Here is a 487,587-nt window from a genome sequence, read left to right as displayed (position 1 = left end):
ATGCCAACTATATCAGGACTGCCACCTGGCCATTGGCTGTTTCTCTAATAGTAAGACACATCCCAGTTTCAGAGATGTTACAATGTGAGACCAAAGTACTTCTTAGAATTGGAGAAATACAGTATGTTAAACTATTAGGAATGATACATTCCACTGGTAAATTCTGATGGTATATATTTTTAATGAAAAAATTTTAATTTCTTCCCAGTTTTACTGAGATATCATTGACATATAACATTGTAGTAGTTTAAGGTGTACAACATGATTTGATATATGTATATACAAGTAAGTCCCATACATACGAACGAGTTCCGTTCCGAGAGCACGTTCATAAGTCCAATTTGTTCGTAAGTCCAACAAAGTTAGCCTAGGTACCCAGATAACACAATCAGCTATATAGTACTGTACTGTAATAGGTTTATAATACTTTTCAGACAAATAACACATAAAAAACAAACAAACACCATAATTCAAAAAGAGTCACGTACCAAAATGTTCATTGCAGCTCTATTTACAATAGCCAGGACATGGAAGCAACCTAAGTGTCCATCTTCGGATGAATGGATAAAGAAGATGTGGCACATATATACAATGGAATATTACTCAGCCATAAAAAGAAACGAAATGGAGTTATTTGTAGTGAGGTGGATGGAGTTAGAGTTTGTCATACAGAGTGAAGTAAGTCAGAAAGAAAAACAAATACAGTGTGCTAACACATATATATGGAATCTAAGGGGAAAAAAAGGTCATGAAGAACCTAGTGGCAAGACGGGAATAAAGACACAGACTTACTAGAGAATGGACTTGAGGATTTGGGAAGGGGGAAGGGTAAGATGTGACAAAGAGAGAGAGTGGCATGGACATATATACACTACCAAACGTAAAATAGATAGCTAGTGGGAAGCAGCTGCATAGCACAGGGAGATCAGCTCGGTGCTTTGTGACCACCTAGAGGGGTGGGATAGGGAGGGTGGGAGGGAGGGAGATGCAAGAGGGAAGAGATATGGGAACATATGTATATGTATAACTGATTCACTTTGTTATAAAGCAGAAACTAACACACCATTGTAAAGCAATTATACTCCAATAAAGATGTTAAAAAAAACAAAAAACAAACAAAAAATAAAAACATTTTTAATCTTACAGTACAGTACCTTGAAAAGTACAGTAGTACAGTCAACAGCTGGCATACAGGGGCTGGCATCGAGTGAACAGGCAAGAAGAGTTATTGACAGGAAGAGGGAGATGAGGTAGGAGATGGTAGAGCTGAAGGATTATCAGCAATAGGAGATGGAGGGCAAGGTGCAATTTCACACATGCCTGACGTTGATGGAACACACGTTCACATCTGAAAGTTCACAACTTGAAGGTTTGTATGTAGGGGACTTACTGTATGGTGAAATGATTACCACAATGAGTTTAGTTAATATCCGTTACCCTGCATAGTTACAAATTTTTTTTCTTTTGATGAGAACTTTTATGATCTGCTCTCTTAGCAACTTTCAAATATACAATACAGTATTGTTAACTGTAATCACCATGCTGTACATTACATCCCAGAACTTATTTTTCTTATAACTGGAGGTTTGCACCTTTTGACCACTTTCACCCACTTCCCCCCAATGACATATTGAACTATTAAAATATTCAGTGGTATAATACAGGGTCTTAGAGGCTGAGATACCAATTATTGCTACATTTACTAAACAAATTTGCACTTATCACCAATTATGTGTCTGGAATAATAATTAGGCTAATTTTAAAGTGCAATTTGCTAACTAGTGTTATTACCTTGAAGTTAAATCTCATGCATTCCTTTTTTTTTTTTTTTTTTGGCCACACCACGAGGCTTGCAGGATCTTAGTTCCCAGACCAGGGATCAAACCCAGGCCCCAGCAGTGAAAGCACGGAGTCCTAACCACTAATACTTACTGGGTGCATTTAAGTGCCAAGCACTGGGCCAGGCCTTCCTGAAGTTTATAACTTGCTGATTAACAACATCTGAAACATTAAAATAAAAAATTAAGGCACCTAAGCTGAGTAAGGTGTATGATAAGCTCTCCGTTCTCTGAAAGCCTCTGTGAAGGAGTCTGGGTAGAAGGGGACCAGAAGAATAGGTAAAATATCACGAGATGGAGAAGAAGAGAAGGGCATCTGAGAGACATGTCCCAGCGTGAGCAAAAACATGGGGGCATGGCTTGGAACTCATATTTATTAAGTGCCAACTATATTTCAGGAACTAATTTAACCTCAAATTAATCCTGTCTCCACTTAAATAATGAAGAAGCTGAGGCTCTAAGAGCTCTTCTCATACTGCTGGAAAGTGGTTGAGTCAGAATCCTAACTCAGATCTGTCAAGCTCCAGAGCCCATGAGCTCCGCATACCAGAAACTAAAATCACAAGAACAGGGAACTGGCATTTAGAAGTTGTGGGAGATAAATCTGGCTAAATATGGGGAGAATAGAATGTGGTGTGTTACATAAACTGAGGGGTCTGGATTTTACTTGGATAACATCTGACACTCTCTGAAAGGATTATATTTAAACTTTGCTATCTTTTAAAACAATAAATCTTGTAACACCAGTCTCAGAGATTAAATAAATAAATAAATAAAAATAAACAGATTTGTTTGTGCATTAAAAAAATCCACCTAAACCCATAAAGTCTGAGGGAAATCTTCTCTTGGAAGGAAATTACAGAAAACTAGTTAAATATATACATAACAGACAAAGCATTATATCAATATCGCTCACAAATCTATAAGGAAAAGATAACAGTGGGAAAATGAACAGAGTGAGAATACAAATTTTAGAGGAGACACAAGTGCCTTCTATACATGAAAACACACTCAGGCCCAATAGTAATAACAAAATTAAAATAGTAATGAGATCATAGTTTTTCATCCATTAGATCAACAAAGATTTAAAAAAAAAAACCCACTGTTGGTAAAAGTGCAGGCAAAAGAGGGTTCTGACTCATTCATGGTAACAATGTAAACAACCTTTCTGAAGAGCAATTAGATGATACTTATCAAAACCTTGAAAACAGGCAAATCTTCAACCTAGTAATTCCATACACAGGAAATAATCCTGAGGAAATAATCTTTGATGTGTAAAAAGAAGTATATTGTTCAAAGATGTCCGTCAAAGCATTTCTTATGGTGGCAAAAGATTAGAAGCAGACTTTATCATTAGAAGACTCGCTAGTAAATCATGATGTAAAATGCAACCACCAAAAATAATAGTGTAGATATATAATTACTCATACAGAAATTCAAAATATGATAAGTGGGGGAGAAAAGCTACTTTTAAACACATTATGCAGAATGTCCTACTTTGAGGTGTTTTTTAAATTTTATTTATTTATTTATTTATTTATTGGCTGCGTTGGGTCTTCATTGCTGCGCGCAGGCTTTTCTCTAGTTGCGGCGAGCGGGGGCTACTCTTCGCTGCAGTGCTCGGGCTTCTCATTGCGGTGACTTCTCTTGTTGCGGAGCACAGGCTCTAGGTGCGCAGGCTTCAGTAGCTGTGGCACGTGGGCTCAGTAGTTGTGGCTCTCGGGCTCCAGAGCGCAGGCTCAGTAGTTGTACAGCACAGGCTTAGTTGCTCCACGGTATGTGGGATCTTCCCAGACCAGGGATCAAACCTGTGTCCCCTGCATTGGCAGGTGGATTCTTAACCACTGCACCACCAGGGAAGTCCCGAGTTTTTTAAAATGCAAATAGCTGTGTGTAAATACTTAATACTGAGATTTGTAATATTCAAAACATTAGCATGTCCACCTCTGGTACCAAAATTAAAGGTGGTATTTCAGTTATACTTTGCTGTGAAACAAACCACCTTACCACTTAGTGGCTTAAAATAGCAAATTTTATTATTTACTGTTCCTCACCGTTCTGTGGGCTGGTGTGGTGTGTCCTTCTGCTTCTCCTGCGGGTCTCCCGGGGCTCTCCCACGCTGCTGCAGCCAACTGTGGGGTAGGCTGGATTGGAAGGGCACACAGAGCCTCACTCCCCCGTCGGACGGTTGGTTGGTGCTCGCTGTTAGGTGGGGCTCCTCAGTTCTCCCTTCCTCAGACCTTAAACATCCTGGACAGGCTTAGTATCCCTGGTACAATGAAGTGATGAGTCAAAATGGCAAAGAAAAAAATCTGGAAAGGATATTTGAAAAAGAGGTTTTGAGAATTGATTAGTTCTCACTGGGAAAAAAAGTTCTTAAAAAAAGACTTTCTAAATAAATGGTTCTGAAGAACCTAGGGGCAGGACAGGAATAAAGACGCAGACGTAGAGAATGGGCTTGAGGACACGGGGAGGGGGAAGGGGAAGCTGGGACGAAGTGAGAGAGTGGCATGGACTTATATACACACTACCAAATGTAAAATAGATAGCTAGTGGGAAGCAGCCGCATAGCACAGGGGGATCAGCTCAGTGCTTTGTGTCCACCTAGTGGGGTGGGTTAGGGAGAGTGGGAGGGAGACGCAAGAGGGAGGATATATGGGGATATATGTACACCTATAGCTGATTCACTTTGTTACACAGCAGAAACTAACACAACAATGTAAAGCAATTATATTCCAATAAAGATGTTAAAACAAAAAAGGAGAGACTTTCTTACAGCTCTTATAATAATGATTTATACATTACCCTGTGTTTTTTAAAACGCTTTTTTGAGCACTTAACAATATACCAGACCCTCGTTGAACTGCTTCAAGTGTGTTAAATGACTTAACCATCACAACAACCTTATGAGGTAGAAACTACCACTGTCTCCAGTTTATAGATGAGGAAACTAAAATGCAGAGAGGTTAAGTACCCGTGCAGTCTTGCTCCAATCTGCCTCATAACTATTACACCATTATATTGATATTATTTGTGATTCCATTATTCATTTATATTCATCTTTTTCACAAATAAAATGTTAGCACTCCATTGTCAGTTTTTTCTCTATCTCCTATAGTTCTTCAGTAATGAACAGATTGATCAATTGATGATAACATCCACAGGAAGAGGAGGCAAACCAAGAGGGGTCATCCAATCAGGAGGAGAAACGCTAAAGCCTTAGAAAGGAAGAGTTTCTGAGAGGAAAGTCAGATCAGCAGTCCTGTGTGTCAGCTAGTATTTATTTGGCTCCTGGCTGGTACCAGGCTCTGGGCTCACTGTAGATACAGTAGTAAAGAAAGTAGGTATGATCCTGCTAACTGCCCCTGCCATGGTCTTACTAACAGTCAGTAAAGACCAACACCAGATGGCATCTAATGCTAGCCATGTTGCTCGTTTAGTGCCCTTTCAACCAGCCCCTCCCGTCTTGGTGGGCATAAAAGCCAACATGCAGGGCTTCTGGAGAAAGCAGTCAGCATGAAAACTTAGTACAGGCACCTAAATGCAAGGGTGGGAATTTTGACAGTAGAAGGGAGGAGAAAAATAGGACAGTTGCTGGAGGGAAAGGGTGAAATAAGTGGCTTTATTTCAAGACTAGGGACACTTGGCTGGAAGTCAGGCAGCTGGGTTTTCAGTTTGTGTCTGCCACTTTCCAACTGTGGGAATGAGGACAAGTCACTTCATCTTGAAGACCGTAGTTTCTTCAACTGCAAAATGAAATTGTTCCCCCTCCTCAGCACAGCTTGAGGAACACTGGTTCAATTAGAATAATTTGGATGAGGCCAGTCCAATGGCTGGGGGAAAATGGGACGCAGAAGTGGGGCGGGGAGCGGAGGAGATCTGACAGATAACTGTACATAAAACGAATTCCTAATTAACTTTTCCCCTATCTTGAACAGCAAATAATTAGAATAAAATTGTTCTTTAGGCTATTGTCTCCTACTCTAGCCTAAAGAAAAAAAGATCATAATGAGAAAAGGATTAGATCTTGTTGAAAATGGCTCACAGGACTCTTCTTGACAGGACCTAAGGAAATGGTAAGATTTGTTCGAGAGGAAGGGCTTCTTTCTTGCAGCCGGTTTTTGCCAGCAGCAACCAATCTGCTAATTCACAACTGCAGGGAGAATGATTCACATCTGATCTACTGACCCTCCAGTGACACTGCGTTTTGAGGGGGGAAGCTCTCCACTGAACTAGAGTGATTAAGATCCCGGGTGAACCACAAGGTCAGGTGGAGCGTGACTCCCTGAACTGGTCAGGCCCCAGAAGCTACTGTTCACTGTTGTTCTGTGAATTGTAGGGATAACATAAGCAACTGAGCAGCCGGTTTCTTCAGTGGGTTCTAGTCTGAGGTCACTGCATGGCTTGGACAGACCCTTCACCTCTTTAAACAGTAGTTTCCTTGCTGGTTTGGTATTTTATTTATTTATTTATTTGAATTTTATTTTATTTATTTTTTTTATACAGCAGGTTCTTATTAGTTATCCATTTTATACATAATTGTGTATATATGTTAATTCCAATCTGGTATTTTATTTTTTTTCTTTTAAACTTTTAATACATTCATGTGGTAAAACTTGGGATTGTACAAAAGTAAAAAATACCCCCTGCTCTTGTCTCTAGTTTCCCACTTCGCCCTCTAGAGGTATTCACTGTTAACAGTTTGTGTATTTTATAAATTTTCAGATTTATGGTGGGACATAAACAAGCATATATATCCCCACATACACCAGACACCCATACACACACTAGTGTCCTATAATGGGGTTCTTATCATTTACGTGGGATATCATTCTATACCAGTACTTATAGAGGTACCATATATTTTTCTAACGTCTGCATAGCATTAGGTAGAATCAAATGGAATTGCCATTTCTATAAGTCAAAAAGAGTCAAATGCCAGCAATTTCATATGGTTCCACCTAACTGTACATCATTTATTAGCAAATTTAAACATTTAAATTATTTCTTCACAAAATCTGAGTACCAATTAAGAAAACAGATTCCTTTTAGTTCTAAATTTCCATAATTCTTTGCTTTGTTCCCATTCTTCAATGCCTGGGGCAGGTAAGGTAGTAAAAGAGAATACTTTATTGAACAGAGACACAGGTATGGTTTAATTCTGCTTTGTATAATTAGAAGTCTGCTCTTAATACAATCTTTTTTCAAAGAGATTGGAGTTTATTTATTTATTTATTTATTTATTTATTTATTTATGGCTGTGTTGGGTCTCCGTTTCTGTGCGAGGGTTTTCTCTAGTTGCGGCAAGCGGGGGCCACTCTTCATCGCGGTGCGCAGGCCTCTCACTATCGCAGCCTCTCTGGTTGCGGAGCACAGGCTCCAGACGCGCAGGCTCAGCAATCGTGGCTCACGGGCCCAGCTGCTCTGCGGCATGTGGGATCTTCCCAGACCAGGGCTCGAACCCGTGTCCCCTGCATTGGCAGGCAGATTCTCAACCACTGCGCCACCAGGGAAGCCCCTTAATACAATCTTAATGGTGAAATCTGGTGAACATGCTCTAAGCAGAGTTGTGTTCCTTTTTGGGGAAAGTGGATTAGGGGTGATATCGTCACTAATTTCCCTTGGTGATAATTTCCCAGTGTCTATGCCCCTTCTTTTCTGTCCTTTTCTGGTCCCTGCTCTTTCTCTGAATTATCAAAACGGTATGTAGAATCATAACTCTTGTTTCATGAAGTTTGTTAAGTAATTTGAACAAAGAGTTATCTGAATAGGCCACACTGTTCCTTTTGTATGAAGTATTTGGTGTTTGCAAGAGAAGTCAAGATAAAAAAAATTCTGCTGTGTGCCCTCCATTCTCCAGGTAAAACTGTATCAGGAATCATGTGGGGATACTTAAAACTGGCCGATATTTTCAAGTTTTCTCCTGCCCAGATTTGTTTGGAAGAAATCCAGTCTTACCTATCTCAAAAATTCAGCAGGGAAAAGCAGCTGAAATAAATTAAACCCGTGATTACTAAATTCTGTGTTTACCTAGACATTCTGGCATTTGGTTTAAAAGACAAAGCTTTTTAGAAGGGTTATTTAAATTCAGTTTTGCTACAGATTTTAAAATGGAAGAAAAATGGTAACAGAGTAAAGCTCTATAAACTATACACATTTGGGCTCATTACCAAGCTACTCATTACCAAGCTACTCTCACCAAGCAGTACTGATAGAGTTTGAAAAATGCTTTCCAGAGTTGAGATCCGCCACCTAGCAACCACTTTGAAATGCTTCCTGCGCTGGCCCAAGACTACTCAAAATGCCCAGTTTTAAAATTGGTGGGTGTTTTGCTGTGCGTGGGCCACAGTCATTGAAGGGAGGATTAGAACTTTGTTTTTAGGACAAAGACATGCAGATTAGAAGAACTGTTTAATTTAACTGCTCAACTGGGTTTTGGAATAGAGTTGGCAGATTAAATACAAATTAATGATTGCACCAGACATACTGTACTAAAAATTACTTGTGGTTTCTCTGAAATTCAAATTTGACTGTGCATTCTGTATTTTTATCTGTTCAATCTGTCAACTCAGTTTTGGAGAGAATTTTGTAGTACAGAGCGGGGGAATATTTATAGATATACATCACATATATTAACTTGATCCCCCCAAGGCTACCGGTGTTATGGATCTAAAGTACCTTTCCCAGAGCACTGGCTATTGGACCTAGCAGGGAGCCTGAAGCATAGGAGGCCACAGGTAGGGTGTGAGCTAACAGAAGGGGACAAGAAATCAACCCAATGTTACACCCTGGGAAGCTAAACTGAGGGGAGGACAGGCAAAGGAAGGGGCTAGCTGTGCAGGAGCAGGCCTCATAGGGTGTAACGGTGCCAGGTGAGGCGGGGGGACTGCCTAGACATCTGGGAGGAAGGGGAGTGGTGTGATGTCAGCATTCATTTCATTTTTAAGGAGTAGAGGAGGGGAAGTAAAGCCCTCTACGTAAATGTGCCCTCTGAAGCTTGGGCTGAGATGGAAGAGGTGCAACCTGAGATCCTATAGAGGTCACTGCCACCTCCATGCAGCATCCAAACAATCCTTAGGTCGCTTAAACCAGCCTGGAGAGCCAGCCTGGGGCTGAGAGGCTTTGTCAAGACCCTGCCCTTCCAGCTTCACCTGGCCCAGTTCTGAGCTTGGGAGAGGCTGTCACTTTGTCTTCAATCCAGATCACAGCCCCCATCCCCACCCCAGAAATCTGCAGTCTCTGCTTGTTAACCCAGTGGCACAAAATAGTTAAAACAGAATGCATATGTATTTCCTATGTGTTTGCACATTATTGAACGTCTCCTGAAGGACACATAAGAAACTGCTAAATGGGGTGTGGAGAAAAGGGAACCCTCCTACAGTGTTGGTGGGAATGTAAATCGGTGGAGCCACTATGGAGAATAGTAGGGAGGTTCCTTAAAAAACTAAAAATAGAGCTACCATATGATGCAGCAATCCCACTCCTGGGCATACATTGGAGAAAACTCTAATTCAAAAAGATACATGCACTCTGTTGTTCATAGCAGCACTATTTACAATAACCAAGACATGGAAGCAACCTAAGTGTCCATGGACAGATGAATGGATAAAGAAGATGTGGTATACTTACACAATGGAATATTACTCAGCCATAAAAAGAATGAAATAATACCATTTGCAGCAACATGGCTGGACCTGGAGATTATCATACTAAGTGAAGTAAGTCAGAGAAAGACAAATATCGTATGATATCACTTATATGTGGAATCTAAAAAAAGTGATACAAATGAACTTATTTACAAAACAGAAACAGACTCACTGATGGACGTAGGAAACAAACTTATGGTTACCAAAGGGGAAAGGGGTGGAGGGATAAATTAGGAGTTTGGGATTAACAGATACACACTACTATATATAAAATAGATAAACAACAAGGTCCTACTGTGTAGCACACGGAACTATATTCAACATCTTGTAATAAACTATAATGGAAAAGAATCTGAAAAAGAATATATATATATATATATATATATATATATATATATATATATGGAATCATTTTGCTGTACACCAGAAATTAACACAACATTATAAATCAACTATACTTCAATTAAAAAATTAATTAAAAAAAAAGAAAGAAACTGATAATTGTGGCTACCTGGGGGGAGAGGACTGGAGTATGGCAGTGGTGGGGCGGGGTTTTGAACGGAGGTATATTTGCTCACATTCCTTGCATACTCATTGATTTTATTTTCCTATGTGTATATATTACTGACTCAAAATAAAAATTTAAATGTGATGACTATGATAAATTCAGTCCAGAATCTGACTCATGTTTCAACTTGCATCTTTGATTTAAGATGACTCATGACAATAAGGTGTTTTAAAATAAATGCCTTTATATACTGTCTCTGTTAAAGAGGCCCGGGATCTGACATTTCAGCATACTTTCTGGAAAATTTGCTGCTGAAATCAACGACAAATCAACCCTTGACAGAAAGGTTTGCTTATCTTCTTAAATGTTTCCTCTGAGTTCAGTGCCATGTTGTTTTTACATATAGGTATGTAAAGCTCAAAATGAAAATCTGATGGAAACTAAATCAGTCTTTTATATCTTTTTTTAAAAAATAGGGGGCTTCCCTGGTGGCGCAGTGGTTGAGAATCTGCCTGCCAATGCAGGGGACACGGGTTCGAGCCCCGGTCTGGGAAGATCCCACATGCCGCGGAGCAACTAGGCCCGTGAGCCACAATTACTGAGCCTGCACGTCTGGAGCCTGTGCTCCGCAACAAGAGAGGCCGCGACAGTGAGAGGCCCGCGCACCGCGATGAAGAGTGGTCCCCACTCGCCGCAACTGGAGAAAGCCCTCGCACAGAAACGAAGACTCCTCAACACAGTCATAAATAAATAAATAAAAGAACGTGAATTTCTAAAAATAAATAAATAAATAAATAAATAAAAATAAAAAAATAAAAGCAATACTGAATCCCACCTTGTAAGTTCTGTTAGGCCAGGTGTCTGTCTCTTTTGTTCAGTAATGGATCCCTAGGACCTAGAGCAGTTCATGGCACATATCACGTGCTCAATAAACAGTTGTTGAATGAAGCAATACATGATCAATATAAAAATTCAAGCATCATGGGCTTCCCTGGTGGCGCAGTGGTTGAGAATCTGCCTGCTAGTGCAGGGGATGCGGGTTCGAGCCCTGGTCTGGGAGGATCCCACATGCCGCGGAGCAGCTGGGCCCGTGAGCCACAATTGCTGAGCCTGCGTGTCTGGAGCCTGTGCCCCGCAACGGGAGGGGCCGCGATGGAGAAAGGCCCGCGCACCGCGATGAAGAGCGGTCCCCGCACCGCGATGAGGAGTGGCCCCCGCTTGCCGCAACTGGAGAAAGCCCTCGCACGAACCGAAGACCCAACACAGCCAAAAATAAATAAATAAAGAAAGAAAGAAAGAAAGAAAAAAGAAAAATCCTTTCAAAAAAAAAAAAAATTCAAGCATCACAGAAAAATATGGTACACAATGTCAATTTCCTCTAATCTCTTTCCTCCCAATTATCAGTTATTCTAGTCTCTTAAAATAAAAGAACAAATCATTAACTTCTTGAGGAGTAACAGTGTCATCATAAGTATGTTTTTAAAAAACAGTTAATGGAAGGATACCATAGAGAATGAAAAGACAAGCAACAGAATGCAAGAAAATGTTTGTAACAGATAGTAACCGGCAAAGGACTAGTACCTAAAATATGTAAAGAACTCGTTCCAATCGATTAGAAAAACTGGCAAAATACTTGAACACACATCTCGTATTAGAGGAACTCCTAATGGCCAAAATCATATGAAAAGTACTCTCTCATCTAATCATGAGAGAAATGAAAATTAAAACCACACAGTCGGGGCTTCCCTGGTGGCGCAGTGGTTGAGAATCTGCCTGCTAATGCAGGGGACACGGGTTCGAGCCCTGGCCTGGGAAGATCCCACATGCCGCAGAGCGGCTGGGCCCGTGAGCCACAACTACTGAGCCTGCGCGTCTGGAGCCTGTGCTCCGCAACGAGAGAGGCCCGCGCATCGCGATGAAGAGTGGCCCCCGCTTGCCACAACTGGAGAAAGCCCTCGCACAGAAACGAAGACCCAACACAGCCAAAATCAATCAATCAATCAATCAATCAAACATACGCATCTGATTCAAGATCCTCATTAAAAAAACAAAAACAAAACAAAAAAAAAACCACACAGTCAACAGATGGACAAAAAATGTTGAAGTCTCACAATACTAAATGGTGATGAGGATCCTGAGCCACCGGAAGGCTCATATATGGTCTGTGAGTGAGGAAACTGCTTAACTCTGTGTAGATGACTCCACGACATTATCTTCCAAAGCTGAATATACAGCAATTCCACCCCTAGGTATGCAAGAGAAATTCATTAACACAGCAAAATTGAAATGGGCCCAAATTGAAAACTACCCAATTATCTACCAGCAGAAGATGGATCTAAAAATATGGCAGAGTCCTACCACGGACTTCTACACAGCAAGGAAAATGAACAAAGGGCATCTTCAGGCAACAATATGGATAAAGCTCACAGACATACAGTCATCATAAAGTTTTATTATGATTTCCCTAGGGGATCAGCAGGTGGGATCAGTGGACAGAGTCCTAGCAATTCAGAAATGCCCCAGGGCTGGAATAGTTCCACGTAGACAGCCAGCTCCACCTGAGGGCTGAAGGGTCATGGGGGCTCGGTGAGGGGAGGAGAGGTTCACATAACGTCACTAAAGGGCTTTGTGGGTAAAGGGTAGACTGTGAAGCCAGGAAAACATTCTGACGGTGACATGAAGTCCCTGACATAGAGATCAGAGGGCAAGTCTGGGGCTGAGGCTGCCAGAACCTCTACTGGGGTCTGTGCCCTGGGGCTCTCAGGCCTGGCTGTGGGTTGAGAGAGTGAGTTTTGCTGAGATGGGGATTCTCAAGCACCTTGGTAAACACGGGCTGCAGAAACCTCAGACTAAGGAATCCACAGCGGCAGTAGCTCTGGGTCAGTTGTCTGTGGCCTGGGCTCATTGTTGCTGTTCTTATGATTGCTGCCGCCTCTGCCGCTGAAGGTCTTAGGCCCAGTTGTTCTTGAAACACATATGAATTTGTGCTCAACTCAGGCTGTGTTTCAGACATACCTCCCTTCTTTATAAGTTGGCTCTCTCATCTTCTCTGAGTACTTCCTTAACTCCTGTTGCTGTCTCCTGCTGTAGTGGTGTGTTCCTGGCCCTGCCTTCTTTTAGTAACAACTGTGTGATCATGTACCTCTGTCATCTGTGACATCGGCTCCTTCCTCCTAGACCCATGGGTTCCAGAGGTGCTCTCATCCTTCACTACTGCCACTTATGCCTGTTGTCATCAGTTTGTTCTGAAGAATCATGAGTTTGTTCTACAAACATGAAGAACTGTGAATTTTAGGGGGTTTCTATGAAGGGGTGGAGATGGAGTTTGTACTTATGAAAAGATAATCAAAATCTGAGCTCCACCATTTTCTAGGTGAGTCTCTGAGCAAGTCCCTAAATCTCTCTGAACTTTATTTCCTTATCATTAAGTGGGGCTAATAATACCAGCTGTGACAATCCCCAGATCACATGTAAATATGGAATTAGAAAATGCTTGTGGAAAACATTCTGTAAAGTCTCTACAAAATAAAGACAGACATTTTATTACTGACTCACAGGGGCAGAATTCTCAAAGGCAAGTGCACATATGAATCACCTGAGAAGAATTTTCAAAGCACTCAAGGTCAGCTCCTGCATAGGCCACCATGGTCTTCTGGTCTCCAGAAGATTTTCATTTTGTTGTCTGGGTCAGTGCCCATGAATCTGTATTTTATAAAGTATTCAGGTGAGTTTAATGCAGGTCATCCTTTGACCTCACTCTGAGAAAACACTGGTTTCACTTTAGGTAATAATAACTATTTCATATACATACATTATTTGTTCAAAGAAATTCCTAGTATTTCCAGATGAATAGAGGGGACATTAATATTGAGTATCAAGTTAGGGATGCTATAGGAGTTCTCTGGGAAAACTGGAAAACTTTCTTGAGGGCATGATAAATAGAATTTGAATAAGCAAAAAGAGGAGGTTTTTCCTGGCCAAAGGTCTAACGTGTGTATACATTTATACAATATATGTGTGTGTGTATATATATATATATACACACACATATACATATATGTGTGTGTGTATATATATACACATATATACCATGAGCTAATTGTTTATATTCTTTTTGCATTTTAATGTTGGCTGGTTAATCCTTTCCTTATTGAATATGAGCTACTTGCATATCTAGAAAAATAGCCCTTTGCTGATTATATATTTTATAATATTTTTCCAGTTTGTTGTCTTTTCACTGTCTGTGTACTCATTGCTTTACTGATCCAAATAAAAGGTTTCAGTATTTTCTTTTATGTCATAATTAAAAAGGTCTATCCCATTCTATGATTATTTTAAAAATTACCCATGTTTTCTTCTGGGCAGTTATGGTCAGAGGGCATATCTTACAGTGGGTGTTTTGGTACTAGTCATAGGGACCTCAGCAAATATGGTTTCTTTCCCTTCTTTCCACTTAAGGTCTATAAATCACTGAATCAGTTGCTTTATTTATAGTAACTCTTAATTTTACCACCTCATCAGATGTTACTGTCTGAACTTTACTATGAGACCTAGAGAAGTCTTAAAATGAATAGGAGTCTCCTTCTTTTCCTATCCTCTGAGTTTAAATAGCACAAGACTTGCCCGTTTTTTGAAAGCTGGAAAAGTTAATGATGAAACTGCTTGAACCACACTTTTTGGAGGGCAGTTTTTTATATTCCTTTCAGTATTACTCAACTACTTGGATTTTATAGCTTTTCTTGAGCCAGTCTTTGTTTTTGTATTTTCCTAGATTCGCTTTTTCCTTAATTGTCTTAACTGCCTGTTTCTAAGATCAGTTACATTTTCTGTCCCATTATTAATATTCTGTACTTTTGCATTATTATTTACTTAACATTGCCATACAAGTTTGTCTGTTTAAATTTGGCATTGTTTTCCAAATGCTTCTCAAGTTTATTTATCAATCCTACTGACCTTTTCTAATTTGTTAACTTCTGCTTTTTATCTTTAATAATGTCTGTGTTTTTCTTTTGTTTATTTGTTTTGTTCTTTTTCCAATTTCTTGGTTTGTTCACACATTGTATCGGCCTGGATTCAATCAGGAGAGAGAAACCATATAATAACTTACACAGGGAAAGTTTAGTATGGAGAATGATTAACCACAACAAAGGATTAAAGTAATCATGCATTGTCTAGTAAGAAGTAAAGAGAACTCTAAAGATTACAGAAACAGTAAATACGAGGAGCAGCCACTACCCGTGGGGTTGAGGTGGAGCCCCCAAGCAAGAACCCGCCCCCAGGGCGTGGGGTGGCGCTGAGATACAGATCTTGTTCAAGGGGATGCCGTCCTGGCTCTCCGGGTAGCAGAAAAGTCACTGTATTGCTGTGCTGGTGAAACTTGCTAGAAATCTGTCCTCTTGGAGTTTGCTAAAAATCTGCCCTCGAGGGTGCCAGGGAAAGCTATTCATAGGGAGGCGTCTTAATGGCGGCACTTCGCTGAGGAACTGCCCAAGGTGGGTGCTAGGGCAGGCTTCTGGCCACGGGGTGCTGCGGTCAGTTGCACACACCAGGAGCAGAGCACTGGATGGAGAAGCTGAGAGTACTGCAGGAGCCTGCCCTGGAGAAGCTACCAGCTCTGCAGGAGGCAGAAGAGCTCCTCTACAAAACCTACAAGGGAGGGTGCATGGTGGGGTGGGGGTGGGGGGGGGGTAGCTGCTGACCTCTGGGTGCTGCTGGCTGCCATGCGCTACAGAACCTGCGGCCTCTGCAGGAGCCCGCCTCACAAGTACCACAGAACAAGGAAGCAAGCCCCTTTCCTTCTGCAGTGTTTCTGCAGCACTCTATACTGATACAACTTCAGTGCCGGCTAGCAAAGAAAATATATTTAAAGGGCCCAGGTCCATTTTCACTGAGCTGTCTAAAAGGGTGAATTTGGAGATGAGAGGCAATCAATAGGTAACTAGCACACGTGTTTTCATTAATTCTTATTGAATAATAAAAGCATTTAAAGAGATGCATTTTGTCCCAAGTACACTTCTCATAAATTTAAATTTTGTGTTGTCATGTTTACATGTTACTACTGTTTTCTAATTAGCCTGTTATTGAAACCGTATACAAGCCCCTGTGACCCTGTTTTTGAAGTAAAAGACTTTTGCTTTGGTCTTCCAGGCCTCCCCTGAGTTGCAAAGGGCTGGCTCCAGAGGTAACTGATCAGGAAATGTGAAGATGTAGAAACAAAGAATAACTGTTGGGCCGGAAAACTGGTAACAATTTAGATTATAAATCAGCCACATAGCAGAGTCTCTGAACTCCCAGGTCTCTGAAAGCTATAAAGGTCTGGCCCACATTCCTAAATTGTTTTTATAGGAAGCAGACCCTCACCAGATGAAAACTGCTGACTGCAAGCCTGTAGACCCCAGACCAGTTGAAACTAGAAGATTAAACTCTAAACTTCACCTTGATGCCAACTAATCTGAGAATTGAGTACAAGTTGATCACGTTCCCCATGGCCCCCTCCCTCACACTGCCTTTAAGAAACCCTTCCCGGAAAGCCGTCAGGGAGTTCAGGTCTTTTAAGCACTAGCTGCGCATTCTCCTTGCTTGGTGACCTGCAATAAACACTGTACTTTTCTATACCGTGACCAGCTGTCATTAGATTGGCTTTGCTGCGCATTAGGCAAGCTCCAGGCTCAATAACATTATTAATTCTTTCACTTTATGTGACTCAATAGTTATACACTCTATTTTTAGTTTATAGGTAGACTTTCATTTCTTATTTACTTACGTATTTTTTTGCTTTACAAATATTTACTTTTATTATACTGCAGTCAAAGAATGTGCCCTTACTAGTTATACTATTTGAGATTTATTAAGGTTTCCTTTACAACATTTGGTAAATGCTCCATGGATTTTTGAAAAGAATATATACTGCCTATGTGCCAAAAAGCTCAATACATACACTAATTAAGGTTTAATTAAATAATGTTTATTATATTTGTTAACTTGGTCTATAGAAAACTGACAGAGAGATTAATGTCTCTGTGATTTTTTTCAATTTGTTACTATAATTTCCCACACATTTTATTTTATTTTTATGTTGTGTGTTTTGACACATAAGCACTCATTAATGGAGTTTGGAAGAGCATATCCAATTTTTATCATAGTATATTTGCCTAGATGCCTGGCACATGGTAGATATTTAATAAATACATATTTAATAGTGTTCTTAAATTTTTTTAAAAATCATTTTTGGATGTATTTATTAGCATCAATATCATATCACTCATATTATTTGGAATATATTCAATATCCTGTGACAAAGCATAATGGAAAAGAATATGAAAAAGTATATAACAACCACTTTGCTGTACAGCAGAAATTAATACAACATGGTAAATCAACTATACTTCAATAAAAGTTTTTAAAAATATATATATATAAATTTATGATTCCTCAGATTAATCCCTTCCCTTTGTACTTTTGATCCTTTTATTTGACTCTTGATTTTTTTCTACTCCTACTTAAAGAGTCCAGGATTAGAATTTGCCAGTTAAGAGAAAAAAAACTTTGTCTTATTAAAACTTTTAGCCCATAATAATAATAATAAAGGGGAAAGAAGAATTTTCCATTTTCGTAGTTCTACGTTCTAGATTGGGTACTCAGTTGACTCTGCAGAGCCTGTGGGAAGTAGCTCTTGATTAACTTGTTACTTCTTAGCCACAATTTACAGCATTTCTGCCATCTGGCGTCCAGGGTCAGTACTGGGGAAGCTCTATTGTTAACCATATCCAGCACATGAGCACAGTGGGTGGGCAAGTTCATATCCAGACCTTAAGACTGATCAGAGACTAATGAGTCTACAGAGGCCAAAAGGTAACTTACCTGTACAAAATAGCCCAGGGAGACCTGTGGGAGCCTGGAAAATGCACGCCTTGTCTAAAAGGAGCAGCTGCTACTCAGCTTCAGTCTATTGTTGCCACATGGGAATGTGGGCTCAGCACTGCCGGAGAGAGCTTTTGATTCAAGAGAAGCCAGAAACCCAGATTTTTTTTTTTTTTAATGCAAAATCTCCCAATTTTTTAAACCTTGGCAACAGTTTGAAATTTTAAAAATATTCTGTGGACCAACAATGTGTGGTCCTTACAAAACCCATCTGTGGCCTACCAGTTTGTGACCTCTGCAGTAAGAGTTGTTTCAGAGGAGGCCAGGTTTATTTAGAGAGGGTGGCAGTAAATCTCAAGGTTTTATCACTAAGAGCCTGGATTAATTTTATGAAATGCTGAACAGCTTCATTGTCCCTCACGGTTGTTTTGGGACACACAGAGATGCCTTTTAAAGGTGTTATGTGGTCATTGTGATTCTGTCTTTGGTATCTATTCTGCTCCTCCCTTGATGTGTAATAACCATATGGTTTTGTTACCGAGTCCAAGTTACCTGAGGTTAGCCTCTCAGGCAGCAAGTAGTACAAGGAGTACTTGCTGCCTGAGAGGCTAATCAATGGAGAGACGAGTTGCTGGGGCAAGGAATAGCAACTTTATTCGGAAAGCCAGCAGACCGAAAAGATGGTGGACTTGTGTGCCAAAGAACCATCTTCCCCAAGTTAGAATTCAGACTTTTTTATACTAAAAGGAGAGGGGGTAAAGCCCTGGTTCCAGCCAGACTTTAGAGGGGATGTGTTCATTTCTTCCTTCCTGCACAGAATGTTTCCTGTGAGCTAAACAAAGGTATTTTAGTTTAACACTCATCACCTGGGAGGCAGGGTTCCCAGAGATGGGCCACTGTGTATAATTTAAGCTTAGAGGCAACATCCCTTTAGTGATTCACTTGTAACAGAACACAAAGTTTCTTCCCTATAACCATTTGGGGGAGATTGATTTTTTTCTCCACTTCTGATACACTATCCCCCTTGCCCACATCAATAGACAGTAACCCAGGCCTGAGCCAACCAGCAAACAACATTTCCGAGACACAGATCGACCACGGAGACTTTACTGGATGAGGTTTACAGATTTTAGAGCTGGAAGAGACCCTGGAGCCTAACTGGTTCAGCCCACTTATTTTCAGATGAGGAAATGAAGCTCTAAAGAGGTGATACAATTTGGCCAGGGCTGTGTAGCTGTCTAGAGGTAGAAATGAGACCATAGCCAGTCTCTGCACTCTACCCGCTTTATTTAAATTCATTATGTTACCTTTAAAAACAAACAACTTTCTTAGAGGTATTTTGCATTGATAATTCTCTTACAACTATTATTATTTACATACTTTTAAAACTTGACCTAATTCCCACCCTATTACCATATAATACACCTCCCCCCTCTGAACTCAAAATAATATGTTAATACCACTCATTTTACAACTGTATCCAATCAAGACTCTTGGTTACTAGAGACAGAAAGCCAAAGTACACTTGTCTTAGCCAAAAACTTCTTTTTTTCAACTTAGAAGTCCATTGGTGGCACTGCTGGATGCAGGGGTTCAATCATGTCACCTGGTCGTCTCTGCTTCTCTTGGTGCACTGGCTTCTGTCTCTTCTGGAGCCGAAAGCTTCCTCTGTGCAGCTGGGAAGATGGCTGCCAGCAGCACCAGGCTTACATAATCAAATTTAGTAACCAAGTGGAGAGAAGTTCCTTCTCTCAAAATTTGTATGTCAGTCTCAGAGGGAGGCTCTGATTCTTGTGTTTTGCGTCTGGCCCTTGGACCAATTTCTGTGTCCAGAAGAATATGCTACTATTTTATAGGTCCAGATTGGATCCTGTTTCCACCCCTGCCAGGGAGAAAGATGAGGTACTGAGATGGAAGCCTTCACTAGGAAAATGAGGATGGGTAAGAGTATTGGATCTTTATAAATAATAGCTACCAGAGACCGCTAAAGCAATTACACAACCAATACTGTTGCAGCCCAGTATGATTATGTTTGGGAAATAGAATAGGATCCTGCTCAGTTCCTGTGCATTCAGGAGATAGGCTTGGTTGAGGTCCAGGAGAGTGTATCCAGCGATGGCAGGATTGGTTATTTATGAGGAAACAGAATACTCTAAGGAGAGACATAAAGCGGTGTCAAGGACAGGAGAGAGATGGGGGTGAGGAGAGGTGGAGATGAGGCAGGGAATGCTTTGATGAGTTTTTGCACAAAGCCAACTTGGTTGGTCTTACCATGACAGCAGTAACTTGTCCTACGAATGGGTTTTTAAGTTAACAGAAAACTCCTGACAAATAACACTTTTTAACAGATGCCAGACTTAAGAGCAATTGCTGGGGTAAAGTGTAAATTGGTTTAAACTTTGAAGTTTACAGTAAGTATGCCCTTTGACTCAGCCATTCCCCTTCTCAGAATTAATCCTAAGGAAATATTTATATATGGAGATTGTGCTGTAAGTAGTTAATTGCTGTTATAAGTTGCAAAAAGATGGAAACAACCCAAACGTCTCACAGTGTAAGATTGGGTAAGCAAAGAAATCATTACAAACACAAACAAAGGAATGTATTGCAGCCATTTAAAATGCTGCTGTAAAAGAGTCTTTAAAGAAATGAAAATCTCTTCATAATATTATGTTACATGAAAAAACAACTTCCAAAATGGTTCAAGATTAATTAATTTTATTATACTCTACTATACACCAGACAGTTGTATTATCCGATTTAATCTTTACAGTTCTGTGTAGTGGTTATTATCATTTCCCCCATATTACTTAACTCCTCCTAACTTCATTTCCTTCTCTATAAATGGGATACTGTTGAGACAGTCAGCTGGAAGCCACATGCATGGATTTAGAGCTGGCTCTATTATTACTATCTATGTGACTTTGGACAAGTTACTTTCTTCATCACAACCACTCTTAAAAATGTGCTTTATATTGCAAATCAGTACTCATATGCACACACAGACACAGTATTAACGGAAAGAAAAAATTTCAAAACAATACTTATTCTTACTACTTTGGATGCATTCCAGTATTTTCTTTTCTATACAGTTCCATTCCATTCCATTCTTATCTGCTTTATTCTATTCCATTTTATTTTTTTTAAATGATGGTTACAGCCCACCAAACACAACCCACCAATGGTATTGTGCCTTACACTCAATAGATGCTCAGTAAATGGCAGCTATTATTTTTGCTACTCTACTGCTTCTTTCTCCTCCTCCTCTCCCTCCTCCTTCTCCTTCTTCTTCCTATTATTATTATTGGTAGTAGTAGTAGCACTGAGATTGTGAGAGAAGGTGGTTAAAGGCAGTGCCCTTTAAAAACAGTAGGGAGGTGGGTAGATTCCCTGCTTCAGAGTGCGGAAGTAGTCCATAAACACAAGGCAAATTGCCACAATTATTATAAATGTAACAGTTCTGAGAGAACAGGTGGGTTTATCCTGTACTTAAATTCAATTGTCAATGACGGCAGTAAAGTGGAAAATTTGTTTTAGGGAGTCAGCCAATACTAAAAGAAGGAGACAGAAGACTAGATTGGCTGTCGAACTTCAGCGGTATTAGGACTCTTTCAGTTACAGGTGACAGAAAATCAAAACCAGGATTTTTGGAAAAAATAATGTATTGGCTTACGTGTGGAAAGATGCAGCAGTAAATCTACTGGCTTCAGTACTGTTAGATCCGGGTGGTCAACAAAGTCCTCAGAAAACTGTTCTTTTCTATCTTTTGGTTATACTTTACTACATTGGCTTCCCTCTCAGCCAGGATTTCTTTAATGGTGGCCTCTGGCAACTGAATCTCTAAGTCTGGAAGAAAGAGAAAGTCTCTCTTGCCAAGTTCCAGTAAGTCTTGGGCCTGGCTCTCATTGACTCACATTGCGTTCCATCTTGGACCCAACTGCTGCAAACAGGGGTTAAGTTGCTGTGACTGTCCAGGATCCCCAGAACCACATGGACTGAATGAGAAATAGGTGGGTTGCCAAAGGAAACCAGGGTGTTCCTACCAGTAGTAGGGAGAAAAGACGTGGGTGCACAGAAAAATGTCCACTATAGTTAGTAACAATACAGAGAAAGATAGAGGGTCCCAGAAACCCACATAAAGTGAGTGGTCAGAAGAGGTTAAAAATCCAGGCATGAATCACAGACAAATGTTTGAGCAGCAATAACAAAAGAATTCAGAACTCCAGAAATCCTTATGTGCTTCACCCATCTAGTTTGTGCAGAGATCTGGTCAGGAGTATCCTTCTGAGATAAGGAGGAAAGAAGAGACCTAGGGCAAGGAAACTGCATCGAACTAATGAATATTATCTCATTTAATTAACCAAAAGTTGGTCCTTAGGCGACCCTGGGGTGGGTGGTGGTATTTCCATATACACACAGGAGAAAACTGAGGTCATACAGCTAGAAAGTGATGGAGTTGGTATTTCAACACAGCTGTGTCTTACCCAAAGCCCACGCTCATTACCTCTGCCTGAAATTGTCTTCCCGTATTTTCCTGACTGTGAATTCCCAATTACATTTAAGCCTGTCAAGATTTATCATGCATCTTGGGGTTCCCATTACACTTCATTCACACCCCTGCAGAATCTTTTAACATGATACTGTAATTAGTTGTTAAATCTGTCAGTGGTCTCTAAACTTCATTGATCATGCACTCCTATTGGTCAAAACTTTGGGGGCAGCCTCCTCTATATGTATTTTTATTTATTTATACTTACCTGTGTTTATAATAGAAATATACTTATTACATATTTATAATACTAATGTTAATATTAACATTAGATGGTGAGGCCCTTGAGGGCAGTGGTTATTGTGTCATCTTTAGCCAGTGCCTAGCACAGTACCTAATACATGCTATGGTGACAGGATTCTCAAATAAAAAATTTTGAACATACACTTTCAAACGTGATGATGATATAATTGCCCGTTATAGCTAGACGTTTGCCGTATGTCGTCTCAGAAAATGTAATCCTCATATTAATTCTAAAAGATAGGCACTATGCTTCCCATTTTACAGATGAGGAATCTGAAGTTCAGAGAAATTAAGAGTTCCTACAGTCACCCTGTAGGTGGCAAAAATCATGCTCTAGTCCAGGTCTTCAGATGCCTCAATGATGTTACTGCTAAACACTATGTTAAGATCTATTTTAATACATAAAGTGACAATGGGTCAGAATATTTTAAATTGATGCTGTTCTGGAGAATTTAGAATATCTGGCTATTAAATAATTAATTAGTCATTAAATAGCCTTATGTTATTGACATTTCCCCTGGCTTTTGCTTTGTCTTTCTAACTGGATTATAAGGTCCTTACGTGTGCGTGATTCTTTACATTTTTCTACCCCTCCTTGCATTGCTCAGATGCTTCACAAATGCTTTTGGCTGGATTTTTTTTTTTTTTTTTTTTAATTTTTTTTTTTGTTTTCTGTGAGAGTGATTCTTTTTACTTTTTTTTTTTTAATTTAATTAATTAATTTATTTTTGGCTGTGTTGGGTCTTCGTTTCTGTGCGAGGGCTTTCTCTAGTTGTGGCAAGCGGGGGCCACTCTTCATCGCGGTGCGCGGGCCTCTCACTGTCGTGGCCTCTCTTGTTGTGGAGCACAGGCTCCAGACGCGCAGGCTCAGCAGTTGTGGCTCACGGGCCTAGTAGCTCCGCAGCATGTGGGATCTTCCCAGACCAGGGCTCGAACCCGTGTCCCCTGCATTGGCAGGCAGATTCTCAACCACTGCGCCACCAGGGAAGCCCTGGATTATTTTTGAGAAGGACCAGGGAAAGATGTGCCCAGGAGTGTGGGGATATAGGATATGGGGGTGGAAAGGGGTTGGGCAGGTGGAAGCGGGGTACCTTGACAGTGGGTCTGCCCTCAGCCCACTTCCCACACACCACACACCACACACCACAGGCTGCTGCGCCTGGTAGTGGCTGTGGAGAAAACTCTTGTTCCCAACTGCTTGATTAATAGGAGCATCTAGGTGAGGATGTCCCTGGTGGCGCAGTGGTTAGGAATCCGCCTGGCAATACAGGGGAGCCAGGTTCAAGCCCTGGTCCGGGAGGATCCCACATGCTGCAGAGCAACTAAGCCCGTGCACCACAACTACTGAGCCTGTGCTCTAGAGCCCGTGAGCCACAACTACTGAGCCTGTGTGCCACAACTACTGAAGCCCGGGCGCCAAGAGCCCGTGCTCTGCAACAAAGAGAAGCCACAGCAATGAGAAGCCCGTGCACCGCAGCGAAGAGTAGCCCCTGCTCACTGCAACTAGAGAAAGCCTGCGCACAGCAACGAAGATCTAACGCAGCCAGAAATAAATAAATAAATAAATAAATAAATTAAAAAAAATAGGAGCATCTAGTTGAAAAGAGATGCTTCTACGGAATATTAGGTACTAAGATTTCAAAACCCAGGAGTGAGAGGGACATAGAAATGATCACTCTGAGTTACCGAGAATGTCTTTTTAAAAACTTCTTCGAGATTAATTGTCAGTAAAAAGTTGAATGTAAAATAAATGGAAAAATGTTAGCAAGGAAATGGTATCAATGGTGCTGACTAGAAGTTGTGAAAAGCAAAGGGGTCGCTTAACAATAAAATAGAAATCAAAAGTGGGTAGACATACTGTCCTATTTTAAATGCTACAACATAATAGATATGAGAACCAGGAAAACTGAAATGACATTGGAATCCAGAAATGGGAGAGTGCTTTAATTTTTTGATAGCATTTTTTTTTTCCTGCCACTAAATCATCTGTATCAGGCAAGGCACCTACTTGGAAATGAACTCACTTATCTATTGTGTTTCAATGGTGAAGTGATGGTATAAACTTTTAGATATAAAATTGGATAAATTCCCTTATATGCACATGCCTGAGAACAGCCCAGCTGTGCCCCCTAGTGATCATGCTGTCCTGTTGCTTTATTAGGAGACCTGAAAAATACTGAAGCAAATGTATTCTGAGTGTCTCTTCTATCTTAGAAATTAGCTTTCTGTGGGGGATGATTGCTACTCTGGAAAATAAATGCTTCTAGGAAACAGGTATAGTGAATGTGAAACAAGAAGCTCTTTATTTTCTGTTCTCTGGAGCTCCCTTTTTCTTCACTTATAAATTCCTTTATAAATTTGGGCTGTTGGTGAAACTGATATCTTCAATTCCACACTAGTCTATTACCAGGGGATTGGATTTAGGCATAAAGAATTCTTCACAGATCCAGTATTGCAAGTAAGTTGGATCGAGGTAGGGCAATCATTTTTAAAAGGGGTATTACCTTACTTAACACATGTTGTGATATATGGCATGGCAAGAGTGCTGCCAGGGTAGAGGAATTTTCAGTCAAATTTGACTCTTGGCTTGATTTAATTTTACCAGGAATATATATGTGCACCTGTCTTAATTTCTTTGCTTGGTTGTAACTTCCATGTATACAGGTCTTGTATCTTCTAGAACTTGGTATTTTATACCGTATCTCAAAGTGTGCCTTGCATACAGAAGATTTAAAACAATTTTTGAAACAATGACAAACTTTAAGAAAAGTTGCAAGTACCTTTTTTTTTCTGGACCACTTAGGAGACAGTTGCACATATAATGCCCTGTCTCCCGTGAATATTTTACTATGTATTTCCTACAAATAAAGATTTCTCCTACATAACCACAATATAATCAAAATCAGAAAATTAACATTGATATGTTACTAAACCTCAGACCTCATTCAAGTTTTGCCCTTTGTCCCATTAATGTCCTTTATAGCACAAAGATTAATTTCGGCATAATGTGTTGCATTTAGTTATTTCTCTGTAGTCTTCTTCACTCTGGAGCAGTTTTTCACCTTCATGACCTTGATAACTTTCGAAAACTATTTGCTGGTTATTTCGTAGAATGGTCCTTAATTTGGGTTTGTCTGATGTTTCCTCACAATTAGATTCAGGTTGTACATCATCGGCAGGAGTAACGCAGAAGTGATGCTGTGTTCACCTATCAGGTGACACATGATTTCAGTTTGCCCCGTTATCAATGATTTTCACTTTCATCACTTGATTAAAGTGGTGTCTGCCAGGTTTTTCCACCGTAAAGTTACTCTTTTCACTTGGTAATTTATACGTGCCTTGTTTGGAGTTCTTTTAATCTATACAAATATTCTGTTTTTCATCAAACTTCCAATTTATTCATTTACTTGTATCTCTTTAGATTCATGGTTTTGATTTTATTCAGCTGAACTCATTTTATTCAATGATCCATTAATAACATTATTTATTTTGCTCAAAGTTCCCCAGTTTGGTCAATGGGAGCCCCTGCAAGTTGACTTCTGTGTCCTTCTAACGTTTCCATTGTTTTTTGAGGTTTTAAAATAATTTATTTATTTTTTATTGAAGTATAGTTGATTTACAGTGTGTTAGTTTTGGGTGTACAGCAAAGTGATTCAGTTATACACATATTCTTTTTCAGATTCTTTTCCCATGTAGGTTATTACAGAATATTGAGTATCGTTCCTTGTGCTGTGCAGCAGGTCCTCATTGTTTATCTATTTTATTTATCTATTATTTTTTATAAGTTTAATTATTTATTTATTTTTGGCTGCATTGGGTCTTCGTTGTTGCGTGCGGGCTTTTTCTAGTTGCAGCGAGCAGGGGCTACTCTTTGTTGCGGTGCGCAGGCTTCTCACTGTGGTGGCTTCTCTTGTTGCAGAGCATGGGCTCTAGGCACGCGGGCTTCAGTAGTTGTGGCGCACAGGCTTAGCAGTTGTGGCACACGGGCTTAGTTGCTCCGCGGCATGTGGGATCTTCCCAGACCAGGGCTGGAACCCGTGTCCCCTGCATTGGCAGGCGGGTTCTCAATCACTGTGCCACCAGGGAAGTCCCTATCTATTTTATATATAGTAGTGTGTATATATTACTCCCAAATTCCTAATTTATCCTTCCCCACCACCTTTGCCCTTTGATAACCGTAAGTTTGTTTTCTATGTCAGTGAGTCTGTTTCTGTTTTCTACATCTGTGAGTCTGTTTCTGTATTGTAAATAAGTTCATTTGTATCCTCTTTTTAGATTCCACATATGTGATATTAATGATATTTGTCTTTCTCTGATTTACTTCACTTAGTATGATCATCTCTAGGTCCATTCATGTTGCTGCAAATGGCATTATTTCATTCTTTTTAATGGCTGAGTAATATTCCATTGTATATATGTATCGCATCTTCTTTATCCATTCATCTGTCAATGGACATTTAGGTTGCTTCCATGTCTTGGCTATTGTAAATAGTGCTGCAATGAACATTGGGGTGCATGTATCTTTTCGAATTATGGTTTTCTCCAGACATATGCCCAGGAGTGGGATTGCTGGATCATATGGTAGTTCTATTTTTAGTTTTTTAAGAAACCTTTATACTGTTCTGCATAGTGCCTGTACCAATTTACATTCCCACCAACTGTATCAGAGGGTTCCCTTTTCTCCACACCCTCTCTAGCATTCATTATTTGTAGATTTTTTGCTGATGGTCATTCTGACTGGTATGAGATGATACCTCATTGTAGTTTTGATTTGCATTTCTCTAATACTTAGCGCTGTTGAGCATCTTTTCATGTGCCTTTTGGCCATCTGTATATCTTCTTTGGAGAAATGCCTATTTAGATCTTCTGCCCATTTTTTGATTAGATTGTTTGTTTTTTTGATATTGAGCTATATAAACTGTATAATCTGTTTGTATATTTTGGAGATTAAGCCCTTGTCAGTTGCATCATTTGCAAATATTTTTTCCCATTCTGTAGGTTGTCTTTTCATTTTGTTTATGGTTTCCTCTGCTGTGCACAAGCTTTTAATTAAGTCCCATTTGTTTATTTTTGTTTTTGCTTTTGTTTTCTTTTGGTATTGATCATCTTATACTGATACTTTCCCAGTTCCAGCTCTGGAATCAGTCATTTTCCCAAGGAGTTCCTGAATCCTTTTAGTAGAGAATGGTATTTAGAAACCAAGATCTGGGCAAGGTGCTCTTGTTGCCCTCTCAGAAAATTGAGCTAAGGACTAGATGTACGTACACACACACACACTTACATCAATATTTATTTCTATATCTATCTATATTTATTCAAAACCATAAGTTCATACTGATTCCAGTTCAACACGGAGTTAATTCTAGTTGTGTTTTTTCCTTTGCTGTAATTCCCCTCTCTGAGTGAGGAACTTGGCCCTTGTTTTCCTTGATAGATTTACTTAATCAATTTACCTAGATGTTGCTCCTATGCATGTTTGCTCTCCTTACCCCAGCTCTGACATCCCTGCAGGGTTACTGCTGTACGGATATCCTCTGTGCCCAGATGGCTCTCTGACTTCCCAGCCCTGCTCACCTTCATCAGGCTCTGTCATCCTGTTCCAAGTTCCCCCCATGCAAGGATGTCTTCCTCACTTGGGCTTCTATAGACCCTGTGGTTGGTAGGGGGAACAGTAATAATCCCTAGAGCCTTAAGACTAAAATTTCAGTAAAGTAAGGAGGAAGGGAGAGAACTTTTAAATTTATTCCTTTAAATGTGTTTGAATGAATGAATGAATGGTGTATTAGTTTCCTAGGGAGGCCATAACAAATTACCACAAAGTGGCTGTCTTAAAACAACAGAAATTTGTAATCTTATAGCCCTGGACATTGAAAGTCTGAAATTAAGGTATAAGCAGGGCCATGCTCTTTCTGAAGGCTCTAAGGAAACATTCTTCCTTGAGTCTTCCTAGCTTCTGGTTGTTGCCAGCAATCCTTGGTGTTACTGGGCTTTCAGCTGCATAACTCCAGCCTCTGCCTCTGTCACATGGCATGCTTTCTGGATGTCTGTGTCTCTTCTTCTTTTTTTAAAAACTGCTATGTATAAAATAAACAAGCCACAAGGATAGATTGCACAGCACAGAGAATACAGCCAACATTCTACAATAATCCTAAATAGAGTATAGTCTACAGAAATATTGAATCACTATGTTGTACACCTGAAACCAACACAGTACTGCAAATCAAGTATACTTCAATAAAAATAAAATAAAAGACATATCTTTTGAATTAAAAAAAAAGAAGAACTCCACATGTCAGATTTTTCCAGGGCACAAGACAAAAATAAAACTGGATTATTTAAACCATGATTTGTCTTTCCATGCAGCTCATCTCTTCTCTTTTTATAAGGACACCGGTCATATTGGATTAAGGTTCCACCTACTTATTAACTTAACTAATTACATCTAATCAACCAACTAACTAAAGAATGAATGAATGAATGGTATTTAGAAACCAAGATCTGGGTGCTAGGGACACCTGTTGCATGGTCACTTTTAAAAGTCACTTCCACCTGACCTGTAGATGCTAATGTTCCTTAGGGCTCCGTGCTGAGCCCCTTTTCTCTTTACCATCGACTCTCTCAACCATCCCCATGCTTTCTTATATCACCCCTATAACAACTTCCAATGCTGCACCACTTTCAACATAGACCTCGCTGCTAAGCTTCAGATTTTATGTCACGCGCTACCTATATACCCCTACTTGACTGTTTCGCATATTCAAAACCAAATTTTTATTTTCCCCTACACACCCACCTCCACTTAAAATTGCACCTTCTCCCATTTTTTCCAGCATAGGTAGGTCAAGCCATACCTGCTTGTCATACTCGATACTTACCTTCCCTCTAATATTTTTTTGAAGCCATTGCCACAAATTCTCACATCTTCTGCTTACTCTTTCTGTCTTCTTTCCATCTCAGCGGCCACCATCCTAGTCAAATCCTCCATTATTTCTCATCTGATTGACTACATTTGTCCCTAACTCATAGCTTCAATTCTGAGATTTCCCCCTTCAATCTATTGTCCTCAATATAGCCAGGGTGATTCTTTAAATATATAAATTTTTAAAATAAAATTTTTAGCCATACCCCAAAGTAGAAAAAAATAGTATAATGACCTCATATAACACATCAGCCAGAATCAACAATTACCAGCATCTTGCTTACTCACTTAATCTACGCCTTTTTTCCCTTCCTTCCATCCTCCTCCTCTTCTTTCTTTCCTTCTCCTCTTCTTCCCCCCTTTCCTTCCTCCTTCCCTACCTCCCTCACTTATCTCTCTCTCTCTTTCTATCTCTTCCTTTTACTTATTTATTTTTGCAGGTATATTTTACAGGAAATTCTTGACATCATAAAATTTCGCCTCTACTTGAGAAACATCTCTAAAGAATAAGGATATTTTCTTATGTAGCCATAACACCATAAATACAACACACCAAATTAAAGATAATTCCTCAATACCATCTACTTCTCAGTCCATATTCAAATTTCTCTAATTGTCTCAAAAATCTTTTTTACATTTTGCTTGTTAGTTACAATACTCATTTAAAAACATGGATCACAGTCAAGATGCGGTAGCCCCATTCTTTCCAGGCACCCCCCTTACAACTGAAAAAAACCCTGGAGATAATACAACAATAAAGCATAGGAAGATTCTGAAAGGTGGAAAGAAGGCAGATGCTCTAGGGACCTCGGGACTTGAGGAAAGACATGGCAATGAGTCCCTGAGATTCTTTATTGCCGCTCATGTGTTCCAGACAGGTCGTTTCCTCCAAACTGGAACTGTCAACAGGCACAGACAGAAAAGCTCCAAGAAAAAGCCTTTTCTATAGCCAAAGGATCAGGAAAAGGATGGCTTAACAACAGAAAATCTTTTTTGGCAATACCTGCCCTACTCCAACCAACACCAACAGAAAAACTGCCTGGCTTCCTTTGCTTTCAGTGGAATCAAACAGGAAGCTGATTTTCCATCCATCGTCTGTCCCCACCCCCATGGAAGCAGATAGCGGTGCTCTGCTTCTCTTGCCTGTTGGCGTGAAGTTGGTGAGACTGAGCGGGAGCTGACCTTTCATCTCCAGCTCAGTGGAAGCAGTTGATGCTCTGATCCCCCTGCCTGGGTGGTGTTGGCTGGGCTGAATGAGGAGCTGATCTTTCCAATGGAAGCAGACATTGCTCCCATTCTCCTGCCAGGGTAGCATCAGGGAGGTCCAGTGGCAAGCTGAGCCTCCACTCCCATCTGGCAATGAGACTGAATGGATCAGTACTTCATGATCCCCCACCCGGTATCCGCAGGGCTCAGTGGGGAGCAGAGCTTCTGCCCAGATTCTGCAGCAACAAAGTATGTGACTTTGCACCGTGATTCCCCCTTCTCTGAGGTCAGCAGAGCCTAGGAGAGAGCTGAGCTTACACCACCCACTCAGATACAATGAGACAGAATAGTTGGTTCTCCAGTTTCAAGAGGAAGTTGTCAACAGGTTTGAGGAGGAGCTGAACTCCCCGCCAGCCGATCCACAATAAAACAGTGTGAGTCGGCATTCCAGTTTTCTGGGGGTGTTTTTGGCAGGGCCCAGAGGAAAGGTAAGCATGCGGAACCACTCAGCCCTTGTGCTACATCTCAACAGGGAGACTTTGCTAAAGTCTTGCTAAAAAAGAGGATTAAAAAGGATCCGGAGTCTCATAATATCCAAAATGTCCAGGATGCAATGGAAAATGGAAATCACGTGTCATAACAACAAATCATAACTTGAATGAGAATAAGAAATCAACAGATGTGAACACCAACATGAATTAGATGTTGGGATGATCTGACACAGATTTTAAAAGAGCCGTCACACAATGTCTCAACAAACAATAACAAATTCTTTTGAAACAAGTGAAAAATAGAAATTAACAGCAAAGAAATAGAAGTCACAAAAAAAGAACCAGATGGAAATTATAGATGGAAGAATACAATAACTGAAATATAAAACCCTATAGATTGGCTCAATAGTAGACTGGAGATGGCAGAGGATAAAAACCAGTAAACTGAGGACAGATTAGTAGAACTTATCCAATCTGTACATCAGAGAGGAAATAGACTGAAAAGATAAATGAACAGTCTCAGAGACCTGTGAGATAATAAGAAAAAAGCTAATATTTATATCACTGGTGTCCCAGAAGGAGAGGAGAGAGAGAGCGGGACTGAAAAGTATTAGAAGAAGTAATGGTTAAAAACTTCCCAAAGTTGGCAAAAGATATGAACTTAAAGATTCAAGTTGAGTCAAATGGATAAATGCAAAAAAATCCACTCTAAGACACATCATAATTAAACTTCTGAAAACAAAAGACAAAGGAAAAAAAATCTTCAAATATGGGTCAGAGGATGGCACTCTGCTGTTTAAAACCTCCAGTGGCTTCCCCTGTGCCCATGATCCCGAACTAGGTTTAATAATGGTGATTTGGGACTCCTACGCTTCAGCGCTATTGAGGATACCAAAGGTCCAGCCACACCAATAGCCACTGGCTTGTTCAGTTCCCAGCCACGAGGCTGTGACTGGGTTCTCACGTCTCTGGTCCAAGCTAAGTTGTAATCTTAGGCACAGGGACAAATCTTAAGGCCTCCTTTTACAAATAAGGGGACCCCATCCATGGCACTTATTCAAGCAGTAAACCTGGTTCTGGTTGCTGCCTCCCCAACACATCACTTACATGAAACTTCTAAAATTGCCTTTACCTGGAAGGAGACAAAATCCTATAGTGTCTGTCTGCTTCTGTCCCTGGAACCCAAGAGACCTTGAGTCCCCTCACTACTGTTCATTTCTGCTCCACTTCTGGTTCATGTTTATGTTTATTTGATTATACAGATTCTTAACTTACTCGTGTATTCAGTTACTCTTTTTGTGAACAAATATTTAATGAGTACATAATATGTGCTTAATATTTGGGTGGGAAGAGCATATACCAGTTAGACTTAGATTCTGTTCTAAAGACACTTAGACTCTAGTGGGTAGGAGAGAGAAAACGGGTACACTGATAAAAAGCCAGCATTTTACAGTGCTTGCTATACATGAAGCACTTTACGTGGGTTAACTTATTCAATATCCATTAGCAACACTGAGGTGAGTGCTATTATTATACTCTTCCATTATTTTTATCTTACTTTGAGGAACGCTGATGTAGAATGACTCACTCACCCAAGGTGACACACCTTGTTCATGGAGGAACCAGGATGCAGGTCAGCAAAAGGAAATCAGTTTGAGACTGCATGACTGAAAGACCAGTGCACTTGGCTCTGATGCAGAATTTTTGAAGGACTTAGAGCAGGGGTGTGATCAAATATAAAGGCAGCAGGGGTGTGATCAAATATAAAGGGAGCAGGGGTGTGATCAAATATAAAGGTCATTTAGATTTTAGCAAACAGACAGGGTAGATCAGATCAGATGAGCCTCTAGTGAGGAGATTATGAGACAATGGGGTCCCAGGACGCATGGTGGCCATGAGAATGGACCAGAAAGTACAGAATAACAGCATCAAGTGACAGATTAGAAATAGATATAAGGAGGATAAAAAGTGTCTCTTTTATGTCAAAAATCAAAGGATGTTAAAGATTCCTGGACTACAGCATGATAGATGTGAGCTTCATCAGGGTTTTGCCATTTATTAGTTGTGTGTGCCTTTTGGCATGACACTTCAAGTCTTAACCCTGTCTTCTCAGTTTTCAAATGAAATTCGATTAGATTATAGGCTCTAAAGTAGAAGCTACCATGCTTTATTGTTTTTGTTTTTCTAAATTAAAACAATAAAGCATTTTATAAAAATTTGAATTACATCTATCAACATTTGTACATTGGGATTACACACAAATCTGGATTTCTGGCTTTTCGTGAAAAACTGGAAGATCTGGTAACACTAGGCTCCTGATCTCACATGACAGCAATGTGCTTCAGCTTGAGAAGCAGCTGTTCCTCTAGCTAGGTCACCTACTTTCTGTCCTTCCATCCCTCAAGTTTGCTTCAACCATAGCAATCATATTGCCTATCTGGGCTCTGTAGGTATTCGAATATTTTTAGCCCTGAACTAGTTGATTTTCCAGTTTCTTCCATTTGTGAATCTTCTGAATCTATAACTGTCATATGTTTCCTAAAAGTGGGGGGGAGGAATGGTAACAGTAATAGGTTTAAGAGCTTATCTTGTACAGTGTATTTTAAGTGCTTTACATATATTATTTCATTCAATCCTCAAAACAGCCCTTTGGCGTCAATATTATTTTTCATTATCCTCATGTTACAAGTGAGGAACAAATGCTAGGAGAGGCTAACTTGCCCAAGGTCATATGGCAGCTGTGTTGTAAGTCAGGATTTGAACCCAACGGTCTGACTCCAGATCTAATGCTTCTAAATCATAAAGCTCTGAAATTCGAAGGTCAGTGAATTTTTGAGAAAGGCTAGTTAGTTCTTGGTGTATGAGAGGATGATGGTCAGTGTACCATGATGGCTGTGAAGGGATGAAGATGACCCAGGTACTAGCTACCCTAGGTGGAGAAGTGAGAGCCCTCAGCCCTTGTAATTCTTCACACCACCTGTTAAACAACCGGAAGAGGAGACTCAGTGTAGTCCTAGTGGTAATGAAGCGTTAAGATCTGAGATGAGAAAGGCTTTGAAAGGATTTAAGAATTAAAGGGGAACGGGAGCCAGAGTGGCAGCTCGGGGTGCGGGGAGCTGACATTAAAGCTAGACGTGTGCTAGCCCTTTTCTTCTGCCAAGAAGCTGTAAGTGCAAACTCGAGATCTGGACTGGAGTCCAGACAGGTGAGATACTGCCGTGCACCCATCAAATCAAGTTTACAAACTATGGTGAGAGAGATGTTTTTTCAAAACTATCCAGAGTGCTGCTGGGCAATGGAGCTACAGGGAGGGCTTAATGGCTATTTTAAATTGCTGGTTGATCAACTACGGATATCTAAAATATATAATACAATTTAATAAAATGTGGAAAAACGTACGTGAGTCTTCAGGAACTTATAAACTATGTAAAAGCTTAAATATGAAACCACAAGTGGCATATTTTCCCTAAAACGTATATGTAAGCATTTTTCCTTCTTTGATTATCGTAATTTTCCTCTTTTTCTTTCACTTTTTATTCCTTTTGTGAGAACAATGGCTATGAAAAGTTATTTTTAAATTATATAATTAATGAGGCAAATGGAGAATGTATATAAGTGGAAAGAATAGTCTTTTATAACAACTGGGCCCATTGAGATATAAATTAGAGAACTGGCTTATCTGCTATGATATGTTTTTGGAAGAGTTGCTAATAAACCAAGTTCAGAGCTTTTATTTTTCCACTTAGGAAATATTAATTAAGCACCTACTTTGTGCTGGGATCTGGGTAGGAGGCAGAGGGAAGAAAATAATACGGTTAAGATTCAGGGCAGCCTTCAAAGAATCTGTAATTTGCTCCAGTTATCTGAGGCCTGGTGACAGTGACTGACATTTAGTTTGGCTCTTTTGAGGCGAAGGATTACCTATCCCGAAGTGTGGATTGATCTACTGCCCCCAAATGTCTTCCCCTATTTACCTGACACTGTAGGCCCTATGTCAGGATGGAATCAGGCAGAATCCCAAGCAGATATCTGATCTCTAATCTGATACATTAAGCAATGTCTTTCACTCCCTTCTTCCAAATTGTGCAAAATATGTGTCAGTTATAATAACTTATTTCTGTTTTTCTAATTAATTCATAAAGTGAAAAGTGGTTGAGCCAGCTCTGCAAAAGCTGGCCCTATTCTCTACTTCTGTTAAAACTGCTCTTAAAAGTATATAGAGTGTTTTCAGGCCAGTCCTCATGGCTTATGATGACTGTTTTTTACCTCAGGAAAAGGTTAAGACAACCACAACCGGGATTGGGAAGCCAGGAATTTGTGAGAAAAGTGAGATAAGATTTTGGATCAGCTCCTATGACTAAGTGCTACCAGTTTTGAAAAGTACTATAATCAGTTGATGCGTCCAAGGGGTGGCTTGGCTTGGCTTCAGTCATTGTTCCCAAAGCCACTCCAGGTAAATTTCCTGTAAAATCTATGTAAAAACCGGGTTTGCTAGGAAAAGCCCCACAGTACCCCCTGTCAACCAGAATGACTCCTCTGAGTGCCTCTTACATAAAAATTCTGGGGCAGCCACCAGCTAAAATTCATTTTACAGAAGCTGTAAAGCTGCTGCCAAGGCCTGACCCTGACCTTGTCCTGGTGCTACCATTAGATTCCTTCCTCAGGGCTAAAAGCAAGCAAACCCTCCTGCAAGGATGAAATCAATGATGTACAGTGAAGGATGTACAGTGAAGTTGGTTTGACCAATGTGGCTGGGAAGACTAGAGAAGGAAGATGTTTTGATGTTGGAAAAGAATGTGAATCTTTGTCACTACCTGGAAAAGCTGGCCTGCTTGGGTGTGGAGCTGCATGAAAACCCTCGGAGAAGAGCGGGACCAAGACCCCGAGATATTTTCCCTTCATTTCAGAATCTTGTCTTGGGTGGGGAGTAATAGTGAACCAAAGAGGGCTGGCCCTTAGAGGGTAGTAAGTCCTCCTCCTAAAACAGGTCATGTGGTCTTTCATCCAGGCTCCTTCACTGATTTGTATGTACATTCGGGCAGGTCACTCAATTCATTTCAATGTTCATCTTACCAGAGCTTTGTCCTCATGTGCAAAGTGAAGGCTCTGGATCTCTTAATCTCCATGGCTTCTTCCAGCTCTAGGTACATGTTTCTAGGTGGGATCCTTTGCAGTTGACAGGTCCAGGGGATGCCAGTGATCTCCAGACCAGATGTTTGGAATGGTTCTGTTCATCACAAATGATAAAGGGCCGTCCTGATATAAGAAAGGAGAAACAAAAAAGAGATTGGCTTGGTGTTCCCAGCTTCAAGCAGAATCTACATCTTGGTGAGTGAAGTGAGGGTCATTTGGCTTAAGGCATTCGGAGTGGATGAGGTTCTTTATCTCATCCAGTGCCTCCAATTACACAGAACTGGCTAAGCAGTGAATCCATTGCAATAGTCAAAGAAAACATGATTTAAGCCTTAAAGAGTGAAATAGGCTATAACAGAATAACCTGTTTCCTTTAGTTTGACTGAAAGACTTAACTTTGCCATTCTTCACTTAAAATGAGTTCTTTGGGGCTTCCCTGGTGGCGCAGTGGTTGAGAATCTGCCTGCTAATGCAGGGGACACGGGTTCGAGCCCTGGTCTGGGAAGATCCCACATGCCGCGGAGCAACTGGGCCCGTGAGCCACTACTACTGAGCCTGCGCGTCTGGAGCCTGTGCTCCACAACAAGAGAGGCCACGACAGTGAGAGGCCCGCGCACCGCGATGAAGAATGGCCCCCGCTTGCCGCAACTAGAGAAAGTCCTCGCACAGAAACGAAGACCCAACACAGCCAAAAATAAATAAATAAATAAATTAAAAAAAAAATGAGTTCTTTGCATTGTCCATAAGAACAAATCTTCTTAAAAATTTTGTTTGAGAAATAAGAAGTTTAATACATAAAACCCTAAAAATTAATGTGACTGAACCCGTGTATTTATACCACATAATATTTATAAATATTATCTCCAATATTTCTGTGCTATGTTAAAGCAAGGATGTGTAACTAATATTGTGAGAATATGGCAAATGGGGTGGAGAAGGAAATAGTTTATAAATTTTAGAGTCACTGTAATTAATAGAAGGAAATACATATTTTCATGTAATCAAATACACATGAACAGTTTCCACTTGCATCACGGGCGTGGATTTGAAGGCAACATAGAATAAAGAAGGAGCCAACTTTAAAGATGTTTATTTTTTCAGCTTATGAGGAACATGTGGAGTTAAGTATATAGAAATATACATCTGAAAATTAAATAACTACACCAATGAGTTAATACTCAACTCTTCAAGGGCAGAAATGGTCTCATTCAGTTTTCAATCCTTAGTACATCCAACAGTACTTGCTACACAAAAGGTATCTGGTACATTTTGAGAGAGGAAGGAAAAGCTTTCCCCCATAAAACTGTTGGGAAAAAGCTCACTTTTGCTTGACCCTGCGGAAGAACTAATCATTTTCTAAAGTGGTAAAAATCCACAAATAAAAACCAGATCATCTTATTGAATGCAGTTGAAGTTACCCTTTTGCCAAATGTTAATTCTTTGACTCAATGTGCTGGATAGTGTACAAGGGCTAACATAGCTCAGAAGAGGAATAAGACACTCCTTGCCCTCAGGGAATAGTGGATTAAATAGGGGAGAGAAAACATGTAGAAGCAAGTGCGACAAAGCTATAGTGATATAAAGGTGTGTTATGTTGTGTACATGTTCAAGAGAGATATTACTTTGGGCTGATGGAATTTGTTGAATACCTATTACATGCTAGGCACTTTGAAATTTATTTCTCTCACAAAGATGGACATTATTATACCTACTTCACAGATGATGAAACTGAGGCTCAGAAAGGTATGCATGTGAACAATTCATAGCTGTCACTTTGTGCTGGATGCATGCGGCACTTTTAATTAGCACATGCTGCCTTTCAGGAGCAGAGGACATTCATGCAGGAAGTAACATTGGGGTTGGGCCTTACAGACCTTGTCCATAGTAGAATCCTGTCCTGTAAGGTTTCCCCTTCTGATCAGTGCTCTGTGACCTTCTTTCCTTCCCTTCCTCATTGACCCACTGCAAGCCAGGTCAGTTAGAGTCTTCTCTTGAGAACTATCAGACTGAATTTTAAGGAACAGGAGCAATTGCACTTGGTGGGTAGGAGCTGTGGAGAATGTGTACTGAGAACTCTTATCTAACATGTCTGCCATGATGTGAAAGAAACTAGACCATATGAGAGAAGATGAAGCTGATATGCCAATAAGAGCAGAGATGAGAATGAGATAGAGAAATAGAGAAAAAGAGAGAGAGAGTTATTTCCAGTTTTCATGAGGCCCAATTCTAGCTTTTTCCTCCCTCCTGCTAGGGAATACTTCAAAATCCTTTCATCCTTCCAATTTCTTTGGTAACTTAGTTCAAGTTTGTTTTTCTATCACTTGCAACCAAAAAATGAGTAGTATGATAAGGTAGTCTTTGAAGGCAATATAAATAATTTAAGTAAAAAAAAAAAAAAAAAGGCAGGGGGGAGTACAAAAGAATCTCTCAGTCTGGGTTTCCCAGAAAGTAGAGCTTGAGACAGAGGAAACTGTACTACTACCCTATGAGAGAGTGCAGTCCTAGGGCTGGGTATGAGGGAAAGGGGAGGGAGACAGGAAAGGCAGGATGGACACAATGAGATGTGTCCTAATGGTCAAAGGTTTGCCTGGTTGGACATTGATTCTCTGCTCTTCCAAGTTGCACCATATGGCTGCCTAGGGTCCACAGCAGCAGCAAGCAGAGGGAAGCCTTGGGCAGGACAGGGGAGGCAATGTGGTGCAGGCGTAAAGTGAGGCACTACTGAGTTGTGCCTGTTGGAATGAGTCAGAATCCATGAAGAGTTGGTAATAATAACACCTACTTCACATGGTTGACATAAGAATTAAATGTTAATGAAAGCAAAGTACATAGAACAGTGTGGGACACCTAGTTGGCATTAGCATTCAATAGATAATAACTATTATCATTGTTATTACTACTTCTACTAATTGTACTACTACTATTGAAGATCTTAGAAAAGAGTAATATCACCATAAGGGCACATGGGATGGGTTAGAATGGGGGAGAGAGTGGAGATGGAGAACCAGTTAGATCCAGTAGCACATATTTAAGTGCATTAAATGAAGTAATCAGAAGATTATTGAAACAGTTCAGATGAGCAGGTAAACAAAGCTGGTTAGTGTATTTTGTAAAATCCTATGGTTCTCTAGATGTCTTTGGTTTTCTTCTTTTGATTAAAAAAAAACCCATGGGTATAGAAAAATATTTCTATAGCAAAAGAACATCAGTGCAAATATAAATGGCAACTGAATCTTGGTCTTGGTATTAGGCAGATGAAAGGGAGCAGTAGGGACTGACGTAAATTGGAGAGTATACACACAGTATAAAGGAATCACTATTGCTCAGGAGCAGGTGAGTAATTCCATATAAGAAATCAGGCCAAGTGCTTCCAGATATTTAGATTTCTGAAGAGTGGCTGAAATCCTGAGAACTGCATGAAATCACTCACCTTTTAATGTTGGTTCAAATTTTTCTAAAATATCATGAGTCAAAGAATACATATCTAAAGTCCTCATGTAAGCCATGGTTGTTAATTTGCAATTTTCGTGAGTAGCAGGGAGGGCACAGAAGCCAGATTATAAGGATGTGACTTCCCAGGGTGCAGCTACCATATCTTATTGATATCTGTATATTCAGTATTAACAGTACCTCACTGGCACAGATATCAGTAAAATGATCCTTCCCTTAAAAGTTGGTCAGAGATAGACACGTAAGCATCTAATTATAATACAGTGGGATAAATATGATGACAGAGATGAGTCCAACATATTAGGAGACCACAGAGGTAAGGCAACAAATTAAGGGAGCTTATATCCAATAAGACTTCTCAGAGGAGGTGACATGGCATTGCTAGCTAGTAATGAAAAAGACCTAAGAGGTCAGATATACATTTTTTTCAATATTTACTTTATCATTTAGAGTGGTTAAAGCAAATATTGGAATTTAAAGAAACATATAGTAATTCTATACCTTATTCTGCTTCATGCTGTGGAAAACAATAAATGCATTAATATTTCCACTTAGGATTGAAAATGTTTGGGGAAGCAAAAAAAGATTGTTTGCCAAATAATGAAAAATTTTATTTCCTTAGAAAATATCACATCATCTGACAGAAAAAATTACTGCAAAACTATAAGAGTACCTGTTCAGCCAACAATAAAGGAGGTCGACATTATAGTTATTCTTTTATTTACTTCTCAGACTGGGAAAATATATCAGGCCTTTATCTGATCATCAGGTAAGACTACCTTTTCCTTAGTAAGAGAAACAGATTGTGTCGTCAGGAGATAATAGAGAACGTTTATATGCATATTTCAGTGGCGAAATAATTAAAATTTTTAGAAATACCCTTGAAAATCATTCAGATATATGGTTACTTTTGAAGATCTTCACGATCTTTTTGAGATCTGAAATTCCACTTTTTTAAGGTAACATTTTCTTCTTGATACAGATATATCCCATTAAAAAGAAACCAGAATAAATGTGCAATCACAAACTTGCTAAACTAGTTTAATTAGTGTTTTAACAATCATTAATATGAGCAACACAGAGGTCCTGAAATGAAAGGATCACATTGTTTTGAGTCACTCACTATAGTGCATTATTTTAAATTCTTTATCTCTTCTTTTCTTTTCTTTTTTTTGATGAAAGATGTAAGAGAGACATTTTAGAAGGGAATATGTACCTTGATGGGAGACACGATCTTCAGGACTGGGAAACTGCATAATGTGCCTTAGCTACTTGCAATTCTGGTTCCAAGAGCTAGTTCCCGGTTCTGTAAAATGTTAGTAATTCTGGCTTTGGCTAATTCATAATTTATAATAAACCATATGGGACACAGGGTAAAATTTGTTTTTGAACCATCTAAGACAGGGTAAAAGAATTTTAAAGCAGCTTAATGTTATAAATGAGTCTGCAGATGAGATATTTAAGATGATTAAAAAAAAGAAGAACAAGCTGTTCTCAAACACTTTGGAAGTATGGACTTAAATAAACAAATGATCCATGTGCAAATTATTTAAACCTATTCTAAGCCCTGTCATATTTGGAGGGAACCTTGAAAGGTCATTCAGTAGCATTCTAGTTTCATGACCATAAATGCCTTTATTTGAGAATACTTTGCTTAAAATGTCACTAGTTAATAATGTAATTACTTTTCTTAAAGCACTCTATAATGACCACTGTTCCTTTTAGAAAAGAGTCTAAATCAGTGTTTTTCAAAATAATATCTGTAAATTATTTTGAATACCTTATTTGTGTTTTATTAGATTTTCCCTCTTTCTAAATATATAATTTTAAGGTTTAAAAAAATTCATTCATTTATTTATTTTTAAATAACATATCTTGGGTCTGGCCCAGCAGCGCCTTGACCAACTATGGCAGGTGGATTAGAGTGAGGGTGGAGGCAGCTCTGACACTTGGCCTATGAAAGAGACCTGGTGACAGATGCTGAGTGGATCCATCTGGCGAGCAAGTTAGGGTAGTCAGAATGGTATGGTATAAGAAAAGTGAAGTGTTGGGGTTTCATGAAGGTATCCTCAGAGATTCATGGGGTGGAGTAAGAAGAAATCAAGTGATGCTCTATCGTCAGAAGCCCAGACATTCAACCTCAGTGAAGTTAGTAGATCTCAGTACCCAGATTTCTAGCAGAGGTGTTGGAAAGAACAAGGCAAGACCCAGCGCTAAATAGCATGGGTAAGAAGGCAGGTAACTAAGATAAAAAGACTAAGGTCCAGAATCAAGGCAGAAAACACTGAGCCACAGAACTATGAGGTAGGTGGAGTGGACAACTGTCCACGGTGCCCAGCCTTCATTCCCTTTTTTCTTATCATAGGTCTCCTTTGGGAAGCCAGCCAGATAATGAGCATGGAGTTGACCTCACCCAGCTCCTGGGGTGAGCCCTGGATGGCTTAAGTCAAGCAGCATAGTGTCTATGACCTAAGTTGGATCAATGACAGTGAACCGTTGGGACTTTAACTAAGACTGCTAGCATTGCAGTCTCCTCTTTCTGGAACTACTGTCAGTTCTAGTATCATGAGGGGAGCCATACTGAGGAAAAAGCTGACATGGCTTGTGAACATGGAAGACTGGAAATTGGCTGGGAAATGAAGACAAAGCCCTAAGGATACAGTAAACCATGGATCTTGTGATGACTAAAGACAGCACTATCTCTCTGGACATTTTAGTTGTCTGGACCAATGAATTCCTTTTTCGTTGCAGCCATTTGCGTTGGGATTTCTGTCACTTGTGATTGAAAGCACTTGATACACTAGATGCTGGCCAGGAATAATGAAGAAACACAGTTGTTAGCTGATTCATGGTGGGCACCGAGTCTCGGGGATAAGACCAGTCTCGTTATGATGAGGGTGACTTAAGGTTAGGTGTCCTGATGTTGAATCCCAAAGTACTGGGCAAGAACTATTTAAATTTCTTTTGCTGAAGATTAGGATTAGTTGCATCTTAATTGGTTGAATTTAAGGTGAAAGTTGAGCCTGCAGATGGCAACAAATTTGACAGGAGGAAGATGGGCTAAGAAACAGGCTGGGTCTGAGTCCATTTACAACACTCCTAAACTTGATTTATTCTTGGAATTGGGGACAGAGAGTTTGAGAGGGACTTAAGGTCTAATTTTATAATGTAGGACAAAGGAAGACATAAATGTACATAAATCATTAATTACTTAAATATTTTGAAATAAAAATTTTAATATATCTAAATAAATAGCTATATACTGATATATCAATAAGTGAGGCAAACCTATGTAATCAATCTATTTTAATTGGCATGAAGAATGCACATGAGACTAATATGGTGACAATTATAATTAGAAGTTATATTTCCTTGCTATCCTCTCTCACGAAGACCCTACCTATCTTTGTTTATTGTTATATTCCCAGTATCTAGGGCAGTTACTGTTTGGCAAATTGAATAGATAACTTGGTTGTCTTCCTATAGGTTCTCTCCAAAGCTGACCTTGACATAATGACTTGGGCAGAGATGGTTTATTTCAGATGTGAACCCAGGCAGCCAAGCAAGGAAGTAGAGAAATTAAACAGGGGAAGGAGAGGAACCAATAAAAGGCATGTTAACAAGCCAGCTACCATTGCAGGCAACAGGACTTCAATCTCACAGGGGACATCTAAGAAACCATGTGGAACATGCCTCAGAACTGTCCCCTTGGACAGTGGGAAAGCTAGGACTTTACCTTCCACATCTCATTCTCCATTAGGTGAGGGCTCACTCCATCCCTAGAGGTGAACTCCCCAACACTTGTGTTGGGTCTGTCTGCGATGGTCTACGATGGTCTACGGTATCACAATGTGGAGAAAGCCCTCAGGCAGAGGAATGGGGAGAGCCAGAAACTTGAGATGGGGAGTTTGTGATAGAAACAATCTATCACAGCGACAGGTGAAATTTGAGGCAGACCAAGAGGATATGGGGTGGACATCTATAGCATCTGCCACACTGGTAACCAGGACACCTGTTTTCATCTGGTCAGTATCTCTTACCCACTACTTTAGGTCATAGCATCTCCCCTTCACCTGGTGAAATGATAACTCCACCAGTCCATGCATTTCTGGTGTCTGCCAATCAAGAACTGCTGGGTTCCATCTTACTGCCCTAGAATGTTATATGTGGACACTGAGAGGATGAGAAGATCTCTCTTTCCTCTGAGTTCACTAATTTAAATGATTTATACCTGGACTCATCTGCAGCCATGCTTCTCCTTCCCCTGCTGCAAGGAGGAAGCCATCTATAGCAGCAGAGAATGGAACCAATATTTACAGAGAGAAGCAAAACCAAAGAATGCAGAGAACCATAAAGACAAAGTTGAGTTCTAAAGTGAAGTCATGTCTTTCTTTTTCTAAAAAATAAATTTATTTATTTACTTATTATTTATTTTTGGCTGTGTTGGGTCTTCATTGCTGTGCACAGGCTTTCTCTAGTTGCAGCGAGTGGGGACTACTCTTCATTGTGGTGCACTGGCTTCTCATTGCAGTGGCTTCTCTTGTTGCGGAGCACGGGCTCTAGGTGCACGGGCTTCAGTAGTTGTGGCATGCGGGCTCAGTAGTTGTGGCTCGCGGGCTCTAGAGCGCAGGCTCAGTAGTTGTGGCGCATGGGCTTAGTTGCTCCACGGCATGTGGGATCTTCCCGGACCAGGGTTTGAACCCTGCATTGGCAGGTGGATTCTTAACCACTGCGCCACCAGGGAAGTCCCTGAAGTCATTTCTTTTTTTTTTTTTTTTTTATAAATTTATTTATTTATTTATTTTTTTGGTGTGTTGGGTCTTCGTTTCTGTGCGAGGGCTTTCTCTAGTTGTGGCAAGCAGGAGCCACTCTTCATCGCAGTGCGCGGGGCCTCTCACTATCGTGGCCTCTCTTGTTGCGGAGCACAGGCTCCAGATGCGCAGGCTCAGTAGTTGTGGCTCACGGGCCTAGTTGCTCCGCGGCATGTGGGATCTTCCCAGACCAGGGCTCGAACCTGTGTCCCCTGCATTGGCAGGCAGATTCTCAACCACTGCGCCACCAGGGAAGCCCTGAAATCATTTCTTAAGGCTGATCTACTCCGGTCAGGAAAGTTCCCCTGACTTACCCAGTCTCATGAGGAAATCGGTTTTCTATTCTACTCCACTTCCACTTTTTTCTTTGCATATTCTAGATTGAATTAGCTTTCTCTCATTAACAGCCGAAATAGTATTACCCAATATACTTGCTTAAAAAAAAAAAAAGCTACATAGTTGGTTGAAATAGAGCAACCATTAGTTTCTAGGAGGCAGAGAATCCTACCATGAACAACACATACCTCATCTACATTATGGAAATGTAGTAGTTGGGAAGAAAATACTTATCTCTGCTCTAGGAAGAGAGGAAAAATGACACAAATCTTGTGTGGTCTACAGAAGAACAAATCTCTTTAGATCCTGAGTCTAGTACATATAAAGGTGGGTTTTATACCCAAGTTTTTTGTTTGTTTTTAGGACACCAAAACACTGAGGGATCATGGGAGGAGGAGTCCTTCAAAAAAGCTTTGTATCACCAATTGTCCTTGTCTTTTGTATGTTCTTCTAAAGATCTTTTTTAAAGTTGTTTTACCATGTATTTATTACCTTAATTATAAATTAGTACTTCACAATGACATCTTAAACACTCATGCTTTTGTCTCTTCTTTTTTCTTCAACTAGTAGAAACAAATTAAGAAGTAAACAGCTTGACAACATTTTACCTTCCTTATAAGACTTTTTAAAAATTATTATTTTTCTTTTGTTAAATAGAAAATTCCTATACTTCTCTCAATCTGCTGTTATAAAATCCTGTTGCTTGATTTTCTATTTGATACTTTTGTGACATTTATTCAAATTGAAAAAACAGCTTCAAATTATTTGTATTTATAGACACAACCCAGGAAATTTCATGTAAACACAGAAAATCAGTTTTTGATAAAAAAATGATGTACGCATGATTCTGACGAGAAACCATGATGTTTAACACAATTTAACAAATTTTTGAGTCGCTGATGTTGGTCAGGGATTGAACTAGACCGAAAATAATAGGCTGCATATCCAGGTCTTATATAAAGCCTGACAGATGATTCTTGTTATTGGAGAACTAATACCAAGAGATACTGTGAGGCTTGGCTGTCTTCCTTGCAATGGCGTTCTGAGAAGGCAGATCTAGAACCATGGGGTTGATAACCTGATATTTCTGTCCCACGGCCAGGGGTACATTGACCCCTCCCCATGGATAGGTTACGTTACTCTGAACAACTGAAGCCAGTGAGCTGGGTGGAGAGCACAAGGAATAGTAAAGAAGGAAAGGGAGGGTCATAGTGGAACTGAGTATCAGGTCTGGAGGAGCTTCGGGCAGTAAACAGGAAATGAGTTTTAAGATGACAAGAGGGAGTATTGAGAAGAAACTGGATCAAGAGAGTGAGTATTAAGTGTGTAAACAGTAAAAGGATTGAAGACCCACTTTTCTGGGATGCCAGCAGAAGTGAATCTGATAGCTCAAAGGAGCCATTTACAACTAGACATCATCCACAAATCAAATAACTGAAAATCCAAACAATGGAAGCAATCTATCAGTTTACTTAGAACACACCAAATAACTTGCTGGATTAAATTGTTTTTCTCAAAGTCACTGTACCAATTTACATTCCCACCTGCACTGTATGGGAATTTCAGTTGCTCCACATCCACACCAACAGTTGGTATCGTCAGTCTTTTTTATTTTAAGATCATCGGTATTAAAAAAATAAGATCCCATGTATCTCATGAGGAGCAAGGTTGAGAACCAATTTTCTATAATCTGAGAGAATCATACTAGACAGATAAGAATAGAAACTGACCTTTAGAATAGCCACCTGGGAAAATTACTTAATCTCTTTGTGTTTAGTAATCCTCATTTATAAAATTAGGATAATAATTCATAAGGCTGTTGTGAAAATTTGCATATGTTAAGACATGCAAAGCACATTGTGTTTGCAGTTCTAACTATTGTTATTGTATCTGCCATAGAGTCAACCAAACAGTGAACAAACATTCCTGGGTACATTCTTCCATGGGTTGTGTGAGACCTCCCCAAACACTCCTGCATTCTACAGGTTATCCAGTTACTCACTCATTTATCAGGCAGGAAGGTTATAAAAGGCATGTTTTTAGTCATTATCTGACAATGCCAAACCAAAAAAAAAAAAAAAATCATGAGGAAAAAAAATGATTGAATAGGAGGCAAGAGAAAATGAGGATAAATTATCTTCTTTATAATTTCCATTACTGTAAGTAAATTCACAAAAATTATGAACAGCCAAAAATAATCATTTTCCTCTCAAATTTGAACCATTGATTTAAGAAATATGTGTGTTAAATTTTAAAGTCTTAAAAATAAAATGGAGAAAATAACATTTAAAAATCTCTTATTATACACACACACATAAAATAATTTCTATCAATATATACAATTTCAGAAATAGCAGATGCTGTCAGTGGGGTCAATGTAGCTTAAATTTTAGCCTTAGGAAAACGAAGTATTTTTATATGAAATCAAATGTTGAAGAAATATAACCTGACACATGAATATTTAGAATGAGAAGCAACAACTAGGATCCACACCAAGTATGCCATTATATCAATTGTACTTTAAAGCAAAAAATAGCATATTGTGTATCTTTTTTTTTTTTTTAAGATTCCACATATAAGTGATATCATGATATTTGTCTTTCTCCATCTGGCTTCACTTACTATGATAATCTCCAGGTCCATCCATGTTGCTGTAAACGGCATTATTTCATTCTTTTTTTATGGATGATTAATATTCCATTATATATATGAAATACATACATATGCCCAGGAGTGGGATTGTAGGATCATATGGTAACTCTATTTTTAGTTTTTTAAGGAACGTGCATACTGTTCTCCATAGTAGCTGCCCCAATTTACATTCCCACCAAGAGCATTTGTTATTTGTAGACTTTTTAATGATGACCATTCTGACTAGTGTGAGGTGATACCTCCTGGTAGTTTTGATTTGCGTTTCTCTAATAATTAGCAATGCTGAGCATCTTTTCATGTGCCTATTGGCCATCTGTATGTCTTCTTTGGAGAAATGTTTAGTTAGATCTTCTGCCCATTTTTTAATTTGTTTGTTTGTTTTTTTGATATTGAGCTGTATGAGCTGTTTGTATATTTTGGAAATTAATCTCTTGTCAGTTGCATTATTTGCAAATATTTTCTCCCACTCGTGGGTTGTCTTTTCATTTTGTTTACGGTTTCCTTTGCTGTGTACAAGCTTTTAAGTTTAATTAGACCTCATTTGTTTCTTTTTGTTTTTATTTTCATCACTCTAGGAGATGGATCCAAAAAGATATTGCTGCAATTTACACCAAAGAGTGTTCTGCCTATGTTTTCCTCCAGGAGTTTTATAGTATCCGGTCTTACATTTAGGTCTTTAATCCATTTTGAGCTTATTTTTGTATATGGTGTTAGAGAATGTTGTAATTTTTTGACATGTGGCTGTCCAGTTTTCCCAGCACCACTTATTGAAGAGACTGTCTTTTCTCTGTTGTATATTCTTGCCTCCTTTGTTATAGATTAATTGACCATAGGTGCATGGATTTATTTCTGTGCTTTCTTTCCTGTTCCATTGATCTTTATTTCTGTTTTTGTGCCAATACCATACTGTTTTGATTATTGTAGATTTGTAGTATAGTCTGAAGTCAGGGAGAGTGATTCCTCCAGCTCCATTTTTTTCCCTCAAGATTGCTTTGGCTATTTGGAGTCTTTTTGAGTTTCCATACAAATTAAAAAATTTTTTGTTCTACTTCTGTGAAAACTGGCATTGGTAATTTGATAGGGAATGAATTGAATCTGTAGATTGCCTTTGATAGTATAATTTTGATAATATTGATTCTTCCAATCCAAGAACACAGTAAATCTTTCCATCTCTCTGTGTTGTCTTCAATTTCTTTCATCAGCATCTTATAGTTTTTGGAGTACAGGTCTTTTGCCTCCTTAGGTAGGTTTATTCCTAGGTATTTTATTCTTTTTGATGTGATGGTAAATGGGATCGTTTCTTTAATTTGTTTCAGATATTTTGTTGTTAGTGTATAGAAATACAAGAGATTTCTGTGTATTAATTTTGTATCCTGTGACTTTACCAAATTTATTGATGAGCTCTAGCAGTTTTCTGGTAGCATCTTTAGGATTTTCTATGTATAGTATCATGTCATCTGCACACAGTGACAGTTTTACTTCCTCTTTTCCTATTTGGATTCCTTTTATTTCTTTTTCTTCTCTGATTGCTGTGGCTAACACTTCCAAAACTATGTTGAATAAAAGTGGTGAGAGTGGGCATCATTGTCTTGCTCCTGATCTTAGAGGAAATGCTTTCAGCTTTTCACTGTTGAGTATGATGTTAGCTGTCGGTTTGTCATAAACGGCCTTTATTATGTTGAGATATGTTCCCTCTATGCCCACTTTCTGGAGAGTTTTTATCATAAATGGATGTTAAATTTTAACAAAAGCTTTTCTGCATCTATTGAGATGATCATATGGTCTTTATTTTTCATGTTGTTAATGTGGTGTATCACACTGAACTTATTTACACACACAGATGAACTTATTTACAAAACAGAAACAGACCTACAGACATAGAAAACAAACTTATGGTTACCAAAGGGGAAAGAGGTGGGAGAGGGATAAATTAGGAAGTTGGGATTAACATATACAGACTGCTATATTTAAAATAGATAACCAACAAGGACCTACTATATAGCACAGGGAACTATACTCAATATTTTGTAATAACCTATAAGGGAAAAGAATACATATTTTATATCTCAATCACTGTGCTGTACACCTGAAACTAACACACCCTTGTAAATCAACTATACTTCAATAAAAAATAGCATATTTTGCTTGTGGTTATTCAGCATGCAAGAGTGAATAGATCAAGTTTTACTCTTGGGCTTTCCTGGTGGTGCAGTGGTTAAGAATCCGCCTGCCAATGCAGGGTACACAGGTTCGAGCCCTGGTCCGGGGAGATCCCACATGCCGCGGAGCAACTAAGCCCGTGCGCCACAACTACTGATCCTGTGCTCTAGAGCCTGCAAGTCACAACTACTGAGCCCGCGTGCCATAACTACTAAGCCCACGCGCCTAGAGCCCGTGCTCCACAACAAAGAGAAGCCACAGCAATGAGAAGCCCGTGCACCGCAGTGAAGAGTAGCCCCCGCTCGCCGCAACTAGAGAAAGCCCGTGTGCAGCCCGCACACAGCAACAAAGACCCAACTCAGCCAGAAATAAAGATAAATAAATAAATAAATAAATTAATTAATTAAAAAAAATTTTACTTTTGAGGCAACGTTGTGAATAAGTCAACAACTTTAATTTGCCACCTATATCACAACCAGAACAAAATACCTTTGGATGTACAAGAGTCAAATGTGCATTGTCACATTTTTCACTGTTTATATATTACTTTGTAAATAATCTGAACTATATATAACACTATAACAAAAATAGACATAACCGGAAACCCTACCATCATTAACGTTTTGGTGTTCATATTAAAATGTTTAATAAACTCTAAAAATTAACATCTCCCATTTGCATTTGCATTGGCTTACTCGGTTACTCAGTTAGATTCAGATACTATACCTCAGTATAGCCAGTATAATATGTTCACCTGTTGTTGCCTTGCTCCATCCATTCCTCCCTTCCTCTTTTCTAAAAATATTTCAAAATTCCCATCCATGGGTGGATTGCTGTGGTCCTTGTTCTTCTTAAGCCAGTCAGCATAATAGCCCAAGTGGATACTGATAAGCTATGCCAACCAGAAGGAGAAATAAGACCAAGTTCTGGGATTCCAACGGTGAGAAGCAGACTTTCCCTTTTCTGTTGGAAACATGTGGCCTGGAGACCTTCTTGAAATGCCAAGAAGAATGTCTTTTGAGAATGGAGGAACCACTGAAGAAATATTGCTGAGGAATGAGGGGTAGCAACTACATTCCACTCACATTGTTTTAATTACTGGATCAAACTTCTGAAACAAAACCTACTCTGGACTTTTTCAGTTATGTGAGACAATAAATTCCCTGTATTGTTTAATCCAGTTTGAGCTGGAGTTCCAGTAACTGAAATCTGGTTACTTGCAACCAGAAAGGAAGAAAGGAAGGAAGAAAGAAAGACAGTCAGTCCTTGTTGGAGATAAACCTGAGAGTTTAAACACTCAGAAAAGCTGCTTGCCATTTTCAAAATGGGTACTTTGATCATTGTTTCAGTGGACTTTTAGACAAGGGCAGATACTGTATGGCGTTTGTGCTTCTTGCTTCCATGCATTTGCTCATTTCTTTTAAGGCTCCGTTCAACTGACATTTTCTCCCAAGAAGTCTTCTCTGAACCTGTCAGCACAGAGGAATCTGACAATCTTAAGATACACAAAATAGTCACTGTTAATGTTATTTATTATTTTTAACAGTCAAATTCTCCTTAATTGGTTGCAAACTCACAGAGGCAGGATTTGTCTGGTTCGTATCTCCCCCACCAGGCCAAACACGATGCCTTGGCATCACAGGTCCTCAAAAAGGTTTGTTGAATGGGACAACTTTGTTTTCTTTCCCTAACCCTATAATGAAAGATATTACGATGCAATCCCCCCCCCTTTTTTTTTCTGGCTCTGATTTTAAGAAGCAACCACAACAAATTTTTCTATAAACCTCACCAATTAGAGGCAGCAGTTCCAGTCTGCAACCTCTGAAACCAAAACAGGAAAGGACACTATGTATTGATGTTAGAAATCCACAAATGCTTCAGTTTCAAATATTTTCCACTGTTTTTTTTTTTTTCCTTTCATCAAATGAAATCTTTCCATGTTTTAGCTCTCAGAGAGATTAAGCACATTTAATCTAATTATGCAACTCACCGACAAAAGCAATCTAAATGTGAAACACTCTGCTGGTTGTATTTCACAGTTGCCATTGGAAACAGACGAGTTTGGAAAACTGCAAGTCAAGTCTGAGCCCTGGCATTATCATGCCTCTGAGGGAAGGCATTACCTGGCTCTATTCTTTCTTTCCTTTGTATGCGTGCTGCATGGGGCTCTACAAATAACCGAAAACAACTGCACCGAGATGGGACTACCACATACATTTAAAAAACGGAGAAAAGCTCTAAAAGTGAAACAAACAAGCAACACACCACAAACAAATAATGCCCAACTTGCCAGGGTGTCTGAGGCTTGATATCTTCTGAAGATAGACAAAACACAATTTATCTGATGTAGGATAATAACAGTCTCCCTGGCATTAAAAAAAACTCCTAATTCCATATATCCTTGGTAGCTTCTCAGGCTCACAATTCAACCTTATGTATTATAGTTGTAGCTGTAGGTTTTGTCTTTCACCCTGGTAGTATGTTATATTCAGATACGGAAGAGATGAACTAGAATACTTCCAAAACATATTTCTTAATTATTTTTATTCACTTTAGGTTATCGAATGATGAACGGTATGTTTTCTTCCTAAAAATAATGTTGCAGATTATTTTGAATTCTAGGCTGGGTTTACAGGACAGCTCCAAAACATTTTGGAAGTGGAGAAAAGAATGCTGGCATCCACATGGGAACATTAAGATGCACAAAATGGATTCCTTGAAATGAGAGCGCTCAGCCATGTAAAGACGGCCGGTTTGACCAGTTTCTTTGCCCTCAACTTGCCAGCCTCTCCTGTGTGTTATCTGATTGGAAAGTCTCTGTAACTGAGTGGACAGGTATGGCAAACTCCTGCAAGACAGCTTTTTGTAACAGAAACTGAGCTCCGTATTGACCTCTCCATTAACTCTGAGCATCCAAGCGTTCATCTCAGCAGCTTGGACTGTTTTCCTGAGCTCTTCACCTCACAGCAGGCCCTACACTAATGTGTGCTATAGAGGAGGTGAGATTCTCTCTGGCCCTGGCTTCCTCCCCTTTTCTTCTGGCCTGGGATATTGAGGTCCCAGAATGCCTTGAGGCAGGACCCACCCAAGGGATGGCTTGAATAGACTTTCTAATTTACACAAATCTTGAAATCATTAAGAATTCTGTTTCTACATTCTATTTCATGTCTCAGTCTTGTACTATTAGCCTCCACCCAAGACCTCCCAGCTGGAATCACAGTGCTTTTCAGCTGTAGGATTAGCATTGACAATTTCCATTCATTCATTTGTTTATTCACTCATCCAGTTATCTCTCCATGTTGTCACTGAACAAATATGTCTGTTGATCGCTGCTATAGATTGAATGTATATGCCCCACCCCCCAAATCCATATGTTGAAACCTAATTCCCAAATTGACGGTATTTGGAAGTGGGACCTTTGGGAGAGCTCTACTCTCATGAATGGGATTAGTGTCCTCAAAAAAGAGACTCCAGGGAGCATCTTCCACCATGTGAGGACACAGTGAGAAGACTGCAGGCTACAAACCAAGAAGAGGGCTCTCACCAGACACCAAGTCAGCCAGCACGTTAACCTTGCACTTCCCATGCTCTAGGCTGTCAGAAATGAATGTCTGTGCTTTCTAACCCACCCAGTCTCTATGGTATTCTGTTAGAGCATCCTGCACTAAGACAATCCTGTACCATATACAGTACTGTGAATGCAGTGATAAGCACAGTACTAGGCACGGTACTGTGAATGCAGTGATAAGCAAAAGCAGACACAGTCCTGTCCACAGGGATCTTACAGTCTACTGAGGGTAGGAGATAATCACCTCCCACCCCTCGTAATACATTTAAAATTAGAAACGAGGTAGGTTCTATGAAGGCAAGGTACATGGGGCTATGAAAGAGCTTATCAGGTTGAAGCAGGGAGGGGTGGGGGGAGCAGGAAGGCTTTGTCCCAGAAAAAGTCCAGCTTGTGTGAGGTGAGTTGGAATTATGCTGACGAAAGAGTGAGTAGGAGTGAGTTTTGGATGGGGAGAGCATTTCACACAGAGGGAGCTATCCACAAAGCTCCTCTGGTAGGAAGAGCCTCGGAAAGGGAACTGAAGTAAGGGCAGTTTGACAAGAGCACAGACAGTGAGATGAAATAGGGTGGGAGAAGATTTGGAGGAGGCCTTGTAGATCAGGATAAAGATTCTGATGAGTAGGCTAAGAGAAATGACTGAAGGCTTTACATTGTGACAGTGGAATGGCCAGACTTATGCTTATTTTTAAAGATCACCTCGGCCACCATGTTGAAAACGGGTTAGAGTGGAAGTGGGAGTGAGATGGGCAATGACAGTCCTGGTGCAGATGAAGATCCCAGGATCGTGGTGGTGGATATAAACAGTAGTGGAGGGATGTCAGAGATTTTCCAAGGCATATTCATTGGCATAGTAATGTACTGTGTATGAAGTGTAAAGGAGAGGATTCTGACTAGTTCAGTCACTCACAGAGAGGGGAAACTGGAAGAGAGTCCATCTGGAGGAGAAAATCATAAAGGCAGTTGTGGACAATTTGAGTTGAGACATTTAACCGGCGACGTCCAGTAGGCATTTGGACGTGCAGGTCTCAGGTTCAGGAGAGTGATCTGGACTGCATTTACACTGTAATTGTAATCACTGCTGGATTTGTGGATCACTGCTGTATATATAGGTGCTAATTGCATTCATAAGTATGGATGAGCTTCCCTGAGGGGACGCTGTGAAGTGAGAAGACAAAAGGACCTAGGGCTGAGAACATTCCAACATTTAATGGCCAGACAGGAGAAAGGGAAATTATTAAAGAGACTGAGAAAGGTTGTCAGACAAATTAGGAGAAAACCAGGAAAACCAGGAGAGAATAGTGTGCTGGATATTCTCCATTTGTCTTTCCACCCTTTTTCACGCTGTTCTGTGCCCTGGGGAACTCACTTCTATGAGTTGCCTCAGCTTGATGTTGGGCTCAGCCAATGAGAGAAGAGAGAGATGAGATACATTTCCCTGGTTCCTTCCTGTTATGCTGTGGTTTTACAGTGGTTTCGTTCTTCTAACATCAACACTTTGTATCTTAGAGTGAGTTAAAGAGTACATTGAAGGAAAAAAGAGAGACAGAGGAAGAGACTATGTATTGATGTATTGATGTATTGATGAGTCTTTGGAGGCATTCTGTGTGGCCTTAAGCAGAAGAATGCAGCCATGTCAAATCACAGCACGGCAGATTGGGTTTGAGGCCCCCTACGTACAAAACGTCTGTTGAGATTTGCCTGCCTTCTGTCTTTATCCTTTTCCGCATCTCTCATATTACTCTTTAGCTTACTCCAATCTGTCAACTTATCAACATCCTGCATAAAGGAGAAGAGTCATAGGAGAGGAGCTGGAGGTGAATATGGGCTCAAAGGAGAGTTAAACAACAACCACAATCCTTAATCAGGTCAAGAAGTGTATTTAAAGCTTCAGGATCAGCATTTGGCGGAGATTTGAACTAGCTTAGTGGCTACAGGTCTAGTGTCTGCTGTGCAATGGAAGAGCCTTGCACGCACACCCAAACAACCTGAAATGTACTGCTGTTCTCCATTCCTCCCCCTGGTGTCCCAAAGTGTATGATCAGGTCCCTGCTTGCTTACCTTGTTTGCTTCTCTGGGCAGCAGTGTCTTGACCAAAATAAAGAAGTGGGTCTATTTAGTCATAATAACCCTAATGGCTGGAGGGTTCTTAATCTGAAAAGTCTCAGCAGCAAAAAGAGAAATTAATTAAAAATGGCTAAGCCTACATTTTTGCAGGAGGACTATATAAAGTGTTCTGTAGAGTTAATAATTAATCACGAACAATGAATTGTGAAATTAATATTCATATCTTCCTTTTTAAGTCACTGCTAAAGCTTCGAGCCAAGTGAAGTTATATATTTACCTCTGATCTTGGTTTCTTTTCTTGGGTTATCTGTGCTGTTCTGACATATGCCTCCTGCCTTGTGCCTATCTGTGCTAGGAAAGTGATATCCTTGAGTCTGTGCCTTAATTACCAATTACAGAGGGTTAAAAAAATTTTTTTTTATTATTGTTCTGAGTTCACTAAGTATAGAAACACTTTATTTTTAAAGGAGGTGGCTTCTATCCGGACTTTCTGCTAAATGCCTTCTGATAATTCTAATTATTCCCTGGAAGTGGCTTCCACTTTCATTTGCTGGAATGCAACTTTTGGCTTTTTAAAAAATACTCTCTGTTGCCTCTGTATTCTACCTGCGTGTTGCAATGTGAGGGGATTTATTTCACTTATTTTGTGAAGGAAAGAAAAGTAATTTGCAGTTTGAGTTTGAACTGCAAACGATCTCCCGCTGGGCAAGAAGAGTAATGCCATGGTAATTCCTGTCTGAGTCTGTTAAACATCCTTCCTGGATGCAGAAGTTCAGGAGTTTGTTTTAGAGCCAATATCATGTGGGTTATTTGGATACCAAAATTTGAATATAAACAAAGGAGTTTTAACAAGTAAGGGTACAGAAATGGAGTTTAAAACTAAATTGGATTTCAAATCTGAAATATTCCAATTCCAAATTCTTCAGTTCCCTAGGTGTTTTATACTTGGGGAATAAAATAGTACTCATAAATTTTACGCTGTCAGGGCTTCTTATGATGTTGAAAGCCAGTGGGCCCATAGCCACCTATACAGAGTGGGAACAAAATAGTCTGTTAAAAAAAAATAGTCTGTGGATTTGGATCAGAAATTGCCCTGCTGGCTTAGCACTTCTATTCTTACTCACCCATGGCCTGAACTCCAGACCCTGCCCAGGTGTCTGCTTCCTGACTGCTTTTCATTAGCTGAAATTTCCTAGATTCTACTAAATTAACATATGCCATTATCCGAAGATGTTCAGCCAAGACTTAAATATCAAGTAGGAGACTCAAGATATGCTTTTTTTCAATTCATGAGGATGGCCTCACTCTAAACATCATGGGCTACAAACATATGTTTGTTCTTAAAATTAAGAAGAAAGAGAGTATATATGCCTTGAAGAGTGTTGTTATAATTAAGTAAATAAGATTTTTGCAGCCATTTGGAGATTTTGACAGTGTGGATTTTTTTTTTCTTTCAAGTCACCCGTGTAATGGGACTGTATTGCAATATAGTTACAAATTTAATTTGCAAAATCTTGAAGTTGGCTTTCTTCTTTTTTATAGTTTAAATGAGATCTTTTCATTAGTTTATGGTTACTAAAGTAATAAAATGTAGAAAGTATTAATTTTTGACCAATATTAACAAACTGAATATTCTCAAAACTTTTGTTGTTTAATGATTTTATATATTTTGAGATCTTTTCTAGGTGCATACAAATTAGAATCATTACCTTTTGTTGGTTAATTGGCACTTTAAAAATTATCAGTCTCTTGTAAGGAAAAAGCAGCCTCAAATGCCAGACTCACCTCTCTGGGGTTTCTTCCAATCACAGATCTGAGCCTTTCAATTTCTCTCTGTATCATTAGTTATTTGATGCCTCAAAAATATATTTTATGTTTAATTTATCTTTTCTAACTGTTCTCAGTGAGTATATTTGCACAAAACAACTTAGTCATTGCCTGATGAGGAATTTAAAAAAATACATTTTATTAAACTGTGCAGACATTGAATCTGCAATAAACACACCCATCATTCCAAAATAAATACTGTAATTCAAGAGGAATATTTAATATCAATTATTTGGTTACTTGTTTTTATTGAAATAAAAGTGGCTAGTTCAGTGCCAACTGGATTTGTTATTTTCCAAACATTTTTCCAAAGCATATATGCAGATGATGATGAATAGAGTAATTTAGAGGAAAAGCACTATGAAAAAAGTATTTTCAGATGTTAATGTATCTTCAGGGAGGGATTATGTAAAGTTACTGAAATACTTTATATTGTTGTGACTGTCTAGTGATATTTTAAAAAAAAGAAATATGCATTAAAAAATTTCATTTCTACTTACTTTTTTTCCACTGTAAAAGCAAAATAAAATTTTTGTCACGTATACTACATAGGTCATGCTTTATACTTCTGTTTGATCATATCTAGAGGTAAATGTCAAGTGTCCTATTATTGGTGAAGCAAGTTCGATTACCTGTTTAAAGTGATGTCTTCCCCATCTCTCCATTGTAAAAATATATTCTTCTTTCTTTGTTATTAAGAAATTTGTGGGAGTGACATGAGATTTATGGATATAGTCTTTTCCAACAAGATTATAAGCAATACAACTGGTTAGGGATAACTGGTGATCTTTGCTGAATGAATTTATAAATCGTGGGTTATAAAATGATGATTTTCTAATTCTATCATTCTTTCTCTTAGCTGGCATTTGTTACAGAAGATTCTTTTTTGAGAATCACAGAAGAGCTCTTTCTCCCCGGCCACTGTCTGTGAGTAGCACTGGCTCCAGGTGACCCTGGCATACAACCTCAGTCCTGTATTCCACACAGAATAGCCCTTTGGTAGTTCAACTATCCCTTCAACAATAATCCCTTCAATCTTTCTTTTTACTTAAGTTGATCAGTCAGTTTTTAAAGTTGGCACCAATTTGCAAAACCACTAGCAGTGTTTGAAGATACCAGTTTCTCTGTACAATATTGCATTTTTCTCTGTCAAATACTAAACTAGCCTTAAAGTAATTATATCTAATCTATAAAAAAGACTTTCACCCACTGGAAATACGAGCCTAAATTGTAAAAAGATTAAAATGTTATTGTTGTTTCTATTTAAACATTTTATCAATTTCTTAATTCTTAGAACAAGAAGTAAAATCTACTTGGACAATTCCACAAATATTCGCTGAGCATGTAGTTATGGATTGGAAACTTAAACTAATAAGAACCTGCTGTATAAAAAATAAATAAAATAAATTCAAAAATTCAAAAAAAGAAAAACCTTGATGTTAAGACATGAAAAAAAAAAATGAGTGAGGAAGAAAGACTTGTATCTTTGTAGCTTCCAACCCAGTAGAAGAGACAAACTAAATATGCAATTACATTACAAAGAGCTTGCATTTCAAAGAATCTCAGGTACTTTGATGCTTTTTCAATTACCTTATACCAGAAGCTCCCAGCAGAAAGTTTTCACACAACTGTGTCATAACTGCCACCTGGCTGGCAATAACTGTAAGATGTTATCAATTATACGATACCTCCTCATTTCAGAAATGTAAAAATATGAAAATATGTGCATCTTGGAATTCATGGAAAATAGCAGCAAGCACTTTGATAAAGAAGTTGGGAAAAACACAGAAACAGTCATGGACGTGGACGTCCACAGTAGAAGAAGTCTTTCTGAAGGAAGTAAGTTCTAGTCTGAGACATGAGGGCTGAGCAGGGGGATGTGAAGAGAGTAGAAAAGAGGGTTCCAGGCAGAAGTCAATTTCCATGACATTTTCCTTATCTTTGAATTTGGGGGTTTTGGGATTAGATTATAATATATGTATGTATTTTAGTACTTTATTTTGTTTTAGTAGCAATTTTTTAACGGAAATTCTATCTGAAAGCCAAATACATACATAACACACATAAAGGGGTAGTTGCTTTTATCAAAAGAGTGTGGGTGAGGTTGAGCTCTATCCATTTCCCTCCACTCTTTCCCTTAAGGGGGCTCCTAGGAGTGTGGTTTGAAAGCCACTGGACTAAATGATCCCAGGATCCCTTCTACTTTTAATGGTCTATAATTCAATGTGACAGGCTCATTTAGACACTATCTGAAGCTCAATTCAGCTTCAGAAGTTTACACGACTGGTAAGTGACAAAGGTGGGCTTCAATACCAGATAACCTGATTCTAACATTCACACTTTAAAAAAAAATTTTTTTTTAATTGCAGTATAGTTGATTTACAATGTTGTGCTGGTTTCAGGTGCACAGCAAAGAGAATCAGTTATACATATACATATATCCACTCTTTTTTTTTTTTTTAATTCTTTTTCCATATAGGCCATTACAGAGTATTGAGTAGAGTTCCCTGTGCTATACAGCAGATTCTTATTAGTTATCTATTTTATATGTAGTAGTGTGTATATGTCAATCCCAATCTCCCAATTTATATCTCCCCCCATTTCTCCCCCAGTAACCATGTTTGTTTTCTACATCCATGACTCTACTTCTGTTTTGTAAATAAGTTCATGTGAACACCTTTTTGAAGATTTCACATATAAGCGATATCATATGATATTTGTCTTTCTGTGTCTGACTTACTTCATTCAGTATGACAATCTCTAGGTCCACCCATATTGCTGTAAATGGGATATTTTGTTCTTTTTTATGGCTGAGTAATATTCCATTGTATATATGTACCACATCTTCTTTATCCATTCATCTGTCGATGGACACTTAGGTTGCTTCCATGTCCTGGCTATTATAAAGAGTGCTGCAATGAACACTGGGGTGCATGTATATTTTTGAATTATGGTTTTCTCTGGGTATATGCCCAGGAGTGGGACTGCTGGGTCCTATGGTAGTTCTAGTTTTAGTTTTTTAAGGAACCTCCATACTGTTCTCCATAGTGGCTGTATCAATTTACATTCCCACCAACAGTGCAGGAGGGTCCAACATTCACACTTTTAACCTCACATTATACTGACTCCAATAGTGTTATTGCTATTTTTTTTTCTATATGTAAAATGGGGATAACACTATATTCTAAGGTCATTGAAGAACAAATGAGCTTCATCTATTTGTGTATGAGTGGTGTTTGGGTGTGCCCATATAGACATTGTTTCTTTATCACTGCATAACAAATTACCCAAAAATTCTGTACCTTCAGAAAATACTAATTTTAGGGGACTTCCTTGGTGGTCCAGTGGTTAAGAATCCGCCTTCCAATGCAGGGGATGTGGGTTCGATCCCTGGTCGGGGAACTAAGATCCCACATGCTGCGAGGCAACTAAGCCCACGCGCTCTAGGCCCCGCATTCTAGACCCCGCATGCCACAACTACTGAGTCCACGCTCTCTGGAGCCCGCGCACCACAACTAGAGAGAAGCCCGCGCACCACAACTAGAGAGAAGCCCGCGCACTGCAACGAAGAGACTGCGTGCCACAACGAAAGATCCTGCATGCTGCAACGAAGACCCCATGTGCTGCAACTAAGACCTGATGCAACCAAATAAATAATAATAAAAAAAAGAAAATCCTAATTTTATATATTACATGACTTGGGAATTTAGACAAGCTTTGGCTCCACGTGGTGTAGACTGGGGTTACTCAGTGTTATGCAGAGCGCCTGGTCTACGTTAGAGGCTTTCCTAGCACACCTGGCGGCTTAGTAGGTGTGGCTGGAAGGCTGAACTCTGTTGGGTCCTTCTCCTCGATATGGCCTCAGGCTTTTCCACTTGGTCTCTCCTCTTTTACCTAGTGGCTCTGGGTGCCAAGAGTGAATCTTCTAAGAGAGAGGAAGTGAAAGCTTTCAGTCTCTTAAGGCCTGGGCCCAGAGACTAACATGGTGTCACTCCCGCCATATGCTACTTGTCTACGCAGTCACAGAACCAACCACATTCAAGGAATGGGGATATAGATCCGATCTTTTGATGAGAGGAGTATCGGAGAATTTGAAACCATCTTTAGTCTGCCACAGATTCAGCTGAGGAAGAAGTCCATCAGGGCACAGCCAGCAAGCCCAGATGGACTGTAGTCTGGATTTATATTTTCCCCCTTGCTTTCAGGGATGTGGAAATTACAGTCTGCTAGAGGATTTATGAGGCAATTCACTTAGTCAGCCAAGTGTGAAGATAGTTCTTTATCTTGGGAAGGGAAAGGCTGATAATAGGAGCTGCTAAGGCCTGTTTAAGGAAATCACTAGTCTCAGGAAAAGTGGGAGACCAGTTTGAATAAAATAACTGTGGCAGGGCAGAAGAAGGTAGATATTGTTTTAGATAGAAAAGGTTTAAGGTGAAATGTTCTTTCACTGTGGCTCAAGAAATTACCTAGCTGTCAAATATGGAGTTTTTTTGATAGAGGAAAGGTATATTCCAGTGTCTTCTTTAAGAGACGGGACTGTGGTAACCTCTGAGAAAAGCGGACTAGTTATATAAATGCTCATAATTACCCTGGGAAGAAACGAGGAGGTAGGAAGAGCTGGCCTAGCTTTACGAATGTAAAGTGGAAGGTCAAATGGAACAACTAAGATGGTAACAGCTACCAAATGAATGGAGAGAAGCCACTTGAGGCTTGAAAGGAAGGGGAAAAATAGTAGATTTCATTTCAGGAATTAATATAGGCAAGTTGTGGATTTTGGAAGGGATGTAAGGGAAAGTAAAGGAGGAATTGGGCATAATGTAGCAAGAAAATAAGAAGGGAGCTCTTGCACACAAAAAAGAAACAGTGGACGTGGCTTTGTGAATAGAGGAGAAAAGGAAGAGGGGAAAAAAGTGTAGAAGAGCTAATGGATGGAAAGACCATATCAAATGAGACCAACAGGCCTGAGGCAGACGAGCAAAGGCCCTAGAAGTAGGAATATAGTTGGAGGAAGTGGAAGAATCTGACAGAAGCTGAGGTTAATTAGAGGGTTAAAGAGAAGACTGCAATTATTATATTACAATGCCATTATTGTTATCTTTATTGTTGTGGTTATTGTTGTTATTATTATTTCTTTGTAATTTCCCAGAGCGGTTATTTCAAACCTTTTCAACTCCTTAAGCTCTAATCTTATTCTCAGCCAGTGACAGTATCTCCTACTCTGTTGAGAAGAGTAAGGTGAGTGATATGAACTCCATCAACTTCCTTCAAGTTTACATCAAATTGTCTCTGTATTTAGTGATCGTCTCTTCTTTTTTCTAATTTTAAAATGTCCCTTCTTTTTCAAGGTACCCTTGATGCTACTCCCTCTTATCTGCTGTAGGAGCTCTTTAATTATCTGTTTCTTTCTTACATATTCAATGCCTCTTACTCTTCCGACTTCTTTGCTTCTGAGGAGAAGCATTTTCCTGTCTCTCCTGGGCCAAAATTATCTTGTTCCTCTATCTGCTATTACCGTGAACTATACATTTTTATATCTTTCACTTCACTACGAAGCTTCTTGTGAAAGAAGTCTGCATATGTTCAATCTATGGGTTAACTATTTAAAATTTTTAAATGGGAAAGAAAAAGTGTACCGTTTCAAAAGAAGGGAAAATCATGCAGAAGAGGAGATATAGCAACTCTTACTACACTTCAGCCAAAGATGAAGACAGTGGAGCCAGGTACCAATGGTTCTTGGTGGATGAAGGAGGTGAGGGGAAGGACAGAGTGGATTTACTGCATCTGCAGTCTATTCCAAAGAAAGAGAAAAAGGTAGGCAGGAGAGTCACAATCATGGCGGTGAAGGCCATACTAAATCTGATACCATGGAAAATGAGAAATATATGAAAAGTAACACACACACTCACGAAAGAGAAACAGAATAAGGGACATGTGTGCCTGGGTGGATGTGCATATGTGTATATGCCTTTGGGGGTGTGTGTGTGTTTTATAAGAAATTGATAGATAACATTTTTGAAATTTTGTCAGCTTTAAAGATAAATTATAAGTACATTCCATATATAGTAAGTATTAATCTTAAGCCACATGGCCAAATCTGTAAGAATAGCGCATTACTTTATTTCCTTCAAATCAACTTAAACCCTAACGTGGTTTCTCCACTCTGAGAATTGGCTGAAAAATGCGGTATCAATCCCGATTGTGACTCTCCTCTTTCTAGGATCAGGCAGGAATTCAGAGGTTTACGTGGTACTTAGAAAACAAAGGCAGGGTCTCGAAACTCTAGTCCATCGTGGTTTTTACGGATACCCTCATGACCCAAGCACCCATGGACCCTTGAAATTCATCAGTTCCATTATTTGGTGCCATCTGTTGAACAAAACTCGTGTCTGGGCTTGCCACTCTCTGGGCCTTTGCCAGGGAGCAGGATGTAGATCTTTTTGAACTCCCTCTCCTTCCAAACTGCTCCCCACCCCGCCAAGATACATGTCCCAATCCCAACATAGACACAGAGGCACCCCCCCCCCCCACAAAGGGACTCCAGGAGAACCAGCATAATATATCTGATGAGTACAGACCTTCACCAAAGATTACCTTCCAGCCCTACAAATATCCACGTGGAGTCGGGTTCGGGCTTGAGGATAGGTACGACTATAACTTGGACTCTGTTTACTCCTGACGCAGAATAAAAGCAGAGTATAAACACACAGACAACGACACAAATGTGTAGGTGCAGCTCTCCACTGCCCCCTTGTGGCAGGCAGATGCACACCCAATCTCTGGGGTCTTAGCAGCCCCTGAAAAAGGAAATGTCTGCCAGGTTGGAGACAGGTTCGCTGCCTTTTATATTTCCAGCCACATCAGCAGCCAGAAGCAACAGGTTACCATAAAAGGCAATACTTCAGCCTCCCTCGCAAACCACGTGAACCGGATCAGAAATCTGGGTTCCAGGCCTTGGAACGGTTGCTTTGCCAGCATATAGACTTTCCTTGAGTTTCCCATTTAAATCTGCTTAGGGACTTCTGTGGGCAACCCTGGCAGCGGCCACCACGCTGAGGGAAGGATATTAGAAAGAGCCTGTCTACCTTCTTGGAAAGGGAGAAGGGAAAATGCAGAAAAAAAAGCAATAACTTCTGCCAAACATATGTAAGTATCTTAGTATCTTTTATTACGTAGGGGGAGAAAATTTAAGTGTGTATGTAAAAATGTTCTCATAAATGGATTGTTGCCCTCGGACATATTTGATTTCTGTTTTTCAAATTATAGCTTCCAAATATCCTGAGTAAGGTTTATAACAAAGACGTAACTTCCATTTAGACAGCTGGATTTGTAGCAGTTTATTTTAATCGTCTATTCTAGGAATTCATTTCCGGCATAATGAATAAGATAATGTCTTATTTTGAGCCTGAGTATTGCTCACTGAAAGAGAAATATTGTCAAAAACCATAATTAACTGGCAGTAACTAACTAGAATTATATACTGGGATATTGGCTACAGTAATTGCTCAATTAATGTCGTGTGTTTTCTTTGAAAACAGCAGTTTGATTGATGAGATTTCCGAAGCACCTTTACTTGGAACATTTAGGGAAATAATCAATAGAGATCAGTTGCCAAACTCTAATATTCATCTATAGGCTAAGCAATTATTTCCAGTTCCTTTTATAAGTAACACAATTCTCTTCATTTATGATATAGCAACACAGGCTTTAATAGGAAATTATGGCTTAATGTACCCACCATTCTCAGTAAGGCATGGGTTTTGAGTTTTCTCTCAGTGGCACTGAATGGATTTATACTGAGGAATTCATGTCTCTCCAGTTTCTCCGGTGACTAATTACACATATCTGTAGTTGGCTGACTGTCATCAGAGTGTTGTCCCAGAAAGTCCCTCCACTATAAGAGGGACCAGAACACAGCAATCTGTTAAGCTAACCAGAAGTTAATTCCCCCCCATCCCCAATGTAAATCTCATGAAGGACAGAGTAGGAAAAATGGAAAAGGGCAATATGTGAAAAGATAATGGCTGATCATTTCTTAAATGTGATGAAACACACAAATTTAGAGATTCAGTAATCACAACAAATTCCAATCATACTTGGATAAACCATGGTAGAGTGACAGAAGTCTAAAAGTAAAGAGAAAATTTTAAAAACAGAGAGGACAGATGCTATTAAAAAAAAGACAGACTAATAGCAGACTTCTTAACAATAATAACAGATCCAGAATGTGGTGGAGAAATTTATTTAAACTGTTGAGGCAAAATAAACATCAATCTAGAACTGTAACCTATGCTAAATTTTTAAGAGAGAAAATAAAGACATTTTCAGACATAGAGAATTGAAAAAAATGCAACCACTAGGCACTCACTAAAGGAAAACTTAGGAGATGTACTTGAGGATACAGTGTTTCTTTTAAGGAGTGAGAAAAATGTTCTAAAATTGATTGTGGTGATGGTTGCAAAACTCTGAATATCCGAAAACCTGTTGTATTGTACTCTTAATTGTGTACAAATGGGTGAATTGCATGATATGTGTAGAGGGTTGAATAATGTCCCCCCCCCCAAATTCATGTCTACCTGGAACCTCAGAATGTGACGTAATTTGGAAATAGGGTCTTTGCAGACGTAATTAGATAAAGTTTTCAAGATGAAATTATCCTGGATTTAAGATGGGCTGCAAATCCAATGACTAGTATCCTTATAAGAAGAAGAGGAGACACACAGAGACATAGAGAGAAGACCATGTGAAGATGGAGTCAGAGAATGCGTTATGCCGCCACAAGCCAAGGAATGCTGGAAGCCATCAGAAGCTGGAAGAGGCAACAAATGGATTTTGCCCTAAAGCCTCTGGAGGAAGTGAAGACCTGCTAACATCTTGATTTCAGACTTCTGGCCTCTGCAACTGTGAGAGAATAAATTTATATCGCTTTAAGTGGTAATTTGTTATGGCAACCCCAGGAAACTAATACAGTATGTGAATTATATGTCACTAAAGCTGATACATATGATGTTCTTGAGGAAGAAAGTAAAATTTCCAAGATTTATGAGAGGCAAGGAGGACTGATGAGCAAGGAAATTGGGAAATATATAGGTAAATCTGGAAAAAAATCATTTGATGGTATAAATACTAATATATGATTTGGATAATTAAGATATAAATATTTAGCAAAATTAACATGTAAAATGAAGGGGAGATGATAGGAATTAAAGGTAAAATATTTGTGTTTGGGAGGAGGTTTAAAATATTGAACAATTTTACCAGCAACAGATGAATGGATAAAGATGTGGCACATATATACAGTGGAATATTACTCAGCCATAAAAAGAAACGAAATTGAGCTATTTGTAGTGAGGTGGATGGACCTAGAGTCTGTCATACAGAGTGAAGTAAGTCAGAAAGAGAAAAACAAATACCGTATGCTAACACATATATATGGAATCTAAAAAAAAAAAAAGGTTCTGAAGAACCTAGGGGCTGGACAGGAATAAAGACACAGATGTAGAGAATGGACTTGGGACATGGGGAAGGGGAAGGGGAAGCTGGGACAAAGTGAGAGAGTGACATGGACATATATACACTACCAAATGTAAAATAGATAGCTAGTGGGAAGCAGCCGCATAGCACAGGGAGATCAGCTCGGTGCTTCGTGACCACCTAGAGGGGTGGGATAGGGAGGGTGGGAGGCAGACGCAAGAGGGAGGAGATATGGGGATATATGTATATATATAGCTGATTCACTTTGTTATAAAGCAGAAACTAGCACACCATTGTAAAGCAATTATACTCCAATACAGATGTTAAATAAATAAATAAATAGCTTAGGACCTAAAAAAAAAAATTGAACAATTTTAGATGTTAAAATAAGTTTGCATGTTGAAATCTTAAGGTTAACAACTAAATGAATATAAATAGTGTATGTAATTTTTGAAACAGTTTAAAGAAAAAATGAAATTAAAAAATTAAACTCACAAAGGAAGAAAGGGAGAAAAGAGGCGAAACTCGCCACTAGAAGACAGATGTTGTCAGGTTGGATTAAAAACAACAGGGTTTAAGATATGCTGTCACCAAGAGGTATCTCAAAAGGAAAAAGACACACAAAAGTCAAAATGAAAAGACAGAAATGGTTCCAAGGTGACTATTTTGATTTGCACTAATCTCTCTGCTTTTGTGTATGTTTGAAAATGTCCACAATAAAAAGGCAAGTCAAAGAAAAATGATGTCGTTGGAAGCATGACAGATATTTAAAATATAGTAGGAGTTTCCTGTGAACAAATATATGCCAATGAATAAAAGGTCATAGACAAAATGAACAATTTCCAAGAAATCCTAACTTCATCATAACAATCATAACAAAACTCAAAGTACAAGAAACCTAGTACTCACATGACTATTAAAGCAGTTAAAACATAATCTCACAAAACAAAACAAAACAAAACATAATCTCACAAAGAAAATAGCAGACACCTATACTTTCACTAGTGAGTTCTATCAAGTTTGCATGGAGGACTGAATTGCAACACTTTAAAACTTTTCCAGATGGTATTAAAAGAGCGAACACTCTTCAACTCATTTCATGAGGCTAGTAAACTCTGAAGCTAAAACCAGACTAGGATATTATAATGAAAGAAAATTATAAGACAGTCTCACTCAAAAACATATATTCAAAAATTCCTAAACAAAATATTAGCACAGAATCCAGCAAAATAAAGTGTGAAAATACAAAAACATGTTCAAGTTGCATATATCGTAAAACATATCCTGTGCTAAAAACCGGGCTCCTGTAGTTTTTTAATCTATTGCAGGAGCTCATCAAAACCACCAAACCCTTTATGGTTTCTCTCTCTGTTTACATTTGTACTAGTAGAGTCTCTTTGCTCAAATCAGGCTTTTGTTTTCAGCTCCTACCAGGATTTGGCAAATGCCCCAGGGAAGAAAATTGCCAGTGACCGTGATCAATATCTCACCTAGGAATGACTCTTCTGTCTTTGGAATTTTAGTTTAACTAATCCTAATTGCTTCTACAGTTCTTCATTTTCACTGCTTTTTGGTACACTGTATTCAATTGAATGAATATAGTACAACTTCTTTATCCATTTCCTTTCTATGGACATGCGTTGTTTTCAGTATTTGGCTGAAATATGAATGTTACTGTGGACATTCGGCACATCTCCTGAAGCACATGAGGGGACATACCTAACAGTGGAGTTGCTGAGTAATAGGATATGTGTATGTTCAACGTGGTAGCTAATGCCAAATGATTTTCCAAATTGTTGACCAATTTATATTCTTATCAACAGTGTAAGAATTTTCATTGTTTTCATTTTAGCCATTCTGATAAGTACATTGTGAGAACTCACTGTGCCTTTAATTTGCAATTTTCTGATTACTAATGAGGTTGAGAACCTTTTTTCTCTTTGTTAGCCATTTGGGAGTCTCTTTTCTGAATTTTCTGTTCAAGTCTCTTATCCATTTTTCTATTGTGGTCATCTCTCTTTCTTATTGGTTTGCAGAAGTTTTTAATGTATTCTGGATATGAGCCCTTGGCTAGAATTATATATTTTTTGTCACTCAGTGACTTGCATTTTCACTCTTTAATGGTGTTTTGGATTAACAGAAGTTCTTCATTTTAATGTAGTACAATTTATTGATTTCATCCTTTTATTTATTCCCCTTCCCTTGTTTACCTGGCTTGCTCAACCAATATAATGTTGAATAGAAACAGTGACAGCAGGTATCATTGTCTTGTTCTCGATCTCAAAAGGAAAGTACACTTTCAATTCTGCACGTAAGGAGTCTAGAAGTCACCACTCTGTCCTAACAAGTAAAAAGCCAAACAAACTGAAAAATCAGCAACTCTTCTTAGCTATATAAGAAAAGTGAAGTCACAAGGCAGATGACTGCCCCCAAATTGAAGAGACAGACAGGAGGATACAGAGAATCACCGTACACTGGAACAGAAATCTCTGTGGGAACCAGTGTTGTGGTAGGAAAACCTGAACTATAAATAATGAATTGCTGGAGGCTCAGTGTAGACAAATCTGAGAGTTAAAAACTCCAGAAGACCCCAGTAATAGGGGAGCCCCATTCTTTTGTAGTTTTACCTCCAGGAGCTCACACAGATTTTCACAGTAAATACCAGAGAAATTTCCCCTCATGTTTCTAGCAGGGGGAGGGGGAAAGGAACTTTCTCTCAATTTTGCTATGAACCTAAAACTGCTCTAAGGAAAGGAAATCTTACATTATTTCATCATTGTGTACAAACATTTTCTGTATGAGATTAAAGCCATCATCTTCTATTCTTAGTAAAGATTTTTTAAAAAATTATGATTGAATTTTGAATTTTATTAGTTTTTGCAATGATTGAGATTTTTATATGATTTTTAACCTGCAGTTTTAAAGAAAAGCTTCACTGAACTTAAAATTGTTGGTTAATAGCATTTTTTTCTTCAGCCCTTTAAAGGTTGTCCCAATGTCTTCTGGCTTTCATAGTTTCTGAGAAGTCAGCTTTTAATCTTCTTCTTCTTATTCTATATATGTGGTAATTTTTCTATGGTTGATTTCAAGATTTTCTCTTTGTCTTTGACTTTCAGCAGTTTCACTACAATATGTCTAGGAGTGGATTTCTTTGTGCTTCTCTTGCTTGAGTTATTGAGCTTCTTAGATATGTAAATTAAAGTTTTTCATCAAATGTTAAAAGTTTTCAGCCATTATTTCTTCAAATATATTTTCTTCCCCTTTCTCTCTCTCCTATCCTGTGATTCCAACTACTGATGCGTTACACTGCTTTTTATTGTCCCATAGGACTCTATGGTTCTATATACTTTTCTTTAGTCTTATTTTTTTTCTATTTTTCAGATTGGGTAATTCAATTGCAGTCTTTAAGTTCTCCTTGTTTTTCTACCATCTCTAAACTGCTGTAGTGTTCATCCAGAGATTTAATTTAATATTTGTATTCTTCAGCTTGAGAATTATCATTTAAAAATATTATTTTAAAAATTTATTTCCTGATTGAGATTGCCTATCTGTGTTTTCATTGATACTATATTTTCCTTTAATTCTTTGAACATGTTTATAGATGTGATAACCCTTTCTGTGGTGAGGGTTCCATAAATGTCTAAATACTTGGCCCACAGCCAATTTTTTAGACATAGGAGAAACCCACAGAGGACAGGGTTAAAGAGGAGGGCAAAAACATAAGAACAGGGCAAAAAAGCAAGGGAAGATTCTAGGGATAAAGTAAGTTACTGCTGGTTTGTTTGCTTTGGAATCTGTATTCTGACCTTTAGATTTTCTGCTACTTGATCTTCCCAAAATTTGGAATGTACTCCTTTAAGAAGAGGATTAAATTCACATATCTAGCTCCACATCACTCTGTTTTTCAAGGAGAGATGACCCTCTGTTTTCTATCTGCTTCTCTGTGGTGTCCCCTGGGGCCCCATAACACACGAATAGTTTAGCTATCAGTCAGGGGTTTGGGAAGTTTAGTTTCTAAATTTGGGTCTGTTGTTTTCATGCTGTGAGTTAAAAACTCTTAGTCCTTCCAGTGCTTCTAGTTTTCTTGAGTTTATTTATGCTTTTAGATATTTATTATTGAATTTAAATAGTTTTATTTAAAAATTTTTCCATGCTTTATATTTGTTCTCTGTTGCAGGTTCATGAGACCACTCTTTCCTCTACCATTACTAGAAGTTAATCTTGAATTAACTTTGAATAGTCTCAGTTTTTTATTACCTAAAAATGGACCTTCCCACTCTATATTTGAAGAATAATATTGCTGTGCATAAAATTCTATATTGGCAGTTATTGTTCCCCCAGTATGTTAAAGATGTTTTACTCCTTAAGCTTCTACTGTTGCTCTTGTGGAGTTAGCTGTTAGCCTAAATTTCAAATACTGTTTCCCTCTCACCTGATATACTGCCTATTGCTGTATTCTGTTTTATTCCTTGCTTTAGCAAGCATTACTATCTAACCTACTGTATATTTTCATTTTTTATATTAGGTGCCTCTCTTTCACCTAAAATGTAGTCTATGGAAGCAGCATCTTTTCCTATTTTGTTCATTGCTCTACCCCCAATACAGAAAGTAGAGGCTGTCCTATGATAAATATTCAGTAAATGTTTGCTGAAGAAAGGATCGGGGAAGCTTTGTCTGTTCCTAAGGTAGGCTAATCACGAGTTAAACTCTACTTAAGGAAAGCTTTTCTAAGTTCCTTAAGAAACTTAAGACAAGACTGATCAAGTATTGTTTTTATTAAGATTCAAATGTAAAGTGAAAAAACAATGATCTATTGGAGCTGGTGAATATTATACTAGTAATTAATAAATAGTAAAACAATAGTTATTCAAGTTTAGCTTGTTTAAGAATTAACTAAGGGTTCCTGCGAAGGCTCCTTTTAGCAGAGATTCTAAGTCAGCTAGGATGGGAGTGACGCCCAGGAATGTGCCTTTTACACTAGCATCTCAAACTTGGAAAACTTTGATGTGAAGAATCACAATTTGCTCCTTAAAGCATGGGAATGAGTCGTTAGTTAGTGGCTGAGTTTGGTAAAACATTTCTTTCTCTGACCATTGTGATTGTGCCGACCAGTGCATATGCTGTTTCAGTGTCCAGTTTCTAACCTCCATCATAATTGGCTGGAATTCCCAGAAAAAGGCCAACTTTTTCATGTTCTAGTTTTCTTCCCTGTGAATTAATTATGGATTCACACCTACTATTTCATATTTACAGAGTGGTGAAAGTGCATTCCTGGAGTGGAACTGAATACATTAAAATATCAGATAATAAATAGAGATTACATTGCAGAGGAGCTCATGGGACAGTACTTCAGTCTTTTGGATTTGTAATATTAAAATGCTCACCATCTGTGTTCAATCAATATTTATTTCTTTCACATTTGAATGTAATCCCAACTTGGAGAAAAAGAGCTAAGAAATTCTAAAATTGATCAGAAAGAGAATTAACTACCTAACCTCAAGTCTCTTTTCCATTGACCTGTTTTCTTCAGGCTCCATTTCAGTAATCCACAAATTCTGATACTTGAATATAAAGCATTAAAGTGTTGATTGCAAAGTCTTTGTTTTTAGGGGTCAGGGAAGGGTTAGAACATCTTGGGACTGGATTTCATTCTTTTCTAGAATTCCTGTGTAATTTTATGCTCCTCCATCTGCACTAAGCGTTCTACTAGAATAAAAGAGAGATTTCAGTTACTTTCTCTCATTGGTTTGTAACTGCATTTCTAATAGCAACTTTCCAATAGAGGTGCAGGTGCTTATGTAAAGAAAGGCTATTCTTACAACATCCTGAATTTAGAATAATGCATTTAGGAGAAGAAGCTTTACACTTTCCACCCTGCCTACCTTCTTACTTTCAATTTTAAAACAAGCAAGTCTTCCCCTCCCCCCAAAGCTGTTGTGAGAGTTCCTCTACTAAGCTATTGAAGCATCTATGTTTTGAGGGTCTATGAGGATAGTGGCAGAGATATGTGATAGATATTGTTTTTAGCCATACAGTAGGCTTTCCTATGTGCTCCTCCCAACTTCATACAATGGGCCCTTTCTTTATTTACCCCAGTATTCATGAATAGGAATGAGACTCAGCCTTGTCCAATAGGCGAACCCATTCCCTTGGCCACATATATTTGTTCAGAGTTAACTTAATTACATCATTCACCCAATCAAATTCCTTGGGATATTTCTGTTGGGACAAGGGTAGAAAATTGTTTCTTGCCTTTGTGATTCCCCTTGCTGGAAGGATATAAATCTTAGACCACTGGCAACTACCCTCCTTGTGTGGATGGAGTCTACCAACAAAAGGAGAGAATGAGGCCCACTCTCAGATGGAAGAAGAGTACATACCTGAATGAAAGGATCTTGATGACCTGGTCCTGAATATGTTTATGCTTGATGCTGGGGCTACTCTTTCCCTTCCTAGTTACATAGTCAATATTTTCTTTCCCTTTTTTTTTTTAACCTTAAGCTAGTTGAATTGGGTTTCTGTTACTTACAAATAAAAATGTCCAGACTAAATTAAGCAATGACAACAAAAACAACAAATATAAATGGAAATTTTTTTTAAATGCAAGAATTCAGTAATCTCTTGAATTGTATGAATTAGTTTTTTGGATATGTCACAGGCCTTGACATTTTCATTTATACCTTGATTTTGTGTCAGGATTCCTTTACTCTTCGTGTGTTCAACATTAATAAATTGCTATTTCTTGATGAGGGAAATAGGAGACTCTTATAATATTAAGTTTAGGTAGATCCCAGAAAAACAGTGTTCCCAAATTCTTTCATAATCTGGTTACACTGTCACCTTAAGCTTAGGAAGCCAAAAATCATTATGGAGATAAAAATATCTCTCTCCTAAGGGGAGAATTCCAGAGTAGCTGAACAGGTTTCTCTTTGAGGATCATGATTCCTAGCTCTAGCTTCTTAACACTTTAAGGTGAATTTTACCTTTGCCATTGGAGATGTTATTTCAATGCTTGTAAATCAGATGGATTAAAGATGGGGTGTAGCTTTTCATACATTCTGGGACACTTCTGAGAGTGAAAGGGGCCTCTGTTAATAATTAGACCTGGGACAATAGATGCACACCAAGAACATGCTGGGAAAAGAGGAGTATATGGTCATTCTAGCCAAAGGCTCTCTTTGTAGACTAGTGTTTTCAAACTGGTTTCATATCGTATTTGCCTGGGAAACTAAAAAAAAAAAAAAAAAAAAAAAAAAAATAGAAGCCAGGTCTCCCTTCCCAGAGATTTTGATTGAATTGTCTAGGGTGAAATCTGGGAATTTTATATTAAAAAATAATTCCTCTGCTGATTCTATTGCATAGCCAAGTTTGAGAACCATAACACCTCTGATTGAGTTTAACTATTTTAATTTTAGTATACAATTATGTAAACCTGAGACTCAGAAGTCTAGGACCTGGTTTCTGTTCTTCCATTAACTAGGTGTGTGATCTTGGACAAATAATTTTCTGGTGTTTAGTGGCTTCATCTGTAAAATGAACGACTTAGACTAGAAAAACTCTAAGACCCATTGAACTCTACAATTCTGATCCTGTTAAAGAATTCTTCTTTCAAGGGATTAAAAACTCTTGAAATCAGAACCTACTTCCCCCAGTCTTGGATCATGACAGAACATTACTTGGAGGAAGGATAAATCAAGTTCATTTTTTAAAAGCCAAGAATTGGATTTGTGGTATAAATGAAGTGATAGAACATACCCGCACATTTGTTCCAGTGCTGTTTGACAGTGCTTAGCTGTTTTTATGCCAGCTAAGAGGATGAAAGGACTGCAGCCCTCAGAGAGATTATGTAATTTTTGCAATCTAATCCGGCACAACATTCAACAACTAAGATGTCCAAGGATGGGGTTACTTTCCCCAGAAAGAATTTTTATGGTTTTATATAATGGAGAGGCACTGCCTTGGGTGTCTTGTTAATAATCTAATTCTGTGTGTTCTTCCGTCTATAAATAGAGACAAACTGAGGGATATACAGCTTGTCTAAAATAGAAGGCCTAGTTCAGGGTGTGAAATGTATTTTGTTAAGTCATTTTATGACTCAGTTTCTTATTCCCTTTAAGAACAAGATCCTTCGTAAAGAATGGACTTGTGGACACGGGAAGGGGAAAGGGTAAGATGGGACGAAGTGAGAGAGTGGCATGGACATATATACACTACCAAATGTAAAATAGATAGCTAGTGGGAAGCAACCGCATAGCACAGGGAGATCAGCTCGGTGCTTTGCGACCACCTAGAGGGGTGGGATAGGGAGGGTGGGAGGGAGATGCAAGAGGGAGGAGATATGGGGATATATGTATATGTATAGCTGATTCATTTTGTTATAAAGCAGAAACTAACACACCATTGTAAAGCAATTATACTCCAATAAAGACGTTAGAAAAAAAAAGAAAGAACAAGATCCTTTAAGGCCTTAATACTGGTATTGAATTACTTTAAGAAATATAACCCTATAAAAACCCTCTCACCCCTGTCTGCTCCTTTTGCCCTGTCTGGGTTAATGTATCAGGTAGGACACATTAATCCTGCCCTTTTCCACATCACTCTGTTGCACCCCTTCCTCAAACTCACTAACTAGCAATTCTCCCTTCCCTTAAACGTCCTTTTCCATTCTTCTATAGAATAATCCCTAATAAATAAAACCGAGGGGGACCATCTCGCTACTTAACATTTAACTCTCGAGTTAACCATATATATAGCCTATTTGTCCAAAAACATGTTTGTGTTCCTACTGGACCTTTAAGTTTTATATCATCCCAAGATTTTTTATGTATCTCTGTAACTTGGTCTATAAGACCCCCCAAAGTAATCCATGCTGCAAAATACTGTTCTTCCTCTGCCTAGGTCTAAACCCCAAAGAAGAACTCCCTTTCCTGGCAATAGTATCAGCTAAAAATTAAGGGAAAATGATCCGATTTAACTAATGTGCATTACTGTATAAATAGGACAATCAAATTTATGCATTCTATTTAGCTACTTATAATACTTTTTTCTCTTTCTGTATGTTCTATATAAAGATTCTAAGTTTTTTTTCCCTCATATGCATCTCTCAGAAAAAGTTGAGTTTGTATTTGGGGGTACTTGTTGCATATTTCCCTACAAAGTGGAGTTCTGATGATGGTTAGCTGATCATCAGTCCTCCAAAAATCCACTTAACACTTCTTGTAAAGTATAAGCATAACTATTAGTAAGTGTTGCATAAGTGAAAAACTGGATAGAAGCTAGGCAGGATGCAGGGCTGGTCCACGGAGAGAATCTGAGGGTGATATTCAGTGCTGGAAGGCATTTTCCCCTCTTTTCCTGGGAAAAATACTGGTCCTAGGCAAAACTAGGACCAGCTCATGAAATGTTTTTTTGTATCCTACCTCCCTATTTATACTTCTTTCCAGCCTCTTCAGGACCTCTTTCCATTATCATCCTAGGTTCACCACTATAGTCTTGCCTTGTTCACAGAAGGCCTCCTTGCTCCAATATCACCTATTTCTTCTCTACTTGAGTGGATTCTTCATACCACTCAAAATCATCTCTTTTCTGAAACTCTTTCTAATCACGTTTTAGTATGAAAATAATCTGATTGATCGATTGATTAATTTTGAACTGAGCTTTTTTTTTTTTATAATTTATGTATAGTGAAATGCTCAAATCTTTTTTTTTTAAATTTATTTTTGGCTGCATTGGGTCTTCATTGCTGCACGTGGGCTTTCTCTAGTTGTGGGGAGTGGGGGCTACTCTTCATTGCAGTGCATGGGCTTCTCACTGCGGTGGCTTCTCTTGTTGTGGAGCACAGGCTCTAGGTGCGCAGGCTTCAGTAGTTGTGGCACGTGGGCTCAGTAGTTGTGGCTCACAGGCTCTAGAGCTCAGGCTCAGTAGTTGTGGCACACGGGCTTAGTTGCTCTGCGGCATGTGGGATCTTTCCCAACCAGGGCTCGAACCCATGTCCCCTTCATTGGCAGGCAGATTCTTAACCACTGCACCACCAGGGAAGCCCCTGAACTGAGTTTTTTTTCCTTTTCCATTATGGTTTATCCAGGATGTTGAATATATTTCCCTGTGCTATACAGTAGGACCTTGTTGTTTATCTTTCTATATATAATAGTTTGCATCTGCTAAACCCAAACTCCCAATCCAACCCTTCCCTGCCCCCCTCTCCCTTGGCAACCACAAGTCTGTTCTCTATGTCTGTGAGTCTGTTTCTGTTTTATAGATAAGTTCGTTTGTATCTTATTTTAGATTCCACATATAAGTGATATCATATGTTATTTGTCTTTCCTTTTCTGACTTACTTCACTTAGTATGATAATCTCTAGGTCCATCCATGTAGCTGCAAATGGCATTACTTCACTCTTTTTATGGCTGAGTAATATTCCATTGTATATATGTACCACATATTCTTCATCCATTCATCTGTCAATGAACATTTAGGCTGCTTCCATGTCTTGGCTTTTGTGAATAGTGCTGCTATGAACATAGGGGTCCATGTATCTTTTTGAATTAGAGTTTTGTCCAGATATATGCCTAGGAGTGGGATTGCTGAATCATATAGCAACTCTAGTTTTAGTTTTTTGAGGAACCTCCATACTGTTCTCCATAATGGCTGCACCATTCCCACCAACAGTGTAGGAGAGTTCCTTTTTCTCCACACCCTCTCCAGCATTTGTTATTTGTAGACATTTTAATGATGGCCATTCTTACTGGTGTGAGGTGGTACCTCATTGTAGTTTTGATTTGCATTTCTCTAATAAATAGCAATGTTGAGCATCTTTTCCTTGTGCCTGTTGGCCATCTGTATGTCTTCTTTGGAGAAATGTCTATTTAGGTCTTCTGCCCATTTTTTGATTGGGTCGTTTGTTTTTTTGTTATTGAGCTGTATGAGCTGTTTGTATATTTTGGAAATTAAGCCCTTGTCAATTGCATCATTTGCAAATATTTTCTCCGAGTCTATAGGTTGTCTTTTCATTTTGTTTATGGTTTCCTTTGCTGTGCAAAAGCCTGTAAGTTTGGTTAGATCCCATTTGTTTATTTTTGCTTTTATTTCTATTGCTTTGGTAGACTGACCTAAGAAAACATTGGTACGATTTATGCCAGAGAATGTTTTGCCTATGTTCTCTTCTAGGGGTTTTATGGTGTCATGTCTTATATTTAAGTCTTTAAGCCATTTTGAGTTTATTTTTGTGCATGGTGTGAGGGTGTGTTCTAACTTCATTGATTTAGATGCAGCTGTCCAACTTTCTCAACACCACTTGCTGAAGAAACTCTTTTCCACTGTATATTCTTGCCTCCTTGTCGAAGACTAATTGACTGTAGGTGTATGGGTTTATTTCTGGGCTCTCTATTCTGTTCCATTGATCCATATGTCTGTTTTTGTGCCACTTCCACACTATTTTGATTACTGTACCTTTATAGTATTTTCTGAAGTCTGGGAGGGTTATGCTTCCTCCTTTTTCTTTTTCCCCAGGATTGCTTTGGCAATCCTGGATGTTTTATGGTTCATATAAGTTTTATGATTAGAAAATAATCTGATTTAAATGTAAGACTCCAAGATTGTTTGTACTTAAAAGGAAGATATATGTTAACCCAAAAGTGTCTCCAGTAGTGGTGCTTTACATAGTCTGGCTAATTAAATCACACAGTTCAGGCAGTGTGAGGGACTATATTTTGGTCAAGGGGCTAATCTATGTAGTGTCCTGCCTGTATATCGCTCTGCAGCACTACCTTCCCTTTTGTATATTCTCTTCTTTCCTTTAAAAAAGTAAATTATGGAATTTATCTACAGAGATCACTTATTTGGAAGATAAAGATCTAGACAATGGAATCTTTAAAGTATTTTGAAATTTATTCATTATTTTCATTTTTTTAAATCAGTGCAAGAATGATTTTCTATTTGCTCTTGTGCACCAGTACATCAGGGCCAGGCACTGGTGTGATCCAGGAGGCTGAGAACCTAGGGCAGGAGGCAGTGGGTGCTGAACCACACCGTGGGTGCTGTTGCCACCAGACATGGGTATGATCAAGTAGATCATCATGGGTAGACCAAAGATACTCTAAGAGGCCATTTTATGAAATAAAAATGATTTATTACTGAGCAGGAGGTATCCAAGTTGTAGAAGCCAAACGAGAAATTTGCTAAGCAAAGATGAGGAATATCAAATGGCTGGGTCTTTCCAGGCACTGCTACATCATTGCTTCCATAGGCTTCTGCATGTGTTGAATCTATATACCTGTAGTTAGTGATTCTGACACACTGCATATGCACATCGACACTAACTTCCCGCAAAGTACACATTTCATAGAGCTTCAGTGACTATGAGATTTCTTTTGTTGTCAGTGCCACTTTTTTTAGGAGGTGAATATTCCCTCCGAATTCTGATTTTTGTTGCACGAATTATAAGTAAAATGCATTTGCTAAGGTTTTGTGAGTAACCATTTAGCTTTACTTTTTCTTTTCTAAAGGTAAACTTGGATAGTTTCAAGTGAAGCAAAACTATTCAAGAATCAACTCCTAACCCACTAATGCTCTCCCACCTCACCTATATTCATCAATACAGTTGAAAAGGGAGAGAGGCAGGAGGACCCAACGAAAGTGTTTGAATCTCTGCATAAAAGAGTAGGGACAGAGAACGAAACAGTTCTGGACCAGGGCTTAAAGAGAAAATAATTTTCTTTTTTTTTCATTTTGTTTTGTTTTTCCCTTCCGTTGGTTTTGGCAAGTGAAAGGCTCTAGTGGGTATGGAATTTGAGCGGACTGGAGAGGATGGGGGGAAGTGAGACATCAGCTGTGATGTTTGGCTGAATGCTCAGAAATGGATCCCCTTTACTGTCTTTACAGAGGTTTAACTAAAGAATGGAATTTGCAAGTTTGGACTGTGCATCTTTCACAGATACTACTCTGGGGCTAAAGTTCATGGGTTACAACCCAAAAGGGTTAGACTTCATTTCTTCTTCAATCGATTACATGAAATAATTGTATTACATAAAACATGTGAAGACATAAATGCATTTAATACTCATTCTATACCTTATATCTCTTAGTACACCTCTATTTAAAGCCCTAAAATTTCTCCTCTCCCTCCACCAATGTTGAGCTTTTGTCTAAAATCCAAAAATGTGAACCTAGAGCAGTGTATATTCTCTGAACATTCCTGAAAACAGTCTTCCACTGTAAAAGTAATATAATCACACTGTAGAAAATTGGGGGGGGGGTAAAAAGGAAAAGAAAATACCACCTACAGTAGTAAATTGCCACAAATGAATATGATATTATTTTGTCTATTTTCTCTCCTATTTTTCATTTAATAAAATCCTATTAATTATTATATTAAACATTTTACCTCCGAAAAAGTATTTAGGTTCACCTTTCACACTAACACAATGGCTCTCAGGCATTTGGGATCTAAGGAGGATGATTATTAGTAGCTATTTTATACACTTTAGGAGTTTATATGTCAGAATCAGACTGTTAAATAGGTTCATGTTAAGGTCTGTTAAATTCTGAAAGTCCTGGGACAAAGTCTAAATTTATCCTTAGAAAAAAATGGTAATCCTGAAAGTGCTAAAAAAATAAAATTTCTTAATGAGATATCATTATAATGTCTATATTTTTCATATATTTAACATTATGAGGCTGTATATTTGCCTCTTAAATTCTTGTCTGGATAGCAAGATGACGTGCCAAATCTCCTCGTCAAGACATCTCTACATCATGATGTAGTCAAAGATACTGGAGTAGGTGGAGAGACACTCTTTTTACCCTTTTTGGGTCCAATTTCCACATTTGTAATAATGGAACAGAATTAGACTATCTCTAAGGTTCAGTCCTATTTCAGCAATATATTCTGTAGCGTTGAGAACTTGAAGAGTTTCCTTGGTTTAGGACAGAGTTATTTTTAGACAGAAATGTCTTTTGTGTTCTCAAGACACATGAGACTAGTCTTCTAACATTTTTTCCTTAAATATCTGCTAAAAGAATTTTGAAAAAATATATATCTTCTTGCCCATCTAAATGTACATTTAAAATTTCTCATCATAACTATAAACAAAGGTATCATTTCCAGTATGATGCAAATACTGATCTTTTAAAATAAAACTCTTTAAAAACACTCAGTATAACCTAAAAACCATAGCAGTGTGTTGCTAACCATAATCCATTAAAAAAATAAATCAGTGAATCAACCTTTCAAACTAGAAATTCCACTTTTAGTTTGCTTTGTACTTGTGTTTCCATTCTCCTCCTCCCACAGAATTTTATCCTAACATATTTTTATGCTTAAAAATCTTTTATTAATTATCAGATTACTCTGTAATAAAATTATGTGTACCCATTTGGAAATAATTTTTTAAAGATTTGTGTACATAAGGGTCTAACTATTGAAGATTTTTTGAAGTGAGTTTTTTATTACAGTTATTAGTACACAATTGAACTAAACAGCACAAATATATATTGTAAAATATGACACACAATTGTTAAGGAAATGCATTTTTTAGGGAGGTGGATGGAAATTTTCTACAAATAACCCTTTGTAGACATGGATGAATGTTACTTATTGTTAGAATGAGACAGGGTTGAGTATCAATTCTGCTCTAATTTTCATATTTTCAGGTGGAAAGATTATGTCTATTTAAATATAAGTAAATAGGAATGGAAGTTTTGTTATAGCAATGTCATTCAGTTTTTTGAACTCTTGAGTCCTATGCAAAAAATCATATACGATCTTTGTGATGGTTAATTTCATGTGTCAACTTGTCTAGGTTACGGTGCCTAGTCATTTGATCAAATACTAGTCTAGATGTTGCTGTGAAGTCACTTGTGAAGATGATTAGCATTTATAATCAGTTGACCTTAACATGATGGGCCCATGCAACCAGTTGAAGGCTTTAAGAGTAAAAGACTGAGGTTTTCCGAAGAAGCAATTCTGCGTCAAGACTGCAACGTAGAAATTCTGCCTGAATTTTCAACCTGCTGGTATGCCCTGCAGATTTCAGACTCAAGACTGCTAAAGTTAGGAATCATGTTGCCCAAGAAGAACAAATCTAGTCAAGATACTCTGGAATTCTTTCCTTAAGAAAGGGATATATCCATCTCCATAATGATTTTTTACTTCCTAAGCTTAAGGCGACAGTGTAGCCAGATTATGAAAATATGTGGAAAGACTATTTTTCTGGGATCTGCCTAAGCTTTATATATTAAAATATACATCTCCTATTGGTTCTGTTTCTCTGGAGGACCCTCTCTAATACAATCTTAAAAATATTTTTAATGATCTATCATGTGATATTTGATTTAGTTCCTCTTAAAATTTTTTAGGGGAAGGAATTGAATATTCCCTGATTGAAAAAAATGATTTCTTACTCAGTTGTTAACTTTCTCAGCACCTACGCCAACATGTCAAATTAGTGTCTTTGGTGCTCCAGAGGCTTTTACATCCCTAAAGCAATGTCCTTTCTCTTGTGAAGCAGAAGGACAATCATGAAAGAGAAACATTTTACATGGATTTATTTCCATAAAACTATCTTTGTCCCAATACTCCATGGAAAATCTATGGTAGCCTCAGCCCTAGTCAGAAAACAGCTGATGTCAACCATCTTGCTACCTATATTCTTAAATATTTCTTCTATTGTTATTTATGAACAGCATTTTGGCTATGGTAGAAATAAAATATACTAAGAACGATTAAGCTCAGAAATAAGGAAAAATTCAATGATGATGATTTATTTGGAAACAATGATATTTTTGTAATATTAATGATGTTATTGGTACTCAGTTAAACATATTTCAAACTAGGGCACTTTGATCAAATTCCTTTTGGTTCACTTGCAAGTTAATAATAAATTTTTACATATTTCTAGTTAATATATCAAACTCAACTGAGTAATTGATGTTCATCATTTATTTTACTACTAAGAGTACACATTTAAGTTATGCTTTGGAATTACTGCTTGCTGCAATATCTAAAACTCTCCTTTAGGTCATACATCAGGAAAAGGGGTATAAACAAAATTTTACGTCACCTAACCCAATTATTTTTGATGCAACAGCCCAGGGTTTCTCCCAGACTTAGCATAAGGCAGGGGCTTCATAAACATTTGATGAATTAATTGAAAGTGCAAAAACAGATTCTCAAGTATTAAGTGCTCAAAATTATGGTTGTATTTGAAAGTGATTTCTTCACTTTCAGGATAATAACTCCTTTTATAGATTGACATGAAGGATGTTAGAACATGATGATAAACCAGTTTTTAAAAAGGGCCAATAGATAGCAAAAGATTGACACCTATTACCTGTAGGCTATTTCATTTCACTTAGATAATTAATATTACCAGTACTGTGGAGTATTCTTACTAGTGAAATGTAATCTTAACTAACTTTATAAAATACAATCTAAAAACCCTTAAGTGGATAAATATGTGTAAGTGCTCAATAAGTGTTAGTTATCATTACTGTGGTTATTACCTCCAGCTTGCTTTGTTCTTTTCATAGGTGGAAGACCATCCTAGTTACCAAATTTCTTGGCTGTACCAGGTGAACTGGTAGTGTTGATTGATGTTTAACGTATCATCTAAATTCCTTTCATTCCTAAAATCCTTTATTTAAGAACTGCAATTTCTTGGAGAACTAATGTTGTGAATTGAAAATTTTCTAATATTTCTTAATAATTATGTGTGTTGTTTGGTATAATGCATAAAATTGAATAGAACAAATTTACCAATGTTTAGAAAATGATGTCTTGCTTCAAAAATTTGAATAGCAATTAGATGGTACAATAACTTAGGGAAAAACCAGGCTTCATGCCCTCTAGTTTCCCAATTAAAAGGAGCCCATTTCTAGGTTGGGAGAAGATATAGGTAAGATCATTCCTCTTATTTGAAAATCATACAAAGCTTTTCGGAGTCACACAGACCCGGAGTGGAGGTGAATGACATCCCCTCACATCTATAAAAGCTGTTGTCTGCTTTCAAAGGAAAAGCTCTCAGTATGACTTAAATGTCACATTTCCGAAATACAGCTTGAAGCTCTTTTCAGGGCTGAACACAGCACGAAGGTAATAATTATTATTTACCTCACATTAAAAAAAACAAAAACAAAAAACTAACTCAAAGATCTACTTATTGCCTTTAGGCTCTGCTTTAGGGAGCCCTTAAAATATTTCTTTAAAATCTGCTTGTATTCTGTAGAATTACAACTATAGTGTTGATTTTTCTCTTGCGCTATTATATTTAACCAACTCCCACTGAGATCTGATGGTATAAAGAGATGATACTTATGCGGCAGAATTTTTGCCTAAGTAAAAATATAATGAGTAGATTATCAAAGGTTACATTTACCATAAATCAGATACCCTAAACTACATATTCAGACTAGCGAGATCCAGATACAACTATCAATTCAATTTTGATGGTGCAAGGTATTCCCCCACCTCGCCCCCCTCACAACTGGTGTGCTGGAACTGGCTTGCACTAGCTTGTGAGAGCAGATTGTTAAATTTTCAGGACTCACGTTGGTAGCTTGAAATCTGTCATGAAGGGAGTATGAAAACCAGCAAACATTGCAAATCAGCATTTTTTCTTTTCTTTTCCAGAGGGGCCAGTTCTTAAACATTAACCAGCATACCTATGCATACACACACACACACACACACACACACACACACACACACACAGTGAAGTTTGTATGGTTTGGGGTAAAAAATTCAATGATTCGTATCCAGTTGGCTATTTCTCTGTAAAGTTGTGAATCAAATATACTATATTCTTGGTAGAAAAAGATGAAGCCTGGACAAATGACATCTCACAGAAAATTTATAAATTGGTTTTAGAACATACAGTTCTAGATTCTCTCTCCACTTGAAAAACATGTTCAGTGAAAATAAGTAACTGGTTTATCATCTTAAGAAACAAGGGATCCATTTACAACTAAGCTACTGTCTTTTTTCAGGGGAAATTTCTTATAAGATTCTTCTGTCCTCAAAAAGAAGCCCAAACTTAGACTCAATTCCCATTTAATGTGAGGCAATGTTTCTTGGCAAACCAAGAGAATTATAGAGCTATTCTGCCAATAGAGAATTAGCCTCAAGGCACACTGCCCCAAATACTGTTGCTTATATTGTTCCCAGTTACAAGGGCCTTTATTGTAACTAATGGAATACATGCACAGGGAAAGGAAAGAGTCAATATTGGTGGTGGTCTTATGAGTTGCACACATTTGCTTCCTGGGCAGCAAAACTGGGTAATGTATGAATTAGCTGACATTAGCATCTATTGTGCCTAAATAGCCTTCAAAATGTAATACTGAAATTCCTCTCTTCTGCCCCAGAGTTCACAGGTTAAAACTTGTTGAATTTAGAGACTTGTAAGATTGATATGCAGACCAGTGCAATCCAAGATTCTCTCAGGGCTGCTTATTAAGAAAAATTCTGAGACTTAGGTCATATTTCTATTCATTCACATTATTTTTTTTCACACTGATAGCCCTGAGCAATAACTAGAGCTTTATCATGGTCTTGTGTAATTCTACTCTTTAACAAACCAGATTGCAGTTAGGACAGAAAAAACATGTAATTATTGTGGTAATATATTTTTCACTCATGATTGATAGACACCTATAATCATATGGTAATTTGGCTTCTTATCTTTAGTAAAGGGTTTTAAATTTTCATTTTTATAGGATTTGAAATAAAATTATGTAGTATGTCATTACATTTTGTAAATGTTCCATTTGTTTTTGAGCAGAACGTATATATATTTTCTGTGAGAGAGCCCATATTAAAGTTTCTTCACATAATATGGTTTTGCCAATGTCTCTATTGATTTCTATACTTTGAAGACATACTTGGCTGTTTTTCCTTCTTGGTAAATTATTTCTTTGATAAATTTGAAATAGCTTTGTCCTTTTTAAATGTCTTAAAGTCTACTTTTTTACTATTAAATATTAATACATCAGGTTTTTTGTTAATATTTACCTGTTACAGATTTTTTCATCAACTCAAATCTTTTATGTCATTTTCCTTTAAACGGGTCTTCTATAAATCCTACAAACTAGATTTAGAACGGAATTATATCTGAGAGTTTCTGTTTTTAAGAAGTAAATATAAGCCATTCACATTTTAGAAAGAATTACTGATAATTTTGGACTTATTTTTGCCACATCATGCTTTGTACTCTACCATGCTTCTTATTCCTTGGTGTTTCCTTTTCTATTTATTTTTGGGTTGGTCAATCATTCTATTTTTACTTCCATTCATAGTTTGGAAGTTCTACATTTTAAATAAATTCTATTTTTTAAGGGTTCTCTAAAGTTTTGAAAATTTTATTGATTTCAAGGCAAGAAATCACAAACATACAACTTGATGATTTTTTAAAAAGAGTGTATCTTTAAAATTAGTTTTAGGTTTTACAACAAAATTGAGAAGAAGGTACAGAGATTTCCCTTATGCCCCCTGCCCTCACACAGGCACTCACCAGAATGGTACATTTATAACCAAGGATGAACCTACACTGACACATCATAATCACCCAAAGTCCATAGTTGACTTCAGGCATCACTCTTGGTACTGTACATTCTACTAGTTTGGACAAAAGTATAATGATGTATATCTGTCATTATAATATCATACAAAGTATTTTCACTTCCCTAAACTCTTCTGTGCTCTGCCTGTTCACTCCCCCATCATCCCCCTTTTTCCTAGCAACCACAGATCTTTTTATAGTTCCCATAGGTCTGTCTTTTCCAGAATGTCATATAGTTGGAATCATACAGTATGTAGCCTTTACAGATTGGCTTTTTTCACTTAGTAATATGCATTTAAGATTCCTCCATTTCTTTTCTTGGCTTGATAGCTCATTTCTTTTTAGCACTGAATATTACATTATCTGGATGTAGCACAGTTTATTTATCCATTCACCTACTGAAGTACAGCTTGTTTGCTTCCAAGTTTTGGCAAATACAAATAAAGTTGCTATAAATATCCACGTGCAGGTTTTTGTGTGGACGTAAATTTCCAACTCCTTTGGGTAAATAGGAAGAAGCGCAACTACTGAATCATATGGGAAGAATGTACTTAGTTTTGTTAGAAACCTCCAAACTATCTTCCAAAGTGGCTGTGGTGCAGTGTTTTGGGTTTGGCCATTCCAACAGGTGTGTAGTGGTATCTCACTATTGTTTTAATTTGCATTTCCCTGATGACATATCATGGCCATGTGCTTATTTGCCATCTGTGTATCTTCTTTTTTTTTTTTTTTTTTTTTCAAAATGTAAGTTATTTATTTGGTCACAGAATCTGGGGTCTGACCCTAAATAGACGGCATTTAGAAAAGGAGGCAGGGGCAGCAGTAAGGGCCAGTCATCGCTCGGCCTCCCCCGTGCTGGCACCAGACAGCTACCAAGTGATGGCCAAGGGCTGAGCTCAGTGATAACCTCCCGCGACCTTCGACCTCCTGCTCTGGGGAGGGACGCCACTGGGGTCTGTCCTAGGACGGCAGGCCACGCTCATTCTCAAGGTCATCACCCCGGCCTTTGGTCTCCATCCGGGCAGGCAGCTGGCAGAGGCTGAGTCCAGGTGGGGGTCCTTGGGATTTCTCATCTCCTCCATATCCGGAGGCATTTGTCCTTTCCACCACTTGCCACTCTCTGGCCGTCTGGACTCCAGTCGACAGCGTTTACCTCATCTGTGTGGCCTGGCAGGTCTGTGACCAGCTTCTGGGCCTTCACATCCCACACCTTCAGTGTGCTGTCACTGCTGCCACTGACCAAGAGCCGGCTGTCGGCCGACCACGCAATCTGGTACACGGCAGCCACATGGCCACGCAGGGAGGCCAGGTACTTGCCCGTCCTGCCATCCCACAGCTTGATGGACTTGTCAAAGGAGGAGCTGGCGATGATGCGCGAGTCTGCAGAGAAGAGCACCTGGTTGATGAGGGCCTGGTGCCCCGTCATCCGTGCCAGGGGCTTCTTGTCCTCCGCTGGGGACCACAGGAACAGGGTGAAGTCGTCTGAGCCAGACACCAGCCTCTCTGGGCCCTGGCCCCGCACGAGATTGTAGTGGCTCAGAGCTCTCTCTTTTAACTCCTGCAAGGACCCTCGGAGGTCTTGGGCGTTAACTGAGGCCTCAGCTGGGTCAAAGGCCCCCGTGCGCAGGGCGTAGTCGGTGTTCAGGGCCATGGTGTTCACCCAGTGGCCATGGCCTTGCAGAGTCCGGCACAGCACGCCATCATGAGCCCTCCAGACTTTGATGGTGCGGTCCTGGGAGGCGGAGTAGAGAAGCCCGTCCCCTCCCCACCAGAGACAAGTCACTGACTGCGTGTGCCCAGTGAGGATGCGCTCACAGCGGCCCACAGCCGTGTCCCAGACCCGCACGCTGCCGTCCTTGGAGCTGCTGGCCACGTAGCGGCACTCGGGGTTGCTGGCCATTCTTGCAGCCTGAAGCCAGCTTCTTGCCGTCTGGGGACCAGGATATGCTAAGGACCCAGTGTCTGTGTCCTGGGCCAGCAGCGCGTTGCACGCGAGCTGCAGCTTGTCCGGGGTGATGTCCACGGGCACGTCGAACGGGGAGCCCAGCAGCTGCCCGCCCTCATCCTGGAACTGCACTAGCAGTCGCTGCACGTCGCGTGTCGCCGCCTCGTTCTGTGCGGACAAGGGCGGCGGGCGTTATGCACGCCGCCCGGACCGAAGAGCCCCCACTTCCGCCTCCCTCCGGCCTCGGGGACCCCGGCCCGAGCCTGTGTATCTTCTTTGGTGATGTGTCTGTTAAGGTCTTTGGCTCATTTTTTAATCATGTTGTTTATTTTCTTCTTTTTGAGTTTTCAGAGTTCTTCAACATGATGATTTTTCACACCCAGATCAAGACCAGACATCTTTAATAGCATCCAGAGGTTCCCTGAGCCCCCTTCAATTCTAATCCACTTCCCAAGAATAACCACTATCCTGACATTTACCATATAGATTAGTTTGGCTTATTTTTGAACTTTATATACATGGAGTCATGCAGTATCTTTTTTTTTTGATAACATTATATTTGTGAGATTCATCTATGTTGTTGCATGTAGTTTTAGTTTGTTCATTCTCATTGTTGTACAATACCTCATTATCTCACTATGACAAATTTTATCTGTTCTACTGTTAATGGACATTTGGGTGGTTTCCAGTGTTTGGCAATTATCAATACATAAAATACAGTCATGAATAGTCTAGTACAAGTCTTTTTTTTTTTTCACCTTTTATATTTTTGAATTTTATCTTATGTTATTTTTTTATACAGCAGGTTCTTATTACTTATCTATTTTATACATATTAGTATATATATGTCAATCCCGATCTCCCAGTTCATCACACCACCACCACCATCTCCCACCCCCGCTTTCTCCCTTTGGTGTCCATACATTTCTCCTCTACATCTGTGTCTCTATTTCTGCCATGCAAACCTGTTCATCTGTACCATTTTTCTAGATTCCACACATATGCATTAATATATGATATTTGTTCTTCTCTTTCTGACTTACTTCACTCTGTATGACAGTCTCTAGGTCCATCTACGTCTCTACAAATGACCCAATTTCATTCCTTTTATTGGCTGAGTAATATTCCATTATATATATATGTACCACATCTTCTTTATCCATTCGTCTGTTGATGGGCATTTAAGTTGCTTCCATGACCTGGCTATTGTAAATAGTGCTGCAATGAACATTGGGGTGCATGTGTCTTTTTGAATTATGGTTTTCTCTGGGTATATGCCCAGTAGTGGGATTGCTGGGTCATATGCTGGAGAGTGTGTGGAGAAAAGGGAACCCTCTTGCACTGTTGATGGGAATGTAAATTGATACAGCCACTATGGAGAACAGTATGGAGGTTCCTTAAAAAACTAAAAATAGGGCTTCCCTGGTGGCGCAGTGGTTGAGAATCTGCCTGCCAATGCAGGGGACACGGGGTCGAGCCCTGGTCTGGGAAGATCCCACATGCCGTGGAGCAACTAGGTCTGTGAGCCACAATTACTGAGCCTGCGCGTCTGGAGCCTGTGCTCTGCAGCAAGAGAGGCCACGATAATGAGAGGCCGGTGCACCATGATGAAGAGTGGCCACCACTTGTCGCAACTAGAGAAAGCCCTCGCACAGAAACGAAGACCCAACACAGCCATAAATAAATAAATAAATAAAAATTATAAAAAACAAACAAACAAACAAAAAACTAAAAATAGAATTACCATATGACCCAGCAATCCCACTACTGGGCATATACCCTGAGAAAACCATAATTCAAAAAGACACATGCACCCCAATGTTCATTGCAGCACTGTTTACAATAGCCAGGTCATGGAAGCAACCTAAATGCCCATCGACAGACAAATGGATAAAGAAGATGTGGTACATATATACAATGGAATATTACTCAGCCATAAAAAGGAAAAATTTGGGTCACTCGTAGAGACGTGGATGGACCTAGAGACTGCCATACAGAGTGAAGTAAGTCAGAAAGAGAAGAACAAATATCATATATTAATGCATATGTGTGGAATCTAGAAAAATGGTACAGATGAACAGGTTTGCAGGGCAGAAACTGAGACACAGATGCAGAGAACAAACGTATGGACACCAAGGGGGGAAAGCGGCGGGGGGGTGGTGGTGGTGTGATGAATTGGGAGATTGGGATTCACATGTATACACTAATATGTATAAAATGGATAACTAATAAGAACCTGCTGTATAAAAGAATAAATAAAATTTAAAAAAAACCCGAGAAGGGGCTTCCCTGGTGGCGCAGTGGTTGAGAATCTGCCTGCTAATGCAGGGGACACCGGTTCGAGCCCTGGTCTGGGAAGATCCCACATGCCGCGCAGCAACTAGGCCCATGAGCCACAATTACTGAGCCTGTGCATCTGGAGCCTGTGCTCCGCAACAAGAGAGGCCACAATAGTGAGAGGCCCACGCACTGCGATGAAGAGTGGCCCCCGCTTGCCGCAACTAGAGGAAGCCCTCGCACAGAAACGAAGACCCAACACAGCCAAAAAAATAAATAAATAATAATGAAAAGGTGCTAATAATTTAAAAAAAAAATCCCAGAAAACAAAAGTTGATTTAAAAAAAAAAAAAAAGACACATGCACCCCAATGTTCATTGCAGCACTATTTACAACAGCCAGGTCATGGAAGAAACCTAAATGCCCATCAACAGATGAATGGATAAAGAAGATGTGGTACATATATACAATGGAATATTACTCAGCCATAAAAAGGAATGAAATTGGGTCATTCATTGAGACATGGATGGACCTAGAGACTGTCATACAGAGTGTAGTACAAATCTCTTGATGTACATTAGTATTCATTTCTGTCACTATATTTCTATAAATGAAATTATTGGGTCATACAGCTTGTGTACATTCAGCTTTTGTAGACAAGACCAGTTTCCCAAAGTGACTGTAACAAATTTGAACTCTCACCACAGTGTATGAGAGTTCTATTTGCTCCGTATCTTTGTCAACACTTGATATTGCATGTCTTTTTCATTTTAGCATTTATATTTTAAATTAAAAAATTTTAAACATATTTAAATATACTTTTATAAATAATGTTGGGCTAATCCTATCCATAACACCTAATTCCTTTTTTTCCTGCTTCCCCTTTCTGTCCATGTTGCGATTATCTGGGATTTTAGTTACTTATTTTTTTTATTATTACTCCTTACAAACAATACTTTATAATTACCATTACATGTTTTTGTTTTATAACTGATTTTTTTCTTAAGTAAATGCCCTAATTAATCTTTCAGGGAGGGTTTATGAGTATTACATTAACTGAGAATGTCTTTGCCTTTTCATGTAAATGATATGAAATTCTAGCTTCAAAATTATTTCTCTCCCTAGGGAGAGTCTGGTAAAAGGGCACAAACTTTCAGGTATAAGATGAATAAGGTTGAGGATCTAAATGTATGACATGGTGACTATAGTTGATAACACTGTATTGTATAATTGAAACTTGCTAAGAGAGTAGACTTTAAATGTTCTCACAGACACAAGGGATAAATATGTGAGATGATAGATGTGTTAACTAGATGGAGGGGATACATTTACAATGTACAGGATAACAAATCATCATGTTGTACAGTTTAAATAGCTTACAATTTTATTTGTCAATTATATCTCAATAAAGCTGAAAAAAACTATTTCTCTCTTAAACCACTGGAGATATTTTTCTGCTGCTGTGTATTCATTTTTACCAGAGAAGTTATATGTCAATTCTTGCTCCTTAATAGGTAATGTTTTTTTTCCTCTCTGAAGGATTTTCAGATTTTTTTTGATGTCCTAAAATTTCACCAGGATGTGTCTAGGAAATGGATTTTTTTCATTTATTCTACTCAGCACTTTAAAATTTTCTGCCTTTTTAAAATTCTGAAATTAAAACAACCATTGCAAATATTTCCCCTTTCCATTTTCTTTGGTCTCTCTATTTGCATTTCCAGTGAGATTTTTGAAACCTTTCGATCTACTTCCTTGGCCTTTTCATGCTGCATATTGAGTTAAATATTAAAGCTGTGTGTGTATACGTGTGTGTGTTTTTTGCATAAGTATAATGAAACCCCACATATTCATCATCAATCTCAAGAATTATCAATATTTCCCACTTTGAGCCATTCCTACATATGTACCATATATATGCATGTGTAGATATAGGTCAAATATTATATAATATATAACATTACATAAATATATAATTTTTGCTGAAGTATTTTTAAAGCAGATACAAGATATATCACTTCATTGGTAGGTACTTAAATATTTCTGATAGGGAAGGACTTTTCAATTTAACTAAGTACCATTATCATTCTTAATAGAATTAACAATAATTCCTTAATATAATTTAATATGTATCTGGTTCATAAACAATTTTCTCTGAGTGTCTATATCAGTTGGATTGTTCAAATAAGAATAAGTCCACACTTTGCATTTGGTTAATTTGTCTCTTAAGTCTCTTTGTAATAGTCCCCAATCATTTTAAAATTGTTATTTGTTAATTGAAGGAATAAAGTTATTTGTTCTGTAGAACTTCTCATATTTTGGGTTTTGTTGATTGTATCTTTGTGGTATCATTTAACATGTTTTTCTGTCACCTGAATTCCCTGTAAACTAACATTTTGATTTAACTGCTTGATGAGATTCAGATGCAACTTTTGACAAGGTTAATCCATAGGTGTTACTAGGTATGTAATACAAAGATAGTTTTTTCTTTCTTAGTGTTTTTAAAATCATTCACTGGATTCAGGTATTGTCTACCTGACCCAGCATTATAAAGATCCTTATTGACCTTTTATCTAGTATTTTTAACAGTCATTAATAATCTTGTATTAACCATTATTAGCAGCAGAAAAATGTTGATTTTGCCAATAACAGAAATAATTATTCTACAAAGGAGAATATTCCCTTATCAACTTTTTAGCTACCCTGAAATAGTTTATACAGAAAAGATAACTACCAATAATTTCACTTTATTTCAGTTTTCAGAATAAAAAAAAACTTCTAAAGGTTGTTAGGCATAGAAATTTTGGAGTTTTATTATGAACCCATGGATTTTTATATATTTGTTGTGTTTCTATCCATTAGAGTCATGATTCTTTTTTGATGTTCAAGTTTCTATTCTTTAGCCAACGGGAGTCAAAATCGGCTTCGTATTTTTTTGAAATGATACTAGTAGTCCTTCATAGCTTCTTTGCTTTCTAGCACAGGAAGATGTTCCAGACTTATCTAGTGCATTCTCTGCAAGGCTCGTACTGGGCATTCTTCGAGGAACCTTGGTTCCTTTTGGTGAGAAAAGATATTTGGAGACCATAATCCGGTATTAGCGGTATTCATTGCTACTGGGTTGTCAATGTTCCCATGCCCTTTAAGCAGACAGAGCTAAGAAATATGTGTCTACTGATATTTCCAATTAAAAGAGATTTTTTTTTAAATTTTATTTATTTATTTATTTATTTATTTATTTATTTATGGCTGTGTTGGGTCTTCGTTTCTGTGTGAGGGCTTTCTCTAGTTGCGGCAAGTGGGGACCACTCTTCATCGCGGTGCGCGGGCCTCTCACTATCGTGGCCTCTCCCGTTGCGGAGCACAGGCTCCAGACGCGCAGGCTCAGCAATTGTGGCTCACGGGCTTAGTCGCTCTGCGGCATGTGGGATATTCCCAGACCAGGGCTCGAATCTGTGTCCCCTGCATTGGCAGGCAGATTCTCAACCACTGCGCCACCAGGGAAGCCCCTAAAAGAGATTTTTACTGGAATTTTTAAAAAGAATATTACAGAGTTTTCACTTAATTTCTTTGATTTAATTTTCTATTACACTAAAATCTTGGTTATTATTGACATTACCATAATTTCTTATTTGCTTTTCCTATTATGCATATTTAACTATTCCAAAAATAGAAATATTATTAAAATATGTATGTGTTTATTGTTATTTTGGAATAATTATACTTTAAAAGGACTCTGTTATTTTTTCATGGGAGTGGTATTATCTTGTATCCAGCTTAGAATGTTATACTTTGTTTGAAGTTTTCTTTCTTTTGTTCTATTAACCTTACTGCATCAGATGCTATTTATTCTACTTTCTTTTTTTTTTTTTTTGATGCCTCACTTTAACAGTGTTGGTTTTCTTTTAAAAAAATTGCTTATCCTTGTATTTGATATTTCTTTTTACCCTGGTGAGTGTACATGTAGTACTGCTTACTTTAGCCCATCTTGATTAATTATGGGATAGAGGCAGGCAGGATATGCCAGGAGCTAGAAATATTTTCCTCTTCTGGGTCTTGGTAGCCAGCTGGGTTTCTGCCATTTCATCCTGAGCACCTTCAGGCACTGTTACTGTCTGGGTTCAGTAGCCCACTGTCCCATGATTGGCACAACAAGGAGGAGGGATGAGGGTTTGGGCAGTCAGTAGCAAACTGGCTGGCTGCCAGCTGAGCAGTCTCCCAATCAACTGCCCTGATCATTGTCCCAGAGCTGGCTCACAGTGGAGAAGTTGGGCCCAACTCTTAAGCTTTCCTACTTTATTTGCAACAGGGCGCTCTGGCCTGTTTTGGGTTGTGCTTTTGTCTTTCAGTTCAGTCATATCTACCTTCTGTCTTTCAGAAATGTATTTTAAAGGCATACTATAAGTTTACCATACAATATGTATTTAAATGTATCTGTCATCTTATGGAAACATACGCTATCATATAGAAATATATAATATGCTCTCATAAGGAAATATATCATACGTTATAGAAAATTTAAACATATATTCAATAATGATCACACTTGCGGTAATCTTGTTTCACACCCCACCCCAATTTTTTTTTTCTGGATTATTTTACAGCAAATCGTATGCAATCCAGCTTCTTGTCTAAATATACCTATTTAGGGCCATGTAATAGAGTCCGCAGTTATCTTACCCAAAATATTCTCCCCAGGACTCAAACATGAGTCCAAGAGGCAGTTGGCCTATAATCCCTGACAAAGAACAAATTCAACTTAGGTCCACATTTAAATTTCTATTATTACATAACAAATGATCACAAATTTGTAAATTAAAACACCACTCATTTATTATCTCATGGTTCTGTAGATCAGAAGTCCAGGCAGTCTTCACTAGGTCCTCTGCCTAAGTCTCACAAGGCTGAAGCAAAGTGTCTGCCAGACTGGATGCTTATCTGGAAGATCTGAGGAAGCTCAGAGGAAGGCGCTTCCAAGGAAGAATCTTTTTCCAAGATTACTCAGGTTATTGGCAGAATTTAGCTCCTTGCGAGTATAGTACTGAGATCCACATTTCCTCCGCGGCTGTCAGCGAGGAGTCTCTCTCCAGGCCGTGAACATGGGTTCCCCCCATCTTCACAGCCACCAGTGGTGCTTCAGTTCCTTCTTGTGCTTTGAACCCTCTGACTTCCTCTTCTACCACCAACCAGAGAAACCTCTCTGTCTTTGAAGGATTTGTGTGATTAGATCAGGAACATAAAGACAACCTTGGTTTTGATTAATTCAAAGTCAATTGATCAGCAACTTTACATACTTCTGGAAATCCCTTTGCTGTGTAAGATAACAAATCACAGATGTGCTTGCTCGCCATATTCAAAGGTCATAGGATTAGGGCAGAATGTCTTCAGGAGCAATTTTAGAGCCATGTCTACCACAGTCCTGCTCATTTTTATTTCCCTTTTCTCCTTTAAGGATGAGTTAGCTTTCAAAAATCTCCTGAAAGATAGGCTTCTGGTGGACCCTCCCCTCTGGCTTGAGAGTTTGTTCATATGTATCAGAATTTCAAATTATACTGTAGTTGAGACACATACTTCATATATAAAAAGATAAGTACATATTCAGAAGAACTTTTGACTGTTAATATGATTATCTCACTTGGAGGAATGCTTAAATTTTCCTCCACACAAATGTTTAGCTCTTTTTATAACATTGCTTTTGAGGAGAAGACTATCGTTAAAAAAAAATATGTTCAAGTAATTACTGACAGTCTTGAAGTATGCACAGGAAAGTATTTTCTAAATCCTTTCTTTTCAAAATGCCAACAGTTCTTGATAAATGAAAGGTCATCTTAATTCTTTTGCCATTTAAATCAGCACCTTTAACATGATTAATTGACATGGCATTTAATACCTGATTGTACTTGCATTCTACTGTTATTATATGGAAATACCGATTTGAATCCAGAAGAATATTAAACAATTATTAATTGATTCTGATTGTGCTAATCCCTGTAATTAATTCTCTCCTGTCATTTTAATGAAATGAAATAACTACTTTGCTTTTATAAAATGTAACCCACTTTGCTTATGCTATGAAAAATAAATGTTTAGAAAGTCTCATGATACAGATGTGATCATAATACTAACCATTTCAAATGTGAAAGTTAAATGACCATCTGTGTCCAAAGGACAAACATTTTAAAAAATAGTATTTTATTTTCAAGGAAGAACAATTGCAGAAACAACTTTTAGCCCTTTACTCTCTGGAGATGGCTTATGCTAATTTAGAAAGTGGAAATTCTCTTACCTATTTTACTTCCTATCCTTTATATTAGGAAGAATAAAGTAAGTGAGTCTGTTAAATAGAATGCAAGCTCTGTTTTGACTCTCGATCTCTTTCTAATACTTAATTCCCATTATTGGTGCCTTGTTCTTCCCAGGGAAATGGAACCTGGGACTTTGTAATTTTATCATTATGGTGAACATTTCTTTTTCTTTTTTTTAACATCTTTATTGGAGTATAATTGCCTTCCAATGTTCTGTTAGTTTCTGCTATATGACAAAGTGAATCAGCTATATGCATACATATATCCCCATATCTCCTCCCTCTTGCGTCTCCCTCCCACCCTCCCTACCCCACCCCTCTAGGTGGTCACAAAGCACCGAGCTGATCTCCCTGTGCTATGCGGCTGCTTCCCACTAGCTATCTGTTTTACATTTGGTAGTATATATATGTCAATGCACTGGTGAACATTACTTGACTTCATTCAGCATTCATGGGCTGTTCCTTTCATAACAGTCCTTAAATTTCCTTTAGGGAATTACCTCACACCCTTTGTTGGTACCTTAGTCTTCCCCTAGGCATCAGATACTCTCCTTCTGGACAAAACCCAGTTGAGACTGATGTATTCCTGCTACTGATACTCTCAAGCAACAGCCTATTAATTACTTCTACTAGATCCCTGGAGCTTTCCAGGTTCCTGTCCTTCCTGAAGCCTTGCTCTACAGCTTTTCCTTCAATTCTTTGAACTATCCCTAGAGACTTTCATTATATTTGTTTTCCCCCCTTGAAGTTAGCAAGAGTTACTTTCCTTTGCCTGCAGCCAAGGAAACCTAATTGATACATTCACTTAACTGTATAGAAATTAAATTCAATTCCGTATTCATTAAAGTTATCATATATTTATTATGTTACTATCCTCTAAGGCCCCGATGTCCCAAGGCAGTAAGAATTCTGCCTTGGACTTTGCCAAGATATTTTTTCCCCTGCTGTTTTGATTTAATTGATCAGTGGCTCAAATGCTAACACACCGGGACTCTTCAATAAATTTTCTTTTTGTGTTGCTGAAGTCCTAAAAACTAAGTTTGAACAACAACAACAACAAAAGGACATGGAGATCAATTCTACATTTTGGAGGAACATTACCTATGTTTGGAGGGGATACTATGAAATCATCTGGCAGGTTGAGGAACTCGTGTAGCATTTGGAAGTCAGAGGTACTTGTCCGGTAGCCCAGGGCAAGCCAGTTCCAGGAAGTATGAGGACAAAGGGGACAGGCACTTGTTGACTCCTGCCACACCCCCCTGATGCCATCTCTGGCTCTCTGCTGGGAGTTCCCCTGATCGCCATGGTACATTCTAGTCATTTCCAGTATCCCCATTTAATGTTGACTGATATTAAGTAAACGAAAAATGTAATGGTATTTTTGTGAATGTTAAATACGGACTATCAAAATTACAACCTCATCTACTAAATGTAATAATAATCAAGAAATAAGATTAGATAAAAGAGTAAATGAATTAAGACGGAAGATGTAAAGCAAAAGCAGAAACGAGGATCTCAAATCAATAGCCATTACAAAAGCCTATTCTGGGCAGGGTTCCTTGGAGCAATAGTTACCGACTGAAATCAGCAGAGGAAGCGGCGTGGAAAGCACAGTGGGAGAATGTGCCAGGTTGATGTGGCCCAGGAAGGATGAGACAGGAAAAAAGGATGTCGAGTCCCAGGTGGATATTAAGAATTGGAAAGTTAGGTTTGTATCTGATGTTTTAGAGAGAATTTTTGAAGCAACTTGGAAAAATTTTTAGTGAACTAGGCTTTGATGTTGCTGTTTATGTTTTTCTTATAAAATCCAAGCTGCCTATCAAATCTTAAATAATACGCTTCAGTAATATTGGCTCAATGCTGTTCCCATTACTTTGGAGTATTTATAGAATTCAGATATAAATGTGATTATTAAAACCAAGGAGGAAAAAAAAAAAAAACCAAGGAGATTTTTGGCTCTCAAACAGAACATTGTGAAAACATGCCTTAAAAGCAATTTATCAGACTTATAGGTCAAGTAGTTTTTTCCACAAACTCTCAAATTTAAGAAAGTTTCTTGGAATCCTGGCCTCATATAATTGAGTATGTTCATGTTTACAGTATATAGCTTGATCAGCTAAAAGAAAAGGGGCAGCTTAAGAGAAAAAAACATGAATTAGAACATGGAAGACCTAAATTCTACCATTGGCTCTAGGACTAATTTGACACACCAATTTGTATAAGTCAATTAATATCTCTGGGCCTCAGTTTACACATCTGTAAAGTTGATTGTGGAACAATCATTCTATTACTTTAAGAAAGGATATGTTCATAAATTAATATTAAAGTAATAGAAGCTCACAGTAAAAAGGTCAAGTAGTACCAAAATTGCAAAAGTAAAATACTTGATTCTTTTCTCAGATTCCCAATTCTTACTTTTTTTTTTTTCCCCATTTATTTTAATTTTTGGCTGCATTGGGTCTTTGCTGCTGCACGCGGGTTTTCTCTAGTTGCTGAGAGCCAGGGCTGCTCTTCGTTGCAGTGCACAGGCTTCTCATTGTGGTGGCTTCGCGGCACACGGGCTTCAGTAGTTGCGGCTTGCGGGCTCTAAAGCGCAGACTCAGTAGTTGTAGCGCAAGGGCTTAGCTGCTCCGCAGCATGTGGGATCTTCCCAGACCAGGGCTCGAACCCGTGTCCCCTGCATTGGCAGGCGGATTCTTAACCACTGCGCCACCAGGGAAGCCCCTCAATTCTTACTTTTTATTCACCAGTAATAATCTCTCTTACCAGAAACTTGTGGACTTGCAATAATTTTACCTGCATATAAAAATATAGGAATTCTTAGGCCCAGATGGAAAAATAGAGCAGGTCCTTGTTCCCAGCCTGGCCCACAGTGGGGTCTCAGAAAAGGACTCTAGGATGACTGACTGATGCCTGAATGCCTTGATCCCTGTGCCCCAGGTCCTGCTTTGCAAATTGGATGGCACTCAATTCTTCTTTTCCTGTGTCCTGGCTTTTTTCTTGTCATCTCCTTCATTTCTGGGCCTTTGAGCTCTGCCCATGAAGCTCAGTCTATGGCTGGAACTCTGCTAATTCCTGAAGGAGTTTCTTCTGAAGCCAAGAATGGCTTCCCATCTGGTATCACCCTGGCACCACTGGGCACACCCAGTTCTTGTCTTAACCCAAACTGTCTCCTCTTTGCAATATGGTTAACTCTTCCAAGTGTGGTGGCTGTGTCACAAGAAAACATATAACAGTATGAGTATTTTTAGGTCTGTGGTATTTTTTCAACTGTAGGCTGTACAGTTGAACTGTAAATGGGCATCTCGGGCTACTACAATCATCTGGAGGCTATGACATAAGTACAGCAGGGCTGCAATTTATTGGCTCTGAGTTTTCCCAGCATGACCTCAAACTATTACTTAGGTCTTTATAAAAGCAGACTGTTGGCTGCCTACAGGTTCTAGCACAGATGCCTAAAGGAGTGACATAAAATATGCGACACATTCACTGTTGAGAGGGACTACATGTGGGATTTGAAACCATCAAAATATCCATGGGCTTTCTCAGAATAACTTTTCTGGAAGTGATATTTCTGTGTCAGCTAATCTACTTGTCTGACAGGCCACTGTAATAAATGCACAGGGCCATGAAAATACTTTTTCCATATTCGGTTGGAATTTAAAATTTCATTAAATATAAATGTCTTGATGATAAATGTCATTCTTTTGTAACTTCCTTATTTCCCTTCACATTATGTGTTAGACATTTATTTATTTTCATATGTATGGCTTTAGTTCATTCATTTAAACTGACGCGTAGTAGGCCATTATATGAATGTACTGTATGTCATCCATTCTCCCATGGAGCTATGAGCATGAGAATAATTATTGCTTTACACCACTGGCTGTTGAGTGGTTTGTTATGCAGCTTTATTATGGCAATAGCTAATGAATTCATAGGGTATGTACACCAATTTTATTAAATATTGACAAATTGCTTCTCCAGGTGTTTGTACCAGTTTTGTAGTCCTATGATTGCATTTTTTTTTATGATTGCTTCTTAACATACTTGCCAAAACTTGGTAGTTGTATATTGTTACATTTTTGTTAATTTGATGAGTGAGAAATAGTATCTTATTGTTTTAAGTTGCCTTTTTCTGATTGTTGATCAGTGCAATCATCTTTTCACATGGTTTTTTTTTTGCCATTTAGATTTCTTATTCTGTGACTAGTATCTGTTCTAATTCTTTACCTATTTTAAAACTTGAATATGAATATTATTTTTATTAATTTTAGGAATTCTTGTGTTTATTCTGGGTACCAGTGCTTTTTCAGTTATGTGTTGCAAATGTCTTCTCCTACCCCTTAGCCTTTGCTGTGTTGAAGTTTTTGCTAATGTCAAATTTATTTACCTCCTTTATGATTTGTGCAATTGTGTCTTGTTTAGGGAATTTTTTCTTATAACAAGGTCATAAAAATTCTATATACTCTTTCAAAAGTTTTAAAATTTTATTTTTAACATTTTAGCTTTTAATCCTTTGATATTTATTTTGGTGTATGGTGTACGGTAGGCATATAATTGCATTTTTTCACTTTGCATAACCAATTGTCCTAGCTCCATTTATTGCATTATTTGCCATGCCACCTCTATTATAGGTCAAGTCCCTATATTCTTTTATCTGCTTCTGGACTCTATTCTGTTCCTGGCCTATTAGTGTTCCCCTGTGTCAATGTTCTCCTAGCTTAAATGATAAAACTTTAAAAATTACATATCTTAATATCTGCTCTTTAGTTTTTGTTCTTTAAATTTTTTCTTTATTATTCTTTCCCATTGATTTTTCATATAATTTTAGGGTCAGCTTGTTTAATTGCATGAAAATCCCTGTTGAGATTTAGATTGGAATTACATTATATTTATATATTAATTTGAGGACTTATTAGATTTGACAGGTCTTAAGCCTTGGCATCCATAAATATAGTACTGCTATTCTTTTATTTAGATTTTCAATAATGTCTTCCAAATTTCTCCATGAAGATCTTGCACAGTTTTTATTAGTTTTTATTTTTGGATTTTAAAAACATTTAAAAATGTTATTGCTATAGAGAATAGTATTTTTTCTATTACATTTTTAACTGCTTATTAATGGCAATAGAAAGGCTATTTTAATTTGCTGATTTATATTCAGCAACTCTTCTGAACTCTCTTATTAATTTGAATGATAGGTCTGAGAGTTCTCTTAGATTTCCTATGTAGACAATCATGTTGTCAGCAGATAAGGACTGCCTTGTATATTCCTTTCCTATTATTATTATTATTTTTGTCTAGCTTCTCCCTAATGATGAAGGGAAGCAATATGGCTTTGAGAATTTTGTTTTGATGCCTCTGGACTAAAGAGAGAGGCAGGAAAACTAGACCATAAGTTACACAGCCAGAAATGTCCTTTTGATAAATTTATTCCTTTTGAACATATTGTGCCAAATCTTCTACAAATTGAGATCCTCAAAAATATATATATTTCGCAAATGATCATAAATTAATGGTAGAGTTAGGATGAGACCCCAGGCTTCTGCAGTATTCACTCTTCTAAAACTTGACATACATTAACTCATTTCATCTTTATCTTGTGAAGTATGTTTTAACATTTCAGCCTACAGATAAGAAAACTGAGGTACAGAGAGATGAAATGATTTCACAAAGGTCACACAACTAGTAAGTGGCTGAGCCAGAGTTTGAACCCAGGCTGTTTCATGAGGAAAAGAGTTTATTTTTCAGCTTTGCTCAATTATAATATCAAGCCTAATAGTTGAAAAGGTTTCCTTGATTTGGGCAGTATGACCCAATGGAGGATGAACCTAATCTTTAGAATTAGAGAGGTTTGAGTTCAAATTGTACCTTTAGCCGTACAGCTTTGAAAAATTTCTTACAACAATTTGAACATCACTTTCCTCACTGATGGGGAATATGTAGGAGCTGAAAAATAAGGAAACAGATTCTTCTTTACAGCCTCTAGGAAGGAATGCACCTGCTGACATCTTGGTTTTAGCCCAGTGAGAACTGTGTCAGACATACAGAACTGTAAGATAATAAATCTGTGTTGTTTTAAGCCATTAAGTTTGTGGTAATTTGTTACAGTCATGATGGAAAACTAACACACCAATTATCTAAAGCAGGAAGTTCGTGTCATTTTAATCGAGTAATTTTTAAAATTCTATTTTATCTCTTCTATTAGCTTTTTAGCTATACCTCTTTCCTTATTAACATTTTCTCTAGAAATTACAATATGTATCTTTCATATAGTCTACCTTGAATTAATATTATACCACTTCACACTTGATGTCAAAACCTACATGCACCCCTTCCTCTCCTTTGGTTTAATCTGTCATATATTATACTTCCACATGTGTTATAAACCCCACAATGCAGTCTTTTCACTTTAAATAATTATTTTGAAAGAATTTTTAAAAGAATAGTACTTTGAATTTGCCTACGTATTTACCATTTCCACTTTTTCCCTGTAAATCCGAGTTCCCATACTGTATAATTTCCCTTCAAATTGAAGAACTTTATTAAGTGCTTCTTATGGAATGGATCTATTGGCAAAAATTCTCTCAGCTTTCATTTATCTGACAATGCCTCTATTTCACTTTGACTTTTAACAGATACTTTTTATGGATATGAAATTTTAGGCAGCCAGTTTTTTTTTCAGTGCTTTAAAGATGTCATTTCATTTTCTTTTGGCTGTCATTTTTTTTTTTATAAAAAGTCAGCCATAATGTTTATCATTGTTCTGCTCTATGCACTGAGACTTCCTCTAGCTACTTTTTAAACTTTATTTTTTAGCAAGTTGACAATGATGTTTGGTTTCTTTTAAATTGTGGTTTTAAAGATGTGGTTTCTTTTAACATACTTATTATGCTTGGGATTTGTTGAGTTTCTTGCATCTGTGACTTGATGTTTTCCCATCAAATCTGCAAAATATTTAGCTATAATTTCTTCCAATATTTTCTGCTCTATTCTCTTTCTCCTCTTCTGTAACTTCAATTACACATGTGCAACACCACTTAAATCTCTCACAAACTACGGGTGCTTTATTTTTTCCAAACTATTTTCATTTTCTATTTCAGTTTAGATAATTTCTATTGCTCTGTCTTCAAATTCACTAAGCTTTGCATGTGCAGTGTCCAATTTGCTGTTAATCTCATCCAGTGAATTTTTAAAAATATTTATTTATTTATTTGGTTGTGCCAGGTCTTAGTTGCGGCAGGTGGGCTCCTTTGTTGCGGCTCGTGGGCTCCTTAGTTGCAGCTCACTGTCTCCTTAGTTGTGGCACAGGGGCTCCTTAGTTGTGGCACATGGACTCCTTAGTTGCAGCCAGTGGGCTCATTAGTTGTGGCATGCAAAATCTTAGTTGTGGCATGCATGTAGGATCTAGTTCCCTGACCAGGGATCAAACCCAAGCCCCTTCCATTGGGAGTGCAGAGTCTTAACAATTGCACCACCAGGGAAGTCCCTCATCCAGTGAATTTTGAAATTAAAGTATAGTATTTTTCATTTGGTTTTAGTACTCTATGTGTCTTTTCTTTCCTAAAATATGCTAGCTTCTCACCTACTATATTATTCTATAATGTATTTACAATAATTGTTTTAAAGTCCTATCTGCTTTTTAATTAATTGGGTCATCATAGTTCTTCCATTGAATGTTTTCTTTTGATTATGGAGAACAATTTCCACGTATGTCTTAAAATTTCTGACTGTATTCCAGATATTGTGTATAAAAAGAACAGTGGAAGCTTTTTTGTCTCTTACAGAAAGTGAGAGGCTGATCACGCAGATCGCTATTAAAGTTAAGTTGTTCCAGATTGGGCTACAGCCTTCATTAGATTGAGTTCACTTGTGATTAACCCAACCTTCGACATCTAGGACAGCTGCCTTTTTGATCTTGTCTGTGTTTGAGTTGGGAAGGGATTGAGCTGCAGTTTTGATACTTTTGCTTTATCTTTAGATTCACTCAGACTAAATTCTAGGGATCCAATCACTGTGAAATTATGCAAGACTATGGTTCTAGATTCCTCCACTGCTCCTATAATTGAGTGAAAGAAGGTGATTTGTGAGCTAGGTAAAAAAAAAATTTTGGAATTGCATCTCTCCCAATTTTCAACCTGTCTTTATGGCCCACACTGTCTTCTATAAGCTTGGCTAATTTCTCCTCTTTATTGTAAAATTTCTCTGTCTATGGAAAAGCTGCTACTTTTTCTTCCAGTATCTAAACCAGGTGTCCATTCCAAGGTATGGAAATTGCTGTGGTCTCTGTTCTTCTAAGAAGGGGTTTGGCTGACCCCAGTGAAATTTCTTTCATTGGACAACAAATAAACCATGAATAGTTCAATGCTCTAATTATTTTAATTGGGACTTAAATTTTCTCCATGTTGATTGTCTTTTTCTCTTTTTCAGAAATTAGAATAGCTTTTAACAAAACATAGAATGAACTTTATTCTTTTTACATAGAATTAAAATATTCTTCTGCCAGTCTCTCAGTTGTGTCCAGATAGCATGACCTTTATTTTATCATTACTTAGAAAAGTGGGAAATATTTCCTCAAATGGCTCAGAGAGTTTTGTTGATGTTAAAAATTTTAGAATGGCTATTTCATAAAGTATTTAAAAGACTCTCATAGTGAGTATTATAGGGAGGCTGTAGGAAAGAGATAGTGCAATTTATTTTCACTTATTTTAATCTCCCCAAATCTCTGAACACACATGTATTAAAATTTGGGGTGGGAGTTCCTCTTTTCATAGAATTGTTGCTAAACTTTCAAAACTGAAAATAATTGCTGATTTGTATCACTCCCTATGGGCACAGACCAAGTGCCCATGTAAGAATGGAACTGTTTGGGGACCCTCTCTTACTTCACTGCTCTATTCCTCTGTCTTTATAACAGGTGTGTCCATGTGTGGATTTACTTTTATCTATACTAATCAAAAGTCATTGTGCACATTATAGGTGAGGATCACATTTTTCTGCAAGTCAGGGAAATTATCAGCATTGTATTTTCACCTGTTGCTTCTTATTCATTCTCACTATTCTTCATGTCTGGAACTCCAATTAGTCTAAGGTTGGAGCATTTAAGTCTACCCCCAAGACTCTTAAATCATCTTCATATTTAAAAAAAATCTCTTCATATCTTTGTGCAGGTTCTGTACTCTCTTCCAATTTATTAATACTCTCTTTGCCAGGACTGATATTGTCTATTAATATTCTAATAATAATGATTAAAATTTAATTTCTAGGATTTCTAAGTACTGCTTCTCCTCCCATTCATATTCTCTCCTTCTTCTTTTCTTCCTACCTACTGCTTTTTCAAGATCTCTACTGTCCTTGATGCATAGCTACTTGTTTTGTTATATAGTTTTTATTTTGGCTTTTGTGGGGATGTTATTCCTTTTTCAAAATTTTTGAGTACCTTAAGGACATTTTAAAAATTTTTCTAAAAGAATTTTTTATTTTTGCATTTACTTGGAATTGGGTCTTCTCATTTGCTTGGTTTTAAATTGTTTTGGTTATTTTCCTTTTGTTATCTTTTTATTCTATTATCCTTAGGTGCTCTAGAATTTTAGTTTGCAATTTCATCTTGTGAAGAAATTTCTTGTGTCTTCCTCTCCACCTCCCCCACTTCTCACCATCTTCCCACTTCTTGGTGTCTGGTGGCTTTACAATTGCTTCCACTAGTCTCAACAGGGCCCACCATTTAAAAATAGCCTTATATTGGTGGATCAGGACTTTTGTTTGAAGAGATATTGCCGATCAATTTCTGGGCAGTAATAATTTGGTCCAGGTCTTGTCACTCCTTTCTAGCCACTCTAAGCAATGACTCATTATAGGCCTCTACAGAGGTAATAGCACTGGCTTTGGTTAATGAATGGGGAAGTCCCCATGGCAGGACAATCAGGCTTGACATAGTAGGTCTGTCTGCTCTCTTTTCCCACAATGACTGGGGACTTCCAGCCCAGCTACCACAGCAGAGGTGAAATTTCTCTGCCTGTTTTGGATCTCAGAGCCACTGCTTACAACCTTATAATTTTATTCTATTTTTTTTCCTCCCACTGGAGCCATTTGTGAGAATGGCTATGTGTTTTCATATTTTCTTGTGTTATATCTTTGCTATTTGGGGGTGGAGGTGGGAGGTGGAAGAGTGATCTTCCAAGAAATCCCACACCATGTTGACCAGAAGTTCAGATTTGTGTTTTAGAAAGATAAGTCTGGAATGTGTATGTAGTAGATTAGAGGGCACTGAGGCTTGAGATACCAGTTTTGTTCTGAAGGATTCCAGGAAAAGAGATAAAGAATGATCTGTGACAAGAATAACAGAGAACTGGAAAACATTATCCAAGCACAGATGGAACAGTGGTCCTCAACAGGACTATACTGCTCCCTAGGGGGTGTCTTGGAAATTGGTGGTAGTATTTTTGGTTGTCATAGTTATGGGGGAGAGTTTCTGATATTTAGTAGGTGGGAGCCAGCCATGGTTAATGTCCTAGAATGTGCAGAATGGTTTTGTATTTGGAAGGACTAGCCTATGTCTTGAATGACTTTCAGATATCCCAGACAGACATTCATGTGGGTGAAACACCTATTTGAAATTACATAATTTACATATTAATATTAATTTTTTCCCACAAAATTTTATTATACACTGAATTTTTCAAGAGTACAACTACCATGTTAATTCAGTGAAGACTGCGTTTTGTTTGGAACTTAACCAAGAATCATTCACCGTTACAGAAAATCAATGCTGACAGCAGCAGTGCTTATGGTATATTAATCTCCAAAACTGGAAATCTAAGCCATTTTTTCATGTGACTTTCATGTGCAATAGAGAAAATAAGAGATCATTTTGAACAGATTTAGAATCAAATATCATGTAACTAATGGGATCATATGAACAGGAAGATCTAACTAATTTTGTTAATAAGCTATTTCTTTAAAGAGTTTCTTATTATATCATTTTGTATATTTTAATTTCTTTGTGTGCGGCACAATGATAAATATATATTTTGAAAATTATATAATGGAATTAGTTACTGTTTCGGGGCTGTCTGTTGCTTTTCAACATTACTCTGATACTGTCTCCAGAGGCCTAGCATACTAGTTCTCTTGAGTCTTTTGCATTAAGTTCCTTTTTTGAAATCATACTCTATTCCCCATTACCTATCAAAAGCTATGATTTCTAGAGTTTTTGCGAATTCTGAGTTTAAATGTATGCTTCAACATGTGGAGAGATTTCAGGAGAGATATTTTAGTGTTACTCCATCCCATGTCATAACAAAGGATTATTTTAACACTACATTTATAAATATGGTCTATCTCATTTGTGAGATTATCTTACTCATTCTTTCCACTTTGACAGTGTGTAATTAATCTTGGCATTTATTCTACTTCATCGAATGTTATCTTCTTCTTTCCTCAGTCTTATATATAGAAACAATTCTCGTCTATTATTACTTATCTCAATAGGTTTTATTCTAGTGCTATTCATGCCGCTGCTCTTTATTTCCTCCAACTACTCCGTAGAGTTCTTCATCATCTTACTTTTCTTAAATCTCTATGCTTTTATTGTAAGTAGCTGCAAACATCTGATCACTTCAATATATCTATATATTATTATTTGGAGATAAAGCCTTTAAAAAGATAATTAAGGTTAAATGATGTCAGAAAGGTGGGCTTGTAATCCAATTGGACTGGTACCTTTACAAGAAGAAGAAGAGACACCAGGGATGTGTACACACAGGGAAAAGACCACATGAGGACACAGCAAGTTGATGACTATCCATAAGCCAAGGAGAGAGGCCTCAGGAGACACCATACCTGCTGACACCTTGATCTCAGACTTCCAGCCTCCAGAACTGTGAGAAAATAAGTTTCTGTTGTTTAAACCACCCAGGCTGTGGTGTTTTGTTATGGTAGCTCTAGCAAACTAATACAAATATTATATATGTAGGCAGGTGAAATTATCTATTATTACCTCTTTCAGGTTAGTTAAGAGGGTATTACAAAACATTTATTATAAAAGGAGTTTGGCAGAGTCATGGAGTGCTCACAAATAGCCACACGCTCCCCCATATTTTCTGCCCCCCACGAAGCTAGGTGGCGCCAGTTCTGACCTATGAACCGTGAGCAGAAATGACTTGCGTTACTTCTGAGCTGAGCCATAGATGAGTTGGGGTATGACCTTCCAGCTCCGCCTCTTTACCTGTTGTGACAACCAGCAGGGCTCTGTGTTTAGCTGGTGGAGCACAAGGAGCTAGATCTCTGAGACAACTGCTCTTCAGAGATGTGAAACTCAAATGGACATGGTGTGAATGAGCAATACCCCTTTCTCAGGTTCCCAAGGTTAACTTGTTAAGACAGCATGATTTGTTGTTACCCTGACTACGTAAAATTTGGTTATTGTAAGGAGGCTGTTGCCTTCTAAACCTAACATATGTGTCACTGGCTGCACTCTCATGTAGTGGTTGGCAAGGAAATTTTTATTGGAGGGTGAGAAGATGGAGATTTATGTTATACAGTGTCAAAATATGTTAAAACTATCATCTTGGGTAATATGGAAGGCTAGCAGGTGTAAGGAAATGGTTGGAAAACACAACATTAATTGTGTGTGTTGGGTGCTATTGGTTCCATTCAGCAAGGTATTATAAAAAAAGAGATGAGCTGAGTAAAGCATTCTGGTAAATAGAGGGAGTCCATGGCCTTGCATTATTAGAAAAGCCAACTGCTTTGAGATCCTAACTGTAAGAGACAGTTAAACAAGGCATTCAGAAATAAATGCCTTAAAAACATCTGAGGTAACTAAACAGCTTCAAGGAAAATGTTAGATTAAGAGTATGGTCTTCCCACTTAAATATAAGATGTGACACCATAAAACTCATAGAAGAGAACATAGGCAAAACATTTTCTGACATAAATTGTACCAATGTTTTCTTAGGTCAGTCTACCAAGGCAACAGAAATAAAAGCAAAAATAAACAAATGGGACCTAATCAAATTTATAAGCTTTTGCACAGCAAAGGAAACCATAAATGAAATGAAAAGACAACCTACAGGGGGATTAACCAAGATGGCGGAGTAGAAGGACGTGCTCTCTCTCCCTCTTGCGAGAGCACCAGAATCACAACTGGCTGCTGGACAATCATTGACAGGAAGACCCTGGACTTCACCAAGGAGGATACCCCACGTCCAAGGACAGAGGAGAAGCCACAGTGAGACGGTAGGAGGGGCGCAATCAGAGTAAAATCTAATCCCATAACTGCTGGGTGGGTGACTCACAGACTGGCGAACACTTATACCACACAAGTCCACCCACTGGAGTGAAGGTTCTGAGCCCCACGTCAGGCTTCCCAACCTGGGGGTCCGGCAACAGGAGGAGGAATTCCTAGAGAATCAGACTTTGAAGCCTAGTGGGAATTGATTGCAGGACTTCGACACGACTGGGGGAAACAGAGACCCCACTCTTGGAGGGCACACACAAAGTAGTGTGCGCATCGGGACCCAGGGGAAGGAGCAGTGACCCTGGGGGAGACTGAACCAGACGTACCTGCTGGTGTTGGGGGGTCTCCTGCAGAGGCGGGGGGTGGCTCTGTTTCACTGTGGGGACAAGGACTCTGGCAGCGGAGGTTCTGGGAAGTGCTCCTTGGCGTGAGCCCTCCCAGAGTCTGCCATTAACCCCACCAAAGAGCCCAGGTAGGCTCCAGTGTTGGGTTGCCTCAGGCAAAACAACCAACAGGGAGGGAACCCAGCCCCACCCATCAACAGTCAAGTGGATTAAAGTTTTACTGAGCTCTGACCACCACAGCAACAGTCAGCTCTACCCACCACCAGAGCCTCCCATCAAGCCTCTTAGATAGCCTCAACCGCCAGAGGGCAGACAGCAGAAGCAAGAAAAACTACAATCCTGCAGCCTGTGGTCCAAAAACCACAGTTACAGAAAGATAGACAAGATGAAAAGGCAGAGGGCTATGTACCAGATGAAGGAACAAGAAAAAACCCCAGAAAAACAACTAAATGAAGTGGAGATAGGCAACCTTCCAGAGAAAGAATTCAGAATAATGATAGTGAAGATGATCCAGGACCTCGGAATAAGAATGGAGGCAAAGATTGAGAAGATGCAAGAAATGATTAACAAAGACCTAGAAGAATTAAAGAACAAACAAACAGAGATGACCAATACAATAACTGAAATGAAAACTACACTAGAAGGAATCAATAGCAGAATAACTGAGGCAGAAGAACGGATAAATGACTTGGAAGACAGAATGGTGGAATTCACTGCTGCGGAACAGACTAAAGAAAAAAGAATGAAAAGAAATGAAGACAGCCTAAGAGACCTCTGGGACAACATTAAACGCAACAATATTCGCATTATAGGGGTCCCAGAAGGTGAAGAGAGAGAGAAAGGACCAGAGAAAATATTTGATGAGATTATAGTCGAAAACTTCCCTAACATGGGAAAGACAATAGCCACCCAAGTCCAGGAAGCGCAGAGAGTCCCATACAGGATAAACCCAAGGAGAAACACGCCGAGACACATAGTTATCAAAGTGGCAAAAATTAAAGACAAAGAAAAATTATTGAAAGCAACAAGGGAAAAACGACAAATAACATACAAGGGAACTCCCATAAGGTTAACAGCTGATTTCTCAGCAGAAACTCTGCAAGCCAGAAGGGAGTGGCATGATATACTTAAAGTGATGAAAGGGAAGAACCTACAACCAAGATTACTCTACCCGGCAAGGATCTCATTTAGATTTGATGGAGAAATCAAAAGCTTTACAGACAAGCAAAAGCTACGAGAATTCAGCACCACCAAACCAGCTCTACAACAAATGCTAAAGGAACTTCTCTAAGTGGGAAACACAAGAGAAGAAAAGGACCTACAAAAACAAACCCAAAACAATTAAGAAAATGGTCATAGGAACATACATATCGATAATTACCTTAAACGTGAATGGATTAAATGCCCCAAACAAAAGACATAGACTGGATGAATGGATACAAAAACAAGACCCATATATATGCTGTCTACAAGAGACCCACTTCAGACCTAGGGACACATACAGACTGAAAGTGAGGGGATGGAAAAAGATATTCCATGCAAATGGAAATCAAAAGAAAGCTGGAGTAGCTATACTCATATCAGATAAAATAGACTTTAAAATAAAGAATGTTACAAGAGACAAGGAAGGATACTACATAATGATCAAGGGATCAATCCAAGAAGAAGATATAACAATTATAAATATATATGCACCCAACATAGGAGCACCTCAATACATAAGGCAACTGCTAACAGCTATAAAAGAGGAAATTGACAGTAACACAATCATAGTGGGGGACTTTAACTTACACCAATGGACAGATCATCCAAAATGAAAATAAATAAGGAAACAGAAGCTTTAAATGACACAATAGACCAGATAGATTTAATTGATATATATAGGACATTCCATCCAAAAACAGCAGATTACACGTTCTTCTCAAGTGCGCATGGAACATTCTCCAGGATAGATCACATCTTGGGTCACAAATCAAGCCTCAGTAAATTTAAGAAAATTGAAATCATATCAAGCATCTTTTCTGACCACAACGCTATGAGATTAGAAATGAATTACAGGGAAAAAAACGTAAAAAAGACAAACACATGGAGGCTAAACAATACGTTACTAAATAACCAAGAGATCACTGAAGAAATCAAACAGGAAATAAAAAAATACCTAGAGACAAATGACAATGAAAACACGACAACCCAAAACCTATGGGATGCAGCAAAAGCAGTTCTAAGAGGGAAGTTTATAGCTATACAAGCCTACCTAAAGAAACAAGAAAAATCTCAAGTAAACAATCTAACCTTACACCTAAAGAAACTAGAGAAAGAAGAACAAACAAAACCCAAAGTTAGCAGAAGGAAAGAAATCATAAAGATCAGAGCAGAAATAAATGAAATAGAAACAAAGAAAACAATAGCAAAGATCAATAAAACTAAAAGTTGGTTCTTTGAGAAGATAAACAAAATTGATAAGCCATTAGCCAGACTCATCAAGAAAAAGAGGGAGAGGACTCAAATCAATAAAATCAGAAGTGAAAAAGGAGAAGTTACAACAGACACCGCAGAAATACAAAGCATCCTAAGAGACTACTACAAGCAACTTTATGCCAATAAAATGGACAACCTGGAAGAAATGGACAAATTTTTAGAAAGGTATAACCTTCCAAGACTGAATCAGGAAGAAACAGAAAATATGAACAGACCAATCACAAGTAATGAAATTGAAACTGTGATTAAAAATCTTCCAACAAACAAAAGTCCAGGACCAGATGGCTTCACAGGTGAATTCTATCAAACATTTAGAGAAGAGCTAACACCTATCCTTCTCAAACTCTTCCAAAAACTTGCAGAGGAAGGAACACTCCCAAACTCATTCTATGAGGCCACCGTCACCCTGATACCAAAACCAGACAAAGACACTACAAAAAAAGAAAATTACAGACCAATATCACTGATGAATATAGATGCAAAAATCCTCAACAAAATACTAGCAAACAGAATCCAACAACACATTAAAAGGATCATACACCATGATCAAGTGGGATTTATCCCAGGGATGCAAGGATTCTTCAATATACGCAAATCAATCAATGTGATACACCATATTAACAAATTAAAGAATAAAAACCATATGATCATCTCAATAGATGCAGAAAAAGCTTTTGACAAAATTCAACACCCATTTATGATAAAAACTCTCCAGAAAGTGGGCATAGAGGGAACCTACCTCAACATAATAAAGGCCATATATGACAAACCCACAGCCAACATCATTCTCAATGGTGAAAAACTGAAAGCATTTCCTCTAAGATTAGGAACGAGACAAGGATGTCCACTCTCACCACTATTATTCAACGTAGTTCTGGAAGTCCTAGCCACGGCAATCAGAGAAGAAAAAGAAATAAAAGGAATACAAATTGGAAAAGAAGAAGTAAAACTGTCACTGTTTGCGGATGACATGATACTATACATAGAGAATCCTAAAACTGCCACCAGAAAACTGCTAGAGCTAATTAATGAATATGGTAACGTTGCAGGATACAAAATTAATGCACAGAAATCTCTTGCATTCCTATACACTAATGATGAAAAATCTGAAAGAGAAATTATGGAAACACTCCTATTTACCATTGCAACAAAAAGAATAAAATACCTAGGAATAAACCTACCTAGGGAGACAAAAGACCTGTATGCAGAAAACTATAAGACACTGATGAAAGAAATTAAAGATGATACCAACAGATGGAGAGATATACCATGTTCTTGGATTGGAAGAATCAACATTGTGAAAATGAATATACTACCCAAAGCAATCTACAGATTCAATGCAATCCCTATCAAATTACCAATGGCATTTTTTACGGAGCTAGAACAAATCATCTTAAAATTTGTATGGAGACACAAAAGACCCCGAATAGCCAAAGCAGTCTGGAGGCAAAAAAATGGAGCTGGAGGAATCAGACTCCCTGACTTCAGACTATACTACAAAGCTACAGTAATCAAGACAATATGGTACTGGCACAAAAACAGAAACATAGATCAATGGAACAAGACAGAAAGCCCAGAGATTAACCCACGCACCTATGGTCAACTAATCTATGACAAAGGAGGCAAAGATATACAATGGAGAAAAGACAGTCTCTTCAATAAGTGGTGCTGGGAAAACTGGACAGCTACATGTAAAAGAATGAAATTAGAATACTCCCTAACACCATACACAAAAATAAACTCAAAATGGATTAGAGACCTAAATATAAGACTGGACACTATAAAACTCTTAGAGGAAAACATAGGAAGAACACTCTTTGACATAAATCACAGCAAGATCTTTTTTGATCCACCTCCTAGAGTAATGGAAATAAAAACAAAAATAAACAAATGGGACCTAATGAAACTGCAAAGCTTTTGCACAGCAAAGGAAACCATAAACAAGACGAAAAGACAACCCTCAGAATGGGAGAAAATATTTGCAAATGAATCAACGGACAAAGGATTAATCTCCAAAATATATAAACAGCTCATTCAGCTCAATATCAAAGAAACAAACACCCCAATCCAAAAATGGGCAGAAGACCTAAATAGACATTTCTCCAAAGAAGACATACAGACGGCCACGAAGCACATGAAAAGATGCTCAACATCACTAATTATTAGAGAAATGCAAATCAAAACTACAATGAGGTATCACCTCACTCCTGTTAGAATGGGCATCATCAGAAAATCTACAAACAACAAATGCTGGAGAGGGTGTGGAGAAAAGGGAACCCTCTTGCACTGTTGGTGGGAATGTAAATTGATACAGCCACTATGGAGAACAATATGGAGGTTCCTTAAAGAACTAAAAATAGAATTACCATATGACCCAGCAATCCCACTACTGGGCATATACCCAGAGAAAACCGTAATTCAAAAAGACACATGCACCCGAATGTTCATTGCAGCACTATTTACAATAGCCAGGTCATGGAAGCAACCTAAATGCCCATCAACAGACGAATGGATAAAGAAGAAGTGGTACATATATACAATGGAATATTACTCAGCCATAAAAAGGAACGAAATTGAGTCATTTGTTGAGAAGTGGATGGATCTAGAGACTGTCATAGAGAGTGAAGTAAGTCAGAAAGAGAAAAACAAATATCGTATATTAATGCATGTATGTGGAACCTAGAAAAATGGTACAGATGAGCCGGTTTGCAGGGCAGAAGTTGAGACACAGATGTAGAGAATGGACATATGGACACCAAGGTGGGAAAACTGCGGTGGGGTGGGGATGGTGGTGTGCTGAATTGGGCGATTGGGATTGACATGTATACACTGATGTGTATAAAATTGATGCCTAATAAGAACCCGCAGTATAAAAAAACAAACAAAACAACTAATACTAAACTTTCATTGGGTTATTTGTATGGAAATATGTTAATATAAATGTTTCAGACATTACATGAAATTTCTGAAAATCTAAAAAAAAAACATATATCATGATCTTCGACTTCAAGTCATTGCAATTTAACAAATGTTGCAGTGCTTACTACATGCAAGGCACTGTGCTAGCTGGTTAACTTCCCTCCTCCCCCACACTCAGTGTTGTCAGTCATGTGTCAGACATGGTCCTTTTAAAAATCCATTGTTGCTTTTCACTTGCCTCTCAGAGAGTATTAAAGATATGAATCGTGAAAAAAAAAAAAAAGAAGAAGACACTGATTTTCTGAGACAAACCTCTTGTACAAAATAAATTGAGAGATAATAAATCTCTATATAAAAATGATTGTACACACACACACTTATATGCCCACAAACACATATTTACCTTTCATTTTAAACAAATCACTAGGAAAATAAGGGTTGAAGGAAAAGTTCCTTGCTCCTTTACAAGGTAGGCAAATTAACATAGGGTAAAAATAATACCCCAAGTCACCTAATCTATTTTGGAATAGTAAAACCAAAAGAGATGAAGAATCAGTTTTATCTTGGGGAAGTTGTTTCTGATTTTAAAATGTAAGCACAATACACATGATGATAAAATGGACTTCTCAACTCAGAATAAATGAAGTTTTATGAGTGTACATAACTCTAAAGTAATGATAATGAAGTAATTCAAATAAAGGGAAGGTTGGTGTGTGAGATGTCTCCAAAATTTTTCATAATATTTGGTTTTCCCTTTACTTAGGACTTCTTTTAAACAAGGCGAAAACTTAAGGTTTTCTGGCCTGTTTTGGACAAGTTGTTATGAATTTTAGTATCTCATCTTTAAATCTCTATTCTTGAACTCCAAATGTTTCCCTCGATTACAGTGTACAGCAATAAACAACTGCTACTCTCTGCTTGTTCCCACCCACTTGTACAAGTAAGTCTGTAGTATTTCAGGACCTCTGATTTGGTTTTCAAGAGGCTTTTTCTTGTCACTGGCTCTCCTCCATTTCTGCTGACCCAGGCTTCCAAGAGTGTGAGGGATAATGGGATACACTCTCCGAAGAGTTTGATGCCTCTCTTTTTATTTGTTTTGCTCATCACTGTATTAAAAACATAAAATTCTAACTGAGTAAATTTGAAGATCGAATTGGCTTTATTCAATGATTTATGAATCGGGCAGCATCCCATTGAGCAAGTAGAAAGGAGCTCTGCGGAGCTGTAAAAAATGCAAGAACTTTACAGGCAGGAGGGGGCAGAAAAGGGAAGTTTCTAGCTAAGAGTGGATTGTTTCAGGCAGGGTCACCTTCCTTTTGGGGGAAGGTGGGGGGTCACCCCTCTAGTGCTGACCAGGTAATTCCAGATCTATTGGTGAAAGGTCCCATTCCTGAGAGAGGCTGAAACTGCAATTAGGTTAGCTATTAAGTCTTGGTTTGCTGACGTGGGACTTAGCACAAGTGACTCCATTTGGGGTTTGTTGTTTCTTTACTAACAACTGTATCTCATTCCTAGCTCTTAACCCCAGTACCTAGATACTTGCTGGTGAATGGATGACCAGACCAGTGAATTCAGAATTTCAGAGAAGTTCTTTATAATGAGAGACAGGCAGAGAAATGGCAGTTCTACCACCCAGTAAGTTTTGAACTCTTGCAGGTCTGATGCCCAAATCAAGCGTGGGAACGTGAACAGTGAGACTGAGTGAAAACACAGCAGTTCTTTGTGTTTCTGTTAGAGAAACACTGGTGGGAGACAGAGGACAAAGGAAGGAGACACAGGACTGGAGTGACCTCAGCTGGGGGTGGGGTTTCACAGTGTTGGGTGCTGCAGAGAGGTAGTCAGCAGGAGCAGGGGCTGTGTACATCATCAGAGGCATTTTTTATTTTATTTTATTGTTTTTATTGACGTATAGTTGATTTACAATCTTGTACCAATCTGCTGTATGGCAAAGTGACTCAGTTATACACATATAGACATTCTCTTTTTATATTCTTTTCCATTACAGTTTATCACAGGATATTGACTCTAGTTCCCTGTGCTGTAGAGTAGGACCTTGTTGTTTATCCCTCCTATATATAATAGTTTACATCTGCTAATGCCACACTCCCAGCCCTTCCCTCTCCCACCCCCCTCCTCCTTGGCAACCACAAGTCTGTTCTCTATGTCTGTGAGTCTGTTGCTGTTTCATAGATAGGTTCATTTGTGCCATACTTTAGATTCCACATGTAAGTGATATCACATGGTATTTGTCTTTCTCTTTCTGACTTACTTCACTTAATAATCTCTAGTTGCATCCATGTTGCTGCAGTCATCAAAGGCATTTTAGAAGAGGCTCTGCTTGCCATAGCTTCTGGCAGCGTTGCTTCCTACAGTGGAAAGAAGAATGTTGTTGATGGGAATTCCCAAAGTTAGGCTAAAGTGGGGGTGAAGTAACTTTTCTAGGTGAAGAGGTGATCTTTTTTTTTTTTTTTGATTTGTATGTGTGTGTTTTATTATATATTAGTCTCTTAAATCAAATAGAAGACAAAAAGTGGAGCTACAAACCAAAGTTACAACAGTACTAGCTTTTCTCGTCGCCCGTCTGTCTACTTTTACCAGAGGTCTTTATTTCTTCATAAGGCTTTGAGCTACTGTCCAGGGTCCTTGACTCCAACCTGAAGAACTCCCTGTGGCAGGCGGGTCTGGTGGTTAAGAACTCTCTCAACTCTTGATTAACTGGGAATGTCTTGATTTCTCTCTCATTTTCGAAGGAAAGTTTTGCTAGATATAGGATTCTTGGTTGACGGTTTCTTTCCTTCAACACTTCAAGTACATTGAGTCATGCCATCTGGCCTCCGAGGCTCCTGATGAGAAATCTGCTCAATGACCTTCCTGGCAAATTTTCTCTCAGCTTCATAGACTTTCATAATGTACCGTATCATGTCTTATGCAACAGAACATTTTGTGTAGTATCATGAAGTCAGTTAAGTTGTAACCTTATTTTGAGACCAGAATTTAAGGAAAAGGAATTGAACATTTCAAGTGTAGACATTATGAGGTCTTTAAAATTATTACACATTTTCAAACTAGAAATAAAAAGGCCACTGAAGTATCCTGCAGATTTTTATTTATAACAAAGTGAATACCAATATCTAATAACACACGTAAAGAAAAATTTCTTTGGGATCCTTTTTCCTAAGTGTAAAGGGGCCTTGAACTCAAAAAGTGAGAAAACCACTGTGGTGTATCCCCAGCGGTGATGGGTCCATTTCTTGCTCTGACCTCAGAGTGCACTATTGTGATGTACTTCACAAAGCCCTATGAAAGAGAAAGGTGGGCCCAGGTTTTTGGTCCTTAGAGCCCAGGAAGCTGCTTTTGGTGACCTGACGGCCTTGGATCTACAGTTAGCTTGTGTTTTCCTTGTTTCTGCCATTTTGTTGATTTTCGTTTCTCTTTTCTCTACTCTTTTTTATTTGTGTCATTGTTCTTTCTACAGTTAGCATAGTGAGTATTGTTGGTACAGTTAATACTTGATTAGCATAGTTAGTGTAGTTAGTACTAGTTAGCGCTGTTGGTACAGTTAGCGTAGTTAGCGTTGTTAGTAGAGACAGCATACTTAGCCCTGTTAGTACAGTTAGCATTGTTAGTTAGCATAGTTAGCATTGCTAGGTAGTGCTGTCAGTCAGTGTAGTTAGCAGATCACCAGGATGCAGGGCCTCACAGCCAAATCTGCTGGCAAGGCGGCTCATATTGATGACTTCGAGATCCTCCACACCATTGGTGAAGGCACCTTCGGTAAAGTGAAGTTGGCCCGGCACATTCTGACCGGGACACAGGTGGCTGTGAAGGTCATAAAGAAAAGGCGTCAGAGTTTCTCAAGTGTCCAGGCACTTTTCCGGGAAGTGTGCAGTCTGAAGGCTCTGAATCACCCCAATATTGTAAAACTGCTGGGGGTGATTGACACAGAGGAGACATTTTTCGTGGTGATGGAGTACCTCAGTGGGGGGGACATGTACCGCTATTTGAAGACCCATGGCCGTATGACAGAGGCGGAGGCCTGAGGCCCGTTCCAGCAGCTGGTGTCCGCCCTGCAGCACTGCCACCAGAGGGGCATCGTGCACCGAGACCTGAAGCCACTGAGCCTCCTGTTTGATTCCAACATGAATATCAAACTTACAGACTTTGGCCTCAGCAACAAGTGTGATGACATTGTCCAACTGGACACGATCTGCGGCACACACCCTTATGCTGCCCCGGAACTCTTCCTGGGGCAGAGCTACAGCGGCCCTGCGGTGGACGTGTGGAGCTTGGGAGTAGTGCTGTACACCATGGTAACTGGGTCCCAGCCCTTTGTGGGAAAAGACTTCCAGGAGCTGCGGAAGCAAATCCTACAAGGGCAATACCCCATCCCACCTCATCTGTCTTTGAAGATAAGGGATCTGTTACAAAAAATGATTGCCCTCAACCCCAGTGACAGAGGCACCTTACCTGACCTCATGAGGCATCCATGGGTCAACATGGGCCAGAAGGAGCCACTCCAGCCACTCTGTGAAGAGGACCTGGAGGTGACAATGGTGAGGACTCCGGGCTTGACTTGCGACCAGATCCAGGACACTGGGACAGGCAGTGTGAGCTCCAAGAAACCCAAGGTGGAGGTCTCCATCATAACTCTAAAGCCCTTCTCTTGCGGGGACCTCTGTGGCAGTGAACTTGAGCCTTCTCCAAGCCCTGTGGTGTCCTCCCTGCAAACCAGGTGGCTCTACCACAGAAAAAATGTGCAGCTGCAGGAAGACCAGCAGGCAGGGCAGAAGACCGGTGAGTCTGCCTGTCCCCCACCCACCCTGGAGGCGAGGACTGCCACCCCCAGCCCAGCCCCCCAGTGTGGCACTGGGACATCCACCTCCAGCAGCAGCAGGATTGGAGCCCCAGAGGGAAGCAGCTGCCCCCTGGGTGTGTCCAACACTGGAAGGTCCTCCCACGCTGGGCAGCCTGAGAGTGTGTCCTCATCCACTGTCTCTGGCCAGAGCCAAAAAAAGCAAGGGGTGGCTGGGAGAATCTGGAACTTTATTTTGAAACATCTTTGTTGCAAGCTGCCCAGCATGAGGCGTCATAATAAAGTGAGCCCATGTGAACCCCATGGATGACCGAGGCAGGAAGGTCAGGCCGCCGCGCTCCCTGGGGCCCGGTGCAGGGGAAGAGGAGTGTGTTCTCTGCACGGCCTTCAGAAGCATCGTATCCAAGACCCTGGCCAGCTCAGAGGATGGTCCGGAGCAGCCCGGGCGACCGAAAGCGAGGCCACCGTGGCTGCAGGTCTGCCCCTCAACCCCCACCTGGGTGAAACTTGAGAGACTGGACTGTCATTCCCGGGGCACGTCTCCCCTCCCCTACTCTTCTGTCTTCCGTGTTGGTGGGGGAGGGGGATGGTTCTTGTTCCAAGAACTCCTGGGTTCTTCCAATTCTAGTTAATAAACTTGATGCTCCAGAGAGATGCATCACACTCTGCTTTGCGTCGTCCCTGCACAGAATTGGGGCTGTGCATTTTCCAGTGAGACAAGCGTGCAGCCATGGAGCGCTTGGAGGTAGTCAGAACAACTAAAGGGAAAAATGACCTAAGAGAATTAGCACAGTGACTCCCAACAGCAACAACTGCTGCACTGCAGGGCAGAAATGCAGAAAGTGTGTATTACCTTCCTGCACTACCATTCCCGAACATTTTCAGAAGGGCCGAGGGGAACTTTTGGTCCCTGCGGCCTGTGTTAATTACAACAGAGAGGCCCATTAATAGGATCACAAGGTCCCGTGAACCAGCCTCTGTGCAGTGTGGTAAGGTCCCTGTGCAGCTGAGTTTCATGACTGTCGTGCAGCAATAAAGCAGTCTTTATTGGGGAAAAAAAAAGAAAAGAAAAGACAACCTACAGACCAGGAGAAAATATTTGCAAACAATGTGACCAACAGGGATTAATTTCCAAAATATAGCAACAGCTTATACAGCTCAATATCAAAACAAAACAAAACAAAACAAAACAATCTAATCAAAAAATGACTGGATTTTTAGGCAGAAGACTTAAACACACATTTCTCCAAAGAAGACATACTGATGGCCAATAGGCACCTGAAAAGATGCTCAACATTGCTAATTATTAGAGAAATGCAAATCAAAACTACAATGAGGTATTACCTCACACCAGTCAGAATGGCCATCATTAAAAAGTCTACAAATATTAAATGCTGGAGAGGGTGTGGAGAAAAGGGAACCCTCTTACATTGTTGGTGGGAACGTAAATTGGGGCAGACACTACGGAGAACAGCACGGAGGTTCCTCAAAAAACTAAAAATAGAGTTACCATATGATCCAGCACTTACACTCCTGGGCATATATCTGGACAAAACTCGAATTCAGAAACATACATGCACCCCTATGTTCACAGCAGCACTGTTTACAATAGCCAAGACACGGAAACAACCTAAATGTCCATCGACAGATGAATGGATAAAGAAGATGTGGTATTTATATACAATGCAATACTACTCAGCCATAAAAAAAAGAATGAAATAATGCCATTTGCAGCAACATGGATGCAACAACTAGAGATTATCATGCTAAGTGAAGTAAGTCAGAAAGAGAAAGACAAATACCATATGATATCACTTATATGTGGAATCTAAAATATGACACACATGAATCTATCTACAAAACAGAAACAGACTCACAGACATAGAGAACAGACTTGTGGTTGCCAAGGGAGAGAGGGGGCGGGGGAGGGATGGATTGGGAGTTTGGGATTGGCAGATGCAAACTATTACATTTAGAATGGATAAACAACAAGGTCCTATTGTATAGCACAGGGAACTATATTCAATATCCTGTAATAAACCATAATGGAAAAGAAAAAAAAATTTTTTTAAAGTATGGTCTTCCCATATTAGCACAGAAACTTCAAGGTAGCAGCCACTAAGTTAAAAACAAACAGACAAAAACCAAAAAACCCCACCTCATGTGAGAGAAAATAAATATTGATGAAATCTCAAAAAGGACTAAAGTTGAGCAAGTCTTTATGTTTATTGATCATTTGCATTTCTTCTTCTGCATATTAGCTATTTATATTCTTTGCTCGTTTTTCTCTTGGGTACTGATTCCTTTTCATTGATCTGTATATTGTGGATATATATCTTTTATCTCTACGTAGGCTCCAAATATTTCCCCCATCTCCCACTTGTTTCATATCTTTATGTTGTCATTTTTTTTAATATAAAATTTTGCTTTTTCATGTGGTTCAAATCTGTTAGTCTTTCACTTTATGGATCTTAAAAACTATTTTCTCACTGTTCCTTTCGTATATGTAAAAAACTGTTTTTCTTGTCTTAGTGAGATTAGCTAGGCCCTCCAGAACAATGGCAAAGAGTGGCAGTAATAACAGGCATTGTTGTCTTGTTCCTACCTTTGACTGGAATGTTTCTAAAGTTTCACCAAAAAATTGAATATTTACTGTAGAACAGATTTGCTTTGAGTATTAAATGACTTCATCAGCTCATAAGTTATAAATAATAGCTATTATTTATTATTTGTCAAACCACTTAAATTCCCTGTTCTGAGTCTCCCTACTTATAAATAAAAAATTGGAGCTGGGGAATCTCTAAGGTTCTTTCCAGCACAGTCTTAAAATTCCAAGATTAATTTTCAAAAGGTCTCCAGTCATTTCATCAACCTAAAAAATACAGCAATCTTTCCTGTGAAATAAAACACATAAGCACAAAGAACAGGGAAGCCCTTCTTAATGTCATCTGAGTAACTGCTATTTAGCTATGTAAAGTAGTTTGAGGCCAAAAAAATGATCTTAATTTTGGTATTTCCAGTTACTGTATAAAGCTGTTCGGCAACTTTTACTAAAGGAAAAAAATATGAAGTTGAGAGGAAATGAAAGTTGAGCAATGATTGGAAAATCACTGGTGAATATGGCAATACCCCAGTTTCAAAAGCCAGTTGCAATCTAGTCAGTTTTGGAGTGAAAGCAAGTTTATTATTATTATAATTTTTCTCTCCAATGGGTGGAGACTCAATATCTGAGAGGCAGAAGGAGGGAGAAGAACAAAATTGTAAATAAAATAATAATTCCCTGTTTCCTATAAAGACACAAGAAGCAAAGGGAGGAGAAACATGCTCACAGGGAAAGCGATTAAAACTGCCAAAGAATGAGAACAGAGAAGCCGCCAGAAAGAATGCTGCGTGGAGGAGCAGACAGAGATTGCAAGAAATTGGCAGGGAGTCACAATAGACAGAGCCAGAAAGGAACACACACAGGGCCTGAAATGAGTCAGACCCTATAAATGGAATTCCAGGGAAGGGAGCATGAAAGCGTGCATGTGGGCACCCGGGATAGAGGAGGGTGAGAAGAGTAAGGAAAGGGTCAAAACGCAAGCAGCTTCAAAGATAAAAGCTAGTTGGAGAAGTTGCCTAGAAACAGAGCTGCTTTGCAGATTTTCTGAGAACAGACTGTGAATGCCCAGTGCATCGGAATGCACGTCATCATCTAAACTCTAAGAGGCAGGGGAAATGTAGTTGAGGTACAGAGGAGTAGAGAGCACCACCACCTCCACTGAACCAGATCAGGCCTACCATGGCAGGTGGGATGGGGCAAAGGGCTGGTGAATTCACTTTCACGTTGTTTTATATGTGGGGACTGGGGCGAGAGGTCAAAGGGAAGCCCACATACATGGATAAATATTTTAAAAGTTACCAATCAAACTACCAAACTGGGCTTCCCTGGTGGCGCAGTGGTTGAGAATCTGCTTGCCAATGCAGGGGACACGGGTTCGAGCCCTGGTCTGGGAAGATCCCACATGCCGCGGAGCAACTAGGTCCGTGAGCCACAACTACTGAGCCTGCGCATCTGGAGCCTGTGCTCCGCAACAAGAGAGGCCGTGATAGTGAAGAGGCCCGCGCACCGCGATGAAGAGTGGCCCCCACTTGCTGCAACTAGAGAAAGCCCTCGCACAGAAACGAAGACCCAACACAGCCAAAAATAAATATAAAAATAAATAAATAAATAAATAAGACCCGGCACAACCAAATAAATATTAAAAAAAAAAAACCAAACTACCAAACTGTTAAATGAAATGTACTATCTGCCTACCTTGACAAAATAACTCCATAAAGACACCAAAGATCAGGTTCACATTTAGGATTCTTGGACTTCTTGGAGTTAGCCAGAATATGGCAGTATTTGGAGAGCTGACCCATGGCCCAAGGCCTTGGTCTATATCTTTCTCACCCCGCCATCCACCCTTCTCTTCCATCTTTAGCTCTGTCCTGCACCATGAGGGCCTGGCTGGCTAAGGGTGGAAGCCCTCGGTCGTATCTCCAAACTCCAATCCCTGTCACCATCTCAAAGCACCACGTAAAATAACTGCCTTTTGCTCACTCCTCAGGCCTAGGTGCTTCTTGGAAAGAAAGAACAGACTTGGGAAAAGGGTAACATCGTCCTTAGAAGTGTATTTGGGCTGTTCAGCAAGGAATTCCAGGTAATGAACATCCAGAGCATGGCCTGTGGGCAGGTGGGCAGTCCTGGCTCTGTTGCCTTCCTCATCCCTCAGAGCGGGGATGACCAGAGAAGGGTCTCTGGATGTCTCTAGAGTGTGGGGATCAGGACAGCTGCCCTCTTGCCCAGGTCTAAGGGTACTTGTTGTTTCCGAATGCTGTAATGTTAAACCAGGAGGTCTTATCCCTGAGATAGAAAAAATAGTTCCTATTAGAGCAAAGCTCTTTTATGGACCAGAAGCATTTACATTACCTGGAAATGTGTTAGAAATGCAAATTCTGGGGGCCCATCCAAGACCTACTGAATCAGAAACTTTGAGTTTGCTGCCCAGCAATAACAAGTGTTCCAGGTGATTCTGATGCATGCTAAAGTTTGAGAAGTACAGATTTATGAAAACTTGTTCTCAGCTGGGGCTGCAAAACACTATTTAGAGTTGATTAAGCTTTCTAAATTGTTAAGGAAACAAAGGAAAACAAATTTAGGTACCAAGAATTTAACTGCACCTTGCTAATATTTTCTCTGCAATTTAACCCATTTTATTCTCCATTAGTCTATCTCTTATTTGATGTTTCATTTGTTGATTCAAGTTTTCTGGTCACTTTTAGCTTACATTGGGTTCCAAAGGCTTTCTTTCTTGGTTTCTACCTGATGACCATTGGTCGAGTGTGTGTTGTCACCAGAGATGAGAAGGAGCCAAACATTGACAAGTAGACCAATCTTTGAAAAAAGGAAATTGTCTGCACTCAGATACATATGGAGCTTGGGGTGTAGCGCACTTTAGTAGAGTATAAAGACAATTTATATAATTGAATATACGTTCTGTCATTTTCATCAGGCAAATACCTATTTGATTAATTTCCATTAAGACTTTGTGACCACCTAGAGGGGTGGGATAGAGAGGGTGGGAGGGAAGGAGACGCAGAGGGAAGAGATATGGAAACATATGTATATGTATAACTGGTTCACTTTGTTATAAAGCAGAAACTAACACACCATTGTAAAGCAATTATACTCCAATAAAGATGTTAAAAAAAAAAAAAAGACTTGTCTCACTTATTAGTTCTCACCTCTCTTCCCCCCTTGAGGATATTGTCTTTTCTGAAACAATTCTCAGCTCAGGCCTGGTTGATGCTGGGGCTTCTGAACACCACACACCATGGGAATTATGTCAGTGAACTGATTGAGAATGCCAAGCTAAGAAAACAGGGGAGTGGGAAGGGCAGATACACTCACAAGTTTATTCCTCAGCAACCGTATTGTGAAATGTCACATTCCACTTCACGTTTGAGGGTGAAGAGCATTATTTAAATTCCCTGACAAGCCTATGGGCGTGTGTGTCTTCCTGAATCAAGAATTGGCATCAAACTCTTTTGATCTTTCACACTTTTTGTAGAAATCTTACAAAGTTAGAATACCAAGCACGCTTAGCAGATAAATGGATTAGTTTATAGGTGTTTCAGTACTCTGCAGGGGAATATGACATACAGGATGAAGAAAATTACACCTCTGACTATCTGGCAGAGTTTTATTTTAATTTCTTGGATACATGAGATTCTGAACAAAATCAGAATCCAGTAAAGACCCTGAACCAGTTTTCAACAGCTCAGTTTTAAATTTAGGTCCCCTGAAGTATGGGAGTGACTACAGCCTGGCAAAGCACAGAACATTCCCGCATTAGATCAGGTAGCCTGGGTCTCTGCTGGTGAAGCTCATAATGGGGCCAGTTACCTGGAACTCAAGAGTTTCTCAGCCTCAGCACTATGGATGTTTTAGGCTGAATAATTCTTTGGTGTGGGGGCCGTCCTGTGCATTGTAGGATATTTAGCAGCACCCCTGGCCTCCATCATCAGATGCCATTATTCAATATCCCGTGTTCATTTGCAACAACCAAAAAATACCTCCAGACTTTGCCAAATGTCCCCTGGAGGTCAAAATCACTCTTCATTGAGAACTACCCAGTAGCTGGTTCATTTTCCAGTCTCATCTGTGCATTTTCAGCAGGAAGAGGGAGAGAGAAACCTGTCAAAGGTGAGAAGATAGCTGCTCCTGGCTTCTAAGACAATAAGGGAGGGGAGGGGAAAGGAAAAATAATACATACTTGGCAGTTGGTGAGCACTAGATGCACTCTATTTGTGTTTTTACATACATGTGGTTGTCTCAAACTGGAGTGTGGGCCAGGGCTACACTAAACCAGAAGGTAAGCATTATAGTATCAATTTTACTTGATGTAAATATTTACAAGGTTCATTTTTATATTAAACCACATGCACAAATAGTAGAATATAAAGTGTGCATAAACAGTGAAGTTAAAGTATGAAACTTGAAATAAATGCTGCACCTGGGTTGGGTCCCTCGAGACTGTCTCTGCTCCCAGGACCTCCACAGGCATGAACACACTCTCAACTGCTATTGGAGTCTATGGACTGAATATTGATGTCCCCTCAAAATTCATATGCTGAAGCCTCATTCTCAATGTGATGGTGTTTTGAGATGAAACCTTAGGGAGGTAATTAGGTCATGGGGTGGAGTCCTCATGAATGGTATTAGTGCCCTTCTAAGAAGAGACACTTGCTTTCTCCCTCTGTTTTCTCCCTTGTGAAGAAAGTGAGAAAACAGCCTTCTGCAAACCAGGAAGAGGGCTCTAACCAGGTACTGAATCTGCTGGCAACCTGATCTTGGACTTCCCAGTCTCCAGAACCATGATAAATAAATATTTTTTGTTTAAGACACCTCGTCTATGGTATTTTGTTATAGCAGCCTGACCTAAGACAGGTCCTTTGGTGGAAGCATGTGAGAAGCATGATGAATGCTAACCAGTTTAATCCTCTGAACATTTCTGTGAATTAGATAGGTGTACTCCTCTTATTTATTCATTTTTTTTTTTCAAACATCTTTATTGAAGTATAATTGCCTTACAATAGTGTGTTAGCATCTGCTTTATAACAAAGTGAATCTGTTATACATATACAATATGTTCCCATTTCTCTTCCCTCTTGCATCTCCCTCCCTCCCACCCTCCCCATCCCACCCCTCTAGGTGGTCACAAAGCACCGAGCTGATCTCCCTGTGCTATGCGGCTGCTTCCCACTAGCTATCTATTTTACATTTGGTAGTGTATATATGTCCATGACACTCTCTTACCCTGTCACATCTCACCCCACCCCCTCCCCATATCCTCAAGTCCATTCTCTAGTAGGTCTGTGTCTTTATTCCCGTCTTGCCACTAGGTTCTTCATGGCCTTTTTTTTTTTTTTTTCCCCTTAGATTCCATATATATGTGTTAGCATACTGTATTTGTTTTTCTCTTTCTGACTTACTTCACTCTGTATGACAGACTCTAACTCCATCCACCTCATTACAAATACCTCCATTTCATTTCTTTTTATGGCTGAGTAATATTCCATTGTATATATGTGCCACATCTTCTTTATCCATTCATCTGTCGATGGACATTTAGGTTGCTTCCATGTCCTGGCTATTGTAAATAGAGCTGCGATGAACATTTTGGTACATGACTCTTTTTGACCTATGGTTTTCTCAGGGTATATGCCCAGTAGTGGGATTGCTGGGTCGTATGGTAGTTCTATTTGTAGTTTTTTAAGGAACCTCCATACTGTTCTCCATAGTGGCTGTATCAATTTACATTCCCACCAACAGTGCAAGAGTGTTCCCTTTCCTCCACACCCTCTCCAGCATTTATTGTTTCTAGATTTTTTGATGATGGCCATTCTGACCGGTGTGAGATGATATCTCATTGTAGTTTTGATTTGCATTTCTCTAATGATTAATGATGTTGAGCATTCTTTCATGTGTCTGTAGGCCATCTGTATATCTTCTTTGGAGAAATGTCTATTTAGATCTTCTGCCCATTTTTGGATTGGGTTGTTTGTTTTTTTGTTACTGAGCTGCATGAGCTGCTTGTAAATCTTGGAGATTAATCCTTTGTCAGTTGCTTCATTTGCAAATATTTTCTCCCATTCTGAGGGTTGTCTTTTGGTCTTGTTTATGGTTTCCTTTGCTGTGCAAAAGCTTTTCAGTTTCATTAGGTCCCATTTGTTTATTTGTGTTCTTATTTCCATTTCTCTGGGAGCTGGGTCAGAAAGAATCTTGCTGTGATGTATGTCATAGAGTGTTCTGCCTATGTTTTCCTCTAAGAGTTTGATAGTGTCTGCCCTTACACTTAGGTCTTTAATCCATTTTGAGTTTATTTTTGTGCATGGTGTCAGGGAGTGTTCTAATTTCATACTTTTACATGTTCCTGTCCAATTTTCCCAGCACCACTTATTGAAGAGGCTGTCTTTTCTCCACTGTATATGCTTGCCTCCTTTATCAAAGATAAGTTGACCATATGTGTGTGGGTTTATCTCTGGGCTTTCTATCCTGTTCCATTGATCTATATTTCTGTTTTTGTGCCAATACCAAACTGTCTTGATTACTGAAGCTTTGTAATATAGTCTGAAGTCAGGGAGCCTGATTCCCCCAGCTCCATTTTTCGTTCTCAAGACTGCTTTGGCTATTCGGGGTCTTTTGTGTTTCCATACAAATTGTGAAATTTTTTGTTCTAGTTCTGTGAAAAATGCCAGTGGTAGTTTGATAGGGATTGCATTGAATCTGTAGATTGCTTTGGGTAGTAGAGACATTTTCACAATGTTGATTCTTCCAATCCAGGAACATGGTATATCTCTCCATCTATTTGTATCATCTTTAATTTCTTTCATCAGTGTCTTATAATTTTCTGCATACAGGTCTTTTGTCTCCTTAGGTAGGTTTATTCCTAGATATTTTATTCTTTTTGTTGCAATGGTAAATGGGAGTGTTTTCTTAATTTCACTTTCAGATTTTTCGTCATTAGTGTATAGAAATGCAAGAGATTTCTGTGCATTAATTTTGTATCCTGCTACTTTACCAAATTCATTGATTAGCTCTAGGAGTTTTCTGGTAGCATCTTTAGGATTCTCTATGTATAGTATCATGTCATCTGCAAATAGTGACAGCTTTACTTCTTCTTTTCCGATTTGGATTCCTTTTATTTCTTTGTCTTCTCTGATTGCTGTGGCTAGGACTTCCAGAACTATGTTGAATAATAGTGGTGAGAGTGGGCAACCTTGTCTTGTTCCTGATCTTAGTGGAAATGGTTTCAGTTTTTCACCATTGAGGACAATGTTGGCTGTGGGTTTGTCATATATGGCCTTTATTATGTTGAGGAAAGTTCCCTCTATGCCTACTTTCTGCAGGGCTTTTATCATAAATGGGTGTTGAATTTTGTCGAAAGCTTTCTCTGCATCTATTGAGATGATCATATGGTTTTTCTCCTTCAATTTGTTAATATGGTGTATCACATTGATTGATTTGCGTATATTGAAGAATCCTTGCATTCCTGGGATAAACCCCACTTGATCATGGTGTATGATCCTTTTAATGTGCTGTTGGATTCTGTTTGCTAGTATTTTGTTGAGGATTTTTGCATCTATGTTCATCAGTGATATTGGCCTGTAGTTTTCTTTCTTTGTGACATCTTTGTCTGGTTTTGGTATCAGGGTGATGGTGGCCTCATAGAATGAGTTTGGGAGTGTTCCTCCCTCTGCAATATTTTGGAAGAGTTTGAGAAGGATAGGTGTTAGCTCTTCTCTAAATGTTTGATAGAATTCACCTGTGAAGCCATCTGGTCCTGGGCTCTTGTTTGTTGGAAGGTTTTTAATCACAGTTTCAATTTCAGTGCTTGTGATTGGTCTGTTCATATTTTCTATTTCTTCCTGGTTCAGTCTCGGCAGTTTGTGCATTTCTAAGAATCTGTCCATTTCTTCCAGGTTGTCCATTTTATTGGCATAGAGTTGCTTATAGTAATCTCTCATGATCTTTTGTATTTCTGCAGTGTCAGTGGTTACTTCTCCTTTTTCATTTCTAATTCTATTGATCTGGGTCTTCTCCCTTTTTTTTTTTGATGAGTCTGGCTAATGGTTTATCAATTTTGTTTATCTTCTCAAAGAACCAGCTTTTAGTTTCATTGATTTTTGCTATTGTTTCCTTCATTTCTTTTTCATTTATTTCTGACCTGATCTTTATAATTTCTTTCCTTCTGCTGGCTTTGGGGTTTTTTTGTTCTTCTTTCTCTAATTGCTTTAGGTGCAAGGTTAGGTTGTTTATTCGAGATGTTTCCTGTTTCTTGAGGTAGGCTTGTATTGCTATAAACTTCCCTCTTAGCACTGCTTTTGCTGTGTCCCATAGGTTTTGGGTCGTCGTGTCTCCATTGTCATTTGTTTCTAGGTATTTTTTGATTTCCCCTTTGATTTCTTCAGTAATCACTTCGTTATTAAGTAATGTATTGTGTAGCCTCCATGTGTTTGTATTTTTTACAGATCTTTTCCTGTAATTGATATCTAGTCTCATAGCATTGTGGTCGGAAAAGATACTTGATACGATTTCAATTTTCTTAAATTTACCAAGGCTTGATTTGTGACCCAAGATATGATCTATCCTGGAGAATGTTCCATGAGCACTTGAGAAGAATGTGTATTCTGTTGTTTTTGGGTGGAATGTCCTATAAATATCAATTAAGTCCATCTTGTTTAATGTATCATTTAAAGCTTGTGTTTCCTTATTTATTTTCATTTTGGATGATCTGTCCATTGGTGAAAGTGGGGTGTTAAAGTCCCCTACTATGATTGTGTTGCTGTCAATTTCCCCTTTCATGGCTGTTAGTATTTGCCTTATGTATTGAGGTGCTCCTATGTTGGGTGCATAAATATTTACAATTGTTATACCTTCCTCTTGGATCGATCCCTTGATCATTATATAGTGTCCTTCTTTGTCTCTTGTAATAGTCTTTATTTTAAAGTCTATTTTGTCTGATATGAGAATTGCTACTCCAGCTTTCTTTTGATTTCCATTTGCATGGAATATCTTTTTCCATCCCCTCACTTTCAGTCTGTATGTGTCCCTAGGTCTGAAGTGGGTCTCTTGTAGACAGCATATGTATGGGTCTTGTTTTTGTATCCATTCAGCCAGCCTGTGTCTTTTGGTGGGAGCATTTAATCCATTTACATTCAAGGTAATTATCGATATGTATGTTCCTATTCCCATTTTCTTAAATGTATTGGGTTTGTTATTGTAGGTGTTTTCCTTCTCTTGTGTTTCTTGCCTAGAGAAGTTCCTTTAGCATTTGTTGTAAAGCTGGTTTGGTGGTGCTGAACTCTCTCAGCTTTTGCTTGTCTGTAAAGGTTTTAATTTCTCCATCGAATCTGAATGAGATCCTTGCTGGGTAGAGTAATCTTGGTTGTAGGTTTTTCTCCTTCATGACTTTAAGTATATCCTGCCACTCCCTTCTGGCTTGCAGAGTTTCTGCTGATAGATCAGATGTTAACCTTATGGGGATTCCCTTGTGTGTTATTTGTTTTTTTTCCCTTGCTGCCTTTAATATGTTTTCCTTATATTTAATTTTTGACAGTTTGATTAATATGTGTCTTGGCGTGTTCCTCCTTGGGTTTATCCTGTATGGGACTCTCTGTGCTTCCAGGACTTGATTAACTATTTCCTTTCCCATATTAGGGAAGTTTTCAACTATAATCTCTTCAAAAATTTTCTCAGTCCCTTTCTTTTTCTCTTCTTCTTCTGGTACCCCTATAATTCGAATGTTGGCACGTTTAATGTTGTCCCAGAGGTCCCTGAGACTGTCCTCAGTTCTTTTCATTCTTTTTTCTTTATCCTGCTCTGTAGTAGTTATTTCCACCATTTTATCTTCCAGGTCACTTATCCTTTCTTCTGCCTCAGTTATTCTACTATTGATCCCATCTAGAGTATTTTTAATTTCATTTATTGTGTTTTTCATCATTGCTTGGTTCCTCTTTAGTTCTTCTACATCCTTGTTAAATGTTTCTTGCATTTTGTCTATTCTATTTCCAAGATTTTGGATCATCCTTACTATCATTATTCTGAATTCTTTTTCAGGTAGACTACCTATTTCCTCTTCATTTGTTAAGTCCAGTGTGTTTTGAGCCTGCTCCTTCATCTGCTGTGTGTTTTTCTGTCGTCTCATTTTGCCTATCTTACTGTGTTTGGGGTCTCCTTTTCACAGGCTGCAGGTTCGTAGTTCCCGTTGTTTTTGGTATCTGTCCCCAGCGGCTAAGGTTGGTTCAGTGGGTTGTGTAGGCTTCCTGGTGGAGGGAACTAGTGCCTGAGTTCTGGTGGATGAGGCTAGATCTTGTCTTTCTGGTGGGCACGTCCACGTCTGGTGGTGTATTTTGTGGTGTCTGTGGCCTTATTATGATTTTAGGCAGCCTCTCTGCCAATGGATGGGGTTGTGTTCCTGTCTAGCTAGTTGTTTGGCATAGGATGTCCAGCACTGTAGCTTGCTGGTCGTTGAGTGAAGCTGGGTCTTGATGTTGAGATGGAGATCTCTGGGAGATTTTTGCCGTTTGGTATTATGTGGAGCTGGGAGGTCTCTTGTGGACCAGTGTTCTGAAGTTGGCTCTCCCACCTCAGAGGCACGGCCCTGATGCCTGGCTGGAGCACCAAGAGCCTTTCGTCCACACGGCTCAGAGTAAAAGGGAGAAAAAATAGAAAGAAAGAAAGAAAGAGGCTATAATATAGTGAAGTAAAATAAAGCTATTGTAAAGCAAAGCTATACAGACAAAATCTCACCCAGAAGCATATACATATACACTCACTAAAAAAAGGAAAAGGGGAAAAATTAATATCTCCTGCTCCCAGAGTCCACCTCCTGAATTTGGGATGATTCGTTGTCTATTCAGGTATTCCACAGATGCAGGTACATCAAGTTGTCTGTGGAGCTTTAATCCGCTGCTCCCGAGGCTGCTGGGAGAGATTTCCCCTTCTCTTCCCTGTTCGCACAGCTCCTGGGGTTCAGCTTTGGATTTGGACCCGCCTCTGCGTGTAGGTCGCCTGAGGGCGTCTGTTCCCCGCCCAGACAGGACGGGGTTAAAGGAGCAGCTGCTTCGGGGGCTCTGGCTCACCCAGGCCGCGGGGAGGGAGGGGTACAGAGGAGGCGGGGCGAGCCTGCGGCGTCAGAGGCCGGCGTGACGTTGCACCAGCCCGAGGCGCGCAGTGCGTTCTCCCGGGGATGTTGTCCCCGGATCCCGGGACCCTGGCAGTGGCGGGCTGCACAGGCTCCCGGGAGGGTTGGTGTGGAGAGTGACCTGTGCTCACACACAGGCTTTTTGGAGGCGGCAGCAGCAGCCCCAGCGTCTCACGCCCGTCTCTGGGGTCCGCGCTGATCGCCGTGGCTTGCGCCCTTCTCTGGAGTTCGTTTAGGCGGCGCTCTGAATCCCCTCTCCTTGCGCGCAGCGAAACAAAGAGGCAAGAAAAAGTCTCTTGCCTCTTCGGCAGCTGCAGACCTTTTCCCGGTCTCCCTCCCGGCTAGCTGTGGTGCGCCAACCCCTTCAGGCTGTGTTCACGCCGCCAGCCCCAGTCCCCTCCCTGCGATCCGACCGCAGCCCGAGCCTCAGCTCCCAGCCCTGCCCGCCCCGGCGGGTGAGCAGACAAGCCTCTCGGGCTGGTGAGCGCCGCTCGGCGCCGAGCCTCTGTGCGGGAGTCTCTCCCGATTTTCCCTCTGCGCCCCTGTTGCTGTGGGATCCGCGCTGATAGCCGCGGCTCGCGCCCTTCTCTGGAGTTCGTTTAGGCGGCGCTCTGAATCCCCTCTCCTTGCCCGCCGCGAAACAAAGAGGCAAGAAAAAGACTCTTGCCTCTTCGGCAGCCGCAGACTTTTTCCCGGACTCCCTCCGGGCTAGCTGTGGTGCGCTAACCCCTTCAGGCTGTGTTCACGCCGCCAGTCCCAGTCCTCTCCCTGCGATCCGACCGAAGCCCGAGCCTCAGCTCCCAGCCCTGCCCGCCCCGGCGGGGGAGCAGACAAGCCTCTCGGGCTGGTGAGTGCTGCTCGGCGCCGAGCCTCTGTGCGGGAACCTCTCCGCTTTGCCCTCCGCACCTCTGTGGCTGCGCTCTCCTCCGTGGCTCTGAAGCTTCCCCCCTCCGTCCCCCGCAGTCTCCGCCCGCGAAGGGGCTCCTAGTGCGTGGAAACCTTTCCTCCTTCACGGCTCCCTCCCACTGGTGCAGGTGCCGTCCCTATTCTTTTGTCTCTGTTATTTCTTTTTTCTTTTGCCCTACCCAAGTACGGGGGGAGTTTCTTGCCTTTTTGGAGGTCGGACGTTTTCTGCCAGCGTTCAGTGGGTGTTCTGTAGGAGCAGTTCCACGTGTAGGTGTATTTCTACTGTATCTGTGGGAAGGAATGTGATCTCCGCGTCTTACTCTTCCGCCATCTTCCCTCCCTTACCTATTCATTTTTTTTTAAGATAAAGAAACTAAAACTCAGAGAGGTTAAGTAACTTATCCAAGCTCATACAGCTGTTGTGCAATTGCAAATTGAACTTTTTAAAGTCTTACTTAAGATTTTATGATCTTTTTATTATTTTCTGATGTCTTAATAGGCAGAGTTAGCTTTGGGAAAATTTTTGAAGGAGGTGAAATTCTGTCTTTTCATTCTTACTCTCATTTCAGTGCTGCCTTTATCTCTCCCCTTGTAACCCCCTTCCCAGAAACCCAAACATCCAGTGCTCTTGCTGTGTCCAAGCATGAACATCCAGCAGTGCACCTGTTAACCATCCCTGGGCTGTTTTTGTTTATTGGAAAAATGGCCGATACTTCAGACAGTGTATAGGGGCTCTGCTTAGTGGTGAAGATGGGAGTGACAGTAGCAGTAAGTGTAGATATTGGCTTTGAAGATTTCTCTGTAAGTCCAAAAGTCTGGAGCTTGGAGAGTCCTACCATCTATCTGCAGGAAAGATCAAATTGTCTTGAATCTTCTAGAAATCCCCAGATGAGACCAGACAAGAGGAAGTATCAGGGAGCCACAAACAGTACTTCCTTGGTTCCTTTGTTGGACTCCCCACCTTTTTTCTTTTTCTTCTCTTCAACCCCCAGCTGCCAGGTTTTCTTTGGCAAGTTACTGAAGCAGCTTTTTACTCTGTTTTGTTATCCCTCTCCCCAGCTGACCCCAGAAATGCTTAATTTGACTGTGTGCAAGTCATGCTAATTTCAGTCATTTATGTAATCATTTGCCATTTATGCCAAATTGCTGTGTAATACTACAGTGATTATGCATATCATTAAATATGTGTCACATTAGCCTTGTGGTGGGTTTTATTTGATTATAACACTAAATCATGCTCAGGATTCTTAGACTTCATGGTTTGTTGCTTACACAATATTGTGATCATTTCATAGTTTAAAATCTTAGAATGTTGCCATTGAGGGAAACTTTGACAGAACATATTTCTTCTCCTTCCAGCCTCAATATAATGTCAAAATTGACAGTATGTGCATCAGTGCCATTTTGGGGGTTTCTAAATCTACCTTTTTGACTTCACAATGCTAACTGATTCCACAAATTCATCTTTTTGATATATTTCAAAAATAATCTTTTAAATCGTGCTTTAAAAAAAAAGGCACACTTAACTTTTCCTACTGGATCAGCTTTTTCATGTTCACCATAAGTCTTCGCCCATATGCACAATATTAATACATACAAAAATAATTTCTCTCCTCCGAATGTAAATAACTACTTTTAGCATAGGAACAATACCTTAAAAGATTTACACTAAATATTAATAGCGCTCATCTGTAAATCTTGTATTATGGTTTTCTTTTACCTTTTTTATATTGGGGGGTACTATAATTTTTTAACAACAAGCATATTGTTACACTTATCTTCAGAAAGTAAATATTCTTTTAACACTGGAATGTTTCTTGGGTATATATTAAACTGTAATTTTCTAATTGATTTCTTCAATACTTTTTTTCACATCTTTACTGGAGTATAAATACTTCACAATGTTGTGTTAGTTTCTGCTGTACAAAAAAGTGAATCAGCTATATGTATACATATATCTCCATATCTCCTCCCGCTTGAGCCTCCCTCCTACCCTCCTTATCCCATCCCTCTAGGTCGTCACAAAGCACGAACCTGATCTCCCTGTGCTATACAGCAGCTTCCCACTAGCCATCCATTTTACATTTGGTAGTGTATATATGTCAGTGCTACTCTCTCACTTCATCCCAGCTTCTGCTTCCCCACCCCCATGCCCTCAAGTCTGTTCTCTACGTCTGTGTCTTTATTCCTGCCCTGCCACTAGGTTCATCAGTACCGCTTTTTAAAATTCCATATATATGCATTAGCATGTGGTATGTTTTTCTCTTTCTGACTTACTTCACTCTGTATGACAGACTCTAGGTCCATCCACCTCACTACAAATAACTCAATTTCGTTTCCTTTTATGGCTGAGTAATATTCCATTGTATATATGTGCCACATATTCTTTATCCATTCATCTGTTGATGGACATTTAGGTTGCCTCCATGTCCTGGCTATTGTAAATAGTGGTGCAATGAACATTGTGGTACATGTCTCTTTTTGAATTATGGTTTTCTCAGGGTATATGTCCAGTAGTGGGATTGCTGGGTCATATGGTAGTTCTATTTTTAGTTTTTTAAGGAAACTCCATACTGCTCTCCATAGTGGCTGTATCAATTTACATTCCCGCCTACAGTGCAGGAGGGTTCCCTTTTCTCCACACCCTCTCCAGCACTTATTGTTTGTAGATTTTTTGATGATGGCCATTCTGATGTGAGGTGATACCTCATTGTGCTTTTGATTTGCATTTCTCTACTGATTAGTGTTGTTGAGCATATTTTCATGCATTTGTTGCCCATCTGTATGTCTTCTTTGGAGAAACGTCTATTTAGGTCTTCTGCCCATGTTTGGACTGGGTTGTTTGTTTTTGTGATATTGAGCTGCATGAGCTGCTTGTATATTTTGGAGATTAATCCTTTGTCCGTTGATTTGTTTGCAAATATTTTCTCCCATTCTGAGGGTTGTCTTTTTGTCTTGTTTATGGGTTCCCTTGCTGTGTACAAGCTTTTAAGTTTCATTAGGTCTCATTTGTGTATTTTTGTTTTTATCTCCCATACTCTAGGAGGTGGGTCAAAAAGGATTTTGCTGTGATTTATGTCATAGAGTGTTCTGCCTATGTTTTCCTCTAAGAGATTTATAGTGTCTGGCCTTACATTTAGGTCTTTAATCCATTTTGAGTTTATTTTTGTGTATGGTGTTACAGTGTGCTCTAATTTCATTCTTTTACATGTAGCTGTCCATTTATCCCAGCACCACTTATTGAAGAGCCTGTCTTTTCTCCACTGTATATTCTTGACTCCTTTATCAAAGATAAGGTGACCATATGTGCGTGGCTTTCTATCTTGTTTCATTGATCTATATTTCTGTTTTTGTGCCAGTACTATATTGTCTTGATTACTGTAGCTTTGTAGGAGAGTCTAAAGTCAGGGAGCCTGATTCCTCCAGCTCCGTTTTTCTTTCTCAAGATTGCTTTGGCTATTCGGGGTCTTCTGTGTTTCCATACAAATTGTAAAATCTCTTGTTCTAGTTCTGTGAAAAATGCCATTGGTAATTTGATAGGGATTGCATTGAACCTGTAGATTGCTTTAGGTAGTATAGTCATTTTCACAATATTGATTCTTCCAATCCAGGAGCATGGTATATCTCTCCATTTATTTATGTTATCTTTGATTTCTTTGATCAGTATTTTATAGTTTTCTGAGTACAAGTCTTTTGCCTCCTTGGGTAGGTTTATCCCTAGGCATTTTATTCTTTTTGTTGTGATGGTTAATGGGATTATTTCCTTAATTTCTTTTTCTGATCTTTTGTTGTTAGTGTATAGGAATGCAAGGGATTTCTGTACATTAGTTTTGTATCTTGCAACCTTACCAAATTCATTGATTAGTTCTAGTACTTTTCTGGTGGCATCTTTAGGATTTTCTATGTATAGTATGATGTCATTGGCAAACAGTGACAATTTTACTTCTTCTTTTCCAATTTGTATTCCTTTTATTTCTTTTACTTCCCTGATTGCTGTGGCTAGGACTTCCAATACTATGTTGAATAATACTGGTGAGAATGGACATCCTTGTCTTGTTCCTGATCTTAGAGGAAATGCTTTCAGGTTTTCACCATTGAGAATGATGTTTGCTGTGGGTTTGTTGTATATGGCCTTTATTATGTTCAGGTAGGTTCCCTCTATGCCCACTTTCTGGAGAGTTTTGATCACAAATGGGTGTTGACTTTTGTCAAAAGCTTTTCCTGCATCTATTGAGATGATCATATGGTTTTTATTCTTTAATTTGTTAATATGGTGTATCACACTGATTGTTTTCTGTATATTGAAGAATCCTTGCATCCCTGGGATAAATCCCACTTGATCATGGTGTATGATCCTTTTAATGTGTTGTTGGATTGTTTGCTAGTATTTTGTTGAGGATTTTTCCGTCTATGTTCATCAGTGATATTGGTCTATAATTTTCTTTCTTTGTGGTATCTTTGGCCGGTTTTCATATCAGGGTGATGGTGGCCTTGTAGAACGAGTTTGGGAGTGTTCCTCCTTCTGCAATTTTTTGGAAGAGTTTGAGAAGGATAGGTGTTAACTCTTCTCTAAATGTTTGATAGAATTCGCCTGTGAAGGCATCTGGTCCTGGACTTTTGATTGCTGGAAGATTTTTAATTATAGTTTCAATTTCATTACTTGTGATTGGTCTGTTTATATGTTCTAATTCTTCCTGGTTCAATCTTGGAAGGTTTTACTTTTCCAAGAATTTGTCCATTTCTTTCAGGTTGTCCATTTTATTGGCATATAGTTGCTTGTAGTAGTCTCTTATGATCTTTTGTATTTCTGTGGTGTCAGTTGTAATCTCTCCTTTTTCATTTCTAAATTTATTGATTTGTGTCCTCTCCCTTCTTTTCTTGATGAGTCTGTCTAAAGGTTTATCAGTTTTGTTTATCTTCTCAAAGAACCAGCTTTTAGTTTTATTGATCTTTGTTGTTCTTTTCTTTGTTTCTATTTCATTTATTTCTGCTCTGATCTTTATGATTTCTTTCCTTCTACTAATTTTGGGTTTTCTTTGTTCTTCTTTTTCTAGTTGGTTTAGGTATAAGGTTAGATTGTTTATTTGAGATTTTCTTGTTTCTTTAGGTGAGCTTGAATTGCTACGAACTTCCCTCTTAGAACTGCTTTTGCTGCATCCCATAGGTTTTGGATTGTCGTGTTTTCATTGTCATTTGTTTCTAGGTATTTTTTGATTTCCTGTTTGATTTATTCAGTGATCTCTTGGTTATTTAGCAGTGCACTGTTTAGCCTCCATTTATTTGTGTTTTTACTGTTTTTTTCCTGTAATTGATTTCTAATCTCATAGCATTGTGGTCAGAAAAAGATGCTTGATATGATTTCAGTTTTCTTAAATTTTCCAAGGTTTGATTTGTGACCCAAAATGTGGTCTATTCTGGAGAATGTTCTGTGTGCACTTGAGAAGAAAGTGTATTCTTCCACTTTCGGGTGGAATGTCCTAAAAATATCAGTCTATCTGGTTTTTGTGTCATTTAAAGCTTGTGTTTCCTTATTTATTTTCTGTCTGAAAGATCTGTCTATTGGTGTAAGTGGGGTGTTAAAGTCCCCCACTATTATTGTGTTACTGTCGATTTCTCCTTTTATGGCTGCTAGCATTTGCCTTATGTATTGAGGTGCTCCTATGTTGGGTGCATAAATATTTATAATTATTATGTTTTCTTCTTGGATCAACCCCTTGAGCATTATGTAGTGTCCTTCCTTATCTCTTCTAATGGTCTTTTTTTTAAAGTCTATTTTGTCTGATATGAGAATTGCTACTCCAGCTTTCTTTTGATTGCCATTTGCATGGAATATATTTTTCCATCCCCTCACCTGCAGTCTGTATGTGTTCCTAGGTCTGAAGTGGGTCTCTTGTAGACAGCATATATATGGGTCTTGTTTTTGTGTCCATTCAGCCAGTCTGTGCCTTTTGGTTGGAGCATTTAATCCATTTACATTCAAGGTGATTATTGATATGTATGTTCCTATCACCATTTTCTTAATTATTTTGGGTTTGTTTTTGTGGGTCTTTTTCTTCTCTTGTGTTTCCTACTTAGGGAAGTTCTTTTAGCATTTGTTGTAAAGCTGGTTTCGTGGTGCTGAATTCTCTTAGCTTTTGCTTGTCTGAAAAGCTTTTGATTTCTCCATCAAATCTGAATGAGATCCTTGCTGGGTAGAGTAATCTTGGTTGTAGCTTTTTCCCTTTCATTGCTTTAAATATGTCCTGCCACTCCCTTCTGGCTTGCAGAGTTTCTGCTGAAATATCAGTTGTTAACCTTATGGGGATTCCCTTGTATGTTATTTGTTGCTTTTACCTTGCTGCTTTTAATATTTTTTCTTGGTATTTAATTTTTGATAGTTTAATATGTGTGTCGGCGTGTTTCTCTTTGGGTTTATCCTATATGGCACTCTCTGCGCTTCCTAGAATTGATTGACTATTTCCTTTCCCATGTTAGGGTAGTTTTCGACTATAACCTCTTCAAATATTTTCTCAGACCCTTTCTTTTTCTCTTCTTCTTCTGGGACCCCTATAATTCGAATGTTGGTGCACTTAATGTTGTCCCAGAGGTCTCTGAGACTGTCCTCAATTCTTTTCATTCTTTTTTTTATTCTGCTCTGTAGTAGTTATTTCCACTATTTTATCTTCCAGGTCACTTATCAATTCTTCTGCTTCAGTTATTCTGCTATTGATTCCTTCTAGAGTATGTTTAATTTCAGTTATTGTGTTATTCATCACTGTTTGTTTGCCATTTAGTTCTTCTAGATCCTTGTTGAATGTTTCTTGTATTTTCTCCATTCTGTTTCTGAGATTTTGGGTCATCTATACTATCGTTACTCTGAATTATTTTCCAGGTAGGTTGCCTATTTCATCTTCATTTATTTGGTCTTGTAGGTTTTTACCTTGCTCCTTCATCTGTAACATATGTTTCTGTCATTTCATTTTTTTTTTTGATGGGTGGGGCTGTATTCCTGTCTTACTGGTTGTTTTGCCTGAGGCATCCAGCACTGGAGTTTGCAGGCAGTTGGACAGAGCTGTGTCTTGGTGCTGAGATGAGGACCTCTGGGAGGTCTCACTCTGATTAATATTCCCGGGGTCTGTGGTTCTCTGTTAGTCCAGTGGTTTGGACTCAGAGCTCCCACCACAGGAGCTCAGACCTGACCTCAGGCCTGGGAACCAAGATCCTGCAAGCCATGTGGCATGGCAAAAAAAAAAAAAGGAGCAGTACAATAACAAAGAATAAAAAACAAAATAAATTTAGAAAGATAAAATATATATTAGGAAAAATAAAAATATAATTGAAACAACTGCAACAAGGTAAAATAAAACCACAACAGAAAAAAGAAAAAAAAAAGGAACATGCCAAAAGGTGCAGAACAATAACAAAGTATAAAGAATAAAATAAAAGATTTATTAGAAAAAATATAAATGAATTAAGAAGGTAAAATTGAACCCCAATCTAAAGAGGAAAAAAAAAAAAAAAAGGAGGGCTTCCCTGGTGGCACAGTGGTTGAGAATCTGCCTGCCAATTCAGGGGACACGGGTTCGAGCCCTGGTCTGGGAAGATCCCACATGCCGCGGAGCAAGTGGGCCCGTGAGCCACAACTACTGAGCCTGCGCGTCTGGAGCCTGTGCTCCGCAACAAAAGAGGCCACGATAGTGATAGTGAGAGGCCCGCGATGAGTGGCTCCGCTTGCCGCAACTAGAGAAAGCCCTAGCACAGAAATGAAGACCCAACATAGTAATCAATCAATCAATCAATAAATCTTTAAAAAAAAAAAAAGGCGCCTTGGCTATGGGGGGCGGAGTTTAGGCTGGGGTGGAACTTAGGCAAGGGCAGGGCTTAGGGTGGGGTGGGACCTAGGTGGGTCATGGGTGATGTTTGAGTGTGGGGCGGGGCCTAGGCTCAGGACCCACGCAGCCAGAAAAGGCCTTGGGGGCGGGGCCTAGGAGGGGTGACATTCAAGCGTGGGGCGGGGCCTCTGCTTAGGACTTGCACAGAAGGGGAGAGGCAGCACGTCCAAAGGGGGGCCTCCCGGAAGGTGGAGCTCTGAAGTTTGGAGGTAGGGCCCTGGGTGAGGGTGTGTGGGTGGGCCCAGTGCGGTTGGAGGGGGTCTCAGAGGGGGTCTCCGAGTGTAGAGGTAGGGCCCTGGGTGGGGGTGTAGGGGCGGGGCTTGGGTTCTGCATGGCAGGAGGGAGGCTCCGAGGGCAGAGGATTAGGCCCAGGAGCCCAATAGGCTCTGTGGTACCTAAGTGGGCAGGGAAAGCATTGGCCCCGTTCCCTTCCGTTCCTTCACGTCCCCCCTCCACGGTCTCCCCCAGAGTCTCCCCAGTCACTGCTGGACCCCTAACCGTGGGTCAGTCCTGCTGGGTGTAGTAGCTCCTCCCCACCCCTAGCCACCCCTCAGGGGTGCTGGTCTCAGAGGTGCAGCCTTTACTTTTACTCCCCCTTCCCTCCCTCCCACTCCCTCAGTACCCACGCGGCTGGAGGGGGCTTTGGTGGGCAGAGGATCAGGCCCAGGATCTCAGCAGGTTCCTGGGGGCCCACGTGGGCAGGGGAAACCTGGCCACACTTCCTTTTGATCCTCTGCCCTCCTGATGGTTCCCCAGTTTCCCCCTTCGGGCATGGGATCCCTTCCCCTCCCCCAGCCGCCCCTCGGGGTGCCAGTCCTGTCCCGCCTCCACTTCTCCTCCCCCTTCACTCCTCCCACACCCCACGTCCTACCCGGTCACTGGGGGTTCCTCCCATTCCCTTAGGTGTCTGTGGTCCCCCACCGGTGCCTGGTAGGTGCCCTAGTTGTGTGGAGATGCAAATTCCACGTCCTCCTAGTCTGCCATCTTGACTCCGCCCCCCTGATTTCTTCAATATTAATTACACTCTTGAAGATTATCTTTAGCAAACACATGTGTTATTTTAACGTTTGATCATTTTACTTTGGGGGTACAACCATATGCTTAATATCTTGTAACTGTCATGTATTAAAAATCAACGAAATTCTCATCCTCCATGTCCAATAAATTTTAATTCAATTCAGCAAATTTCACCTCTATCCTATGCCCAGACATACCATGGGCCCAGTGTTCATCCACTGTTGGATTCCTCATCTCCTTTTTTTAAAAACCTTGATTTTACTTATCCTTTTAAATTTATTCTAAGATACCTCACATTATTTTTGGAAGTGGAAATGTATGGAAAATAGTAAGGTTCTGTCTCAATGTACCAGTGCTTGCAAGAAAAGAATGACTGTTTTCTGAATGCTTTATGGTAGAATCAGGAGCAAATAGCTGCTATTCTTCATTTTTTCCACATGGTATTCTATTCACATTCTCCAGTGCTCTGTGGAAACAGCTGTCAAAGGCAGGACACCCCAGGTGCCATGGGGCAGCTCATCTCTGCCATATGAGGAAAGACAAGATTCTGACTTACAGTTCAATTCCAGGTTTCTCTTAAAGGCAGGAAAGGGGAGAAGGGAAAAAAGAAAGGAGAGTGAAGATAAGAACAGGCTAAGGTGTATACTTATGTTTTGAACAAAGTTATCTGAAAAGCACAATGTTACAAATAAAAACATTTTCCTTTTAAGTTAAATAACTGAGCTGGGTTTTGCACCTGTCTCTCTTAAACTGCTGAAAAAGTCCCAAATGGAAATGTCATGACTGATGGCTTTAAGTATTTATCCATTGTGTCTCCTGAGTTGGGATAAAATAGCCACCTCCTGTCAACGTTGCTTGCCAAGTTGTAGACAAATTTTTAAAAAGGGTCTGAATTGAATACTATTTTTGACTTTGGCTGCAATGATCAAATTTGCCACTAGACAGAGCTGTTTGTCTTATTTTTGAACATTGCAGAGTTTAGGATTTTCAAGAGAAGTAGAGCCAATGAAAAGAGAAAACTATAAATGATAATATCTTTTATGAGATAGGTACTCTTAAAGTACACATTTAGAGCCCTTTTTTTTTTTGCGGGTAGTACATAATTTCCAGATTGTTCTGTTATTATCATTCAGGAGGCTGCAACTCAGTTTTCAAACTTCCACTCATCACCAGGAAGATTTCAATAGCTAATAAAGAATAATCAGGATGTATTATACAATTTGCTCCTTCTTTTATATTATAGTAGTTAAAGTCAGAGTGACATCCTAAATCCGGAACTCTTTCTGGAAACTTCTTGGTAATTTATTCTCTGCTCTTTTCTATGAAAACTGTTTATTTTATAAGCACAAAATGTGGAATTATAAGGGTGTCATATTTTTGTATGTTATAGATTTTATTTGCATAAAATATATTGAAAAATTTAAAATCACTACCATCCAAACTGAGTTCATTCTGAGCCCAATTCACAAAGCACTGAATTCTGGGGTTTTGTTAAAACCATGGTGTCAGGGGTTCTGCTGATGAAGGGTCTAAGCAGAGAACCCAGAAGCAGGTCCTTAATCTGTATACACATCAGTAATTTTTACCCTGTGAGGTTTACAACCCTATATCACCTCAAACAGTAGTTCTCAAAGTGTGGTCCCTGCACAAGTAGCATCAGTAGCACCTGGGGATTTGTCAGAAACGCAAATTCTCTGGCCCCATCCTAGCCCTACTGAATCAAACGTTCTGGGATGAGGCCCTGTACTCCTGTGTTTTAATAAGCCTTTCAGATGATTCTGATGTAGGTTAATGTTCGAGATCTGCTGATGTAGAGAAATAGCTTCCAAATGAAAGAGAGGAATCAAACTATGAAAAAAAAAAGAAGTTGGATGAAAAAGAAATAATACATGAAGCAGCAAAGAACATCTAAAAAGCTGTAGTTAATGATCTCAAGATATAAGAGGATGCTCTGAAAGAGAAAAGGAAGAGCTCCCTGAAATTAAATATATAATAAATATTTAATTCACATAATTAAATTAAAATAAACTTGCAAGGCTTCCCTGGTGGCGCAGTGGCTGAAAGTCTGCCTGCCAATGCAGGGGACACGGGTTCGAGCCCTGGTTTGGGAGGATCCCACATGCTGCGGAGCAACTAGGCCCGTGCGCCACAACTACTGAGCCTGCGCGTCTGGAGCTTGTGCTCTGCAACAAGAGAGGCCGCGATAGTGAGAGGCCCGCGCACTGTGATGAAGAGTGGCCCCCGCTCGCCGCAACTAGAGAGAGCCCTCGCACAGAAACGAAGACCCAACACAGCCAAAAATAAATAAATAAATAAATAAAAATTAAAAAAATAAATAAATAAAGGAATTCCTTTAAAAAAATAAACTTGCATACAAAATAAAATGAAATTTAATTAAAATAAAAACTCAACAGAAGGCTTTGAAGATAAAGTTGCAAAAACACCTATAAAGCTTTAAAAAAAAAGACAAAGAGATGGAAAATTGGAAAGAATCAATAATGGATTTAAAGGGTAATAAAAGACCCTCAAGATCTACTTAATAGGAATTCCGCAGACACATATAGGAAATTATCAAATAAACCATATAAAAAAATTTCTCAAAGTTGAAATGTGTGAGTTCCTCAACTGAAATATCCCACTCACTGCCCAGCCCATGAGAAAAACTCCAATAAGGCACATTAATGTGAAAGTTCAGAACACCTGGTGAAAGAGAAGATCCTAAGAGTTTGAGAAAAGTCAAAAGTCACATAGAAAGGAAAAAGAAAATCAGAATAGCATATGAATTTGCACTAGCAACAATGGAGTTAGAGGGCTTCCCTAGTGGCGCAGTGGTTGAGAATCTGCCTGTTAATGCAGGGGACACGGGTTCAAGCCCTGGTCTGGGAGGATCCCACATGCCGTGGAGCGGCTGGGCCCGTGAGCCACAACTGCTGAGCCTGCGCATCTGGAGCCTGTGCTCCGCAGCAAGAGAGGCCGCGATAGTGAGAGGCCCACGCACCGCGATGAAGAGTGGCACCTGCTTGCCGCAACTGGAGAGAGCCCTCGCACAGAAACGAAGACCCAACACAGCCAAAAATAAATTAAAAAAAAAAAAAAAAAAAAGATGATGGTCACTAGACAATGGTGGTCTTGTTAAAAAAAAAAAGAAAAAAAACAATGGAGTTAGAAAAATAAATGGAGCAAAATCTTCAAAAATTGAAATGAAAATAAATTTTAGTCAAAATACTGTACCCATCTAGTCAACACGCAATTTTTCAGGCATGTGTCAGCTCACAAAATTTATTTCACCCGGTTTTCTTTCTTATGATGCAACTGGAGTAAATGCTTCAACAAAGTAAGAAAGTAAATCAAGAAATAGGAATACATGGGATTAGGAAATAGTGGATCCAACACAGGAAAATGACAATGCATATTCTAGGATAACAATTATGCAGCCAACCTAGAAAACTACCTGTCAGATTAGAACAGGAAGTTGGAGTGGAGTATCTAAGAAAAAAAAATGTATTATGTGATCATCCAATGTGTTTGATCACTTAGAAAATATCAAGAAGCATTGGAAAGATCTATTACATTAGTGATAGGTCACAGAAAACTAAGCAAAATTAAAAATGAGGCAATTACTAACTTTAGGAGAAAACAAAAAGTATAAGAGAGAAAACTAAAAGCACATGGTACTGTGTTTTTAGCTCAGCAATGAAAAATATTTATCCCATTATACAAATGTAAATGCTCACTTCCATTTTAACCAAAAATTACAAAAAAAGAGAAGAAAAAGAAACTGACAGACTCTATGATGAAAAATGTCAAAATTAAACCAATTTAAGTAAAAGAGGTTTAAAAAATAATTTGCATTAATTTTATACCATTTGTTGGTTCTATATTCAGACATTCAACTCAATAAACTTCAGCTGGGAGTCAGCAAAGAGCCCAGTTGAAATGGTCAAATGGGTCACAAATCAGTCCAGGAAAGTCTTATTGACTTACAGTGACTCTCAAAGTGTGGTCCCACCTGGAAACTTGTTAGACGCATTTACACCACCTGGAAACTTGTTAGAAATGCAAATTTTGGGGTTCATCCAAGACCTACTGAATCAGAAACTCCAGGTTTGGTGCCCAGCAATAACAAGTCTTCCAGGTGATTCTGATGCATGCTAAAGTTTGAGAAATACAGATTTTATGAAAACTTGTTCTCAGCTTGGGCTGAAAAACACTATTTAGAGTTGATTAGGGTTTCTAAATTGTGAAGGAAACAAAAGAAAACAAATTTAGGTACCAAGAACTTAATTGCACCTTGCTAGTATTTTCTCTGCAATTTAACCCATTTTATTCTCCATTAGTCTACCTCTTATTTGATATTTGATTTATAATTTGGGGAATAAATGTTAACCTTTGCTAGATGAAAAGTTGAGTAAATTACCTTAACATTATCTGATGATTATTTGCCAATCCTGTGTCTAGATACACAAGACCTCAAACAGAATCCCCAAACATATTTATTCCGAGTATCCACATCACTATATGTCCTATGCCATGTTGAACAGTGGCAGAGTTGCTGGCATCTTCTTGATGTATACTGATTCACTGTCTTATTGGTTGACTTGCAGGAAACCAATGCACATGCCCCATCAGTGAGTGTAGCTCTATAATTCTGTAGGTTGTTCTCTCAGAGAAGAGTTTGGCTCCCGTTTTTCTAAGAAAGTTGAAATTTTGCTAACAGTTTTGACATATGTAAAAGTATCATGCTTTTAATATTACAGTTGTGGTACTGGGCAAATGATCCCATACTGAGTTCATAAGCTTCTCTTCCCCACCTCTCATACTTCTAGATCAGTGATTAGAACCATGATCTGACCAGTTGGTCAGGCTACAGACACGGGGTTTGCCCATTAATTCGTTCAATAAAAATTGAGTGCTTACTACATACTGGCTGTTCTAGGAACTGGGAATACAGCAATGAACAAAACAAGATAAAAATCCCTGCCTTCAAGGAGCTTATGTTCTAGTAGCAGGAGATAGACAATAACCAAAATAAATAAGTAAATTACTGTATATTGTAAATCAAAAAGTGATAGGTATTAAGGAGGAAACTTGGGATTACTGTCATGGAGGTTGAAATGTTTAGTAGGATGATGAGGGGAGGCCTCACTGAAAAGGTGATATTTAAAAAAAAGACCTGAAGAAGGCAAGGGTGTGAACCATACTGGTATCTGGGCAGAGCAAATAGCAAGAGCAAAGATTGTAAAGCAACCTCATGCTTATTAGAATGTTTGAGAAGAGCAGGATATGGGAATGGTGAGGTAGAGTGAGCTGCTAGGAGGGCAGTAGGGGTGAAGTCATTGAGGCAATAGGGCTGGGGTGGGGCTGTGTTGTATAGACTTTGTCATCCTTGTGGCCCACTGTAAAGACTTTATAGCTTTCTTTTATTTTTAAACAAATGCTTTTCTTTTTTTTTTTTAAGATAAATTTATTTATTTATTTTTGGCTGCATTGGGTCGTCGTTGCTGCCTGCGGGCTTTCTCTAGTTGCAGCGAGCGGGGGCTACTCTTCGTTGCAGTGCACGGGCTTCTCATTGCAGTTGTTTCTCTTGTTGCAGAGCACAGGCTCTGGGCGCACGGGCTTAGTTGCTCTGCAGCATGTGGGATCTTCCTGGAGCAGGGCTCGAACCCGTGTCCCCTGCATTGGCAGGTGGATTCTTAACCACTGCGCCACCAGGGAAGTCCCTAGCTTTCATCTTGAATGAGATGGGAGCCATTGCAGGGTTTTGAGTTGAGGAGTGACATGACCTGACTCATCCGTTGAGAGTGAGGACTTCCCATCTCCTTTACTCTCAGTCAGTCTCCAAGGACTATCAAACCTATTTCCTCTCTATCTCTCAAGTCTGTCCCCTCTCTCTCTCTTTTTTTTTTTCCATCATCACTGCCAGCACACTAGTTCAGGAAACCTTAATTTCTTTCTTTTTTTTTTATTTATATAGATGACTTTTTTCCAATTTAAGTTTTTCTTTTTTTAAAAAAAATTTATTTATTTATTTATTTATTTATTTATGGCTGTGTTGGGTCTTCGTTTTTGTGCGAGGGCTTCCTCTAGTTGCGGCAAGCGGGGGCCACTCTTCATCGCGGTGCGCGGGCCTCTCACTATCGCGGCCTCTCTTGCCGCGGAGCACAGCCTCCAGACGCGCAGGCTCAGCAATTGTGGCTCACGGGCCCAGCCGCTCCGCGGCATGTGGGATCTTCCTAGACCAGGGCTCGAACCCGTGTCCCCTGCACTGGCAGGCAGATTCTCAACCACTGCGCCACCAGCGAAGCCCCAAAACCTTAATTTCTTACTTGAGTCATCTCAATAGCTTCTTAGTAGATTTCCTGCCTCCTGTTTTCTTCCCTCAAATTCATTCTCCACAATGTGTCCAGAGTAACCACTCTGAAAATTTCATAGATTTACACTCCTGGTTAAAGCTATTAATAGTCTTCTTTTTTTTACCCCTGAGAATAAATTCCAAACTCCTCAACATGACTTTCCATGGTCTGTGTCCCAATCTCCAGCTTCATGTATCCCATATTCTCCCACTTCACACGATAACGCTCTGGCCATACTGAACTTCGTTCCTTGAATACACGATGTTCTCTTTGCTTCTGAAAGTTCACGGATCATTTACTCCAGGAAGACTTCGCTGATTTTAAAATCTGAATTGGTTTACCTTCTTTTTGCTCTTACACCACCCTCTACTTTCCCTACACTGAATCTGTCATTCCATATTCCCATTGTTTCATTATCTCTTTTCCCATTCTGCCCTTAGGCTTGGTGAGGACTGTCTTGCTCATTTTATCCCCAGTGTTGCACTGTTTATGACACATAGAAGGTGCTCGATAAACAAGGGGTGAATGGTGAATGGATGCCAAAACTTCTTGACAGATGAGAACAGTTTAAGGCCATTAACAAATTCCTTTTTGTCACAGCCAGGAGACACTCAAATATTTGTTGTGTGCATGAAAGAAGGAATCAATGAATAAAAGATTTGTTTTGATCCTTTGTGTTCTGCTTATTTCCGCGACTGTCCAAATGCTCCTCGGTAATGTGATATGTGGCCTCCCACTAGTCATACACTTATGTGGAGCAGGTAATGGCTTACACTGTGTAACCTTGTGGTTTTAGAAGCATCGCTCACCATGAATCCTCCCCAACTTCAGCCCTGGAGGCACTGATACAAGCAGTACTGATTTGGGCTAGCTTTAGACACATGATCAACTTCAGAAGACTAAAACAGCAATGATCTAAGTGGTGGGCAGCAGAAACAGTGACTTTAGGGAGGCCAATAGTTTCCACACCCAAAGGAGAAACTCAATAATGGGTTACAACTATAGTGCCATTTCCTTTTTTTAAGTTTGAATGCAGCAGAAGCCTCAGCAGTGAGTGTATACTGAGATTTGTTCATGAGTACATGTACAAGACCCATAGGCCTTTTAGAAATAGGTGGGCAGTTTTGGAGAACTTGAGGTTCCTCAATCATGACTAGATGGGCATATTTGATTTCTGTCTTTGCCATTAATTTATCAGAGGGATATTACTTGTAAGTTTTATTCCCAGGATGCAGTGACCTAGAGAAACATAGGTTACATCCTCTTACAGGTAGTACTGTTGGACTTCTCCCCAAATCATCAACCTATGAATAAAGGAAAGCTAAATGTATTAGCTCACTATAGTAAGGGAGACCACCACCTTACCAATCCCAGCAGTGTCTCCGAAAGTGGAAGTCAGAAGTGGTCTAATTTTAGGACTTTGGGGTCTGAGCTCAAAGTGGTTTGAGGTAGGTCTTTCAAGATGAAGAGTTGATCTGGATTGGGCAAAGTCTGTGATATAATACGATTGGTTGACTCTGTGACACAAGGGTCTTGAAACAAGCCATGAGTAAACTTGGTATGGTAAGCAAGTGTTTGCCAAGGTGAGCAGACTCTTGTCTCTGTTAATCATCTGTGGGAATTTCCTGAAGCAAACTGAAGTTTTTTCTTTCTTAATTGGTTTATAGCTTTATCTTTCCCAGGCAAAGTTTCCTGGAACAAACAACTAATTCATGTTGACCTAGCTGATCTATATTCTTTTTTTCTTTTAAGTGACAAACAATCTTTTTATTGTTTGCTGAAAAGTACAGGTCTGGAAAGAGTTTATTGCATTGTGTATTGAATGCAAGGTCTGATATTGCAAGGTATATATGACATAACAGTGTAACTTATATGAAATGATACATATTGTACATAAAGACAGTGCCCACCCCTCTAAACACTAAATTTAATGGAATGAAGTCTCTTATTAAATGAGAAATATAATATAAACATTGCAATCATAAACAAAGTGCACTAAGCAAAGAACTTTAAAATAGTTTTGTTGTGACATCTTCTTTGTCTACCTGAAGTTAGGAATGGTGGAGCCCAGGAAAAACTTAGCCAACAAAAAGCTAACACTCAAGGAGCTCTTCCCAGGAAGCAGGCTGTTGATGCCCGAGACAGGCTGGCACCCTGGTTTCCCTGGAGCCATTAGGCCCACTCTAACTACCAGTCCCTGTCTTGGGGCTAGTTGGAGGCAAGTGGGAAGAATACCAGGTAGAAGGCAGATTCTATCACGACTGCTTGTACCGCACCAACTCTACGGATAAGAACACCTAGCAATTTTGATGTGTATCTTCCACTCTGAGCAAATACTGAAATGTGCTTGAGAACAAAAACAAAACATTGGGAACAAAACCCACTTTCTATACAGTCTGCAAATACCATTTATTCCTTTTAGCCATGTTTTCATGAAGATACTCTAAAAGAGGCTGCTACTACTAAATTGCCAGTCAGGCAGGCCAGGATCAAGGGTAACAAAACTTCTCCAGTTACAACTACGAATTCAAATGGGTTAAAATACAAATTTATTAGGGATCCAAAATCAATCTCTATTATTCCCGTGGCAACATAGTCAAGGGCTGCAACGACATTCACATTCCAAGGTCAGCTTGGAATATACCCACATTTCCCTCCAAACTGAGAAAGCCCTGTGTAGAGGAGAACATACAAGATTACCACCACCACCTCCTCTCCAAACAGCATCAGGGCACGGAAAGCGCATCACAGATAACAAATGCCAAAAATTAAAATTAAAATTAAAAAAGCACATCTCAATATATCCACAGCAACAGAGGAAGACTACTCTCCCCTGGTCTTCCTTGGCATAGGCAAAGCAGGACTGTTTGCAACAAGAGTGCCTAAGCTGACTACGGCCACACTCGTGAGAGAAATAAGGATTACAAACTTTCTCTGTTCCCAGGTAATCAAGGATTATCAAATAATTTCCGGAACTAAGACAGTAGTCTCACCATCAAAGAAAATTTTCTTCTTACCCAAGATGTTTTTATAAATGAGATTTCCCAATATCCCAGATTCTTTACTTAATATTAAACTACTAATGCACCAAGGACATCCTCAGAGCTCAAGCAGGAGTAATATTAATATTCTCAGATTTTTCTAGACTTTGCAGATCCACAAATATTTTATCAGACTATCCACTTAAGAGATTTGTAAGTCAACAGTAATAAACCAACTCTACATTTTTCTTATTGTTTATTAAAGAACACCTCACTCCAATAGGAATGACCCCCAGTTCAGTGGGTATCTTGCTCCCCTCAGCTCTACAAAGTAAATTTACTGTTCAGTCTCCATGTCCTTGACTCTTGTATGACTCACCTAGTCTAAAGAAAATCTTGTATAAAAGTGGAAAGTTGCATACCCCGGAGGTAGCATCGGTATTAGTGCTGAAATAAACTTTAGGGGAATAACTATAATTGCTTATGGGACTGTTTACAGTCTTTCTAGAAACCCTACTCCTCTTGAACCCCTAGATTGAGAAATTCAAATAATTTAAACATGAGAGGGGATTTCATTGATAAAGGTCTAGTTTGCATGAAAGGTTCTGGACCATGGAAAGATGTGCATCTAGCCCAAAATACTGGCCACATTTCCATTTTAAACATGTCCATTATTCTTCCTCACCACAGTATTGTCAAATTTCTTCCGCCCCTCGTGTCACTGGTGAGCCCTCTCATTGCTGCTTCTATTTCTTTGGGCTGTTCTACTGCACATATGAGATTCACTGAAGTTCTCACTTTAATGTGTAGGGAATTTCCATTTCACACCATCAGTGCCCTAAAAACCATCAACTTGGAACAATTTCTAATTAGAAAAGGCACAATTCCTCTTTATAAAGGAAACCAAAAGGGTGGTCTGGAAGATGAAAAAACATCTTAGATATTCCTATAAAATGAATGCTTTATCTGCTACCAAAACCCAGAGACATTTACTGGATCTAAAGACTACATGGATTATGTAAAAGCATGAACATGGCAGTTTAAGACGTGTTTTCAATTTTCCACTATACTATTTGGGCGGAAGCGCTAGTCAGTATTACAGGAGCAAACTCAAAGTGGCAACACCATCCTACTGGCTTGCTTTCCTCCTGCTTTCAGTAAACTTCCACCAGCCCCAGTGAAGCCTGTCCCAGGGTACATCACTCAGCAACCTGCAGAGCTGCTCAGAGATGCAACTAGCACTCAGTGGGTAAACACTGCCTTGGGGCAGACCCGGGAAAGACTTACAGAAGATGCACAGAAATTCTTGGTTTTATAATATCTTCCCAGGAAGTCAGAAATAATTGGTTTTTAGTTAAAGACACTGAAATCTATGCTCAAAAACAATGTAATGCCTCAAAAAAGCAAAATCGAGAAAGGAAAACTATAGAAAAATACGGCTTAGTAATAAAAAGCTTACTTCGGTTAAATTATCATAGTAAGTCAGTGCAATTTATTATTGTAGTTAGAAGCACAGCCTACCATGTTCTCATAAAACAGAGTACTAGTGAAGTACGAGAAAACAGTTCACAGAGATGATAGCCCTTTAGCCTTTTGTGACTTCAGAACTTAAAAAGACGAAGGCCAACTAGGACTTCTACTTGACATTCAGATAGTTACTTGCTCAACACAAACAGAGTTAGGAGATAGCTAAACATCTCATTCTTATTTACTTATGGTGTTCTCAGAAAGTTCCTATTTGGACGTGGATAGTTCTCAACCTGGCTGCACATCGGAGTTTTATCTAAGAAGCTTTAAAAAATTACCAAATGCCCAGACCAATTACATCTGGAGGGTGGAGCCCAGAACATTAGTCTTTATGTTTTCCCAGGTGATTCCAACTTGCAGCCAGGCTGCACACCACTGATGTATCCCTTTCAGAAAGCCGTTGCATGAAAGCCATATCGTATCTAGATAGTACTGTTTATTCTAAATTTCACCAGAAAAAAATGCACTTTTAGAAGAAGACACAGTTGCGCTTCTTCTAAAGGCTCAGCTTACTGTTTCAGAAGCGCCGGTCCTTGGAGGTTATCTGGAGCGCTGCTTGAAGAGGAGGGAGTCCTAGTCTTGGCAGAGTGGGCAGAGTTTCAGGCTCTGGCAGAAACGAAGAAGGTCCAGACGCCTGTGAGCACCAGGATGATGTATGCAGACATCAGCTTTAATCCATAACGAGGATTTATGAAGCTCAGGGCTGACACCAGCAGATAAGGGAGAAGAACTACAAGAAGGGCGTACCACTTTTTTCTTCTCACAGGCATCCAAACACACAGTGCCCCAGAACACGTGCAGCAGTATGATCCCAGCGTCATGAAAGCTGCATTTAGGAAGCACTGGGGAGGGTCTCCATGAATGCCCACCATGCCCGGCCCCAAAGAGTCAGACAGGGTATTTACAAAGGAAAATACTCCACTCATGATTCCAAAGCCCAAACCAGAAACATAAGCCATTAATCGCATAGAAGGTGCTGTCTCCCCTGGGTTTATACTCCTCAAGCCCATACGGGCTTTAAAAAAAAAGTTTATAATATGCAAAACGGCACATTTCTTGGATAAGGACTAACACTCCGAAGACCGGCAGATATTTCTGTATTGGTCCATCTTTGTCGTCAGCAATGGTTGCTACCATGAACCAAACAAGGGAGTGAAGCAGCAGAGACACCAACCTGAAGGAAGCTCCAATGACGTGGAAGATGATACGCAACGGCGGTGGCGATGGTGAAAATGCAGCGAGCGAGCGCAGGCGCGAAGGCAAGGAAGGCGCAGCCAAGAACACGGCCGCCGTCATGGCAACGGCGGAAGCCGGTCCGGGGGCCTCAGCTGATGTACATTCTTAATTAAGCCATGTTAAGACAGATGGTCTCAGCACTCATACCTTTTAATTACTGTCACTCTTAAATACTTTGGGACATTATGTGTCTCAATAGTTTCCAAGAACAGGTTTTGAAAAGGAGAGAGGATGAGGGTATAAAGCCTGAGGAGAGAGAAGCAGCACTATTGATAAAGGGTAGCCTGGGCAGCATGGAGAAAATGAGGGTGGCAGAAATAAACTTACGTTTGTACAATTTGGTTTTAGGTAAGGTTTTTGCTTCAGCCAATAGAATAATCAAACACAGATTTGATCTTTCCTTCCAGAGAATCACCTGTAAAAACCAACCACGGCTTTTTCTCATTTTGATTTTTTAATATTTTTTATTATTTTAAAAAATATTTATTTATTTATTTGGCTGCACTGGGTCTTAGCTGTGGCACAACTAAGGATCTCTGTTGCTGTGTGCAGGGTCTTCTTTAGTTGCAGCATGCGGAATCTTTACTTGTGGAATGAAGGATCTAGTTCCCTGACCAGGGATCCAACCCAGGCCCCCTGCATTGGGAGCGTGGAGTCAACCGCTGGACCACCAGGGAAGTCCCTCACTTTTTGATTTTTTAAAATTGAAGTATAGTTGATGTACAATATTATATAAGTTACAGGTATGCAACATAGTGATTCACAAATTTCAAAGGTTATACTCCCTGTGTTGCACAGTATATCATCGTAGCTTATTTATTTTATACATAATAGTTTGAACCTCTTAATCTGCTACACCTATCTTGCCCCTCTTACCTTCCCTCTCTCCACTGGTAACCAAGAGTCTGTTTTCTATATCTATGAGTCTGACCAACCACTCCTTTAAATGACTGAGACTGAAGTCTCCTGCTGCACTCCAGACAGTTACGACCCATGGAAATAGACATTCCACAGATGATGGTGGGCCGAGTGATGGTTTCTCACCTACTCTTCTTTCACAGCATGCATTTGAACACGGCGATGATAAGTGAAGGAATTATGATGAGGAAATGATAATGTAGTACTACGGCAAAAAAAAAAAGCATCCGTGTTCTGGTATTAAAATAGTTGTGGATATTTGGTTAGTCTAGGCTCAATGCTCTGAAACAGTCTCCAGTCAGTAGTTTAGGTAAATACTCTCTCATCATTGATTTAACAAGGCTGAATGTATGGTGACTGGACATTTTCAAGGCTGTAGACTGTAGGAATGAATAACTCAAGGTCTGGAGTGACATGGAATTGGATATAAATCCTTACCCTAAAAACTTTTTAGTTTTGTGATCTTACATAAGTTGCTACTTAGTTACAACCCTAGTTTCTCATATATAGACATTAGGTTCATTTTTTTTCACAGAGAAAATGGCGATCATCAGTAGCACCTGATACGACTGTGGTAAATAACAATAACAGCTATGTAAAACTGTCAGCCTAGCTCATAGTGTGGACTCAGTAAATGTTAGACATTATTATTATCATTATTACTAGGTATAAAGTATGCTTTGGTGCTCATTTAAAGATGAGAGACATAGATACATAGATTCAAAGAATAGTAGAGTCAGGAGGGACCATAGAGATGTTCTGATCCAGCATCTTTATTTTACGGGAGAGGAAGCTGAAGACCAAAGGGAGCAAATAATACCCAGAGTGAAAAAGCCAGTTAGTGGAAAAGGAAGGCATCACGTTTCCATGGCTTGCCTTGCAGCCAGCGTGTGCCTGTGAAGGGCAGCTGTGGGAGACGAGCCTCTGGGGTTCTGGTTGATAGCCACTTGTGCAGAGCCTTTTGTTCACTGTAGATGGTTAGGACCTGATCTAATTTGCAGTATTTTCAGCGGAGAATTGAAAGCGGTCTGACATGATTTGACTCTTGGAGCTCAGATCCTTTAGTTTACTGGGTACAGTCTCATTACTTTGCAATAACTAATATCTTTAGGGTGTGCAGTAAATATTTAAGATTTAAATAAGCCCTATGTGAATGCTAAACTCCTCATTTGTTGACACATTCTTCTCATACTCAGCAACTATTCCAGCAGCTTCTCTTGCCAAGGAAATACCAAATATGTTGAAAGATAAAACAGCTGCAAATATCAAAAAACCTAGCTTTTTAAGGGGGTTTCCAAAATAAATGGTTGAAGAACCTAGAAAGTGATTTTACAGTGATGTAGAACAAACCTTTAAGCAATTATAGCTTTTAGTCTTAAATCAATAAAATTTTATTGAGCACTTCCTTTGTATGAAGCACTGTAGGTAATTTAAAGACGTGTTATTTTTGCCTTTAAGGTGCTAACAATTTAGTAGGAAAAATAAAATGTAAGTAAATTAATCAAAAGTTACATAATAAAATGCAACTCAAATAACATTTGAAGATGAACACCAGAGGGCATTGGTAGGCAGAGCCTGACGAGTTGCCAAATGAACGGCGTAGCTCATTTTGCTTTCCCCCTTCTTTCATGACAGTGCCTGATTCTGGTTTGGGAGTTACCTGTCCCTTGCAGTCTTGGGGAGCTGTAACTCCAGTTGCTGTGCATTTCTCTAGCCAAGGTGTGATCTTGTGAACCAGGTCATGCCCACAAGCCTGTCTTCCAGAGTGACTTGAGGATTGAAATTTTTGATAAAATTGTTATCCCCTTTGGCTGACTTAGTTGCTGATCTTTGCTGAGCCATCTCTAGCCTTCCAGTCAATTCTTATGCTGTTAGCTGGGAATAAACTCCTTTTCTTCATGAGTTCATTAGACTCAGTGTATGTGGCAATGGCAGCCCGAAGGGAAAAGAGATGCCACTTCGACTGTAGGTGTCAGGGAAGAAAGGAGGTGACATTTGAGAGGGACCTGGAAAGGGGGTGAGGGTAAGTAACTGAGGACTTTCAGTTCGGTGTTTGGTGACATCCTATTATTTCTAATTCTAGACCACTATTAGAACCATTTCTGTAGTTTGTGAACTAATTAGAAAGCTTGTTCACAAATCCTGAGGATTTAATGCTTTGCTAAGTGCAAACCAAGGGCAGTAGAGTTGGAAAATATTTCAAGATTAGTTAGGTTAAAAAAATAGAAAAGATAGGGCTACAGATGTAACTACAACTGAGAAGAGGTTTATTTCTACCCTGAAAGTCACTGTAGTGGTCTCTTCTCATTGTGTTTGTCTCTTTTTCTCATCTTGGTTCTATGATAATCCACATTTAAGAGTAGAATAAAATCATTCTTTAGTCTATCAAGATTCATTAAAACATAACCTATACTTTCTTCACTGAACAGATAGAGTATTTGAAAATTATATTATCTCCCATTCAACAGTTGTTGTTAATATTTGAAACCACATATGGTGCTGGTAAAGAGCTCTCAGACATTAGTGAATATAATTCCCCAAATTCACTTCACATGCAAAACCATTGTATAGCTTGATTAAATAATGTGTGTGAAATTCTGTCTGGAGATACACACACACTTCCTAAGCCAGGAAGAGACAAATACCAATACTCTGGGCTAGAATTTGGTCCAATTTCACTCTAAAAAACAATTTTGCTGTTGACGAAATGGAAATGTGCTGAACAACTGGGAAAAGGAAAATGGAGAGGTTAGCAAGGTCCAACTTCCCCTTTGCTCTTCTAAATGTATCATTTTATTTTTCTAAACCAAGCTCTTCTTAAATTCCAGAAGAGGAAAATATTTTTTCTTAACTTGATTTTTGAGAGGGAAATAAGTGCATTTTCTGCTTCTGCTTGTGTAATTAAAATACTTCCTACCTTGATTTTTATAGCAAACTGGTAACGCCCACATTTGAATTTCTAGCAAACCCTAGAACATAACACTATACTCGTTTTGCATTTATTCCTCACTGGCTGGACGAAGTTTTAAAACATAAGGTAAATCAAGTGGGGAGATTAAAATCAGATGGTTTTACATAGACTATCAGTAATGAGGGTAAAACTGGCATTTTTCTATCTGCTTATTTGACTATACATTTTTGTACTTATTTTTAAGGCCAAACTAGACGAGTTGGAAAGTGTTGTTGAAGTCCAAAATGGAAAACATTTCTTAGTCATTTTCATAGTGAATTTTGAATCTTTAAAATGCCCATGGCCAGACTATGCCGGGATATGATCAAGTCGGTTTTTCTTTCCTCAAGGAGCTTATTTAAAAATGTATGTGGCAGAGGCTTCTCATTTAGCGTATCTAACGGAGCTCTTTGGGAATCTTACCCTTGTCTTCTTGTGTTGCCATGGGAATGTCCATTTTTATATCTTCAGAGAGATACTGTTTTTCAGTGTGGTAGAGCAGAGAGAAAGTGGGCCCTACATTTAGGAAATAATGTATCTACGTCTGGCCTTAACTCCTTACTAGCTGTGTCACTGTAGGTAACAGATTTAAGTTCTCCAAGCCTCAGGTTTTTGTTTTTTAAATGAAATTTAATGTAACTTTAATGTAATTTTTATTCTGAAGGGTTATTATAAGCATTAGAAGTCATGAGTGCATCAGAAGACATTTAGTACATAATAGTATTATTATACTGATATGATTGTGAAAAGGCATCTTAACATGTAAATATTTCCTGCCTGACTCCATGCTTATGTCTCTCTTAGAGAGCTTTCTGTCTTTGTTAGCTCAGTCCCTGGATCTATTTGTGATGTAAAATTTAAAAAACAAAAAAATAGTAGAGAAGGAGGTGATCTGAGATGGAAGTAAAGGAGAAAGGGTTGAAACAGAGTGTTGCCATTTCATTTCAAAGAGTTGAGGATGCTGGGGGTGACAGATGGCAATTTGGGTGGGTGTCAGAAAGAGTTTGGTGGTTTGTTTAGGTGAGGCCCTAGAGCAGTACTGTTCAGCAGAACTTTCTGCGACTATGAAATTGTTCTCTACCTGAAATGTCCAACAACATTGCCACTAGCTACACGTGACTATTGAGTACACGAATGTGGATTGTGTGACTGAGGAACTTTTATATTTCATTTAATTTTAAGTAATTTAAACTTAAATAGTTATGTGTGGTTAGTGGCTATTTTATGAGACAGCACAACTCCAGAGACTCTAGAGGATATGAGAGACTGAGGGAAGGAAGGTAAGGAGAGCAGATTTTAACAAGTATTGTCATGAATTGCAAATTAGATCCTTAATATTTCTTGAGAAATGTAACCAAAAATTTGAAATTCGTTTGAAATTAGTTCTGAGAGCTGGATTGCATATAGATATAGATATAGATATACATATACATATGATTCACAGCTGAGGACAGGACACACGGGGCCCTGACTAATATTACAGTTACATGGGTAGTAATAAAAATTTCATTTCATTAACATGATGATAATTGAGGAATTTTATGGACATAAAGCTCATAATGAAAGAGTTTATTTACATAAACTCTTTTCATTTTAAACACACAGCCATACCCACATTTCTCATCTAGAACTCAAACCGTTATATAAATAAGTCTAAATATTTCATTTAGAAAATTAGAGCTAATTCTCTATAGGCTTTATATTGTGTAGCAGGATTTGTTTTCTCAAATAATGATGACAACCACCAGCACCACCAGGACCCATTTTCTCTCCAGGAGCCCAACAGATGAGTCTTGAAAATTCAAGAACCTTCAGAAATGCGTAAAATTGTGTGTGTGTGTGTGTGTGTGTGTGTGTGTGTGTGTTTGGGGGGGGGGAGAATCTACATTCATTAGAGATTTTGTATTAGATATTTATCCTTTTAATTTTTCTTCATCTGCCTGGGATATGATAGCCTTGTTCATTTCCCATTGTTAAACCTAAAAATACCAGACAAATGCAGAGCTGGAGTTGTGAACACTGGTCCCTTTACCACTGTTCCTGAACTGGAAATGAAGACATGGTGGGGGGCATGGAGGGTACACTCTGATGGTGGTGGCAGTCATACCAAGAGTGAGTCCGCACACCATGGAGGATGTCAGAGAGGCCGCAGGGCTGTCCTTACTGGCACCAATTCTGCAGAAAGATTTTGGATATAGTTTCTGCTTGCATAGCCCCAAAGCTAATTCATCACCATGTCCAGAAGTTCTGTGAACTACCCAACATCCCTTTAATGGATCAATATTCCACTTACATTGGGCAGAATAGGCTTTTGTTGCTTGTAACTAGAACTCCGACTGATACAGACACTCAAAAGGATCTGTAATCCTAAAACGGTTAAGGATTATCCCATAAAACCTCATTTATTATGACTATGAGTCCATCATAAGTGGTATAACGAAGACAGAATCACAAAAATCCAGAGCTGGAGAAAAAACGTATTCTTTTAAATGACAGCTAGCGTTTTTTCAAGAGTGTAAACTGCACTAAAATGTAGACAGAAAAAAAGAAGAGTGATAAGGCTTACCTACGCACCCTTGGTTTGTAAAGGAGAATATAAAGATTCCAAATTATCTCCACCGTGGTGAACACCTTAGTAGTGAAAAAGCCTATTCTGTCTAAAGGCTTATAATGCCGGGAGTCTAATATATTCCTTCTGCCCAAATATGTGAATCCAACGACACTCAGTATTCTCCATCTTCCACTCTCTCTCCCCAAATGTGATTATCAGTGATGTTTCTAGTCAATACTATGACACCCGATCTAAAAATTCAAAGTATTCAAACATATATTAATCAATTCAAACACATATAGGGCCTACAATTTTCCCATGCCCCTAGATTTGTAGAAATTAATACAAATATACAGATTAATCCTTACAAATTGATATGAAATAAGTGGATTATGAAAGTACAATTTCTCTCTGCGTATTTTAATGGGAGTTTCAGTTAAAAAGAAGATTGTGCTACAATTTTAAAGATGCTGGACAGTTTCATCTTGGGGCTAGAAGTCTGAGATACAATCCCTTCTTTACAAACAGAATAATGGGGTTTTATTAAAGGAAATATATTCTTCCATCATTTGCTCTATGTTTATACAGTGTCACTGAATAGTCAACATATATATCAGGGGAGGAATGAGTATTCCTTTCTTTTCATATAATGAAAGTTCCAAATTGCCACATACTTCTTATTTAATTATGAATAAATTCAGAGATGTGTGTTGTATTTATAATTGAACCATTCTGCATTCATGTTCTCAAACATATCATAAACTAAAGTCTCTAATATTCCCATTATTTTCCAGATGGGAAAGAAAAACCTCATGAAGCTTGGAAAATAAATTTTTTGTCTTTAAAAATTTGTCATGAAAAGTTCCAAATGTACAAATAAGTAGAGCCAATAGTCCTGTGTACCCTTGTACTGATTACACAGCTTTCATGCTTGTCAACAGTCAGCTATATTTGTTTCATCTCTTTTTCCCATCCGTGCCACCTCACCCCACCTTTTCTTCTTTTTGGCTGGAGTAGTTTAAAATAAATACAAAACGTGATGTCATTTCACTTCTCAATATTTTAACATTAATTTCCAAAAAAGTTTGGACATTTTCTAATATTACCACAATGGCAATTTTATACTTAAAAGTTAATAAATAATTCCCTAATATTATTTAATACCCACTCCATATTCAACTTTCATTGATTTTCTTAAAAATGCCTTTTTACAGTTTTTTGAATTAGGATCTAAACAAGATAGTTCGCATGTTGTTTATGGTTATTATTTATCTTACGCCTTCCTCTCCCCTTCTCCCCGACACTGGTCTTATTTTTTTCAAGCCATTGGCATATTGAAGAAATATCCCATTGACCTGTACAAAGTTCCATTTCCTGGATTTGACTGTTGCTTCTTCGTGGTGCAGTTTAACTTGTTTCTGTTATTTATTTATTTATTTTTGGCTGCGTTGGGTCTTCGTTGCTGCTCACGGGCTTCCTCTAGTTGCGGTGAGCGGGGCCTACTCTTTTTGCGGTGTGCGGGCTTCTCATTGTGGTGGCTTCTCTTGTTGCGGAGCACGGGCTCTAGGCGCGCGGGCTTCAGTAGTTGTGGCACACGGGCTCAGCAGTTGTGGCACGCAGGCTCTAGAGCACAGGCTCAGTAGTTGTGGCGCACGGGCTTAGTTGCTCCACGGCATGTGGGATCTTCCCGGACCAGGGCTCGAACCCGTGTCCCCTGCATTGGCAGGTGGATTCTTAACCACTGCACCACCAGGGAAGTCCTGTTTCTGTTATTGTGTAGACTTAAAGTTAGATCTAAAGTCAGATTCCAATTTTTCTTGGACCAAAATACTTCATACGTGGCATGTATACTTCATTTGCCCATAATGTGCCACTTTTATGATAGTAAGATTAATTCATGACTTTCAGGGGATGGCACTCTGATCCTTTCACTATAGTTTTCCTTCAGCATATCCCCTAATAATTCTGGCATCTATTGATGACTGTTGTCTGAAATAAGTTTTTAGTTCAGGGTTACAAAATGTTGATTCTATTCCTTTTACATTTGTTAGCTGGGATTCTTCTTTACAGAGAACTTCCCCTCATCCATTAATGCTGTGTGGTTATTCTGCTGGTTCATTTCAGAAAAGCAGGAAAAATGCCTAATTATTTATTTTTAATGATCAGTTTTCAGAGGTAAAAGCTGGAGTCAGAAGTTCATTCTGTGATGCATCACCCGTCTCCCTGCAGGACCGAGATACTCACTACCCCAGCTGTGCGGAAGTTTGGACGCTGTCAGCTCACGGCTGAACCCTCCTTAGGAATGTCCTCAGCAGAGGAGCTGCCTTACTCAAGGTTAGGCACCACCCTGCTCCCTGGGGACAGACAGACCCAGTGACTGGTCACTGGTTTGGGGGGATGGGCAACGTCTTGACCTGCTCTCTTTAATATATATATATATATATTTTTTTAAATTAATTAATTTATTTATGGCTGTGTTGGGTCTTCGTTTCTGCGCGAGGGCTTTCTCTAGTTGTGGCAAGCGGGGGCCACTCTTCATCGCGGTGCGCGGGCCTCTCACCGTCGCGGCCTCTCTTGTTGTGGAGCACAGGCTCCAGACGCGCAGGCTCAGTAGTTGTGGCTCACGGGCCTAGTTGCTCCGTGGCATGTGGGATCGTCCCAGACCAGGGCGCGAATTCGTGTCCCCTGCATTGGCAGGCAGATCCTCAACCACTGCGCCACCAGGGAAGCCCGACCTGCTCTCTTTAAATCATGACAAATCTGAAAGGCCATCCCAGCTCCCACACAAAACACCCAAACATGAGGATAAACTAAATTCTTTATCATGTTAAAGAAGAGTTATGGTGATTCCAACAAATGGCTTATTTGAAATTTCCTATAGCACTAATCACACAATAGCATGTTTGCTTATAATGCATTATACTCTGTTATACTGATTTGGTAATAGCAAGTGTGTGAGCAAAACCATAATTAAACTGGAATGAAATTGATCTACAGTACATAATTGATAAGATAAAAAAGAAAATAACCTTACATACAAAAAAGTGTATAATAATGCATTTGCAAAAGAATCACTCCTTTTCAGCACCAAGGTTATTCGTATTTCTTTATCATGAACATGAACATGGTTTATTATATTTGGTTCACAGAGCAGCATCCTCTTGATAATAATATGATGTTCAATTAAATGGAATTCTCTATTGACAGGCATTTCTACATCTTTAATAATAAATGTAAAATTAATGTTAGGAAGGATGTAAAACTGAGTCTTCATAGAAAAATTAGCATTATTGGCAATGTCATTTTAATACCAAGAGCCCTCTACTTTTTTCTCCTTCCATGATAATTGACAATAATATAGAGCAATTGTTTTCAAACTGCTTCACAGACCAGATCCCACCCCCGTAGCCCCCGCCCCACTGCACCGATTCCCACCATGGTGAGAGGTGGTGACAAAACAAAAAACAGACAGGATAGGTGGAACTTCTACTTCAATCAGAGCAATTCCACTTTTTACTTGTCTTATCTACTAGCATTTCACGCAAGCTTTCATTTCAAAAAATGTTCCTGTGTTAACACCATTGTGAAAACTACTGATGAAGGGTATAGGTGCTACAAGAAATATTTAAATAAACAAAACTTGCCATTGATTGACTCAGAAAATAATTATGATTTAAAAGATTTTCTATCTTTCTACCTTCCATAATGCAAAAGTGCATGTGTATCTAATGTTATTTGTTTGCTGGATCTCTGTTGAATTTCACATTGAGCCTTATTAGAAATTAGTAGTATTTTTTTTTTTTTTCTGGTCAGAGTGGTTCTATGAATATGATGCAATGCAATCATACTCAACTCTACGTTAAGGTCAGTATTTTCATAAAAATATTACAATAAACTACGATATTTTAATGTACAATTAAAGTACTTTAGATAGCAATGAAATGACAGAATATACTGGATTGGAAAATATAGCAAACTCTGTGCCTATTATTGTTACGTCAGATTTTCTGATGGGATGTAGAGGACCTGATCTGTTTCCTATTTAGCTTCAATTTTTCCCTTTCACCTCTCCCACCCCCCCACCCCCAAAATAAAATCCCTCTTTTTCATGTACATTTCTCATCTGAAACCCTAGGACTGGATCTTGATTTGCCTAATGAGGATAATCACCCAGAACACACCTAATGGCTTTTGTTGGTATGTGCATCTCAGGTTTGCCCAATTCAACAGAATGAGTATCTTATGTTCTCTAACTAGGGGACATATTTTCTTCCCCTCCTACAGTATGTGATTAAGGAAGTCCCTCTTTCCGTTCCTGCTCCCCGCCAGCCATGACCACGAGGTGGAGTAGCTTCAGAGAGAAGGGAAAAGCAAGGCCAGCAGAGCAGAAAAATGGAAAGAGCTTGTACCATTGTTAACACCACCAGGCTGCTGAATCAATCTCTAGACTTGCCCTTACGTAACACAGAAAATTTCTTATTGCTTAACCTAGTCTTAATTGGGGCTTCTGTTATTTTCTGCAGAAAAACCCCCAAGTCATTCCCTCCACCCCACACACAAAAAAACCCCACCAAACAAACAAAATGGCATTACAGATATAAATATAGAAGGCAGTCGTTATAGTTTTTTTTTTAATCCTAGATTTTACCTTGGAATTCTCTTAACGCTATTCTGTGTTTAAACACAGCTCTGGACAAACATGTTTGCTGGGAATTCTGGGGAGGCCACAGTGCTGGAATTTAGTGTTGGGAGAAACAGAAACTGATACAGGACCCTGGAGCCCTGCTTCTGCCAGTTTACTTTCTCATCTTGCCTGGTCCCTTCTATCTTTACTCCCCTTGACTCCCCAGTCCCTGACATCTGGCTTGCACCTTGCACTGTTTGCTCTCATTAAAATTGGTCCCATCAGTGAGCATGCAACTCTACTGCATGCCAGGGTTTCTCATGTTTTAATTTATTTTGATGACTCAGTGGTTTTAAGATATGAATTGGTTCCCTGTGTCAACGAAGGGATACTAAAGACATTGCGGGCAATTTTAGATAATGCAGTAGGAAATAAAGCAATAGGTAAGTGCATTTGCTGTAGCTTCAGTAATATCAACAGTGGGAAAAACAATAAGGATCACTGAAGGGAAGAATAAGATAATAAGGTGTACCTGCGGAGCTGAGAAAGAGTTTCTTTTCCAGACAATTTATTCTTGTTCAGACTAGAAGAGTTTAAAAATATATAAAGTTTTTCTTGAGAAGATCTATTAAGAAAATGTGTGGGCACAAAATTACACTGCTTGTTTCCTAGCACATTTCTTAGCCATATCCTCAGCACTGGCAGGAAATACCACGTGCCCCTTCCTTACCCTTTTTGCTTACTTTACACGTGCCCCATGTGTACTTTCAACCATTCTCATGACTTCAGAGCCCCTATTCAATGCCATTCTCTATTGACTAGCATTTCTATATCTTTAATAATGAAATGTAAAATTAATGTTAGAAAGCGTGAGCAAAATAATAAACTGGAATTCGTGACTCCAAATCTTAGCTTTAGCCAAGATGTTTCCCCAGCTCAAGATGTATTTACTCAACTGTCTATAGGACATTGCCCCAGAATCTCTGCAGGCCACTCAGTTTTGTCATATCCCAAACAGAATTTATTGTTTTTTCAGAAACTAGCTCTTTCATTTCTTCCCCAAGCAAGCATTTACTGAATGTTTAATGTATAATATTCTAGGCTTTGCCTTAAGAGCTCCAACCCTCCAGAAGTACAGAATAGTGAGGAAACTGATACATGAAACAATAACTATAATGTTACGGTTAATGCAAGGCTAGTTATAGGAGGAGAATGTGTGACCTTGGACATTTTGCATGACCTCTCTGTGCCTCAGTTTCTTAATCTGTAAAATGGAGAAAATAGAACCTCCTCAGAGAGTTAATGTGAGGATTAATTCAGTCACTATATATGAAGGGCACAGAACACAATAAGCATTCAATAATTATTAGTTATTGTTATTACTATTATGTCACATCATACAGAACCTGAAAACTAAGCCTTAAACAGAATGTTTAATGGTGAAATATTAGAGCCATTCTATCATCATTATTATTTAATATTTTTCTGGGAGTACTTGCTAATGCAATTAAATGGGAAGAAGGTGAAATATAAAAACGGGAAGGAAAGAAGCAAATGACAATTATTTGCAGAAGATTTGACTGTTGTCTTTGTCGGCTCAGGCTGCCATAACAAAATACCATCGATCGGGTGGCTTAAACAACATAAATTAATTTTCTCATGGTCCTGGAGGCTAGAAGTCGGAGATCAGGGTGCCAGCATGGTAGAGTTCTGGTGAGAGCTCTCTTCTTGGCTTGCAGATGGCCACCTTCTTGCTGTGTACTCACACGGTGGAGAGTGTAAGGAAACTCTCCGACGTCTTTTTTTTTTTTTTTTTTATAAATTTATGTATTTATTTATATTTATTTTTGGCTGTGTTCGGTCTTCGTTTCTGTGCGAGGGTTTTCTCTAGTTGCGGCGAGCGGGGACCACTCTTCATCGCGGTGCGCAGGCCTCTCACTATCGCAGCCTCTCTGGTTGCGGAGCACAGGCTCCAGACGCGCAGGCTCAGTAATTGTGGCTCACGGGCCCAGTTGCTCTGCGGCATGTGGGATCTTCCCAGACCAGGGCTCGAACCCGTGTCCCCTGCATTGGCAGGCGGATTCTCAACCACTGCGCCACCAGGGAAGCCCTCCGACGTCTTTTTTTTATAAGAGCACTACTCATGAGGGTCCCACCCTCATGAACTCATCTAAACCTAATTACCTCCCAAAGGCCCCATCTCCAAATATCATCACATTGGCAGTAAGGCTTTCAACATATGGATTTGTGGGGAATACAGTTCAGTCCATAACAACTGTATATATAGAAACTCCAAATAATCAGATGATAAAATAATAGAAGCAATAGGTAAGAACTTTTTAAAGTAGCTGACTACAATATTAATATGCAAAAGGCAATACTTGTATAACATATAAAAACCACAAAACTTAGTGGAAGGATTGCATTTACAATAACAACCAGCAATATAAAATATCTATAAATAAACCTTACCAAACTTTGTAAAATCTATGTGAAAATAACTTTAAATTGCTTCTGAGGGCCCAAGACAATTTGACCAAATGTAATGATACATACCTTGTTCTTAGCGAGAAAGACATTATTGTAAAAATACCAATACTGCATAAATTATAAGTTTAATATGGACCCAATAGAAATGCAACATATTGATCTTTTTTTTTTTTTTTTTTTTAAATTATTTATTTATTTATGGCTGTGTTGGGTCTTCGTTTCTGTGCGAGGGCTTTCTCTAGTTGCAGCAAGTGGGGGCCACTCCTCATCGCGGTGCGCGGGCCTCTCTCTATCATGGCCTCTCTTGTTGCGGAGCACAGACGCCAGACGCGCAGGCTCAGTAGTTGTGGCTCACGGGCCCAGTTGCTCCGCGGCATGTGGGATCCTCCCAGACCAGGGCTCGAACCCGTGTCCCCTGCATTGGCAGGCAGATTCTCAACCACTGCGCCACCAGGGAAGCCCCAACATATTGATCTTTGATCTAACTTATTTTAAAGTTCACATGGAAAATAAATGTAGAAGAATAGCCAGGAAAATTCAGAAAATAATACATAAAGCAGGACTAGTTACACCAGACATTAAAATGTGCTTATTTTATTTAATAAATATTTGATAGTGTTTACTATGTGCCATACATGGTAATAAGTGCTTTATATACATTAAATATGATCATGTAATAATCCTTCTAACAAACCTTATAAGAGGGTGTTATTATTTTCCCCATTTTACAGATAAGAAAACGGGCCCAGAGAGGTCAAGTAATTTGCTCAAGATCTCACAGCTTGTAAATTGGAAGAACCAGACTTCACATCTAGGTAATCTGGCTCCAGAGTCTATGCTCTTAACCAGAGCACTATGCTGCAGTAAGTAAAAAAGTTCGGTATGAGCTCAAGAGTAAACATAGAGATAGAGGAAGTAAAACTGAGTCAAGAAATAGATATGCATATATATGAAAATTTAGTCTATAATGAAGTACACATTTTAAGCAAGAGGAAATGATAGCTTATCCAATAAATTGTGTTAAGAAAATTGGAAAAAAATAAAGGTGGATCCTTACTAATTTTTTCCACCAAATTCCATGTGGGTCAAAATGTAAAAATAAATTGAAACCATAAAAATACAATAAGAAAATACATAAAAATTAAAAAAAACTTTAAGTGGCACGACTTTCTAAAAGTGAACCAATCCAGAAGCCATAAAAGAAAAACTGGATAACTTTCATTACATGAAACTAAACACTGACTTTCTAAGAGCGTTTCTCTTATTGAGGAACTTAATCATTGTCATGTGGTACAAGCATTTTCCAAATTTGCCATCTCTCTTTATGAAAGTCAAGACAAGGTCAAAAGGGAGTTTTATTTTTTCTTTCTTTTTTGTGATATGTTAAGTGTATCTAATACATATATGAACCATGCTTAATACATTTCTAGGAATATGTTGTCTCTTCGTGAGTTAGGAAAAAATATTTATTTAATGGTGTGGTGGGTTGGAAATAGGAAATCAAAGCTGTTTTGTATTTGAAGTGAAATAGAGCTATGGATAAGGTATTAAGTCAATGGTTCCAATTAGATATAGCAATGAAATTTAAAATAAAGATCAGAAAGGGTGCAAGTATGTTTTCAAGAAAACTTCAAATTTATAACAACCTGACTCAGAAATTCTGAAAATTAAAATATAAAATAAATATAATTAAAATACTAAAATGAGTATAAAATGTTGAGGAAAAGTTAGAAAATAATGAAAAAGAAAGAAGTTACTTAGAATCCCACCACTACAACACACCCACCGCTATGATTTTGGCATAGTCCTTTCAACTCAATTTTTTCTTATATATCAGATCTCCTACAAAATAAACATCAGAATTTTGAATTGATTTATTGATTTAATTTAACAGCCCAAATAGATTACTTCATTACTGTTTGGGATGACTAATATCACTGAATATATATTCTCATCCACTAGTCACATATCTTTTTTTGAGAATTCTTTATTCACGTTTTTTGTCTGTTAGGAATTCATGATTTTCTCATCAGTTTTTATGGGCTCACTGAAAAAGGAAGATGTTAGTTTTTTTCATACTTAAAGCATATATTTTAGATATTTTTAACCTACAGAATTTTAAAGAATGTATGTAGTCAAAATTAACAAATTTTATCTTTATAAATTTTGTTCATTTTGCATTTTAAAACTTTTAAATTGTGGACTATAATATGGAAAAGTGTACAAACAGTTTACAGCCATTTCAGAGTTGAAATCTAGAGATTTCAACATGCATCCTTGATTTATCAGTCATTTATTTTTTTTACCCACATACTTACTTTACCTTTTGGTCTCCATTCCTTCTTGTAGCTTCCAGTTTTCATCTGGGATCATTTGTTTACTTCTCAACTAACATTTTTAGAATTTCCTTTAATGTGGGTCTCCTGGTAACAAATTTTCTGTTTTTGTGTGTCTGGAAATATCTTTATTTCAAATTCATTCTTGAAAGGTATTTTTGTTGAGTATAGAGTTCTAGTTTTTCAGTTACTTTCTTTTTGTACATTTATTGTCTTCTGGCTTCCATCATTTCTCATAAGATGGCTATCAAATCTGTTGTTCCTTTGAAGAGAATATTTTTCTCTGGGTACTATACAGCCATACCTTGTTTTATTGCACTTCACTTTATTGCACTTTGCAGATGCTGTGTTTTTTACAAATTGAAGGTTTGTGGCAACCCTGTATCAAGCTATTTTTCCAACAGTTTTGCTCATTTGCTAGTTCTTGCAATATTTCAAACTTTTTCATTATAGTTATATTTTTATGGTGATCTGTGATCAGCAATCTTTGATGTTACTAGTACAACTTCCTGAAGCCTTGGAAAATCATTAGCCTTTTTAAGCAATAAAGTATTTTTAAATTAAGGTCTGTACATTTTTTTAGACATTATGCTATTGCACACTTAATAGATTGCAATATAGTGTAAACATAACTTTTATATGCACTGGGAAACCAAAAATTTGTGTGACTCACTTTATTGCAATATTCGCTTTATTGTGATGGTTTGGAACTGAACCTGCAATATCTCCCAAGTATTCCTGTATTATTCTCAGTTGCTGTGTAACAAATTACTGCAAACTTGTTACCTTAAAACAAGACACATTTATTACCTCACAGTTCTTGTGGGTCAGGGTCAAGCAAGGTTTAGCCAGATTTTCTGCTCAGGGTCTCACAAGGCTGCAGTCAAAGGGGCAGCTGGGGCTGCACTCTCATGAGTCTCAGGATCCTCTTCCAAGGTCATTCAGGTTTTGGCAGAATTCAATTCCTTGCAGTTGTAGGACTGAAGTCCCTGTTTTCTTGCTGGCTATTGGTTGGGACTGCTCTCAGTTCCTAGAGGCCATTTGGTCCTAGCCACGTGGCCATCTCACAACATGGCAGCAGCTTACTTATTCAAGTCCAGTAGGAGAATCATTCTCCACAGTCTGCTACTAGTGAGTCACATAATTTATCATAATCAGATGTGTGGCTATCCCACCACAATTGCCATGTGATGTAACCTAATCAAGGGAGGACTATTCCATCATATTCACGGGTCTCATTCAATGGGAGGGGATTATACAGGGTATGTATACCAGGGGGTAGGAATCTTGGGAGTCATCTCAGAATTCTGCCTACCACAGCAACTTTCAAGATTTCTTGTCTTTTATTTTCATTGGTCTCATTATGATACATTAGATGTGAACTTCTTTTTATTTATCCAACTTGGAGTTCATCAGTCTTTAATGTATGAATTATACAGTTTCATTAGTTTTGAAAAATTCTAAGGCATTATCTTCAAATATAGTTCCTGATCCATTCATTTTTTTTACTTTCCTTCTGAAACTCCAATTATTGTATGTAACATGTTTTCACTATATCCCTTTTGTCTCTCAAGCACTTTTCTGTGTTTTCTAATCTTTGTCTTCATTCTAGATATTTTATTCTGAGCTATCTTCCAGTTCATGAATTCTTTCTTCAGTCAAGTTTATTGAAACCAAACACTGAGTTATTTTTTTTAATCTATATATCTGTATATTATTTATTATAAGGACTTGGCTTACACAATTACAGAGGCTGACAAATCCCAAGACCTGCAGTCAGCATGCTGGAGACCCAGGACAGCCAATGCTGTAGTTCCAGTCCAAATGCCAGCAGGCTAGAGACCCAAGAAATACCAAAGTTTCAGTTAAACTCTTAAGGCAGGAAAAAAAATTGATGTCCCAGCCCAAGGCAGTCTGGCAGGAGAAGATTTCTTCTTACTTGCAGGAGGGTCAGCCTTTTAAAACACTGAGTTCTTAATTTCTGTTATTATATGTTTTGGTTATGGAGCTCCCATGTGGTTCTTTTTCACATTGGCTATGTAATTTTTTATAGTTTTAAATCTTTTGCTGCCATTTTTCTTAGTTCTTGAATACAGTCACTTTAAAGTCTGTGCCTGATAATTCTAATTTATGGAGCCCCTGTAGATCTATTTCTACTGGCTGTTGCTTTTACTGTTTGTCTTTCATGGTGCTTTCTCGCCTCATGTATCTCCTCATTCATGGTGTATCTTCATTGATGGTACTCTTGGTATGGCATTTAGAAACCTGTTTGTAGAAATCATTTGAATCCTAGGGTAATATTTTCTTCATACAAGAGAAATGTTTCATCTGATTCTTCTAGTCTCAGTTCAATAGCAATTTCAGATATTTTTCAATTCAACTTCAAGAAATAAGATTTTCTGAGTTATATGAATGATGACAACCAAGCTGGCCTGTATTGTCTGCCAACTGTTGTCTACCTCTGGCTCTTCCTGATTATGAGGGTACAGCCCTTCAGGATTCCTTCTTAAAGGGAGGTGTTTTATCTGGACCTGCATGCTCAGCTATTGTACTTGAACTTCTGCTCCCTAACCTTATGAAGCTTTCAAAGGTGCCACTCAGCCTTTCAGCTGCATCAGTAAAGGCAAAAGTAGCCTCAAATGACAAGCTTGCCTCTCTCAATTTCACTATTTCCCTAGATGCCGGGCAGCCAATTCTTTACTATTTTTTAGATTTTTCATGCTTTTGAGTATATGTTTTGTATTTTATTCAGCTTTTCTAGTTCTTAGTAGGAGGCTGGTCCAAATTATCTAGTACACTGATTTTGAAAGTGGAATTCCCCAACTTTAATTTTATGATATTTTTGCATGTTTATTTATTTTATAAGATTTTAAACTTAGGAAGCATTTTCCTCCAGAGATTTGACAAATATTCAGTTTTTTAAAAATTTTGTTTTTATATGCTTTAACTTATATATCTATATCTATTTCTATATATATGTGTATTATTTCTTCAATCCATTTCCAATCAATATTTGTGTATGTAATTCTCTATTAATTACTCATACATTTGCCTAAGGGAAACTAAATTTATCATTCCATTAAAATTCCAAATATTACTTATTTTTCTTGAGTCAAATTTGAAATTACTTAAATAAAATGAGAATATGTTAGGTTAACTGAGCAATTACTACCAGAATATAATGAAAATGTGCACTCTAATAGCTAAGTTAGTTGCTTAAGCTAATGACTAGAAATTTATACACTTTTTTCCCCACATTTTTTCAGTTTTACATTAGAATGTGTTGTATTGCAACACTACTACAGACTATGGAGACTGCTTTCAAAATTGATGAACCAGGAATAAAAATAAGGGTCACCCAGCGTTTAGCTCAGTATCCTGTTTAACTGATTTTTATCAAATTGAATATATTTTTGATTCTCCTCTATTGCTGCCTTAAGCAAAAATAATGGAGAAAAAAATATTTTTGGAACTAAGAAAGTGGGTCAAATAGTCTTAGGCAGTGGCTTTGTATGTGTGTGGCTATCTCTGTAGGTATTTCTTAGAAATGAAATGAAAAGTACCATTATCTTGATAAAACTCCAATTTCAAACATATTAATCTTATTATATAAGGGTCAATTTATAAAAAATCATTATGTGGTTTAAGATAGATGTATGGTAGGTAAGATATCCTTCATCTAGAACTGTGTGCATGTTCACACACTTATATGCACACATGAGCCTATATATTTATGTGGTGGTGTGTGGTGAGGGGAGGCTCTGTGGGGAGGTGTGTGGATAGAGTATAGCTTAGGGGCCATGCAGAGCTGGAAACAAAATATTCTTACTTGTTTCTATGTGACTCAATAATTCATAATAATCCATAATAATTCATAACCAGAGATACCACTGACATTTTCTGAAGTGACTGAATTTAACATTTGCGTAAATTTATCTCCACTCTCCTGACCTCTGATTTAGACATCATGCAGGATAGTTTAAATCAGACCCGGATTTCCATCCCAGCTCCACTGCTTCCTGTTGAATGATCTTAGGAAAGTTTTATAACCTCTTTGTGCCTCCTTTTTTCATTTGTAAAATGTCAATAATAATAGCATCTCTCTCATTTTTGAGAAGATTTGAGTGAGATAAAATATGTTAGAAGCGAAGCAGAATGCCTGTCACTCATCAACATACACAATTATAATTTAATCTTAAATAGCATAATTGGAAGAGACCTTTACAATGCATTGGTCTAATCCCTTAGTTCAAAAGAGTAAAAATCTTTGTTACTGAGATACTAAGTTCAATTTCAAAGGTCTTACATCATCCAGAGTAGAACTCAAACTTGGGGCTACTGATTCCTAGAAGTAAATATATTTTCAACCTCAAAAATTATTAGATAAATGAATAAATGAGCAAGTATTTTAAATAAATTTTACAGAAAATATTCAAGATAATTTTAGGTCTAATGGTAATTCTAGAATGTAGGGAATTAGTCAAGTTTTCTCAAATGGGTGAGATTCTAAAAGTACTTTAGGTTGTGTGAACAATTTAGACAGGGCTTTGGAACACATATGACAGTTACAGTGTCTGTAAGGGGAAAAAAAGGAGAAGAAGGGAAGCCAGTCTGTAATAATTTAAATGAAGTACTACAAATTGTATGATCATTCATGAAACACGGCTGCATATGTCTGAAAAAGTTGAGAATCATAAAAGCATGCCCTTTATTTTACAAAAAAAAGCATGCCCTTTATTTTACAAAAAATTTTGAAAACAGAGCCAAAAGAAGTAAGGACTGGGTAGTTCACTTAATGAGCATTGACTCAGACCTCCATTAAAAGTGATATGCCAGTATTTGACATTTCAAGAGCTAGAACATTATCTAAACTTATCACTGCTAACTTATGACCTCAGCCATCTTTGTTTTCACTGGGATTTCATGTTAGACTTCTCTCCATGACTGTCACTGAAGTTGAATCTAGAATGCAGCATCTTCCAGGCAGCTGTGTAGTGGGTGAAAAGCCCTGTGCTTCTGAGGAAAGGGGGAAAGTGAGGGTAGAAAGAACTAAGTTTTACAGCCTGTTTTTACCATCTAACTTGAAATCCTTAGAGATGATTAGCTTTTGCTTTAATTCATTACCACAGAGATACAGACATTGCTCTTCTATAGTCAAGTCATTTTAAAAGTGCACAGTAAAAAACTAGGCTAATGCAGGTTCAGGAAGAGGGTCTGTGCTGTGTCACCAGGGTGTTCAGTATATAGGGAGCTGTGTGATTACTGTTCATGGGAGACACCAGGAGAAAATGTGGAAGCCCTGTGTCTGCCTTAGCAGTCTCCTTTCTCTGAAGTCTCCCTCTCAGGGATCCACCAATCTCAGGTACAGACTAATTATTCCATATTATTCCACCATATCAGATATGGCTTAAATTTTTTGATATAGCATGAGTGTGTTTTAATGGTGGGCACTGTGTGAAATGTTAAGATGGGCAGCCTCAGAAGTTCTATAAAGAGTGGGAAGAGAACATAATTTTGCTGAATTTTATGCATAAATTATGAAAGTTAAGATAGGATGGTCTGTTTTGGTTCTAAAAACACAGTCAAGACTGTTGACTTCCCTTCCCTCCCAGAAGGAGATACATTCACTCCTCTGCCTCTATTCTAGCCTTCCTTCAATTTACTTGTTTATTCATCCCTACACTTATTCATTCATTAACCAACATCTCTTGAAGACCTGCTACCAAGCCGGGCCCTGGGCTAAGCTCTAAGGAGACAATGGGAGACAGCCACGAACCCCATACTCATGCAAATACAAAATCAACTATGGCGTGGACTACATGGGGCTAGAGAGTATATTACAGAGACATTCAACTCCATGGAGACCAAATCAGGGAAGGCTTCTCTGAGGAAGTGATGTTTGAGTAAGATCTGAGAGCTGACTAGAAATGAATCAGAGCTGGGTGATCAGAGGGAAGGAAGGGAAGAGATGCAGAGTGACAGGAATGTTTTATTTTGGGAAACCTTAGGCTCTGCATTGCTTAATGGGAAAACCACAGTGCATTCTACCCAATGCAGATGATGACTCTGTGCCCTGACACCGCAAAATATCCTGACTTGGCACCATCAGTTCACTCATGCGTGTCATTTCCTATGGGCACTGCAATCTTTTTCCTCAGGTTTCTTGCAGAAATTTTAGGACTGTCTTGAAAATTTAATATACTCTTGCTGTGCTATCACTTCGTCTCCTGTCTCTTACCTCAACTCAAAATTCTTCTTTCTAACCACTGTTACAAGACACAGTGCAATGGAGGTTTAACTACCATTAAACTATACAAATCTAGGATTACTGGTATTAGGCAGGATTCCACACCATTCAATGTACCTGCATTTCATAGGACCTAAATTAAACCCTCTTCAATCACTGAGTCATCTGCACCAGAGGTGCATATATTGTGCCCAAACAAAACCAATGGCATACAAAACTGAACACTGAAATTGTTCCCATCCTCTGAAAGAAACTGTTTTTTTTTTTGGCCAAGCAGCTCTTAAAAGCATGACCTAGAATTTCTTTCCCTGATGCTTTTTTTTTTTTTTCATTTATTTTGTACATTTCAACAATTTCTAAGCAGGCTACAGACCTTGAACTAACAATTGGGAACGCTTTTATAAGTTTCAGTTAAGAGCTTATGAACCATTATGTAGCTCAGCAAGAAAGTGCATGACAGAGATGGACAATTACTTTTCCACTGGAGTTCCATTTCTCTCCTCCCTCTGTCCAGTTGAAGGTAAAAAGGCTCTTAAGGTCATCAAATAAAAGAATGTTCTGTCTCTCAAAAGAAGAGGTACATATGTTCTCAGTAAACCAAAATGTTCCAGTGAAAGCACTTCCTGGTAAAAATGGTATGAAATTGTTGAAACCGTGTTTCATATTTGGTTCAGGTTCTTCCCAGATAGCATTCTTTTTTCATAAAGCTGGGGAGGCAAGCATGTTAAAGCTAGAAAAGCGAGAATCCCTGCTGAAACCGCACTGAAAAACCTGCCAGGTAATGATGCTGTTTCCCTTTTATTTATTCTGTTTGAGCTGCAATAAAGCTGGCACTTTCAAAACACAAAAGCCAGGTTCCTGCTGTGACTTCCCAAAGTGCTTCTCAAAATACCCGTGCCACAGCTAACACATAAAAAAATGTACATGAATGTCTGGCCAGCTTCCCAGAACCTTTCTGAAAGCACACAGCCCTATTTTCAAGCAGGTTTGGTTTATGATGTTCTGCAGTCTGTTTCCCAAGAATCATGATATTCCCATGTAGCTTGAAGCTGTGTTGTAGCCTGACGGATGGTCCTGGGGTCAGGCATGTCCACAGGAAAATCCATCATTGACGTGGTCAGGATTGCTTCCCTATCCTAGAGTCAGTCAGGGAAAGTGGGTTGAGTCCTTAGGAGCCATCAAGAGTCCAGGGTTCTAGCATGGCTCTGCTAAGTTGATGATTAATGATGGTCTTTTACTAAATGTCAGTTTCTCGTCATAAAATGAACAGATGAACAAACGAAACCGATGACAAATGTAGAGGTATAACACAATTGCAGTATGGTCAGATAAAAACGTGCCTGGTTGATGCCAGAGCCATCTGGGCACCAGGAAGACTTTATTCAGGCCACGTTTCTATCAATTCCAATAACCTGAAGGAATCTTTCAATCAAAACTTTAAGAATACATCATAAGAATTAGTTGAGAATGAACGAGAACTACTTCCACGTTATAATTTTTTTAATTAACGTATATACATGGGGTTTCTGACACCATGGTGGTTGGATTTCAGTTTCTCCTCTGTAAAGAACTGATGTAAAAGAAACTAGACTCTACTTTTTCCTGTTTTTCTCAAACTTAGGCCACTTCTGAGCTTCTAACATAAGTGTTATTCAAAGCTATTCTGAAACGATGTAGTGCATTTGGAAGTTTGCTTTCTCTTTTTATAATTCTAACTACTAATTATGAAAAAAAATTATCAGCCTGATACGATTAGTCACAATTTCCCCCATATACCAAATTTTGACATGGGAATTTCTAAATAATAAATTCTGCAAAATACCACCTACCTACTTTATTCTTTAGTCCTCCAAAAACTTCATTTTCTGCTCAGTGCAGCCACTCTCTCTGCTAACAGCTAACATTTACTGAGCTGCTGGTGCAAACCTGGATCACTTCACTTAATGATCACAACTCCATGAAGTAGGGATAATAATTATCCCATTTTACGGATATGCAAACTGAGGCTCGGAAATGCTGACTAACTTGTCCAGGGTCTCACAGATAGGATATGACTCACAAGCCTGATTGCAGAAATGAAAAACTGAACTGTCTTCCTGGACTAACCTGCGGCCTTTTAAGCTTTCTGTGTTTCTTCCTGGGATCTGCCCTCTTTGCTTTCTGTGTGCTGTTTTGATAAGCAATGAGTTAAAACTACTTTTTTTTTTTTTTTTGAGAAGCATAAACTTCCTGATTAGGGGAAAAACTGAAAATAAATTCCCCCATTGGTGATCCATGACAGCCATGATGTTTCCTGTGCAACGTCATTAACTGTCCTCCCTTCCTGGAGCAACAGCTTGGGATGCTACTGTTTAACTTTTCAACACTGATTAACATGCAAGCAAAAAAGTACTTTAACAAAAGTTACTATAGATGTATACTGCAGTAATTTTCAAAGTGGAAATACATCCCGCTAGAGGCTTTCCATATGTATGCTTCTCTTTGATTTACTAATCTCCAACGTCCTGAAGTTTCTGATAAGCCCCTGAGTTAGAAATACCCTCTGAGTTGAACCCTGTAACTAACGGGAGTGTGCATCCTCGTGTGTTGGGGCAGAAGAAGGTTGAGCTCCCCTGGTATGTAGTAAATCTTCCCATCACCTTGGCATGAAATACCGACCTCTATATAGTCTACAAGGAGAGTCCACTTATTCGTCAGGGTTTATGAACACAGTGCCAAGGCTCTAGGCTCTTTTTAAGAGCCTACAAAAATGTTTGTGACTAGAAAAGGCAACTAATGCCCCCAAAATATGAAAAGGAAACTGCAAAATGGAAAAGAAAAAATTTAACTGAGTGTCTAAACACTGGAACAGGTCAGCCTTCGTATTTTCATTACATACGAAAACAATTTATGGGTTAAATTTATTTCTTAGTATGTAAAATGATTGCTGAGAAATCATAGCTCATTGTAAATGAAATAAATGACTTAATTACTGTCTCTGAAACTACCTTGCTTATTTTTTCCCTTGTTTATTATCTGTCTTCTTCTACTAGAATATAAGCTCTATGGGAGAAGGGACCTTGCCTTTCTTTTTTACTTTTGTATTTCCATTGCCTGGAGTGCATCTAGCGTATTTATGAGATACTCAGTAAATATTTGTTGATGAATGAAACACACACACACACACACGAAGACATACACACAAGATGAGTTACTGTAAGATATCCTATACTTAGGAGGTAGTATATTTTTGCTTAAAGGAGGTGGTGGATGGATGAGCTTGTCTGAAGGCAGGATGACCCTTAAGGAATAGGGATACAATGGAAGAGAAATTTAAGTCCTCCCTGGAACCCCCAATTAGGATGTCATGTTAACCCCGCAGTGCCATGCATCACAAAGGGGCAGGGAGACTGAGTGACAGTTACAAGTTTTTTCCCACGTGCACATAGTTAATCGTGTGTTGTACCATCTGGGGTAATTCTCAAAATTTGGTGATGCCATGTGGATTGTATGTAAATGGGTCCACTCCTGGCAGTGCCTAAACAGCAAGATTTCCTCGTATAACAGGCTGAGTGAACTGTGAAGTACATGTTATTTGGAACACTGGTGGGGGTTTTTTTGTTTGTTTTTTAACTGGGGAAACAGTCCCTTTTGCGGCGACAAGGCAGATCCCAGGAGGGTGGCTGAACTTCAGGAGACTGTCGCAGTGCACAGAAGTGGTTCACTGTTTGGCTACCTATCCATCTGCCCAGACAGCAACCCCTCTGCTTTCTCAAATCTCATCTTCTCTTCCTCAGCTGCTGTGCTTTCAGAGCTAAAATCTCTTTCAAGTGCTTGCTCTGAATCAAATCTTTTACGCAAGTATGTCCATTGAATCAAGCCTCCAGATGGCTCAGACCTTCTTGTTTCTCCCCTGCCTTGCTCTTCCACTCACAGGCCCAGGAGAGTCACCTCTAGTATTGTCTTCTGGAAACGGTATTGCCCAGCAGAGATAGCCTTCACAGAAGACACACTGTACTTTTAGACTTTGCGGGAGAAAACTATGATGAGCTTTAGGGTATTTTTAGGAACTATTATATCTATTTCACATTTGCTCCTAAAAATACAATATGAAAACTTGATTTCGAATACCCATGGGACAAGTCAATTGTGAAAACTTTAGTCAATTTAGAATTTGACAGTATTTGGACATTAGTTAAAATATGAACTTGAGGGCTTCCCTGGTGGCGCAGTGGTTGAGAATCTGCCTGCCAATGCAGGGGACACGGGTTCGAGCCCTGGTCTGGGAAGATCCCACATGCCGCGGAGCAACTAGGCCCGTGAGCCACAATTACTGAGCCTGCGCGTCTGGAGCCTGTGCTCCGCAACAAGAGAGGCCGCGATAGTGAGAGGCCCGCACACCAAGATGAAGAGTGGCCCCCGCTCGCCGCAACTAGAGAAAGCCCTCGCACAGAAACGAAGACCCAACACAGCCATAAATAAATAAATAAATAAAACCAAAAAAACCTTATTGGTTTTTATACTAGATACCCTTTAAAAAAAAATAAATAAACTTGAGGTTTTGGGGAATTTAATTTGAGTAATTATTAATTTAAACCTTTGGGGGGTAAGAATAGCTCAGAATTTAAGTAAAATATGAAAAAAATACTCATTAGTTCCAGGTTTATCTGAATTTTTGATACCAAAAAAATTTATTCAGGTTTTGTTTTTCACTATGTCAGACTTTGATGAGCTTTAATCAGATTTTTAGATGAAAATAGTACTTATCCTTATTCAAGAACTAAATTTCTTCTTAAAAAAACCCAGATGTCGTTGAGATTGCTTCATATGAATATATATATATATGTGTGTATGTATATATATATATATATATATATATAAATACATATAATTTTTTTTAACAGAAAACAGTAATAGCAAGATTACTTCTGGAGAAAAAAAATGCTTAAATGGTTTACAGCTTGGAAGAACATTTTATGTAAATTAACTCTAGTTTTGGCTATGGGCAAAAAATAAAATTGGGCAGTTGAAAATTTCCCAGAGGATAGGGGTAGAAAATCTTTTATAAGGTTTCATTTTGAAACCTAACAAGTGTATGGATGGATAATAACAAAACATGTCTTGGTAACCTCTTTAAAAATGATTCCAACTTTTGGTAGGGGTGATTTAGGGCTTGTTGGGATTTAGGACTTTTAGCCTGTTAAATGGTTTGAATAACGTTTTGGTTATAATGCTTCATTCCCTATTGCTCTGTATTTAAGTATGCATTTTCAGTGTTCAAACTGCATCTTGGTCCATCAGCTCTTAAAGTGACAGGTATCCTTTCTAACTTGATGAACACACAGAATCTAATGCTCTTTAGGGGAACATATATGAAAAGGAGGAAAGATATATATATACACACACACATATTTTACTTTCAGTACTGTTGGCAAGGATGGTGGAATGAGCTGAGGCAAAAGAGCTGATTTTAACCTCAGCCCTGTCTGCAATGTTGGGAAACCTTGGGAAGGCACTTAAGCACTCTGGGCCTCATCTGGAAAATGCGCATGCTCCTGTCTTAACCTACCTCACAGTAACACTATACATGGTGAAGGAAAACAGAATATGTTTCCTTTGGCGTAGTGATTATTTTGAAATAAAGGCACTTAAGAAACAGCAGGTGTAAGAAGGACACTCTGACCTTCCTTTTTCTTCCTGAAAGCAGGAGAAAAAACTCTCAAATGAAAGGTACCCTCCCTGTACCAGGAGGAAAGAAGACATTCTTATCACTAGAGTTGGGGAATTGGGGGCTGAAAAATCTGTACAAACAAATCTTGTTAACTAACCCTTATCTTCCTAGTTACTTCATCATTTGCTACCCCTAGCCCAAACCTGTCTTGCAATTTCTGCACAAATTGATCATTTCTTTGTCTAAGGTGTATAAAAGCTTCCTGCTCTGGTTACTTCCTCTGGTTTTATTCTTTTGTGAAGTTTCCCATGTACATGTAAAAATTTAGTAAAATTTGTATGCTTTTCTCCTTTTAATCTCTTTTCTGTCAGTTTATTTCTTAGGCTCAGCTGGAGACTCTAAGAGGTAGTGGAGAATTTTTTCCTACTAAGAGCATGCCTTGAAAAATATAAACGCTATAAAACCAAATTAAGTTATGAAGTTGAACCACATGGAACTGCCATTTTTCCAGGTGACATTGGTCCAATAGAGACAATTCTATAAATAAAGTTTATTATATTTTTTCTAAACCATATATGCATTAATATCTAACTCAGTAAAAAAATGGGACAGTGGTATTGGCCAGAATATCATATTTAGGAATCTGGTAAAATGCTTTTAGTAGCTATCAACAATTCTATCCACAGAAGATGATCAAGCACCTTTTTTGTGCTAGACTCTGTGGTGGGTACTAAGGATATAAAATGAATGAGACAAAATTTCTGCCCTCAAGGAATCTGAATAAGTGCTAGTATTAAAATATATCAGAATCTTCTTTTCTCCAAACTGAAGGTGTCTTTCTGAAAGATCTGAAGTTTTAATATGAATTCGACAAGAAGCAGTGAACTTGGGCAGTTAAAGGGGCATCTCCCAACACATAGCCTCTACAGCTGAGCTCGTTCTGACTGGGATGACCCAACCTGGGCATTGCTCTCTGTCCTGTTGCCCTTGGAGACTGCCAGCACTACTCCTGGTTCTCTTTCTATAGGCCCTGGAAATAAATCCTTTCAGGTGTGGAACTAACCCAGGTACTAGTAATGACCCTAAGTTGCCTCCAGCAGCTTATAGAACTGCCAACTCAAAGATGGTCGATTTAATTACTCCCCTGGGTTTTTCCTGTCTTCACCTTCTATAAATTGGATTAGAAAAGGCAAATAAATACCTTTTATCAATTTTCAAGGGTGGGGGGGAAACTTGATACAGAATATCATATCACTGAAATGACTAATTGGAGAAATTTGCTGGTCAGTTGTAACAAAAAGTCAAACAGCTAAATGTTTCTTCTCATATCCATCAGTGCCCATCAGTGAAGCCTGTATGGGGTCCTAGGTGTCTACTTGATGATACAATTCTTACGTAGCTTTTAATAATAGCTCTTGAGCATTTGCAAAAAACTCACATTTAATCACTTTATTTTATATCCACAAATATACGTTAAGTGTCAGAAACCAGTTGATCTGATAAAGGGGGTCTCTTTTTATTTGCTTATTTATAGGAAGAGGCAGAGGTTATCAGAGGTTAGCATCTTTTTTTTGAATTCACCACAACGTGGCACTCGAGTAATTTCTATATCTCCGGATGTTTCTAGTTGATGGAGATGCCTTCAAAATATTGGACTTCTAGCAGGAATTCTCTGCCTGAAGATGTAAGTCATTCTCAAAGATGTGCACTTACGAAGTCGTGGAGGGTCCAGTTGACTAAGTATGTGGGCTCCATTTACAAGGGTGTTTCCCTGTGCTTTACTTAGAACACAAGAGCAAAAACAAAACATATTTGCTTGATTCCTTAATCATTATATTTTCTGTTTCCTTCCTGAAGGCAGTCAGGAATAAGAAAAATCAAAATCTTACTGTAATGACCATAGAAACAAACCTCAACATAATAAGTATGTGAATATAGAGGTGTGGTATGGAGCAACCCTTTTTGTTCATGGAAGATATTAAAGTACACAGAGAGAAGAAAATTTATTTCAAATACAGGAGAAAACAATAATTTTACTCCAGCAATTTTGATGGATTCTCACCAGATAACTTGGTTTCCCGACATGGTCTGTAGTCTCAAATAGTGACCCCTTCATGACCTATAGGCTTGAGATCATTCATTACACCTTTTAGACAGAATTAATTACAAGAGGCTGGGAAGCACCCAAGGCAGTATACAAAAGTTCAGCGTATTGGCACTTTGACTAACCTAAAATGAAAGCAGTTATGAATATGCTATACACTGATTCTAACTTAGGAATGACTTAAACCTAAAATGACGACACACCAACAGTAGTAAGTAGTCAACATGCCCCCTTCCTAACTGTGTTACCTTCATCGCAAAGGAATTTCCCATTCTCCCTTTTACCTTTCTCCCTCATAATTTATATAAAAAGGAGATAGTAGGAAGAGAGAGAAAGATGATGAAGATATTGAGAGAGGAAAATTCAGAATAAGTTTTTATCAGCTTCTAAAATTTCAGCTTCATTTCCATTTGTAGTTATACAGCTAGAAAGAATGAAACAGCCAGTATTTGCCAAGCCAGGACAATGACCAGACATTTCCCAAACACTGCATTTGTGGGAAGTGTTCATTATGGAAGAACTAAAACAAAACAAAACGAAATACATAAATCATATAGGTATATGGGTCTACAAAATAAAATGTAAAAAAAAGTTAATTTGAAAGACAGACCTACTTGTACATATCATTTGTAAGCTATCCTTTACCTTTCATATTTTTTCTTTGCATGTGAACCAGGAGTTCACTGAACCAGGCCTGTTCCTTATTTCCATGAAGCTATGAGACACTCCGTAATTTCTGGCATATTTCTCTTGATTTATTGCCAACAAACTGTGACTGAGGGTAGCCTGTGCTACATTTCCAACATCTGCTTTTAAAAGCTTGCAAAATTCCATACATCTTGAGTACTCATATATTCAACTGTTCTCCACCAGTTGAACATTTTCATTACTCTTGATTTTTCCATCTCTAAGATTCTAAGCTTTCACCCTAACTTCTCTCCTCTCATACTACATCGACTTTTCATACTAAGTGTGGTCTTTGGTCCTTTAACATGATTTTATTTTCTGATTTATCTCCTGATGACGTTTTCACTTTTACCTAGACTGTATCCAGTGAAGAGTTTGCCCTTAGATTACTATGACCCTTGACCTTCCTTTATAACTGCTTTTCTAGTTTCCAAGCCCAGGCTTCTTACTCTTCCAAGCAGAGTGTCACAGAAAGCAAATGGTTACTGAAGTCAGGTAGGCTTGAATCAAATTTCCACTCTACTACTAACTAGCTCTTTACTCTCAAATGATTTAACTTTTCTGAATCTATCACCTGCTCTAAACATAAAGATAGTAATACCTCCCTCAGAGTGATTATGTGGTTTAAATGAGAAGGCACATGAAAAGTGCCCTCATGTAACACATGCTATAGGCACTCAGTGTTAGTCCTCTTCCTCTAATTATACTCCAGAGCTGATGGATGTTGCTGGAAAAAGTACAGATTTAAGCCCACTATATATTCTTGCTATCTAATCATACATTAGACTGTTATTCATTTCTTATTTACTCTTGCTCTAGTCAGGATTTCTGGTTGCCAGCCACAGAATCCACTCTAGCTAGTCTTTCTTTCTTCCTTCCTTCCTTCCTTCCTTCCTTCCCTCCCTCCCTCTCTCCCTGCCTCTTTTCCTTTCTTTCTTGCTACATTGAAGTATAACATAAATATACCCCAATGAGGTTTTACATATGTATACACTCCATATCCAGCACCCCAATCAAGACTAGAATATTTTTAGAAGCCCAGAAGCCTATTCAGTGCCCCTTCTCATTACATACTTCTCTGTTGAGGTATCCACTATTCTTACCTTTTTTTTTTTTTTAATAAATCTCACTTTATTATTTATTTTTTTATAAATTTATTTATTTTATTTATTTATTTTTGGCTGCATTGGGTCTTCGTTGCTGTGCGCCGGCTTTCTCTAGTTGCGGCGAGCGGGGGCTACTCTTTGTTGCGGTGCACGAGCTTCTCATTGCGGTGGCTTCTCTTGTTGCGGAGCACGGGCTCTAGGGTGCTGAGGCTTCAACATTTGTGGCTCACAGGCTCTAGAGCACAGGCTCAGTAGTTGTGGCCCACGGGCTTAGTTGCTCCGCGGCATGTGGGATCTTCCGGGACCAGGGCTCCAACCCGTGTCCCCTGCATTGGCAGGTGGATTCTTAACCACTGCGCCACCAGGGAAGCCCCACTATTCTTACTTTTATCACCAGAGATTAGTTTCAATTTTACCTATTCCTAAACTTTCATACACATGGAATCACATGGTAAGTACTCTTCTGTCCCTGGTTTCTTTTGCTCAACACTGTCAATGAGATACTTCCATGTTGTTATCTGTGGCAGTAGTTTGTTCTTTTTTTAAATTGATATGTGCTATTCCACTATATGAATATGTTAAAATTTATTCATTCTATTTTTGATGGGCATTTTGGTTTTTGGCTATTATGAATAGAGCTGCTATAAATATTTTTACAAGTCTTCTGTTAGATATATATGCAATCCTTCTGTTGTGTATTCATCTAAGAGTGAAATTGCTGAATCATAGGGTAGGCGTAGTTTAAGCTTTAGCAGATACTCACACTTGAGCTAGTTTAACCAGGAAGGAATTTATTGAGAGATATCAGATAGTTCAAAGGTTCGATGGATAAAGTTTTTAAGGCTGAATTTTCAGGAACATCTTCCAGAGCCACATTGCAGAATTAGTCTTGGAAGGGCATTGCTGCTCCAGCTGACCCAGAACCTTGTTGCCTCTGATGCTATAGGAAGCTTCCATCATTGCCATCATCCCTAGAAACACTCTGCTGGGTTGAAAAGGAGGGTCACCTTGTTGCACCCTGTGGCAGAGGGGATCTGAATGGCCAATTTCTTCAAAAAAGACTTTCAGCAAATATTTCTTTTTTAACCTCATCTCACATCTCAGCCCTCAAAAGTACCTTGTATTTCATATTCCTGAGACTTACTGTAGTGAAACAACATGGCATCTCTTATTTCTACCATTACAAGTTTATGCTTCAATATTCTCAAGATTTTTAAGTCAGTTACCATCCACTCATCTGCTTACTAGCTTTCAAATTTTTGCTAAAATCTCTGGTCTCCTCTTTATCCTCTCTATTTAGCTTTACTCTGGTAGGTTACTGCTTTTTTTCATTCCTTTATTGTCATTTGGTGTGGGTTCAGGATAGGAATTTCCTGTGTACAGTTCACAGTGTTTAAGCAGAAGTCTTATTGCATTTGTCAGAATGCTGCTCCAAACTTTTTCTATTATTTCCAAATCTCTACCTAGTCCTCCCTGTACCCAAGTCTAACAGATGGTCTCAACTTCTATCATCTTGGTTCACCTCTTCCCCATCTGAAAACTTCTCTGTATTGTTATCAATTTAACATATGTGGAAAATTAGGAGGAGTAATCTGTCCTTTCCAATGCGAATTCTTTTGCTTGTACGTATATCTTCCTCTGGGCTCTTGTTCCATCCTACACATACCTCTATTAGCCTGAAATATACACTCCTGGAAATGGGGGTACAACTGAATCAGTGCTACATGAAGTATCTATGGCATTTTGTCTTTGAAAGTTGTTCCCAGAATCGTCCTTTGGAAGAATATCTTCTGTTTTCTTCAAATTCCTTGAAGTTATAACTGGCCTTCAGCCACATTTTCTTCCAGCTACAATTCACATACTTGGTGGCCAATGCTCTCAGGCTGCAATGAAGTTTATGAAGCTTTTCTTGTCAGTGGCCTGCCCCCAGTGCAGATGTGTCTGCTGATTATTACCCTCTGCCAACTTAATCATTTCCTTGATGGCACCTGGAACTGTTGCAAAACGTTTATGTTTACGTCCAATATGCTTTCCTTTGTTTTGTGGTGGTGGTTCTAGCCCTGGCACCTTTGGTCAGACATTATTAGTCAAAACTATGGGCCAGCCATTTGGTGTCCTCTGTAATATAAAATAAATGTCAGGGAGGGAGGTTGTGGAAGACAAAAAACACAATTCAGTATGGCGTGAGGCTGAGACAGCTTAGGTTTTGATATACTAAAACTCATTGGCTGGGAATCTACAATCGCTCTCAGAGCTGGAAAGATCTGTGTTTACCACTGTTCTGTAATAAATTGCTTGTGTGTGTGTGTGTGTGTGTGTGTGTGTGTGTGTGTTAGAATGTGTACATATATATATATATACACACACACACACACACACATATACATATACATATATATACACATTCACACACATATAACTTTTAAGTAAATTGTTTCAGAGACAAATAGCATTATAACCTTAGTTGGAATAGAGTAAGCAGTTATCTCTCATCTTTCCCTCTCTACTGACTACCCTTGCCTTCCAAAATGTTCAGATTCTCTTTATACATAAACTTTTCTACTACCTTGATTCTTACATATTTCTCCTTTTAAAATTCAAACCTCCCAAAATAGAATTTGTTTTCAATTTCTATACCTCTTGCTCCTTGGAATTTGCTTTTCACCTCTTATCACGTCACTTAAACCACATTCACTGATGAACCAACAGCTCCTAATCCCAGAATCCTTTGCTATCTTTACAGTGTTGATCTCCTTTACCTTCCAGGAGTGTCTGTCCTTTTATCCTTCCTCTCCTGCATGAAAATCTCTCTTCCCTCACTTTCCATTACATTTTTATATCCTAGTTTCCCTCTTTTTCCACATCTTTAACTGATGTTTTTTTCCCTTGTACTTTCTCTTAAACATAAGTGGTTCTCCAGATCCTCTCTCTCCTCTCTTATATCCACTTCTCCCTGTCCCCACTCCCTATCTTTTGTATGGTTAGCCACATTCCACGGTTTTGTCTTAACTATCACCACTGTGTGAACGTCAACATCAGTTCTGATCCCTCTTGGAATCTCCATTTTAGTATTTCCAGCTGCCTGATGGATTTCTCCACTCAAATGCCATGACAGTATCTCTACCCTATGTCTGAAACAAATCTTTTGACCCTGTAAATAAGTTTCTTTTTGACTTCCTTATTTGAGCACCCCATTTTCAGAAATTCTAACTTATCCTATCTCCTCTCTCTTTCTTGCTTTCTCATGTTTAACCAGTTGTCAAAGTCCTATGTATTTCCCTTCTCCAATATCACTTGTAGTCATTTCCTTCTTTGTACCCCCACTGAACTTTCAAGTTCACCCTCACTGATTTTTCTTCACTAAATGGGCATATTTCTTAACTGATCTTCTTGCCTCCTCTGACAGATGAATTCTAGACAGTTCAGCCAACTTAACTGCATTAAAATGGAGATGTGACTGTACGTTTACCTTGCTTAAAACCCCTATGTTTCAGTTAATCTACTTTTACTTAAGTAACAGAAGCCTGACACAATTGCCTTAAATAATGATGTTTACCTTAAATAATCAGAAATTAGAAAATACAGTAGTTCCAAGGCTGATCTGTTTGGTTGTTCTGTGATGGATTCGAGAACCTATTTTCTTTTCATCTTTCACTCCACTGTTCTCAAATTGGATCCCCTACTGGTCACTAAATAGATGGCTGTCTCAGTCCAACTATATCGTCTAGATATAACAACATCTGAACATTTCCTTGTGCTTCTTTATTTTATTAAAGTGTGATGAAACCTTTCCAAGCTTTATCCCCAGGATAATTCTTCTCACATTTTGCTGACTAGAAAGGCATCAAAGGTGGCTGCCTAAATATTTAATTGGCAAAGGCAATGAGATTACAACAATGGGTTTAAAATAATCAGGAATTATCCCCAGATTTAAAAAAAATTATTTATTTTATTTACTTATTTTTGGCTGCGTTGGGTCTTCGTTGCTGCACGTGGTCTTTCTCTAGTTGCAGAGAGTGGGGTCTACTCTTTGTTGCGGTGCGCGTGCTTCTCATTGCCCTGGTTTCTCTTGTTGCAGAGCACAGGCTCTAGGCATCCGGGCTTCAGTAGTTGTGGCACGAGGGCTCAGTAGTTGTGGTTTGTGGGCTCTAGAGTGCAGGCTCAGTAGTTGTGGCGCACAGGCTTAGTTGCTCCATGGCATGTGGGATCTTCTTAGACCCGGGATCGAACCTGTGCCCCCTGCATTGGCAGGCAGACTCTTAACCACTGTGCCACTAGGGAAGTCCCTATCTCCAGATTTTTATGAGCTGCATTCTTGTACAAACTTAGAGTCTTGTTAAAAAGGGAGAGTGTACTGGTTGTTGGATAGGAAACTAACAGGTTTGAACTGCCACCTCCATCTCATTCCTTTTCTTTCTCTACTCCTTACCTATCTTTTTTTCCCCACCATCTCTATTGTTTTTCTCTTTCTTTCTCATTTTAATTTTCTTTTTCTTTTTTTCTTTTTTTAAATTAATTAATTAATTTATTTTTGGCTGTGTTGGGTCTTCGTTTCTGTGCCAGGGCTTTCTCTAGTTGCGGCGAGCGGGGGCCACTCTTCATCGCGGTGCGTGGGCCTCTCACTATTGTGGCCTCTCTTGTTGTGAGGCACAGGCTCCAGACGCACAGGCTCAGTAGTTGTGGCTCACAGGCCCAGTTGCTCCGTGGCATGTGGGATCCTCCTGGACCAGGGCTCGAATCCGTGTCCCCTGCATTGGCAGGCAGACTCTCAACCACTGCGCCTCCAGGGAAGCCCTAATTTTCTTTTTCGTTAGTCTGTTCTTAATAGTGCATCACTGGTCACATCCAGCTTTGATGAAGTTTCTGATCCATGAAAAGAGTTTCAGAGAGAGAAAGATTTTTTTTCCTATGATTCTACAACATACTTTAGTCATATCTAATAGATTAGCCAATACAACATTATTGTCACCTTTAATCTGCAAGACTATACTCCATATACTGTAAGGGAAAGAGAGAGGAGTATGACAAGGCTCTTTCTCTCAGAGTTTAAGACTGAAGTGGGCATATGCTACATCTACAGGTGAAAAGTGTGAACTGACAGTAATTTAAGTATCTACTTAATAGTGGGAAAACACTGACATATGAAATCCAAATGGACTAGAGCAACATCTCTCTTTTGGAGTGGCAGTGAAGGTGATGGCAAAATTTATATCAGTGGGACAATAAATCTGTAAGTCTCTTAGGGATAAAAGGACTGAAAATTTAAAGAGTATTCCACCAAAAAAGGGGATATTAAGAGAGTTTTGAGGGGAAGAAAGGGAGTTAAACCACATGGCAAGATCATGGACCTTAGGGAGAAAATGGGAAAGTGAGTGGTTCCTAGTGGAAGGGAGTCTAATGGTGTTTTAAGACCAAGGAAATTGAACATTTATTGTTAAGCGGTTTGTGCTTCTGTAATTTAAATATCCTCTACTGCTCCAAATCTGAAGTACAGTCTTCTTATGTAGTTGCTTTAGGAGGAAACCAAGGAGTGCCATGTGTAAGTGAATATGGAACAGAATTTACAGGTGCGCATGGAGAGAGAAGAATGAGGTTGAAAGTTTCAGCAGGAGCCAGAAGTTGAAGCCAAGACATGGCATTGGAGCTCCAAGCCAGAACTTTCCAGGAGAAAAAACAGTCCTGGTGCAAGACTAGCCTTCTTGTAAAGTGCAGAATAAAGAGCTCTAGAAAATTTGATTCATTTCTCAAAGGGTAGAGAACCCTCAGCTGCCATCTGGATTACATGTAGAAGCACCCAGTTAATTGGAAAAAAATGAGACCAGGTTAGGGCCTGCTTACAGTAAAGCATTCTATAAATGTATTTTCCTCCTCTTTTACTTTAACAACTGAGGGGAATATGCTGAAATTAGAAACAAGCAAACAAAAGGCATCAGCTTTGAAATTAGGCTGAACTATCTTCAAGTCTTAGCTCTATCTATTACTCAGTGTGTGGCCTTTGGTACATTTCCTAACCATTTAGGTCTTTATTTTCCTCACGAGTAAACTGATCATAATAATATCTGCCTTGCAAGGAAGGTTATGCAGGACACAGCATCTGGCAGATAGTAAGTGCTTAATTAATCGTGACTGTTGTCATTGTTATTTCTGCTAATAAAAGAGAATAGTTATCATGCACTCAGTATGCTGGGCATGACTCCTGGCACTTTACTTGATTTATCTTATTTAATGCTTACAACAAAGTCATAAGGTAAGTGAAAATATCTTTATTTTACAGATGAGGAAATGGAGACAGGCTGGTTGGCAACCTTCCCAAGGTCGTATAGAGTCCAAGTCAAGGTCTGAAACCAGATGGAGCCCATCCTCCCTAACCAGTAAGCTGTGGAAGAGAGTAATAGGTCTAGGGATCATCAGAGTGGACTTCCCTGAAGAGGTAGGCTTCACCTTGGTGTGGGAGGATCTGCAAGGTTTGCTGAGTCATGCCTCATTTTTAAACAAACATGGGGAGGCAGGAATACCCATCATAGGTCAGGATGAGAAGGGAAGCAGTAGGAATGCAGGAAGCTGTGGAGGAGGCATGTACAAGTAGTGGGAGAGAGGGAGGAAAAGTTTGTGGAACTTTAGGCAAGAGATTTTAGGTTCATTGAGGGCGAGGCTGAAGAAAGGTATATTGTCTTGAACTTCTAGAGTATCAACAGGTTGTGAGTTGTGTGAACCAACGGACTGATTAACGTTAGTTAAAAACAGTACATCTCAGACTCCATGAGGCCAAACCTTAGCAGCTAGGTGATTCATCCTTATGCTGTGCAAACTGAGCTTCTTTTCCTGAGAACTTACATCAGTCAGGTCACACAGGCAATCAGCTGGAAGCAATCTAGAACAAAGGTCAATTGAGGCAAGTTTATCCTACCTACCCCTTAACAAGATCGGGTGAGTTTACATAGTGAAGGGCAGGAAACACAAAGAGGAAGGGGTAAGAGGAGGAGGAGGCAGCCACCGCAGCAAATCAAAAGGTCCCACAAACAAGCCGCACACATTTCAGTGCTTCTAGCTTTGCCCATGTGCCCCTGAGCAGCATTCTTTCTGCCATGGCTCTTTTGCTCTTCTGGATTGCATTGGTGCATCAGGTCAAGTTAATTTTGCCTTTCTCCGTATATGTTTTGGCTATATTATAGATAACTAAACATCAAGCCATACACTACCTCCTACTATTATGCTTGAAGACTTACAAGTTATACAGTTGGGCTGAATGACATGGGCCAAGTTTATGTCATTATCCCCATTTCCAGACAAGATTATGGGACACACCAAGGCTAGTTGAGTTCATGCCTTATCAATGATCAGAGCTGAACTGTACTGAAATGGAACACTGTGTTTCTATATTTTATTGTAGTTATCTCTTTATCTGACCATGTCTCCCATTTTTGTGCTGCAGCCACAAGGAAGGGGTCTAGTAAATCCTTACTGAATGAGTGAATATAACTATAGTGAAAAGTAGCTACATAAAAAAGAACTATAAGGTGTAACAGAATGAAATGTTCAGTAATATGCCTGGCTTGACCCACCAGTTGTCTGGATAAATTTGTATTATTCGTCTGTTAGGATTATTTTGAGTTCTCTCTCATCTCTTGACTTCTCTTACATACTTGACATTTCTTTCCACCAAATCTATGCCCTGGCTTTTGCCGCATCATTGCACCAGCAAATGTCTGTAAACTTGTATGGTGAACAGTTATAAAATGCAGCAGTAATACCATGGGCAATGAAAACTGACTTTTCAGAATATGTCCTATTTGTGAATCAGACTAATTATTTAGCAAACCATAAAAATAGCTACTATAACCATTAAAGCATGGTTTTTCCTCCTCTTAAAAGAACTGTATGAAAAAATAATTTTAGGCACTCAGATATGTCCTACACTTGTAGCTGGAGGGGCCGTTAGGGCTAATTCAGTCCTATGATGACAAAGCTTATTTTTTCTCTTTAGTGTTAAATTTTACTCTGAATTACAATTATGAAGCTAATACTAAGCCATTATTTCATGAAAAAATAAGATCTTAGCTTACAAGGTTATAGAATGCATTGTTAACGTGTTACAGGATTAAGAACTACCTAAAGATTTTTCTTTCCCAAGAACTGCTGCTCTCTCTCAAACTAGTAGAAATGGTATACTTAAGTAGAAATTATCTTTCACCCAAATGTGTCTAACATATAACTTTTGAACACCGAATTCTTTTCTAAAGTGATGATAGATGACATAATAGATTTGCAAATTTTCCTTTTCTTTTTACTCTTTCTGACAAGTCATATATGTCATATGATTATTTCAGAGCCCATAAAATCCAAAGAGAGAGTCACAGACGTCAGTGGATGTTAAAGCTGGTGACCTGGAACAGGCGCTGATGTAGGTGATACACATCTCAGCCGTTAGAAAGGCTCCATTCTTTGGCTACTGCCTGCTGAGCTCCTGGTCCTCTTCTCAGCCAGCTTGTGGCATCTCTGCTCTTTCCAACGTCCTACAGATCTCAGGGATTAAACTTCAGCTTAATTATTTTTTAATAAGTCTGCCCTGGGGCTTTTCTTCCCTCCAAATATGCTTGTCAGGGAATCAGAGTCCTTTCATCTCTTACTGAGTCCTTACATCTCTTTTCTGTTTCCTTTATCACCATTCTGTGCAATGCAGAGGATCTCCTTCATTTCAAGGATCTTATGGTCAATTTTTAAAAGGAAAAAGATAGAGGGCAACAAAAAAATCACACACACACATTTCCAGAGTCACTGAGACATGAGAAAGAGTAACTGGCAGGACACCTGGGCAAAGATAAACCTAGATAAAATTCCAAAGGAATGTTGCTTATATTGTGCAATTTTGAGATGAAAACCTTAAATCGAATAATCAATCCAATAAAATCCATCTGGTTAAGGAAATTATGTTTAATAATAATTGAAAGAGTTCTTTAATTCTAGACTTGTAAAATAATTTGTTGAGGATTTCCCTGGTGGTGCAGTGGTTAAGAATCTGCCTGCAAATGCAGGGGACATGGTTCCAAGCCCTGGTCCAGGAAGATCCCACATGCCACAGAGCAACTAAGCCCGTGCACCACAACTACTGAGTCTGTGTGCCACAACTACTGAAGCCCGTGAGCCTAGAGCCAGTGCTCCACAACAAGAGAAGCCACCGCAATGAGAAGCCCGCGCACTGCAATGAAGAGTAGCCCCCAGTCGCCACAACTAGAGAAAGCCCATGCGCAGCAACAAAAACCCAATGCAGCCAAAAATAAATAAATAAATAAGTTTTAAAAAAGTTAAAAAAAAAGAATCTGCCTGCCAATGCAGGGGACACGGGTTCAAGCCCTGGTCCGGGAAGATCCCACATGCCACAGAGCAACTAAGCCCGTGTGCCACAACTACTGAGCCTGCTCCCTAGCCCGAGAGCAACAACTACTGAGCCAGCATGCCACAACTATTGAAGCCCACACACATGGAGCCTGTGCTCCACAACAAGAGAAGCCACCGCAATGAGAAGCCCGCACACCGCAATGAAGAGTAGTCCCCGCTCGCTGCAACTAGAGAAAGCCCGCGCACAGCAACGAAGACCCAACACAGCCAAAAATAAAATAAATAAATAAGTTACTTAAAAAAAGAAAAAGAATTTGTTGAGAATAACTAAATTCGCACTCTGTTACAACAATTAGATACTGTGTAAGAACTATAGTCTGATTGTGAATGGTCAAGGTTATATATGATAGTAATAGCTATCATCTAATGAGTCATTATTGCAGAATTAAATGATAATGATCTTCTCCACAAACACCTGACACTATATCTATCCCCTCACTCTTAGTAAATAACCTTGCCACCATCCTCACAAAGAAAATAGAAATCCTAAAGTGCTAGGCATATACTTGTTCTTACTAATCATTTATTTCACATGACAAAAGTCTCTGACTCTTATGTGGATAAATATCTCATTAATTCTTTAAACTAGTAAAATGGCTTTAACAAAATTGTTTTAAATAAAATGGAGGTGGCTACTCTTTTTTTAACTGCTCTTCTTTTCATTCAGACTGAGCTCTAATCCAAACACAAATATTTCATATTAGATTTCTGTGCCTGATACAACTCATGTTGTTTCCTCCTTGGAATGCTTTCCTTTCTGAACTCCTTTCCTCTGCTCACCCGCCCACCTCCAACTTGCACATATCTTGAGTTTTCAAGTCCTATCCATCTTCACTTTTTCCTTGGAAAATTTTTCTCATTCTATGACCTAAGCTTCCTCCTATCCCAGTAATCCCTCTTACTTCAGAGCTCACATTTTCTGCATCTCTATGTTCTTATATTCTTTTCTGTATTTTAGTTTTATGTGTGTAAGCTTTATCTTTATTATACTGTGAGATCCTTGGAGCCATCTATGTTTGATCTTTTTTTTTAAATTCCTCATTGCACCTGGCATAGTGCCTTACTCAAAAAAGGAAATCAATCAATATGTGAACAATTTAAATCAATCAATTCAATGAACAAAAGATTTTGATGACCAGTGAGGAAACAAGGACCACACAGGAGCCAGGAATTAAATAAATAAATAAGGCAATGGATCAAAAGCCAAATAAAGGGGCCAAGAGGAAAGGAACAAGGAAAAGGAGATCTTGAGAATAAAGCTCAACATCAGATGATTCAGTTGAAGTAGCTGAAATTGTAGGAATTCCAAAATCAGGGGCAAGTTAGGTGACTCACGTGTTGAGTCATGAAACCTCCCTGCTTGAAAGAAGGGTGCTGGTTGGTTTGAATAATTGTATGAAGTGGTTTTCCTTTTTTAATCTAAAGTTGGATGAGGAAAATGGTGTCTCTTATGACTGGGAAGATATGAGAAGACATTTCAGAAGTGAAACCAACCTTGGGAAGTAGAATGATAGCCTGAAAAGAGTAAACAAAAGCAGAGCAAGAATTTTGTCAAGCTTCTCGAGGATAAATGGGAATGCAATCTCTCAAAATCTTTGAAATCCCAAAGAAAGAGAGGGTACAAAGTAAAAAGATTCAGTGGAGTGGTATTAAATGGGAGCCTAGGGAGGCAGAAAGGGTAGGGACAAAAAAATAAAACATAAAAGTTTTCTGTGAAGCTTTAGGATTTATATTTTGTTATCCTCCATCTGTATTTTTGGTATAATGTAATCAGAAATTTCTGGTTGGCTGAATTCAATTTTCGTCCTGATGTTCTCATATTATGTAGACGCAGTTTAAAGAATTCACTGAAAACAATAAAAAATATATCTTTAAAAAGCACTCACTGATTCTTCTATGTTTTCTTTTGATTATAGTAGTCACTTTGGACAAAAGGTATTAAACGTTGAAAAATTTAGATTTCAGATGACTGTAACCACATCATTCAATCTTGCAGTCTTTACATTCAAAGAGTCAAGGGAGATAAAGATCTTTATTTGACATCAAGGCATACCAATTTTCAATACTTCAGTTCACACTAATACATTTTATGCATGAGCTCATCTCTTCTTTCATATTATATGCATTCCTTGGTGCTTGTAAAAGTTTCTCAACACAAGACTCATTGTCTTTGTATTCTATCACTCATATTCTAGAATGCAGGCACCCAAATAGTAATGATCTCATAGTTGATGAATCAAGTCTTAGATGCAGTATGAAAAGGACAGATTATTGCTAGAAGAATTAGGGAACATGAAATGCAGTGGTATTTTGAATTATACATGCACAAACAAAAGAGAAGCTCAATTCTGTGCAATATCCATGGTCATACATAGGAATGTCTTCCCTTTTCCTTGAAGGCAGTCGTAATAACATACATATTATTTACTTATCAAAGTAAAAATTAAAAGTATTAAGTATAAGCCAAATAGCTGCAGTGATTATGAGAAAAAGTATTCTAAATTACAAACTATTTTTCAGGAAAACAAGAACGCTTTGGTTATAGCTTGGCATTCAGTCCAGTTGTGTAGAATATTGTATGAATCTGTTAAATGTCAGAAGAGAATAAGAATAGCTGCAGCAAATACTTTCTTGGTCTATAATGTACATATTGTTCTTATACAGTATTTTAAAATTTCTTGTTACCTAGCACCAAATAATTTTTATTTATCTTTTATCTCAATAATAACCTTAGAGTATTTCTGTCTTTTCTCGTTTTTTTTTTTTTTCATTTTATAGGAAGAGAAGTTCAGAAACACTAGCTTATAATGTCAACACAAACAACTTCCAGTATTATCTGAGACTTCTTGGGGAAATGATTCCAAGAATATCTATTATATTGAAAGTCTTATGGAATCAGTGGGACTTTATTATTATATAACAATAAGTGTTTTTCATTAGGATGCAAAGATCATGTGAATTAGTCATTTTGGATAATTGTTCTTACTGAGGATTAGTGGGAGAATTGAATGCACATGGGCAGCACACAGACCAGGGCTAAAAACTTTTTGAAATGACTGTTGTTTTATGAATGGTCTTTATATTATGCCAGGCCCAAATTATTTTGCTTTCAATTTTAATTTAATTTAAAAAAATTATATATGCACATAATTTAAGAGCCAAGGGTTGCACTAGCTTTGTTTCCAAAACAACAGTATCAACTCTTTTTCTTTCCTCTTCCGCAGAAGCAACCACTTTTACCTCCTTTTGTTGACTCTCTTGGTGTCATGTGTTTAAACAACATGCTTTTAAAAATTGTTACTCCCTGATTTTTCAGTTTTAGCCATTATCTATTGAATTTCCACTATGTATGACAAGGATTGAACTCTCTTTTCTCCCCTAGCCCTCACCATCCTCCCCAAGTATTATAATTTTCCTTAGATGAATATTCAATATTTATATCATTTTAACTACAAAATGCAATTCAAAGCTGAGCCATGTACTAAACTGTTATTTTTCTTTTTCTATACAACTGTTTTCTCTGGAGTCAATTGTCATTCTTTATCTTCTTTTTCTTAGTTTCCTAATGTGTTCATTGCTAATTCAACCTCAAACCTTTCTGGCAAACTTTTTCTATAAAGAGCTATAAATGTTTTAGACTTTTAGTCCTTTAGACTTTGTGGTCTCTGTCACAACTACTCAACGCTGCTATTGTAGATTTGACCTCCAGGCTACAGTTTGCCGACCTCTGGTCCAAATCATCCCTCAAGATTTCAGTTGCCTCAGATATTCTATCAATTTTCTTTTCTTTTCTTCCTCCAGAGAAGTTCCTCACTGGGACTTCTAGGTTGCTCTCTACACCTGTATCATAGATGCCATCCTGGCGTCTCCTTCAGCATCATTCTGGGGATCTCCTTTGCTTTTCTTCTTTTGTTGGATCTCCTGTTACATGTATCCCGTGTCTTTTCTGTTTCTTGGCTAACTCCTCATGTAAATGGAAAACCATTTCCAGAAGCTTTTAGAGAAAGGGTGAATAGGAGATAATGCAAATTCTTTCTTAACACACAGTTCCAAGAGTTCACTATGATGTGAGAAATTTTTGTTTGCTTTTATCCACACTTTCAATTGGACTCATCAGAATTTGACTAAGAAAGGCTAATAAAAGCTAAACGAACTTATGTAAAACATTTTATTCTATTATATTTTGCTTACTTTAAAATAAGATCAGGAAACAAAAAGAGTTAAACAAATGTCTGAGACTTGTAACTACAACATTCTACTGACTCATTGTAGTTTCTTCTCCAAGTAAAACCATCTCGGAGGCAGAAAGGAAAAGCTAGAAAGGAACGTGGGAATGACAATGTATAAAAATTGGGATGGACAGAAGTGCAACAGATTTCTGTATATTAATCTTGTATCCTGCAACTTTGCTGAATTCCCTTAGTTCTAATAGTTTTTGTGTGGAGACTTTAGGGGTCTCTATAGAGTGTATCATGCCATCTGCAAATAGTGATAGTTTTACCTCTTCCCTTTCAATTTGGGCTCAATGTCTTATCTGATTGCTATGGCTAGGACTTCCAATACTATGTAGAATAGAAGCAGCAAGAGGGGCACCCTTATGAAAGTAAAAAACAATCTTGTTTAAAATCACATCAAAATAATACCTAGAAATGAACATAACCAATGAGGTGAAAGAACTATACGCTGAAAACTATAAAACACTGATGAAGGAAATTGAAGATGATTCCAAGAAATGGAAGGATATCCCATGCTCTTGGATGGGAAGAATTAATATTATGAAAATGGCCATTCTACCCAAAGCAATATATAGATTTAATGCAATCCCTATCAAAATACCCATGACATTTTTCACAGAACTAGAACAAATAATCCTAAAATTCATATGAAACCACAAAAGATGCCAAATTGCCAAACAATTCTGAGAGATAAGAACATAGCCAGAGGTATGACGCTCCCAGACTTTACTACAAAGCCACAGTAATCAAAACAGTGTGGTATTGGCACAAAAAGAGACACATAAATCAATGGAACAGAATAGAGAGCCTAGAAATAAACCCGCACACCTATGGTCACTACTACAAAGGAGACAAGAATATACAATGGAGAAAAGACAGTCTCTTCAACAAGTGGTGCTGGGAAAACTGGACAACCAAATATAAAACAATGAAATTAGAACATTCCCTCACACCATACACAAAAATAAACTCAAAATGGTTTGAGGACAAATGTAAAAACCTGAAACCATAAAAACTCCTAGAAGAGAACATAAGAGGAACACTCTTGGATTTAAATCATGGAAATATTTTCTTGAATCAGTCTCCTAAGGCAAAAGAAATAAAAGCAAAAATAAACAAATGGAGCCTAATTAAACTAAAAAGCTTTTCCTTTTATAAATAGCTCATACAACTCAATATCCAAAAAATCCAACCAAAAAATGGGCAGAAGACTTAAATAGACATTTTTCCAAAGAAGATGGCTAACAGGCACGTGAAAAGATGCTCAACCTCACTAATTATTAAAGCAATGCAAATCAAAGCCACATGAGGTATCACCTCACACCTGTCAGAATGGCTATCATCAAAAAGTCTACAAATAACAAATGTTAGAGAGGATGTGGAGAAAAGGGAAGCTTTGTACACTGTTGATGGGAATGGAAATTGGTGCAGCCAGTGTGGAAGCAGTATGAAGGTTTCCTAAAAAGCTAATAATGGAACTACCATATGATCCAGCAATTCCACTCCTGGGTATATTTCTGGAAAAAAAGTGAAAACTCTAAATCAGAAATATAACACACTCCAATGTTTATATCAGCACTATTTAAAATAGTTAAGACACAGAAGCAACCCTCATGCCCATGAACAGACGATTGGCTTAAGAAGATGTGGCATACAATGGAATAGTACTCAGCCATAAAAAAGAATGAAATACTGCCATTTGCAGCAAAGTGCATGGACTAGAGAATATTATGCTTAGTGAAATAAGTCAAAGAAAAATACTATATATGATATTGCTTATATGTGGAATCTAAAAAATAATACAAATGAAAGTACTGCAAAACAGAAATAGACTCGCAGATACAGAAAAGACTCTTGTGATTACCAAAGGGGACAGGGAAGGGGAGAGGGACAAATTAGGGGTATGGAATTAACAAACTACTATATATAAAATAGATAACCAACAAGGATATACTGTATAGCAAAGGGAAGTATACCCATTATGTTGTAGTAACCTATAATGGAATATAATCTGCAAAAATACTGAATCACTATGCTGTACACCTGAACTAACACAATATTGTAAATGAACTATACTTCAAAAATAAAATAAATTGGGATGGAATTAAATTAACAGAGATTTGTTCTTCCCTTAACTCTCTGATAGCTCCAGAATGATTCCATTATAATGGTGGACAAAATGGTCTATAGTATAATTGTGTCAAAAAGTGTCAGGGAATTAATATTGATGCCTCATACAAGTGATTCTCTTGAGCAGCTGGGATTGGCTGTGCACTTTGGGTCTTTCTCAAAAAAGAAATAACATTTATCAAATTGAAATTTGTTCATACCACTTTGAATCATTCTTGAATACAGTATTGAATATATCTTAAGCATCTGATTTCCTACAAATAAGAAAATCAAATATTTAAAATATATTAAACTAAAATATATTAAACCAAGAAATAATTTTGTAGCAATTAAATTAAAAATCAACAGGGAAATTTATAGTATATTTGATGTCAATGAAGTCTAATTTGTAATTTTTTTTTTAACATCTTTATTGGAGTATAATTGCTTTACATTGTTGTGTCAGTTTCTGCTGTAGATTAGATTCCATATATATGTGTTAGCATACAGTATTTGTGTTTCTCTTTCTGACTTACTTTGCTCTGTCTCTGTCTGACAGACTCTAGGTCCATCCACCTCACTACAAATAACTCAATTTCATTTCTTTATATGGCTGAGTAATATTCCATTGCGTATATGTGCCACATCTTCTTTATCCATTCATCTGTCAATGGACACTTAGGTTGCTTCCATGTCCTGGCTATTGTAAATAGTGCTGCAATGAACATTGTGGTACATGACTCTTTCTGAATTATGGTTTTCTCAGGGTATATGCCCAGGAGTGGGATTGCTGGATCATATGGTAGTTCTATTTTTAGTTTTTTAAGGAAACTCCATACTGCTCTCCATAGTAGCTGTATCAGTTTACATTCCCACCAACAGTGCAAGAGGGTTCCCTTTTCTCCACACGCTCTCCAGCATTTATTGTTTGTAGATATTTTGATGATGGCCATTCTGACCAGTGTGAGGTGATACTTCATTGTAGTTTTGAGTTGCATTTCTCTAATGATTAGTGATGTTGAGCATCCTTTCACGTGTTTGTTGGCCATCTGTATATCTCCTTTGGAGAAATGTCTATTTAGGTCTTCTGCCCATTTTTGGATTGGGTTGTTTGCTTTTTGATATTGAGCTGCATGAGCTGCTTGTATATTTTGCAGATTAATCCTTTGTCAGTTGCTTCGTTTGCAAATATTTCCTCCCATTGTGAGCGCTGTCTTTTCATCTTGTTTATGGTTTCCTTTGCTGTGCAAAAGCTTTCAAGTTTCATTAGGTCCCATTTGTTTACTTTTGTTTTTATTTCCATTTATCTAGGAGGTGGGTCAAAAAGGATCTTGCTGTGATTTATGTCATAGAGTGTTCTGCTTATATATTGCCCTAAGAGTTTTATAGTGCCTGGCCTTACACTTAGGTCTTTAATCCATTTTGAGTTTATTTTTGTGTATGGTGCTAGGGAGTGTTCTAATTTCACTCTTTTACATGTAGCTGTCCAGTTTTCCAGCATCACTTATTGAAGAGGCTGTCTTTTCTCCATTGTATATTTTTGCCTTCTTTATCAAAAATAAGGTGACCATATGTGTGTGGGATTATCTCTGGGCTTTCTATCCTGTTCCATTAATCTACATTTCTGTTTTTGTGCCAGTACCATATTGTCTTGATTACTGTAGCTTTGTAGTAGAGTCTGAAGCCAGGGAGCCTGATTCCTCCAGCTCCGATTTTCTTTAAGATTGCTTTGGCTATTTGGGGTCTTTTGTGTTTCCCTACAAATTGTGAAATTTTTTGTTCTAGTTCTGTGAAAAATGCCATTGGTACTTTGATAGGGATCGCATTGAATCTGTAGTCATTTTCACAATGTTTATTCTTCTAATCCAAGAATATGGTATCTCTCTCCATATGTTTTTATCATCTTTAATTACTTTCATCAGTGTCTTATAGTTTTCTGCATACAGATCTTTTGTCTCCTTAGGTAGGTTTATACCTAGGTATTTTATTATTTTTGTTGCAATGGTAAATGGGAGTGTTTCCTTAATTTCTCTTTCAGATTTTTCATCATTAGTGTATAGGAATGCAAGAGATTTCTGTGCATTAATTTTGTCTCCTGCTAATTTATCAAATTCATTGATTAGCTCTAGTAGTTCTCTGGTAGCATCTTTAGGATTCTCTATGTATAGTATCATGTCATCTGCAAACAGTGAGAGTTTTACTTCTTCCTTTCCGATTTGGATTCCTTTTATTTCTTTTTCATCTATGAATGCTGTGGCTAAAACTTCCAAAACTATGTTGAATAATAGTGGTGAGAGTGGGCAACCTTGTCTTGTTCCTGATCTTAGTGGAAATGGTTTCAGTTTTTCACCATTGACACCGATGTTGGCTGTGGGTCTGTCATATAGGCCTTTATTATGTTGAGGTAAATTCCTTCCACGCCTACTTTCTGGAGAGTTTTTATCATACATGGGTGGTGAATTTTGTCGAAAGCTTTTTCTGCATCTATGGAGATGATCATACAGTTTTTATCTTTCAATTTGTTAATATGGTGTATCACATTGATTGATTTGTGTATATTGAAAAATCCTTGCATCCTTGGAATAAATCCCACTTGATCATGGTGTATGATCCTTTAAATGTGCTGATGGATTCTGTTTGCTAGTATTTTGTTGAAGGTTTTCGCATCTATGTTCATCAGTGATATTGGCCTGTAGTTTTCTTTTTTTTTTTTTTGACATCTTTGTCTGGTTTTGGTATCAGGGTGATGGTGGCCTCACAGAATGAGTTTGGGAGTGTTCCTCCCTCTGCTATATTTTGGAAGAATTTGAGAAGGATAGGTGTTAGCTCTTCTCTAAGTGTTTGATAGAATTCACCTGTGAAGCCATCTGGTCCTGGGCTTTTGTTTGCTGGAAGATTTTTAATCACAGTTTCAATTTCAGTGCTTGTGATTGGTCTGTTTATATTTTCTGTTTCTTCCTGGTTCTGTCTTGGAAGGTTGTGCTTTTTTAAGAATTCGTCCATTTCGTCCAGGTTGTCCATTTTATTGGCATATAGTTGCTTGTAGTAATCTCTCATGATCCTTTGTATTTCTGCAGTGTCAGTTGTTACTTCTTTTTCATTTCTAATTCTGTTGATTTGAGTCTTTTCCCTTTTTTTCTTGATGAGTCTGGCTAATGGTTTATCAATTTTGTTTATCTTCTCAAAGAACCAGCTTTTAGTTTTATTGATCTTTGCTACTGTTTCCTTCATTTCTTTTTCATTTATATCTGACCTGATCTTTATGATTTCTTTCCTTCTGCTAATTTTGGGTTATTTTTGTCCTTCTTTCTGTAATTGCTTTAAGTGAAAGGTTAGGTTGCTAATTTGAGATTTTTCTTGTTTCTTGAGGTAGGATTGTATTGCTATAAACTTCCCTCTTAGAACTGCTTTTGATGCATCCCATAGGTTTTGGGTCGTCATGTGTTCATTGTCATTTGTTTCTAGGTATTTTTTGATTTCCTCTTTGATTTCTTCAGTGATCTCTTGGTTATTTAGTAGTGTATTGTTTAGCCTCCATGTGTTTGTATTTTTTTACAGTTTTTTTCCTATAAGTGATATCTAGTCTCATAGTGTTGTGGTCGGAAAAGATACTTGATACGATTTCAATTTTCTTAAATTTACCAAGGCTTGATTTGTGACCCAAGATAGGATCTATCCTGGAGAATGTTCCATGAGCACTTGAGAGGAAAGTGTATTCTGTTGTTTTTGGATGGAATGGCCTATAAATATCAATCAAGTCCATTTTGTTTAAGTGTCATTTATAGCTTGTGTTTCCTTATTTAATTTCATTTTGGTTAATCTGTCCATTGGTGAAAGTGGGGTGTTAAAAGTCCCCTACTATGATTGTGTTACTGTCGATTTCCCCTTTTATGGCTGCTAGCATTTGCCTTATGTATTGAGGTGCTCCTATGTTGGGTGCAGAAATATTTACATTTGTTATATCTTCTTCTTGGATTGATCCCTTGAGCATTATGGAGTGTCCTTCTTTGTCTCTTGTAATAGTCTTTATTTTAAAGTGTATTTTGTCTGATATGACAATTGCTACTCCAGCTTTCTTTTGATTTCCATTTGCATGGAATATCTTTTTCCATCCCCTCACTTTCAGTCTGTATGTGTCCCTAGGTCTGAAGTGGGTCTCTTGTAGACAGCATATATATGGGTGTTGTTTTTGTAACCATTCAGCCAGTCTGTGTCTTTTGGTTGGAGCATTTAATCCATTTACATTTAAGGTAATTATTTATATGTATGTTCCCATTACCATTTTCTTAATTATTTTGGGTTTGTTACTGTAGGTCTTTTCCTTCCCTTGTGTTTCCTGCCTAGAGAAGTTCCTTTAGCATTTGTTGTAAAGCTGGTTTCGTGGTGCTGAATTCTCTTAGCTTTTGCTTGTCTGTAAAGGTTTTAATTTCTCCTTTGAATCTGAATGAGATCCTTGCTGGGTAGAGTCATCTTGGTTGTAGGTTTTTCCCTTTAATCACTTTAAGTATGTCCTGCCACTCCTTTCTGGCTTGCAGAGTTTCTGCTGAAAGATTAGCTGTTAACCTTATGGGGATTCCCTTGTTTGTTATTTTTTGCTTTTCCCTTGCTGCTTTTAATATTTTTACTTCATATTTAATTTTTGATAATTTGATTAATATGTGTGTTGGCATGTTCCTCCTTGGATTTACCCTGTATGGGACTCTGCATTTCCTGGACTTGATTGACTATTTCCTTTTCCATGTTAGGGAAGTTTTCAACTATAATCTCTTCAAATATTTTCTCAGTCCCTTTCTTTGTGTCTTCTTCTTCTGGGACCCCTATAATTTGAATGTTGGTGTGTTTAATGTCCCAGTGGTCTCTGAGACTGTCCTCAATTCTTTTCATTCTTTTTTCTTTATTCTGCTCTGTGGTAGTTATTTCCACTATTTTATTTTCCAAGTCACTTATCCGTTCTTCTGCCTCAGTTATTCTGCTATTCTTTTTAGAGAATTTTTAATTTCATTCCCTGTGTCGTTCATCATTGTTTCTTTGCTCTTTAGTTCTTCTAGGTCCTTGTTAAACATTTCTTGTATTTTCTCCGTTCTATTTCCAAGATTTTGGATCATCTTTACTATCATTACTCTGAGTTATTTTTCAGGTAGACTGCCTATTTCCTCTACATTTGTTTGGTCTGGTGGGTTTTTCCCTTGCCTCTTCATCTGCTGCGTATATCTCTGTCTTCTTATTTTGCTTAACTTACTGTGTTTCAGGTCTCCTTCGTGAGGGTGCAGGTTCGTAGTTCCCATTGTTTTTGGTGTCTTCCCCCAGTGGATAAGGTTGGTTCAGTGGGTTGTGTAGGCTTCCTGGTGGAGGGGACTGGTGCTTGTGTTCTGGTAGATGAGGCTGGATTTTGTCTTTCTGGTGGGCAGGACCATATCCGGTCATGTGTTTTGGGGTGTCTGTGAACTTATTATGATTTTAGGTAGCCTTTCTGCTAATGGGTGGGGTTGTGTTCCTGTCTTGCTAGTTGTTTGGCACGGGGTGTCCAGCACTGGATCTTGCTGGTTGTTGAGTGGAACTGGGTCTTAGCATTGTGACGGAGATCTCTGGGAGAGCTCTTGCCAACTGATATTACATGGGACTGGGAGGTCTCTGGTGGTCCAATGTCCTGAACTCGGCTCTCCCACCTCCAAGGCTCAGGCCTTACACCTGGCTGGAGCACCAAGACCCTGTCAGCCACATGGCTCAGAAGAAAAGGGAGAAAAAAGGCAAAGAAAGATAAATAAATAAATAAAATAAAGTTATTAAAATAAAAAAATTTTTAAAATATTAAAATAAAAAATTAAAAGAGCAATTAAAAAAAAAAAGAAGAGGCAACCAAACCAATAAACAAATCCACCAGTGATAACAAGCACTAAAAACTAAACTAAGATAAACATAGAAATCAGAACGTAGTCAGTTGCGTATGGCAAACCCGAAGTCTACAGTTGCTCCCAAAGTCCATCTCCTCAGTTTTGGGATGATTCATTGTCTATTCAGGTATTCCACAGATGCAGGGTATATCAAGTTGATTGTGGAGGTTTAATCCACTGCTCCTGAGGCTGCACGGAGAAATTTCCTGTTCTCCTCTTTGTTTGCACAGCTCTGGGGTTCAGCTTTTGATTTGGCCCTGCCTCTGCATGTACGTTGCCCTCTGGTGTCTTCTTTGCCCAGACAGGAGGGGGTTAAAGGAGCAGCTCACTGGGGGGCTCTGGCTCACTCAGGCTGGGGTGAGGGAGGGGTATGGAATGTGGGCGAGCCTGCAGCGGCAGGGCCCGGCATGACGTTGCAACAGCCTGAGGCGTGCCGTGCGTTCTCCCGGGGAAGTTGTCCCTGGATCACGGGACCCTGGCAGTGGCGGGCTGCACAGGCTCCCGGGAGGGGCGGTGTGGATAGTGACCTGTGCTTGCTCACAGGCTTCTTGGTGGCTTCAGCAGCAGCCTTAGCATCTCATGCCCGTCTCTGGTGGCTGCGCCAATAGTTGCAGCTTGCGCCCGTCTCTGAAGCTCATTTAGGTGGTGCTCTGAATCTCTTCTCCTTGTGCACCCTGAAACAATGGTCTCTTGCCTCTTAGGCAGCTCCAGACTTTTTCCCGGACTCCCTGCTGGCTAGTTGTGGTGCACTAGCCCGCTTCAGGCTGTTTTCACGCAGCCAACCCCAGTCCTCTCCCTGGGATCTGACCTCCGAAGCCTGAGCCTCAGCTCCCAGCCCCCGCCCACCCTGGCGGGTCAGCAGACAAGCCTGTCAGGCTGGTGAGTGCTGGTCGGCACCGATCCTCTGTGCGGGAATCTCTCTGCTTTGCCCTCCGCACCCCTGTTGCTGCGCTCTCCTCCGTGGCTCTGAAGCTTCCCCACCCCACCCACCCCCCCGTCTCTGCCAGTGAAGGGGCTTCCTAGTGTGTGGAAACCTTTCCTCCTTCACAGCTCCCTCCCAGAGGTACAGGTCCCATCCCTATTCTTTTGTCTCTGTTTTTTCTTTTTTCTTCTGCCCTACTCAGGTATGTAGGGAATTTCTTGCTTTTTGGGAAGTCTGAGGTCTTCTGCCAGCGTTCAGTAGGTGTTCTGTAGGAGTTGTTCCACATGTAGATGTACTTTTGATATATTTGTGGGGAGGAAGGTGATCTCCATGGCTTATTCCTCCACCGTCTTGAAGGTCCTCTGTAATGTGTTTTTAAGAGAGTGTTGGTATTCCCAGAACATGTTCACAGAACGAATGGATTAGACAGGAACTAGGTATATTCCTGAACGTCACTATTTTATGCCAACATACTTGATGATTTATTTAAATACAGAACCAAGTAGAAACACAGAGTTCCTGAGGCTGATAGGTGGCTTCAACTTTGACCTTTGTAGATTTCCTTAATGTTATTTTCATGACCTTTAATTCTAGATACAGTATGGTTGTAAATGTGTCTTGTGATCATGGCTTTATTATGGTAATTGCTCAGCATAATAGAAATTACCGAACAAATCCCAAAGCAGTTGTGCATGTAAATTGGACTCGTCTCTCATTAGGGATTTTGCCTATGCAGTTTTAATTTATGAATTTCTATATGGTTTGAAACTAGGCTTAACACTGATCTCTCTACTCTCTTCATGGTTAAGAAAGCCATGAAGCTTTCATAAAAGCCTCATTGTACAGAATATGGTTTTCCACTTTTTGATTCTGTCTCTGAAAAACTTCTCTGGAAAAGTTATTTTATATTTATTTTTTAGTTGAAGTATAGTTGATTTACAATATTGTGTTAGTTTCTGGTGTACAGCAAAGTGATTCAGTTATACATATATATATATTCTTTTTCATATTCTTTTCCATTATGGTCTATTACAAGATATTGATAGAAAAATTATTTTTCATCCTATTCTTCCTTTTAGAAGTAATATAACTCCTTGGCTCTATTTTAGAATGTTATTTAATATATCATACCCAGTAAACTAGGAGTGCTCTTTTAAAAAATGAGTCTTAATTCCTTTTGGGTAAAATATTACTCTCCTATTTGGCAAATTATGGAAAAAATGGGATTTTAAAAAAAAATATTTATTTATTTATTTATTTCCGGTTGTATTGGGTCTTCGTTGCTGCGCGCAGGCTTTCTCTAGTTGCATCGAGTGGGGGCTACTCTTCGTTGCAGTGTGCAGTCTTATTGTGGTGGCTTCTCTTGTTGTGGAGCACAGGCTCTAGGCACACGGGCTTCAGTAGTTGTGGCACATGGGCTCAGTAGTTGTGGTTCGACGGCTCCAGAGAGCAGGCTCAGTAGTTGTGGCACATGAGCTTTGTTGCTCCACGGCATGTGGGATCTTCCCAGACCAGGGAATCGAACCCATGTCCCCTGCATTGGCAGGCAGATTCTTAAGCACTGTACCACCAGGGATCTCCCTGGGATCATGTTTTTTAGGAAGGTGCAGTTGACTTATGGAGGCTATCTGAAGAGTCATATAAGAACATATTGATAAAAAGAGTCATAAACTTTAAGAATATGGCTTAGAAAAATGTAGTCTACTCCCATGTGTGGAAATAAATGAAGACCACTCAAATGAGAACCAGTAAGGGCTATTTATTCAGAGCTTGCTATAGCAAGACAGTCAGCCACCATAATTTGCATTTGACAGAAACTCAAAGGCTGCAGAGAAGTGGGACAGCTTTATAGTGGAAAAAAAGGAGGGCTTCAGGTATGCCCTGATTGGAGGCTGTAGGTGTGGGGAAGCTGGAAGCTAGGTAACTAGAAGCAAGACATCCTATGAGATTGGTTAGGGTCACATATTTGGCTTTATCCCATTGGTCCTAAGTTGGAAGCAGGTGCAAAAGTTAGGGAAGCTTTCGGTTATTGATCAAATCCTGACCATTTGGGGCTGATTGCTAGTAGGTTGTGGTTTGGCTTGCTGCACTGGCCACTTCAGGTTAGGGATCAGAGTTCTATTTTACTATCTGACCTGTCTATTAAGTGTCTGTATATGCAGTCTCTCACAAGGAATCAGAAATATCTGTGATCATATGAAAAGTTACCAGTAATTCACAAGAACTAACTTAAAAATCAGGGTAATTTTCCGATCATCATATTGTTCTAGGTATTTTTACTCTTCTTATCAGTGAAGTAAAAACATGGTTGATTTGCTCCTTTTTTTCCAGTTAAGGAGGATCCTTGACAACTATCTCAAGTAATTATAGAGTAGAAATCAATTTTTGATTCAGTAAAAATCATGAATCAGTAAAATGACTTAATCATAAAAGACTTTTCCTTGCTTCTGAGAAGGAATGAAGATGACACTTACTCTCATCTATTTCAAGGTTTGTAAACACGGCGTGCTTTGAATTACTTACAAGAAAATTTCTATTAGTGTGAATGGAACCAAGCAAAGGCCGTTCTACAACACTTTCATCATTTTGTTTTGACTCAATGTTACCAGTATCTTTTTTGCAAACCAGAAATATATTTATTCTACAATTTTTAAATGTCCCCAAATGCTACATTCTTGTCACTGGATTCAAAAATCTGTTGTATTAAATATGGGTAAATAAAAAATAATACAAAAGAAAACAAAAATCATGTTCACAGGCAGTGTGCATTAATGGTAGTTCCGCTTTCTTGAAATAGAACACTGTGACATGGTAGTTGACAGTAATTAATAAGTGATAAACAAATCAATAAAATGTCAGTCTGCAAGTAACCTTGTCAGACTCCTGATGTTGCTCTAGCCCCCACCAATCAGTCAAGCTAATTAGGAGGATCAGACAGCAATTAATATCTTAATGCCTGTGAGACCAGCAGCACATTACAAATACTACAGAGTTAAAGGGGCTGTACCGAGGTGTGAATATCCCGAGGGTAGAAACCAACAGCAAAGAAGAAAATGCTTCTTCAGTTGTTTCCTCCCTGGCTGCCATTTGCACCTCTTTCAAATAATGTGCTGTTCAGATTATATCATGTTAGTGATTCAAGAAAAGCACTGTATGTATATAATACAATTACTCAATGGTATCCTTTAAACTGGAAGAATATGTTAATCATGCAGTCAATTTCTGCTCTCATGAATATTCAAAACAGTACCAGCATCCACCTTACCTTTGTAGTCCCTCATTTTAGCAACAGAGAATGTGTATTAGTTTACTTGCCTTTTCCCTATTTAAATTACTAGAAATGAGAAATGATAAACTCATTCTGCCTAGTATAATATTGATGATCCATAATTAGTCATTAGAAAATGTAAGTTTCCTGTGCATTTTTGAGACATTTTTGAGCTGATGTCTTAGATAAAACCATTTCTATTTTGAATGTGGCAAATTCACATTAAAGACACTACATTCTTGGCTTTAGCTCCCAACTCGGAACCTTTGCAATAAATACAGACAAGGTGTTAATTAAGAGAACTGCCAATCCAAATGAATAATGGAGTGCTGGAAACAGCACGGGTGAGGGCCTGACCTTCTGTGTCAAAGAGGTGCTCTAATGCTGAAGTCTCAATTTTGGAACTATGACTACAGAATAATGAGAAAATGGGAGGGAAAAAATGGATAGTGGGATCTCCATTAACTCATTCAGCTACTCCTAATTAGTTTGTAAAAACTGTCAGGCAATGTTTAATGAAAGGCTTTTCAGGAATAGGAAATGAATAAAGGTCACTGTATCTATATACTATTTCTTCAACCCAAAGAGTGCCAACTGAATATTAAGTGAGAGTTGATACTTTGTAAGGGCCCTTCCTAAAAGCCATGTTTTAAGCAGCAGCATAAAAAAAGCAGCCATCTTCCTCAGGACACTGACACAGGCTGAGCTAACTCAGCCATCTCGGCCCCCTGGGGGAGGGGAGGTGGGCACGCAAGAGGTGGAGGCATTCGGGTACGTGGGGGCCCATGGTCAACCCAGAGACAGCTGCCACCTCTGACTCCTACACAGCCTGTGCCTCTCAGTCACCTGGGAGTCCAGGGCAGTCCAAGTCAGAAACCTCTCATCAGGCAATTCTACTCCTGATTCTAACTTGACAACTAAGTTGTGAAGTCTTTTCTGGACTATGGGGTCCTTCCAGCTTGAAGGAGAGACCCGACCACCATTTAGTCAGGACTCTGAATTATAAATCTCCGAGGTTTTTCAAGTGTTTGAGAAACCTAAATCATTGTGAAGATTCTTCTGAAGCTACTAAATACCTTAGGCCATGAGAATAAAAAAACATTTCAGTGAGGCCAATACTGCAAATAACTTAGTTTCTTTGAGAAAGCAGCTTTGGCTTTGGCCTCTTTTCCAGGGAAATCTCCAGGTTGAACAGAGAATAAGACAGAGGAAAATCATCTTGTGAAGACAAGTGGCATTTACTGAAAGCCTATTATGGATATGTGCTGTTCTATGACAGTATTAAACCTTCATAACAACTTTATGAGGTATCATTATTATACCCATTTTACAGATAAGGATGCTGAGGCACAAGAGGTAATATAATTTGCCCAAGAACACTATTCTACCCAAGTGCCTAGTTTTAGGCATGAATCTTGGTGTCCAGGGTGTCACAGGAACCCACCGTGGTCATTTGTTTTCACCTGGACTCTAGACATTGTGGCTTTGGTTTCTCCTGGGTATTTTACTCAGTTTAAATCCTAGCCTATTCCCAGGCTCACAGGAACATCTAGCTGTTTCCACTCAACTCCGCATACCTGTGTGGATAAACTAAGTGGTCATACACCCAGGTTTTCAAAGCAGAAGCATATTTATTGTAATAAGGAAGAAAACTACCTTATCCCCACCTGAGGTCCCATGATAGGGATTTTTCCAAACTAAACACCGTCTCCCAAGTTGGCTGTCAATGGAAAGTGAAGCTGTGGTAGGAATTCCTCCAGGACCACAGCTTGGCCATTGCTGGGTCCCTGGCAAAGATTGCTGTTCTGAAGAAATAATACAGTGAATTTTGGTTTTAGGATGTCACCTGAAAAAACTTTTGCCTAGCCTTAGCCAGTGACCAGAGTTTAGCAATGTTAGAATCTATTTCCCCTATTTCTGTGTTAAAAGGCTCAACTACTTAGTTGTCCATCTTCCCCAGATGCACGTGAAATTGGAGACTCTTCCCTCCAGTTTTTAATCCATGTTATATTTTACATGTAGAGTAGAGTTACCAGGTAAAAACACATGACACCTAGTTAAGTTTACCTTGCAGAGAATTTCAGAGAAATTCAAGTTTAACTGGGTATCATGTGCTTTTGTATGCTAAATCTGGCAACTGTATTCTATAGCTAACTCATTAGAAGTGAGGGGAGGGGTAAGCCACTTTTTATTGAGTAAACTATCTTGTTTAGTGTAGATTAGTTTAGTAACACTAGAAGCTAAAGTATTTCTTGTGCTTAGCATCTGCAGATGGATGCAAAATTTTCTCTCATTTTAAACCGTACATTATAAATTAATTATATTCAGGCTTTAAATCTAAACATATTTAGTATGATTCCCACCATTCATTTTCCCAGGGTAAGACAAGCACCATCATAATTTTCATGAACTTTCCCCTATCATTTGTGATTAAGGGGTCCATAAAGATGAATCTTCTTAAGTACCAAAACTTTTCAATTTTAATTTTTCATAGAGATTTTTCTGAGGTGTGTTTCACTTTGCTTTATCTACTTGGGGGTGATGTATTGAACATGACTTCCTCTGGAAGAATCAGTGTTATCATTATTAACATAAATTCTTTTGGCCTTTAATGCGGTAATATACCCCGATAGTCTACGGGCACGTACAGGACTGTCTTCCTGTCTGTAAACATTCTTGCTGTGCTGTGCTCTTGTGGTTGCATGCTGCTGTTTGCTTTCCTCTCTGTCCACCTCCAGGAGACAGCTGTGTGAATTAAGAACTGAGGGAAGCTCATTTACAGACTCAGGTGCGTTTGCTTTGGACCAGCTGTGTTTTTTGCAGCTGCTTCAGAGACCTGCTTGCACTTCGAGGTCTGTGTTTTCTTCCTTACAGGTGAGCTTTGTCGGGTATGTGAAGGGCTGCTCTGTGTTTGTCATCATTACTTCCCAAGAGATGTTCTACCGGACACAAGTTCTATAAAATGTTAATAGGTGCCTCAAGAAAAATTTTAATGGTTGAAGAGTTTGAGAGACAGTGAGCTAAAAAAAAGTTAAACCTATAAAAAGCTAAAGCTGCCTCTAAAGGGATTTTCGTATGTTAACAGGGCTTATAAAGCTCCAGGTGTTTAACATGGTACGTGGCAAATTTTGATTTTATCTGTCCACGTAATCTCTTTGGTGAGAAATCATTCTGGACACGTTGTGACATCTTGTCATGACTTACAGTTTCAGTTGTACACAGAAGGAAAAATCTTAAGTATGACATAAATTCTGTTCTAAAAACTTAAGAGGAGAAAGGAATGAAATAATGAAGTGATTTATAATGGGGATGAATTAATATCTTTTATGTATTCAACTAATTATGTGTTAGAGATGTTCTCTGAAAATAATAGCAAGTGTACAAACCTTCAGGACATTAATTGGAGGACAAGTTTCTTCTTTAGAAGTAAAGGGTTGAGTTTCTGAATGCTAATGTATTAGAAAGGTATAACATGTCAAGGTTTAGAACCCATAAAATATACTAACAGAACTCCTTCCTGCTCTCTGGACAAGTTCAATGAGAAGCTAAAATTAAAGTTTAAATAGAATTTAATGCTTCCAATAGAGACTGCAAAAAAAAAAAAAAAAAAGCCAAACAATCTTGGCTTCTTTTTCTTCCTGAACTGCCACTTCTTTCTCTCTGCGCCCTTAAAAAATATATATATTTTGGGTGAATATTATTGCTTTTAATTAGTGTTTGATATTATTTTGTCATTAGTTTGGAAGTTATTACTGCTAAGTACGGAAGGAAAGGACTGTACATTTTGTTGAGAGGAGCACACTAATATTTGGCTTAAGCACATGTACCACAGTTGTCTTTGCCTGAAGACACACACACATGCACATAAATATATTTGTATTAATTATATTATAAACACCTAATCATGTATAACAGTGCCCTCTGTTCTCTGTTTTGTCTCACGTCAGAAATATATTTTTATGGCTTAGCATCAATGATAAATTGTAACTCGGATACTTAATTTAATCTGTGTTTAGATACTTGTTGCAAAGGCAAATCCACAGCTTCCTGCAGCTATTCTGTCACCTACTGAACCCTGCATCTTTAGTGATCTGTGCAGAGAGGCTCATTTTAATAATAATAGCGAATACCTATGTCAGTCATGCTTCTAAAGTGTTTTTACAAGTATTATCTAATTCTCACAACAACGTGTTCATGATTTCATTTTAGAGATGACAAAATCAAGGCATACGCGCCCAAGATCAACAGTTAGTAAGTGGCAGAGCTGGACTGTGAACACAAGTAGTCTGATTCCGGAGGCTGCTCTTATTAACCACTAAGAATGGAAAGATGGGGCTGCCTGGTGGCGCAGTGGTTGAGAATCTGCCTGCCAATGCAGGGGACACGGGTTCGAGCCCTGGTCTGGGAAGATCCCACATGCCGCGGAGCAACTGGGCCCGTGAGCCGCAATTACTGAGCCTGCGCGTCTGGAGCCTGTGCTCCGCAACAAGAGAGGCCGCGATAGTGAGAGGCCCGCGCACCGCGATGAAGAGTGGCCCCCACTTGCCACAACTAGAGAAAGCCCTCGCACAGAAACGAAGACCCAACACAGCCATAAATAAATAAATAAATAAAAATTAAAAAAAAAAAAGAAAGAATGGAAAGATGGGAGTGATACTTAGCTTATTCCATACAACTGTAATCCTGCATTCCTAGAACCTTCCCATTTTCTGAAGCAATGTGACCACCGAACTGAATTCTTACATTCTTCACAAAAATAAGAAGAATAGAGTTTTTTCCACTGACTTGGGCATAGTTGATGAGGTGTGACATCTCGATTAGGAATAGTGAAGTGCTGCTGGGCTCAGCTGTGTGCGCCTGTAGTCCCAGCTACTTGGGAGGCTGAGGCAGGAGAATGGATTGAGCCCAGGAGTTCTGGGCTGTAGTGCGTTATGCTGATGGGTGTCCACACGAAGTTCGGCATCTGTATAGTGACCTCCTGGGAGCGGGGGACCACCAGGTTGCTTAAGGAGGGGTGAGCTGGCCCAGGTCAGAAACGGAGCAGGTCAGAACTCCTGTGCTGATCAGTAGTGGGATGGTGCCCGTGAATAGCCACTGCACTCCAGCCTGGGTAACATAGCGAGACCCTGTCTCTTTTGTGAAGGGAATCCTATATCTCCTAAATGTTCCATATATCCCCTAAAAAAAAAAAAAAAAAAAAAAGGATAGTGAAGTGCTAACATTATTGGTAGCCAGTGTTTCTACCTCCTTGAGTAAGAACATAGATTATCCTAAATCCTGGGAAAGGTGTGGGCTCTGTCTCACTCTCCTTTAATATCCTACAATGCTACTACAAAACTGAGTGCTTATTGTGGTTCCACAAAGACTTTCTGAGTGATTCTCACTTTACTGATGAAATTGAGGCCCAGGGAGATAAAGACCTTGACTAAGGCATTACAGTAAGTGGCAAAAATTCCACCCATGGTCACAGGTCCATTTCATTTTTCACTTGACTATGTTGACACTCGGTGTAGATTTCTTGAGTTAATTTGTAGAAATGTTAAACTGCTAGAATTATTGAAACATACTGATTTGTTATGCTTATCATGATCATACTAGAATATACACAATATCTTCATTATAGTGATCAAGCTGAGATTGCTGGTGGTTTGCTAAAGCAAATTACTCTCCAGATGTATTTGGGCCAGTAGCACTTTCTGGCTTCCTCATAGAGCATCCCTACCCTAAAGCAGGCTGGGCAGATCTCCTTCATATCTTCGCCACAAGAGTCTCAGGTGGTGTCAGACAAACGCTTTTGCTGTTTTTCCTCTGGAAAAGCTAATGAATTATGGTCAAGTGTGTTCAGGGTTCACAGACCAACCCACACGCCCAACTTCCTTCCCTGACAGTGCATTTTCCAAGACAATTTGAAAAGCAATGGTCCAAACAAGAACCATTTTACATGGGAACCTTCCCATATGTCCTAACAACTTGCATCTTGATGGGTCTCTTTTATTTCTCTTTGCCCACTCACTATTACTGATGTGTATACATTTTTATATGTTTTTTTTCACTCCTGACCAATTATTAATAGGTGTCTAGTCTTTCATGCCTCTGAGTTTTACCATCCTGATATTAAGATGGCCAAAAATGTAGTCATCACACTTCAGATACTCCATTCTGCCTGCCTTTACCTGTTTTAGAAGAACATGTGAACAAAAGAATTTCATTAGAATTTCTGGAACACACTATGTGTAATGAAGGGTTTTAGTGTCACTGACTTTGCCATCAGATTACACCTGGACTAGAATTCTGACTCTGATAATTACCATGTGACCCTGAACAAACTACTTAACTGTTCTACACCTTAGTTTCCTTATCTGTAAAATGGTGCTGAGAATAAAACATCTCATAGGGCTGTGAGCATTAAATGAGATAATGCATGAAAAGTGCTTAGCACAGTACCAGTTTGTACTGAGCGTAAGTGTTAATTACTTATTTACATCTTCCATACTGACTGATATAGAGAGCAGATCTTTTCAGGTCTCCCCAATGGAAAGGGTAATGTGGGCCCAGAAGTCATACTTAAAATCTCCCCCATTATAATAAGGAAAAATACTGAAAAGACAAAGCTATAGGAGTCTTGTAAGTGTGTGAATAAATACCAATGGCACTGGCTAGCCTACTCAGTGTGATACACACACACACACACACACAAAATAAGCAAAAGTTGTGATGTAGTCACAAATGCAAGAACAACAAAACAAAGAAAGAAAAACAGCATAAAAATTCTACCGTGTTATATTTTGGGAACTAGTATCTTTATAATCATATATATTTAGGTATGATTCATACGTTTAGTTCCACATGCCACATTAAATGCCTGCCTTTGTAATTGTACTTGTAAACACTACTATAAAATTATACCTTGGGCTTCCCTGGTGGCGCAGTGGTTGAGAATCTGCCTGCCAATGCAGGGGATACGGGTTCGAGCCCTGGTCTGGGAAGATCCCACATGCCGCACAGCAACTGGGGCCGTGAGCCACAACTACTGAGCCTGCGCGTCTGGAGCCTGTGCTCCGCAATGGGAGAGGCCGCGATAGTGAGAGGCCCACGCACCGCGATGAAGAGTGGCCCCCGCTCGCCGCAACTAGAGAAAGCCCTCGCACAGAAACGAAGACCCAACACAGCAAAAATAAATAAATAAATATAGATTTACTGCAAAAAAAAAAAAAAAAATTATATCTTTGTGGCTGAAAGTATACATTCATTTGTGAACTCCCCACGCTACAATTAAATTATGAAGGTAAGAAATAATTTTTATTTGGATAAGGAAAATAGCTTGTCCATGCGCACAGGTCCCCTTGTTCTTTGTTCTTCTCGGTTTGTGTGACAGAACCCCTAAACTTGTAGGTGCTGCCCCACTCTACCCCACCTCCCAAGTTTTCTCTGCTTGGCTTTCCTCAAAAATACATTCTATTCTGTTGTATTGAGCTCATGGGTATACAGATATTTATAGGCTTATTTCACTATAAGCACCCCAAAAACCATTAGGCAATTTTCAGGTCCAAAAAATAAAATAAAATAAAATTATATGCTGGGCAGTGTCGATGTTAAAGATCAAGGTATTTAGGAGACCTTCACTGTTCATCTCCCAATCTATTCTTGTTCTCAGTGACTTTGTGGAAATGTCACTTTTGAAAGGCTCTAAAAAATCTGACCTCCATAGCCTCTTTCCTTCTAGGTAGGGTGACTGTATTATACAAACAAATGTGAGTAATTATGACTGAATAAGGATTTTACTTCCAGCTGTGAGAGCAGTCACAGAGGTGACATATTGGACTCCTGACACATTTCGAGGTTTATGGGAGTGGTTCACAAGCTTTTGGACAGTGAGGGACTATTTTCTGAGCACCTGCTATGTGCGAGGGTCGAAGCTGGGGGGTTATCAGTTAATTCACATTATGACTCAATGAGCAGGCTCTTTATATTTTCTCATTCTTTAGGGAAAATTGAAGCTTAGAGAGCTTTCCCCCAAATCGCATGGCCAATAAATGACAGAGGTTGGATTTGAGTCAGGTATGATTCCACCATTTAATAAAGCTGCATTAGATTTTAAAGATTCCAAAAAACCTATTTAGTAAAGCTCTTATGCATCTGAAATAGTTTAAATACAGGAATTCCTAGAAGCAGGGGAAAGTCTTTGAGCCTCTTTGAAATCTTTACAATCTGATTTTAACAGGTGGTGCTAAATTCCTCTTCTTCCTAAAGAGAAGCTAATTTCAAAAAAGATCTGATTTGGAATACTGACATAATTAAAGCTATCAAATAATTTTCTTGTTCTCTTTACAAGATATTAAACATTTTGGATCACTGCTTACAATAATCTAGCTATATGTGGACTATAAAGTCTATCTACCACAAGGATAAATGTAATTTTCATAGTGACGAAGGTAATTTTCCTGTGTTGTTAAAAATAATTTATACCGCTTTGCACATCACCTTCAGTTTATAATCATGGTTCATGAAAGTCTTGACATGTGAATATAATCTAGCAACATAGTTCATATATTTATAATTTTGAAAGAACAAGGGAAGCACCCTAATGTAATAGAAACAGCATAGCCCTGGGCTTTGTCCTCACATTGCCACAAGGTAGATGTATAGGTTTGTGTAATCCCTCAGTCTCTTTGAAGTCAGTGTCTTCAGTTATAAAATTTATTGGGTTGGACCAGGTGATCTGCGGGGTCCTTCCAGTTTTAAGGTTAATGATCATCATAATGAAGGGATCAGAGAGAACACACACTACACTCAAGAGGTTTTGTATGCTCTGAGCTGCCTTTTAGAAAGTTGGCAGTAGTCTTTAAATCAATCATAAACCAGAGGGCAGAGGTGCAATGTGTGAATTGAAAAGCTTCTTGCTCTTAATTTTTGGGTGCATTTCTGATACTGCAGAGTAGTTTAAATGGCTCTGAGTGCCCTAATGCCACACAAAACCCACATTACTCTAATCATTATGAAACCTTCACAGATGTGCACTGGAAAGATTTTTCTGAGGAGGCTGGAAAAATGAAACTGTAAATGCCTTCCAGCTGGCATGCCTTAATGTTCTTCATCTCATTGGAGATGTGTTCAGGTTAATTTCAGTTGATGACTGATAGCTCATCCAAATGTTACTCAAGATAATGTGGAGCAATTTTTCTCTCCTAGTGATGAACTCAGATAAGAGGGTGATTATTGAAAAAAAAAAGTAACTAACATTTCTCAATGGAAAAAGATGGTATCATTACAAAAACACAAAATTAAATTATAATATCTTTTTTAAAAAAAGAAAAAGACTCAAGGTTGGGATATAAAAAGCATAAGGCTAATTACACACATGCATATGGTGTACATTCTAGTTAAGTACTGAGGGAGTTAACACTTTCGTGCCTGGCTGGTTTAGGTCATGCCATTTACATCCTGCTGTTCACAATAATAATGATAAGAAATCGGCTGCCTGCTATCACTAAGTGCCAGATACAGACCATATGGCAACAAGGCAACATCAAATTTTTAAAAATTGCAGTTTTCTTGAGACTTAAAATACTTTGATAGCTTAAGACATGCAATCTATTGCACATTTCCTTAATTCCTTTAAATTCCTCTTCTCATCCTGGCGTTGCTGCTGGCTGCTCTTCAGCTGTTTAATGTGAATGTGAAAACAAGCAAAGAACATGATTACAAAACCACATATCCTGGAATCTAAGTTCTTTACTTGGGACAATTTCCTTCTTTAAATGATAGCTACTCTCTCTATAGAAACAGTAGAATTCCAGGAAGAAAAACATAAAAAGGGATGACAAGCTATTCAGACTTATGCATATAGGCAGACACATAAAATGTGAAGTGATTTCTTAAAAGTAAAGATAAAAATAATGGAATCATAGAATGTTAAAGCTGGAAGGGATCTCAGAGCTCTTCAGACTCACCCTATTGCTTTACAGAAAAGGAAACTGAGGCAGAGTTGTGTTAAACCACCTGCCCAGGAGCACATGAGAGTTACAGACAGAAATGAGTCTACAGTTTAGGCCTACAGACTTCCATTCTAGTGCTCCTTCAAAATCTGTATATTATATGTTTACAGAGTTAAAGATAATAGGGTTTCAAAGAATTAATTTCTGATGATTGATTGAGAAATTGTTTGGTGTACAACAGATAAGCAAACCCAGGACTTCATGATTAAAAACAATACATTTCTAATAAATACAATATATATTTTGAGGAAAAGTTGAATACTTCTTTAATATGATTTTATCTGTTAACTGAATTAGTGAGTTGCCCTAATCACTCCATGCATCAAAAATTTTTGGTACAGATTTCAGAGTCATTCCACAAATCTTTTTCTATACACAAACTAAAAAGAGCGTATTTCTCATGGTCTGATGATGGATATCCTCTTCTGTAAAATGGCCTATGTGATCTAAAAGGTCCCTCTCAGCTCCAGCAGATTATGGTTCTATTGTACCCTGTTCACGATGAAGTGTGACTTTTGAAGCTGTGATCATCTGACTTCAAGGTAATTCAAGATTTAACTTTTGCTGGTTTAAAAAAGCCATCACTCTACAGTGTTGGTTAAAGTTACTTTTTGTTAAAGATAGTTTTATAACTTCAAATTATACTTAGACATTTCAGAACATCATTCTCAAGATAAATGTTCAGAAATTTCTACCTACTATTGATGAGACCATTAATCCATTGGAGTTTTTCTGTAACTCACACTTAAATGTATGAAATAAGATGCCCTTGAGACTATTTGCATCGGTGTAGAATTTTCATACTTTTTTATGTGAGTGCAATGTATTTTTAAAAGCATTTAAAATTAAACTGTACTCATCATTGAGATTGCATTAGACTTTTTATCTCTCTACATTTTCATATTTAAACTCCATGATTAAAACCAATCCCAGATATCAGAGCATCAAAAGGACAGGTAATAAAAGTGAGGGATAGCCATGGGTAACAGGACTTTCAGGTACAAAGCAGAGTAAAAAATTGAGCTTAGAAACTTAAAGTTAGAGCTAACAGTTGATTTATTAAGAAGCGTTTCTGTGATTCAATTTTGATTTGATTATAAACTACTCAAGGACTTCAAAGGGTAAAGATAAATGATTACTAAAGACCACAGTATGAATTATGTAAAAATCTATCACTGAATTTCAGAAAAGCCATTACCCATTTCAATTTTTGTCAAAATGGCTGATTCTAGGGCTGGAGAAAGGAGAGTCTACAGCATCTTGTAGCTCTAGAAAGAAAAGAAAAGCTCAAAACCTGAAAACCATGTGGGTGGGGTATATCAAAAAGATACAGGAGACAAACTGAAAGAATTCCCAGTGGCCAAAGCTGAATCATGCTGAGCGACAAAATAAATAACATAGTATTGGATTATAACCCAAAGTATAAAATATCCATGAATACACACCGATATAAATAAATGATTGAATAAGTAAATGAGGCAGAGATGAATCTCTTACACAGAAGAATTTCAAATAATTTATGTAGCTACTAATTCCTCAAGGAGGTGAATCTTAACTCCCTATTCCTTAAATGTGAGCTGTACTTAGCAACTTACTCCCAAAGAGTAGAAATAAATTTAAAAAAACATAACTTTACAGTGAAGAAACCTGGCAAACGCTATCTCAGTCAGGTGATCAATGTCAGCATTATCAGTGATAAGTCACATTGATAGCATGTACCCTTAAAATGATGTGACAAGAAAGGCACTTCACCTCCGTGATCTTCCCCCAAACCCGCAATCTCAACCTAAAAGAGAAAACATGATATACACTCAAACTGAGGGACATTCTATAAAACACATGACCAGTACTCCTCAAAACTCTCGAGGTCTTGAAAAACAAGGGAAGTCTGAGAAACTTTTAAGACCAGAGGAGACTAAGAAGGCACAATGACTAAATGTACTATGTACCCTGGACTGGATCCTGTAACAGAAAAAGGAAAAGGAAAATATGCGGAAAATGAATGAAATCTGAATTAAGTATGGAGTCTAGTGAATACTAACATATCAGTATAGGTTTATTGGCTGTGACAAATGTATGACACTAATGAACTAACAATAGGGGAACTGGGTGTGGGGTATGTAGTAACTATCCATATTATCTTTGTAACTTTTCTGAAAATGTAGAACTATTCTAAAGTAAAGTTTATTTAAAAACAAAGAAAGTTGATGATTTTGTTCTCTAAAGTTTCCACAAGGTAGGTTGCATGTTTTGACTGTCATTTTCTATTTGATTAAGTCTTGTTTGCAAAAAAATTCAGAATAACTAGGCAATAGAAGACTTGCTTAATGGCGACAGTTTATGAGTATCAGATAGAGAAATAAATTGTTTCAAATTATGCTGCCTTCTGCCACAAAGCTCAAAGCATTTTTATAGTCATCACTCATTTTCTAATGTGATAAAACTCATGAAAGTGTGTTGTAAATTGTAAAAGACTATAAAACGTATACCATAATTAGCATTACTTTATGATTACTTTTATCATTATTCCTGAGATCTCAATAACGTATTGGTTGCTAAAGGGAGTTTCCACAGGTTAGATAATCGTTATCTTCAAAAAGTTAATGTCAAAAAAATCGTGCCATTTAGCCCCATAAAATAACACTTAATGTGATTTTAACTGTGTAGTTGTGCCCTTAGGAGAATTATGCATAATTGTCCAATTTAGTTGGTTTCTCTTGCCTTGGTCAAACCAAGTACTTCATATTCTGAGTGTCATATTTGATGAGCCATTTTAATAAAGAAGGCTAACAAGACTGATCGTATATTTTATATACATATAATTTGACCTTGAACATATAGACACAAGCTGAGTGACCTCAGTAAGACAAAGCTGCAGACAAGTAAGATAAACTCACTGAATATTTATTCTCCTGAGAACACATTCTTGGAGTATGAGAGGGTGATAAAACATTTTTGGATGAATTTGGACTTTTGCCATCTTTTGAGATAAATCAGTGGTTGAAGTGAGAAGAAAACCAAAGCCGAAATGCAAATACACTGGTGAGACAGACTGACAGTGGTGGGAAACTGCTCTCCTGTGGTGAACTCTGTGGATTTTATTTTATCTAACCCAAGCCAATTGCTTTACAGAGCAATTAAATATAGGAATAACCAGTTTCAACCTCAAATCCTCTTAGTGAAGTGACTCTCCTACAGAATTAAATGCGTTAATTTTTTATTTATTGTTTAAAATAAAGACAAGGTGACACGTGGTTCCCCAAACTTTATTTTTACCACTCATCGTGTGCTACTTAAACTAACCCTTTTCCTATCCTGTGGCCATAGACTTTATTATTTTCTAGAAACATACTGAAAGTCTTACCTGCTTGTCCATCACCTTAATCTATGTCATTTGCTGTCATTTATCAAATTCTCTGCCTGCCTGTGGGTGACAAATAGCATAGCTGGCTAGTTCAGGAAGACCCAGATCACTGATTCAAGGCATGTGACAAACAAAATGACACTCATATTTTACCTTCACTTCCAGAAGAAAGCAGCTCCTCATTACCACTATTGATTCTGTAAACATGTCAGTGCTGGTAAATACCTTTCTGATAATATCCACCTAATGAAACTCTGGGAGAAATGACAAGCCTGCCATTAACCTTTCGAGCAACTGATAGTGGTAGAACCAAAATTTATCACTTATAAAAATTACTTGTCAATGTTTTATGGGTCATTTATCTAATCCATAACTATTAATATTGGTTATAGTTATATTGGAGATAACTATTAATGAAGCAGGTTTGAACCTTGAAGAGTTAAGCCTTCTACAAGTAACTTGTTAAAATAATTAAGTGAACAATCTCTAATTCTAATACTAGAAAAGAGGCATAAATACATGCTATCAGAATTCAAAAGCTTTTCCTGGGTCCAAACTCAGGGACATATTGTGGACATAACTCCATAATAACAACAATAAAATTTTATCCTAAGTGTGCAAAGAGACTCTATCAGAAAAGCAATAAAACTTATTTATTTATATTTCAGTGAGGAACTTGTCACAAAACCTGATATTTATCAGATTCTTCACAAATAGTTTGGGAAGTTTACTTTGTTCCTTCTCTTGTTTTAGTAAAATAAAAAGTAAAGAACGTCATAAAATCTAGGTATCTCAAATTTTATGTTAATCACAACTTTCTAATAACTGAAACATAAAGTAGCATGAAATTCACTGCAGGGTCCTGAATGCTCCTAAAAGCATTTCATAAGTTTTAAAAATATGTTGAAAAATTACATTCCTTTCATTACTTTGCAAGTCCTTCCATTGGTATTCCTAGGCCATCTGAGGTTTTAAAAGCTCCCCTGTTAGTTCAATGTGTAGCCAGAGTTGAGGCCAGGGGCCCACGTTTCTCAACGTGTGCTCTGAAAACTACCTGCCACAAAACCACCTGGGATTTTGTTAAAAATGCAGGTCAGAATCTTTAGTGTTGCGCCTTGAAATCTATGTTTTTAAGAGGTCACCTGCATTACACTCAGGATCACTTCAAGGCTAAGTAGAAATATCGTAATGAATCCTGATTTTTTTCTACAATGAGTTATCACCTCACACCAGTCAAAATGGTCATCATTAAAAAGTCTACAAATAATAAATGCTGGAAAGGGTGTGGAGAAAAAGGAACCCTCCTACACTGTTGGTGGGAATGTAAACTGGGGCAGCCACTATGGAGAACAGTATGGAGGTTCCTTAACAAACTAAAAATAGAGTTACCGTTTGATCCAGCAATCCCACTCCTGGGCATATATCTGGAGAAAACTTTAATTTGAAAAGACACATGCACCCCAATGTTCATAGCAGCACTATTTCCAATAGCCAAGACATGGAAGCAACCTAAATGTCCATCAACAGAGGAATAGAAAAAGAAGATGTGGTACATATATACAGTGGCATATTACTCAGCCTAAACAAGAATGAAATAACACCATTTGCAGCAACATGAATGGACCTAGAGATTATCATATTAAGTTAGTCAGACAGAGAAAGAAAACATCATATATCATTTATACGTTGAATCTAAAAAAATGATACAAATGAACTTATTTGCAAAACAGAAATAGACTCACAGACATAGAAAACAAACTTACAGTTACCAAAGGGGAAAGCAGGGGGGATAAATTAGGAGTTTGGGATTGACATATACACACTACTATATTTAAAATAGATAACCAACAAGGACCTACTGTATAGCACAGAGAATTCTGCTCAATATTCTGTAATAACCTAAATGGGAAAAGAATTTGAAAAAGAATAGATACATGTACATGTATAACTGAATTACTTTGTTGTATTCCTACAACACAAACTAATCACCAAACTAACACAACATTGTTAATCACCTATGCTCCAATATATAATAAAAAACTTTTAAATAAATAAATAAAATTAACAACAAGGACCTACTGTATAGCACAGGGAACTATATTCAATATCATGTAATAACCTATAATGAAAAAGTATCTGAAAAAGAATATATATTGTATATGCATATATTATATATATGTATAACTGAATCACTTTGCTATACACCTGAAACTAACACAACACTGTAAATCAACTATACTTCAATAAAAGAAAAAAAGAAATGTCATAATGAATCCCGATTTTTTACCCTTTCTTATTTTCAGAAGCCTCCTAAAGCACAAACAATAGTCCCAGCAGCTGCAGCTTTACTTTGGTCCGTAGTGATAGGCTTGCTATCACGATTTGTCTCATTATTTATTTATTTATTTTTGACTTCCCTGCTAGCTCAGGTTTTTGAGATCCCAGGCCAATTAATTTCTTAATTCATCAGAGGGAAGTGTCACTCCTGTCTTTTATTTTGGCATCAGCTTGGTAAGGAACCAAGAAAACTCTTTGAGGAAAAAAAAAAATTTGTTTTTAAGGTTTGCTGGAATTTAGCAAAATAGGCAGTCCATGGACTACTAGTTCGGATATAAATTGGTACAGCCTTTTTGGAATATGGTTCTTTCATCTTGGGAAACCAAAGAAGATCATGTTGGATTCCATGGCAGGGTCAGTGATGCTTCTGTGAGTCAGACTTATTGACCCTAATACCACCCCCAACCATGCTGTAGATTTTGGGAGACTTTAATCTCCAGGTTTACTTCCACCCACATGCCTGAGCCAATATGAACCCTGAAAGACTAACCCTACAAGTGGGTTAGTCTTGTTACCTACTATTGTATGATCCGGGCATGGGCCCGTGGGCACAGTCATGGGGTACGTGATTCCTTCTTTCTTTGCAGTGTCCTTAAATTACTTTGCACGTGCTACCACAGTTATGTGTATCTCTGCAACTTGATGCATTTAGCAATTCACTGACAGCTCTCCCTCACACAGATATATTTGTAAAGGGGGCAAACATTTTTTTCTTATTGGATATTTTATGCATATTTGAAACAAAATAAAAAGCACTTTATAAATTAATAATAATAGCTACTATCTATTAATAATAATAGCTATCTATATCTATGCTATATATCAGGCATGATGTTGGGCATTTCAAGTATATTATCTCTAACATTCTCACAGAAACTGCAAATAGGTAATATTGTTCCCACCTTACAAGTAAGGAAACTGAGGCTGAGATTGATAAGTCCAATATCATACAAGGAATGAGTAGAATCTAAATTTTAATTCAGATGTAAACTCAATAGTTTAAAATACAACTCCCAATTATACTTTTGCTGTGTTTTAACTGAATATTGCTAAACAGTACCTGGAACACACAGTAATTTTAAAGATTCATCTGGAGCCAGATGAATAGAACTTTGATTACTGCCAAGGTGAACTTGGGCAAATTTTTCAATTTCTGTGAGTTTAAGTTTCTTTACCTACAAAATGGGATTATATGAGGATTAAATAAGGACATGGGTGCCAAGAGCCAAGCCAACAATGGATCCTTATGACTATTTACCTTGTTCATTCATGCCCAATTATAGTGCTTACCATGTCCATATTATTATTTCATAGCAAATTGGAGCTGAGAGTAAAACGCATAGCCTGTAGGCCAAAACTTTAGGTTAAATTGAGAATAAAAGTTTGGATTTCTATCCATTCTGAGGAAAGAAATAATTATAAAATAATCTCACACCAAAAGCCCAATACAAAACCAGTCTTATAAAAAAGGCAGGGCTCCCTTACTGTCAGATTTCACTGAAAAATAGCTAATTAACCACAGATTGCCAAATAAAGACAGATGAGTTCTTTCCCTCCAGTTCTTCCAGAAAAACCCTATTATCACTTTGCCAAAACAATGTGACATTTTCTCAAGGCTGGGAAATGCAAACAGATGAAAATAATACTGGCCTGAAGTGAAGAAATAGACACATAGAGAATTTCTCACTCAAATTTTTTGTCACATATTTTGTTGTTTAGTCAACTGTCCCATTCTCAGAATCTACAGGTGTGTTTGGAGGGCAATTCAAAGAAATGTTAAGAACTAAATGAAAGGAGAAGGGCACTCATGCAAAAGTGCTTTGTTTTAATAAGTTATGAATAAAGCAAGCAACCATAGTTTCATATAATATTTATACAACACCAAGAAAATTAACGAGAGGATTCCCTAACCTTTAGGAATTTTAGAATTAATGACTGAAGCCTTGGCTTCTTTCCATGGAAGTCATGGCAGAAGTCACAGTGAGCCTCAGGCTCTTGTCACAAATACAGCAATTACTCTTTACGACTTCACTAGAGATTCTTTTCTGTTTCAACACTCTCCTCAAATAAAATATTATAATATTAATTCACATCCATAAAAATGACAAATTCTATGGTTCCCTATCAGGCGGTGTTTTAAGGCTCCACTTTCAAACAGGTTTACAGGGAAACCCTCAGTATTCTTTAGGGAAGAATCATTACAAAGAGTCTGTGTGGACAGTAGTTAAGCAAAGGACTGGAGAGCCAGGATGCCTGGGCTTTGGTCATAAACCCTGCTGCTTACTGTGTGATTTTGGGAGGAGACTTAATCTCTTTGTGCCTCTGTTTTGTCACCTGTAAAATGGGAGTAATAAGAAGGACCTACTTCATAAGTTGTGATAAGGATGTAAAACATTGAGAGCACTACCAGGTACATAGTATTAAAACCAACTTTTTTTCAGGATAAGCAATTTGTCAGTCACCACCTAGCCATTTGACCCTTGAGTAAGTCACTTTTCTGAGTCTGATTTTCTTAATCTTAAAATAGGGAATATATATAGTACCTAGCTGCAGAGTGAGGGCTAAAGATTGTCTTTGAAACATGGCTCTGTGCAGCAAATATAGTTGTTCACTGCACTGTAACCTATTATGGATTTTATCTATATCTTTTATATCTTTTTTTACTTTCTATCTTATCATATAATTGCGCGTGTGTGTGTGTGTGTGTTCTCTCTCTCTCTCTATATATATACATATTTTAGATTATTAATTCCCTGAGAAATGGAAGCAATGTATGTTCATATTCCATAGCACATAGGTCAGTATCTTAAATGTGGTGGGCACTCAAAAATTATCAACTGAGAAAAAATTAATATTAGTTTAATTTTAGTACTTTAGGATACACTAAATTCTGTGTGAGTCTCCTTGGCTTCACATTATGAATTATACAACACTCCCCAAGAACCTGGGAAATTAATATAGTAATATTTTCTATATCATATAGATAGAGGAAGTAGAGTAAAAGTTTGCAAGAATACTGAAAATTTATATTTTCCCTTTGATGATTTGCCATTATTTTTTTCTCTTATAAGCTCACAACCCACTAGAACCCAGATCCATTATTTCCATACTTCAAATGTAACTAATGCATATTAATTTTAGAAATTTCCTCAGGTAACTGAAACTGGTAACATGAACGAGTAAGCCATGCTCTTACACCTCCAATCAGCTTTCAAAGTGCTGTTTAATCCCACGGTTGTGCTCTGTTCTGTCCTCACCTCGGTACACCTGTGCCTGCTTCTATCCATGGAGCTGTCTTGGCCCAGACACAGCTTCTAAATTCACAAAATCACAGGTCCTCAAGTATTCACTAATACTATCTTTTAGCAGCATATTGGTTTCCTACTGCTGCTGTAACATGTGACCACAAACCCAGTGGCTGAAAACAGCACAAATTTCTTCTCTTACAGTTCTGTCGGTGAGAAGTCTGACAGAGGTCTCGCTGGGCTAAAACAAGGTATTGGCAGGGCTGCATTCCTCCTGGAGGCCCTGGGGGAGACTCCGTTTCCTTGCCCTTTTTAGCTTCTAGACGCCACCCACATTCCATGGCTGGTGGCCTTCCTCCTCTGTCCTCAAAGCTAAGAACAATGAGTTGAGTTCTTCTCCCATCACATCACTCTGACTTTTCTTCTGCCTCCCCCTTCCTACGTTTAAGGACCCTTGTGATTACACTGGGCCCACCCAGATAATCCAGAATAATTTCTCTATTTTAAGGTTAGCTAATTAGCAATCTTCCATCTTTGAGCTTAATTCCCCTTTGCCATGTGAGGGGACATATTCACAGGTTCCAGGAGTTAGGACATGGCCATCTTTAGGAGCTCATTATTCTGCCGACCACAAGTTCTTCAAAAATATGTTAAACATTAGCACGTTGGAAAATTGACATTTTAAAATTGGAGTTCTTTAAGTAATTTGGGGGAATCAGACTTCTATAAGGGACAGATAGTCCACTGTTGGAAGTGCGCTCATACAGCAATGCCAGGAGGTTCTTTCATCTTAGAAGTCTGGTTTCCACAGTGACCAACACAGCATCATCTGTTGTTTTGCAGCCTGCGCTGTAGGGCACCCACCTCGATTCCGGCACGAACAAGTAAGTGACAGAACAGAAAGCTCTCCTAGCAAACACACTGTTTCTAAAAGTCCACAGACTGAGGATTCATAATTCAGCCTCTTCCAGCTTAGTCTGTTTCCCACTGTGTGCTTGGCAACATGCTGGACTCAATGGAAAGTCATCATTCACATTGGATGGTTTCCACTGACTGTCAAGTTGACTGCAAAGGGAAATGTATGACAAACAGAGAACACCTCAAGTTCAGCTACAGATGTCAGAGTGCTCGTGTCACAAATGAGCTACAATCTGAATGCGGAGATTTGCTTCAGGTGGAAGCCGGCTTTTTAGACTTCCAATGTCCACCTTTAGCACAGCTTGTCATTGGTAGCATGGCCTTGGAATTAGACAGCCAGGTGCAAAGCCCAGCTCTTTCCCTTAGGAGATTTGTCATCGTGGGCATTTTACTTTTTAGGTCTCAGTTTCTGCATCTATAAAATTAATTATTGCTACCACATAGGATGATTATGAGGAAAAGTGAGGTAATGTACTAATATTTTAGTACAGTGCTTATGGCATACCATAAGCCCTCGATGGATGGCACTACTTTTACTTTTTCTCTTTTTAATCTGTTAGACTTCACTGCTTTAAATTCCAGCTAAAATATTAGGGAGAATATGAAAGGATATATCTTTTACCCATGGGAACAAGCTACTGAATTTTTACTCTACTGATATACTATTTGTTAAAATATTTCACTCTATAACACTGTAATTGAACAAAATGTTAAATCATTAAAAAATGAAAATTTTAGTTGAAATGGCTTTCTAGCAACATGAGATGAAATTTCTTATTATTTTGCAAATTCCATTATTTGTGAATGTAGATTATTCCTGCCTTGTTTCCTTACCTCTATGCTTTTTGGTCTCTCACATCTAAATTTCATGGCATGGGTTAGATCCCTGGTCAGGGAATTAAGATCCTGCAAGCCATGCAGTGTGGCCAAAAAAAAAAAAAAATTTAAGAAGACTCTTTTTAAGTATTCCTCCAGATAGCTACACATAATGGTTTAAATCTCACACTAAGTTTATCCGAATACCATCTTCCACAGGGTTAAGTGGGCTTGCTCTATCTGCTTGTTTTTTCCTTTCTTTTTACTACCTTATTTCCTTTGCCTTTTTCTGCCTCTTCTTTCTCAGTTGTATACTTGGCAATATCTTAGAGCTCATGACCGTATCTGTTTTACATGTCCACGGAAGCCTACTAGAAAGTTAGGAAATATAATGAACGGGTTCCCTACAGTCTTAGCTGGCAGACTTCTTCACTGGTTGAGTGCTGATGGGTCCCTTTGAATGTCTTTTATCTGAGCCCGGGTAATGAGAATAGGTATATCTCTTCTTGGAAATTAATGCTGTTTTTGTCATCTATCTCCAAAGATACAACTGCAGTTTGAGTGTGATGCAGCTCTCTTACTGCTTCCCCAACTCACTGCCCCCTGCTAGAATATAAATCCCTCAAGAGGAGCGATCTTTCTCTGTTTCATTCACCGATGCATCCCAACTGTCTAGAACACTGCTGGGCACATGGTAGGCACATGGTTATTTACGGAATGAATTGCTCTTAGGGAACAAGAAGCCTAGCAAGGGTTAACCTTATGTAGGGGGAGGGATGTTGGGAGTAAGGCGGGCCAGAAGGCTGTACTATTTGTTCCCGAGAGAGCAAACATTAAGAAAGGTTTTGTGCTTTGCTTGCCCTCTCCAAATATCTCATGGTCTTGCTTTCCATACTGTTTTTTTCTAAGATCTTTTTATCACAATCCTAACAACTACTGTATTAACGTAGTATCTTAAACATTCTTCCATAAGTACCACTTTTGAAAATATGTTCGGCTGAGGAGATCGCTCTCCCTGCTACCTACGCTCACATCAGCCACACCTCTGTGCAACTATTTCAGGGAGGAGACTGCCACTGTGACTTTGCCAAAGGACAAGTTATTAAAGGAATTATTAAAACAGAGTGTATAAAGATAGCATTAAATATTTATTTGTAAATTGTTGAACATATTCATAAAAATTGTCCACCTAATCTTCAATGCTTATGCTAAATGTTGATACCCCTGTGTCTGTAATCACCAGTAAAAACTATAGCTTCAATCTTCAGTGTTTTCCTTCTTCCTCTTTTATTTCTTCTTGCTGTCTGTTTCTTCCTCTCCCGCTCTTCTGTAAATACTCACAAGGAACATACAATAGCCACAGTACGGATAGGTGCTGGCCTGTAGAGTAGAGTAAGGGGATTCCTATTGAGAGGTCCTCGTGGTCCTAATGGAGGTAACAGATGTTGTGGTCAACATGATCCTGTGTGGTAAGTTCTACAAGGAGGTGGGTTTGTAGGAGATGCTGTCTGAGCACAGAGGAGAGTAACTAACTTAGCCTATAGGTTTAGGGAAGCTTCCCAAAGGAGAAATCTTGAAAGAAGAGTAAGACTTCTGTAGGAAGTCAAGGAAGATAGGAGATTTCACACAGAAAGAATATGTCCCTGACCCTGCTGGTTGCCCCTTCAAGTACATTTCCTCTTCAATTATTCCTTGCCATCTAAATCCTCACTTTGTTTTTCTGGATGTCTCATGAATCACTTAAGGCTTCGGTGCTCCCCAGCCTCAGGGATTAAATCTTGGTTGGTCTGACTCAATAGGAGCAATTCTATTACCCTTTCCATGGTTGGTTTAGAAAAGATTACTTCATTCCATCCTGGTCCATGAGACAGCTTTGAGAGAAAACTTGCTGTGGGGATGCTGGGACATCCTGTGTGAGGACAGAATGGTCTCTTCTCGTTTTTATATGCTATGTCAGAATATGAAGTTTGAAACTAATACAGACACTTGTCACCACAGGAGACAAATCTGAAGAAAAAGAGCTGTGTCTCTAAGTATGGCATTGGGTCATAAAACAACAATCCTGGAACCACTAACTGGGACTAACTCTGATTTCTTGTTGTGTCTGATAATAAATCACTTACTTTGTAAGTTCTTTTGAGTTAACTGATAAATAAAAACAAAGTCTTAAGGGAATAAATTATCAGAGTTCCACAATCCGCATACTTACTGTGAAGGGCCAGGCTAGTGTTCCCTATTGTACTGAACTGAGTAGTTAAGGGTGAATAAGCAACAATTTTCCCAAGGCTGAGGATGAAAGACCAGAGCCAACTCTCACAAGCATGAGATGACAATAAATAAAGACCTGAAGAAACTAGTTTGATTTTGTGGGAAAATGTAAGATGCCTTAGTCAAAATATGAATGCCAAAGATAAATTTTGCTAATCTCTGCAAGGATATAGAAAGTGAGTCTGGCAGCAAACGATAGGTTGGTCTCTCTGACATTGGTTCCTTTAAGCTGACAGGCTCACCAAGTAGACTCATTCATATAAAAGCCTGTCCCCAAACCTTCAAAGCTTTAATCATGAACCACTTGTACTGATTTTGTCTTACCACGTGAATCATTTTCATTTTACGGTTTCACCATGATCTTTGGTCTAGCATGCTCAGGGCTTCTTCACTGCTTTTCCCCTCCACTTTTCCCCTACACACAATTTGATAACTTCCTCTGTCAATACCTGAGGCTTCCTCAAAAAATAATCCTACCAATTTTGGTCAGCTAGGACCATCTCCTCTGGCACAGACTACTCTGAACAATAGATCTGCTCCAGCTTTATGAAGATCCTGGACAAGATCCACCAAAACCCCCTCTTATAGAGACAGAAAATTGACAAAGTTATGGAAAAAAGCCCATTCTTTTCATTTACCAATATTCAACATGTACTTGGTTTTTGAATATATAATTGCAAAGTGTAATCATCAACCTTACTTTAGCAGAGAACATTCAGTTATCTCAACGTCTATATTGCAAAATTATAAAAGAATTACTGAACCCACATTAATTCATACTGATGTAAATTTAGAGTATGTACATGTACCAAATAATAAAAAAAATAGATATAATAAATTAAAAGTAAATAATAACGGTGTTTATTTTCCTAAGATAGGTACATTGGGGCAGGTTCCTTAGACATGTGCTTAGATATTAACAGGACAAAACACTGTTTCATAAATATTTTCATAAAGAAGTTCTGGCTTTTCAGGATAACCTTTATAGTTCTTTCTTAAGCACAAGAGAACATTCCTATAAAATGGACAAAAACCTATTTTCTTGGTTCTCATTGTTTCCCAAAACTATGAGCTAGACTGAAAAGCCACAAGAGCGAAACCTCACCACTCTTGTCACTTCTAGAATTCTAGTGCTTAACAAAATGCCTGACATATAATGGGTGTGCTGTTCTTTAAATATATTTTTTTGGAATCAGAAGTCTGAGTATTGCTTCAGATCTGTATCTGGTGGTCTGAAAGCACTGAAACAAACTGTGGAGGTGCTGTTATCTAGTGAGTGTCACTGTGCTTCCAGAAGACTATGCCCTGTTTCTGATTTCAACCATGGACTCTTAGAGTTGAAGGGGAGTGAAGGGGTCTTTTCCATAGACCTCTCACCCACGTCAGCAAAAATGCCATTTGATTTCTGCTCTTTTTGGTCTTAGGGTGCTTGTTACATTCAATCATTTGTCTGAGGTATTCTTTCAGAAGAAAGACAGAAGAAATTTACTCCATCTTCTATATGACTGTATTTTAATATCCAGAGGAATAGCTGTCTCTTCTGCATGTGAACAATCCCTAATTTTTTATTTGACACTGTTTCTTGATCCTCATCATCTTGATATTTAATCCTTTCACCTTTCTCTGGGACATGGAAATCTCCTTTAAAATGTGGTATCAAGAATTGAACTCAATACTCCTGATGCACTCTTTTTATCCCAATTAAAAATATAAGAATCCTAGAGAAAAGTTGAAGGAATGCTATATTGAACACCTGCATATTCTTCACCTGTATTCACAAATTTTAATATTTTATCTTATTTACTTTTTTCTGCCTGTATATAAATATACGAATTTTTACCTGAAGCTTTGATATTAAGTTGCTGACATTACAACACATTGCCCCTAAATATATTAGCACGTATTTTATAAGAACAAAAACATTCTCCCACATAACCACTATACCATCAACACATCCAATGTAACACTGCTATGACAGTATACAGTCAACATTCAAATACTCCCAACTGTCCAATTGTTATTTATAGGTGTTTCTTTTTTTCCCTGCCTCAGGATCCAACCAAGGACCATGGTTTACATTTGGTGGTTATGTCTCTTTAACCTTCTTCAAGTTCTCTCACTTTTCTTTTTCTTTGATCATTTTTTCTTTTTTAAAGACTGTGGGATAGGTGTCTTATAAAATGTTCCACAATTTGAATTGATGTAATTGCTTTTTCATTATTAAATTCAGGTTAAACATTTTCACAAGAATATTACATAGGTAAAGTTGTGTCATATCACTCTATCACATTAAGAGGAGCATGGTATCAGTTGGTCCCATTACTGATGGCAAACATTTTGGTCATTTGATCACCATTATTTAAGATGGTGTTCCCAAACCCTCCTTTATAAAGGTCAGTATTCTCCTTTGTAATTAATCCACAATATGTGAGGTAATACTTTAAGACTATATGATTATCTTGTTCTCCAAGATTTATACCTATAGTTTTAGCATGTATTGATGACCCTTGCCTTCATCAGTTATTACATTGGCAGGTGCAGCATTTCTAATTTTATCCCTTTAATCTTTATTAGCTGGCATTCTAATATAAAGAAGAGCTCTGCCTTTCCTGATGTGCTTTGAGTACTTTTGATCGCCTTTGTTCTGAATATTATACTCTTCGCATTGCAGCCTTAGATTGAAGTAAATTATTTTTCACCATCAGGTCACACAGTTCACTCATTCAAAGAACAAACAGTAGTTCCATTTGAACATGTAGAGTTTTAAATCATTCATCATATATTAGAGCATTAGAGTGTAAGAATTAATTAGATATATTCATATAATTCATAGGAGATATTGCTATTTCTTTAGCATCCTGACTTAATTAGTTTTTATGTTTTCAAAACTCTCTATTGACTTAATGTATTTTTCTGGCCTCTTACTTCCTACTGGAGGTTTATCTACCTTCTGTCATTGTACTGCAGATACGTGGCTAGCAATAAAAATGATCACATAATATTTATGAAAATGACTGTAATTCTACCCATAGCTACAAAGTCATCTGCCAATGATTTTCTCCACATCAGTACTACATGTTAACATGTTAGGACATAAATGTTTTTATTACATGCTAAAATTAAATGAGAATTATAAACACTAAATATAGGAATCATACGACACAATATTGCAACTTAATACTTCTCTGCAGAAAACCGTTGATATAGAGATACTGTTAATATTTAAGCATATTAATTACTCAGAAAATGGTCTAAACGGTTTGAAATTAGGATCATCTGGTCCACCTTTTTTTTTTTTTTCCAGAGAATATGACACAGACTAGAGAAACTAAAAATCATTTCTTTTCAAGGACATTGGTATTTTTTTGTTTTGGCTTGGTTCATAAAATCACAGGAATTCCTGAATTGGTGTTTCTCTCATGAGTGCCATTTACAGAAGAAACAGATGGGACTTTTCTTCCCATAAAGACTGTATGTGGCTGCAGGAGTTAAACATATTTCTCAACTGCAATCTGGCACTGCTTTTTAATTTCTCAAATTGAAAAAAACATAAGGCAAAAATTATGAGCCATTTCTCTTGTTATTATACTGATTACACAGATTCATCATGAACAAGACAGATGCTAATTTGTGCATAAAGCATATTCCTTTTGACAGGAAAATATACATAAGTTGTGGTTGAAAAAAGACAAGGATAGTGTTAAAACCATTTTTCGATTTATGTGGAAAGTTTCCAGTGAAAGACATGATCTCCTGCTTTATCACATCAATAATAATTCCTAGATACAGAATGTCAGTAAAGACACCCAAACAAATCTCTGTCCATGGAGTCCGGTGGCTTGGCAATTGGGAATTTTTGAATCAGTGGTGAACCCAAGCAAATCAAGGAAGGTGACTGTGATGGAGAGAAAACAATGAGGTCACCTGTGCCCCAATTTCTTGCACCATTTCTTCTACAGAAATTCCAATGTGACCTTCAGCAATTCCCTTAACATATTTTGGTTTCTGCTTTCCTATTTCTAAATTCAAGATATTTGGGTCACATGCTGGCTGTTGACCTTTTAGCTATAAAATTTGATATATGGATTCTATTTTTCAAGCTATGTAGAATGAGTTTGTGGTCTAAAGTTGAACTGATATAAATTTAGAGTCAAATAACCCCCATGACAGGTGGATTTTCCCCAAATCCCATTATGACCTAGAAAATTTGGTATTAAAAGCAACTTCCCTCCTGATAATCTTATAAGTACTTAAGTGCCAGAAATTCAAGACCTAGTCAGTGGAACAAGAATGATATCTGCCAAGAATGATGGCAAAGCAGAGTTTTAGAAGAGTGGAAGATTAAAGCTTAAAGCTGGGAGAATGTCTGTGGTGATGGATGAACTTCTATTTAACCTGTAATAAAAATCATCCTTTTCTTTCAATGCCTAGTCAAAAAGCTACTTACCCCATAACACCTTCCCAATTGCCCATCCCCCATGCACTTTTCCATTCTGTTTCCCTACCACTTTGTTCTTTGTCCCTTTGATGTGGTCTTCTATTAAAATTATCTACATATTAATTCCTCCCACTGTTTTGTAAATTTCTTGAGCCTTCAGACACTTCTCTTTCATTTTTGTGTTCATTCTTCCGTTCTCTTCTCTCACTATTCTCCCACCCCTACTCCCAGACCACATCGTCTAAATATTGAGTAGAACCTACTCAATATTTCTTTCTCAAATTTAACATTATTTCAATTGACAGATGTGAATATATATGTCAGAGCATCAAAATCATTGAATTTGAACAGTTTCTTGATTCATTATGACTGTAGACAGTTAAGTACCCATCAGTCTCTGGCAGACAAATGTTAAGATTTACCTGACTGAGCTTGTTGAAGTCAGGGACCATGTCTTGTCCAGCTTTGCGCTGCCGGCACTGGTCACGGCATCTGGCACCGAGCATGTGCTCTCTTAAGGCTTACTGAATGGAACAATCCTGACCTATGAGCTAGGTGAGGATTAGATGGGGAGCTGTGTAGAGAAAACAAAAGATTAGTTTTTTTCTTGGATGAATTCAAAAGAGACTTCCAAGAAAATAAATAAGGGATTGCAGCTCTCTATGAACCATATGATCTGCAATATTTTCAGAGTAACTAGTCTTTAACTAAGTACAGTTGACCCCAGAGCAACTCAGGGTGGGGAGGTGGCTAGGGGCGCTGACGCCTGCACAGTCCAAAATCCACATGTAAGTTCACTGTCTGCCCTCCCTATGTGGGGGTCTGGATCCGTGGACTCAACCCATCAGGATCATGTAGTACTGCAGCATGTATTTATTGAACAAAACCTGTGTATAAGTAGACCTCCACAGTTCAAACCTGTATTGTTTAAGAGTCAACTGTAGTCTCATTTCAACAATAAACAACTTTTTGTGAAAATGACTCTACTACCCAAAGCAATCTACAGATTCAATGCAATCCCTATCAAACTACCACTGGCATTTTTCACAGAACTAGAACAAAAAATTTCACAATTTGTATGGAAACACAAAAGACCCTGCATAGCCAAAGCAATCTTGAGAACAAAAAATGGAGCTGGAGGAATCAGGCTCCCTGACTTCAGACTATATTACAAAGCTACAGTAATCAAGACAGTTTGGTATTGGCACAAAAACAGAAACATAGATCAATGGAACAGGATAGAAAGCCCTGAGATAAACCCACGCACATATGGTCACCTTATCTTTGATAAAGGAGGCAAGCACATACAGTGGAGAAAAGACAGCCTCTTCAATAAGTGATGCTGGGAAAACTGGACAGGTACATGTAAAAGTATGAAATTAGAACACTCCCTAACACCATACACAAAAATAAACTCAAAATGGATTAAAGACCTAAATGGAAGGCCAGACACTATCAAACTCTTAGAGGAAAACATAGGCAGAACATTCTAGGACATAAATCACAGCAAGATCCTTTTTGACCCACCTCCTAGAGAAATGCAAATAAAAACACAAATAAACAAATGGGACCTAATGAAACTTAAAAGCTTTTGCACAGCAAAGGAAACCATAAACGAGACCAAAAGACAACCCTCAGAATGGGAGAAAATATTTGCAAATGAAGCAACTGACAAAGGATTAATCTCCAAGATTTACAAGCAGCCCATGCAGCTCAATAACAAAAAAGCAAACAACCCAATCCAAAAATGGGCAGAAGTCCTAAACAGACATTTCTCCAAAGAAGATATACAGATGGCCAACAGACACATTAAAGAATGCTCAACATCATTAATCATTAGAGAAATGCAAATCAAAACTACAATGAAGTATCATCTCACACCGGTCAGAATGGCCATCATCAAAAAATCTAGAAACAATAAATGCTGGAGAGGGTGTGGAGAAAAGGGAACACTCTTGCACTGTTGGTGGGAATGTAAATTGATACAGCCACTATGGAGAACAATATGGAGGTTCCTTAAAAAACTACAAATAGAACTACCATACGACCCAGCAATCCCACTACTGGGCATATACCCTGAGAAAACCATAGTTCAAAAAGAGTCATGTACCAAAATGTTCATTGCAGCTCTATTTACAATAGCCAGGACATGGAAGCAACCTAACTGTCCATCTTCGGATGAATGGATAAAGAAGATGTGGCACATATATACAATGGAATATTACTCAGCCATAAAAAGAAATGAAATGGAGATATTTGTGGTGAGGTGGATGGAGTTAGAGTCTGTCATACAGAGTGAAGTAAGTCAGAAAGAGAAAAACAAATACAGTATGCTAACACATATATATGGAATCTAAGGAAAAAAAAAAAAAGGTCATGAAGAACCTAGTGGCAAGATGGGAATAAAGACACAGACCTACTAGAGAATGGACTTGAGGATATGGGGAGGGGGAGGGGTAAGATGTGATAGGGTGAGAGAGTGGCATGGACATATATACACTACCAAATGTAAAATAGATAGCTAGTGGGAAGCAGCCGCATAGCACAGGGAGATCAGCTCAGTGCTTTGTGACCACCTAGAGGGGTGGGATAGGGAGGGTGGGAGGGAGGGAGATGTAAGAGGGAAGAGATATGGGAACATATGTATATGTATAACTGATTCACTTTGTTATAAAGCAGAAACTAACACACCATTGTAAAGCAATTATACTCCAATAAAGATGTTAAAAAAACACAATAAACAACTTTTTAATAAACTGTGTGAGACAGTGAGATACAAAAGGAATCTTATTAACATTCTAGATTGAATCATCTAAGGTTTTTATCTCATTTTCTTCTTCTTCTTCTTCTTTTTTTAAATACCCCCAAAGCAGCACTTACTTACCCAATGAATTCCAAAACATTTAATTTAGAAGTCTGGCATTTCATAATCACCGATTTTGATTGACATGAGCTAACACATAGGACGATAGCCAAAGAGTTAGAAAACATAAATCCATGATTCTTAAACAATAGTAACAAAAAAATAAAAAAGTTACAGATATCAAAACTTTAGATGCATCGCACTGAAAAGAAGGCTTGTGCGCCTCATAATTTAAAGAGGCAAAACAAGGCTCTACTGAAACCTCACGTTAAACAGCTTATTATTAAGCTGATGGAAAGGAGCAAGTGGTCTCTCCATCTCAGCTTCCCTTAACAGTTTTCCAACAGCTGAAGAAAGAGGTGGGAGGGGTGAATTCATTTATGCATGCACAGATTTACTGCTTTAATAAAACACTATCAGCTTGTTTTAAATGAACTGTTTAAACACCGACTGCAGCCTGTGTCGGCTAAGCCTCCGTTCTAACCTCCCCATTGCTTTCACCTGCATTTCACTTAGCTCCGCAGAGTAAAATGCCTCCTTCAGAACGCACCTGTCTGCACAACCGGAAAAGGAAGCTCCCGTGGGCTCACAGAAAACCGTCAGTCCCGCAAGGTCCATGAATTTGTCCGGAACTGCTTCCGGGGGAGCGGAGAGCAGATCTGAGTGGATCCGAGTAGCTGTGCTGCCATACAGACAGGTTTAGCACTAGCTACGGAGTGACTATAGCGAGGAAGGGGCGGTGGTGCTGAGGTGGGGGTAGGCGTCGGGCCAAGGCACCCGCGTGGCCCTTCTCCGGCTTCCTCGTCCTGCTGGTCGCTCCTCCCGAGGGTGAAGCTGTCTCACAGCAGATGCATGATGAGCGTGCAGTCCTTACAGGAATCCCCGTTTAGTGTGTCCAGCTCGCCCGTGGCATCTTCGGAGGCTTGTTTGGCTAAGAGGCAGGGCTCCTCGGGCGCTCTCTGGGTCTCACAGTATAACACGGAGAGGTTGAGGGCCGGGCCCAGCCGCATGGGGTGCGTGGGCTTCATGTGCTCTTTGCTGATTTCGAAGGCTTCCTCGTGGCGGCCTCCGGAGCTTCGACCACACTGTTTTTCTTCTCGCCGGAAGCTGCCTCTGCCAGGTAGCGGTAGTAGTCGCCTTTCATCTTCAGGTAGAGGACCTTTGCTCTCACACTGGCAATCAGTGCAGTTCTTGATGAGGAACTTGTCCAGCAGAGCCGGCAGGACGCTGCACACCGTTTCCAGCTCTTTCTCGATCTACGCCTGGTAAGCCTTAACCTTCTTTCTTCTCATTCCCGTCGGCCATGGTTTTCTGCTCGATGCTGCTGCTAACCCTCCAGGAAGACCGCTGGGCACCGACCACGTTCTTCTAGGCCTGAGAGGGGAGGTTTCGGTCTTCACTGGGGAGAGGTTCGTTGAGCTCGGTCACCGCCTTCATGGCGGAGGCCCTGTCGTCGCAGCGCTCCGCATGCTCTGCCAGCCGCGCCCGCTGCAGCAGCTGCTCGCAGTCCCGGTTACCGCTAAGGTCCCGCTTCACTTAGCGCCCCGCTCCGCTCGCTCGCGCGCGCGCTCACTCGTGCGCTCCAGGTCGCCGCGGAGGCTGCCGCCGCGCACGCGCACGCGCACGCGCACGCGCACTGGCTCACCGGCGGCCCAGGCAGCAGGCGGCCGGCAGCGCCGCTCGTCCTCTCGCTGGCTTGCCCTGCGCGCTGTGTTACCTCCTTTTCAGATTTGTCTGGAGTGTTGAAAAAAGTTTATAGTTCCTTTTTCCTCCTTTCTAACATGTGATTGAGATTTTTTTATCCACTTCATGATCTGATAAAAGTACTTTAGAAGTTTCTTTCAGTAAATATTTTCCAGTTTATACCATCATTCTTGAGTTCCCTCTAGATACCAACAAAGCAAGTAAAGAAGTAGACTTGCTTCTCTTCTCACTGCAGGAAGGAAGTTAGATAACCGATAACCCCAAGTTGCCTCAATTAAATTTGAACAAACCTCTGTCTCTGGTGTTAAGACTTAAGAGTAAGGTCCGTAGTAATAAATGTTGATTATTGTGTTTTCCTGCCAATCCTCCTGTTCGAAGGCCATGTGCACGTGGGATGTTTTATCTGCTCAGCAGAGTTTTCGCCAGGCTCCTCCTTTTCCATAAAATGGATAGTATCTGTACTATTCACTTCAATAATGACTGAAACGTGTCTAGATTGCATAGCCCTGATGGTTTGCTCTCATGGAGTTTCTTTTTGGTGCTATGTTCTCATAAAAGTATTATCAAACCTACCTCTATATTTGCCATAGGAATCTTGTTTGAGGATGTTGTCCATCCCAATGTTCATTGCCTTCCCTATGAAGTTCCACATGAAAATGTTTTTTAGAAAATTTTCTGCTAATTGCTAGTGAAATTTTGCTTCTCCCAAAGAACAGGTATTTTCCCTCATAAACAATGAGGGTTATCTGCAACACTAGCTCCAGTTATTAAAGCATCAGTAAATGTATAACCTCAGTTAACAAGATGTCAGGAGACAGTTTGGTTTAAGAGTGATTATTCAGCAACTCAATGATATTCACAGCAATCACAAATTCCTGTTTTTTCCAGCTATGCACCTTCAGTGTCAAGCTTGTCAGGCTAGCCTATGTCATGGTTGTTAGATGGTTGCAGTAGCACTAGGAGTGAAATCCTCAAACAGTAACATCCAGAAGAATAGCATATGCCAGACTTTCTCAGAGTATTCTAGCTAATTTCAAAGAAACATCTCCAGAGGACCCCCAGTTATCTCCTACCGTTGCATTGGCCAGAACCACGTTAGGTGCCCAACTAGAACAAATACTAGCAGCACAACTGTTGTAGAGGAGATGAGATGACCATGGCTGGCTTACATTAATCAGAATTTACCCCCAATCTACGTAGCTACCTTAATAAAGGTAAAACTCTTAATAAAAGAGTTTTTTTTTTCTAAATAAGGAAGAGAGAGGAAGAGATCTTGAGTAGGAACCAACAGTGTCTATTAGAAACACTTAGAGGGGGTCATTTTCCTTTTAAAATAGAAAACTTAGAATTAACTTTGTAAGCCATGCATGTATCATCATGGCCCTTCTACTTTATGGCTCTTTGTTCTGCTTTTATCTCTTAGTCTTGCTATCAATTAAACTTCATTTTCTACTGCTCATGATTTTTGTATACTTTTTTTGACATATATTTCTGATGTTCTGGACTTCACATGTTTTTCAAAATGATGTATAATATATGAAAACTACAGCTAATGTTTCAGATACAAACTAGGGAATAGAAGGTGATTAGGTAACTGTTCTGGATTTGAATATACAGGATTCATTGACATTCCAGCAGAATCGTTAGAAAGTGATTTTGGGCTAAGCCTTTAAAAACATGGCTGTAGTAATCGACTTCCCAAGCATGGTAACACTGAATATTCTCATATAATTAACATCTCTGATTTACAGACAAGCAGTGGTGGCACTTTTTGTTACAGGTAGAATTTAATTAGCCAAGACAAATAAATTAGTTTTCACACTTCTATCAGGATAGTGGAATTGCAGAGGCTGGTCTGGAAATTTCAGGCCATTGAAGATGCCATTTGACCTCTCAAGGAAATTAACTTTTCCAGCTGCCATTCTGAAAAGTTCTAATTAAGCCATATGGGTATTATTAACTTATTTATTACAATGGATGTCATGTAGGCAACTTTCTTGGAATTCTGGAAAATCCTCCAAATGACTTTTTCTTAATGTACAGGTGAGATGGAAGGCATCTTAGGATGGTACACGTCAATGGGACCATAGAGAGAGAAGATTCATAGAAGATTTATAGATTTAATCATATAAACCTCCAAAGATTCACTTTATTCTTTCCATATGGGGACCCAATTTGTATTACATTTCCTTTTGTACAAGAGTCTTATATAATAAAGAATGCATGAAGCATTTGAAAAAAATTAGCCTCTGTGGTAATGGGAAATATTGCAGAGAAGAGACAGATGTTGGAAAGGCAAATGTGGACTCATTTTATGGGGAAATAAATAAATAATGGGAAGGCTTATGTAAGAGTGATGGTTAGTAGTAATCTTCAGGGAAATGGTTCAATTAAATAATATATAGGACAAAAAGTATTGGAAGAGGATTTGTAGGTAGAGATATAATTAATTATAGGGTTATGCAAACTTGGGAACACATTGTGTGATTGGTTGCTTAAACTAAAACATATTGCACTAGTACAATTACTTAAACAGAAAGTAGGAAGTATGTGTTGGAATCAGCAAGAACCCTGGAGGCACAAATGTAATAAAGAGGAGGAGAAAGTTTGATATTCTTGCAGGCAGAAAAGAGAGAAAGGAAACGAAGGGCTGGTGTCTTCAGGGAGAACAGTTAAATGTATGTGATTATAATGTGTGATAGTTAATAAGTTATTCCTATGTGATAGGTAATGTATGTCTTCTCAATCTCCCCATGAAATAATTGATAAAAAGCTGACATTTCTCACTAATGCTTTGTGGGATGGCTTGTATTTCAGGAATGTAACAAAGGCTGAGTTCTGTTCTCAGGTTAGTTCAATTGAATCTTGGAAGGACAGCCACTTATGTTCCATCAGTTGCATTTTGTTCTGTAAGTGGATTTATTTCATGTTTATTTGTTTCAATTTTGGAAGGAGATACTCCTTTTTATCTTTCTCCATTGCAGAGGTCTAGAATTATCTTGGGCTCTGCTGTGTTCCCCCATCTCACCACAGAGCCAACACTTCTTCAGAAAGGGCCTCCTGTTTTTGGCCTGGGAGTAAATTACTTGGGTATGTGACATTATGGGGAATGATGTGAGGTAGCAGGGCACAACTGGTTCAGTATTTCTGTAATCTTTGAATTAATTACTTTGATTATTTGCCTTTGGACAGCTCCTGCTCTTGGATGACTTCCTATGGAATACTGGGGAACTTCTCTTGAGGTTTGCTCAAGATTGTTGGAATGCATGGCTTTTACCTTTGTAGCAGTCCTCTCTGCCTGTTTTGGGTTGTGTGTATGTGTGTGTGTGTGTGTGTGTGTGTGTGTGTGTGTAGGTATGTGTTTTAAACATTCACTCTCTCTCTTATTGCATTCCAATTTCCAGAAATCTCACAAAAATTTTGCCCTTCAAGGTAATCTCTCCTTTTTTTTCCAGCTAATGTCTATTTTTATTTCAGTTAGATTTTGGAAGGAAACAGAACCATGTGGGATTAATCAAGTCAGCCATCTTTAACAATAGTCACAGGTGTATATTCTTGACACTTTAAAATGTTTTTTGTTCAGTGTGTACATTGGGCCCATCCAGTGAACTGGTATCCATTTTCTTTTCTTAATTGGTTAACAGTATTAAAATTGATTCAGTTGTTCATACATCATGCTTTCCTGCTCAGGGGAAAACATCTTTTTGGCCCAGGAAAGCTCTTCCTGGAATTGACCTGAAGTATACTAATTTTTATATAACCCAACTCATGTAATTCCTGCTTTGGCTTTAGACTTCAGCTTAAAGGGGCATTTGATTTAGTAAACAGCAGTTGATCAACTTTTGTGGTTATTGACCTAGGGCATTGCATCTGAATGTGAAAACCATCATAAGTAAAAGGAAGATTGATGGAATATGAGCTTGTGCTGTACTTACTGCTTGCTGCTACTATTTTATTCTTCTTTTAGAGCTAAAATATTAAAGTTTGACTTACAGATGAGTATTGCTAAATGCATATTCAAGCTAATAAAGAATTATCAAACACACAGTGAGAAATCAATTTTCAAAGTTGTAGAGTCAAAGCAGGCCAAGTATCATGGAAAAGTCTTGAGCATGAATGAAAAGACCTGTGTACAAATCCTGACACTGTCACTTTTCATATTTTTTTTTAACAAGAGAGTTACCTGTGCTCCTGCCTTCCTCCCAGTTTCCTCCTCTGTAGACTAGGAATAATATCATCTTCTCATTGTTTTTGAGAGAAATTAAAGCATCCCTAGTATTTAATAAATGCTTAGTAAATGTAACTTAAATCTGTTATTGCTATTTTTGCATTCCATCCTCCTTTGCTTTCTTTTCTCCTATTTCTCTCCTCTCCTCTGGCCCTAGTTATCACCTATGTATTGGGATTCCTACAGTCTTACACACTTCTTCTGTCGCTCTTGTTCTTGCATTCAGCCCTATTCATCTTTTTCTTGATTTATTGATAATCAATCTTAAAGTGAACATTTTATTCCTTTGTGCTTTTTACCCTTTTCTGCCTAAAACCCCCAAACTGTATTTTTGGTTCTCTAACATCTCCTCCAACATCTGCCGCAAGGCTGGGCTGGAAATGCTGGCTAACAGAGCATGCTGGATGGCAGGGTTTTTGCATTTATTTCTGTCTTTCAGGCAGGTCATCAAATAATGGGTCAACCAGTCAATTAGTAAGATAATATAATTATGAAACATAGGAAATGTAGAAGTGTTATAAATTCTACTAAAAAAGATAATCATAAAATCATATTATTTAAAAAGAAATATATTGTTAGTGTTTTCACTTTTTATATTTATCATATACAATTTTAAAATAATTTATAGATGTAAGCCAGCATTTCTTTAAATGTTTACTCCAAGACTCTGTTTTGTCATTAATAATGTCAAAATGGGATTAATGATAACAAATGAGAGTAATAATAAAGTAACAGATTTGAAGTTCAAATTTTATACATTGCACTCCTCCTGGCAAGGTACACACACTCCTTGAAGCTCAGCCTAAGCAAACTCTACTTTCTTCCCACTTACCTCTCCCTTTTGTTCACACACATGTGTGCGTGCACACACACACACACTCAGGTGCAAAAATTTGAAATTTTTATGTAATACCTATGTTATGCACACAAAAGTTTAATCAGAAAGTAATAGCTGAGACAAAATTGAGTTATAACACTCACATTGTCACCCAATAGGATCAAGAAAAATTCACCTAAGACATGCTACACAAGTATTTTTGATTGTCTCTCTTCCTATCTTCCCTCAGTATTTCAGGGGAATGGACAACAAATATTAAATTATTGCCCTCCTTAAACATAGTCATCATTGTCAGCTATGCAAGAAGATTCATCAACAAGAAGTAAAGGCATTACATTTCACTATAGAAGAAATAATAGATGTTCAAAATTCCCATTCAGTTTTTCACCTGTCTATTGTGGGTAGAGAAACACAGAATTTAAAGAAGGTTTACAAAGAGAACAAACTTATGTATACCAACAGGGAAGAGGGTGGTGGGATGAATTGGGAGATGAGGATTGACATATATACACTACTATGTATAAAGCAGATAACTAATGAGAACCTACTGTATAGCACAGGGAACTCTCCTCAATGTTCTGTGGTGACCTAAATGGGAAGGAAATCTAAAAAAGAGGGGATATATGTATACGTATAGCTAATTCACTTTGCTGTACAGCAGAAACTAACACAACATTGTAAAGCAACTATACTCCAATAAAAATTAAAAAATAAAATAAATTTTTAAAAATTAAGAAAAAAATAAAGAAGGTTTACAAGAACACAGTTTGGAAAAAAAAAAAAGGAATAATTTCTACTTGTCATAGACCTATAAGTCAAATATTGTTCAAAGTCCAAAACATCTCTGCAGGATTCACATATAATGATTTTCTGGTAGACTCCTGGAAAAAATCTCTGACATTTGGTCTGTAAGATGAGTCTCTATCTTGGATATAGTTGAGTGAGTAACTGCTACCAATTGGTTGGCAGCTGAGTTTGAGTTTCTGAAAAACACTTAAGTTGATTGACATATTTATAAACTAGAGATTTTCGTTTGAGCAAAAATGGTTTTAAAAAACACAATAAAGCAAAATTTTGGCTTCAAAGTTAGTCTAATCATTGTCAACGATTTAAAAAAAGGGAGAAAGCAAAATGTAAGAAGACTTACAGCTGAAGGATGTATGTGTTCTGCTATGACTATAGTTCTGTAGGTTGCATTTGCACAATGATATTAAATATTTTAAGACTTAAAACAATGCTATGCATTTAGTAGATATTTATGTGCCTTTGGAATATACTGAGCCCCTTTCCTATATTTGGTGAATTTCTTACGTTATGAATCCCACTTCCTAAGATAAAGGCCATAAACTTGCTTTTCCAGGCTCCCTTGCAGCTAAGGTACAGGTATGTGACCTTGACTCTGCCAGTCACCCATTAACATATGAGGTCTCTGATTGGTAGAGTGTGGTGTGAAGAAGGCAGTGCAAGGGGGATTCAATTCTGATGATGAGTTTGGTGGCAAGGAGACACTCAGTTTCAGAAATAGCAACAGCACATGGCCTAGCTTCCAGCACCTGATGTTGGAAAGACAAGGTACAGAGCCTGTGCCCAGAATGCAGGCCTGGTGTCTTCTGGCGCCAATCCGTCCTGCTCCTAGTTATATAGCCTTTAAGCCTGATTCTTCAGAAGTCTGTGAACTGTCTGATCCCCTCTATCAAATTTCTTTTCCACTTAAATGGTCCAGAACGGTTTCTGTTGTTTACACATCACACCTTCAATTAGTACAGTACATAAAACAATGATACTACTATTGCTACTACTAATACTTTATATTTGTATAGAACTTTTGTAATTTTAAAATAACATCTTTTGGGCTTCCCTGGTGGCGCAGTGGTTGAGAATCTGCCTGCTAATGCAGGAGACACGGGTTCGAGCCCTGGTCTGGGAGGATCCCACATGCCGCGGAGCGGCTGGGCCCGTGAGCCACGGCTGCTGAGCCTGCGCTTCTGGAGCCTGTGCCCCGCGACGGGAGGGGCCGCGATAGTGAAAGGCCCGCGCACCGCGATGAAGAGCGGTCCCCGCACCGCGATGAAGAGTGGCCCCCACTTGCCGCAACTGGAGAAAGCCCTCGCACGAACCAAAGACCCAGCACAGCCAAAAATAAATAAATAAATAAATAAATAAATAAGTAAATAAATAAAAATTAAAAAAAAAAAAAAATGAAAAAAAAAAAAAATAACATCTTTTGAGCCTTGTCTTTCAAATGATCTCTTTCAATTCTCATATCAGCTTTAAAACTTGGGGCGTGGCAGTATCTGGAGTTTCATTTGACATGTAAGGAAACTGTGAAACAGCAAGGCTAAGAGCTACCTGATGGGGATAGGAGTAGAAACTAACATTATTTTTGCTTTGATTCTTTTGGCTTCACCATTATTTAATTCCACAAAGAAATGAGCTTTTCCCCTAACCCTTGCTTAAGCTTCTTGACTTCTTATATGCTTAATAAAAAAGATTACACCAGAGAGACATTATTAAAGTAGAATTATTGGATATGTAAACATATCCAAGTGACTTGAATCTAGCATCTACTCATCTTTCTCCGAGGCGAATGTCCTCTGGGGGAGTTACTTTTTCCCTGCACCATTCCTGATCTGACTCTCCTCCTGGCTCCAAGGATGAGGGTAAGATTTATACCTGCATAGAGTGATTGGCTGAGGAAGGCACAGGCACATGATCCAATGAGATGCCATCTGGATAATTCTGCTTCCCCTTGGAGAGGCATGTTATCTTCTGCTGGTTTTAAACATGGAAGGATGCAGGCCCAACCTTCATAATGTATGGGTAAAGCCAACCCAGAAAAAGAACTGAGAGATGGGTTCTGATGCCATCGTGTGAGTCTTTGAATCCAGTGGTGCCCGGAAGTTTCAGTTACATGAGCCCCTAAATTACCTTTCATGCTTAGACCAGTTGGATTGGATTTTTTGTTCCTTGTAACCAAAAGAGTTTTAACTGATAGTTTGTGTCCTTCTAACTTTCTTGGGCTTCACCAGTTATGCATAATCCAGCAGAGCAGTACTACTGAATCTCATGCCAAGAGATAAGTCAACCAACTAAAAATCTAATTTGCTTTCACAACGTAATAACCTTTTTTACATAGAAGGACTCCAAATATTGTTTTCCCAAATCTAAGTAAAGGTTTAAGAGGAAAGCAATAGATCAGACATTAGGAATGTATAACTTTCTGAATATTTACTGTATTAATCCTGTCCCTACTTTATTAGTATTCAGTAATCACTTAGCCCCTTCCTAGTTCACCTTCCCTAAATTTAGAAATTGCATTATAATATCCACTAGTAGACTTAAAAGGATAGAAAATACTCTTGATGTTTTTTAAATTACCAATTTATTAAATTTGCAAATTCAAAAACCTAGATCCCCTTGAGATTTTAAGTTCAGTTCAGAAATTTATTTCACTTATATTTCTACAAAATTTTTGCAATCAATTTTAAGGTGTATTTAAATAAATTTTGGTGCCATTTACAAACTGTACACCCTTACCTTGAAACAATTTAAACTGCATTCATAAACTTAATCATTTGCTGTCCTTTTTAAGTACTTTAATATCTGACTTAAAACCTCCTTAGTATTTAAATAATGCTTATATAACTAATAAAGTTAAAAATATGGCAGATTTAATGTTCTAAGGGTTACCCAGAGTTAACCAAACTGTACAGTTAGAGGAAATAGTCCTAACAAGAGCCCTCACTTCACACTCCAGCTGCAAACTCAGGGTCTCCATTTCCACCCTCACTTCAGACTAGCTGGCTGTAAATTTGAGGATTCCCATGACTACCCTCAGATTTGAAAATTTGCTACAAGGAGTCACAGAAATCATTGAAAGCTATTGTACTCACAAAGAGTATACAGGGACAGGATAAAGGTTAAAATAAGCCAAAGGAAGCACACATAAGGCAGAGTCTGGGGGACATCCGCACACAGAGCTTCTGGTCAACCTCTCCCTGTGGAGTTACGTACAGTGCCACCTCCTCCTGGCCATGATGTATGACAATGTGCAGAGAGTATTGCCAACCAGGGAAGCTCACTTGAGCCGTTGGTGTCCAGAGCTTTTACTGGGGCTCAATCACATGCTACCTACTTTTGGTTGATCTTTTGTCTCCAGACCTTCCCGGATGTCAAGCTAATGCCTTTACTTTCTAGTTAGTCTGGAGGTCAAAATTGATATAGCATGGCTCAGAGCCCCCATGATAAATCACAGCGTTAGACGACTCTCTGGTGGTCAAAGGTCCCAACAAACAGAGTCCTACCAGGCAGGACATGCCAGGGGCCTAGAGGTCACCTTCTAGACAAAGGACAGACTCTTTGGGTAGGGTTAATTCTTCATTATACAATACTGAAGTATTATTTCTCTATCTTTGATTATCCTAAATGTTTCTAAGCTGATTGTAAATCCTGTGGGTTTGGAAGATACTTTCTGTGGGAGGTAATTACTATCCCAGCAAACTGAGATTGTTTCCCTTTAGCTTTTCACCTGGCATGAGTTCTGGAGTTGTAGCCATCCTAGGCACTCCTCACTGTTCACTAAGACAGCTATGATTGTTGGCTTTGTCTTCTTAGAACGTTCTAGACTTGGGCCAAATTTAGAGGTGGCTGGATTAGTTTTTAGATGAGTACCTTGAGATCCACAGGTAAAAGGTTTTCTATGAGTAAACAAACATTTTTGAACTCTTCAAGGTGGCATATAATATTGATCTTACATTGGCAAGCTCCTTAAGAGAGAAACAGTAAATTTTCATCTTGCTGCAGTAACTGTGAGCAAACTGTGAGTGTTCTTTCTAAAGCTTACTTAGCAGCCACAGTTTGGACATAAAGAGTATTAATAATGCTTTGAGACAATTTTGCAACATAATAGGAAATCATCATTTTGGGATGCTCTGATTTTTGAAAAAGCTTAGAGATTTGTTTCTAAAAAGCGTGGTGACAACATGCAGCTGTCATTATGTGCTCAAAACAAAGGGAAATCACTCTATTTGTGTGGACTTGGGAAGCAGCACCTAAGCACACGGTAGGGCAAGTCCTGCCCAGATGGCTGCCTGACAAAACTCATGGTGTTTCTTGTCAGTAGTACAGCAGAATGCCTCCAAGAGTGGGAAGTTCAGTTAGCAAACTCCATGAGTTGTGTCTTTGTGTTCAGGCCATAGATTATGTACTCAGCCTCTTAGACGCTGGAAACTAATTGTAGCATAGCTCATTATTTCGCAGATTTGCATATACCTCTCTTTTTCCCTAGAAAAATAGTTTCCAAAGATTAAATATTGAGGTTTTAAAGCATTTATCTTTTTATTATTTATTTGTTTAAATTCCTAGCTTCAAACCCCATTGTTAAAGAGGAGTTCAGTACCATTTTGACATGTAGAAGGCATTGCCACCGTCATATCACAGCTAACATATAAGGACATCATATCTGAACTGAAGCAAACAAAATGGTGCAGCCAGCTACACACAATAATGTGGGATTTAAATGAAATAATAACTAAATATATACTGTTTTATATGCATAAAGCAAATCCATAGAATTACAAAAGAAGCCAATTATATGGTAATATAGACATAAAAAGCCCAGATTTGAAATATACATATAGTTTCTATTAAAACATCAAATAATAAGATCTACAGTGGGTCTAGTAGCTGCCTTAATTTCTAAGTAGCAATGAGCATTAAATGATATTTGCAACAATTATATAGTGATAAAGGCTCAAGTAATGCTATTACCACTATAGTAATAAATAAAGGAGATGTTAAATTTCACTTAAAGTTTTGTGAAAATAAAGATGTAATGTGTGTGTGTGTGTCTAGGAGGTGAATAATATTGGCCAAAGACTGAATTCTAGGTAAATTGGTTTCAGAAATGCAAACTACCCTCTTTTAACAGGTGGCTATATAAATGGATTTTGAGAGATGTGTTAAACTTTGCAATTTCTCCCACTTTATCTCCCTTTGTTATTCTCAGTCTGTTTCCTCCAAACTGTTAAACAGTAAAGAAAAGGAAAAAAACCCAAGAGCCCTTGGGGGAACTGAGGGAGATTATTTTTGCATTTTACTCACAGCCTTGGCAGTCAGAGAGTCAAAAGAATGAACTGGATAGTGGCAGCTTCAAAGCAGAAAAGCTTTGAGAAAAGGATAGGAAAACAAACTCAATGCCTGGAATCTGCAGCAGACAAGGAAGGAAAATTTGGGAAATTGGTCCAGGAGGGTGAACAGAAAGAAGGCCTAAGGATATTCCCTGACAGCTTAGAATTCAGTGATTTCTTGAATTAAACACATGAATTTTATCCATTATAAAAACACAGTATATATTTGTCAATGTGTATTTTGTCTATTTGTCTGTCTGTGTGTCAGCAGTTGTTTGATCTTCTCAAACAAACCTACTGTGTGTATTGTTACTTTAGAGACAGGAAACTTGAGACACAAAGATGTTAAATGCTTGCCTAAGGTCACACATTTTGTAAGCAGTAGAGCCAGGCTTAGCATCTAAAGCTTATTTCCTAATACTTTCCCACATGGATAGTTGAAGGGATTGGACTGACCAAGTCTTGTTTTGGTGCACAAAGTATTTACATGGAGCTTCCAAAATGTCCTGAAATGCATTTTTCAGTATGCTAATTTTTCACTGGCATACAAGTATCTTATGCTATAATGCCCTTAAAATCAGACACTTCATATATGAACTTTTCCTGAAGTTATCAGGTGTGTAGATTTCTCCCACAGCTAATATTTCACCTGCTTCTTAACTCCAAATCTTTCCATCACAAAGTGAGGAGACTCCTCTAACTATCCTTGGGCTTCTCCAAATTACCTGTTCAGCCTCACTTAGAGCTGGATGTGTGAGCTAGCAGTGCATGAAGAAGTTCATTAGAGAAAGGAATTGGACTTGATTAATTTTTTCTTAACACTGATTGACCATGACAGTCCATTTTGCTAACATTTATATTGCAGTAAAGTTTAATTATGGATTATTTCACCATAAGGCAAAATAGAGTGACATAAAGCAGAGAGTGAAAATTTACAGTGTTGTATAAATATCTATTTCTAATTTTCTGCCAATTGCTTTCCTATTTTATTTACAACTTTAGGCACACACTTTTATAAGTACATACAATTGTGTTCCTAAAGTAAAAAATTCAGAAAAATTGTTAAAGACAAAGAAGTAGATCATAAGAAATACAGGATTGGTATCCAACATGACACCAAGACGACACCTTCTATATGTGCACATTAACATTAATGGTCAAGTCAGTTAAAAAATAGATAAACCAATGTGCATCTGTTGTGGCTGTTTCAGAATAATGATTATACTCTTGCATATCATTGGGGTGTGAGGATGGTAGCAAGCTTTTCTAACTCTAGGACACTAGCTTAATATATTCTGTCACCAGACCTGTTTTCTTTTTTCTTTTTTTTTTTTTCTTCCCAAATGCCTCTCTATTCATTTACCTCTTAAAGTGATTAAAGGATTATAGGTACTGCTTTGGAATTAGTCGGGCTCGTCCAAGATATTTCCTATTAGTCAGAGAGAAAAAAATTTTTCTTGAAAAGAAGCTCAGAACAAAAAAGTGATTGGGTGGGGAAGGCAGATGGTGAGAGGGGTATTCGGGGGCAAAAATCCAAATTTTAATTGTGTGTCCAAGTTCGTATTTGGTAATTGCTGTTCATATTGGCTTCTGACACATAAAAATTTGGGTAGATGTGCCAATCAAACAAGCACCAAATGGGAAGCGTGTGCACGTTAATCTCAGATCCCCAAACAATTATGTTTTACTGACCTACCTTGGATACTGGATAATACAGGGTATAAAATAATGAGCAAGAATATTAACTGAAGTTCTCAAGTTTAAATCAAATCTTGTCCTTATTTGATCACCAAGACCCTCAGGAAAAATGACTTCCTGGTTTGTATCAGTAGAATAGGCATTTGAGGAGAGTCAGCAGGTTCAGTTCATCATTAATTATAATTATCATTATAGTTAGCATCTGGGTTGATAGCTTCAGCAATAAAAATTCTCGTGTAATAGACAGAACAAGGAACTAACTACTCAGTCTTGTTCTAAACAGTAAGCGCGTGTCTTTCACTTTATTCTTTTGAGGATGAATTTTTGTGCCAGCTTCTTTCTAACACTTCATATGAAAACTTGGACAATGCACACTGAAATTTTAGAATTTTATTCAGCTTTGTTTTATTGTCCAACAAATACCAGTCTGCTCTAGAATAAATTAGATAAATAATTAAGATCAAAGTGAAGAAAAAAATTGCCTGTAATCCTTTCTTGTGCTGTCATTACACCTAAGCTAACCACTGTAAATATTTGGGTCCGTATCCTCCCAGACATATACATAGGTGTATAGTGTTTCCAAATATATACATATATTTCTGATGCAAAATATTCAATATCTGCATTCAAGAAACAGATAAGTTGCATCTTTTAGATCTTTACTTGAATAAAATTTCTGATTTCCTTCTCATTCTTTCCTAATCACTCAAAATTTAAGCTTGCATCAAACAAATGTACAATTAAGCTAATGATTATTAGCTAACTAATTGCTAGTTAAACATTCTTTTTTGGAGAGTCAGACATGTTTCAACTTCCTCTTAACTTTCCTGAGTTTAAATTAGTACATTTAAATATATTCCTTGAAGGCTTGTAACACGTCCAGGAATAATTTAGGGGCTGGGAGCAATAACAAAGTGTAAGAACTTGTCTGTCTCTTTAAAGTGATTCCAGTGTGCTCAGGGATACAAAACAAACATTGGGAATAGATTGGAGAGCAGTTGATGCAATAGGGAAGAGAGAAGGAATAAACACCGGGAATTAAAGACGATTCTGAGAAGGCTTCAAGGGCTGGAAGGAGACTGCTGGCCGTGAGAGATTTAAACCTTAGGGTGGAAGGGAAAACTATTCCAGGCAGAGGAAGCAGCATGAGCCAAATCATGGAACTGATAATGATCTCGGCATGACAGGCCTTTATACAGTGGGAAAAGGCGGTAATGAAATTTGATGTGGGAGGTAACAAAACAAAATAATCATTATTAGTGTACAATATTTTGACCTGAACCCATCTGAATGATATGATTTGGATTTACTGGAAACCTTATCAAATAGCATCTTTATCATCTCTTTAGCGCTTTTTGCATATATTCAAGTGCCTGTTCATGTCCCACAGATCTTTCAAATCAAATACGTCCCACACTGCACTCGTCGTATTCCCTCTAGTGAATGCCCCAAATTATCACCACAGAGTCTGTTAATAAAGCAAAACTTACCTCATACTTGTTGCAGCAAGAAAAAAACATGAATCTGACAGGTCTTAGCCGTGTTTCAGAAGGGGAATATTTACAGCATTTTGGCTTCTAGGCTTACATGGCGTAAGGCGGTCCCCCCCCACCCCCACCCCCGAGACAAAACTAATCGGAGCAGCACAAAATCTCCTTAAGAAAGTCTTGATAAGCAAACTTTTGTTTGGTAAGTGGGCTGTTTGCTCAGGTGAACAGCCTCTTATCTATAATAAATTTATCTGTAGGAATTTCCTAAAACAATTGGTGGAGTTATTTTTTTGCTTTACAGCCTTATCTTTCTCTGGAACAGTTTTCCTGGAACAAAGAACTATATCATGTTGACATAGGTGGTCTGCAGACTTGTCTAAGTCCTGTGGGCACAGATGGTCTCAGTTCTCACCTCCCTAAACCAGGCCCTTCTAAGATGTTTCCTGCCTGAGTCACTGGTAACACCCACCCTCCTGCTCTCCTGGGGAAAGAGCTTGACGTTGTTTTCACTTCCCCATCCTCCAATGCAGGCTGTCACTCTCAGCTCCCATACTTCCCAAATGTTCCCCAAATGCTCTTCCAGCATCTCTCCTGTTTCCACTCTTTGTTTCACATAAAGGTGAAAATTTCATTTCTGAAATAAATAACTGAATATGTAATTTCTCTCCTAAATGATTTACAATAGCTTCACATTGCATATATATATGAAACCATCATGCATCGTGTGTATAGGCTAAATATATACAATTTTTATTAGTCAATTATGCCTCAATAAAACTGGACAAAAAGTTTCCCAACACTAAATAATAAAACCTGAACTTAATAGCACTGACTTCAAGACCCTCACTGAGCTGGTCTCAACCTCTTAATTCACTTCATACTATATTTTTTGTGTGTGGATAGTTTCCTTAACACAGCATAAAATTTTCAGGCTTTTGTTCTACCTGGTACACTCTTCTCCCCTTTCTCCACTCAAAGGCCCTTTATTCAGTGTTATTTGTCTCTGTTTACTTCCTATTTCTCTCTGCCTTTCTGCTAGTCTCCTCAATTACCAATTGATTTGATTAGTGTCCCGGGGTTATGTCCTTGCCTCACCACAGTTTGTACTTTGTCTTCTTTTCAAATGCTCTTAGCTATTTTAATGCATCTGCTTCCTCATATTTGATGGCTCTCCAATCCACATCAATTTTCCTTAACTCTCCTCTCAGCTCCAGATGCAAATTCACCTGTGCTACACATAGCCCCTTGGGATTCCTACAGGTATCTCAGATTCAACATGCTCAAAACCAAAAGCATTCCTCCTCCTGTAATCCCTGTCATGGTATCATCACCCAGAGAGCAAACCTAGGTGCTGTCTCCCTCACCCCTCATATCCCATCACTCACCTTGCCTTGCCAATTTTACTTCCTTTGAATTTCTCAGATCTTTCCCATCATCTCCATCCCTCTACAGTTGCTCCAGTTCATGCCTCATCTCTTGCCTGAGATTTGGTGACCACCTACCTCCTCACTGCTTTTGTGACACCTTGCCATTTTCAAATAAACCTTCCATTGAGCCACCTGTGTTTCTAAAATGCAAAGTTGCTGTCCTTTAAAATCTTTCAGTGGCTCCTAAGAGCCTACAGAGTACAGCTCAGCCCCCTTAACATGCAATATAAAACCTTCTATAAAACCTGGTCCCTCTGAATCTATCCTACATCACGTGCCTTGTGTTTTGCATTTCAGCAATTATGATTTTTTATTTTTTTGCCTTTGAGATTGTGTTTATGATGTTTCCTTTGCCCTGAGTTTATATATTCCCAAGTCTCCTGGATAACTCTGTTATTCTTTAAGATTCCATTAAGCATCGCTCTAAGGGAGACTTCTCCTGGGATAAGATAACTTCCTCTTTGTATTCTCATAGCAGTGACACTCTACTGAACACATTGTAATGACATTATTTGCTATAGGCCGCCCCTGGTGGATCCTTCAGGACTCAGACAATGTCTTGATTTTGTCTATTTCAGTTAATCTTCATAAACATACAACAAAATAGTATGGTATTTTAATTATTATCAACACCTGGCCTGTGAGAATTTGAAGTTCATGGAAGTTTAGTGACTTTCCTAAGCTAGCAAGTGACAAAGCCTGAACTTGAGCCCAGATATGCTTGACTTTTAACTATTAAGCTATAGTGAGATGATGTTATAATGAGATCAGTGTCTGCACATGGCATATATTCAATACATTTATTTATTATTATAAACAAAATACATATTATTTATTTGTATTTCTAGTATATAACTTACTATAGGTGTTCAAAAAATGTTTGTTTCCTTGAAATAAAAGATGATTCTTATCTTATCCTCTGAGTTGAATGAAAAATTTCTTACACTGTGCTCTAAAAGCACTCTGTCTTTAATCTGAACAGTATTAATTTGAGTTTCATGACTCAAATTGAATTGTTTAAATGTTTGTTCCTCATATGACCATAAGCTTAGGGTCACAGTGTGTATGTATTTTAGATTATTTGTCCACATACCTTCCAAGTGCTCTATGCACATGGAGGTATTTAAAAAATCTTAGTAGAATTAGAGAGTCAAAGTATAATCTATAGAGAGAGAGATGTACAGATCTTAAGTGTACAATGAATGATGACAAATGCAGACACCTACCGCATCAAGATATAGAACATTTTCATCAACCCAAAGAGTTTTTAAATTTTCCTTTCAAATCAATTAATGTCCCATCCAACATGGAACAGTCTTTTTTCCCCTTGGTTGCTTTAAGGACTTTCTCTTTATTTATTTCTCTTTATTTATTCATTGTCAGCAATTTGATTATGATGGGTCTTGGTGTGATTTTCGTTATGTTTAATCTACTTTTGGTTTGTGAGTTTCTTGGGTCTGTGTTTATACCTCAAATCAAATTTTGAAAATTCTTGGCCATTGTCCCTTCACGTATTTTTGTGCCCCACCCTATCTCTTGACTTTTTCTGAGACTCCAATTACATATTTGTTAGACTGTTTGATAATGTCTCAGAGATCACTTTGATGAACAAAGAGAGGCTTTGTTCATTTTGTGTTTTTTTGTGTTGTTTCTATTGCCTGACCTTGAAATTCACTATTTTTTTTTTCTTGTGTTGACTCTAATCTTCTGTTAAGCCCATGCAGTGAATTTTTCATTTCATTGTATTTTAGCTGTAGAATTTTATTTGGTTCTTTTGTATGGTTTCCATTTATTTATTGACAGTCTCTATCTTTTTCCTCCATATACTCATATTTTATTTTCAACCTTTGAACCTGAACATAGTTATAACACTGTTTTTCAGGGTCCTTGGCTGTTAACACCTTTGAATCACCTTTGTAATTTCTGGTTTTATTTTTATTTACTGATTTTTCTCCTGATTATGGGTCATGTTGTTCTGCTTCTTTGCATGTCTACAAAGTTTTTATTGGACCCTAGATATTGTGAATGCTGTGTTTGTGAAGGTCTAGATGTTCTTTCTTTCCTTGAAGTGTGTTGAGTTTTATGTCAGATACTTAACATCTTTGAAGATCAGCTTGATCCTATTGAGGCTTTTTCAAGCTCTGCTATAACAAGTTTAAAGTAAGTTTTGCTGAACTAGCCCTACTCTTTAGCAGTTGTCTTTCTGGAGTCTCTTCTGAATACCCTGGGTGTTTAAAAAAGATTCTTCATTCTGCTTGGTCCGAACTCAAGTGTCTCTCAGCCCTATGCCAGTTCTGGTGGTTATTCTGGTTAGAGCTTCAGGTACTTGTTCATTCCCTAGTAGCACTTTTTTGCCTAGTTTTATGTAATCTCACCCTAGACCTGTGCAACTTAGTATTCAGCTGAAGATCTAAGGGGGCTAAGGTTGATTTCTGGAGCTTTTTCTCTGTATGGCTCTCTCTTTGCCCCTCACTTCCAGGTGTCTTCACCTCTCTCATCTCTGATTTCTGTCTACTAATCTCAGTGGGACCACTCTGCTCCATTTCTGCTTTGTCCTCTTCTGTTCTAAAAGTGCCTTCGTGAAGCAATCTGGGTCGATTGTGGGGTTCCTCTTGTTTCCTTTTTCTCATGGATCAAAATCCTGTAATGCCTGTTGGTTAGCATATGAAAAAAATTTATATATTTTAACCAGTTCTCTCATTATTACAGCAGGAGGTATAATCCAGGATCACTTAACTCCAGCATGGCTGAAATTGGGAGTCTTGTTAAAATTAGATCAAGTTATAAAAAGTAGCTGCTAATGTTATAAGCTTATGGGCTAAATAGATACTTGTGGCAGGTTAGGGAATCAAAGTATTACATATTAAAACATGTTTTAAGGATATATTGATCACTTCTTCATTCTTATTAACGGGACTTTTACAGTAGTTATTTTTTCTATACTTTCACTAAATAAACACTTCAACTTCTATAATGTCTTTTTTTGCTTGTGTAAGTGAGTTATTATTTAACAACAAAGCTGCTGAAGAATATTGCTCATTGGTGAGTGGGTGGCTTTCTGCAGGTTTTACTTGTGGTAAAGCTATTCCTCATTAATCATGAAAAAATTAGCTTGTGCGTGAAAAGCTACCAAAGAGAGTAGATTTGGGGGATATTGATGGACAGGATGCATCTTGCTAAACTCATCCAGCCCACTGAGCTGTGATGAGCATCTCCCTTTATCTGGATGAATGAGCACACGGTGTGTCTCATTTAAAAAACAAAACAGTTCTCAGAAATGTATAGTAGCATGAAGCCATAGTTTAATAATGTCTTTTTGACAATAAGCATGTCTGTAAGGAAGGGCTTGAGTTGACTAAGGAAGGGCCTTTGGGTTTGATTTCAAAATGTGGGTGTTGCAATAACATTGGCCCCACTCAGCAGGTTATTTTCAACTTTTCTGCCTCTCATGAAGAACTGTGCGGAAGGCAGCCATGAGACCCAGAGACAATGAATGACCTGAAATATCTACTCTAGACTCTGACCCTGATCAAGTATATTTTATGATTGAGGTGAAAAAACTTTTTTGAGTCTGGGGAAAAATAGAGTAGTAAAAGTTTTGGAAATATAATATAGAGAGTAGGTTTTATGGCCTGAAGTTACTTGGATATTAGAGGGCTTCAAGGAATAAAGTGTTGGTCTTACTCAATGGACTTTGGAGGGTGAATGGTAGACATCATGAAAAGGCAGACATGTGCTTTCAAAGCCCTCTGCATAGCAGAACACTGAGGTGGGATATTGGAATTCATACCACGGGTAAACATTCTTTACTTTCAAATGTGCCTATGACCCCTTTCAAGTCCCCATTTTAACAGACTTTTGAGGAGACAGATTATTCTGAACCATGTGAACCAAAGTGAAAGTGGAAGAATAGGTGAAATCTTTTGCTGTATCCAGTGGGGTGCTAGTAAACCAGTTCTCTGGGCTGGGGGAAGGAAGCCCTTATTTGTGGTGCTTGCTGATTTCTGGGGTGCAAATATTACCACCACAAACAAGTTCAAATTCCCAGATTTTAACAGTTGGCATAGGCCCAGGGGCAGCTCCAGCACACCAGTGGGTATGTGATATGATACAGTGCAGGAGAGGGGTTGTAACGATCTTAGTTTAGAATTCTGGGCCTGTTTTTTGTGAAGTGTGACTTTGGGAGAATAACCTTTCTGTCTGTATCCAATAATCTGTGATTTATTAATACTACAAAGGGTTGCTGTGAAAATTGAATGAGGTAATGATTGAGTGCTTACCACAATTCCTGAAACACAATAAGCATTCAATTATTCGTAGCTGTTATTGACTATATGTAGTTTTGAGATATTCCAATGCAGTTACAGGAGAGTAACTGCTTTTTTAATCTGAGGATTGAGAAAATAAAAAACTACTATGGGGCTTCCCTGGTGGCGCAGTGGTTGAGAATCTGCCTGCCAATGCAGGGGACACGGGTTCGAGCCCTGGTCTGGGAAGATCCCACATGCCACGGAGCAATTGGGCCCGTGAGCCACAATTACTGAGCCTGCGCGTCTGGAGCCTGTGCTCCGCAACAAGAGAGGCCGCGATGGTGAGAGGCCCGCGCACCGCGATGAAGAGTGGTCCCCACTTGCCGCAACTAGAGAAAGCCCTCGCACAGAAACGAAGACTCAACACAGTCATAAATAAATAAATAAATAAATAAATAAATAAATAAATAAATAAATAAAAGAACGTGAATTTCTTAAAAAAAAAAAAAACTACTATGAATTCTGTGATTTTTTGGAAAAATATTTTTATTTTAATTATAGCAGGCTTCTCTACATTTGAAACATTATTTCTGTGATCACTTATTTATTTTTACTACAGAAAATGCTTGGATGCATATGGGTTTTTAGATATGTTGTAATAAATTAATGGCTTCCCAAGGGTCAAAGATTCGTAAGTTTGGAAACACTATACTGATAATTTTGCAGTGGGAGGTTGAATGAGAGAGACCAGTTGTCACCTACAGAGGTGAGTAAACAAATGAGTTGATGCAGGTCTCTGGAGTCACTCCTGCTTTCACAAATGCAGCTTTCCAATCCAAACAACTAAACACTTTTGTGGACTTGATAATGGAATTTCAAGTAAGACCCAATTTTATGTAAATTGGGTGGAACTGAATTTATTTTTCTAGGGTTGTATTATGTTTTCATGAGGAATAGTGCTTTTATTTCTGTTTTTCAGAACCCTATTCTTTTGAGGAGAATATCAATATATTTTGACCTATAAAGAAAACACTGATAAAAGTGGCTCATGTAGTAATATTCTTAGGGTAGAAATGTCTTTTTGTCAGAACCCTTCTAGAGCTTTTGAGTTTTGAGGTTCACTCAATTATTATCATTAGATATCTTGTTCATATAAGATTCAATCCAAAGAATTCTCTGAATTTTTAACTCTTAGTTAATATTTTGTTCCTTTAATAATGAAAATTTTATAAAAATATTTCAAAAGGTAGCATGAGAATATTTCTAATGCTCTTTTTTTGGGTCAAAATAACAAGATCACCTTTTTATTTTAATGCTATGGTGCCAAGGCTATCAAAATACATATACTACAGTGTTATTCATATTCAGCAAATGGCTCTGATTATATTTGAATTCAGGCCTATCAGTGGTAATAAGACTGCAGCTACAATAATTCAAAATAATATAGACAGCATCCACAGATTTCTCTAGCCTTCTACTTTTGTGTAATCGTAAAGCCTCCCAATTACACTGTTGGAAAATCACTGAAAAATGCAAATGGGTAAGCGGTTGTCAAGCAGTCATGTGAACTGGCAAGAATAATAATGCTGGCAGTTCCGTAATCACAAAGCATACAAAAGCTGACAGGACAAGTACTTTCTTTCCACCAGTTGACTAAATGTATATTATTGCTGCATGCTTTAAAAAACACAGGTGAAAACACACCATTCTCTGAGCTGGACTTTTAAGCATTTTCAGACTCATCATGGCCTGCTGACTTGCAGAAAGAAAGAATGTTGTTTAATATTGAATTAGTTAGTCTATAATCAGCTGTATTGAATGCATTATAAAGAGACATTTCTTTTTCAGCTAGGGAGCAAACAACAGGCAAAATATCCTACTAAAAATGGCCTTTTTAGAGTCAGTCTAACCTTCTCCATTGATTGAACATTATCCAAGGAGCCACCAGGGCTGTTGCCCTGGACGGAAAGCTCTGATTGCTTGGTGAGCCAGGTGCAGGGCCTGGAAGACTCCATAGCTGGCTCATTTATCAGTGAGTCTCATGTAGAATGGGGCAGAAAGTCAAGAAGGATCACTGAGGGGTAGAGATGATTCTGCCGTCTGTCCAGTTGCCCGAGGTCTCAGTTTATCTGCCTCTAAATTACTTTTTTTTTTTTTTGAAAAGACCTGCATTAGTTTCCTAGGGCTGCAACAAGAAAGTACTACAAACTGGGTGGCTTAAAACAACATAAGTTTATTTTTTCCCAGTTCCAAGAGGCCAGAAGTCAAAGTACTGGCAAGGCTACGCTCCCTCTGAAGTCTCTAGGGGAGGCTGCTTCCTTGCCTCTTCCAGCTTTGGGGAGCCCCAGGCGACTTCAGCTTATAGCAACATAACTCTAATTTCTGCCTCTGTCTTCACATGGTCATTTTCCCTATGTGTTTCTGTCTTTACATAGTGTTCTCCTGTTGTGTGTGTGTGTGTGTGTGTGTGTGTGTGTCCGATTTTCCCTTTTCTAAGGACACCAGTCGTATTGGATTAGGGACCACTCTAATGATCTCATCTTAAATTTGATTATATCTGCAAAGATCATATTTTCAAATAAATTCACATTCACAGGTACCCGGGTTTAAACTTTAACATTTCTTTTTAGGGGGCAATTCAATTCACAGGACCCAAGGAGACAGATTACTTCTTCTGGTGCTAACCAAGAGGGTTAAGTCAATTAGAGCAATAGGCTGTGTGTGCTCTAAGATGTTTGAGACAAAAAGTAAATTAATGGAGTGTGATTCATTCATTCATTTAGCATTATAGCATATTATGATTGTACTCTGTGCCAGACATGCACTGGACTTGCCTATATACAGTGGTGAACAAAACAATGTGGTACTTGCCCTCATGGAGCTTGGAGTTTTGTAGGGGATTATACAAATATTCAATTAACCATAGGTGAGTTAAATCTAGTGAAGGAAAAGTTTGGGGTGCTAGCAGAGCATATACTGAGAGGAATTGATGTAGTATGGGGAATCAGAGAAGGTCTTTGAAAAGCAAGATAATTATGGCAATGGTAATAACAATAATAAAAATAATGATGCTAACATCATTTAAGCATTTAGTGTATTCCAGGCACTATTGTAACTGTTTTACTGGTATTAACTCTCCTTATCTTTACAGCTACCTCACTTTACAGATAATAAAAGTGAAGAAAAGAGGTTAGGTCAATTGCTGAAGGTTGTACAAGAAGTAAGGTTTCTGCTGAAACCTAATTAAGAACAAGAGAGGTAAGGAGGTGTGGAGAGAGAGCTACCCATGGAAGCAGCAGCATGTGCCAAGGCTCCAAGGGCAGATGGTCTTCTCTCTGGCCAGAGTGAGGTCAGCAAGGGAGAAGGTAGTGTAAGAAGGGAGAGGAAGGCAGTCAAGGGTCAGATCTTGATGGGCATTATAGGCCAGATGAAGACATCTGTCTTTATCCTAAAAGTAATGCGAAGCTATTGATGGGTTTATATAGGACAGTGTCTTAAAGAAATTTGTATTTTAAAAGAAAAGTGATTAGTTGCAATATGAAGAAAGGATTGGAGGGAGACAAGTTCTCCAGGAAGGTTAATAAGAAGCTTCAGGAGGGAGATAGTGGTGACTTGGACTAAATTTGCAACAATGAAGATGGACAGATATGAACACATTTGCAATCGTTAAGAGGACAGGGCTAATACCTAGTATACTGTCGTGATCAACTGGGTGGTTGGTGATGCCATTTACTGCCGTAAAGGAGTACTGAGTGAAGAGCAGGTTATGGAGGGAAAACTGTGGCTTTGGTTTGGACACGTTGCATTTGAGCACCTCTGTGGCATCCCAAAGGCTATACCAAGTTGGCAATGGGAAATACAGTTCTGCAAGTTCATAGAGCCGTCAGGGTAGAACTATAATTTCTTCATTATAGTGATAGCATTTGAGACTGTGGCAGTGAGCGAGTTTGACTGGGTGGAGAGAAAAGAGTATGAGGAGAATAAGGGCTTCAGACTGGGTTCCAAGGATCACCAGTGTTTAAAGAGCAAGTGAGAAAGGAAAGCAAAATTGGAAGAGTGGCCGAGAGGTAGGAGGAGGTAAATTAGAAGATGTGACATAATGTGACAGACGCCAAGGGAAGAGAGGATTTCAAGGCAGTAAACATGTCTAATACTGCTGAGTAAGATGACAATTGAAAACTGTTCATTAGCCTCAGTAGCATAAAAGTCATCGAAGATCTTATCAAAAGTAATCTTAGTGATGTGGAGAGGGCAATGCGTGTATTGGAATGAGTGGACGGGTGAAATAAGGAAGCTGAAAAGTAAGAATTTTGTACCTTCTTAAAGCACTTTGGCTTTGGGAGAAGATAGGGCAGTGGCTGAAGGTAAGTTGGGATCTTGGGTGTATGCATGTGTGTGTCTGCGTGTGTGCATGCACACACACATTTTAAACAGGGAATTTTAGTTTAGATCAAACATAAATACTCATAGTAAGGATTCAGTGAAGAGAGAGAGTTATTTAGGACACAGGATAAAGAGGGAAATCAGTCGTCCAAGATTCTAGGAAGTTTGAAAGTGGTGGGATTCGTAACAGGCAGGGAGGAGTAGATTTGGTACCAGGAAGTTGAGGGAGTTTATATTGCATGGCTTCCGATTGTTTTGAGGGTTAAGAGGTGAGGTAACCTGCTCCAAATGAGAGGAAGAGGGGTGTGGCAGTTTGAGGAGACTGAAATTGTCATTGCTGAGAGTGGGAAGGCTGTTGTAGAAATCCAAGTGATAAAGCTTGTTGGTTCAGAGATCTTTGTCATTCTGTTTTGCAGATGTGTTTCAAATATCTGGGGTGGGGCTTGTGCATAGTCAACACTTAGCACATTTGTTGAAAGACAATTTTATTAATTTGAGGTTGCAAGGTGACCGTTGCCTAAAGGCCAAAGCACAGGAGCAGAGTTCCCTCCTTGTTTATATTTGACCTTGAGTCCCTTTACACAAGTTGAAGACAGTTCTTAGCAGACTTAAAAGGGACTTTTGGCTTTAAGAATTTGAAATGATGTGAAGAAATGTAGCTTATTCAGTATTACAATTTATATCCGTAAGAAAAGATTACACACATTTTCAGCCTAGTATCGTTCATTTTATCTAAGTTCTTGCTCTCTTTCAGACAATTTCTTCTTTCCTTTAAGGCATCTTTGCCAAGGACACATCCACACTTAGGAAGCTTTTGTCAAAGAATTATCACTTCTTTTTAAGAAATGTGTCCACATTAGAAAGGGATTTGTCATAAAACGGGTGGCAATTATTCCATGTTTAGAATTAGTATTGCCTTTGGAAGAGGTAATGGCATGTTATCTCATGCTTTCCCTATGTCAGTTCAGTCTTTACTATGTACCAAATGGCTTGAGTCCGTTTTGACAGCTTTTGCCACTTCTGATGGAAACTTGATAAGCAATTTGACAATATCAATTTTTATCAGTGCTAATTTAAGCAACTCAACTTTCAATTCTGAAGTAAATATTCTTGTATCACCACACATTCTGGTGGTATTATTTAGGCTTCTCTTTCAATGCTTATATTTTATTTGGGAATTGAGATTAACATAATCTTTTAGTAATTTTCATTCTTGATAATGATTTAATAACTTTGGATTCACAGAGAGAAAACTTCCTTAAATTATCCCAGGAGCATATATAGGAATACATCTGATATCTTGATTAATTCCTGCATTCTTCCTATTCCTTTGTCCAGCTTGATTGTGTCCCTTCTTTCCAATAGTAATTGAGAACCATTCTTTGACAATATGTTTATAAATGATAACACTTTATTTTCCAGATTGCAGTATTAGAAAATAATTTTTAAAGTATTTCATATTTTAAAAGGTGATGTTAGTTCATTCCACAGAACTAGGAAATTCTCAAAAAGATGTAACATACCATCAATGATAAAATACTCTGAGTATGACTGTCAGATCTATTTAATTATGAGAATCATGTTAGTAGCCTCATAATAGCTTTTATTTGGTAGTTTAGAAAAATGCTATTCATCATCTGGAATCATCAGCTTTTAGAACTTTTTTTCAGTGCAGTTTGTTTTCTGCAGGGAATAACTTGTACATGAAATGCATTCCAGAAGAGAGCTTAATTCCCCCCTGAATGGCTTGGTTATGAGTGACTCATTATGGCTAAGTGACAATTAATTCATTTTCATCATTCATCTATTCATTTCAACTTTGGTTAGGCAAATTAACCACCTGAGGTACACCTGTTTGAATGCATGTCTTAGGTCTGCATATAAAGTAACTACAGGAAAAAACAAAAAACAAAAAAACCTGTTTCTACATCCTCAGGGACAAGCACAGTGCACTGCAAGTGTTAAATGCTTGATAAACAGTTACTGAAAAAATTGAGATTTGCTCAAATTCTCACTATTACTCATTTTAGGTGAAGTGCATATCTCTACTGTATAGTTTTTAAATTTACTTTTATGCTGTCAAAAGATCCACTGACATCACAACAACTATTGCTGAGATATTCTTCCATTAAGTGTCTATTGTGTATTTAGAGTAGGCATAATATTCAAGTATTTCACCTAACTGCAAGAAATGTGGAACCTATAGCTACAGAGAAAACAGTTTTAAAATTCCAGTGACGTTAGAGCCTAAGACCTTCTTTGATCTGTCCTCAAATTGCTGTGTCTCCCAACGGGCAGAACAGAGCAGAGGCCTTGAATCACCTTTATAAAAGATCATCAAAATAGTTATTGTAGATGCTCCATAGATACAGGATGGGCTCCATCCAGAATTTGGCTTGATGTCAAGACGGATGATGCCACACACACACATGCAAAGTATATGAAAAATATATTACCAAGCTCCCAGGCAGGTCTGAAATGACTCAGAGAGCAGAGAAAAGAGTCCTGGAGTCTTTATGGCAGTTAGGAGGTGGGGTCAGGATGAGGGTTCCTGCGTGGTTTGAATCGTCCCACTGGTGCCAAAGGAATGAATATGTGGGCTTTCTTAGCTTGCCCAGGTTGGGGGCAGAAGGGATGAGGGATGGAGTGAAACTTAAAAGATGTCTGTAATCAAGCATCAAAAATAGAGTCAGGTTCTTTAATACAGAAGCCTTCATGGGAAAAATCAGAATTTTGAGGGGAAAAGTGTAAATTTTCATCTTTGTATTGTTATTTATTTATTTATGGCTGTGTTGGGTCTTCGTTGCTGCGCGTGGTCTTTCTCAAGTTGCGGCGAGCAGGGGCTACTCTTCGTTGCAGTGCTCGGGCGTCTCATTGCGGTGGCTTCTCTTGTTGCAGAGCATAGTCTGTAGAAGCATAGACTTCAGTAGTTGTGGTTCGTGGGCTCTAGAGCACAGGCTCAGTAGTTGTGGCGCACGGGCTTAGTTGCTCCACGGCATGTGGGATCTTCCCGGACCAGGGCTCGAACCCGTGTCCCCTGCATTGGCAGGTGGATTCTTAACCACTGCACCACCAGGGAAGTCCCTTTGTATTGTTTTAAATGATCTGTTTCAGGGAGGGTGGAGAATCATTTCCTTTTGAGTCTTTAAGGCCTCAAAAGTGGTGTTTGGCCCTGGACCACCACTTACCTTTCTTTTTTTCTACTATTTTCTTTCTTGGAACCAACTGCTGGCCACATGGAATCATGGGTCAGCTCTCTAACCCTGCATCTTTGCTCACGCTCTTCTGTTCTCCTGGAAGCCTTTCCCACCTCATTAGAAGGTGTGAGTCTTATCCATTCTTCAAGCCCAGTTTAAAAGCTTGAACCTTTTTCTGGTTCTGCCTCTTGGAAGAAATCAATGCTTCTTCTGCAGTCTCAAAGCATATTTTGTTTGCTCTGATAGCACTTGCCGTTTTCTAGCTGGTCTCTGAAAGTGCCTGACAACCGGAATCTAAGAGACTGATTGATTTTTGTATCTTCCACACTGTCTTTCTCAAAGGATGTCAGTTCTAAGAGGGCAGGAATTTTGTTTTGCTCACTGTTTTTCCTTTAACACTTGGAACAGTGCCTGGCACAGAATAGATGCTCACTCTATACTATTTTGTAAATAAATAATAGACAAATATTTATCAAATAAATAAAAACTAAATTCATAAAGGCTCTCTGACTCAAACTTCTATTAGATTCTTTTTTTTTTCCTTTTATTTATTTTATTATTTATTTTTGGCTGTGTTGGGTCTTCGTTTCTGTGCGAGGGCTTTCTTCAGTTGCGGCGAGCGGGGGTCACTCTTCATCGCGGTGCGCGGGCCTCTCACTATCGCGGCCTCTCTTGTTGGGGAGCACAGGCTCCAGACGCGCATGCTCAGTAGCTGTGGCTCACGGGCCCAGTTGCTCCGTGGCATGTGGGATCTTCCCAGACCAGGGCTCGAACCTGCGTCCCCTGCATTAGCAGGCAGATTCTCAACCACTGTGCCACCAGGGAAGCCCAAACTTCTATTAGATTCTTAAATTGCTTCTTTATGCATTGCTTAAATAAAAGGAAAATGCATATTTTATTGAGCATTTAGCATTTCAACTGGTTGAGTTGGCAGTTGAACTAATTTAAAGGGAAAAATCAATATTGCACCAGACATCCACAACTGGGCATCTCTGATATGATTCTGTAACAGAGAATCTAGCATTTTCAGAAATTGAGACAGACTTTGATTGAAACAGATTGTTAAATAACCTGTGATCACTGTGAAGGTACTTGGCAAGCACAGACATTTTGCTTTTGCCCTGTTCTCAGAGATTTATGCTAAATCTGTTCTTTTTGTCACAGCTGTAGGCAAAATTAGCATATGCTGAGAGGCTGGCTTCATCAGGCTGTGCAGAAACTTTCCTTGCCTGTATTTGTAGGTACAGCATTTATTGGAGGCCAACCTAAGACAGGTTAAAAGACAAGAAGTGAGCTCAATTACTGATCTTGTGGACATTTAACAGTATCAGGTGGGTCATTCTGAGTGAGGGAGGTCTAATGAGGAAGGAGAATTCAGGAGTGAATACTTCCATCTATACTATTTTTTTAGATTCCACACATATGCGTTAACACATGATATTTGTTTTGCTCCTTCTGGCTTACTTCACTCTATATGACAGTCTCTAGGTCCATCCACATCTCTACAAATGACCCAGTTTTGTTCCTTTTTATGGCTGAATAATATTCCATTGTATATATGTACCACATCTTCTTCATCTATTCCTCTGTTGATGGACATTTAGGTTGCTTCCAAGTCCTGGCTATTATAAATAGTGCTGCAATGAACATTGGGGTGCATGTGTCTTTTTGAATTATGGTTTTCTCTGGGTATATGCCCAGTAGTGGGATTGCTGGGTCATATGGTAGTTCTATTTTTAGTTTTATAAGGAACCTCCATCCTGTTCTCCACAGTGGTTGTATCAATTTACATTCCCACCGACACTGCAAGAGGGTTCCCTTTTCCCCACACCCTCTCCAGCATTTATGATCTTATTTGCAAAGCAGAAATAGAGACACAGACATAGAGAACAAATGTATGGATACCAAGGGAGAAGGAGGGGTGGGATGAATTGGGAGATGAGGATTGACATATATATATATATATATATATATATATATATATATATATATATATACTCTTGATACTACGTATAAAATAGATAACTAATGAGAACCTACTGTATAGCACAGGGAACTCTACTCAAGGCTCTGAGGTGACCTAAATGGGAAAGAAATCTAAAAAAGAGGGGATATATGTATACGTATATACATATATACAGATGTATATATGCTGATTCACTTTGCTGTACAGCAGAAACTAACACAACATTGTAAAGCAACTCTACTCCAATAAAAATTTAAAAAATAAATAAATAAATAAAATGTAAATACACACAAAAAAATAAATAAAAAAATTTTTAAAAGGAGTGAATATTTCCAAAGAAGTTTGGCCTCAGGGCTCAAGGCCTAACTCTTCTCCAGGTGAATATAAACCAAACACAGTTTGCAGAAGGTTACAGTATCTGAACTCAGATATGTACTCCCCAAATTAAGGGTGTCAAATTTCCAACATCCAAAATTCCTTGCTAAACTGAATTTCAATTGATGGTTGTTTGTTTTAAAGAAGTTTCCTTGCCTTTCTACTTCTCTGTATCTGTTCATATTCAAGAACTTCATGTTCAAGAACATACTCAATGCTCTTCATTCTTAGATTATAGATGCCACAGTGGAAAGGACAAAAGGAAAAAGGGAGGGATACCTGATTACAAAGGGGAGGAGCAAGGGGCTTCCCTGGTGGCACAGTGGTTGAGGGTCTGCCTGCCAATGCAGGGGACGTGGGTTCGAGCCCTGGTCTGGGAGGATCCCACATGCCATGGAGCAACTGGGCCCGTGAGCCACAATTACTGAGCCTGCGCGTCTGGAGCCTGTGCTCCACAACAAGAGAGGCCACGATAGTGAGAGGCCCGCACACCGCAATGAAGAGTGGACCCCACTTGCCGCAACTAGAGAAAGCCCTCGCACAGAAACGAAGACCCAACACAGCCATAAAAAAAAAAAAAAAAAAAAGACAAAACTGTAGTTCCCAGAGGCTCTAAAAAAAAAAAAAAAAAAAAGGGGAGGAGCAATAGGACTAGGAGGGCTGGTAAGTTAATTACTAAGGAGCCTGGGGTAGGTTGTATTTTCCGCTCCTTGAATCTGTGCTTGTGATTTACTTTGAGGAAAGTGACCTTGTATGTAATTCAGAGTCCAGGCTTCAAGAGGTCTTGCAACTTCTGCCTTTGCCCTCCTAGATGCTACCCTGAAATTTCCATGTAAGAAGCCAGTCTAGCTTACTGGAAGGTGAGAGGCCACGTGGAGAAGAATTGAGGCACCACAACCAAGAGTCAACTAATCCCTAGAAATTTAGAGAAGTCATCTTAGACCTTTTATTTCAACTGAATCCCCAGCTGAATGCAGCGTGTGAGTGAGTCCAGGTGAAACCAGCAGAAGAACTACCCAGCCAACACACAGATTAGTGAGAAATAATAATTCATGCTGTTTTGAGCCACTAAACTTTGCGATGATTTTGTTACATGGCTAAAGATAACTGATGCACAGCCTGTTGGTGAATTTTACATTTATTTAGTCTACATGGCAAGTTTTAATTATTTCTTTCCACTTTCCAACTTCTTAGGTTTTTCAGCATCTTTAAAATGTCATATATCTCTGAAGGGTCATTAATTTCATTCATTCATTCATTCACTCAGCTTGGTGTTGCTCAAGTATCATATATGTGTTAGGAAGTAGCAAAATGAGACTTTAGAGGTAGGCTGACACTAGAGCCATGCTTTTCAATTCAACATGGGCTGACAATTAAATATGAAATAGAACAGATAACATCACGCACAGTAAAGGCAAGTACGGTTTCAGTTATGAGAACATATGTGTATACTGAGTCATAGTATAAATGTTTCTCTTACCTTACTAAAAGAAAAGTTTGAGGGTCTTCCCTGGTGGCACACTGGTTAAGAATCTGCCTGCCAATGCAGGGGACACGGGTTCGAGCCCTGGTCTGGGAAGATCCCACATGCTGGGGAGCAATGATGCCTGTGCGCCACAACTACTGAGCCCACGCACCACAACTACTGAAGCCCGAGTGCCTAGAGCCCGTGCTCCACAACAAGAGAAGCCACTGCAATGAGAAGACTGCACACCACAATGAAGAGTAGCCCCCGCTCGCCGCAACTAGAGAAAGCCCGTGCGCAGCAATGAAGACCCAATGTGCCAAAAATAAATAAATAAATAAATAAATTAATTAATTAATTAATAAACTTAAAAAAACGCTTGAAAGCCACTGGACAAGATCATGGAAAGCATCACACAGTATCCTAAAAAACTTGGATTTTTTTCCCCATAGTTTGAAGTGTCACAGAAGAGTTTTAGGCGGGGTTATATATATGTTTTAGACTGTGCTGGAGGCTGTGTGATAGATCTATTTGAAGGAGGAATGACAGAAGCAGAGAGAGGAGTTAGAAGTCTAGGCTGAAACAGAGATAAGCAGAGAGGCTTTCTTTTAACAAGGGTTTGCTAGGTTTGGAGAGAGGAATAGACTTAAGAAGTGTTTAGGAATTTAGATCAGAAACACTCTGAGGTCGATTGGATATGGGGGTGCAGGGAAGGAAGGAATCAAGGAAATGATTGATATTAGCAGGTTCTTTTTTTAAAAATTTATTTATTTATTTGTGTGTTTTTTTTTTTTTTGGCTGTGTTGGGTCGTCGTCGTTGCTGTGCGCAGGCTTTCTCTAGTTGTGGCGAGCGGGGGCTACTCTTCGTTGCAGTGCACGGACTTCTCCTTGTTGTGGCTTCTCTTGTTGCAGAACACAGGCTCTAGGCACGTAGGCTTCAGTAGTTGTGGCATATGGGCTCAGCAGTTGTGACTTGTAGGCTCTTGAGTGCAGGCTCAGTAGTTGTGGCACATGGGCTTTGTTGCTCCGCAGCATACGGGATCTTCCCGGGCCAGGGCTCGAACCCGTGTTCCCTGCATTAGCAGGCGGATTCTTAACCACTGCACCACCAGGGAAGCCCTGCAGGTTCTGACAGATATGTGGGAAATAATGTTAAGGAAGGCATCAAGGATGACATGAAGTTCTATCTAGTATGAACGGCATGGCTATGAACAGGGATAAATAATGTAGGGATAAGAGCAGCATTTGTATTGGGGGCTTTACTGATTAACTTAGTTTGGGGCATGGTAAGACTGTGCTGTTTGCAGGAAATTCAAATAGCAGGAAGCTAGATGTATGAGTTTGAAGCTGGAGAAACAGATGTGAGCATCATTCAATGGTGATTGAAATCAAGATGGTAGATATGTAAAGACACTATAAAGGGAGAAAAATGGGCCCAAGAAAAGAACTTTTAAATACTGGGGAAACCCTTAAGTGGTGAAAGTAAAAGGAGGCCAGAATGATGGCAGAGGAGGAAAGCCAGAATTCGCAGTGTACCAGAAATCAAGGGAAAGGACATTGTCAAGGAAGCTGGGTTTAATAGTGTCAAATGAAGTAGAGAGATCTAGGAGGGTAAAAACTAAAAAGGCAAGTAGGAGGTCATTTGTAAGCATATCAGTGGAGGGGTGGGGGAAGTAGCCAGGTGACAGTTAAATTAGTAGAAAGAGAAAGGATGTTTGGATGAGATTAAAAGGTGAGCGTCTTCCCCAACCTCCCTTGCATGAATTCCTTCTATTTGTTGCTTCTTCATTAGCATAATTCAGGCCTCCATTGCATCTTGCCTGGACTACTAGCTCCACACTGTTTACTGTACAGACCCTGAGATTTAAAGAATTGTGACAAGTAGAAAAAACCCAATATATGAGTTGTCCTTACAGCACTGGGTGACAAGAACTCCGCCCACTGTAATACACAACCGATGGTAGCACGGTAGCAGGAGCATTTAACCTTTCCTGGGAGGTTTAGAAAACTTCCCAGAGAATGTGGCATTTGAACTGAATCTTGAAGAATGAGTGGGTTTTTCCCAGAGGATCAGGAGGTTTGAAGTAGAGGGATGGCGTGTACAAGAGGAACAACAAAGCACATGGCCAGAAGGTAGGTGGGTGTCATAGTCTACTTGGGCTGCCACAACAAGCACTACAGACTGGGTGGCTCACACAGGAAAAAATCTATCTTTCACAGCGCTGGAGGACGGAAGTCTCAGGTCAGGGTGCCAGCACATCAGACTCTGGTGAGTTCTCTTCTCCTGCCTTACAGATGGCTGCCCTCTTGCTGTGCCCTCATTGGTGGAGAGAAAAACCCTCTCTTCTTTTTTTCTTTTTTTTAATTTTTTTAAAAATTATTTATTTATTTATTTATTTATGGCTGTGTTGGGTCTTCGTTTCTGTGCGAGGGCTTTCTCCAGTTGCGGCAAGTGGGGGCCACTCTTCATCGCGGTGCGCGGGCCTCTCACTGTCGCGGCCTCTCTTGTTGCGGAGCACAAGCTCCAGATGCGCAGGCTCAGTAGTTGTGGCTCACGGGCCCAGTTGCTCCGCGGCATGTGGGATCCTCCCAGACCAGGGCTGGAACCCGTGTCCCCTGCATTGGCAGGCAGATTCTCAACCACTGCGCCACCAGGGAAGCCCCTCTCCTCTTATGAGAGCATGAATCCCATCATGAGGGCACCGCCCGCATGACATCTTCCAAACCCAGTTATCTCCCAAAGGCCCCGTCTCCAAATATCATCACATTAGGGCTTCAATACATGACTCCTGGAGGGACGTAATTTAGTCTACAACACTCTGTTTCTAGTCCCCTAAAGTTCATATCCTTGAATGCAAAGTACATTCATTCCATCCCAACAGCCCCAAAAGTCCTAGCTCATTCCAGCATCAACTCTAAAGTCTAAGGTCTGAAGTCTTATTTAAATATCATCGAAAGCAGGCATGAGTGAGGCTCAAGGCATGATTCAGCCTGAGGCAAAATTTCTCTCCAGCTGTGAACCTGGGTAAACAGGTGTTCTGAGATCCAATTTCCAACGTGTGTGTGTATGTGTGTGTGTGTGTGTGTAGGGGGATAGTTTAAGGGTTCAATCCCCCACCCCGCTTCAGACGCCAGTCACAAGCCCAGGTTGTTACCTGTGATTTTGACTGACTGGCTACAGGTTGGAGGTTCCCATGACCCCCTCCTTGGACTTCAGATGCAGTTGGAAAGTTCAGGTTGTTACCTGTGTTTATGACTGACTGGCTATAAATCAGAGGTTCCCACAATTCCCTCTTCTTTGGTTTAATTAATTTGTTATAGGGGCTCACAATACTCAGAAAAAACATTGTACTTACTAGATTACTAGTTTATTATAAAAGGATATAATTTAGGAATAGCCAGATAGGAGTTGTGTAGGGCAAGGTATGTGAGAAAGGGCATCAAAGCTCCAGATGTGTCACTTTCCCCAAGTCTCCACGTGTTCACCAATCCAGGAGCTCTCTGAACTCTGTCCTTTTGGGTTTTTATGGCTTCACTGCATAGGCATGCTTGATTAAATCATTGGCCATTCACAATTGATTTAACTTCTAGCCCCTCTTTCCTCCCTGAAAATCAGGGGAGTGGGACTGAAAGTTCTAACCCTCTACCCCAGGTTGGTTCCCCTGGCAACCAGCCTCAGTTCTTAGATGTGGTCCAAAAGTCACCTCATTAACGTAGCAGGAGACATCTGTCACTCTCATCACAGACAGTTCCAAGGATTTTAGTGGCTCTGTGCCAGAAACACGGATGAAGACCACATATATATTTCTTAGTATGAATCACAATATCACACTGTGGAACAAGCTTTGTGCTTCCAAAGTATGATGGTGGGACAGGCATAGGGTAAACATTTCCAGTCCAAAAGGGAGAAATCAGAAGGAAGAAAGGGGGATGGGTCCCAAGCAAGTTGAGTACCCAGGAAGCGAATCTCCATCAGATCCCAAGACTAAAGATTTAAGCCCCTTTGGTTCAATTACCAAGTCCACTGGGGCAGCAGTCCCGCTCCCATGGCTCTGCTGGCCAAGGCTTGTGCCCCTAAAGGCTCTGCTGGGTAGGGATATTATCCCTAAAACTATCCAGGTAGTTCAGCCCTTGGCTCTGGATGACCCCACCCGCATAGTATTGATTAGAAGTCCCTGTCTCTATCCCCTTCAATCCAATCTGGCAATGTCCCTCCTCATATAATCCCTTAATCTCTTGATTGCATGATAATCCAGCCCCTGGTGTTCTTGTCTGAACATGCTTTCTCATTTTTTTGCAATATGGGCAGGATGAAAACTATCTAAATCTTAAAGTTTTGGTTCCTTTTTGCTGAACAGCTCCTTCTTTATTTCATCTCTCTCTTCCTGCACTTTACAACAATCAGTCAGGAGGAAGCAATGTTAATACTTTGCTTAGAAATCTCCTCAGCTAAATATCCAATTTCATTTGCAAGTTCTGCCTTCCACACAACACTGTAACATGAACACAATTCAGCCAAGTTCTTTGCCATTTTATAACAAGAATTGTTCTCCCTCCAATTTCCAATAACATGTTTCCATCTGAGACCTTGTTACCAAGTCCAAGCTCGCACTGCTTACTGTACCACAGGACAGTAAATCTAGAGATGAGTTGCTGGGGCAAGGGCTAGCGACTTTATTCAGAAAGTCAGCAGACCGAGAAGATGGTAGACTGGTGTCCCAAAGAACCATCTTCCCCAAGTTAGATTTCAGACTTCTTTTATACTAAAAGGGGAAGGAGTAAAGCCCTGGTTCTGGCCAGACTCTGGAGGGGATGTGCTAATTTCTTCCTGCCTGCACCCATTCACAGGTGGGTCTGGTTGGGATGTTTCCTGTGTGCTAAACAAAGGTATTTTAGCTTAATGCTCATTACCTGGGAAGCAGGGTTCCCAGAGATGGGCCATTATCTATAATTTAAGCTTATAGGCAACATCCCTTTAGTGATTCACTTGTAATAGAACACAGTTTCTTTCCTATAACAACCTCACCAGAAATGGCCCCTAATGTCCATATTTCTATACCATTCTGTTAATAATTATTTATATATTCTCTAAGAAGATGGAAACTTTCCCTCCAGGTCTCTTCTCTTCTTATGAGCCCTCAAAAAATTACCTTTAAAAGTCCCTTTGAGGCAATGCTGGCTTTTTCTAGCATGCACCTCAAAGCTCTTCCAGGCTGTACTCATTACCCAGTTCCAAAGCCACTACCACATTTGTAGGCATTTCTTATAGCAGCACCCCACTTCTCAGTACCAAAATCTGTCTGAGTCTGGGAACCAATAATATGTGAAGAGATTTACTATAAGGAATGGACTCACGCAGTTATCGAGGCTGAGGAGTCCCAGGATCTGCAGTCAGCAAGCTGAAGACCAAGGAGAGCCAATGGTATGGTTCTAGTCCGACTCCAAAGCCTGAGAACAAGGAGAGTCAATGATTTAATTCCAGTCTGAGTCCGAATCCAAAGGCAGGAGAAGGCCGATGTCCCAGCTCAAGGATATTCAAGAAGAGAGAGCACATTCTCTTTTCGTTCTATGCAAGCCTTCAGTGGATTGGCTGCAGCCCACCAAAAAGAGCAATCTGCTTTACTCAGTCTACTGATTCAAATGTTAATCTCATCCAGAAATACCCTCACAAACACACCCAGAATAATGTTTAACCAAATATCTGGGCACCCCATGACCCAGTCAAGCTGACATAAAATTAATCATCACAGTGTGTATGGAGGGGCTTGTGTGGATGGAGGTTGGATGGGCAGGGCTGGAGCCATTTAAGAGCACACATGGTAAGCCTTCTGAAGCTTTTTGTTCCCTCTTAGCTAATAAGGAAGCATTTAAAAGTCTTTTAGCAGCAAGGACACAGGATCAGAATTGTGTTTTCATTTCTCATTAACATTAATGGTGGTGATTGAAATTTCTTCAGAAATTCACCCAAAAGACCCAGAAGTCTGGTTAAGACACAACAATATTTAGAGGCACTCCAATCTAGATTCACATCCCGACTTCAGCACATATTATTTATGTGAATTCGTCAAGTTACTTAACCTCTTTCTAGGTCTCAGTTCTTCCATTAGCAATAGAGAAATTGCAGAGAGTCATGTGGATCAAATGCTATCATCCCTAAAGTAACTGGAAAAAAGTACCTTTCCCCAAATGTTAGCTCTCTAACCCTCTCTGTGGACACAGTCAGCCTAGATATGCTGCCTACATCAGCATATTTTCACCAGTATAGGGACCATAGTGTTAAGAAATCATATTTCTGTATTTGGAATTTCATTTTATTATTTATAAAAAAGGGAGTTGATTGATAGAAGCAAGTGGATTGTTTTATGTTTTATTATAAAAAATTTCAAACATGCACGAGAGTATAATTAATGAACTTTCCTATACACATCACCCATTATCAAGATTTTGCACACGTGCTTTATTGATGGCTTTCTGTGAAGTATTTTAAAGCACCCAGACATCTCACGCACCCTAGTGTACCCTAAAAATATGGGTATATTGCTATATAACTAAAATGCATTATCACACTTAACAACACTAAGTAAATATTCATGTGTTCTCAACAATAATGATAGTTCTGTGTGCTCTTAGAACTATTCATATTATAGGGGCTTTGTTAATAAATGCATAGAAATTGATGGATAAAAAATAATTTATCATTTCTATATATGCATACTCTTAACAGTCCCCCCAAAAGTGTTGTTCAGTTAGGTTGGCATGTGATTTGAAATACAGAGTTTAGTGTGAGTTAATAATATTCCCACAAAGACGTGTGCCATTGATGATGACGACAGTTTAAACTTGGCAGATCAATACTAATGCAAAAATAGAAGCCACAAGGGAAGGCTTCAGAACATTACCAACAGGCTAGCTTTCCTTGTATTCTCTGTAAAAACTTGTGTTTTATCTGAATTAAAGAGCCATTGACATTCAATTCAGGGATGTGTGTGACAGAAAAAAGAGAGAATATATATATATACTTTTTCTGTTTTTAAGTGAAGTTATTGGAAAGCAATGACTTTCTTCATAAAGTAGACACAATAACAAAGCCGTATTGTTGAAATTGTTTTTACGCAACTACTCAAGTCAAAAATGTCTTCATCCTTGAAACTGACCTTATCCTAGTCATGGATTGTTGGTGTTTAATATTCAAGCTTCCTAATTCTTTTTTGAAAGGCTGTCGCAGGAGAATTGCATGCAGAATATATAATGATTTATTTAGTCTCACAGTCCCTCATATGTGGGGACCAAAGAAAAGAAAAAGAAGACAAGCTGATTCTCTCATATTAGTAGAAACAATTGTCTATGAATTAATTTAAGCAATTGATAATACAAAATTAAAAATAGTAACATAAGAATCTGATTTTTTTTAAGTGTTTTTGCTATTCATACCATCCATCCATATTTGAAACATCTGTATTTTAAGTGCTTCAAGATAAGATATTTTAGCCTTGTACTGTTTCCATGAAATTCGATTCACCCAATCAGAATACTAAATTCGTAAAGTTCATTCATCTCCACAGTGAATTTCCATGAGTTTATTTCAAGAAACAAATATTCACAAACCCAGACGATTGTTGTGAAATAAAAGGATAATGATGACACAGAGCTTGTAGATCATTTTTTCCCATATAAGTCTAACAAAACAAAACAAAACAAACAGGCTGCCTCAGCACATTTAAATGTTTGAAGAAATTTAGCCAGACAACTGATTACCTTTAAAAAAAAAGAAAAACAAAAAAAGGTTTAATTCAAGTAGGTTATTAGCTAAATTCTATCTCATTTTCTCCCAATGTTTTGTGTTTGTGGTTAAATAGGCAGTGTATAGGATTGCTCTCTGGTATGGATGGTATAAGCAAAATAGTTGAAAAATGAAGGTCAGCCATATTGCCTTATTTCTGAGTACAAACTTGGTGCCTTGGAAGTACTTTTTGAACTTCTGGGGGTTACATGTAAGCCAGTAACTTTGCAGCAGTGTCCATCAGAAATTTCAGCAACAAGGACCCAGGCCTAGCTTTAATATGGGTGCAAGATGATTTTGGCTTCAAAAAGACAAGAAGCCACTTGGTATCTCCATTAGGATTTTAATGCTTGTCTCATAGTCAACCAGCCCAAAACTCATCTCCCTGTCAAGACTTCCCCTGCCTCAACTGCTCAGGCTAAGAAACTCTGCTTAGAGTAGTGCTTGACTCTTCTTTCTCTCACAGCCCATTTCCAGTGTTCAGAGAATCCTGCAGGCTCTGCCTTTAAGATGTATTTGGAACCCAACCACCTCATCGTCACCATGCAGGTCCAGACCACCCCGTGTCTCTCCTGGATTACCGTAGTAGCTGCCGAACTAGTGCCCATTTTCACTCTGGTCTCTCTACAGTTTTGTCTCAACACAGCAGCCAGGATGATCTGTTTTCATTTTTAGAATTCCCTGCTTGAAACTCTCCAAAGACTTCCATCTCTGAGTAAAGTCCAAAGTCTGCATTATGGCCTATGAGTTTCTACTTGACCTGATTTACAGGTTACCGTGCTCCCCCTCGTTCATTTATCCTTCAATACACCAGACGCACCCATGTCCTGGGGATTTTGCACTTGTTACTTCCTCTGCCTAGAATATTCTCCCCCCAGATATCCACACAGCTAGCTCTCTCATCTCCTTCAAACCTTTGCTTAAATATCTTCTTGGTGAGGCCTTCCTTGGCCTCCTCATTTAAACTTGCAATCACCCCCAATGTTCATTATTCTTTTCCCCAGCTTTCTTTGCCTCTGCAGCATTTATCACCACCTAAGCCATGACTAATTTAATTTATTTACTTACTTTTTACTGTCTGTCTCCTCAACTAGAATATAAGATCTCTGAGGGCAGAGGGCTTTTTTAGTTGCTACATCCCTTGTGATTAGAAGAGTATCTGGCACATAGTAGGTGATAAATACGTGTTGAATAAATGAACAAAGGTACCCACGGAACTATTTAGCAATGTTTTACATTATGTGTTTTTAAAACATGCTACCATACTGTATATATAACACTTTCTTTTTATATCCAACAATTTGGCCTAGAATTCTTCCGATGTTAGTATGTGGCTCAACCTCATTTGTTGGAATTGCAGTATGCCTTATATGGATGTAGCTCAGGTATTAAGGGACCTTTAAATTTTTCCAATTTGTAATAAAGACAATGTAACGTGTATATTCTGCACCTGCTTCCTTGGGTGCATGAGAGTGTATTTCATTGGGGTAAGTAGATTTGTGGTTTTTCACCTTTGCTAAGCTGGAACTATGTTCCTGGCATTCCTTCTCTTACATAGTTCCTACATAGTGTAGCTCGAAGAAGCATTTTTCATGAGATTTGGAAGGTGGAAGTTAGCAGGAGCCATATTGTTTTTATACTTGGAAGGTCGGTCTGGGCACCAGGTGCTGCCTCCGCTCAAGCACCTATCGCTTATCTACTGCCTCCCGCGACTGCCCTGGGGTAGCAGCTGGGCCGCGCTAGGCCAGCCAGGCCGCGTCTCCTGCTTCAGCTTCTCTGCCTCCCGGGCACGGCGCATGTTTAGTCCATGATGGCACGAGCGGCGTCCTCCTGTTGGACCCCCTCCCCCCCCCCCATCACCCAAGTGAGAGGTTTGGTGGTGCTGAGAGTCTAATGCAGATTCCCAACCTTCCTCGGGGCTTCAGCCTCAGCCTCCCAGGTTCCAGTTTATTCTTTCTTCTCCCATTACATCCTGTTACTTCCATCTTCCCTTCCTGACTGCCTGCTCTGTGGATTTCATGCTCCAGCACCAGAAACAGAAAGGACAGCCACATATTGACTGTGCAACCATCTCCCACAATTGCTTAAGGTCAAACCAAATATATGTATTTATATCCTAGTGGTTCTGCTTCTCTGTTGAAATGCTGACTGATGCAGGTAGATATGGAAAAACAAATTTGCCAGGCCATAGGATTTGTGCATTTTTTTCATTTTCATAGACTAAAAGATGGATCTCTCGTCTATGAAACATCGGAAACATTTCCCCCCAGGGATCTATAAATTATGAATCAGTTTCATTTGTTTGCACCTTAACAATCTGAGCAGATAGTAGAGTGTGTTTTCATGCGGAGAGAGTGGCTATGGAGGAAACCAGGGAAGGGAAACAAGAGTAACATGAGACCAAATGATGTCTCATCCTCCTCTGCACAGCTGGCCTCAGTTAACAGGACCACAGTGAATCAATTTACATTTTAAATACTCCCTTTGTAATGCCAGAAATCAGAAACATAATTTCAACATAATAAAAGCTTAGATTTTTTTTTTTTGTCGAACGTCGTTTGAAGGTTTGTTGTTCATGAACAAAAGCAATTTTCCTCAGTGTGTGCATTCTTACCCTTGGCAGATGTTGGACAGATGTTTTTACTATAGACACATGGGGACTTACAGGAAAAACACCCTTCTAATTACTGAAAGCAGCCAAAAACTGTGTTCCATAACTTAGTGATGGAATTAAAAACCCATCTCATGGCTTAAAACATTCATATTAAGATGCCATAATAGTTTGTTGTTCCTTTGATCACATCTATGTCCTAAGAGTAAGTTCCTTAGACCTCTGTCTTTACAGAGGCCCAGTGAGACGTTTTAAACTCTTGCCCCCCTTGTTACTACTGATTGAACTAGATTTTTGGAAGACAGAATCCTCTTTAGATTTTCTAGTTTCCCTCTACTATAAAGAGTTTCTGTCAAGCAGTAGTCCCTAAAGATGTCAATAACAAAAGGCCATTTTAAAAAGTGAAGGAGCTTTCCTCTTTGGAAGAATGTGTGGGTGGAGGGATGTGCTTAACAGAGCAGGGCCTGCCTGCCTCAGATATTGTGCCTCATGGGCTTCTATGGTCAACCTTGGCAAACCAAGCTTCACCATAGAAAGTGACTGTGGCTCACCCGTAGAGTCCCAGAGGGTCCACATGTGCCTTTAACAGAATCAACATTCCTGGATGACATTAGGTTCGCAACTAGGAAAAGCAAATTCTTGGATGATTTATATTTTATTTTGCAAAACTTAGATGAGCTCAGACACTAAGCCGAAGGTTAATAGTTATCTCTTTCCTGAAAGCTGAACTCCCGTTCAGCAAAGACCCACAGCGACTCTGTGGGTCTCTGGGGAGCTCTGCCTCTTATCTCTGGTGGCAGCCAAGGGCCTGGCACAGCTGGGAAAGAGCAAAGAGTTGAAGCTGCTCTGCAATGAGATACTTCACTAACAGTCCTGTTTGTATTCCAGAGGCATCTATTATGTACTCTTAAGTCACTCTCCAGGGAATCTTAAAATGTGTTCTAGCCTCCTCAGGTGAAGGTTAGGGATGTGTTCAAGCTTTGGAACAGCTTTACTGATAATGTATAAAATCTGAACAGAGTTGTGGGAGTTCTGCCCTGCTCTGGTCCCTAATAATCAAGTTCTTGGAAATAGGTGTCTTCCCTTCTTAGAAATTCTTTTTTATTTTTAAAACACCATTAAGGTTCATTGAGAAATGCACTTTTTCAGAGCATTTCTGGCCTAGGGTTCTGTGTTTGGTCCTTCTCGTCATCTAAATTTCCTGTGAGCAGGGCACATTCCACACAGTCGTTCCTGGTTGGCCTACAACACTCTCTGCCTTTGCAGCCCCAGTGGTTTAGTTTTTCTATTCCTGAGGAGAAAATAACTCACTTCCTAACCCTGACTCTGATGTCATTTCCTTTCCTCTTCGTGCCACAGAGGGCTCCCATTCTGGGAAGAAGCATTTAGGCTTCTGGGAGGAGTTCTATGGTAAGGTATGGTGTACACCTTTCATAGGTAACTTTGGGCCCAGGGTAGATGATTGGCACATCCGTAACCTCAAATGCCATCTGATACCAACCAGCTCATTCTCACTCATCTCCCCCCTCTACCAGAGAGCACCTCCAACCCTGACAGGCATACCCTGATACACAGAGTTCCATGCCCATCTTCCCCCCACCTGCCTAGCTTTCTCCTCTCATTGTTCTAAGAGACACAGCCCCAAGCATGGGTCTCCACAGACCTCATTTCATGCAGTGGTGGTGAAGAGCAGAGATCTCAGAGCCAGGGTGTGTGGGTTCCAGACCGGGCTTTTCATTTACTAGTGGTGTAAACTCAGGCAAATTACTTGATCTCTTTGTGTCTCAGTTTCCTTAGCTGTAAAATGTGGGATTAAAATAGTATATTTACCACATAGTATTGTCGATATTTATTGAATTAATATATGTCTGTTTTCTTGAATAGTGCTGGCCAATAGTAAGTACTATGTAAGGGTTAGCTATTATTTTCTGACATATTTGAAATACTGCAGCTATTTCCAAAGTATGTCTGTTTTTTGTAAAGGACGGTTCCGGATTATTGATCTTTTTTAAGTTGAAAGTATTACCAGATTCTTCAACTCTCTCTTTTCCTTCTCCTTTTTACTTTCCTTTTCATTTTCTCTCTGTACCTGCATAGGGAGGTAAAGCACAAAATGAGTCCACCTTGCTGACTCTAGGTGCAAAGGGTTCCTTGGGTAGCACTTTGGAATCTTTGATGGGCCTAATGGTATGTCTCTTAATGCATCCCAATGTTTGTAACATGACATCAATGGCTTTCTTCATCTAACAGCAACCATACGGAAGTAGTAGTAGCTATTTACCGTGGACTGGATCTTGTGATAGGTATATAAACCTATAGGCTGTCTCTTTACAAACTTAATCTTAACTTTTAGAAACATAGTGGTAAATACCAGATGAAACAGCTAAAAGAGTGGACGTGATTTCCTCTGGGAAGGGGAGATGGGGGAAGGAATGGGTAGGCAGGGGATTGCAATTGTCTTCTTGTACTCTACAGAATGATTTGACTTTTACCTATTTCTTCTGGTATTTGTCATCATTATCAACAAACACGCTTACACTTTCATTTCCTGATTTTTTTTTTCAGTATTACATATTATCTCATGGTTTCCTGTTATTGGGAGGTAAGGATTGAGCTCTCTTACAGCCCTTCTCCCAACATCTCAATATATTTTGGTTAGCTCAATACTGTATTTAGACAGTATACTGACTGTAAATATTATTCACAACTGAGCCATGTAGTATATATTTCATTTCTTTTCTCTTATTGTACAATGTTGAGTATGCTCGGAGTTAATAGCTATTTTTTCTATGTGTCAATCACTTATTCAAGCCCTCTTGATATCTTCAAACATAGCAGGTAATTACCAGATTTGGTTTTGTTTGTGCTATCTTTCCTCCAGCCCTCCATCTTTCTTCTCTAACCCAGTAGTTAGCCTGGGTCTCTCCTTACCATCACCAGAAGATAGGGGTGTGATTTCTTCTACTTCTCTCTTTTGTTGGATTCTTGTTTCTTGAATGGCATGTCTTCCTTTTCTTGGTCAAGTGGAGTACATCCTCCACTAGTCTCCTGAGAAAAGGAACAAAGGAGATAAATTTGTTGAGGCTTTTCACATGTGCATATCTATTATCACCTATACTCACAACAATCTGCAAGATAGTTTTTATTATACTTATTTTATTGATAAGAAAACTGAAGTTTAAAGAGGCTTAAAACATCTGCCCAAGCACACATACCTATAACGAAGTAGAACTGAGAAAGAAATTGGCAGAGTTGTATACATGCATGCACACACACACACACACACACACACAATATAGAATTGGCTAGTACCATTTATCATTAATTCATTTCATTTTTACAGAAACAAATTTTAAAGAATTAATTTGAAGAGTATAAATTTTTCTTTCCTTCATTTAATTTTTTCCCTTTTGAATTTTGCCTAGACAATTAATTCATCACTCTTTTTGAATGATAATCCTAGAAAAAAATTTCATTTTCTGTAATTAGAATATCAGCTTGAATATTAAAAGACAACACTCAATGGAGAAATGTTACAGATATAGCAAATTGAGTTTCACTATATTATATCGTATAAATGTTAGCTTGGACACAATATTTTTTTCATGGACATAATATAAATAGCAATAGGACTACAAGGATTTATAACTGCTGAGTAATTAGAAACTTATAAATTCTGGCTACAGTTTTTATTAGAGAAACAATTCTTCACTCCCAGTTCTTTATTGAATTATGTGACTATTGAACTTGAAGTCTAGGCAATGGCCTAGATGACCTTGAGTTCTCTCCTTTAGCACTAACATGTTAAAATCACTTCATATAAAAATGAGGAACGAATGTAAAATGATACCAATGTTTAATAACATTGATACCAATGTTTACCTCCACAGCTGTTATGAACTGAAAGTTTGTGTCCCCTCAAAATTCATATGTTGAAGCCCCAACCCTTAATGTGATGGAATTTGGAGATAGGGCCTTTGGGAGGTAACCGGGTTTAGATGAGGTCACGGGGGTGGGGCCCCCATGGTGGAATAGTGTCCATATGAAAAGAGTATGAGAGACTAGAGTACACTCTTTTTCCACCATGTAAGGACATTGAGAGAAGACTGATGTTTACAAGCCAGGAAGAGTGTTCTCACCAGGAATCAAATTGGCTAGCACATTGATTTTGGACTTTCCAGCCTGAAGAACTGTGAGAAATAAATGTTTGTTGTTTAAACCACCCAGTCTATGGTATTTTGTTATAGCTGCCAAAGCATATCAAAATAATAGCTCATTTATTAAAATTTGGGATATTTTAAGACCTAGGATATTATAATATGACGAGGAACACTTTATATTTAGAATGAACACTTTATATATTAGTTTAAGATATCATGTAATTTGGAGAGCTGTAGAGTGTTTTTATCAAAATCAGAACTCTACAGTTGGAAACACTAGGGTTCAAGTTTCACCCCTGCCACCATTGGCTGTTGGAATCTGAACAACTTTCTGCATTTGTGACATAGCATTAATAAGGCACACCTTGTAGGGTATTGTGAGAGTCAAAAGACTAACGTCAGGTACTTAGCATCATGCCCTGTATGTACTAAGTACACAATATACGTTAGATTGCTTTTTTTTTAAATGACTTACATTTATTTTCTCTCTCTCCACCCACCCCCCCTTCTCCTTCCCTCTCTCTCCCTTTCTGAGGTGGTAAAGAAAGACTCAAAATCAAGAGTAGTTTCCTGACTAAGAGGTCTATATTAGTCAGGATCAGGTCACAAGACAGAAAGGACAAGTCTTTTGAACAAGGAAAGTTAAATATAAAGAATTATTAATAGCAGAATGAAGTAACAGAGACTTAACTTGTGGGAGGTAAAGAGAGTTGGAAAGGATACAGGGTGAGCAGATATAGGGCGCAGCCATCACCCCTAGCGGGAGATACAGTGTCCGAGGAAGCACCCTCGCCCCACCCAAGCTGAGATCCAGACCTCCTTGCAGGAGCTAGGATGACTACTAGATGGCAGGAGAGTCACTGTGGAGGTGTACTGGTAGGACTTGCCAGAGATCTTCCCTCCGGGTTGTCAGCGAATGCAGTCCACAGAGAATTATCAAGCCTCAGAACTTGCGAGGTGCTGGGGATACCTGCTGACCACTGGATGCTGATGCAACTGGGAGCTGGGGAGGCTGCCCTCTGCGGAAGTCTAGTCCACTGCCCTGTGTGGCTTGGACCAGGGCACTTCCAGGTCATCTGTACAAAATAAAGGTCAGCCCCCCTGGGTTGATAGATGACCAAACTTGCAGGATCCTGGGCATATGTATACACGAAGCTGGGAACAGTTCCCAGGCTGGAGCATTACCTTGTACTGCATGGGGCCCCTGGCTATGCAACTGCTGCTTGAGTTGGAAGCTAAAAAGAGTGTGCTGCAGCCAGATATTAGAGAAAGGTGCATCCTTCTGGAACTCAGCACAAGAGGGCAAGCAATGGAGAAAAAGCATACTCTTCTGGAGCCTGGAAAGAGATCTACCCAGGAACCAAGAAGAGAACTCTTTTCTCCCCAGGTCTCCCTCTAGCACCCTCTATAGACAAGGCTTAATGTCTTGCTGGGTGGCAAAAGAGAAATATTTGCAAGGCCCAATTCTGTTATCACAGAGCATGCAAAAAGGATGAATTTGCAGCTGACATGTAATACTTCCATAACCTGTACCATGTCACAGTCAGAATCATATATACAAATAAATCATCATATCAGGACAACATTTATAGTATGCCTGACACTGTGTACCCTAGAGAGATCAAGAATATTAATCCTTAATGGGGTGATAAATGTCACATATACCGTTCCAGGTGTCTGACATCCAAGAAGGAAAATTTAAATCTCACCCTCAAAGAACTTAAGGAGGGAGCACGAAACAATTAGAAACAAACAATAGTATACTGTCAAGAGTTAAGTAGGGTTATACAAACTTTTTGCCAAGCAATTATAGAGATGATGGATTTTATTTTTACTATGTTTTTGTGTATTTATGTCTTTTTAATCTTCCACAGACACACTCAAACTGCTTTCTATTTAAGTATTTATTAAATTCCACAATAAAGTATATTTCTCTGCAAGCTTTATAAACCAGTAAATAAACATTACTTTAAAATCATACAAAATCATATCACAATATTCTGCATGCACCAGTTCTGAGTTTCCCAAAGCCTGAAGATCATTACTTTGTAGATTAGCCAGAACCACTTTTTTTTTTTTTTTGGTTAAATAAATATTCTTTGTCCCACCCCAGTGACATCTTATTTGTTGCCAATTTGTCACATTTGTTTTTCTTGCTGTTGCTTCCCTTAAGAAATGCATCTTGATAGTAAAAAGGACATGTTGGAATCCAATAGACCTGGTTTAAATCCCAGCTCTTTCACTTTTTAACTTAAACAGTTATATAACTTACATGAAGACATACTTATGTATCTATGTTACTTAGCAGACTGTTGATACACTGTAAATATTAGTTATCTTTTAAAGTTTAACTAGCCTAAGAAAGGGGAGAACAAAAACTAATTAGTCTATTTTCTGCTTGTTAATATCAGTGATAATGGAAGTAAAGGGAGGAAATTTTGAAACTCATGGATAAATACAGTTCAGCTGTCATCCATCAATGGACATCAGTTTGATGAACAGTCTCTACAGTGACAGAGGCACAGCACTGGTCCAATCAACCAGAAAGTCTTAACAAATCAAGTTGTGAGTTTGGGGTGATGACAAGTCCATTTATTCATCTCTTTCTTTCTCCTAGGACTATGGCTGCTTTGGTGCCCTCAGGAAATGAAATAACATCAGAGTTAGATTAGATATTCTCTGTAGACTTGGTTCCCGGATATTAACATCCAGAGAGCACACAGAATGTTTACATGTGCTGGATTCATCTGGCTTCCTCATGATGAGCCAAGGCCAACTGGAATAGCCCATGTAGCCGAGATGTTATCATGATAAACTCACAGTCACCAGATGTTCTATTTTCTACTCTCTCCCACATGGCAAAAAGTGAAACTGTCTGCCAGCCTCTTGATTAAACCAGTCTTCATCTTCTGTCCCATCCAAAATGCCAACTTCATAAATTATCTGTTCCACCCATTCTTTACCCTACAATCCCCTGACTGCATCACATACCTTACACTCCACAAAATACCAGAAAACAAATGTTAAGAAATTCCTGAGAGAAAGCAGAGCTTCTTGAAGAAAACAGAATTCCTTCTGCTTTCATTTTCCTTATTAATTAAAATAATTTAAAAGCTGTACATCATAGGAAAAACAGAACCCATAGAAATGGATTGAGGCCCAAGATGTATAAGGAGAGAGAAATCAAGCAAATATCTGTGTAGAACAGATATTTCAGATCTCAGCCACAAATCAATTTTTTTTATGGAAAGCAGGAAGAAGTTAATGGAGGATCACAAAATTATTTTGAAAAATTATGGAAAACAGTGATTAATGACCCAATTTTTGAAACAATGAAGAAGTTGGATACCACAAACTTTAGAACAGAAGCTTCACCATGATCATGGGAAAGACGATGCAATGGATTATTAAATGGCAGTTTGTGAGCTCTTAGAAAGGAAGCAAAGCTTGCTGGAGATCAGCATAGTTTTATATGATCAAATAATGTCAGACATCACATTTCCTTTACTGACAAGGGTTTTGAATGGGATAGGGCAACAAAATCCTTTAGAAATGGTATATATTAATTTCAGAAAGACATTTACCAAAATATCCCTTGATGTGCTTTGGGCAATTCATTAATTTATTTAAGACATATTTATTAAACCCATATTATATGCCAAAGGTTATACTAGCACTATGCAACATAGAATAATATAGGCTGGATGATGGTAACTGTGGGTAGATTGAATACTTTCTGAAATCTCTACTCCCAAAGTATGTACTATCACGTGAAAGAAGGCTAACAGTGGTAGTCAGCAAGACTATAAGAGTCCTAGCTGTCCTACGTTTTTATGAAGATTGTTAAGTACCCAGAATTGCTTAAGTTTAAGTGACATATTTGAAAACAGAATCAAGGCTGAGAGATAACTTGATAGGCTAAAGTAATGGGCCAAAAACGACAAGGCAAAATTAATTGGAAATGACACGATATCTTGCACTTAGTTTCAAGAAATCAACTGCACAGGTAAAAAAACAGCCTTCATTAAAACAGTTGCTCGTATGAAAACATCTTAGCCATTGCATTTCACTGGAAGGTCACTATGATTTATTAAGTGTGACCTCTCTACCGAAAATTTAATAGAATTTGAGCTACCTGTCAGAGGCTTAGAGTCAGAACAAGAGTCCATCATAAGGACACTACCCCATACTTGTCAGACTATTTCTACCATGTTATGCTCAGCCTTGGGTACTGAATTGTAAGAGGGGCAGTCTATGTCGACCAGCATGCCAAGTTGAAGACAAGCAGTATTGTGTATGTTTTGGCAATCTTGTCATAGAAAGTCAGCTGAACTAATTGAAGGGTGTCTGCACAGAGAAACAAAAACTCCCAAGGGAGATACAATAATTATCTTCAAATGTTGAAGGGTTTCAATGTGGAAGAGGGATTTAACCAGGTTTGTGAGTTTATGACCTTAGAGCCTTGGGATACACAAGGGACTGAGAGGTCTTATTTGCTGTGCAGGGTATTGGGGATTTGAAGAGAACGGAGAAGAGAGAGTAGAAGGGGTTTGAAAACCAGTATAATAAAGAGGAGGAGTAGAGACTGGTGAGTAGAGCAAAGCCTTTGAGATCAGATATACCTGGATTCAAGTCCTGGCTTTGAACTAACCGTGTGATCTTGGGAAAGTTGTCTAACCTCTCTAAATTCAGTTTTATCACCTGTGAATTTGGAATAATGATCATACTTAATTCAGAGGATTGATATGAGAGTGAAAATACGTGATGCATGTAAAGAGAGATGTGCACAGCATGTGATCAATTAATATTAGCTTGTCTGCTTTTTCTGTAATGCAATGGAGTAAAGCTAGGATTAGCATCTGGAGGTTAAATTGAGTCAGTTTTTGGCTTTCTAATATAAGAAACTTCTGATCTGTTAGAACTTCCCAATAATTCATTTTGAGTAATAATGAGCTCTCCTTCACTGGAATGTTCAAACAGGTTAGGGGAGGAGTTTTACATCATATAAGACATTGTTCTAGAATGACCCTATTAGTTCCTAGCTTTTATAAGTATGAGGATCTGTATTTAGCATCAAATATTTCTCATAATTTTTCATATGATAGTATTTGTATTTTAATTATTCAGTTGAAATAAGCACAACAGAAACTCCTGTAGAAAATATGAGTGACGGCTACAACATTGAGTTTTTACTGTGTGGTAGGCACTTTACAATAACTCTACAATAAACTCTACAATGAACTCTTTGCAATAAACTCTATGACACAGATGAACAAACTGAGGCTCCTAAGACTTAAAACATCAGACCTAGGCTACAGAATTTATGGAGGACAGTAAAAACTTTAAAATATTTTTAAAAACCCTAATTATCATACAAACAAATAGTAAACATGTGCCAAAATGTTATTTAACTTATCACTGAGAAAATCAAAAAATGACAAAGTTGGGGGCTTCCCTGGTGGCGCAGTGGTTGAGAATCTGCCTGCCAATGCAGGGGACAAGGGTTCGAGCCCTGGTCTGGGAAGATCCTACATGCCGCGAAGTGACTGGGCCCGTGAGCCACAATTGCTGAGCCTGCGTGTCTGGAGCCTGTGCTCCGCAGCAGGAGAGGCCGCGATGGTGAAAGGCCCGCGCACCACGATGAAGAGTGGCCCCCACTTGCCACAACTAGAAGAAGGCCCTCGCACAGAAACAAAGACCCAACAACAACCATAAATAAATAAATTAAAAAAAAAAAAAAATGACAAAGTTGGTTCAATGGAAGATATCAGAAACTGATTATATTATATAGAGTCCATGAAAGAAAGAATGCTGGGATAAAATTGCTAAATCAGATACAAAAATTTTATTGCCTTAATTCCATGAGGACAATAAAAACATAATCTTTGGAGTTATTTTCTCTCCTGGACAGAAGTGTCTTTTATCATTATTAGACAAAGTCACTGTTAAGTTGTGCAGGGAGCAGCCTCCAATACCAAGTTTGATGTGGAGAATATCTACTGGGAAATGCTCATGGGATCAACACCTAATGAAGAGAGCATAAGAAAGCACGATTGGGCAGAAGGAGAAGCTGCGCTGTGATCCTGCCCCAGGGAGGGCTCAGCTGATCCAGCTCTGTTTTCTTTTTTTTTTTTTTTAAACATCTTTATTGAAGTATAATTGCTTCACAATGGTGTGTTAGTTTCTGCTTTATAACAAAGTGAATCAGCTACACATATACACACGGTTCCCATATCTCCTCCCTCCCGCATCTCCCTCCCTCCCACCCTCCCCATCCCACCCCCCCAGGCGGTCACAAAGCACTCTGTTTTCTTGAGCTGGGAGGAGGGAGTTAGCCTTTTATATCCCTTTCTTTACATGACTTCACCAGTCATGGGAAGTTGGTTACTCTTGGGAGGAGGTGTGACCTTAGGAAAGCCAGTTTTCTTCAATGAGGCAGCTCCCAAAGAGGACTGGTAACTGAAGACTGTCTTTTGGAAGTATTTCCAGTAGCTGGGGAATAAGACCTTCATTTCTGGAGGTAGATCTGGGGAACACCTTATGGGCTCTATCACAAATAAAAATGGTTTGTAACTTATCAGTTTTCTACATATAGAAATCTAACTTTAAAGTATTGTTAAATGTCTGGGCCATAATCGGTAGTAAATATTAAGTCCAACAAACTTACACTTCCCTAGGTCCTAGAGAGTCATAATGGGTTTGCTAGATAATCATTAGCATAATAACCAAGGGTGTGCAGCTATCTTTTGCATCATTTAAAATTTTCCTTAACAATAGTAAGGGGATATGACTCCAAAGAAACTCTCAACAATTAAGACAATATCATGAAGTAGCTAAGAATTTAACATCTTGAAATGGACTCATAATTTTTAAAATATTAGCAAAAATGAACTCAAGATGTGTTATTGCTTCAAACTATGGACATTTCTTGGTAAAATATGAATATGAGACACTCCTCCCAGGGATTTGCAACCCACAGATTGCAAATAAAAGCATTAGATAAATTTAGGGCAATTTCTACCTCACAGATTCTGAAGTGCTTGTCTTCCTCAGAGAAAGAACACACCATGGATGTTTACTTTTAAAGAACATAAGGCAAAGTCTCTTTCTTAAACGTGCTTTTTCCTCCTTCCTCACTAGTGACTGAAATTCTTTTAACAGGAACAAAATCTTGCATTTCATCACTAGTGTTATTGCCTAAATTTAAATGACTCTATGAGCAGCAACATTATGCCGTGGACATTATTATTACTGACCATGATTTTTAGAATTTCTCTCCTTGCAGGCATACTTTGAAGTAAGATGTGGCTTGTGACTTGATTTAGTCAATGAAATATGAGTGTAATTATCATTTCCAGGCAGAAGCATTTATGAGCTGGTGCATGATTTTCTCTGGTCTCTTTCGCCGTTGCAGCAATTGTAGAAGCATGCATTGATGTGGAGGTGCCAACAGTTTGAAGAGGCCTGGAATGCAGAATCACCACATGGAGGCTGGTTGCTATGAAGAGCTGCCCATACTCTCCAGCAGACTTCGTGGGACTGAGAAAGAAACTATGTCAAGCCACTGAGATTTTGTCTTTATTATCTTAGCATAACTGAGGTTAACTTACTAATAGAAATGAAGACTTATGTGTATGCTAAGGTATAACTGACTCAGATTATCTACTTTCCTTTTGGCAGGTTTTAGCAGAAAGGAATGGCAAAGAGAAGTCAGGAAGACATTTTTAGAACACTCAGTCAGGGGAAAGGAAACCACTAGGTGGGACAAGGAAATATTTATAACCTTTTCAAGTTTGTCCTGTGACAAACTTTCACTGATGTAGTTTATTAAAAGTATTTTTATAGTTTACTGAAAATATTTAAAATACTTTTGTAAAAGTATTTTTGTAATATTAAAGGTTTCTTTCCCTCCTTCCCTCTTTTCTTTCCTTCCTTCCTGAGTTGATACCAGAGAAACTGGAGCAGAGAAACCTTGAAGATTTAGTTGAAAGTCTTAAAAAATTATATAAAGACTTTCTTACAGTTTACTGAATATTATGGGATTTCTAATATACATATCATTGTTCAACTTGCAACTACTGAAGTGGTTCACAATTCAGAAGTCCTTCCAAGTACAAACAGCACATATCTAGGCCACTTCAAGGTTTATTTGTTACTAACTCTACTACTGGGAGAGCACACTTAAAATGTGAGTTAAAATCTACATAGTTTCTAAAAATGTAAACCTCATTTTTATTGGAGTCATACAGGCTCATAACAACAAGAACAAAACCATAGTCCTATATTCACTCTACCCTTCCCATCACTATCTTCTACTTTCAAGAGTCAAATACATTTAACTCTCTTAACAGTTCTCTACAATAGTTACCTTCAAATTTCGTTTTAATTGCTTATAGTTCTCTTCCTCCATTTCTGTTTTAGATATTATATATTGACTTACTACTAAGAAGGATGAAGATTTACCTCCATTAAATTGGTAATTGCCCCAATTACCATCCTCTTATACACACCACCCTCCCCTAATTTTAAATATTATACTTTGAGTGAAATCAATATTCATTGACAATACTATGACTATACATATTCACAACTGAGCCATGTAGTACATTATGAGACATTTTATTTAATTTATAATTTTTATTTTCTCTTGATGTGATAATTACCATTTTTTAAAGTTTATTTTTCTAATTACTTAACTCTAATTCAGACAGAACTATAATACTATAAAACTCCCAGTGATACATTCAAACACATTTTCTGGTTTCATTTTTTTTTTTTTTTTTTTTTGACATATTCCTCCTGGAGTCCTCTATCCTCTTGAAATTATTAGGATTGTTTGCTCTCTAGGCCTGCTGCCTAGGTGTCAAAATGGAATCTCCCTTTACTATGAATTTGTGTGCCTTCTGCAATCATGAACACGCTTGAAATGAATGAAAATTGGAAAGCCTCAGCAAAGAAATAGAAACTCTCGACAAAGAAATAGAAGATATAAAGAAGAAGTCAATGGAAATTTTGGAGTGGAAAAGTGTAGTAACCAAAATAAAAAACTCAGTGGATGGACTGAAGAGCAGAATGGATGCGACAGAGGAAGGAATCAGTGAACCAGAAGATAAAACAATAGAAATTACCCAATTTAAATAATAGAGGAAAAAATGACTGAAAAAAAATATGAACAGAGTCTGCCTTGGGCACCTGTAGAATGATAATAAAGGATCTAACATTCATATCATCGAATTCCCAAAAGAGAAAAAACAAGGAGGCCCCAAAAGAGTATTCAAAGAAATAATGGTTGAAAACGTCTTAAATTTAGCAAGAGACAAAACCCCACAGATTCAAGAAACTGAGTGACCCTCAAAAAGGATAAATCCAAATTAATCTATGCCAATACACATCATAATTAAACATCTAAAAATTAAAGACAAAAAAAAATTGAAAAAATTGCTAAAAGGCAAAAGCAATTCCAATGACAGTGGATTCTCATCAGAAATCATGGAGGCCAGAGGAACTGGCAAAATATTTTTCCATTGCTGAAAGGAATTAACTATCAACCAGAATCCTCTACTCAGTGAACATATTTGTCAGTAATGAAGGGGAAATCAAGACATTCTCAGATGAAAGAAAACTAAGGAATCTGTTATCAGCAGACCTAACCTAAAAGACTGTCTAAAGGAAATTTTTTAAACAGAAATCAATAAAATTGAAAACAGAAAACTATAGCCAAAATCAATGAGACAAAGACCTGGTCCTTTGAAAAGATCAATAAAATTGACAAACCTCTAGGAAGACTGACAAAGAAAAAAATTGGGGACACAAATGACCAATGTCAGGAATGAAACAAGATCAGTGTAGAGACTCTGCAGACATCAAAAGGAAAATAATGAAATGCTACAAACAACTTTATACACATAAATTTGACAATTTAGACAAAATGGGCCAATTCTTTGAAAAACCCAAACTACCACCACTTACTCATTATAAAAGAGACAATTTTAATAGTCCTATAAATATTAAGTAAATTGAATTTGTAACAAACGCTACTCACAGAAATCTCCAAACCTACATCGTTACACTAGAGAATTTTATCCAATATTTAAAGAATAACTGATAACAATTCCACACAGTCTGGGACAGAATATGCCCCAATTCATTTTGTGAAGCTTTCTATAGAGCTACAGCAACCAAAATTGTGTAATTATAGCATTGGGATAAACATATAGATCAATGGAACAGATTAGAGAACCCAGAAATAGAACTAACATACCCAACTGATTTTTTACAAAGGTACAAAAGCAATTAATTGGAAGAAAGGACCTTTTCAACAAATGCTCCTGGAACAATTAGACATCCAGAGAAGAAAAAAAACACAAAAACAGAAACTCAACCTATTTCTCACAACTTATATGAAAATTTAACTGAAAATGGGTCACAGACTTAACTGCAAAATGTAAAACTATAAAACTTTAAGAAAAAAACATAAAAGAAATCTTCCAGATTTAGGGCTAAGTGAAATGTTCTTAGACTTAACACCAAAAGAATAATCCATGAAAAGTAATGTTGATAAATTGGACTTCATTTTTTTAAAAAAGCTCTTTGAAAGACCCTGATAAGAGATTGAGAAAAGAAGCTATTGACTGGAAGAAAATATTTACAAACCATCCCTCTGAGAAAGAATTGGTATCTCCACTACATAAAAAACTCTCAAAACTTAAGTGTAAATGCTTTTAAGTTTCATTAGGTCCCATTTGTTTATTTTTTATTTCCATTACTCTAGGAGGTGGGTCAAAAAAGATCTGCTGTGACTTATGTCAAAGAGTGTTCTGCCTATGTTTTCCTCTAAGAGTTTTATAGTGTCTGGCATTACATTTAGGTCTTTAATCCATTTTGAGTTTATTTTTGTGTATGGTGTTAGGAAGTGTTCTAGTTTCATTCTTTTACATGTAGCTGTCCAGTCTTCCCAGGTCCACTTATTGAAGAGGCTGTCTTTTCTCCATTGTATATTCTTGCCTCCTTTGTCAAAGATAAGGTGGCTCTCTTTCCTGTTCCATTGATCTATATTTCCGTTTTTGTGCCAGTACCATACTGTCTTGATTACTGTAACTTTGTAGTATAGTCTGAAGTCTGGGAGCCTGATTCCTCCAGCTCTGTTTTTCTTTCTCAAGATTGCTTTGGCTATTCGGGGTCTTTTTGTTACAGATTGCCAACAAACACATTAAAGGATGCTCAACATCATTAATCATTAGAGAAATGCAAATCAAAACCACAATGATGTATCACCTCACACCAGTCAGAATGGCCATCATCAAAAAAATCTACAAACAATAAATGCTGGAGAGGGTGTGGAGAAAAGGGAACCCTCCTGCACTGTTGGTAGGAATGTAAATTGGTACAGCCACTATGGAGAACAGTATGGAGGTTCCTTAAAAAACTAAAAATAGAACTACCATATGACCCAGCAATCCCACTACTGGGCATATACCCTGAGAAAACCATAATTCAAAAAGATACATGTACCCCAATGTTCATTGCAGCACTATTTGCAATAGCCAGGACATGGAAGCAACCTAAATGTCCACTGACAGATGAATGGATAAAGAAGGTGTGGTACATATATACAGTGGAATATTACTCAGCCATAAAAAGGAATGAAATTGAGCTATTTGAAATGAGGTGGATGGACCTAGAGTCTGTCATACAGAGTGAAGTAAGTCAGAAAGAGAAAAACAAATACTGTATGCTAATGCACATATATGGAATCTAAAAAAAAACAGTACTGATGAACCTAGCGGCAGGGCAAGAATAAAGATGCAGACGTAGAGAATGGCCTTGAGGACATGGGGGGGAAGGGGAAACTGGGACGTAGTGAGAGAGTAGCATTGACATATATACACTACCAAATGTAAAATGGATGGCTAGTGGGAAGCTGCTGCATAGCACAGGGAGATCAGCTTGATCCTTTGTGACGACCTAGAGGCGTGGGCTATGGAGGGTGGGTGGGAGGCTCAAGAGGGAGGGGATATGGGGATATATGTATACTTATAGCTGATTTACTTTGTTATACAGCAGAAACACAACATTGTAAAGCAATTATACTCCAATACAGGTATTTAAAAAAGAAAAAAAACTTAAGTGTAAAAATAGATACAATCCAATAGAAAATGAGCAAAGGGATGAACAGACATTCGACTGTAGAAAACATACAGATGCCAAATAAGCACATAAAAAGATATTCAACATCATTAGCCAATGAAGTAGCATCACACACCTAACAGAATGGTTAAAATAAAAAGTAATAACATCACCAAATGCTGGTGAGGATATGGGAAAACTGGGTCACTCATACATTGTTGGTCGGATTGTAAAATGTTACAGTCATTCTGGAAATATTTTGGCAGTTTCTTAAAAATTAAACTTGCAATTTTTGATCCAGCAGTTACACTCATGGGTATTTATCATAGAGAAATTATGATTTATATTTATATAAAAACCTAAACATGAATATTTATAGCCCGCAAAAGGAAACAACCCATATGTCTTTCAAAGGATGATTAAACAAACAGCCATACATCCATACCATGGAATATTGCTCAACAATAAAATGTAATAAACTATTGATACATGCAATAACCTGTATGGATCTCCAGAAAATTATGGTGAATTAGAAAAGCAAATCCCAAAAGTTTACACAGTATATAATTCCATTTATATAAGATTCTTGAAATAACAAGACCATGGAAATGGAGAACAGATTAGTGCTCACCAGAGATTAAGCAGGTGTTGTGGGTGACAGGGAAGTATGTTCAGCTTTCAAAGTGAAATATGAAGGAGATTTTTGGGATAGAAATTGTTCTATATCTTGATTGCATCAATGTCAGTATTCTGGTTGTGGTATTGTACTATAATTTTGCATGATGTTACCACTGGATAAAACTGAGTAAATGGTACAGGGAACACTCCAAATTATTTTTTTACAACTGCATGTGAATCTACAATTATCTCAAAATACAACATTTAACTTAAAATACTATGCCATGAGAAAATAGAATTTTGAAATATTTGGAAATTGACAGATAAACCAATAAATATATATTTTACTTGTGTATATATATGTGGTATACATATGTATACATATTGCAGTGTACATATATTTGTGTGTATATGAATAAACCTATGATATTTACTATTTGGCCATTTACAAAAAGCATTTGCCAACCCATGATATACACACGCACACACACACACACACACACACACACACACAAAATTGATATTAGCAGATTCAACGTTCACAGTTTCCACTAGGACTTAAGAATTCTAGGGCATATAGGAATTTATAATTTTGCTAATTCATGGATTTTATTGGCACATTGTAATTCTGGTGTTTGTTAGCAAGCTGTTTAGCTAACCGGGGAGCAATCACAGCACAGTTTTATGTTTTACTTGTCATTCCCTATTCTTTACATTATCTTACATGATATAAACATTTTTTTTCTGAAAACTAGCCATTGATAAGATGCTAATAAAAATGTAGTTAATTTTTAGTGTTAGATATGCAGGGGAAAGACAAAGTGCTAATAAAGGAACACATCAGTTATAACATACTTTTGTGTTTTTAGAATGTGAGGAATTCATCAAGGTATTGACATACATCCCTTGAGAATGTCAATGGTTCAGAAATACATATAAAATACATATTACCATTTTATTGAAGAAATTTAAGTAGAAAGTAAAATAATTTTAATAGCAGAACATAGTACATGAGGATTTTTGGTAAATTCATAAGGCTTCTTACAACATAACTAAGGATGAGCCAATGATATTGAAATCATATGAACATAGAGTCAATATTGTTTTAAATACTACATTGCTTGGGAAGATCTGAAATATTATTTCCGTACAGTTTTTTTAGCATTTTCTCCTCTCTTCTTACTCCTTTGTGTAGCTTTTGTTTGTTTTTTAGGGTTATAGTTGCTAGTACAGATCAAAGAATTTCTCTTTCAATTGGATCCAAACATCACAATTTTAAACATGTATTTGCTGTTAGAAGCCCTCTCTTCCCTCAGTTCATACTGAACATTGTTCTAATGCTGTGGTTGCAGTTTGAGGAGGTAGTGTTGATGTATCAGTAAATAACACTAGTAAAAATAGTATGCTTTTTTAAAAAAAATTATTTTATTTTATTTTTGGCTGTGGCATGTGGGAGATCCCGCTGTGGAGCACGGGGCTCAGTTGCTCCATGGCATGTGGGATCTTAGTTCCCCGACCAGGGGTCGAACCCACGTCCCCTGCATTGGAAGGCGGATTCTTACCCATCGGACCGCCAAGGAAGTCCTCAACATGCTTTTCTGTCCTTCAGGCCCAGACATATATACAGTGTATACAGTGCTTTAAACAATCATACAAATGATAAACGAAGAATACTATACACTATTATATTTTTTTACTTTTTGCTGTATTTTGTACCATTTCCCTCTTCTATAGCTTCCAGTTTCACTGATGTTTGCTATGATAAATAAACGATTTGGAAAATAATTTTTTCAGAATGATTCTTTTTTCTTGCATGAAAGTTTTATACAGTTTTTATTTAAAGTTTAGTCTGCTTTTATCACCTCACAAGAAACTTACAGTTCAATAATTTTGTTTCACATACGTTTGTTTGTTTTTTTAACATCTTTATTGGAGTATAACTGCTTTACAATCGTGTGTTAGTTTCTGCTTTATAACAAAGTGAACCAGCTATACATATACATATATCCCCATATCTCCTCCCTCTTGTGTCTCCCTCCCACCCTCACTATCCCACCCCTCTAGGTGGTCACAAAGCACTGAGCTGATCTCCCTGTGCTCTGTGGCTGCTTCTCACTAGCTATCTATTTTACATTTGGTAGTATATATAAGTCCATGCCACATGCGTTTTTAATAGCTTACCGTGTTGCTTGAGTGAATGCTGACATCAGCTATAAAATGTTTGTGGGCATATCAACATAGTCTTACAGTCATACATAAATCATGTAAAATGTGTACTTAACCCTGACAGAACTTTGGCATAACTTTTAAATTCTCATTATCTGAGGACATACGAAATTGGGAAAAGCATAAGAATGGTTTCTGGAACTTTCCAGTTCCCTCAGGAAGCAATTGAGTGTTGATTTACTTAGGATTCCAGAGTAAATTTCCCAACCACAATCAACTTTTTACAATCTCTATAAGTGGTAATTCCCTTTTCCTCAAAGTTTCTTTATAATTAAGCAGGCAAGTATTACAGTTTTTGAGGAGAGTTAGAGAGAGAAGGGGGGATTGGTTATACAGCCTACAGCATTTTTTTTACATACATTGTTTAAGTCTCAGAAAACTGGGCTGAAAATTTTAATCATTCATTTTGCAGAAACATAGAGATCTTACAAAAACCTTTAAAGTGATAAATTTGTGTGCTTTTCTAATATAGACCATATAGTAGAATGGAAAAACTACTGTATTTGGAGTTAAAACACATAGACGCACACACATCCTACGTTTAAGTTTTGGCTCTAGGCAGTGTTCTTATGCTCAGACAAAAATGGAAAATCTTGTTAGTTGCAAAGCAGAAAGACACTAATCTTTCCTATATAGCCGAGGGACATGCATGTTTATAAATATTTAATATTGCTGTTATATCAATATAGCTAGGAGATAGCCTTAGTTTCATTCTTTTCTCTTTATAGATGGTCAAAATTTTTAAGTATATTATCCCCAGTTTTACTCTTTTTATCTGCTAAATTTATCAGTTCTTGTGAAAACTATTTGATACTTTTTTCTTTATATATTGGGTTTATATTGTTAGTTGCACATAGGTTCACAATTGTTATATCATCAAGTAATGTACATATTTATATATAATACTGCTTTTAACCCTGAATTCTATTTGCTTTAATGGTACAATTTTTGCTATATATATATTTTTATTATTTATTTTGGGGGGCTACTCTATGTTGCAGTGTGTGGGCTTCTCACTGCAGTGGCTTCTCTTGTTGCAGAGCACAGGCTTCAGTAGTTGTAGCACAGGGGCTCAGTAGTTGTGGCACACGGGCCCTAGAGCGCATGGGCTTCAGTAGTTGTGGCACGTGGACTCAGTAGTTGTGGCACACAGGCTAAGTTGCTCTGCAGCATGTGGGATCTTCCCAGACTAGGAATCGAACCCATGTCCCCTGCATTGGCAGATGGATTCTTAACCACTGTGCCACCAAGGAAGTCCCTACTTTTGCTATATTATCTTTCTCTTGGTTAGTACCATTTTCCATTCCTCCATTTTAAAACTTCCTATGCCATTAAGTTCTAAACATGAATTTGTAAATAGCTGGATTTTCTTTCTTTTTATTCAAGTTGAGAATATCTGCCTTTTAAATAAGTTTATTTTGCTTATATTCATAATGATTACATTTCTCTCATTTTATTTCTTTATCATATAAGTCCTTCACTTCTTTGATCTCATTCCTTCTTCACATAACATCCTTATTTTGCTTTTTCTGCTACTGGTTTCAAAGTTATACTTTCTGTTCTATTCATTTGAGTCAGAGTTTCTCAGCAACAGTACAAATGACTTTTGGGGCTGGATAATTCTTTGCTGTGAGAGCCTGTTCTGTGCATTGTAGGATGCTTCTTGACAGCATGCCTGACCTCTACCCTCTCCTAGAGTTATGGCAACCAAAAATGTCTCCAGCCATTGCCAAATATCCCTTGGGGGAAAACTCACTCCCGTTTGAGAACCACTGTTTTAAAGGTTATCTGTAAATTGTTATGTGCACATAAGTTTTAAAAAGCTTAATATCACACTGTATCTTCTGCCCAGAGAAGATGGGGACCTTAAAATACTGTGTTTGAACTCCTTCCTTGTAGATTTAATTTCCTTTCTGGTAAAGTACTTTCTTCTGAAATGGTACTTTCTGTAAGTATAAAGTCTCTTACTGGGTTTGTATCTGAAAATGTGTTTATTTTATCCTTATTTTTAAATGACAGTTGAGATTGGGTTAGAAGGATGATGTTATTTTTCCTCAGCAATTAGGAGATATTACTCCATTTGGGTTTGGCATGTATCATTGCTCATGAGAAGTCTGCTGATCATTACTTGGAAGTGATTTGTGTTCTCTAAGTTTTTATTATTTTCTCATCATCTTTGATGTTCTGTAGTTTCCTTATGATATGTTATTCTATATGTGGGTTTGTTTTTAAATTAGCCTACTTAGGACTTGAGAAGTGTTTTTAATCTGAGTATTCACGCTTTCTTCAACTCTGGAAAATTCTCCAACATTATCTCTTCAAATATTGCTTTCCTCTCATTTTCTGGATTCTCTCCTAGAACTGCAGTAGAAATAAGCTGGAATATCTCATTCTTTGTTTGTATCTCAACTTTCACGATTCCATCCCTTTATCTGTCTGTGTTTCAGTCTCAGAGTCTCAGTGATTTCTTTATATTTATCTATCATTTTATCAATTTTCTCTTTAATATTGTCCAAAATAACTGCTTACAAATCTGAGGGTTTTTTTAAAAAAATATTTTAATGAGATTCTTGTCTGCTTACATTCTTTTTATTTATGTACGTATCTATGTATGTATGGCTGTGTTGGGTCTTCATTTCTGTGCGAGGGCTTTCTCCAGTTGCGGCAAGCGGGGGCCACTCTTCATCGCGGTGCACGGGCCTCTCACTACCGCGGCCTCTCGTTGAGGAGCACAGGCTCCAGACGCGCAGGCTCAGCAATTGTGGCTCACGGGCCGAGTTGCTCTGTGGCATGTGGGATCTTCCCAGACCAGGGCTCGAACCCGCGTCCCCTGCATTGGCAGGCAGATTCTCAACGACTGCGCCACCAGGGAAGCCCCCAAATCTGAGTTTCTAATGTTAATAAACTACATTATTTAATTCTATAATGTACATTTTATTCTTTTTATCTGACTCCTCTATTTTCCCCACAAAGTTTATTCTTGAATTTTGGTTATATTATTTTCATCTCTGAATATTTTAAACCTATTTTATAATATCTCTTTTAGAGTTGTCTAAGGGGATTGATGAGATGTGAATTTTCCCATGTTCATAGCTGCCATTTCTAATTTTGCCAATCTATTTCCTTTATGTATGCTGAAATTTCTACAAATGGGCTCCTTGTCAGTGGGAGTTATTTTTCTTTTGGAGGATTGAGTGACCTAAGTTGTGGGAATGTCCTTTCAGTTATTAAGGAAGTACCTTGGCTCTGTGCTTCCCTCTGCACTGAGTAAATGTGCAAATTCAGAAATCACATCCACAAGTTCATGTTTTCTCTTTCTTTCAGGTTATAATTATTCTTCCAGTGATCCATGGAGATTAGATGACCTCTGCCATATCCTAAGGCCACTGGGTATCCTCTCTGGTCCTTTAGAATAGATAAGACAACTCATGCAGATTCTTCTGTTTACTTAGGAAGCTCAGTTCCATCTCTCAGACACCAAGACCATGGCCACCACAAGCATCTTGGTGAAGCTGTGTTAAAAATCCAGTCATTTAGACAGATGTTCAATCCAGATACTCTATGGGACACTTTAGTTCTCAGTCACTCTTTGTTTGTTTCCTCTTATTTTCTGGCATCAGGGATTGCTCATTTTTACTTTTAAGCTTGGGTTTGAATTTAAATTTTATTGGTTATATTTATCAATGTAATGTTAATATATAATTTCTATGTTGGAAGTTTTCTACTTCAGTTGAGTTTTCTGTATTGACTAGAACTCATTTGATTTTCTAATGTATCAATATTTCTTATTACTGCTTTTGCTTCTGTATCTTTATTTTTTTTTTAATAAATCATTATTTTATCCAGTTTTACTCAGATCTTAATCTGTTCTCTCCTTTAAGCCTCCTGCATCTGTTTCATAGAGATTGCCTCTTTTCATATCCTACTGAGAACACCAAACCTATTTTTAAAAAACTATGCTAGTTCATAGTTTCATGTAGTTCATACACTTTTCAGATGTCTGCACTTCATTTTTGCTTTAGGATGAAGTTCTTTCCCCCTTCATCTACAGTAAATTTTTCATAAGTTCTACGCTAGGGTCTTTTTCTCATTAAACCTCTAAATCCACCCTCCACCCTCCTTCACCTTCTGGGCACTCACTGTGAAGCTAATATTTATGGACTCCATCAATAGATGGGAGAATCTTCTGGCTTCCAGTTGAGTCCAACCAGTGGGAGCACCTGCAGGAGATTGGAGGACAGGAAGAGAATGAGATTGAAATATTTAGTTCCCTATCTTCATTCCTTCCAGGCTGTTGAGACTTGGCATAGCACCTGTGAGGGACCCTGTCCTTGTACCTTCCTCTCTAGATTCCAAGATCTGTTCTCTGACTTTGCTCCTTCAGACTTGGGGTAGAAATGGCTCCCTGTGGTTGCTAACCCTGGGGATCTGCACCACCCTTCCTTGTATTTCTACACCCTGCCGACACTTTGGTAAAACAATCCCTTTATTAAATTCTTTTCTTGTATTAGTTTTTGGTTGTTTGTTTGTTCTTTTCCAAGTCTTGATTAATAAAGGTTTCACTTCAGATTTTATTTTTTGCTATTTTTTCTCATTCTTTATAGGGAGATGATCTATCTAGAGCAGCCAAAGGATATGTGGAGTTTCCTTGGCCATAGTCTTAAAATGTGCTAGTCAGTTCTGTTTTCCTTGTTTATAGCTTGAATTTATTGCTTTCATGTTGTATGGCTTTGTTAGAATCAAATAGGAATATCTCCAGTCCCATTGCCTAGCTCTCCAATATTCTCTGCAATACTCCATGCTAGCTGTGACACACATATTTAACTAGCCAAGTTGCTTTTTGTGTAGGAAAGGAAGAGAGTATCACTTTCCTGCATACATAGATTAAGAAAAGGCTCTCTCTCTCTATATATATATAAATTTGTCATGAAAATGATTACTCGAAGGGGTACTTCATCTGACAGAGAGGTTAAAACAAAGAGAAAGACTCAATGCTGAAAAAGTTAGACTATAAAAAGACTTGCAGAAGCATTCTGCTTCCACTGGGCCAAGTAGCTCTTATCAGACTAGCCCTCTTGGGATTGATAAAAACTATCAACTCTTGAAAAACATATATAAAACAACTACTTGTTGGCACTGAAGAGTAAATAGAAACAGGTAGAAATTGGAGGAGGGATGATACTTGGAAGAAGGGAAAGGAATCTTGTGAGTTTCCTGTTTATAAAACATTTAGCCTCCACCTCCAGGGATAGCTAAAACTGATGGAAAACCCACAATTTTAGTTGTTTGAAGAGCCAGAAGACAGGGTTCAGTGGGCAGCTGCAGCCACTGGAATATGAGGAGGAAAAATACCAGAAAAGGAGAAAGCTAGAAAGAGGGAGCCCCAGATTCTGTGTATAACTCTGCCCAAATCTCTGGCAGTTCAGCTAAGGCTGAAAGAACTGAACTGAGATTTGAGATGCTGCCCACAGCAGGGAAACAGAGTTTGGTACTTTGTCTTCAACTGAACTCAAACTAACTGCTTGCATAAAAAAACAAAAAAAAAAGAGAAAAAAGACATGCAGATATTTCCTTATTGAACTTATCAGTCCGGGGCAAAGCTTATTTGTGTAGGGAGGGTTTCCTTCCCTTCAGTTCTGTTTCTTTTCCATTTTTGTCTCCCCCCTCCCCACACCCCTGCTCTCTGCCAATTCCTTGAGATGTTTTCTTGAACCTCCATTCATCTTTCTACAAACCAGACAGAATGTCTTATCCCTTTTCCTACCTTGTCATTCAGTCATTACTTGCAAGGAACAAAAACACACTGAAAATAGCTCAACAACAAAAAAGAAGTGAATGTTATTCAAAGCATAGCAATTCAATACAGGGAAAAGAGGTAGACTTCATAGACAGGAGACTGGGCCTAGTAACAGAAAGTGATCAGATCTAGAAAAAGGAAGATATTTCTCTTTCTAAGGCTACATTACTCTTTTGTCATTGCTTGTTTCTGCATGTAGTCCAATATTGAAACCCTAAAAAGAGACCTCCGCCCTTAAGTCTACATGACTACTTGGCCTCCACTCCGGATGTGACTCATTCTTTGAGTCCAATTTCCAGGAAAAACCCAAGAAAACCACTTTACATATTGGCCAACTTTGAGTTCTGGTGCTAATGACTGGTCCCATTAGCAGTAGCTGGTGAGATGTATGTGTGGTACATATGTTGAAGGGGAACGGGTACATGGGTTACATGATCCCCACAGAAGTCCTCTGGGATGCAGAAGGTTTTCTAAGAAGGCATGCAAATTATCTTGTCAAATATACTGCAACCTCTGAAATCAATAATTTGCGATATCTTGGTATAGCACTTAATAACAATAGATAATTATTTTCATGATGGGGACACTGCTAGGACACTTGTTAAGCCATAAGTATTTCTTTTGCTGTCTTCCAAAGCAGAGTTGTATAGATCAAGGAAATGGTCATTGTCAAGGACCTTAGACCATATATTTATTCATCTTCAAAATTCATATAGCATGATTTGATGTATTATCTAATTTTCTAATGGTGGCAACAGACTGATAGTGGTAGATATTATAGGCGAATACATTCTCTCTTTGTATTATTTTCTATCCAGGACCTCTAAATATTCTTTTGTTAATTATCATATATATAATCCTTTTTCTACTGAAAGGGTAGAGTGTTAACACCCAGCAAAAGACTCTAAGGGAATATAGGGACTACATCAAAATGTTAACAATTGTTATCTTTGGGAGTAAGATTTGTGAGTGATTTTCTTTCATTTAAAATATATGTTAAAATATTCTACAATTAATTGTATTGCTTTAATAATAAAAAAATTAACTTCATAAAAATAATGCATTCTAAGTGCACAGAGGAAAATGTTTTTGTAAATGAGAAGAACTGTGGGTAGAAATACGTGATTAAAGTTTTGTAAGCATCTAAGTATGGCTGAGAAATGCACAGAAGTAAAAACCAGGACAACTTAGAGAAAAGAGAGTGCTAGAAGATAACAAATAAATTTAGAGTTACAATAAAAAAGAAAAAGTAAGAAATAACGGTCAACATAAGAGACAATAAAGGGAAACTAGAAGTAGACTTTGACATTTACCTTTAAATACATGTAGTAGAATCACAAGTAAAAACTGCTTCTGCTACAAGCACACGCAGAAAGACTTCAGTTAAAAATTCTGAGAAAAAGTTTTTTTTGCATTGGTAACTTTTTTCAAAAAAACTCTCAATGGTCTGACTGGGGATGGCGGGTGAAAACGGAGACAAGATCCATGATGAGAATAAGAAAATGTGAAGAAATAATTCAAATTTGGTCACCTAATCTGATCATTCAAATATTTATTTATCTTTTCTCTGCCATGATCTAGAGGCAGGAAGAGGGGAATCAAAGTAATAGTAGAGCAGTGATTTCTAAATGTTAGTCTAGAAGCAATTGGGGCTGCCGTTGATCAAGATTTTATTAGTTATTTTTAGTAAAGGGAGAAAAATTAGAACAATATAGTGAACTTCATATTAAGGTAACTTTATTAAATTTACATGAGATTATGCCCTTAATATACTTTCATTGTTAAAATGTCCTTTCTCTTATGAAATGACATAGATAGTAGATGATGGCTTTTAATGTATTCTCAGCAAAAGGAAGAACTGGGAATGCTATATTCACCCCAAAGTTTATGAATCTGTGAGATCCAAGAGTTAAAGAACTACAGCTTTAAACCATTGTCATTGTACGTATCCTTTAAGGGACAATAGTTCAACTGAGCAAGGAGATACACATCCATAAATAGGAGCAGTGTCAGGCATTATGTGATTGTTTGACACAGTGAGTGGCATAGATGTGGGCTGGCAGGATCAAGAAGGTCTCACAGTGGAGGTGAGACTACCTTGTGTTTTATACCCTGGGTAAGACTTTAAGTGATGATGGCAGAGAACAGGGCACTCTGGAAGAAGACAAATGGGAAGACGAAGTTCAGAATACAAAGGCCTATGAACTGAGTAGATGTACTTGTTGGGCATGGCAAAAAAATAAGTTCAGATAGAGAAGATTGATGCAGGTTGAGAAAAATTACGCACTTCAGGATTGAGTGTTTGGTTTTTACTATTAAGTAATGGCAATTGTTTGTTAGTTTTAAAGCAAGGTGAATGACTGCTTGAAATTATTATCATTTAAGATTTTTCTCTTTGTATTCGGTGCTCTGCTGTTTAAACTATGTATCTAGGTTTGACTTTATGATTATTTATTCAGTTTTTAACATGTTGATCTTCCTGCACCTATGGTTTTATATCTTTAAACAATTTTGGGAAGTTCTCAGTCATTCAAACATTATCTTTTGCCATTGTCTCTATATTTTCAATCTTCAACTCCTAAGAGACGTATGTTAGAACACCTCATTCTGTTTCGTGTCTCTGAATATAACATCTGGCCTGGCCGAAAGGCTCGAGTCAATTCTCAAATGGGTCTTGCTCTTTTTTTTTTTTTTTATAAGTTTATTTTATTTATGTATTTTTGGCTGCGTTGGGTCTTTGTTGCTGTGCAAGGGCTTTCTCTGGTTGCAGCAAGCGGGGTCGACTCTTTGTTGTGGTGTGCAGGCTTCTCATTGTGGTGGCTTCTCTTGTTGCAGAGCATGGGCTCTAGGGGTGCGGGCTTCAGTAGTTGTGGCACGTGGGCTCAGCAGTTGTGGCACATGGGCTTAGTTGCTCCACGGCATGTGGGATCTTCCCAGACCAGGGATTGAACCTGTGTCCCCTGCATTGGCAGGTGGATTCTTAACCACTGCGCCACTGGGGAAGTCCCAAATGGGCCTTGCTTTTTGAGAAAACATTGCCCTGCTGAGCAGTCTTGTCTTGATAATACTCAGCCCAAACCTGATGTCTGATGTCCCAGATCTGCTTTGCCTGTGGGCCCGGTGTCACCAACTTTCATGTTCTCTTTGGCTCCCCAGTGTTGCTGTTCCATGGACCAGTGGCTTGTTATATGTCCAAGAGCCAAAAGTGAGGCAACAGCTGTGAAGTGGGATGGGAGCACTTGTTTAGAGGGCTGAGGATCATGGCCCAGTCCTGAGTCACTGCAGGCTCTAGGCTCACTCAGAGGATTGTGTTCTTGGTTCTCTCCACCTGTAACATACTTTCTCCACATATCACATGGCTTCATTCTTCACTTCTTTCAAGTGTTTATTCAAATGCCATTCCATGAGATCTTTGATGAATACTCTATTTAGAACGGTAGCAAGATTTTATGTCAATTTCTTGGTTCGCAGATAGTTTACATTTGACTCTCAAAACTGCATGAAGTACAGAACTCTGGTTATAAGATGTTCGGGAGGCTTTCTCTTCCACCCTCGCTGAGACAAATTTCCCTGTTATCTCCCATTAATGGTGGTTGAGCTTCTTCTCATCCCTTCTTTTACCTAGGGTAAAACCTTTTAGGAAGAGAGGACTCCAGGCTTTATTGGGAATCTTTTTTTCTAACTCTCTGTCTTGAGTGGACCCTTGGTCTTGTTTCTAACTCTGGCATGGGCTTATAAAGCTCAAAGATATTACTATGACTAATCAAACTCCCAAAGATACCTGCAACCTCAGCTCACTGCTTATCACTGTGGTTGCAGTTAGCTCTCCATTTTAGGTTTTTGGGGATTTTTCCATTACATTCCTATGATCTCAGCTATATATTTGTAAAGATATTTACTATATTATTTTTTCTCACACTTCTAGGAGGGATAATTAATTTTTATCTAACAGATCTCATTGCTCAAAAATGAAAAACAAAATCAATGTGTTAAAATATTAACTGACAATGGTACAAGGTAAGATTAGAAATATAAAAGCTTAGTAGTATACCAGTTAGAAGGCTAGTACAGTGCACTTTTTTTTCTTTTTTTTTTTTAATTGAAGTATAGTTGTTTTACAATGTTGTGCCAATCTCTGATGTATAGCAAAGAGACTCAGTTATGCACGTATATACATTCTTTTTTAAAATATTCTTTTCCATTATGGTTTATCACAGGATACTAATATAGTTCCCTGTGCTATACAATAGAACCTTGTTGTTTGTCCATTCTAAATGTAATAGTTTGCATCTGCCAACTCCAAACTCCCAGTCCGTCCCTCTCCCTCCCCCCCTCCCCCTTGGAAACCACAAGTCTGTTCTCTATGAGTCTGTTTCTGTTTTGTAGATAGGTTAATTTGTGCCATATTTTAGATTCCACATATAAGTGATATCATATGGTATTTGTCTTTCTCTTTCTGACTTAACTTCACTTAGTATGATAATCTCTAGTTGCATCCACGTTGCTGCAAATGGCATTATTTTGTTCTTTTTTATGGCCGAGTAGTATCCCATTGTATATACGTACCATATCTTCTTTATCCATTCATCTGTTGATGAACATTTAGGTTGTTTCCATGCTTTGGCTATTGGGAACAATGCTGCTATGAACATAGGGGTGCATGTGTCTTTTTGAATCATAGTTTTGTCCAGGTATACTCCCAGGAGTGGGATTGCTGGATCATATGATAATTGTATTTTTAGTTTTCTGAGGAACCTCCATACTGTTTTCCATAGTGGCTCTACCAACTTACATTCCCACCAAAAGTGTAGGAGGGTTCCCTTTTCTCCATACCCTCTCCAGCATTTGTTATTTGTAGACTTTTTAATGATGGTCATTCTCACCAGTGTGAGGTGGTACCTCATTGTAGTTCTGATTTGCATTTCTCTAATAATTAGTGTTATTGAGCATCTTTTCATGTGCCTGTTGGCCATCTGTATGTCTTCTTTGGAGAAATGTCTATTAAGGTCTTCTGCCCATTTTTCGATTGGGTTGTTTGGTTTTTTTTTATTGAGTTGTATGAGCTGTTTTTATGTTTTGGAGATTAAGCTTTTGTGTGTCACATCATTTGCAGATATTTTCTCCCATTCTGTATGTTGGCTTTTCGTTTTGTTTATGGTTTCCTTTGCTGTGCAAAAGCTTGTAAGTTTGATTAGGTCCCATATTATTTTTGTTTTTATTTCTATTGCCATGGGAGGCTGACCTAAGAAAACATTGGTACAATTTATGTCAAAGAATGTTTTGCCTATGCTGTCTTCTAGGAGTTTCATGGTGTCATGTCTTATGTTTAAGTCTTTAAGCCATTTTGAGTTTATTTTTGTGCATGGTGTGAGGGTGTCATTGATTTACATGCTGCTGTCCAACTTTCCCAGTACTACTTGCTGAAGAGACTGTCTTTTTCCCATTTTATATTCTGCCTCCTTTGTTGAAGATTAATCGACTGTAGGTGTGTGGGTTTATTTCTGTGCTCTCTATTCTGTTCCTTTGATCTGTATGCCTGTTTTTGTACCAATACCACACTGTATTGATTACTGTAGCTTTGTAGTATTGTCTGAAGTCTGGGAGAGTTATGCCTCCTGCTTTGTCTTTTTTTTAGGATTGCTCTAGCAATTCTGGGTCTTTTATGATTCTACATAAATTTTTGGATTATTTGTTCTAGTTCTGTGAAAAATGCCATGGATAATTTGATAGGGATTGCATTAAATCTGTAGATTGCTCTGGGTAGTATTGCCATTTTAACAATATTAATTCTTCCAATCAATCCAAGAGCATGGGATACCTTTCCATTTCTTTCTTTTTTTTTTTTTTAAGTTTCCTTTTTTTTTTCACAACTCACACACACACACTGTATTTTATTTTTACAAGAGATAAATAAACTGACTCCAAGCATTGTAAATGGATGACCACAACAAAAGCAACAATGATTTCAATTACCAAACACGAAACACACTCATACTATGTCATAATATTGGCATTCAGTCCAGTAATTCTCCACTGTAACAGCTCATTTACTTTGCAGTGAAAATTGATTTGTATATTTTTTGCCTCTGAGTCCTTGTGGGATTTTCCTTTCCATTTCTTTGAACCCCTTTTTATTTCCTATATTGATGTTTTATAGTTTTCAACATATAAGTCTTTCACCTCCTTGGTCAGGTTTATTCCTAGGTATTTTATTTTATTTTTATTTTGGTGCAATGAACTTCTTTTAAAGACTTTATTTTTTTAGAGCACTTTTAGGTTTACAACAAAATCCAGAGGAAGGATTTACCATATACCCGCTGCCACCACACATGCATAGTGCCCCCATTATCAGCACCACTAGAATGGTACATTGTTGTTTTTTTTTACCAAGGATGAACCTATACTGATACATATAACCAATCAAAGTCCATAGTTTACCTTAAGGTTCACTCTTGTTTTTGTATATTCTATGGGTTTGGACAAATGTATAATGACATATATCCATCAGTATAATATCTTCCAAATTATTCTCACTGCCCTAAAACTCCTCTGTGTTCTGCCTATTCATCTTCCCCCTGCCTCCAGCACCCCTGGAAACCACTGGTCTTTTTACTGTCTCCATAGTTTTGCCTTTTCCAGAATGTCATATAATTGGAATCATACAATATGTAGCCTTTTCAGATTGGCTTCTTTCACTTAGTAATATGTATTTAAGGTTCCTCCACGTCCTTTCGTGGCTTGATAATTCATTTCTTTTTAACACTGAATATTCCATTGCCTGTATGTACCACAGTTTATTTATCCATTCACCTACTGAAGGATAGGTTGGTTGCTTCCAAGTTTTGGCAATTATGAAAAGAGCTGTTATAAACATCTGTGTGTAGTTTCTACATGGACTTAAGTTTTCAACTCCTTTGAAACTCCTAAGTACAAGGGAGTGCAGTTGCTGGACTGTTTGATAAAAGTGTGTTTCGTTTTGAAAGAAACTGCCAAATTGTCTTCCAAAATAGCTGTGCCATTTTGCATTCCCACAAGCAAAGTATGAGAGTTCCTGTTGCTCCACATGCTCACCAGCATTTCATATTGTCAGTGTTCCAGAATTTGGCCATTCTAGTAGGTGTGCAGTGGTTATGATGAATTTTTGACTTGATGAAATAAAATTTATATTTTAAGGCAGGACAAGAAAATTTAAACATAAAATAATCTCTGTGTGTTTGTTTGGGCCTCCTCTCTCCATCCCTAACGTGCAGTGTGCATTTGCACTATGCATTAACCAGAGCTCCTCAAAGATAGGAGTGACTGCCCAACCGTAAAGATCATCTTTCCCCCCCTTTTTTCTGACACTAACAATGTAACTTCTCAGAAGAATAGCATTCTTTCACAACTCTGTAGGGGGTCATGGTGACTTGCTGCTTGCTTTGTACTTGCTTACCTGGACTATGTATCCTTGGTGAACTTTATGTAAAATATCAATGTCATTTTGATGTACATTCTTTTGTCTTGAAAATGTATATGACTGTGCCTTCGACTTTCGTTTCTTTGGCTTTCTGAGAATCTGTCTTCCAGTTTATAATCCTTAATTTGGCTCAAATAAAATCCATTTTTTCCTCTTAACTTGATTATTAATGAATTTTCATCAACAGATTTAACAGTTCTACATGTTTAGTCACAAATTAGGGTAGAGATTTTGATAATTCAGAAATGTTGTGTACTTAGTGAGTACAAAGTGGTAGAAGAAACACTTTCTCTTTGTTGAAAAATAAAGCCAAAGCAGGAGCAATTTTGGGGGTGGGGAGGTAAGCAGTTGGGTAGAGAGCATCATTCTATTACCTGAGGAAGCAAACATACGACTCTGACTTTCACAGAAGAGGGCAGGGGAAGATGTCTTAACCAAGCTTAAAACACCAAGACCTGATTTATATCTCCTCTTAAGACTTACTTAGATAGGCGCTTTCTACTTCTATAAACATTAAATAAAAATTATAGGAAAATCCAACAACTTATGGTATCAAGAAACTAAGAAATTATCCCAGTGAGATGCCTCTGCCAGCACGTGCTAGTCGAAGGGAAAGGGAGGAACTCTGGGTAGTTTAGTAGGTTACATGCCCTTGAGCAGTGATAGAACTTATTAGGAATTTCATATTTTCACAAATATAATTTCATGTCCATGGTTATAGTTCCATTAACCATTCCATTGACTAGGTGATTGTATGCTTTAGGTTACCAAAGAGTAACACATTACTGAGTGGAATTTGTTTTCAAAGTGTTGAATGCATGCAACAATTCTGAATTTGAGGAAAGCATTATAATTCTGTCACAAAATTGCAAAATGGAAGCAAACTTGTCTTTTTAAAATGTTGCTCTTTTATGCCCACTTACTTGAAAATAAAGTTGCTTTCATGAAAACAATAAATAAACACCCTCATGACATGTCACTTAGAGACAACTTCCTATTGCATGAATAAAGTATTAGGAGTCAAGAAGGCAGGTGGGATTTTTCTCTTGACTTTACTGTTACATGGTTTGATCAACAAGGATTTTAAATTGTTAGCATATGGTGTGTGAATAAACTACTAATGTTCATTAAATAACCATCAATTAGTGAACACATTGCGAAGCTCAAGGGAGTTCAAGAGATTTTCTTGTTCAGGATGTTTAGGCAGATGAATATATAAGTCAGAAATACCCAACTAATTGATAGGCTCAACCCATCAATCAAGTAGCTGATATGGCATAATGTGACAGCATCAAAGATTATAACCTTCACCACTGGGTAAGAGGTCTAATTGGAAATTGCTACCATATTTACACCTCTCTTTCCTTTTCACAGTTTTGGGGTAGCCATCCACTTTTTCTCTTGTTTCTGATCTGTGGTACAAGTAACTCCCACAAGTAATTTGGCTATGATGGAGGAAATTATGGCAGATGATTACCCCATTGAGAAAAATCAGAAAATGAATACAATGCACACACGTATCCAAACCACAACCTTTTTGAAGGTGTTGCAGAGCTTCTCAGCATCCAGGACTTGGCCCAAGATCTTTAGAGGTGAAAGGCTTATTGATTTGAGCCCAACATTCTGCATGTGGTGATACTCTTGGTCTGTGTGCCAATTTTTAAGCTTGGTAGAGTGAAAGACTTAGGGAAAATATTAAGGGGCAGCAAAGCCAGCAGGACTTTCAGCAATCCCATGGGGTTTAGGAAACAAAAGTAGATGTATAGACCTGTGAGGGAGGCCAGGACCTGAGGGTCCAAGATTCTGGAGATAAATGGGGTACAAGGAAGTGTCTTAGAAGTGGTAAAAGAGAAGTGGGCTATTCCTCCTGCAGGTATTTGTTGATTTGTAAGCTACACAGGGCAAGAGATCCAAAATTAAGCAAAAAATAAAAATCAAGCAAAGATTTCAGTAGTCTCACTTCTTTGTTGGGGAGACAAAAATTGGAGTAATGAATATCCCAAATGGAAAAACCTTGTTGAACATCAAAGGCTTTCAGTAAGGAACCTCTGGGGAGAGGGGTGGTTGTTTTACATGCTAGGAGATAGAATTCAAACCTTACAGTGTCTGAAAAACAGCCTCAGGTCACCTAGATTGAGACAGTCTGTCAGCACTCTGGCTGGCTGCCGGAGAATGAGGGTAAGAGTCTCTGGAGGTACATATCGTCATCCAGAGCCTCTCAAAATTTTCATGCACAATGACTGTATTTCAAAAAACTTACCAAGTGTACCAAGAAACATGTCCAAGAGAAAAAGATAAACAATAGCAATTACCCCTATGGTTAATGCAGGCTCTTGTAATAGAAAACTAAGACTTTAAATTTATGGTAATATGTTCAAGATAATAGAGGGTGAGACAGGCAATTTAACCAGTGATCTGAAATCCACAAAAGGAAATTGTAGAACTAAACATATAATTTAAAATAAAAATGCAATAGATGTGTTTAACAGCAGATTGACACATCTGACAAAAGGATATATGTCTAGAAAGACAAGAAAGACTGAAGCAGAGAAAGTAAAAGAATGGGAAATACAAAAAGATCACAAAAGATACATGAACAAAATAAAAAGTTCCTATATATGTAATTTTTATAATAGAAGGAGAAACTGTGAATGGAGCAGAGCAGGATTGGAAGACCAAATGATTGAGAATACTTCAAAAGTGATGAGAGTAATCAGGCTAAAAATTCATGAAGAGCTGTGAACCCAAGCATGGATAAAATGGAAAAATAAACCAACCAGAAACCATGCAGCTGTATCATAGCAAAACTGTTTCAAACCAAAGATAGGGGGAAAATATAAAGAACAGAGAAACATGAGACAAAATATATATTAGCCTTCACAAGATCAATAATAAAGCTAATGACTGACTTCTCAAGAGGATCAACACAGGTCAGTCAATGGAATGGCATCTTTAAAATGCTGGAAGAAAGAAAACTGCCAACCTAGAATTACTCTTTCCTTAGTGAAAAGTGTTTTTCAAAAATAGAGGTAAAATAAAAATATTTGTAGGCAATGATTCTGAGAATTCTGCCCTGGGAGGCCAGCACTACAAGAAATACTAAAGGGAATGATACTAAAGGGAAATGATTCCAAATAGAAACATGGAAATGAGGAAGGAATGAAAAGCAACAAAATGGTAACTATGAGTAACTCTAAGCAATTACTCACCATGAGAAGCAACAGCAATCCTGATTTCCCAAGAAGATTAACATAATTTTAAATTAATATATAATAAATCCTTTTCAAAAGCATATCTTTCCTTTCCAGCTATGGAAAGAATACTTTCTTTCCCCTGAGCTATGGAAAATCTACTTCTAATAGTTGAACAATGAGATGTCATCTAGGCTTATTCTATTTTAATTAATTTATTTTAATCTTATTTTATTTTTGCTAACATGTATGATGACTGCCCCATCCTAGCCCTTTCCCTGTCCCCTTGACTGTTCCCTTTGTCAGATTTAGATTTGGGAAGTGCCATTGTGTGGAGCAGATCTTCGTCTTAATTCTGGTGCCTAGATTATATTTATCTTATTTCGTCTGGCTGTTCTTGTTTTTTATGTTGTTTGTTTGTTTGTTTTCATTTTTTGTTTTTGTTTTGTTTTCGTTTTTTTGTAGAATTGCTTTATGCATATATCCTCTCTGTCAAGGAAAGCTCCCAGGGCTCTTTTTCTTTCTGCCTTGGCCTATCTACTTTTTTTTTTTTTTTTAAAGTAACTATGTATTGCAAGATAATATTTGTTCACACCTTCATCATTTATGTACCCAGGTGCTTATAGGCTTTGAATGACAAGTTTAAAAACTACTTCCCATGTAGGAAAGAGGAATTAAAAAAAAAAAAATTTTGTGACAGGAACAACCACAGGATTCCTGAACTAGAGACAGACACTGAAAAAAAGACAGGTTCTCAGTGTTTTATTGATTTTAAATGTATATACCTTATTTACAGCTGTAGCTGCTACCCTAGCTCAGAGGTTTGGACATGCCTCGTCAAGGACTACAGAGTCTGCCTGGACTATGGCACTTCATTGAGCAGGCTAATGATTTACTGTCGTTTCGAATGGATATTCTTTAAATGTTTGTTTAATATTTATTTAGCGGGGACAGGAAGGGACCTAATTTTTAACTTAATGAACTGCTAAACTATTTATTTATGTTTAAACTATGTAATTTATTTGATGTACGAAACATGTATTTTACTCGGAATTATCCTTTATTTTACAATCCTTCTGTTACTCATATCTTATATGGTATTAGTCGCTCAATCACTGACTTTAAAGGTAATCATAAGGTTATAGTTTTACTCAAAATACATTTAAAAATCCTTTCTGCTTATTTTCATGGTGGAACAACAGTGTTCCCTACTTCTCTCTAGTTATTGCCTCTCCGTTTTCTTCTTTTGCTTTTTATCGAGATATAATTGACATATAGCATTGTGTAAGTTTAAGGCATACAACGTGTTGATTTGATACATTTATATATTGCAATATGATTACCATCACAGCGTTCACTAACACCTCTATTAGGTCACGTAATTATCATTTCTTTTCTGTGGTGAGAACAGTTATGATCTACTCTGTTAGCAACTTTGAAGTTTGTAATACAGTATTGTTGACTATGATTACTATGCTGTGCATAGATATCCAGAACGTATGTATACACTAGTCACAAGTTTCTACCCTTAAACATCTCTCTAATTGTCTCGTGAAAGTCCCTGAACCATTTTGCCTTTCTAGAAGGCACATAGAATGTTTAAAACTGAGATGATAAAACCTGCTTCTGGTCATTGCACTGTGCACGTGTGGTTCTGGTTGGAAGTTTCTGCTGACACTGACTACCCCGTGTTGGCTGCCTCTCAGCAGTCTGGTCTCTGAGTTGAGGGTGGGCTTGTCAGCAGTTGCAATGTGTATACAGCAAAGTGGCTGTATGAATTGCAGAACCACTCAAGCAAGATAGGGGGGTAGGGTGGCGCTACTGAGGCTTGTTCTGAAACCAGTGTCCACTTGAGGGCACTGTCTACTTCAGTGGGGGTGTAACCAAATTACATTCAGGCGGTTATGTCAGGAATTCTGCCTGGAAAGCCCAGTAATTGGCACCAATGCCTCATTTGTTGCAGTGGATCTGTAGCACTCTTTATTGGTGTGGCCTCAGGTAGCTTCCTGGCTTGTGGCTCAGTTGTGTTTTTCAGTCTAACTCTACTGATACTGCACCTAGTGGAATTCCCCACCCCTCCCTCTCAAGGCCATCTTCTCTAAGCTTTATTTTTTGTAATCTTGAACATTTTTTGCCATTTAGCTATCTCTCATAAACATTTTAAATCAGATGATGAGAGAGTTTCAGACCATGCCACCATGTAAAATGGGCCTAATTGGAATTTTTTCCAACACTTATTAGTACTTCTCTAGTACCATTCCTTCAGGAGAAGCAAAACTCAACATACCTTAAGGTTAAATTCCATAATTGCAATGCAAGTTGAAAAGGCTACACCTGTACAACATTTTACAATTTATAAGAGTTTTCCATTGTGGAAACAATCCAGCCTGATGAACGGCAAACAGTAGGGGAAGAAAGAAAGGAGGGCTCTGAATAGGGACATCATCTGGCTTTCTTCTCAGCCTCTAAAATAAAATATACTTTGACAAACAAGGATGACTTTATGTATTTCCTTGTCTACTTTACATGAGAAATTTATGTTCTTCCTAGGGAAGAATGTACTCTGATTCTGTGGGGTGTGTTTGTATGTGTGTGTCAGTGTGTGAAATAATCACCTTAGCTTTAAGTTAAGGATCTATTTTGTTCCCTATTTTCTGGCATTCATCAAACTTAAATGGTACTGTACCCATAATTTCTTCTTTCTAATTCCTAAGTTGTTTTCTTGACCACATTGGTGGTGGCAGGATGAGATAAGGAGAAATACTTTGGTTTGGAGAAAAAGTTCATTTGGGTTTTTCCATAACATCTTATGGAAAAACCAGAATGAACTTTTTGGCCAACCCAATAAGCTTCAGTTCACCTTCAATACATTTAACATATTTAAAAATATTTATAGTACATCTTTATCAAATTTACAGCATTTTCATGAAGATGGGATTGTTTTATATTATTACTTATTTCTTTTCCCATTATATCTGTCTTGAACACTTAAAAGACTAATTTGAAATATTTCATTTTTGAAAGATTTAAGATATTTCAGGTTCACAGCATGTCACATGAGATTAAAATGTTTCAATATATTTATTCAGTAGAGAAACACTGAGTTAAGAAATACAAGATGATTCATAGGATGACCCATAATTAAACTGTATCAAGATTGCACATCCCATAGATGATTGTATTTAATAGCTTAGTATTATTGGGAAGATTTGATTGCTAAGCTTTTTTTAACTGAAAAAGTTCTTTTTTTTCTGACTAACTAGGTGTTAACATATTCAAAAATGAATAATATATTAAATAAAACCTTAAAATATTTCCAGCTTTCCCAAAGTGTTGCATATCTAGTATTTATTAAGTATACAAAATTAAGATAAAAATATTCTAAGAACTAAATAATGAAAATGCTAAAATTTGCCCATAATGTAAAAAGTAAAAATAAATCATTCAAATACACACAAACATATTGAAAAGGGGTTTGAATATTTGGAAAACTCCTTTTAGGCAAAGGGGTTTTAGGTAAAATGGCTTTAGGAAATATGGTCTATTTTTGTAACTGTATCCTTAAAATTTCTAAATCTATCATAAAATTTATTCACATATATGTAAATGTTGCACATTACTATTCAGAAACATATTTTTACCTTCCAACACATTTCTAGGTATTTATACTACTGTGTATGCATATGTTTATATATGTGCATATATTATGTCTGTACACATATATACCAATTATCTATCATCACAATAATATTGCATAACAAACAACTATGACATCTTAAAGGAATAAAACAATACACATTTATTTATCTCACACTAACGTGTTCAGGTGCTCTTGGCTGGGCTGGCTGGTGCACCTGCAGTCAGCTGGAGTGACAAGGCAGCTCTGCTGATCATAGCTGGCTCACTTGCACGTTGGGTATGGACTAGTTTTGACTGATGTAGGATGTCCTTGGCCAAAATGACTAGGGTGATGTGGTCCTGCTACACTTGTCTTTCAACCACCAGCAGACTAGCCTGGCTGTGTTCGTAGCTGGTAGAAGTGCGAGAGCAATGACAGACACTTAAGTGCTTTTTTTTTTCAAGCCCTGAGTGCACCATCACTGCTAGCCTCCCACTGAGGTAAACAAAATCACACAGCTGAATCCCAAATCAAGGGAAATATATTCCGTCTTTGTTTGAGGGAAGACATACAAAGTCATATAGCAAGAGTGTGAATGAAGGGAGAGGTAAAAAATTGGAGCCATTAATGCCATCAATCTATTGAAACTTTTATATTTAGGTTTTTAAATAAGACTCATATTAATAGAATTAGGAGACAAGGACTATCTATAATAAAAAAAAAGAAAGGCCTTGAAATTTTCTCCAATATTAAGTGAAAATAACAGTTTTGCTTTGACAGATATTTTAATATTAAATTTTTCTTTTGATTATGAATAAGATTCCATTAGTGAAGGTAGAATTGAGTATGTCCTAAAAGGATTTGAAGGTACATGGTAAATAGGGGGGAGGAAAATATTGGGCATGGTGTGTGTGACTGCATTCTAGAATTCTGTGACATTACTGTTCCCTCTCTGCTTGTAATATGTCTTGTACTTCTCGTCTTCCTTCATGCTCAGACATCATAGAAACACTTAATGGCACTTAAGCTGCATCAGGCCAAAGAAAACAAATGAACAAGCTGAAACAAATGGATTTCACTTCCAAATTCAAAGCATGAGACTGAGGAAAAAAACATTCAAGGGTTTGGAAACTAGTCCTGGCAGTCAGCCACTTAAAGGGGATTTTATGCCCATATAAGATATACCAGAATGGGAGGGAAAGAAATGTAGAGATCAAAGCTGTATATCTAAATCAAGAAATTGCGAAGATGGAATACAATAGAGTGAAGCTAGTAACGCCTTGAGATATAGACTTAGTTTCTCAGAACAAAGGAGACTGATTCTCATCCTTCTATTTCTTGTTATTTCTAAATATCTGTAGGCTTGACAGGCAATGCTACAATTCTCCCTGCATTAGTAATACTTTTGGAAACCTTATGTGCTAAGTTGCTTCCCCCTGGAAAAGCAAGCTTTTTTTCCCTTAATGCCTGCTTAAGAAAGAATAAGGTTAAGTAGAAAAAAATACCTGAAAGATGAAGTATTCAAAATTTATCTGGAATATGACTTCATTTTAAAGAAGGATGTTTTAGGAGACAAGAGAAAAATAAATTACTATTAAAAACAAAGAAGCAAACTCCTATAAATCTCTTATAAATTGTAAACATGTAAAATGTTTGAAAAGCTCTATTTTGACTGCTGGAATATTGTGTACTCAAATTGCAACCATGAGAAACAGTTTCTAATGAATTGGTTTGAATCATTTATGCTTGGGGTTGTTCTTAGGTCCATACAGTTATTTTAGGAAAGAGATAAAAGTCAAGGGACCAATAGACAACGGAGATAACATAAATCTGAATTTGCTAGCACATGCTTTTAAAATCCATAGCTCCTATGATTTAAAACCTCCCTCCAACAACTGCTGAGGTAATTCATTCCACTATCGGTGGTCCTTAACATTTCTGAGATAAAGATCCCTTGAGAGGCTAATCTGAACTCTCCTTCCCTGGAACATTCAGAAACCAGATTTTTAGATGCATTTTATAGAGAGGAACTAGTGATTTGTAGTTCTATTGAAAAATAGTATAACCCTGTTGATTTTAAAAATATAAAAGCCATGCATAACATTAGTTATAAATGAGGTGATCAAATGGAGAATTTTTACCACCTAATACCAACAATAATGTTATTGATAAATTGGTATAATGCTTTATAATTAAGGCATTTTTATGAGCATTATGTGCATTGATCCTCAAAACAACACTGTTATTATTTTTATTATCATTATCAATATAATGATCATTATCACTACCTTATGATTAAAGCTACTGAACCTTAGTGTAAACAATTTCTTCAAAATTGTTTTCATATACACTTTTTACACATTATATCACATTTTTCTGTGCAGTGTATTTCATTTTCCTCATCTGTAATATATGCTTAATAGTAGTCGCTACCTCACAAAGAAGAGAATTAATTGAGATAATGCATATAAACACTTAGAATAATGAATGGCATATAGCAAATGCTTGATAAATATAATTTGGTATCTTGATAATGAATATATATTTAATCAGAACTCAGGTGGCAACGGCCAAACAGAAACTTGGTATATAAAAAAGTGCTGAGGGGGCTTCCCTGGTGGCGCAGTGGTTGAGAGTCTGCCTGCTAATGCAGGGGACACGGGTTCGAGCCCTGGTCTGGGAAGATCCCACATGCCGTGGAGCAACTAGGCCCGTGAGCCACAATTACTGAGCCTGCGCATCTGGAGCCTGTGCTCCGCAACAAGAGAGGCCGCGATAGTGAGTGGCCCGCGCACCGCGATGAAGAGTGGCCCCCGCTTGCCGCAACTAGAGAAGGCCCTCGCACAGAAACAAAAATAAATGAATTTTAAAAAGTGCTGAGAATAAATTAATTTTAAAAACCAAGAAAATTCCTAGATAGTCTAGGATCAGCACATATTTATCCTCATGGCTTCTATATAAATGTAACTTTAAAGATTGCTGAAATTGATGTTTAAACTCATGTGGTTTTAATAGAAGATTCAATTGTATTTACTATGTTAAGTGCTTTTTACGAAACTAGTGGTCCACTCAGTTTTGGATCCCTAGTAAAGGGAGTATTTTTTCTCTTAAGCCCTGGAGACAATCAATAGGAGAGTATGTTCACAACTAAGCAAGCTGTGTTCTAGAAAATTCCTTTATATGGAGGTGCCTTACATCACCAGGCTCAGTTTCTGAGAAAGAGTACACAGGACACACCAACAAATACACAGGCTTTATTTTGGGTAAGAGCTTCCAACCTGAGCCCTACAGGCCTTCTTTACTTTCCTGGTGATCTGAAAAAATATGACCTCTTTATAACTCTGTCTTAATATATCTCACTGCTTCTTCTTCTTTGATGTACAGGATTTCTACAGATGGAAGACATGCTTCTACTTAATACGGAAAGAGAGTAAGCAAGTGAAAGAATCCTGTCAGGATGGATAACTTTCACATTTTGTCTGTAACTATGATCTCTGTAACTGTTTAGTCTTAGGCCTAGAGTTGAAGGAAATTAAGATTCATCACCAGTCTTTTTTGCCACTGTGTCTCCATTTATTTCTTGGGTGGCTGAAATTTACTCTTGAGCAGTTTTTCAAAATAACTCAAAGGCACTATATATGCTGAGTTCTTGCAGGTTTAGTTTGTTGCTTTTATTCTTACATGAGAATTTGGGTGGGTTTAAAATTGAGTTATAATCTCATTCTTTGAAAACACTGTAGGCATTACTCCGCTGTCTTCTAGTGTTCCTGTGGAACTTTTGGAGACTAGCCTGATGTTTTACCATTTATCTGTATCTTGATTTTTATACTCGTACATTTAAAGGACTCTTTTATTACCTTTAAAGTCAAGTGATTTTACTACTCTATAATAAAATTGGATATTCTACATCCATTTTTTCCCTGGGATATGCTGTGCTCTTTCTATCTCTGGATTTATTATCATTTTTTTTTTTAATTTCTGGAAAGCTTCTTCCCATTATATTTTAAAATAATTTTATGTGTCATATTTTGATTCTCACCTTTAGGGGAACCATTTATGTATATGTTCAATTCCATAGTAATTATTTTTTCTGTAGTCCTCTTTACTCTTTTTTTCCCCCAGTTTTATTGAGAAATAACTGACATATATGAGTGTGTAAGTGTTAGGTGTATAGCTTGATGGTTTGGTTTACAAATATTATGAAATAATTATCACAATAAGTTTAGTTAAGATCTATCATCTCATATAGATACAATAAAAAGAAATGAAAGAAGCATTTTTAAAATTTATAAATGCAAGAGACATGAAGATTTAACACCTCCACCTCCCCTTCCTCATCCTCTCTCCCAAATTTTATCATACTTTTAATTATATCAATAATTAATGTTTCCATCATTATAACAGTGTAAATATTGTTCTCTGTAAAACCTCTTAGAATATTGTGATTACATGTCCTTATTTTCTTAAATGGAAGTATTATTGACCTACTACACTAGTTAGTACCAGGTGCAAAAAATAGTGATTTGATATTTCTGTACATTACAAAATGATCATGATAAGTCTAATTACCATCTGTCACCAACAAAGTTATTACAATATTATTGACTATATTCCCCATGCTGTACATTTTATCCCCATGACTCATTTATTTTGTACCTGGAAGTTTGTACCTCTTAATCTCCCCACCTATTTCTCTACTTCTCCAATTCCCCTTCTACCTGGCAACCACCTATTTGTTCTCAGTATCTGAGTCCCTTTCTGTTCTGTTTTGTTTATTCATTTGTTTTGTTTTTTAGATTCCACATATAAGTGAAATCATATGGCATTTGTCTTTCTCTGTCTGACTTATTTTACTTAGCATAATACCCTCCAGGTCCATCCATGTTGTTGCAAATGGCAGGATTTCATTATCTTTTATGTCTGAGAAATATTCCATTGTATATATGTACTACCACTTCTTTATCCATTCATCTACTGATGGACACTTTGGTCACTTCCATATCTTGGCTATTGTAAATAATGCGGCTATGGACATTGGGGTGCATTTATGTTTTTGAATTAGTGTTTTCATTTTTTTCAGATACCTACCCAGGAGTGGGGGATCTCAGGCTGGTGCCAATCTGCTGGTGGGAAGAGCCAGGTCCCTGAGCAGCTGGGTGCAAGGCCCAGGGGTTGCCGGGACTGATACTGGCCCACTGGTAGGTGGGTAAGCCTCCAGTGCTAATAGGATACAGGGAAGACTCCAGAATGGCACTTGTCAACACCAGTGTCTTTGTGTTAGAATGAGCTCCTCAAAATGGCTGCCACCAGTGTCTTTGTCCCCAGGGGGAGTTCCAGTTGCCTCCTGCCTCTCCAGGAGACTCTCCAAGATCAACAAGTAGGTTGGACCTGAAGTCTTTTCAAATTACTGGCTCTGTGCTGGGACCCGGAGGGTGTGAGATTTTTGCATGCGTCCTTTAAGAGCAGAGTCTCTGTTTCATACAGTCCTCTGGCTCTCCAGTATGCAAGCCCTACGGGCCTTCAAAGCCAGGCATTACGGGGGCTCATCTTCCTGGTTCAGGACCCATCCAGCGGAGTAGCCTGATGTGGTGCTCAGACCCCTGACTCTTGGGAAGAACCTCTGCAGTTGCGATTATCCTCCCATTTGTGGGTTGCCTAACTGGGGGTGTGGGTCTTGACTCAACTACGTTTCTGCCCTTCCTACACTTCTCCTTGTGGTTCCTTCCTTATATCTTTAATTGCGGAAAATCGTTTCTGCTAGCCTTCAGATTGTTCTCATTTATAGTTGCTCTGTAAATAGTGGTAATTTTGGTGTGCCCGTGGGAGGAGGTGAGCTCAGAGTCTGCCTACTCTGCCATCTTGGCCCAAGCGACTCTTCTTTAACTCTTTATTTCCATTTCCTTTTGCTTGCTGTTCTCAATGTTGCACTCCATGTTCCTTGAGCATTTTGTCCTGTGTGATTCTGCCAACATAGCCTTCATCTCTGTGATGCTTTTACTTTCTATTCCACTACTTTCCTAAGCTCTTTTGGTTCATATTTCACTCCTTTGTTATATAGTCTCATGTTCTATAATCTTTTGTACCTTTTCTTTGAGTAGTTGCTTTATATAGCTACCACTTCTTTAAGTGTTTTTAATTTATAGCAATATTTTTGGTCATCTGCTCTGTGGCAAGATTATTTTGGTGGGTGTTCTTTGCTATTTGCTTTTCCTATTCCTTTCCTCCTTCATGTGATGTCATGTTTGGTAAGAACCAATGCTGATTAGTTTTTGACGGTGGCTTATTTTTGAGTGTGGTTCTCATTCTGCACCAGTTACTTATAGGAGGTTCATTATAGGACTGGACAGTTCATGGTGCTGTTGGGTAGCTCTTTTCTCCATCCAACATAAGTTAGCAGATGTGGGGCTGCCTTCATTTATATCATTATCTTTTTGCTCTGCCTCACCCACTAAATGCTTATATGAAAATATGGCATGTCAGTGGAATTCTTTATTCAGTCTTACCCTGATTTTTTGTTGCCATATTAGTTCATGGAAGTTCCCACAGTTAGCCCACACATTCTCATGTTTCAGTTGAGAGATGTTGGCTTGTTACTCACTTTGGAAATTCTGCCAAGTTAGTCTGAGATCTGCAGTCACAGGCATCCATCGTCCCCTGTTTACCTCCCATTTTACCTTCTCTACATTTGGAAGTCCTAACTCAGATCATTGTTATTCTGATTCACAGACGCATCTCCTCTGTTCATTAAAGTAAATTTTTTTAATGTTTCTTGTTCTCTTTATTTTCTAGGATAGTACCATCTTTTATACTAGAGGCATAAAAATGTGATTTTTAAAAACAACATTAAAGGATTATTCAAAAGCATTGGAAAACTTTTATAAATTTGAATTAGTTTTTCATTGTAAATAACACTATTTCTCCTCTTGAAAACATAAGACTTCTGTGATAGGAAATGCCATAAAGTATACTTATAGAATATAAGCTCCCATGTAATAAACCAAATCCATTTGTTCATTTAATAAAGAAAAATTACATCTAGGAAACTTTGAAGTGATTATGAAATTGAAACAAATTAAGAATCTAATGTAATCTTGACTAAAATGACTAACAATGGGAGAAACTTCTCAGTAATTAACTATGCTGGACTTAGACTTCCACAGTGCTTATAAAGATTCTTAGTTACAAAGGACTTTATTCTCATGTTGTAGAGATGCCCCACAAGTCTTATAACGGGATGGTGATAAATACTTACTTTTTGCAGAAAGTGAAACAAAGTGGATTTTTCCCTACCATCATCAGGGACACGTCCATGAGTAAAATCCTATTAAAAGAGTATTTGAAGCAGAAATATGTAAAGAGAAAAATGGAGAGGTTTTTAGAGATGAGCCTACGTTTTCAGAGGAAGAATTGTCTGCATTACAAGCGCCCTCATTACATTGTGAGGCTAAGCCTGTATGTGGGTTAGAGACTGTGCCTTCCAGGTTCCTGTGGTCAGAGTTCTGGTTTAGTTCAAATTCCTGCTCCTCCTACTGGGAAAGATGGGGCTGCCTACTTAAGTGCTTATTGTACATTCAGAGGAGGTCACGAAACTGAAATATATTGTGTACTATGACATTAAAAAAGTACCATAAATATGCTTGAAATTATTGTTTGGTTCCACTGTCCTATAATCAGGAACTACAATTTTACTGCACCAGTTTGGGGGTAACTATCTAGTTTTAAAGGGACCAGAAACATATTTGCTGAACTTAAAGTAAATGTTTGTAAAAAAAAAAAAAAATCAGACACTTTTATAAAAAGAGATTCAATTTGACAGAATTTTCAAAATAAATCTTTGTTAGTTTTTACCCAGCGTTCAGTCCTCTTCATGGATATTAACACTTGTTTTGTGATTTTATTTTTTGTCCCTCATAATTTTTATGCCATCTGAAATTTTACCACTCCATATTTTTCAGATTCAATATGTTACTTATGTTTTAGAAAGCTTACTAATATAACTTGCCTCCAATTGTCAGATACCTCTTCATTCTAAAAATACATTTTTTAGCCTATACAGTGGCTCAATAATGCTTTTGATCAGATAGGGATTAAAAGGAACTAAGGGAGTTTCTATATTTAATAACAACAAAAGAGCTCCCAGCTATTTATATGTAAGGTCTATATATTTCAAGAATACTTTACCTTTCCTATCTTTTGAAGTTCATGTTTCCTGACCTTACTGTGACAAGATTTTTTTTCTATTTTTACTCCTTCTTTGTAATCTGCCCTACTTTACCATGTTTTCTGGTCTGTACACTCCTCAGGTCCCTTTAATCAGTCTCAGCTATCACCCACAAGCCTAGAGGAGAAAGTACCTGTCATTTATTTATACTTCTGTAGTGCTTAGTATAGTGCTAATTTAAAGAAAGTGCCTTATAGATATATATGTGTTTTTGATCACTTGATCATAGCTTTTCCAGGGATGGAAAGCCCTTAATGGGTTCATACTTATGATAACTTTTCATCTATCTATCTGTCTGTCTATCTATCTAGTCTATCAATGATTGCCTTCTCCTTTTTATCCCTCTCTACTTATAATTGTTTATCCATCGTCTACCCAATTCTTTAGATAATTTGACCTCACCACAGCCTCATACAGTCTTCTTCTACAATCTCCTGAGACCAATTTTTGTTAAAAAAACTTATTTTTGATATGCTGTTGCTTCTTTTTCTGGTTTTATTCACTTTTTTTTTTTTTTTACACCATAGCAGTCTTAGAGTAAAAATAAGTTTACAAATCCATACTTGTCTAAGAACTCTAGCCCCCTTCAGATTCCTCACATGTGCTCAGTGGATTGTTTTGAATGCCTTCGCATCCCTTTTCTCCTTTTCCTCTTTTTACCTCTACGGGTGGTGGTGATAGCTCCTCTTGCAGCTGACTCCAAAGCAGCAACTTTGCTGACCATGCCCACTAAAGATTCTGCTGCTGTTCCAGGTCTTTCGTGAGAATACCGAAGCTCCATGCGAAGGATCCTGCTGTGCGTGCTAACTGCACTTTCTTGCATCCCTGAAGAGCAATTTCCTATTGTTGCTGCAGTAATTAGCCTTATCTCCCATTGCTGCAGAAACTAGAACCATTATGGTGAACACCTTGTACTTGCAGTTTGGTTTTTACCCTTTTAGGTTTTACTTTCTCTTTTATTGCAACTCCTTAGCCCTAGAAACCAGGCAATAGCCTGTAGAGTTTGGTCTGGCTTAAAGGACAAATGGAGTAATAATAATCAGGCTATGCTCAGAACCACCCTGATAATTGCCCCATTTCCAGTTTATTTCCTGTCAGAATGTAAATATACTGAAAGACTAATGGCTTAAATGTAATTCTCTCTTTAAAAAAAAAAACCCTGCTATTGAAGCAACAAGAAGTTATAGAAATCAGAAATTTACCATCCAGTTCTCAGAACAAATGATAAAGCACCATTTTCCCCAATTATTTTTCTATATGCACTTCCCTTTTATTTAGAATATAGGATAAGAGTCAAAGCATTTACCTCCTTTGAGGTTCATCTGTACTTAATATAGAACTCTGAAAATAGGGAATCTGTTACATATGGTGATGATGACCTTTACTCTTAGATGCAGATGCTTATTTGAAAAGCATTAATATGAACAAAGCATTTCCATATGTTTATTGCTTTAGTCTATTAGTTTAAAACAATCATGGTTACTGGAGTGACATAAATGCCTTCACATATGTGAATGAGAAAGTTGAATAACTGTACTCCACTGATTGCAAGGTAGAGGGAAAGGAGAGGGAAACTAACACACCTTTGTAAAGCAATTATACTCCAATGAAGATGTTAAAAATAACAGGAAGAGAATGCTGAGCAAGTGGTCATAATACCATAAGTTGGAGAACATACACCAAATTCCAAAGAAAGACATTTAATTCTCTCTTGCTTACTTTTCTTTAGGAATTAGATCATCATCTGCCTCAGGTTTCAATAAACAGTCACCCCTGGACAAATCAGAGTAAAGAAGAAAGATAATTTTCAGAGACTTTTTTGCTTAAAAGTTCTCTAAGGTCACTGGTGCACCCAACACCTATGGAGACAGGGAATGCTAACTCTTTGAGTAGCGGCTTATGCCAATAGTTGTTACTGGTAGCAATGATTCCTAAGACGTGTAGGATCCAGGGGCAGTTATGGTTATGGACATAGTCTTTTAGATTTTTAACTATGTAATTACAGAATGTTGCATTTCTATGCCTTTTGAGATCTATAGTCAAATGTTTACTAAAATTGTGGCACTTTACTAAAGTGTATAGCTTAGGATGCTAATTCATAGGGAAATTATCAGGTATCTTCTGATCAAGATAGTTTGAAAAGTTCTGTGCTAAACAAAGTTAAGTGGATTTCTTTATCATAGGGCTTTTCAGAGTTTTTATTATGCTAATGAATATATGAGTGACAAAGAGAAGGATTTTATGATTTAGGGGTTTGGGTCAGCTGCATGTAATAGAAACCCAATTATGCTGGCTTAACTAAAGGGAGATTTTTTTTTTCCCCCCCACATGAAAAGAGGCCCAGTGTAGGCAGTCCAGGGCTGTCTCAGTGGCTTCATTAAGTCATCATTTTCTGAGCTCCTTCTATTTTTCTGTTCAACCAATGTTATTGGGTGTTTTTCCACCTAAAGTTTTCAGGAAGAATCTTACATCTCCAGGCATTGTATTACAATCACTTTCCTAGGTGTCTCACCCAGTAGGTTTTTACATAAATTTCATGCCAGAACTAGATTATATGCTTTCAGGAAGTCTGAAGTCTGTGGAAGTGAGATTTTAAACCAGGAACATTGTCACTCTGCACCAAATCGGGATTCCACTGGTGAGGAAGTTGGGAAGAATGGATATTGGGAGGCAAAAAACAGTGTTTGTCATTAAGCATTCTCTAACTTGCGTTATTGATGTCCCCCTCTTCCAACTCCTTCCTTTTTTTTAACAGAGTAACATATGGGATATACTGATTCTAGTCTCTTTAGATATACATTTTAAAAAACGAAAATGCAAATATGTAAGAAACTTGCTTAAGTCCACATGCTTCTATTAGTTTCATTTTTAGTACAAATATGGAAAATTTGAAGTGAATGTCCAAGAAAATAGCTAGTAATAAAAATATTTGTCTCAAAAAGTTCTAAAGCATTTCTTTGAGCTGTTACACTGTTAGTCACTTTAGGCCTCTCTTTATCCTGTTTCACAATTCAGAGTTTAAAAATTATCTTAGGATTTATCTTCATTTGCAAATTGAGAGGTTTAGTTATTGAGATCATCATAAAAAGGACCAATTTTAGAAACCCGAGCAGACATTTTTAATGTGGGTCATTTGTCTCTGATATCAATTTTATCTGATTACTTTATTGCATATGCATGCTACAAGTGACAGATAGCTTTAATATCACCATGATTAATAGAATATTTTTCTTAGGTTCTCCTGCAGAGAAAAGTGTCATGATGAAATATTGATAAAGTTCTTCCAAGAACAGCAAAATTATCATGATACTTCACAAAATCTTTAAAACTGAGACTGTACTTTCTCTGACGAAACAGGTAAGGTATTTTACAGCTGCAGGTTGAAATACTATACTTATTTTTTTAATGGAAAAATCATCTCATGAGATTTGTATATTCACCACAAAAGGGTCTTTCCAATGACTTTGGGCTCACGGACTTAGGTTGTCTTTGATTGAAAGAGATTAAATTTGTCAATAATACCAAATTTGAAAGTCAGTGACTTAGAAATATATATTAAAAACCACAATGCCTGGACTAAACTGAAAAAAACTGAATAATTAAAATCTGGAGAACATTCAGTAGAAACAAGTAGGGTATACTTTACATAGGGAAGAGAAAAAAATCTTGATAAAGAACATAAGATGGGTCATTTACAAATGTGTGTAAGTAGTGAAGGAAAAGTTCTTAGATGAAGGGAGATGGGCAGCAGTAATGTAGAAATATAGTACTTGTCTAGTATGTTGTTTTACTCAGTCTCTCCCTGACCTTGCCCTGGATTCCTGTAGGCATTGTAGTTTTCTGTTGACATGGGGCACGTCACTAGTTGTGGCTAATGGAATATGAATAGATTTAGTATTGAACATGCTTGTGGGGATTGGCTGTGTTCCTCCGTGAGCATCTGCTTTCTGTCATGAGAACGGCACACCCCAGATAGCGGCTGTCCATTAGCCTGGTACTTAGAATGTGAACACATATAGATCTAAGTCAAGACCAGCAGATCTGCAGCCGATTGCAGCCTTCATGTAAAATGAGCAAGAAATAAACATTTGTTGTTGTGAACCACTGAGATTTGGGGAATGTTTGTTGCAGCATCATAAGCTGACTAGTAAACCTGTCAGTAATACAGGGCTGGAATACTTTAACATGTAAACAGATGCACAATTGGTTAATTCTCCTGTTGCTCAGAGTTACCTAGATTGCCTCTCATACTGTTTCTTAATTTTTCTATGTAATTTGCCTTTATTCTCACAAGGAAAATATTAAGGAAAGTATACTTAGAAAGTGAAAGAACAAGTATTCTATAGAATCGTACACTCATATATTAAAAAAATATGTATTTATTGAGAGACAACTATTGCCAAGCTCTGTTCCACACACCAGAGAAGATAGCAGTGAACAAAAGTTGTTAAGTCCATGCTTTTTGGAAAGTTAAGTTCTAGTCAGTGGAGACAAATAATAAGTAAATTAATTTATCAGTGATCAGTGCTATGAAGAAAAACAAGGCAGGATATAGGAACCACAAGTGACCAGGGGCAAGAAGGACTCACTGAAGATGTAGTATTTGTACCAAGTGTCTAATGCAATGGATAAACCTGGGTTTTGTCATCAGTCAGAGCTGAGGCTGACCCACAGTTCCTGCACTAATTAGCTAAGTCACTGACTATAGCTAAATTACCTTACCCTTCTGATCTTGGTTTTTTTTGATAGTAAAATGGGAATTATAATATAAATGCCTTAGGCATATAGTAGAATTAATACACATTTAAAGCGATCAACACAATACTTAACACACAGTAAGTCTTCAATAATTGGCAGTTATCATTATAGGCATTAATAGCAAGGAATGGCCTAGGGCCATGGGAACAAGTATTACTCTTACTGTGAGGTGGGATTGGGTGTGGCTTTAGTCATGTAGGGCCCACAAAAGGAGTTTGCATAAGGTCTTAAAAAGAGTTTTTATGAGGTAACAGGGAAGGCAATCAAAAAACCCAAGTCTTCATGTCATGGAGTGGAGAACAGGGCACAGTAGTCAAAATCTGGGGCATATGAATCCAGAAGTCATGTAGCTCCAGGAGCCTGAGGAGGCATCCAGGACAAAGAGGGAGGAAACCCCATTTGGGGTTTAGCTGATGAGATGCTGCTTCCACTGACTTTAGCTACCTTTATTGGCCTAATCTACATGGATCATTTAATAAACGTCCTCCTTCTCTAGCTTAGGACATCACTGTTCTAATTTATCTCTTTTCTCCTAAGACAGAGAATGAGAGAGTAAAAATGGCCACTAATTGGATTCAGAAGATCTGGATTCACATCTTGACTTTACAATTATCTTAGTTTTTTTTTTCTTTCCCTCTAAAATTACTTCATGTAATTCTATCAAGAATTAAGTAATAATAATGTATATTTAAAAACTTGTAAACTGAAAAAGCCCTATTCAAACATCTTTACTACCCAAGAATGAAAGTTCATTCACTTTTTCATTCAATCACTCACATCCTCACTCACTAAACACTGATGAACTGGGATAAAACATGATTCCTACTTTTAAAGATCTTTTAAGTGTGTGTTGGGGGGAACCCTGCCTAACATCTTTTATTAAGAGAGAAAAAGAAAGCATGCTATGAGTATAGCATGAAAGGATTATGAATATTCCCTCCTCATTTTCTCCTTCATTGGTACACAAAATTTGGTTCCTTCTCCCCCTACACCCCTCCTCCCATTCCAAAGCAAGAGTACATTTTAAACGGTAGAAGAAGATACTTGTGTGCAAACTTGAGGAACCAGTTTTTCTTCTTTCAGAGACTAGGTAGATGGAGACTGGAGAAGTGGAAAGAGAAGAGTGGCAATGCACAAAGGAGAGGAGGATGGACAAGGGGAACCTCTTGTTCTTGTAATCCCCATGGAAATGCCAGCACGCAATAGTTCTAGGCATTTGTAAGATTCCTGAAGAGAGGGCGGGGATTTAGACACTGTATGTAGGAATAGAGGCAAGAAAGGAGAACAAGACTCCTTGAGTAAAAGTAGAACTGAACAGCCACTGAACAAACCATCACTTTTACACAAAATTCACTATCTTTTCTTTGAGAAGTATTTGCAAAGGCGTTTCTGTTACTCCTACCTAAATGTGTGTGTGTCTACATATACATTGTTTTAAATGTGGGTATGCTAAAAATAAAAGTCTTAAATTTTGGTTTCTTTTCAAGAATCCTTTCACCAACCTGAGAGACTTAGTGTAAAGAGGAATGATTACTTAAACTTTTTGCTTTAAGTATTTCCCAAGATTGTTACAATTTATATAGACATTTTCTTTCCAAGACACAAGTTTAGACAACAGAGTATCAGTTGTATAATATTAACAACTAGAAAATACATTTTCTAAATAGGAGCTTGGTTAATAAATCATAAACATAATTGCCTCTGTGTGGATTAAACCCAAGTAATAACTCTCCCTCCAATCTATCTTCTGGACATCTCCCACACTTCCAGCTGCTTGCAGGGAATTCACATTCAGGGATTCCACTAGGTAGCAAACATTTAATTTGTTTTAAGCTGAATTCATTTCTCTTCCAAAACTTGATCCTTATTCTGGGCTTTCTCAGAAACTTATACTCAAAACCTTAGAATTATTTTTAATTAGCGTCTTTCTCTTTTCACCCATGACTAGTATCCTCATCTCATTCTACTTGCAGTACTCGGTGTTACGGGAGTCCCTCCCTAGGTTCTGATAACATAATGCTATGGCATTACTCATCTCTCTTGGGAAGAATATGGTATTAATAAGTTATGACTAATAACCAAGTTGCAAAATGACCTGTGCCCTTTTCCCATTCGTTTCCCACAAGATAAGTTATACATACTGTAACAAGAATAGAAGATAAATTACACATATTGCAAATTCCTGTGAGAAATATCTCTTCGTCTAGTCAATTATATATATTTGCTACTTGAAGTTTATTTTAGAAAATAGAAAAAAAAAAAACCTCCTTTTTTGGAATGCAAATGAGGTTAAGGATGTTGCGATTTGATGTCATCATTGAACCTGCCTCAGATGAACTAAGAACTGAAACTGGATGTCACTTGAGGTCCTTGGTTTCTGCTCCAGGGAAGGTAATAGAACAAGTGAGAATATATCTCCCTATTGAAATAATTGCTTGGTAATTCCACTGAAGCCTGTCTGTGGGATGTAGGCAAAGCTTTCTCTCTGTATTTGCTCAAAGACCAAGCCAGCCAGATGAGGTCAGGTATCCAGGCTGCTTGAAGTTGGAAGAAATAGCACATTTGCTGGAGGAATGTAAGCAGTGCATGTAATATCTGGTAATTGCTTAAGATTTCCTTGATTAGATAATAAAGAATAGTATAATATTTTGAATGGTCTCAGTGTCTCAATGTCATAAAACTTTTGTCCTATTGTAATGGAACTAAACAGAGTGAAGCCTGGCCAGAGAAATGTTAGACTCTAATTTTTGTAAGTCCTCAGACACTAAAAGTGTTCATAACCTTACCGTCTAAAAGCATCTATGACCATGGAAGCATTATATGTAGAGGAAATGTCATGGAGTTGCAGTTCTGAGCCCTGGGCTGCCTACCCAATGTCTCCATGTGGAGACATCTCAATCTTAACGTAGATAAGATAAAGATTTTTTGATAGTGTTATTAATTAATAATTGGCATTCTTTATTTATCTTCCAGATATGATAGATGCTGAAGAGGTATATTAAAATCTCCCAGCATAAAGGTATTTTATCATTATCTCTTAAGAGATATTTCTAAAAGTTTTTAAAAAATATGAGTATAGTTGCTATGTGTTGGCTTATGACAGCTATATTTGCTGCATAATTATGCCTTCTGTCATAACTTATCCTAGTTAGTTGCTTATCCTTATATTTCACCTGACTAACATTATCTGCAACTACTGATATTTTTTGCATTTATTATTTATTTATTTATTTATTATAGTAGGTCCTTCTTGATTGTATAATTTAAATATATCAGTGTGTACATGTCAAGCCCAAACTCCCAAGCATCTCTTTGACCATCCACATCTTTTCTAACTCTATCTATCACATTACATATATTTGTTGTAATAACAGATAACTTATTTTTAACACAATTTGACATCTTGTCCTTCTGTAAGAGACTTGAATTAATTTACATAAAAAGTAATACACTTGATGTTACTTCTTTAATCTTTTTTCGTGTACTACTTATTTTATTTTATTTTTTAACATCTTTATTGGAGTATAATTGCTTTACATTGTTGTGTTAGTTTCTGCTATTTAACAGGGCGAATCAGCCATGTATACATATATCCCCACATCTCCTCCCTCTTGAGTCTCCCCACCACCCTCCCTATCCCACCCCTCTAGGTGGTCACAAAGCACCAAGCTGATCTCCCTGTGCTATGCGGCTGCTTCCCACTAGCTGTCTATTTTACATTTGGTACTGTGTATATATGTCCATGCCACTCTCTCACTTCGTCCCAATTACACTCCCCCCTCCCCGTGTCCTCAAGTCCATTCTATACGTCTGCATCTTTATTCCTGTCCTGCCCCTAGGTTTTTCAGAACCTTTTTTTTTTTAAGATTCCATTTATATGTGTTAGCATACGGTATTTGTTTTTCTCTTTCTGACTTAACTTCACTCTGTATGACAGACTCTAGGTCCATCCACCTCACTACAAATAATTCAATTTTGTTTCCTTTTATGGCTGAGTAATATTCCATTGTATATATGTGCCACATCTTTATCCATTCCTCTGTCGATGTACACTTAGGTTGCTTCCATGTCCTGGCTATTGTAGATAGTGCTGCAATGAACATTGTGGTACACGTCTCTTTTTGAATTATGGTTGTCTCAGGGTATATGCCCAGTAGTGGGATTGCTGGGTCATATGGTAGTTCTATTTTTAGTTTTTTAAGGAACCTCCATACTGTTCTCCATAGCGGTGTATCAATTTACATTCCCACCAACAGTTTAAGAAGGTTCCCTTTTCTCCACACCCTCTCCAGCATTTATTGTTTGTAGATTTTTGGATGATGGCCATTCTGACCAGGGTGAGGTGATACCTCATTGTAGTTTTGATTTGCATTTCTCTAAGGATTAGTGATGTTGAGCATCCTTTCATGTGTTTGTTGGCAATCTGTATATCTTCTTGGGAGAAATGTCTATTTGGGTCTTCTGCCCATTTTTGGATTGGGTTGTTTGTTCTTTTGATATTGAGCTGCATGAGCTGCTTGTAAATTTTGGAGATTAACCCTTTGTCAGTTGCTTCATTTGCAAATATTTTCTCCCATTCTGAGGGTTGTCTTTTCGTCTTGTTTATGGTTTCCTTTGTTGTGCAAAAGCTTTTAAGTTTCATTAGGTCCCATTTCTTTGTTTTTGTTTTTATTTCCATTTCTCTAGGAGGTGGGTCAAGAAGGATCTTGCTGTGATTTATCTCATAGAGTGTTCTGCCTAAGTTTTCCTCTAAGAGTTTGATAGTGTCTGGCGTTGCATTTAGGTTTTTACTCCATTTTGAGCTTATTTTTGTGTATGGTGTTAGGGAGTGTTCTAATTTCATTCTTTTACATGTAGCTGTCCAGTTGTCCCAGCACCACTTATTGAAGAGGCTGTCTATTCTCCATTGTATACTCTTGCGTCCTTTATAAAGGTAAGGTGACCATATGTGTATGGGTTTATCTCTTGGCTTTCTATCCTATTCCATTGATCTATATTTCTGTTTTTGTGCCAGTACCATACTGTGTTGATTACTATAGCTTTGTAGTATAGCCTAAAGTCAAGGAGCCTGATTCCTCCAGGTCCAGTTTTCTTTCTCAAGATCACTTTGGCTATTCAGGGTCTTTTGTGTTTCCATACAAATTGTGAAATTTTTTGTTCTAGTTCTGTGAAAAATGCCAGTGGTAGTTTGATAGGGATTGCTTTGAATGTGTAGATTGCTTTGGGTAGTATAGTCATTTTCACAATGTTGATTCTTCCAATCCAAGAACATGGTATAGCTCTCCATCTGTTTGTATCATCTTTAATTTCTTTCATCAGTGTCTTATAGTTTTCTGCATATAGGTCTTTTGTCTCCTTAGGTAGGTTTATTCCTAGGTATTTTATTCTTTTTGTTGCAGTGGTAAATGGGAGTGTTCCCTTAATTTCACTTTCAGATTTTTCATCATTAGTGTACAGGAATGCAAGAGATTTCTGTGCATTAATTTTGTATCCTGCTACTTTACCAAATTCACTGATTAGCTCTAGTAGTTTTCTGGTAGCATCTTTAGGATTCTCTATGTATAGTATCATGTCATCTGCAAACAGTGACACTTTTACTTCTTTTCTGATTTGGATTCTTTTATTTCTTTTTCTTCTCTGATTGCTGCGGCTAAAACTTCCAAAACAATGTTGAATAATAGTGGTGAGAGTGGGTAACCTTGTCTTGCTCCTGATCTTAGTAGAAATGCTTTCAGTGTTTCATCATTGAGAACGATGTTGGCTGTGGGTTTGTCATATATGGCCTTTATTATGTTGAGGTAAGTTCCCTCTATGCCTACTTTCTGGAGAGTTTTTATAATAAATGGGTGTTGAATTTTGTCAAAAGGTTTTTCTGCGTCTATTGAGATGATCATATGGTTTTTCTCCTTCAATTTGTTAATATGGTTTATCACATTGATTGATTTGCGTATATTGAAGAATCCTTGCATTCCTGAGATAAACCACACTTGGTCACACTGTGTGATCCGTTTAATGTGCTGTTGGATTCTGTTTGCTAGTATTTTGTTGAGGATTTTTGCATCTATGTTCATTAGTGATATTGGCCTGTAGTTTTCTTTTTTTGTGACATCTTTGTCTGGTTTTGGTATCAGGGTGACGGGGACCTCGTAGAATGAGTTTGGGAGTGTTCCTCTTTCTGCTATATTTTGGAAGAGTTTGAGAAGGATAGGTGTTAGCTCTTCTCTAAATGTTTGATAGAATTTGCCTGAGAAGCCATCTGGTCCTGGGCTTTTGTTTGTTGGAAGATTATTAATCACAGTTTCAATTTTAGTGCTTGTGATTGGTCGGTTTATATTTTCTATTTCTTCCTGGTTCAATCCTGGAAGGTTGTGTTTTTCTAAGGATTTGTCCGTTTCTTCCACGTTGTCCATTTTATTAGCATAAAGTTGCTTGTAGTAATCTCTCATGATCCTTTGTATTTCTGCAGTGTCAGTTGTTACTTCTCCTTTTTCATTTCTAATTCTGTTGACTTGAGTCTTCTCCCTTTTTTTCTTGATAAGTCTGGCTAATGGTTTATCAATTTTGTTTATCTTCTCAAAGACCAGCTTTTAGTTTTATTGATCTTTGCTATCATTTCCTTAATTTCTTTTTCATTTATTTCTGATCTGTTCTTTATGATTTCTTTCCTTCTGCTAACTTTGGGGTTTTTTTGTTCTTCTTTCTCTAATTGCTCTAGGTGTAAGGTTAGGTTGTTTATTTGAGATGTTTCTTGTTTCTTGAGGTAGGATTGTATTGCTATCAACTCCCCTCTTAGAACTGCTTTTGCTGCATCCCATAGGTTTTGGGTCATCGTGTTTTCATTGTCATTTGTTTCTAGGCAGTTTTTGATTTCCTCTTTGATTTCTTCAGTGATCTCTTGGTTATTTAGTAGCATATTGTTTAGCCTCCCTGTCTTTGTACTTTTTACAGATTTTTTCCTGTAATTGATATCTAGTCTCATAGTGTTGCATTCGGAAAAGATACTTGATATGATTTCAATTTTCTTAAATTTACCAACGCTTGATTTGTGACCCAAGATATGGTCTTATCCTGGAGAATGTACCATGAGCACTTGAGAAGAAAGTGTATTGTGTTGTTTTTGGATGGAATCTCCTATAAATATCAGTTAAGTCCATCTTGTTTACTGTGTCATTTAGGGTTGTGTTTCCTTATTTATTAAAGTCCCTTACTATGATTGTGTTACTGTTGATTTCCCCTTTTATGGCTATTAGCATTTGCCTTATGTATTGAGGTGCTCCTATGTTGAGTGCATAAATATTTACAATTGTTATATCTTCTTCTTGGATTGATCCCTTGATCATTATGGAGTGTCCTTCTTTGTCTCTTGTAATAGTCTTTGTTTTAAAGTCTATTTTGTCTGATATGAGAATTGCTACTCCAGCTTTCTTTGGACTTCCATTTGCATGGAATATCTTTTCCCAACCCCTCACTTTCAGTCTGTATGTGTCCCTAGGTCTGAAATGGTTCTCTTGTAGACAGCATATGTACAGGTCTTGATTTTGTATCCCTTCAGCCAGTCTATCTCTTTTGGTTGGAGCATTTAATCCATTTACATTTAAGGTAATTATTGATATGTATTTTCCTATTACCATTTTCTTAATTGTTTTGGGTTTGTTATTGTAGGTCTTTTTTTCTCTTGTGTTTCCTACCTTTAGAAGTTCCTTTAGCATATGTTGTAAAGATGGTTTGGTGGTACTGAATTCTCTTAGCTTTTGCTTGTCTGTAAAAGTTTTAATTTCTCTGTCAAATCTGAGTGAGATCCTTGCTGGGTAGAGTAATCTTAGTTGTAGGTTTTTCCCTTTCATCACTTTAAATATGTCCTGCCACTCCCTTCTGGCTGGCAGAGTTTCTGCTGAAAGATCAGCTGTTATCCTTATGGGGATTCCCTTGTATGTTATTTGTTTCTTTTCCCTTGCTGCTTTTAATATTTTTTCTTTGTATTTAATTGTTGATAGTTTGATTAATACGTGTCTTGGTGTGTTTCTCCTTGCATTCATCCTGTATGGGACTCTCTGAGCTTCCTGGAGTTGATTGAGTATTTCCTTTCCCATATTAGGAAAGTTTTCAACTATAATCTCTTCAAATATTTTCTCAGTCCCTTTCTTTTTCTGTTCTTCCAGGACCCCTATAATTCAATGTCAGTGTGTTTAATGTTGTCCCAGAGGTCTCTGAGACTGTCCTCAATTCTTTTCATTCTTTTTTCTTTATTCTGCTCTGCAGTAGTTATTTCTACTATTTTATCTTCCAGGTCACTTATCCATTCTTTTGCCTCAGTTATTCTGCTATTTATTCCTTCTAGAGAATTTTTAATTTCATTTATTTTGTTGTTCATCATTGTTTGTTCGCTCTTTAGTTCTTCTAGGTCCTTGTTAAACGTTTCTTGTATTTTCTCCATTCTATTTCCAAGATTTTGGCTTATCTTTACTATCATTACTCTGAATTCTTCTTCTGGTATATTGCCTATTTCCTCTTCATTTGTTTGGCCTGGTGGGTTTTTACCTTGCTCCTTCATCTGCTGCATATTTCTTTGTCTTATCATTTTGCTTAACTTATTGTGTTTGGGGTCTCCTTTTCGCAGGCTGCAGGTTTGTAGCTCCCGTTGATTTTGGTGTCTTCCCCAATGAGTAAGGTTGGTTTAGTGGGTTGTGTCAGCTTCCTGGTGGAGGGGACTGGTGCCTGTGTTCTGGTGTATGAGGCTGCATCTTGTCTTTCTGGTGGGCAGGACCACACCTGGTGGTGTGTTTTGGGGTGTCTGTGAACTTATTATGATTTTAGGCAACCTCTCTGCTAATGGGTGTGGTTGTGTTCCTGTCTTGCTAATTGTTTGGCCTGGGGTGTCCAGCACTGGAGCTTGTTGGTCATTGAAAGGAGCTGGGTCTTAGCATTGAGACAGAGATCTCTGGGAGAGCTCTCGCTGATTGATATTACACGGGGCCAGGAGGTCTCTGGTGGTCCAGTGTCCTGAACTCAGCTCTCCCACCTCAGAGGCTCAGGCCTGACAGCTGGCTGGAGCACCAACACCCTGCCAGCCACACGGCTCAGAAGAAAAGGGAGAAAAGAAAGAGAAAGCAAGAAAGGCAATAAAATAAAATAAAGTTATTAAAATAAAAACAATTTTTTAATATTATTAAAATAAAAAATAATAATAATTAAAAAAAAGGAGAAGGGAGCAACCAAACCAATAAACAAATCCACCAATGATAACAAGCACTAAAAAACTAAGCTAAGATAAACATAAAAATCAGAAACTAGTCAGTCTCATACAGCAAACCCCAAGTCTATAGTTGCCCCCGAAGTCCACCGCCTCAATTTTGGGTTGATTTGTTGTCTATTCAGGTATTCCACAGATGCAGGGTACATCATGTTGATTGTGGAGATTTAATCCACTGCTCCTGTAGCTGCATGGAGAAATTTCCCTTTCTTTTCTTTGTTCGCACAGCTCCAGGGGTTCGGCTTTGGATTTGGCCCTGCCTGTGTGTGTGGGTCGCCTGAGGGTGTCTGTTCCTCGGTCAGACGGGACAGGGTTAAAGTAGCAGCTGATTAGGGGGCTCTGGCTCACTCAGGCGGGGGTGAGGGAGGGGTATGGAATGCAGGGCGAACCTGCGGTGGCAGAGGCCTGCGTGACATTGCACCAACCTGAGGCGCGCCGTGCGTTCTCCCGGGGAAGGTGTCCTTGGATCATGGGACCCTGGCAGTGGCAGGCTGCACAGGCTCCCGGGAGGGGAGGTGTGGATAGTGACCTGTGCTTGCACACAGACTTCTTGGTGGCTGCAGTAGCAGCCTTCACGTCTCAGGCCTGTCTCTGGTGTCTGTGCTGATAGCCGTGGCTCGCACCCTTCTCTGGATCTCGTTTAGGCGGTCCTCTGAATCCCCTCTCCTTGCTCACCCTGAAACAGTGGTCTCTTGCCTCTTAGGCAGGTCCATACTTTTTCCTGGACTCCCTCCCAGCTAGCTGTGGCGCACTAGCCCCCTTCAGGCTGTGTTCACGCCGCCAACCCCAGTCCTCTCCCTGGGATCCGACGGAAGCCGTAGCCTCAGCTCCCAGCCCCCGCCCGCCCCGGCGGGTGAGCAGACAAGCCTCTTGGGCTGGTGAGTGCTGGTCGGCATCGATCCTCTGTGCAGGAATCTCTCCGCTTTGCCCTCTGCACCCCTGTTGTTGCACTTTCTTCCGTGGCTCCGAAGTGTCCCCCGCCGCCCACCCCCATCTCCACCAGTGAAGGACCTTCCTAATGTGTGGAAGCTTTTCCTCCTTCACAGCTCCCTCCCAGAGATGCAGGTCCCGTCCCTATTCTTTTGTCTCTGTTTTTCCTTTTTTCTTTTGCCCTACCCAGGTATGTGGGGATTTTCTTTCCTTTTGGGAAGTCTGAGGTCTTCTGTTCAGTAGGTGTTCTGTAGGAGTTGTTCCACATGTAGATGTACTTTTGATGTATTTGTGGGGAGGAAGGTGATCTCCATGTCTTACTCCTCCACCATCTTGAAGGTCCTCTACTATTTATTTTAGTTTGGTTTTTCCTTATACTTTTCCTATTAGGAGTGTGATCAGCTTTTCTTTTCTTCCTTTTCTTCCTCTTTTTCTCCTTGTTCTTCTATGCAGTACTTCACTAATGTGTGAATCGTCCATGTGAAGGGGTCATCCCAATGTTTGCATTATTCCTATTTTGATTTATTTATTCAATTATAAATTTATTTATCCAATTTATTCCAATTTTGAAGTTACAAGAGGTTGCACGGATCAAGTGTGTTTTCGTTCCTTTTTCAAAATTAAATTCTTCATCTCTCTCTCCAGAGCTGTTTTTCTGATCTTCTCAAGCTGGAATCCTGGTAGTCAACTCTCATTCCTGTCTCTTTCTTGTAGCCACTTCCGATCTTTTAACAAATCCTGTCAATTGTGTCTCCAAAATATCTATTCACTTCACATATTCACAGCTACTATTCTAGTCCAAGCAACCCTCACTTTTCACCTAGATAACTGTAGTAATCTCAATCAATATCTCTATTCCCAATAAGAAAAGAGAATAAGTAATGTTTGCAAAATTCTTGTGAGAAATTTCTCTTTGTATTTGTCTTGTTCCCCCACCAATACATTTTCCACACAAATGTATTAAAAAATATTAAAATATAAAACCTGATCAAATTTTTTACCTTGCCCAAAGTTCTTCAGTAGCTTCCCATTCCACATGAGATGAAACTTCAGATCCTTATTATGACAACATGAATTCATATGATCTGATCCTCAGCCTTATTCTTTAACGTCATGTCATATATTCATATTCTTTTTGCTCAAAATGTTCCAGAAAACATGGGCCTTCTCTCTGCTTCTTAAATGTACTAGTCTCATTCACACTTCTGGAGCCTCTCATGCCATGTTCCATCTGCCAGGAATGATACTTCTCCATAAAGTTTGCATCACTTGCATCACTTTTAACTTCTTGTTGGTCAGCTGTCTTCTTAAACATCGCCACCTCAAAGAGACTTTAACTTGTTAACTCAGTCAGCAGTAGGGTGTCATTCTCCATCATGCTTACTTATTACAGTTGAAAGTAAGTCTCTCTTTGTGTGCTTACGAGTCTATTATCTTTTGTCTATCATCTTTCTCATGAGCCTATACAGGCCATGGTAACAGAGACCATGTCTGTCTGGTTCATCCGTGTACACAGTACCCTAGTCCTCAGCAGTTTCAGGCACATCAGACAGTGTCCAGTAAATACATAAATACATATGAGTAAACAGGTGACAATAATCTACAGTGTTATAAAAAACGCAATTATACTGCAGGAAGTACATTTTTAGATCCTCAGATCAATAAGGAATATTGAGGCACAGACTGAAAGTCCTTCTATATAACTTTCTTCTCAAGTTATTTAGAAATTAATAGGAGATGTACAACTGTGGTAATAATAAGTACATATGTTAATATTTCAGTTGTATTATGTGAGGAGAGTTGTTCATGCGGCAAATATTCATTAAGCAACTGCTTAATGCCAAGTATCTTTCCAGATACTGGGAACACACAAATGAACAGCACAGAAGAGGTCCTTTTGCTGGGAGCTTACAATCTAATGGGGTAATTCTATTTTGTTAGAGTATTTCTTAGAGTGTTAATTCTATTTTAAGTGAATCCTTAATTCAATTAAAAACACATAATTTCTCTCTGAAGCATATTTCTACAAAGAGTCCTTCTGGATTTTTTTATGAGTAGCTTTTTAAAACAACTTCTTATTTCAAAATAACACAGATGTGTTTTGTTTTTGAGGCAGAGTTGACCATACTATTGTTGAAAAATAAATAAATAAAAATATAGACAGGAAAAAGAGGAAAAGTTTAGATTAAAAAAACCCTCATAATCCCAGAATTAACTATGGATGATATTTTACAGACATTTTCCCATACACATAAATACAAATTTTAAAAAACAAAATCATATTTCTATGAAGTAGGTTAAGACATTTATAATTTAAAATATACAGTCAGTAATCCAGTTGTGCTATTTTGGTACAAACAAAGCATATTACAAATACTGTTTAAAAATCTCTAAGGCAATATCCTTATCAGAAGGGACAGAAATTGACCCAGGTTACTTTCAAAACTGCGAATTTATTTTAAGAATTCTTCTTAGCAATGAAGGAGCTGGAAATCCTTCCAGAACATAGAACAGCCAGACCTCTTGGTGATGGCGCTAGTGTTTGGGAATTGAAAAGATCTTTCAGGTTTCAGACTAACTTTAATGATCAGCTAATTCTGACACTTCTTCAGCTTCAGGTTCTCTTCTTTTGGATCTCCCCTCACTGCTCCACTAATGTGACTCAGCTTCACCTGTTTCCCCATTGTGTGTCTTCTTATATCACTAGCCACTTCCAACTCAACTATTATTTCCCCAACCATATACCTACTTTAACAACACCATGAACCTGACTTGCTATAATGTTACTAATATCAAATTATTCCTGAGACTCACGCATAGACACACACACACACACACACACACGTAGGTGTGTGTGTATAAATCCCAATGAAAACATTCCGACGCAACAGATTGACTATATGTTCATTTGAGCACATTCACATCTATTTATAATTCCTCATGATTTGACTACTCGTGTTTTCAGCCAATGAAAGCTAGTTCTACAGAGGGTACTGTACACTCTTGGCCAATGAGCTTTCTTCATCACACTCCCCTCACCATCAGAGATGAGTGGATTCTGCAACAGGTAGTTTCCAACTCTTGGTCTTTATTTCTGTTATATATTTTGGCCCTTAATGGCTGAGAAGATGTATAAAAATGATAGTGCTGGATCTGTTACAAAAACTAAAGCAAAAAAAAAGTGGGGGTGTAGAGAAAGTATGCTGAAAGATAAAATGAAAGTTTGGTGACTACTTGAGATGCTTTCAAGAAAATGATCAAGGAATTAGAAAGTAGAGATAACCTGGCATTAGGAGTGGGTGGGTAGAAGTCCTTTTATTTTAGCAACTACATCTTATCATAGCAACTCAAGGTAACCATGGCTGGAGGCAAGTCATGGTGTCAGGTTATTGTCGATGTTTTATATAAGGGACACCCCTAAAATAGACTGTCCCAGCAGTCTTCAAACTGAAGAGTACTTATGTCTGGAGGGTATCCGGAGACTTGACAGGGACACAGATAGTTTTAAGGGAATTCAGTCTCCAGAGTCTTAACTTCCATGTATACACTTCCCTGAAACTGATCTGCCTGAGTGATGTCAAGATGTTCTCCTTTCTCTTTCATAAGTGTCCTTGTCCTACTTTACTCCCACCCAGACTGAATCTTCTTATGGGATACAAAAGCCTCCAGGTTTCAAATAACAGGGACACTTAAAAGAATAGTATCTTTAAGTCTTCTTATTTAAGACACCATGAGATAAGGGTTATCTTTTCCTTTTTTTATTCAGTCATTGTGGTAAGGAGAATTCTAGGATGGTCCCCAAGATTCCCAACCCCTGAACTACACCACTCTGTATAATTCTCTCCCCTGGAGAATGGGTGGGCTATTATGGGATAGCCTCTGCCAAGATTACATTACAGTGTATAAAACTATCTTAACACACCAGAGGGAGAGATTTTTCTGTTGGTCTTGAGGAAGTAAGTTGCCATACCCTGAGAGGGCTTGTGAGAGCAACATGCGCCAAGGGACTGTGGGTGTCTCTAGAAGCTGAGAGCCAGCAACCAAGTACTAAAGCTGCAAGGAGCTGAATTCTGCCAATGACCACCTTGGAAGAGAACCATCGGACTCAGGAAATAATACTACCCCGCTGACATCTAATGAGATTCCTGCAGTCTGGCAAGACCTTGAGCAGAGGCCCCAGTTAAGCCAGCCGGGACTCCTGACCCAAGGAAACTGAATTGATAAAATGCATATTGTTCATAGTTGCTACTTTTGTAGTAATTTGTTATGCAGTATAGAATACCAATGCAATCATTCAAAAAGTATTTACTGAGCACATACTATATTCCAGACACGGAGCGATAGTCTTTAATGACACTCCAAAATCTCTACCCTCATAAGACTTATTTTTTGGTGGGTAGAATAAACCATAAACAAGTTTAAAATATAAAATATCTAGCATGTTAGTGATAGTTGCTAGAGAAAAAAAATTCAAGTAGGAAAATGGGAGATGACTAGTGGGAAGGACAGGGATGGAAGGAGAGAGGTATTGAAAGTTTAGCTTCACCTAGAAGGAGTAGGTCTTATATGAAGAGAGGTAACTGACAATGTTGAGGGAAGAGAGAAAACTGGTGTCCAGGCTCTCCGAGACCAGGTAGAGGGTTGGGGGGCATGTGGACCATGCAGTGCACTGAATGAGGATGGAGAATAGGAGATAAGGTTAGAGAGGAGAAAGGAGATCAGATCATGCAGATCTTTGAAGGCTTTTTTTGGCTTTTATTCTGAGTGACATGGTGAGCCAAGGGAGATTTTAAGCAGGGGAGTGGTATGATCTGACTTTTCTTTTAACAGACTCACTGTAGCTGTTATAATACAATGTGATATAGATGATAATAATGTGGTATAGATTGACAGGGGACAAGAATGGAAGCAGGGACACCTGTTAAGGTCCTGTTGTAATAATCCAGGCAAGAGGGGATTCATGGCTGGATCAATGTGGTGTCAGTGGAAAGTTGTTAAGTTTGAATCCTTTCTTTTCAAGAAAATTGAAGGCAGATATGGTTGATAGAGAATTAAAATCCCCTTCTCGTCCCTCTACTTATTTATGTAAAGAAGGTTTCTCAGAACTTATAGCTCTAAAAAATGAACACGTAGAGTAGAATGGGTGCTAAAACCTAAGAACAAGTAATATGCATACATGGATACATGAACTAATTAAAACTTCCCCAGCTATCTCATTAAGTGATACATTTTTTGTGTCCAATATTTTTATCAAAACTTTTGATATATTTTCATCATTTGTATATTAATATTGCTAGTAATAATACTCAGTTCACAAATGTGCTTTTAACCTGTGAAGCCTTATAGCCACAAGAATAAAAAAATTAATTTCAATTTATATAATTTTTTTGCAGAAAAGATTGATAGAGTGGTTAATAACAGGCCTTTGAGTATAAATATATTTACTAGGAGTACTGCATTACGATAAACAACTGTTGGGAAGTGAAATGGAAATTTGAGTACAAAGAAAGGAACAATGACATTTTTTCACTCTTTAAGAAAAATGTGATGATTAATTTTTTAAATGGGTAAAGGTGAGCATCAAATCACTATGGTAGTGACATTCTATTAGATACATTCAAGCTGGGCTGCCCCAAACATTAGTGGTGCCTGGACCATGAGAACAAATGGAGGCCCACCTACTACATGCTTAAATATTTAAGAGTTACAAGTCAAGCAATTATAAAGGAAAATATGCTTTATTTCATCTTGAAAAATGTATTGTCAATGTGACAGAAAATCAAATGTGTAAAATTTTGTTTTTTATAGATCTCAGAGTTGGCAAAATGTTAATGAGGACTGAATTTATTTATTATTGTGTATGTTTGGGTGTTGTGTTGGGGAACCAGCTGTGTTTGGATACATAAAAAATATAAAGATATACATATTATATAAATTGCTATATATTCTTCCATAAATTTCATTTTTGTCCCTATTTTATGCATAACTTATATTGTCTAAATCAAATTTTTCACATAATTTGCATTTTATTGATGGTAAAAACCTAAAGATTAAAAATAAAATGTAATTATAATCAAAGAGCACAAAACTTAAAAGCAATTCCCTGGGGCTTGAATGGTGTTCATATTGAGAACAGATATATCTAGAGTTACAGGCCTTTCTGTGTGCATGTTAAATACCAGCTCCGGAGTAATACAGAGTCCTAGGAGTTTTTTAATGAATTTGTATGTTTTGTGCCTCTGTGGTATGCAGGGTTCCTTTTGCTCACGTCTAAGATTCTACTTCATTTTAATAGGTACTGTGCTGCTATCATCTTTAATTGGGCAGGGACAAATCCCAGGAGGCACATATAAGAAAAGGAATGAGTGCTATACTAGAAAAAGAGCAAAAAAGATTAATGCTTAAAAGATATCACTATTTGATGAATGTGATATCAACTGTAGAGCAATAAAGTAGCTGCATAAACCCTATGGCTATATTGCAAACGTTCTTCAGAAATGAGAGTATTTCAACTAATTTTTTCAGCAGAATTCTTTCTGATGGGTGCAAAACAATGAATTGTTAAGTGTGTGGTCTCTGGAATCAGATTACCTGGGTTCTCAGCTAGCTCTACCACTTACTAGCTGTGTGACCCTGGGTAAGTTACTTAGCCAGTCTGTCTCAGAATACACATCCATACAACAGGAATAATAACAGTAACCTCCTGATAGGATTATGAAGATTAAATGAGATAATCATTGTTAGTTACTGTGAATAGTGCCTGACACATATTAAAAACTTAAGAAACGTTAGCTAGTATTATGAATAAAAAAGTTCATTGAAGTCAATTCAAATTTTAACATATATTTTTGAAAGTAACATATGAGATAGTGTAATTAGCCTGCATTAATGGAGGGAAGGAAAGGTGTTGATAATATACACAACCAGAAATTGGGTAAAAGATGCATTAACTCATCTTTCCATCATTTCTGGAAATGATCATCTACTTTTAAAAAATAACTTTGGTTTGTACTGTTTCACCTTTTTTATGAATATCACTTTTATTACAAACACAGAAAAGCGATAAATATAAAAAGCAATTCATTCCTAAAATTGAAACAATTCCACCCTCATTTGCCAAAACTACCACTAACTCTTTCATACTCCCATGAATCTGCTGAAATTATATACATTTAGAAATGAATGGTGGATTCATTCCTGCTCCATGGTTGCTTAATATTCATATGGATGTCCTATTGGAGAGGAAAACAGTGAGAGATCTATAAAATACAATCAAGCAAGTCTAACATTTACATCCAAAATGAAAAGACATGCATGTTGTAGCAAAGTAATACTAAAAACAACATGAATTCATTTATTAGCAATAATTTCCGTGTGCTTTTGTAGAATTATTACTCAATAGTCTTGTTTTATGATCCAAAACTTATGTTCCTGCTAAGTTGTTATTTTAATTTTAGAAAAACAAAATTCCTCACATTTCCAAACCACAGAAGACATCACATATGTGTGTGCATGTACACACACACACACACACACACACACACACTTTTAAAAGCCAGGCCACAAATTACTTTCAATCATAAATTTACAGGTATAATAATTTACTAGAAAAAGTTTGTAAAATGGCATTTTATATTGTATTACTTTGTTAAAACCCAAGAAAAAACCACTATACCTTTTAAAAATATCCATACAAGTAAGATAGAAGAAACATTAGATTTGAATTTTAGCTACTTTAGAGGCACTATCATCCCTTGTTAGGCACTTGATTTATAAATGTAATTATTTAGTATAATTATAATATCTTCATGGAAAAAAATTTCAGTCAGATTTTTATATTTCAGATAGATATCATAATCTAATTTTTAGTTAAAAGTCATTTTTAAGGTAGATGAATAGTTATTCCCATTTAACAATTGCTCAGAAAGACATGAGAGAGAATTAAAATGCTCCAACATGCTGTAGCATGGTGTATGAAAATATTATGTTAGAATTTAAGACGACTAGATATGGCCCTGATCTTTGAACAAAAGGGGGTTTACTTCTTACTCTGCAGCTGATTATCCTGAGCCTCTTAAAATGTACCTGATGCCAGAGCTGGAAAGTTGTGTTTTCACAGCAATTGGAAACAGAGTCCTACAATGTCTATCAGTGGCAGAATCCTAACATAAGGTGGAACCCAGGCTGCCGGCGTTCAAATCCTGACTGTGCCACGTTCTAGATAAGTGAGGTATTTAAACACTCCCTACTCCAAGATCCTCATCTATAAAGTAAGGGTAACATTATATCTACCACTCAGTGTTGGGGTGAGGATTAAGAGTTAATATATACACTTAGAACTGAACCTGGGTATATAGTAAGCATTTAATTAATGTTATATTACTACTGTTATAATTGTATTATTGTTGTTTTTAGCCTTAATTCTAAGATTAGGATTGGGTTTATGCACATATAATATGAAGAGTTGCATCTATGAATCCTCGCTGCTAAGATGAGCTTTTTCCCTGCCAATTAAACTCCTTTTATGGATGTCTGAAATTACACATCAACAACTTGTTCCTATTAGGACTATGGAGCTGGAGCACAGCCACAGAGGGCTTTGAGTGGCCAGAAATCATGCCAATTTTACGCTGTCCTTGGATCATACAATTAAGGCCATCCAGCCTGGTGACCAATTACCTCAGTAGGTGGACAGACTATAGGTGAGGGGATTTGGTCATCTGTAGATCCTTGTGAGCAAGCAACTCATGTCAGGGAGGTTTGGCAGTAGATATCAATGTCCTAGTCATGGAGACTAAGGTCAAGAGCGGCAGTCCCACCTGTAGAGAGTTTGGAGAGTCAAACCGACTGTAATGAACAATGGTACAAAGGACAGGGGTAGGATATTAGTGATGGACTGTGTACAAGTCAGTATCCTAGTCACCTAGAAGAAGGCAATGATCCATCCCAGTAGAATGACAAAACAACTGCTCCAAAGGCTCTTTGCCCACTCTAAATTTTTATTTTGTGATGGACACTGGTTGTTTTGGCCACACAGCATCCATATGTTATGATAATAGTACCCAATTTTTCTTTGGGGAAATCAGCCCTCTCAGCCCATGTGCTTTAGGTGAAGCTTTCCTCAATTCCCCGGATTGGAGAAGCTCACCTAAACTAAATCACTCAGCATATTCCATCCCCACATCTACAGTGATTGGCTTAGGTTGGGCACATGACTCAAATCATCTTATGAGACCCAAGAAGACATAAACCCAGAACTTTATGTTATCATGAAGCCAGATTATTTCTTCTGGTATGAAGTGTGGTGTTGGTATGACCTTGAATCTTCATGAGATCCCACATGGAGCCCGAGGATGGAGTCCACTCAAGAAAAGCAGAGATAACAGATGGGCCCTGGTTAGGTCCCTTTCTCTAATGTCTCCTGAACTTTAGCTTACACGAACCAATATACTATCTTTTGCTTAAACCATTTGGGAAAAGTTTGCTGGCCACTTGCAACAACAAGAACAAATCTAAAGTGACACACGGGGGCTTCCCTGGTGGCGCAGTGGTTGAGAATCTGCCTGCCAATGCAGGGGACACGGGTTTGAGCCCTGGTCTGGGAGGATCCCACATGCCGCGGAGCAACTGGGCCCGTGAGCCACAACTACTGAGCCTGCGCGTCTGGAGCCTGTGCTCCGCAACGAGAGGCCGCGATAGTGAGAGGCCCGCGCACCGCAATGAAGAGTGGCCCCCGCTCGCCGCAACTGGAGAAAGCCCTCGCACAGAAACGAAGACCCAACACAGCTAAAAATAATAAATAAATAAATAAATTTATAAAAAAAAATATATAGTGACACACACCTTATCAACTTAATGATTTTTTTTTTTTGACGAATCTTTCTCTTGAACTCTGAGCTCATACAGGGAAAAACTGTCTCAGTCATCTTTGTACCAATATGTAATAAGCCTTGTCAAGTAATTGACACATAGTAGGGGCTCTATATTCTTTATTAAATGAGGAAGTGAGTGAGTGAGTGAATGAGCACAGCTAATTGGCTATATCACTAAGGCTCTAGGGAAGATGTTGGCCGACTATGACTTATGGGTCATATTAGGCCCACAGTCTGTTTTTGTTAATAAAGCTTTATTGGAACACAGCCATTCCCGTTCATTTACATGTTGTCTATGTGGAGGGGGAGCACATAGGTGGGCAAGTGTGTGTGTTCGGGGAAGAGGGGTTGGGAGGAATGCTTAGAAGAAGAAAGAGTGGAGATAAGGGAGATAAGGTTGCTGGAGACAAACTTCTCCTCCTCCATAATATTGTTTCAGGCCTAAAAGTCAAACATAGTTTGGTTTTGGAGGCTATTGATATTCCATCCTCTTAGCATTCCGCCTGAACTTTTCTATGAGGCATACGGGACTAATAAGCAAAAATTCAGAGAACAGCACTTCTAATTAATTAGGTCAATGGACAGTTTGTACTGATAAAATGGAAGGAGTATTTTGTGCCAATTTTGTAAAAATAAGAGTATGATAAAAAATGTACTCAGAAGAAAAAAAAGAACACACAGTTCTAAAATCAAGTGTTTCTATTAAAAAATTTTAAAACACTATCTCTAGAACTCTAGGAATACAAATTTATAAAAATCTTTATTTGAATTCTGAATGTCTTCCCATCTCAAGTAATAGAGATCTTATAAAATGAACAAGCTTTAGCATCATCAGGATACTAGAGGTGAGCAAAAAAATGAACAAATGACAAATATTTAGAAATCAACATCTACAAAAAATACAAGGCTACTTCTACACTGAAAGAACAAGCTGCCAAACATTTTTGTTCTCTTTGGATTCGCCAGAGAAATTAAGTTGAAATAGCTTGGGGGACTAGTTTCATTCTAACAGTTTAAATTTGTTTAACCTTTTAGTCTGTTAGCAAAACGTACACAGTGTGCTAAATCCATAGAGTTGCTTTTGCTACCAAAATTAGCAACAAGAGGGTTTGATTTTTCAGCACTATTTTTTTGGTATATTTTGTATGTTAATGTGCCCTTTATTCTTCCCAATTTTAATTGACAGAAGAATATATTTGTTTTAGAAGCGACTTAGCATAACTTGAAATCTCTCTGAAATAATTTTCCCAAATAAGCTAATTTAGGGAGAGATGTGAAGGGTACTATTACATTAACTTCTAAGATGATTACTTTAGCAAAAAGCAAATTAAAGCTGATCAAGTGTAAGTTTATTGCTTAAATTTTTTTTTTTTTTTACTTATGTTTGTTCCATTTTATATATAATAAAGGGTGAAAATTCTGCCTTAGGCTTTAAATCATCTCAAGTCAGATGACTTTGCTTATAAAGAGGGAAAAAAACCCCTAATTGTAGGGTTACCTGCAGCAGCTTTTCAGACAATCTCAACCGTCAGGAATACACTTGAAAACTAAGAATAGTAATAAAAATTATAATAGCAAAGTGCATTATCTGCAATGTGTATAAGGGGGTTAGTATCCAGAATTTATAAAGAAATCCTACTCCATTATCACTCAGCTGGGTGATGTGCACTATCACATGATACTAATTCTTACCTAGTCACTAATTATGGCCAGCATAATACAGAGTGGAGGTATACTAATTGGGAAAATTTTATGTGAACAGATCTCTGTTCTTTCTGAGATCTTCAGATATATGAATTAGATTTCCATCATCAGGTAACAAGTTGATTGTCTTCGTTGTTCTTCACTGTTAAAATTTAGCATATAATTCATTAAGTGTGTGTATACTTTTTTTTCAGTACTGCTATAAACTAAAAATAAAAACAATATTGAATCACAAGCGTGTGGCAGTCCTGAGATACCTTTATGTAGATCAGTTTGGAATACACTGGCCTGGGCCATGTAACATAAGGCTGGCAATATGGGCTCAGAGTTAACTTGAGAGTGACACTTCCTCTAAAATTTTGGGGGGCTTTTCTTTTTAGTCAGACATTTCTTTCTTTTTTTTTTTTTTTTTAATGTGTTGCTCATGATTCTGCGTATCTAAGTTTTTATCCATACCCTCATGCTGGCACTGGTTTGATGAATATCTGGGATAGCCTTCATAGAAGTCCAAACTTGCTCCAATATAGTACGGTGTTTGGCCAACGTTCAGAATCTCCGTCATGACCTTGTCACAGGTCTGGTTTTCAGTCACACACTCCTATGACTCATGGTACTAAAGCCCTTCCATCCAGACAAGACACATATCAACAGAGAAAGCCAAATAGCAAACTTTTAATTAACCTTATTTGCAATATTCTAAAATTGAGCTTAACTCAGTATAACTTACTAGACTTAAAGGGAATAAGGACTTGAGTGTGATTTCTCTTTATTATACTCACTTTTATATAGAGCTATCTGGTTTCCTGGACCATTTCCAACTGATAAAGAGAAAAGCAGCCCCCAACCTTCAGGATCTGGCCTGGTGTAATCAGCCAGGCCTTGGACCTGGAGCCCAAAGCTAGGTCTTGGTGTTCTCTTGTTGAACATAAGTAATTCCAGAGAACATCAACATCAGACTAGGCTACTCTAAGACTATGATGGATGAAGGTAAAAAACAAGATTGCTCTTTAATCATGTTTAAATGCAGGCAAAATGTGAACACTGTCCTAACCACAAAAATTACCAAACACCCCCTTCTGGCTAACATGAATGATTGCTGCTTCTTTACCAATTACAACTTTAGCCTCACTTTAGTTTTCCCTCCCTGTAGGTAAGACTTATGAGATATGTAATTGTAAAATTGTTCCCACTTTTCGGAAAACCCAGTCAATAGTGAATATTCATTATCTTGAATTATTCCCCAAATTACCCAACCAAAGCTGAAGTATAATAGGTTCTTTCTAATGCACTCTTCCTTAGATGCCCCAGTGATTTTCACAGTGAGCATTCTCTCTTGTTGCAACAAGTAACACATTCACTTGTTTAACTACAGGCCTCTTGTTGGAGTCTTTGACTGGAGGACATTGACACAATGCTAAGTTTCTCTAGCCTAGTGACCCAGAACCTTTACTCACTATGCCTGATCTCTTTCTTGCCCTGCTGATTTTATCTATACCTGATTCTACCATTACCTTAGGCCTAGATCGTCTCTTAAATCTGCCATCTGCTTTGGTTTGTCTCCAAGCTGCCTCTACCTATATCCAACTCTTGCTGGTTCCTTCACTAAGACCCTAGACTATCAGCTTGATTCCCTGTTTGCTTTTCTATATATGTCAGATATATCATTCCTTAATAAAGTTGGTTAAATAAACATTATTTTCATGAATAGTAAAGTTAGACTAGGCAACTTCTACACTCTTTCCCAACTCTCAGATTGAATAGGTCTTTGAGCCTCATTTAATTGTACCCACAAAGATACATACTCTCATGGTAAAAACTAATCAAAATAAAGAAGGCCAAATTGTATTTACTCTTTCAAGTAGTGAAGATGAAGAAAACTACACTAATTTCATTTGGAACTCACATAGCTAGCTATGTAAAAAGAGCATGATCTTATTATTTAAGTGCAAACTCTCCACTCACAATGATTGAGATTTAATTCATCCTGTTTGACTGGCTCATATTTATTTACAAATTTTCACTAACTCGATACTCTTATCTTAAAATTTGATGTTCCAGTAAGAACTGTTGCAAAAGAAAGGGATATATGTCATGCATGAATGCATTATACAATTATTATTCTCAGTAATATGTAAGCTGTTGTTTGCAGATTGCTAAATTAAAGAAAATGGGGATACAATAGAAAGAGGGCTGGAAAAGTTCTAGGAGACATGTCTTCTTGACCCGACTCTATCACTGAGTTGATTAAATGGCTCCAATCTTTGGATTTCTTATCTTTCAAATGAGATAATTTGGCAAAATTTCTAAAATGCTATAATCTTATTTAACAAACATTTCATAAACATGAAGTGGGCTACTCTTAGCCATGTATAAGTGTCCAAAAAATCATACAACTAACTACTAGGAAGAACTAGGTTAACTAGTGGCATATATCTCTTTCAACTTACTTCTATATGACTCAATGTCTGGTAAGTGTTCTTTTGGTAATTAGTCTCCCCAAGGTTGAGGGCTGCAGAAAAATATATGCATCCGGCAAACAGGAAACTGGGACATTTTAAGGATTTGCTTAAAGTCCAAATGATAGAATAGTGTTTATATTTAGGTCTCTTGTTTCCCAATCTATTTATTTTTTATCACCCATACATCAATACTTTGCCATCCTTAAAATTTGTATTTTAAGTGTGTGTGTGAGTTCCTTCCCATGATGTATTTCTGTGGAAAATAGTGTTATGCTTCTGGGAAACAGAATCAAATCCTGCAGAACAGTCTGGTCTGCCAACATCTGTTTATAAAGAGGAGAGTGAAGGAATTGTTCAGAGGACTGGGACAACTCAGTTGCCTTGCAAAGCTCTCAAGAAAGGTCAGATAGGCCTCTCAGATGATTTAGGATTAAGTTGAGGCACTATGTATTCCCACAGAATTTTTCTCACTTCAATTAGGGTATAAGTGACAGAAGTTAAGTCACAGCAAAAATCCCGTCATGTGTTCTGTGCCCTTTTCTGTAGGATCCCCTAAAGGCCCAGCTGAGACAGAAGAAAAGTAAATTAGATAGTTAAAATTTAAAAGCTTAGGGCATTTTGATAAGTTTATCCTTGTTTTCAACAAGAGTAACTGCCCAGTTCCTATTGTTTATATATATATATATATATATATATATATATATATATATATATATATATATATATATATATATATATATATATTATTAAACATCTTTATTGAAGTATAATTGCCTTACAATAGTGTGTTAGCTTCTGCTTTATAACAAAGTGAATCAGTTATACATATACAATATGTTCCCATTTCTCTTCCCTCTTGCATCTCCCTCCCTCCCACCCTCCCCATCCCACCCCTCTAGGTGGTCACAAAGCACCGAGTTGATCTCCCTGTGCTATGCGGCTGCTTCCCACTAGTTATCTATTTTACATTTGGTAGTGTATATATGTCCATGACACTCTCTTACCCTGTCACATCTCACCCCACCCCCTCCCCATATCCTCAAGTCCATTCTCTAGTAGGTCTGTGTCTTTATTCCCGTCTTGCCACTAGGTTCTTCACGGCCTTTTTTTTTTTTTTCCCCTTAGATTCCGTATATATGTGTTAGCATACTGTATTTGTTTTTCTCTTTCTGACTTACTTCACTCTGTATGACAGACTCTAACTCCATCCACCTCATTACAAATACCTCCATTTCATTTCTTTTTATGGCTGAGTAATATTCCATTGTATATATGTGCCACATCTTCTTTATCCATTCATCTGTCGATGGACATTTAGGTTGCTTCCATGTCCTGGCTATTGTAAATAGAGCTGCAATGAACATTTTGGTACATGACTCTTTTTGACCTATGGTTTTCTCAGGGTATATGCCCAGTAGTGGGATTGCTGGGTCGTATGGTAGTTCTATTTGTAGTTTTTTAAGGAACCTCCATACTGTTCTCCATAGTGGCTGTATCAATTTACATTCCCACCAGCAGTGCAAGAGTGTTCCCTTTCCTCCACACCCTCTCCAGCATTTATTGTTTCTAGATTTTTTGATGATGGCCATTCTGACCGGTGTGAGATGATATCTCATTGTAGTTTTGATTTGCATTTCTCTAATGATTAATGATGTTGAGCATTCTTTCATGTGTCTGTAGGCCATCTGTATATCTCCTTTGGAGAAATGTCTATTTAGATCTTCTGCCCATTTTTGGATTGGGTTGTTCGTTTTTTTGTTATTGAGCTGCATGAGCTGCTTGTAAATCTTGGAGATTAATCCTTTGTCAGTTGCTTCATTTGCAAATATTTTCTCCCATTCTGAGGGTTGTCTTTTGGTCTTGTTTATGGTTTCCTTTGCTGTGCAAAAGCTTTTAAGTTTCATTAGGTCCCATTTGTTTATTTGTGTTCTTATTTCCATTTCTCTGGGAGCTGGGTCAAAAAGAATCTTGCTGTGATGTATGTCATAGAGTGTTCTGCCTATGTTTTCCTCTAAGAGTTTGATAGTGTCTGCCCGTACACTTAGGTCTTTAATCCATTCTGAGTTTATTTTTGTGCATGGTGTCAGGGAGTGTTCTAATTTCATACTTTTACATGTTCCTGTCCAATTTTCCCAGCACCACTTATTGAAGAGGCTGTCTTTTCTCCACTGTATATGCTTGCCTCCTTTATCAAAGATAAGGTGACCATATGTGTGTGGGTTTATCTCTGGAATTTCTATCCTGTTCCATTGATCTATATTTCTGTTTTTGTGCCAGTACCAAACTGTCTTGATTACTGAAGCTTTGTAATATAGTCTGAAGTCAGGGAGCCTGATTCCCCCAGCTCCATTTTTCGTTCTCAAGATTGCTTTGGCTATTCGGGGTCTTTTGTGTTTCCATACAAATTGTGAAATTTTTTGTTCTAGTTCTGTGAAAAATGCCAGTGGTAGTTTGATAGGGATTGCATTGAATCTGTAGATTGCTTTGGGTAGTAGAGTCATTTTCACAATGTTGATTCTTCCAATCCAGGAACATGGTATATCTCTCCATCTATTTGTATCATCTTTAATTTCTTTCATCAGTGTCTTATAATTTTCTGCATATAGGTCTTTTGTCTCCTTAGGTAGGTTTATTCCTAGATATTTTATTCTTTTTGTTGCAATGGTAAATGGGAGTGTTTTCTTAATTTCACTTTCAGATTTTTCGTCATTAGTGTATAGAAATGCAAGAGATTTCTGTGCATTAATTTTGTATCCTGCTACTTTACCAAATTCATTGATTAGCTCTAGGAGTTTTCTGGTAGCATCTTTAGGATTCTCTATGTATAGTATCATGTCATCTGCAAATAGTGACAGCTTTACTTCTTCTTTTCCGATTTGGATTCCTTTTATTTCTTTGTCTTCTCTGATTGCTGTGGCTAGGACTTCCAGAACTATGTTGAATAATAGTGGTGAGAGTGGGCAACGTTGTCTTGTTCCTGATCTTAGTGGAAATGGTTTCAGTTTTTCACCATTGAGGACAATGTTGGCTGTGGGTTTGTCATATATGGCCTTTATTATGTTGAGGAAAGTTCCCTCTATGCCTACTTTCTGCAGGGCTTTTATCATAAATGGGTGTTGAATTTTGTCGAAAGCTTTCTCTGCATCTATTGAGATGATCATATGGTTTTTCTCCTTCAATTTGTTAATATGGTGTATCACATTGATTGATTTGCGTATATTGAAGAATCCTTGCATTCCTGGGATAAACCCCACTTGATCATGGTGTATGATCCTTTTAATGTGCTGTTGGATTCTGTTTGCTAGTATTTTGTTGAGGATTTTTGCATCTATGTTCATCAGTGATATTGGCCTGTAGTTTTCTTTCTTTGTGACATCTTTGTCTGGTTTTGGTATCAGGGTGATGGTGGCCTCGTAGAATGAGTTTGGGAGTGTTCCTCCCTCTGCAATATTTTGGAAGAGTTTGAGAAGGATAGGTGTTAGCTCTTCTCTAAATGTTTGATAGAATTCACCTGTGAAGCCATCTGGTCCTGGGCTTTTGTTTGCTGGAAGATTTTTAATCACAGTTTCAATTTCAGTGCTTGTGATTGGTCTGTTTATATTTTCTGTTTCTTCCTGGTTCTGTCTTGGAAGGTTGTGCTTTTCTAAGAATTCGTCCATTTCGTCCAGGTTGTCCATTTTATTGGCATATAGTTGCTTGTAGTAATCTCTCATGATCCTTTGTATTTCTGCAGTGTCAGTTGTTACTTCTTTTTCATTTCTAATTCTGTTGATTTGAGTCTTTTCCCTTTTTTTCTTGATGAGTCTGGCTAATGGTTTATCAATTTTGTTTATCTTCTCAAAGAACCAGCTTTTAGTTTTATTGATCTTTGCTACTGTTTCCTTCATTTCTTTTTCATTTATATCTGACCTGATCTTTATGATTTCTTTCCTTCTGCTAATTTTGGGTTATTTTTGTCCTTCTTTCTGTAATTGCTTTAAGTGAAAGGTTAGGTTGCTAATTTGAGATTTTTCTTGTTTCTTGAGGTAGGATTGTATTGCTATAAACTTCCCTCTTAGAACTGCTTTTGATGCATCCCATAGGTTTTGGGTCGTCATGTGTTCATTGTCATTTGTTTCTAGGTATTTTTTGATTTCCTCTTTGATTTCTTCAGTGATCTCTTGGTTATTTAGTAGTGTATTGTTTAGCCTCCATGTGTTTGTATTTTTTTACAGTTTTTTTCCTATAAGTGATATCTAGTCTCATAGTGTTGTGGTCGGAAAAGATACTTGATACGATTTCAATTTTCTTAAATTTACCAAGGCTTGATTTGTGACCCAAGATAGGATCTATCCTGGAGAATGTTCCATGAGCACTTGAGAGGAAAGTGTATTCTGTTGTTTTTGGATGGAATGGCCTATAAATATCAATCAAGTCCATTTTGTTTAAGTGTCATTTATAGCTTGTGTTTCCTTATTTAATTTCATTTTGGTTAATCTGTCCATTGGTGAAAGTGGGGTGTTAAAAGTCCCCTACTATGATTGTGTTACTGTCAATTTCCCCTTTTATGGCTGCTAGCATTTGCCTTATGTATTGAGGTGCTCCTATGTTGGGTGCAGAAATATTTACATTTGTTATATCTTCTTCTTGGATTGATCCCTTGAGCATTATGGAGTGTCCTTCTTTGTCTCTTGTAATAGTCTTTATTTTAAAGTGTATTTTGTCTGATATGAGAATTGCTACTCCAGCTTTCTTTTGATTTCCATTTGCATGGAATATCTTTTTCCATCCCCTCACTTTCAGTCTGTATGTGTCCCTAGGTCTGAAGTGGGTCTCTTGTAGACAGCATATATATGGGTCTTGTTTTTGTATCCATTCAGCCAGCCTGTGTCTTTTGGTGGGAGCATTTAATCCATTTACATTCAAGGTAATTATCGATATGTATGTTCCTATTCCCATTTTCTTAAATGTATTGGGTTTGTTATTGTAGGTGTTTTCCTTCTCTTGTGTTTCTTGCCTAGAGAATTTCCTTTAGCATTTGTTGTAAAGCTGGTTTGGTGGTGCTGAACTCTCTCAGCTTTTGCTTGTCTGTAAAGGTTTTAATTTCTCCATCGAATCTGAATGAGATCCTTGCTGGGTAGAGTAATCTTGGTTGTAGGTTTTTCTCCTTCATGACTTTAAGTATATCCTGCCACTCCCTTCTGGCTTGCAGAGTTTCTGCTGAGAGATCAGATGTTAACCTTATGGGGATTCCCTTGTGTGTTATTTGTTTTTTTTCCCTTGCTGCCTTTAATATGTTTTCCTTATATTTGATTTTTGACAGTTTGATTAATATGTGTCTTGGCGTGTTCCTCCTTGGGTTTATCCTGTATGGGACTCTCTGTGCTTCCAGGACTTGATTAACTATTTCCTTTCCCATATTAGGGAAGTTTTCAACTATAATCTCTTCAAAAATTTTCTCAGTCCCTTTCTTTTTCTCTTCTTCTTCTGGTACCCCTATAATTCGATTGTTGGCACGTTTAATGTTGTCCCAGAGGTCCCTGAGACTGTCCTCAGTTCTTTTCATTCTTTTTTCTTTATCCTGCTCTGTAGTAGTTATTTCCACCATTTTATCTTCCAGGTCACTTATCCTTTCTTCTGCCTCAGTTATTCTACTATTGATCCCATCTAGAGTATTTTTAATTTCATTTATTGTGTTTTTCATCATTGCTTGGTTCCTCTTTAGTTCTTCTACATCCTTGTTAAATGTTTCTTGCATTTTGTCTATTCTATTTCCAAGATTTTGGATCATCCTTACTATCATTATTCTGAATTCTTTTTCAGGTAGACTACCTATTTCCTCTTCATTTGTTAAGTCCAGTGTGTTTTGAGCCTGCTCCTTCATCTGCTGTGTGTTTTTCTGTCGTCTCATTTTGCCTATCTTACTGTGTTTGGGGTCTCCTTTTCACAGGCTGCAGGTTCGTAGTTCCCGTTGTTTTTGGTATCTGTCCCCAGCGGCTAAGGTTGGTTCAGTGGGTTGTGTAGGCTTCCTGGTGGAGGGAACTAGTGCCTGAGTTCTGGTGGATGAGGCTAGATCTTGTCTTTCTGGTGGGCACGTCCACGTCTGGTGGTGTATTTTGGGGTGTCTGTGGACTTATTATGATTTTAGGCAGCCTCTCTGCCAATGGATGGGGTTGTGTTCCTGTCTAGCTAGTTGTTTGGCATAGGATGTCCAGCACTGTAGCTTGCTGGTTGTTGAGTGAAGCTGGGTCTTGATGTTGAGATGGCCTTCACAGCTCCCTCCCACTGGTGCAGGTGCTGTCCCTATTCTTTTGTCTCTGTTATTTCTTTTTTCTTTTGCCCTACCCAAGTACGGGGGGAGTTTCTTGCCTTTTTGGAGGTCGGACGTTTTCTGCCAGCGTTCAGTGGGTGTTCTGTAGGAGCAGTTCCACGTGTAGATGTATTTCTACTGTATCTGTGGGAAGGAAGGTGATCTCCGCGTCTTACTCTTCCGCCATCTTCTCCAATCCCAGGACAGTCTTTTTAACAAATGGTGCTGGGAAAACTTGGTCTGTGGCGGCGGCTCCGGGGTCCCGGGCGGGCCCTGGGAGTTTCCCGGCCGAATGAGTCCCTATTGTTTATATTTTAAAAGTTAGCTGATAGCTGAATGAAATATTGTACATTCTGTAGTTTTCCTGCTTTCCTCTGAAACTAATTGTTGAATTTTTTATAACAGCATCCTTTCAGAGGTGTGCACAGGTAGGAGAAACAGTAGGAGAGGCGAAAGTAAAATGGACAGAAAGAGACAAGGTATAACTTAACAATTCAGGAATTAAACACGAAATAATAGGATAATAAGAGAATTCTACAAGCAACACTATATACTTGAATTTGACAACTTAGATGAAAATGGACCAAGTCCTCAAAAAACACAAACTACCACAACTTACTCAATATAAAATAGACAATTTGTATAACTCCATAAGTAAGAGGAAAGTTGAGTTCATCACTTAAAAACTTCCCATAACAAAATCTCTAGGCCCGTATGGTTTCTGGGGACAATGGTACTAAATGTTTAATGAATGATTAACATTAATTCTACCCAATCTCTTATAAAAATTATAACAAGATGGAGCACTCTTCAAATCAATTTATAAAGCTAGATTACCCTGATAACAAAACTAGATGAAGACAGTACAAAAAGAAAACTATAGACTGAATATTCTCTTGAATATAGATGTAAAAATCTCTAACAAAATATTAGCAAATAGAATTTAGCAATATATAAAAAAGAATTATACATTGTAACCAGGTGGAGCTAAATACAGGGATGCAAGATTGTTTCAATATTTGAAAATCAAATAATGTGCTCTATCATATTAACAGACTAAAGAAGAAAAAATACATGATCATATCAATCGGTGCAGAAAATGCATATGGCAAAATTCAACATCCATTCATGGTAAAAACATGTAATACATGTAATAGATATGCACACATAAGATCACAAAGGAAATGTGTAAAAATGTTCATAGCAGCACTATTTGCAATATCCCCAAAGCGGAAACTACTGCTTTTCAATAGTCAAATAAATAAGTTGTGCTACATTCACATAACACAGGGGTTGGTCAGCTTTTTCTATAAAGTGTCAGACAGTAAATATTTTAGGTTTTGTTGTCAACACTGTCTCTGTCACAACTTCTCAACTCTGCCAGTGGAGCTTGAAAACAACCATAGACAATACATAAACAAATGAATGTGCAAGAAAACTTTAATTGGCACTAAAACTTAAATTTCATAAAAAATTTTCATGTATCCTGAAATAATGTTCTTCTTTTGATTTTTTTTCAATCATTTAAAAATATAAAAACCATTTTTATCTTGTAGGTCATACAAGCAGGTGGTAAGTCGGATTTGGCTCATGGCCCATATTACAGCCAACCTTTGATGTAGAAGAATACATACAGAAATGAGAATGAAGAAAACTACAGTGACATGCAAAAATATGGAAGACTATCATAAACATAATGTTGAGTGAATGAAGTTGGACACAAAAGAATGCATATCATATGATTCTATTTATATAAAGTTCAAAAATAGGCAAAATTAATTTATGATGTCAGAAGTTAGAAAAGTGGTTACTTTTGACTGAGATGATTCAAAGGGGGCATGAGTGGGGCTTTGGGGGTGCTGGTGATATGTCTTGGTATGAGTGCTAGTTGTAAGGGTATGGTTGCTTTTTAAAACTTTATTGAACTGTGCCTTGTGATTTGTGTAATATTCTGTTCATTATACTTTAATTAAGGGTCAAAAATGCTTATAATTTAAAATTTCCCACTGTCACTTTAAATTTTTTTATCTAGGGAAAATGTTTTCCCCTTTCACTGGATAAAAACTCTGATGGCCCTGTGATTTTCTAGTCTCCCTCAGGTAACAGATGGTCCTGTGCAAATTACAGCTTTGATTTGGGAATTGTGATATATTAATCACACATCCATATTTGTTCAAGCTTCTCTCATCACTGCCCACAAGTGTAGTCTGTAGAGAATCACTACCTGCTTTTAGGCAGTAGAGTGTTTCATTTCTCTCCTTTATTTATTCCCTTTCTCTTCACTTGCCAGTAATTCTTAAAGACCACATAGATTGGCACAAAGAAGGAAGACAGAATGAACAGAAAGTTCTGATTTGATTGGTATTGTTGAAATATAATTTTTGGCTTTGTGGAATTGTCAGAAAAACTGACCTTTCTCTCATATGTACCTTTCATGGGGTGTTAAAATCTCTCCTACTAGGACACTCCAACTGCAACTCAGTTGATCTTGATGTATTCTATTTCTTTGACAGATGCTTTACCTTCAGTCTTTGGTTCTCCTGTCATCCTTTCCATGTAAACTTTCTCTGTTGGAGTCCTACAGGACATGTAGGTAGTCTTCTTAGGAAGAAGTCAAATAGCTCCAGGCTGGCTCTCTCTCCAACTTGGCCTACGTATGGTTCACAATAAACACTAGTGAATATTTTGTTCAAATCCATCCTGGAAGCACAGGCAAACCCAAAATATCACCTCTCCTTCACTTTGCACTCTGCTTGGCAGTCCATCTATCTCACTCTCCTATCTAGCAGAAGTCAGATACCAGTCCCCTATCCTTCTCAAATTCTAGAAGAGATGTCAAACTCATGTAGTGGTTCTGTTACCACCAGATCTCCAGGCTTGAGGAAAGGAGAGCTCTACCCATCCCTAACCCCTGTGTGTGTGCGTGATTGTGTGTATGTGGGGTCAGTGGAGAACTCAAATATGGCGACAGTTTTCTTCGAAGAAATCTCTTTACAGATCCTCACGACTATCCAATTCCTGACCCTTTTTATATCTTCTTGATGGTAAGGAATTTTTAAAGTGGTGTAACCAGTTCCGAGATATACCCTTTGAAAATCTATGTTTTGGGTTATCTCATAACGCATTTGGTGCCACATTTGAAACTAACAATTTAATTTACAATTACATTAAACTTTCTGTTATGAAAGGAAAGCGGAACCCAGAGAGCGTAGTCATTTCTAATTTTAGAAAGGATTTAAGATAATTCAATTCTCAAATTGATTTCTAGAAATATATCAAATTAAATTTTCAAGAATATTTGAGAATTCCCAACTCACTCAAGACAACTATTATTTTTAACACTCTAAATACTTATTTCAGGAAAATTATTACACATTGCATACATTTTTTATACTGCTAATAATCTTCTTAACATCATACTCATTAAATAATCTTAGGCTCTATTACTATTATCCATTTAACCATATCTGTTATCTTTCTCAAATGGAATCACTGTCATTTCATTTGCCGTGACTGTCACTATCTTGACCCTTCCCTCCATGCTTCCAGTTAGGTTTTAGCCCAATGTGTTGTTTCTTGTTCTTCTAATGTATATTAGTTTTGAGGACTGGTAGTGTTTTATCCTTAATTTACTGACTTAGCTCTGCATTATTAATCATATTCTGTTGGTGTAATGTCTCATTTTGTTTCACTCATTTCATTTTCTTTTAAATTTTTTCTATATACAAAACAAATGCTATAGAATGTTTTCTTCTCTTTCCTATACTGGATTTTTTCTCTGTCTCACATAATTGAGATTCTTCTTTCCACTTTTCTTCATCTGAATTTCTACCTACTTATCATGCTATTTCTTTTCATCTTATTATACAGGATCAACTCTATCCCAACCTTCCATTTGCCGAGGTATAAAAGGGTAACTTATTCTAGACTCCCTTTTCTTTATCTGGGATCTATTGGTATTTCCCTCAAAGCACATGGTGTTGGTATGTTCTCCCAGCTTGTCTGTTACATGAGAGAGGATTCAACTAGGGATGTGGGCAACTGTTGGTAGAACAGGTCTCTAATATTTTTGATAATTGTGTTAAAAATCTTGTTTTGGCATTTATTCTACTATTCAAATGCCTCTCTTATTTCTGAAGGGGCACTGTATCATTCAGGGTTCAACCAGAGAAGTATAAACACTAGGAGATCGATAGATATATATATATATATACACACACTTGGGATTTAGCCCTATGTAACTGGTTAGTCTCTGCAGGGCTGTTTACTTTACATCTGATGTTGGAGTTTAGAGTCTTCAGAGCAAGCAGTTGGGAAGGGAAGATAAATGTAAAACGGGGGAGACCAAGAGCAAACTGGAACTCAAAAGCATAGCCTGGAACTCCACAGGAAAGGACTGAAACCCATGCTAGTTTTTATTGCCTCTAGTGTGGGTCACATGGGTGCCTTGAAGAAGCCAGGTAGTATCTCACAAAACTAAACACACACACGGCCCAGGAGTCAGAGAAACTGAAGGAGAACGCGTGGGAAGATAGAACTGTTGCCGGCTCAGCTGTGTTTCACAATAACAAGACGGGTCAGCAAATCAGCAACAACACATTTGAGCTACAAAATGGCTGGTGCTTCCTTTCTGCCCTCTAAGTCCCCCAAGAATCTCTCTCATGGACTATCCTAACTGGAAACTTAAATAAGGGCATTCTAGGAAATGTAGTTCAATCTAGCCAAGTGGAAAAAGTACAAAGGTACCTTTATTTATTATTATCCTCAAATAAAGCAGAGCCTTGCCTTTAGGCCTTTATTTCTGATAGACACAATAAGATCAAAGTTTTATTTCCTATTTCATTCATTTCTCCCCTGAAGCCACCCAAGAAAGTGACAAAATCTAAGCAATCATGTTGTAAATTAAAGTCATATTTGCAGTGTCACGAGAAAATAGAGAATAATAATAGTCCTTATGATGTATCATACTCTGTATTTCGATTTGATATTCAAACTCATGCAAATTCACTCCAATAACAATTATTTTTTTCCAGGCTATCTATGAAGCTGGCCTTACTACAACTGTATTTTCCATGTGCAGAGAGAAGCAAAAGGGAAGATTTTAGCCAAACTTACCTTCACTAAACCTTTTTTTTCCGTAGAAACTTTGTATAATCCTAAACTTTGTATAATCCTAAACAGCACTCATCAAAGCGCTTCCCTGAAATTACCTTGGCTACCAGAAGCATTTTTACTCAATGAAAAAGCTTTAAAATTACTCAGCCTCATTAGACAATTATTTCAAAAGCCACAATTAACATCCAACTGTGAAAAACACAATAGTGACTTAAAAAAAATCAACTGGTGATGTGAAAACATCAGCAAACCCTCATATTGAAAAAAAAGTATTACTGCCAAATGGCCAAACTATAAAGAAATCCATGCACCTAATTAAGCCTATAGCTGAAGAACATTGATACTTCTGTCAAAAGCCAAGAACTTGCTCCATGGCATATCTACAAATTAAAAATTTAAACACAAAAACTAAGCATCTCAAATCACCCAGTGTTTTCTCTGCTTGCCAGATTTGGTAATTATGAGTTGTTAGCTGAATATGCACAGAAAATAAAACAATTTAAGAACCTAACTTTAGCTTCAATCTTGGTCTTGTGATTTTGACACTTGTGATTTTGATTTTGTTTGCATACTTTTTAACGTAGTGCTATAAAACTATTTTCTATTCATTTAAAGCAGGCTGTATCTGTTTTCCATATTTTACAGAGAATGCCACAGCCAAGCCATTTCATAATTGCCTAGTAGAACATGTGAAATTTCCCAAGGCCCTGGGCCTTTGTTTTCTCATCTGTAAAATGAGGATAAGAAGACCTATATTTGATTATCTCAAAAGACATTTTTTAGTTCTCCAAAGCGATATTTTTTAAACTGCTCTGTAAAAAGAAAAGTAAATCTTTATGGCTAAGCCTGGACTAAAAGAGTTTTTTGGACCTTTGTATAAGAGAACAACAAAGCTCTTTGAGTAGTAGTTATCTCTTTTCAGAGAAATGAAGATTTGAACTTACATTTTCAGAGGCTCAACTGAACTAGTAAATGAAATCCTCAGAAATCGATGGGAACATACTGAAAAACGGTAATTTCCTGGCAATCAAGCTATACATTAAAAGGGAATGAGACCTGAATCAGTAAAGTCAGGTTGGTGAGTTTAGGTTATTCAATTGTTTATCAGTATGGGAATTGTATATTATTTCACCTACTCTTAACCTTTGGTTAAGATGAATTGTTACAGCCGTAAGCTTTTAGATTGTCCTCCTAAAACAGGCCACCTTGAGCTAGCACTCTGTGTTTGTTCCAGTGACAGTGAAAATGAAGTTCTTCCTTAACATAGTAGAATAATGGGTCAACAATTCCTGAGAAAGGCAACTGACGTCAACTGTTAGAGTATAATTTTTAAAAAATTAAAAATCATGGCTGTTATAAAGACATAAAATAAGCATGTCAAAAATTTTATTTGTCATTAATTGGATTTCATTCATCATTTAATGAGGGAACCAATAAGAGATTAAAATCAGTTCACCTGGCTTTCCAGGAAACAAACAAACAAGCATGCAAAAGCCCTGATTTGGATTGTCTGCCAATTTTGTAGTCCAAGAACTCCAAGCATGGCTGATTTTAAGTCACCAATGAGAAGCCAATGAGCTTTCAAAATTCTTGAAAATTAAATAATTGGTTCTCATGAGCCAGTCTGAGCTGGGTCCAGCACACCACTGTCATAGATATATGTATAATTTAATAAAAGAATGTTAAGATAAGGTATACAGGCTATGAAACCGGTTGATGTCTCAAGGAGAAATAAACTTTTAGAGTTATTTTTCTGCCAGACAGGAAGTATTTGCATCTCTATTGAACAATATCTGTAAGTTAAACTCTGCCCTAATAGAGTTGCAAAATAGCCCAGACAGTAGAGTCCAGCCCAGTATTTCACTGAAAGAACACCTAATAATTTCTTTTTTCTTTTCCAACTTATGAATAATATTTTCTCACAGAACAGATTGTTAAATATATAATGAATTAATGTTCCTCTGACTCAGTCTAAAAATATGAAGTTTCCTTAGTAGGCTATGAGGTACTTGAAGGTAGGAAATCTTTTTTTAGTCTTTGTTTTTCAGCCCTCAGCAAGTACCCAGGACTCTGTAGGTTCTCAATAAATGTGTGATAAATTGATGAGCATAATTTTATATGGGAAATGTAGAAGCTAATTTCTCAAAATGGACAATCTCTTCTTCATTCTTCTCCTTCCTTTTTAGATTCCTGCCAAGAAATACGACTGGGGACAGTTCAGGGCAATAAATGTTCTCTGCCCTCAAGGGAAACTTTTAAAGGCAAGGAAAACAAACATTTTAATGGCATTAAAAAAACATGGGTTAAATGGTGGAAATAAGGAGGCCATAAAATGATGTAGCAATTTAAACTTATCATTAAAACAGTTCTTTGAATTTTGACCTTCATTCTTCTTGAGAGTATAGAGTTAGATTAAAATAGAAATGATCATTTCTAATGAGACAAGGTACTTAAGGATTAAATGAACAAGATTAGACAATTTCTTGGGCCAAAGTTGAAACACAGTGGCCACTAGGCTTATTATAACTAAAAACTAAACAAACAAAAGATCAAAACTGAGCTGATCACAACTTGTTACATTAGGTGATCACTGATAAATCTAGTCTAAAGAAGTAATGAGTAGAGACATTGTCACAATAGTTTGTATTGTGGTCTATTCATTCATGCATCAAAATTTTATTAAATGCCTACCATGTGTCAGGCATTGTTCTAAATGCTAGAAATATAATAGTGAAGAAAAAAGATAAGGTTCCTATTTATGTGGAATTTACTCCCTAGTGTGAGTGTATGTATACCTTGCCAAATGATCACCACAGTAAGTTTAGTTACCATCTGTCACCATACAAATTTAATACAATATTATGACTATAGTCTCTGTACTGTACATTACATCCCCATGACTTATTTTATAAATGGAAGCTTTTACCTCTTGATCCCCTTCACCCATTTCACCAGCCCCCCAATCCCTTTACCCTCCGGCAGCCACCATTATGTTCTCTGTATTTATGAGCCTGGGTTTAGTATGGTTTTGTTTTGTTTTTCAGATTCCATGTATAAGTGAGATTATACAGAATTTGTCTTTCTCTGTCTGATTTGTTTCACCAAACATAATACCCTCTAGGTCCATCCCTGTTGCCTTGAATGGCAAGATTTCATTCTTTTTCATGGCTGAGTAGTATTTCATTATAAATATATATATATATATACATTTATATATATATATCACATCTTCTTTATCTGTTCATCTACTGTTGGGCACTTAAGTTTTTTCCAAATCTTGGCTATCGCAAACAGTGCTGCAATGAACATAGGTTTGCATATATCTTTTCAAATTAGTGTTTTCATTTTCTTCAGATAGATACCCAGAAGTGGAATTGCTGGGCCATATGGTAATTATATTTTTATTTTTTTGAGGAACCTCCATACTGCTTTCCATAGTAACTGCACCAATTTACACTCCCACCAGTGTGCATGAGGGTTTCCTTTTCTCTGCATCCTCACCAACACTTATTAGTTTTTTTTTTTTTTATGATAACCATTCTGACAGGTGTGAGGTAACATCTCCTGGGTTTGATTTGCGTTTCCCTGATGATTTGTGATGCTGAACATTTTTTTGTATGACTGTGGGCCATCTGTATGTCTCCTTTGGAAAAAAGTCTATCCAGGTCTTCTGCCCATTTTTCAATCAGATTTTTTACTTTTTTTGTTATTGAGTTGTATGAGCTCTTTATATATTTTGAATATTAACCCCTTACTGGATATATGATTTGCAAATATCTTCTACATTCAGTAGGTTGCCTTTTCATTTTGCTGATGGTTTCCTTTGCTGCACAGAAGCTTTTTAGTTTGATGCAGTTTTATTTATTTGCTTATTTTTTTCTTTTGTTGCCCTTGCCTTTGGAGTTATATACAAAAACCATTTCTAAGAGCAATGTCAAGGAGCTTACTGCCTATGTTTTTTTCTAGGATTTTTATGTTTTCAGGTCTTATATTCAAGTATTTAATCTATTTTGAGTTAATTTTTGTATATGGTGCCAGGTAGTGGTCCAGTTTTATTCTTTTGCATGTAGCTGTCCAGTTTTCCCAACACCTTTTATTGAAGAGACTGTCCTTTTCCCATTATATATTCTTGCCTCCTTTGTCATGAATTAATTGACCATATAAATCTGGGTTTATTTCTGGATTCTCTCTTATGTTCCATTGATCTATGTGTTTGTTTTTATACCAATACCACACTGTTTTGATTACTATAGCTTTGAGTATAGTTTGAAAACAGGGCGTGTGATACTCCCAGCTTTGTTCTTCTTTCTCAAGATTGCTTTGGCTATGCAGGTTCCTTTGTGGTCCTTTAGAATTATTTGTTCTAGCTCTGTGAAAAATAGCATTGATATTTTGATAGGAAATCATTGAATCTGTAGATTGCTTTGGGTAGTATGGACATTTTAACAATATTAATTCTTCCAATCCACGAGCATGAGATATCTTTCCATGTATTTGTGTCTTCAATTTCTTTCATGATTTTCTTGTAGTTTTCAGTGTACAAATCTTTCACTTCTTTGGTTAAATTTATTCCTAGTTAATTTATTCTTTTTGATGCAATTATAAGTGGGATTGTTTCCTTGATTTCTCTTTCTGAGAGCTTGTTGTTAGTGTATAGAAATACAACAGATTTTTGTATATTAATTTTGTATCCTGCAAGTTTACTGAATTCATTTATTAGTTCTAACAGGTTTTTGGTGGAGGCTTTAGGGTTTTCTATATATAGTATCATGTCATCCACAAATAGTGACAATTTTACTTCTTCCTTTCCTGTTTTTTTCTACTTTAAGAGTGTCTTGATTATTCTTTACTTTATATTTATGTATTTAAATACTCTATTTTTTACTAATAAAGAATGTCTAATTTTTCACTATTCTGACTGTTCATTAATAATTCCAAACATTTAAGCATATATATCCATGTCAGCTTTTCTAGTTATCAACAGAAGGATTGGTCCTATTCCACCAATGTCAAAAGTGCAGAAATATATGTATGTATGTATGTATCTATATATATGGGTATTTATTTCTGTCATGTATATATGGCAGAATTTTCAATATTCAGAACACTTAATAAAAACTATAATTTTTAAAAAACTATAAAAATAAAATAAATAAAAACTATAATTTTTTAAAATCTCAAATTTTGTTTTTGACACATAGAAATTTAAGATCTTTTTTCTTGTGTCAGTTTCCTACCATTTCCCTGTCCATAAAAAGGGTTTTTACTTTTTTAAGGAAAAAAGTCTGATTAGTGACTTATCTTAAGGGCTAGAACCTAGTGCTGATAATATTTGTCTAGAAATGAAGAAAAGGAAGGATAAATACAATGTCTGAATACACCTCTTTCAATTTAATGTCAGGGTGTTGTGTGCTTCCTGTCTTGATTTAGAAAATTGTGATGAGGGCAAAAAAGGCTCTTTCATAAACTAAGCTATGAATTGTTGATCTTTTGAAGGTTTTGTTCTGTTATAAAGAGAACACATATAGTCTAGAAGAAAAAAATTGTGAGTTTGGTGATTTGACTTCAGTGTTATGCTCTATGATTTCTATTTCAGCCCTCTGATGCTTGTTCCCCTCATTCATCCCAATGCATCCTGTAAGCCCCAGTGTTTATCTAAATGCCTGATCCGTGTTTATTCACCTCTACCCCTTTCCCTAGCACCACACTGGTACTAAAGTATACTTGCTATGATAAGAACGTCCTGGCAATACTCACCCTTTATATCAGATACAAATGTCAACCTTTGGCCTTGACTCTTACTCTGGCTACAATTATATGTGTAGCAACTAAAAGTATATATATAAAAGAAGTGGAACCTACCAGCCTCTATAACTCTCCTCTCTTTAAAAATTTCTGGGCTTCCTTGGTGGTGCAGTGGTTAAGAATCTGTCTGCCAATGCAGGGGACATGGGTTCGAGCCCTGGTCTGGGAAGATCCCACATGCCGTGGAGCAACTAAGCCCGTGTGCCACAACTACTGAGCCTGCGCTATAGAGCCCGCGAGCCACAACTACTGAAGCCCATTCACCTAGACCCCATGCTCTGCAGCGTGAGAAGCCCACGCACTGCAACGAAGAGTAGCCCCTGCTCACGGCAACTAGAGAAAGCCCGCATGCAGCAACGAAGACCTAATACAGCCAAAAATAAATAAATAAAATAAATAAATTTCTAAAAAAAAAAATTCCAACCTCCATCTTATTGAGTTAGTAACTCATACAGTAAAATTCTGTCTAAAATATGAACAAAGAGGCTCTGAGCATGTCCCAAATTAGACCCTCCTTAAATAAATGAATATGTTTTGTGTTATATAGTTTAGCTGGTCTGGGATCTTTCTGTTTCTTGGGGCTCTGGATGATTGATGTTACTAAGTAGTTGATCTCTGGATAAGTGGAATATTAACATGTTAGACCTTGAACATCCATCTCAGGGCTCTGGAAACAATATGATTCCTAAGCCCAGTAAACAAAACACGGATGAACAAACATTCCTAGTTGTGAATCTGTTTCAAGGAGAAATATTTTAGATTCAAAGTATGTTAAAAAAATAAATTTCTTAACAATTCTTTGTATCAGTGTTTTGAAGTGATTTACGTATCATTATAAATTCTGCTCCTAACAATCATTTCAAAACACAACTTAATGTTTAAAGAATTACCCGAAGTAAGTAGAGTATAATAGCTCAGGCATAAACCTGTCAAAATTAAAATGATAAATATTTTCTTTTATTATAGGAAAAGTTCTGAGTTTATCTGAATGTAACATATCTCAAACAATGGTCCTATTTAGCATGCCATTGAATTTTTATTTCCCATATTTTAGCTAGATTATCCTGTAGGTTCCAAAGGATGAGCTTAAGGGGAAATCACATTTCCTTGGTATATCTACATGAAGAAACTTGAAAATGACTAGACTCAGAGTTTTCAATTGTGGTCTTGGGTAAGTAAGAACATTATACACCAAAATATGTACTGGCTTATATTAAAGAAGTATGTAAATTTCTACTAATGACCTAGAATAATGTAAGGACCATCTACTTCATATCATCTTTTGACTAAAGCTCAGTTTATTATATGAGATGTTATTTGTTCCTAGAATCATGATAGATTGATAGTCTCCTTTCAGAGTTTGAAAAGAGATCAGTTATTAGAATGCTGCTACAGCTGAGATCTGGTAGTTGCTTTAATTTGGGAAGGAACTGGTGCTTGGAAAAAAAAAATCTGTTCTTATCTCCTTCAAAGCTGCATAAATCTAAGTCTGTGACATGAAGGAAGCCTATTTTAGTTGACACAAAGTGTCTCATATTCAGACAGGCCCATTTTGAAATCACAGTTTTACCACTTACTAGCTTTGCTGCTTTAGGATGCTTACTTGATCTCTAAAAGTCCCAGTTTTCTACATTGTTTTGTGGATTATTACAACCTGTGTCATAGAAAAACCATGCAGGTTATGGCACTGTAAATTGCCTTAAATAAGGTAGAAGCAAGGATGTCCCATTCACAAGTGAATTTAGTAAATAAACATGGTTAAGAATGACCTGTGCTGATAGTAGTGACTCTAAAGAACAAATGTGGTTCTACTGGGCTCTTAAAATCTGGCTAGTTAGACACAGTTGAGACTTAAATGGTTCCTGTTTGTGGTAACAACATTAAACTTCACCAAGCAACTCATTTACTTCCATGTATTTCCTGGCATCCTTGCAGTTAAGTAGAGTCTTATGATTAGCTCTGGCCAGTGAAACGTTTGTTGGGTGGCCCCTGTGACTTCATGGGCTGAAGCAGTGAAAAAACTATAAAAGATTCAAGATTCTCCAGCTCCTCTTTGCCATGCCACAGTAACCAAGATTACTTCGTTTTAGATGGTACAGCTATACAATGTTAGAACCTCCATCAATTTGGGTCCCTGCCTGACAATGTGGAGTATAGCCCCCCTCAAGCTGCGATGAACATGTAGTATGAGCAGAAATAAACCTTTGTTTTGTTAATGCCTTGGGACTTAGGGCTTAATTAATTACCATGGCATAAAGTAGCCTATTATGATCAATACCCTGGTTTAGAGTGGCCACATTTTCAAATATATTTTCCCTTATGAATTGCTAAATTTAATTAATAGATTCCGTTAAGAATTAGAATTAAATGCAATGAGATTTCCAAATCAAAAAAAAACACGAACTATGGAATAGTTATTGAGGATTATGCTATATATAACTTTCACATAATATTAACATGCTCAAGATCAGTAAAAATGAGAGATAAAATCAGGAAGGTCCATGAGTATAGAAATGAAAAACACTAACACTGCTAAAATAGGCTGATTGCTAAAATTAATAATGATTATATTTTCAGCTTGCATAGCATTTTGTAAAGTACTCAATTCACTACTTATCTTCAGATAAAATTCTGGATCCAAGTGATATTGAACTTAGTAGGAGATATATCCAAGAATAGCATATTGAACTGTAAGTGGACTTGAAGTTCAATTGTAAGCAGTTAAAATCCTCTTCATGGAAGCAAAAAGGACCCTCAAACTATCCGTCTTATTCATAGGATAAAATCTCCATTAATACCTAAAGAAGGCTTCAAAGCAGCCCAGAAACATTAATTAACTGAGCATCAGAACATGGCTAAGAAGTAGGAAAGAACTACTGTAGTTATCCCCATTTTTCAGGCCAACAAGAGGCAGTGGGTAATAACTAGTTCAACTGGAGATAATTAATTTAGTAGTAAGATGAACAGGCTTTTGATTTCTAGATATTAGACCCAGTGGGGTCTTATAGCTGTGACTACAAATACTTATAGTACCGAAGATGATTGCTGACTGCATCAGAGAAATCTGATCTCAAGTCCCAGCTCTGCCCCACTTATTTTCAATGTGATCTTAGACAAATTTACTTCCATGTAGATGGGAATAATCATGTCTCAAAAGGTAACATAAGACTTAAATGACAATGTAGGCAAAGGGTTTAACATAGTGACTGACCCAGTGTAGGCATTTTAAAAACGGAGTTTTTCATCCTTTATTTATTTACCATTTATTTTATTAAGAGAGCTAACAAGTTCACTTCTGAGGAGGCCCCCCCCTCAAAAAAAATCAAAACTGATGTCACTACAGCCATTACGTAACCCTCAATTGACACTACTCTGAATGTACGTGTAACTGTTTATCTAACAAACTGCACTATTTTAGGGTCCATCAGGTTTTACCATTCTTGTATCTGACTCAAAGTCTCTGAACCAAAAGGAATCATTTCTAATTTATTGAGGATTAAGACAGACTCCTGATTTGAAAGCGATGGTGTATCTGCAAAGATGCTTTAAAAATTGGCACCACAAATGTCTTTGTACAATTTTCCTTCTTTAGAAATATTACATTGTAAACTAAGGATCCCCATACAAAGAATCTTCAGAAGTCCAAGTTCTTATTTGGTACACTGCTATTCTAGAGATACAAGCTAAATAACACCCATTCATGAAGTTACATTTTCAGGACTGCTTAGTTTAGGCACAAGGCTGGGATGAGGAAGGAAAAACTTTTTTTTTAACCTAGCCATCTACTGTAAGTAACTATATATTAGGTAAAATAATTTAGGGGCATTTTGTTTCAAGCTCTAGGAATGTTTGAACTTTATGTATATTGTAATCGAACTGTAATTTTTATTTGAAAGGAAATTAATTTGTTGTTTGTCTGGGATTCTTCCTGCCTGTTTCTTTTGTCTGTTGTCCCTGTGCATATTCTTGTGAAAACTTGTTTTAGCTTTGTTTCTCCCATCCAAGTACTAACCAGGCCCGACCCTCCTTGGTTTCCGAGATCAGACGAGATCGGGTGTGTTCATAAAATCCCACATTATAGACAAAGATCACAGCGTTATGTTAAAGAAGAGTTGTAATTTATGTCTCTTGTTTCCTTTGTGGCCCCTGTCTAATCAAACATACTCTTTGGCTGACCTCAAACTCTTCTTTCTGTCAATACACTGTAATTCTCTACTATAGCTCTTTACTTTCTTTATAAATAGAAAGCAAAGCTCTTGCCAAACAATACAGACTATGCTGTGGTTATGAAATCTGTGGAAGTCATCTATTCAGACACTTATTTCACACATATGAAATTAAGACACTGACCATAATTATATCCAAAGACCAGCAGCCAGTGAGGGGCAAAGCTAAAATTTGAACTATTGATATTTTCACTTTTGGAGAAAGAAATAAAATAGCATTTACCTACAACTGTACTATTATTAATAAGACTATATATTGTTGGAAAGATTTAGTTGGTAAATTATGACATCAAAAACATAAGTTATGGTGGGGAAATAGAAGGGTAAAGCTTTTGTATGCAATCAACTTTAAGTTATTAGCATAAAACAGATTGTTATATCTATATGATGTTTTATGTAAGCAAAAATTCTTAACAAATACTAGTAAACCAAATTCAACAGTATATTAGAAGAATCACACACCATGATCAAGTGTGATTCATTCCTGGGATATAAGAATGGTTTGAAGTTTGCAAACCAATAAATGTGATACACTAGATTAATAGAATAAAAGCTTAAAATCTTATGATCATCTTAATAGGTACAGAAAATGCACTTGACTAAATTCAACATCTATTAAAGATGTTAAAACTCTTAACAAATTGGGTACAGAAGGAAAGTACCTCATCATAATGCAGGTCATATATAAGAAACCCACAACAAATATCATACTCAACAGTGAAAGATTGAAAGCTTTCCCACTGAGATCAGGAACAAGACAAAGGTGCCTACTCTCACTATGCTTATTCAACATAGTACTGGAAGTCCTAGTCAGAGCAATTAGGCAAGAAAAAGAAAGAAAAGGCATCCAAATCATAAAAAAAGAAGTAAAACTGTGTTTGCAGATGATATGATCTTACATAGACAGAACCCTAAAAATTCTACAAAAAAACTATTAGAACTAATCAACAAATTCAGTAAAATTCAGAAAAAGCAGGATACAAAATTAACATACAAAAATCAGTTGCATTTCTATACGCTAAAAAGGACTTATCTGAAAAAGAAATAAAGAAAATATTCCTATTTATAATAGCAACAAAAATATAAAATACTTAGGAATAAATTTAACCCAGGAGGTGAAAGTTCTGTATATAAAAATTACAGGGCTTCCCTGGTGGCGCAGTGGTTGAGAGTCTGCCTGCCGATGCAGGGTACGCGGGTTTGGGCCCTGGTCTGGGAAGGTCCCACATGCCGTGGAGCAGCTGAGCCCGTGAGCACAACTGCTGAGCCTGCGCGTCTGGAGCCTGTGCTCCGCAACAAGAGAGGCCGCGATAGTGAGAGGCCCGCGCACCGTGATGAGGAGTGGCCCCCGCTTGCCGCGACTGGAGAAAGCCCTCCACAGAAATGAAGACCCAACACAGCCATAAATAAATTAATTAATTAATTAAAAAAAATTACAAGACATTTATGAAAGAAACTGAAGAAGATAGAAATAAATGGAAAGCTATCTCATGTTCATGGATCAGAAGAATTTATATTGTTAAAATGTCCAAAGCAATCTACAGATTCAATGCAATCCCTATAAAAATTCCAATGACATTTTTTTTTTACAGAAATAGAAAAAGCAATCCTAAAATTAATATGGAATCACAAGAGACCCCATATAGCCAAAGCAATCCTGAAAAGAAGTACAGTGGAGCCTTGATTAACGCAAGGGGTTAACCCACATTTGACTTACAATTGGCCCTCCTTAGCTGAGGTTCCTCTGCATCTGTGGATCCAACCAAACATGGACCATGTAGTACTGTAGCATTTACTATTGAAAAATATCTGCATATAAGTGGACCTGCATGGTTCAGATCTGTGCTATTCAAGGGTCAACTGTACAAAGCTGGAGACATCACAATTTCTGATTTCAAACTTTTTTACAAAGCTACAGTAACCAAATCAGTATGGTAATGGCATAAAAATAGACATATAGACCTGTGGAACTGAATAAAGATCCCAGAATTAAACCCATACATATATGGTCAACTGATATTTGACAAGGGAGCCAAGAACACTCAATAGGGAGAGGACAGTCTCTCCAGTAAATGGTGGTGGACAACTACATGCATAAGAATGAAACTGGATCCCCATCTTACACCACTCACAAAAATTAACTTGAAATAAATTAAAGACTTAAGTGTGAGATCTGAAACTGCAAAACTCCTAAAAGAAAACAAGGGGAACATCTCCTTGACATTGATCTTGGCAAAACTTTTTGGATATGACACCACGAGTGCAAGAAACAAGAGCAAAAATAAACAAATTGAACCATATAATATTAAAAAGCTTCTGCACAGCAAAAGAAACAATCAGCAAAATAAAAGGGCAACATACAGAATGGAAAAAAAAATTGCAAACCATCTATCTGGTAAGGGGTTAATATCCAAAATATATAAATAACTCATACAACTCAATACCAAACAAAACAATCTGATTTTAAAATGGGCAAATGACCTGAGTAGACATTTTCCCAAAGAAGACATATAGATGGCTAACAGGTATATGAAAAGATGCTTGTCATCACCAATCATCAGGGAAATGCAAATAAAAACTACAATGACATATCACCTCACACCTGTTGGAATATCTATTAACAAAAAGACAAGAGAGAACAAGCATTGGCAAGGCTGTGGAGAAAGGAGAACACTTGTGCACTGTGGGAAAGTAATTTTGTACAGCCACTATGGAAAATATCATGGAGGTTTCTCAGAATATTGAAAATAGAACTACAATATGATCTAACAATTCCACTTCTAGGTATGTATCTGAAGGAAATGGAAACACTGTCACAAAGGATATCAGCACCCCCATGTTCATAGCAGCATTATTCACAATAGCCAAGACACGGAAACAAGCTAGGTATCCATCAACACATGGATAAAGAAAATGTGATACACACACACACACAGGAATAGCATTCAACTAAAAAGGAAGGAAATTCTGCCTTTTGCGACAGCATGGATGGACCTTGAGGGCATTACGATAAGCGAAATAAGTCAGATAGAGAAAGTCAAATACTGTATATTTTTACTTGTATGTGGAATCTAAAAAAGCTGTATTCATGGACATAGAGGGTTGCTAGGAGCTGGGAATTGGAGGGGACAGGGGAGAGGAAATGATGAGATGTCAGTCAAAAGGTACAAACTCCCAGCTATAAGATGAAAAAGTTCTGAGGTTCTAATATATAGTACAGTGAATATAATTAACAATACTGTATTATATACTCGAAAATTGTTGAGATTTTAAAAGTTAACACCACCAAAAAACAAAAAAGGTAATTATGTGTTGGGATGAAAGGGGTTAACTAACTTTATGGTGGTACTAATTTTGCAATATATACATGTATCAAATCATCACCTTGTACATCTAAACTTACATGTAAGTTAATAATATCTCTAAAGAACTAGAGGAGAAAAAAGGAGACTTGATTGGTTGGGAATGATCATTAAGCACTCAAATGTGCTGAATAGGTAGTAAATGCGATATTGGGTCTCTCTCACATTTAGTGTACTTTGCCTTACACGTAGGCCGTGGTTAGGAATACCAAAGAAAGGGGATGGTAAATACCGCATGCTCTTACGTAATGTCATTTAACATTCAGGAAGATCCTTGATCTTGTATACTTTCATTTGTACTTAGCAGAAAATTCAGTATTGGGCAAAGTCAACAGCAATGGTTTATACAGTATAGTATGGGTCAAACTGATAACAGAAGATTTCTGATCTGCTTCATGTAAAATTTTGTGTGCAATTAGCTAAGCACAGAAAAGTGTCTTGTTCAACCAGCTGCTCCCATATCCTTCTTATCTCCCAAGAAAAACTGCTTGAATATTCAAAGTCTCAAGACTGAATGCATCTTGAAGACTTTGTGTCCACCATTTGGCAAATTTTATGAGACACTAATTTGGAGAGAAGTCCCTAATTTAGTCCTCAGATCTCAACGCTACTCGCAGTTCTATTGCTCTGATACGCAAAGCCAAACTGACAAAGCAGAATTTTGAACATTCCTGACAGGAGACAATCTTCTTACTTGAAAGTGGTACTGAATCTATATTTATTACATGAAATAACATGAAATGTTAATGTCACTTTTTATAATAGGTTGTAAAGATAAATAAATAACGCTTGGTTTGTATTTTAAAATATTTGAAAAGCCTCTCTCACTCAAATAAAATATTTCCCAATGTTAAACAAAAAATCATATATTCATTAGTGATAAAGCAAGCCACATAAATGAATTCAATGTTGGCGGTGGAAGGCTTTCTTTAAATCTGATAACGTACTGTGACTAGCTCAAACAGAAATAGTACATACAGCAAAATATTCCTTTTCCTGCGCTGAGGACATTTTTGTAATAAAATATGTTTCTTCACTGTCTTGTCACTTCCATTTACCACTCTAACCAACATAATCAGGAAAAAATTTTTATATAACTTTAAAATGTCAGGTAAACAGATAAATGTAAAGTCAATTATGTCTCTTAGATTATCCTCGTTTTATCAATTGCAAATCAAGCTTCTGAGTTTTAGTAAACATTATCACTTCTCTGCCTTATTTGCTGTGGTTCTATGGCGCAGCTAGGAATCTGGCATGTTTATTGTAGTTAAGCCCTTACTTCAGACGCAGCTCCAGAAAATGTGACTTTTTCTTGTTTCCTTTGTGTCCCAAGATCTTCATTTGGGCCGCTTAGGGACTGAAGTCTTAACTACTTCCAGTAATAACCGATGTATTTGCTCTGAGCCTCAGTTCCAAAATCTGGGTCCCCTACTCTTTTTGTCACCCCCTGGGACGGCCCCGCTGCCTCGCCGCCATCATCTACTCTCGCTTAATGCCGGCTTCCCGCCCAGAGGGTCTGCGCACGCGCGGTTTTGCGCAGCGCGACGCTCGGTCTTTCTGCGCAGGTCAACCCTTCAACCCTCTACTCCGTGGTAAACTGCACAAAGGTTTTGGCACGGTGAGATTTCTGACGTGTGAACCGCTGATTTTTGACAGTGAACTCTATGCTGGAAATGAAGTGATCCATTACTTTGTTTTTACTATTTCCAAGGAGGATTAAGAAAAGGTAGGACTCGCAAGCTTTTTAGAACGGGCACCACCTCGCCCTCCGGGGTACCCGATGTAGGTGGGGCAGGATGGGGAAGGTCCCTTCTCTCCGTAGGCGTGTCCTGTTTTCCTCGTCCGTTGATCCCTTTCTCTCACGTACCCATAAACTGCCCCTACCCCACACCCCCAGCGTCAAGCAAATATGTAGATATTACTCACACTGTTCCTGCACTATTTGATAAAAAAGGGTTCCTTTTCTTTTTTTTTTTTATTTTTATTATTTATTTATTATTTTTATTTTTGGCTGTGTTGGGTCTTCGTTTCTGTGCGAGGGCTTTCTCTAGTTGCAGCAAGTGGGAGCCACTCTTCATCGCGGTGGGCGGGCCTCTCACTATCGCGGCCTCTCTTGTTGCGGAGCACAGGCTCCAGACGCGCAGGCTCAGTAGTTGTGGCTCACGGGCCCAGTTGCTCCGCGGCATGTGGGATCTTCCCAGACCGGGGCTCGAACCCGTGTCCCCTGCATTGGCAGGCAGATTCTCAACCACTGCGCCACCAGGGAAGCCCTCTTTTCTTATTATGAAATATTTTATGCAGATATGATGGCCAGTGTGGGAGGTATAATAAATCATAGTGAAGTGACCACCTGTCTGTACACCACACTGCTTTTAATAATAAATATTTCATTATCTGGTAATAAAGTGCATACCAAACTTACCTACGCACAATTTTAAAAGATGAATGTAATGAAGTAACGGTAATATAAAGAGAAATAGAAAGAAAGCAGAATAGAGTAAAATAAAATGTATTTCAATCTGAAAATGTTTGGACACATGTACGCTAGAGATCTCATGGAGCAGTTACATTTCTTACATGCTTACAATAAATCTGTTTTGATATAGGATATATAAGATCAAGATCCATTCCATATGGGAACAGAGTCAAGGATGGACACTCGAATTAAATAAATAATCAAGCCTAAAGTTTGGGTGAGTAATTACAGACCAGACTTATTAGTATAATGGATAGGAAAAGCCAAAAAAACATGCAGGGATAACAGGCCGAGGCAAATTACAGACTGCTCAAGTGGAGAAAATGAGGTCAACCTCATCTCTCAAGTGACCTTCAGAGCTGTATTTAGAGCTGTAGTGTTAAAATTATTTGCTTTGTTATAGCTGGGGATGCTGCCATAAGAGCACTATATCCCGAAACTCTTCTCAATTACAAATGTAGCTGGAAATGCTAGAATATATTGAGTGAGAAGAAGTGCAGAATAAAACATTGAATAATTTCAAGATGATGTCTTGATTCTGTTTCAGCTTCCCTCTGGTTAAGGTCTGTTACATTACTGAGCTTTTAGAGTAATTTCTTGTAAAAAATGTCTTAGTATTATCACATATTAAAATACTTCCAACTTATATTTGTAAGAGTTTAATTCAACAAGACATTCAGAAGCCCAGTACACTGCACTCCTAATCATGAGTTTCTGCAGTGCCCCAAAATGGGGCGTTACTACCCATGTCAAGAACGCTGAAGTCCCTGGTGTTCCTTTCCCCATCACACACCCCTGCATCTCTGCGACCCTGGATTTTGCATTTGTAATTCCCTTGGTTTTCATTCAGTTTTAACATGCATGCATCATTCCTAAGAATAATTAGTTTGGGATATTTATGAAATTTATATATATATGTAGTATACTGCAGATTATTTTCTCACATCTTGCTTTATGTAACACGTCATGTTTGTGAGAATCATCCATGTTGATGCATGCTGCTCTAGTTAATTCACTTTGAATGGCAGTGTTCTGTGGAATGAATGTAACATGTGTACTTATTCTCTGATCAATGGGTGTTTGGGTTATTTCGGGTTTTTTTTTTTTGTTTTTTTGTTTTTTGTTTTTTTTTCCAATCAGTTCACTTTATTTATCTTTTTTTCTGAATAATAAACTAATACATGTTCCTTGTAGAAGAAATGTAGAAATTTCACAAAGGCCAAAGAAGAAAGAAAAATCACTCATAGCCCCAGTATAGAAACAAACACTATTAACATGTTACTGAGGTTCACTCCTATACTTTTCTTTTTTTTTTTTTTTTCCACACACACACACTGTATTTTATTTTTACAAGAGATAAATAGACTGACACCAAGCATTGTACATGGATGACCACAACAAAAGCAACAATGACTGCAATTACCAAACATGAAACACACTCATACTATGTCATAATATTGACATTCAGTCCAGTAATCCTCCACTGTAACAGCTCCTTTACTTTGCAGTGAAAATTGATTTGTATATTCTTTGCCTCTGAGTCCTTGTGGGATTTTTTTTTTTTTAAATTCAGACAGAAAGTCACAAAAATTATACTCATCCTCATCAGTTCACTCAGTCCCATGTAATTAATTTTTTTTTTCATCTTGATCTTTTGTTAGCACTTTTATGAGTTCATCAGTTTTTCATTAGAGTTCTGAAAATGCTTATTCATTCAGTTCAGCAGTACAGTCAGTTACCAGAAACCTGTACTTGTCAGAGTCTTTTCCATGAATTTCTTGAAGATGAAACCCTTTTATAGGAACATATTTGCAAAATCATCAGAGTACACCCAGAACTGTCTGTAAATGACAAAAGACTTAAAAATGACCACGGTTAAAGATTTGATGAAAGTTCATAATAATGCAGTTGACAAGAAAATTAGTTATTTCTGAGATATACATTTTAAAGTAATAACTAGGATTATTACTTATAACATTATACCAGAACATATAAGATTTTTAGAAGTTTCCTGTAATGTCTGAAACATTTATATTAACATATTTCCATACATATTTCCATACAAATACAAATATAAGATTTTTAGAAATTTCATGTAATGTCTGAAACATTTATATTAACATATTTCCATACATATTTCCATACAAATACAAATATAAGATTTTTAGAAATTTCATGTAATGTCCGAAACATTTACATTAACATATTTCCATACAAATAACCCAATGAAAGTTTAGTATTAGTTGTTTTGTTTGTTTTTTTATACTGCAGGTTCTTATTAGGCATCAGTTTTATACACATCAGTGTATACATGTCAATCCCAATCGCCCAATTCAGCACACCACCATCCCCACCTCACCGCAGTTTACCCCCTTGGTGTCCATATGTCCATTCTCTACATCTGTGTCTCAACTTCTGCCCTGCAAACTGGCTCATCTGTACCATTTTTCTAGGTTCCACATACATGCATTAATATACGATATTTGTTTTTCTCTTTCTGACTTACTTCACTCTGTATGACAGTCTCTAGATCCATCCACGTCTCAACAAATGACTCAATTTCGTTCCTTTTTATGGCTGAGTAATATTCCATTGTATATATGTACCACAACTTCTTTATCCATTCGTCTGTTGATGGGCATTTAGGTTGCTTCCATGACCTGGCTATTGTAAATAGTGCTGCAATGAACATTCGGGTGCATGTGTCCTTTTGAATTACGGTTTTCTCTGGGTATATGCCCAGTAGTGGGATTGCTGGGTCATATGGTAATTCTATTTTTAGTTTTTTAAGGAACCTCCATATTGTTCTCCATAGTGGCTGTATCAATTTACATTCCCACCAACAGTGCAAGAGGGTTCCCTTTTCTCCACACCCTCTCCAGCATTTGTTGTTTGTAGATTTTCTGATGATGCCCATTCTAACAGGAGTGAGGTGATACCTCATTGTAGTTTTGATTTGCATTTCTCTAATAATTAGTGATGTTGAGCATCTTTTCATGTGCTTCGTGGCCGTCTGTATGTCTTCTTTGGAGAAATGTCTATTTAGGTCTTCTGCCCATTTTTGGATTGGGGTGTTTGTTTCTTTGATATTGAGCTGAATGAGCTGTTTATATATTTTGGAGATTAATCCTTTGTCCGTTGATTCATTTGCAAATATTTTCTCCCATTCTGAGGGTTGTCTTTTCGTCTTGTTTATGGTTTCCTTTGCTGTGCAAAAGCTTTGAAGTTTCATTAGGTCCCACTTGTTTATTTTTGTTTTTATTTCCATTACTCTAGGAGGTGGATCAAAAAAGATCTTGCTGTGATTTATGTCAAAGAGTGTTCTTCCTATGTTTTCCTCTAAGAGTTTTATAGTGTCCAGTCTTATATTTAGGTCTCTAATCCATTTTGAGTTTATTTTTGTGTATGGTGTTAGGGAGTATTCTAATTTCATTCTTTTACATGTAGCTGTCCAGTTTTCCCAGCACCACTTATTGAAGAGACTGTCTTTTCTCCATTGTATATCTTTGCCTCCTTTGTCATAGATTAGTTGACCAAAGGTGCGTGGGTTAATCTCTGGGCTTTCTATCTTGTTCCATTGATCTACGTTTCTGTTTTTGTGCCAGTACCATATTGTCTTGATTACTGTAGCTTTGTAGTATAGTCTGAAGTCAGGGAGTCTGATTCCTCCAGCTCCATTTTTTTGCCTCAAGACTGCTTTGGCTATTCGGGGTCTTTTGTGTCTCCATACAAATTTTAAGATGATTTGTTCTAGCTCCGTAAAAAATGCCATTGGTAATTTGATAGGGATTGCATTGAATCTGTAGATTGCTTTGGGTAGTATACTCATTTTCACAATGTTGATTCTTCCAATCCAAGAACATGGTATATCTCTCCATCTGTTGGTATCATCTTTAATTTCTTTCATCAGTGTCTTATAGTTTTCTGCATACAGGTCTTTTGTCTCCCTAGGTAGGTTTATTCCTAGGTATTTTATTCTTTTTGTTGCAATGGTAAATGGAAGTGTTTACATAATTTCTCTTTCAGATTTTTCATCATTAGTGTAGAGGAATGCAAGAGATTTCTGTGCATTAATTTTGTAACCTGCAACTTTACCATATTCATTAATTAGCTCTAGCAGTTTTCTGGTGGCAGTTTTAGGATTCTCTATGTATAGTATCATGTCATCCGCAAACAGTGACAGTTTTACTTCTTCTTTTCCAATTTGTATTCCTTTTATTTCATTTTCTTCTCTGATTGCCGTGGCTAGGACTTCGAGAACTATGTTGAATAATAGTGGTGAGAGTGGACATCCTTGTCTCGTTCCTGATCTTAGAGGAAATGCTTTCAGTTTTTCACCATTGAGAATGATGTTTGCTATGGGTTTGTCATATATGGCCTTTATTATGTTGCGGTAGGGTCCCTCTATGCCCACTTTCTGGAGAGTTTTTATCATAAATGGGTGTTGAATTTTGTCAAAAGCTTTTTCTGCATCTATTGAGATGATCATATGGTTTTTATTCTTCAATTTGTTAATGTGGTGTATCACATTGATTGATTTGCGTATATTGAAGAATCCTTGCATCCCTGGGATAAATCCCACTTGATCATGGTGTATGATCCTTTTAATGTGTTGTTGGATTCTGTTTGCTAGTATTTTGTTGAGGATTTTTGCATCTATATTCATCAGTGATATTGGTCTGTAATTTTCTTTGTTTGTAGTGTCTTTGTCTGGTTTTGGTATCAGGGTGATGGTGGCCTCATAGATTGAGTTTGGGAGAGTTCCTTCCTCTGCAATTTTTTGGAAGAGTTTGAGAAGGATGGGTGTTAGCTCTTCTCTAAATGTTTGATAGAATTCACCTGTGAAGCCATCTGGTCCTGGACTTTTGTTTGTTGGAAGATTTTTAATCACAGTTTCAATTTCATTACTTGTGATTGGTCTGTTGATATTTTCTGTTTCTTCCTGATTCAGTCTTGGAAGGTTATACCTTTCTAAGAATTTGTCCATTTCTTCCAGGTTGTCCATTTTATTGGCATAAAGTTGCTTGTAGTAGTCTCTTAGGATGTTTTGTATTTCTGCGGTGTCTGTTGTAACTTCTCCTTTTTCATTTCTGATTTTATTGATTTGAGTCCTCTCCCTCTTTTTCTTGATGAGTCTGGCTAATGGCTTATCAATTTTGTTTATCTTCTCAAAGAACCAACTTTTAGTTTTATTGATCTTTGCTATTGTTTTCTTTGTTTCTATTTCATTTATTTCTGCTCTGATCTTTATGATTTCTTTCCGTCTGCTAACTTTGGGTTTTGTTTGTTCTTCTTTCTCTAGTTTCTTTAGGTGTAAGGTTAGATTGTTTACTTGAGATTTTTCTTGTTTCTTTAGGTAGGCTTGTATAGCTATAAACTTCCCTCTTAGAACCGCTTTTGCTGCATCCCATAGGTTTTGGGTCGTCGTGTTTTCATTGTCATTTGTCTCTAGGTATTTTTTTATTTCCTGTTTGATTTCTTCAGTGATCTCTTGGTTATTTAGTAACGTATTGTTTAGCCTCCATGTGTTTGTCTTTTTTACGTTTTTTTCCCTGTAATTCATTTCTAATCTCATAGCGTTGTGGTCAGAAAAGATGCTTGATATGATTTCAATTTTCTTAAATTTACTGAGGCTTGATTTGTGACCCAAGATGTGATCTATCCTGGAGAATGTTCCGTGCGCACTTGAGAAGAACGTGTAATCTGCCGTTTTTGGATGGAATGTCCTATATATATCAATTAAATCTATCTGGTCTATTGTGTCATTTAAAGCTTCTGTTTCCTTATTTATTTTCATTTTGGATGATCTGTCCATTGGTGTAAGTGAGGTGTTAAAGTCCCCCACTATGATTGTGTTACTGTCGATTTCCTCTTTTATAGCTGTTAGCAGTTGCCTTATGTATTGAGGTGCTCCTATGTTGGGTGCATATATATTTATAATTGTTATATCTTCTTCTTGGATTGATCCCTGGATCATTATGTAGTGTCCTTCCTTGTCTCTTGTAACATGCTTTATTTTAAAGTCTATTTTATCTGATATGAGTATAGCTACTCCAGCTTTCTTTTGATTTCCATTTGCATGGAATATCTTTTTCCATCCCCTCACTTTCAGTCTGTATGTGTCCCTAGGTCTGAAGTGGGTCTCTTGTAGACAGCATATATATGGGTCTTGTTTTTGTATCCATTCAGCCAGTCTATGTCTTTTGGTTGGGGCATTTAATCCATTCACATTTAAGGTAATTATCGATATGTATGTTCCTATGACCATTTTCTTAATTGTTTTGGGTTTGTTTTTGTAGGTCCTTTTCTTCTCTTGTGTTTCCCACTTAGAGAAGTTCCTTTAGCATTTGTTGTAGAGCTGGTTTGGTGGTGCTGAATTCTCGTAGCTTTTGCTTGTCTGTAAAGCTTTTGATTTCTCCATCAAATCTAAATGAGATCCTTGCCGGGTAGAGTAATCTTGGTTGTAGGTTCTTCCCTTTCATCACTTTAAGTATATCATGCCACTCCCTTCTGGCTTGCAGAGTTTCTGCTGAGAAGTCAGCTGTTAACCTTATGGGAGTTCCCTTGTATGTTATTTGTCGTTTTTCCCTTGCTGCTTTCAGTAATTTTTCTTTGTCTTTAATTTTTGCCACTTTGATTACTATGTGTCTCGGCGTGTTTCTCCTTGGGTTTATTCTGTATGGGACTCTCTGCGCTTCCTGGACTTGGGTGGCTATTGTCTTTCCCATGTTAGGGAAGTTTTCGACTATAATCTCTTCAAATATTTTCTCTGGTCCTTTCTCTCTCTCTTCTCCTTCTGGGACCCCTATAATGCGAATGTTGTTGCGTTTAATGTTGTCCCAGAGGTCTCTTAGGCTGTCTTCATTTCTTTTCATTCTTTTTTCTTTAGTCTGTTCCGCAGCAGTGAATTCCACCATTCTGTCTTCCAGGTCACTTATCCGTTCTTCTGCCTCAGTTATTCTGCTATTGATTCCTTCTAGTGTAGTTTTCATTTCAGTTATTGTATTGGTCATCTCTGTTTGTTTGTTCTTTAATTCTTCTAGGTCTTTGTTAATCATTTCTTGCATCTTCTCAATCTTTGCCTCCATTTTTATTCCGAGGTCCTGGATCATCTTCACTATCATTATTCTGAATTCTTTTTCTGGAAGGTTGCCTATCTCCACTTCATTTAGTTGTTTTTCTGGGGTTTTTTCTTGTTCCTTCATCTGGTACATAGCCCTCTGCCTTTTCATCTTCTCTGTCTTTCTGTAACTGTGGTTTTTGGTCCACAGGCTGCAGGATTGTAGTTTTTCTTGCTTCTGTTGTCTGCCCTCTGGTGGTTGAGGCTATCTAAGAGGCTTGATGGGAGGCTCTGGTGGTGGGTAGAGCTGACTGTTGCTGTGGCGGTCAGAGCTCAGTAAAACCTTAATCCACTTGACTGTTGATGGGTGGGGCTGGGTTCCCTCCCTGTTGCTGTGGCGGTCAGAGCTCAGTAAAACCTTAATCCACTTGACTGTTGATGGGTGGGGCTGGGTTCCCTCCCTGTTGGTTGTTTTGCCTGAGGCAACCCAACACTGGAGCCTACCCGTGCTCTTTGGTGGGGTTAATGGCAGACTCTGGGAGGGCTCACGCCAAGGAGAACTTCCCAGGACCTCTGCTGCCAGTGTCCTTATCCCCACGGTGAAACAGAGCCACCACTTGCCTCGGCAGGAGACCCCCCAACACCAGCAGGTACGTCTGGTTCAGTCTCCCCCAGGGTCACTGCTCCTTCCCCTGGGTCCCGATGCACACATTACTTTGTGTGTGCCCTCCAAGAGTGGGGTCTCTGTTTCCCCCAGTCCTGTCACAGTCCTGCAATCAATTCCCACTAGACTTCAAAGTCTGATTCTCTAGGAATTCCTCCTCCCGTTGCCGGACCCCCAGGTTGGGAAGCCTGACGTGGGGCTCAGAGCCTTCACTCCAGTGGGTGGACTTCTGTGGTATAAGTGTTCGCCAGTCTGTGAGTCACCCACCCAGCAGTTATGGGATCTGATTTTACTCTGATTGCGCCCCTCCTACCGTCTCACTGTGGCTTCTCCTCTGTCCTTGGACGTGGGGTGTCCTCCTTGGTGAAGTCCAGGGTCTTCCTGTCAATGATTGTCCAGCAGCCAGTTGTGATTCTGGTGCTCTCGCAAGAGGGAGTGAGAGCACGTCCTTCTACTCCGCCATCTTGGTTAATCTCTTTTTTTGTTTTTTGATGTTATGAAAATATTGCTATTAACATTCTTTTACATGTCTTCTCATGCCCATACGTGAGAGTATCTCTAGGGTCATATGTAGGAATAAAATGCATAGGTTTTGGAGTAGGCTCACGTCTAACTTAGAAGGTAATGCCAAGTGATTTTTTCAAAGTGATTGTACTAATTTACAGTCTCACCAGATGTTTATATGTGTTCCTATTGCTATACATCTCACCAACACTTGGTATTACAAGACTTTTATTTTTGATAATATATGGGTGTGAAATGGTATCTTGTAGTTTCAGTATTCGTTTCACCAAGTACTAATGGTATTGTCGTTTAAAATGAATATCAGCTATTTGAGTTTTGCCCTTTTGTGGAAGGCTTGTTTATGTCTTTTGCTTATTTTTCTGTTGAATTTCTTACTGCTTTTGCGTTCTTTATATGTTGTGAATATGCATCCTTTGTTGTTTATGTGTTGTAAATACCTTCTCCCAGTGTTTGGCTTATCTTTTCATTTACCTAATGATGTCTTTTGATGGGCAGTAATTCCAATTTTATCTAGTAAAGTAGATCAAACTTTGAAAAAATGATTATAATGTTTGTGTCTTGTTTAAGAAATCATTCCCTTCTGCAAGGTGATAAATTCTTCCTCCAATTTTTATTGTAGTTTCAATTTTTTGGCTTTCCTATTTAAATTATGAACTCTTCAAGAATTGGTTTTTATGCAGTTATAAAATAATCAATTGTCCCCTTAACATTTACTGAATATCATTCTTTCCTCTCTGATGTGCGGTTCATCACTGTCATATTAAGATATTACATATGAGTATATCTGTGTTTCTGCTTTCTATTCAACTGCGTTAGTCTGTAGTAGCTCTGTAGCAGTGACACACATTTTAAATACTAGAGCTTTTTAATATACCTTGACATTTCTAAGTTTCTTAAATATTCTACTTGAGAAGTATGTTAGCGAAATTTGGACCTTTGCTCTTCTCTATGCATTTTAGAATCCATTTTTCAAGTTCCATGCTAATATATCTTTGTTTATAGAAGTTCTATTTGGCTCTTTTTCAGATTTGTTCAGTCATACCTGATGGTCTTTTGTTCCTAATTCAAACTGAGAATTATTTCTTTTATCTCTTTAAATATATTAAACATATTTCTATTTTTTCAGTTGATATCAATATCTAAAGTCTCTGTAGATCTGATTCTTTGTTTCCACGGACTCACCCTGTTCATGTTCCTTTTTTTCCTTACTATATTTTGCGTAGATCCGAGATGGGCCACAGCCTGGTCCCAGGACAAAGTTGGGGAAGCAATATGTACTGATTCTCTACAACTTCTCAGCTCCTGGGCTTGGATTTCAATGTGTGTTTTCTAGGTTTTGTTTTGGATACTCTTTGTTCAAATTTCAATGTGCTGATATAATTTCAAAATTATACACCATTATTTTGTTTTTCTCTTCTTTACTGTGAAATAGTACAAAGTAGTGAATAAAACTCTATTATCATACCATCTGAATTCAAATCTGGACTTTACCAATTACTAGCTCTGCAAAATAAAATTTACCTATATGAGCCCAAGTTGCTCACACTATGTTAGTATAAATATGGTTCAGTGGTATATTGGGCTATTGGTAGTAGTGAATGAGCAAATGCATGTGAAGAATGAATAGTGCTTAGTACATAGTAATAGCTCAATAAATATTCATTATCGTTAGTTGTGTTGTTCCTCCTTTAAGCCCAGCACTGAATCTTTGATATACTTGATATCAATAAGGAAGTGGATTGATTGACAGGTGCTGAATATCTGACTGTTGGACTACTTACTAGTAGCTGTAAATCCACTTCAGAAAGTGAAAATGAAGTACTGGCGTGGGGAATGTTCAGTATACACTGTACCGACAAAAGAGGGCTACCTGTAGGCAGCACAGATATATACACTTGAGTGTGGTGGCTGTCTCAGGGAGGTCCTGCCCACATGATGGTGCATTTCTCCTGCATTCCCAGGAGGTCTGAGGTATCAGGGCAGTGTGGAATGCATCAGGGAGAAAGAGTCATTTGGTCCTTGGTCCTCTGGAAAGTACATATGTTGTTACAGTTATTTCTCCTGGATATTGCTCTTAAATTCAATCTCAAAAGAACATATGAATCATCTTAGTCATCTTTTCCTACTTTTACGCCCACAGAGATAAATTTACTCAAAGCATTTCCAGTGATTGATCCGGAAAGGAGTCTTTTGGAAATGTGAGCACATAGATAAACAAACCCTAGTCTTAGGTTATATTGTTTAGAAGAGTGAGAGATAGTGTGTGTGATTTAAGAAATGTGCAATGAAGAAACGCCCATTTTTTTCTTAGCCTAAATTTAAACATTTTAGATCAAGTTAAACTTGAAAATGTGATTTAAAAAAATCTTTTTTGTTTCTAAGAGGATCTTTTTCCTGATATTTCCAGCACACCCTCTCCAGCATTTATTGTTTGTAGATTTTTTGATGATGGCCATTCTGACTGCTGTGAGGTGATACCTCATTGTAGTTTTGATTTGCATTTCTCTAATGATTAGTGATGTAGAGCATCCTTTCATGTGTTTGTTGGCAATCTGTATATCTTCTTTGGAGAAATGTCTATTTAGGTCTTCTGCCCATTTTTGGATTGGGTTGTTTGTTTTTTTGATATTGAGCTGTGTGAGCTGCTTGTAAATTTTGAAGATTAATCCTTTGTCAGTTGCTTCATTTGCAAATATTTTATCCCATTCTGAGGGTTGTCTTTTTGTCTTGTTTATGGTTTCCTTTGTTGTGCAAAAGCTTTTAAGTTTCATTATGTCCCATTTGTTTATTTTTGTTTTCATTTCCATTCCTCTATGAGGTGGGTCAAAAAGGACCTTGCTGTGATTTATGTCATAGAGTGTTCTGCCTATGCTTTCCTCTAAGAGTTTGATGGTGTCTGGCCTTACATTTAGGTCTTTAATCCATTTTGAGTTTATTTTTGTGTATGGTGTCAGGGAGTGTTCTAATTTCATTCTTTTCCATGTAGCTGTCCAGTTTTCGCAGCACCACTTATTGAAGAGGCTGTCTTTTCTCCACTGTATATGCTTGCCTCCTTTATCAAAGATAAGGTGACCATATGCACGTGGGGTTTATCTCTGGGCTTTCTATCCTGTTCCATTGATCCATGTTTCTGTTTTTGTGCCAGTACCATACTGTCTTGATTACTGTAGCTTTGTAGTATAGTCTGAAGTCCAGGAGCCTGATTCCTCCAGCTTCGTTTTTCTTTCTCAAGATTGGTTTGGCTATTCGGGGTCTTTTGTGTTTCCATACAAATTGTGAAATTTTTTGTTCTAGTTCTGTGAAAAATGCCATTGGCAGTTTGATAGGGATTGCATTGAATGTGTAGATTGCTTTGGGTAGTATAGTCATTTTCACAGTGTTGATTCTTTCAATCCAAGAACATCGTATATCTCTCCATCTGTTTGTATCATCTTTAATTTCTTTCATCAGTGTCTTATAGTTTTCTGCATATAGGTCTTTTGTCTCCTTAGGTAGGTTTATTTCTAGGTATTTTATTTTTTTTGTTGCAATGGAAAATGGGAGTATTTCCTTAATTTCTCTTTCAGATTTTTCATCATTAGTGTATAGGAATGCAAGAGATTGCTGTGCATTAATTTTGTATCCAGCTACTTTTCCAAATTCATTGATTAGCTCTAGGAGTTTTCTGGTAGCATCTTTAGGATTCTCTGTGTATAGTGTCATGTCATCTGCAAACAGTGACAGCTTTACTTCTTCTTTTCTGATTTGGATTCCTTTTATTTCTTTTTCTTCTCTGATTGATGTGGCTAAAACTTCCAAAACTGTGTTGAATAATAGTGGTGAGAGTGGACAACCTTGTCTTGTTCCTGATCTTAGAGGAAATGGTTTCAGTTTTTCACCATTGAGAATGATGTTTGGTGTGGGTTTGTCATATATGGCCTTTATTATGTTGAGGTAAGTTCCCTCTATGCCTACTTTCTGGAGGGTTTTTATCATAAATCGGTGTTGAATTTTGTCAAAAGCTTTTTCTGCATCTATTGAGGTGATCATATGGTTTTTCTCCTTCAATTTGTTAATATGGTTTATCACATTGATTGATTTGCATATATTGAAGAATCCTTGCATTCCTGGGATAAACCCCACTTGATCATGGTGTATGATCCTTTTAATGTGCTGTTGGATTCTGTTTGCTAGTATTTTGTTGAGGATTTTTGCATCTATGTTCATCAATGGTATTGGCCTGTAGTTTTCTTTCTTTGTGACATCTTTGTCTGGTGTTGGTATCAGGGTGATGGTGGCTCGTAGAATGAGTCTGGGAGTGTTCCTCCCTCTGCTGTATTTTGGAAGAGTTTGAGAAGGATGGGTGTTAGCTCTTCTCTAAATGTTTGATAGAATTTGCCTGTGAAGTCATCTGGTCCTGGGCTTTTGTTTGTTGCAAGAATATTAATCACAGTCTCAATTTCAGTGATAGCTCCCATTTTCTTTCAGCACTCAGCTCAACTGGTAATTTTCTTCAGGTTTATCATATACTACTACTGTTAAAGTATTCATTAACACATTGAATCAGGCCTCTTGGTATAAAATTATTACGTATCTACTAATTAGACATTTAGCACATTAAATGACTTTTACTTAATTTTATTCCTATTAATGACTCAGCTTATTATACCTGAACAATTTTTAAATCCTTTTTAAAAAAAGTCTCTGCAGTTTCTTAAAAATCTACTTAAATTTCCAATATTTAAGCATACTGTTCTGGTTCATCCTTAACTTATACATGTCACACACATTGCAAAGACATTTGCAAGGTATGATTTTTCTAGAGATATTTTGTTTGTGAAAACAGCATTAGAGAAGGCTAATCTTGGAGTAGTAAATTGCCAAATAGTGTGTGCCAGAGTCAGTGTCTCACTTTCTCCCCCATTAATTTGACTGGTTTGATTGTGCTGATGTATTCCTATCCCCTCAAGTAGTGGGAAAAGTCTTTTTAGTTCTTCTCCCAGGACAAAGACTGGATTTGAGATTTATACCTGAGTCTGGGCTTACATTCCAAGAGGGCTGGAACCTAGCGATGAAGGGGTGACATCCTGAAACTCACTTCTCTGTTAAAAACTTCTTAGATTTGAAGGAAGAAAGAAATGACTTTTACAGGAATTTTATATATATATATATATATATATATATATATATATATATATATATGTATGTTTTTTCTTTTTTTTTTGGCTGCGTTCGGTCTTCATTGCTGTGCACGGGCTTTCTCTAGTTGCAGCGAACAGGGGCTACTCTTCGTTGCAGTGTGCAGGCTTCTCATTGCAGTGGCTTCTCTTGTTGTAGAGCTTAGGCTCTAGGTGCACAGGCTTCAGTAGTTGCAGCATGTGGGCTCAGTAGTTGTGGCATGCGGGCCCTAGAGCACGTGGGCTTCAGCAGTTGTGGCCCGTGGGCTCAGTAGTTGCAGCATGCAGGCTCTAGAGCACAGGCTCAGTCATTGTGGCTCACGGGCTTAGTTGCTCCCTGGCATGTGGGATCTTACCAGGGAAGTCCCAGCAATGATATATTTTGATTGAATTCTTAAAACTGCATTGATTTTCAATCACAAGAGAGCTTACCATTCATTTAAATTTATCATTTTTGTTAAATGATGACTAAATATGTTGTTCTTATTAAAGTAAATATTTGCATTATGAGTTAGTCTTGAAAGTGAGAAAAGATTGAGAAAATAGACTGGCAATAGGACACAGAAATGTATTAGAGTGATTCTATAATTGATCACAGTGTATTCTAGTGACCTCTCTGCAGTGTTGCCTGCAGTTTTCTTGCCATACTTAGGTTGGAATTTTTCTAAGATCAGTCATGTTAATCCATTTTCAGCTCATGACCCTCACTCATCCCTCCTGCAGTCTACCTCAGGACTCACCTATACAAAGAGGATGCCATTGTAATTATTTTTCCCAGGTACCCCAGTGTGGTAAAGTAGTATATTTAAACATTGACTGCAATCTGCAGTAGGAAATGTATTTTATTTCACAACGGCATATACACATATATGTGTACTCACCTACTGCAACTGAAACAGAATGTCAAGAAACAGTGGACACTTTTACTACTTAAACATTTCTAGATATTTGTATTTAATTAAAAATGTAAGTTGGGACACAATAACTTAATGATCCATAGTTTGAAAAATACTATTCTAAAAGATGTCTACATAAGAAAAATATACATGTAAGTACTATTTTTCCCCTTTCTTAATTAATGAAAACTTACATTGTTGCCAATCAGAGCATAGGATAGTCAGTTTTTCCACACTAAGGTGATAAATCTCATCCCCAAACAAAGAAAGCTCTCATTTTCATTTCTGTTATGCTCTGTGGAATAAGAAAGTCATCCTGTTGACCCAGTACTTTCTCTCCAGACTCCAGGTTTGAACTATTTTCCTATAGGTTGTGGGTGAAGTATCTCTTGGGTCTTTTTATGGTTGGAAAAAATACATTCACTCGACATTTATAGTTTACTTATTGCTTTATAGGCCTTGTGTGAAAATTTTCTGCATTCAGCTACAAGGCACACAAGGAGAAATAGAAGTCTGCAGAGGAAAAGTCGTAAAGAAAAAGATAAGCTCCTTACATTTACATTGTGTGTATCAGTTTTTTTTGGTTGTAATGAAGAAGAAAATACAAATCCTTCTCCTGTGTGTTTTTGAAAGCTAACTCTCTGATGATTTGAGAATGCTGCAGGGGCTATTACCAGCCAGTCAGACCCAGTTATTGGCTGTTTCATTCAAGTTTTGCTATTTCATGAGATGAAATTGACCCCAGGGATAGGAAGTGCTTTTCACAGTTAGGTCACTGGGTTGGCAAAAAGAGCATGAGACCATTGTATAACTTCCCATCTCATGGCTCATCCAAGTATGCTTAGAATTTAAGGCACGGGTTCTCTCTCACTTTTCTCCTTTTTGGTTTTTAACTTTTTCAGCACAAAAGAAAAAAATAGTAGGTTTAAATGCCTAAGAGATGAAAAGCTTAAAACCAAAGTTATATTAGGTAAGTTCGTGCAGCATCATGGCTCTGTACCATTTTGAATGAAAAATCAAAGCAAAAGATTTAGAAATTTACCCTTGACCAGAAGTGAGAAGGGAAAGAAGTGATGTCACCCGGAGTCTTTAACTATTCAAGTCTCCAGTAACAACCAGCATCAGCTCTTCCATTGTTACACCTAGGATCAATTTGTCTGAAGACATTCAATTTTGAGAGTGGAAATAAAGATAATAAGAATAATATTTAAACTTTATTGAAGTAGCTTGCAAATTATGAACAGCATTTGATTAGGAACCAGAATACCCAGGAATTTTGCAGGATATTATACAAATGGATTTTCTTTTTTTTGGACTTCCTTGCAAAAATACCACTTAAGGTAGACATAATTTATATTGACCTTCTCATTCTATTCATCTTGGGACTGTGCAATAGCTATCATGTAATATTTGAAATACAGACAATTTTCCTTTCACTGTAATGGAAGTTTTCAGAGTTTCAGAATTGACTCTAAATTTATACATTTTCAAGAAAATAGGAGCATTCAATGTTTCAATTTGATAAAGCTTGTCATAAAATGGAATGTCCTTTCTTATAAATGAGAAGACAGTGCAAACATGAAAAAAAAGCACAGTAATCCTTTCCGAGCCATTGCAGATTTATCTTACTGATTTAAATAAGTAGCATAAATCCCAGTCACTTTACCTGGGAGCTTTCATCACAGACTCTTCATGCTGAATCCTCCGGCACTCTGTACTGTGATGGGACTCAACCTTGACATCAGAGATCTGCTTCAACCTTAAGCCCAGATAATTCCACCTTACTGCCACTATTTAATTAGTACTCCTCTCCTGTCTTCTATTCTCTCCCATCCTAGCAACCTCTTGAGACTCTTGCTTAATCACCTGCTCACGACTTACTCCCTTCTCTACCAAACCTTTTAGCTCTAGCTTCTGCAACCCCTATAGCACACTAAAAGTACCCTAGTTACTAAACCTTTTCACACAATACGATTTTAATTTTTGTTGCCCTAGGTAAACCCTGTCCTTCCTTGTGAATACAAATGCACCTGGAGCATTTCAGGTAGAAGTATTCATTCTCTCAATACATCATTTGTGGTGGGTTGAATGATGCCCTCCACCCTACCCCCTGAAGATGTCCACATCCTAATACCCAGCACTTGGGGATTATGTTACTGTACATGGTAAAAGAGACTTTGAAGATGTATTAAGTTATGGATCTTGAGCTGGAGATATAATCTTAGATTATCTGGGTGGGTCTAATATAACTACAGGGGTCCTTATAAGAGGGGGCAGGAAGATAAGTGTCAGATAGAAAGAAGTTATAAGAAATGAAGCAGAGATGAGAGAGGAGAGAAGATGCTCTGCTTTTGGCTTTGAATATAGAGGAAAGGGCCATGAGTCAAGAAATGCTGGTGGTCTCTACAAACTAGAAAGAGCAAGGGAACAGGTTCTTCCTAGATCTTTGAGAAAAATTACAGACCTTCCAACATCTTGATTTGAGCCCAGTGAAACTGATTTCAAATGTCTGACTTCAAGAACTGCAAGACAATAAGTTTGTGTTGTGTTATGACACTAAATTTCTGTGTTTTGTTATAGCATCGGTAGGAAACTAAAACACCATCATTCATCAACTTTTGTGGCAAAAAGCTCCCCCCATGAGGTTTATGACTTCTGTTTATAAATCCTTAAACTCCCAATTTCTTGTCACAGTTATAGAAGACGCTGACACCTTGCTCTTCTCCATCTCTTGCTCTCCCATCCTCCCAGAAGTCCACCATCTTTGTTCTGCTCTGGATTTTGTCTCCAAGAACTACTATTTTACTTCTCTTACCTAACTTCAGTATTCATTCAGGAACCCATGCTTGATCACCTAACCTCTCTTAATTCCCTTGGATCCTCATCTTTCTTCTACATCTATCTTGTAAATCCTCAGCCTAGAATTAATCTCACTGTCTGCGTTTTATAGCTGAACTGTTGAGGATTGCTAGAATAAAATTCCTCAACTATATAGACTCCTCGATACAAATTCATGGTCTCCGTGGTTAACCAGGTCCTTAAAAACTGGTTATGACTCACTTTATGTGGCCACAAACAGCTGTGTCTCTCATTATCATTAATGATTGTGCTAAATCGTCATAACTCTTTGCAAACCTCTACAAATTATCTTTTTCACTTGTGACAGGTGACCTTAACTTTTACCTTATAGATAAAAGTGAGGTCAGCAAATGTGAATTATCTCCACTTAGTGCTACCTATAAGGTATGTAGGGCCCAGGAAAAATAATATTTTGTAAGATCCATATTGTTAGAAATTCATTGGATTTTTTTTTTTTTTTATGGCTGTGTTGGGTCTTCGTTTCTATGCGAGGGCTTTCTCTAGTTGCGGCAAGTGGGGGCCACTCTTCATCGCGGTGCGCGGGCTTCTCATCATCGCGGCCTTTCTTGTTGCGGAGCACAGGCTCCAGACGCGCAGGCTCAGTAGTTGTGGCTCACGGGCTTAGTTGCTCTGCGGCATGTGGGACCTTCCCAGACCAGGGCTCGAACCCGTGTCCCCTGCATTAGCAGACAGATTCTCAACCGCTGCGCCACCAGTTTAAAAAAATTACAACGTTAATGGAGCCATGTGAGGTTTAGTGATTATCAATGAAGATTTAGAATAGTGAGTAGAGTCATCTGTGTATTTGCTTATTGTCCAATCAATGCATGAGAAAATTCTTCATAAATTCTTCATAGTGTCTGGTACCATCTCTTCCTGTTCAAGTCCAGGAACCATAGCTTCATAGTCTTTATTTCAAATGAGCCATTTCTGTTTAAGTTTATATCTCCCGCCATTAGTAAAAGATAGCAGTAGTGTTATTACTTACAGTGTTGATATTAAAACAATATATATCTTCTTGCCTCTGCAGTTCCCAAGATATCATTTATTTAATGCTAGGTACCTGATTACTCATGATACGGTGTCATGCATTGTGCTACCCATGAATACAAGCTTCTAATGACTCCCTTGAAGGTTGTTATTGTGCTTAGAATTCTGCCTACCATGCTGCTCTTCTACATCTATGTGTTTTTCTTGAGATGGTTTCAATTACCACGTGTAAATAAGTGATTCTCAAATCCATATCTTCAGTCCCAATCTCCCTATTGATCTTTTCCAGGCCTCCAAATACCAGCAGACCTGCTGTTTCTATTTGCAAATCTTATAGCCATTTCAAATTTAACATGTTCTAAAATGATTGCATTCTGTTTCTCCTTTATCATCTACTCCTGCTATATTCCTTGTCTCATTTAATTGATTAAATCACTGAAGGCAGAAATCTTAGTGTTATGGATATTTTTTGCTTCCATTTATCCCACATATTTATATATCCACATACATACATATTTTAATATATATATTTTAGTATATGTATTAATATATACATTATTTTAATATATATAAAACCAATTTAATTTAACTTTTGTAACATTTCTTCAGTTTCTTCAACCTCTTTTTTATATCTACAACCATTGCTCTGGTTTAGGTTCTCATTTCCTCTTACCTTGAATTTATAATACCTTTTCACTGAAGTCTAACATACAGACAGAAAAGTACACATATCATTAGTATATGGCATAATTAATTTTACGAAGTGAACACACTCATGTAACCAGTGCTTATGAATATGCAGCTGTGCAATGGGTATAGGAGAAACTCTGTCTGGATCCCAAAGGATTCTCTGGGATGCTGCCTAGTAGTTCTAACTCCATCGTAAAATTACAGCAACCAAAGAAATGCAGAATCACTGAGAATTCAGACACTTTAGATTTTGCAGGAATAAAGATTTGTGTCAACTTACCAATGTGTAAACACTGGCCATCTGAGGCCTTGGTTCTATGTGTGTGTGTATGTGTGTCTTAACTAATTTTTTTTCTCTTTATCACCCCTTACTATTTTATATAACGTTGTTGATGGTAGTTAACTTTAAAATTTAGTTGTTAAGTAACAGAATATTCAGAGAAAACTGTAACTAAATTTGAGGTGCAATTAACAACACCCAGAAACAGATACTGCAACTACTTTAGGGCCATAGATACAATGACTATTGAGATGTCATGTGTCTTCACTTCTGGGAGAGGGTGGGAGTGTCTTTCTAAGCAGGATAGTTGTCGAACTTGTTTTGTTATTGATAGATGTTTAAATGTATGTTAAAAGGTGTGTAAAAGGGATACTGAGTAGTCAAAAGGGTAGACCATGCTGGTTCTTATGCTCTTGCATCTCACTGTCAAACCCATCTTTCTGTACTCAGTCTTGTGATGCTACAAGGGGGACCCTGCAAACCACATTTCCTCTTTGTCAGTGGCTCCTCAGGAGACTGCAAGTAGGGAGCATGAGAGGGAGACTAAAAGGTTGGAGGAGGGAGAAGGGACCTGCTTCTTCTGTTTGCTTTCTTTTTCTGTCAGCATCACTCCAACAATGGCCCCTTAGTCTGGGAATGACAGTTCCATTGTAGTTTTGCCTATACTTCCTAAAAACAGACTCATTGTGCTCTCCTCTTACCCGATATGTACATATTTCCTTAGCCAACTGGCACTATTTCCTCTGCATGAGCTTCACAAGGTCTCTTCTTTCAAACCTGTAAGTTATATGTTGCAATGATTTTATCCTCTTCCCTTTCTCCTCTCAGTTTTTGAGGTTAAAAACTCCTTTCAGCAGTTATTGCATTTGTAATCCGTCCATCCTTCTTTCCTTCTGTTTTTCGTTTTTTTTTTTTTTTTTTTTTTTACTGTTTTTCAAATTTCTATTAAAATTTTTTAAAATCCATTTTATTTAGGTGTTATCTGCATTTAATAAAATTCATGCACTTTTACTGTGCAGGTCAGTTATAGCTCACTAGTGAATTTACCTGTGTAACTACCATTGCAACCAAGATATAGAATATTTCCAACACCCCCACAGCTCCTCTCTTCCCTGGCAGTAAATTGTCATCCACTGTGAGCTTTAGGCAGACTTTGATCTTTATCCACTATATATTTACTTTTTCTGCTCTGCTACTTCATGTGAATGGAGTCATACAGTATATGTTTGTGTATGGATTCTTTTGCTCCTAATAAAGCTTTGGCAATTTATACATATTTTATACTTACTAATAGTCAATCCCTTTTTATTGTCAAGTAGTATTCCATTGAGTGAATATACCAACATTTGTTTATTCATTTACTTGTTGATAGTAATAATTTGAATTATTTCCAGTTTGGTGTGACTATGATTAAAATTGCTTTAAGCATTCATATTCAAATCTTTCTATATGCATATATTTTCATTTGTCTTGGGTAATTCCTAGGAATGGATTGCTATATCACATGGTAAGTATATGTTTAATTTTATAAGAAACTGCTCAACTATTTTCCAAAGTAAAAAACAAAATGGATTTACACTCCCAGAATTCTGGTTGTTACACATCTTCATCAACCATTGATCTTGTCAGTTTTTAAAAATTAATCATTTAATGAGTGTGTAGTGGCTTATCATTGTGGTTTCACTTTTTTATTTCCCTAATGACCAACAATGCTGAGCCTGTTTTTGGTCACTGTTAGCCATTTCTCCATCTTATTTTGTGAAGTACTCCTTAAAACCGTTAGGCCATTTAAAAAATTGAGTTGTTTGTCTTCTTCTTATTGAGTTGTGAAAATTCTTTCTAGATATTAGTACTCTGTCAGATATACGCATTATGAATATTTTATTTCCTGTCTGAGGCTTGCCTTTTTAATATTCTAAGTGACATCTTTCCAAGAGCAGATGTTTCTAATTTGAATGAAATACAGTTTATCAAAAAAATTTTTTTCGTTTTATGGTTAGTGCTTTCTATATTCTAGAAATCGTTGTCTAATTAATGTAATGAAGATTTTTTATCTTGTGTGTTTTTTTTTCCCAGAAGATTTTAGTTTTAGACCTATGATTCATTTTGAGTTTTTTTTTTTTTCGTCTTTGTGGTGTTGTGACGGTTGAGTTTGTATTCCTAAAGAATATTCAATTGTCCCTATACCATTTGTTAAAAAGGCTGTCCTTTCCTACTGATTTTCCTTGGTATCTTTGTTGAAAATTAATTGATTGTGTATGTGTGGGTCTATTTCTGGACTGTTTATTACTTTCCGTTGATCTATTTGTCTATCTTTACACCAATACTGTACTGTCTTGGTTACTACAGCTTTATAGTAAACCTTTGAATCAAGTGTCAGTCCTCCAACTTTGTTCTTTTTTTTCAAAATTGTTTTGGCTCTTCTAGATTTTTTGCATTTCCATATAAATTTTAGATCTAATATGTCAATTTCTACAAGAAAAAAAAAAAACCTGTGGGGGCTTTGTTTGCGATTGCATTAAATCTATAGACTAATTTGGGGAAAATTGACATTCTTAACAATATTGACTCTTCCAATCCTTGGAGGTAATATATTTGTCCATTTCTTTAGTTCAGATTGAATATTTCTTAGAAACGTTTAGTAGTTTACCTTGTACAGGTTCTGCACACATTTTATTAAAAATTGCTAGGTATTTCATGTTTCTGATGCTTGTATCATACAACTTATCAAACCCACTTTTAAATTTAGTAGCATTTTTCCCCCCAATTCCCCAGGCTTTTCTACATACATGAACATGTTGGCTGCAATTAAAGATTATTATGTACTTTACATGTTCCAATTTGTACACATTCATTGTTTTTCTTGCCTTATTACACTGGATAGAACCTCAAGTACAATATTAAATAAAGTGATTAAAACAGACATCCTTGGCTATTTCCCAGTCTTAGAGGAAAAGTGTTTATATTTTAACCATTAAGTATGATGTCACCTGTAGGTTTTTCATAGGTGCTGTATTAGTTTTCTAGAGCTGCCAGAATAAATTACCACAAATTTGGTGCTTACAGCAACAGCAGTTATTCTCTCAAAATCCGAAGGCCAAAAGTCTGAAATCAAGATGTCGTCAGGGTCATGTTCTCTTCCTAATTCAGTATGACCTCATCTTAATTAATTACATCTATTGATACAAATACTCTATTTTCAAATAAGGTCACATTCACAGGTGGTAGGGATAAGGAGTTCAGCATATCTTTTGTGGGGGGGGTGGTCACAATCCAGTGCACAATAAGTATCTTTTATTAGCTGAGGAAGTTCCCTTCCATTCCTAGTTTTCTGAGGGTTTGTATTATGAATGGGTATGACCTTTTGCTTTTGTCAAATGCTTTATATGAATCTATTGAGATGATCATATCAATTTTCCTTTATAAAGTGAAATACTTTGATAAATATTTTATAACATATTATGGACATTTTCAAATATTCAGCAAAGTTAAAATATAATTATACAGTGAATATTGGTATACTCACTATCTATAGTCTATCATTAGTATTTTAGTATATTTGCTTTATCATATATATATATTACTACCTGTACTTTTACTTTTCATTAACCCATCATTTTTGATGCGTTGAAAGTAAATTGCAGACACCAGTATACTTTCTCCTAAATAGTCTGGCATGAATATCGTTACAAGTTCAATATTTGTTTAATCTTTTTACTTTTGAGAGAGAGTTTACATACTTTAAGAATCAGTTCCTAGCAGGTTGTAGATCTAAAGATGAGAGGCAAATAAAATAATATTTCTGTTAGAAATAAGGAGAATATTTTCATATAAGTCAGACAGAAAAAGACAAATACTGAATGTTTCACTTACATGTGGAATCTAAAAAATAAAACAAAGAAATATGACAAAACAGAAACAGATTCACGGATATGGAGCACAAACTAGTGGTTACCAGAGGGGAGTGCATTGGGAGAAGGACTGAATAGGTAAAGGGGATTAAGAGGCACAAACTACTAGGTATAAAATAAATGAGTTACAGGGATGTAATGTACAGCACAGGGAATATAGCCAATAGTTTATGATAACTTTGTATGGAGTGTAATCTGTAAAAATATCGAATTACTATGTTGCACATCTGAAACTAATATAATATTGTAAGTCAGCTATACTTCATTTAAAAAAAAGAATATCTTCATGACATTGGGGTAAAGAATCATGTCTTTAACAGTATACAAAATACCCTAATTATGATGGAAAAATATTATAGTTAATTAGTAAACATTTCTTTCTATACTTTAAAAAATGCTATTTAAAGAATAAAGAGATAAGCAAGAGAGTGGAAGGAGATATGTGCAATATATATTCTCAAGAAAGAGTATATTTCACGATAATATAAGAATTCTTAACAGTCAATAAATAAAAGACAGACAATGCAGTATAAAACAAACAAACAAACATAAGTCTGAAACAGGCCCTCCAAAAGTAGGATATCCAATGACAAATGAAAATATTAAAATATATCCAATGTCATTAATCCTTAAAAGCACAAGGAGAAACTTCTAAAACCCACCAAAATAACAAAAATTTTAAATGACTGCATTAAATGTTGGTAAAGATGTAGAATGAGAATTCTAATACACTGCTAATCAAAGTATAATTACTTTTTTACCTTGTAAAACTGCCATTATCTAATAACATTGAACATATGCATACTTTATGACAGAAGTTTTACTACTAGGTACGTATCCAACAAATATGTGCAAATATGCACCAAATGTTATATTTAAGATGTTTATATCAGCATTCTTTGTAGCAGCCTCAAATTTGAGAAACCCAAATGTTCATCAGTAATGGATTAAGTAAACTGCATATTTTCATACAATGGAATACTAAACATCAGTGAAAGTGAAGTAATTGTAGCTACAGGAAACAGCATAGATAAACAATGCTTAGTGGAAGAAGACATTCAAAAGAATACATACTGTATGATTTCTTTCATAGAAAAACAGGCAGAGGTAATCAATGGTGTTTGAGAAGTAGGAGAGGTAGGGATTGGGAGGGGGCGTAAGAGAGGTTTCAGGCAGTGGCGGTGGGACTGGTAATGTTATGTGCTTCAATCTGGTGGTGGTTATGTTATTCACATTGCAATGATTCATTGAACTCTTCTGATACAATTTATGCAGTTTTCTAGAGCTATTTTATTCTTCAAAAAAGAATTTAAAAAAATAACTGGTTATGTCATGCCTTATTACTGCTCTCTACCACCCTTGTTCATCAGGATGTCTCACAATGTGGCCCCTACTTTTCAACACTTCTCTCTTCGTCCTTTATGCTCCAGCCGCACTGGGAAACCTCTCTGCCTTGAACCCATGCAGAGTTTTTCCCACTTCTCTGCCTTTGCTCATTTTCCCCCCTTTTCTTCAAATCCTCCCCAAACTGCATCCAACCATTTTTCAAGTCCCACCCCAAATGCCACTTCTTATTCAGAACTTTCTTGATCTTTCCATTTCAACATGATCTCTTATTTCTCTGAAATCCCATGCTATTTTCCACTTCTTTTTTGATCATTATATTTCATTTTTTTTTTTTTTTTTTTTTTTTTTTTTTTTTTTAAATTTTATTTATTTATTTATTTATTTATTTTTGGCTGCGTTGGGTCTTTTTTTTTTTATTTTATTTTTTTTTATTTTTTTATTGATTAATTGATTGATTGATTGATTGCTATGTTGGGTCTTCGTTTCTGTGCTAGGGCTTTCTCTAGTTGTGGCAAGCGGGAGCCACTCTTCATCACGGTGCGCGGGCCTCTCACTGTCACGGCCTCTCTTGTTGCGGAGCACAGGCTCCAGACGCGCAGGCTCAGTAATTGTGGCTCACGGGCCCAGCCGCTCTGCGGCATGTGGGATCTTCCCAGACCAGGGCTCGAACCCGTGTCCCCTGCATTAGCAGGCAGATTCTCAACCACTGCGCCACCAGGGAAGCCCTATATTTCATTTTTAATGGTAGTAATTTTAGTACTTGCTCTGTCCTATCTCCCATCCAAACCCCAATTAAGGGAGAAAGTATGGAAGATTAATGTATGAAATAAAAAAAATGTATGGACTTGGGATTTAGACTAAATTTAATGGAAATTTATTATGGAATATTTCAAACATAGAATAAAGTATAGAGAATAGTACAGTAAATTCTTATGTACCCATCACCCAGCTTCAACAATGATCATAATTCTGGCTTAATTCAGTTTTGAATCCCTTATTAACTGAGTGATAATGGTCAATTGAGATGGAAATTAAGCTACTGCCTGTAGGATAGATATAAAATGCATAGAAACACGTGTAAATTTGGACCTGGGCATGGTTACATGTTCAATAACATCTCCTTATTTGCATACATGAACTTTCCATTTGACATGTTTTAGCTTTAATATTATTGTGTTAACAGTTTGATTTTAAAGTTTCCTATCTTCCTTATGTATGTGTGTCCCAGTAGTCTAACCAGGTTTCATAACGGGATGAACAAATGACTTTGGTCTTTATTTCAAAATAATGTAATTTTCATCCTCTCCTTTCCTCTTCCTCTCATCACGCCTTCACTCCTTCCTTCCTTCTGACTTGTTTTCTGGGGGTAAATTTTCAGAGCACTCAACTCTGAAGAATAGAACTCCTAGGGACTTCTGGAATGTTAAAGGTAATTAGACTTCAGAACAATAAAGTGATTTCCCCACTTCCATCCCTTAAAATTATTTGTGTGTATGTGTGTGTGTGTCTTTATATAATGAACAGCAAGTGCAAAATATATTATAAAAGTGGAAGAGAGCCATGGGTTATTATGCACTAAAAAACAAATTTTTAAAGGTCTAAAAAAGGTGATTTTTCTTCATTACCACATTGAAGAGTACTTCTAGTGAAGAAAGACAAATTAAAATCCACATTATTTTAAAACTGAGGTGTTTGGAATGGACAGAGAACGCTGAGTCTTTGTGGGGTCCTTTAAATGAGTTTTTCAAAATATACTTTTAGGAAGTAAGAATGCAAAATGGGAAATACAAATAAGACTTTTGATAAATTAAAGATGTAGGATCTTAGTTTTCCTATCTAGAAAATAAAAAGAATATTTTTACTTCTAAAAGTGAAAAAAAAACATGAAAAATAAATTCGAATCTAATAGACATCCGTCATCCTTAATTATATCTACTACTGAATAAGTGCGCAAAGACACACTCTTCTTGCTTTTCTTACAGTAAGAGCTTTTCCATTAAATGATAACAGCCACACCCGCACACAAACACAAGCTATGTGAACAGTATTGATCAGCAGCCAGTTATATAATGAACTTTGTGGGGTAATAAATAGGTTTAATTTTAAGTGATTAGTTTTTTAGAATACTTGAATATTAGAGTGAATCTTTTGGGGTTTTGTGGGTGGAGAGTAAAGGAAGCATCAGAATTACGAATAAGTAGTTAATAACGTATTTTCCATGGATCTGTCCAATGCCCAGCAGAATGGTGGTCATTGAAAGTGTTAAATTACAATCCATGCAAGTTGGTTTGGATGCTGGGTGAGCGCGGAAATGTACATGGGTAACTATGTTTCTTGTTGGCATTCCTGAGATGCTTCTTTTGTTAATACTCAATTCACACAGAAAAAGCCTGTTGTTTCAAAGGTTTCTCAGCACAACATATATTTTTTTTCCTTCAAATTATTTTCATTTTCTGCCAAGCCTTGCTGAGGAAGTTGACATTTTGCGCTACCCAGTCAGTGACTCACTCACACATTTTGTTTTGTCCACAGTGGTTCAGTGACTTTTGCCATCCTTACTAACACAGTAATTATTCTGGCTTGCAGTTATATTGAACAATTGATTAATGCCTGCCCCTTTCCGTCTGCAGTAGAACAAAAGCATTTGCACAATCATTTTAACAACCATATTGCAGCTCATAAAGATAAACTACAAATATTAAGGCAATATTTGTTCCAGAGCAGCAAAGGATTTTAACGTTGTATTGTTGCTAGGTAAAGGAGGAATAGGCGAGAAATTGGAGGTGAGAACTCGACGATGTTTCAGTAAAGACTTTTTAAAGAGCATCTCCGAAAACATTAGATGTAATCATTTTGCATTTAGTGCATTTCAGTTTCAGCTTATAGTTTGTTATGTCCTGTTCCAGTTTTATCTACTGTATTGCAGGTTAATTAAATGAAAATGCTTTTTACTGTCATTAGTGAAAAATTAAACTATTGTTTTAAATGACATCAAAACAAGAAAAAAACCTTATCTTTTAATATCGCCTTAAGAGGCATATACATGCTTTACCTATAGATTTATATTCAACATATAGTTTCTCCTCAATCTTTTTTTTCTGTAGAGATAGGCTTAGCCCATTGCTTTTGCTATTCTTTAACAGTACCATGGTTATTTAAATGAACTTTGAACTTTTTGAATCAGGAACTCATGATTATTTGATTCCTAGCCTCCCTTGTCTAATAAAGCAAGGATGCCCTCTTTGCCTTCATTCTCAATCTGACCTTTACTCCTCCTCCTTCTCTTCCTCATCGTTAGCAAGCTCTTAAAACACATTGTGTTAACAGTAGTTTAGTATGTAAACTATCCATTATAACCACTCTAATCCATGTCTGCTTTATTTTATGGCTTTATTGAATGCAACCAGTAGGGTCAATTTATAGCCTGTTCATTTTATTATAATACCCATTATTTAGTATGCATGGGCCCCATCTCCTCTCAGGTATTCATAGCATTTTAACTAAACATTACCATTAGCAGGTCCTTAAATAAGTAATAATGGCAATACTTTGGATAAGATTATAGCGAACATTTTTTTCAGGGCTTATTTATTTTCAAAGGACAGCAAAATGCTGGCACTTCCCAAACGAGAAAATTCAACCATCCTCCACATCTTTTCTGAAATATTTGATATTTTTAGCAACTTAATTTCTCCCCAAGTAAGTTAACATAAAATTATACTTAACTAGTATCCATTGTTATTCATCAGTACAGTTAGGTAACATTATTTGATAGTCTGTAATCGAGAGGACAGATTTACTTAATATATTCATTACTCTTTGCCTTTTCTAAACAGAGGGAAAGAAAACTTTCAACTGAAAGAAGTTCCTTGCGTTCACATCACAACTCAAGGTTAAATCTTCTATTCAAATTAAGCATGAACAACTGTGGTGCAGAAGGTAAAATGAGAAGGTTCAACAACATATGAAACAGCCCCAGATTATCAATAATACAAGGGTATAAGAATAAAATTTAGGCCATTCAAAATGTAATAAAATTAACCTGGAAGTAGCCTGTCTGTAAAAAACAAATGATGATAAGAGACATAACAAAGTGGTTGGAAAATTGCCCAGTGAAAAACGAATATGCAATTGGGACTCAGTTTGTGTTTTCAAACAGATTCATATTAGGCTAGGTCGGCATTCTCCAGTTAGCCTTTTCACATGTTATCATTTCTTCATTCTGCATAATCAGTTTATATAATTTTCAATATATTGGTTTATGTTCTGATCCAAATAAAAACTGCTGTTCATTATTGCGACCATGCCAAGAGTTTATTATCCAGTTAACCAGCTATCTATGTATTTCAGTTATACTTTGAAAGTTCTGCTTCTTGCTTCATAAGAGTTTTCTGTTGAAGTGAAAGGTACATCACAAGTTCAGCCCCACATAGGGACCTGTTCTGAATGTTCTGTACCATATTCTGGCAGTTGTATTTCATAATTCATTAGACAAGAACTAAAGTTGCAGCTATTAGTGGAATATTTTGGCTGGTGGATATGCTTTGCAGGACTAGCAAGTGAAGAGAAGAGCAAATGAATGGAAGCTACCACTCTCAGAAGACAATGAAAGTCAATGAAAATAGTGTGAGTGGGCAAGGGGCACTCCACACTTCTAAAACTGTATTTGCAAATATTGTGTATTATATTTCCCTCTTGAAGATATTCAGTATGCCTTAGAATATTAAAGGCTCTGATACTAAACTTCGGCCTAGAACTTCCCAAATTTATTTGGCCATGTATGCTTTCTTTCATCATGAACTTATTACTATATCTAGGACCTTTTGTTTGTTCCACACACATTTTGTGAAAGAGTATATATTATCGCTTCTGGGAAACAATAACAAGAAGGATAGCCGGAACGGAAGTAGAGGAAAGTAGCTAGGTGGCTGAGAGACTACGCCACATGCAGGGTGTGAATAAGAGTGATGGAACAGGAAGCTCTGATCCAGGCAGAATAGGAGATAGCTAGCTATTCAAGCTACATTATTTGACTTTTGCTTATGCCCTGGATGGAGAAATGCAGTGCCTGTAGAGGAGAGGCGTGGGAGCAAAGGAATGGGAGTCCGCTGCAGAAATTTGTTTCTAATCAGAATTTAAGAGGGCTGTTTTATTGCTCATAAAATTGTCCCAACTTTGACCCTTCTTTATTAAAAAAAAAACAAAAAAAAACTTAGCAGTAGAACATCTGTCATCCAGGCCACCTCTAAGATAAGTAAGCATCTTGGAGAATCTGTTCACAGTGTTATGGGCTCTCCCACTGAAAGAACTTACATGGGAAGAATAGGAGCTTCAGGATCAGGCTGAATCAGGTTCAAATTCTGGATCACAGCTTAACTAAATGCATAATCTTGGGCAAGATATTTCATTTCTTTAATACATTTTCCCTCAAGTGTGGGTAATACTGTACACCTCATGGCACTATCTTTTGCCTATATTTTCTCGATGCCCCCGATCAAAGCAATAGGATATTTATGCAGGCATGATGCTGAATGTTTTGCATGTATTATGTCATTTATTTCTTGTAATAACCCTGTGATAAATAGGTTCCATCATTTTCTCCATTTTACAGAGGAAAAAACTGATACACAGAGAAATGTCACCAGGTCCCCTAGATATTAAGCGGTGGAGTTGGGATTTTAGTCTGATTCTGAGTGTACTCTTAAGACTGCTCTTCTGCCTAGATATGCAGTTGCAGGAGGAAGGTGATAAAATGTAAATTACCTGTATGTCCCCAAATGTCTAGTATTAACATATTGACAGTTAAACCAGGATTCTGGTGACTCTAGATCTCTAAATCTCCAACTACTTACTCTGGAACTCCAGTGTCTACCAAAGACCTCTGAGTATTCTTAGCCTCTTCCAGAGACCACTGTGATAATCATCTCTTTTCACAGTACCTCTCTGAAAACCAAAGAGGATGGATTCTCCCCTGACTTACATAGTAGAGCCTGCAGCATATTTGATACTGAGTTTAGTGATGCAAACCCTTTAACTTACTGATACTATCCTTTTCTTTCCCCTGGCACAAATTAGCTGCATCTAAATAACCTTCCATATCCACTGTCATTATGAACTTGACTAACAATATCAACTCCTCTCTGACCCTTAGGGTTTATTGCTGAATTCAGCTCATCATAGAAACCTTTCCTGTTGATTGTTCCTCGCTTAATGTCACTAAAATCTCTACCCATTTCCCTCTGAGTTACACAGACATATCTGTATGTTTCTGAACCCCAATTGCGGATAAAACATAGTTCAAAAATATCCCCATCTGGGGAAAGTTCCTCAAGTCCCCTGTAAGTCAGAAATTTGAAATCAATATCTGTAGGGAGATATGTCAAGTAATATGCTGGATATAACTAAATCTCAGTTCTTACCAGTCCAGAACTCTGATACACAAACATGTTAATAATTTCACAGTGGAGTGCTGGAACTGGCTCATACTGGCTCAGAAGATTGTTAAGTTTTCCAAAAATTTGCGAGCCAGTTGGTAGCTTGTAATCGGCCATGGTGGGAATATATACACCAGGGAAATCAACAAATGCTACAAATCAATGCTTCCTCCATCTTCCCTGTTCCACCCTCAGAGAGCTACTTGTTAACCTTTTCCCAGGCACAATTGCTTTGCCATCTTCTTTTGTTGAGTGCTAATAAAAGTTGGGGGTGGGGGCAGGGTCTTAGCAAAGAGGAATGTTGAAAGTAGGACAAATAAAGTCATCCATTTGTAAATCTAGCTGAGAAATTTTTGAGGAGCTGCAGTTCCCTTCTAGCAAGTCTAGTCTGTCTTTTGATACTGATCATTACAGGCTAAGAATTCAGGTGAATGTTTTCTGATTCAATTAATATGGCACTTAGCAAAAAAGTCTGAAATTAAGTATATTTTATTTTTGTGGCCATGATTTTAGTGAACTAAATCTTTAAAAGCTTGTTTCCTAAGTAAAAAATAACATGTGATAGAGAAATTAAGAACCCAAGACTTTTTACTTTAGTTTGAATCAATTTTAGGTTTAAAACAGTGGCTCTCAACCCTGTCTGCATATTAGAATCACCTGGGTGCTTTGAAAGCACTTTGATGCCAGGGACCCCTCCCCAGATCAGTTAATTCAGATCAGTTGATTCTGGAGGTGAATCACTGGCTATCCTGTTATCCTGTTTCTCAGGTTCTCCAGGTGATTCCAGTGTTCATCTAGGATTGAAAACTGCTGTGTGGTCTCTGGAATCTTCCCTCTTGATTGAAGGCGATGCGTACTTAAGGCAGGACTTGGGCTGGTTTTCTAAAGTGTTGTTTCCTCAGAGACTGGAGATGAACACAGAACTGTAAGTGGTTTGAATTTAATTTTTGTTGTTCTTGCATGCTTTTAATAATGTACTGTTTACTGCCAGCACATCTTGAAGTTGTAGTAAAGGCATTTATGTAAAAACACTGGGCAGTAACTAGAAAGTTTGGAAAATCAGTTGCAGACAAAATTTACTCTTCTTGTTGACTGTAGAAATAAATCCCAAGTGAGGAAGGGGCAGAATTTCTCCAAAAGCATGTCTTGGATATTTCTCCACTTATCTCCATGATGTTCTTTTATTTAGAGAGATTGTTGGGTAGAGACTGAAGTAGTCACGTCCAGATTTGTATTTTCCTTGTTGCAAAGTTTTTATTTGTCACTTTTCTTCTCTGGTTGTGTTGTAAAACCACATAACCCTTATCTAGTAGTGTATTAAAGGAGGCCCCGACTAATCCCTTTTGTGGCCCTAAGTGGTGGGGGAAAAAAGATAATGGTGTTCCCACCTCAAATGTGTTTAAATTAAAAAAACCCCCAAAACTAAGCTTTAAAAGAAGTATGAAGAAACCCAAAGAAGTTCTGACTTTTTCCAAAATATGTTGACTCCCTTTTAAAAACTAAAACTAAAACACTCTCAAAAAATTGGGGGGCCTTAATCTTCTTCACAGGCTGCCTGTTAGGCTGAGTAGCCCAGCACTGGAATCAAAATGATTCTTCTGTTTTTGCTGACTTCTTTCCCAGAGATTTATTAACTGTGAATTTCCAATTCTTGACTTGACACAGTGACTGAGACTACAGTCTGCAGATGATTAATTATCACAAAAAATGATAGATTTTGAAAGAAAAAGTGAAAAGTCAGAGTAATATTAGAAATCTGGTCTAGATGACAAATGCTGAAATAAGATGCAGCTTTGTCAGTTAATCATATTTATTTGAAAAGCCATAGAAAGGTTTAAACTCATTTCTTTATAAAAATAGTTCCAGATTAAAAATAAATCTTACTATATGAATTTAATTTATGTAAGATCGTAATTCAAGAGTAAGTTGAACTTGTATTTGATAGGCTTTCTCTGGAACTGACCTTTGTTTTCACTTTATCCGTATATACGGGAGAAAGTCACTTAATCGGCAAAAAAGAAGGTTCTCACTATAAGTTATACAAGCAAATATATTTAAGTGCAATTATCATGTTAATTTCATACATATTAAAGAAGTTAAAGTCAATCTAGCTTTTTAGCTTCTAATATTAAGTGGATGTCTATGAAGAAATTAGAAACTCACATTTAAATTCAATCACACTGAAAAGCAAAAAGGGTCAAGAGTAGTTTTTAGAAAAGGCATAAAAGTATTTCTGTGTCTTAGAATATGATTTTCAAACTTCCTCATGAAGAATATGAAAAATGTAAATGGCATGTGTTGAAAATGACATGGTGGATAGCTTTAATATTGCAGATTTCTTTTGGACTTTTCTTGAATTCATCTTGAATATGAATAGTTACGACTTTTATAAAGTTATATAGTGAGGTTGATAATCATGTGATGATTATGTGTCTAAGGGTTCATTCTTCTAGAAGGACAAACCTCTTGAATAATGACAAGAGGACTTCACAGAATTGTTAGAAAGTTATGGTTCTGTTGGTTACAAGAGAGCATGGGGACACATTTGGATGTTTGAAATATCTGAAGATGGGCTCCAGAAATTTTTTAAGTGTTTTAATTAAAATATAACACATACATAAAGGGTAAACAAATTGTATATTTATATAGCTGGTATACTGTTTTATGAAATGGACACACCTGTGTAGCCGCCAATCAGATTAAGATGTGGAACGCTATCAGCACCCCAGAAGTATCACACATCACCCCCTTAAGGTAATTGCTATTATGACTTATTTCAGCAGAGATTTGATTTGTTTGGGATCTTTATATAAAATCATACTGGATGATATCGTTTATTTACTTTTGCTCAACATTTTGTCTGAGATGCAACCAGGTTGATGCATGTAGTATTTCTTTTTCAATACTACATAGCATTTCATGGGAAGAATATACTACAAACTTATTTATCTTTTCTACTGATAGACTTTTGGGTTGTTTCCAGTTTGTTGCTATAATGACTAGTGTTGCTGTAAATATTCTTGTACATGTCTCTTGGTGCACATATACATATACTTCTATGGGGAATATGTCTAGAAGTAGATCCCTGAGCTGTAAGAGAGGTATATGTTCAGGTTTTTAGAATGCTGACAAACATTTTCCAAAGGGGCTGTACTAATTTACACTCACACCAACAGTGTGTATAAACTTCAGTAATGAAGTCTGGAGGAAATTTGTGTATGGACAACCAGAGTCAGAGTCAACCCTATATGTTTTACCAAAATAAATGTGAGGTAATGGAGACAGTGTTAGGTCTGGAAACATGGATTTGGGGCCTGGATTCTCCTGTGGATGGCTGGAAAACTAGGAAAGAAAGAAAACCTGAGAGTAGAACTTTAGGAAATGCCTACTTTTAGGGAAAAATGAAAGAGGGGCAGGAAAGACAGACATATCAGACTTGGAGCAAAGAAAGTTCAGTGTTAATGTAAATGAGGGAGTAAGTTAAACAGGTAAAAGGAGGAGCCAAATCTATTATGGCATGTAGCAAAATGTTTGAAGTTGCTGTACTTCAAAGAGTATGTTGGTATACTTCAAAGAATACTGATAAGTTGCTATTGGATTTGGAAATCAGAGTGTCCTGGTTGGCATTAGGAGAAACATTTTTTTAAAAAAGGAAAGGGAGTAGAAATCTATCAGCAGTGGAATAAAGAGTGAGAAAGAGGAGGGGAATTGATGAACCTAGGTAACTTTTCCAAGCTCGCAGTGCCAGAGAGATTGAGAGGCTAAAGGAATGAGGAGAGGGCACTGGATAACTTAACCTGATGAAATGGAAGGTGCATTAAGGAGAGTTACATGAGACAGGCTTGGAAAACTACAATGAGCAGATTCCGGAGAGATGGGATTGGCTCATTAGTGTGTCTATTTTTTATCCTTTGGCCAGAGTGGTCTCTGATGGGGTGGAAGAAAAGAGAAAATATTACTCTTTGAAGAATTTAATAATGTCCCTCTCTGCTGTTAGGGGTATTTCAATGAAATATTCTTGGACGAACTGGAATATATTTGAAATACAATGAAAATGTGGATTGATTAGTAAGGAAGCAGAAAAGTGATTCAAATCTTGCCAGATCCCTTCTTTTTTAGAAGCCTCATTTTGTAGTACTCTTCACACTCTATTGTTACAGTATTAGTACAGTCGGCTCTCCATACCCTTGGGTTCCACATCCGAGGATTCAACCAACTGTGTATTGAAAATACTTGGGGTGGGGGGAATTCCAGAATTTTCCAAAAAGTAAAACTTGAATTTGCCACACCCTAGCAGTGTAATGTTCTGGAGTTTATGCAGAAACTTCAGAGGATGGAACAAATATTTCATTTTGCAATCTCCAGGCTTCTGAAGACCGTACGTATGCAGCCTGACTACACAGTGTCTCCCAAGTTTGCTTGTGCTATATTTTATTTTATTTTTTATTTTTTTATTTTTTTAATTTTATTTTTTTTTTGTGCTATATTTTAAATGAACATAAGTTTGACGTTAATGACCTCTTTAAACTGTTGGGTTACCCAATATATAAAAATATTATAGAATTACTGTTAACATCTTACCTCTTTGATCTGTATGCAAAACCCATTCTTAATTCTAATTGAAGTCAGGATTATATGAGGCAAGGCATTTGAATTAAAATAATTTTCTTCTTATGTTGACTGTTTTATCATATGACATGTCTAGTGTATTAAAATAATCAGATGGAAAGAATGTTTCATGTTTCCCACTCTTTGACTTATCTTTGGGCAACATTGCATTTTAATGATAAAGATTATTTTTATTTTTTTAGGGAGAGGGCTGCTAATGGTACAGATGGCAGATAGTGGTCTGTTAAACTCTGAGTAATAAGAGGCAATTAGACATACTTGTTAACACAGATTTTTCTCATGTAAAAGTAAGGAAGAGTTCTATCCTTAGACTAGCATTTCTCAAATTGTCATCCTTGAACCAGCTGCTTTAGCATCACCTGAGAACTTCTTAGAAGTGTGAATTCTTGGTTTGCCCACTCCATGCCTTCTTTCACCCAGCTGAGTCAGAAATCCCACATCCAAATTCTGATGCATGCTAAAGTTTGCATGCATTTCTTGCATGCAGTTTTGATGATGGAGTGCAAAAACAAGATTTGTTCCGTTACTGTTACCTTTCCTCTGCTTGCTTCTGTCAGCATTAGACACAGAGTTTCAGAAAACCAGAACCAATAGGATAGATAAGAGGAAAATTAGTGTGGGAATTGGCTTACACAGTTATGAGGCCAAGGCGTCCCATGATCTGCCCTTTGCAAGCTGGAGAACCAGGAAAGCGGTGGTGTAAGTCCCGCTTGAGTCAGAACCTCCTGAAAACTAGGAGCGCTGATGTCTGAGGGAAGGAGAATCTGGATGTCTCTGCTCCAGCAGAGAGAGAATTCACCTTTCCTCAGCCTTTTTGTTCTGTTCAAGTCCTGAACAGATTGGATGATGCCCACTCTTATTGGTGAGGGTGATTGTTTTTACTCAGTTTGCTGATTCAGATGCTAATGTCTTCCCAAGACATTCAGATATACTGTTTATCAGCTATCTAAGCATCTCTTAACCCAGACAAGTTGACACATAATTATCATACAGTCTCACCAACTTCCATATAATTTGGCCCCCTTGGTTTTATTTCCCATTATTCCCTAGCCTAGCTCATCTGGTCTTACCAGTCAGGGTGTATATGTTTGGGAGGGTTAAGTTTATTTTATAACAACATCATACTCATTTCCAATTGTATGTCTTCATTCCTCTCCTTCCATATTTACCAAAGTCCTTTATTCTTGTCCTCTTTCACTCATCTAATTTCTCCTATCTTTGGTGGGAGCTCAGCATACCCATCTCAATGAGGAAACCAAGTCTAAGGGAAAGTAACTCGAGCAAAGGCCTAAGCATAAGGGCTGGACAAAGCTGGACAAAGGAATATGGCCAGGCAGCAACCTGGTGGGCACCAAGGACTAAGGCCCCTCTGGCAGATACAGGTTCTAAAGGCAGCAAATCTCATGTGGCCCTGCTGGCTGGTGAGGCCTAGTCTTGGTCAGGATGGATTTGGGCAGAGACAAAGCCTATAGGTTGAAGACCCCAGTGAGTCCAGCTGAAAGATTGGAAAGACCTGCAAAGATCAAGTCCAGTCCCAAACCCTCCAAAAACCATTCCCTGTTTACCCTCATTTCACTGTTTTTTCATTTGTTTGTTTTGACCAAAGCTTGTTAAACCTCACAATTTAGGACTGACTTGGTATCCTGCTCTGTTTTCTTATACTGTCATTGTATTAGCTCATTCTGCTATAACAAACTACTATAGACTAGGTGGCTTAAATAATAGAAACTTTATTTTTCATAGTTCAAGTGGCTGGGGAGTCCAAGATAAAAGTATTGTCCAATTGAGTCCCTGGGTGAGGGCTCTCTTCCTGGCTTTCAGTTGGCAACCTTCTCTGTGTGTCCTTACATGGCAAGGAGTGAGTGAGAGAGAAAGCAAGCTCTCTGATATCCCTTATGAGGACACTAATCGCATCATGGGGCCCCACCCTTAAGAATTCATCTAAACCTAATTCTGTCCCTAAGGCCCCATCTCCAAATACTATCATATTGGGGATTAGGGATCCAACAGTTGACTCCATAGCAGTCATTTTGAGATTCATACTAATACTTATCCCCACTGAGCTTTTGCAATGCTAAGCATAGAGTAGGCACTCGGTTAAATTTTGCTGGCTAATTGATATCCTATGTATAGTAAATGAGCATAGATTTTTAAAACATTGAATAAGTACCTATCTATAAATGTGGACACATTGCCTCTTAAAGTTTCTGCTGTATTAAGTATTTACTTGTCTTGATAATTTATTGTGTTAGCCTCTGGAGGAGAAAAAAGAGCTAGAAACAGTAGCACCACTGCAAGCAGCCTTACTCAATAGGCCAGGGATTACAGCATAGATATTCATACTTCAAGATTTGCTTGCAGATCAGAAATTAAAAGCAGATAAATTGAGGGTTGCTGATTTTTTTTTTTTTTAAATCTAAAATAATTCCTCCTTCCTGTGCCTTACTCACGATCTAGCCCTATTCCTGGGAAAGCATTTCTACAGCTAAAACAAATCAAACAGCATAGACTGAGAAAACCCTATGTGCCAGATTCACCCTGCTATACTGATAATGAGCTGGGATTGTTTCTTTCAGAAAACCCAGTTAAAATCGCCATTCAGTTTGTAGATAGGTGAGTGGAGGAGTTATTTTGGACATATGGACAAAACCATGCCATATGAAAAGCAAAAACAGAGGTCTGCAAAGAGATGTTTGTACTCAAAAGAATATACATTTCTCTTTCTACCTGCTTATACATTTCAGGTGAAAAATACAAGCTCGTGTTCCAGTGTGTACACTTAGTTTGTTATGTAATGAGGCTGTGCTTTCTCTTTAAATATGAACTATAGATTCTTGAACAAAGTTACAAAAAATTCTATCAGATTAATACAGAACTTAGGAAAAGGCCCTTTGGAGAAAATCTTAATTTATTTTTATCAGCATGAAACCCTCCTGAGAATATGGTGAGCTCTGTTTCCTCCCTGAGATACCACAGCTTGGAGTCTGGCAGCATTTCCACCATCTACCACCCACAGAGCTTGATTTTTCTTTTTTTTTTTTTTTTTAAGTTGTTTTCCTCAATATAATGAGACCAGTGATTTCTAACAGCAGTCACATCCAAATTTCTTCTGGAATTGTCACTTATGTATCTAAATGTTATTTTCCTGCTGTCTTTTATACTTTGAAATTTAGATTTACAAAAGAGTTGCAAAAATATTCTTTGTATGCTTCACTCAGCTTCCTGTAATATCAACCATGATACATTTATTAAAACTAGGAAATTAACACAGGTACAATGCTATTAACTAAACTCCATATTTTGTTTGGTTTTGTCAGTTTTTCTACTAATATCTGATCTGTCCCAGGATCAAATCCAAGATGCTATGTTGCATTTAGTCATCATGTCGCCTCAGTCTCCTTAAATATATAGTAAGTTTCTCAGTCTGTCTTTATCTTTGATCTGGAAACTTTCTGCTGTTTTTAAAGCCCTTTCCAAATACACCTTTTCATACATGCAGGATACCTTGTAACCATTGAATAGAATTGTTTATTTAAATATACTTTAAAAACACCATGTGGAAATTATTTATGTTCAAAAAAATCCTTGAGGGACTTCCCTGGTGGTCCAGTGGTTAAGACTTTGTGCTTCCACTGCAGGAGGCGCAGGTTCGATCCCTGGTCAGGGAGCTAAGATCCCACATGCTGCATGGTGTGGCAAAAAAAAAAAAAAAAAAAATCCTTGAAAGGAGCAAAGTATTTGTTGAATTAAAAACAACAAAAATTTACCACGGAAGAACTCACCCCTTGGTTTTTTTACTTAGCTTTCCTACTTCTAGTATCACTGTAACAAAATACAGTGGATACACCTCAAACATTCATAAACATTCAGAAAAATCTTTTTAATGTATGACTTTATCATGCAATTATTGTATTGATGGTTTCATAATCACTTGCATAAATTCCAGACTCTTTAGCATGGCATGTAAGGTCTCATGATCTGGCTCCCGCCCATCCCTCAAGAAGCACCTTTAGCTCTTCCTGACCACTTATCAAGTCCTCTGTAGTAGGCAGCCTCGGAGAGCTTCCAATAATTCTCATCTTCTCTTGTTTATGACACTGTGTAATCTATAATCTCTTTTCTTTGAGTGTGGGCTGAATTTGACTGGTTTCTTAGGAATAGCATATGCTTAAAAAGTAAATGAATGCCATTTCTGAGACTGTTAGAACACCCAAGACAGAAGCCACAGTCTTTGTTATTTCTTCCATTTGAGGGAAGCCAACCACCGTTTGTGAGTGGCCTTAAATTTCTCCTCAAGTGGACCTCTCATTATCTCTGGCCAGTAGCCAGTGAGGACCTGAGCCCTGCTGATAGCCATGCAAGTGAGCCTGGCAGCAGATCCTTTTCCAGCAAAACCTAGAGATGACTGCAGCCCTGGCCCACCATTGGATTGTAGCTTTGCAAGAGACCCAGCTCAAATCTCATTGTTGTTTTGAAGCCATTTCTGACTATCCCTGCCCTTAATGATCTCCCCCATTCAATTACTTACTGTCTCATATTGTTCATAAAGTGCTGCCCTAGCAAACTCTTTAGAATGGCGAAGTGTCTTTTCTTCTGCATGCATATCGAGAACATTTCTGAGCAAGTAGTTAGGTAAATCCTTATTGATTAATTGAAGATGGCATTTAACTTTTGTGTTTCTTGAAGCCTAAATTAAAATGATTAAGCTGAATATACATATACAACCAACAACTCTGAAGCAACCCTGAGATACATGCCTGATAATGGTGCTGAGAATGCAAACACAGGGAAATGGTTAGTGAAATCGAAGCTGATATTTAGAAGCATAGTCTTGACGTCAGTAGGCAAGTGAAGACTTGGCTGTGGGAAGAGCACAAGAAAATGCACAGATGGGGCTGAGTGCTGCATGGATGGGAGGCTCTGGCCTAACTGGATGGAGCTTTGTTATAGGGAGCAGTGTGACAGGTGTTTGGGTGGCACAGGCAAGCCCAACTGAGAAGATGTAAGCCCTGATCCACGAAGGAGAAGCCAGTTTGGCATTGGCCTAGGTATTCTGTAGTCTTAATTGCATATGCTGGAGGATACATATCACTGTTACCTACCTGTGAACTCTTATTAATACAGGGCCATAAACCCCTGAATATCCCACAGAGTGTTTCAGGGAATCACAAGAATGTTCTACCTGAACTCACAAGTGAGTCAAATCAGTTACCATGTGGCATCCATGTTTGTTCTGTTTCTCTTTTCCCATACCTCCCACCCCGTCCCTAGAATAGGACCACCACTCATTCCTTTTGGCCCCTCCCTGGACTGCTGTATACCACCCCTCCCACAGAGCATTAAGGAGACATATTGTAGGTGGGCTGTCACTGCTCCCTCTGGATGGGGCTCAGGGCACTCAAGCTTCTGGCCATCTGTCATTATAATCATTGTAGTCACATTGCCTGTATCACCTATGTGTTGCCCGGATGTGTTATAGAGTAAAAAAAAAAGTTATCAATTTCTAATCATGGTTTTATACCCTACTCACATCTTCTACCTCCCAGGGCTTAGTCATGAGTCCAGCCAGGGGTAAGTAGAACAGAGGAGGGAGCTGGATGTGAAGAAAAATCTTATTGATAAAGTTGATGTTTTATTCATCTTTTCTTCTTCCTCAGCACTAAGGCTGCCTTACTCTGTCAAGTGTGTTGTGTCTGATCCTCTCTTTATTCAGGGACTATGTAGTAGTCCATCCATAGACTTCTGGTAGGTTGACCCAGATATTCTCAGGCTTCTCTAAACTTTTAGTGGGGAACACAGCTGGGGCTCAAGCCAGGACCACAGCTATACCATGCTCATGTATGAACAAGGGGTGTCAGACTGGGAGGGAGTTGTGTCTCCCAGATAGGGACAGGACCAGCGAATACAAGAGGGAGACTTACGTGTTGGGATGGGCAAGGGGAGAGACAATCTGCATGGATTCTGCAGACACGGGTCTATTATTGCTTTTGCTTGACATCATTTTATTCATTCTTTGCATGTGATTGTATTTAAAAGTGAGAGGTAAGCAAGGGACTAAAATGATTAATCTTGAGGTATTTTTTTTTTTATGATCAAGGTATGCAGTATGGTTTAAACTAGAGTGAGCAGGAAGACCAGCTAGGAAATTACTGAAATAATCCAGGTGTAGAGTGATGAGCATGCCTTATACTTTGCTTGCCTGTCAGGAAACTCGGAGTTAAGTTGTGTGCTGACTTGTAGTAGCTGTCATTTATCCAGATTTAGAATATGATTGCCTTTCATTTTCATTTCTCAAATGATATACATGCTTCCTTTGCCTGACTGGTCTTTGGTTTTATTTTACTTGATTTTTCCTTAAGTCACCACATCTTACCTTTTAGAAGTAAATAGGCTCTAAGTAATAAAAATGAAAATAAATGAAAAAAAGGTTTATTGCTAGTAATGGCAAGACTGGAGATGAGTGTTGCTTATTTGACATGTAACCTTTACAGACAGCAGAGGATTTTAGAGAGGACTGGGTTAAGAGATGTCGCTGAGTGGATGAGTGGTGGTAGTGACTAGGGAGCTAGAGAACAAGGTTAAGACAGCATTAGTAACTTTTAAACTTCAAATGACAAGAAGTTGGGGCTATGTTTCAGAAATTGTTGAACTCTAACAAGGATATGCTGTGTCTTCTCACCCACTTTAAACATCAGTGATCAAAACTGAGTAATGGCCTGAGTAATAACAGGGCTCATAAGATCTGCGCCTTCCCAAGGCTGGATGGGTGGAGAAGTAGGAAGGATGGTATGATCAGAGTTCCCAGGCCATTCATACTAAGCAGATGCACTCATCATTACCACAGAGCAGTGACTGGATGGGGAACACAGTTATGTGTTAGGCATTATTAATTAGTGAGGACACTTGCTCTTCAAACACGTAAATAAAATACGACATAATGAAAGATTAGCAAATGTTCTATACATCTATATAAATGTATAAAACATATGTTTTATTAACTGTAAAACAGTTGTTGGTTTAAATGGCATTTACCTGGCCCTAAGTTCCAGGGAAGTTGCTAGGTGATTTCACTTTTGAGCTATAACTGTTATTTTTCTTAATTATTCCTCATATGAAATTCTTCCTGTTAATTGGTTTCCACTGTGTCCATTCAAAAGGAAGAATCCCTTGCCCTGTCTCTTTTGTTCTAGTCACTTTTTGCATCTTTATGTGGCCCCTTTAACCTCTGGGAACAGTTGGGGATGAAAATGAGGAGAGATCCAGCCCACCTGAGGGTCCTGTTCACTGAGTGATTATTTTACCACTGTTCCATGAGCCCAGCGCTAGAGAACTTTCCTTATAAACAGTAGCCATTTCTTCTCATGGGCTTCTAAAATAAAAAGTCATGGCCCACTGCTGAACATATATCCTGAAACACTCAGTTAAAACCACAGGAAGAACTATTGTAGAATGTGAAAACTTTGTCCTAATACAATTTCATCTGAAATGTTATATTCTTTGACTCTCTAGGGGGGAAAAAGAAAGGAAATAGAAACTAATGAAAGAATAGGAATGGATGAGGAGGAATCCAGCCAAGCAGTAGGTTGCCACACAGAAACACAGAGAAAGGTTTCTACTAGCCAAACAAAAGCTTGTCATAGGACTGGGAATCAGAGGAGCTGAACCTGAAGATAAGTACCAAACATCATGAAAAAATGAATCCGTGTGAGAGGGAGAAAAGTAGGACATACATTCTTTTCTGTAAGTGGCTTTAACTACATTGGGTTAGCAAAGAAAATTACTTCTTGCTGTTGGTTGGTATAGTGGTAGCAGGTCACTGGAAAAATAACCCCCTCTTCATCATTTTTTTTCATACTTTTTTTTTATCAATACAGTTTTTCTTTTTAATTGTTTCTGTAATCACTTTCTATGATAATCTATTTACAAACAAATAATAATGTAAGCTTATCTTTAATTAAACTTTTGTTGAATACATTCATATTTGGGGGATATTAAGACCTAAGTTTTGAAAACTTTAATGCCTGCTTTATGAATTATTAATTGCTCTTATTGACTCCATATTTTTTCATACTTTTGAGGAAGGAAAATAGACCTTAGAGAAAGGGGTAAAAACCAGACTGTGACAGCAAAGATTTCTTTTGAGCCTGATTTTATGCTAGACTATTAAGTAGTCTAGAAATTTCTTTAGAAGATTTATACCTGACTGATAAAAATAGTTTAATACATCATACCCAGGAATCACTAGTCTTTAGGTTGATCTCATAATTAATATTTAAAACTTTGAATGCTTTTCTATTTAAACATGGTAGGTAATATTTCTTTATTGCCATATCTTTAAGTTAAAAGACATCTCGAATGTAAAATACATAGAACTCAAATATGATATTCCATTCTTCAGTGCTTCTTATACATAAGCCACAGTGTTAGGTGCTATAATTCAGATTATGTCAGTTCTCTAAGACCTTTTGGTGTCTTCCCGTTGCACTTGGAATGAAGTCCGAACTCTCACAGTGATGCCCTGTGATCTGGCCTCCACCTCCCTCCCACTTCATCTGGACCACTCTCCCTCTCTTCTTCCAGTGCCTCTCACGTTCCAAGCTCTTTGCTGCTGCAGGTCCTTTCCACTTGCTGTTTCTTCTGCCTGGAATGCTAACTTGCTGTTGTGTTTCTTTACAGGTGGCTCCTTCACACTCTTCAAATCCCAGCTTGATGTCATATTCTCAGAAAGACCTTCCCTGATTCTCACTTTTTTTTTTTTCTTTTTCTTTTTTTTTTTTTTTAAACATCTTTATTGAAGTATAATTGCCTTACAATAGTGTGTTAGCTTCTGCTTTATAACAAAGTGAATCAGTTATACATATGCAATATGTTCCCATTTCTCTTCCCTCTTGCATCTCCCTCCCTCCCACCCTCCCCATCCCACCCCTCTAGGTGGTCACAAAGCACCGAGCTGATCTCCCTGTGCTATGCGGCTGCTTCCCACTAGTTATCTATTTTACATTTGGTAGTGTATATATGTCCATGACACTCTCTTACCCTGTCACATCTCACCCCACCCCCTCCCCATATCCTCAAGTCCATTCTCTAGTAGGTCTGTGTCTTTATTCCCGTCTTGCCACTAGGTTCTTCATGGCCATTTTTTTTTTTTTCCTTAGATTCCGTATACTGTTGGTGGGAATGTAAATTGATACAGCCACTATGGAGAACAGTATGGAGGTTCCTTAAAAAACTACAAATAGAACTACCATACGACCCAGCAATCCCACTACTGGGCATATACCCTGAGAAAACCATAGGTCAAAAAAAGTCATGTACCACAATGTTCACTGCAGCTCTATTTACAATAGCCAGGACATGGAAGCAACCTAAATGTCCATCGACAGATGAATGGATAAAGAAGATGTGGCACATATCTACAATGGAATATTACTCAGCCATAAAAAGAAATGAAATGGAGGTATTTGTAATGAGGTGGATGGAGTTAGAGTCTGTCATACAGAGTGAAGTAAGTCAGAAAGAGAAAAACAAATACAGTATGCTAACACATATATACGGAACCTGATTCTCACTTTAAAGTTGCTTTCCCATCTACGCCCCACACCCCACCATCACTGATTCTGCCACAGCATGCTTTTGTTTCCTTCATAGAGCTTGTCACAGTCTGTTTTCTTGTTCACTTGTTTGTTTCCGCAGCTGTACTAGGGACCTTGTCATTCTTCTTTTCTTTTGTATCAAATCCTGGAATGGTGCCTGACACACACAACATATGCTACTTATTTGCTAAATGTAAGAGATGAATAAATGCAGGGAATAGAAACTAATTGTTATAGAACCCTACTTTTATATCAAGCATTTTAGTTTACATAGTTATTGTGAGAAATGTTTTTCCATCTCACTGATGAGAAAAGTGGGAACTTGGGTCTTATAATGGTGCTGAGTCCTTAAGGAATGCCCAGTCTAACTATATCATTAGTGAGTGAGCTCATTATATAATGGATCTAGATTTTCTGTTCTTCCACTATGGCTTGTTGACATCTCATATAGCAAGCTTAAATTAAGTGGTTGGATTTAGCCCTGCTCATCATGCCTCCAGTGAATCGTGCATGTGTTTGCGGGTATGAATGTCTTTATGAAATATCTTTTGGAGTAAAGACACTCTCTCATCTCCATAACAGTGAAATGCCCATTATATTAACACTTGTGATCCTTTAATTATAATCTTTTACATTCATATAACAATTCTGCAAAGAATTCTCATACACATTGGCTCCTTACGTTTCCCTTCTTGTCTCCAGTAGGCAGGCAGGGCAGGTGTTATTATCTTCCTGTTGCAGATGCTGCTGCTGAAGTTCTGTGATATTAAATGGCTTGTCCAGGGTCATGCAGCTGGTATGTGGTGGGGAGGCCTCTTGGCCTCCATCGTCTGTCCCCAGAGCACAGTTCTGTTGTTCCAAGGCTCATCCTGTCCATCCTCCCCACCCCAACCATCCTTTCTTCTCTGAGCATTTCCTGAAAGTCAGCACTATGACATACTGAGAGCTTTAAACAGAGGTGAGAATGAAGGGGTTCTTGGTAGGGAAAACAGATGAGCAGACAGATTTCTGTGCCTGCTTCCCATCTCTCCGCAGTGTCCCTCTCCTGCCCCCCTCCCACCAAAAAAGTGTTTCCATGGAGCCCTTACTTCCATGCTTACTGATCCATAAGATTTTAATAGGTGACAGGGATGAGATAAATATTTTTTCTCTGATCACTTGACCCAATGTGCTGATAAAGCATGTCCTAAAATGTCTCAAATAGTTTCCTTGCCCTCCATTCCCACTAGTCCTACTCTAGTTTTAGTCGTCATCTTTCCATTGTCTTCCAACGTTTTTGACTTTCCTCTTTCCTTCAGCCTAGCTACCATCCATTTCACTCCCTGCACTGTAAGCGGGGCTTGCGTTCTATAGCACAGATCTAATCATGTTGCTTTTCTCCTCCCAAGTAATCAGTGGCTCCCCTTTGCTTATAGCCTAAGTCCAAACTCTTCAGTATATCATCCAAAGCCCTTGACGACTGAGTCCCTTGCTGTTCCGTCTCCCTTCCTGATATATATACCATGGTCTTCTTTTAAAAAAGACTTCTGCCTGTTGTCTGCGTGTGCCATGAAATCTCATAACCCTTGTGCCTTTTCGTGGTGTTCCTGCCTCCTGGAATGCCCTCTCTCCACTTCTCTATAAAGTTTAGCTCCAACATAACTTCCCAGTTGAAGCTTTCCTGGACTTGCCTCTATTACCCCTTTTTACCAAAGAAGAAATTTTTCTTCCATCCTTGCTCCCATGGCAGTTTGCTTTAGGTATCTATTAGGGCTACAGTTATGTTACTTTGTGGATGAGAATTAACTCGGTACTTAAAGTGAACATGAAAGCCAGGAAAAGGAAATTGGAGGAAAGGGTTTGGTGGGGCAGCGGCGGGGGGTGAGAAAAGTAGTAGAGACTGCATGGGACTTAGTTCACTTGCTTACATGGAGCTCTGCTGATGCTAAGTCCATGATTTACTGGAATTGCTTTCTATTACCTAAGTGAAAACTTATCCCAAGTAAGATACACTGGTTGAAAATGAAAAATAATGCAGTTGACAAAGATGTAGATAGAGTATTTTAGAAGTGCTTGAACATGTAGAGTCCTAATCTTGGTTACAAGGCTGGCAGAGAAGGCTGACTTCCCAAGTCTCACCTCCTGCCTGTGGTTTTTATTCTTCATTCTCTACAACCTAGAAACCATGTAGTATTTGGCAAATTTGACAAACATATCACAGACGTAATTACATCATTTCACACTGAACATCTGTAGCCCTCTTGTTTGGCTACAGGAAGTGCAAGAAAAATCAGATGGGACATTGGATGAGAGGTCAAAAACCCCTAATAAATCCTCTTACACGGTGACATTGTTAGACGAAGTTATTGCAAAACACTTCCAGGTTGGTTTGGGGATTTTCAGAATTTTCAATATTTTAAAAGGAACAATACATTTCCTTTTTTCAGGAAGGACACTTCTGACCAAGGCAGCTACAGTGACACACTTTCCGGAGATGAGAGAATAGTGCACACACATGTTCACCAATCTTAGAAAAAGGAATGAGATGTTGGCAGATGCTGTGCTCTTAACTTGAGGAAAGGACTCTGCTTCTTTAAAGGAAGCAAATAGGTTGCAGGCAGCCTCTGACAAGTTGAAGAAACATCTGGAAAGGCTGATAATAGACTGACTTCCTGAAATGTGGGTTTGACTATGATGACTTCAGACAGGAAGCTAATGTTTCTTATCGTAATATTGGAAAAAGACATAAAATTACAAAGTAAAACTGATTAACTGCGTACAGAATTGGAATTCTCTAGTATATTAAAGTTATTCAGGTTTAAAATTGTTATCTTCAGGAAGATCTAACAGTTAGCAAACATTTTTTATCTACTCTCCTTCATAGGGAATATTTAAAGAAAATCTATGTACTTTTGTCTATTAAGTCCAAATGCTATAATCTCTTCTTCAAATTATATCCTGGAGGCAGTTTTAATAGAAATTACATTTCATTCCTCCAAACCAGAATTTTGATGTGAAAAAAGTTTGAACTATGATAAAGGTGAGAGCACTACCAAGGAGAAAAATTAATAACCAGTAAAGAAATTAACCATGTTTTTCTAATGATATGGCTGTTGGCCTTTTAAGACCTTAAAGCAGGGCTATAAGAATAATCCTTGGAGTTATCAAATACATGTACAATATTTTAGATTTCATACACGTGTCAGTATTGTACATGAATATAAATTCAGGGCATTCTCTCAGGAGATTGGGAAAATCCTTTAGCACCATGTTCTACCATATTCTATCTTGTTTCCCTCATTACCAACAAATTGCAGGGCTCTGTTAATATTTAAATTAATATTTATGCCATTTAAGGCACCCCACATACTTAGGAGGAAGTATTCTTCTGTGTTTAAAGGAATATGCATATTTTTTAGTGCCAAAACTTGAGTGTCCTTTGGGGCTTCATGTTGGCCATCTCTGCATACATGAAGTTGTAAAGCAACTTTTCTTTCACGTTGGAAGAATGAGCTACCCTTTATCTCCTCTTGTCAGACAGGCACGTACATCCTGGCCTTTGACCAAAAGTTGCGTATAATCAAGAAAATAGCAATTCTTTACTCAATTGCTGTTAATGAGGAAGGGTGCTTTTTCATGAAGGCAGAGTGCAGTGTCCATCTAAATATGGTCATGGACACATGCCTTTAAATCTTACACAAAGTTCACACATCAATTTCTTACTCGTTACATTTGTTACATTATAAAAAATTAAGCCTTCAGTTTTTAATCACATGCAGATGTTGTACCTTTGTTCTCTACCTAATGTCCCCTTTGTACTTTATGTCTAGCCAAGCAAACTTTCTGACAGGTTCTACTTTCTGGTGTATGTTGGCCCACACTGCTTCCTTTCCCTGCAATGTGCTTTCTCATTTCTCAACTTCTCAATGTCCTTCCCATCTTTCTAGGATTGATCAGCTCAAATGCAAACTTCTACTTTAAGACATATCCATCACCTCTTCAGTAATTAGTCTGTTTCTCCTTCAGTTGAACTCTATTATTTTGCACATTTAATTCAGAAAATATTAGCAGGCTGTCCTATGTCCTGTAGGGGTTGGGAAAGTAAGAGAACACTTACCCTCCAAAATTAGAAAATAAGGCATGTACAACATAACCATAATATTAATACAATGCAGATTCGTATTTAGTATCTGTATTCTACTGATTGAAATGGAATGATTTGAAGTTGCGTGCACACACATGCATGTATGTACATATAAGGTTCACCTAATACTGGGCCTGGAGTGATTAAATAGGAATTTAATGGTATTGCATAGGAGATTTCATGGCATTTACCCTTTTTTCCGGTTGGGGATTAATTCATTTATCTGTTTAGCTCTCAAGTGATTCTTTGGCTCAAAAGGGAATTAAAGTACATGTTATCAACATTTTCTTTTATTACTATAAAAATTTTTATTGCAAGATGATTTAAATTTGTACATGTGTAAAACAAAGTATCGGTATACACATACAGGTATTTCAAAGTAGCAGAGCTAGGATTTGAACCTAGGCAGGCTGGCCCCAAAGTCTATGCTCTTAATCACTGACATATGCTGTCTCTTATAAAGCTGTCTTTAAACTTTCTCCTTAATGTTTAGGTACTTCTCATTCACAAATTTTAGTTCCACCATTCCAGAAATGCTTTGGTACACTAAATAAAATTGAGAGGCATTATACAAAAAACAATTTGTGTTTTAGAGAAATTCACCTTGTGTTTTCCCTAGTTATACTCTACATTTACATATAAAATCTATCTTCAAGGAGAAAGAGAGAACCATTTAAGTCTGCATACGGCCTGGACCCTTCCCATGCCCCCTCTCCAAACATGCATACACTCATCCTACTGCCACCTGAATCTCACAGTCCTGATGCTGGAATCATAAGCAGCATTCAACCTACTTCCCACCTTTGAGTCCCTTTTCCACTCTAACTCTAGACATTGAGTCAAAAGAGGTGGGCTCGGTTTCCCTCACGTGCAGAAACATACCATTTGCAACTTCCTTCCCCTTCAGAAGGAGTAGGAGGTAGCAGAGTCCCGCAGAGGGGGCTTCTGTTGAAATTCAGAATCTCCCCACAGGTGGACCTTGGTCTATAGGGTGCTCAATACCCTTAAATCATAATGGATTTACAACCCGTGGTTACAAAGTTATACTTTTAGGTACATTTCGAGTGTCTGTGGACTCACCAGAGGACTTTACAACTAGTGAAAACACTATTTCTTTGGTAAATTGAAGGTCACTCGTTTGGAAGTTGAAACACACAAAACGTTGGAAATATATCTGAAATATATATTTGGAATATATCTGAAATATATATATAAAATAAGTATAGATGCAAATTAGACACCAACTTGATTCTACAAAGTTGCATAGTCAAAGGAATGCAAGTGGACACTGAGTTTCATTATCCAGCAGCAGAAACAGTATTTGTAGAAGTTCTTGAATACCCACTTTTAGAAGGAACTGAAGAAAAGGACTTTGCAGTCCAGTAGTTAAAGACTATACCAAATCACTGGGCTAGTAAAATAATAAAAACTAGTATTTCTTAGGCACTTAACCTCATGCCTCAACTTCTCCACCTGTAAAATGGAGGTAATGACAGTACTTACCTCATAGGGTTGTCACATGAATAAATGAGTTAATGTATATGAACCACTTTGAGTGCCAGGCAAATACAGGTACGTTAATGCCCATCAGCACCAACTGATCATCCACAAACCCTTATTATGAACGAACATATAGAAGATTCCTTCAGGCACCAGAGGAGAATTGGTCTGTCCCCAAAAAAGTACATTAGGCTGCTGTATGTAAACAGCCAAGCAATCTTTAAACTTTCTTTTTTTAAGGGAAGAAATGAAACTGCAAAAGGTCTGCCACTCTTAACTGCTATTGAGAATGGGGATTCTTACTGAAGGTGAACAAAATATTCTAAAATTAGATTGTAGTGATGGTTGCACAACTCTGGTTGTATACTAAAACCATTGAACTGACATTTAAATGGGTGAGTTATATGGTATATGGATTTTCTTTTTTTTTTTTTTTTTTTTTTTAATTTTATAGCTACTTTATTTATTTATTTATTTATTTATTTTTGGCTGTGTTGGGTCTTCGGTTCGTGCGAGGGCTTTCTCTAGTTGCGGCAAGCGGGGGCCACTCTTCATCGCGGTGCGGGGACCGCTCTTCATCGCGGTGCGCGGGCCTTTCACTATCGCGGCCCCTCCCGTTGCGGGGCACAGGCTCCAGATGCGCAGGCTCAGTAGTTGTGGCTCACGGGCCCAGCTGCTCCGTGGCATGTGGGATCTTCCCAGACCAGGGCTCGAACCCGTGTCCCCTGCATTAGCAGGCAGATTCTCAACCACTGCGCCACCAGGGAAGCCCTATATGGATTTTCTTAATAAAGCTCTTAAAAATCTGACCCTCTTAAAAATTCTTTCTGGATATCTATGGGAATTTGCCCTATCTGAAAAGGCAAATCAGGATAACACTGTTAAAGGTTTTTCAAAGGTGATAATTATTTGTGAAAACATACCTATAAGGTCTGGGCATAATAACAAGATCTGGTACCAGTTTTATGCATTAAACAATTTCATATCTGAATAATTCCTTCATCCCTCTCTTCTGTCAGGTCTCCTGTTTCCTGAATATCATGTCTTTCTCTTAATTTACTCCTGCATTTTGGTATGTCCTATAGCTGCTTCCTAAAAAGGAAGATGAATTTGAGGCATGGCATGTCTGGGAGTGCCTTAATTCTACTCTTAATTTGATCTTTTGCCTAGATGTAGAATTCTGTATTGGAAATGTTTCCTTCAGAGTTTTGAAAGCATTGTTCCATTTCCTTCTAACTTTCAGATTTGCCATTAAGAAATCTGATGCTGTTCTTATACTTAATATAGGTGATCTCTTTAAAACAAACAAACAAACAAACAAAAAACCCCTTCTGTAGAAGTGCCTAAGATCTATTATCCCTAATACTTAGAAATGTTGTAGTAAAAATGCCTTTTGAAATTCGTAATCTCCTTTTAAACTTGAAATTCACATCCTTTGGAGAGGGAGGGCAGGGGAAGATCTGTGATATGAATGAACTTGTTTCTTTTTTTTTTAACTTTATAAGCATATGTATTTTGAAAAGAGACATGCATGATGGTTTACTCTTTTTTTTGAACTTGTTAGTGTCTTCTTAATTTAATGATATGCCATCCTGGCATGTTGGGTTAGTTTTTTTTAAACTTTTATTGGAATCTAGTTGATTTACAATGTTGTGTTAGTTTCAGGTGTACAGCAAAGCGAACCAGTTATACATATACATATATCCACTCTTTATTAGATTCTTTCCCCATATATGTCATTACAGAGTATTGAGTTGAGTTCCCTGTGCTATACAGCAGGTCCTTATTAGTCATCTGTTTTATATATAGTAGTGCGTATATGTCAATCCCAATCTCCCAATTTATCCCCCCTCCCTTTCTCCCTGGCAACCATAAGTTTATTTTCTACATCTGTGACTCTATTTGTTTTGTAAATAAATTTATTTGTACCATTTTTTTTAGATTCCACAACTTGTTTCTTATTGGTTTGGTTTTCTCTTTTCAGCTACACTAAGACAGCTACTGCTTCTGCATCTGGTTTTCTGCTTCAGAACTTTTGTTCTCATTTCTCTGTTGTGATCTTGTCTCCCATTCTCGTTGACCTTGGATATTTGTCTTTTTAAAATTCCTTCACTGTTATAATAGAGTTTTGGGAAAGAGTAGAAAAAATGCAGGTGTTCAAACTACCATGTTTAAGCCCAGAATTTATATTATGTTAAATGTAATGTTGATGGTTCTAGCTATCACTATAGTTTGCCAAGATCTTTTGGATGCTAGTATTGTCACCCAGCACGCTGTGTGTATCACCAAGCTTTTTGACATCTGCAAATATATCCTTTTGAGGAGTTTAGGATGAACATAGCTGTTCAGCTAAGTTTTCTAAGATTTTCAGCAAAAGAGATACTCGGCTCTGCTCCCCTAATAGGAATTGGGCTGCCCTGTGTGAAGACTCCATCTAAGCTGTATACATCACCTTTTGTTCTTGAGTTGTGACCAGAGCTTCTTAGAAGTTTGTCAGGATATTTGAAACAAATGCCTTGCCCCCCAATATCTCTGTCTCTCTAACACACACATACACATACACACAGAGTAGTTATCAATCTATAACCAAATGCATCTATAACTTCTGGGTTTTGAATAGTATAGTTTGGGGCTGTGACCTTAACTGGCGTGGTTAACCAGAGTGCAAGTAGCTGATAACTTTTAATAATATATCATTGATTCTCAGTTTTTAGACCTTTCCGCTATGCTTGCTGATAACCTCTACTTAACAGGGATTGAAGGTGACCCATAAGGCACACACACAGTTCTTGTATGTACCTTATGCTTTACAGGAAAGGGCTTAAATCAATTTGATGGAAGATGCCAAAATATTCTAGAAAGAATCAAGACTTTCTCACAAATGCAAGAAAGGCCAAATTAAAGCAAAATAAGTAAAATTCTGATTGTGGTATCAGATTCCATTTTATTCAGATATCTAAAATAAAATTATATAAAGTCTGAGCTGCAACTTAATATCTCTAGAAGCTTTGTGTTTGAAACTTTGAAGGTAAAATATTTGAGTTTGTTTACTTAAGCTAGTTTCCTTACCGTAGTTGGTGACGTATCCCAAAGCTCTCCTGTTTTAAGGTTGATATTTACAAGTTCTCTTGATTGTTATTGAAATCATTATTGTACATATATACCATTTCTCTTTCTGTCCTCTTAGGTGAAACTAATTGTTCACAAAACCTAAAAACTGAATATCACAAATGGTCATAATTATCTTTCACTTTCAAGTTACAAAGGCATATTCCCAGCTAAATTATATACTAAAAGATATAATTCTCCTTTTTGAATCATCTGTCCCTAAGAGGAAAATAATTTGAACCTTATCCAAGCTAGTTTTATTCTTAAATAGCCATTATGTGTTTTTACTTTCATTCATGAATTCACATTATTAAAAATCATAAATCGGTTGATCTGGATAAACATAAAAGTTGTGATTTTTTTCTGCATATTCTTTCAACAGTCTTGAGTAGTAACAGTGGTAACTGAAGGGGAAATGAAATGTTTTACATCAACTTAAGCCCTAAGTATCAGTGAATTCAATTACAGTGAGGCACGGTGCTCCTTTAGACTTCCTTGGTTATGGGAAGTCTATTTCCTAAAATAGAGTCCTGGAAGGCCCAGGAGATGGGCACACCCACTAGCCAACTGCTGCACCATCAGTCCCCAGGAAAGCAGCTTGTCTTGCTGATAATTAGTAGTTTCTCTGAGCATGCACTCTGCCTTGTAACATTAGCTCATCATTTCTCTTGGACTTGGAGAGGACCTGACTCTGTATGACATGGGATCAGAAGCAGATGCTGGTGTATCTGAAGTACAGTGCAGGGGAAATGAGTGAGACTTACCACGGTGCTTGATCATTCAGTAAAGACTGTGATATAGCTGTCACTGCTATCATTGTAAGGATCGTCCTCCCCATTTCTTGTAGTAGTTTATGAAAGGAAGAGAGAAATACTGTACTTTTTATCTAACCTCGTGAGAGGCATTAGGTACTTAGACACATGGAGGCGTTATTAAAACAAAATGGTTCTAACTGTATAGCCACCTGTAATTACATATTACAGTTAGGCTAGGGCAGTTCAGGTGTGATTCATTATTTCACTAATGCTTCTTTGTGTGATTTTTTTCCCCCGTATTATAGTGGGAACTCTTCCAATAGTGGCTGGGGAGGTAGGGGAAAAGGAAACCCTGACAATTTTCCTTTGACGAAACAATTTAATACACAAAAGACTTTTACGGCAAAAGCTTAAAATGAGCTCTAGAAATACTAGATTTGGCTAATCTGAACAGAGTATTAATGCAGCATATGCAAGTAAAATATTATTACCAACACCATAACTAATAACAGCAGACATTCCCAATAGCACTCAGGGAATACAGTAAATATGCACTTAAAAGTAAATATATACTTCAACAGAAAGATAGTATAAATACAGATGTAGTAAAGGATTCCTCCAATATTCCTCCAAACTACTGTGCTACAATAACTGGGTTACATTGAAAGGGCACAAATGTCACTGAAACACTGTTTTCCAGAAACAGTCCAAAAAGTTGGCTTTATACTTTTAAATGCCCAGAGGCAATGAATAGAGGGTTTTGGTTTATGGGGACTTGAGATAATAATTTTGTCTTGGGAGAGAGAATAAGAGAGGGGTTAAATAAATAAATAGACTGTTGCCTGAGGGAGAAAAAAGTAAACTGTTTCCAATTACATCAAACTGAAATGGGCATATGACAGAGCTTAACCTCAGAAGGGAATGTGATAGATGGAGAGCTATATGGATACTCACAACTGTTGAATTCCTGCCACCTCTCCTTGTGGGAGCAATGTGTTTAATAGTGCATTCGGGTCACATCTGCACTGACTGCGGGGAAATCTTACTGCGGTGTTATCTCTGTGACTGCTCTTCTGCTTGTTGAAATTTCCTACACAAAATTTGCCTGCAGGAACAGAGGGGCTTATGCAGAGGGTTCAATGGCATTTCATGTAGTTGGAAAACATTTTGAAACATCCTTATTTTTTTCCTTTTATGTCATCTCATCATTGCCTATGTTTTTCAAAAAAAAAAAATTAACTTAAAAGTAGCAGATAAAGGAGCATTTCTGTCCCGTGAAACTCTAATTTGGGTAATTGTTTTTTAGAGAGTCCATATTCCTTGTGTAGTAATACCTCTTCCTTGTTGAACTTTTCCAAACAGATGTGAAAACTGAAATATGACTATTTATAAAGGCAGGGAAAATTAACTTTTTTAGCATCTGCAATAAAATTACCATCAGAGTCACTGAATTGCATATTTATTTCTTTTGGGTTACTTCATCATTTGAACACCTATATTTAATCAGAAAATTATAAGCTCTGGTGTTGGGATGTAAGGTGAAAGGTAAAAAGTGATTGCCCATAAAATAGAGCATGTAGAGTGTGGGTTTGTGATGCAGGTAGGGGAGTGCCCCTGCTGTAAGTAATGGTGCTAGAGAAGCCGGGTCGGATGAGCACATGAAATAGACCAAGATATAATCAGCTTGGGTGTGATGCCCAAACCAAAGAGGCCAGTCACCCCTCTGTGGCCATGTGATGGGGATTTGAGTTGAACTTCCAGGGAAGGGGTGCTGACCCTCATAGTACCTGCCAACTATTCTACCAATGATGCTTTTTCTATATAGTTAGAAACTTCAATAAAATGATAAAATCTGAATTATAAATGCTTCAATTATAATATCATTGGTTACCAAGTTCTTGTCAAGCTACAATAGAAAACATTTTCAAAGAAATAAATACCTTATCAAAAGTAAATACCTTTGGTCATGCAGCTCAATATCAAAAAAACAAACAACCCAATCCAAAAATGGGCAGAAGACCTAAATAGACATTTCTCCAAAGAAGACATACAGATGGCCAAGAAGCACATGAAAAGCTGCTCAGCATCACTAATTATTAGAGAAATGCAAATCAAAACTACAGTGAGTTATCACCTCACACCAGTTAGAATGGGCATCATCAGAAAATCTACAAACAACAAATGCTGGAGAGAGTGTGGAGAAAAGGGACCCCTCTTGCACTGTTGGTGGGAATGTAAATTGATACAGCCACTATGGAGAACAGTATGGAGGTTCCTTAAAAAACTAAAAATAGAACTACCACATGATCCAGCAATCCCACTACTGGGCATATACCCAGAGAAAACCGTAATTCAGAAAGGCACATGCACCCCAATGTTGATTGCAGCACTATTTACAATAGCCAGGTCATGGAAGCAACCTAAATGCCCATCAACAGATGAATGGATAAAGAAGATGTGGTACATATATACAATGGAATATTACTCAGCCATAAAAAGGAACGAAATTGGGTCATTTGTTGAGACGTTGATGGATCTAGAGACTGTCGTACAGAGTGAAGTAAGTCAGAAAGAGAAAAACAAATATTGTATACTAACACATATATGTGGAACCTAGAAAAATGGTACAGATGAACCGGTGTGCAGGGCAGAAACCGAGACACAGATGTAGAGCACAAGCATATGGACACTAAGCGGGGAAAGCGGCGGGGGGTGGTGGGGATGGTGGTGTGCTGAATTGGGTGATTGGGATTGACATGTATACACTGATGTGTATAAAATTGATGACTAATAAGAACCTGCTGTATTAAAAAAAATAAAATTCAAAAATTAAAAAAATAAATACCTTATCAAAAGTCTACTATCATTGCTTATGTGATCTTTGGCTTCTTATGATCCTTGTTTTGTGAAATATACTAATTTCTGTAGCCATTTATAGTAGGGAAGAAGGGAAGGAAAGGGGGAAGGATGGAGGGAAGTAGGAAAGCAGAGTGGAATTGAAAGTATGGGATATGAAATGTTTACAATCTTAATTTAATGAAAGATTGGCTTTCCTTTATGGGAAATGCCACATGGCCCTTTCTGCTTTTTAGTTCCAGAGTCCTTCCCAGACCAGAAGTGCTTTGTGTTCCTCTTTGCCACAGGAAACACTTAAATTTTGGAGACCCTCCCACCTGGGGGACACCCAGTGTATTTTCTTTGTCTGAATCAAGAGTGACTTTGGATATTTCCTCTCAGGGTCATGAGTTTTCTAGACTCTGCTTGCACCTTCAAAGCGGCTTGGGTTTCTGAGGACTGCAGTGGGTTTTAAGGATGTAGCGTGGCCTGTCATTTCAGACTTGAAATGGCCTTTAATTGGCTTCCCTTCCTTATCTGTTCACAGGTTTGTCTATGAAAACCAAGCACCTGAAGTCTCTATGCCATTTCTTCCCCCAGAAATACTAGTTTCAATTTTTATTCTCTTTTAAGTCATAACAGAAAATCTTGACCAAAAAAATGGCACTATTGCAAATCCACAAGATAATGTGACCTTCTGCTTTCCTAATATAGTTACAGGTATATGACTGAGTTTTTCTCCTCTGTGTTTTTTTCAAGTTTTAATTCATAGTGACCAACTTTATAGACACAGATGTGATTTGCTGACAAAGAGGGCCAGATTGTTTTCTTTTTCGTTTCTCTAGGTGACTGGAAGGTTCTTATGGGCAGGGCCGTGTCCTGTTTCTCTTTGTCATCCTTAGGCCCTAACATGGAGCCTGATATCCAGTAGGTGCTCCCCTGATGCTTTTAAAATTAAAATATGAATGCATTTTACCAAATTTGACATATGCACAGAATAGGTTCTTTCCCATTTGTACCTTTTCAAGCAGTTTTATACTAGTTTCTACAGTGCCTTGGGGGCGGGACTGGTCTCTCCCTCTTTAACTGCAACCTCATCTTAATATTAATGACTTTGCTAGTATCACACTTGAATTCCCATTACTATTCAAGTATCCCATGCCTCCACTGCAAAATAGTTCTTTCATGTCTCTAACATGGAGAAACATACACCTAGAGTCTGGTTGGCCTATTTATTAGGCATCCTCACTCTTAGTTTAGACTAGGCAGTATATTTTGTGTTGGTTTTGCTTTAGAGGAAACACACTTTGTTAGACTTGAGATGATTTGACACTGATCTGTTGGAATAGATGGCACCCAACCTATCATAATTGTAGTAGTGAACCCTTCAGTGATGATACTTGGAGATTTCAGATAAGCTTTCCTGCACACAAAACACAATCAGATAATTTTATCACCATAAGAGCTTCAGTTAGTAGTGTCCAGTTTAAATAAAACTTATCAAACAATGTTGACAGCAAAGAATGAAGCCAAGAGGAAAAATAAGTATTGCTTTTACTCTCTATTTCCTCCAGCAGCCTCACCACGATTAGAACTATCTATGCTGAGATATTATCTACTAAGAGTGGACAAGGAAGGCCTCTATAGTTAGACCTGCACTTGAATCTCAACCCCTTAATTTTCTCGCCATGGGAGCTTGGGGATTTGATTCACTTCTCTCAGCCAGTCTTCTCACTTGTAAAGTACAGAAAATATGTAACTCCACAGGGCTGTGGTTAAATAAAATGTGAAATTTCTTGTATAGTGATTGGCAAGGTAAGCTCATTTTAAATATTAGATTCTTCCCTTCTCAAATATATCTGGTATTGATCTTAATATTTATAGTGGAAGATCAATGCATGGGGGAGAAAATGTAAAATAACTTCATCTAACGATTTTGTTTTTTGATGAATTGATCAAAATGCTAAGCATATTGAGTAACTTGTCTTCTAGAAGTATAAAGTAAAAGGAGAATGAGAATTTTTTTAATGGAAAATCTTGATAGAATACTGGGGAAAAGTCTTTGATCGGGAGTCAGAAGGCCTACTCTCTAGTTCCACTTCTGCCCCAAGCAAAATATATCAAACACACAATCCATCTTTTTTAACTTTGCCTCATAGGGAGAGTTGAAATGATGAACAATCTCAAAGTCATCCATATTAGTTCTCCTCAGACTTTCTCTTCCTCCATGCATCTAATGAGTCATTGTTTTGTTGCTTTCTGCTTCATAATGGCTTTGTCATCTACTCCGTTCTTTTTATTCTCACTGCTAGATCCTAACCCAACACTTACTGTGTTTGCAGACAATCGCAGTAGTCTTTTAATTCATCTTCTATTCCATACCTCAAAAACAAAACAAAACAAACCAAAACAAACCTTGTTTGTTTCAAATAATTATTTGCCTAGATTACTGAAAAACTATCTTTATAACTAGCTGCAAATTACCCACATATATCTGATTGGGGTGATCACATTATACAGACGGGGCACACGCCATGGACTGCAGTACAACTGGCAGGTGGCTCATGGAGTTGTGCAGTAGACAGCCAGTGTGGCCTGGCACTGAGATCTATCTATAATAGGTCCAAATTACTCATTTAAACAGCTCTTGGGCCTTATAACCCTTCAATGATTCTCACTGTCCATACCATAAATTCCAGAAAATCAGACAAAAACCTGGGATTCATCATCATTATAATCTAGGTCTCACCTACCTTCCCAACCCTATGTCCCACTATTTCCTGATCTTTCATGCCATCCAGACTGGCATCGTTCATGCCATCCAGACTGGTTTTCGCATGACTCTTGCCAGACCAGTCTGGAAGCTACCTGTGGAGCAAGGTGTAGAAAGAAGGAACAAAGGTAGGGAGGGGTGGATGAAGTATTTTGAGGATTTATACTAAACCAAGCTGAAAAGTTATTACTAGAAGGGAACTAGGGACCAAAAGTCAGAACTTCGATTGGAGTACTACACTATAACTCCATTGGCTCAGAAAGGTCAAGTGAGCAGAGAGTCTGAATTCCTCAGCTTTTTATGGATCCCCATTTAGACATGAGAGAGGCATTTTGACTATCAAAGACTTTAGGATAGAAAGTTTAAATCCTAGCCTCATGATTAAAGTCCTATAAATGATGGTTAGGAAAGCAATGTGTAAGGCATATTGAATAAAATAAGAACCACATTTTCATAAGGATGAAGAAAAAGTAGCTCATTGACTTGGTTGTCAGTGTCACCATAATTAATAAAGCCTGTTTGTATTGCAGAGAGAGAAAATTGTTATTGCAATTAAAATAATTTGGAGCTACCAGAATAGCACTAGGGACTCCTTGTTAGCTTTACTTACTTCTGTCATGTCATGCCTCTCACTGCCTTCTGCTTAACCTCACATTCTTGTCAAAATGAAGGCAAAAGAATTCCAGATCTCAGATATGTGCTGGGAGATTAATGAAACACATTCTGGAACAGAGGGAGTGCAGAAAAACTAATACCAAGTCTTCAGCTGTTACATGTGCTGCTGCAAGTCCTCGTTCTGTAGCCAAACTCTCCTCCCTCCTGGAGTTCCTCTCCCCCAAGCCCCCCAACTTTAGTTTGTCTGTCACATCCTGCTTCACATTACTGGCTCAGCTTCTCAATTTCAGTGTTAGGAGAATAGTAATACTGCTGTCAACCACACTTCCACATACCTCAGAGGCCAAAAGTATATATATATATATGATATTGAAAGGTGGGCTCATTTATGTGCATAATGATTTTCATATGTATTATATTCATACTAAAATTTATTTGGGCATGTATCAGGTACTTATTGTGGTGCTAGCTATTACTTTAACTCAGATGTTGTGAAAAGTAAAGAAAGAAACAAGATGACAGCACAAAAGAAAAATCAAAAGTATTCAGAAATAGCTGCTGCTGCTATTTCCAGGGGGATAACTGATAAAATGAATCGGGGAGTGTCCAAAGAAAAGAGTGGTGTATCCTTTCAAGTTCTACTCATCCTGGAAGTAGTTCTCTTCTTAATGATAAGAAGGGATGTTTATGAAACACACCAAAAATCAAAGAATTATCCCCAGATAGTAAACAGCTAAAGCCTATGCTTTATATTGAAAAATATTGAACTATAATTGTAATTCCAACATTTGAACAAATCTTTGCAGCTGTATATAGGATCAGAAATATCTAGAACTAAGTTATAGATGAATAAACCTCCATAATTTAGAACCTAGATGTTGTCAGTGCAAGACACAGTCTCACCCTTTTTTATTTCTTTGTGTGTCAGCTCTGAGCAAGAGGGTACTCATTCAAACTGAACTGATACTGGATTTCTGAAAGAGAAAGTTGAGGAGGAAACAGAGTAGACTCTTTAAGCCACTGAGGATTTTTATCCCCATCTGGCCAATGGAGTTATAAATAGCATAATGAAGTGGATTGGCAAGTAACCGTAATCTCACATTGAAGGATTTGGTAGAGTTTTGTTTATATTATTTATGATTAAGATTTTAATAAACTGAATATTGTCCATTTACTAATTTGAATCAGTTCTTAACATACGCTGGTGTTATCTTCAAAGAGATTCTGTGGCAAAAATTTCTTTATTATAGGTAAGATTTTGGACTCTAATCACACCAGATATTTCTTTGAAGATTTCACATAAAAATGGGCAGATCAGACATGCAGCACCACTTACAGAATTATGTCTCTGACAGGACTTATTCCTTTCTAGATATTTTTCCTGACATATTGACCGTTTGGGTTTTCCCTAATGGTGAATTTTAACAAATATTTGGGAGAGCAGCGATAGGAATTATATTACATGTTCATATAGAGTGTAAGTCCTAGACATACATTACATCTAGGTATATAAAATATAAGTATATAAAATGTAATCACTAAAAATTAATTTGTTAACAAAACACTACTACATATTTTGTCTTTTGGGGATGCCCTTTTACATTTCTTTCAAAATAATCCTTGAGTAGGGTGTGTTCCTGTCCACATTTGCTATATTTATGCAAGAGTCAGAATATATAGCAAATATATATATTCTGAGGATATAAAAATCTCACTGGAGATCATTACATGAATAGTAAAAAAACAAAAGTATAAGAGCAAAACATATGATTAGAGGCAAAATTGATGATATGGATATCTTTAAGTATTTGTGGCATTTATTTGTTCATTCAACAAATACCAAGTGCCTGCCACCTACCAGGCTCTCTTCTAGGCACTAGAGGTTAGGTGGGAGGGACAATTACTTACTCTCTAATTACTAATTATTACTTGGAAAGTGTTAACTTTGGTGGAGGAAAAAAACCAGGGAAAAAATGGTAGTTGATATTTTGTAAATGACTGGGGAAAACCTCTCTATTAAGGTTCCTGACAGAGGGTTTAGGCCAGGAAGGCAGAGCATTTCAGGCAGAGGAAGCAGCATGTAGAAAGGCCTCAGGCAGGTTATACTCAAGGTACAAGGTAGTTACATATGGCCTGGGAAGGTACTGAAAGCCCCTAAGCTTTTTCTGACCAAAGGAGCCATCCAAAGAGTTTTGAACAGAATGATGACATTGTTTGACTAGGATGCTGTGACAATTCAAAGGAGAGACGATGGTGGAATTAACGAGTGTAGTAGCTCTCAAGGTGATGAGTAGCACCAGATGGTGAATATATTGTGGGGAAAAAAAAAGTGATATTGCTTTTTGCTGAATGTGGGGGAAGGAAGAGAATTCAAGAAGTCAAGGAGAATTCCAGGTTTTCTGATAAACAACTGGGAGAATGACGTTGCCATCTACTGAGGAGAGTTGCAGAAAGAGCATCCTAGTGTGGAGGCTGGAAACCAGAAGTTTGGGGTGTGTCAGAGACGTCTAAGTGGAGATGTATTATAGACAGTTGGATATATGCGTCTGGAAATCAGTGGAAAGATTCAGACAAGGAATATAAATTTGACAATTATAGCCCTTCAGTGTTTAGAGGTCAGGGAGATGACAAGGAAACAACAAAGGAGACTGAGGATGAGTGATAATTGAAAAAAAATGAGAACCAAGAGAGTAGGCTTCCAAGATCCAAATGATGAAAGATTTTTGTGAAGGGAGTGATCACTGTACCCAATGATGATAATTTAACAAAAAAATGAAGTCTGAGAATTAAGCAATGGCATTTGCTTCAGTAGATTATGGTTTTGTTGAGATTATTTGTTTGACTCTTTCTATAAGTCCACTTAGCATTTTTTGTGGCATAAAATTCCATGATATTGAAAAATATCAGTGGCATGTGTTGACAATTATAATACTAGTATTGTTCTGGGTGATCTCTGCTACTGATGATTTCTACTGGTATGAAGAGTTTCATTTAAAAGAGCTTCTGCTAGTGGACTGATGACTGGTGGACTAGGAGGAGGAATGCTTTTGTGTGTCTATTTCATCATTTGCATTTTTAATGTAAATGGTAGTGGGCTTCTCTTGATTAGATCTAGGCCACAGAACACGTCTTTATTATGCTTGCTTTATTCACATTCCATTTTCCAGATCAGAATTAAAAGTATTGATACCATTTCAATCATGACTGCACTTAATCCAATCCCAATATACCTTTCTTATAATAATAAAGATGTAACATTAAAAAACAAATGATTAATTTCCTCAGTAGACTTCTTCCATATAAGTTAGACCAAACTTTTATTTTTTGATCGCATTTATTCATTCATAATTTTTAAATATAGTATTTCAGAGAATAACATAGCAGATACCCATCTATTCACCCAGGATTAATAAATGCTAACATTGACTACATTTGTTCATATTTTTACAAGTTAAGAAAAATTCCAGATTTGGTTGATGGTCTTTATACATCTCCCCTCATCCTTTATCTTCACCTGCTTGCCCAGAGGAAATCACTATTCTGATTTTGCATTCATATTTGTCATTCTTTATAGTATGTCCATGAGCAGTATATAGTATTTATGTATATCTTATAATTTTACATAAATGTTATTTTACCATAATTTTTCTCATTCAACCTTATTTCTTAAAGTTCTGGCAAATTGATATGTAGATTTACTTCATTCCTTTTGCTTGATATACAATATTTAACTGCATGATTATACCACAAATTCTCATATTAGTAAATATTTAGGTTGTTTCTAATATTTCTCCCATTACGGAAGAACTGTAATGAAAATCCTTCCGCATAACTACTTGTAGACCTGTATAAAAGCTTTTCTAGGGGGTAACTTTAAGTTGAAATCAATTGAATGAATGTCTTTTATTAGTAATGAAAAATTGCTTTTTAAACTAGTATAGGATTTATAATTCTCCCATAAATTTTGAAAGTTCCCATTTTTATACATTTATTCATACTTAGTATTGTCAGACTTTTATCAATTTGATAAACTGTTGAAGTGGTTCTCTAAAGACTTAAAAATTTCCCCCAACATGACACAGTCTTTCATGTTTGCTAGTCACTTGGTTCTCTTTGTCAACGAATTACCTGTTAATGTCTTTTTGTCTTTTTTTTTGAGTTTTTCTATTTATTCTGTAGTAGTTCTACTTAGGTTTCTATCGGTACTCTTTTATTATATGCATTGTAGATGGCTTTTCCCAACCTGTGGCTTTTCTACTTTGTATATGTGAGCTTTCAAAATTATATCTTTAGAAGATTTCAGTATGCTTATTAGTCTTTCTCTTTATGTTTCGTATGTACTTTTTATGTCCCGTTAAATAAAGCCTTCATTACTGAGAGGCCATAAAAAGCCTTCATTACTGAGAGGCCATAAAAATATCCTCCCGTATTTACTTACAGATGTGGAAAGCAAAACTTTAAAATTTTTATGCCTTTAATCGATCTGGGTTTTGATTTAAGCATGGTGAAATTCCTACACTACACATATTTTCCTTTCATGTATATGTTGTCCCAGCATTGTAGAATAGTCCACCTTTCACCCACCGATTTATGTCAACTCTCATATATAGCAAGTTCTGTATTGTTATGAGTGTCTTTGTGGGTGCTCTGTTCTTTTCCACTGGTCTCTTTGTCTATCGCTGAACCAATAGCTAATTCACGTGTCTCAAGTCAACTCTTCATTCTTTTACGCCAATGTAGTCTTTACTATTTGTGACCTTTTTTTCTCTATGAATTTTAAAATTGACTTTTCGAGGTTCATGAAAAATGTAGCTGATATTTTGATTGCAATTGCATTGAATGTGAAGATTTACTTAGGAAAATTGCCATCTTCCTAGTAGTCTATCTTCTCACCCATCAACATTTTATATCTTTCTACTTATTTATATCCATCAATAAAATTTTATCATTTTCTCAATATAGGTATTAGTATTTAGAGCTATTTTTTGCTACTTTATAAATTACTCTTGTCCTAATATAAATTTTATTAGATGTTATATACGTTGGCAAAAACTATGTCGAAAATGTGTATTTTACACAAACACTCATGTCATTAGAATAAGCTTGTTAATTCTGTTCAAAACTTCTTAATTTTGTCTTTTTGATCTATCCATTTGAGAGAGGGGTATAAATTGTTTCTCTGTGATCAGAGGAGTTATTGATTTCTCTTAACAAGTCTGTTTTTGCTTTATGTATTTTGGAGATGCACTGTTCAGTACATATGTATTCAGGTTTCTAAGTGTCTTTATTTTACACTGAAAAATGACTCTTTATATTATTAATGGGTTTGCCAAAAGATGTATTTTTTCTGATATTAATAATGTGATATGGGCCATCTTTTGATTAGAATTTGCCTGATATATCTTTTTTTCATTTGTTTAAACTTTATATTAAAATTTGTAAAATATCAAGACATATCAAAATACATGAAGATTCATATAAGTACAGATATTCCCACACTGACATTAAAAGATAGACAATTGCCAATTGAGTTAAGGTCTTCCTGTATCTTCTTCTCTGATTGCATCTCTCCTCCCTTCCCTGTGTTAACATTAGCCTGAATTTGGTGTTCTTATTTTCCTTGCATTTGCTTGTACTTATACTAGTGTTTGTATTGCTGTGTGTGTGTGTGTGTGTGTGTGTGTGTGTGTGTGTGTGTAGATACCATCTTATAGATGCTATATATGCTGCTATTTTGCCTTTTGAAAACTATTTATTGCTACACTTCCGTATTCTAATACTTTTTTGTGTTTTTTCTAACATTTATAATTACAATGGTGTGTGAAATCTCTAGTTCAATTCATTTTAATCTGGATGGTATTTTATTGCATGAATTTATCATTTATCTTTCTGATGTACAGATTGTCTCCATTTAAAAAATGTATATATAAACCATGCTATTATACACATCTTTTATCTCTGTATCCTTGTGTACATTTGAGAATATTTCTGAAGAATATAAAATCAGGAAGAGAATTGCTGGGTCATATGACTATACTAATTTATATCTTTTCAGGAGAGTATAAATTCCAGTTATTCCACATCTTTGGTAACACTTGATGTTGTCAGACTTTAACTTAAATTTTTGCTTCTCTGATGGGTGTAAAATAGTATCTTATTGTGACTTTAATTTGTATTTACCTTTTCATGGTGAAGTTGAATATTTTTACATGTCTTTATAGGCTGTTTGGGATTCCTTTTTTCTTAATTGCCTATTTATAGTTTCTGTTTTTACATTGATTAGTTTGTCTATTGTTAGAATTTTGTAGAATTCATTTACTCTGAATGCAAACTCTGTTAATGATATAGTCTAATTTCTTTTCTCTAGTTTGTTTCTTGAATCTTATTTTACAAATATTTCCCTGCCTCAAGGTCATAAAGCTAATCTCAATTGCCTCCTAAAGGTTAGTTTTTGCTTTTCACATTTAAACCTTTAATACACTTAGAGTTGATTTTTTTGTAGGGTATGAGGTAAGCATCCAGTTTTTCCCTATATGGATAGCCCATAATCCAGTACCATTTACTGAATAGTCCATCTCTCAGCTGACCTGCAAGGTCACTTCTGTCACCTATCAGGCTTCTGCTCTGAATGGGTTTGTTTCAGTGTTTCCATTCTATTCTTCTGTATATCTATCCTTTACATCAATATTACACTGAATAGATCACATGTCTCATAGGGCAAGTCTGCAAACCTTAATTTTGTTGCAGATGATAGATTTGTTAGGGACTATATACATATATGGTACATGAGTGTATAAATGTGTACTTACGTGCATACACCATTTCTATATAGAAGGATATATTTTAAACTGCCATTGATGACTGTTAAATATAGAAAAATCAATTACATTTCTATATATACTACCTTATAGTCAACATTTTTAATACTTCTAAGTTGTCTATAGGTTTTTATTGGCTTTTTTCTGTGAACAGGTCTGTCATCTGAGGATAATAATGGCCTTATTGCCACAGATATTGTGGCAATTTTTAATAGAAACTAGCGGGCATCCTTGACTCTGTCCTGATTTTTTGAAGGGGCTGTTTTATTTCACCATTAAGAATGCTGTTTGCTCTAGCATTTCTTTGCAAATAATTTTCATTGGGTTAAGAAATTCTCTTGTGAGGTTTACTTAAGTTTTTATTATAAAACAATTGCATAAAACATACAGTAATTCAACATTTGAAGTACTCATGTACTCTAGTCTCCTTTGATTTTTTTTGTAATGTGGATTAAATTAGTAGACTTTCTAATATAGAAACATCTATTTCTTGAGTAATCCAAACTTGGTTTTTAAAAAACGTACTAGTTTGCCGATAATTTGGTTAGGATTTTGCCTCTATGTTTATAAGTAAAAATGGCTCAGAATTTTCCTTCTCATACTGTCTTTGATTATTGTTGATATCAAGATTATATTAGTTTCAGACAGAGAATTATGGAGAAATCCCACTTTTTCTATTATCTGGAATAATAGTTTGCACAGTTCTTAATATTTGTTTCTTGTACATTTGTTATTACTTACCTGTAAAATCATCTGGATTTCTGTGTGTGGGGGAGTGGCTTTCTTTTGATTTAAAAACATTACTGATAGTAATAAAACATTTTGTGTTTTCTATTTCTTTATCACTATGTTTCGGGAAGTTATATAAAATAGAACAAATTGTTGAAAAATGTCTTTTTCAAAGTTAATGACAAAGTGTTTTTTCACTCCTATCAATCTTTAAAATTTTTACACCATATTACTCTTCTAGTTTAGGTCTCTTCAAAAATGTAATTAATTGTTTAGTGCACCCACTTTTTTAGAGAATGTGAAATGCAATTTTCCTGTTTAAATGAGCACAGATTCACTGTAATTTTATAGGTTTAGAGATTTATAGATAATATTTTTTTATATATTTATAAAATAGCTCTTTTCATAAGCATTATGTCTTATACAAAATTAATCCTTAATAAGTATTCTGGTCAGTGTTTATATGTTTCAAGTTATTTTTTTTTTAATTTTAGGTGTTATTTTTAATTAGGACAAAATTAAGTTCCATAAGTGCAATTGGTTGCTATCTCAAGTTTCAATCTATAGATTCTTATTTGTTGATGAACTTTGGTCATTCTTCCTGTAGGGTTTCTTAAACATTTGTTTTGATTGTATCTTTTTTAAATTAATTTTTGTTGGAGTATAGTCGCTTTACAATGTTGTGTTAGTTTCTGCTGTACAACAAAGTGAATCAGTTATATATATACATATATCCACTCTTTTTTAGATTCTTTTCCCATATAGGTCATTACAGAGTATTGAGCAGAGTTCCCTGTGCTATACAGTAGGTTCTTATTAGTTATCTATTTTATATATGCTAGTGTGAATATGTCAATCCCAATCTCCCAATTTATCCCTCTCTCCCCCCTTCTTTCTTGGTAACCATAAGATTGTTTTCTACATCTGTGACTCTCTGTTTTGTAAATAAGCTCATTTGGACCATTTTTTAGATTTCACATATAAGCGATATCATATGATATTTGTCTTTTCTCTGTCTGACTTCACTCAGTTTGACAATCTCTAGATCCACCAATTTCACTGAAAATGGCATTATTTTGTTCTTTTTTATGGCTTAGTAATATTCCATCATATATATGTACCACCTCTTCTTTATCCATTCGTCCATTGAATCTATGACAAAGGAAGCAAGAATATGCAGTGGAAAAAGACAGTCTCTTCAGTAAGTGGTGCTGGGGAAACTGGACAGCTACATATAAAAGAATGAAATTAGAACACACCCTAACACTGTACACAAAAATAAACTCAAAATGGATTAAAGATCTAAATGCAAGACCAGATACTATAAAACTCTTGGGAAAACATAGGAGACCACTCTCTGACATAAATCACAGCAGGATTTTTTTGATCCACCTCCTAGAGTAATGAAAATAAAAATAAATAAAACAAATGGGACCCAATTAAACTTAAAAGCTTTTGCACAGCAAAGGAAACCATAAAATGAAAAGACAACCCACAGAATGGGAGAAGATATTTGCAAACAAAGTGACTGACAAGGGATTAATCTCCAAAATATACAAACAGCTCATGCAACTCAGTATCAAAACAAACAACCCAATCAAAAAATGGGTGGAAGATCTAAATAGACATTTCTCCAAAGAAGACATACAAATAGCTGAAAAGCACATGAAAAGATGCCCAACGTCACTAATTACTAGAGAAATGCAAATCAGAGCTATAATGAGGTATCACCTTACACCAGTCAGAATGACCATCATCAAAAAACCTACAAACAATAAATGCTGGAGAGGGTGTGGAGAAAAGGGAACACTCCTACACTGTTGGTGGGAATGTAAATTTGTACAAGCATTATGGAGAACAGTATGGAGGAGGTTCCTTAAACTAAAAATAGAGCTACCATATGATCCAGCAATCCCACTCCTGGGTGTATATTCAGAGAAAACCGTAATTTGAAAAGATACATGCACCCCAACGTTCATTGCAGCACTGTTTACAATAGACAGGAGATGGAAACTTTGATTGTATCTTCATGGTGTCCTTTAACATGTTAATATCTCCCTTGTATTTTCTGTAAATTAAAATTAGATTTAGATACAGTCACATGAAAATTCCATTATTGGAGAGGCAACTCTACTTCACAGATAATTATATACTTCCATCAGACGTACATAATGTCTGGTTTTTATCTAATTGTCACGATTTTAGCAGCCATTGATGATCATTACTAGATCTACTAATTTACTGGAAGTTGCAAAATATTCTAGTTCTACCGTTTATTTTTTATTAGATAGTTCATGAAGGAAGGTTTCACTTTATAGAAATAGCCTATTTGGTTGCCTGGAGTTATAGTTGGCATAGTAGTAAGTGCTAGTGAGGCTCTGTCAGCTGCATAGTAATAGAACTGAAGACTGTCTTCCTAACACATTCCTGCATCACCAGTTCACAGCGTGAGGCTGAGCCTTGTGAGCACCAAGTAGAGAGATTCAGTTGTAGATGTGTGTTTGGGGGCTGATGATACCAGCTTACTTGTAGACATATCAGGACACATGCTGGGCATAAGGGAAATGAACAATGCATTTAAAAAAATTTCCCATGAATGTTGAGCACACTTGTCTCAGGAAATATTTCTTTCTTAATGATGAAAAAACAGATGTCTGTCAGATACCTGTAACTGTGCCTGCCAGACCAAGCTTAGACAAATCTTTTTCTATTGGCTGCCTATCACCAGGATTCCAGTAATAGGGGCTGAAATCATGTTCTCAGTCCCCTGAGAGGCTGAGTAAATGCCACAAAGGGACTCAGATCTGGGAGTAAGCAGGTATTTTCAGAGTTAAAAGAATCCTGTAGTGCAGAAGCAAGAAGAACTACAATCCTGCAGTCTGTGGAACAAAAACCACATTCACAGAAAGATAGACAAGATGAAAAGGCAGAGGGCTATGTACCACATGAAGGAACAAGATAAAACCCCAGAAAAACAACTAAATGAAGTAGAGATAGGCAACCTTCCAGAAAAAGAATTCAGAATAATGATAGTGAAGATGATCCAGGACCTCGGAAAAAGAATGGAGGCAAAGATCGAGAAGATGCAAGAAATGTTTAACAAAGACCTAGAAGAATTAAAGAACAAACAAACAGAGATGACCAATACAATAACTGAAATGAAAACTACACTAGAAGGAATCAATAGCAGAATAACTGAGGAAGAAGAACGGATAAGTGACCTGGAAGATAGAATGGTGGAATTCACTGCTGTGGAACAGAATAAAGATAAAAGAATGAAAAGAAATGAAGACAGCCTAAGACACCTCTGGGACAACATTAAATGCAACAACATTCGCATTATAGGGGTCCCAGAAGGAGAAGAGAGAGAGAAAGGACCAGAGAAAACATTTGAAGAGATTATAGTCGAAAACTTCCCTAACATGGGAAAGGAAATAGCCACCCAAGTCCAGGAAGCGCAGAGAGTCCCTTACAGGATAAACCCAAGGAGAAACACGCCGAGACACCTAGTAATCAAATTGGCAAAAATTAAAGACAAAGGAAAATTATTGAAAGCAGCAAAGGGAAAATGACAAATAACATACAAGGGAACTCCCATAAGGTTAACAGCTGATTTCTCAGCAGAAACTCTACAAGCCAGAAGGGAGTGGCATGATATACTTAAAGTGATGAAAGGGAAGAACCTACAACCCAGATTACTCTACACGGCAAGGACCTCATTCAGATTCGATGGAGAAATCAAAAGCTTTTCAGACAAGCAAAAGCTAAGAGAATTCAGCACCACCAAACCAGCTCTACAACAAATGCTAAAGGAACTTCTGTAAGTGGGAAACACAAGAGAAGAAAAGGACCTACAAAAACAAACCCAAAACAATTAAGAAAATGGTCATAGGAACATACATATCGATAATTACCTTAAATGTAAATAGATTAAATGCTCCACCAAAAGACACAGACTGCCTGAATGGATACAAAAACAAGACCCATATATATGCTGTCTACAAGAGACCCACTTCAGACCTAGGGACACATACAGACTGAAAGTGAGGGGATGGAAAAAGATATTCCATGCAAATGGAAATCAAAAGAAAGCTGGAGTAGCTATACTCATATCAGATAAAATCGACTTTAAAATAATGTTACAAGAGACAAGGAAGGACACTACATAATGATCAAGGGATCAATCCAAGAAGAAGATATAACAATTATAAATATATATGCACCCAACATAGGAGCACCTCAATACATAAGGCAACTGCTAACAGCTATAAAAGAGGAAATCGACAGTAACACAGTAATAGTAGGGGACTTTAACACCTCACTTACACCAATGGACCGATCATCCAAAATGAAAATAAATAAGGAAACAGAAGCTTTAAATGACACAATAGACCAGATAGATTTAATTCATATTTATAGGACATTCCATCCAAAAACAGCAGATTACACTTTCTTCTCAAGTGCGCACAGAACATTCTCCAGGATAGATCACATCTTGGGTCACAAATCAAGCTTCAGTATATTTAAGAAAATTGAAATCATATCAAGCATCTTTTCTGACCACAATGCTATGAGATTAGAAATGAATTACAGGGAAAAAAACGAAAAAAAAAAAAAAAACACATGGAGGCTAAACAGTACGTTACTAAATAACCAAGAGATCACTGAAGAAATCAAAGAGGAAATCAAAAAATACCTAGAGACAAATGACAATGAAAACACGACAATCCAAAACCTATGGGATGCAGCAAAAGCGGTTCTAAAAGGGAAGTTTATAGCTATGCAAGCCTACCTCAAGAAACAAGAAAAATCTCAAATAAATAATCTAACCTTACACCTAAAGGAACTAGAGAAAGAAGAACAAAAAAACCCCAAAGTTAGCAGAAGGAAAGAAATCATAAAGATCAGAGCAGAAATAAATGAAATAGAAACAAAGAAAACAATAGCAAAGATCAATAAAACGAAAAGCTGGTTCTTAGAGAAGATAAACCAATTGATAAACCATTAGCCAGACTCATCAAGAAAAAGAGGGAGAGGACTCAAATCAATAAAATTAGAAATGAAAAAGGAGAAGTTACAACAGACACTGCAGAAATACAAAGCATCCTAAGAGACTACTACAGGCAACTCTTTGCCAATAAAATGGACAACCTGGAAGAAATGGACAAATCCTTAGAAAGGTATAACCTTCCAAGACTGAACCAGGATGAAATAGAAAATATAAACGGACCAATCACAAGTAATGAAATTGAAACTGTGATTAAAAATCTTCCAACAAACAAAAGCCCAGGACCAGATGGCTTCACAGGTGAATTCTATCAAACATTTAGAGAAGAGCTAACACCCATCCTTCTCAAACTCTTCCAAAAAATTGCAGAGGAAGGAACACTCCCAAACTCATTCTATGAGGCCACCATCACCCTGGTACCAAACTCATTCTATGAGGCCACCATCACCCTGATACCAAAACCAGACAAAGATACTACAGAAAAAGAAAATTACAGACCAATGTCACTGATGAATATAGATGCAAAAATCCTCAACAAAATACTAGCAAACAGAATCCAACAACGCATTAAAAGGATCATACACCATGATCCAGTGGGATTTATCCCAGGGATGCAAGGATTCTTCAATACATGCAAATCAATCAATGTGATACACCATATTAACAAATTAAAGAAGAAAAACCATATGATCATCTCAATAGATGCAGAAAAAGCTTTTGACAAAATTCAACACCCATTTATGACAAAAACTCTCCAGAAAGTGGGCATAGAGGAAACCTACCTCAACATAATAAAGGCCATATACGACAAACCCACAGCAAACATCATTCTCAGTGGTGAAAAACTGAAAGCATTTCCTCTAAGATCAGGAAAAAGACAAGGATGTCCACTCTCACCACTATTATTCAACATAGTTTTGGAAGTCCTAGCCACGGCAATCAGAGAAGAAAAAGAAATAAAAAGAATACAAATTGGAAAAGCAGAAGTAAAACTGTCTCTGTTTGCAGATGACATGATACTATACATAGAGAATCCTAAAAATGCCACCAGAAAACTACTAGAGCTAATCAATGAATTTGGTAAAGTTGCAGGATACAAAATTAATGCACAGAAATCTCTTGCATTTCTATATACTAATGATGAAAAATCTGAAAGAGAAATGAAGGAAACACTCCCATTTACCCTTGCAACAAAAAGAATACAATACCTCGGAATAAACCTACCTAGGGAGACAAAAGACCTGTATGCAGAAAAGTATAAGACACTGATGAAAGAAATTAAAAATGATACCAACAGATGAAGAGATATACCATGTTCTTGGACTGGAAAAATCAATATTGTGAAAATGACTATATTATCCAAAGCAATGTACAGATTCTATGCAATCCCTATGAAATTACCAATGGCATTTTTTACAGAACTAGAACAAAAAATCTTAAACTTTGTATGGAGACACAAAAGACCCCGAACAGCCAAAGCAGTCTTGAGGGAAAAAAACAGAGCTGGAGGAATCAGACTCCCTGACTTCAGACTATACTACAAAGCTACAATAATCAAGACAATATGGTACTGGCACAAAAACAGGAACATAGATCGATGGACAAGATAGAAAGCCCAGAGATAAACCCACGCAACTATGGTCAACTAATCTATGACAAAGGAGGCAAGGATATACAATGGAGAAAAGACAGTTTCTTCAATAAGTGGTGCTGGGAAAACTGGATAGCTACATGTAAAAGAATGAAATTAGAACACTCCCTAACACCATACACACAAATAAACTCAAAATGGATTAGAAACCTAAATGTAAGACCGGACCCTGTAAAACTCTTAGAGGAAAACATAGAAAGAACACTCTTGGATATAAATCACAGCAAGATCTTTTTTGATCCACCTCCTAGAGTAATGGAAATAAAAACAAAAATAAACAAATGAGACCTAATGAAACTTCAAAGCTTTTGCACAGCAAAGGAAACCATAAACAAGATGAAAAGAGAACCCTCAGAATAGGAAAAAATATTTGCAAATGAATCAATGGACAAAGGATTAATCTGAAAAACATATAAACAGCTCATGCAGCTCAATATTAAAGAAACAAACAACCCAATCCAAAAATGGGCAGAAGACCTAAATAGACATTTCTCCAAAGAAGACATACAGATGGCCAAGAAGCATATGAAAAGCTGCTCAGCGTCACTAATTATTAGAGAAATGCAAATCAAAACTACAATGAGGTATCACCTCACACCAGTTAGAATGAGCATCATCAGAAAATCTACAAACAACAAATGCTGGAGAGGGTGTGGAGAAAAGGGAACCCTCTTGCACTGTTGGTGGGAATGTAAATTGATACAGCCACTATGGAGAACAGTATGGAGGTTCCTTAAAAAAGTAAAAATAGAAGTACCATATGACCGAGCAATCCCACTATTGGGCATATACCCAGAGAAAACCACAATTCAAAAAGACAGATGCTCCCCAATGTTCATTGCAGCACTATTTACAATAGCCAGGTCGTGGAAGCAACCTAAATGCCCATCAACAGAGAAATGGATAAAGAAGATGTGGTACATATATACAATGGAATATTACTCAGCCATAAAAAGGAACGAAATTGAGTCATTTGTTGAGACGTGGATGGATCTAGAGACTGTCATACAGAGTGATTAAGTCAGAAAGAGAAAAACAAATATTGTATATTAACGCATGTATGTGGAACCTAGAAAAATGGTACAGATGAACCGGTTTGCAGGGCAGAAGTTGAGACACAGATGTAGAGAACAAATGTATGGACACCAAGGGGGGAAAGCGGCTGAGGGTGGGGTGGTGGTGTGAAGATTTGGGTGATTGGGATTGACATGTATACACTGATGTGTATAAAATTGATGACTAATAATGAAGCTGCTGTACAAAAAAATAAATAAAATTAAAAAAAAAAAGAATCCTGTAACACTTAAAGATAGCTTACTTAAATCTACCCAATCAAATATCACCTTAAAAGTTATCCAAATTAACAGGCTATTCTTATTTCTATATTTGCAGAACATTTTAAAAATACAAATACTAGGATAAATTGAAATCCTTAACCACCTCGGAGTAATTCTGAAAAGAGCTCTTATTCACTGTTAATTGAAAAAGATACAAATTTGAATGTAGACTAGCTTCTGCTTTCTCATCTCTAAAATTAAGGGGGTGGTGGGGTTAGATGATGTGGGTGAGTGTGTGGAGGCACGGGCTGAGGGTTGGGCAGAGTGTTCAGGAAGATGAAGAGGGAGAAATAATGTTGAGTGTTTCATATATAGGAAGCTTTAATTCTTAGAATTATGCAGTGAAGAGGCTACCACTATTATCTCCACTTTACAGATGAGGAAACTGAGAGACCCAAGTAAGTGAGTCACAGTAAGTGATAGGGATAGGATGCAGCTCTCTGGTGTGTGTGTCACATCCTCAGAGTTAAGAAAAGGGCACAGGGTTGACATAGAGTCAAATGGGTTCCTAAGTGGTTGAGGTAGGTTTTAATTAGGGGTTTTCATAGCTAATTATGAAGATGCCAACACACAGAGTATATTCCCATTCCCCTGTCTTTATGGTCCCTCTTCCCCTTCTCTAGTCAACTTAATTTTAGGAATTATTTAGACAGAATGTAAATGATGCTCAGTATATCACTACTAGCCCACTGGGTCAGTCCTGTCATGGAAAAAAAGATGCTCTACTTTCAGAACTGGGGTCATTTAAAACTGCACTGTTTCTCTGTACCTTGTGGGGCATGCTGCAAAGTAGAACATAGCTATTTAATCACTTGATTCTCTTCATTTCTCTGTATGACTAAATTTTTTCCCACAATCAAAGCTCTGATTGCTTTTCTGGGGGTGGGAGAAGAGGCCAAAAAAATTTCTGTTACCTTTATTTTACTTATGTGTAGATTTTATATCTTACTCTAACAAGAACTAAAATTGATTCTCTGAATTCACTACTAAATATCTTTCAATCCTAGAAACTCTGGCTTTGCATTACCTCAGTGACAAAAGCAAAAGCAGTTACAGGGGTTTTCTTTTTTTTTCTTTAGTTGCCACACTACGTAATAGCTGTAATTTAGTCTTCGATCTTAGCCAAGAGGCATTCTATGGATTACAAAAGTCTCATATCCCTTTTAATAGTTATATTTGTATAATTTTAGTATTTTTCCTTATATTAAGTTGAAATCTGTCTTTCAGTTACTTCCATTCCATGAGGTTAGTTTTCCTCCCTAGTATATTTGTCAGATCCAATGTTTCCCTTTTTCACCTGACGGTGCATTTCGATATTTTCAATCAGCTGTCAGGTAGCCGCCTGCTAATTACTTTTTTGCTTTCAACTGAAACATCCCCAGTTTCTTCACTCATTCTTCAAGATGTGGTTTTCTTACTCTTCTTACAAGCCATTACCTCCTTTCAATCCAGCCTACTTTGCCAACCGCCCACTAAGGGTGCTTCCCAGATGCAATACAATTTTGCAGATTTGGTCTGGCTAGCCAGGGTGCACAAAGACAGAACTTGTTCTGGATGCTTTCTTTCTATTAACGTATTTGGTTAAGCCAGGAGGTCCCTGAACAGGCAGTCTCTGTAAGAAGAACATGCCGGAGACAGGACCACACAGGCAGACCGGGTTGTGGAACTGACTTGCATAAAGGCATTTTGTCTTTGCCCAAGCAGAGGAGGCTGATAGATTTATCTTCTCGGCACTATACATTGAGTACTCATATCTCTTTGGTTTTCTCTGCATGGAATGTTCTCTGTCTCATCCAGCTACTTGGCAGATGTCTCCTTATCTTTCCAGCTCCTCCTTTGTGGGGAGTTCTTGCCTACCCACACCCTTTGCTAAGTGACTCTGCCCTAAATGCAGAAGCTGATGAGGGGGATGGCTGTGTCCAGTCTGCAGTCACAGCTGATTGGGTAGAGGGGTGGGACAGCTAAGTTAATGGCATGCATGGTGTGGTCTAGCTGAAAACGCTGAGTGGGGGATATGGAAAACAGACTGGGCCTGTAGCTACAGGTACAGCCAGGTCATGGGTTATCTGGGCCTGCAGTGGCCCTCTTGTGCTTCGCAAGCTGCAGTCCTGGGCACAACAGTCCATAGAGGGAAGACAGCAGAGAAGACGCATGGGCAGAAACAAAGCCTCCCTAAGTGAAAGACTATGTGGCCCAGAGATACTCCCAACTTCCTCATGGCTTTCTGGTTGCTTCCATTTCTAGTTCATAACTATGTTTTCAATAAGCCCTACTTTGCTTGAGGTAAAGTGAGTGCCCCTTTGTTCTTTGAAACAAGAAAAACCCTTGCCAAAGCATCTTCCACATGGAATTATTAATTCCAACCTGTGCAATCTCGCTGTACCTACTACATAGTTCTGTGATGATACCTGCCACCCTCCCTGCTCCCTACAAGATTGTAAAGCTTCTTGAGAACTAGTGTATTCTTGGTTCCTATCTTTTGGTGCGACAAGTCTTTACAGTATGAATTTGTTATTACATAAAATGTTATCAGGTTGTAAATTCTAGGTGGTTCTGATTTTCTGCTTGAGGTATACACTAAACATTTGTTGAGTGCTGGGTATTTTTGTATTCCTGTAAAGATACTGAGCTCTGTTCTGGGAGGCATTAAAGTACTTGGAAAGAGTTTGATACTCTTGGGTCTTACGTTTAAGATTCATTAGGTGGGACCAGAGCAGTGCTTAGATAAGGGCTAATTATTCCCCATTATTGAAGCAAAACCATTCTGAGCACTCTACAGTCGCCTATAAATTGAGGTTTTTCCAGTCTGACTGTAGTGACAGGCACTATTTTAGCCCTGTGTGGGTACCAGTCACTGTTTCTTCCTTCTAATCCTTTCAGCTGGTTCTTGTCCTGGTTTCACGTGGTTTCCTCATATATGTATATGCCAGTAGTTCTCTACTGAATAACTGAGGAGGACTCTCTGCAGATCTCTGGAGTTCTGTTTATGCCACTGTCTCCTGTTAGGTATCCTGCAAACTTGAGCTGCCTTGATCTCCTCTGAGTCTCAGCCCTGTCTCCTCAGCAGGGACTGCACCAGGCTCTACTTGGGTTCCCTTTCCCTGCTCGATGGCCTGGAAATGGGCTCAAGGCAGTGCTGGAACAATCTTTTAGTTCACCTTGTTTGTTTTCCATCTCTCAGGGCTCACTGACCTTCATTTTCTCATGTCCAGTGTCTTAAAAACTTTTTAGTATGTATTTTGTCTTGTTGAAGTGGGAGGGTAAACCAGGTCACTGTTATTCTATCTTGGAAGTGGGAGTTATATAACTTGTTGAGATAGTTCTTTAGGAAAGTTTGATAAATATATATTGTAGTCAGTATGCTTGACTACATTTTGTTCAATTGGAAGATTTTCTTTGATTCCTGATTAGGACCTTAATCAGAGTGATGTATGTCATTCTCATAATTTAAACCAGATCCATTGTGCTATAAGTATCTTTGACATGAGTATAACATGTGTTAAATCTTTGATTTCATTGCTGCTCAAAATCAAGGCTGAAGTTAAAGGCAATGAGTTAATAATGGATTAAGATGTTATCACATTTCCTTTAGAGGAAATCCATTCCAGTGAACCATTTGGGTAAAAATAGTTTCTCAAGAGGAACTTAATTCTGGAAAGATAATGATCTGTTTTAGATGCCTGTGATTTACAATTATGTGTGGTTAGCTTCTGAATTGTGAGTATGGGAAGTGTTGCAAGTCTTAGAAAGTTGGTTGATATGTAATTCATGCAATTCATTTCTAAAGCTCTGGGGAACCAAACATTTGGGAAGAGAGCCTGGGCCTTCATTCAAAAAAGGCATTCAAAGTATGCATGGTTCTACATGGGAAAGTACTAATATTGTTATCAGTAATAGTTAACATACTTTTTCCTTAAAAAAAAAAAAAAAGGAAAGTGGCAGAATGACTTTTATCTCGACCTAGAAGTGCATTTACATATCTGTGAAGTCCTAAAGGAAAAGAATTCTTTCTCTTGCCAAGTACTCATCCAAGGAGAATGGACTCCAAAGTTTCAGTTCCTAAAATGGGGATCCCTCTGTAACCAAGTAGAGCAGAGAAAGGCAGATCACAGTTAAGCCCTTCCACTTAAGAACAGCACCTAGGGTCTCTTCTATGGAGAAAGCCCCCACTACTCAACAGGCTCAGAATAAGCTTCCCTCTCTTTTTATATCCTGGACTGAAGGAATGCTGGTACTGTAGGCAGTTAGGCATGAAGCCCATGGTTTCTTCAGGCTTTCTTAGAGAGGACTGATCTCAGGTCATTCAGTGAGAGAAGAGCCCACTGATTGGCAAATGATACAAAAATATTTCTAGGAGAAAAAGCAGAGCTTTTCATCACAAATAACCAAATGGCTCCCTGAGGATAAGTGTGTGGGATGATTCTTTGAGTTGTCAACCTCTGCCTCATCTCACTTTCCTATATCCTAACCTAGATCTTTGCTCTGGGAATCCCAGATGCTATAACTTTCCCTCTAGGGATCAGATTAAAAAATATATATATTGGATATATGATTTATCTCTCTTATTAGTTCTAAAGCTAAAAACCAATTATTGCCTCTAAAATGCAAAATTAAATGCCCTTCATTCTTGGGGCTCAGAAATGAAAATCCAGGTCATTTAATAAGTTACAGTAGAGGGGTAGGTCAAAGCCTCCAGCATAGCCTACAGGCGCTAATGTGTGTATTTATGGTCTGGGAGACATACCAGCCATACATGGACCTGTTCTCCATGGACTCTGAGGCCTGAGGAGTGGCAGAAGCTAGGAAGTGATTTACCCATGGGGAGTGGAATCCACAGGGGTAGCCAAGGGAATTTGCGGACCACAGTGTCTACCTTGGGCCTAAAGAAATCTGACTCTGGGCAATGAAGTAAGGTATAACGGTTACAAATTGAGGGCGAGGTGGTGGGTGAACTGTTTCCTCCATAAATTAGTGACTTTGCAAGACCAGAAATGTGTTTTGTGAACTTTGAGTTTTCCTGAAGGCAGTGTTGGCCACTACAATCAGGCTGGGAGCTCTGGGTAATAAAGAACTCATGTCCACAGTGGTCCAGAGGGGAAGGTCCATATCTTCAGTCTTTGCCCTGAAGTGCATGACGTGAGTGTTGATGGGTAATGGTCATCATTTAATTGACTCTGGCGTTTCTGGCCAACACCTTGCTACTGAGGCCCTGTTCTCACTGCTCAGTCTCCAGGCATGGATTCCTAAATCTGCCTGTAAAGACCCTCCTTCTGAACTTGAATGCTATTACCTATAAAAAACCCATGAAATCTGCTTTATCCTGCCAGTGTTCCTCAATGGGGGCCCTGCCGTTACACTGGGTCAGCAAGTTCTTCAGTGAGTGGACTCTCACTTATTACTTGACTTGTAACAACCATGGTCTCAGCACTAAATGCCAGTAGCACCCTGTCATTATGAGAAGGTGACATAAAATATGACGTAAAAATATGTCATTATTTTATACTTTCACATTTTTCAATGTTCAACCCTCATCAAGTGCAGTGCCCTGTTGTATTTAAACCTCAACCCCTTACCTCTGGCCTGCTCTGACTTCCAACCTTCTGGTGCCCACTCCAGATCACTCATTTAGTTCCAAATCTCAAGACTCTCCTTATTCCGCAAGGTAAGTTTATATTATCTTTATCCGTTAGGCTACTTCAGAGGGAAAGTTAGCAAAGCATTCTGAAGTGTTTTGTTTTTGTTTTTGTTTTTCTTGCTAAGCCATAAATGCATCTACATAGACCCTGTTGGGTAAGATGAGAACTCTTATTTAATCTAATCAAATCATTTTCCTCTTGCAAAGAAAAGAATAAAATCAATAAAATCAACAAAAACAATCATGACATTTTATCTGTAAACAAGTATGTTCAAACAGCAAAGATTTCAGTTATAACTGTTTTTAAACCACCTGATCATCTCATTGTGGTGAAATTCTTCTGCATCAAATACAAGTCTTGAATTATCTCAGCTCTTTTCCAGTCCTATCAATGGGTAACTTTTAGCAAATGGTTGTTCTGATTCCAATTCCTCATAATGATATTTCCTTACAAAATGACATTTTTTGTCTACCTGCCTTATCAAGACAAAATGAACAATAAACTTACCCCATGTTGAGCTTTGACCCATAACAGCAGAATTATTTTCTTAGGGCATAAACTAATTGATACGATTTGAGTTATAAAGTATGCACATTTTATTTACTTTATTACCAACGATCTTCCATTGGGAATAGGAGCTGTTAATACTTTTATGTGGGCTAGTAAATTTTCCATTGTTATTAATAAAAATGATTTGTTTTTTAAACCAAAAAGATTACAGAAGAAATATTTTATGACTTGGGAATATGTGACTGTAATTAAATGAATGCTAAAGTGAAATGTTATTTAATTAGAATATGCCACTAGAAACTTTAAATTTTATTGGAACAACTCAGAAACAGTCTCAGATATTATTGCATAAGTGTTGAAGGTTGTTTTGCTACTTCCAAGTAAGCCTCGGTGCTATTGCTGTCCCACAGGCAGGAAGTGATTTAATTGCCTTATTTCTGCCAGTTTTATTATTTTACTTCCAATTTAATTGAGATACACAGTGCTGTATATCAGTTATAAGTTTAAGGTGTACAGCATAATGATCTACAGAATCATGAAAGAATTATCACAATTAATAGAGTGAACATCCATTATCTTGTATACATACAAAATTAAAGAAATAGAAAAAGATTTTTTTCTTTGTGATGAGAACTCTTCGGATTTCCTCTCTTAACAAGTTTCATAGATAACATACAGCAGTGTTCATTATATTTATCAGGCTGTATGTTACATCCTAGTACTTATTTATCTTACAACTAGAAGTTTGTACCTTGTGACTGCCTTCATCCAATTCCCCCTCCCTCACCACCCCTGCCTCTGGTAACCACAAATCTGATCATCTTATTATGAGTTTGTTTTTGAAGTATAATTGACTTACAACACTGTTAGTTCCTGTTACACAACACAGTGATTTTGATATTTATATGTTTCAAAATGATCACCACAATAAGTCTACTTATGATCTGTCACATACATATTACATAGTTATTGACTGTTTCCAACACTGTACATTTCATACCCATGACTCATTTATTTTTGCAGCTGGAAGTTTGTACCTCTTAATATCTCTCACCTATTTTTCTCCTCCCCTCTGTAATCTACCAGTTGTCCTCTGTTATCTATAACTCTGTTTCTGTTTTGTTATGTTTGTTCATTTTGTTTTGTTTTTCTGATTCCACATATAAGTGAAATCATGCAGTATTTCTTTCTCTGACTTATTTTACTTAGCATAATACTCTCTAGTTTCATCCATGTTTTCACAAATAGCAAGATTTCATTTTTAATGGCTGAGTAATATTCTTGTGTGTGTGTATGTATGTATATACATACCACATCTTTACCCATTTTTCTTTTGATGGGCACTAAGATTGCTTCTGTATCTTGGCTATTATAAACAATGCTGCAGTGAACATAGGGGTGCATATATCTTTTTCAAATTAGTGTTTGTTTTTTTCAGATAAATACCCAGGATTGGAATAGCTGGATCATATGGTAGTTCTATTTTTAATTTTTTGAGGAACTTCAGTACTGTTTTCCATAGTGTCTGCATAAATTACATTCCCACCAACAGTGTGTAAGGGTTCCATTTTCTCCACACTCTTGCCAACACTTGTTATTTGTTGTCTTTTTGATAATAGCCATTCTGACCGGTGTTAGGTGGTGTCTCATTGTAGTTTTGATCTCCATTTTCCTTATGATTAATGATGAGCATCTTTTCATGTGCCTGTTGGCAATCTGTATGTCTCCTTTGAAAAAATGTCTATTCAAGACCCTCTGCTCATTTTTCAATCAGATTATTTTTCTTTTTTGATGTCAAGTTGTGTTACTACTTTATATATTTTGGATATTAATCCTTTATTGGATATATCATTTGCACATATCTTCTCCCATTCAGTAGGTAGGCTTTTCATTATGTTGATAGTTTCCTTTGCTATACAAAAGCTTTAGTTTGATGTAGTTCCATTTGTTTATTTTTGCTTTTGTTTCCCTTGCCTGAGGAGACATATCAAAAAACAAAACAAAACAAAAAACCTTATTAAGACCAATGTCAACGACTCACTGCCTGTGTTTTCTTCTAGAAGTTTTATGGTTTCAGGTCTTACACTTAAGTCTTTAATCCATTTTGAATTTGTACATGGTGTGAGAGAATAGAGTAGTCCAATTTGATTCTTTTGCATATAGCGATCCAGTTTTCCCAACACCATTTATTGAAGGAGGCTGTCTTTTCCCCACCGTATATTCTTGTCTCCTTTGTTGTAGGTTAATTGCCCATATCGGTGTGGGCTCATTTCTAGGCTCTCTATTCTGTTCCATTGATCTATGTGTCTATTTTTGTGACAGTACCATACTGTTTTGATTATTGTAGCTTTGTAGTATAGTTTGAAACCAGGGCAAATGATATCTCCAGCTTTGCTGTTCTTTCTCAAGCTTGTTTTGGCTGTTTGGGATCTTTTGTATTTCCATACAAATTTTAGAATGCTAGTTCTGTGAAAAATTCCATTGGTATTTTGATTGCATTGAATCTGATTGCCTTGGGTAGTATGGTCATTTTAACAATATTCTTCCAATCCAAGAGCACATTATATCTTTCCATCTGTTTGTCTTCAATTTTTTCATCAGTGTCTTACAGTTTTCCGAGTACAGAGTTTTCACCTCCTTAGTTAGATTTATTTCTAGGTATTTTATTCTTTTTGATGCAGTGGTAAATGGGATTGCTTCCTTAATGTCTCTTTCTGATAGTTTCTTGTTAGTGTATAGAAATGCAACAGATGTCTGTACAATTTGTATCCTGTAACTTTCATCAAATTCATTGAGTTCTAGTAGTTTTTTGGTGCTATCTTTAGGATTTTCTATGTATAGTATCATCTCATCTACAAACAGTGACAATTTTACTTCTACCTTTCCAATTTGAATTCCTTTTATTTTCCTTGTCTGATTGCTAGGGCTAGGACTTCTAATACTATGTTGAATAAAAGTGGTGAGAGTGGGCATCCTTTTCTTATTCCTGATCTTAGAGGAAATGCGTTCAGTTTTTAGCTGTTGAGTCTGATGTTAGCTGTAGGCTTGTCATATATGGCCTTTATTATGTTAAGCTATGTTCCCTCTATATCTACTTTGTTGAGAGTTTTTATCATAAATGGATGTTGAATTATGTCAAAGCTTTACCTGTATCTATTGAAATTATCATTTTTATTCGATTTGTTGATGTGTATTACATTGCTTGATTTGCAGATACTAAACCAGCCTTGCATCCCTGGGATAAATCCAACTTGATCATGACATATGATCCATTTAATGTATTGTTGAATTCATTTTGCTAATATTTTGTTGAGGATTTTTTCATCCCTGTACATCAACAATATTGGCCTGTGATTTTCTTTTTCTGTGATATCTTCATCTGATTTTAGTATCCTCATAGTATGAGTTTGGAAGTATTCCTTCCTCTGCAATCTTTTGGAATAGTTTGAGAAGGATAGGTTTTAACTCTTTAAATGCGTGGCAGAATTAATCTGTGAAACCATCTGGTCCTGAACTTCTGTTTGTTGGGAATTTCTTTTTAGTAACTCACTCAATTTCATTACTGGTAATTGATCATATTTTATATTTCTTCCTGGTTCACTCTTGGGAGATTGTACAGTTTTAGGAATTTGTCCATTTCTCCTAGGTTGTCTGTTTTACTGGCATATAGTTTTTTGTAGTTGTCTCTTCTGATCCTTTGTATTTCTGTGGTGGTATTTAGAACTTCTTTTTCATTTCTGATTTCATTGATTTGGGCCCTCTTTTCTTCTGAGTCTGCCTACATGTTTATCAATTTTGTTTATCTTTTTAAAGGATCAGCTGTAATTTCATTGATCTTTTCTGTTTGTTTTTAGTCTCGTATTTATCCACTGATATTTATGATTTCTTCTAACTGTGGGTTTTGATTGTTCTTTTTCTAGTTTCTTTAGGTGTAAGTTTGGTTGCTTGAGATTTTTCTTGTTCCTGAGGTAGGCTTGTATCACTATAAACATCCCTCGTAGAACAGCTTTTGCTGCATCCCATACATTTTGGATCATTGTATTTTTATTTTCACTTTTCTACAGGTATTTTAAAAATTTCTACTTTGATTTCTTCAGTGATCCTTTGGTTGTAAAGCAGCATATTGTTTAGTCTCCATGTGTTTGTGTTTTTTCCAGATTTTTCTTATAGTTAATTTCTAGTCTCATAGTGTTATGGTTGGAAAAGATGCTTTATATAGTTTTGGTTTCCTTAAATTTACTGAAACTTTGTTTTGTGGCCTAGCCTGTGATCTCTCCCAGAGAATGTTCCATGTGCTCTTGAATGAATATGTATTTTGCTATTTTTGGATGGAATATATACACACACACACACATATATACATGTGTATATATATATATATATATATATATATATATATATATATATATATATATATAAAGTAGATACACACGTATGTATAAAGTAGATACACACATATGTATATATAGTTATATATGTCTGTTTGGTCTAATGTGTCATTTAAGGCCAGTTTTTTTTTTTTATTGACTTTCTGTCTGTCCATTGATGTAAGTGGTGTGTTAAATTCCATGCTGTTACTGTGTTACTGTCAGTTTCTTCCTTTATGTCTGTTAATATTTGCTTAACGTATTTAGGTGATCCTATGTTGGATGCATATATATTTACAATTGTTATCTCTTCTTGTTGGATTGATCTCTTTATCATTATGTAATGTCTTTCTTTGTCTCATGTAACAGTCTGTTTTAAAGTCTATTCTGTATGATATAAGTATTGCTACCCTGGCTTTCTTTTAATTTCCATTTGCATGGAATACCATTTTCCATCCCCCTCATTTTAAGTCTTTGTGTGGCTTTAGATCTGACATGTCTCTTGAGGCTGTTTATATAGGGGTCTTGTTTTTGTATCTATTCAGGTAGTCTGTCTTTTGATTGGAATATTTAGTCTACTTACATATAAAGTGATTATTGATAGAGATGTACCTTTTGTCATTTTGTTAATTTTTTTCTAGTTTTTGTTTTTCTTTTTCTCTCTTCCCTTGTGATTTGATTACTGTCTTTAGTGTTATATTTGGATTCCTTTCTCTTATGTGTGTATCTGTTATAGATTTTTGGTTTGTGGTTACCATGAGGTTTATATATAGCTATCTATCATATGTGTGTGTGTACATATGTGTGTGTGTGTATATATATATATATATATATATATATATACACATACGTACATACATACATATATGTGATTATTTTAGGTTGCTGATCTCTTAAGTTCAGAAGCATTTCAACAACCCTGCATTTTTTACTACCCTCCTCAGTATTTACTGTTTTCGACATATTTTATCTCTTTGTCTTGTTTATTCCTTAACCACTTAATATGGATATAGATGATTTTACTTTTGTCTTTTAACCTTCCTAATAGCTTTATAAGTAGTTGATTTACTACCTTTACTTTATATTTGCCTTTACCATGAGATATTTTCCTTTCATAATTTTCATATTTCTCATTGTGGCCTTTTCCACTTAGAGAAGTCCCTGTATCATTTATTGCAAAGTTGGTTGGTGGAGCTGAACTCTTTTAACTTTTGCTTGTCTATAAAACTTTTGTACTCTTCCATCAAATCTGAATGAAAGCCTTGCCAGCTAGATTATTCTTGGTTGTAGGTTTTTCCTTTTCATCACTTTAAATATATCATGCCACTCCCTTTCTGGTCTGCAGGTTCTGCTGAAATGTCATCTGAGAGCCTTATGGGAGTTCCCTTGTATGTAACTGGTTGCTTTTCCCTTGATGCTTTTAATATTCTCTCTTTATCTTTCATTTTTGCCATTTTAATTACAGTGTGCCCCAGTGTGGGGGCACAGTCCTCTTACTCCTTGGGGAGAACCTCTGTAATCTTAATTATCCTCCTGTTTGTGGGTCACTCACCTCGGGATATGGGTCTTAACTATGCCATATCTCCACCCCTCCTACCCATCTCGTTGTGGTTCCTTTTTTATATCTTTAGTTGTAGAAGATCTTTTCTACTAGTCTTCCAGTCTTTCTCATCAATAATTGCTCTGTAAATAGTTGTAATTTTGGTGTGCCCATGGAAGGAGATGAACTCAGGGTCTTCCTACTCTGCCATCTTGGCCACTTTTTCTCTGCTCATTTGAATTACTAATAAAGATCAAAAGTTGGACATTTGGAAGCAAACTATCTATTTTTGTGCAACTGAAAGTTGGAATATACTATATTTGAACTTTAATTTTCTCAGTATTAACTGAGTAACTAAATATTTTACGTTTCGTTCATATATACACTTAGGCTTAACTTTTTACATTACCTAATTTAACTATTAATGAGTTATTTGGTAGGTTTTGATTGTACAAAGTGTGCTGCCTTATTTTTCTGAATTCAGAACCTACCATAAGATCTTTTTGTCAAAGCAATAATTTTTCATCTTGTTACATGACTAATGTTATATAAAATTAGGTGAGATTGCTTTTGACAAGAAGTTTTCTATTAGAAGCTTGATACTTGCTATGGGTGTCATTGAACCCTGTGTCTATGAAATTGGACAGCACGTTTTATTTTAATGACTCTGCTGTTTGACATTCATTTTAACATAGCCACATTTCTGAACTTGACTATAGAAAAATTGGCAAACTGCCTCAAAGGAACATCTCCATTGACTGAATATGTAGAATTAGAGTACTCCTTTTTGACTTTAGATGCAGGAAGATCAAAATAAGTGGAATATTTGATTTAACTTTGAAAGCCTAGTACAAGGTCACAGATGCAGTGTACGTATATAAATCATATGGGCAATGGCCCAGTTGAAGCCAGCCCCTTTAAATCATAAGGTTGCATAGCTACCCCATACCAAAGACCTCTGGAAGCTCATATGAAAGCAGCCAATGCCAGTTAGATATATCATGTGATAGTTATTAGACAACAAGGAAGACTGAAACAATAAAATCTTTCATAGGTAACTGACTAATGTATGAATATGTAGGTAGTTGTGATTTGGTAGGGACTGTGCTTAGTTTTCTATGACCAAATGTGTGCAATATTTCTACCATTTCCACTTAATTGTTTTGTTAACCCTATCTAAAGGTTTATAACAACTAAACATCTGAACCCTAAGGTATATTCTATAGGGGAGGACTGCTCAACCTCAGTACTACTGGCATTTTGGGCCAGAGAATTCTTTATTGCTAGGGATTGTCCTATGCATTGTAGGATGCTTAACAATACCCTTGGTCTCTATACACTAGATGCTAAGTAGCATCTTCCCCCTCACTACCCCGCCCCCAACCCTGGCTGTAATAATCAAATGTTTCCAGACATTACCAAATGTCCCTTGAGAAGCAAAATCATCCTGGTTGAGAATCACTACTACAGAGCCAAGAAGGGAAGAAGTCCTCTTTCATCTCATTCTCTTTCAGTCCTCTTGGAAGAGACTCCCTCATGATTACTTGGCATCTTACATAGTTATTGAGAGGGTCATAGTCCATATTTCTGTTAAAAAAAAAAAAAATATATATATAATATAGCTATATTTTCCTGAGGGCTCAGAAGCCAAAATTTCCATCTTGGGACAATTTTTTTTTTAATTGAAAACTTGTCCCAGTTGGTTGTATTTAAGAACTAAATTTTCCAAGGAGTATAGTACCTCAGTACTTTATCTGTGCAGAGGAACAATGGATTGCTGCTCAAAAATTTAGCTGTTTGAATTCAAAATAGGGATATTAGGAAAGGGATGTGTGGTGTAACAGGTATACATGGAACTAAAAAATTATTTTGTATCTTTTGGAATACGGTGTGAACAGCTATTCATCACTTCTTTAGCTTTTGATGTGTATATCAGATAGGAATGTATTTGTTGCAGGTGAGAGAGATAGCAACATATTGTCTAAAGTTAAGGGCAATACCAGCATTGGACCAACTCAATACGTGGAATAGTATGGCTGTCAGAATCTCTGTCGTGTCTTACCTCTGCTCTGTATGTTTAGTACTGGCTTCCTTTCCAGACAAGCTCTCTCATTGTGCTTCTGAGATAATTATAGTTGTTGGTCTTAAGTTCTTTTAACTTTAGATCCAAGATGGAAGACAGGGCATCTGCATCTGAGGGTAGGGTCTGTCTTACCTAAACTGCTTGAGTCTTAATGGATAGAAGGGAATGATAGTACAATTGACCCTTGAAAATGGGGGTTTTGGGACTCTGACCCTTGGTGCAGTCCAAAATCCCTGTATAACATATAGTTGGTCCTCCCTATCTGGGGTCCCTCGACACCCATGGTTCTGCTGCATTCATGGATTCAACTCTAGTATTTACTATTTTTTAAAAATCTGCATAAAAGTGGACACGTGCAATTTAAACCCTTTTTGGTCAAGTGTCAACTGTACTTAGTTGGCTAGAAGAAAGTTGAACGGTTTTTGAGGACAAAAATAACAAATGGCCATTTCTAGATGTTTCTGTCCTATCTCACTAAAAAAAATAAGGCCATGGACAGCAGGAATCATGTCTTATACTTCATTTTATTTTCCTTGGTTCTTCATAATGCTTTGTACTCAACAGACATACAGTGCACAATTTGTATGTTAAAAAGAGCTTGGAAATCATATGTCTTATTCTTATAAAGAGATCAAGGCATTTTTAATGTTTAAAACAGATAACAATTCTGAGTTTCCGTGGAATAAGAGTAATAGGGGAAAAGCATGCTATCCTATTTTAAAGTAATCATTCAAATGACTTATCTGAGGTGATAGTTATATAATAACTTTTCCACTTACTCACCTAATGTCTTTCAGAGAGAAGGTAGATCAAAAAGTAGTTTCTAAGTAAGGGAAGAGGAGAATGCAAATATATATCATTATTACTAAGGAGTTCTTTCTGTAACAAAGTTGTTTTCCTATGTAATATAAAACCAGAAAGCGGGGCTTAATGAATCTCTGGATTCAAAGATATCAAACACAAAGATCTAGATATCTACAATCAGACTAAATAAAAATAAAGCTTATTTACATCATGTTTGCTTAGGGATTTATTTGTGTAAGAAAATTAGACTGCACATTTCCTAAGCTTAACTTCATATTCAATTAGGTATTTGGAAGCTACGTTGTTTTGATACCACTTATGAAAAAGAAAACCAAACAACCAACCAAGACCACTTAATGCATCATCAACAAGTCCTGGTTTTGATCACTACCAAGCTTCATTCACCCCAAAGACTGACAGCATGGTGCCCCCATTTTGCTTTCTAATGACACGTCTCTGTATGAGAGAAATGCAATTGTCATTCCACAAAACACAAAGCACATTATATGTTAGATGAGGTCTTGTATTTCCACATTTTGGCAAAAGCAAGAACATTCTCATTTGCACAACTAATGTGTTTAGTTTTAAAAACACAATTATTTCTTCTAGTGTAATGAAGATGATATTTAAAGTAATACTGAAAGCTCTAAGTTTTTTATTTATGGAAAAGCAACATAATTCTAAATTACTTATGTAAATATGTTCAGATGCACTCTAGACACATTTCTAAATGTGACTCATTGAAAACAATACACTTCATTTGTTGCCAACTCAAATAACAATAAATCTGATCTCGTAATATTTCAAAAAGATTCCTTTTTCAGGTTGGAGATGATTACGTGTTTATAACTTAGAAGGGCAGGTACCAATTTACATAGATAATTTAAAGAATAAAAATCTATTACAAATGTTACTAGGAAGAATTGTAGAAGCACCTTTGGTATATTTTAAATAAGTTTGATTTTGTTATTGTTGTTGAATAAGGATATTCAAATCTGCTCTCTTGCAGTAGTTTTTAATTATCTGGGAAACCTTTATTTACCGAGATGATTGCTGTGCTGAGTTTGGGTTTCTACAGTTTGAGTGATGTTGGTAACCAATAAAAGAAATCATAAATGCCGTGGCATTTACCTTCTGGACAGAGTTGGTGAACCTGGGGTGTTTAGTGCATGGGGAAATGTTCTGCTGGCAGTTAGCCAGGTATTTGTAAATTTTTAAATATCTCCCTTGTGTGCTATTCTTAAAAACAAGGCCAAATAAAGGAGAGGTTATTGTTTGAGGTTTCTTCTACTTAGGAAAGTTGCAAGGTATTTGGCTTCTCTAATCCTTGATTTCCTAATCTATAAAATCAGTGATAGCTCTTTATAGAACTATTTGGGGGATCATATGAGAAAAGGGATGTGAAAGAGTTGAGCACAGGGCCTAGGACCCTGGAGGTTCAATGGATGTTTGTCCCCCTACTTCCCCCAAGCTCCTGGTGTCCCATCTTCTTAGGTGACTTCCAGCTTCTGGTTCTCTCTTGCTCCTCTCAGCCTGAACCTGCAGCTACTCAAAATGACCTCTTCCTGGAGATGTCTCTGGTTCTACCTTAGACCAAAGATTTCAATGACTGGAGTTACATTTTCTGAGAAGGATCATAGGCATCATTATATTCCCAAACCAACTCGGGTTGGGGGGTGGGGTGGGAATCCTGTTATTATACAATATACCTAAAGTCGGAGAACAAATATCCTCAGAGTGTGACCGTCCATAAACTTATCTACACTTTTCTCACCACCTTACCTTCTCTACTGGCTTTCTAGGACAGAATGTTTTTAACTTAAATTCATTAGAGGATGTAAAGATGAATTTGTGTGGGGAGTGTATCAGTGATATGCTATTTCTTGAAAGAAAGCAACTCTAGTTGAATCACTCAGTTCCCCAAAAGAAGGAGGATGTGGGTAAAGATCCAAAAGTATAGGGTACACACTTTGACAATGGTTGTGAATTTCTACAAATCCTAATGTTCTGTGTGACTAGTTTATAAGCGTATTCCTATCCTTCTCTGATATAATTACAGCAATATCCAGAAATTTGCCTAATTCAAAGTTGTTCATTAATGGAAGACAAGGGAAAAAGCTGCTAGTACTTACCATTTGAAAATAATCAACATGGAAAGTATAAATGAAATAGTTATAGCTACTAGGTAATAGTTATAGTTATATAGTAATATATAACTATATAGTAGTATATAACTATATACTATAGTTATATAATAATAGTTATAGCTAATAGGTGATTCATCATAGACTTTAGAAAAAGGTAGATTAAATTAGCGACATACTGAATTTTCAGTTGTCACAGAAATTTAGAATAAAGTATTAATTGCTTAATGACAAATGATTTAATATAGTAAAATACTATGCTTATTTTTAAGGGTTTCTAAATGTAAAATAAAGGAAATATGTGAAAGTATTTGAACTCAAAGTATTTCTTAGATACTAAAGGCTATTGTTTTCAGTGAATTTAGTAACAAATCTGATTTTTCTAATTACTAAATATATTAGTAATTATTTATATGTAATGCTATTAACAATTCTGTATATGTTTTATGGATAAACTCCATAAAAGCAAAATCAGAAATCTTACATACAAACTGACAGAACAATTCTCTATGCATAGTGCGTCCATAAAAGACAGAGCTAAAAAGAATGCTAAAAAGATCTTTCTTCTGACTTCCCTCATGTCTGGGACCCTATGAGGCATCAGCAGAAAAGGATTCATATTTTCCCAGTTAAATGTGAGCCCAGAGGCCCAAACAGAGTTTTACTTATAGGCAATTTTTGTATGTCTAATCTTCCATGAAGAGAGAACGGAACTTCTAATAAGTTAAAGTAAACACAGAGAACATTCTGAAAATCTGAGACTGTTGCATGTAATTATTTGACAGGATGGACTGCCAAATTAAAATACATGTACATATATAAACTATATATATATGTTTTAAATCTCAAAGAAACAAAAGATATAAAGTAGAGCACAGGGAAAACCCTAATAAGAAGAAATAAAGCCACCAGAGAGACTAATATTAAAACACTAAATTTTCAAATAGTAAAAAGGCAGTAACATCTCCTGGGACTTCATAAAATGGGATTCAGACCCACTATTTGTTGACAATGTAGGTAAAAACAGAAGAGAAGGTGCAAATAAGTGTTCCAGGGTTGCTCTGATAGAAAGTATTCTCTCAAAAGGATAAAAAAAAAAAAAAAAGCTGGAGAAGAAAATTTCACTGTAGGTTCTCCAGGAGATTATTTCTAGTCTCATAGGAAAATAGGTGAGCATGGTGGATGTAAGGTTGAACATCTTCAGATTCTTGAAAACTTATACTAGAAAGAATAGCTAAATCCTTTTCTCCCTAGTTTTTCCATCTGCTGACAGAATGCTCAGGCTGGCCATTTATGGACTAGAGGTGGGGCAAGGCGGAAGGCAAGAATATCAGGTAAGAAGCTGTTAAGACAGTTCAGACAAGAGATAATGAGCACCTTGGCTATAGTCATGTGGACGAACTGAAGGAAGGTGAGAGCGTGGATTACATGCCTATTTAGAAAGTTAAATCATATGGATATACTGAGTAAATGGGGAGGAAACCAAAAACAAACAAAAAACAAAAGAGAGAGTCCAGCATGACACTCAGGTTTCTGGTTTGAATAGGAGCGGGTTCTAGCCTATGAGAACTGACTTGCAAATACTCAGCATCGTGTAGTGTGCAATTGGTGTGTAATGATGATCTACTACCTTTGTACAATGAGCACTAGGGATGTCAGGTGATGCTTTCTTACTTGATCTCTTTGGCATGTGCCATATGTCTTCAGTGATTAGGACCTTCCCTAGGGCTCACTAACATCCAAATTATTTCAGTCAAGAGACAGAGACCTCCAAGGGTTGGGAGGGGTGGATAGGTGGAACACAGGATTTTTAGCCAGTGTAACTACTCTGATATTATAATGGTGGATATAAGTTACATATTTGTTCAAGTACATAGCATGCACAATAGTAAAAGTGGACCCTAATGTAAACTATGAACTTTGGGTAATGATGATGTGTCAATATAGGTTCATCAGGTGTCACAAATGTACCACTTTGAGGGGAATGTTAATAATGGGGGAGGCTATGTATGTGTTGTGAGTACAGGGCATATGGGAAATCTCTGTACCTTCTACTCATTTTTGCTATGAACCTAAAACTGCTCTAAAAGTAAAATCAAATTGAAAAAAGACAACTGCAAAGTATATATCCACAAATCTAATGTCTTAGACCCAAGTTTAAGGGGTGAGATGGAAGGGAATTGTATAAAGTCAGAAGTAAGTTGTGATATATGTTGGGATACTATAATGATTGAAGCCACACAATTCTGTTTAGGGATCAGAAAAATAAAGAAGTTTTAGGAAAAGAATCCCAGTGAGAAAACTGAATAATATAAAAAAAATTTTTATCAGTATAAATACAAGATCTGCAACTACTCCATGGAGGCACTCTAATTCCTATGTTCCAGAAAAATTTGAGCACATATACACTAACTGCTCTCTTCTGGGATTTTTAGGGTTTTAAAAATTATTTATTTATTTAATTTGTAAGATTCAGTCTCAGTCCCTATAATGTGTTACATATTAGCTGGAACATATATCTGAGGGGCAAGTTTCCTACTTTGAATACTTTTGGAACAATCTCTAGGAATTGAAAAATAATGCATTCAACACACTTCTAATTGAATACCTATGTTCCAGACACTATTCTAGGTGGTGGGGATATACTAGTAAACAAAATAAATAAAAATTTCTAGTTTCTTGGAGTTTGCATTCAGGTTAAGAGAGAATATAAATGTATTGCTAGCTAAGATTATAGTACATACAAGCTAAGAATAATAAGGAAGCGGGAGAAGAAGCTAGAGAGGGATCAGGGAGGGAGATGATTGCTCTTTTCCCCAGAGTGGTGAGGAGAATGAAGGAGTTATGTGCATACTGGGAAGAAAAGGACTTCAGGCAGAGGGAAGAGCAGGAAATGTTTGGTAGGTTGAGAAATATCAAGGAGGCCAGAATGGCTAAAATAGAGAGGAGGGGGAGGTACCCTGTCGTCAGATCATCCAGTACCTCATAGAGCTGTATTACCTTCTGCTACATAGCACATCACAATAAAACCTAGTGGCTTAACACAGTAATCATTATTTCTC

At 37.8% G+C, this 487,587-nt stretch overlaps 1 protein-coding gene and 2 pseudogenes across 1 annotated transcript; all 3 read right to left on the bottom strand.

Moving 5' to 3' along the window:
* Positions 1-3,830: 3,830 nt before the first annotated feature.
* LOC103005282 (14-3-3 protein eta-like) lies at positions 3,831-245,462 on the bottom strand (annotated as a pseudogene).
* LOC103004718 (notchless protein homolog 1-like) lies at positions 87,209-88,252 on the bottom strand. Its single transcript, XM_057546118.1, has one exon. The coding sequence runs from the start codon at positions 88,181-88,183 to the stop codon at positions 87,353-87,355; it is 831 nt and encodes a 276-aa protein (XP_057402101.1). The 5' UTR covers positions 88,184-88,252; the 3' UTR covers positions 87,209-87,352.
* On the bottom strand, positions 155,532-156,287 carry LOC103004997 (gamma-secretase subunit APH-1B-like; annotated as a pseudogene).
* Positions 245,463-487,587: the final 242,125 nt, after the last annotated feature.

Source organism: Balaenoptera acutorostrata, chromosome 4 (assembly GCF_949987535.1).
Source record: "Balaenoptera acutorostrata chromosome 4, mBalAcu1.1, whole genome shotgun sequence".
NCBI classification, from domain to species: domain Eukaryota; kingdom Metazoa; phylum Chordata; class Mammalia; order Artiodactyla; family Balaenopteridae; genus Balaenoptera; species Balaenoptera acutorostrata.
Note: the sequence above shows the minus strand (reverse complement) of the source record. Positions and strands in the feature narration are given on the sequence as shown.

Excerpts from the sequence above, each read along its gene's own strand:
- LOC103004718 (XM_057546118.1), bottom strand. The coding sequence starts at position 88,183 with ATGGCCAGCAACCCCGAGTGCCGCTACGTGGCCAGCAGCTCCAAGGAC.